At 41.3% G+C, this 576,716-nt stretch overlaps 4 protein-coding genes across 10 annotated transcripts in view; 3 read left to right on the forward strand and 1 right to left on the reverse strand.

Annotated features, from left to right (window-relative positions):
• The window catches only part of VIM (vimentin), a 7,918-nt gene extending 7,276 nt beyond the window's left edge, over nt 1–642 (reverse strand). The window contains exon 1 of the mRNA XM_079700469.1: nt 1–642. This exon is cut by the window's left edge and continues 52 nt beyond it. Within this exon, the coding sequence (XP_079556595.1) occupies nt 1–511 (511 nt within the window). The 5' untranslated portion in view covers nt 512–642.
• A 23,899-nt stretch (nt 643–24,541) lies between these two features.
• TRDMT1 (tRNA aspartic acid methyltransferase 1) lies at nt 24,542–88,849 on the forward strand (the record flags this gene model as incomplete). Of its 4 annotated transcripts, none has more annotated exons than XM_079700212.1 (11): nt 24,542–24,605; nt 61,585–61,694; nt 71,715–71,791; nt 74,195–74,266; nt 74,867–74,932; nt 75,702–75,771; nt 76,253–76,336; nt 77,743–78,101; nt 80,494–80,551; nt 81,833–81,962; nt 88,749–88,849. In XM_079700212.1, 11 exons carry the CDS (start codon nt 24,542–24,544, stop codon nt 88,847–88,849), a joined length of 1,191 nt encoding a protein of 396 aa, XP_079556338.1. The 4 variants fall into 4 exon arrangements, with proteins under 4 accessions (XP_079556338.1, XP_079556340.1, XP_079556339.1 ...); XM_079700214.1 differs by having other exon boundaries at nt 77,743–78,080; XM_079700213.1 differs by lacking the exon at nt 88,749–88,849 and adding an exon at nt 82,493–82,557.
• Nucleotides 88,850–106,445: 17,596 nt separating this feature from the next.
• CUBN (cubilin) lies at nt 106,446–383,414 on the forward strand. The gene is made up of 67 exons (XM_079700464.1): nt 106,446–106,592; nt 106,991–107,120; nt 108,389–108,484; nt 109,254–109,292; nt 111,815–111,916; nt 112,562–112,665; nt 119,235–119,361; nt 120,320–120,482; nt 122,817–122,948; nt 124,126–124,221; nt 126,071–126,189; nt 126,621–126,807; nt 127,945–128,057; nt 130,587–130,821; nt 135,066–135,247; nt 137,088–137,250; nt 138,291–138,478; nt 153,554–153,698; nt 153,926–154,104; nt 156,173–156,338; nt 156,689–156,905; nt 159,445–159,575; nt 169,115–169,307; nt 170,788–170,948; nt 171,374–171,555; nt 172,311–172,467; nt 179,685–179,872; nt 200,124–200,274; nt 222,704–222,885; nt 227,807–227,981; nt 229,411–229,580; nt 252,777–252,936; nt 254,752–254,865; nt 256,589–256,699; nt 258,083–258,211; nt 259,213–259,345; nt 275,318–275,523; nt 276,755–276,939; nt 279,132–279,324; nt 285,163–285,360; nt 288,427–288,573; nt 291,289–291,479; nt 291,641–291,824; nt 296,148–296,322; nt 297,516–297,694; nt 299,093–299,302; nt 299,973–300,113; nt 300,801–300,982; nt 307,016–307,187; nt 308,286–308,492; nt 310,279–310,428; nt 312,241–312,362; nt 312,909–313,134; nt 314,625–314,812; nt 320,561–320,717; nt 322,145–322,294; nt 334,955–335,155; nt 337,570–337,699; nt 341,585–341,802; nt 360,996–361,204; nt 371,140–371,302; nt 371,666–371,871; nt 373,228–373,375; nt 374,306–374,487; nt 377,495–377,660; nt 379,390–379,625; nt 383,141–383,414. Exons 1-67 carry the CDS (start codon nt 106,480–106,482, stop codon nt 383,246–383,248), a joined length of 10,863 nt encoding a protein of 3,620 aa, XP_079556590.1. The 5' UTR covers nt 106,446–106,479; the 3' UTR covers nt 383,249–383,414.
• A 6,158-nt stretch (nt 383,415–389,572) lies between these two features.
• The window catches only part of RSU1 (Ras suppressor protein 1), a gene marked incomplete at both ends in the record, with an annotated part of 196,290 nt that continues 9,146 nt past the window's right edge, over nt 389,573–576,716 (forward strand). Inside the window, 7 exons of one of the 4 annotated variants that reach the window (XM_079700872.1) lie at nt 389,573–389,684; nt 412,170–412,220; nt 430,941–431,061; nt 440,190–440,308; nt 441,954–442,036; nt 442,309–442,423; nt 497,606–497,738. In XM_079700872.1, coding sequence (XP_079556998.1) covers nt 389,573–389,684; nt 412,170–412,220; nt 430,941–431,061; nt 440,190–440,308; nt 441,954–442,036; nt 442,309–442,423; nt 497,606–497,738 — 734 coding nt within the window. The remainder of the gene's footprint in view (nt 389,685–412,169; nt 412,221–430,940; nt 431,062–440,189; nt 440,309–441,953; nt 442,037–442,308; nt 442,424–497,605; nt 497,739–576,716) is intronic. The other 3 variants (XM_079700873.1, XM_079700874.1, XM_079700875.1) reach the window with 3 other exon arrangements.

Here is a 576,716-nt window from a genome sequence, read left to right on the forward strand (position 1 = left end):
CGCGGGCTTTGTCGTTGGTGAGCTGGTCCACCTGCCGGCGCAGCTCTCGCATCTCCTCCTCGTAGAGGTCCCCCAGGCGCGACTTGCCCTGGCCCTTGAGCTGCTCGAGCTCGGCCAGCAGGATCTTGTTCTGCTGCTCCAGGAAGCGCACCTTATCGATGTAGTTGGCGAAGCGGTCGTTCAGCTCCTGCAGCTCCACCTTCTCGTTGGTGCGCGTGTTCTTGAACTCGGTGTTGATGGCGTCGGCCAGCGAGAAGTCCACCGAGTCCTGCAGCAGGCGCACGCCGGGCACGCTGCTCCGCAGGCGCACGGCCGCGGAGCGCGTGGCGTACACGCCGCCCGGGGACGAGGCGTAGAGGCTGCGGCTGGTGCTGGGGCGCAGCGAGCTGCCCAGGGTGTAGGTGCGGGTGGCCGTGGTCACGTAGCTCCGGCTGGAGCTCGGCCGGCTCGCGGTGCCGGGGCCGCCGAACATCCTGCGGTAGGAGGACGAGGACATGGACCTGCTGGACATGACTGCAGAGGGCGGCGGTGGGCTGGGCGGCTGCGGTTGCGCGGGCTGGCTCCGGGAAGAGAGGCGCGCGAGGGCGCGGTGGGTGTGGGCAAAGGGAGCGCTGCTGCGTATCTGGCGCGGGGACCCCGGAGCGAGAGTGGCAGAGGACCGGACCCCGCCGAGGGCGCAGTTTTTATAAGCCGGTTAGGAAGAAGGGTCCCCTCCCACTGCCATCCCGGAGGCAGAGTGCGCCAACCAATGGGGAAGGCTGGGCGGGGGGTTAGGGCGGGGGCGCCCTGGAGCCTCCTTCCTCCCCCGTTCTCCGCCCTGGGGACTGGGTACAGTCTCGGTTACTTCTTGGCTGGGCTGGGGCTTTCGGGGGCTTTCCTGATGGTGGCCCGAGCTCTGCTCACCTCTGGGTGCTGAAAAAGGCGGGGTCGCTCAGTGGTGGGGGGACCCGCCCGGGACTGGACCGGACGGGTCCCGGGCACCGAGCCAGAGCGGCGCGGGAGGGGCGCGCAGCAACGGGGCTGCGGTCCGCAGGGAGCGGGTGGGTGGGGAGACCCGCGGGAAGAGGGGGAGTGCGGGTTCCAGCAGATCGGGAGGCGTGGACAAAGAAACAAAGAGGGTCTGGGATTGGAGCGCGAGGTGGGAGCGCGCACAGCCCAGGACGCAGGGCTCGAGCCCCCCGCGCAGCCTTGCGCACCGCCTGCTGCGGAAGGGGCGTCGGTCGGGCCCCATCTCTCTTCGCCCTCTAGTCTTGGAGAGTCCTCTCCGGGGACCTGACGGGCTGGGTCCGGCTTTGGACGGCGGGAACTGCGAGGAAAGCCCGGGGGAGATGGGTGGGGTCGCTGAGTCACTGGCGGCGAGTCACCGCGCCGGGCCGTCCCGCCGAGGTCGAGGGCTGCTAGCGGTTCAGGGAAACCGTTAGACGAGATCGACCCAAGTCTCCCCGGGCGCGCGCGCGCGCGCACTGTTTGTTAGAAGTTTTACGCAACTTCGAGCTGGGCCTGCGCTTTCGTGTATGCAGTTCGCCTCCGTGGAGACTAGAGCGCCCGTAAATTCTTAAGAACTCGCCAAAGCCTGATTTTGCTCCAATGTGCAGACTTCTCTTTAGTAAGAAACTTCGGCCCGGGCTCTATAACCGCCAAACGAGGGTCTGCGGCATCACAAACGCACTCCGGGAAGGTTCTTCTTGCAAAGTTCCCTCCCACCCTTCCCTCCGGTCTCCTCTCGGCCTACCCCTGCCCCCATAAAACCACACCCAGCTTTTAACATGATCTGGAAGTTTTGGGTGAAAGAGGAAACTCAGCGTCCGCAGTTGCAAAATCAAATTGTTCACTGGTTTTTCTGCTGTAGCGGAAGTCATTAAAGGTATATAATCTGCATCAGTTATAGAATGAATTAGGTATTACTTTAAATGCTTAATTCGATGAATGAAAGGCAATTTTATACCTCAAATGATAGAATGTTTGAGGGAAGTAGATTTATGAGTTCGTTTTAGCTCAGCGATGGTGCTCACTGCAGGATTTTGGTGACTTGTCTGGGAAATGTCACTGGTCCCTTGGCCTATTTTCCAGAAGAATTCTTGCAATTGGTCTCGGAGTGAGGGAGATAAAATTGTCTACAGAGCAAAAAACTTTCGGTCTAGGGCACCAAGGGAGTGTTCAGATTCTCACACCAAAACCTTCCAGGTAAATCACTCAACAGGGTTTTTGTTGCAATATGAGTAACATGCAAAACAGCGTGATTACCCGCAAAGGGAGATGAAGAGAGCCAATCCAAGCCAGTCTTTTAGTGATATCTGTAGCAATTTAAAAATCAGAGGTTTGTGTTTCTTTTGTATTTATAAGACCGAAGGAGTGTTGAGAGGATTAGCCCCCAAAGCACTGTAAAAATAAAAGCATCTTGATTCTATAGTGAATGGGGGTGGGAGGGTAGGGGGAAGTAAAAATTCTTCCGTTTTTGTTTTGTGTTTTGGAAGGGGGGTGCTGGAAGTTACCTGGCATTTAAGAAAAGTAGTTTAGAACCAAATGAAGGGTTTATTCCAGCTTCTTTGTACAAGCCTCTTTTAGGCAATATTTTGTTTACTGCATTTCAGTTAGTTCTGGCCAGTGGGGCTGCCAAGGTCGAAAACTGCAGGACCCCTTGCGGTACCGCTCCCCTGCTGTGGATTTCCTTAATTCTCTCTTTCCCTGCGAGGCTGCGGGTCCTTCCCGAGCATTCCTGGGGCGTGGTGCCCTGGCAGACCAGCTTATGCTCCATGTTACCGTCTTGCTCTCAGAGCGCCCTTTATTCAAGCCACTGCTCAACAAATGTCACCATTGTGAGTTTGCCTGGAACCCTTAGGAGGAGAAAAAGCCATCTCCCTCTGGGGGGAAGGGAGGGTGGACCTTACGCCCACCTAAAATGCTGATCCCAGGGCAACAAGCTGGTGCTGTCAGAGGACTCTTGCTGACTGACTCACTACGGAAAATGAGGGCAAGGCTCTGGTGCGGTGTGGCAGGGTGCCCTGTTGGTGACCACAGCAAATTCCTCAGGCCTGTGGCGACTTCCTCTGGGATGGATGCTGGCCCTCCTGATCATCTGGGGGTATCCCTCCTCCTTTCTAACCTGTCCCCAATCTGTATTCTCAGGATTTGCTGTCCTTCCTAGTCAGCCTAGGCTGCTATAACAAAATACCATAGACTGGGAGGCTTAAGCAACAAATGTTTATTTCTCCCAGCTCTTGAGGCAGGAAGTCCAAGATCAAGGTGCCTGCCGATTTGGTGTCTGATGAGGGTCTGCTTGCTGGTTTGCAGATGGCCACCTTCTTGCTATGTCCGCACGTGGCAGAAGGAGTGCACGTTCTGGTCTCTTCCTTTTCTTATAAGGACACTAATCCCATCTTAGGGGCCTCACCCTCATGACCTCATCTAAATCTAATTACCTTCCTAAGACCCCACCTCCGAATAGCCGCACATTGGAGATTAGGGCTACAACATATAAATTGTAGGGGTCACAAACATTCAATCCATAATACTTGCTATACACCATGTGCGCGCACACACACACACACACACACACACACGCACGCACAGACACAGTATCCGATGTGTCCTTCCTATTAGAAATTGCCATAGCTTGGGGTGGATTGTAGAGTGTAGAAAAGCAAAGGTTACAAAAACACTATTACTCATTCATATAGAATGCATGAGATTTTGGAAAGAATTCATTTCATTCTGAGGTAAATTATACACCAACCAGGACAGTGCCTCAACCAAGGAGGGCTAGTCATCGATGAAGGAAATCAATATGTCTGAACTAACATCCTTGAGCATGATAACTAATCCTGCTCCATCTGTGCCCCTATGTTCTTAGCTACCTTTTGGAAGTAAACAGTACGTAGACATAGCTTTCTTGGTTTTCATATTTATTTTTTGATTGATGTGAAAACCTATTTCCAGAGTGTTTTCGAACGCTGGACCCTGAAGCATCTTCAAACACTGCCTGCTGCAAGTTGTATATAAATAAGGACACAGTGGTACAGTGTGTAGGCCAGGCGTAAACATTACCAAATCTAAAGTACTAACAGTGATTTTGGAATTTGCAAGCTGTGGTGATGTCAGTTGAATCAGGCGATTTGAACTGATGGACCAGCCAGCCATGCGGAGAGGAGCTTAGTGGCCTGTGGAGGCTTTAGGAGAGCTGGCTGGCAGGAGGTCATGCCAAGAGGACAGCTTCTAGCTGGATTGCCTGGATGGAATGTCAGCAATGAGAAGGTGGATAAAGTGAGAGGGTGAAACTCATGGCAAGATCTAAAGGGCACAGAATTAAAGATAATAATAATCAATAATAGAAGTGCTTTAACTTCTGTGTCTACTGGAGGACAGGAAACTTGTATGTGTTTGGTTTAACTTAATGTTCTCCTAGCATCCTGCGGGATAGATGAGATCATCCATTTTAAACACTAGGCAACTAAGAAGCAGGCCAAAAATCTGCCCATGGTCATATAAGTAGCAGTGGAGGCCGGAAGTGTGCAAGCATTTGAATGGAGCCCTTTCTGATTCCAAATGCACGTTTCTTTTCTCTTTGTCTTGATAAAATTTTGCTTGCTATTAATTCACAAATATCATTTAGGGACATACTGTGTTTCAGGAGCTGCAGAGGGAGGATAACTGCCAGATCTTGTGGTTAAGGAGCAGATTCCTAAAGGAATTTGGGGATAGGATATCATGTTTTATGTTATTCAAATGATGGAACAGTGTGATTCGTAATAGATAAGAAGGGAGTTTGGTTTTTACCTGACTCTAAATCCTTACTTCGGGAGTGAAATATTTTCACCTGGACTCCTTTCTGTCTCTTGAAAGGCGTTATATCCAAGGTTGGACTTAGCTCAGCTCACACCCTAACCCCCCCCAACCACAGCAGCTTCCCCTTCAAAACTCACCCTGTCTGTTTAAGGCAACACAGCAAACTAACAAGATTGGAGACTTGCATCATCCCTGCCACCTCCTTACCCTTCGACGGCTCAGATCCCGTGGGTGTCCTGTCCATTGCTTTCTGCACCCACGTTTCTGTTATGTTGCTGTGACGCACATCCAAGCCATTTCGTACCTCATCCCAGCAGTACTGCAATTGGCTTCCCTTCTTCCAGGCGCTGCTTACCCCCACCAGTGTGTCTGACTTTGAACCAAAACCTCTTTTTCTTAACAACTGCATGCTTAAGACTCCCTAAAGATCCAAAGTGAATCACTCATTCCCTTGTGAGAAGGTAAGTTCCATGAGGGTAGAGACTTTTCTCTCGTTTGTTCACTGGCCTATCTCCAGTGCCTACAGAGAAGCCTGGCACATGTGTTGAATGTATGAATTAGTGCATGAGCAGTTCATAAAGGGAGGGAGGGAGGGAGGGAGGGAAGAAAGAGGAGACTAATATTTTCTAGCGTCTATTATGTTCAAGCAGTGTGCTAGTCATTTTAAACATGACGCCCTCTAATCTTTAAAGGGTATTATGATCCACAGCTTTTATTAAGTGACTCAAAACACATGTATCGAATGTTTACCATGTTCCAGGCATCCTGCTAGACAGCAGGGAACATGAACAAGGCAGGTATAATCCATGTGCTCTTGGGACGTAGAGCTGAGTCCCTGTGTGCATATGTGTGGTACAGAGAGACAATACTTAAGTAAAGGAACAAACCAAAGAATTACCATTAGTAATAAAGATGACGAAGGCAACAGAAATTTTGCTTCAGCGGAAGTCGAGGCTCATAGTTTGACAGTGGCCTTTGAAAGCTAGGCTAAGGATGTTCCCATCCATCCTGAGTTGCCACTGCTCCCCCCAAGACAGCAATTTCAGTGGGGCCCTAAGTTCTTTTCTATTCCATGAATACACCACATTTCCCCCACCCTCATGTCTTTCCTCACATTCTGTTCATTAGGCAGGGGAACTGGTTTTCTGCACTGCCTGCAACCCTTCTTAGTATACTCAGGTACGTTAAACTTTTCATGCCTCTGGGGAGCTCACAGCCTCGAAAAAATTAGGAACCACATAAAAGAGCTGTAATACATAGCAGAGTATGGTGAGTGAGTGCGCTGAAGGGTTTAGATGGAGAAATGATCATGTCCATTTGGGGGAGACCAGAAAATGTATGCAGAGAAGGTGGCATGTGAGGAATGAGTATGATTTCTACAGCTTATCCTGGAGGAAGGATGCTCAAAGTTGATGAAACAGTATAAGCAAAAATTGCGTATGTGTCCGACTTCTAGGGACAGGTAGGTAATAGTAAGAATCCCAGTGAGGCTGATTATGGAGCAGTTGTAGGGGAGAAAGGAATGGAAAGCTAATATGGGATCATGCGTTGGAGGACTAAATGCCAAGGAGAGGAGTTGATAATTAATGCGGTGGGCAGTGGGAATTCACTGTGATTTTTGACTAGGAGAAAGACATGCTTGTGGCTGTGTTTCAGGAAGATTGTTCTGGCCTGTTGTGGAGGATGAATTGGGGAGACCCATCTGAAAGCTGTTTGCAGTAGATCATGTGAATGGTAAAAGCCTGATCTTTAGGGGGTCTTAAGCATGCAGAAAAAGAGGTTTTGATTCAAAGTCAGACACACTGGTGGGCGTAAGCCGGGCCTGAAGTTGGAGAGGGGAGAGGCAAGTCGAGGGCTCTAAGCTTTCCGGACAGATTAAGAGAATGGAATCCTCATAGATGGGAAACAATTGTGTTTAGGTGGAACATTAATCTGAGATGAAAGATAATTCACTCAGATCCATGTACCTGGAAGTATCTTCCCTCCTCTAGTCTATACAGAGCAAAACCTCATGAAGAAGGTGGGGTATAAACCCAAGGGGTCATGCAGTTTTACTCCCTACAGCATTCTAGTCTGTTCACATGAATTAATATGGATTGCTTTACATTGTTCCATATGCGATTTGCGGGTGTTGGTCTGGTTTCCCCCAGTTGGTGCAAAATCAGGGGCTTTTTCAGTATCCTCTAAAACAGTTTTGAAAAGTTCAGAGACACGGAACACTTTCATGCCCATCATTTTTGTGTCTCAAAAAAAAAAAATTCAGAGAAAAAGAAGCTTAAAGACAAACTTCTAGAATTTTCTTTGATACTTTTGTGGGGAAAGCAGATGATAGTTTCCCATAAAACTATATCTACTACAACAATATTATGGAATTTGAGCTTAATATAGATTAAATATGCTTTTTTCATATCACAAATTATGAAAATTTGTTCTGAAACAATATTGTAATGTATTCATCTGTCATCTCTAGAACTTTAGGAGATTAGCCGTATATATAATTTATCTTTTCATCAAAATCTAAGGTAGCGTCTCTGACTAAGGAAAGAGAAGGTGGTGAAGATGTAGGAGGAACAGGGAATATTAATTAATATACTGAGGGAAAAACCTAGTGCAAAAAAAAAAAAACAAGTCGAGTCCATGTTAGACAAAGACGTGAAGCTACAGTGTCATTATTGGTTCACTAGATCCAAAAAGCAAGACAAAAGCAGTCCAGTTATAAAAACCAGACCTTATTTGAAAGAGAGCTAAGTGATACCGTCACAGTTTAGTTACTGGCCTAGTGAGACCTTAAGAAAACAAGCAGGTTTTGCCCTGTGTCCTATAATGTTGTTTTTACCATTTTCAGGATAGCGAAGAAAGTCATGCCAGTGCCAGAAAATTTGCCAAGTGCTTTGGCATCCTGGGAATTTATTCAGCTTATTTTGAGGAGGTCATCAAGTTCCCAAGGGGCAGACTTTTTTTTTTTTCAGAAGATATTTTGGTAATGGGTCTAATTTTAATAACTTTGTTTAATAGCATACTTTTCTTTGAAAGAACTGAAGAATTTTTAAAAAATAATTTTTGGTTTCTTTATGGTAACCTATGAAGTTGGGAAAGGGATATTGATTATCTTATAGCCATAATCTCTTTTCTGTATATTTGGGAAAAATAAAGGAACTCCATCCCACTTACCTCAAAACTGACTAATGAATTGACCAATCTTTCCAAAAATCTGGCGAAGCTTTAGCTCTGCTGTATCACATTCATTTAACCAGTGAAATGATGTTCTTCAGCATCTTGAATATTAAATTTAATTTTGACTGTATTTGATAAACTCAGAGTTTAAAATATACCCCATCAAACTTTGGTCTTTGTGTATGCTGACAAAGATCAAGGTGATTTGTAGGGGTTAGAGATGAAAGTCAAAAACATTATGCTGAGGGGAAAAAAGTCCAGTACAAAAGATGTGAAACTATGTTCTCTTAATTACAAAAAAAAAGACAAAGTGTTAGAAAAAAAAAAGTGAACTTATAAATCAAAGTAACCCTAAATGGAGCCATGTGGCAAATGAAAGGAACTGTAAAATGGCATGAGGATAAAACTAAGCAAGGCAAAAGGATTAAGAAATTTCACTGGAATGAGAAGTAAGTTAAGAAAGGCCATTCTGAGTTAACTGTAGCAGAATAAAGGGGTTGGCAGCCCTCTCCGTAATTCTGCTGCAATGGTTTCTAAAATATTGAGTAAGGCTTTGTGATTCTAATTAGCTAAGTACTAGAAATATGCCTTCTAATGGGACTCATATGGCTATATGGAATAACTGCAAAAATATGATGGGGTTTGAGCTTAATATAGATTAAATATACTTTTCATATCATAAATTATGAAAAACTGTTCTGAAACAAGATTGTAATTATCGGTCATCTCGAGAACTTTAGGGGGTTGGACATGTGTGCACAGAATACAGTGCAGTGCTATTTGCATGTCTAATCAGGGTTTTCCTTGTGCTGACTTTGGGTTGGTTTTCACAGTCCTTGATTAGTGAACTCTAAACAATGATAATGATAACCAGGCATACCTTTGATGTTGTTCCTTAAATTAGAGTGTGGCCCGGATAGCAAAGCTAATGGTAATCATAATGATAGCCTCTGTATATTGAGTGCCGGCTGTTTGCCATGTGTTAAGTTATTCAATCCTCACAGCAACCCTACTAGACATGTGAAGAAACTGAGGCACAGAGCAGTTAAGTAACTTGCTCAAGCTCACACAGCCAGGAAGTGGCAGACCTGGGATTTGAACCCAGGACTTCTGGCTGTAGGTCCCACAGTCCAAACTTCACTGTAGTGCGGTATTTCCCATGCTGTGGTATTTTTTGTACTGCCGCTGGTGACATCCCCAGGTCTCTGGAATTCTAACCATGGTGTCTTGTCTATCTCTTTGGACTTTTTTCCCCCCTGTTCTGATACAGCCACAAGACCCCTCATGATTCAGAGAATATGGTGCCCTTAATGAATCATCAAGACGTCGATGGGCATTTTGGGGCTTTTCTGTGGAGATCTCATTTCTTAATTCTGACTCAGCCCCACCAGAATGATTTGATGGTTATGACATATCATCCCTGCATGCAATTAAATGAATAACAATCCTTTACCCACACTTGCTAGTGGAAAAGAAAGAAACTGACTACCTTTTTGGAACACGTTGCCTCTATAAGTAAGAACAACTTCTCCCCGTACTTACTCTCTATGAGTTTGAATTTTAGAGGGATTTGTTAACATCTGGAATACTAATATTACATAGTCCAAGAATCATGAGAGATGTGTGTGAAATGAGAGGTTTAGTGAACTGTCCGACGGCCAAGATTCTGGAGGCCAAACTCAAGCAATGTTACTGATAACACATATGACCTTACTACCCAGTTTTAAACATTTCTTGCCCAATACTAATCTCATTGCCGTTTCATCTCAGATTTTTCCAAGAAATGCTCCCTTGTCCCAGCTCTCTCTTAAAAAAGAGCATTGGTAAAGTGCTTCATATGCGTACAAGGGCAAGAGCAACAAATATCACAGCCCCATTGTAGATAGAAGGGGAAAAGGATGCATGAAAACGTAACAGCCTGGTGAAATCCCAACTCAGCAGCAGTGCTATTACTTAATAGATTGGAATATTCTTTTTTTTTTTTTTTTTTTTTTTTGCGGTATGCGGGCCTCTCACTGTTGTGGCCTCTCCCGTTGCGGAGCACAGGCTCCGGACGCGCAGGCTCAGCGGCCATGGCTCACGGGCCCAGCCGCTCCGCGGTATGTGGGATCTTCCCGGACCGGGGCACGAACCCGTGTCCCCTGCATCGGCAGGCGGACTCTCAACCACTGCGCCACCAGGGAAGCCCTGGAATATTCTTAAGAGAAGCAGTGACCCTGTTCTGTCAATGCATTTTGAGTCCTCCTGGGGGCCAGGCTCTCTTCTGGGCTCTGAGGACCCAGAATTGAATAAAGCACCTTCCTGGCCGTCAGAGGGCCCCTAACTGACTCATCTCTTCTCTGTTACATCCTTTTGTCTCTAAGTTTTGCATAATCATGCTGTCACATTGAGATCTAGTTCAGTAGTTTCATGATGTCCCCCTCAAGTCAGAGTGAAATAACAGCGACTCTTCCTCTGAAATCCATGGAAATGTCGAGTTTGCTGTTTCATTCTCCTTGATAAAATAGAGCATAATAACTAGTTGCTGGGTTACTACAGAAAACTCAGGCCCCAAACAGCAGCCGGGAAGAGCAGTTAGCAATTAAGTAAAGGAAATGATTAGTGGGTTTGAAACCCAACCCACTGCCCATGCACTTCTTAGCAGAATCAGGCATCTAGGTTACTTAGTCAACTTTTATCACTAAGGAAGTAGTTTTGGTGACTCATGCTCAAACAGAATAATTTCTTTCCAAATCTGTGTATTCAGTAACCTTACCATTATCCTGATGTTTTTCCTTCTCTTAGCACTGGGACGTGAAGACTACATTGGGATGGCTTTGGTTCATCACTTATTAGTGTTATCCTTCACTGGCTGGCCCATATTTTGAAATTTAATGGACTCACGGTGATCAGAGTAAAAGGGCAGTAGTTCCTGCAATATACTGCTATATTAAAGGTAGAACTAACAGCTTCTTTTCTAAGCAGAAATGTTGTATCTAATAACGTTTCTTGTCAGTTATTTTTATTTATGGAACAGTGCTGTTTAAAATACTAGTCACACGTTTGACAAGTAAACTAAGATACTGAAGTACTTTATACCATAACATAAAATGCCTTCATTTTCCCCAAAGAGAAGCAAAATGGAATGCATATCTCCCTGAGAGTTGTCTAGAGATGATGATCACAAAAATAAAGGAAGCTGAAGAAAACTCCTTTGCCAGCTTCTCTCTTCAGCTTTTTGATCTGATTGATGTTCCAACACTATTTGTTTATGGACAGTTAATATTTTTTTCTGTTAAAAAAATAGTAGAGATGGTATAGAAAAAAATGAGTAATGAAAAGTGTTATAGGTTGATGATGTATCTGGAGAATTGTATGCAAGGACTTACTATTGACAGAGAAAAACAAACAAAACAAAACTGGGAGCCAAGTGTCTGAGATGATTCTGGGTTAGGACCGGAGTAGCCTGGCTTGGTCTCCAGGTTTTTCTGGTAGCCTCAGTGGTGACAGCTCTCAGTGTGGTCAGCCTCAGGATCACGTGAGTCGTTATTATGTTTTTTTTCTTAACCCCAGAAACCATGCTGTAAGTCAAAATGTAGACAGTTTAGCTGTTTTCATTTTGCTTTCAATCTAGTCGTTTTCTGTTTTTAATTTTGTGCCTGGAAAAACTTGAAAAAGGCCATGAGTCATGACAACGGTTTCCTTTTCCTCCAAATAGAAGCCTTAGCAGCTGAGCGCTTTTCAGTGGGGACCTTTAAGGGAACGTTTGGGAGAAATACATATCTGGGGGTTCTCCCAAAGTGTGATACCCAGACCAGCAGTGGCAGCATCACCTGGAAATCTGTTAGAAGTGCCCACTGTCAGGCACCACTCCAGATGTGATTGAATCAGAGACTCTGGGGAAGGAAGTCTGTGTTTTAACAAGACATCTAGATGGTTCTGAGGAACCACCATGCTAGTGAATTGTTAGTATTTGTGGCTATCGAGAGTGTGAAAAATATAGTGGTTGGAAGGTGGGCATGTTTATGAGTCTTTGCTTGTGAGGAGACGAAGCATAGAGAGAAAAGAATGCTTTAACTTTTGGACTTCAAAAAAGAAAAAGAAAGCCTGGAATTTAATTAGCAGGACTAATTGCTTGCATGAAACTTTGCACTCTCAGAGAACAGCGATCCAGATGACTAGGGTACTGTGAAATATAGTGGCATGGTTTTGAAGTTCTAGAAGAATCTCTCTAGTGAGAAAAGGCATGCCTTTCCATATTAGGACATAAATTCAACTCAGTTTCGTAGAATCCTATAAGATTCTTGTATCCCAGTGACTTGGCCAGCACATTTACTTCTTGAGGCCCTACTTTCTACATCTGAAAACCATATGCGTTGTTAGTTGCCATGAATTATCTCATTGGAATGAAGTGAGGGATTCATTATATGGAAGAGGATTTGTGAGGCATCTTGATTACTGAAAAATGCAAAGCATAAGGATCAAGAGTGATGAATATAAATATTGATGCAACTATGAGTTGGTATGTCAACTTCCCTTTGATATGTGCTCCCCCTTTTCATTTATTTATTTACTTTGGCTGCATCGGGTCTTAGTTGTGGCACGCGGGATCTAGTTCCCCAATCAGGGATCGAACCCAGGCCCCCTGCATTGGGAGCTCGAGTCTCCCCCACTGGACCACCAGGGAGGTCCCTGTTCTGTGCTCCCTTTAGTCTTGACTCTCATGTATTCATTTTTGGTATTCAACAAATCACAGTTTTTAAAAGCTTTAATCTTCATTTCCTCATGGAACACACAGTATTCATGATACCTACTCACAGGATTGTTGTGAGAAGAAAATTAGATTAAAATATGAAAAGGCAGTTTTAAAGCTCAAACATTACAAATTTTAGGTATTGTTGTTTTGATTGCAGTTATTTCAGGTCCAGATTGAGAAAGCTTTGTGATTGTTGACATAATGATATCATCCAAGAGTTTGGAATAAGTGTGTACATCAGCGGATTTTATGATTACAAAAAAATAGCTATGTTTACTTTTCTACTAATTCACCTTCTGTGGAATGTTCCCATTTTCTCATGAAGTGGGGGGAGATCCACATATGTTTTATTAAAGAAAGCAAGCCTCGTATTTTCTATCCTTTGAACTGAGAGGCTACATATTATTCATTGTTTTTGAGTCAGGCTACCTCGGTTACCAATCCTCTACTTACTGGCAACCATGGATAAACCTCAGTTTCCTCATATGTAAAATAGGGGTGGTAATAATACAGATTCGTATGAAGATGAAATGGGAAATGCATGTATAAAATACATAGCAGAGTGCCTGGCACAGAGCAAGCATTCAGTAATGTGGGCTGCTGTTGTGATTATCATTAAACTGTAGCATGAAGAAGAGGAAAAAAGGTTGTGTGTGAAAGTCAAGGGCAGGAGGGAATAAAAAGACAAGGGGGACAGCTTTGAAAATGGTCTGATCATCGTGCAAATGACAATCCAAGCAATTCCCACGACTTTTGAAAATCAAAGACTTCCCTGTTGCTTCCAATGAGAAAATGAACCATAGTCATTTGTAATGTCCACATTCCTGTAACAGTCAAAATCACAATCTTGCTTGAAAGTTACACGTCTTCCCTTTCCCAGCATGAGCATGCAGAAGGCAAAGAGCTGTAGAAAATGGGAGTCCTGGCCTCTCTCTCTCTCTCCCTCTGTCTCTCTCTCTCTCTCTCTCTCTCTCTCTCTCTCTGAAGTGCTCCTACTTCTTCTCCATCTTGGTAACTGAAGTTTCTTGCTGCTCTAGGGTTAGAGCTCATAGCAGAGAAAAGGTTGGGGAGATAAGAAAGTTCTTACTTGACAAGGACTGCTGATGATCCAGTACTTAAAACTGGCCCCCTCCATTTGGTCTGTGTTTAAAACTGGCCTTTCTTCTAGCAGGTGCTTCTTTGTTTCCCAGAGCTCCCTTGACCTGCAGAAATGCATTTGTATTTGGTCATCCACAGCCTCAAGGAGTCATTCTGAAGTACACCCCTTGCTGCTTTTTGCTCTGGTACCTACTTTCCAGCGGATGATCCTGAACAGGATCTGAGGCAGCTAGGGCTACCTTGCATGGCTCAGATCTGGTCCAAGGGAAATACTTGACCTTCAAAAGCTCAGAGGGTAACGAGGATACAGTTTTCAATCCCTGGGTTGCCCTTTGAAGCTCTTTGCCTTTTACACTTGCAGTAAGCAAACAACCCCATAGATCTTCTGGTCAGATTCACACGGCATTCTGGCAACTTGCTCCAAAAACCTTCATCTTCAAAAATCTCCAACTCTTTTTGCCTTTGACACGGATAAATGGTTATAAGAGTTACATAACCTTCCTGGCATGCTTCCTTGGAAAATGTTGCTTTATACCGTTGTATTTCACTTTGGAATGTGGTGTCTAGTGTTCAGTACTTGAGTCAAAACTTGCACTTTAACTCCTATTCAAGGTAAAAGGGGGAGAGGACCACTTTGGGGATGCTTTGATTTCACAGACCATCAACCCAGAGTTCCTGGTGCTGCAGAGGGAAAGATGGTTTACACGTGCAGGTGTTGTAATTGGGAGCCTCATGAATGCCCACCCTAATCACAAAGTACAGCTGTAAATGTGAGTAGTGGTTTTTCCTCATAGGCAGTGTTTTTGGTTGTGGTTGTTTTTTTTTGTTAAAGCCACTGACATAGCACTTGGGACTGATTTATGTTATTATTTTGGGAGATAAAATGTGTTTAAAAATAGTGTTCTCATGAAGTTAAAAAATGGTTAACTTTCATCAGTTGTAGGATGAGCCTAGACTACCATGTGTGGTAAAATAAACTTGTCTCAAGACAAATTAAAAAAAATATATTATGTTAAAATTTTTTTTTTGCATTTCAGGCATAACTTTTTAAAATGTGAAAACACACATAAATAAATGTGTATAGATATATACAACTCTGAGCTCATGCCAAAAATGTCTGTGACTGCCATGTGATAGTTTTGGAGGCGGGTATCTGAGTATGATATGAATATGGGCTTGTCATTGGAATGCCACGGAAGCCTCCTGTGCTTGTTTTTGTAGATCCTAGATACTATTGTGAAAATTATACAGACCTATCAAAACTTGCTGAGAATTTGAAAACTTGCTATATTATACATTTCTCTAATAATTCTTGATGTCAATTTGGTTGTTTTTTAAACTATGCGTGATTGGCATGGCATATTTAGGGTAGTCAAATTGTGAGAAAATAAAATACCTATCTATGCATCCATCCACCCAGGGGACTCCTGAAATATTAGAATTTAGTACTAAAACTGCCCTTAATTAAAAACAAATAATAACAATAATAAAAACCATGGCATTAATTTGAATTGAAAAATAAAGCAAAGTCTGTATTTTGGTTCCTAATTAGGAAAAAGGAGAGAAAGATTTTGTCTTGAAATTTTTTGTTTTATTAGTTTTTTTTTTTTTTTTTTTTTTTTGCGGTATGCGGGCCTCTCACTGTCGTGGCCTCTCCCGTTTCAGAGCACAGGCTCCGGACGTGCAGGCACAGCGGCCATGGCTCACGGGCCCAGCCGCTCCGCAGCATGAGGGATCTTCCCGGACCGGGGCACAAACCCGTGTTCCCTGCATCGGCAGGCAGACTCCCAACCACTGCGCCACCAGGGAAGCCCCTACATTTTTATTATAAGTATATGGGGGCAATATTAGTGAGGCCAGGGGCCTTACAGCTTAGTGATTTTTTTTCTTTTCTCTCCTCTCATTTTATCTTCCCTCCCCTCCACGCTTCTCCTTTCCTTTTCTTTCCTGATTGCGGGTGATGTGCTCCAAAGAAATGAAAATACCTGGAAAGATTCTGTGGACCAGTCAACTCTGAGCCAACTTGAGGATATGGAGGCAAGAGTCCAAAAGGAAAAGAGAGAGAGAGAGAGAGAGAGAGATGGATTCTTCTAAATTTTGTGCAACACCCATTAACACCCATGTAAATAGGATTTAGCATTTAAACACATAACATGGTGCACCAAGGTTGGTGAAAAGATGGTGTACCGGTAGGTCTGAAAAGGGGAGAAGTGCGTAATAAGTGCTACATTAGATAAAGCAAGGTTTAAAAGGGTGTTATTGAATTGGAAGCATCAAAATGGACTTATGACTTTAAAAAGTCCCCCTCTAAAGCTGAAAGAGTAGAAACGGTCCCTGGTATCACACTACCTACAGCCACACAGTATGTGGGAAAATCTAACATGTCCTCTAGACGCTGGGTTTTGATCTCTTCTGTTCTTCTCACGGAAAGGAACTCAGAGGATAACTGGCACCAGATCTTGGGAAAATATTGAAAGGAGCTAAGAATGGGAAGGCATAGCTAAGAAATGTTTGCCAAAGAAGAGGAATTGTGAGGCTTCCTACCAGATGTGAGAATGTATTATGAAGCTTGAGTAATTAAAAGTGTGGCTCCCCAGCAGACTTTTCCAAGAAGGGATACCCCGCCCCAATGCAGATCACACTAAATTAGAACATAGTGTGTAGAACCGGAAGTATTAAAAAACATTGTGAAAGGGGAAACTAGATTTTTAGAGGAAAGTTGGGTTAAAAACCTCACCTTGCATACTGTATCAAAATAAATTTTAAGGGCTTCCCTGTTGGCACAGTGGTTGAGAGTCCGCCTGCCGATGCAGGGGACACGGGTTCGTGCTCCGGTCCGGGAAGATCCCACATGCTGCAGAGCAGCTGGGCCCGTGAGCCATGGCCGCTGAGCCTGCGTGTCCGGAGCCTGTGCTCCGCAATGGGAGAGGCCACAACAGTGAGAGGCCCGGGTACCGCAAAAAAAAAAAAAAAAAAAAAGTAAAAATAAATAAGTAAATAAAAATAAAAAATAAATAAATTTTAAAACAAACATAAGGGAAAGAAGAACATGGAGGTGAATTCTTATTTTTTTCTAAGTAAAGGACTCTCTAAGCCTAAAAAGATACAGGGTAAGTCACAAAGGAAAAATATGTGTATTTGGCTGCAGAAAATTAAGTACTTTTGTGTCATAAGATATTATAAATGGAAAATGTGGAACTGGGAAGTGTTTTTGTAATACATGTGGCTGATAGCTTTAGAACTAACAACAAAAATAACATTTGTGATAATTCAATAAGAAACGCATATTAACCCAGTAGAAAAAGGACAAATGTCACAAATAATTGACAAAAGAAAAAATTACAGATGACTAATAAACATATACTTAACCCTAAACATATAAAAATTTAGGTTTTTATGTTAATCAAAAAAAGGGAAAATAAAAATGCCCTACTAATTTGTGACCTACAAGATTGACAAAGGTTACAAATGGCAACGCTTCCTAAGGATACAGCGGGAGAGCGTTCCAGCCACTGCTGATGGGAATATGGGCTCTGCAGTCTTTTTTGGAGATGACTTTTGACCATCTGCATAAAGGACTTAGGTCATAATTATAAACTTTTTACCAAGTAACCCCATATTAGAATCGATCTGGTAAACATAATAAGAGAATATTTGAATATTAATATGTAAGAATATACATTACACTCACTATTGATGTGAAAAACTAAAACCTCTTAAGTGTTCAGTACTGAGAGAACAGAAAAATAAATTATTGTTTATGTACTTATGTATTGTTAAGGCAGGAAAGATATTCAGTAAAGTGTTAAAAGTAGTTGTGTTTTAGTGGTAAGGATGGAATCAAGGTTTTATAGAAGGATGTATCTTTTTTCCTTTTTAAACTTTTGTAATTTGTTTTACCCCTCAAAATTAATGTGTATTATTTCTAAAATTTCTAAAATTCAGAAAAATGTATATCTTTTGATATATATAATGAAGTGCAGAATTGGTAATGATAAAACGTTAGGTGAAAAAAATCAGGGTATAAAATACATATGCGAGGGGCTTCCCTGGTGGTGCAGTGGTTAAGAATCTGCCTGCCAATGCAGGGGACACGGGTTCGACCCCTGGTCTGGGAAGATCCCACATGCCGTGGAGCTGCTGGGCCCGTGAGCCATGGCCGCTGAGCCTGCGCGTCCGGAGCCTGTGCTCCGCAACGGGAGAGGCCACAACAGTGAGAGGCCCACATACCAAAAAAAAAAAAAAAAAAAAAAAAAAAGCGATAAAATTATGATTTTGGTAAAATATAATTTGTGCAAAGACTAGCAAGAGAAACATCAAAATATCAGCCATAGTTCTTTCCTTCTTTATATATATATTGCCCTATTTTCCCAATTATGGTTTAAATATTTTATTTTATTTTTGGCTGCGTTGGGTCTTCATTGCTGCGCACGGGCTTTCTCTAGTGTGGCGAGCAGGGGCTACTCTTCATTGTGGTGTGCATGCTTCTCATTGCGGTGGCTTCTCTTGTTGTGGAGCATGGGCTCTAGGCGCGCGGGCTTCAGTAGTTGTGGCACATGGGCTCAGTAGTTGGGCTCGCGGGCTCTACAGTGCAGGCTCAGTAGTTGTGGCGCACGGGCTTAGTTTCTCCGCGGCATGTGGGATCTTCCCAGACCTGGGCTCAAACCCGTGTCCCCTGAATTGGCAGGTGGATTCTTAATCTCTGTGCCACTAGGGAAGTCCCTTGCTGGGTATTTCTAATGTACGTTTATCAGTTCTCTTTCACTTTTGGTGATAAACAAAAATTTATTTTCCAAATAATAATGTCTCATCTCTATAGGGAACTAGTATTTTGATGAAACTGCAATTTGAAGCTTTTGGATTTTAAAACTGTGAACTCTACAAGGATATATAAAGACTGCTCTTTGTTGCATTCTTTTCCCACCCTATTCTAGGATTTAAACCTAAAATGAACGGAGTAAAAAAAAGATATGACGTGTAGATTCCAGACATTCTTTCCTAACTAGAATGATTTTTAACTGCTAATGTGAATTTTTTCCTCAAAATATACCAACTCTCTTATTTATTACTTGATGCCTTCCAGACTTTTTTTTTTTTTTTTTTTTTTTTTTTGCGGTACGCGGGCCTCTCACTGTCGTGGCCTCTCCCATTGCAGAGCACAGGCTCCGGACGCGCAGGCTCAGCAGCCATGGCTCACGGGCCCAGCCGCTCCGCGGCATGTGGGATCTTCCCGGACCGGGTCACGAAACCGTGTCCCCTGCATCAGCAGGCAGACTCTCAACCACTGCGCCACCAGGGAAGCCCCAGACTTTTGTTTTTTAAATACTCTTACTATCTTCTAATTTCTCTTCCTTTAAAAATGTGCTTCTCTGATTTGTAAATTAATCTGTTAACCCAGAGAATATTGTTTTATGTGACACTGAGCAAGTCATCTGAAGTTTTCTCCTTTTTATTCTTTGTAATAAAGCAGAATATTAAAAAAGAAAACCTGATAGGTCTAAAATAGATTAATAAGTGTTTTAAACATTCATAAAGTTCTTTGAAACTTATAAGCCTATATTATCATGTATTATTGATGTTATCCTATTATTAAAACATACTTTTGCCATCTACTGAAATATAGTCTATTTCAGTCATTCCTATTCTCTGAATGACTAAACATAGAACAAATCCCTTTGGGACTTGTACTGTATTTTAACTTAGCAGGAATTACCTTAAATGGAAATGAAACACTAATAGTCTTGATCTACAGGAATCAGTTTAACTCTAGAATTCAAGGGTTAATGGCCTCTGGTGCATCCCAAGTGTGAATAGAAAGTTTGGGGGATAAGATGGGCTTGTGTTGTATAATATTTATGGAAGTGACTTTGAAAGCTAGTAAAGTCAATTTTAACAATTTTAAATAAATACGAAGTTGGTTTTTTTCCTTATACAGTGAATAAATATAGTAAGTGCAGTATTATGGGACTGTTATATTTCATTTATTTTTATCACTATTGGATCATATGAGAATGATTCTAAGTTCTGTCGTGCATCTAAACCACTACCTAACTAGCAACGGTAAAATGAAAAATCCTTGTATATGATTCTTCTCTGGCTTTTAGTTTGTCAGTACTGATAATTGTAGCAACTTTTGAAAAAAAGACTATGAAGAATAATAAGGGCTTTTATGGAGTGTGTGTGTGCATGCAGGTGTGCCTGTGTGTGTATGTCTTTTCCCTTTTCCTCTTCCTGATACTTCTGGTTTGTGTGATTTGGTTACCTCAGACAGTTCTGGATATTCAGGTAAATTACTAGAGAAAAGGAGCAAAGTAATAACAGCTCTCAAAGGCATTACATTTTTATCTCCTCTATTCATTGAAGGCTGTAATAGAAAACAATGAAGACATCTTGTTGGATAATATGCAAACTAGTCGCCTGGTAATATAACTTTTTTGAAAACACACTAGGAAAATAATTCTCTCTACGTAATTGTTAGAAAAGAATGGGTTATGCCTTACATTATAATTTGTGGTTCAGCTGTTAACTGAACAAAGCTCAAACAGAACAAAGTGGAAGGAAATCAGTATCTATTGTTCTAGGCATATTACTGAGTTTCTCTCTCTCTCTCTTTATATATATATATATATATATATATATATATATACACACACACACACACACTCACATATACAGATATGTATATATGTACAAATTAATAATCGATTGGATACAGACGACTACCTTGCTAGCAAATATTACCCTTCTTTCATAGATAAAGTGAGTATTAGAGTCAGGATTCATATTAACCAATTTATTTTTCTAAAATAAGCTTTGGGACCTCCCTGGTGACTCAGTGGTTAAGAATCCACCTGTCAATGCAGGGGACACGGGTTCGAGCCCTGTCCGGGAAGATCCCACATGCCGCCGAGCAACTAAGCTACAACTACTGAGCCCGAGTGCCACAACTACTGAAGCCCGCACGCCTAGAGCCCATGCTCTGCAACAAGAGAAGCCACCGCGATGAGAAGCCCGTGCACCGCAATGAAGAGTAGCCACCACTCGCCGCAACTAGAGAAAGCTGTGCAGCAATGAAGACCCAACGCAACCAAAAATAAATAAATAAGTTTAAAAAAAAAAAAAAAGGAATGGCCTGGATCATGGAAACTCAAAGATGGTTGCAATAAGTATTTTAAGCATTTGGCAGGCTATGTTTAATTTTGTTAAATATTAATGATCAGTGACAGGCAGAAGAGGAAGAATAAAACATCATGAGATTTCAACTTATACAATGAGCCCTTAAATAATTGAGAGTAGGCTATTATTTTAATATACCCCTTGGTATTATATTGTGCCCCTTAATTATTTCTGATATACTTCATATGTGCAAAGTGTTAACTAGCATTTTGGTTTTTTAACAAAGTGTATTTTATGTTTTGAAGGAATATGCAGTGAACATCCTAAAGTTCAACTCTTGATGTTTGTATTTTCAAAAAGCGTGTTGAGCTTCTCTGATTAGAATATCAGCTCTATTGGACATATCATTGGGGATAACTTTATGGGAAACTATAGGATTAGAAAGCCCTTTTCCTCCTGCACGAACATTTAAGAAGGAATAATCAATATACATCTCTTTTTTTTCTTTATGTGCCCTTCCCACATTCCTCCTTGGCTACTCCCGATTGGGGCACCCCCAGCTCAACAGCTTGTGCCGGGGTCTGGAAGAGAACGCATACATTATCTGATCCAAGGGGGCTTAGTGTCTTACAGATGCTTCCATGGAGAGAGCTGTAAATTATGATTATGGAGCAAGTTTCTGTTCTTGAAATGATTATCATGCATGGTCAGCGTTACAGAGGAAATACCAGGTAAAGAGAAGAAGTGGCATATATGAGGTGACAACTGGGCTAGAGCGAACTGAAAGGATTTAGTGATAGAACAGGTGGGATTTGTATTTCAGAAGACTGGGAGGCAAGTGGATTGGGGAATAGAAACAAGTCATGGGTTTCCAGCCTGGGAGTCTAGAAGGAAACTTCTGCTCTAAGTGTGGGTCTTGAAGAAGGTTAGGATTTCTAGGCAGGGTAGAGAACGGAAAGGGAACCTCAGAAATGAAGGATGCTTGGGGGATTCCGAGTACTCTAGTTTGTAGCGGCATTAAAGAAGGGGAGAAAGCAAAGTTAAGGCAGAAAAATGAGTCTGGGGTTACATTGTGAAGACCCTTAAGTATCAGAGTGAACAGTTTGTAATCATCCTGTGTGGGGATGGGGTTCTACTTCTCTTCCTCTCAGGAAGCTGGTATTTTTCATGAACTCTTCCCTATATTTGTCTTCTCTCCTACAAGGTAAGATCCTCGGTCATATTTATTTTGATTTATAGCACTAATGCTAAACAGATGCTAGATTTATTTAATGTATTGGTTCTTGACTATATATAAATCACTGTGACTACATAGCTCCTTTTATATTGTATGTCCTGATATATATTTATGGTACTAATATTATGCAATAAATATTTTAAAAAAATTGTTTCATGCATTATATACATGATGTTAGTGTGTATATGATTTCTATAGGCTTAATTGGTTTAAAAGCATATTTGCTTAAAGCAGGTTTTTTAAAGTGTCTTCTTTCAAGGTCATTTCAATCTGAGCCGGTAATTAACATGTGGCCCAATCAGGACTCACGTTTTCAAATACTAATTCAGCCTCAGAACCTTAGAGCCACAGGGCCCTCAGCAATCATTTCCCCTTCTTTCTTGTGCTTTCTTTTACAGATGAGGAAACCAGGCTCACCGCCAAGGCACACAACCGGTTACTGGCAACGCCAGGGTTAAGACTCCCTTCTCTGGTATCTTTCTACACACCACCCCTGTTATCTGAAATAAGTGACCAATAAAAAAAAAATTCAGGGACTTCCCCGGTGGCACAGTGGTTAAGAATCCGCCTGCCAATGCAGGAGACACAGGTTCGAGCCCTGGTCTGGGCAGATCCCGCATGCCCGGAGCAACTAAGTCCGTGTGCCACAAGTGCTGAGCCCACGTGCCACAACTACTGAAGCCCATGCACCGCAACAAAGAGTAGCCCCCGCTCACCACAACTAGAGAAAGCCCGTGCGCAGCAATGAAGACCCAATGCAGCCAAAAGAAACCCCCCAAAACAAAAAAAAACATTCAAAGCCCAATACACACTTACGGTTAAAAAATTTCACAGGACACATCAGAATGGATCAGTCAGTTCCATAACGGAGACACAGTAGGCATACTTTTATTTGTTAACAGCATTACATTAGCACATGTGAATGTTTCTATCAGTTATTATTACAAGCGGTACTCCTCAATTTCTCCTAACAAAAGTGAACGTGTGTGGGACTTCCCTGGTGGTCCAGTGGTTAAGACTCTGCGCTTCCAATGCAGGGAGCCTGGGTTTGAACCCTGGTTGGGGAACTACGATCCCACATGCCAAGAGGCCAAAAAAAAAAAAGTGAACGTGTGGTGGTCACGGGAACAATAGAACAACAGTTCACAATGAGACCATTTCTCCTGGGTGTGACCACGTTTCCTTAGTTTGTAATCCAGCTTCTATCATCTTGGAGAAGCAAGGCCCTAGCACTTGGAGGGCCGTAACTGTAACCGAGCAGGACACTATGGGGCCTTCCTGGGACAGACGCCCTCCCCCATAGCTTCTGCTTTAGTTCCTCTCTGAAGTACCTAGATAATTTGTATCTGATGCATATTTCCTGAGTTTTTCAGATGCTAAAACCACTACCAAATGGAAGAAATTAACTACTTGATGATCAAGAGCATTAGCTCCAGACCTTCTGGCGCCTAAGGATTGGTCACCATCAACCAATCAGAGAACTGTGCACGAGCTGATCACATACCCTGGGACAAACCTCCCTCACCTGGCCCTTACAAAGGCTTTGCTACAATCCTTTGGAGAGTTCTGGGTTTTTGAGCACGAGCTACCTATTCTTGATTCACCCTGCAATAAACCTTTCTCTGCTCCCAGCTCAGACGTTTCAGTATCATTTGGCCTCACTGTGTGTCAGGCATGTGAACTTGCATTTGGTAACTTAAATAGTTCTATGAACAGCATATCCAATCTTGGGGGTATTTTCCAAGCTAAAACAGAATGAACCTCGCTAACAATTAAGCGGGCGTCCTCTGTGTTAGCTCACACCGGATCTCTGGGGCACGTGTGCTGACTTCTGCACTTGTAACTCTGGCACCTTCTCTGGGCGAGAGGCTGATTTATCTCCATCACTCAAGCTAGGGCCCAACACCAGGCACGTGGTACGTGCTCAAGGCTAATGGAAGAAAGGTTTGGACGCTTTAGGCTTCCAAGGGACGGAAAAGCAGCATGCCTGAAAAATAAGTTTTTCTGGATTCTAACCCGTGTTAACTCCTTTGAGGCAAAGGCAGATTTTGCCCCTCTACTGAGCCCCGGATTTTCTTCTTCCCTCCCAAGGCTCCTGAATACACCTTAAAAGGAAGATGGAGCGTAAACCAGGCCAAGGAGTGGCTGCCATTCACTTGGGAGGCCTTGGTGCTTTCTGCCCTTTGTCCACCTGCTAACCTCTGCCAGCCCCGGGCCCCGCGCTGTCCTGTGAAGCCGTGAGCCTGAGCTTTTAGGAGGAGGGGGCGGGGTGGGTACTGAAAAGCGGCGGAACCAAAGGCGAGGGAGCGGCGCTGCCGGGGGGGAAGGAGGAGCCACGGGACCGGCAGGCCTAGCTCCGAGGCGGAGGCGGCGGCGGCGGCGGTGGTGGCGGCGTGGGGATGGAGCCCCTGCGGGTCCTGGAGCTGTACAGCGGCATTGGGGGTATGCACCAGGCGCTGAGAGGTAAGAGGGCACAGGGCGCCTCCTCCCTCGCGCGTTGTTGGTGGTCAGAGTTCGGGCTCCTGGGAGGGGCGGAGCGGCGAGGCACTAGGGGCGGAGACTGCAGGGGAAACTGTGTGTGTGTGTGTGTGTGTGTGTGTGTGTGTGTGGGCGGGGGAGTTGCTCGGTTGTCATAGAAACCGTCGGCTCGGCGCCCTAGCCGCCCCTACTGGCGGAGACTCCCTTCCTCCCGCCTCGAGCCTGGTCCGAAGGGCGGGCGGGGCACCTACCAGGACCCAGTTTGTGAGTCCTGATCCGCAAGGCTTGGCTGTAAAGTCAAACCAAAACGGTACCGCCAAAGGGGGAGGGGTGAGCCCCCTGCCCTGTGCCAATCCCCAATTCGGTATGGCTGTCCCCAGCGGCGTGGAAACTCGGTCCTTCATCCTCGAGGAGGTCACAGCGGGGGAGGGGAGGTCGCTGGGCTGGGTTCTGACTGTAAGGGATGAATCTTCAAAGGGATAACTACAGAGCCACGTAGAAGTTAGTGAACACTCAGCAGAACTGTAGGGGAAGCCTGGAGGAAAATCCCAGTCAGTTCTGATCATTGAAAAGAAACATATTGTCTTGTTACTTCATGTCTGGATACATTTAGGCGCCAGAAGCCCTGAGTTCAAACTTAGTTGCAGTGTGACCTTAACATTTTTGAGCCTGTTTCCTAGTTTTACAACGTGAAAAGTAATTCAGAGATGGAGAATTATGAGGATTAAAGAAAAAGTGGGTAAAACCTTTAATAATGCCTGGTACCTACCTTGTAACCACTCATAATATTATAAAGTATTGTCACGATTTTATGTACCTTTTCCATGTTGAGGTTTTTAGATTTCTTTGGTCCTAAGTTGGAGCTGCAAGGTTTATTTTCAGTGATATTCACTCAAAAATATTTATTGAGCTCCTCTTACGTTCCAGGTACTGTGCTAGGCACTGGAGGTATAAAGTGACAAATAGATTTGGACCGCACATGTTTATTCTTAAATTACTATGACAACCGCAAAACTGAAACTTCCCTGCTTCCTTTTTTTTAGTACCAAAGATAACAAGAGACCAATACCGTAAGATACGGACAGTATGTAATGAGTTCAGCACATACATTTTCTGAGCATATATATTGAGTTTTGATTCTAGAAGAGGTTAGTGATTATTAAATTTTTATTGCCTACCAATTATTTGATGGCCCTCTATGTTCAGTTCGCATACCAAAATTTACCAGCAGGAAAACAAAACAAAACTTTAACATTATTTGCTCTCTTAGGTAATTTTCTAGGATTGTATAATGTCAGCATTTTCTCCATATCTTGAAACCCCTTGATGAACATGATTTTAACGGTTACGTAGTGCTTTATCACAAGCTATAATTCAGCTACTCCTTAAGTGTTGAATGTTAGATATTTCCCCCCATTTTTTTTGCAAGTATAAATGTGCAGCAATTAATTATTCAGCATAAACCTTGATTTTTCTCTTTAGTGTGTTTTCTAGAAGTCAAATTAATTAATAAAAGACTGTGTGCTAGGTACTAACTCAAAAATTATGAGAATTTTTAAAGACTTTTGATAACGTAGCAAATTGCTTCTCAGAGGTTTCTGAGTGCCTCCTCAAACTACATATTCCTCAGGGTTTGTATTATCCATTTTTAACCTTTGTGAATTTCATAGGGGAAATTGTGTAATTTTAATCTGCATCTTTTGGGGGACTAATGAAATAGTTAGATATTTTCCCTCGTACTAGCCAATGCAACCTGAATTTGTACACATATTTCTATTACTACTGCTACCATCCCGAATCTAAGCTATATCATCTTTCACTTAAATTATTAAAACTAGTTTCCCAGCTGCTGCCCAGCTTCCTTCCCAGCTGCTTCCACTCTGCTTTCCTCCTCCATCCTTTCTCCACATAGCAACAAAGTGATCTCTTACCCAGTAAACTGGATCGTGTCACTCTGCTTCAGTGGTTTCCCTCTGAGGTTAGAATCACAGACCCCTCTTCTTAGTAGGCCTGTGAGATCTGGCTTCTGTCCACCTCTTCAACCTTCTCTCTCCCCTGCTTCTCTTTTCCAGGCTTGCAGGTCTTCTTTCTCTGTGTTTCTCAAACTCTCAAAGTTCCTGTTATGTTCTGGCCTTTGCTTTTGCTGTTGTCTCCACCCAGAGTGCTTTAACCGTAAACTTTTCCACTGCACCTGCATTTCACCTTCCATGGCTTAGTTCAGAGGAGCCTGCCTTGACTGACCCTGTGATCCAGAGTAGCCTTCCTGCAGCCTCTCTACCTGGACGCTCTCTCATCTTTCGGTTTGAGGTCTACGTACGTATTAGTAATATTGCGTCTTAATCACCCCGCACGCTTCTCTTCCAATGTTCATCTATTTATTTATTTATTTATTTTGGGGGGTTACGTGGGCCTGTCACTGTTGTGGCCTCTCCCGCTGCGGAGCACAGTCTCCGGACGCACAGGCTCAGCGGCCATGGCTCACGGGCCCAGCCGCTCCGCGGCATGTGGGATCTTCCCGGACCGGGGCAAGAACCCATGTCCCCTGCATCGGCAGGCGGACTCTCAACCACTGCGCCACCAGGGAAGCCCCAATGTTCATTTATTTAATGTGCCAAAGTTTAAATTTTTTCTGTAATAAAATGCATTGCTGTTTTCCATGGGTTTTTTTATATAATAATACAAACTAATAACAATGCCGATTAACTGCAACAATTATGTCAGGCCCCGTTTTAAGTATGTAATAAGCTAGTTAATGGTAGAGCCAGTATTATAACGTAGGTCTCTCTCTTTTTTTCTTTTAATTAAAAAAAGTTTTTTAATTTTTTGCCCACGTGGCATGTGGGATCTTAGTGGAAGCCGGAGTCTTAACCACTGGACCACCAGGGAAGTCCCTGTAACCTAGGTCTCTTAACCCGACCTCTTAACCATGCTATCTATGTTGCCATTTTTCTAGTTAGATCCACTAATTGAATCTATATCTTAAATAATAAGAAGCAGCCAACAGGAATAATACTGAATTTAAACTTTGGCAAATTTCTAGATAAGGTTTATGACTGAATTTTTTCTGCCGTAAAATATACATAACAAACTGTGCCATTTTAACCATTTTTAAGTGTATTCGGTAGCTTAAGTACTACATTCACATTGTTGTACAATCATCACTATTGTCTATTTCCAGAACCTTTTCATCACCCCAAACGGAGAATCTGTACTCTAAATAACAGCTCCCCATCTCCTCTCCCCCAGCCCCCGGTAACCACTATTCTTCTTTGTCTCTACTAATTTGTCTTTACTGGGTACCTTATATAAGTGCAGTTATACAATATTTGTCCTTTTGTGTCTGGCTCCTTTCACTTAGTGTGATGTTTCCAAGGTTCATCCATGTTGTCGTATGTATCAGTACTTCATTCCTGTTTATGGTTGAATAATTTTCCCTTATATGCATATACCATATTTTGCTTATCCATTCATCTGTTGATGGGCCCATGGGTTGTTTCCACCCGTTGGCTATTATGAATAATACTGCTGTGAACATTGGTTTATATGTATGTATCTGAGTCCCTGATTTTAGTTCTTTTGAATATATACCGAGGAGTAGAATTGTTGGATCATATGGTAACTCTGCGTTTAACTTTTTGAAGAACCACTAAATTGTCTTCTTCAGTGGCTGCACAATTTTATATTCCCAAGGGCAATGTATGAAGGTTCCAATTCCTTTATTTCCACATTCTTGACTTGTTATTCCCTGTTTCTAATTTTTTTTGATAATAGTGATCCTAATGGGTGTGAAAAAATGTCCCATTGTGTTTTTTTTTTTTTTTTTTTTTTTTTTGCGGTACGCGGGCCTCTCAGTGTTGTGGCCTCTCCCGTTGCGGAGCACAGGCTCCGGACGCGCAGGCTCAGCGGCCATGACTCACGGGCCCAGCCGCTCTGCGGCATGTGGGATCCTCCCGGACCGGGGCACGAACCCGTGTCCCCTGCATCGGCAGGCGGACTCTCAACCACTGCGCCACCAGGGAACCCCCCCCATTGTGGTTTTGATTTCCATTTTCCCTAATAACTAAGGAAGTTGAACATTTTTTCATGTGCTTATTTGCCATTTGTGTATCTTCTTTGGAGAAATGTCTAAGTCCTTTGCTCATTTTGGAATTGGGTCTTTTTTATTGTTCTGTTGTATGAGTTCTGTATGTATTCTGGATATTGATCTTTTATGAGGTATATGATTTATAAATATTTTCTCTCACATAACTGAATTCTAGTAGTTATAAAAGGTATATTTAATTTCTTTGGCAGCATGACAGATTTTCTTCAAACCCAATGGACATTTTAATACATAAATAAACATTTTTCATCCTTAGCTTTATATGCAATATGCTATTGTATTGTTGCAGTAACTACATAGATGCTTCTGTATCTACTAAGTTTCTTTTAACTTTATTTCATATCTGCATGTCCATATGTTAACTTAGTCCTCGTCCTGTGGTATTTTTCTTTGTTCCTGCACCACCTCTAGCACAGAAGCACACTTGTGACAGGTTCTCTGTAGCAGACTATTGAGTTTATTATTGAATTGGTATTCACTCTACCGTCACGTTGGTAAAACCATAGTTTGCTTAGTCCAAATTTTTGTATGATACATAATTTGTAGTTGCAAACCACAGAATCCACTCTCTAGCTAACATCAGCAGAAAAAAATTTTAAAAGGGCATTTGGAAGCCCACAGAATTTACAGGACACCCAACGAACAAGGTCAAGAGAATGGGGGCACCACTCGAACCACATTCCGGGCACCGGCCCCACGAGTCCTCATACTGACATCACAGCTTCCACCAGTAATGCTGGGGACTGGAGGTGAGAAGTGCTGTCACACTTTTGCCCTGAAAGGGGCATCTTTACCACCTCTCTTACCAAAAAAGATGAGTTTTCTCATTTGCTTTCTAGCTTTGCTATCTCTGAATTGAAGTCATGTGAGAATGCAGTTGGTTGGTGGCCATTAGATCCCATTGCCAGACTAAGGAAGCTGGGAGAGTGAGTTCTGGCTTCAGTTTTTGGAAGAAGGGACTCGTAAAGTGGCAAAATTTTGAACAACAGGAAACGTAGGCAAAGATTCTAGATGGCCACAAGCATAGTAAATGTCATTGCATTGTTTAGTACATATTTGCCCCTGTACAGGAACCACTTATTACCACTTTGATATTATTTATGCCTGCATAGCCTGTAGAGTTTTGGCTAGAGAATCTTCCAAGTGAAAACATTTTTCAGAAAGTAGTGGAAGTAGTAGTTTCATGAGTTAAATAGCAGTGGAACCTGCAAGGACACCTGCAAATATGAATGGTTAGCAAATAAGAATCTGCTTTTCTCATAAAATATAATATCAGAGAAAGAGTAAAATGTGGTTTAAGGTGGTGAATAAAGGAAAACTCTAGCTGATTACTATTATATATCTAGTCAACTATTGGGACAGCCTTAAAAGCAAAACATCTTGCCCTCCCAAATAATTTTGAAAGGTCTTTCAAGGTGTTGGTTTTGAGTTTTAGCCACATAATACTTATTCATATTTAGTAAGAATTACCCAGCCTTAATATTTTCTGTTAAAAGGATAGGCCTGTCATAGTTATTCATTTTCTGAATCTCTTTTGTCTTTATTTCTCAATGACTTATATTCCAACTTGGGATTCTACCAAACTGCTTTGTGATTTGGTGTGCTTATAACTGCATGGGATAAGTACATTATGATTAGATGTAGATCTGAATGTCACCAGGGATAGTTTTGAAACACCGGTTGTAAGGGGCTGAAATCTGAACTGCTTAACTTTTTTTCTTTTACATTTATCCTCTGAGGTTGTAAAAATGTCCTGTTTATGCCTGTTTCCCACAGTTATTCTTGTATGACTTATTGTCAGATTTAAAGTAAAGCAAGGCAAAAATGTGTCCCGTTTAAAAATATGTATCATTTGTTGTTTGGTATCTATGGGAGTTATTAGATTGTTTTTCCTCTGAACTTGAAATACAAGGAAGAAATATGTAGAATGAATTTTTGTATTCAAAGAGGAGCATCGCAACTTCCCATTGGATGACAGAATTACCTTTCTTTTGTGTGATGAAAAATGAATGCACACTTCTCTGCAGAGTATTTATTACAGTAAGTCCTCTACCTACAAACCTGCAAAGGTGCAAGCTTGCATTCACATGTCCAGTCAGGTAAGTTAGTTCACGTCTCTGGCGTCCATTGTCACGTGTGTGCATCCTCTACAAGTGGTTGTGCTTTTGTGTACTTTACTGTATAGAGTACAGTAGTGCAGTATCTTTATTTCGAGCCCAGGATCTCCGGAAGCAAGTGTGGAAGCAAGCGTAAAAGCAGCGGTGTTGTAGCTGGTACTGCTAAGAAGTGCCAGGCGATAACAATGGAAACTGTACTGTAAGATTAAAAATGTTTTCTTTATTTTTTGTGTTTGTTTGTTATGTATTATTTGTGTGAAAAGTACTAGAAACCTATTACAGTACGGTACCATATGGCCGATTGTGTTAGGTGGGTACCTAGGCTAACTTTGCTGGACTTATTAACAAATTAGACTTACGAATGTGCTCTCGGAATGGAACTCGTTCGTATGTAGGGGACTTACGGTACTGTATTCCACACATCAAATTACTTCTCCCATGTTAATGAATAGATGACCAATTTACTCTGTGTTAGGACCTATCTATTGGGGTTTTTTAGGGAGCTCAATAAATAGTACCCGTCTTCTTAATTCTGCACAAAAAGAGAAACAAAACAGAAGAGTAAGGCAAATAGGAAATCAAAATCTATATGATTTTTATTACGAAAAAAGGCTGAGTTGGAGCATGTAGCTTAGTGAGAAGGCCAAGTGGGTCAGCTCATGTTCAACCAGAGGAGTCAGCAGCTTACCTTCCGGGCACAGCTGGAGAAGCAAGCAGAATGTGTGTTCCCTGTGGGTAGCGCATTCCCAAGAGGAGGGGGGTGCTGAGCAGCCCTGGCCAGTTTATTCTTCCCAAATCAGCCAGTTAGAGAAGTCAACTAAGAAGTCCACTGAAGAGAGCAAAAGGATAGGATAGGGGAGGAGTTTAGAGTGAATAGAAACCACTCACTTGGAAGAAACAGCAGTAAATGCCTCCCATTTTACATTAACTTTGCCAACTGCTTTTAGGAATCCTTCAGGCATTATAGTTTTTAAAAATTTTGCAAATCATTTGATACTTAAACTCTTTCTGACAATCATTTGGTAGTGTCCAGTAATTTGAAATAGGATGCCTTGTTTTTACAGCAGCTTGGTCTTAGGTCATTGTTATTTAGCTCCATGGGAGAGTAACAGTGGACAGTGTTTATGTAGGAGAGGCTCAAGGAAAAAGGTCTCTTACTAGGAGCACAGTTCTGTTGTCGGAAGGACTTCCTAGCTGTGTGGCCTTGGGGAAAAATGGAACTTTCTGTGCCTCAGTGTCCTGTTCTATAAAAGAGGCTAATAATAACACCTACTTCAAAGGGGAATTGTGAAGATTATGAATTAATAAAAATAGAGCAGTACCTAGTGCTTGGAACATAGTAAGTGCTCAGTAAATATGGGCAACTATTATCAAAAATCATAAAGTTCTAGAAAGTTATTATATGTTGTTACAAATGGCCTTCAGAAGAAACTGATTATTATATATTTGAAGTTGTCAAAGAGCTTTCAGACTAGATTTGAATTATACAGGAATAAGTTGGTGAAGGAAAGAATTGTTTACAGCTACTATAGATGATATGGAATGAAAATGAAGCATAAAAGAGAAGGGCACTGAAGAGGGTGGACTATTCCGTTTTGCCCTGCTGACTCCCTAGAAAGCTTACCTTCTCTACTAGAGAACAGGTTTCCTAGCCTGGATCCACTTCATGTTCATTTTCGTGGCATCTGTCCCAGTGTTTTCTGAAATACTCCGTGTGTTTCTCTGAGTGATAAAATTAATGTCTGCCACACACTAGCTGTCTAAATATTGGAAAATTATTCAACTTTCTGGGCCCAGGTACCCTGTATGTGAGATGGATATAATACCTCCTCATAGGGTATTATGAATGTAAAATGAAACAGTTGATGAATGAAAAATAATGTGGGTACTCAGTAAATCTTAGTTCCTTTTCTTATTCCCACATTAATTCTCTTAGTTGTGTTGGATTCCCTTATTGATAAAATTGGGATAACAATACTAACTTTATAGGCTTGTTAGGATTTAATGAAACAATGTATACATAGAGCTAGTATAGTTTCTGGTACATAATATATAAATAGTACTGATGATGTTACTTAGGAAGTTGAACATTTTCATATGCTTGTTATTTGTATTAGTTTTGTGGCTTGTTTATGTTTCCATTGGTATATTCTTTTTTATAATTGGCATTTGTGGTTCAATTTTGTTATGATATTTTTACCAAGCAGGATTTTGAAGGATGATTGGGAGTTTTCCAGATAGTAAAAAAGGGAAAGTATGTACCAGACAAAAGGAGAATTCTGTACAGACACACAGGCATGAAATAGCATGGTCTATGTGGATACATACAAGTATTAAGATATTATTGCAATATAAATGCTCCAAGACAGTAGAAGGTGTTTACAAGTTACCAAATCATGAAATGTCGTGTATAACCTGATAAGGTGCTTGGATTTTTATCTTCTAAGTCTGATTAGTGAAGGAAGGTTAATGAACCTGTTGGGGTTATGTTCAAGAAATTTTACCCTATGACCACAGGAGGGGTGAGGAGATTAGAGGCAAGGTGGTCAGTTAGGAGGTGATTGTTGAGAGATGATGAATGTAGGCAGAGCCAATAAATGGAGAAGACTTTTACTCACAAGATATACAGGATCTGAAAGTCAGCAAAACCTGGTAGTTATTGGGATGTTAGGTACCCAGATTTCTGACTTGGATGATTTAACAGATGGTACAGTCAAGACTGGGGAGAAATAATAGGTTCCATTTTAGAGTTACAGAGTTTGAGTTTTCCTTGGGACCCATGGAAATTGTGCATTTTGGGCTGAGGGAGAGAGGACTGGAGACGGGGATTTATTTCTCTCTCTGTGCGAGTGTACAGAGAAGAGGACCAACAAGATGGAACACCAAGGGTGATGTTTTTTTGTGGCTAGGTAGATAAATACAGTAAGTCCCCTACATACGAACGAGTTCGGTTCCTAGAGCATGTTCGTAAGTCCGACAAAGTTAGCCTAGGTACCCACCTAACACAATCGGCTATATAGTACTGTAATAGGTTTATAATACTTTTCACACAAATAATACATAGAGAACAAACGCAAAAGATAAAGAAAACATTTTTAATCTTACAGTACAGTTTCCATTGTTATCGCTTGGCGCTTCCTAGCAGTACCAGCTACATCACCTCTGCTTTTACGCTTGCTTCTGGACATCTTGGGCTTGAAATAAAGATACTGTACTACTGTACTCTATGCAGTACTGTACAGTAAAGTACACAAAAGCACAACCACTTATAGAAGATGCACGCACGTGACAGTGTACGCCAGACACGTGAACTAACTTATGTGATTGGACATGCGAATGCACATTCACATGTTTGAAAGTTCGCAACTTGAGGATTTGTATGTAGGGGACTTACTGTAGTATTCAAGGAGAGAAACTGAGCAGGAAAATTAGAGAGCAAGAAGTAGAACCAAGAGAACATTGTGCCATGAAAATAGAGAGGAGGGGATCTCAAGGACTGATCGGATAATACAAGCCAAGTGAAATAAGGATTAAAATGAGTTCTTGGATTAGTTGCCACTTCCTGGCTGATATCCTATGCAACAGTCTTCTGAGGAATTAATCGGTGTGCCTTGGTGGTTAAGTAAGTTCAGAAAACTTCACATGACTTTGGCCCTTGAATCATTCTCAGGATGCATTAATGTATCCCAGATGTTGAGAAGCCCTGCAAAAAAGATACTGCTTGGCTTAAAACAGCACTTCCTCATGCATATGAGCAGAGTATGCTTTTTTTTTTTTTTTAGTGAGAGGGGAGCACCGTTAGCATCCTGTGCAATAGCGTTCCTCAGCTGTCTTGGGAAATGCCTGATGGGCAACAAAAGGACACCAGTGGAGCTGTGGGGGGAGGTGCCGGCAGGCAGCAAGCTGGTGCGTGAGGAGGCCTAGGGCTGTCTGATTATATCGACAGCTTTGACTAAGTCTAAAGTAAGCTTCTCTGTAGTTTTTCTGCGCGGCGGGATTTGTTAGTGTTCCCGTTATCCCTGTTTTGTTCTAAAGATGTGCAAAACTGAGCTCCTGTTCTCCTGACTCCTCCCAAACGTGCTCCCCTTGCGGCCTTCCTCATCCCAGCGACGGGCGTCCCTCTTCTTCCAGGGGCCCAGCCCTAGGTCTTGGAGTCATCTCTGTGTCTTCTCCTTCACTCACATCAGCGAATGCCATAGGCTCTACCTTCAAGCCGTATTTATAATTCCATCCTTTCTCTCCGTCTTTACCTCTGCCACCTCAGCTCTGTCCTGTTTCATCGGTCTCCTGGGCCCTGAGCTGCGTGTTCAGCGTCGCCCCCGATGCTCCTGCTCTTGCTTCATCCCGTAACACTGCCAGGGGCTCGGCGCTTGGCTCTCGTCCTCAGGATGCTCACTTTCTCTGCGGTGTCTGCACTCAGAGGAAGCACCAGGCTGTGGACCTGGGGTCTAGGTGCTCCAGCAGCTGTCTGGAGGGCTTGGATACCATGACTGTAAGTGGAGAGGAAGGGAGAGTCATACGTGTGGAACAATAGGGGGAAAAATACACACACACACACACACACACACACACACACACACACACACCTCATTCCTAAAACCCTTGTAATTTCCTAAGTGATGAGAGCACTAGGGGCATCTTTTGTTCTAATATTTGGTCTTTGACTCTGGTTCCTGACACAGAGCTCCTAAATCTCTTAGAATTCCCTGGGTGACAGGAATGTCTTTTGTACTAATGAGATGGCTCTTGTTGGGCTCCTGGATGGCTTCAGAATGGGAACTGGTCACCAGAAAGATCAAGTGATAATTAGAAGCTTGGGACTTTCAGTCCTACCCCCATCCTCTGGGAAAGAGAACGGGGCTGGAGATGATCAATGACTGATCATGTTTACATGATAAAGCTTCCATAAAAATCCTAAATGTATAGGGTTTGTAGACTTCTGGGTTGGTGAAGGTATCCACGTGCTGGGAGGCCTGTGCACTCCAGTCCGTGAGAACAGAAGCTCCTGCACTCGGGACCCTTCCAGAACTTGCCCTACGTATCTCTTCATCTGGCTGTTTATCACCCGTATCCTTTAAAATATCCTTTATTATATAATAAACTGGTAAACGTTAAGTAAGTGTTTCCCTGAGTTTTGTGAGATGTTCTAGAAATGATCAAATCCAAGGAGAGGGGTCATGGGAACCTCTGATTTGCAGTTAAGTTGGATAGAAGTTGTGGTTAACCTGGGCATTTCCTATTTGAAACTGGTGTCTGAAGTTGGGGTGGTCTTGTGGGGCTGAGCCCAGAACTGGTGGGGTCTGAAGCTATCTTCAGGCAGATACTGTCAGAATTGACTTGAGCTGTGGGCATCCAGCTGGTGTCACAGAGAACTGCTTCGTGTAGGGAAAATACTCACATCTTGTGTCAGAAGTGTTGTGAGTGTGGTCGTAGTGTGCGACTAGAGGGGACACAGGAGTACTGTTCCTGGACACCCTCATGGGGTGAGTAGACCACAAAGAGAAAGGCTGAGGGAGGGCTCAGCAGAGGCACCGCCTCCCCTTCCTCCTCCACCGTGTCCCCGCCCGAGTGCAGATGGGCTCATGGGAAGTGCTGCTCAGACCACGTTGCGTCTTCACTGCAGGGCTTCTGTCCCCTGTGACGCGTCCCTCCCCCAGGACAGCCTGTCTTACCCAGGCCTTCTGAGAGCGCAGTTGGCGGGGTTTTCTTGTGAAGCTGTGACTGATTTAGTAAAGCACTGCCTTTTGTTTGCTTTCCCTCCTTCCCTTCCTCACTACCTTCACTTTTTTGCTACTTTGGGGTTTTACCTCCCAGAAAAAGCATTTGAAGCCAAACTTTGCCTTGGGTTCTTTTTCAGGAAACCTGACAATTATTGCAATCGCCTTTTTACTGGTCTCCTTGCTTCTGCTCTATCACCTCTAGTTTATTTTCAACACAGTGGTCAGCGTGATCCTTCAGAAATATGTCACAGAAGTCACTCCTCTGATTAAAACTTCTGAGGGGTGTCTCATTTCACTCAGTAAAAGCCAGAGTCCTTAACCCACAGGCCTCCTTGATCTGGAGCCAGCCCTGTTCTCTTTGCCTGCATCCCCTGCGCCTCTCCCCGCTCACTCCATTGCAGGCTTGCCCGCCGGCTGAGTCAGTCTGAGCTGCTCTAACAGAGTACTAGAGACTGGTGGTTCATAAACAACGGAAATTAATTTCTCACAGTTCTGAAGGCTGGGAAGTTGAAGATCTTGGTGGCAGCATGGTTGAATTCTGGTGAGGGCCCTCTTCCAGGTTGCGGAGTGCTGCCTTCTCATCATGTCCTCACTTGGCGGGGAACAGAGGGGAAGCGAGCTCTCTCATGACTTTTTAAGGGCACTAATCCTGTTTGTGAGGGCTCCACCCTCATTCACCTACTCCTAATTCTAATGACCTCCCAAAGGCCCCATCTCCTAATACCATCACATTGGGAGGTAAAGTTTCAACACATGGATTTTCAGGGGACATAAACATTCAGTCCCTAATATCAGTCTCTTTGCTATTTCTCCTACAATACAGGCATGCTCCCATCTCTGGAACTTTGCAGTATCTCTTCCTTCTGTTCCAGAAAGTTCTCTCATATCTGCCAGACCTGCTCCCTCGTTTTCTTCAGGTTGCTGCTAGTGAGACATTCTCTAACCAACATATATAAAAATTGAACCAGTTCCTTCTCCCACACTGTCTGGCTTAACTCTGCTTAATTTTTTCCCATAGTACTTTCCATTGTTAGGCATAATATATACTTACATACTTATTTATTTGTTGTTTGCTCCCGCACTAGAATATAAGTTCCATAATAGGATAGATTTAGTCTAGAACATCACTTATGCATATTTGTTGAATGAATGAATAAATGAACAGGGGTCATGTTTGCTATGAAATATGTATAGCTTGAAGTAGACACCATTATACTGTGACAAACTTAAGCTTAGTTATTAAGTCTGAATCATAAAGGTCTCTCTCTTTTTTTTTTTTTGGATGAGCTAAGTCAGCATTTCCCAAAGTTGGTCCATGGGTAGTGTTTTGAGGGATAATAGGTGTTGTGCAGGACACAGAACAAATGTATATGTGTGTGTGTGTGTGTGTGTGTGTGTGTGTTGGAGAGTGGCCAAACAAGTAGAATCATGAAAGGTTTTTGTATGCATGATTATATGTGAAATTTTAATAGATAATAGAGATTTTTTTCTGTACCACATGATAAAACATTTCTCATAATAATCACGTCTATTGAGAATAAGTTGGTTTTAACTCAATGTAGAATTTTAATCGTGTATTAATAATGAGATATGGTGAAAGTAATAAAGTTCAATGGTTTTATTTTTATCCTTTTATTCCTGTCAAGAAATGTTACCTCTTTGTATGGAAAGTTGACAGGAAATATTACCTCTTTGTATGCAAAGTTGAAAGGAAGAGTATTAAAGGAAAGTTGAAAGGAAGAGGTTGACTTGTATGACAGCAAATCTATAAGTGATTACAGAATGATTATTATCATAAAGGTGTATGAGTTTAATGTTACATGTAGAATTTGGTATTTGTTGGTGTCTAGAGCCTTCTTAGGATTTCTGTTGGCTTTTTGCTTTGCCCTTGGAAAATTATCAGGAATATTTCTAAAACGTGCTCTTCAGAAATAGTGCCAATCAGCTTTCATCCTGCCTAAAAGCTAAAAAAAACCCCAACAGCATACATCTCAGTTTTGGAAAATAGGTAGATTGTATGTTGAGATTTAAAAAATACTATAAATACCATTAGTTTACCTGGATCAATAGTTGCTTTTACTTTTATCCACAAGTTATTTTCATTCTGGGACTTTTAATTATCACAAACCTAGCAAAAAACCTTGGACTAAAGTAAAACAACTCTAGGGCTTCCCTGGTGGCGCAGTGGTTGAGAGTCTGCCTGCCAATGCAGGGGACACGGATTCGTGCCCCGGTCCGGGAAGATCCCACATGCCGCGGAGCGGCTGGGCCCGTGAGCCATGGCCGCTGAGCCTGCGCGTCCGGAGCCTGTGCTCTGCAATGGGAGAGGCCACAAAAGTGAGAGGCCTGCGTACCACAAAAAAAAAAAAAAAAAAAGTAAAACAACTCTAGAGAGTTAATCATAATAGTTCTTCAGCATCTATTAATGATTTTTGTTCAAACTTAATAGCGAATTTAATAATCCCTTTGTACTCAGTGAATGAGACTTAATTTAAGCAACAAATGCCAGAGCCTTTTAGCACATAAACGACCCTCATAGACTATGGCATGTTCCTTAATTATAGGTGAATTTCGGTCCAAAAAGAATCCGTAATTCAGAGGCTTTACAGTTACACAATTCTAGTTAGAAGTACTTCGAACTTTAATAGATCAAATAAGAGATACTAAATAAGTAATTTTACCTTATTTAAATTTTTTTCCTAAAATCCTTGAGATTCAGATGGTAATAAAGTTCCAGAGTAATTTCTCTGTTTCTTCAGAAGGCATTTTATTTTTGTGGCCTCATTTTACTTTTGTGGTTATTATTTGCTGAGTTGATTGTTAAAAAAAAAAATGTTTGTTGATTTTTGCTTACTGCTGATCATTTATCTCTGCTTTACTCTCCATCCAATGAGATTTCCTTCAGTTAATTTTGAACTGTCAGAATGTGGTGACCATGCTTGAGGGGAAAAGATGTGAATCTATAATTTTACAGATTTTTTTGTGGGTTGGCATTTCAGTATTTGGCTAGGGAAACATACTTAAAATCCAGAGGTCTGTTTCTAATACAAGATTCTTTTGCATTTCTCCCATGATTGTAACATCAAAGGGCTTGTGATTTCATTACTTAAAATAAAAACAAAACCAAAACCCAAACATATATACATATGCCCTAAAGACATATTTGTCATAAGTTCTTCAATGCAATATATTCATTTTTCCCCCAAAAGTTATAGTACTCCAAAAAGAGGATATGGCCTTATATTTTAATTCTCATGAAGGATCTTCATATTCCTCAACTACTGTATTTTGAACAGCAAAGTAATAAAATGCTGCTTGGATAAGTTACATTAGCCTGAAAAAACTTACTACCAGTTTAGGATGCTTGTTGAGCCCACTTGATGGAGTTGATGAAAAATCATACAGCTGAATTTAGAGATAATTTTTGGGAGGATGACCTTACCATTACAGGTATTAGATATCATTGTAAGCAAACCTTCTAGAAATTACATTACAAAGCAATACAGTACAGGGTTACTTTGTGGAGATCACAAATAGCTAATGGGTATTTGTGGTTGGCATACATTTCCAGTGACATTATCATGCATGAATTCAAAAAATGCTAGATCTTAAGTAACTCTGAACAAAAGTTGATGTGCTTTTGAAAACTGTGTTAGATAACTTGAAAAGTGACTTTATGGATGATAAAGACCATGATTTCAAAGATGCATATAGAATAAAATTGTTTCATGAAATCTGAGTGGAAAAAGTAATATTTCTAAATGAACATAATAAGACTGTTATTTAAAATATGTTTATATAACGAAATTAATAAATTATATAATATGAAGTCATTTCCTTTCATCATCTATATAATGGAAATGGCTGTACATCTAATTTTGGATATTCTCAAGTGGAAAATGGACAACTGGCTTTTATGCTAGTTGTCTTATATTTGGGCCCGTACGTACAGTATGTGTGTGTGTGTGTAATGTGGATGAGTGTGGACACAGAAATAGGCCGGGGAGGACGCCCATTGTCCTGCTCTCAGCATGAGCTCCCGGGAGTGGAGTGGGGGGGGTGGTCTTGCTGTCCTACCAGCACCGAGATCACTCCTGTTTCAGTGCCATCGCGCTTGCGGCTCCCTTGCCTGGGATGCTGCTCCCCACACAGACTCACGCCTAGTCCTTCGTGTTTACTCTAATGGCATCTTCTCAGGGCTTCCCTGGCCAGTATCCAAAACTGCACCCTCTGCCCTGCCTCCCCGTCCCCCTTTCTGTTTGACTTTTACCCTCAGCACTAATTACTGCCCATCATACTATCTGTTTTACTTGTTTACGTTTTGAATAGCCTCTCCTTCTAAAACGCAAGCTCTATAAGGCTGGGATGTTTTGTGTCGGAATTTTGTTTTGTCTGTGTAAGGATTTGTTTGTTTTGTTCTATTTTGTTCACTGTTGTATCCCTGGCATCAAGAATAGTGCTTGCACAGAGCAGATGCTCAATTAATATTTGTTGAATAAGTTATAGGGTATGAGCATTTTAAAGATTGATGATATTGTCAAGTTCCTTTTTAAAAGGACATACCAGTTAAATCTCATAGTGTTTGTGTGACCATAGATATGCCAATATAGTATTTAAGACTATAGAATTTACTAGGTGAAATTGTTATTTTAATTTTTTGATGACTAGTGAAGTTGAATATTTTAAAAATATCATTTTGGGGGACATCCCTGGTGGTCTGGTGGTTAAGACTCTGGGCTCCCAATGGAGGGGGCACGGGTTCGACCCCTGGTAGGGGAACTAAGATCCCACATGCCACATGGTATGGCCCCCCCCCAAAAAAATCATTTTTTTTTGTTTTTGTTTTTGGCGGTATGTGGGCCTCTCACCGCTGCGGCCTCTCCCATTGCGGAGCACAGGCTCCGGACACACAGGCTAAGCAGCCATGGCTCACGGGCCCAGCCGCTCCGCAGCATGTGGGATCCTCCCGGACCGGGGCACGAACCCGTGGCCCCTGCATTGGCAGGTGGACTCTCAACCACCGTGCCACCAGGGAAGCCCAAAAAATCATTTTTAAATTTAGTGCTCTTTTTATGTTTAACTGTATCTATAATACATTTATTAAACATTGGGAAATACTGAAAACATACTCATTTATTCATTCAGGACATAATTATTGACTGGTTTCTGTGTCGGTTACTGTGCTGTGTGATGGGGATACATATAGACATGCCGTATTCTTTCCTCCAGAGATTACGGTCTGCGCAAGTACTGATGCTACACAAATGAAGAAGAAAATTTAAAAATAAAAATCATATGTGATGTTCATGCAGGGATAAACCCTGCTGAGGATTTAGATGATATGTTTTCAATCTGCATTCTGCATGTGTCCAGGAACATTAAATTATAGCTTTCTTTTCTCACTTAGAATATCTTGAATTTTCCCTTGCCATTAAATGTATTTTTGTAAACTTGGTTTTTAATGGTTGTGTGACATTCCATTTTATGGAATTTCCACAATTAGGTTGCTTGTAATTTTCACTATTATAAATAAAATAACATTTATACTTTATGTGAATCTTTTCTCTACATCTCTGTATTGCCTTATATATTAGTTTTCTATTGCTGCTATAACAATTTACCATACACTTAGTGGCTTAAAGCAACACAAATATATTATCTTACAGTTCTGGAGGTCAGATGTCTTAAAATCAAGGTGTCGCCAGGGCTGGTTCCTTCTGGAGGCCATAGGAGAGAATCTGTTTCCTGGCCTTCTCCAGTGTCTTTAGGTCACCCTACAGGTGGCTTATGACCCCTTCCTGCATCTTCAAAGCCAGAAGTGTAGCATCTTCGAATCTTTCTCTCTGACCTCTGCTTCCCTCATCACATCTCCTTCTCTGACTCTAACCCTCCTCCATCCTTCTTGTGATTACATTGGGCCTATCATCTTAAGCCAGGATAATCTCCTCTTTTTAATAAGATCCTTAGTCATATCTGCAAAGTCCCCATTGCCATGTAAGGTAACATTTCCCAGACTTCAGGGATTAGGATGTGGACATCTTTGAGGGGTCAATATTCTGCCTGCCATATCTTAGGATATGTGCCCAAAGATAAAATTGATAAGTCCAAAGCAATTTTTAACACTTTGGATACATACTGTCAAACTACTCCTAAAACACTGAATCCTCAATTGATGTTCATATCTGTAGTGAGAATTCCTATCACACCTGGTTTTTCTTAGCATTTGATATTCTTACTTTTGATAATAATAATAGCAGATGTTTACTTAGTGATTACTATATGGCCAGCACAGATGTAAGAGCTTCAGAGGTATTAATTAATTTAATCCTCAGAAGACTGTGACGTAGGTACTTTATTATCTCTGTTTTACAGGTAAAGACACTGAGGCATAAGGAGGTCAAGGAACTTGTCTAAGTCACACAGTTGGAAATGGTGGGGGGCTAAAACTCAAACACAGGCAGAGAAAGAGCTAACTAGTTAGATATCCATATTCTAAATCGCTCTTTCTCGGGACACGTGAACAGATGCACACGTGTGCGCACACACACACACACTTTGAGTAAAAGATCTCTGTGGGGTGTGCCTGAGACAGCCTTGATTTAAAAAAAAAACAATGATAGCTAATATTTGTTGACTACTGTGTGGCTTAGTGGAAGAAGGTTTGCATATACTAGCCAGGAGGAGTATGGAGGAGGAAAATGAGGAATGAAGTAATTGAAGTGCATTTTCCTTTGAGGTCTTAGGACCAGCCTGTACTTTCTGGGCTAGTGCAGAATTGTGAAACTTAATTCTTCATTTAGAAGTGCCTATAGCAGAAATTCAGGATAGGGTTTAAAACTTCATAAAGTTTTTAATGTTGAAAAATACAGTATAAGCTTTCAAGGAGGGTTTACTATAAAGTAAAGAGGAGCTCAATGGCAGGAGAGACGTTTCTAGTTTAATCTTAGGGATCTTTATGATTGATAACATAATTATATTTTTACAAGTCTTTTTTTTTTTTCATTCACAACTAACTAGGTACAGGGTACTGATGCTTATATCACTCGTCATTTTTTCATTGACTTTGTCAGAATGACTATGTCAGAAATTGTCATCTTTTAAATTAGGAGAAAGCATCACCAAAAACGTTTCAACATTTTATAGTGATGAACCATTCACAGATGTTCATTTACTCACAGCAAATTTATGTAAAATAGTCTTTGTTGTTTAAACCTGTAATAGGCTGGATTACATGTGTCTATTTAGATAAATGTGTTTTTAAACATGGTTGTGCCCTTAATTTAAGAGCTGAAGGTGAAGGTCTTAAATGTCATGAGAAAAATGGAGAAGACAGATTTCTATCCCTTGAATTCTATTAAGTATTTAAATAGGTAGCTTTCAACTCATTATATTTTGGGCCATATGATAATTCTTGTTGATCTCTAAAAGACTATGTCAATGTAGTTTAATTCTTATTGTTTTTTATTCTTTTGACTATTGTGTTGGTGGGATAAAATAATGCATTGAGTTACGAGTGTTTGCTGGCACACACCTCTACCATCAAGATACAGCTCCTGTCAACATTTTCTTTTTTTCTTAATGTGCATACATATACATATACTTTATACTTACTTCGTTTAGTATGATAATCTCTATGTCCATCCATGTTGCTGCAAATGGCATTATTTTGTTCTTTTTTATGGCTCAGTAGTATTCCATTGTATATATGTATCACATGTTCTTTATCCAGTCATCTGTCGATGGACATTTAGATTGTTTCCATATCTTGGGTGTTCTGAATAGTGCTGCTGTGAACACACAGGTGCACGTATCTTTTTAAGTTATAGTTTCGTCTAGATATATGCCCAGGAGGGGGATTGCTGGATCATATGACAACTCTATTTTTAGTTTTTTGAGGACCCTTCATACTGTTTTCCATAGTGGCTGCACCAACTTACATTCCCACCAACACTGTAGGAGGGTTCCCTTTTCTCCACACCCTCTCCAGCATTTATTATTTGTAGACTTTTTAATGATGGCCATTCTGACTGGTGTGAGGTGACACCTCATTGTAGTTTTTTTTTTTTTTTTTTTTTTTTTTTTTGCGGTAGGCGGGCCTCTCACTGTTGTGGCCTCTCCCCTTGCGGAGCACAGGCTCCGGAGCACAGGCTCAGTGGCCATGGCTCACGGGCCCAGCCGCTCCGCGGCACGTGGGATCTTCCCAGACCGGGGCACGAACCCGTGTCCCCTGCATCGGCAGGCGGACTCTCAACCACTGCGCCACCAGGGAAGCCCCTCATTGTAGTTTTGATGTGCATTTCTCTAATAATTAGTGATGTTGAGCATCTTTTCATGTGTCTGTTGGCCATCTGTATGTCTTCTTTAGAGAAATGTCTATTTAGTTCTGCCCATTTTTGATTGGTTTTATTGTTGTTGTTGTTGCTGTTGTTGAGTTGTATGAGCTGTTTGTATATTTTGGAAATTAAGCCCTTGTCAGTCGCATCATTTGCACATATTTTCTCCCATTCTGTAGGTTGTCTTAGGTTCATTTTGTTTATGGTTTACTTTGCTGTGCAAAAGCTTGTAAGTTTCATTAGGTCCCATTTGTATATTTTTGCTTTTATTTCTGTTGCCTTGGGAGACTGACCTAAGAAAACATTGATAGGATTTATGTCAGAGAATGTTTTCCCTGTGTTCTCTTCTAGGAGTTTTATGGTGTCATGTCTTAACGTTTAAGTCTTTAAGCCATTTTGAGTTTATTTTTGTGTATGGTGTGAGGGTGTGTTCTAACTTTATTGATTTACATGAGGCTGTCCAACTTTCCCAATACTGTTTATTGAAGAGACTTCCCCATTGTATTATATTCTTGACTCCTTTGTCGAAGATTAATTGTCCATATGTGTGTGGGTTTATTTCTGGGCTCTCTATTCTGTTCCGTTGATCCATATGTCTGTTTTTGTGCCAGTACCATGCCATTTTGATTACCGTAGCTTTATAGTATTGTCTGAAGTCTGGGAGGGTTATACCTCTTGCTTTGTTCTTTTTCTTCAGGATTGCTTTGGCAATTCTGGTTCCATATAAATTTTAGGGTTGTTTGTTCTAGTTATGTGAAAAATGTCATGGGTAATTTGATAGGGATTGCATTAAATCTGTAGATTGCTTTGGGTAGTATGGCCATTTCAACAATATGAATTCTTCCAATCCAAGAGCATGGGATATCTTTCCATTTCTTTGTATCATCTTCAGTCTCCTTTATTAATGTTTTATAGTTTTCAGCATATAAGTCTTTCACCTCCTTGGTCAGGTTTATTCCTAAGTTTTTCATTTTTTGTTTTTGTTTCTTTTTTGGTGTGTGTATGTGTGTGTATGTGTGTGTGTGTGTGATTTTAAAAGGGACTGTTTTTTTACATTCCCTTTCTGATATTTCATTGTTAGTGTAAAGAAATGTAACTGATTTTGTGATTTTTGAAATGCAAGAATCTTTAAAAAGAAACAAGTAATATACTTTGGTAATTATTTTAAATTCAGAATCCTTGCATGTCTGTTTTTGCTTAATACTTTCATTCTTAATTAAACTAATACTTTGAATGAAAAGAAATAGACATTAGATGTATTCAACTGATCTTCCATTTCACAACTAGATGTCAGTGTTAACATATCTGATTAGATGTTTCAGATGTGATTATAATGAGGTAATTCAAGAATTACTCACCTATATGAGATACAGTTCACAAAAAAAAATAAAGAAGGAAAAGAAGAAAAAAAAGCTACTTATTTCAAAGTAGGCCAGTTAATTTTATATTTACATTTAAAAATATTGATTTTCTTCCCCACCTTAGCTATCAATGAACAATTAAACTGTTTGATTCATTTGGTTAGGAAAGGCAGGTAGAGTGTGAATTTGTACCTTTTTACTACTACCAACCAGATGTTCTCCCCTTCAACTTTTCCAGAAAGTGTGATCAGAAAAAGAAGGAAAATAACCATTATTCAAATGTGGGGTGTGTGTGTGTGCGTGTGTGTGTGTGTGTTTCTTGCTCACTTTAATAAGAAACATATTTAAGAGCAGGAATTATGCATGTATTTTCAGTGACATTTCTTTTTTGTTTTTTGGGATTTTTTTGGTATTTTCTCTATCCCTTTTATTATTTTTTTAAAAATTTATTTTATTTTTTATACAGCAGGTTCTTATTATCTATTTTATGCACATTAGTGTATACATGTCAATCCCAATCTCCCAATTCATCCCTCCCCCACTTTTCCCCCTTGGTGTCCATATGTTTGTTCTCTAAATCTGTCTCTATTTCTGCCTTGCAAACTGGTTCTTCTGTACCATTTTTCTAGATTCCACATATATGTGTTAATATATGATATTTGTTTTTCTCTTTCTGACTTCACTCTGTATGACAGTCTCTAGGTCCATCCACGTCTCTACAAATGATCCAATTTCGTTCCTTTTTATGGCTGACTAATATTCCATTGTATATATGTATCACATCTTCTTTATCCATTTGTCTGTCAATGGGCATTTAGGTTGCTTCTATGACCTGGCTATTGCAAATAGTGCTGCAGTGAACGTTGGGGTGCATGTGTCTTTTTTTTTTTTTTTTTTTTTTTTTTTTTGCGGTACGTGGGCCTCTCACTGTTGTGGCCTCTCCCGTTGCAGAGCACAGGCTCCGGACGCACAGGCTCAGCGGCCATGGCTCACGGGCCCAGCCGCTCCGCGGCACACGGGATCCTCCCAGACCGGGGCACGAACCCGTATCCCCTGCATCAGCAGGCGGACTCTCAACCACTGCGCCACCAGGGAGGCCCCATGTGTCTTTTTGAATTATGGTTTTCTCTGGGTATATGCCCAGTAGTGGGATTGCTGGGTCATATGGTAGTTCTATTTTAGTTTTTTAAGGAACCTCCATACTGTTCTCCACAGTGACTGTATCAATTTACATTCCCACCAACAGTGCAAGAGGGTTCCCTTTTCTCCACACCCTCTCCAGCATTTGTTGTTTGTAGATCTTCTGATGATGCCCATTCTAACTGGTGTGAGCTGATACCTCATTGTAGTTTTGATTTTCATTTCTCTAATAATTAGTGATGTTGAGCAGCTTTTCATGTGCCTCTTGGCCATCTGTATGTCGTCTTTGGAGAAATGTCTATTTAGGTCTTCTGCCCATTTTTTGATTGGGTTGATTTTTTAAAAAATATTAAGCTGCATGAACTGTTTATATATTTTGGAGGTTAATCCTTTGTCCATTGATTCGTTTGCAAATATTTTTTCCCATTCTGAGGTTGTCTTTTCATCTTGTTTATAGTTTCCTTTGCTGTGCAAAAGCTTTTAAGTTTCATTAGGTCCCATTTGTTTATTTTTGTTTTTATTTCCATTGCTCTAGGAGGTGGGTCAAAAAAGATCTTGCTGTGATTTATTTCAAAGAGTGTTCTTCCTATGTTTTCCTCTAAGAGGTTTATAGTGTCCGGTCTTACATTTAGGTATTTAATCCATTTTGAGTTTATTTTTGTGTATAGTGTTAGGGAGTGTTCTAATTTCATTCTTTGACATGTAGCTGTCCAGTTTTCACAGCACCGCTTATTGAAGAGGCTGTCTTTTCTCCATTGTATATCCTTGCCTCCTTTGTCATAGATTAGTTGACCATAGGTGTGTGAGTTTATCTCTGGGCTTTCTATCCTGTTCTATTGATCTATATTTCTGTTTTTGTGCCAGTACTATACTGTCTTGATTACTGTAGCTTTGTAGTATAGTCTGAAGTCAGGAAGTCTGATTCCTCCACCTCTGTTTTTTTCCCTTAAGATTGCTTTGGCTATTCAGGGTCTTTTGTGTCTCCATACAAATTTAAAAATTTTTTTGTTCCAATTCTGTAAAAAACACCATTGGTAATTTGATAGGGATTGCACTGGATCTGTAGATTGCTTTGGGTAGTATAGTCATTTGCACAGTATTGATTTTTCCAATCCAAGAACATGGTATATCTCTCCATCTGTTTATATCACCTTTGATTTCTTTCATCAGTGTCTTACAGTATTCTGAGTACAGGTCTTTTACCTCCTTAGGTAAGTTTATTCCTAGGTAATTTATTCTTTTTGTTGGAATGGTGAATGGGATTGTTTCCTTCATTTCTCTTTCTGATCTTTCATTGTTAGTGTATAGGAATGCAAGAGATTTCTGTGCATTAATTTTGTATACTGCAACTTTACCAAATTCATTGATTAGCTTTAGTAGTTTTCTGGTAGCATCTTTAGGATTCTCTATGTATAGTATCATGTCATCTGCAAACGGTGACAGTTTTACTTCTTCTTTTCCAATTTAGATTCCTTTTATTTCTTTTTCTTCTCTGATTGCCATGGCTAGGACTTCCAAAACTATGTTGAATAATAGTGGCAAGAGTGGATGTCCTTGTCTTGTTCCTGATCTTAGAGGAAATGCTTTCAGTTTTTCACCATTGAGAATGGTGTTTGCTGTGGGTTTGTCATATATGGCCTTTATTATGTTGAGGTAGGTTCCCTCTATGCCCACTTTCTAGAGAGTTTTTATCATAAATGTGTGTTGAATTTTGTCAGAAGCTTTTTCTGCATCTATTGAGATGATTGTATTGTTTTTGTTCTTCAATTTGTTAATATGGCGTATCACATTGATTGACTTGCATATATGGAAGAATCCTTGCATCCCTGGGATAAATCCCACTTGATCATGGGGTATGATCCTTTTAATGTGTTGTTGGATTCTGTTTGCTAGTATGTTGTTGAGAATTTTTGCATCTATATTCATCAGTGATATTGGTCTGTAATTTTCTTTTTTTTGTAGTACCTTTGTCTGGTTTTGGTATCAGGGTGATGGTGGCCTCATAGAATGAGTTTGGGAGTGTTCCTTCCTCTGCAGTTTTTTGGAAGAGTTTGAGAAGGACCGGTGTTAGCTTTTCTCTAAATGTTTGATAGAAGTCACCTGTGAAGCCATCTGTTCCTGGACTTTTGTTTGTTGGAAGATTTTTTTTTTTTTATTAGTTTCTGCTTTATAACAAAGTGAATCAGTCATACATATACATCTGTTCCCACATCCCCTCCCTCATGCATCTCCCTCCCTCCCACCCTCCCCATCCCACCCCTCCAGGCGGTCACAAAGCACCGAGCTGATCTCCCTGTGCTCTGCGGCTGCTTCCCACTATCTATCTACCTTACGTTTGGTAGTGTATATATGTCCATGCCTCTCTTTCCCTTTGTCACAGCTTACCCTTCCCCTTCCCCATATCCTCAAGTCCATTCTCAAGTAGGTCTGTGTCTTTATTCCCGTTTTACCCCTAGGTTCTTCATGACATTTTTTTTTTTTTTAAATTCCATATATATGTGTTAGCATACGGTATTTGTCTTTCTCTTTCTGACTTACTTCACTCTGTATGACAGACTCTAGGTCTATCCACCTCATTACAAATAGCTCAGTTTCGTTTCTTTTTATGGCTGAGTAATATTCCATTGTATATATGTGCCACATCTTCTTTATCCATTCATCCGATGATGGACACTTAGGTTGTTTCCAGCTCCGGGCTATTGTGAATAGAGCTGCAATGAACATTTTGGTACATGTCTCTTTTTGAATTATGGTTTTCTCAGGGTATATGCCTAGTAGTGGGATTGCTGGGTCATATGGTAGTTCTATTTTTAGTTTTTTAAGGAACCTCCATACTGTTCTCCATAGTGGCTGTACCAATTCACATTCCCACCAGCAGTGCAAGAGTGTTCCCTTTTCTCCACACCCTCTCCAGCATTTATTGTTTCTAGATTTCTTGCTGATGGCCATTCTGACTGGTGTGAGATGATATCTCATTGTAGTTTTGATTTGCATTTCTCTAATGATTAATGATGTTGAGCATTCTTTCATGTGTTTGTTGGCAGTCTGTATATCTTCTTTGGAGAAATGCCTATTTAAGTCTTCTGCCCATTTTTGGATTGGGTTGTTTGTTTTTTTGCTATTGAGCTGCATGAGCTGTTTATAAATTTTGGAGATTAATCCTTTGTCAGTTGCTTCATTTGCAAATATTTTCTCCCATTCTGAGGGTTGTCTTTTGGTCTTGTTTATGGTTTCCTTTGCTGTGCAAAAGCTTTGAAGTTTCATTAGGTCCCATTTGTTTATCATTGTTTTTATTTCCATTTCTCTAGGAGGTGGGTCCAAAAGGATCTTGCTGTGATTTATGTCATAGAGTGTTCTACCTATGTTTTCCTCTAAGAGTTTGATAGTTTCTGGCCTTACATTTAGGTCTTTAATCCATTTTGAGCTTATTTTTGTGTATGGTGTTAGGGAATGATCTAATCTCATACTTTTACATGTCCCTGTCCAGTTTTCCCAGCACCACTTATTGAAGAGGCTGTCCTTTCTCCACTGTACATTCCTGCCTCCTTTATCAAAGATAAGTTGGCCATATGTGCGTGGGTTTATCTCTGGGCTTTCTATCCTGATCCACTGATCTATCTTTCTGTTTTTATGCCAGTACCACACTGTCTTAATTACTGTAGCTTTGTAGTATAGTCTGAAGTCAGGGAGCCTGATTCCTCCAGCTCCGTTTTTCGTTCTCAAGATTGCTTTGGCTATTCGGGGTCTTTTGTTTTTCCAAACAAATTTTGAAATTTTTTGTTCTACTTCTGTGAAAAATGCCAGTGGTAGTTTGATAGGGATTGCATTGAATCTGTAGATTGCTTTGGGTAGTAGAGTCATTTTCACAATATTGATTCTTCCAATCCAGGAGCATGGTATATCTCTCCATCTATTTATATCATCTTTAATTTCTTTCATCAGTGTCTTATAATTTTCTGCATACAGGTCTTTTGTCTCCTTAGGTAGGTTTATTCCTAGATATTTTATTCTTTTTGTTGCAATGGTAAATGGGAGTGTTTTCTTGATTTCATTTTCAGATTTTTCATCATTAGTGTACAGGAATGCCAGAGATTTCTGTGCATTAATTTTGTATCCTGCTACTTTACCAAATTCATTGATTAGCTCTAGTAGTTTTTCGGTAGCACCTTTAGGATTCTCTATGTATAGTATCATGTCATCTGCAAACAGTGACAGCTTTACTTCTTCTTTTCCAATTTGGATTCCTTTTATTTCCTTTTCTTCTCTGATTGCTGTGGCTAAAACTTCCAAAACTAGGTTGAATAAGAGTGGTGAGAGTGGGCAGCCTTGTCTTGTTCCTGATCTTAGTGGAAATGGTTTCAGTTTTTCACCATTGAGGACAATGTTGGCTGTGGGTTTGTCATATATGGCCTTTATTATGTTGAGGAAAGTTCCCTCTATGCCTACTTTCTGCAGGGTTTTTATCATAAATGGGTGTTGAATTTTGTCGAAAGCTTTCTCTGCATCTATTGAGATGATCATATGGTTTTTCTCCTTCAACTTGTTAATATGGTGTATCACATTGATTGATTTGCGTATATTGAAGAATCCTTGCATTCCTGGAATAAACCCCACTTGATCATGGTGTATGATCCTTTTAATGTGCTGTTGGATTCTGTTTGCTAGTATTTTGTTGAGGATTTTTGCATCTATGTTCATCAGTGATATTGGCCTGTAGTTTTCTTTCTTTGTGACATCCTTGCCTGGTTTTGGTATCAAGGTGATGGTGGCCTCGTAGAATGAGTTTGGGAGTGTTCCTTCCTCTGAAATTGTTTGGAAGAGTTTGAGAAGGATGGGTGTTAGCTCTTCTCTAAATGTTTGATAGAATTCGCCTGTGAAGCCATCTGGTCCTGGGCTTTTGTTTGATGGAAGATTTTTAATCACAGTTTCAATTTCAGTGCTTGTGATTGGTCTATTCATATTTTCTATTTCTTCCTGAGTCAGTCTTGGTAGGTTGTGCATTTCTAAGAATTTGTCCATTTCTTCCAGGTTGTCCATTTTATTGGCATAAAGTTGCTTATAGTAATCTCTCATGATCTTTTGTATTTCTGCAGTGTCAGTTGTTACTTCTCCTTTTTCATTTCTAATTCTACTGATTTGAGTCTTCTCCCTTCTTTTCTTGATGAGTCTGGCTAATGGTTTGTCAATTTTGTTTATCTTCTCAAAGAACCAGCTTTTAGTTTTATTGATCTTTGCTATCGTTTCCTTCATTTCTTTTTCATTTATTTCTGATCTGATCTTTATGATTTCTTTCCTTCTGCTAACTTTGGGGGTTTTTTGTTCTTCTTTCTCTAATTGCTTTAGGTGCAGGGTCAGGTTGTTTACTCGAAATGTTTCCTGTTTCTTAAGGTGGGATTGTATTGCTATATACTTCCCCCTTAGAACTGCTTTTGCTGCGTCCCATAGGTTTTGGGTCGTCGTGTCTCCATTGTCATTTGTTTCTAAGTATTTCTTAATTTCCTCTTTGATTTCTTCAGTGATCACTTCATTATTGAGTAGTGTATTGTTTAGCCTCCATGTGTTTGTATTTTTTACAGATCTTTTCCTGTAATTGATGTCTAGTCTCATAGCATTGTGGTCGGAAAAGATACTTGATACAATTTCAATTTTCTTAAATTTACCAAGGCTTGATTTGTGACCCAAGATATGATCTATCCTGGAGAATGTTCCATGAGCACTTGAGAAAAATGTGTATTCTGTTGTTTTTGGGTGGAATGTCCTATAAATATCAATTAAGTCCATCTTGTTTAATGTATCATTTAAAGCTTGTGTTTCCTTATTTATTTTCATTTTGGATGATCTGTCCATTGGTGAAAGTGGGGTGTTAAAGTCCCCTACTATGATTGTGTTACTGTCGATTTCCCCTTTTATGGCTGTTAGTATTTGCCTTATGTATTGAGGTGCTCCTATGTTGGGTGCATAAATATTTACAATTGTTATATCTTCTTCTTGGATTGATCCCTTTATCGTTATGTAGTGTCCTTCTTTGTCTCTTCTAATAGTCTTTATTTTAAAGTCTATTTTGTCTGATATAAGAATTGCTACTCCAGCTTTCTTTTGATTTGTTGGAAGATTTTTAATCACAGTTTCAATGTCATTACTTGTGATCGGCCTGATCATATTTTGTTTCTTCCTGGTTCAGTCTTGGAAGGTTATACCTTTCTAAGAATGTGTTCATTTCTTCCACGTTGTCCATTTTATTGGCATAGAGTCACTTGTAGTAGTCTCTTATGATGCTTTGTATTTCTGTGGTGTCTCTTGTAACTTCTCCTTTTTCATTTCTAATTTTATTGATTTGAGTCCTCTCCCTCTTTTTCTTGATCAGTCTGGCTAAAGGTTTATCAATTTTGTTTACCTTCTCAAAGAACCAACTTTTAGTTTTATTGATCTTTGCTATTGTTTTCTTTGTTTCTATTTCATTTATTTCTGCTCTGATCTTTATGATTTCTTTCCTTCTACTAACTTTGGGTTTTGTTTGTTCTTCTTTCTCTAGTTCCTTTAGGTGTAAGGTTAGATTTTTTTTTTTTTTTTTTTGCTGTACGCAGACCTCTCACTGTTGTGGCCTCTCCCGTTGCGGAGCACAGGCTCTGGACACGCAGGCTCAGCGGCCAAGGCTCACGGGCCCAGCCACTCTGTGGCATGTGGGATCTTCCCAGACCGGGGCACAAAACTGCGTCCCCTGCATCGGCAGGCGGACTCTCAACCACTGCGCCACCAGGGAAGCCCAGGTTAGATTTTTTTTTTTTTTTTTTTTTTTTTTTTGCGGTAGGCGGGCCTCTCACTGTTGTGGCCTCTCCCCTTGCGGAGCACAGGCTCCGGAGCACAGGCTCAGTGGCCATGGCTCACGGGCCCAGCCGCTCCGCGGCATGTGGGATCTTCCCAGACCGGGGCACGAACCCGTGTCCCCTGCATCGGCAGGCGGACTCCCAACCACTGCGCCACCAGGGAAGCCCCAGGTTAGATTTTTTATTTGAGATTTTTCTTGTTTACTGAGGTAGGATTGTATTGCTATAAACTTCCTTCGTAGAACTGCTTTTGCTGCATCCCATAGGTTTTGGATCATCGTGTTTTCATTGTCATGTGTCTCTAGGTATTTTTTGATTTCCTTAGTGATCTCTTGGTTATTTAGTAACATATTGTTTAGTCTCCATGTGTTCGTGTTTTTTACGTTTTTCACCTGTAATTTATTTCTAATCTCATAGCATTGTCATTGGAAAAGATGCATGATATGATTTCAATTTTCTTAAATTTACCAAGGCTTGATTTGTGACCCAAGAGGTGATCTATCCTGGAGAATGTTCTGTGTGCACTTGAGAAGAAAGTGTAATATTGCTGTTTTTAGATGGAATGTCCTATAAATATCAATTAAATCTATTTGGTCTATTGTGTCATTTAAAGCTTGTGTTTCCTTATTAATTTTTTGTCTGGATGATCTGTCCATTGGTGTAAGTGAGGTGTTAAAGTCTTCCACTATTATTGTGTTACTGTTGATTTCCTCTTTTTTGGCTATTAGCATTTGCCTTATGTATTGAGGCGCTTCTAAGTTGGGTGCATATATATTTATAATTGTTATATCTTCTTCTTGGATTGATCTCTTGATCATTATATAGTGTCCTTCCTTGTTTCTTATAACATTCTTTTTTTTTTTTTTTTTTTTTTTTTTTTTTTTTTTTTGCGGCACGCGGGCCTCTCACCGCTGCGGCCTCTCCCGTTGTGGAGCACAGGCTCCGGACGCGCAGGCTCAGCGGCCATGGCCCACGGGCCCAGCCACTCCGCGGCACGTGGGATCCTCCCGGACCGGGGCACGAACCCATGTCCCCCACATCGACAGGCAGACTCCCAACCACTGCGCCACCAGGGAAGCCCCTCTTATAACATTCTTTATTTTAAAGTCTATTTTATCTGATATGAGGATTGCTACGCCAGCTTTCTTTTATTTTCCATTTGCATGGAATATCTTTTTCCATTCCCTCACTTTCAGTCTGTATGTGTCCCTAGGTCTGAAGTGGGTCTCTTGTAGACAGCATATATACGGGTTTTGTTTTTGTATCCATTCAGCGAACCTGCGTCTTTTGGTTGGAACATTTAATCCATTCACATTTCAGGTAATTATCAATATATATGTTCCTATTACCATTTTATTAATTGTTTCGGGTTTGTTTTTGTAGTTCCTTTTCTCCCCTTGTGTTTCCCCACTTACAGAAGTTCCTTTAGCATTTGCTGTAAAGCTGGTTTGGTGGTGCTGAATTCTCTTAGCTTTTGCTTGTCTGTAAAGCTTTTGGTTTCTCCGTGGAATCTGAATGAGATCCTTGCCAGGTAGAGTAATCTTGGTTGTAGGTTCTTCCCTTCCATCACTTTAAATATATCGTGCCAGTCCCTTCTGGCTTGTAGAGTTTCTGCTGAGAAATCAGCTGTTAACCTTATGGGAGTTCCCCTGTATGTTATTTGTCGTTTTTCCTTTGTTACTTTCAATAATTTTTCTTTGTCTTTAATTTTTGTCAATTTGATTGCTATGTGTCTCGGTGTTTCTCCTTGGGTTTATCGTGCCTGGGACTCTGCACTTCCTGGACGTGGGTGGCTATTTCCTTTCCCATGTTAGGGAAGTTTTCGACTATAATCTCTTCAAATATTTTCTTGGGTCCTTTTTCTCTCTCTTCTTCTTCTGGGACCCCTATAATGCAAATGTTGGTGAGCTTAATGTTGTCCCAGAGGTCTCTTAGGCTGTCTTCAATTCTTTTCATTCTTTTTTCTTTGTTCTGTTCTGTAGCAGTGAATTCCACCAGTCTGTCTTCCAGGTCACTTATCCGTTCTTCTGCCTCAGTTATTCTTTTTTTTTTTTTTTTTTTAACATTTATTTATTTATTTTTTGGTATGTTGGGTCTTTTTTGCTGCACGTGGGCTTTCTCTAGTTGCGGCAAGCGGGGGCTACCTACTCTTCGTTGCGGTGCGCAGACTTCTCATTGAGGTGGCTTCTCTTGTTGCAGAGTATTGGCTCTAGGTGCACGGGCTTTGGTAGTCGTGGCACATGGGCTCAGTAGTTGTGGCTTGCAGGCTCTAGAGCACAGGCTCAGTAGTTGCGGCGCATGAGCTTAGTTGCTCTGTGGCATGTGGGATCTTCCCGGACCAGGGCTCAAACCCGTGTCCCCTGCATTGGCAGGTGGATTCTTTTTTTTTTTTTTTTTTTTTTTTTTTTTTTTTTTTTCTGTACGCGGGTTTCTCACTGCTGTGGCCTCTCCTGTTGCGGAGCACAGGCTCCGCGGCCATGGCTCGCGGGCCCAGCCGCTCCGCGGCATGTGGGATCTTCCGGGATCGGAGCACAAACCCGTGTCCCCTGCATCGGCAGGCGGACTCTCAACCACTGCGCCACCAGGGAAGCCCGGCAGGTGGATTCTTAACCACTGTGCCACCAGGGAAGTCCCTGCCTCAATTATTCTGCTATTGATCCCTTCCAGTGTATTTTTCATTTCAGTTGTTGTATTGTTCATCTCTGTTTGTTCTTTAATTCTTCTAGGTCTTTGTTAAACATTTCTTGCATTTTCTCAATCTTTATCTCCATTCTTTTTCTGAGGTCCTGGATCATCTTCACTATCATTATTCTGAATTCTTTTTCTGGAAGGCTGCCTATCTCCACTTCATTTAGTTGTTTTTCTGGGGTTTTATCTTGTTCCTTCATCTGGTACATAGCCCTCTGCCTTTTCATTTTGTCTGTCTTTCTGTGAATGTGGTTTTCATTCCACAGGCTGAAGAATTGTAGTTCTTCTTGCTTCTGCTCTCTGCCTTCTGGTGGATGAGGCTATCTAAGAGTCTTGTGAAAGCTTCCTGATGGGAGGGACTGGTGGTGGGTAGAGCTGGCTGTTGCTCTGGTGGGCAGAGCTCAGTAAAACTTTAATATGCTTGTCTGTTGATGGGTGGGGCTGGGTGGAGCTGGGTTCCCTCCCTGTTGGTTGTTTGTCATGAGGCGACCCAGCACTGGAGCCTACCTGGCTCTTTAGTAGGGCAAATGGTGGACTCTGGGGGGTCTCACACCAAGGAGTACTTCCCAGAACTTCGGCTGCCAGTGTCCTTGTCCCCACGGTGAGCCACAGCCACCCCTGCCTCTGCAGGAGACCCTCCAACACTAGCAGGTAGGTCTGGTTTAGTTTCCTATGGGGTCACTACTTCTTCCCCCTGCATCCTGATGCACACATTACTTTGTGTGTGCCCTCCAAGAGTGGAGTCTCTGTTTCCCCCAGTCCTGTTGAAGTCCTGCAGTCAAATCCCACTAGCCTTCAAAGTCTGATTCTCTGGGAATTGCTCCTCCCGTTGCCGGACCCCCAGGTTGGGAAGCCTGACGTGGGGCTCAGAACCTTCACTCCAGTGGGTGGACTTCTGTGGTATAAGTGTTCTCCAGTTTGTGAGTCACCCACCCAGCAGTTATGGGATTTGATTTTATTGTGATTGCGCCCCTCCTACCGTCTCACTGCAGTTTCTCCTTTGTCTTTGGATGTGGGGTATCTTTTTTGTGAGTTCCAGTGTCTTCCTGTCGATGATTGCTCAGCTGTTAGTTGTGATTCCAGTGCTCTTGCAAGAGGAAGTGAGCGCACGTTCTTCTACTACGCCATCTTGAACCAATCTTCATTTTCCGTGACATTTCTAACATTTCACCTAGAGGTCTCTCTTGACATAATTAAATCTGCTGGTTTTTAGTTTAGGTCTCATATAAATGGGAGTGTGATACCCCTTAACGTTTCCTTGTAGATCTAATCTGAAAATCCTTTAAAATCATTTATGTTGCATTTCTTTTTTGTTTTTTAAAAATTTATTTATTTATTTATTTATTTATGGCTGTGTTGGGTCTTCGTTTCTGTGCGAGGGCTTTCTCTAGTTGCGGCATGCTGGGGCCACTCTTCATCGCGGTGTGCGGGTGTCTCACTCTCACAGCCTCTCTTGTTGTGGAGCACAGGCTCCAGATGCGCAGACTCAGTAGTTGTGACTCACGGGCCTAGTTGCTCCACGGCATGTGGGATCTTCCCAGACCAGGGCTCGAACCTGTGCCCCCTGCATTGGCAGGCAGATTCTCAACCACTGTGCCACCAGGGAAGCCCCCAGTGTTGCATTTCTCTAACTGGAATGTCTTAGTACCTATGCTTCTTGTTGATAAATATGCAGTCCAGAATAATAACTGAAACACCATGAATAAAATCCAGATAAAGCAATAGATCAAAGAGCTGAAAACCCATCCTCTCCTTCTACTTCCCCAGAAGATCCTATGGATCCCATTTCCCCAATTCTCTCCCCTTTGAGAATTACTACTCCTGGATCAGTTAAGTGATGGCGCTCACTTAGGCAAAACTCTGTTGAATTATATTTGTTTGGTTATTTTTAGTTAAACATTTTCAAAATCTGTGTATGCAGCTTAACAAAGATTTTTGGAGGCTATAGATTTAAAGTGTACAGTAAGAAATATTAAAACAACTTGTCTTTGGAGCTCAATTTAAGACTTTGATAGAATTGAAAGGCTTGATTTTAAGAGTGTTATTTATAAGTTCAACTTTTTCCTTGGTTACACACTCATACCCCAGAACAATCTGTTTTGAAAAGGCAGGTTGAATTAGTGTCAGTCAGGTCTTAGTATGTTTATTTTTCATCATGGAAATAACTTTTTAGGTCATGCAATAGATTCTATTTTATAACAGTCTAAAATATGTGCAAACAGTGCACTTGTTTATTGACTTTAAAAATCTATTGTTTCCTGAGAAAGAATTTTCGGTTCATCAGTTCTTTCATCACCACATAAACACTCATTTGGCAGTTGAGTTTTATCAGGTTTTATGTCTTCCAGGCACTTAATACAAGAACATAAAATTAATTATTGATTATGGTAGAGATTTGGCACATCACTGTGGATTTTCAGTCAACCTGAAAAAGGAGAAAAATCATATCAACTAACTCCAGGCAATCCCAGCTTGCTGTATATATAACAGAAAGACAAGCATCATGCTAATTACAGCATATCTTATTTAGCAAAACAGTAGAGTAGTTCAGTGAAGTTATTTAATTCTGAGCTCTCTTAAAATGATTAGTAGTTGTATAGTTCTTGACCTGGATTATAAGGTTTGTGATTTTGCAAATTGATCCTTATATACTAATTTTTGTTAGTTTGTTTAGAAACCTTGATTTATGTCTCAAGATCTCTCTGATGCCTTGGACAGAGATATAATTTAGAACTTAAATTGACTTTATACAAAGGCAAGTAAACTAGTTGTTGAATTTAAACTCACTTAGAGGCAGCTGCCTATGATATTACTAACTGGACCTTGAAGTTCCAGTGACCTACATACAGGGCAGCAGGGTACCTAGAAGATAACTGGTCCTAGCCCAGGGTCTTGAGCCTAGTAGTATACATGTAGTAAGTATTTACTTAGACACATTCATCCCCTGTTTTCTCTCTGGCATTATCTTCTGTAGGCCTCAGTGTGGGTTGTGATTGTTTCCTGAATGTGTGTGAGCTTCCCTCCTTGCCCCATCTTCTGTGATCTGGGTTTTATTTCCAGGTGCCTGCTGCATGAAGCCTAGCTCCTCACATCCTAGTATTTTTCTTTTTCATTTTTTGATATTTGGGCTGCCTAATTTAACTATGAACAGAAATGGTTATTAAAGAAATAGTTCTTTGGAGCTACTATGTAATTTTGTAACATTTTCTCTGATGATTTTCCTAAGATGTCTCAAATACTTTTATTTTAAAAACTCTTCACATTTTCTACTGATTTGGGACAGGGTTTACACATAATTGGGTTTGTGTGTGTTTGGGGAAGAAGTGCAAAGAGGGTGATAATTGCAAAATGTAACAGCAGCTACGTTTACATGGTTGAAATTTTGACTGCCATTTAAAAACTACGACAAAATTCTCTGAATCTGAAAGCATTATGAAAAAATACCTTTCTTTAGCAGCAAGACAGATGGGCAGTGAAGGAAGACATGCCCTTGTAATTATTTCTCTTGCTCTTCTCACCTTATCTCTGTCAACATTTTTAGTTTTTAGTCTGTGAGCTTTTTTCATTTGGACACCAATTAATTTTTCATCTCCTTTAAAAACTTACCTAAACTTTCAACAGGTGAATTTTGTGATATGTGAGTTGCATGTCAATAAAGCTATTTAAAAACAAAACATAACAAATTTACCTGAAACTTACCAAAACTTACCTAAAAGCATTTTCAGTGGTATTGGGAAGCAGCATTGTATTAATGGTAGAAGCTGAGGAACAAATGTTAGTTAATTTATTTATAAATTTCCAAGTGATGTGGCTTTTAAGAATATATAGTAAGTCCCCTACATACTAACCTTCAAGTTGCGAACTTTCAAAGATGTGAACTTGTGTTCTCATGTCGAATCACGTAAGTTAGTTCACGTGTCTGGCGTACATTGTCACATGCATGCATCCTCTACAAGTGGTTCTGCTTATGTGTACTTTACAGTACTGTATAGGGTACAGTAGTACAGTATCTTTATTTCAAGCTGAGGATGTCCTGAAGCAAGTGTAAAAGCAGCAGTGATGTAGCTGGTACTGCCATGAAGCACCAAGCGACAACAATGGAAACTGTACTGTAAGATTAAAAATGTTTTCTTTATTTTTTGCATTTGTTTGTTATGTATTATTTGTGTGAAAAGTATTACAGTACAGTACCTATTACAGTACAGTACTGTATAGCCGATTGTGTTAGTTGGGTACTTAGGCTAACTTTGCTGGACTTACGAACAAATTGGACTTATGAACTTGCTCTCAGAACGGAACTCGCTGGTATGTAGGGGACTTACTGTACTTCACTTTTCTGTTTTTGGTTTGTTTTAATTTAGGAAAACTTTCCATTTGACTCATAAATGTGTCTCTTAATGGAGGAAGGAAAGCAAATATAAGAGATAATGACTAAAATATTTAAATCTTATTTTTAGCATGAGAATGCTGTTGAGAGAGATGAACCAGATGTACATAAATATTCTCCTTTGCGCCTAGCTCCTCCTGGCTTTGTTGTCCACTGACAACCTGAGATCTTGCCAGATAATTGAGGAAGTGAGGAAATGTACTACAAAATTCTGTTATTTTGGCTTCTCTCTATGATGGACAAATTGTTGTTAAGGACTTTACCTTTTAAGTTATTCCACTTATCATTACAGAAAGCTGTATACCTGCACAAGTGGTGGCTGCCATTGATATAAACACTGTCGCTAATGAAGTATACAAGTATAATTTTCCTCACACACAGTTACTGGCCAAGACAATTGAAGTGAGTAACAATATTGTTTTAATAAGTCTATATATAGCAAGGAAAATGTAGTTGAGGAATACTGTAAGATACTGGTTTCTGGTGTCTTCATTTGAAGATAAGTCATATATAAATGAAAAAGTTTAGGAGAAGGGAATTAAATTAACATTTTTTATTCTGTCAGAAGATAGCATGTTATTTTTTGCCATTCTTCCTTTTTTAAAATTTCTAGCTTTAGAGAAAGACGATCAATATTTTGGTCTCTGAGAGAAAGAATTGAAATGTAAGAATATGCTTGACTTCTAAATTCTTGGTTCTGTAATGATATTAAACTTTACTTAATTCTTTATTTTTAAGCATTACTCATGTGCAATATATATATAGCAGGAGTGAAAAAAAGAGAGTAAAAAAAGTGATTGGATATTACTTGTTGAATGCTTCTTGTTGAAGCCCGTCAAAGTTAAAGATACCGTTTTGCCTGTGATGAACTCAGCAGAAGTGTTTAACACTTGTTATTTTTAAAATAATATGCAATTGTGTTTTTCTCCCTATTTCACATCATAAAAAATTTTACACACAAATATCTCATGAAACCATAATTTACATACAATAAACTGCCCTCATTGTAAGTGTGTAGTTTGAGTTTTGACCAATATATACTGTGTAACCACAATCGAGACTTAAAACATCCATCACCCTAAAATGTTCCTTAATGCCTCGTTTTACTCAGTCTCTGACCCCAACCCCAGGCAACCGTTGATCTGCTTTCAGTCATTACAGATTAAATTTTCCAGTTCTAGTCATATCCTAAATAGAATCGTGAGTGTAATTTTTTTGAGTATGACTTCCCTTGTTTAGTGTAATGTTTTTTTGCATTTACCCACATTGTTGTTATCTGTCAGTAGTTGGCTCTTCATTATTGTTCAGTGATATTCTGTACAGTGGAATATTTCATACTACAAAATGTATATCCATTCACACGATGTTTGACATTTAGATTGTTTCCAGTTTTTGACTGTTATAAAAAAGTTGTTATGAATATTCATGTACAAGTTTTTGTGTGGACTTTGTTTTTACTTCTTGTGAATATATACCTGGGAGTAGAATTGCTGTATCATATGGCAAATTTCTTTAACTTTATGAGAAAATGCCAACTGTTTTCCATAGTGTTCATACCATTTTACAGTCACACAATCAATGTTTAAGTGTTTCAGTTGTTTCACATTCCTACCAACAATTGCTGTTGTCAGTCTTTTAAATATTAGCCGCTCTTGTGAGCAAACAGTGGTATTGTGATTTTAATTTGCATTTCCCTGGTGACTAATAATGTTGAGTATTTTTTTCATGTGCTTATTGTCCATTCCTATGTTTTTCGTGATGAAATATCTTTCCCAGTTTTTATTTGGTATGTTTGTGCTATTATCATTTAGTTTTAAGAGTTGTTTAAGTTTTCTGGATTCAAGTTGTTTATCAGAAATATGTATGACAAATATTTTCTCCAAATCTGTAACTTGTCTTTTCATTTCCTTAACTGTGTTCATCAAAGTGCAGAAGTTACTTATCTTTTTTTTTTATGGGACACTTTTTTTGTGTGTCCTAAGAAATCTTTGTTTACCCCATTTTTTTCCTGTTTTCTTCTAGAAGTTTTACAGTTTGAGCTTTTACATTTTGGTTTATGACCCAGTTAAAGTTACTTTTTATGTGTAGTCTGAGGTAGAGGTCATTTTTTTCCCCTAAGTGTATATAAAACTGGTTATTATAGCTTTATAATGTGTATTGAATTCAGGCAACGTAAGTTCTCAAACTTCTGACTTTCTTTTTCAAGATTATTTTGGCTACACTCTCATTTACATTTCTGTGTAAATTTCAGAATCAGCTTGCCAATTTCTACCAAAAAAAAGATATTTTGATTGGAATTTCACTGATTGGTTTTGGAAGAACTGATATCTTCATAAAAGAGAGTCTTCCAATCCATGAACATGGTATCTCTCTTCACTTATTTAGGTCTTCTTTAATTTGTATCAGCTATATTTTGTAATATTTAGTATACTAGTCTTACACTTATTTTTATTTATTAACCTAGTATCCTGTGACTTTGCTGTATTGACTTATTAGTTCTGGTAACTTTAATATTGATTTTTTAAAGATTTTTTAACATGTACAGTTATATTGCCCAAGAAAAAAAGAGTTTTACTTTTCCCTTCCAACCGGTGTGACTTTTTTTCTTGCCTTATTGCATTGTCTAGGACGTTCTTTACAATGTTGAATAAAACATGTGACAGTGGACATCCTTGCCTTCTTCCAGATCTTAGGGGAGAACATTCAGTCATTATCATTTTGTAGATGTTAGTCATATATTTTTCGTAGATGCCTTTTATCAAGTTGAGAAAATTTTCTTTTATTTCGTTTTCTGAGAATTTGTATTATGAACAGGTTTTGAGTTTTGTCAAATGCTTTTTTTTTTGCATCTTTTGACATGATTATATCATTTTCCCTTGTATTCTGATAATATGGTGATCTATCAATTCCTTTTTTGAATGTTAAGTCAGTATTGCATTCCTGGGATAAATCCTACTTGTCATGATATACCATCAGTTTTATGTTATGCTACATCCCACTTGTTAAAATATTGTTAATTATTTTTGCATTTATCTTTATAGGTGACTTTTGTAGTTTCCTCATAACATATTTGTATGGTTTTTATATTTATACATAACCTTATATTTTCTGTAAGAGTTTGTGAAGAACAAGTATCAGTTCTTCTATAAATGATAGAATTTCATCAGTGGAGCCACCTGGGCCTGGAGTTTTCTTTGTGGGAAGGTTCTTAATTATGAATTTAACTTATTTAATTGCTATAAGACATTATCATGTTTCTTAGCATTGTAGTACTTTTTTATTAGGAGCCTAACATTGTAGGTTTTACATTTTTGAGTGCTGGAGTTTACTATAATCTTTTAAGGACTGTTGGATATTGTCCTCAGAGGCAGTTAATTTCAGATCATCTTGATTCTTTTGAGGCTTATTGTTAAGCATTTCAAACTGGATCTGGAGGAGCCTTTACTGTAAGACTAGTCTAATCTTACTATTAATATATGACCTTTCTTAGATTGCTGTTAAATGCCCCATGTACTCAACTAGGTCTTGCTACTCTGGATGTTAACTCAAATGATTACTAGCCCAGAGATCTGGGAAATTTTTTGGCTTACAACTTCCCAGTAATTGTTCCTTTTCCAGCAGTTTTTCTTTGCCCTACCTCAAGGCATTTTGCCTGATGCATGCACAGGTTGATACTCAGCAAGACCCTCAAAGGGAATGTTATGGAGATTTCTGCATCTCTTGCCCTGTGCAGCTTCTTTTTGTCTGGCACTCTGCTCTGCAAATTCTAGTCACTTTGATCTTGAACTCCAACCTCTGTCTTCAACTCATCTACATTACCAGGTACAGTTTGGATTTCCTTTCCCTTCACTGCCGTATGGAAATTATCTCTAGGCAGAAAGTTGAATTATCTTCAAGTTTCTTTTCCTTTTCTAAGGAATGGCAGTCCTGCTCCATCTGTGGTCCAATTCCAATATCTGAAAACAGTTATTACATTTCTTCCAATTTTCTAGTTTATTTACACAACTCACAGGCAGAAGCAAAAGTCTCACAAATGTTTTTTTCAGTGAGATACAATTCACATCCCATGAACTTCACTGTTTTAAAGTCTACAGTTCAGTGTTTTCTTGTTTTTTCCATTTACTTACAAAGTTGTGTAACCATTACCACTTTCTAATTCTAGAATGTCTTCATCCCCCAAAAGGTAATCCTGTAGCCATTAGCAGTCACTCCCCATTTCTCCTTCCCCCCAACCCCTGGCAACCACTAATCTACTTTCTGTCTCTATGGATTTGACTATTCTAGACATTTCATATCAATGGGATCATATAATATGTGGCTTTTTTTGGTCTGGATTCTTAAAATTAGCATAATGTTTCCATACATCCATGTTTTAGCATGTATCAGTGCTTCATTTCTTTTACTGGCTGAGTAATATTCCATTATATAAGTATACCACATTTTGTTTACCCAACAGATTTGTTTTAAGTTTTCTTTCAGCCAGTATGAAATGGGAACATTTCCTAGCTCTATGATTGGGTATCCAAAAGGTAGAAATAATCTACTTATGTGTGGAAGAACATCTATCCCTCGTATTGAGAACAGAATATCTTTCCCCCTGGGCATCACAGAGAGGAGGACTATGGGGACGACATCATCTTTCCAGTCACTGGTAGCAATACATTTCATAAACTTCATGGCAAAGTACAGTCAGTCTACCCATCTCATCATGGACGTAGGGCAAAAATAAATTCGGGGTCAGAAGAAAGATACCTACAAAAAAGTAACTTTGAATTGACTCTAATAGGCAGATGATATGCATTTAGGTTCCAGAATTTCTCTGACATAGAGTATGATAGCAAAAGTTATTTTATTAGAAAAAAATTAATCTAAATTTAAATTTAATGTAAATATTTAAAGGTTGATGGAGCCAAATGTCCAATTCAGCAACAGTTTTCTCCCACTAAACAAAGTATAAAAAAACAACAAAATCTCAGTAAAGCACCCATTATGTTCAGCAACTTAACCTTTCTGTTTTACCTTCTAAGAGAAACTGTGAAATACTTTACATATTTGGGGGCTGATTGGCATTCCCAGCTACATGCCAATAGAAATTTGGGGGCATTTAGAATAATACATCTGTGTCCATTTTTCTAGTGGTAATTCTATTTCAGTACCAGTTCTAATAGGTGATAATAAATTGTATTATCTGCATATGATATAAGAACACTAGGGAGAGGGAAGAATGGAGGTACCTCCAGGTCATTTGAAAGGAGAGAATCAGTTCATTAAAATGGTGTCTATAAGACAAAAGACAGTCTACCTTCCTACGGCTTTTAGTCTCTTCTAGGATGTTCTCTTCAGCCCCGTTCTGACGTGGAAAGAGTGTACCATGTCCAGGTCAAATATATCAGAACTACATTGGGGGTCATGTTTAAAAAGGGGGTGGAAGGTTAATGGAGAACTTAGGAGTAATGAGAGACTTCAGGGATTTTAAGTTTCATAAAGCAACATATTCTGATCATTTGAACATTTACTTCATGCAAGTTATTGAGCCCTTAGAGGGAGCACAAATATGACTGAGAGTTAGTCTTTACCTTCAGGAACTTACTATTTAGTGCATAAGTTGAACTTGTAAACAGTTTTCTTTGGGACTTCTGATTGACTGTGGCATAAAAAAGATATTTCTTTTCTAAAACTCTATTTCTTTTTTTTTTTTTTTGTGGTATGCGGGCCTCTCACTGTTGTGGCCTCTCCCGTTGCAGAGCACAGGCTCCGGACGCGCAGGCTCAGCGGCCATGCTCACAGGCCCAGCCGCTCCGCGGCATGTGGGATCCTCCCGTACCGGGGCACGAACTCGCGTCCCCTGCATCCACAGGCGGACTCTAAACCACTGTGCCACCAGGGAAGCCCTAAAACTCTATTTCTTTTCCTAATAGAAATAAGAAAAGAAAAGAAAAGAGGGGATGGGAAACCATTATGAATGAAAATAGGATTTAGCCATAAACCAAAGCAGAAAAGAAAACTGGGAAGAGTAGTGTCAAATGCAGTGGTGATGAGACACAAGTGAATGAGGATGGCGACATTTCATGCAGCCCTCTCTGTGTCCCGTGCAGAACTGAGAAGGAAAGAAGGACAAGGGAGCAGGCAAAACAGACCCAGCAACTGCTTGTTCAGAGTCAAGAAAAGAGACATTTAAAAATTCCAGGGGCTTCCCTGGTGGCGCAGTGGTTGAGAGTCCACCTGCCGATGCAGGGGACACGGGTTCGTGCCCAGGTCCGGGAAGATCCCACATGCCGCGGAGCGGCTGGGCCCGTGAGCCGTAGCCGCTGAGCCTGAGCGTCCGGAGCCTGTGCTCTGCAACGGGAGAGGCCACAACGGTGAGAGGCCCGCGTACAGCAAAAAAAAAACAAACAAACTCCAAATCACTGGGCTGAAAGCATCATTGCAACCTCTGCAGACTTCCTGCTCATCCTAAATGCGAGAACATGGGTTAGGGACAGAGGCATGGTCTTAAGTTAAAGACCTTTGTGGGTTCTTCCCAGAAAGTGTAGTGACAAATACCTGAACAGAGCTACTGTTCTTTCTTTCGCCTTTTTAGCAAACTTCTAGATTCAAGTGATCTCCATTAAAAAATTAATAATGATTAGAAAGGAGCCAGTTTGAGACTATCCTAGTATAGTACTTTTAAAAGGAAGTAACATAAACAAAAAAGCAGAATGTACACAGAAAAATCATATTAAGAAGCAGAAGAAAATTACAAAAACATGTCTCCATGCGCTTGAAACCTTAAATAAAACTCAATATCTTTAAAACAAGAACTCAAATAAATGTATACATGAGGTCAAAAAACAATAATAAGACAATAGATCTGAAGAGTATCAGTGGTCTGGGAAGAAAAAAAACAGATGAGAAAAATAAAACCATTATAGAAATGAAAGTCATGTCAGAATAGCAAACAGAAGACAATAAAACAAACGGGACAAAAATATTAACAGAAGTAGATGAAAAAAATTCCTAAAATAAAACCTCCAACAACTCATAAACTGTAGTACCCATGAACCCTTACTGAAAAAATGACTCTCACTTAACCTAACTAAGCAAGAGATGAATCAAAGTGGAGAACCCAGGAATAAAGCTGCCATGTTAGGAAAGAAATAATGGTCAGGAAGCAGGGTGAGAACGTTATAAATCTTTACAGTGTAAGAATAATAATATAATTGGAGTAGGAAGGAAAAGTGAGACTCAAAAAATATGTCTATTCTTTGAAAGATAAATGAAGCTATAGATTTTTAGGACCTTATTTAATGTTGTTGCCAGGAGCTCAGCTGAGCTGTCAGGGATCAGAGTAGCTGATTAAAGCAACAGGACAAAAATGAAAGAGTGAAGCCTTAATTACTTGCTGTAGTGGGAAAAGCAAGTCTCTAAAAACCAGAGAAAACGCCAACGCCCCCTGATCCGTTTCCCTAGGGGACAGCATCCTGCTGGAAAGTGGGGTGATGAGCACAGACGTGGGGGTCAGCTCACTGTTGAGGAGCCCCTGGCATTGGGGGAGAGAGTGCGGGCAGTGGTGAGAAGGCTGGGAGTGAGAAGGGCCAGGCGTTAGTCATAGCAGGAGAAGTATCTTCAAGGGTTCCCCTCTTCCTCCTAGACGGAGGCCTTGGCAGAAATAGATGGCACCTGAAGAGGGCTCTGTGCAAGGCCTCAGGTAAAGAGACCTAGGAATGCAAATATATGAAGAGCATGAGCTGCCGGGGACCTGAGAACTCGCACCCGCCCTGCCCTCAGAGACTGCAAGGTGCTGGCCTTGCACCAAGTCTGGAGCCGGGAGGGTGGCTTTCCCCTGAAACCCTCTGGGTGAAGCCCTCCTCCTTGCCTATAGTCAGGCCTGAAAATTAAGTCTTTGTTGAATTTGTTACAATATTGCTTCTATTTTGTTTTGGTTTTTTGGCCCGAAGGCATATGGGATCTTAGCTCCCTGATCAGGGATTGAACCCGCACCCCCTACATTGGAAGGCAAAGTCTTAACCACTGGGCCACCAGGGAAATCCCTCATGTAGGTTTTTAACCAGGAGTAGGATTCCCCAGTTACAAAGATAAATAGTAATAAAACTAAAATCTGTAATTTATCTCGGTAGAAAATGGAAAATTACTAGACACTACAATATAAATATGTGAGCAGAAACCTTGTCTGGTTTGTTCATTGTTGTATTCCCAGACTAGCACAATGCCTGGTGTGTCGTAGATCCTCTGAAATATTGGTGGATTAATTTATGAACCTTGTTTAATGAGTAACACATTGTGCCTAAAAAATGGAAAAATGCCAGGCAAATCATAACAAAGGATAACAGGGGTTTCAGAACTGATATGTATTAGGTAAGATCTGTCTGAAAGCAAAAAGCATTTACAAGTCATAGAAAATTACTTTATAATGATGATTCATACAGTGATCAAGAAAGATCTAATTGTCATGAGTATTCATGAACAAAATAACATCAGAGTTCATAGGGCAGGAAATGGTAGGAAATATCACTCAGTAAGTTTTTATTGAAGACTTAACCATGTGCCACAAAATTTTATTTCTCTTTAGCTTAACAATAAATTCACTAAAATAGTCAAAAGTTGTTGTTTTCTAATCTACCAAGGTCTTCCTAAAGTTTAAATGAAAATTAAGTATAAGAATAACCAGGAAGCTTTTTGAGAAAAGAAGTAATAAAACAAGTAGGGGAACAAATAAAGTTGCTCATCAACATGCGATAAATAAAGTCACTCATCAACATGCAATAAATAAAGTTGCTCATCAACATGCGATAAACAGAGTTACCACATCGAGTGGACCTAATGTTCTCTGAAAGCAAGGATGTTTTTATTAGCTTGAATGGCCTGTTTATGGAAAAAGAATTTGATTTCTATTAGTGTTAAAATATCAAATTATTAACGTTAATCCATGCATCTCTGTAACTACTTTCTTGAATCCCAACACATTCGTTGACCTAGAATGCTAGGTTAAAGACAGCTGTGAATGTTTTAATTGAGCGATTATGTTTTGCATAACTGCTCTGTCATTTGGGTTGTACTGTAAAAAAAAAAAAATCACTCTTTCCAAGAATCCTTTAAAATTGTGAATTTTTTTATGTCTAACAGTATTGGAGGCATTAACTCTGTTTACTTCCTTTAGATTCTAGACTTAAGGATTCTCCTGATGTAAAAGATTGTTGTTTAATTTTTTATTTTCATTTTAGGAATTCAGCTTTAATCTGTTCACAATCAGTTGTGAAATAAATAAGTTGCTTTTCCTAATAGTCCTGTGCTGACCAGCTGTGTGACTTGAGTATGTGTGCTAATCTTACTGCCCTGCCCCAGGTTTCCTGACCCACTGTTGAGTGTATGATTTTTCAGATTGTTTTCTTTAGAACTGTGGGATCCAGAGGTGCTTTAGGAACTTTTCAGTATTTAATTTTTATTTCTTTTTACATATATGTCTTAAACTACTTAAAAGCCTGTGATTTAAAAATGATAGACATGTACATTCAAACGTTTAATACAGTAGAGAAAACTGATGTGTTCCCCAGGTTAAGTCACTCTTTTCAGAACTCAGAATAAAGCTTTTCCTGCTTTATTCACGATCTCAAACTTCTTAGAAATGTGTTGTAATTAGGAATGTTGTGATTTTGGGCTTATGGCTTTAAATTCCTGGGTAAGAGTGTACACTAAGAGAGCTTAATGAGAATTGGCAAACTCATTTGCCAATTTCTCTATGTTTGTCTTCTGATACTGTATATAAAACAGGAGCAAAACAGTACATTTTAAAACTGTTTAGCCCAATAGGGATTATTTTGATTAATCTTATCTACAATGTTTTGAGGTTCTTTGACTACACACAACTGTAAAACAGTATAGTAATTGTGGATATCTGAAAATGGGACCTTTTTCCATTTGGTGATATATTGACAGAGACATACATGAAAGGGATGGTGACTGGTCAATACATCACATTTTCTAAATAAATAATAGAGAGGTATTAAAAAATTCCCTAGATCCTTTGCTGAAAATCATTAATTATAAAATAAAGTTTTCCATGTTTGATTCCAGAAATTACAGCAGTCTTAGACTTGAGGTGTCATAGAGGCACAAAATACTTAGCATCTAGGAAACTAGCTTTCCAGCTCTGCTTTGGCTGGCTCTCCAGTTTGGGGGAAGTCACTTAATTTTTCATAGCTTCAGCTTACTGCTCGACTTTCTTCACAAAATTGCTTTGGAAAGTTAGTTTAACTAAAGTTTATTTAAAAAGTAGTAGGTGTTTTATAAACTTTTAAGTGTTATAAATAAAGTTGTGTCACAACTTCTGATGTATTTACTTGTAATTAGTTAGCATTTTTCTGTCTGCCCCCTTCTACACATGTTTTTATATTTTTTCTTTCCCCCCACATGTTCATTCCTTAGGGTATTACACTAGAAGAGTTTGACAGATTATCTTTCAATATGATTTTAATGAGCCCTCCCTGTCAGCCATTCACAAGGTATGTATAATAAATATTTCTCTGTAAGGAAGAGTACTTTTGAAGGACTCATTAAATCAAATCACACTGTAATTTCAAGCACAGACACTTTGAAGTCCATCAGCTGCATTTCCCTAGTCTTGAAATTTTTCATCAATAATTCCTTTTCTCTACACACATTTATAATTCAGCATTAATCATAAAGAAAATAGCAATTACTGCCAGATGAACACAGTAATTTGGTCAGTAGTAGGTATGCAAAGACTACATGGTACCTCCTTAATACCTACCAAAGATACAGTATTTATTTCTGACCCAAATTACCTTAGATTATTTAAACTAATGAGCATTCAAGAATATTTTCCTAACACTGATTAATCAAAGTAAATTTCCATAGTTAATATTCAAGTCCTAAATTACTTAACTGTAAAATTTTAAGGCTAGTCAAGAATGCATTTGTGAATTTTAAATTTCTCAAAATTGATAGGTACATTTAATAATACATACAATTAATAAAATGACTTTTTAAAGCTGTGTTCCAAGACAGCTTTTTATTATATGGTGTTTATTTGGCTATGTATTTCAGGGAATTATATTTTAGATAAAATCTTGGCTAATCCCTCTTCATTTAGGTACTTTAAATAATAATATTTCAATTATTTTAAGTAATAATGATGAGTGATAACCCTCTGAGTGTCTTACTGGAGTATGTCATTTAATATAACAAGCTTATGGGATGGGCATTAGTATTATTATCATTTTACAGGTGAGTAACTGAGGCATAGAAAGGTTAAGTAACTTTCCCCAGGCCATACAATTAGAAAATGTCAGAGCCAGGACTTTTTGATTATTTTATAGTCCTATTAATATATAGGACTATTAATATATAGTCCTATTTAAACACATAATGTGATTTTAAGTGGGATATAACATGTAGTAAAAATTCTAATTTAAATAAATATTCTCATGCTTAATTTCCATCCAAGTTTTGATTTATTTCAAGTTTTCTAGGAAATTAATTCCCCAGGGATTTATTGTGCACCTACACGTGAGGTATTGCTTTTGATGCTGTAGTTCCCGTCCTTATAGAACTTTTAGTCCATGGGGAATGACTGACAAATAATTATCTTATAATGTGATTTAAGGTATATAATAAATGAATGCTGAAACTGCCATGAGAGCATGGAGGAGAGAGGTGTTATGTTGCTGCATACCAGGAGGGACGAATTCTTTTAGACGTGGTATCTGTATTGTGTCTGAAATCAGGTCGGGAATTTATAAGTGAAGGCGGACGTTCCACGTAAAGATGGCTCCGAGCCTGTGCAAGTGTATTACGGCCTTTCTAACTACAGTGAGTGGGAGGTTCAGGACAGAATGCAGCCCCAGCGCTGTGATGCCTCAGAGGTCACTGCAGTGGGGCCCCCGTGTCTTCCCTACTGCTGCTCCCACTCTGTATTAGCCCAGCTCCAGCTGCTGACGGCTGCAGTGTCTGATCCTGTAGTACGACCATCTTTGGAACACTGAGAGGAAAGGGACAAAATGAAAGGAAGCCAAGATTTCTGAGGAATCTATTCAAGTCCACTCTAATCTCCCATCTGAGCCTCAGATCCACTGATGATTTTGGTCCTGCTGTCAGGTGTGAGGAAACTAATAAGTGATGTCAAGTAACTTAGTTTAGACCACGAAGCTAGTAAGTAGCGAGGCCTTAAACCCTAGTCCTCGTTTGCTACGACTCAGGCCCAATATAAGTCTTCTTTTCTGCTTGCTTCTTGATCATATTGAATGTTACTTGCAAGATTTAACTGCTAGTCCAAATCCTGCCTGTTCCCATGACCTGTTTTGACTTACTTAGTCTAGCCAAGTTGCAACTCCTTCGTGTAGAATCAAGCCTTCAGCTTCAGTCTCTCCTGTTTACATTGGACAAGATAGTTCTAGTTTTACCTACTACCTTCATCTGCTTAGATGGTGATTAGTTACCAATGCCATCAACTCCACATTGCCACCCTGCCCAACCAGCTCATTCATCTGAACTTTTGTCGTCTCACCTGGGGCAGAGTAAAAGGTGTCATCAGCTAATTGTGTGTGTGTGTGTGTGTGTGTGTGTGTGTGTGTGTCTTTCCTGAACAAAGTGATTTTAAGAGGGTAATTGATTTTATTCTTTGTGGACTTCTTGTTCTTCTTTGCCTCATGCAAGTCATTTGGACATATTATCTTGTATTGATAATAAGTGTATTTATTAGACAGGCAAGACTTTTTCAAATTAAATGAAAAAATATATTTTTGTTCTCCATAGCAATATAGATGATCATATTTTTTGTGAGGACCAACTAATTTTAGTTCATCTCTGTTTTGACTTTTTTAAAGTGGTTTGATATCTTTATGTAAGATTCTTGCTGAACTTATTTCCTTTCCTTACCCTTTTAGAATTGGCCTGCAAGGTGATGCGACTGATCCAAGGACAAATAGCTTCTTATATATTCTAGACATTCTCCCAAGGTAAAAACTTAAATTCCTGTACAAGTTTACCTTAAATGTAAAACTTTACGTCTTGAAGAACGTGATGTTTGTCATTTTATAGAGATTAGCATCTTCTACAGATTCTGTGCGTGCCATTTATCTTCTGTCGTGACTGATAGAGTAACTGCAAATGTTTGTCGGTTCCACAGTTGCCGCTAAAAGTGAGTGACAGGGCGTTACAGCCTAATAGCTGAATTCTGTTGCCTCTGCTCACAGTATTTGTGCAAATGATGCTAATGTTAGTGAATGCTGTTGCCCATGGCCTGGAAACTTGTGCTGCTAACCCTAGAAGCCTCCATTCTATGGAAATGTCAGCCCTTTGAGCTGTGCAAACCCATGTTTTCATTAAACTTCAATGGAAATTAACATTTCAGATGTTAACTTTATCAGGTGTGCCTTGTTCATGGGGGAAAGGAATAAAATATGAGTTGTCTCTATCCCTTATAAAAGTCTTTTATAAAAAGAGTTTGGACAAATATTTACCTCATATTTCCCACAAGTAAGGATTTTCTTTACTTCTTACTTCTTAGTAATGAGATGTTTAGAATTCCATTTGTTTTTGTTTTTGTTTTTTTTTAGGTTACAAAAATTACCAAAGTATATTCTTTTAGAAAATGTTAAAGGTTTTGAAGTATCTTCTACAAGGTAAAAAAATGTTTTTGTCCTGTGTTCATCTTAGACTTGGTATATTTTATAATAGGAGCTGTTATGAAATGAAGATCTTAAAAATAAATGTGTATATTCCAACATTTTATATATGTTATGAAGTTTACTCATTAATATTGATTTTGATTAGTAATGTGAAGTATCACAAAGTTAGGTTCAACTGATTCTTTCCCATTTTGATATGTTTGAATTTTTCCAGAATGATTACTCATTTTAATGAGAATGGTATTTCTCAATTTTAGCTGCTTACATTGGTGCCTATTTCTTTAGAAGTAGGAATGTCTTCAGTAAGAATTTGTCCTATTGACAGGCGTTTTCTGTCCTACAGTTGGGTTGAAGAAGCAAGCCCTGTATCAGGCCCCTTTCAGACAGTAGCGCAGCTGGAGAGAATGCATCCAAGTCCTTGACTGACCTGCTGTCTATGACAGTGTTCCCCCATCTGATTGGCTACAGATATAGTTCCATTCCTATAGTAAGCTTATCATGAGCGGATTGGCGATTCTAACTCACCAGTTTTATAAATTACCTGGTAGCTTTATTTATTTATAATAGGGATTATCTCTTCTTTGAGAAATGTAATTTCTCAAGTACTGGACTTAAAAAAGACCTAGGATTATTCTTTTTCTAAACAACTTAAGTGGAGGTACAGTTTTCATGTAAAATGAAGTTTTTATGTATAATATTTTATATAAGAACCCTATTTTGAACTATAGAGTGAAAGCTTTTTTCTTTCCCTTTGCCTTTTCAGAGACCTGTTAATACAAACAATAGGAAATTGTGGCTTTCAGTACCAAGAATTTCTGTTGTCTCCAACCTCTGTAAGTACTGCAATTGTAAATTCTTATATAAATTTTCCCAAAGGGAATTTGATTCAGTAAAAAGAATGGCTCTATTTTGGATAATATTATAGGTAAATCTTGCAGTTAGTTCTGACATGGTTATTACTTTCTCTATCTGAATTTTATAGCTATATGAATTTTATGTTTTTATGATTACTATACTATTCATAATGAATGTAAGAATGTCTATTTGACTTTTTACCTGGGAAATATAAAATGAAAGTGACTCATAGACATATGATTCATCTGATTCCATCTTTATTTCATTCAAATAAAGGTACAGAGTGACAGTTTAAAAGGTTTAATAATTTGCTACAGAGAAGTCTTCCACAAATCGATAATAGAATTTTGTCTGGCAGAAACTAATGTATAACTGTATGAGTTTTTTTACTAGGTGCTAAAAGTTGATACAGATCTCTTTAATATCCTATAGCAACTAACTGCCCTGTTTTACTCGCAGCTTGGCATTCCAAATTCAAGGCTACGGTATTTCCTTATTGCAAAGCTTCAGTCAGTGCCGTTCCCTTTTCAAGCCCCTGGTCAGGTATTATTATTATTATTGTTGTTATCACCATCATCATTATTATTTATCTGTTGTAAATATATCTCAGTCTGCTAATTTATTTTCAGGAACTACTCTGCGGAGGTTTTTTTTGTTTGTTTGTTTTTTTAACGTCTTTATTGGAGTATATTCGCAGAGGTTTATGTGTGTCCTCTCGTGCCTGTAATATAGACTATGCCTGAGGTCTGTCTTGTAGGCCTTTTCACCCTCCCGATGCCACTTTAATTGCTTGAAACAAAACCAGAAACTTTTCTTTCATCATTAGAAAAAAAAATAAGTTAAAAGTAAAAAAGTTACCATTAGTGTTGTCATCCTTCTTTTCCCCCTATAATTTCGCTTCTGACCATTGACTCTTTTGCATCTATTATTTTTCTCCCTCAATAGAAGCCATTGACTACTTTTGATAAAATAGTATACTATCTTAAAAATGGCTTGAGTATTTTTACATATCAGTTGCATTTTATTTGAAATCTATGCTATTTAGCCTTAATTGATTAAAATATGGTAATGATTAGCACAAGCTAGAATAAAATGCTCAATTGCTATATATAGGATCTCTCATTATGCTAGCAATTTTATATGCTTCTGCTGAAAATTGGTGTGGATAACAGAGTTTCAGTGGTCCAGTGAAGCTCTCTATAACCCTCACAGGTAAGAACTCACAAGTCATGTCCTACTAACAGGGCTTCAGTAGTATCATTTGAATCCCCCGTAATACAATATCAGTATTATACAATATTATGTTATATAATAAAATAGCAATATATCTCCCTTTAATAGTGGGCAGTTCCAAAAATGGTATATGAAGTATGTGAACAAAGACTTCATCATTAAAAATTCCTGGAACTGTTTTTTCTTTCCCAAAATAGGACTTTATAAATGGTTACCTGTTTTGCAGGAACAAGTTTTTCCTGTGGGACTCAGGGATAGAAATAACCTTTCAGGGTGAAGAGTGCTTTTCATTTTTAATTACTGATTTTCCTTTAGATCATGGGTATGTTCTAGTTTTTTTTTTTAAATTGAAGGGGAGTGGCAAACTTTGATCAAAAACACATTTTCTGGAAGTGTTCCTGTTGCTTTTTCAACTTCTTTTCCAAATATAATGCTATCTCTGTATTCAACGTACTTCCTATTACTTTGTTGAATGGTTTTATTAATTCAGAAAGCAGTAATTTCATGAAATAATCATCTATAGCCTGCCTATCACTATATGATGAAAAACCTGTAATAACTTGTATAAATACTAGTAAACCTCAATTTCTATCTTTTTAATGACAACTCAGTAAAAGCTAAAGAATTTTTTTATATAATGTTGAATGGATGTTATTAATATGTCTTTTATTTTTAAGAAAGCTTTTGAGAGTTTGTGTATTTTTACTTAATGCCAGGTACTGATGGAGTTCCCCCAAACTGAATCTGAACATCCACAAAAACATGCGATAGATGCAGAAAAGAAAATTGAAAAAAAGAAAATGGAAGAAAAGAAAATTGAGCCAAATATTTGCTTTGATAGCAGCACACAATGTTCTGGAAAAGAAGCCATTCTTTTTAAGCTTGAAACTGCAGGAGAAATTGACAGGAAACGTCAACAGGACAGTGATCTCTCTATGCCAATGCTAAGAGATTTTCTTGAAGATGACATTGACATGAATTCATACTTTTTACCACCAAAGTCATTGCTGCGATATGCTCTTTTGTTAGACATTGTTAAGCCCACATCTAGAAGGTCCACATGCTTTACGAAAGGGTAGGTTTTAAAGAGTCTCTGTTCATGGCATATCCAAAATAACCAGGTTTTCATAACTATTGTTTCTCTTAGTTCTTCTCAAAACAAGGAGCATTTTATAAAATGTTTCTGCTAGAATGATTTTTTTCACCCTTAATTGCCTGCTTTCGTGTTCCAGTAGAATGCACAAGTGAAGATTCCTTCTGGCAGAACATGATGTGCACAACCCACAAAAGTGCTCATAGAAGACAATGCCATTGTTTGGTGACCTTCATAGGAGCTTAATTACCCACAGTGGAGACATGGTTTCTATAGATGGTGAATTGCTAATTTTTTAGCACCTTTCTTTTTATGGTACCTCAAAAATTTCTGTCCACTTTCATGATCAATGTACAAGAAGAAATTAAATTTTAATATCAAAAAATAACATTGAATATCCTGGAGCATATTATAGCATATTTAAATTTTATTTAGTTTTTTGAATTAGTAGTATATTCTTATGGTTCAAAATTCAAAAGGAACTAAGATTGTAAGACTCCCTTCCAATTCTGCCTCTTGTTCATCCAGTTTCCCTCTCTATGTGCAACTGATGATTTCAGTTTACTCTCTAGTCTTCCAGAGCTATTGCATGTGAGGTGTGTTTAAATATACATGTATATTTTTACCCCCTCCTTTAAGTAAATGGTAACATACTATATTCATTATTATGTGCCCTTTTTTTCATTGCGCAGTATAATTTGGATATTATTACCTATGGGTGCTTAAAGAACTTTTGTAGGTTCATAGTATAGGTATATCATAATTTCTTTTACTGGTTACCTGTTGATGGACATTTAGGGAACATCCTTTGGATTATTTCTCAAGAGTTAATGTGTTTTTCAACTTTTTTTTTTTTAAACCTAGGAAGAAGGGGGGAAATTAGACCCTTCAGGAAAAATTTGTAAAAGATCCATCCCTACCCCTGTTTGTTAATTTCACTGAAGCTCTTTCGATAGGTAGTTGTATGATTTAAAAATTCAAGCCTTCGGGCTTCCCTGGTGGTGCAGTGGTTGAGAATCTGCCTGCTAACGCAGGGGACACGGGTTCGAGCCCTGGTCTGGGAGGATCCCACATGCCGCAGAGCAGCTAGGCCCGTGAGCCACAACTACTGAGCCTGCGCGTCTGGAGCCTGTGCTCCGTAGCAAGGGAGGCCACGATAGTGAGAGGCCCGCATACCGCAATGAAGAGTGGCCCCTGCTTGCCACAACTAGAGAAAGCCCTTGCACAGAAACAAAGACCCAACACAGCAAAAATAAATAAATTAATAAACTCCTACCCCCAACATCTTCTTTAAAAAAGAAAAAAAAAATTCAAGGCTTTTCTCTTTACCTTCTAGCTAGTTGTCTTGCACAAGACACTATGCCCCTGATATAATCGTACCAGGCTCACCCTGACTTTATCATACTCTGCCCTTGTACTTTCAGGGGAATGGGTTTATTGCTTTCCATTACCTAAAAAGACTTCACTCAGCTGTTGTATATTTCCAAGTCTGCTAGGTTCTGTTTAGGACTCTCATAAAACAGGAGTTATCAATTTTGTAATAAAAAACAACTTTGAAATTCTTTTACGATTATAAAAATGTTATAAAAGAAGCCTTATTGTAGAAGTCTATTTTAGTGTAGATAATATAAACACACACACACACGTGATGTATAAGAAAACAGCTTTTCTTTGATGGTGACTTTCTCTAATTTCTATTTTAAATTCATCTATTAGGAAAAAATGATAAAATGTCAAACAGCCAGCTTGGCAATGATCTTAGGGAAAGAAATATTACTAATACCTTGCATTTCTATAGTGTTTGGTATTTTTAATACATTTTTAACAATAGTCTGATTGTTTTATGATAAAGAGTAAAAACATACAGTGTTACAGTAAGAGGCAGATGCATGTTTGGTGGGCCTGAGTTGTCATGAGACTGGAGAGTACAGTTTTGGGTTCATGAGAAGAAATGATGGTTCAGGCATTATAAGAAAAGAGCAGCAATTTATTTTCACCTACATAACATTTGGTCTAATGTGGTAGGGATGTCAGTACTGAATAGCATTTAGATATAAAGTCATAACAAATGCATACTTTCTGTGCATTTAAATGTGATGAACATTTAAAAAATGACAATAATGTATATGCAGACTAGTATTTACACAACAAAAACTATGCCAAGTTTAGTGTCTGAGAAGTTTCAACAGACTGATCTTTTGTCTTTCACCTGGTAAGTTTTTTAATTACAAAGCATATTTATGTGATTTTAGTTAGAATATTTCAGAAGGATGTGTTAACAACTATGTAAGATTGATTCATTCAAGAAATATTTAAGAAATTTAGCATTAGCAAATATATTAGATGCTACAAAATATTTGTGTTAATTTTTTAGTTATGGACGCTACATAGAAGGGACAGGATCTGTGTTGCAGACTGCAGAGGATGTGCAGGTACTATGCATGCTGCAGAACTAAAATATTTGAAAATTATTTTAAATATTGTCTTTACTACTTAAAATTTGAGAATGTTAGAATAAGTTTACATGTTCAACTGGAATGAATATGTGTATATAATAATTATTTACTATAGAATAAATCTTTTCTTCTTCTTGTTGCTAGATATGAGTATATGTACAAAAAGTGTTTTATGTTTTTACTTTCTTTTTTTTTTCTTACCTTTTTTTTTTTTTTTTTTTTGCGGTACGCGGGCCTCTCACTGTTGTGGCCTCTCCCGTTGCGGAGCACAGGCTCCGGACGCGCAGGCCCAGCGGCCATGGCTCACGGGCCCAGCCGCTCCGCGGCATATGGGATCCTCCCAGACCGGGGCACGAACCCGTATCCCCTGCATCGGCAGGCGGACTCTCAACCACTGCGCCACCAGGGAGGCCCTTTTCTTACCTTTTGTTTTTCTTTCTATTCCATAAAGAGTAATTTGAAATGCAGAGTACAGTACTTAGTGTTCTCTAAAATTATGCACAAATCTCTTAGTATTGGAGCCTTCCTTTGGAGCACATACTATAAAAATGCCTGTTAGGGAAAAAAAAATCTATATTTTAGGAAGGCTTTTTATTAATACTTCAATTTGCTCATTCTTTATGGTATCATGGTTGAATACAAGCTTGATATATTGCAAGTTTTATATACTTCTGAATAATTTTGAAGTGAAATCACATTATCTTCTTTTATGCTGATTTAAACTCTTACTGTTAATAAAATTTACCCTTGCTAAAAACCCTATCAGAGACAAACGAATGTCTGGATTTGAGAAGTCATATTTATTAAATATATTTTATCATTTTAAGAAAATATCTTAATTTGATAAAATTGGTCATAAACAGTAAACATTTTAATGGCTGCTTATTTGCTTTGTAAAGTCGACTTATTGGTTGACCAAGTTTCTTTTTTATATCTTTCACTACATTTCTTTTATGTTATATTGTCATTTATTATTTCTATTCTTATGAGTTAATTTTTGAGGGACCAAAAATGACAGATACACTGAGAGTATCCTGATCTATTCAACATTAAGGTTTTGTTTGTTTTCTGAGTTTATCTGGCCCGTGATGAGCCAGTTACACAGTTCATTGCACAGAGACATTTTTACCCTGTGCTGCCATGTGTTACAGAAGACTATGCGTCCATCATTTTTAAACTGTCTCACAATAGATGATTTTATCTTAACAAGTCTAATTGCACTCTACTTTATTAGTTATTTTGGATGTTTTCCCACAGATGGAGAATATCTACAAATCCCTTACCAATTTGTCACAAGAAGAAAAGATAACAAGATTGTTAATGCTTCAACTTCGATTTTTCACTCCTAAAGAAATAGCAAATCTCCTTGGATTTCCTCCAGAGTTCGGTATGTGGGATACATGCAGACCCCAGCTTTCACTGATTAAAGGTCTCAAAATTCATTAGGAACTCGTGCATAGTTTATGAATAAACCCTTGCCCAGACGGATGTGAGAGCGCTTCCTTTCCTGATTGTGCCATCTTTGACATTTTCCTTCCCTCCTGTGTCTGCTTTCTTCATAACCTGCCCTAGTCCATTCCCTTCAGACTCAGTTCCCCTTCTCCTTTTACTCCAGTAATGGTTCCAGGTGCTTTGCAGGAACAGAAGGGCCAAATCAGCAATTCCTCACTTCTCCCTACAGATGGTTGTTAATAGCATCTCTTTCTCGAATTTATTTTTTTGCTTCTAGGAGTACTATTCGAATAACCTTACACTAGATCTTATGAAAGAATGCCTAGAATTGTCTCTTTTTTAATGAGGAAATTAACAGACAATTGAGGAATTTATTTTTGTGTGGTGGGGAGGTATGTATTTGTATTTCTACTCTTGGAGATAACACTCTTTTATCAATTATATAATTGATTCCTTTCCTACAAGGTTTAAGTGGAGAAAAGAAAAAGTGGAGAGGTGGTCTAGAAAGGAACTTTCCTAATGGAAAGTAAAGGTGACTCAGGAGCACAGGTGCCAGAATTGACACGAAATTAGGGAATCTGAAGATGGACTCTCAAGAAGAAAAATGAAGATACAGTTGCCAAGGGAGCAAGACAAGTAGTGAGGAAAGCCAGGGATTGTTGCTATTAAGAGACTGGACACAGCGCCTTTGCTTCTTAGAGCACCCCGCCCCTCCCTGATCCCACTTCCTTGGCGCTGGTGCTCTTGCTCTGTGGATGCCATCGGTGTCCTGGGCTGCGGTGGGTGTGTTCCTAGTACCTGGCTCATGGGAAGGGAGAGAGACAGACCTCCCTCACTTGCTTCCAGGGCTGCACAAGGAGGAAATGTACTTTTGATAACTGATTGGGAGCTTGAATGCAGAAAAGCCAAACTTCGCTAAATCTCATGTTGTTGTAATATTAATACAGTCCAATTCTTGAAGAACATCATGGGTTAAATAGACCATGTTTTAAAATCTAAATAATGGATTTACAGTTGAGGTTTGGAAAGCATCTTTTTGTACATTTGGGAACAAACTGCCAACAGAATTTGACTACCCTCTTGGTAATTGATTCTCCAAGCGTAGTCACAGCAACCAGGTTTATTTTGTACTCTTTGCCTTTTTCTTGGTGATCTCACTCAGTTTGAAACATGCCAGGGAGTGTTTTTTAAGAAAACATAGACTTTCCGTGTCTTAGTTTATGTCACAAAGTGAGTGAGAACATCAATAAAACAAAGAACTGAGAATTGGACTCAGGAATTTAATTCCCAGTCTACTGTCCTGGTTACTTTTTTTTTTTTTTTCATTTTTTAGGATGAGCAATCAAAGGTATTTTCTGTACTACTACAGAGAGAAAAGAGATTTACCGTCTAATAGCAACTAATTTCTAAGTTTTATTTGAGTGCTTATTTTTTCAAGCAGTAGCAATCACTTTGGTAATAAAGAAATTTAGCACAGACCCCAGAGTCAGACTGACCGAGTGTGAATCCTAGCCCTACTGAAGCCACTCTCTGCCGTAGTTTATGCATCTGTAAAATGGGGATAATTATATCACGGACTTCATAGGGCTGTTGTAACAGTTAAGTGAGTTAACGTATGTCACATGCTTACAACCTATCTGATGTAATATAAAATTCATGCTTTTATATTTTAAATGATAGATGTTATAGCCTTTACTTCATAAATATTTTTTCTCAGTATTTAAAAATATCTAAGGGGTAAAATAGGATTTTTCGAAGTTCTCTGAAAATATATGTATAATACATGCAAGAAAGCCTTTTTAATTGCTTTACCTTATTTTAAAATATGTGATATATGTGTATAGTCAGTGCCCTTTTGTCACCACTGAGCAGCACTGTGACAGAACTGTCCTTCACGTATGCCTCTGACATCACTGACCCTGGGTCCAAAATGGGCATTCTTTGAGTTGCTTGTCCACCGGCCATGATGGATTTGCATTGATTCTCCCGCACATTTTGCCCTGGTTCTCTTTGTGGCCAGTGGCATGCATTCATGAGACAGCAGGCTTTGGAAGAGACAGAAACTAACCGACACTTACTGAATAAAAGCTGCTCTCTTGACCTTGTTAATTTTAGGTTTCTTTGCTTTTGAGGATTATTATTTTTAATGTACCTAAGGTTTTTAAAAGTCACCTTTTATCTTTACAAAATTATGTAATTCTTTCCACAAGTGAGTTTAGATTTTAATATCTATGTATAAAATACACACATATGTATATATGCACATATGCATATATATATATGTGTATATATATATAATTTTTACAAATCTGACTTGTTTGTTTTCAGACATTTCTTCCCCTCTCATATAATCTTGATATCTCAAGACATCATCCTAGGGGTAGTCTAAAAGTTTGTTTGTAGGTATTTCTGCCTCTGGCTACTTTGAAGTAAATAATTTGAGATGACTAATGTGCTTGCCTAAGACATATTATCTTTATAATAGCAATTTTATGATCATGCTCAATTGCAAATATCATTTTATTATGGTAATCACTGTTATTTTATTGCAGTAAGTATAATGTCTAGTGTTGTTGAAGCAACTTTATCAGGTTTTGAAATTTTGCTATTTTTAATGCTCTTTATTTCTTTTATTACCTGATTTGCTTTTCCTTTATTTAATTGCTATGCCAAAGGTTTCTGAATGTGAAAATCTGGAATTGTAATTAAGATTCTGGCATCCACTCTTATGTGTGTACAGTCTTTTACGGTGGTATGTGCGTGCAGGGTTTTGTTCCAGCAAATGTAGTATCTGTGGGCCATTTTGTTTTGCAAAAGAATGTAGCAAATTGAACTTCAGTATGAGAATGTCAATTTGTGGAAGCAGAATGTAAAAAAGCAACTCTGAGGGACTTGTATCCAGAATATATAAAGAACTCTTATGACTCAACAATAAAAAGAAAAATAATCCAATTTAAAAGTGGGCAAAGGATTTCAATAGACATTTCTCCAAAGAAAATAGATAAATAACCAATAAGCACATGAAAAGATGTTAAACGTTATTAGATATTAGGGAAAGGTAAATCAAAACCACAGTAAGATACCACTTCACAAAAAGACAGACAATAACAGTGTTAACAAATTGTGGAGAAATCAGGCCCCTTGTACACTGTTGGTGGGAAGATAAAATGGTGCAGCTGCCTTAGAAAGCATTCTGGCAGTTCCTCAAATGTTAGACACAGAGTTACTGTATGACCCCACAATTTCACCCCTAGCTGTATATCCAGGAGAACTGAAAAAAGCTTAACACATACATACATACGTACATGTTCATAACATCAGTGTTTATAATAATCAAGAAGTAGGGAAAAACCCCAGATGTCTATTAATGAATGAATGAATAAATAAAATGTGGTATATCCATAAGATAGAATATTATTCAGACAGAGAGAGGAATGAACTATTGGTACATGTTATAACATGAATGAGCCTTTTTTTCCCTCGGATCAGATAATTTTTACTGATGTGCTTGATGTTTGAGTTACACTATATTTTATAGTCATATTATACAACATACATAATATTGTTAATACATAATGTTATTATAAGGACCAAGATATTAAACATAGAATACTTTGCTTTTAAAAAATATTCCAGAATCAACATGAATGAACCTTGAAAGCACTACACGAAAGCAGCCGGAGACAAAAGACAACATATTGTGTGGTTCCATTTGTATGAAGTGTTCAGAATAGGCAATATCTAGAACAGAAAGTAGATCAGTAGTTGAGGGGCAGGGAGGGGACATGGAGAGTGACTGCTAATGGGTGCCAGCATTCTTTTTAAAAAAAATTTGTATTGAAGTATATAATTAACATATAACATTGTATTAGTTTCAGATGTACAACATTACAACATAATGATTCAACATTTGTATACATTGCAAAATGATCACCCACCACAATAAATCTAGTTAATATCCATTACCATACATCGTTACAAAATTTTTTTTTCTTATGATGAGGACTTTTAAGATCGCTCCTAGCAATTTTCAGATATGCAATACAGTATTACTAACTATAGTCACCATGCTCTACATTATATATCCCCAGGACTTATTTATTTTTATAACTGGCAGTTTGTACCTTTTGACCCATTTCACCCATTTTTCCCCCACCCATACAACCACCAATCTGTTTTCTGTATCTGTGACCTTGGTTTTTTAAATTTGTTTGTTTGCTTGCTTTGGTTTTTAGATTCCACATATAAGTGAGATCATACAGTATTTGTCTCTCTGACTTCGCTTGGTATAATGCCCTCAAGGTCCATTTCATTCTTTTTTATGGCTGGGTAATATTCCATGGTGTGTGTATGTGTGTGTGTATTTTCTTTTTTCATTTACCCATCAATGGACCCTTAGGTTGTTTCCATATCTTGTCTGTTGTAAATAATGCTGCAATGAACATGGGGGTGGATGTATCTTTTCTAATTAGTATTTTTGTTTTCATTGGATAAATACCCAGCGTGGAATTGGTGGATTATATGATTGTTCTATTTTTAATTTTTTGAGGAACTTCCATACTGTTTTCCATAGTGGCCGCACCAATTTAAATTCTCACCATCAGTGCATAAGAGTTCCCTTTTCTCCATGTTCCTTCCAGCTCTTGTTAGTTCTTGTCTTTTGGATAATAGCCATTATAACAGATGTGAAGTAATATCTCATTGTGGTTTTGATTTGCATTTCCCTGATGATTAGTGATGTTGAGCATCTTTTCATGTGCCTATTGGCCATCTGTATGTCTTCTTTGGAAAAATTTTTATTCAAGTCCTCTGCCCATTTTTTAATCTGATTATTTATTGTTTTGCTGTTGAATTTTATGACTTCATTATATAATTTGGGTACTAAACCCTTATCAGATATATGATTTGCAAATATTTTCTCCTGTTCAGTAGATTGCCTTTTCATTTTGCTCATCATTTCCTTTGCTGTGCAGAAGTTTTTTAGTTTGATGTAGTCTCAGTTGTTTATTTTTGCTTTTGTTGCCTTTACTTTTACAGTCAAATCCAAAAAACCATGGACAAGACTGATGTCAAGGAATTTACCACTTATGTTTTCTTCTAGGAGTTTTATGGTTTCAGGTCTTACATTCAGGTGTTTAATTCATTTGGAGTTAATTTTTGTGTATGGTGTAAAATAGTGGTACAGTTTCATTCTTTTGCATGTATCTGTCCAATTTTCCCAACACCATTTATTTAAGAGACTTTCCTTTCCCCATTGTATATTCTCAGCTCCCTGTCATAAATTAATTAACCACATATGTGTGGGTTTATTTCTGGGCTGTCTATTCTGTTCCTTTGATTTCTGTGTCTTTTTATGCTAATGTCATACTGTTTTGATTACTTTAGCTTTGTAATATAGTCTGAGGTCAGGGAGCATCATGATGCCTGCAGCTTGGTTCTTCTCCCTCAAGGTTGCTTTGGCTACTTGGGATCTTTTGTGATTCCATAGGAATTTTAGGATGTGGTTTCTATTTCTGTGAAAAATGCCATTGGAATTTTGATAGGGATTGCATTAAATCTGTAGGTTGCTTTGGATAATATAGACATTTTAACAATATTAATTCTTCCAGTTCATGAGCATGGAGTACCTTTATTTGTGTCTTCAATTTTTTTCATCAATGGTTAAGTTTATTCCTCGGTATTTTATTCTTTTTGATGCAACTGTAAATGGGATTGTTGTCTTATTTTCTCTTTCTGATAGTTTGTTGTTAATGTACAGAAATCAGCAGACTTCTATATATTGATTTTGTATACTGCAACTTAATTCATTTATTCTAACCACGTTTTGATGAAGTCTTTAGGGTTTTCTATGTATAATGTCATGTAATTTGCAGATGGTGATAGTTCTACTTCTTCCTTTCCAATTTAGATTCCTTTTATTTATTTTCTTGCCTAATTATTCTGGCTAGGACTTCTAATACCATGTTGAATAAAAGTGGCAAGAGTGGGTATCTTCGTCTCGTTCCTGATCTTAGAGGAAAATTTTTAGCTTTCATTATTGAGTATGATGTTAGCTGTGGGCCAGCTTTCTTTCTAGGTGATGAAACTGTTCTGACATTAAATAGTGGGGATGTATGCAAAACTCTGCAACTATACTAAAAACCACTGAATTGTACCCTTTAAAAAGGTGCATTTTAGGGAATTCTCCAGTGGTCCAGCAGTTAGGACTCCTCGTTCTCACTGCCAAGGGCCCAGGTTCAGTCCCTGGCTGGGGAACTAAGATCCCACAAGCCATGCAGCATAGTCATAAATGAATGAATGAATGAATGGATAAATAAATAAATAAATAAATAGTCTCCCTTTAAAAGAAAAACTGCATTTTATAGTATGTGAATTCTGTCTCCTGAAGGCTGTTATTAAGTAACTGAAATAATGGTAGCCACTGCTTTTCCCAAAGTGTACTAGTGCTCAGATTTCTATTGGTTCTGTGGATGTTATGTGTGTACGTGTGTGTACTGTGCAAATATGATATGTGATATGATAATATCACATTGTATAAGCAATGAAATGTTATATAATATTTTTGGCTCCAAATTCTCATTTGTTAATTGAACTTCATGGAGACCTTAGGGACTTATTTATGTAAATAACCATGCTGCTTTTACTAAAGAACACATCCTTTTATCTCTGGAAGTTAATATTACAAGTGATTGTATTATAAATTGTTACCTTTCTTTTCTAGGATTTCCTGAGAAGACAACAGTCAAACAGCGTTATCGTCTGCTTGGAAATAGTCTCAATGTGCATGTAGTAGCTCAACTAATCAAAATCCTATGTGAATAATTTTTAAGTAACTCTGAAAGATGGTGGCAGTATTCCATTATATCCAGATAATAATTCTGAAATTCTTTTTTGAATTAATTTTGACAAAATTCAACTAAATTATCTTTTTCTCTCATTAATAAGAATTTGGATTTATCAGGAAAATGCCATTTTGTTTCCTTAAGTTTATATTACTGTGTTTTATAAGGTGAAAATTATTGTTATGCTTTAGGAGAATATCTTTTTATATGAAATTGTTAAATATATATGTAAAATATTCCCTTTATAATATTATGGTATAGACAAATTTAGGAACATTAGAATTTTAATGTCTACATGAATATTTTGTAAAGTGTCATAACAGGTGTACTATATGAACTTGAGAAACTATATTGTGTATGTTAATTAAAGGAGTTGCTTTATGAATCTATCATTTTACATTTTTTAAATAATCCTTCCTATTTCTAAAATGATGATTCTAATTTTACCCTGTTTAAAATATTGAATGTTTTACTTTCAATATTTTAAACATTCCTTTATTTTATCTAAACAAATGTGTATAATATATTAGACCAAATTATCATCATTTACCTTATACAACAGTCTGAAGAAAATGTCAGAAATAGTAATCCTAATTCTTGATTACCTCTCCATTGGTATGCCATAGAAAATGTAGGTGCACATTATCTAATTATCTTGAATTCTACTTCCTTCTGAAAGACAAAACTCACTGTCCCTTTTTCATTTGTACATACCTACCTGTAGTTTGCTATCTTCAGAGCTTGCGTTTGTCTTCCTTTTCAGCTTCTTTTTGTAAGTTGAATTTGCCATGATGTTCTAAGGATTGTAGCACAGCATTAAGATTTTAGGGAGGGAACTCTGCCCTCTGACCCCATTCCACATACCTATTCTGTGAATTAACTTTTATAACTTTAACTTTCTCTGACTCTCCCTCTCCATAGACTTCTTGGAATTAGGACTCTAATCAGACTAAATCTTGCATCATAAATCCTGTGGTTTTGATTTTGGTGATAAAATCAAGTGACAAAAAGAGAAATGAAAAGAAATAAGATGAGAAATTTTGTCACAAAATTTTAATTCATATTTTTATTCTTAAAAAACAATCATCCTGATATGAAAAAATTGGAACCCTATCCATTACTGATGGGAATGTAAAATAGTGCAGCCTCTATAGAAAATAGATGATAATCCCTTTAAAAAAATTAAACACAGTATTACCATATGATAAAGCAATTCCACTTCTAGGTATATACCCAAAAGAATTGAAAAGAGGGACTAAGATATTTGTATACCAATGTTCATTGCAGCATTATTGACGATATTCAGCTGTAAAAAGGAAGGAAATTCTGACACGTTACAACATGGATGAACCTTGAAGACATTATATTCAGTGAAATAAACCAGACACAAAAGGACAAAGTCTGTATAATTCCATTTATATGAGGTATGTACAAGAGTCAAATTCATAGAGATAGAAAGTAGACTAGTGGTTCCCAGGGCTCAGGAGACCAGGGAAATGGGAGTTCATGTTTAATGGGCGTAGAGTCTCTGGGGTAGGTGCAGAAGTTCAGGAGGTGGATAATGGTGATGGTTGCACAACAGTGTGAATGTACTTAATGGCACCGAATTGCATGCTTGAAAATTGTTTAAATGGCAAATTTTATGTTATGTGCATTTTATCACAATTAAAAAAAAAACAACAATCATTCCCCACCACCATTTTTTCAGAAGAACTCATAGATAAGTATGGGAATAGGGAAGCTGTAGACCAATGCATATATGTATCAACTGTCACTGTCTACATTTTGTGTATGTGTTTAAAGATAAACCTTAGGGCCTCCTTGGTGGCGCAGTGGTTGAGAGTCCGCCTGCCGATGCAGGGGATACGGGTTCGTGCCCCGGTCTGGGAGGATCCCATATGCCGCGGAGCGGCTGGGCCCGTGAGCCATGGCTGCTGGGCCTGCGCGTCCGGAGCCTGTGCTCCGCAGCGGGAGAGGCCACAACAGTGAGAGGCCCGCGTACCACAAAAAAAAAAAAAGATAAACCTTAGTACAAGTCTCGTAAATGATAGTATACAGCTATCTGAAATCACTTTGGCACACTTTCTCTGTTTTCCTCACTGATGAAGAGATTCTTACCAATAAGAAGGTTCAGAGTTTTACTGTGATTATGCTGTAATTAAAGTGTCCTGTGCCCCACTGCGCAATCATAAAACAAAATATGTTGAGTTACAGTGCACCAGGCAGTAACATGAAGGCTCTGTGGCGACATGTGCGTACAAACTAGGAGATAAAATATAGCTTTGTGAAAAATTTTAAATTATTGAAACACATCCACGGGCAGATTGTGATTCTTGCCCTTAATTAATTATATATAATAGCAAGCACAAAATTCACACATTAATGAAGATATATTTACCAGAGTATCTAGCATATATACACATCTTGGAAATTCTGACATTTGGACTTACTATAATCTTATTCAACAGTTTGAAAAATATAGGCTCTCCTTTTAAAAAAACAATAATTAAATCTTTGCCATTTCTAACAGGAAACTGATTTTTTGTTCTCCCCTTTGCATCACTTGTGCTCCTTTATTTCTTTTTTTAATTAAAATAATTATTTATTTAATTTATTTATTTTTGGCTGCGCATGGGCTTTCTCTAGTTGCATCGAGCAGGGGCTACTCTTCATTGTGGGGGGCGGGCTTCTCACTGTCGTGGCTTCTCTTGTTGCGGAGCATGGACTCTAGGTGCGCGGGCTTCGGTAGTTGTGGCTCGTGGGCTCTAGAGCGCAGGCTCAGTAGTTGTGGTATACAGGCTTAGTTGCTCCACAGCATGTGGGATCCTCCTGGACCAGGGCTCGAATCCATGCCCCCTGCATTGGCAGGCGGATTCTTAACCACTGCGCCACCAGGGAAGCCCCTACTTGTGCTCTCTTAAATGGTTTGCCAAATAATCATAAATTATTTATTACCCTGACTCATATTTTTAGTAAGTTTTCCATACCTAAATATAATGCATGAGATAAATCAATTTAAACAGAATGAATCATATTGGAAAATGATTTTGAAGAGTTATGTAGTCATAGGAGAAAGAGCCAGTGCTTGATCATCTTAATCCTTAGTGGCAGGCAGTAGAGCCAAATGGTGGGGGCAGTGAGTCACCCTGTTACTGAGGGATCAGCTGACCCTCTGCAAGTTCAGAGGCCCCTGAACATTGTGTTCTGGCTAGTAAATCAGACCTGCACAGTAGGCACCACCCTGTGCCTTGAAAAGTGAGAAAATACCACTGACTATCAGCCAACTCGCTCCCCCTCACAAGACAGAGCCTTTTAAGGAGACAAAACCAGTAGTTGAGATTGTGAAAGTTGAGGGGGCACCTAGCACTTAAATTATTTTTTTGAGGTACTGGGCAAGATTCTTTAACAAAAATCACAGTTTGTCTTTTGTTCTAACCTCAACCTAATTTGGGTCAGAAGTTATTAAATTGTAGCAGGCTTTTGAGGATAGATGAGTGAAGCTAAGCACAAATGAAACTGGTTTGATTCTAGCTCTAGCAGTACAGAATAAAGAAGCATCTGCCATATGAGCCAGTCTCAAGCATGTACTGAAGGATGCGTTCTGTGGGCCAGCTGCCGTGTCTGCACCCAAACTAAAGTGGCTCTGGTTGCTCGTTTTGTTTTGATAACTTTATAATTTAAAATCAAAAGTTAGAGTCAACAACTTCCCAAATAAGCCAAGATAACACAATAAGAATCTATCTTTAAGCCCATATAGGTAAAGTAGTTAAAGGATGTTTTTCTGAGTTGGTTATGTTGTTGAAAAGGTTAACTTTTCATAATTTGGTTTTCAACTTGGAACTATGACTGTTTGAGGCCACCAGTTGTAAACTGACTTGCTAATAGCTTTGGGCTTTGAAATTGAGTGAGTGTTGTAGGTTTCAGCAGTTTCTTATAGACAGTGATTGACCTGGTTATATAATTTTTCAAGACAGCTTGGAACTATCCCTGTACTGGAATTCTCTTCTTCTCAGGTTCTACTGTCAAAATGTGCTACATACAACTGTCATATCACCTTAACATGCATCTTTTTTGACCCACCTCCAATCCAACCTATTCTTTCTCCATTCATCATACTCACCAGGATGTCTAGTTAGGCCTATAATATTGCACTTGGCAAAGTTCCTTTGCATATTTTATTAAAGAGCAGTAAGAATCCCACATATGTTCTTCAACTTCAGATCATACTGGTCAGTCTTTCTTTACCATTTTTCCTCTCCTGTTATTCGTTCACTTTGCTGCTAAAATTTGAAACTTCGTTGCTGTTTTTTTTAATCCATTTTCCTGACCTCTCTCCTTGATTTCTAAGAACATTTTACACTGAAATACTCATGCTCTTCAAAATCTTACACAACCACGACCCAAACTACATTACTATTTTTGTCTTCATCTTTGAGTTTATTCCTTTTAAATTTATTTGTTTAACAAATATGAGCATGTGTAAAGAACTTTTTTGGCTTCTTATTCCCCAAGTTCTCAAATAAATTTGTTATATATTTACCGTAGGTTCTGAGTGTTATTTTCAATTACATCCAACACTTATAACTCTCCCTCAAGTATACCATACTTGATTCCTAAAGCTTCCAAAATCTTGTTTTTTCTACAAATCTGAATTTAGATAGAAATTGTCACAAAAACTAGAAGATAAGAAGTTACTTTTCTGATAGAACTCTTCTTTATAGCCCTAGGATGTTCTCATTTATTTTCTTATACATACTATGGTTTCACTGTTTACTTCAAATATTTGCTCTGTATTTTATTTTGTATCTTTATTCATATCAGGGCAGATTTAAATTATGTGTGTAAATATGGAACATATTTATTTAGCCAAGCTGGCTCTATAGTCAGATGAGATCACCTAAAGAAGAGTCTAAAGAGAGAACAGAGAGTGGTTTGGAGCTGAACTTTATCTGTTCCTGAAGATGCAGTCCTCAGATCTCTCTACCCTTCACCATCCAAGTCATTTTCCTCAGAGATCTCACCATTTTCTGTAACTACTTTTTTGCCCACGACACCCAGAAAATATAATTTTGACTCAAATAGTTGTTATTTTGCTTACTTAGCTACTTAGCTAGTTCCTTACACAAGTACAGTTAAATTTTACACACAAAAAAAGATTGAAAATACCTAATGGAATGTGATACTCCTTGTATAGTAGATAAAAGTTGAGTTTGCTATTTGAGAACTCATCCTATGGATGAATAGACAATAAGCTTGATAGTTGCTATAATTTGAATTGGTTTAAAATGAAAAATATTCCATGGTTTAGAGAATGTAAACTTCCAGGAGGGCAGGGATTTAATTTTTTTTTTTTTTTTTTTTTTTACTGCTACTTTCCCAGTGACTGAAACAGTACCTGGTGCAAAGTAAGCACTCAATAAATATTTGTTAAATGAGTGAATATAGTCACCATACTGGATTGATATAGAAAATTCCAAAGGCTGTCATACTGGAATTTAAAGTGTCTTTAAGTCACTTTAATTGGTGTTATTGCTACTTCCTCTATTAACAGAGGAATAGGCAAATTTACTCAAGTTTGGAATATGTGATTTAAAAAATAATTCTAGGATAGAACTTGGGGTTTTGGCTTTTGGGGAAGCTGTGCAGATATAAATTTTTAAAAATCCTGTGTTCTGACTTGTCCAGACAAGAGGGAAGACTCATTTTTCCTGCTCCTTCCTGATAAGTACAATTACCAATTCTGGATAAGTATGATTATAAAATAATGCAAGAGACATCAGAAAGAAAACTCTGAAAGGTGTAAGGAAGAAAACAAACCAGCCAAGTACTCCCAAAACTGGAGGGGGGACATAGTTACAGGATGTCTTATCACCTCCCACCCAACAGAAGAAGGTAGCCCAGGCTTGGTGTTTCCTGACCAAGCTAGCAACATAAGGGAGCCCAGGATGGAACAGGGGTCCTGCTGACAACACCAGGTGAGTCTGATACAACCCTCAAGGGCATTGTATAGGGATCCCCACTGGCAAATGTCCAGGGAAAGAATTACTCCCCTGGCAGGTCCAGGCTCCTCTTACTTGTTGAGAGACACTGAGCAACCATGGAGCCCTGACAAGGGGCATTCTGCCACAGGAGTGTCTGACCTAGAAGTTTTCATCACCATGGGCAGGAGGCTGTCTTCCCCCAACCTAGAGGTACCAGGCGACTCGTCTTGGAGAAAAGTTCTTTCCCTTAAAGTAACACCATCAAGGACCACTTTGAGCTCCAGCAGCACCAGATAAACCAAGTTAACACTGCAAAGGCTCTGAAATTTAAACTGCCACTGGAATCATAGACCAAAGGTAGGCCAGGGCCTGCAGGATAAATGTAAACATAGTGACTGCCTACTAAAATAAAAGATTAAAACAGAACCCAGAGTCTTCTAACATAATAGATGAAATATCCAGGATATAATCTAAAATCACCTGTCATACCAAGAACCAAGCAAATCACAACAAATAAGAAAAGACAGCCAACTGATGACACCTCCAGGATGAACCAGGTGTTGGATTTATCTGACAAAGATTTTAAAGCAGCCATCATAAAAATGCCTTAACAAGTAGTTACAAATTCTTTTGAAACAAAAAATAGAAAGGCTCCCTAAGGAAATAGTTAACCAAGATTTTTTTTTTAACATTGATAAAAACAACCACTATGGTGTGCATTTTTGTCCCAGTTTTTTTTTTAAAGAAATAAAGGCAATTATAAAACTGAAAAATACAATAGCCAAAATGGAAAACTCATTGGATGTGTTCTATAATAGAATGAAAATGACAGATGATAGGATCAGTGAACTTGAAAATAAGCAATAGAATTAGTAAATCTGAATAACAAAGAGAAGACTGGGGAAAAATGAGACTCAGTGACCTGTGAGACAGTGATAAAGAGCCAACATTCATATATTTGGAGTCCAAGAAGTAGAGGAGAAAAAAGAATAGAGCTGGATGAATGTGCAAAGAAATACTGGATGAAAACATCTCAAATTTAGCAAAGAATAAATATGCAGGTTCAGGAAGCTGAGTGTACCCCAAACAGGATAGGCTAAAAGAAATCCATGCAAAGACACTTTATAATTAAACATGTGAAAACTAAAAGAAAAAAAAGCAGCCAGAGAGAAGGGACACATTACTATAGCAGAGCACAATTTGAATGACAGCAGATTTCTCATCAGAAACCATGGGGGCTAGAAAGAGGTGGCACAACATTTTTTAAGTGCTGAAAGAAAGAAACTGTTAACTGAAAGTTCTGTGTCCAGGCTGTCCCACAGGAATGCAGGGGAAATAATGATATTCTCAAATGAAGCAAAACTAAATGTGTTTGTTGCTAGGAAACCTACCCATAAAGAATGGCTTTTGGACGTTCTTGAAACAGAAATGAAATGATAAAAAAAGACATCTTGGAGCATCAGGAAGGAAGAAAGAGTAATGGAAAGAGCAGAAGTATGGACACTTACAATAAACTGTGCTTCTCATGAATTTTATAAATCACATTTGATGATTGAAACAAAAATTATAATACCGTCTAATGCTCAAGACAGTAATATTTAAAAGTGGAGAAATTCAAGGAACCTAAATGGAACTGAGATTTCATTTCACTTAAAGTGGTAAATTGCTGATAGCAGTCAACTGTGATAAGTCATGTACATACAGTATATTGTTAGGCCCAGAACAGCAGCCACTGCAAAAACTGTGCAAAGAAATGCACTCAAAACCACTACAAATAAATCAAGATGGAATCCTAAGAAATATTTAAGTAACCCACAGGAAAGCAAGAAAAGAGAGAGGAATGTGAAGCAGAGGAAACAAACAAAAATGATTAAATGGCACACAAGCTCTACCAGATCGATAAATGTCTTAAATATAGTTGGTCAAAATACAGTGATTAAAATACAGAGATTGGTAGAGTGGATTAAAAAACATCATTTAATTATATACTTTGATAAGAAACCTGCTTCAAATTAAATGATTTAAGTAGGTTGAAAGTAAAAGATGGTAAAAACAAGACCCACCATGGGAATCTGCCTTAATAATATAATTAAAAGGACAGCAGTTTATAGGAATGAAGATATTAAACATAGTGAAACTGGAAGCAGATTAAATGTGTTACAATAAGACAATGCTGAAATACAAGATTGTGAAACCAATCAGTAAAATATGCAACGAGCAGCTCCTTTGACAAACAGTTTGCCAGTTTCTCAAAACATTGTGTTACTATGTGACCCAACAAGTATGCTCCTAGGCATATTCCAAAGAGAACTGAAAACATATCCACACACAAACTTGTACATGAATGTTCATAGCAACATTATTCATAATAGCCAAAAAGGGAAATGACTGTTGTGTTCATCAGTTGATGAATGAATAAACAAAATGTGTGTATCTGTACAATAGGTTCAGTCATAAAAAAGGGTGCAGTACTGAAACATGCTACAACAGAGATGAACCTTGAAAACATTATGCTAAGTGAAAGAAGCCAGTCTTTGAATATTCCATTCAATGTAATATATTACTTTTATAATTAAAGGTATTCTTTCTATCAAAACCAATACTCTATTCCACCTCTACCATAGGTAATCTAGCTTTCAAGTCACTACTTCATTTGCATCCTGATGGCATATAATACCATCTCCTCCCCAGGACAAAGGCCGTATCTTACCCAGTTCTGTCTCCTCGGTGCCTCTCTCAGATGCTGACAATCAGGGGGTACCAAATAAATAATTGTCCAATTAATCTGACTTGAATATGAATATGCTGAGTATTGTAGCAGAATCATTATGTCTTTCATGACTTGGGGAATTGCTGGAATAATTATCTGTCAACCTAAACAAGAATAGCACATTAGATGTTATAAGAAAAGTATTTAATACCACAATTGTGTGTAACTCCTAGGGGATTGTTTATGCCTTCTCTAAACACAGTTTAGGAATTGTTGGCAAAGCCTGATTTAGTAGTACTTCTATAATAAATATAGCCCAAGCTGCTATTTTAAAAAAGAAAAATACAAAGGAACAAAGGCTTTGGTTTTTACAGATCTTAGAATAATGGCACTGAGTAAGAATGAGAAGTGGGATCATCTCAGCCTTCTTCCTGCCCTTGATGACAACACCTTATATGTTCCCACAGATCTGTGTGGCACTTCAATTAATGCATCCCTTGGGAATGATGGCCCTTTGTAAGGCATCATCCTTGTTAAAACACTCCTCCTGTCATCAATCACATCAGTGAAACAAAGCCTCCCATCACCAGATAAAGATGCCTCTGTGAACTGCTTCTATTTGTATCTCTCCAATTAGAAGTTCACCACAAGAGGCAGTTCTGTAGCTGCCAAGTATCCCTAAACTCTCTTTTTTCCCCTCATTTTACCCTTCTCTTTATTTTTTTAATAGATCTTTATTGGAGTATAATTACTTTACAATGGTGGGTTAGTTTCTGCTGTATACCAAAGTGAATCAGCTATATGTATACATATATCCCCATATCTTCTCCCTCTTGCATCTCCCTCCCACCCTCCCTATCCCACCCCTCTAGGTGGTCACACAGCACTGAGCTGATCTCCCTGTGCTATGCGGCTGCTTCCCACTTGCTATCTATTTTACGTTTGGTAGTGTATATATGTCCATGCCACTCTCTCACTTTGTCCCAGCTTACCCTTCCCCCCCCCAGTATCCTCAAGTCCATTCTCTATGTCTCCGTCACTATTCCTGCCCTGCAACTAGCTTCATCAGTACCATTTTTTTTTAGATTCCATATATATGTGTTAGCATACAGTATTTGTTTTTCTCTTTCTGACTTACTTCACTCTGTATGACAGTCTCTAGGTCCATCCACCTCACTGCAAATAACTCAGTTTTGTTTCTTTTTATGGCTGAGTAATATTCCATCTTATATATGTGCCACATCTTCTTTAGCCATTCGTCTGTTGGTGGACACTTGGGTTGGTTCCGTGTCCTGGCTATTGTGAATAGAGCTGCAGTGAACATTGGGGTGCATGTCCCTTTTTGAATTACGGTTTTCTCAGGGTATCCCTAAACTCGTCTTCCTTCCCTCCCCCGCATCTCCGCAGGTGAATTTTCAGTTGCTCTCTTCCTCTCATCAAATACAAAATACTGTTACAAAAATGCATTTCCCCCTTTTCAAAAGGTTAGAGTAGCAACTATTTGCCCCTACATGGCCACAATCACTTACATGATTGTGTTAATACAACCTGGCATTTTCTTTGATTATAGTATGAAAGGTGTCTAAATGTTTCACTTCATTGCCTTGTTCAGGGAATTTTAGGAGTCACAGAGTAGAAAACTTATTCTGTTCTTTTTAGGTTGCCTTGGAAAGGGATGTCAAGTGGGTTTACCCATGGTCTTCATCAAAGATAACCTCCGCTTTATGACTTCACACCTTCATGGAAATCAAGCTTGAATTCATCCAGCAGAAGTGCTGGAGTCCTGGGGTCTTGAGCTGTGGGAGGTGGAGAAAGCTGTATTGTGTCCCCCCTGGCTTTTGGAGCCATGAATTCTAGCAATGTATGCCCTCTGCTGTGTGCTCTGTCCTTAACCAGTCCCTGTCTCAATGACACAAGACTTCCCAGTACACAGACGCTGTGTGTGTGTTTGTATATATGCCATTAGCAACCTCTGTTCCTTATGTGAAGCTCTGTTCCTCTATTACATTCCTCCCTCTGGATATGAATTTTCTGATTATATCCTCTTTGTTTATGTAAGGATTATTGTACTTAAAAAAAATCCGAAAAAGAAAAGCAAAAAAGTCCTCCAAACTCTCAATAATGAATAACAAGATCTACCTCCTCAGGAAAATCTCTGCCAAACCTGAATTATTCAAATGGTAATGATTAACCCATAATGCTTTTTCATTCTACTCAAGGATAATTGCAATCATTGTAGTAATGAGCATGGAGAACAAACGTCTGGATTGTGTTCCCTGAGTCAAGACCACATTGCATTCAAAAAGGTCAGTTTATCGCAGTAGTGGATTTGGTAATTTACTAGGAGATAATGCATTTTCCATGAAATGAGCAAATGAATAGTTTTAAACTTACATCAATTTCCATAATTATTTTATGTGATCCTTCATGAAAATGAATAGACAATTGGAACAATATTGTATTGTTCAGACATTTGGTAGAAAATCACAAAAATTGGCATATGTAAATGTACCTTTCAAGCAATGTGAGTTCCCTGAAAAAGAGAATGAGTTAAGTGTCATGAAGGTTGAGAGAGATCATTATATTCACAGATGTTTCCATTAATGACTAAAAACACAGATTAATTCTACAGTATTCTGTTTTAAACTGATGTGAAAATGAAAAGGGACCAAAGAAATCACCAAAGCCACATTGAAGCTATAAAATGAGATGGGAGCTAGAATACAGGGTATGAGAATCTTGCCATTCTTCCTCCAAGGCACCTCTTCATGTCAACCCTCTCTCCCTATTCTCATGACTCCTACACTGATCCAGCCCTCCAGATAAGTTCAGCTGGCCTACTGGAAATTTCACGTAAGGATTATTTAACTCAAGATACAAGAGCAGCTCCCCATTAAATAAAAAAATTAAATCAAAATTCTTCAACCGGCCACTTAAGGCCCTTCATCAATGCTGCCACCTTTACCCAACCACCTCCCTCCAAAATGACCCTCCTGGATTTGCAGAACCACTACAGTATGCCCAGACTGGGTTTAGGACCTCTTTTTCAGTTTGGTTCATGCTGTTTTCCTAAAAGCATGTTAGTATGCATTTTGTCTCGTGTGTCTTACCCATCTTTATAATGTTGCCTTATCACAGCGCTCTAGATTTGTACATATGCCTTTATTGCAAGCCAGAGAAAGTCGTGACTTTTACTTCTTTGAATTTCCCTCATTGTTGAGGATGTCCTATGTCTGCAGTAAATGCTTATTAAGACTGTAAAACCATGGGATTTAGATGAAACTAGTAGGAATGAAAAATAAACCTTGGTATATAAAATAAGTTATAGGGATTATATTAATACAGAATTGAGGTGCTCTCCAAGAATTTGGAAAAAAAAGATGGAAAACAAGGGGCTAAATAAAGTCTACACACTTAGCATTAAAATTTCCAGCAAACTTTCCTTATCCAGGTAGAAAACTGGTGTATTTTTTTTTCTGAAGAAATTCTATGTCCCCAGGGGAAAAATATCTTCAAAAATTGACAGTTGGTGTTCCCCCAATGGAACTGTCAGCTTGCCATTCAACCACCCATGATAAAGTTTGCTAGTTACAAACACCGTCCATCACACAGAGCTTATCATCCAATCTTTAGTGTCTTATTCTTAAATTTAAATGAACACATAAGGATAAATAGGTATTTGAGGAGAGCCTCTGATATGAAATAGAAAGATCTAAACAAGCAAACAGAAGAAGAACTTAGAGAAAACAGAGACCATGCAGTAAACTTCAAAAAGCAGCTATAATATTTTCAGAGTAATAGGAGAAGATGTTACAACACAAAATAAGAATGAGTTTTTGAAATTAAAAATATAATGCCAAAAATTTAAAAAATCAATATACATTTTAAAAGATAAATAACAAAAATTTCTCAGTAGAACAAAAGAAGATAAAGAAATAGGAAATAGAAAAGGAAGTTATGGAAAATTAGAAGACCAATCTAAGAAAAAATAGAAAAATAGAAGTACAGATGCACTTGTGGAGACCATGTGACTCTCTTCTGGAGTGAGCGTGCCTTCACCCCCTGGGTCAGGAAGAGAGGGTCTTTGTAAAATGTAGATGTGGATTCTGTAGGTCTGAGGTTGAACCTGAGATTTTTGCATTTCTGACAAGCTCCTGGGTAAAGTCTGTGCTGGGTCTATGGACCACACTTTGAGTAGCAAGGCTGTGGTCTAGGCCATCTCTGGATCTTCCCTACACCCACCACTGATATCTAAACCATTTGCAGAGTGGGGCCTTGAGGCAGCGGGGCAGGGCGGGGGCGGGGTGGGGAGGAGGTGAATATTCCTCAGATCTCTGTGCACCCAAATCTGAACTCTTATCTTTTCTCCAGAACCTCCTTCCCTTAATTATTCTGTCTTATTCAGTTATTGATACCTCTATCCTTCCAATTTCTCAAGCAGGGAGCCTGAGCATCACTTCCCTCCTCTCTCTTAACTGCCCCGACCTATTTTTCTGTAGATCCTGTTTCCTAAATACCTCTCTCACTGTCTCCTGGTCTCTCTGCCACTGCCTCAAACAAGGCCTCCGCAGGTCACACCTTAGCTGTACCACAACTTCCTCACTACCTCTGGGTCTGAGACTTGGCTCTGCAGGGATGCTTGTAAAATGCAAACATGACCTCCTATCTAAAATACCCTCATAAGTCTCCATTATTTAAAAATAAAATAAGATCTAAACTCATTAAAATAACATTTCCTGGTCCTACTGGACCTGACTTCCTTTCCCTTTAAAAAATTTCATCTCCCACAAACACACACCGTTGCAGCCACGTCTAGCTCTTTTGTAATTGGAAAGCTTTGGATGTGCCATTTTCTCTGTCTGAGACTCCCAACCCCCCTACTTTGCCTGGAGAACTCCTATACATTCTGTAAGACTCAGCTGGCTCTTGGGAAGCCTGTATTGCCCTTCCCAGGCAGAGGTAATTCTGTTCTCTATTGCTTTTGTTGTTGTGTTTTTTGGTCCTTATCAACATTCTGATTACAGTGATGCCTTCTTACCCAGCAATTCCCCTCATGTGAACTTCTAGTATACTGGAATTTACTTTCATATATACTTTTGATGACCACAGAATTTTCCTCTCTGAACTATGAGTCACTCATGAATTTCATTTGTGCATTGTGCTGGGGATTATTAGAAATGGTGGGAGCTGAGGATTCAAGTAGAAAAAGGAGGTGAAGTGAATGGTACAGAAGAAGCAAGGGGTGTACAAAGAGGTCTTAGAAAAGTTAAAGGAAGAAAGGAGAAGATAATTCTGATTCTTTTTTGTAAGGAGGGAAGGAGGAAGAAAAGGGAGCTGATACTTCTGTAAGAAGAGCTAAGAAGCTGGGAGGGAGAGGAGGGAGGAAGGTGACACCAGGGGGCAGGGTTGGGAGCAGAGGTCAGCAGGCCATGCATTATTGATTAGTAACACGCTGCCCATGCAGATGGAGAAGCAGAGAAAACCCTAACTCCACGCACCATGTGTAACATCTGCAACAAAGCAAAACACATTGACATGCACTTTGTTGTAGATGCCAAAGGCTGGAAACCCAGAGTGCAACAGACCTCTTGACAAACTTAAGATGTGTAAATATCATGGATATTATTAGTGTTCTGAATTAATTATTTTAATGAATGCAAAAAAAAAAAACGTGTATTAACGGCTTTCTTAGGTGTACTCTTACACTCGGTCCCCTCCCATGGAGCAGCTCCTAGAGCAAACCCTCCCTTTCTCTGTTTTCTCAGCTCCATCTTGAGGAAGAGTTTGTTCCCTTTGGGTTGCCTGCTCTTGGAGACTCTAGGATTTAAATCTAATCTTGCTTTCCACCCATCCGTGTGGAGTTCTTCCTTGCTTCCTGGCACCACCTTGCCTGGTTCTCAGACATCAGTTTACTTTTGCCTCACATCCCCAGCTGCAGGTCAGATGTCCCCTTCCTCACTCAAAGTCCTCAATGCATGTCTCTGTTCTGAAATCCTCTTCCATAAAAGGGGAGATTAGACACCCCTGATATTCCTGGTGCCCATGGATTTTAAGTCAACTGTGGATTCTTCTATCATTTCTTACTTTAAGAAACCCAAGTTCAAGTGTAGAAGAGGAAGGAGGGTTATACTTATTTACATGATAACTGCAGTTTACATTTAGTGGACACTTATCAAATGCCAAAGACCGGATGTGTTAAACATTTTGTGTACTTTCAGTGCTGTTATTATTATCTTTCTGCTGATGAAGAAACAGGGCCACATGGTCAGAAAGTGATGGAGCTGGATTTTGAACCCACATGAATGATCTTCCCTAGACCTGACTTTGGAGGGGAAAATCTGCAACGTATTCCACTTTGTATTCCTACCATTTTGTAGAATGGCTAATATGTAAAGGGCACATGAAGAATCTTTGTGGAATGCATTCTGAATTAGGGAGGAAATGTGAGCTTTGCCAGCCAATGAAAGACAGGATTTCAAGTCAATAGAACATTTACTCTGGGAAAAGGAGAGAGGAGAATATTCACCTTCTAAGTCTGAGGTCATGGATTCTAAAACTCTCTTAATTTATCTTTGCTGAAGAAATTCCAAATAAGGCAGGTAAAAAGGATGAGTGATAATGGTGTGGAAACAGAGACTGATTTTTACATTGCTTCCACCGAATCACGTGCAGACTGTCTGACTTGTCTATTGATCTCAACTAGAGTTGAGCAGGTGGGCTGGATATAAAATTCCCTAGCTTGTCATTCCAAAGTCAGTCAGACCTTGAAAGCATATTTCTTTCTTTTCCTTCTAGCACGAGGGACAATTAGGAATTGGATGGCTAGATTGGGAGCAGAGAAATTATCTTTACTTTGTTTAATAATAAACACATTAGTAACACAGGAAAATTCTGTTTAAAAATAAATTCTTATTGAAATCATGCTGGAAACATCTTTTATTGCACTTAACAAATTTGCTGAGTGCAAGTAACCTTTAAGAAAATAGAATCATGAAAATAGTTATGTTCAAAGCTCAGAGTTAGAATTGCCCTTTGTGTTGGAGGATTCTAACCCATCCTATTTTATCCTATTCTTAAAGTTGACAAATATTTCACGAAGACAAGATTTCCCTTCACCCCCCTTACCAAACTGTTAAGCTTTTAAACAAAGCTTGAACTAATGAAACTTTAAAAAAATGTATTCAACTTGAAATACATTGTGGTATGACACCTGTTTCTTAAAACGAATAACAGAATAACAAAAAACTCATCAGTTGACTTCAGTATCACCTCAAGAAAATAGCAGCTTGCCAGCTAGTTTTGCTAGTTTTGTTCTTGTGGTTGAATAGAGCAGGTGTAAAACAGTGTTACATCTCTCCATAATATCAAGTTGCAGAGCCTATTTAAGGGTGTAATTTTTAAGTTCAATGGTATTACATACCTTCACACTGTTGCGCAACCATCACCACTATCTATCTCCAGAACTTTTTTTCATCTTTCCAAAGTGAAACTCTGTACCCATTAAACAATAACTTACCATTCTCCCCACCCCACATCTCTGGAAACCACCATTCTACTTTCTGTCTTTAGGTTCTTCATATGAGTGGAATCATGCAGTATTTGCCCTTTTGTGATTGGCTTATTTCACTTAGCCTAATGTCTTCAAGGTTCATCCACGTTGTAGCTTATGTCAGAGTTTCCTTCCTTCTTAAGGCTGAATAATATTCCATGATATGCATGCAACACATTTTGTTTTTCCATTCATATTGGTCAGTGAACACTTGGCTTGCTTCCATGTAATGCTGCTATGAACTTAGTTGTACAAATATCTCTTTCAGTCCCTGTTTTCCATTCTTTCGTTTATATACCCAGAAGTAGAATTCCTGGATCATATGGCAATTCTATGTTGAATTTTTTGAGCAACTGCCACTGTTTTACAGTACCTGTACCATTTTACATGCTCACCAACAGTGTACAAGGGTTCCGATTTTTTCACATCCTCACCCAGTACATACTATTTGCTGCTTTTGTTTGATAGTAGCCATCCTATGAGTGTGAAGTGGTGTTGCATTGTGGTTCTGATTTGTATTTCCCTGGTGATTAGTGATGTTGGGTATCTTTTCATGTGTTGTTTGGCTATTTGAATATCTCCTCTGAAGAAATGTCGATTTTCTTTGCCCATTTCTTAATTGGTTTATTTGTTTTTTTGCTGTTGAGTTGTAGGAGTTCTTTACATATTCTGCATATTAACCTCTTCTCATATATATGATTTGCAATTTTTTTCCCATTCTTTGAGTTGCCTTTTCACTCTGTTGATAGTGTCCTTTAATATACAAAAGTTTTTCATTTTGAAGCAGTCCAATTTATCTATTCTCTTTCTCTTTTGTTCCTTGTGCTCTTGGAGTCACATCAAAGAAATCATTGCGGAATCCAATGTGATGAAGCTTCCCCCTATGTTTTTTCCTAAGAATGTTATGGTTTTATCTCCTGTACTTAGGTATTTGGTTCATTTTGAGTTAATTTTTCTATATAATATAAAGTCAGGGTCCAACTTTATCCTTTTGCATGTGGATATCCAATTTTCCCAGAAGCATTTGTTGAAAGGTGGCTACTTCTTAAGCAAGAATTGTTTTAGTGGATGTTTCCAAAGTAATTTCTTACCATTTCAAAGGTCAAACAGATAATGATTAAGTTGTGCATCACTTAGAAGTAGATTTTGACCTCTCACAAGTTGAAGAGTCCTGAAGATCTAAGATCATTTACATCCCTCAGGAAGAAGAAATAATGTAGCCTTCTAGGGCAAAGAAGGAAGATCTGAAAACTGTAGGACATCCCACTGGTCAAAGTACATCTGCCTGGTTTGCTTTCTCCAAACTGCCACACTCAGTTGGGTAGAGCAGCCTCCCTCCTACCTGACAACCTTGGAGGTTGGTGAGGAAGATGTTCTCACTTTTTCTTTGGAGTTTGGTTATTTTATTGACATTTGCTGAATCATATGGTGAAGCTGGAGGACTTGCGCTGCAGAGACAAAAAAGAAATACTGACCTCCAACAGTAAGTAGACACATGGATTATTTCTGCTGATGGACTAGGGTGGTTCCTCATCAGTTTTCACAAATAACCAGGTAAGCAAAGGTGTAATTTTTCTTGAGGAAAACAATGATGTTAAAAACAGATAGGGAAAAACAGTTGTATTGATGTATGGAAGTATCTTTTTATACACAAACTTTTCATTTATCATTTTGCAAATTAGGCAAGCATAAAATTACTAGGAGATATCTCCAGGAAATTTGCAAAGAAAGAAATGGCAGATGAGCAGGGAGAATTTGGTTGAGTTGACCACAAAGCAAAGGTATATGCAGTCTGTAGTTATTCGCTGAGAAACTTTGTTCTTTAGACTTAAAAACTATATGCCATAATTACCGATACATTCTCTGGCTTGGATTATGCAGGCCTCGAATGACTGCAGAGAGAGGAAATTTAGTGTTTCTTACTGGAGCAGCTCAAAACATTGAATTTAGAACTGGATCCCTGGGAAAAATTAAATTAAATGATGAAGACCTTGGTGAATGTTTACATCAGGTAATACACTGGAAATGCATTGAAGTAGTTTTGTATATTTGTGTATGGTTACTTGATTGAACAGGCCTATGTTTTTTTAAATTTATTTTATTATTATTTTTTATACAGCAGGTTCTTATTAGCTATCTATTTTATACACATCAATGTATACATGTCAATCCCAATCTCCCAATTCATCACACCACCACCACCACCCCCTGCCACTTTCCCCCCCTTGGTGTCCATACGTTTGTTCTCTACATCTGTGTCTCTATATCTGCCTTGAAAACCAGTTCATCTGTACCATTTTTATAGATTCCACGTATATGAGTTAATATATAACATTCGTTTTTCTCTTTCTGACATACTTCACTCTATATGACAGTCTCTAGCTCCATCCACGTCTCTACAAATGACCCAATTTTGTTCCTTCTTATGGCTGAGTAATATTCCATTGTATATATGTACCACATCTTTATCCATTCATCTGTCAATGGGCATTTAGGTTGCTTCCATGACCTGGCTATTGTAAATAGTGCTGCAATGAACATTGGGGTGCATGTGTCTTTTTGAATTATGGTTTTCTCAGGATTTATGCCCAGTGGTGTGATTTCTGGGTGATATGGTAGTTCTATTTTTAGTTTTTTAAGGAACCTCCATACTGTTCTCCACAGTGGCTGTATCAACTTACATTCCCACCAACAGTGCAAGAGGGTTCCCTTTTCTCCACACCCTCTCCAGCATTTATTGTTTGTAGATTTTCTGATGATGCCCATTCTAACCCTAATAATGTTAGAAGTTGGTATTTAGAGCTTATTATGGGCTATCCACTGTGCTCAGCACTTTATGTTCATTGTCTCATCTAACCCTCACAGCTGCCCTATGAGGTTGGCGTTATGATTACCCCTTCAGTAAGGGAGGTAGAGGAACTCTGCAGCAACCTGTCCAAGGACGTACATTAAATGGCTGAGCCAAGATTTAAAACCTGAACAGTCTCATTCCAAGCCAGGCCTCTTTACATGCATTCTAAAGTGTTATTATGGGAAAATATGCAGATGGAAAATTCCTTGATATATTGTTACTGAAAGGGTAAATGGAATGATGCCACGGCCATTTTAGTCCAATGCTTATTATACGTGGCATTGTTCTGGTTTTTCTAATAATGGGCAAGGTCTCGGGGCTTAAAATAGAATACTACTAAAATTTTTAAAATGTTATTCTTATATACATGATTTTTTCACTAGCATTCTCTTCCTCCTCCTTTTTCTTCTTCTCCTTTTTAAAATTAGATCCAGAAAAACAAAGATGATATTACGAACTTAAAAAGAGGTGCAATTGGTCTGCCTCAGAATATTTCTAGTCAAATCCACCAGCTTGATTCCAAGGTGAGTCTGACCTCCACATCCTCAGAGCAAATGGGTTCTCCTTAATTCAACTTTATAAATAATTCTTTTTCAGAAGATATACCAAATTTGTATCCTCTTTAGAAATGTAGTGTTGTGATCGTGGGCTTTTCGGTTCAATGACCCAGCTCTAGTAGAGGGTGTAGAGTGGTGATGGACCGTGGTTGGAAATTCTGTGACCAGAGCTTGTGGTGTTAGTCGGCTTTGCTCACGTGCTGATAGCACCAGGTGGATGGATCACTGTCACTTAGGAAAATTCCCAGAGTCACCATGCACAGAGAATCAATGAAACAACTTATCATTGGGTTGTACTTCTTTTTTTTTTTTTTTTGCGGTACGCGGGCCTCTCACTGTTGTGGCCTCTCCCATTGCGGAGCACAGGCTCAGGATGTGCAGGCTCAGCGGCCATGGCCCACGGGCCCAGCCGCCCCGCGGCACGTGGGATCCTCCCGGACCGGGGCACGAACCCGTGTCCCCTCCATCGGCAGGCGGACTCTCAACCACTGCGCCACCAGGGAAGCCCTGGGTTGTACTTCTTAAAAAAAAAAAAAAATGCATGCCATTGAAGAGAGTAGAAAGGAAGGGAAGCCTGGAGGGGAGAGAAAAGAGGAGGGAAAAGACAATAAGAAAAGGAACAAACAGATAAAGTAAGTCCCCAGCAGAAGGTATTAGGAAAATATGTCACAGGATAACATTATGTGTGACATGCCTTTGAACCAGCTAACAGATGTTTTCTCCTCCCCACTGCTAGCTCGTGGATCTTGAGAGAAAATTTCAAAGGTTACAGCAGGTAAGTCCCGTAACTACTAGATAGCCAACATCTTTCATTGAAAATACATGAGAATCATTGATGGAGCTGGTATTAAGGTAGATGGAGAATCAATATCAAGGACTTTGCTTTTCCCATGATTTAATTCTCATCACAATTAAAAAAAAATTTTTTTGGTGTATAGTTGATTTACAATGTTTTGTTAGTCTCTGCTGTATAGCAAAGTGAATCAGTTATGCATATACATATATCCACTCTTTTTTAGATTCTTTTCCCATATAGGTCATTACAGACTATTGAGTAGAGTTCCCTGTGCTATACAGTAGGTCCTTATTAGTTACCTGTTTTCTATATAGTAGTGTGTCTATGTCCATCCCAATCTCCCAGTTTATCCCTCCCCCCACCTTTTCCTCCTGGTAACCATAAGATTGTTTTCTACATCTGTGACTCTCTGTTTTGTAAATCAGTTCATTTAATTCTCATCACAAGTCATGCTTCCCAGGACACAGATGAAGCAAAGTGAGCCTCAGAGAGATGAAGGTCACTGGGCATGTGAAGTCCTCTGACTCTAAGTTTAGCCGTCCATGTGCTCTTCCTCTGCTGCTGGCACTTTTTAACCGTGCAACTTTAGGCTGAAGCTGGTCAGCTCGTGACCACCCAACTTGCTGATTCTGGCATCCAGGGCTCGGTTTTCAAAGGCCTTACATTTTCTCTAACATTAAACTTAGAAGTCTAGGATGTATCTCAAAATATTCCAAATCTTCTTAAAAGTATATTTGCTGGTAATTAAATCAGAACAATTTATTAGAATAAACCTTCCATAACTTTACTACATGCTTGTAAACTAGTCCTTGTAATTTTAGACTTCTTATCCCTTTTGTAGGGAGCTGACATTTTTGAGACTTTCATGGGGGCTGTAAGCTTCCACACAGAGAAATGCATAGAAGGTCTCCATATTTTAAATTGTGAATAAAAGCAAGGGAATTCCAGGTTAAGAATCCCTGCTCTAATATTCTTGGTCTGTTTTTGATTATGCTTCAAATGTTGTCCTCTACTTTGGTGTTTTAAATTTGGTGAACAAGTTCGTGTATTCTTTTTGCTGGCTTTGGTAATAAATTGCCCCTTCAGCCTTTATCTTTTTATGGAGTAGTTGAGGAATTAAAAATGAGCAAGGCACGGCACGAGAGTTTTCAGTCTCCTAGAGTGCTTCTTCATTCCTACCAAAGGTCAAGAACTGGAGGCCACGGTCCAGTCAGCTCGGACTGTCCTCCCTCTGCCCATCCGCCCGGGAAGAGTTTTTAATGATTTAGGAATGGAAGTGCCTTCATGCCTTTGGATGGGGCAAGTGCTCTCTGGGCCCCACAGTCCCCCGAGTTCCCTATTGTCTTCCTCCTGACCGCTTACGGATTCCATTTCCTGCTGGGCCCCCTTGGGCTTTGAGTTTTTAATCCTCAGTGTTGTCTTGTATGCCAGAAAAAACTCTAAATGAGTTTGTGGTTAATTTTTAATAGTATCCTGTGATGAACGGAGCTAATTGTGGTACTAGCACAAAGATAGACAGAATAATAGAAGAAAACAGAGCCCAGAAAGAGACCCCCAAATGTATGGGCACCTGACTGATTACAAAGGTGGAGAGAGAATGGGCTTTGCCCTGAATGGTGCTGAGTCAGCCTGCCCTCCTCTGCTCTCAGTTTCATCAGCAAACGGAGGGAACAGACTTCATTTTCTCTCTGAGTCACCAAATATTTCTTTTAAATGTGAAGAATAATTTGCCCCTATTTTAATTTTTAAAACAGAATTAGACAAAGATTAGGTGAAATGAACGGGATAGCTTTCCTTGCATAATCACTTGTCCTCTCTAAAGAAGTTTCCTCTGCCCCCAAAGGCATTACAAATCTTACAAGACTGGAACTGGTAGCTGACATAGGGTAAGATTCCCCAGGTTCTATAGACAAAGGCAGGTCTGTCTGTGACTCTGGTCTGAAAGCAGTCATGTGAGCACGAGACTGGAGGGTGTATCTAAAGCACAGGCCACATTTCCAATAAAGGGTCTTGGAGTGAAAAGAGTTCAGTTATCTTAACCCAGGGGAGGAGGGGAGGAAGCAGAAGATGATCATGTTTCAAACGCTTATCTGGAGGTACCAAAGGTAAGAACAACAGCAAAGGAACCGGAACAAGAGAAACGTCCATGTGATTCCCACACCTGACGTCTTGACCCTTGACCCTTGACCCTTGTCCACCAACGTACAAAAGAACAATATGCTTTTCCAAAGAGTAGAGTGAGAATCCTCGCCTGTCACTCATGCCTCATCCCATCCCTGGTTAAATGCACGTTAATAGTGAAGGAATATGAATAGGACTGATGATAGCGAACGCTTTGTTTTCTCATAAGAGAGTTGATTTGAAGAACAATTTAAGTAATGGATTTAAAGTCTGGAGGAAGACCCTCCACTGATCAGGAGTAAAATGTAGTTTTATGTACATACCTGCTCTGAAACATGGAAAGCACGATTGTCTTGCTGACCATCCCGTCTTTGTTTCAGACACACGACAGAAAGGTCTGCAGCAGCAATCCATGCCAGCACGGCGGAACCTGCCTCGATCTCCAGGATTCCTTTTTTTGTATCTGTCCCTCACAGTGGAAGGTGAGTCACTTGGTCTTTGGTTAAAAATGATGGTGAGTCGGCATCGGTGGTTTCCTTGGAGTCCTTCAGACATATTTAATTCTCCATCCAAGGTTTCTAGGATTCTGTGGTCTCCTGAATCAGAATGAATGACACCACGTACACCAAAATCCAAACAGTGGCGGGCATGATTCTATCACCCACTGAATACTAAGCCATCTTAAGGAGGGTTCACTGGATTGGATACTACATGTTATTCTAGCTAGCATGAATTTAAATCGTTCAGCCTTGAAAGTACTAAACAAATCTTGATATAGCCTGTACATTTTCCTGCCCTTTTCTATTAATGATGAAAACGTTCCTGACATGTGCATTAAAAAGAAATTTTGTGCCTATTCCCAGGCAGAGCTCCATAGTGAAATGAGGGTTAGTCTGTATAAGGGTTCTTCTCGTGTGACTGGTGTGATCTGTGAAGAGCTCTTTGTCTCTGTTGGGCCATTACCTGAGTTCCAGAGGAACGAGGACTGGAGATCAGTCTCAATTTTAATGTGTTTGGCTTGACCGAGGATTTCCTTCCTGTCCGTGTTTAAATCCTTCATCGTGTCCTGTGAGGACTGGCCCCGGATGCCTCTGTGACCCCTGACTTTGTTCTTTGTCTGAACGCAGGGTCCTCTGTGCTCCGTTGACGTTAACGAATGTGAGATTTACTCAGGAACACCCTTGGGCTGCCAGAATGGAGCCACGTGTATAAATACAGCCGGAAGTTACAGGTAACTTTTTTCTTTCCTTTTTTTTTTTTTAAACCAATAAGTATTTATTTTTCATACTCACAGGTCTGCATATTAGCCACGGTGGCTCCACCTCATTTCGGTTTGGTCTGCAGGTCTCATTCTTAGGCGTGGGCTGGAGGTGTCCCAGCTGCCTGAGAAATGTCCTTCTCATGGCCAAGGTCAAAAGCCCCCAGAGAGTTAAACAGAAATATGTAAAGTCTCCTAAAGCTTTAGCAAAACTGACTGTCACTTTTGCCTGTTTTTTTGGTTTTTTTAAAAAACATATTACGGTGTGTTTTTGAAGGGCTAAGACATCCCCTGGTTACAAGTGTCCAAGATTAAGTGTCTGTATTACCAGCAAAATTAAGTGTTCCCTGGAGAAGTCACGTGGTGCTTATTTAACATACACGTAGCTATTTACTTAGATGGAAAAAAGCTTGTGTGACCTCAGCTCTCACCCCATGAAGAAATCCTTTCTGTGGAGTCTCTGAGGCACGGGAGGGAAGGAGGCCACCGTGGCTGGGGTAGGGTGAGGATGGCCCGGGGCAAGATGAGGCCAAAGGGTTAGTAGGAGTCACGGCTTCAGAGCGGCAGCCACTGCGGAGCCTTATGTAGAAGAGGGAGGGACACCCCCCCAACACACACACACATACCAGTGAGCCCCTGCTGCCCTCATTCCACCGAGCAGAGAGCTGACAGATCACATCGGGACATCTCCATTCAAGCGCTAAGTGCGGTGTTAGCCGTAACCAGAGCAGAGGTGGAACCGAGGTTTTCTTCACACGGTTAGCGCTCACTGTCTTTCTTCAGTCGGCCATCGGGCCATCACCACAATCGTCAGGCCTCCCCCATCTTCTCTTCTGATTGCCTCTGCCACATGGCTCGTCTACAGCATTGTCCAGCTCCACTCAGGCTTCCCCTCTGCAGGAAGACTTCCCTGCCCTTACGAAGCCGGCTTAGGTATCCCGATGCGTCCATGTTCCCATCAAACTCTAGGAATATCGGTCTTTAAAGCTACACTGGCTGATGCACTATCTTGTTAAAGAATCAAGTCCAAAAATGTATGGCAGATCAATGCCAAACTGTTTCTGTAGTTTCTTAAAAATCACTTTAAGAAAACCTCAGACCTCTAGACATTATCTTTCCCTGTAGTTTGGTGGATCTCCTATATTCTGTGATTATTAAAAGATAAAGAAATTGGTTCTGTTATGACAGAATCTCTGGGTGTGACCTCACTGGAGTAAAGGGCAATTATTTACTCTCTCGCTAGTATCCCTGATGTCTTGTCCTTCAATTCCCTTGTGACGATCCATTCTGACCTTTCCAGCAAAAATGAGCACAGTAATTTTGGTTTTGGCCTTGTCATCTGTTAACACACTATTTTCTCAAAAAGCAACCACAATCTTCCTCTTTTTCATTTAGTTGATCCTTTTGTTCTCTTGACCTGATCTTAAAAATTTTTGCTCATTGCAAGTTACAAACTTAACTCATTCAGACTTCTGGTGGATGTGTCTGTGAGTTTAAATGTCATGCACATTGTACCGCCTGTGATGTAAATGAACTATTACATTAGTAAAGAGCCTTTTGCTCTCTGGATTTTGTTTCTCATTTAAAGGAACCCCCTGATCCCTGCTTTTATAAACATTCAAGCTTGGGCCAGATCCAGAATGCAGGTCTAATCTTTCATTGCCTTGAAAGCATTATCTCCTCATTTCTGTTTATGGGTATTTATCAATGAGAATTGCTGCTTGCAGATATCAGTGGCAAATGACTCCTAGCACTAATGGTTCCCGCCTTCCTGTTATTGAGGAATGTCCTGGAGGTTAGTTCTCACTCTTGGTCTTCTGTTATCATCGCTGTCTTCTGGAGTCTTGCAAGTCAACACAATAATAAATGTGTGCAGCAGGGAGGGGAGACCCATAGAGGAAGCCAAAATCGTTTTCTCCCCCCAGGACAAATTTGTATTTTTACCCCTGCAAAATGGAAAAGAAAAGAAAAATTTTAACACAAGTATTTGCGGCATGTCAGAGGTTAATTTTTCCAGATACAAAGGAGAAGGAGGGAGTGGTGGGGGGAGGGAGGGAGGGCCATTGTATTTGTTGAGAGCTGCCTAAATGGCAGATTAACTTGATAGGGCAGCACTGAATTATTTTCTCTTGCACCGTCCTATCAAAGAAAGCCAAAGGGCTGATTGTGCTGACCCTGGGGATGGTTTTGGTTTCTAGTTTCTGCGCTTCATAGCTTTGCTGGAGTACGCTAGGGAGCACAGCACTTCACTCTGGTTTCTTCTTGCTGTGGGGATGGTTTATGAAGCCTCACGAATTCCAGTTGATTATCTATGACCTAAATACTCGCTTGAGGATATGGGGAGGGGGAAGGGTAAGCTGTGACAAAGGGAAAGAGAGGCAGGGACATATATACACTACCAAACGTAAGGTAGATAGATAGTGGGAAGCAGCCGCAGAGCACAGGGAGATCAGCTCTGTGCTTTGTGACCGCCTGGAGGGGTGGGATGGGGAGGGTGGGAGGGAGGGAGATGCATGAGGGAGGGGATGTGGGAACAGATGTATATGTATGACTGATTCACTTTGTTATAAAGCAGAAACAAATAAAAAAATAAATAAATAAATAAAAATAAAAATAAAATAAAAAAATAAATAAATTCCCTTTGCTACTACGGTGAAAAAAAACAAAACAAAACAAAACAAAAATACTCGCATTCAGGCATATGATGAAGTCTTTTTGAAGGAATAAAAGAGCACATCGAAAAATGTACATGAGCATAAGATTAAACGCTTGCTTTGTGGAATCTATGTGGAATGAAACAAAGATCCTTTAGATATTTTCTCGAGTTCTACTAATTACATGAGGTGAAATCCTTGTTAATCAGTAGCTTCCCTGAGACTAGAAGCCCCTTCTGGAAACTTCTGTGGGCAGTTGATGGAGGCAAACTTGAGACCCTGTCGAATAATCTGGATGTGCAGATGTGTCTGTGGTGAGCAGATTTTGCTCTGGATTTGCAGCCTTCTTCAGTCTCTGACTCTTAGAGCCCACTTACTTGAGGGAGACAAAGGAGTCTTTATTTAAGGGGCTTAATAATTTTTAATTATAAAGACCTTTGAAAGACAAAGCGCTATGCAAATACTAATTCATTGGAAGCCCCATTTCACAGAAAAATTTCTGGTAAAAATTCTTTCTTGGAGTAATGAAAGTAGAGCAAGAAAAACCATCGTCTGTTTCCCCTGGCTCCTGTGGCTCGTGGTCTTGTCCCAAGTGTTCAGACAGCTAACAGGTAATACTTTGACACTTCTCAATACTGTTATTGCCTCTTTATTCTGAAGAAGTGATTCCTGTTGTTTCCTGATGACTATGGGTTTAAGACAGTCCATGGGATCCACATCTGCCATATGCATGGACGGTGCATGTTATATACTTCGGGCTCAGATCCAGAAGGCTTCATAGGGCAAAAAAAAAAAAAAAAAAGCTGAGTTTGTTGTTTGTTTTTTCTCCAAGAACACAGTGGAGTTTATCATATTTTATTTTACTTATTTCCATTCTTATCACTGGTAGATTTTAAAACAGGCAGAGCTTACGATGGAGGATCTTCTGGTTTTAGCTCAGATGGTAGTTAGGTATTAAACGTATTACCTCTTTTAGTTAGTCAGTTATATTAATATTGAACCATGGACTCTAGCACAAGTTAAACTATGACTGTGAAAATATATGTGACCTCGTCTCAATTGCCAGATGCACTTGCAGCGTTTTTGAAGATGGAAAAGCCTAGTTTTTTTCTGCTGGGACCAAATTAGCAACAGAAGGTCGTTACAAAAGTGACTTCTTCAGGGAGGCATATAATTCACTACTCTTTTTCCTTAAGGGTGTATCCAGACACCTTGAGAATATACATTTTGCATGCAAACACTGTTATGTTAAAAAGACATGTAAAAATGGAAAGTCTTCAACTAACTCTCCCTTTCAGAACATGGGAATGCGATGTGGAAAAACAATAGTACAGGAATAACACTGACCTACGTTTTAATTCATCTTCTGCCAATTGCTAATTCTGTGCCTTGGGCAATTTGAACCTTGCCAGTAAAATGGGATTAAAAATAGTTGTCTTTGAGGATCATAGTAAGGAAATTGCTCTTGTATTTGGCTTCCTTCCTCCCCTTAGGCTTTCTTCTTCTCGTTATCTAAACTTAATGAAAGAAGTATACTTTGTAGCTCATTAGGGAAGTGCTGTAGGATTAAAATGTACTCTTTTCCAAATGACAATAGCAAGGGAGAAGGAAGAGAGAGGATTTAACTGCAGCTCTTCTCAAATTTCAAGTCCTTTTCCAATAGTAAAGCACTTAGTGATAAGATAAATGCACAGTTTCCTGAGCACTTCCTACAGGAAAATGCCTTTAGACCCCAAGGTGAAAATAGTGTTCATAGATTGGCACTTATATTTTACAAGAAACAGAGGTAGAGGGAGTTATTATTACATGGTCTAAGGTGAAGAGTTAACAGGAAGGGTCAAGATTTAAACCTACGCAGTCTTGTCCCATGGGTTCCTGAATACTCAGACTTCTCATACATCATAGACTCAGAAAGCTAGTAATAGTTGGTTTAAAGATTAAAAAAAATTTCTTTTGGTGGGTGGAGGTGCTGGTAAAACAAACTTTTAGCCAGGAAGCCACCTGGATCAGATCCTCAAATATGTGCAAGAGATGGTCCAAAGTCCTGCCATCTCCAAGAGTCTAATTAAATTGTCTGAAAGAATATTCTGTGTAAGGCTGGGAGCGTGAAGAGGAAAGGGAAGAGAATATGAGAGGGGGAGTATGGAAAAAGAGAGATGAGAAGAAGATAAATAGCTATGGGTAAGGAATGAATAACTGAATTTCTTTTTAAGTTTAATCATGTATTGCTATCAACCTATGACCTTAATGAGAAAGGCAACCTTGGAATGCTCAGAAGTGTAATTTGTTAATGGAACAGGTTTTACAGAATTATATATTGATGTTGCAAATTGCATGGGACATACTTATACCAAAAAAGGATTTATCTGAAATTCAAATTTTAAACCGGGCTTCCTGTATCTTTATTTGCTCCGTCTGGCAGCCCCACATGTGAGTGCCTGAATGGTATTCACTGTACTCTTACTCTCCATCTGCGGCCACATTCGTTGGTCTCTTTCTTCCTTAGAACCCGCTTGAAGGTGCCACCACAGCAGTTGTTTCTGGGGCCTCCACGGCTACACAGAGTTCTGTGCCCAGAGTGTGGCTCCTAGAGCTTCTCCAACAACCAAGCTCCTCTTTCCCTCACGGCCAATCACACATTTGTTTTTATCCGTGGACATCAGCGGAGCGCTCTGTGCCTCAGCACGGATCGTTAAAAGAGCTTCTTTAGGGCTTCCCTGGTGGCGCAGTGGTTGAGAGTCCGCCTGCCGATGCAGGGGACATGGGCTCGTGCCCCGGTCCGGGAAGATCCCACGTGCCGTGGAGCGGCTGGGCCCGTGAGCCATGGCCGCTGAGCCTGAGCGTCCGGAGCCTGTGCTCCGCAACGGGAGAGGCCACAGCAGTGAGAGGCCCGGGTACCGCAAAAAAAAAAAAAAAAGAGCTTCTTTACCAGGTAGAGTGGCCCCTTTTCCAGAACACTCAGACACTAGTTCACGGTCCATGGCCACACAGGTCCTCCTCGTACCTTGACTCTGCCCTCGGCCCCAATGGCCAGCCTGGCTCAAGTCAGGCAAACAGTGCCCTGTGGGCCTGGCTCTCACTCCATCAGCTGTGCTCAGACGTGTGTAAAGAAGTGTAGCTCTGTGATTCCTCTACCTCCCCCACTTCCCCCAGCCACCATCTCACACCGTCCACATTCCCTCTGAAGCTGCAGGACAGATATAAAACTAACTCAGCAACTTTAAGATTACGATAGCTTAAAACGACTTTCCTTATTTGATTATTACTGAACTGCAATCTCATGACAAAACACCCACGGCTAGTTGAGGTAATATGTGATAATTACATCTTGTGAGTTACAATGTGACAATGAAGGAAATGTTACTATGTTAACTCCCGTCTTATGGATAGAAATGTTGCCCTTGTAGTAGAATCATCATCATCATAGACTCTGAGATGTGGATATACCACTGTCTGTGAGGTTATGCAAGCCTAGAGAATATTCGGGAATTTACCCATTCAGTCAAGGTCACCTGTGCTTACTGGCGCGTCCAGCTGGATAGACTATGAACTGCTGTGATGATCTCTCCCTTTACCATCCTGATGAACTCCATCCCCCTTAGTTTATAGATGGCTGACCTTTGAAAGCACTGTTTGATGACCTGATAGCAGAAGAATTTATAGTGGTAGTCGTGCCCTCACACCCCATATTTGAGATGATAACACATTTACTGAATCTGCCACTTAAAGAAGAGCACAGTGATTTTCTCCCAGGACGCCAGCCAGTAAATCTGGTTTGCTGGTTTATGATTCCACTTGAAGATCACTGACCTGCAATCGGAATTACTGCTATTTTTTTTATTGATGCTAAGAAACAGGTCCTGACGTTGTGCTCTGTGTGACCAGCAGTTGTCTCTGCTCGCCGGAGACCCACGGCCCCCAGTGTGCATCCAAATACGACGACTGTGAGGGGGGTTCCCAGGTGCGCTGTGTCCACGGCATCTGCGAGGATCTGGTCCGAGTGCAGGCTGGAGAGGTGGGTGTCTTCTGGAGTGGGACCCCTCGGGAGAGGCCTGGGTATCAGTTCCTCAATCCGCGTAGCTGTGTACAAGCAGGACCCTGTGGGGATGCAGACGGGAGCCACGTCCTGCCCTTAAGCCGGCCTCAGATGAGGAAGGTTGTGACCGTTGTCTATAAATAAACAGAAAAGGGGACCCAGAGGTTGATTTCATTATATAAATCCGAGCATTTTTTTTATGATTCGTCCATGAATCTTGCTGTGAGACATGACCTTCTCTTGGCCTTGTGAGTTTTAACGGTGACAAGACATGGCGACACAAAAGGCCTGCCCTTGTTTGCAACATTCAATTTTAAGGAGTCTGGATTTTTCTGGCCCCTGAGCCCCTGTGACTGCTGCAGACTCCACTTCCCAGAGTGTCCTCTGTGCTCTGGGTCCTAGTGACCTTGATTCCTGGCCTTCAAGGTCACCCAGCCCTGGCCCACTTGGCCTTGCTGGAGACCTTCCGGTCTTTATTTTTAGTTCTATTTTTTTCTGCCCATGTGATGGAAAATGGTTCCCTTCCAGCCATGGTGGGAGGGGTGGTGGTGGGTGGACCCTTCAAAAAGGAAACAAACTGAATTGATTTTCCAAGGCCTGTGCCTACATGGGTGTTTTTCCCTCTAAAAGCAGAGCAGGCTGAGTTGATTGACTTTAATTATATTGACTTACAGCTCTTGATTGTTGTTACTCTTTCCCAGGCATCTTTGGGGGCAAATGACAGGTTTCCCTTATTCTAAAATAAAGCTGTTTCTCTTTTTTTCATGGTCTGGTCTAAATGCTTAATCATATGGGAAGAAAAAGAGAAGCCACTCGATTGGCCTCATGGAAATGAACGTTAGAGGAAAAATCAGCTGTGGGCTCCCTGAGATTTTCAAAGGCTTTTCATGCTCATTTTTCTTGATTGCCTTTCTTCACACCCTTGTCGTCCTGCCAGCCCAAGTACAGCTGCCTCTGCGATGCCGGGTGGACGGCCCCGTCGAACAGTGTGGCCTGCACGCTGGACAGAGACGAGTGCAGCCTCTGGCCTTCGCCTTGCTCAGCGCTTGTGCAGTGTTTCAACACGCCGGGCTCCTTCTATTGTGGCGCCTGTCCCACAGGTATATGGATGTGTCCCCACCCGGCCAGAGATGCCTGGCAGCCAGGCAAAACACCAGAACCAAGTTCCTTCCACTGCCGAGGGATAAGCATGCTGTTTTCAGGATGGCTTCCGGTCCAGTTTCATGTCCTGATTCACTAAATCCGACTCCAGACCATCTTACTGCTGCAACAATTCAACAAAAGAAATGGGGGGTTTGTCCCAAAGTGTGCCAGACTCAAATTTCGGGGCCAGGGTTAGCCATAGAGTTTGGGAGGTCAAACATTTTGCTGCTATGGCTGTGAACTGATTAGACTTGAGATCAAAAGACACGTGCTCTGGTCCCGCCTTTCATATGAACCAGATGACTGTAGACCTGGGCAAACTGAACTCTGACTGTGTTCACTAGAGCCCAGTAGTCCTCACCCGGGTGTGTCGTTAGAAGACCCTGGGGCCTGGCTGTAAATAGGGCCGTCCAGCTCCATCACAGACCCACAGAGACCGAACCTCCAGGGGAGGTCCCTGAGAATGTGGACTCAGGGCTCAGAGACTGCCTGGGTTTGAGTCAAAGCTTCATTTCTTACTGTGAGATCATCCTCCTCCCTTCAAGGCATGCTTGCAGAACACCTACTGTGAGCTGAGCACTGATCTGGGCGCACTGGCAAACAATTGACCAGACCCCAGAGCGTTCACAAGGCCCGTCTGCACTCCTTGGGTGTTCTTAGAAAGCGGAACCCAAGAAGAATATAATAAGTGCAGCTATTCCTTATGAGAATGTCATTAAGGCACTGTGCTAGGCAATTTCTAATTCACGCAGCTACAACAGAAACGAGAAGTGGTAGGAATTAGTATTATTCCCATTTTGAAATATAAGAACTTGAACCTCAGAGAAGGTAAATAACTTGCCCAAGATCCAAGAGCTTAGCCTCAGTCAGGATCCAAACCCAGGTGTGCTTGGCCCTGGGTGAGAGCTGAGCTGCTGAGTTCTCCCTTATTCTCTCTTGCCAGGGAACCTCACGTGCCTGTTGGCTCACTTAGCAATGTCTGGTTTAGTGACTTTCTTCATCTTACATGTTTAGATCTTGTACAAGTAGAAAGACACTGAAGAAAACACGTCAAGACCTTTTCCTTCTTAGTTCTCAGGGGCAAGCAAAATGTGCAAATAATCATGTTCTTGAAGGGAATTTGCCAATGACAATCTTTAAAAACTAGAAATCAGAAAAGTAAATCATTTAAAGTATAACCTGGGCAAAGGTGTTCTTACATTTTTCTTTTCACTGTTGGAGAGGAAAAAGAGAAACACAAACTTTTCGTTTTCCTGTCAATCACCTTAGTTTCCCCTGACTATCAAAGCAATATATGCTCTTAAAAAATATAAAGAAACTATAAAATTATGAAAAAAAACAACAGAAAAAAAATATAGTCATCACTCAGAGCCACCACTAATGTTTGAACGTATTTCCTTCCAGCTTTTTTCTATGCATTCAATTATTCACCCACAAATATGACAATTTTCTTAGGTAGATTTTTAGAAGGGTTCCCTACTTAGATTAAAGAAAATAAATATTTTAAAGGATTTAAAATGTTTAAAAAATTCTCATAATTTTAAATCATTTCAATTGAGTAATAAAACTCAACAGTTGAATAAAACAGCTGTGTCTCTAGTAACATGATAATCCCTTCCTTCTTCAAGCCCCTTCTCCTGATGAGACCACTGTTAGCAACTGGTTCTCTCCTCTTCTGCATTTTCCTTCACTCATACAAGCACACAGACCTATATGCAGGTTTAAAAACAATTCTTTCCCCAAACTGGGATCACAGCTCTGCATATATTTCTAAAATTTGGTATTTTCAATTAAAATACATAAGGGAAAATCCTTTCAGTGTCTGTGCACATATTATTAAAATAGCTTTTAGCATCCAGTGGTATAGATGAGTCATAATATTTTCAGCTATGCTCCTGTAGACCATTGAGAGGTTTTTTTTCCCATTAAACAATGCTGCAGTAGATACCAGCTCACCTACATCTTTATGTACTGACAGTTTTATCATTGCAGAATAAGTTTTAAGAAGTGGAATTGTTAGTCAAAAGGTATGTATTTTAAAATTTTAAATGAATACTCCTAGATCTCTTTCCCGATAGGTTTTATTAATTTAACTTCTGACTAACAGCATATAAGACTACCCCATGTGCCCACCTCTTTCCCAGAATTTGATCGTAAGTATTTAAAACAATTTTTGCCAGTCTGATAGGTAGAGTGTATCTCATTGTAATCAGTGGTTCCTTACACAGTTAAGCAGGTTTTCATGTGTTTTTAACTATTGAAGAGCTAACTTTTCAAACCTGTTTTTCTAGGCTGGCAAGGAAATGGATACATTTGTGAAGATATCAATGAATGTGAGATAAGCAATGGCGGTTGTTCTGTGGCTCCACCTGTTGAGTGTATAAACACACCTGGATCTTACCACTGTCATCCCTGTCCACCAGGTGCTACACCAAATTTCCTGATACCCTTACAGGCAAAACATGCATTTGAAAACAGGCTCTTGTGTTCCGTTGTAAATATGACTTATGTCTAAGGAGACAAACTGAATAGTGCAAAAAGTTTTACTTAACTTATGGATCCAGGGCACATTAGTTCAGCTATGTTATAAGAAAGAAATAAAACATATTTTGAATATCAATGGAAAACAGTAAGCCTTTACAAACTGTGAAATAGCCTCTTGAGATAATGTAGAACTTGACAGATTTTCTCTATGGATCACAGACCTATTGTTCCCACAAATCATTTATTAATATAATGAGCTCATGAGATGGTTTCCATATAAAGTTTACTTAATAACAGACATAATAGTAGGCATATCATACATGTGAGTTTCCCTTCTCTTCTGGAAAGAAGTCATGACTCCTATTCTCTAATCTAAACTGAGTTACTATCCAAGAAGTTCAGGGAGTTCTAAGGGGTAAACTGAAACCCTGTATGTTTTATTAACCTGAAATAACAGTACTTTGGACTTTTAGAATAATTCAACTCCAAGATCTTCAAAGTCACTGTAATTAAAAAATGTCAACTTCCTTAGTATCAGCACTTTCTGAGTCTCCCAGTAGTTTCATTTGTCTTTTTAGTTTTATTTGTGTCATTAGAAACAACCCTGAATATTGTTTCTGAAATCAGGTTCCTAATTCTTGTTGTCCATTTTCTTTTTTTAATATTTATTATTTTATTTATTTATTTGGTTGCACTGGGTCTAGTTGTGGCTCGTGGGCTCCTTAGTTGTGGCTTCAGGCCTCCTTAGTTGCGGCATGTGGGCTCCTTAGTTGTGGCAGGTGGGCTCCTTAGTTGCGGCTCGCCAGCTCCTTAGTCATGGCATGCAAACTCTTAGTTGCAACATGTATGCGGCATCTAGTTCCCTGACCAGGGATTGAACCCAGGCCCCTTGTATTGGTAGTGTGGAGTCTTATCCATTGCGCCACCAGGGAAGTCCCTGTCCATTTTCTTAACTATGGAATTTTATTTATGCCACATTACATTTACATTTTCTGTTTTGATGGTGGAAGATCTGTGGTTGGTCTGGTTCCTGTGATATTTGATTCTCAGATTGGGATTCTTCTTCTTGCATATTCCTGACGTTGTTTTTCATGCCCCTGCTCTTGCTGTGATCAGGGTACCAGGGCGATGGAAGGGTCTGCACCCTCATAGACCTCTGCTCGGTCAATAACGGAGGCTGCCACCCACTCGCGTCATGCTCCTTGGTTCTGGGTAATGACTCATCTCTCCCTCGGGTTTGGGGTATTTTAATATGACCTTCTTAAGCAAATCAACATTTTAGAATCAAAATCCTCTATTTTCAAAATTCTTACTTTGGTCTTCAAACCAAAAATTAATCCATGTTCTAAAACTATACATTTGGAGTTTTAAAAGTGCAATAGGCTATGCTCTTTTATTATCTGCTCTAATTTTTGCAATTATTTACCAAGGTAATTAAGCCAGCTGATAGATGCATGACTGTATTCCAGCAGGAAGGAGAAAAGGAGGAAGGAGGACCTGTCAGCTCTCTTTAAGGACTCGCCTTTCTGGGCCTTTGGCTCCACTGAGCCTGGCTGCAAGGGAAGCTGCGAAATGTAATCTTTATTTCATGTGCCCATGCTCCCAGTTAAAATAAGGAGTTCACTACTAAGGAGGGGCAAATGGATCTAGGGTGAAAACCAACAGGGTCTGCTGTGCTGCGTAAAAGAAGCTTCACCTCCTACAATTTAAAAAACATACATATTACTAAATTTTCTCCCAGAAAATGTATCAATTTATATGCTCATTAACAGTGTGTGAAAATATACATTTACCCCACCCTTGACAATAATGGGTACTATTGCTGTGTTTCGTTTTGGTCAATTTTATAGGCAAAAATTGCCTTCTCATTATTTTAATTTTGATTAAATCAAAAAGCTTTCTGATTACTAATAATTCATAATGAATACTTTTTAGATATTTACTGGCCATTTAAAACTTTTCTTTCATGTCCTTTGTTCATCTTCTTTCTTATTGATTTGTAAAATTTCATTAGATACTATGAGGATATTATCTCATTATCTATCTTATGTTTTACACGTACTTTTCCTGGATGTTGTTTTTATTTTAATTTTTTGGTTGTATTTTCTATTTAGAAGTTTAAAATTTTTATGTAGTCAAAAAGGTAAATGTTTTCTTTTAGGGTTTTCCCTCTGAGAATTTGGTCTTCCCTACCAAACTCTTTAAAAATAGTCAAGTACATGTACTCTCATTTATTCTTAATATTAAAATCTTTGATCTTTTTAAGATTTGTTTTTATCTATAGCATCAAATAGAGGTCTAATCTGATATTTTTGTCCAAATAGGTGGCCCCAACTCCATTTATTGAATAACGTATCATATCTCTCGTTATTTCAAAATACCACTTTTACTTTTGCTAACTTGTCATATCATATATATGAAAGAATATATGTGTGTATATATGCATGTATATATGTGTATAACTCTTTAAGTGTTTATTAAATGACTAACAGCCCACTGAAGTGGTTAGGAGCATGAATTCTAGAAGAAGACTGGATTTTACTTTTCCCGTGGCTCCACCATGTTCTAGCTGTGTGTCCCTGATGAAAGGCACTTAATCTCTCTGTGCTTTGTCTTCATCTGTAAATGGAAATTATAATAGTACCTATTTATAGGGCTCTTGAGAGGATTAAGTTAGTCAGTATGTGTACAGTGCTTGCAACAGACACTGTCCTCAGAGGAACGCTCTTTCTGGCTGTCAAGCCCTCCATGATAAGAAACTCCCCTTTTCCTTGGCATGCCTCCCATTTGTACACAACTCAGGACCATGACATACAGGCTGACAGCACCAGTGTCAGCCTGCAAATAAATACTGAAAATGTGTCATGTCTTTCTTATTCTTAAGATAAAAACTAGAAAAAAAAAAAAGATTCTAATATTTTCTCTTCACACCTCACCTTGTCTGCCCCTGGGGATGTGTAGACTTTGACGACTCCTTGTTTAGACCACAGAGCCTGAGCTTTGTTACTGGGTCAGAATGGAGGGGACCTGTATTTACGCATCCATTTGTATTTCTAAACAGGTTCCTTACCTGTCTGCACCTGTCTCCCGGGATATACTGGAAGTGGTTATGGACCAAATGGATGTGTGCAGCTCAGCAACATTTGCCTGAGTCACCCCTGTTTAAATGGACAGTGCCAAGTGAGTCCTTTGCTCTTCCTGGGGAAACTGCGTACTGGAGAATAATTTTAGTTTCACTTCTGAGTATGTTTTCTATGATTTATAGATTTTAAGGTAATGATTCAAACTTAAGATAAAGAACTGTCAATAACTTTCAGGTAAAAGGTAAGTAATAACTTTAGTTCCCAGGAAAAACCAATGAGTTCATTTTTTCTCTGAGTGATTTACAAAGCGGTAAAACAAAGCCTGCAGTTTGACCCAAATACATCTGATTTCTTATACTTTGCAATTACCGTTTAAATGAATCAGTACAAGTTAGGCTACTGGAAGATGCTTATGGTTCGACACCTTCTACACAGAATACACAGCACTGCTGTTCTTTATTATTTGGGTTGGTTCAAGTTTATTGTCTATCCCTTTGTTCTATGACATTATGTTTCTTCTTCCCTTAGGAAACAGTCTCTGGTTATCTTTGTAATTGTGAATCGGGTTGGGCAGGTATCAACTGCACAGAAAACATCAATGAGTGTCTGAGCAACCCCTGTCTGAATGGGGGAACCTGTGTTGATGGCATTAATGCTTTCAGTTGTGAATGCACACGTTTCTGGACTGGATTTCTCTGTCAGATTCCCCAGCAAGGTACGCTCAGCATTTCTTGTACTACAGATGCTCACAGGTTAGAAGTATCATCCTTGAGTGAGTCCTGCTGCAGATTTTGAACCTGCTTTCTTGTTCAGTTGCTCAAAGGCTTAGAACTAAGTGTTCCCTTGCAGAAATGGTATGGAATTCACAAGGCAAATATATATTTCAATTTAAGCCATAAAAACTTTTTCATCAAAGGAAAAATTAAATCTATATTTGCCACTTTCATTATGTCCATTTTGAAAACAAAATACGCCAAAGGTATTGTAGTTTTCTAAGAGAGAGTTTTCTCTATAGCAGCCATTTCATTTCCCGGGACTATTACACGTAATCATGTCACTCTCCTGCTCTCAAATACACAGTGGCTCCCTTTTGTCTGTTAAATAAAGTTTGGGACTGTTTTTCAATCATCCTCTATAACCAGGCCTCACCCTATCCATGTAACCTTATTTTTCACTAGTTCCCTAAAAATACGCCTTTCGAGCCAGACAGATTTCCTTCTTTCTTGACCCCATATGCCACCGCATTTCGGCTGTGTTCCTTTATCTGGGAAATTTCTCTCCCCAAACCTCTCCGAATTCCTTCTTTGCTTCCCATCCAAGTGTATCTGTCCCTCCGGACTGCTTCTTATTCAGCCTCCTCCGTGAACTTCTTCTGACCCTCCACCCCTCCCTCATTCCTCCTGATTCTGAATCGGCACATTTTTTGAGACTGCTGTGTGTTTACAACTCTAGTAGACCCTGTGGAGAAATAAGCAAGCAGAAAATAAAATAGTCTCCACCTGTTATCAGCTTACCTTCCAGCTGAGGAGACAAGACGATACACAACAGCCAAGGAGAGACGGGAACTAAAGATAAGAATTAAAGTGTGTCAGGTGTCACAGAGACAGAGGGAATGGGTGCCGGAGAAAACTCCACGAGGCAGGGAAATTCAGGCGGAGATGAGGAGACATCAGCTGGGCTTTGAACACGAGGCGGGATTTGGGTGGATGTTGAAGGGAGACGGGGGAGAAGAAAGAATGGCAGGGCTTTTGTCTCCAACGAGAATTACTCAGAGCTCTCTGAAAGCTTCGGCAGCAGGGCGAGCCTTTTCAGAGTGTCTGAAAAGCACAGTTCATCTTCTTTTCCTTTGCAGTTTGTGGAGGGTCCCTCTCGGGGATGAATGGAAGCTTCAGCTACATGAGCCCTGATGTTGGTTATGTTCATGACGTTAACTGCTTCTGGGTTATCCGAACCGAAGAGGGAAAGGTAAATACAGTATCTCCCATCCAGATGTACACTTCACTTATATGTATGAACATGTAGTATGTGTATATATTACATAAAATACACATAATGATAATTCAACTATATGATAGTTGAATTATCTGTACTATATGTATACTAATTATCTACAACTATCATCATACCTTATATTGAGGACTTTCTAAGTATCAGGCATTGGGCTGAGTATTTTGCATACCTTTCTCAAAACTTTATACTAATTCTTTGAATTAAAGTACTAGTATCCTTATTTTATAGAGGATATAATGGAAACTATGAGAAGATAAGTAATTTTTAAAAAACATTCTTTAGCTGGTAATTGGACTAGTTGGATATCAAAGCCAAGTTTGTCTTTCAAAGTCCATGCTTTGTCCACTACGGATGCTACATGGGTTGGCCGACAGCAAGCCAGTAATGTGTACAGTCATGTTGCTGCCGAGACGGTAGTGATCACTCAGTGTTATGTTGATTATTATTAAGGTGGTTTCCTTATCCAAGTCTTCTCTGTGGCATTGCTTGTGCCGACGTGCTGTGCTAATTGCTTCACATACACTTAATCATTGCAGTGTAACTCTCATAACGCTGAAAGATAAGAATTCTCATCCTCATTTTACCCTTGAGCAGCTGAGAAATCTGTCCAGGGGTGCGTGGTCTGTAAGTGGCCTGCAGGGACTTGAACCCAGGCCATTCAACTCCAGTGATGGAGCTGCTGTGCAAACACTCTTCAGATTAAGATCCGAGCCCAAGGATTTTAGTGCTTTTATCCCCAACATTAATTACTCAGACTTTTCCAAATATTTATTTCTCAACCAACACATAGACTCATGAAAATAAAGTTGTATGTCTGAATAGCTAAGGCTTTCCCTTGAAATCCTATTAATTTTTCCCAGCAAGCTAATGTTACAGAGGTCATTGTACAAGGTCAGAAATATTGTTTCCCTTGAGGAGCAAGGATTCTTTGGGGCCTGGTGACCCCACAATAGAATAAACTCCAAAATCAGTCTCTCAGTGGGTATGTTATGTGAATTTCCTTCCTTCCATTTAGTTTTCATGAATTCTGTTTCCTGACATTGAAAACATCTTTCTTTCAAGAAAAAATCATTTTGTGAGAAAATTTTAATGCATTTATTGTGAATCTGTAAAACACTTCATGCTGTTTTTCTTAATTATTGTGATTTTTATATCTTCTTATCCCCATCACAGTTTACATAATACAGTTTATATAATATTGAAATAAGGGTAGTTCAATTCATAAACATTTATTTGATTTTCATTGAAATTGTTTCAAGGACAAAAATGATGTAATGTTGAGTAACAAATCTTAAAAATACCCTAGCACAGAATTTCAAAAATACCCTGATACCCTTTTTCATGAATGCTGTTGTGGTTTTAGATCATAAATTAGATTCAACAGCCTCCTTTTGGTAGTTTGGCTGTTTTAAATGAGGTTGTCAGCACAAAATCTTTTATGTTTCATTAATTATATTACTATATTTAGGCCTGCACATTCTAATATTTTATCTTGAAGACACATTTGTATGTTTATTCTCACCTACTTGCATACTCAGAACTTTTCATGGTACCTTTCCCATGATGTCTGCTCTTGGTATTACTCATCTCTCAATGACATCCAACCACCAAAGACTAGCACACTTTACACTTGCCTACACCGTGTCTACTGTCTACACCCGAGGTCGTCCATCCAGGCTGGGCATCAGTTGAGAGGTTCAGAGACCCCTGAGGAATCAGCATCTCTGGGGGTCACTGATGAACTGTGGGTATGCTACACGCTACAGGTTATTAGTCAGTTAAATTTAATTCAAGGTAGATGTTTAAATGTTATATTTTACTGATTTGGAAGCACTGTTAACTATACATTTGGAGTGCCTTTGTTTAACGAAGTTGACAGTTTACTGAAATCTATTTCATCAACCCATTGAATAATAACTCAGTGGGTTTAAAGTTTCAGTCACAGTAAGTGAATAAGTTCTAGAGATCTGCTGTACAACATAGTGCCTCGAGGTAACAATACAGCATTGTGCACTTCAAGATGTAAGAGGATAGATCTCATGTTGCGTTCTTACCACCGAGAGAGAGAGAGAGAGAGAGAGAGAGAGAGAGAGAGAGAGAGAGAAGGAAACTGGAAGGTGTTGGTTATGTCTATCACATTGACTGTGGTGTTGGTGTCACAGGTGTTTACATATGTCCAGACTTCTCAAACTGTACACATTAAATATGTGCAGTTCTTTCAATATCAGTTATACCTCAATAAAGCTGTTAAAAATCTATTTCATTAATATTAATATTTTTTATATTAGCTGAAGTTAGGTCTAAGCAATTTTTAACACAAGTCATTTAATATATAGAATTGTCATATGTATTTGTGAATACTTAGGAAATTAGAGATCCATCTCTTGAAAGGGACTCAATATAAATGCTTCCAACTAGTAGGAGAAATACTTTAGAATTAACACAGAAATGAACAATAGTCTCTTGTGACCTTTATATTTTTAGGTGCTGCGGATCACTTTCACTTTTTTCCAATTAGAATCAGCGAACAATTGTCCACACGAGTTTCTTCAGATTCATGATGGGGATTCCTCCGCGGCGTTTCAGCTTGGACGGTTCTGTGGCTCCATCCCCCATCACGGACTCCTCAGCAGTGACAACGCCCTCTATTTTCATTTCTATTCTGAACATTTAAGAAATGAGAGAGGCTTTACAGTAAGATGGGAAACACAGCCACCAGGTAAGTGTAAACATGGAGAGAAATAAAGCAAATTCTTGAGGTTATTAAATTTTCTTGATCAGTATTAGATTTTTGGATACCTTAGCTGTTTTTGTTTTGTTTTGTTTTTTTTGCGGTACGCGGGCCTCTCACTGTTGTGGCCTCTCCCGTTGCGGAGCACAGGCTCCGGACGCGCAGGCTCAGCGGCCATGGCTCACGGGCCCAGCCACTCCGCGGCATGTGGGATCCTCCCGGACCAGGGCACGAACCCATGTCCCCTGCATCGGCAGGTGGACTCTCAACCACTGTGCCACCAGGGAAGCCCACGTTAGCTGTTTTGAGATCTAATGATATATGATTTTTATAATTATTTTAAAATCAAGTAAATCTAAACTGAACTGGACTTTCATTTTGTGTTCAGAGATAATACAGTTCAGATGAATTGAAAGAGTTTAAAAAACATGCGTCTTTAAGCATCCCCTGTGAGACTACTGAACAGCATCTTTATAGCCCCTGCTAGTACATACTGTGGGGCATTGGGGACATTGTCTCCTCCGTCACTTAGTATTTTTTATCTTAATGTCACATGATGATTTGTTCCTTCTGTTGTTATTTGGGTTTGGGTACTCTTTTTTAAACTTTTTTACTATGAATTTTTTAAGCATATAAAAAAGTAGAGAGAACCACACACTGAACCTCTGGTTTGCCCATCAATAAATCCGTGGATCTATTTCTGGAATTTCTCATCTTTTCTGTTGGCTTATTTATCTATCCTGTGCCACATTGGCTTCATACCGACGCTTGAAATCTGGTAGTGTAAAACCTCTAACTTTGTTCTTTTAAAATAAGCTAGATCCTTTACATTTCCATATAAATTTTAGAATCAACCTGTTAACTTCCCCCAACAATCTACTGGAATTTTGTTGGCATTGTATTGAATCTATAATCAATTTGGGAAGAAATGACCTCTTAAAAATGTTGACCCTGACAATCCATACACATAGACTGTCTGTATTTACTTAGTTCTCTTCTAATTTAGCGATGATTTATAGATTTCAGTGCTTAAGCATTCCACTGCTTTTATTAATATTTTCTCTAGCTATTTGATGTTTTATGTGATGTTCAATGATATTATTTTTCTAAAATTTTATTTTTCATTTTTTGTTAATATATAGAAGTATTCTATGTATAAATATTTTAAAATATTTTGTTTTGAATCCAGCCATATTGCTAAATTCATTCATCAATTCTAATCATTTTCTTTGGTAGAGTCTTTTGGAATTCTCTACATACACAGTGACGTTACCTGTGAATATGTTATCTGTTTTCCAACTTCCTTGCCAATCTTTGTTAACTATTATTCCTCTTCCTTGACTTATTTATTTTCTTGGCTAGGACATCTAACATAATGCTGAATAAAAGTGATGGAGTGGGTATCATTGTCTTGTTCCCAACCTCATGGGGAAATGTTCAATATTTCACCTTTAAATATAATGTTTTAGCCGGAAGTTTTTGTAAAGAACTTTTATGACATTAAGGAAGTTCACTGAATTATTATTGCTGGATAACAAATTACGCACAAATTTAGTGTTGTAGAGCATTCATCATTTTCGTATGTTTCTGATTTTGTGGATGAGGAATTTGGAAAGGTCCCAGCATGACAATTATCACTTGATCTCTTAAGCAGTTACAATGAGATATTGGCTGGGACCGTAGTCATCTAAAGGCTCAATGAGGCTGGAAATCCAAGATGACTCACTCATAGGGCTAACAACTGAGGCTGGCTTCTGGATAAGAAGTCAGCCAGGGCCTCCCTGGTGGCGCAGTGGTTGAGAGTCCGCCTGCCGATGCAGGGGGTACGGGTTCATGCCCCGGTCTGGGAGGATCCCATATGCCGCGGAGCGGCTGGGCCCGTGAGCCATGGCTGCTGAGCCTGCGCGTCCGGAGCCTGTGCTCCGCAACGGGAGAGGCCACAACAGTGAGAGGCCCGCGTACCACAAAAAAAAAAAAAAAAAAAAAAAAAAAGAAGTCAGCCAGGCTGTTGACTTGAGTGCCTACATGTAGCCCCTCTCCTATGGTGGTCTTAGAGTAGTGGAACTTCTTTCACGGCAATTGGCTTCTCTCAGAGCAAGCATTAAAACAGAACCAGGCAGGGGCGGCATAGCTTTTATTGACCTCTCCTTAGCGGTCATATTGTGTTATTTCTGCCATATTTTTAATTGGTTGAAGCAGTCACGGGAATTACCTGGCGGTCCAGTGGCTAAGAGTCCACGCTTTCACTGCTGAGGGCGTTGTTTCAATTCCTGGTTGGGGAACTAAGATCCCGCAAGCTGTGCAGTGCGGCCAAAAAACAAAAAGAAAAAAAATTTGTTGAAGCAGTCACAAGCCAACCCAGATTCAAGAGGAAGAGACGTAGATCCCGTCTCTCAATGGGAAAAATGCCAAAGAATTTATGAACATTTTTAAACCATCACACCTTTTATTCCTAGCTTGCCGAGAATTTTTCTTATGAATGGATGTTGAAACATTAAATACTTTTTCTAAGTCTTTTGAGATGATCATGTGGTTTTCTTCTCTGCTTCTGTCATTTCTTCCTCCCTCCTCTCCTGGGACTCAAATTACACACGAAGGTTTTGGCTTTGTCTCCTAGTTTCTGTTAGTCTGCAGTCTTCCCCTGTGTGTGCACAGCTTAGCATTCAGCTAAGGACCCAAGGACACTCGAGTAAATTTTTTTTGGTGCTATTTTCATGCAGCTGCTTTCTCTATAATACCCTGCTCCAAAATCCCAGCCACTTTAGTAGCCCCAAATTCTGAGTTCTGTTTCTCTCACCCAGCAAGAGTATTGCTACTGTTTGGGCCCCGCTGCCCTGCACTGCAATTTGAGAAATGCACACAGAGAGAGTTTGATCATATTCAGTTTTGTTTTGTTTTGTTTTTGCAAAAATAATTACATCAGGAGGTACTTTTCACTTTGCGATGAACTCTTTGTTTATATCTCTTCTTTTTAGAAGCTCTTCATATTTTAGAGATATTAACTCTTTGTATTATATACTACATTTTTCCCAGTTTGCCATTAACACTTTGCTTATGGTATTTTAATTTTTTTACCCATATGATAATTTTTTTAAGTACTAAGTTTTAAAACCCTTTTCTTCCTCTGAGCAGCTGAGTTGTTTTCTCATCAGAAACAGTGAGAATCATGTAGCTAAATTTGTTTTACTTTTCACCTTGGTAGCAAAACTTGTTTTGAATAACCTGCATAGTTATGTAAATACCATAACCTGCACATCTAAAATGTCACTTCATTTTATTTTTTTTCTAATGTGTATTTACTGCAGTCTAGTATATCTAGATTTCTGGTTTTCTATTTTACAGTAGCATACAGTAGCCGCCCCATGGTATGCAGCTTTAGGGGGCTGGCAGGTGGTGGTGCAGTGGGTGTCAGGAAGCCTGGCCCTATCCTCCCCTCATCCCATTCCTGGGAAAGCGGCTCAACCACCCACAGACATTTGAATTTCTTCATTTATAAAATGAATGGTATAACTATATCACAGTGTTAAGAAACCTCAAATGAACATTATGTCACACTTAACTCTTCTAATGTATAAAATGATCTGGGTTGTTGAGAGGCATAGGGGCTGACAGAAGTTCCAGAACTTTTTAAGAGTTAATGTACAACGGGGTAGGGGAGGGATAAATTATGAGTTTGGGATTAACAGGTACACACCACTGTATATAAAACCGACAAACAACAAGGATTTACTGTGTAACACAGGGAACTATACACAGTATCTTGTAATAACTTACAATGGAAAAGAATCTGAAAGAGAATATATATTCATATATTCTGAATCACTTTGCTGTATACCTGAAGCTAACACAACACTGTAAATCAGCTATACTGCAATATAAAAAAAAGAGTTAATGTACAGAAATTAATCTCCTTCAAAGCGAAAAAATAAATCTGTCATCCATTATTCATCTTTCAGACAGTTCAGCACTGCATTTTAAATCATGTCACCATGAGATGGCTAATAAGCACGGAGCCAGACGCATGGGTGGTTCATTTATTTATCAGTCAGTACTCCTGGATTTATAACTTTATCAAACTGGAAAGTAGAAAGTCTTGCTTAACGTATGAGCGTGTCCAAAACTGCACATAGTTATTTAAACAAAGCTTTTCTTCTTACAGTAAAGGCTATGATAATTCTATGTGAATTATAACTTGTATGCAAATGTAAAGTTATTTTTTCCTCTTATTTCAGAGTGTGGAGGTATACTGACTGGAACTTATGGTTCTATTACGTCTCCGGGATATCCTGGAAAGTATCCCCCAGGAAGAGATTGTGTCTGGAAAGTGATAACTAGTCCTGGTCTCCTGATAACATTTACCTTTGGGACCTTGAGCCTGGAGCACCATGATGATTGCAGCAAAGATTATCTTGAGGTAAACAATTGTATTTAGATAAAATTTATCATGATGTGCTTAGAACTCAGGGAACTACAATTGGTGCTGCCCTTGGATGACCACAGTTTATTCGCAATAGTTAGATGTATTCTTCAAGAGGCAGCGGATGCCAACTCTCTATTCCCTCAGCAGGGCAAGCGCGGAGTTCTAACCACTGGACTGCTGGGGAATTCCCGCTAACTCCCTATTCTTAACTGTTCCAGCCTGTTGCTTCTTCTGGGTTCCATTTAAATCTGGGAAGCAGACTGCCCTGCCTTCCCCTGTCATTTCCTGGAAGCCCAGTCTCCTACCATGGGAACAGCAGAATTTACGAAATCAACACCCAGGAATGGCTGTCTTCTCCAAAGCAGACTCAGATCTTCAGGTGTCTGTCGTAAACTGACAAGGTGTTTCACAAGTTGCCTATAGTGTTCCATGAAGAAAAACAACTTAATAGCAATTGTGTTGAAATGGATTGCTAAAGGGCTAATCGTCACTGGAAAGAGGGGAGTCACCCTCTGCCCCCCCCCAGTTTATCATTAGTAAAAGATTAAAATGTGGAAGAGGAAAAAAGACTGTTATACTCAAATGCCATAAGCATGTAGGTCTATCAAAGATGCTGCTCTCCATTTGCAGACTGAAAATATCATTGAGAAGACTGAGTTCGTATGTTGCTCCTGTCTTGTTTGTCATCATAAATCTCACTACCCCTTTCAGTAGTGATAAAAGACAAGATGCACTCCCAAGTCTATTAGAGAAGAATGGAGTGCTATGGAATTATTCATAAAGGATGGAAGGGTGTGGCTGTCAAACAGAAATCTCCACAAGTTAAAGTCATTAGTAATTTAACAGGTGTAATGGATTTGAAACCTTTGGGAATGACTGGAAAGTCTTCCTCTCTCTGGAAAATATCAGGAAGATAATCCTTTAAATGTTCCCATTAAAGTGAATTTCCTTGAAATTAATTTCAGTATATTCTATCAAATTAAAATTAGAGGCATTTTTTTCATTCCTACCTATTAATTCCTGGATATGTATAATGGAAAGAACCAACCATTCCAATAATATTGAAATGCCTCTCATCTCTCAAGAATATTTCAAGGAGCTAGTTAAATTACAGGAATAAAGTCATGCTGCCCTATAACTTTGCTTCCAATAGAACCATTAATTTGAGTGGACAAAATTGGCCATATTAAAATATTATTAGTTCATTGGTACCTTGGTGTTCTATGCAGTACAGAATTTGCAGTTACAATAGAATCATAGAGTGGTTGGCACAATTATTTAAGAGATTAAAACCCAACAATGAAAATGGTTTTCTACGGTCACATCGTCATTATTGCCGTACTTAATTACTATCGAAGTTTCGCTTTTTAAATTCATAAAACTGTTTTCTTGTTGTATCTAATCTAACTTTACTTCCTTTTCCACTTCTGATCCTCCTGAGTTTTTAGACCAAGCTGTGCATCAGTGACACTGCTGTCATTCCTTCTTCTGTGTTCTTTGTATATATTCATTTCTTCTTCTAGATCATTAGGAATGTATCATTCCAAAACAAACATCTGGGGCAGGGGGAACCTAGGAAAGGAAATATTGAGAAAAACTCAAAGTGTACACCCAGCCTCAGAGTTAAAATTCAGAGAGAACGGAAGGCATCAGGGTTGGGTGGGAGGAGATTACCCTTTCCTGAACCCCAAGCATGTGACAGATACATAGGTGACAGGAGAGCCTCCCAGAGTCATCACTTGTAAAGATGGGTTTTCTGACGTTACTGTACAAAACAACTGGGTTTGTTAAAATCTGACCACTTTGAACTTAATGATCCCTTCTTTTGTTTTAGATTCGAGATGGTCCTTTGCATCAGGACCCGGTTCTTGGGAAATTCTGCACCGCTCTGTCTGTCCCACCCCTCCAGACTACAGGTCCCTTTGCCAGGATTCATTTCCATTCCGACAACCAGATTAATGACCAAGGGTTTCATATCACCTACTTAACATCACCTTGTAAGTAACTTGGTAACTGGGAGCTTAATATGAATATGAAGGACAGTGCTATGCTTATAGCTGCCTTGTATTTTAATGTGAGGCTGCAAATGACTTACTTACACTTGTGTATTTATAAATATTTCTCTCATTGTTCCAAATTGTTTTCTTTTTCTTCCCAGAGTTCTATTATTAATGCTATAATATCCCTTGGTCCCTAAATTCTGGGGTCCACATTATGGTAGATATGTGTCAGGTCCCTAAAATTAAATAATTCAGACATCAGTTCCCTAGGGGTTATTCAGTGTTTTGTGGGGAGAGATAGGAGAGAAACGCAATCTATCTTGAGATGTGTCAGATTTTATAGCTATCATGCCTTTAACTTGCATTGATACCTTAAAATAAACCAACAAACGAACAAAAAACAATGAGATGCTCTGTGATTTTTATTTTAGGGCTGTAGCAGATTTTGTTCTCAACGTACATCATTGTGCCCTGATGAGAATTCACAGGAAAAACACTCTTTAAGTCTCAATATCAGGAAAAATAACAATAACATCTTTTCACTAGTCTTCTTTCTCCATTTATTTTGGCTTCAGGGTGAATCTGCAGCCGACCTTCTGTAATTTGTGTAGTCATACCTGTTTTCTCCATAGCAAATTTCCCCTGACTGCATCTTGCTATTCTATATTCATTATTCCTTTAATCTGATTCATTTTTCTAGTCATACATTTTATTTTGTTACATATATTTTATAAACTGCCTCAGATCTCTTTGGAATGAAGGAGAGCATAAATGCATTTAAAAAGCAATTTGTCGAAAAGGATGTCAGATTGGTAGTTAGATCACACATTTCTACAGCTATTTCTTTAGGCACTACGTGGACATCCCACAAATACGTGTCAAGCCGAAAACTCTTGTAACAAAAGGCATAAGCCTGTAGAGGGCGAATAGAGTGGGTGTGTGTGTGTGTATAATTTTTTAAAATTGTATCTCATGCCTGGGAGCTGGAGGAACGGCCATCCACGTGACCTTTCCCTTCTCTTCTGTGCTCTCTTCAGTGGGTCTGCAGTGTGGAGGGAACTACACAGACCCAGAGGGTCTTCTCTCTGCTGACTTGTCCGGACCTTTCACACACAACAGACAGTGCATCTATACCATAAGGCAGCCGCTGGGAGAGCAAGTCCAAGTCAACTTCACCCACGTGGAGCTGGAAGGCCAGAGTGGCTGTTCTCATAGTTACATTGAGGTAACTTTTGCTACTTAGTGGCCCTCAGATGATGTTTATCAACATTTTTCATATTCTGTAGAGCAGAGGTCTTCAAATGATTGCTGGGTCTGCAGCATCCAGATCACCTGGATGATCCGGATGTAGGTAGTGTAATTAATTCTGTGTCCTCTCCCAGACCTACTGAATCAGAACCTCTAGGGCACAGGCTCAGCAATCTGTGTTTTAACAGATCCTCCCCTCCTCCCGGCCCCGTTGATTCTGATGCAGGCTAGAGTCTGAGAACACCTGTTCTAGAGAATATGAAAGAATTTGCCAAAAATAGATCTACAGATGGTGAAACAGGAGATTGGTAATAGAATACCAAAGGACAAAAATGAAAGCTGAGGCTAGAAGCTCATAATAATGCTAAATTACAAGCTATTAAACTGAGTCCTAATAATAGGCCCTAATAACTAAGGTGAATACAAATGAGTAAGACTAATAGCATTTACTAATAGGATACAGATTTCAGAGATTGTCGAGGACAGTTATATATGTGAGGGAACTCACCCCAGAGAAGTAAAAGGATTTGCCCGGGTGAGCTAGCTACTCAGTGGCAGAGAGTTAAGTTAAAGCATTGAATAACCCTTGTTTTAGAGTTTAGGGATTTTTTTCCTTCATCAGTTCTGCTTGCTCTCCCACAGAAAACTTTAATTTAAATGTGTGTAATGGTTGTAATAAGAAGAATATCTGAGACAAAAAGGCAGATTTTGTCTGCCTCCCCTGGTATTTCATTTGTTTAACTATTGGTCAAGCCACAAATTAAAGTGTTGAGCAAGAGAAACAAAATACTTTTTGTTGGGTGCAATCATTTTGTATAAACTCAGAGAGGCATTGACAATTTTGTTTGCTCATGTTAAGTTAGACCAATTCATTTTTCCAGGAAAAACCCATGTAACCTCTTGCCCTCTTCCCTCCTTCACATGTAGAGAGAGGAAGCATAGAATTTTAGCATAAGATCTGAACCTAGCTCAATAATGGAGAAGTGCCTTGACCATGGTACCACAATAATATATTTTTTTAATCCAGAAGTTTTAAACTCAGATGATAAAGTAAATGTGTATATTCATTCAGTTTATGTTTTCTAAAGTCCTTCACAAAGTACATTAAAGTTTTTCATTATGAAGCAATTTTAGATATTTTTATATAAATAAAAACTAAATTTCCAACATCTGTTTTTCTACTTTGAGAATAGTAAAAATAGCTCACACTTAGAGAGTACTTACTCTTAAGTACTTACTTATGCACCAGGATTTTGAGTCTATTTTTGTGTATGGTGTTAGGGAATGTTCTAATTTCATTGTTTTACATGTAGCTGGACAGTTTTTCCAGCACCACTTATTGAAGACACTGTCTTTTCTCCATTGTCTTGCCTCCTTTGTCATAGATTAGTTGACCAATATAAGTATGGCTTTATTTCTGGATTCTCTTGTCTGTTTTTGTGCCAGTACCATACTGTTTTGATTGCTATAGCTTTGAAGTATAATTTGAATCCATGGAGTGTGATACACCTAGTTTTGTTCTTCTTTCTCAAGATTATTTTGGCTATTCATGGTCTTTTGTGTTTCCATACAAATTTTAGAATTATTTGTTCTAATTCTGTAAAAAATGCCATTGGTATTTTGATAGGGATTGTATTGAACCTGTAGATTGTCTTGGGTAGTGTTGTCATCTTAACAATACTAATTCTTCCAATTCATGAGCACACATATCTTTCCATTTGTTTTTGTCATCTTCAGTTTCTTTCATCAATATCTTATAGTTTTCAGAGTATGTATTTTACTTCTTTAGTTAGATTTATTCCTAGATATTTTATTCTTCTTGATGCAATTGTAAATGGGATTGTTTCCTTAATTTCTCTTTCTGATAGTTCATTGTTAGGGTATAGAAATGCAACTGATTTCTGTATATTAATTTTGTATCCTACAAATTTACTGAATTCAGTTATTAGTTCTAGAGTTTTTTGGTGGTGTCTTTAGTATTTTCTATATGTAGTATTCTGTCATCTGCAAACAGTAGCAGTTTTACTGCTTCCTTTCCAATTTGGATTCCTTTTATTTCTTTTTCTTATCTGATTGCTGTGGCTAGGACTTCCAATATTAGGTGGCATAAAAGTGGAGAGAGTGAGCATCCTTGTCTCATTTCTGATCTTAGAGGAAATGACCTCAGCTTTTCACTGTTGAGTATGATGTTGACTGTAGGTCTGTCATATATGACTTTTATTATGTTGAGGAATATTCCCTCTATAGCCACTTTGTTGAAAGTTTTATCATAAATGGGTGTTGAATTTTGTTAAAACCTTTTCTGCATCTATTGAGATGATCATATAGTTTTTATTCTTAAATTTGTTAATGTGGTATATCACATCAATTACTTTGAAGATATTGAACCATCATTGCAACCCTGGGATAAATCCCAATTGATCATGGTGTATGATCCTTTTAATGTATTGTTGAATTTGGTTTGCTAATATTGTCTTCAGGAGATCTTTTTTTTTTTTTTTTTTTTTTTTTTTTTTGAGGCACGTGGGCCTCTCACTGTTGTGGCCTCTCCCATTGCGGAGCACAGGCTCTGGACGCACAGGCTCAGTGGCCATGGCTTACGGGCCTAGCCGCTCTGCGGCATGTGGGATCTTCCCAGACCGGGGCATGAACCCGTGTCCCCTGCATCAGCAGGTGGACTCTCAACCACTGTGCCACCAGGGATGCCCCAGGAGATCTAATTTTTTTAGTCTTAATTTCATTTATTTATGCCCTGATCTTTATGACTTATTTCTTCCTTCTACTAACTTTGGGATTTGTTTGTTCTTCTTTTTCTAGTTCCCTTAGGTGTAAAGTTAGATTGTTTATTTGAAATTTTTCTTATTTCCTGAGGTAAGCTTGTATCACTATTAACTTCTCTCTTAGAACTGCTTTTGCTTTGTGCCCTACATTTTGGATCATTGTGTTTCCATTTTCATTTGTCTCCAGGTATTTCCTTATTTCTTCTTGATTTGTTCAGTGACCCATTGGTTGCTTAGTAGCATATTTTTTAGCCTCAAAGATGTGGATGTTTGTATTTTTTTTGCAAGGTTTTTTTTTTTTCCCTGTAGTTGATTTCTAATCTCATACTCTTGTGGTCAGAAAAGTTACTTGATATGATTTCAATCTTATTAAATTTATTGAGACTTTTTTTGTGGCCTAGCATGTGATCTATCCTAGAGAATGTTCCATGTACACTTGGAAAAATGTGTATCCTGCAGCTTTTGGATGGAATGTTTTATATAATCTATCTGGTCTAATGTGTCATTCAAGGCCAATGTTTTCTTATTTATCTTTTATCTGGATAATCTGTCCATTGACATAAGTGGGTGTTAAAGTCCCCTACTTTTATTGTTACTGTCAACTTCTCCCTTTATGTTTGTTAATATTTGCTTTATGTATTAGGTGTACCTATGTTGGGTGCATATATACTTGTAATTGTTACATCTTCTTGTCAGGTTGATTCCTTTATCATGTAATGCCCTTCTTTGTCTCTTGTTACAGGCTTTGTTTTAAAGTCTATTTTGTCTTATCTAAGTATTGCTACCCCAGATTTCTTTTCCATTTACATGGAATACCCTTTAACATTTCTTATAAAGCTGGTTTAGTGGTGCTTTTAGCTTTTGCTTGTCTGTAAAACTCTATCTCTCCTTCAAATCTGAATAATAGTCTTGCCAGACACAGTATTCTTGGTTGTATGTATTTTCCTTTCATCGCTTTGAAGATATTGTTACTCTCCCTTCTGGCTCGAAAAGTTTCTGCTGAAAAGTCAGCTTATAGTCTCATGGGAGTTCCTATGTATGCAACTAGTTGCTTTTTTCTTGCTGCTTTCAATATTCTCTCTTTATATTTAATTTTTTTTCCGTTTTAATTACAGTGTGTCTTGGTTTATACCTCTTTGGTTTCATCCTGTTTGATACTCTCTGCGCTTCCTGGACCTGGGTATCTGTTTCCTTTCCCGGTTTAGGGAATATTTCAGATATTATTTCTTTAAATAAGTTCTCTGCCCCTTTCTCTCTCTCTTTTCCTTCTGGGACCCCTTTCATGTGAATGTTAGTACACTTGATGTTGTCCCAGAGGTCACTTAAACTATCCTCATTCTTAAAAATTCTTTTTTCTTTTTTCTGTTCAGCTTGGCTGATTTCCAAGTTTGCTGATTCATTGATTCCTTTGAGTGTATTTTTTATTTCAGTTATTGTATTCTTCAGCTCTTTTTGGTATCTTCTCTGTATTTTCTAACTCTTTGTTAAACTTCTCACAGTGTTCATCATTCTTTTTCAAAGTTCACTGAATATTTTTAAGGTCATTACCCTGAACTCTTTATCAAGTAGATTGCTTGTCTCCACTACATTTAGTTCTCTTTCTGAGGATTTGTCTTATTCCTTCCTTTGGAACATATTCCTCTGCTTCCTCATTTTGCCTAATTCTCTGTGTTTATTTTTATGTATTAGGTAGGTAGGTTACATTTCCCACTCTTGGAGAAGCAGCCTTATGTAGAAGATGTCCAATGGGGCCCTGCTGCATACTCGCCTTTGGTCACCAGAGCTTTATGCTCTGTGGGTGCCCCCATGTGGGCTGAGTGGCCCCATCTGTTGTGACAGAGCCAACTCCTGTGGGCACACTGACAGGTGGGACTGGCCCCTGATCCTGTTGGCTGTTAGGCCTGCCTCTTGAGGTACTGCCAACCCACTGGTGGCCCACTGCTAAGCCCCAGTGTGGCTAGTCACATGGCCTGGGGCATCCTGGGGCTGGGGCTGGGCCCACTGGTGGGTGGGGCTAGGACCTGGCATGGCTGGTTGCATGGTCTGGGGGGGTGTCTCGGGGCCGGTGATGAGCCTGCTGGTAGGCAGGACTGGATCCTGGAATGGTTGGCCACATGGCCTGTGGGGGTCCTGGGGCTGATGCTGGCCTTCTGGTGGGTGTGGCCAGGTCCTGGGGTGGCTGGCTGCAGGGCTGGGGGGCTGATGCTGGAGTCAGCCTGCTGGTGGGCCAATAAGCCGCCGGCACTAACAGGCAAGAGAGAGAACTCCAAAATGACACTTGCCAGTGCAAGTGTCTTTGTGGTAGAAGGAGCTCCCCAAAAAGAGTGCCACCAACCTCTGTGTCCCCACAGGGAGTCCCAATTGCTTCCGGGGTCTCTGGCAGGCTCTCCAAGATCAGCAAGTAGGTCTGACGCAGGATCCTTTTCAATTCCTGCCTGTGCACTGTTGACTCATAGCATGTGAGATTTTGCATGCTTTCCTTCAGAGCGGAGCCTCTATTTCCTCTAGCCCTCTGTCTCTCATGTACATAAACCCTGCTGCCTTTAGAGCCAGACTTTCTGGGGGCTCATCTTCCTAGTGCAGGACCCCTGGGGCTGGGGGAGTTTGATGTGGAGCTAGGACCCCTCACCCTCTGGAAAGAACTGTTGCAGTTATGATTATCCTCCTATTTGTGCGTCACCAACCTGGGGGTATGGATCTTGACTATAGTGTGTCTCTGCCACTCCTACCTGTCTCATTATGGTTCCTTATTTATAACTGTGGAAAACCTTTTCTGCTGGTCTTCAGGTTGTTCTCGTGGATAGTTGCTCTGTACATAGTTGTAAGTTCGGTGTGTGCCCGCGGGAGGGGGTGAGCTCCAGGTCTTCCTACTCAGACATCTCTGCGCAGCGCTCTAAGCTCTTATTTTAGTTCAGTCATCTGATGACTCTATAACCTTGAATCCTTCTTTATCTGGATACTTGAGTTCCTACTTCTACAAGATGCCCTACAATTTCCTCCAAACTTTGTAAGGATAAATCAAGGACATAAATCATAAAAGAAGCTTGAAGAATTAAAAACACTGTACTAACGCAAGGCTTTCTCAGGCCAAATTTCTCACTCCTGCCTTGAACTTAATTCAGAGATATCCAAGGAGACCCTTTCATGGTTGGCCATTGAAGGATCAACATTCTGATGTGCACTCATACCTACAAAGTCTTGATCAAATTTCCCTCAAGGGTTGTTGATGGAAAAAAGTAAAAGAACCCTGTCATCAGAAGGACAGATGATGACAGTGATTTGCATAATTGGATAGACTTTTCTGTTATATCCTTGGCCATCTCAAAGGAATACAATCAATTGATTTATAGATCTTTAGCGTCAGTAAGGGCCTCAGAGGTCATTTAATCTAAATACTTAATTTTACAAATGAGGAAACTGAGGTCACAAAAAGGCAAACTTTACTTACTGTTGGAACAGGATTTAGATGTACCTACATAGGATTCTAGATAGATGCATATTGACTTAGATCAAAGTTTCTGGCCTTTAATCATATCTATCTATTGGGAAGATTTGTGAACTAAGCCCTTTAAAATAAAGTACATCCACTTCTTTTCATATGCTTCAGACAGTGGGTATGGAAGAAAGTGATACTGGAACCAAATTCAAATGACATTATTACGACTCAGTATATTGCTCCTCAAGATGCTGGTTTTATTTTTAAAAAGTAAACCTAAAAATGATACATTTAATCTAAGGAATAAAACAAAGAAGAAGAGTATTTCAGATACATTGCTGGTTTGGAGGGAGGATGACTTTGCCATTTATTAATTTGTGAGAGAGAGAAGGCCACCCAAAATTTTAGAAAGGATGACGAACAGAGAGGTAGTTCTAGAGAAATGTGGGAGAATGATAATAGGGCATTTTCTTTGGAGTGTGAATAGATGCATTTCCAAGAACCCCAAGTCTTCTCATCTTGTAGTTCCGGATGTCTTGTTGACATGTGACTATGTCCTTTAAATGTAGATTAAGATGTAAGTGCCTAATGTGTCTCTTTCATGCATAGTGTGGTTTGGAGAGACTTTGTGCTCAGTAAGAAGGCTCCATGAACATTTATTTGAGAATAAAATTTAACTACACAGGATAATAACTGTGGTATTGCCCATACTCAGTGTAGCATATCTTTCTTTTTCTTTTTTTTAAAACAAGAAACACACATTTATGTATTAATTCTTGGATTTATACAGCTCTCTCAAAGTTTCTACTTCTAAAAAGGTGTGTCACCCATGGGTGATGTGATGTGGCTGGTAACAAAAGAATGAGTATAGGAAGAATAGATCAACTGTTCATCCATCTGTTTTTGTCTAAGAGAGCTTTTAAATTGTAGAGAATAGTTCAATGAATGTGACAGAACTGTCTTTCCAGAATAAAAAGCAGCCCCTCTCATTAATATTTCATAAGTGATTTAAGCCATCAGAACTCTGAGTGAAGGACACATAAGGTAGTCATGAAAGTTTAATTTTTAATCCCAGAGAATGCAAGTCCTAGGCTGAATAATAATTTCAGAAGCTTATGTGATGCTAAGGCCAGGGCTTGAAATAGGATATGGAAGGAAATGAACAGAATTGTTTGCCCCACCAGATCTCCTTGACCCATCCCACATCATCCGTCCCTCCCCACCAAAACTGGGGAGGTCGAAAGGGAGCACAGAAGAGAGACTAGTAAGGGAAGGGGGAGGAGAGGAGCCTTGTGGGGAAACAGGAGGGCTTCTGGGGAAGTTGTTCCCTCTTAGAAGAGGAAAGAGAAATAAACAGCAGAGAAAGATTGATAACTATAATTAATAAGATAGGGAGAAGTACATTACACTGAATTTGGCTTCTGAAATCTAGGGAACATGTACCCATTCTACAAGTCTCATTGAATGACAAATTAATCATATTTTAGACCTCTTGCCAATCCCAGTAAATTCACAAAGCAGAAATTTTACACACATCTCTTTACAGTGTGATGCGAGTAGAAATTACAAAAAATTTTAAATGTCCAACTTCTTGGAAATCTATAAACTTTCTCCTAAATAATTACTGGATTAAGGAAGGAAATAGAAAATGAAATGAAAGACAATGTAGAAAGTAAAAAGAAAATGCCAGGTAAAACCTCTAAGATTTTAAAGAAAGAACCAAAAAAATGGGAAAGTGGGAGAGCACAGTAAACTGGAACACTGAAGATCTGTCTTCCCTTGGAATCTGGGGGGGGGGGCGGGGAGGGGAGGCGGGGTGCTGCACAGCTCTCCCAGGTCCCCACAGGTCTTTAGATGAATTCAAATTCACAAAGTACTTCCTTTTGCTCTTTGTTAGGCAGTGAAGCTATTCAGCTCCAGCCTTGGGATTGGGTGAGAGAGGGCTGTGACTTCTGGCCTGCCTGAGCACACTTGGTACTCTCAAGGAGACATGTTGGTCAGAGTCTCATGACTGTGATTCACAGAAAAATTCTTAAGGGTATAAACCCAAATGGCAGAGAAAGAATAAGACCTCTGACAACTGAAGCTGGAATGTGGCTGCAGGAAGCACACTCACCAGAGTAGCCTGAGGAGCATTGTTTTCCAGTTAAGCACATGTTGGAATTAACTTTAGTTCAAAGAAATGTCTTTCTAGAGATGGCAGAAAAAAAGGGGACATGGTGAGATGTTCAGTAGTTTGCATTCTTAGCATATTGGATTTGGAGTTTTGGCAGAGACTGGAAACATTTGGTTAGTTTCTTAGCACTTTTGTTGTCAACACAGTTTTTCCAAAATTGCTCTGCCATCCTGATGCTTTTTAATGAAGTGATAAAATGTGCTATTGCTCAGGTGAAATTATTCTACAGATTGGCATGGTGGGGGCCAGGAGATAGACTGAGGTGGTAGAACCACCTAGTTTTGGAGTTGTGAGGGATCGTCTAGCGTAGATCTTTCCTGTGTGTGAAGGAGTTGCATGTTTACATGGACATCACAAACCCCATGGAACAAGTGAGACGGAGAGCAGTGAGTGAGAAGAGGAAGCTGTGGAAATCGGGATAATCAAGAATGGTCCAAACTTCTGGGGCAGATCAAGAGGATGACCCATGCTGTCTGGTATAAATGAGAACAATATTGCATGAACATGGCAGAGGACTTCAACTCTCTGTTTTACTGAAGGCATGATGCTTAACATCAGCAAGCCTCAGTTTCCTCATCTGTAATAGGAATAGTATACAGAAGGATTAGAAGAGGTCATTCACTCACTTATCTATTCATTCTCTGAATATTTATCAAACAACTTGGATGCCAGGCACTGTGTTGGGGATGGGTATGTAAAACACAAGAGATATTAAACAAGTAAGTACACAACTACGTAGTTTCAAGGTGAAGGAAAGAAAGTATATGAAAGAAAATAACAGTGCTGATGACCTTAGTTGAATGGTCAGGGGTAGCTTCCCTAAGGATGTCACATTTTGAGTCTGAAGATGAGAAGGGTTAGCAATGCAAAGAGCTAAGAGAAGGAGGATTCCAGCTAGAGGTACCACATAGCCTTAGACACTGAACTGAGGAAAAACATGACAAACATGAAGAATTGAAAAGAGAGTAGTGCGACTGGAATCACAAAGGAGAGGAGGAGAGAAACAAGAGTTAGGCAGGAACTGGATCTTGTAGGGCTCTGTACACGGGGGTAAAGAAGCTAGCTCTGCTAAATGAAAAGAGAAACAATTGGAACATTCTTAGCGCAGTGCCTGGATCACCAGGAATGGTTAGTAAAAGTTAACATGATGATGATTCCGATGATGATGATGATGATGGTGGTGGGAGGAGAAGAGAGGTGGAAGCAGGTGACATACTGGAGTTTGCAGTCACGTAGGAACACACTTCTAGGTAAAACTAGACCTGTAGTCCTGATTTGAGAAAAGCAGATTTTTTTTAAAAAAAGCAGATAAAGGATAAATTTACTCTATTGATAGAGATATAAGAAGCACCACTGTTTCCAGAGGCATAAAAAGCTTTAAAATTTTAACTATGAAATCATGAAACATAATGATGAATAAAGAAGGATAACAACCTAAGAAAATAATTTTTAGTCCCTGTGTGGCTTCTCTCATCTCTTACCCCTCATCCTTTAGTCTCCCATTTGGAATGGGGCCACATCACCACCCCCCTTTCCCCCACCCTGGCTCCTGTGTACCCAGATGAACCCAAGGCTGGTCTCCAGGATCAAGTCTTTGTTTAGCTAAGGGGCATTTCAACCCAACGCTCACTTCACAAGAAGCCACATGTTAAACATTACCGTATGGTAAGGTTCTGTTTTCAGCTCTTGGTTGGACCAAGCCTAAGTGTCAACGTATTTCGTTTGCTTTGAATTATGATTTAATACTTAATCAAATTTTTGAAATTGTTATATAAAAACAAATCTGTATATGTAGCAGATATGAACAAATAAGCACATATATTAAGTCCTGGCTTTAGGACCTGATGCATTACAGATGTTAAAGCTTACTTCTGACTGGGCTTCACATACACCTAAAATTTCAGAATAACTGTGTTTTTCAGCCCAGTTAATTTTATCTCTTTCTACGGGACATGGCTCCTTTATAAGAACTATTTTTCATTAAAAAAAACTTCTGTATGAGTAGTTTGTCTTCAGGAACTAGATCCATCTGCTGATGGTAAAGATCAGAAGCATTTGGGCTATTCCATAGGGTTAAAAACCATGGGTCACAGATTATAAATTGGATCTCTGAGCCTGAAACAATCAGTGTTTGCTGAATGAATAAAGCAAACAATGAAAAATCTGGGCCTGGTCCCCAGAACACTAGAATTTGGAATGGTTCTTGTCATTTCTTTGCAAATGTGATCCACAGTAAAGAATGAATTTGATGTGGTGATGCAAGTGACCATGGCATGACTTCAGCTGACTTCTTAAGAAACAGTAAAAACCAGGCTGAAATATGAGTCATTTTTCTTGATTACACTGCAGTAACAAACAGCCAATAACAATAAAACAAATCAAAAGCAATAACAGAAAATTTCTGTGGCTTACAACAACATATGTTTATTCTCCACTGGTGTTAACATGCTAGTCTGGTATCAGTGGCAGTTCTGATCTGGCCCCTGTCCCATCTGTCCCTGGGACCCCAGCCCTTGGTCTTGTGAGAGCAGAAAGGAAAAGACCGTTGAACCATGCAGTGACCCCCAAAGCTTCTACTTAGAAACTGCACATCACTTCTGCTCACATTCCTTAGGGCAAAGCGAGACCTGTGGCCAAGCCCAGAGTCAATGGGAAGGATAAATATTAAATCTCCATAGGGAGACAGCACAAGTCACAAGGCCATGAGCTTGTGAGATATTCAGTCTCTTTCAGGAGGAAGTTGAATAGGAAAAACGAAAGAGGTTTTTGTTGTCGCTGAGGGGGCGGAGGCATGCAAATTCACAAGCCCTAAGATGGTGAATACAGGATGCGCTGCCGCATGATTTGGGGTCACTTTAGAGCACTGAGGGATTGTGTATAGTATTGCCATGCCTGGGATCCAGGGAGAATATAGACTTTCAGAATTAATAAGGTTTCATTTCCACCGAGAGAGAGAAACATAGCCAAAATCAATTGTACCTTCTAGGTTTAAAGCCCTTGAGCCCTATAAGTTCCTCTTAAAACATTTGGACTGCAGCTGCCTTTCTCCTTGCTGAAGTCCTTGAATTTCATTAGTGAGGCCCAGGGGAATGGCCTGCTTTAGCTTGCTCTGCTGCTATTTGGCTGTTTTTCTTCCTCCTTGTCATCTTCTAAAGGGCAAAATAGAAAAGAGAGACATTCGCCATGTCTTAGCAGAAGCGAACGGCACCCCAGAGGGTTCAAGAGCAGGAGGACATCTCACTCCGTGTTTCATGCTTTTCTGGTTTCCAAGAACTGTAGTATGGCTGCGTCTCTAACAAAAACTGAACCATCATACCACGCTTTAAAATTAACGAAACAACAAGTGTCTGTCAGACACCTATTTGCAAAGTTCTGTGTTAGATGCTGAAGGTGATACGGAAATTTTGTCTTCCTTCAGAGATTTGCTGTTTGGTTGGGGAGCTATGTAGCATAACTTTACAGCTGTGTGTGAAGTTTGCGTTCAGCTCTTAGAAAGGAACTGGTTTGGGATGAGTCAGTGGAGAGGCATGCGGTTTCCAGCGTCTGTGTAAGACTCTATCATATGGCTGTACCATGATTTATTTCATCACCCTCCTATTATTAGACATGTGGAATATTTTCAATTCTTGTGTTTATAGAGCATACTCTGATGTGGAACCTTGTGTGTCTTTGTCTGCATCTTGAATGATTTCCTTATGACAGAGCGTGAGAAGTGAAGTTACTGGGTCCAAAACTATGAACATTTCCAAGACTCCTGATACATATTGTCCAATTATTTTCCAGAAATTTATACTTCCACCCAGTTGTGCATGGGAGTGACATGTTACCATATCCCTACCAGCTTTGAGGATTATACTTTTAAGCTCTTCCCTTTACTGCCCATTCCCTTTGACCTGGATATTCTGCCAAGTTTCAACTTAAAAGTTACTTCTGCTGAGAAATATTCCCTAATTCTCTGTAGGAGTTCAGAGTATTTGGTTAAGTCAATGGTTCTCTACACTTTAAGACCTTCTTATATCAACCTTATGCTATTCTGAAATGAAATTCATAGATAATATCAGCTCACATTGTATACATACATTATATAAATAAAAATAAAATTGTAAGTGTAAGATTTAGGAGAAATAAAGTAAAAAAAAAAAAGTTATGGCAACTTCCCTGGTGGCACAGTGGTTAATACTCCATGCTCCCAAAGCAGGGGGCTTGGGTTCGATCCCTGGTCAGGGAGCTAGATCCCACATGCATGCCACAACTAAGGAGCCCGTCTGCCGCAACTGACAGGGCGCAACCAAATAAATTAATTAATTAAATTAAATTTAAATTAAATTAAAAAAAAATATGACACTATGTTAAAAGCCTAGGCAAGCTGCACGTGAAGACAGAATGAAGTCGTAATTTGTTTGCTCCCTAGACCCTATCAATGCTGCACTAAAAATGCAGGCTGACGTGACTATGTAGGTTGGTGAATTTTCTGAAATGGTGACCAATTCTTGGCAGATTTCCAGGAGCAAAAAAAGAACTTCTTTTGATTTACATTCTACTTGTAATCCTGGAAAATCTGGTGTGTATTAGAATTGAGCAAAAATATTTTGCATTTGGTATATAAAATAGAGCTAGATTTTACACTTATAACTGTCACTGCATTGAAGGTCACATAGGAGATAGGAGAATCCTTGTTGTGTGTGACTGTCTCTCACATTTCAGGGTGTTTAGTTATCTTTGGTCCCCAGCCACTAAATGCCAGTAGTGCCCCACCACCATCCTGTTAATAATGAAAACCAAACCAAATATGCCTTCACAGATTTCCAAAATGCCTGGTTGACCCCTGGTTGACCTGTGGAGACCCATTGTGTTAAGTAGTAAAAGAGCACTCTCTACTTCCCTGAACGTGACACTCATGCTTTTGAAAAAAAAGTGCTCGCCTGTTGTGTGTACCTGTGAGCAGTGACTGTCTTTCACAGCAATATCACCAGTACAGGCAGGCCCTGGTGTTTGTTGATGCCTTGAAGATGTTAGTCGAGGGAATGGATTAGTAGGTGGGTGGCTGGCTCTTCCAAAAGAACTCTGTAGAACAAAGGTAGGAGGAATATCCATGGAAGAATTCCTGATTTGAGTGAGGAACTTCAAAAAGGTCAAGAATAACAATAGCTATTCTTCACTTCACCTTTTCTAGTACTAAGCATTTCCCTAAGGAATTCGCACGTTTGTTTCACCTGTTTGCTCCAACTGCTTGAGCTTGGCTTAGATTTAGTAACTTGTTCAAAGTTATTAAGTGTGGAGGTTTGTAAGTGACAGAGGTGGGAATTGAATCCAGTTTGCCTGACTCTGTAGACCATGCTCACGGCCACCACGCTATAAGATACTGACTGTTGATTTAAAATAGGTGGTCTTTATAATATGAAGGAAATTTTCTTTTGCTCCTGACTTTCTAAGAGTTTTGTTTCTAATAAATAGGAATGCTAACAAACTTTTTGACATCTATAGAGATAAATAGCTTAGCTTATTGGATCTATTGGTGAGCTTAATTTATAATTTGGGAGTTATTTGTAGTGAGGTGGATGGACCTATAGTCTGTCATACAGAGTAAAGTAAGTCAGAAAGAGAAAAACAAATACTGTATGCTAACACATATATATGGAATCTAAAGAAAAAAAAGTGATTATGAAGAACCTAGGAGCAGGACAGGAATAAAGACACAGATGTAAAGAAAGGACTTGAGGACACGGGGAGGGGGAAGGGTAAGCTGAGATGAAGTGAGAGAGCGGCATGGACATATATACACTACCAAATGTAAAACCGATAGCTAGTGGGAAGCATCCACATAGCACAGGGAGATCAGCTCGGTGCTTTGTGTCCACCTAGAGGGGTGGGATAGGGAGGGTGGGAGGGAGACGCAAGAGGGAGGAGATATGGGGATATATGTATATGTATAGCTGATTCACTTTGTTATACAGCAGAAACTAACACACCATTGTAAAGCAATTATACTTCAATAAAGATGTTAAAATATATATATATATATATATATATATATATAAAATTTGAAACAATCCTTGCATTACTCTTATCCTCATGTTTTATTTGATATATAAGCCTAACAATGGAGAGAACTCATTTTTCTAGAACCGTGTTTAGGATTTTTGGATCTATATTAATAGGTGAGATCTACCCATAGTTTTCCTTTGTATTATCTATGTTGGGATTTGGTGAGATGGTTCTGAGACAAATTATTTGGGAATTGTTCCATGTTTGAGGGTTCCTTAGAACAAATTATATATGGGAATTATCTTTTCCTTAGAAGTTTAATATAACTTACCAGGTAGAGCATCTTCTAGGAGTTTTTTGGTGGAGAACTAATTATTTGTATTATATTCAATTTTATCCATGGCTTATTGCCTATTCAGATTTTATTTTTCTTCTCCTTGAGATAATTTTAGTAATTTATATTTTTCTGGAAATAACCATTTCAAACATTCTACTATATTAACATAGTGCTGTACATAGAATTATCATATTAAACAAGTGTTTCGTATCTGTATTTGTATCATGTTTGTCATTTTAAATTTTTTGTATTTGTGCTTCTTTTCTTTTTTTATTCCTTTTCTTTATTGATTAGAATTCTTGATTAGGATTACAGATCAATTTTCTTCTTCTGTTTAGGTTCGAGATGATCAAACCTTACTTGGAAAAGTCTGTGGCAATGAAACCCTCTCTCACATTAAATCCATTACTAATAGTATCTGGATCAGGCTTAAAATAGACACTTCTGTTGTAAGAGCTAGTTTCAGTGCTGTTTATCAAGTCGGTAAGAAAACTTATGCCTTGATTTTTAAATGTCTCATTCGCCTGATTATAACATTTTCATTTCTTGAAATAATTGAGTAATTTTATGTCCTCCAGTGGTAAGGGGAAAATTCTAAGAGTAGTGTTACATTCCATTATGTCCTTATGCAGAGTGAAACTTTGCAGTAAAATTGAGGGCAACAATCATTTATCTCTGGACAAACACTACTATCATTTTCATACTTACAGCTTGTGGAGGTGACTTAACTGGAGAAGGGGTCATTCGCTCGCCCTTTTATCCTAATGTATATCCAGGAGAAAGGATCTGCAGGTGGACCCTCCACCAACCCCAAAGCCAAGTGGTTCTTCTCAACTTCACTGCCTTTGACATGGGAAGTTCTGCTCACTGTGACACAGATTATATTGAGGTGAGAGTAAAACACTTTTGAATATTTGCACTTGATTGGATATTATTAAAAATATTATGTCATGTTTTCCTCAAATCGATTACATGAAACAAAACTAGTTTATAGGTGCAAAATCCTCAACAGAATTCTAGCTAACTGAATCCAGCAGCATATAAAGAGAATTATGTACCATGACCAAATGGGATTTATCCCAGGAATGCAAGGTTGGTATCTGTCCAAAAATCAGTCAGTGTAAAATAAAATAAAGGGGAAAAAAACACCCCACATAATTACCTCAATAGATGCAAGAAAAAAAAAAGAAAAGCATTTGACAAAGTTCAATACCTTTTCATGATAAAAACACTCAACAAACCAAGAATAGAAGGGAACTTCCTTAATCTGATAAAGGCCATCTGTAAAAAAACCCCACAGCTAACATCATATTTAGTGATGAAACACTAAATACTTTGCCTCTATGGTCAGTAAAAAGACAAAGATGTCTGTTCTCACCACTTGTATTCAACATTATACTGGAGCGGAGCGGTGGGGTGGCTTCTGGGTCTCCCGGCCCTTCCAGGACTCGGCTCTGGGCTGACAGTGCCCCGCGGCCACGTTAGGGTTTCCCTCTCGGCCGTTTAGGGAGGGCCGCCGGTGCCCTCAACTGTCTCACCTGGACACGAAGGCTGACCTTCTTGTCTTGACCACGAAACCAGGAATAACCAGGTGACATGAGTTAGTCCCTCCTTTCAGAGGAGTGACCTGCCGTTGCTAGAAACCGCAGGACGGTTCCTACACTGATGTGGACCCAACCCCAGGAGACACTAAGTGAAAGAAAACAGAGAGTGGAAAAACGTGTGAAGATGTGCATTGTTGGCAGGTTTTGGGAGGATAAAAATATGGAGCAATGGAACAGAATAGAAAATCCAGAAATAAATTCATACCTTTATGACCAATTGATTTTTGAAAAGGATGCCAAGACAATTCAATGGGAAAAAGTAGTTTTTTCAAGTGGTGCTGAATATGCACATACAAAATCATGGAACTGGACTCCTTCCTTATACCATACACAAAAATTAACTCAAAATGGACCATAGACCTAAATTTCGTAGCTAAAACTATGAAATGCTTGAAGAAAACATAGGAGTAAATATCTGTGACCTTGGGTTAGGCAAAGCCTTCTTAGATCTGACACAAAAAGATTCAACAAAAGAAAAATTGGACTTCATCGAAATTAAAAACAAATAATCTAATTTTTTAAATGGGCAAAGAATATGAATATATATTTCTTTAAAGAGGATATACAAATAGTCAGTAAACACATGAAAAAGATGCTCAACATCACTAATCATCAGGGAAATACAAATCAAACCACAATGAGATACTGCTTCACACCTGCTAGGATACTATAATCAAGAAGTCAGATAATAACAAGTGTTGAAATTGGAGCCCTTTTACACTTACACACTGCTGGTGAGCATTTAAATGGTTCAGCTGCTTTGGAAAACAATTGGCAGTTCCTCAAAAAGTTAAATGTAGAGTTATCATTTGATCCAGCAATTCCACTTCTAGGTATACACCGAAGGGAAACAAAAATATACATCCACACAAAAATTTGTACATGATGACTACAGTCGTTATTCATAATAGCCAACATGTAAAAACAACCTAAACGTCCATCAATTGATGTGTATTAATAAAATGTGATATATCCATACAGTGAACTATTATATGGCATTAAAAAGAAATGAAGTAATGACACATGATACAAAATGGATGAACTTTGAAAACATTATGCTAAGTGAAAGTAGCTAGTTACAAAAGACCACATATTGTATGATTTCATTTATTTGAAATGTCCAGAAGAGGCAATCTTATGGAAACAGAAAATAAATTATGGCATCCTGGGGCTGGGGTTTGAGGGGGATGGGGAGCGGCTGCTAAGGGGGATAGAGTTTCTTTCTGGGAGACTAAAATATTCTAAAATTGATTTTTACTATACTAATAAACATTTTAGAAAAAAATATTTTTGAAGCAGTTTTCCAAAATAAATATCTAACAAAATAAATTTGAACGTATCTTTTTTACTTAGATTGGTAGCAGTTCCATTTTGGGTTCTCCTGAAAATAAAAAATATTGTGGCACAGACGTACCTTCGTTTATAACATCCGTGTACAATTCTCTTCATGTCATATTTGTGAAAAGTTCTTCTGCTGAAAATCATGGTTTCATGGCTAAATTTAGTACTGCGGCTTTGGGTAAGAGATTGATTCCCCTACTTTGCCTCTTGTGCTTGTATCAGAATAAGTGAACAATGGAAATAAATTATTATAGAAATTTAATCTACACTACAGATGTGTAGTCATCTACACTGTAAAAATTTTAAAGTACACTCAAAGGCAAAGAAAATATATATATTTCCTAATCAGCACATGTCAGTAATTAACTGATGTCTATTAATAAGAGAAAAACTAGGTTATCTTCAGTGACATAGAAGGAACTTTTTTCTTTTTGACCTTTTAAGAGGTTATGATCAGATTATTTTATTTGAAATTATTTATTTGTTGGTTACTTGTTCTGATAATTATTATTACTTTTATTTCAACAGCATGTGGAAAAGTTCTTACAGAGTCAACAGGAAGCATTCAAAGTCCTGGCCATCCAAATATCTACCCCCATGGTGTCAACTGTACCTGGCACATAATAGTCCAACCTGGTCACCTGATTCATCTGAGATTCAGGGAATTTCATCTGGAGTTTCATTACAATTGCACAAAGGACTATCTAGAAGTTTATGACACTGGTTCTCAGACATCCCTTGGGAGGTGAGGTTATTTTGTTTTTTGATTTTTAACACAAAAACTTCCTGCTTTCTTGCACTCCTGCTTCAGTGATGGATTTAAAGTCCATCATGTTGTGTTATAAAAACCAGGTGAGATCAACACACTTCTCAGTGACCATTTCTACATCACTACTCACTACTCTGTAGCCTTGGCCATTAGTAACTACCTTTCGGCATGTGGATATACCCATGAAGCCATCACCAAAATCAAGGTAATGCACATATCCATTACCCTCACACCTTCTTCCTGCCCATTACAATTCCTCACTTTGCTCCTCATCCCCAGCCCCAGGAAACCACAAAACTGCTTTCTATCACTGTAAATTAGTTTGCATATTCTGGAATTATATAAAAGTGGCATCATTCTGTATGTACTCATTTTTCATCTGAGTTTTCTCAGTCAGGCTAATATTTTGTTGAGCTCCTTGGACCTGAGGGTTTACAGTTTTATGAAATATGAAACATTTTGGACCATTAGTTCTTGAAATGCTTTTTCTGTCTCCCCTCCCCTTGGGATTCTGATTACATGTATCTTAGGCCATTTGATGTTGTCCCAGAACTCACTGATACTCTCTTCATTTGATTTTGTGTCTTTGTTCTCTGTGCATTTCATTTTGGAAAGTTTCTATTACTCTGTATTCGAGTGCACTAATCTTCTTTTCTACAGTGTCTATCTGCTATTAATCCTACCAAATGCATCTTTTCATCTCAGACATCGTAGTTTTCACTTCTGGAAATTCATCTGGGGCCATCTTTTATGTCTTCCACATCTCTACACATTAATTTTTTGCCTCTAGCTTCTTAAATTGGTGGGATACAGTTATAACTGTTTTTATGTCTTTGTCTGCTAATTCAGTCCTCCGTGTCATTTCTTGCTATCTTTAGATTTTGATCAATTTTTCTTCTCATTATGGGTCATACTTTCCTCCTTCTTTTCATGCTTGGTAATATTTGATAGGACGACACACATTTTCAAATTTGTGTTTGTGCACTGGACACTACTGTATTCTTGGGCTTTGTTTTGGGATGCAGATAAGTTACTTTGAAACAGTTTGATCATTTCCAGTTTTGCTGTTAAACTCACTTGTCTCCTGTCTCTGAAGAGTCATTGTCCTTCACTGCTTGATAGCCAGTGTCTTGAGAGCCATTGTTCTATCTATTTTTGTCCAGATTTTCAGTTGTTTCAGATACAAGATTATGTAAATCCAGCCCCTGTTATTACGTCTTTGTTGGAAATAGATATCTCCTGATTCCTTTTTTCCCCTTTTTGTATTTCATTTTCTTTTTCCTCATCCATTTTTTAAACATTTTTCTTTATCCATTATTTCCTTATACTTATTTTTTTCCCCAGTTTTATTCTCCCTCTTCATTTTTTGATCTTTCTTGTCTTAATCTTTAAGTTTTTAAAATTCCTTCTTTTTTTCTTTTTCTTTCTTATGGTACTTGACTTGTAATCACTGAAAAATACATAATTTTTGCTGAATGACATAAACTACAATGATCTAGTCCAAATTTGGCAGACATGGGCATATAGAGAGACATTTAGAATATTAATTAGTTCATCTACCTTTGTTTTGATCAAGATATTAAGTCATTTTAACACTGAAATGGTTTTATACACCTTTTCTTTTCCTTTTTCTTTTACAGAAATTAACTCATCCATTTCCCATATTTAATACTTTGTCTTATTTTGGTTTCTATTTTTTTCCCCCTGTCATTCCATTAAGTTACTGTTACCAAGTGTTCTGTGAATTGAGATTTCTATTTTCTAGCCACTCCTTATTATAAATGTTTCTCTAGATAAAAGCTCACGACATAATGTCTTTTATTACAGCTCTACTTTTAGCTTTACTACAAGAGTTTTTCTGAGTAAAATTGTTTTCTTCAACAAAAACTTGACATGGTTTAGTAATCAAACTCTTACCTCTGCATAGGCCAGCTGGATAAAGACAATAGATTCCACCTGTATAAGGCTTACTGTTCCAGGCACTGTTCTAAGTTCTTTATATACAGTGTATTAACTCATACAATTCTCAAAACAACTCTGAAGTAGGTGGTGTCATCACCCCCATTTTACAGATGGGAAAACTGAGGCATAGATGTTGAGTCCTCTGCCCAAAGTCATAAAGCCTCTAAGAGATAGAGCTGACTCTAGAGTCTGTGCTCTCTGAGTTTATAATACATGGTTTTCCTTTGTTGCGTAAGTGTGTTGATTACATTTCTATGAATAAGTTCACTAATGTGCGGTATGGTGACTCCTATAGCTCGTAATTTCTAATTTCATTGAACTTCTGTTACCAGTCACACAGCTAAGCACATACATAAAACCATCTAAAGGAAGTAATCATGAATTGGATGATCTTTAGCAACTTTGTAAATGGTTTGTGCTTGAAATATACTTGTTTTTTAAGGTTAATAGGGGATATTATTGTTGTTATTTTTTTATATGTCCTAATTTGGGGTACATCATTTCAAGCATACTGAAAGTTTTTAAACCTGTGTTCTTTCTTGGTTTCAAATAGATATTGTGGAAAATCCATCCCACCCTCTCTTACCAGTAGTGACAACTCATTAATGCTTACATTTGTGGCTGACTCTGACCTTGCTTATGAAGGCTTTTTAATAAACTATGAAGCAACTGATGCATCAGCAGGTAATAAAATAGCATTGTATGCTTGGTTTCACTTACTCCATTAAAGAATAGTACTGTGAGAATACTTCATGCCAAAATCTGTGACATAATGAAAGATGCTTTTAGAATACAGTGTAGTGACTTAAGTGCCTTCCATATTAAATATAGAGTAATGAAAAGGTAAGAGTATTTTATCAATGTTAAATTTTCTAATTTTGGTAATTGTACTCTGGTTTTGTAAGAGAATATTTATGTTCTTAGGAATAATAAAGCAATGGGAGCAAAGTATATACGTATGTAGTAAATCTGAGTAAAAGGAATTTGAGAGCTTTTTCTTACAACTTTTCTGTGAGTTTAAAATTCTGTCAAAATTAAATGTTACAAAAGAGACCAAACACTTATTTAAAGAAAGTAGAGAAGGGGAGGGTGGGACGAATTGGAAGATTAGGTTTGACATAAATACACTGCCGCGTGTAAAATAGATAGCTGGTGGGAACGTGCTGTAGAGCACAGGGAGCTCAGCTCGGTGCTCTGTGACGACCTAGATGGGGGAAGCGGGGGAGGGAGGTCCAGGAGGGAGGGGATATAGGTGTACATGTAGCTGATTCACTTCATTGTACAGCAGAAACTAACACAACATTGTAAAGCAATTTTATTTTACTCCAATAAAAAAAAGAAAGAAATTAGAAAAAGGACAACAGAATAAGAAACTACTACATGTAATTCTACGGCAGAAAATGAAAGATTTTTGGTCAAAATATGCATTTCTAAATTTGACTTAATGAAATTGAATCTTTTCAGCTTTTTTCCTTTTAGTGTATTTTTCCTATTACTTAATTCTCATCATTACTCTGCTCTTTGCAAATGCAGTGTGAGAAACAAACACCCTTTGCCAGCAGGGTCTTTGAGGTCATACATAAACCAGAGATGCTCCCAGCCCCAGAACCTATGGGATTTAGGAGGGTGCCATGTTTTCTTAGGCTCATGTTCCCACCTGGGATGTGTACCTTTTTAGGGAGTCTGGGTTTTCCTTTTGCATAATATTTAGAAAGATAGTTCATGGACCAAAATACTATGCAGTGTAGACATACAGGGGGTGGGGGGGTGTGACTGAGCTTCCTAAGCATTTCACACCTTTGATTGTCCCAGAAACATGTAATTCTCGGATGCTTAAGAAAGTACTGAGAGCGTTTCCTGTACCAGATGTGCTCCCTCTGACACCATCCTGCATCCAGAACTCCCCAGCCTCTCATCTTTTAAAGCCCGCGCTCCCTTAAAAAAAAAAAAAAAAAAAGGTAAATTAATCTTCCCCTTGGAGTTTCCACCAATTTCTCACTTATTTCCTCTCAGAGCAGCTGGCCACTATTGTTCATTTCAGGCTGTTCTCTGTAATAGTTCAAGCTCTGTTTTGGAAGCATGGCTTTAGATTTCTCCAGGATCCTGAGTGTGAGAAAATCATACACTTTTCTCTCCTGTGGGCTCCACTCTCGAGATAGTTCATTATCTAGCTCCAGCACCTGGGAAATTGAATCCCCAGCAGTTACAGTTGGTTATGTTATGTGATTGACATGTTTACTGGACTTCGTTCAGATTTTTCACATCCAATGACCAAAACCGGCTTCTCAAGATATTCTAGTTGCACACAATTTTCCATACTTTTGTGGTTTTATATGCCTCATACATTTGGCCCAAACCACAGCTGAATATTAGGTTAGGATTTGGAGCAAGTCACTTGAACTCTCTGGGCCATAGTTTTCTCATCTGTAAAATTAAGGGATTGGATCTGATGATCTTTGGGGTGTCTTCTGCCTTTAATCAACTATGAACACAAGTTTAATTTGCCGCATGAATAAACTAGCTGTAAATCAGATAACAAACGATACAGGTGGGAACTCCTAAAATATTATGGAAATCTTTGTAACAATATGCAGTGTCTCTGCAGTGAAACCACGCTGGCTTGTAAAGCAATATCTAGTGCAATAGGAGTAATCTGGCAGGGAGGATGATAAATTTTAATTCAGGAAGATAAGATACAGGTAAAATAAAAGTAAGTTGTAAGAAAGGAAAGAAGCAAGCTGGACAGAAAAGAAAACTGACAAAAGAAAAGACAGGTGATGGAAGAGAAGGGCACCCTGAGGTGGCAAACCCTGAAGACGCTCCAGTCCGCCTCCCTGTGAGGTCATCGCTACTTTGGCTGTGTTTGGTCCAGACAGGGCTGAAATCACAGACAAGGAAGTGTTTGCTTTCCACCCCTTGGCTGAGCCTGGCTGGTCTCTGTGCGCCTGCCTTTTGCTGGATGATTTCATCAGTCTGACTACCACAGTCAAATATTCTAAACGGCAATCTAATGTACTGGATCCAGGAGACCGTAGGGCCCCCTCATCTTATCATTTAGGAGCCTGTCTCAGTTTCCCATAGATGAGGACATGAGGGATGGGCTCCCATGAATTGCTGAGGGCGCCCCTGAAGGACTGCTCAGGGGAGGACGGCTCAGGAGACTGATGTGCTGGTTGGGCTGGTGACAGCCAGGCAGGCAGCCCGGGTCTGAGTTAGCTGCCCACCTGGCAAGAGGGAGGTGGTGGGATGCTTTCTGTTCAGTTGTCATCTTATTTTTGACATTTTCTGCAGTGTTAGGGAAAAGTGTCAATGGACGCTCAATCACTGGCCCTCATCCTATCTTACTGCTTTAGCAAAAGTTACCTTGAGTCACTAATGACAGTACTGGGTTGTTGGCTTTTAGTCCATTGGCGCGACAGGTGTGAGCTTCTCTGCTCTTTCCTGCCTTCATCTGGTAAAGGTTAAATTTCCTGACTTGAATCCAGTTACTTTTCCATCTGTAGTTGTACCATGGGGCTGTGATGTCAGCCCCTAAATATGTGTGTGGGAGGAAAGAGATTGACTTCTGCTCCTTGCTTTGACTCCCTCCCCCATCAGCGTTTCTGCCTTCATCCAGATGTGCCTGGGGCAATAGAGACAAAGACCTAACTAGAAAATGCTGGCGGCTAGAAACCCCTAAGAATTTCTTAGTAACTGATTTATGAACCCGGGGTTTAAATGTTTGCTAATTTAACGTACAAAATATTTGAATTCAGAGACAATATACTTGATTAGTTAACTTTAATTTAAACTGTAATTTTATTTTCTAACAACATCTACTGCATATACGTCAATATAATCCTACCAAGAGGGGACTTTAAAAGGATAAGAAAGAATAGAGAAACGTACCTGACACACTTTCTACTTTAACATTAGAAGAAAACCTGTATAACATCTAGTCTAGTGTTTTTCAAACATTGAAGCATTCATGACTCCTCAGTGGGTCATGATATTATCTTATCAGATTGCTACGTACATTTGCGAAAAGTATGGAATAGAATAGAAAAGAATAGACCAGAAAATATCAGAGCTTATCATGAAGGGTTTGGTGTTACTTCATGAAACCTCTTTGCATTATCTGTGTATGTGCATGATTGATGTAAATGTATTTTTATGGTGTGCCAGAAAATTCAAAACACTAATCTAGTCTGATTACCTTATCTAGTCCAATTTACCATATTTTTCAAATGAGGAAAATTGAAGTCCAGAATTGAATTTATCCTCCCAAGAATACACAGCTAAGTTGGTTTAGAAGCCACACACAAACAATCCAGTTCACACATGGAATTCATTTGTTTTACCAAATCTAGACTAGTTCTTAGAAAAGCTTTCGATGCCCTGCACATGGGGCTGGCTGGTAACATTCCATTCAGAGCTACAGTAGAACGGCAGTGGGCTTTTCCTATTTTTTGCTAGGGGAAGAGCTTTACAGTTGTTTGGGGAAACGTCCAGGAAGTATCAGAACCACATCAACATTAGGTTAAAAGTGGGCCCTAGTGGGCTTTCGCATCCTCCTCATTCCCCGCTCAGAGTTCCCACCTACCCGGCAGTGGGTGTTTAGTGATGTTTTTCATCCATCACCCTGGACCTGAGCCCAGAAGAGGCATCTAAGAGTGAGAAGTCAAGAAATGATTACCAGAAGGGAGGACGAGGGTTTCTATAGAAGAAATGCATAGAGAGAGTCTGTTTCTATTTTAAAATTTCAATCTGGCAGAGCAGTGTTCTCAAACTCTAGTGTTCATTGGATGCTGGAGGTGGGGTTTTCTTGTTACAGATTCAGGTATCAGAACCCCACCCAGGTATTCTGATTCACATGGGTCTAGGTTGGGTTTTCACCAAGCAATTCAAGTGGTTCTAATGAAACTTTGCATTTCATCAGAGACTCTGAAAGTCAAGTCCTAGCATATAAATTGCTGTAGAATTACAACTGAGGTGTAATGGTGGATTGGGCTGTAACTGCTCATGGGGGAAAGTACTTTCTATTATTTGGTGAAAGAAAGGCTGAAGGTGAAGTCAGAGCCTTGGTTCTAGTCCCAGCCTTGCTGCTAACTTGAAAAGCTTTGGGCAAGTCACAAGCCTCTCTGATTTTTTCTATCCAACTTGAATTCTGTATTTTCTGCTCTGAGATATTCAGATATTTTTAAGGTTTTTTAAGTATGTCTATTGATCTCTTAAAGATTTACTTTCTCATTGGTCAGTAGTTTCTCATATTTTTGTAGATATGGGTTTCCCAGCACTTCCCAGCTTAGTAGATTTATCTTATTTAATTTATCGTATTTCTCAGTTCTTAGAATAAAAATGCTAAATAAAACATTGTGATATTCTTAGTTTTCTACTCACCTTCATTTCTAAATTGACATTTCATGCTTAGAGAAACCAGGGATTAATAAAGACCACAGGATTTGGAAAGGAAGGACTTAGGGTTGAATTTTATCTTTGTCGTGTCTGAACTAAGTGATTTTCAGAGCTTAACCTCCAGGAATCTCATATCCTTCACCTGTACCTTCATCTCTAAGAAGTGGAGGTTATAATGCCTGGCTGTTTCACATAGCTGGGGAAGACAAAAGGAGACATTTTCTGTGAAAATTATGTAATAGGTGTAAACCTCCATGATTGTGCCAGATTTAAAATAGAATTACTGATATCCAAATACAGTTTTACAATAGCTGCTTTAGTGGTTTAGCTTATATTCATGTTCATTAAAATTGGTCATCTATATGGGAAAAGAAAAAGCCATGACTGTGACCACCTAGCAGAAAATTGTAGGCAAATGTTAAATTTGGGTTTGGGAGGCTTCTTCTTTCCTCGTGAAGAAATTGAACCTGTAATTCTATATTCTCTCAAGTCTTCACTTTGAAGGTTGTTAAACCAAATATGCCAATAAAAGCAGATGGCGGTTCCGGGGTTAATTAGAAAATCTGAGGTCATAGGTATTCACATAAACACAAGAAGTTTCGTAAATGATTTCAGAAAGCACCACCTATAGGTGGATCCCTAGTGTGATTGGCTAATCACAAAAGTTATCTCAGAAGCCAAAGCATGGAGGTGGTGGAGCAGCTACCCATAATCTAGGGTCTCCCTAGAAGATACATTCTTCTGTCTACAGGGTCAGTTTATCCTACTCCCGTCACCCAGATCGTATGGGACAATACCATCATTGCTTTTTGAGTTGGAGGATTATCTGTGTTTTGAATTTTCCCTTGGATAATGAGCTGAATGCTATGTTACCAACACGTATTTAAAGGTGCTTAGTAGAGGCAGACACACCTTGTGATTTTTAGAAAACTATGGTTTTGTGATTTTGTAGTGGTCCACAGCAGATGTTTGTGTACTTCCTCTTTTCTTTTTTTTTTCTTTTGAAGTTGGTCAGAAAGAAAGATGTGAGAGGCCTACTAATAGCTGTCTTTGATCTTCAGAGATGTGTTTTTCCACTGCTAGTTCAGTTGAATTTAGTGGATGGAAGAAATCTACTTTTCTTCTTCATCTCTTTGTAAATGTTGTCAGACCATAATAAAAGGCAAACTGCCATTGGATATGAGTTTTCCTTTGGCTACATAAGATATAAACAAAAGGCATTTTTCATGTTTGTATCTTGTGTTGATGTAAGAAACATCATGGCAACACATTAATATCCTTTTATGGGAATATATTCAACTTTAGTTATTTATGGTTTATTGCAAAGCATAAGAGGAAGCCAAAGTCTAGCGTATTCTCAGTATACTGCCTCTAAGCATAAACCTACTGATATTTCTCAGTATCAATATTATTCTCTAAACAGCAATTTACACTGTCAAGGGAAGAACACGTGAACATTGTACAGATTTCAGTGTTAGATAAGAGGACTTACTAACCTTTCAAGAAACAAGTACGTTAAGTTTAGAGAACCATTGTTTTTCTCTCTGTAATACAAATTAGATATGTGAATCTCATAAAACTACAGTCAAATTTTAACATTAAATATTCTACCATTTAATATTTGTAGCAGGTGTACCCGCTCCAACCTAGCAGGAGCTACTCTCTGGCATGACTTTTGAAGTCTCACCTCATGCTTGCCCAGTCCAGGCTCTGGCAGGAATTCATAGGGAACTTGCCGCAGATGCCTGGTTCCCCTCTCTGTATGTGTCTTCCTCACTGGAGCAGTGCCAGTGCCTTTGGAAGCCCTACACTCTGATCCCTGCTTCCTCAGCTCAACAGAACTGTCATTCACTACTTTGGCTTCAGCTGTGGTCAGAAAATTCTTGGCCCAGATAAAAAGCCAAGGAAATCAAGACTCCTACCTCATGAATTTTCTTTCTGTCAAGGTTCGCAGTCTTGGACTGCCTGTGGTCCAGTGCCTCCTATATTTTGTCCAGTTTTATAGTTGTTATGGAGAGGGGCTAGTCTAGTATTAGTTACTTGCCATGGCTGGAAACAGAGATTCCTATAACTTACATTTAGTAAATATTATAAAATATTAAAGAATCACAATATACCCAGGAGAGAGGATAGAGGATAGAGGAAAATGAGGTGAGAAAAGTGGAAGGAATAGGGATTGCGTAGAGACAATGGTAGGAAGTTAGATACTCGTCCCCCACTTCTTAGTTTTCAGCACATTAAGTAATATAATTTTAACAAATATTTATTAGATGTGATCTGGGCCGGGTGCTGTGGTGACAATTAATAAAGGTTAACAAGGTCCCATTCAAATCTCAATGAATGAGAGGAAAGGCTTAGTAGAGGAAATATACTCACATAAACACAATCACAATAAAATATATATTGGGGGTTCAGATTGCAATTTGCATAAAGTTTCATTGAGCACAAGGACATGAATTCTGTTTGATCAGGAAATGTTTCACAGAGGAAGTGATCTTTGAATTTGACTTTGAATGATGGGTAAGAGTTTGTTATAGGTGTGTTGGGGAAGGGGGCAGGTTGTCGGATACAGCACGTCAGACAAAGTGAACAGCGTGAAGAGCGTTTGAATACCTCAGGGACCGTTTTTACCTTTGTGCCAACAATGGAAAAGAAGCTTGATGTGTAAATCAGGATTTCAGTAGGGATTCACAACCACCCGCCCGTTACAAGTACTACATTAATCACTTGCATAGGGACAAGGTACAGGGAAATTACTCAGCATTACCTCTCAAAATTTTTCATTAAAATTTCCTTTACTTGGGAACCTGATTATACAGGCCATTCTCCTGCAGACTCATTCCAAGTTGCATTGAAAATACTCAGTGCACTTGTATCTCCCCTCTGGGGGTAGAGTGGGAAAGCAAGGAACCGTATCTTTTTAAGAACAAGTGAAACGAGCAGAGAATTCGCTCTCGATATTTGATTTATTGGCTGAAGCTATTTGAATGCAGGGGTGGTCAATTAGTCTGTAAGTTCGTCAGCTCAGGGAGACTGGGTCACAGCCTTCACTTACTGTCCATTTGATCCATCAATTTTTTTTTTTTTTTTTTTTTTTTTTTTTTTTTTTTTTTTTTTTGTGGTATGCGGGCCTCTCACTGTTGTGGCCTCTCCCGTTGCGGAGCACAGGCTCCGGATGCGCAGGCTCAGCAGCCATGGCTCACGGGCCCAGCCGCTCCGCGGCATATGGGATCCTCCCAGACCGGGGCACGAACCCGTATCCCCTGCATCGGCAGGCGGACTCTCAACCACTGCGCCACCAGGGAGGCCCTGATCCATCAATTTTTATCTTAGTAATATTCATTAGTGGATCTGAAATACCTAATATACCACCTCTTCACACACATTCCCACCCCTCTCCTGCTTTCCCCTGCTTTTTCTCTGCCTTTTCCCTTCCTTTTTTTCTCCCTTCCTTCCTCCCTCCCTTCCTTCTTTTCTTCCTTGACTCTTGAAGAAATATGTTGGCAGACTGTAGAAAAGTATAGAAGTATATACAACATTCATCCCTGAAGTTAAATATCACTGTCAACTCCTTCAATAAATTAAGCCTTGATTACTTGCTGTTTAAAATCGAGTAAACCGAATGCATGGTGAATGCCAGTTACTCTGAAGGCCGTACGTAGGTAGGAGAACCTGTAGTATTTCCTGTGCATCTCTGTGCTCTCAAAGCCAGTGGTTCCTTTTTTCTTTTCTGAGTATGATTATACAGCTGAAACTGGGGGAAATAGCACACCTGAACTTCCTCATTTTCTTTTTTTTATTCATCATAAAGTATAATAGTTTATTCTCCTCCAAAACCTGTCAGTCAAAGACCTGTGTCTACTCCTGGATCCTAGATTTATGTTATTACTGGATACAATTGAAGATACATTAAGAATGCATTGAAACCAGACTTTCTTTGGAAAATATCTCAGATTTGGAGGGCATTTGGAGTGGGCTGGTTAGTGACTAGAGAGTCTGAAGGACTGAAGAGGTCAAATTGAAACTGTTAAAGTAGAACAGTTAGTAGTTATTTAGGACATAAACTTATCCAGGTACTATCTAAATGTTTCATATGAATGATCTAATTTATGCCTCACATTTATGCTCTGCTTTTCTTACACTTTTCTGTTCTATTTCAAAGCATAATGATGATCACTACCATTTACTGAGCACGTAGCACGTCCAAGTCCTTTAATTGCATTATCTCTGACGCTTGGGTGTACACTCAAAGATAGTTACAACTCCATTTTAGAGATGAGGGTCAGAGAGGTGAAGCAACTTGCCTAAGCTTGTACAGTTTGTCATTGTTTGAGCTGGGCATTGATTCAAGGTCACTCTGATCCCTGGGTCTCATCTCCTATTTTTCACCCTGTGGCTTGGTACCAGCTTTGTCATTTCTCATAAATTCATGCTTTGACAAAAACCATTTTGAAAGAAGGGTACAAAAAGAAGAACAGAACTGAATTATTGCTAGGCCTCCCCCTGTGATTTCTGCAGTTGAGCCTAATTTTTAATGTTTATGATAATTTGCATGGATTAAAAAAATTATAGCACTTCCAAGAACCAAAAAGTCGCGATTATATGTAACAAATTCCACTACACAGCTTAGGTTTACTATTTAGTAATTGTTTTTGCCTTTGAGACCAAAAACTTTGTTTTGAAAGGAAATCATTCTTTGAACATCCCCGAATGGCCTATTGAAAATCAAGTATCTTGGCAAAAATTAATGAAGTGTATATTACTGAATGTCTGGTAAATGTAGTATAATATTTTTTATTTCCTCTCTTGTGATCTGTTTCTTTTCACAGCGTGCTTGGAAGACTATACAGGTGAATCTGGGACTTTCACTTCTCCAAACTTCCCCAGTAATTATCCCAACAACTTAGAATGCATTTATAGGATCACAGTGAAAACCAGCCAACAGATTGCATTGCACTTCACAAACTTCTCCTTGGAGGAGGCCATTGGTGGAATATGTATAGCAGATTATGTGGAAATCAAGTGAGCACCTTTATTTCATCATAATCTTTTTCATTATTTATTTTCATTCATAATCTTTCTTGGAAAGGTTAAGGAAAAAATATAGAAATTTTCTGTAAAGCTCCTTTTTGTGCTCTTTCTTGCAAGATATAAAGTTTGTCATTCTATACTGCTGAACTGAATGAATAAGCATTTTTAGAACTCTAATGGAAAACTGATGAACTCATAAAAGTGCTAACAAAAGATCAAGATGAAAAAAAAATTAATTACCTGGGACTGAGTGAACTGATGAGGATGATTATAATTTTTGTGACTTTCTGTTTGAATAAAAATGAATAAATAATAAAGTTTATCATTTGGAACCTGGCTTAACAGTAGGAAAACAGAAAATTGCATAAGATTCGGTGGTTATTTCGAAGTGATTATTTTATTGGGAATATTTAAAAATAAACTCTGAATTTTATTTGGGCAGAGTAAACAGATATACTACTGGTCTGAAATTAGATACTTGCAATTCAGGTACTGAATACCTACTTTATGTAAAATCAATTTAAATTTTAGGCTGTTTACTGTCCATTTAGTCTAATTTGTCATAAAAATCATGGTAAGATAAAGTTTTCACAAAGTTTTTTTGTGTTCAGATAATAAATTCTAGGCTTGTGAATTTCAGTGCAAGGCTTTTTTCTTTAATTCTTTAGTGCTTTGAAAGAATGGGTTTTAAAAGTTATATTTGCAGTAAAGGTGAGTTAAGTTATACATTAATATCTCCCCAAATCATTACATTGAGTTAAATTAGACTAATCAATTTGGTGTGCATCTGTGTTAAATTTTTTATTTGGCATTTCAAAAGCCTAGAATCGTATACTATTTTACAGTAAATTTTGTTCTATGATGTAAAGTAAGATACTAAAACAATAAAGCATTATCATACCATGTAATGCTAAAACAACATAATTTTCAGCAATCATTGGACTTTAATGTTGAGTGAATATTTTTTTCTAGGCTTGAAAAAGCTATAGATTATAAACTAGATTTAAGACCCCAAAAGTTCTTGGGGAAAGAATTATTTTCAAAATTTTGCTTAACTATGTCAAATATATTAAATTTTGAAAATTTTCAAATGAGAAGAAAAACATTTACGTTTTCTCTGTAAAATTAAGCAACATTTGTTTCTACTGTTAATAATTATGGTTTCTTTATCCTTTGTTCTCTGACCCATTTGCCAGATGCTTTATTTGAGAGGGAGAAGATTAAACACTTTTTCTCCATTTGCAACTGGTTATATAAAATGTCATGCCAACCATACATGATGGTTATTCTATGTTATTATTCATATATTATTTAATGAAGTGAAAAATTGAAATTGTTTTTAGAATATTTGAGAGAGAGGTTGACTGACAAACTGATCTGTTTTTGATCTCAAAGTTCAATTAACGTTCAATGTTTATATCGTCATATTATCAATACCCTAACAAATGATCACATCTGTATTTTGTCACAGGAATGGAGGCTATGAAACTTCACCACCCCTGGGGCAATACTGTGGCTCAAATCCACCTCCAAGAATCATCTCCCACAGTAACAAACTATGGTTAAAATTTAAGAGTGACTTCTTTGGCTCAGGGCCTGGATTCTCGGCTTACTGGGATGGGTCTTTAACAGGTAAATGGCCAAGACTTGTCTTTTATTGGAGAGTCCAGTCTAACTGGCATCTTGATTGTTGGATTGCTGTGCTCTTATCTATTTTTTTTCCAGCTGTATTTTGTCAGTACTATTTATAATAAACTTCAACATTGTGAATATTTCTGAATTAACAGTAGCCGTTTTGTTTTTATTTTTGAAGGACAAAGTAAGGGAAAATGTTCTAGTTCCCTGGTATAGTTCATCAAGCTGTTCATCTTGGGTAGGAAAAGGAAAGTACATTGATGTGAATTAGGGTTATAGGCTAGCTACTCTTTGGTGGTGCAGTTTTGTTTTGCAACTTGGTTTAAAGGGGAGTGACAGTAGCACCAGTTTGATATAGACAAGAAGATGCAGTTTTACCAGAAAGAGAAGGATGTGTGTCCTCCCATGTCTCTCTCCCGTAGGTTGTGGAGGCAATCTCACCACTCCCACCGGCGTGTTCACATCTCCCAACTACCCGATGCCCTACCACCACAGCTCCCAATGCCACTGGTGGTTGAAATCCAGCCACGGCAGTCCGTTTGAACTGGAATTTGAAGACTTCCATTTGGAGTATCATCCAAACTGCACTTCAGATTATCTGGCCGTATGTATAAAGTTTCACTTGTAGCCTTCACTGCTTCCATCTGGCCCAACACACCTTAATGCATCATTTTTTATTTTTGAGATTCGGGAAAGGGGAACATTTAAACAAAAGATCCATATTAAAAACTTAAACAGAATAAAAAATTAAAAGAAAATTTGATGAAAATAGCCTTCTAAGTACAGCATATATTAATGAATGTCTTGGTACACTAAGTACTTAAAATATCAATATATTAAATATGTACTGTTAAGATATGGTTAAAATCTCCTGAAAGGGGTTGTGAGATTTATCATATTTATTATCTATATAATTTCTATATATACACTGAAAACTAACAATCTAGAGGATGTATTAGAGGGTGAATTAGAGAAGATATTTGAAGTCATCGAAACAGGACTTTTTGTAGTATCAGCAAGTCACCCTCGTCCACTGAAAAACCATCTAAATAAAAAATGTATTAAAGTGCAATAAATTATAAACTATGAACTAAAAAAGCAAGGAACACTACTGATAATAGCTATGGTCTCCAAAACATGTAATAATCCTTCATTTTCAATCTTTACATTTCAACCTGGGTTCTGAGTTCATGGCTCAAGTTTATAGACATTTAAATATAATTTTAAAAGATATTTTGATTCAGGACTCTTCTTTTGTCATATCATTTTGTATTTCTTCCCCACTTCTTAAGAAATACAGTGTCCTTTAGATAGTGTTTATAGCCATAATCATCTGACATTTAAAACGTTTTCTTAAAGGTATATGATGGACCAAGTACCAGCTCTCATCTGCTAACTCAGCTTTGTGGGAATGAGAAACCGCCTGTCATCCGTTCTAGTGGAGACAGAATGTCTTTAAAACTGAGGACAGATGAAGGTCAGCAAGGACGTGGCTTCCTGCTTAAATACCACCAGAGTAAGTGTGTGTGCCAGTTGCTTGGTGCCTATAGTGGGTCTTCAATCTCTGGATGAATGAAGCAAATTGAAATAAGTATAACCTATTGGTTTGAGCAACTGAAAGAAATCTTACCTCCTTATGAAAAAAAAATTTAACTCTATCTGAGGGAGAAATGCTTACGCCTTGAATTTAATGTCGTGCAACTAAAGCACGTGGTAAGCTACAGAAACTTCGAAGGGGAATATGCTGAGACAGTCGCAATTCAGCTAAAGATCAGTGTAACAGGTTAACAGCTAATGGGTTTTCATTTGGATTAAACATTACAATCTTCTAATTAGACATTATTCCATTGTACCGAAGTGTATCAAACACTATTGTTTTTTTTTTTCTTCTTTCTATTTATTTATTTATTTATTTTGCTTTATAACAAATTTAATCAGTTATACATATACATATGTTCCCATATCCCCTCCCTTTTGCGTCTCCCTCCCACCCTCCCTATCCCACCCCTCCAGGCGGTCACAAAGCACCGAGCTGATCTCCCTGTGCTATGCGGCTGTTTCCCACTAGCTATCTACCTTACATTTGGTAGTGTATATATGTCCATGCCGCTCTTTCACTTTGTCACAGCTTACCCTTCCCCCTCCCTATATCCTCAAGTCCATTCTCTAGTAGGTCTGTGTCTTTATTCCTGTCTTACCCCTATGTTCTTCATGACATTTTTTTTTCTTAAATTCCATATATATGTGTCAGCATACAGTATTTGTCTTTCTCTTTCTGACTTACTTCACTCTGTATGACAGACTCTAGGTCCATCCACCTCATTACAAATAGCTCAATTTCATTTCTTTTTATGGCTGAGTAATATTCCATTGTATATATGTGCCACATCTTCTTTACCCATTCATCCGATGATGGACACATAGGTTGTTTCCATCTCTGGGCTATTGTAAATAGGGCTGCTATGAACATTTTGGTACATGTCTCTTTTTGAATTATGGTTTTCTCAGGGTATATGCCCAGTAGTGGGATTGCTGGGTCATATGGTAGTTCTATTTGTAGTTTTTTAAGGAACCTCCATACCGTTCGCCATAGTGGCTGTACCAATTCACATTCCCACCAGCAGTGCAAGAGTGTTCCTTTTTTTCCACACCCTCTCCAGCATTTATTGTTTCTAGATTTTTTGATGATGGCCATTCTGACTGGTGTGAGATGATATCTCATTGTAGTTTTGATTTGCACTTCTCTAATGAGTAAAGATGTTGAGCATCCTTTCATGTGTTTGTTGGCAGTCTGTATATCTTCTGTGGAGAAATGTCTATTTAGGTCTTCTGCCCATTTTTGGATTGGGCTGTTTGTTTTTTTGTTATTGAGCTGCATGAGCTGCTTATAAATTTTGGAGATTAATCCTTTGTCAGTTGCTTCATTTGCAAATATTTTCTCCCATTCTGAGGGTTGTCTTTTGGTCTTGTTTATGGTTTCCTTTGCTGTGCAAAAGCTTTTAAGTTTCATTAGGTCCCATGTGTTTATTTTTGTCTTTATTTCCATTTCTCTAGGAGGTGGGTCAAAAAGGATCTTGCTGTGATTGATGTCATAGAGTGTTCTGCCTATGTTTTCCTCTAAGAGTTTGATAGTGTCTGGCCTTACATTTAGGTCTTTAATCCATTTTGAGCTTATTTTTGTGTATGGTGTTAGGGAGTGATCTAATCTCATACTTTTACATGTCCCTATCCAGTTTTCCCAGCACCACTTATTGAAGAGACTGTCCTTTCTCCACTGTACATTCCTGCCTCCTTTATCAAAGATAAGGTGACCATATGTCCGTGGGTTTATCTCTGGGCTTTCTATCCTGTTCCATTGATCTATCTTTCTGTTTTTGTGCCAGTACCATACTGTCTTGATTACTGTAGCTTTGTAGTATAGTCTGAAGTCAGGGAGCCTGATTCCTCCAGCTCCATTTTTCGTTCTCAAGATTGCTTTGGCTATTCGGGGTCTTTTGTGTTTCCATACAAATTGTGAAATTTTTTGCTCTAGTTCTGTGAAAAATGCCAGTGGTAGTTTGATAGGGATTGCATTGAATCTGTAGATTGCTTTGGGTAGTAGAGTCATTTTCACAATATTCATTCTTCCAATCCAAGAACATGGTACATCTCTCCATCTATTTGTATCATCTTTAATTTCTTTCATCAGTGTCATAATTTTCTGCATACAGGTCTTTTGTCTCCTTAGGTAGGTTTATTCCTAGATATTTTATTCTTTTTGTTGCAATGGTAAATGGGAGTGTTTCCTTGATTTCACTTTCAGATTTTTCATCATTAGTATATAGGAATGCCAGAGATTTCTGTGCATTAATTTTGTATCCTGCAACTTTACCAAATTCATTGATTAGCTCTGGTAGTTTTCTGGTAGCATCTTTAGGATTCTCTATGTATAGTATCATGTCATCTGCAAACAGTGACAGCTTTACTTCTTCTTTTCCGATTTGGATTCCTTTTATTTCCATTTCTTCTCTGATTGCTGTGGCTAAAACTTCCAAAACTATGTTGAATAAGAGTGGTGAGAGTGGGCAACCTTGTCTTGTTCCTGATCTTAGTGGAAATGGTTTCAGTTTTTCACCATTGAGGATGATGCTGGCTGTGGGTTTGTCATATATGGCCTTTATTATGTTGAGGAAAGTTCCCTCTATGCCTACTTTCTGCAGGGTTTTTATCATAAATTGGTGTTGAATTTTGTCGAAAGCTTTCTCTGCATCTATTGAGATGATCATATGGTTTTTCTCCTTCAATTTGTTAATATGGTGTATCACGTTGATTGATTTGCATATATTGAAGAATCCTTGCATTCCTGGAATAAACCCCACTTGATCATGGTGTATGATCCTTTTAATGTGCTGTTGGATTCTGTTTGCTAGTATTTTGTTGAGGATTTTTGCATCTATGTTCATCAGTGATATTGGCCTGTAGTTTTCTTTCTTTGTGACATCCTTGTCTGGTTTTGGTATCAAGGTGATGGTGGCCTCGTAGAATGAGTTTGGGAGTGTTCCTCCCTCTGCTATATTTTGGAAGAGTTTGAGAAGGATAGGTGTTAGCTCTTCTCTAAATGCTTGATAGAATTCGCCTGTGAAGCCATCTGGTCCTGGGCTTTTGTTTGTTGGAAGATTTTTTATCACAGTTTCAATTTCAGTGCTTGTGATTGGTCTGTTCATATTTTCTATTTCTTCCTGATTCAGTCTTGGCAGGTTGTGCATTTCTAAGAATTTGTCCATTCCTTCCAGGTTGTCCATTTTATTGGCATAAAGTTGCTTATAGTAATCTCTCATGATCTTTTGTATTTCTGCAGTGTCAGTTGTTACTTCTCCTTTTTCATTTCTAATTCTACTGATTTGAGTCTTCTCCCTTTTTTTCTTGATGAGTCTGGCTAATGGTTTATCAATTTTGTTTATCTTCTCAAAGAACCAGCTTTTAGTTTTATTGATCTTTGCTATCGTTTCCTTCATTTCTTTTTCATTTATTTCTGATCTGATTTTTATGATTTCTTTCCTTCTGCTAACTTTGGGATGTTTTTGTTCTTCTTTCTCTAATTGCTTTAGGTGCAATGTTAGGTTGTTTATTCGAGATGTTTCCTGTTTCTTAAGGTGGGATTGTATTGCTATAAACTTCCCTCTTAGAACTGCTTTTGCTGCATCCCATAGGTTTTGGGTCGTCGTGTCTCCATTGTCATTTGTTTCTAGGTATTTTTTAATTTCCTCTTTGATTTCTTCAGTGATCACTTCGTTATTAAGTAGTGTATTGTTTAGCCTCCATGTGTTTGTATTTTTTACAGCTCTTTTCCTGTAATTGATATCTAGTCTCATAGCATTGTGGTCGGAAAAAGATACTTGATACAATTTCAATTTTCTTAAATTTACCAAGGCTTGATTTGTGACCCAAGATATGATCTATCCTGGAGAATGTTCCATGAGCACTTGAGAAAAATGTGTATTCTGTTGTTTTTGGATGGAATGTCCTATAAATATCAATTAAGTCCATCTTGTTTAATGTATCATTTAAAGCTTGTGTTTCCTTATTTATTTTCATTTTGGATGATCTGTCCATTGGTGAAAGTGGGGTGTTAAAGTCCCCTACTATGACTGTGTTACTGTCGATTTCTCCGTTTATGGCTGTTAGTATTTGCCTTATGTATTGAGGTGCTCCTATGTTTGGTGCATAAATATTTACAATTGTTATATCTTCTTCTTGGATCGATCCCTTGATCATTATGTAGTGTCCTTCTTTGTCTCTTCTAGTAGTCTTTATTTTAAAGTCTATTTTGTGTGATATGAGAATTGCTACTCCAGCTTTCTTTTGGTTTCCATTTGCATGGAATATCTTTTTCCATCCCCTTACTTTTAGTCTGTATGTGTCTCTAGGTCTGAAGTGGGTCTCTTGTAGACAGCATATATATGGGTCTTGTTTTTGTATCCATTCAGCCAATCTGTGTCTTTTTGTGGGAGCATTTAGTCCATTTACATTTAAGGTAATTATCGATATGTATGTTCCTATTCCCATTTTCTTAATTGTTTTGGGTTCGTTATTGTAGGTCTTTTCCTTCTGTTGTGTTTCTTGCCTAGAGAAGTTCCTTTAGCATTTGTTGTAAAGCTGGTTTGGTGGTGCTGAACTCTCTCAGCTTTTGCTTGTCTGAAACACTATTGTTTTTGTCTTCTATCTCAAAAGGTACTTAAATTTTATTAAGGGAGACTATGCTTATGAATCATATGTGAAGTAGGCACATTCTTTGCTGTGGAAAAATCTGGTCATTGTAGAGATGCCATTTTAAAATCTGCTTTCCCTTGAGGCATGATGGTGGAACTAAAGGAGCATTGAACAAAGAGTCAAGGGTCCCAGGTGTTTGTTCTAACCCCCAAGTCCCTCAGAAGTTCACTTGTTTTCTCTGGGGTTGCATGACTTTCTCATAAAAAAAGATTACATTAGTTGATCAGGAAATCTCCCTTCTAGCACTAGAATTAAATACTTCCTAAATTTAGTTTCAAAATGAAAATTCAAGAAAATAAGTTTTCCTTTAATTTATGTTATTTAATAAACACTTCATTTGTGTTTTAAAAAGTAGAGTTCGTTGCCCCACCAAAGCTAAATTTATCAATAATTTTGGCACAATTACCTAAAAATGGAATGAAAATTATAAGATCATAATCTGAATACACAGATTATGCCCTTTGGATTAGTTGAAAGAGTATTAATATTTAACCTTGAAATGTATGAATTTGAAGGCTCACATTCACTTACTTCTGGGAGTTAGGCTACATTCTAGGTAGTTTTGAATATTGAGTTTTAATGATATATGGCTTTGTTCTTCAGAAATTCATCGTTAGTATATGAAAATCTCTCCCCAGTTTTATCAAGGGATGTATCTGTTTGGTTGAGCATATAATCATTCTCTAATATTATTATTGCTGTGATAATTTGTTTCTTGATTATAGTCATGTTGATTATTAAAGGTCCCTTTCTTTTCTTTGTATTCCTGTGATATTTTGTTTTTCTCTAATAATGTCAGAACACTGAAGGAGTAACGTAGTGCACATGGATATAGGTCCTTAACGGTAGAATCAGAGCTAACCGGTGAGATTTTCTGTGCAATCTGCTATTTGAAATTGGAGGTTTGCAGATAGTATAATGTCTGAGCACTGGGAGACAACCCATAGGGTTTAATGGAATATATTTTCCCCTGCCCTGTTGTGTAGTCATTGAGGCCCATGGTACCTACCTGCCTAATAGTTGTGACTTCTCGCAGGCATCCAAAACAACAAAATTCTTCTTTAGAAAACCTTGGTGGTCAAAAATGTGACCTAAATATTTTTAAGAAGAAAGAGTTTTATTCCCTTGTTCCAGCAAAGGAAGATTTTGAAGACCCACAAATGTAGGCTTGTCCATACCAAAGCTTACAAATGATGTCCCAGCCACCAGTGGAGAAGCAGTGTAGTAGAAACTCATCTAGGAACCACGTTTTTCAGAGACAACGTTTTCGATGTAGTATTTATTTTCCCATTCTCTTTTATTGCACATCATACAATATGAAAAAGACTCCAGAAGAGGCCTGCACAGGCCTTATTCAAGCCATTTAGTTTGGCGGAATTTGGCACTGACTCCCAGGACTACCCTGTACCTAGAAGTCCCTAGCATGGTTTTGTTGAACATTCAGCTGAAGGAAATGCCACCACTGGCTTGAAGACTTTTTTCAGAATTTAATGCTTTTATTTCTTCTTCAAATCCTTTACATGGCTTCTGTTCGTTTGATACTTCCTGATGACTAACTGGAGGAATAGCAGAGTCTTTATTATGGATTTCATGCTGACTTTTGAAGGTTCAACAAAGCCATGCTGTTATTCATTTTTAGCTCTCACATAGGACTTTGTGTTTTTAAACTGTTGAATTTAAAGGCCAAGATTTCTGTCCCTTCCAAATGCTAAAGTTAGAAAAACAGAAGCATGGAATGTTTACTGCACTTTTCTAAACAAACAAATTAGACTGATGTCTGAGTCGTGCTAAGCTGTTCTGCTCTGCACCGATTCACAGGAATTTGATGCCTATTTTAACGCAGGCCAGTTTAATGACAATTTAAGGTTTATGAATTCACTTAAGTATTATTGCACATGTGTTCTAAATGGAAACCGTTTCTCTATAAAGATGCTGCACCAACTACATGTGTATTTATGCATGTATGTGTGCGTGTGTCTGCATATATACACACACTCACATACATATAGGTTTCTTTTTTTTATAAATTTACTTATTTTTTGTTTTCATTTTTGGCTGCATCAGGTCTTTGTTGCTGCGCGCGGGCTTTCTCTAGTTGCGGTGAGTGGTGGCTACTCTTCGTTGTGGTGCACGGGCTTCTCATTGCAGTGGCTTCTCTCGTTGCGGAGCACGGGCTCTAGGCGTGCGGGCTCAGTAGTTGTGGCATGCCGGCTCAGTAGTTGTGGGCTCGCGGGCTCTAGAGCTCAGGCTCAGTAGTTGTGGCGCATGGGCTTAGCTGCTCTGCGGCATGTGGGATCTTCCTGGGCCAGGGCTCGAACCTGTGTCCCCTGCATTGGCAGGTGGATTCTTAACCACTGCGCCACCAGGGAAGCCCCATAGGTTTCTTTTTAACCTAGCTGTTTTCCTAAAGGAAAATCTCACACACATCTTGGAGCAGTTATGATATATATGACTGTGGTTCTTAACAATCATTATTTTTTCCAGCGTGTGAGAACGTGGTGATTGTGAATCGGACCTATGGCATCTTAGAGAGTATACATTATCCAAATCCCTATTCCGTCAATCAGCGTTGCAACTGGACCATCCAAGCAACAACTGGAAACACTGTGAATTATACGTTTTTAGCCTTCGAATTGGAACCTCACCCAAACTGCTACACCGACTACTTAGAGGTATGTGTTCTGAAGCTAAATAAATCTCTGCATTTTCAGCTCAAGTTAGCAAGCCAAGATAAAAGTCATCATGCTTCGTAGAACCGAATCTCTCACTCTGCCTACATGTCTATAGTATGCCAACTACCCATGGTATTTGAACAGGTATATTTCATGTCTCTTTCACTGCATCATCTTGATAGTAAGGATATTTAATCTACTAAATTATATTCACAAATAACTGTGTTTTTAGGTTTCAGTGTAACTTCTGGACTGAGTAATCTCGTATTGCTTAAATAATGCAGAAGTAGAAGAATAGCTTCTGGTTTTTGTTGGTTGTTTTTATGTTTGTTCTCTGTAAACAAAGAATCAGAAAGTATTTAAGTATCATGGCTTTATTTAACACTTAATTTACCTGATACTGGGAATCATGATTTTTATTCTTGTTTTTTATTTTTAAACTTAAGTTCATTTCAGTTAATTTTTCTATTTGTAAAATGGAAGTTTCTATTTGTTACAATAATGACCACCAATAACATTTATTGAACTTTCCATATACAATGCTATGTGATAAAAGTTGCTTGAGAATTAGGTAACCCAAAATATGAGGTAATCTGCTACTTTTATGATAAAATATTTTATTTACCAAAGCTTTTTTGCTAACTTGCATATGCAACTCTGTAGAGATATAGATTGAACAGGTAGGCAGCTACTTACTTTACTTTACAAATGTAGTTATACATTCATATATAAAATTATATATTTTATAAACTATTATATTAGTTTAGAATATTATTTTCCACTTTCACACTTCATGAAACAATTTTACTCAGGCTATTTACATATATTTTGCCATCTAGTTTTCATCATTAATAAAATCACTTTTTGAGTCCTCTAACACATCATCTTTTATCTCCGTCTACATTGCTAATATATAATACTTCTGAATCCATGTATGATGTTTTCACTAGAAATCTTTTCTGAAGAGACCAGTACCCACTGTGATAACATTAAGACATTTCCCCTCAACCCATCTATCCACAACACAATTGTTTAGTGTGTTTCTCTTTAAGATGGTCAGTGATTTTTGGAAGTCTTGCTTGCAAAGGCCTCCAACGTTCAGCACATGTAACTTTGAGGCCATATTCCCAGGGAAAAAACCATTATCTTTGTAAAAGTTTCTTAACCCTCTTTTTTACCAATTCTTTAAAACAAACTAGCATTGATCGAGGTCATTTGAGATTGACATATTTTTTCCAAATTGTGCTTTTGTTCAAAACAAAGAAGAGAAAGCTTCCCATACTTTGAGAGACTTTGTGAGGTGCCGAATTTATGGATTCCCTTGTTTTTGAAGGATACTTTCTTTGGGTAAAAAAAAAATCTTGCTTTATATTTAGAAAAACTCAGTATGGTAGAAATAGTAAGCATAGTGTTTACCCATCAGAAAGTTATATTTATTAGTATTCAAAGAAAATGTGAGACAACGTAAAACAAACATAAAACAAGCATGAAACTGACAGTGGTTTTAAAGTCTCCTTTCCTTGATCTAGTGCTCAGGTGGTCTTCACAAGCTTAACAAAGGCATGTTTGTCTCATTCCTTTACCTGGAGTGATCACCGTTTTCTTTTCTTCACATGGTGAGACACTGTCCATTCTTTAGGGAAAAAAAGGCACAGGTTGCTTTCAAAGCCACGTGTTCATACCACAAACCCAGCAGTCTATCATATCATATTTGTACTTCTGTGACTGTGTCCACATGCCCTACTGGACCATGAACTTTCTGAAGGTGTGAGCTGTCTCTGATTAACTTTGTAACCCAGGCACTGATTACAGAGTTGGGATCTTATAGGGGTTCAGTAAGTTCAGGTTAAACTGAATATCACAGTCATATTTTAGCATCAGCTTAAGGAGAGCTATTAATTAATGAGAAAGCACTGAATTCCAAACTGGCCTTTTTGTATAATCTCTACACAGTCACTGCAATTCAGCCATTTCAAGCACAACCCAAAATACAATTCGTGGGCGTGAAGAATGTTGCACATTTAACAATCTGCTGGGTGCCTTATTTGATAAAGCACAGTGGAGAGAGCGGGGCGGGGAGGAAGCTTTTGAACTGGGTTTGAAAGGAGGCTTTGGCAGAAAGAATGGGGAGGAACTGAGCTGAAACCTTTCCAGGGACCGTACTCCAGCTCTTTGGACTTACTTGAGGGTGGAATGGTAACAAAAAGGCCCATCAGATAATTTTTGGAAGTGCTCGAAAACTGTCAAATGAAAAATACTTGTTCCAACAATGGCCGAGCCACTAATCAGAGGCCGTCCACAGATGATGTGTATCTTAAGCAACATTGATGGTGAGAGCAGCAAAAACACAGAATGAGAACCAGAAGTTCAGCAAAGCCTTCCAAAGAATCACACTGTTGCCAGAGAGAGGAGAGGTTTTCCATTTCTTTAAGCCAAGGGGCAAGACCAGAGCAATCTCTACAATGGCTGGTTTATGATGGAAATTTTAAAAGCACAAATAACCACTTAAGGAGAGAAAAGCCACAAACACAAAGTCTAGTTTTCATTATTTTAATAACTTCTAGTTCAAGGGTTTTTTCAAGTGACTTAGCCAAGACCAAAGTGAGTAGCTATTACTGCAGCCAGAATTGAGTTATTTTGAATTAACAGGATTGAAACTATGAAAGGACTTGATTAGGTGCTGGTTGGACACTGTGCCCAGCCTTGCTGAGAGGTGTGGGTTGGTAAAGATCCCACTGGGAAGCGAATCCATCCTTTATTTCTTTGTCCTCTGGGCAAAATGAAATGATTCAGATTTAGAAATAAAATACTCAGTGGGAGGAAGGGTCATTTGCTTAAAGGAGTAAGACCATGTTGCCCATGCAATTTGGGAAAGTCAACCTTAAGGATTTCTTTTGTATTTTATAACTTGATTTCACTTTTTCATTTTTATTTTGAGTCTGAGGCTCTATGTGGAAGAAGAGATTTTTCATAGGTATTGAATATACAGACAAAAGTGACGGATTTGGGAGAAATCAGCACAGAGAGGTACAGGAAATCCAGGGCCAGTGTTAGGTCATCTGGGAGCATGTGGGTGGGGAGAAGAGGAAGGAGGAAACCTACGAGGTTGTGGTATCATGGAAGCTGAGGGGAGAGACTGTGACACAAGGTGACAAGGAGAAATGCTCCCAGAAAGTCCAGAAAGATCAGCTCTCGTGGGATACCCTCCTCTTCGTGTTCTCTTGTATGTCAGAGTCTCTTAAAATGTGGCACTGGATTGGATTCAACACTCCCGCTAACCTGGCGTTGGACCATATTATCTGGTTCTTGTGCTCTGGTATTGTAGGTTTGTTGTTAGCCAAGTCGTAATGTTGGATGATATTAAACACCTGTAATCTCCAGGTCACTTTTACATGAATGGCAATGGCTTCATAGCCAAACAGGATATTGTTTCTATTAAATTATATTTCACTCTTTTGCCTTAGAATTCCATCTCATCATGATTCCTCTAAATCCTGATTCTCTGGTCTTTAGAGCATTATTCATTTGCATATAAACTCATTGGCCATTGGCCTATGACTTCTCCAAAAATAATTGATAAAAATATCAAAAAGGGGCCTCCCTGGTGGCGCAGTGGTTGAGAGTCCGCCTGCTGATGCAGGGGATACGGGTTCGTGCCCCGGTCTGGGAGGATCTCACATGCCGCGGAGCGGCTGGGCCCGTGAGCCATGGCCGCTGAGCCTGCGCATCCAGAGCCTGTGCTCCGCAACGGGAGAGGCCACAACAGTGAGAGGCCCGCGTACCGCAAAAAAAAAAAAAAAAAAAAAAAAATCAAAAAGACGCTACCTGTTTCAAATACTCTAAAATGATAGGTTTCTTGGATTAAAATGCATCTGTTATTGAACGTTTTTGGGATAGCACTATTCAAACAACTTGGTAATAATAATAGCTGGTGTTTATTGAACACATTATTTGCCAGGTAATTCTCGCAGCAACCGTGTGACGTAGGAAATGTCATTTTCCCATTTGACAGGTGAGGAAACTGAGACAAAGCCAGGTTGTCTGTAGTCACAAAGGTTATAGTAGCGAAGCCAGGCCTTCCACCAGGCTCCGTGGCTGTGGACTGGTGCTCTGAGCCGTGACACCACGCATACTCCATGCGTGTCCTCTTCCGTAATTGTCACTCTCAGAGGTGACAAGAGGGGGTCTCCATGGAACCCTCAGGTTGACCACTCTAGTGACACTGTCACCAAGAGGAATTCCTGTTATTTAGCGTGACACTTTCATAGGGAAGCAGTGGTCATTGGCTATATCTTTGCTACATACCGACAACTTACGTCCAGTGTCCAATTTAGAACTTTTCCCGAAATTACCATCAATCTTACTCATCTGTGAGCTTCCAGAATAAATCTTTCCCACATTTTGGAAGTTGAAACATTTTGCCTTCAGACCTCTGGCAGTCCTGCTGTTCTGCCTTATACTCTTGGTTACAGGTACACACTCACACTAACCCATGGAGAGAAGATTAGTGTTTGGGAAAGGGCTGTTCCCCTAAGAAAGGGAGAAACCTCATGCCACGGGATCAGCTGAAAAGCCGGGGGAGGGCGGGAACCAAGGGGGCTCAGTAGCCTCTCCTTTCTTTCTCCTTTCTTCTGGCTTTGTTGCTTCTCCCTGCGTACGTATAGTCCATTTCTATCTTTCATCCCCAAAGCTTCCTCTGAGTTTCTGCAACCTCACAGTTTTAGCTTAAATAAGGCTACCCCAGCCATGACACTACGTGACCATGGACCTCAAGTGCTCACAGCCAACTAGACTTTCCCTTGACAAATTACAAGGATGGGTGGCTCATCTTTTTCAGTTTGACAACAAGGCATGGATCTAGCCTGCCTATGGATGAGCGCCCCTCTAGGCGGCCTGACCAGCTCTGACCAGGAGCAGTGAGGCCCAGCCCTCTGGCCTGCATTGCTCACAGTTCACGTCTATGGGAAGAGGCAGAACCTTCCAGCAGGGATGAGGATTCTGCCGGCATGCTAAAGCATTGTTTTGTTCTTTTTTTTTTGGCCGTGCCCTGCGGCTTGTAGGATCTTACTTCTCCAACTAGGGATTGAACCCGGGCCCTCGGCAGTGAAAGTGCGGAGTCCTAACCACTGGACCGCCGGGGAATTCCCCTAAAGTGTTGTTTTGAATTACCCATGAAGCGAGCAAGATTACAAAATTAGTTCTGCAATGACCGCACCTCTCAGTTCAATAGGATGTAATGCACTTAAACCTGGAAAAATTCATGTAAAGGAATTGACTGTCTTATCTTCTAAATTGGATTTCAGTGTTTCTTCTTCCAGTTTCAAGATCATACAAGAACTCTTTCTACTTCATCTTCACCACATTACACTATCTTCTGTAAGCACTGGTCCAACTCACATTTTCATCTTTCTTTTGCCCCAGTCATAGCTTTAAAACATAGACATATTTTTCTAATTGCACCCTATCCCAAAGTTTAGCTAATTTGTGTGCTCATACGATGGTCAGAAGCGTCCTGGGTGGCCCCATGGGTTTGTTTCTTAGATTGAGTTCTTCTGAGGTTTTCCCTTTTACTGCTCCCCAAATTAGCCCTGACTTTGTGGACAGAGTTTAATTTTTTAAGAATTTGTCATTTTTCTTGAATTTCCTTTCCTTTATTGTTTTTCTTTGTTCTTTTTAAAATTTTTAAAAAAGATTTTGGCTGTGTTGGGTCTTCATTGCTGTGTGCAGGCTTTCTCTAGTTGAGGCGAGCGGGGGCTACTCTTCGTTGCGGTGCGCGGGCTTCTCACTTTGGTGGCTTCTCTTGTTGCGGAGCACGGGCTCTAGGCATGCAGGCTTCAGTAGCTGCAGCACGCGGGTTCGGTAGTTGCGACACACGGGCCCTAGAGCGTGCAGGCTTCAGTAGTTGTAGCACACGGGCTCAGTAGTTGTGGCTCACTGGCTCTAGAGCACAGGCTCAGTAGTTGTGGCACACGGGCTTAGTTGCTCTGCAGCATGTGGGATCTTCCCGGCCCAGGGATTGTATTGGCAGGCGGATTCTCAACCACTGTGCCACCAGGGAAGTCCCTAATTTTTAATTTTTAAATTGTTTTTGGTCCCTGGGCTCATATCTCCTTGCAAAGTCTCACTCTCTCAAGCCTCAAGCTCATGACTGATGTGTCCCATTATCACAGGCTCTAGGGAAATTGATCACTCTCTCCTAACGTTTTGGTCACTTCTACAGTAACAACCACTTCTCTGCTGGTCAGGATTAGTCCATGAGAGCACTTCTCTTCACTCTTTACTTTCTGACAGAGGACAGCATATAAAGAATTCAGCAAATGCTATGCTTTTTTTAAGAACAAGACACCAGAGGTGTCTGGGAGGTGTCTGGAAAGACATCTGCCCGTTGCCATTCCTGTGTGTCTTTTTGCTCCACTAGTGTTGATATGCTTCCTTTGCCAAAAAAAAAAAAAAGTTTCTGCTGAGGGAGAAGCTGATGGTGGAGGATAAAGCCCCCATAACTGGCTGCTAAATCTGGCTGCCTTCGAGAATCATCTGGGGATCTTGTTAGAAAAATGTATTCACAGACCCCACCCCAGACCCACTCAATCAAAATCCCTGGGAATCCCAACAGAGCAAACCCCATCTAAGCCTTAGTCCAGGAGCTGAGGCCACTGTCTGTCGTTCACTTCCACTGTGACAGCACATTTTATCCTCACTTCAAAGCTCTCTCCTGGGAAGCTGTAAGTATTTTAACAGGTATCTTCTTAACATATACCTTCGAGTGCTACTACATGTTTCTTTTTCAGTAGGTCTTACTTTTCCATTGCTACAGCTGAATTATATGCTTTGACTCACCAAGGCCTGGTGATGCTGTTATGTTTATCTCATTACATTAAAATGTCAGATTCACTTTACAATGTGTGAATTCTGATTCTAAACTTTCTCCTCCACTTTCTTTATTTGGCATCTTTGCCACTATCATCTTACATGACATCTTTCATATCTTTCTGATGCCTTCCGCTCTCCACTTATGTCCATTTCAAGTCCCCTCAGTTATGTCAGTGACTTCTGTCAAATGCATTTCCCTCTAGTCTTTATAAGATTCACTTCATGTCTTGCCAACTCCTCTTTCTGATGTCATCCTGTTCACCAGATGTTTATATCATTGCTTATTGCACTTCCATGTCCTCCTTTCAGTGACAGAATAAGCCGCTGCTAATGAAAAAAACGGATGAAAACATTACTAATGTCCCTCAGTCTTCCAGTCCTATATCCATGTTGTCTAAGTCTGCAGCCTGAGCAGCATTTTCCATCACTGCAACTGTGCAACATCAGACCCACAGGCTATTGTAATTAGTTAAGGAATACTAGCTGTTTTATGGAGAACTTGGAAATTCTTAGATGCTTAGTACAATACAAGTTTATTTCTCAATCATGTTAGAGACCAATGTAGGTATTCCTTTGCTTTCCACATAGTGATTCAGGAAGCCAGACAAAGGGGAATTTGATTTGGGGAAGCCACTTAGCTTTCTCTGCCACAGATGTTTTACAAACAAAGAGACCTAAATTCTAATAAATTTGGGAAATGCTGAATCAAACACAATGTAACAGGATCAGTTGTTTTGTTCTGTTTTTGCTATAGTACTTCCTCAGGCTATTACCATCTACATATGCATCATTCATTCATTTATCCACTCATTCAGTCATTCAAGTATAATTTAGACACATAGGCTGTGGAAATAAAACCGTTCTAGCATCAGTTTTTCTTGTTTTCATGGAGGAGACAGACCTTCATTTATCACACAATACAAAGTTAGTCACAAGCCGTGTGAAGCGCTATCAGGGAATATCATCGGGAGCTCCAGAGACACGAAGCAGGAGGACCCGGCTCATCCGTGGGTCAGAGGACGCATCCCTGGGGACGGGTAACTGAGCAAGGTGTCAGGGAGCTGTAGGGTTCACAAAGGGAAGTTGTGTTTGAGGAACTGTCAAAGGTAAACAAAACCAGACACTAGTCAGAGTTGAAAGAACATGTTTTAATCAGCGTTTTGCTCCTGCAGTAGGGAAGCAGGTCCGGCATGAACTGAGCTGAACTTCAGTTTGTACAGAGATGACCGGGTGTTTCAAAGGGAGAATCAGGGAGCTGGGAGGGGACCCGCGGGGCCTCGAGCAGAGTCAGGGATGTGAAAAACTAGCGAGCGTTGGTCACCATGAGCGTGGTTAGGCCTCTGTGTCTGTATCTGGCAGTGACGGAGGTAAGGATTCAATCCTCTCACAGAGACTGGGAGGCAAGGGGCCTGTCCTTCGTAACGGTTGCATTTCAAAGGAATGGAGTTTAGATCCTTGAGAAAGACACTCTGAGTTGTAGGACATACATATCTAATATATCTCAAAAGGACAGGAGAAGGACTCACAATTTTAAGCCCTTTTTAGTATGTGCTCCAAGAAAGGGTGGTCAGGGGCCTATCCTCAGGTGTTGGCTGGAACAAACAGTAAATCCTTTAGGCGGCCTTGAGCTTTCTCAGGCAGGCACTTGGAGGGGGGCTGGGGTCATCCTGGGGATGTGACCTTGAGCTGTTAGAAACTACGTTCGTGTTTGTTTCGGTCCTTTAATTTGGGGAGAATAAGTGGATGAAATCATTTGTGCGGAGACTCTGCATTCTTTATAGGCCGAGGTTGAGGCTTAGGAAGGCTCAGAGGAGCTCGGCTCGAGTCCGGTCGAGGAGAACATCTGTCAGAATCGAAAGGACACAGCGTGTCTGAGGCCAAGGCTGAGGCTCCCAGCTGGGCAGGGACCTGCAGGTTAGAGCCCTGTGTGCAGGTTCAGAGTTCCAGTGACCGCTTGGGGCAGCAGAGACAGCATGCTGGATTGGCACTTTGCCACACTCTGGCTTCGAGAATAAGTGGGAGGGATAAGAGGAACTTTGGAGATTCAGAAAGAGGATTGCTGCAGTTCAGGGGCGAGATGGCCAGCCCTTCACATGGCTGTGGAGGGAGAACGTGTCAATGACAAGGGATTTGAGAGCACCTGGGGGGTAGAATCAACCGAACTGGACCAACACTGGATGGGGCGGGCATGGTAACACAGCGAAAAGAAAGACATCAGGATACAGCGTAATAGAACTGTGTGCAGAGCAACAACCAGGAGAGGAGACACTCAGGGGGACATGAAAGGCAGCATTCCAGATGGGTTCCATCTTGGCCCAGAATTCTAACACCTATTGGACATTTGTAATCCACAGAACATTCTTAGGGAAACATTATTCTAGAGATGTTTTCCAAATTTTTTTTCCCATTTTTGTTCTCATACAAAGAAGCAAAATGTTCAAGTTCATGAGAGATTAGAAAATTCTCCTTCACATCTCAAACGTCCCTTTTGAGAATTACAGTAATCATAACACATTTTAAATCAACTATACTCCAATAAAAATTTTTAAAAAAAGATTCACAGTAATCAATGTCTACTATGTGCCAGCCACTCTTATGGACACCTTGATAGATAATTATTGCTTATCTTCAGGATGATTTGGCAATTGGATGGTTCTGTGGTCATTTACAGGCAGGAGAACTGGGCCTCAGGTAAGCAACAATACGCACGCTAAGATCACACTGGCAGGAGGTGATGGACCCAGGTCGCTCTAACCAGCAGGCTCTGAAGTCCACTTGGGTTCAAAGCTTTTGCTCTTTCTCACTAGCTGTGACCTTGGGCACAGAATTTAACCTCTGGCTTCCTCGGCTTCCTCATGTATTAAATGGCAAAAGTACTTACAACTACTCACGAAGTTGTTATAAGATCAAATGAAGCGACCTGCCCAGCTGTCAAGTATGAGTACTCCAGAAACGTTTATTACTCCTCCCCCGTGCTCAGCCTGCAGAGGGGATGACTCCCTCTTGGCCATTCAGATGCTTCCTCCTATCTTTCAGGGCGTTGTCTCTCCATCTCTTGGACAAGTCGTCTCCCTTCCTCGTGACTCTTCGGTTATGAGTGGCCGTTCCTCCCTCCTGAGGTCTGACTTCCTCTCGCAGGCACAGCCTGGGTCTGTTTGGCTCCAAAAGTTCAGAGTCTGTTCTCTTTCTCTTCCAAGTGTCCTTCCTCCACCATCCAGCTCTTGGGAGGACTTTGACTTCTTTTATCCTTTTTTAAAGACTTTGCATCCTCTCTAATAAGCCAAGTGTGCACAGATGTCTGTGTTTGCATCACTGCTGGTCTCATGAAGACACAGCTGATTCTGTACAGATCTCACAAACAGTGGCCTCAGTTTCCCGACTTTTTGGTTTAAAGGTAAACCACAGTTGGAAGCGGCTCCAGACCCTGATCTTTCTGTCATTCTTGGGCCGTTCCCTGGAATCTGAACTGCTCAGGCCAGCTCTCTTCTATCTGCAGACTATTGTGGATGCCAATAGTAAACTAAGATTTAGTAACTCACCTTGCTCACTCACTAGAGGATGTCTTGCAGGCACTCAGTCTCCATAATAGAACATGAAATCTTGCTCAGTAGTCTCGGCACCTGTTTAGTTTGGTATAGTATAGACTCTGGAGCCAGGTAGCCTGGGTTTAAACCTGGACTTCGCCGCTAACTAGCCAGGAAATGTGGAGCGAGTTATTTAGCTTCTAAGTGGCCCACTTTCCCATCTGTAAAATGGGATGGTCAGCACAAAAGAGTTTTTATATATAAAGAGACTGGCACATAGTAAACACTTACATAATGTCATTATTTGCCCCAGCACCTCAGTTAGGTATAAAGAAATTCCTAAATAGAGAGCATTCAGTTCTTTAGGCTGAGATATAAATAACAGTTCATTTCTCAAGACATTTAATTTTCCTCTTGCTTTCTGTCTACAGCCTGCTTCACTAATGCATTTGACAGTTCTCACAAAGGGTAAATGATAAATGATAAAGCCAACATTTTGGTCCACTTATTTTATTCCAAGCTCTATTAAGAAATAGAGTGAACAAAATGTTGATTCCATTGAATAACAGGAGTTTTGGGTGTTATCACTGTTACTTAAAGAATTATTTTTGTTACTCTCTGTTATCAGAGAGAATAAGGACTTTGCTTTATTTTTGAATTTAACAATTCTTTTTTAAAAAAAAATAATTACCAATGAAGGAAACAAGAACGATTCTTCTTGAGTTGTTGACGCCTTTCGAAATGTTGACTTGCCTCTCTATACCTGTTTCCAGAATTCTAAAGTGGGGATAAAAATGTTATCTGCATTATAGAGCTGCTAGGAATTTTATTTTATTATTTTTAAAAATTAATTAATTTATTTTTTTAATTTTTGGCTGCATTGGGTCTTTGTTGCTGCACACAAGCTTTCCTCTAGTTGCGGTGATCGGGGCCTACTCTTCGGTGCGGTGCGCGGGCTTCTCATTGCAGTGGCTTCTCTTGTTGCGGAGCATGGGCTCTAGAGCGCAGGCTCAGTAGTTGTGGCTCGCAGGCTCTAGAGCTCAGGATCAGTAGTTGTGGCGCACGGGCTTAGTTGCTCCACAGCAGGTGGGATCTTCCCAGACCAGGGCTCGAACCCATGTCCCCTGCATTGGCAGGAGGATTCTTAACCACTGTGCCACCAGGGAAGCCCCTAGGAATTTTAAATTAGGTAATAACATGGAAAGGCCTTAGAGTGATACTCAGCACAGCATAAGTGCTAATAAATATTATTTATCATTTTCTTAAACGTAAACACAATTTCATGGGTTATTTGATTTCCAAAACAGCCTTCCCAGCGTGATTAGCGTAGATTGGCCCCACCTGTTGAAAGCAGGGCTCCCTTTCCCTGGCCTCACAGATTTCCTCCAAAAGCCACAGGGCCTGGGTATCCGAATTGAAGAGTGGAGTAGTTAAAAATCCCATTTGCTGGCTGGAGAAGTGCAGAGAAGCAGAGGAGATCTGAGGTCTTAGCAGTGATTGATCTGCACTGACTCTGTTATCATGGCGCTTCCATGGCACACTTCCTGGGCAGATGAGTCATGTTTCCTGGAACTGTCCGTCAGAGGAAGTTTGCTTCTAGGATGCCTGGCATTTTGCTTAGAATTCAGAGATAAGCTATTTCAATTCTAAGGACAACCGCTGTTCAAAACCGCACGTAAAAAGTGAAAACAGTGTGCCAAACAATCCAGTTGAAGGCTCCCTACCGGATATGAATCTAGCATTGGACGAAGCAGGATCATGATTCAAAAGGAGTTTAGAATGAAGCGTATCCATTGGTTAATTAAGCCAAATACTTTGTAGTGTCATTAAGTGCAACAAGAAGGATTTTAGAAGAATTTTAAGACTCCCAAGTAAAATGCCCAAGTAAAATGTGAGGTTTTTTAATTACAGAAAATTAAAAGGAGAGATGTTTATTTCAGTGTGATCAACATCCCTTTCCTCAAAGGAAAATGCTGATCATCTGTCACCATCCCTCACAACGAAGAATTTTCATGTGATTGCATTAATTTGCTGCAGTTGAGGCAGATACAGCCGCCTTCAAAAGAGAGCCTTTGCTCTCAGATTCAAAAGAAACTGTGTGTTTCCCCTCTAAGAATCCTCTCAAACATGAAGGACAGGATCAGGTTAACTAATAATCAGACCTACCAATAATTTCCACACTACCCGCAAGCCAGTGAAAATTCCATTTGATGCTCAAAACCTGAAATTGCTCTAGCCACACTTCCTTTCCTGGTGGTCCTCACCTAGCTCTACTTCTCAGACCACAGGCATCGAGTGCGTGCAAGGTCTCTTCCATCATCCAACAGACACATGGCATGAAGCAGAAGGCTAAATTCAAACATTAGTGGTCATTGTTGTGGCTTTCCGTTAATTACACTGATTGACTCTTTTTTTTTACAATGGGAACAATTTCCACCCGCAACATTTCAGAAATTTTTCAAAAATGACATCTTCACCCTTCAGTTCTTACATGTACTTATGTACTGAACAGGCTTTCTTCTCCCGCCCTCCCTCAATTGGGGAAGAGTTTGCATGGCAGGGCTTTCGGTCCTTCCAGCTCCAGGTTCTAGGATTTCATGCTGTACTATAGGTCCCTCCCTGTTTCTGAGTCCATCTGTAGCAGATGGTTAGGCTTTTAAGAGGCAGAATAATTTTTTTTAAATGTTGAGTGCTTCACAGTAGTGGTAGAGTTGGCAGAGGGAAGGCTGCGATTCATGGAATTAAATGTTCATGTATATACAAGGGAGAAGATGCTTGGCTTTCAAAGCATTTCACTTCCCACTAGGGAGGGAATTAGGCACTTATTGGTCCATCAGTGACTATCAAAACTTATGTTTGTGAGAGCTTTTTAGTCCCTGAACATCTGAAAGAATGCTTTTTTAATAACGAATTAGTCTAATTAATAATAAAAACCTAGTTATGATTAAAAAAGGAAGCATTGGGGACAAAATATGGTTTTAAATTAATGCTGGAGGAGATTACCTTATATAATAACATTTTAATGGGCTAATTTTCATGGATAATCTTGAGACACATAAAAAGGATTATGGAGACAGACAATATAATATTTTTAGTAGACCAGCTGGGGATCTGAGAACCTAAAAGGGTAGGGAATTCTGGCACTGGAAAAACATTACCAGTGCACATCTACATTGCTATGTCAGAAGGTCCCCAGAGACAATGCTTTAAAAATAAACTTACCAGATTACACAGGAATACAGTCATTGCAGACATTTTAGAAGATATAGAAAAACCTAGATAAAATAAAAATAACCTAAATTACATCATTACTGATCATATTTGGTGGTATTTATTTCCTGTAGTTTCATCCTATGTATTTATTTTATTTTAACATTCGAAGGGGACCATTTTGTACATACTGTCCTGTAATGACTTTTTTACATGTAACGGTAGCTTGTGAATGTTTCTCCTTGTTATTTATTTATCTCCTTGTTACACCACAACATTTGCAACATCGAATGTTCCACCGTCACAATACAGCCACCCATTCTTGTTGTAAAACACATAGAATCTTTGCACATTTCCACTACTATAAACAATGCTGAAATAAAACATCTTTGTAGTTAAACCTTTGCATACATCCATGATTAAACAATGATTAAACAAAGAAACAAACCCAAATTGGCCTTTGTGGCTTCTAAAATAAGTAATGTGTAGAAAGCAAAAATAAAATAAATATCAATGCGCTATTAAGAGGGGACAGCAGCTAGCCACCCCATGGAAAGGAGACTATATGGTCTGTGTTTGAGACAGACCTGTAATTCAGAGTGACACAAAATAACTCAGAATGTGGTCTTTCAGCGGTGTTTCTTGGTCTCCTACAAAGCCCAGCACTGAGTCATTGTTTCCTTTTAGATGGTACCTCATGCTTCCTGCTGCAGCCTGCAGCACGTGGCAGTGCGGCTTTTCCCGGGCCAGGGGAGATGTGTGCCTCTGTATCCGAGGGCACTGCGGGCGCCCCGGTGTCTCACGGGGAGCCTTCACCTCCCAGGGCCATCACAGAGCCCTCTAGAGCCTACCATGCTCTGCTGATGTGCTTTCCTTTAAACATTTGCCTAATTTACCTCCCACAATTGGATTCTTTTTTTACCCCCTGAGGCTCTTCTCACCCACAATGGGAGCCTTTTACCCTACTTGATGAATCTTGCTTGGCAATTTCTCCTATTGTTACAGGAACATTTCAAAGCCCTTCAAATTTAAGGTAAACTCTGAAAGTTCCAAGTTTATCCAGGAGATTTGTTTGTAGACATTGGACAACAATGTTCTCAACAGCTGTTCTAATAAAGCAGTTCCCATAGTTCCTGGTACAGTTGTTTTTTGGGTGGGGAAAATCGGAAGAGGTGCTCTAAGAATTCACCGGTTCCCACTCCTCTGGAGTTCCAGGGGCCAAGCAGCCAGAGCTGCAGGCTGGCCGGACGGAAAGGGGAGAGGAGGCTGCAACAGGAAAAAACACAGGTAGAGCCACTTTGCTCACCGGTGGTCTCTCCCTGATCCGCTCACCAGGGCAGCCTTGACAGATTCCCCAGTGTCCTCTTCGCCACCAGCCCTGCCATGATCCACCATCTCCCTCCACTCAGACACACACTCCACGGTCAGTCTGCCCCACTGTGCCCCACACAAAAAAACAGGTCGTCATAGCAACACGCTGCCCCTGATGGCCATCCATCTCCTCACAAGTGATTCATTGATTTGTTGCTTCCCCGTCTGGTCTGCCAGGGATGATTCCTAAGAAATATTTTACGTGAGTCAGTTCAAGTTCTTTCTACCTACCCATCATATTTTTTCTCTCAAAACTATTTCTGGTATGGTTTCTTTAGAAACAAGGTTGGTTCCCTTTGCCTCTGACCAAGAGTTAGACTAACATTTGGGGTACTTTACATATGCCAGGACTCATCCTCAACCTATTACCTGGTTTGTCTCATTTGCTAAAAGCACAACAACCCTATGAGATAAGTACCATTAAGATGCCAAGTTTACAAAGAAATCTTAGCTTATGGAGGTTAAGTAATTTTCACAAGATTATATTCTAAGCAAATTTTAGAGGTAGACTGGACTTTGAATCGAGAGCCTGACACTGACCACTTTGAATATACTGTAGTGTGTTCCTACAGTAAAATTACTGTCCGGCTCTCAGTTGAAATATAATCTTCTACTAGTGATATTGACTTCAAAAAGCCACTCCCTGAACTCACTGAGTATAGTTCTCAGAAATGTAACCATCTTCTTGACATTGACCAGAATTTTTGCTCTCTAAAACTATCAGGCATTCTCTACTATACCTAGAATTCTCCCTCACGGCAGATGAATTATTTCAATTACATATTAAACTCTAAAGGATAAAGTTCTTTTGGGGTTTTTAAAGATTTGTAATAGGAACTGGACCAAAATTTTTTTCTGGAAGTTTCTCCATATTTTAATGATACCATCTCAAAGAAACTCTTGATTTAATTTCTTTATATGGACTATATTTAATTCTTCTTACGATTAAATCTCCACTATAAAAATGTTTTTCTTCCAGAAAAATTTCAAGTAAATAGGAAAAACAGTAGTTAGAAAAAGTGTGAATTTGATGCTGATCTAAAATAGAAAGGGCTAAGTTTTAGTTGTTGCTCACTGTGATTCTAAAGTGGGTTTAGAAAAGAAGTCTATCTATACATCCCAAACTGAGATAGGAGACAGTTAGTTATAATTTCATTCATTAGGATCACAAATTTTCAAAATCATAAAACCATTTAGCAACAAAGAGGCCCTTGAAAAGCACATTTCTGTTCTGAGAGTTCTTTCAGTTCATAAAGTTGATTCTTGCTGAGGAAACAGGTTAGCTGACCCTGGGTTTCTCCAGACTTGAGTTCCAGTGATTCGTAAAGTACCTACAACAACCTTAATCTTACAAAAATCTCACTCTGTCAGTGATATGTCTTTGGTTTTCTGTCTTCCATTTTGTATGCATGGGTCGGTACTATTTAGGAGTCCACGGATCATTTCATGTTGCAACTGTAGTCAGAAATCTCTAATGGTCTCATCAACTATGCATGCACCAAATTATCAAACCCGTGCAGAGGAAGTAGATAGAAATTGGCAAGCGAGACTTCTGCAAGAGATTTCCTTCCTCTTTGAGTGTTGTAAGAGTGGTTGAGATGTTTCAGGGTGGTGCGGGGGTGGAAGATCTAAAACGCAAAAACCCTAAACGAATCTTCTCCTGAAGAGGATAACTGAAAAGATTCTATACAGCAGGTTTTGTACATATACATATCCACATCTGAAGATACATTAAATGGCAACTTGAAAATGTAAACAGCATTTCAAGTATTAAAAAAAAACCCAAACCTGTAAACACAGTTATACAAATTCGATCTTCATATTCAAAGTAAGAACCTCAGTCTTTCCTTTCTTAATTTCTGCTAATCTCCTTCCTATGGACTCAAGGCCTTAAATACTATTCAGATGGGGTAAATCTTGGGGCTTTCTAAAAGCCAGGAATGGTACCCTTAGTGAGACCCAGCCACATGCTGGCCAGTAGTCCCAGTGAGTCACAGCTGGGATGGCCTGTGGTTAACATTCTGTTCTGAAAACAGAATCAGGAACAGCAGGCACCCACTGGTTTCCACGGTAACCGGTATTTGTGTACTTTGAAAAATGACTGTTCCTTTTTGGGTGGTAAATTTAACGCGGGAATGAATCGTTGAGGTGACGTTAGCCATCTGTGTGACTATACACAAAAACCCGTGATTTAATTAAGTGTAAACGTTAGAAAGACATAAACTTAGGGGTATGGGGTTTTTTCTTCTGGAGAGGTATTTCTCTACACTAAGGAAGTCATTAATTTACTTGACATTATACTTAAGTATCTTCATCAACGTCTATTGGATGTTTATTTCAACGCATCATTCTCTTCCCTCCAAAGGCAAAAAGAAACTACTTGTTATTCACCACTGTTCCCCCCAGACCCACTCCCTTGGCCCCTAACCCCCATTCCATTCACAGTTATTTAAGAGCCACTGGGATCAGGGGCTCTCCTTCAATGAAGTAATTCCATCCGGAAGGAAGAAAAAAAAACATCCCCTCCAAGTCATGTGAAAGTGTCACGTTTCTTAACCTTGCTGAGCTGGGAGGCAAAAGCACTCCACTCTTTAGGGCCGTGCACAGAATCTAAACTAGGGCTCCTCAAAATGTCGCTACCTAGTTTTTCAGAAGATCCACGAAGCCGAAGGCAATTATAGTTCTAGAGAGATCTTACCTCATGTTTTGTTGGCTAAAGATGAAGTAATTAAAGTTTTGGTCACTGCAGTACAATCCAAAGTTTAGAATGAGCCTTTTGGAGTGGAAACCAGTAGAGCTGTTTTCTTGTTTATTATGCTTTGGCGTGAGAACAGTCTGTTTATTTGTGTACTAATTAGTCTTGAATTGGAATTCATACCCTGGGTTTAATAGGAACTCTGCGGCTGAAGTAAATACCCTGCAGGGAAGCAGTAGTTTAGGAATAACCAGGTTACCACACAGACCCTCCTGCCCTTCTACCTCCTGCAGTGGGTGGCGGGTCTGGAGATGGGAGGTGGAGGGCTCTTTTTGTTTCCTCTTCTTTTTATGTGGCTTTATTCTTTCTCTCATTTTTGCTCCCTTCTCATGTCTTCTGTCAACCACCTACAGTATTAGAAGTTTGATTATAAATACACACATTCAAAGCAGCGGTATTTAAAAAATGAAAAGGAAGCTGAAGAGACAGGTCTGAAAACTAAACCTCTTTATCATGTGCATAAAACGCTTAAGTTTAGTACTTAAGAGTGAGTGACATAACGGACTTCTGAGTTTCTCTTTTTAAACCTCAACTGACCTTCCCCGCGTCGTCGCACAGAAATGTACGGCTGGTCAGCCGCCCGTTTTGAGAACTCAGTGAGACGACCCAAATTTAGAAACTTGCGATGTTTATTATGACCTTGAACAAGGCCCTTCTGCAGAGTGGCCACAAAGGGCGCAGACCTTTTGCTGCCTGAAAAGAGCATGCTGAAGTTTAGGACTGTAAGACCCTAACGTGTATCTAACTGTGCAGCGTTAAAGTAACAATGCAGATTAAGTGCCATTAAAAGCAATGCAGCTGACGGGGAGATGGCTGTGTTCCTTCTCTGAAGCTGTATTGGGAACCTGCCCTGGACAAAGCCCTGCGCTAGGCTGTGAGGGGATGTAAGAGGTAGTCTGGGCTCTAAGGAAACTCGTAATCAGTAGGGGAGAGAGACACATATGCCTGTCACCAGAATGTGCCCATTTCCACAAAGAAGCACAAATGAAAAGCTGAGGGGTTTCAAAGGAAAACTAATTTATGACCGGCTACAGGGATTAGGGAAGGCTCCATGGAGGGTCTTTGTAGACTCTGATTAAGAAGCTTTCCATGCTCAAATCAACATGCTTCAAACAGTATTTTCTATCATAACATTTCAGTAAATAAAAATAATTTGGTCAGTGTGGAATTTATTGAATCCAGATGATACATGTACATACAGACACACACAAGCACATACACTCACACGTGTGTACTCTTCAAGAGAATAATAAAGGAAGTCCATGATCAGATACTTTCCATTTTTTTATAATGGGCAGCTCATCCCAAGGGTAACTGGAACAAAGCATTTAATGTGGACATTTGGGGATTAAAAGAAAATGTAGCGGCCTGAGTCATGAGGAAGCCAATCTTTTTGGATTATCATTATTTTTACCAATCGAAGAGATATGGCAAAGATGTTTATTTTTTTAGTTTGGAGCTATGTATCTGATGAAATTAGGCAGATAAAGGGTACCCAACAGGATGTATAAGTACCTCAGTGGGGAAATGGGCAAAGACCTCACAGAAAAGTTGCAAGAGAAGAAAAAGAAATGCCCAATAAACATGAAAGAAACTCCAACCCCAAAGTAACAACTTAAGACAATTACAAAAAGAAAATAAATTTTCACTATTAGCCCCACTTTTTAAAATAATAGCAGTCATAAAATATTTCCAGAAACTGCTGGTGGGAGAATAAATTGGTATAAACTTTCTGGTAAGAAGTTTAATAATATATATCCAGAGCCATGAAAGATGATGCTCTTTAATTCATTCCCTTTATAGGAATCTTTCCTAAGAGAAATTTAAACTATCAAACAAAGATTTATATTTATTGGCCCCCAGATTGGAAATATCCTAAGTGAACAACAGTAGAATTATAATGTAAATACAGCATATTAGTAGTATTTTGTGCCACTATTAAAAATGTTTACACAGACTATTTAGTGACAGGCTTAGTGAAAAGCAGGGAACACAATTAAATGTGTAGCCCAAATTGATACAAACACATATTCACATATTCCCCTGCACACATATGTATATATGTACATATGCAAACAAATGAAAAAAATGTTGGTGAGAGAAGCTTCTGGTATTAACAACATATTAACTGTGGTTCTCTTCAGTGGGATTAAATTTTGTATCTTCCTTTCAGAGTTTTCCAAAATGTCTAATTGTTTAGAGTTAGTATTTATTTTAAAAATTTATAGCTTACAGTTATAATACTGATATTCACTGAACATCTCTCATGTGTGATTCATATGTGAACCCATCTCACCTGGCCCAGCATTTCCTCCTTCTGTGCCTGGATTATATTGGGTTGGCCAAAATGAACTCTCTGTATATAATTATCTATTTTTAATTCCTGTACTCAACCCACCTCAGTAGATTTACCCGTAGCTTTTGAACCAAGGAACAGCTTTTGCTGCATGAGTGGACTTTGCTTTTTCCATCTGACAAGCCCTGTAGCTTTTCACACTGGGAGGTCTCTCTCTGATTGCAGCTCTATGATGGCCCACGGCGCATGGGGCGCTATTGTGGAGCAGGCAGTCCACCTTCAGGGAGCACCACGGGCTCCAGGCTTCAAGTGCTGTTTTATACCGACGGGGTCGGTCACCATGAGAAAGGATTCCAGATGCAGTGGTTCATCCAAGGTAAGCCCTCTGCTGATCTCAGTTGTATTTGGTAGTTACTATTTGACCAAGAAACGTTCCCTTTGCAATTCTATATTTGGAAACAGTACCATCCACGAAGAGTGGAACTGATCCTCGGTGGCTGTGGGGTGCCCGTGGCTGTGGCAGCTTGAAGCGGGATCTCAGTTCCCCGACCAGGGATTGAACCCAGGCCACAGTGCTGCCCCGGCTCTCGTCTGCTTTGTAAAAAGAATTTTAACAAAGAGATGGAAAACAGTGAAGCAGGTAAAGCGTTTATCAGGAGAGGAATACGTGTGGAGAAAGAACGGATGGGCTCAGGTTGAGAGAGCGAGCTGTGCCTCTGGGGTCGTTTAAATCACTTATACGGGGCAGTTCTTCCGGGTCTCCTCTGGCCAATCATCTTGCTTTGTCTGGCTCTGAGTCCGTATTTGGTCTGACTCGGGGCCCTCCCCTGTGTGCGCGTGCACCATTTAGCCAAGATGGATTCCAGCTCAAGGGCCTCTGGAAAGTTGACAGAACGTATTATGGTCTGGCGCCCCCTCCCTTCTCCGAGCCCTGAGGACCCCTTCTGTGCATGTGTAGTTTGCGAGGTCTCAAGAATGGGAAATAGGGCTTCCCTGGTGGCGCAGTGGTTGAGAGTCCGCCTGCCGATGCAGAGGACGCGGGTTCGTGCCCCGGTCCGGGAGGATCCCACATGCCGCGGAGCGGCTGGGCCCGTGAGCCATGGCTGCTGAGCCTGCGCGTCCGGAGCCTGTGCTCCGCAACGGGAGAGGCCACAGCAGTGAGAGGCCCGCGTACCGCAAAAAAAAAAAAAAAGAATGGGGAATATATGGTCTCTCTATCTTCTGTCCAAGCAGGGCTCAGCTCCTCCTCGCTCCTTCCATTCTCTTTATCATGGAGCGTCTGTCCACAAGGGACAGATTCCAGCTGCTCAGCCTGGGGCCCGTCTGTCTCCTGCCTCAGAACCTGCGTGGTAATCTAGTGCCAGGCCTCAGAAAGTTTACTCAGACGTTGGGGGCTCTTGGGGAGTTGAATCCTGTTGGGGTTAAGACAGGAAGTGAAGTCCAAGTGGACAGGCTTTGGGTAACGGCTTCAGGAGGTGCAGCCGTAAACTGCTTACGAGAAAGGTGGAAGCAGAAGGAAGTTTCCAGGGGTGAAGGCCTGTACCTGGGTGTGGCAAGCAGGCCACAGGGTGCGATGGCGTCTCTCGGGGGAGTGGAGCAGAATGCGATTTAAGACTCACCCTGACACTGAGCAGAGAGGGAGTGACGGGGATAGAAGGGAAGGACGAGAGTCGATCAGAGAGAGAAGGGGGAGGGAGAGGATTGGGCTGTGAGCGGAACCTGAGCAGAAAGCTTGAGCCAGTGATGCACTAAGCCAAGGACGGGGGTCATATCTGCCAAACGAGTACGGGCAGGTAAGAGCCTGCCTACGAACTGGTGGTTCCGAAAACAGGTAGGGATCATCACTCCTCTGAAGATGAAAATTCATCTTAAGCACAAGTTCTGAAACTTCTAGACTGACCTCATGTGGGCCAGTCGAAAGGCAGAGGACCCCAGGGCAGTGCTTCTCAAACCCTGGTCCCCCAAAGCAGCAGTAGAATTTGTGAGAAATGCAAATTCTCAGGCCCCATCCCAGATCTATGGAATGGCAAACTCTGAAGGGAAGCCCAATAATCTGTGTCTTAACTAGTCTCCCTGGCGAGTCAAGTTGAGGACCACTCTCCTAGAGTGATCTAGACCTGAAAAATACAGTCCTCGTGAATATTATACAAGCAGTTCTAGGCCAAGAGCTTAGGGCTCACTACTAGGATTCAATCAACTTGAAAGAGGAGTGGAGTTGCCATGTTATACCTGGAATCACACACAGACGTCCTACAGTGTGGTCCTGCTGTCACAATCAGGGGTGAGCCCAGGGTGAGCATACGTGAATGTGTGTTGAGGGTTTTTAACATCCTAGTACATGTATTATATGCATCGCAGCCCTTTACACAACTGAAGAGCCCTATTACATACTTGAGAATGTAAGACGTTCTATTATTATGAACTGGAGCCTGAGTCTATTTCGTTAAAATACACGTATAGGGTTTTTCAGTATTTAAAAATATTCAGTGGTAATCCACAGCTACTTATAACTTGAAATACAGATTATAAATTCCCAAAGTACATGAGCTATGATAATTAAGCTTGTGGAAGTTCTGGATTGTCCTTTTCATCAAACAGGTAGATTTAACCTTGGAATGTCAATTTATTGATCTATTAAATGAAGGAGCTGGATTGATTCATCTCTGTAATACAGCCCATCTCTAGTATTGTGTGACTCAGAAATAGCCTGACTCTGAGGGAACTAGAGACAGTGTGGAAAGACCTAGAAGAAACAGGAAAATCTTGGGACATGGCCCAGATTCTGAAGGGCAAGGGGTATTTTCCAGAACAGTGTTTCTCAAGCTTCCACATGGATATGCGTCACTGGGGATCTTGTTAGGATGCAGATCCTGATGTGAGGGCTGAGGTAAGGCCCCTGGATCTGCATTTCTGAAAAGCTCCCAGGTGATGCCGTTGGCGTGGCTCTGTAGACCACACTCGAAGAGCTTTCTCTTCTCTGATCTCTGAAGCGGTAAGGTTCTTTCTCACTGGGGCCCCAGCCCTTATCCTACTGACACTGAGTCAGAGAGTGGAAAGCGAGAAATGCCAACCAGGAGGCCGAGGCTCGGGGCCTAGGGGCGCGGCCCTCAGCCCGAGATACACGCAGGAACTGCCTGGCAGTTTTCACAAGTACCGGTGTCTGGGTTCCAACCCAGGAGATAGGATTCCATTGGTCTGCGGTGGGACCTTGACTACTGCTAATTTTGAAAAGCTCCCTAAGTAATTCTGCCATGCAGCTGGGACGGAGCATTTCAGGAGAAGCGATTTATTTTGCTGGTGATATCTTTTTCCTCAGTGCGCTGCTTCGTCTCCCCTCCAGGCTGTTGTAGCCATACTAGCCCAAGGCCACACTGAGGACTTCATGGTCAATATTGGCTACCCTGGACGACTGGGTTTCTCCGGCCGACACACTTGGCACGGCTTTGAGTTTTGGTTGGGAACATTCTTTTCTTCCAGTCCCGTTTGGAATCTGTCTTCATGTGGGAGAGTCAAAGACATCCTCTGTCTCTTCTTGTATCCTGTTTACTATTTCAAAACTTACTCCCAATTGCTGAAAACTTGCTAAGCTTGGAACCAGAGTTGTGCAACAAAATTTTGCCAGATAGGACCAGAACTGAATAATTTTTTTTTTTTTAACTCTGTGCCACCAGATGTAAATTATGCTTGGGAAGAACCTTCTGGAAGGAGACTGTTAGAGGTCTAGATCTATGCAAAATTAACTGTCCTATACTATCGCTACGCAATGCTGAGTTTATACTCAGCATCTGAACTATGTCTTTAACTCGAGACAGCCGAGAAGAGGGGCTGACAGAAAAGAGAAGGGTCAGGGAGGAGGCCTCCAATGGAAGAGGTTCCCTCACTTCTCACCTGTTGTTGGTAACCTGAAGACATAAATCCGATTTCTAGTCATCCCTGTGTTCCTTCCAGAGATACTAAGGAACTGTTAGTGTGTGACTCCTGCACCAGGCCTGGTTCCTACCCTCCTGGAGCTTACAGGCGACTGGGAGAAGTAGCCATCCAGCCAAGAGGCACATAAATAGACATGAAATTAGCGGTGTGGTGATGCCACAGGAGCATACAAAAGGGGATTCAACCTGCACAGGAGGCCAGGGCAGTCCTGCATGAGGGTGCAACTTTTGAACTAAAATCTAAGAATAAGCAGGAGCTAAGGAGGCAAATAGGAGAAGGAAAAGGGTTCCTACTAGAAGAAAGACCCTGTGGTGGGAGGGGGCAGGGTGCGCGTGGGGATCCACACGTCCAGGGCGGCTGGAGTCCAGTGTCACTGGTCCAGCAGGAGGGTCCGGAGAGCGAAGCAGTGGCCTTTGGGTCCCTCACTGTTAGGGGCTCGGGCAGGGACGAGCTCATACCCTCTCTTTCCCATAAACCCTTCAGATTTCAGAGAAATATGAGTTTTTTCTTCTTTTTATGCATCTTTATTTGGGAGATTATCTGGACATTGAGCTTTGAAGCACTTATGACATTGAAGTATCACATGTGCATACAAAAAAAATGTTTACTTGAAATAAAATGTTGGTTTTCAGTTCCTTTTTTTTCTTGTCATTTAAAAATTTATTTTTATACAACTTTAAAGGTTACTTTCCATGTACAGTTATTACAAAATGTTGGCCGTCTTCCCCGTGTTGTACAGCACGTCCCTGAGCCTGTGCTACACCCAAGGGTTTGTCCCTCCCACTCCCACCCCTATACTGCCCCTCCCCGCTCTCCACTGGTAACCGGTAGTTAGTTCTCTCTGTCTGTGAATCTGTTCTCTTTTTGTTATATTCACTAATTTGTTGTGTTTTTTTAGATTCCACGTATAAGCAATATTACGCAACATTTGTCTTTGACTTACAGAGAAATGAGTTTTGAGTAGCATCTGGAAGCACTGAAGCAACATGGCATGTTGTGGGATTTGAATACAAAATATTCAGTAAATAATATTCATAATATTATGAATATTATTCATAATAATATTCGTAAATAAATATTAAACAGATACAAGGTCCAAAATACACTTAAAAATTAGTCTCAATTTTAAATTAAAGAGAAATATTCTTGAATGTGCCTGTGCGCACATGCACGTGTGCCTGTGTAGGTAATTCAGAAACGTTGTCTGAGCGCAGCCTCTTCAGATCCGCATCTCAGAGTCAGGCTCCAGTGCTGGGCCGGGACACCCAGGCTGACACTGGCCGGGAAGCTGCTCTTCCTCACCAGCCAGAGCAAGTGCCTTTAAACTCTGAGCCTCTTTTCACTAGAATCAAATCTCCTTTCAGACCCTCTTTCTCCTCCCCGTCTCTTCCAAACTATGCAGTGAGAAATCCAAAAACCTGTTCGCTGCAAGTTCAGAGTCTGCAGTGGCATCATTTCCTGACCATTGCTGCCGAGGAAGACTCCCCATGTGCTTCATTCATGAGGCCAATTAATAAATAAACCCGCTCACAAAATGTGCCTCTTTGTCGCCCACACAAATCTTCTATTTGCTTTGAGAAAATGGATCTACAGTCGGGCTTTCTTTGTGGGCACATCTTTAAAGTGGTGTTGCGGGTGTGAGATTAACCACACTGCGTCGCCTTTATGCAAAGCATCAAAGAGAATCCCGCTCTGCAAAGAAAGAAATGGCCACAGTTGCCCTGTCTGGCTAAACGGTGTGCAGTATTCAGCGCTGACAGCATTGTCTGGGGGCTGAATCTGGCCTGGCCTCGGGGACCTGCATCTGGGTTGCTGAAGAGAATATAGAACTTTCTGCAAGCTGCGTGAATAGGGCCTCCCAGCCAGCTGCGCAAACCCCTCGCCTCTTCTGATCACGCCTCCCAGGGGCCCTCTTTCACTTGGCAGTGGAATCCGGCAAAAAAGCAAGGTCAAGGAGCTTTGTGAGTGAAAGAGTGACATTTGCAAAGGGAGAAAACCCCTGAACTGGGAACAGCAGAGGAAGGGCGAAGTGCATGGATCAGGGGGTGATGTCACCCTGGTCTTTCACAAAGGAGAGAGTGGCCTTTTCTCCGGGGAGATAGATGACATCAGCCTCTTGAATGGGGGCTGGTTCCATTTTCTCATCTTTTCAGCTATTAACGAGATTTCTCAAGCTTTGAGGGTTTTTCAGAGATCAGCTCGGGGTTTATAAAAGCTGTATCCTGATCCTGCATGGCTGGCTTGGTTTGAACATGAGCCAGCACTTTCTGGACCACCTGTGGACACGCAGCACTGTGTCAAAGCGCTTCTAAAAGATGCATTTTGAGAGCCCTGGTAAAGACACTCCCTGAGGTCAGCAACATTTCCCGTAAACCTTCCCTCAGTTCTTTCCCTCCTCACATGGGCATTTCAGTAGTCTTTGTTATTGTTGGTCTTTCAGGGGAATTCCTTCTAATTTGTCGTTTTTTATTCCTTTTGTGATTTAGAGTATGTGTGCTGGGGTTTCTGGGAGGTTCACCCTTTGAGGACAAAGGTTTTATCTTTTGTAATTCAAAGAACAGTTTGTGGTTCTGCATCTTGTGTTATGATTACTTGGGGCCTCTGCGACATGTCTTGAGGACATGTTTCCATTCAGTCATTCATTCAGCCAACCAACCAGAATATGTTTATTCATGACCGGGTTCTGGACTGGGCGTTTATAAAATGTAGAGAGTGTATTCGTTTTCTCAGGCTGCCATAACAGAATACCAGATTGAGTAGCTTAAACATCAGAAGTGTATTTCTCACAGTTCTGGAGGCTGGAAGTCCAAGATCAGGTGTCAGCAGGTTTGGTTTCTCCTGAGGCCTCTCTGTTTGGCTTGCAGACTGCAGCCTTCTCACTGTGTCCTTACGTGGCTTTGTCTGTGTGAACCTACTGATGGCTCTGTGTGTCCAAATTTGCTATTCATATAAGGAGGCCAGTCAGGTTGGACTAGGATCCATTCTAGGAGCCTTATTCTGGCTTCATCACTGCCGTAGTAGCCCAATGTCCAAACGCAGTCACATTCTGAGGTACTGGAGGTTAGGGCTTCAGTGTGTTAATTTTGGGGGAGACACAATTCAGCCCATAACAGAGAAGAAGGAGACAGCATCCTCGACTTCAGGGAGTTGGTCAGTAGTAGGGGAGACAGACAAAGCAAGTGCAGAATCCATGATCCGTGATGCTGGGGGGCCAGGGAGGAGACCTAGGCTGGCCGCAGGGACTTTGAGAGGCCCTCCAGGCCGCTTTGACACTTGAGCCGAGTTTTAAAGAATAAACAAGAATCAGTCAAATATCTGGGAGAGGAAGGCATTTCTAAGTAGAAGCAGGGAGGCTTGGGTTGATTACGGCAAAGGTTTTCAACCGGTAAGTGTTTCGGCTAAAGCACACGGTCCCAGCACCCACACCAAGGGGGTGCACATTGCCTCTTGGGAGGGTGAAAATATCTTATGCTTCATGTATAAAGCACAGATACATAGAGTACACAGCAGGTATATATTATATCTGCGATATTAAATTATTTGAGCCATTGGGAAAAAATATCCAAAAAGCCTCCTTAGAAGGGCAATAATGAACACACGATTGAGAAATACGGAGCTAAAAGGAGGATAGAAGGTAAGGCAGGACAAGTTGTCCAAGACCGGTTGACGGGAACCATCGCAAGCACTCGGATTTTATTCCCCGGGTCTGTCCTGAGCCCTGCTTGTGCACCGCATGCAAACATTCGCAGGAACCTGGAGGCACGGTGCTTGCCAGGAGAGTGACTTTTGAATTGTGGTCAGCAGAGATTCTGCGGCAGGTTCATAAGGCCAGGGTGTGAATCACGCAGTCTGGTCCTCATCTCAGGCAGAGACCTTTCCCTCTCCTAGTGTCACTTCCTGCTGGGCAGTGATAGACCGTCACAGAGAAAGAAGCGGTAAAACACCTCTCCCACTCTGCCCCTAAGGTCACTTCAGCTGCGATCAAGAATGTGCCCTTTGTTCAGTAACTCTGTAAGCAAGCTCTTGGTAAAGACAGATGGGGAAAAACATAGACTCCTGCGATTGTTTTATTATGTTGTGTGATATGAGATAAAGAAATCTCGTTCAGTGTGGGTCAAAATTTAAGTAAAAGAGAAGCTTTTAAGAAACCTTAGTGCTGTTGAATTTAAAAGTGATTTCCCTAACTGCTAACTAGGCTTTCTTTCACATTTATACATGCTCTATCCTGCCCTACGTATTCTGGCCACTTCAGCCTATTTGATAGTTTGGACTTTCATCTTTGTGTTACTCTTAGAAAATGTTTAAGCCTGGAGACTGAAAGCGAGTACAGTCTTAGTGAAGAACCAAGGCACAGATTGCTGTATTATGATACTGTGTCTGATTTTTATTTATGGCAAGTTCTCACTTAACATCTGTATTGGAAAGAAGTTCTTAATGGATGATGCTAATGTAAAAAAAAAATCTGTTTATAAATTTGTAAAAGTGGGATGATCACTTACTAAGAAAACCCTGCAGTGCTTTTTGCCTCGGTTTCACAATTTTTCCAGCAACCAGAGGCAGCATTAAACCTAGGCAGACATTTCACTATGAGCGGAAAAGCTAAATCCTGACATTCTTTGCCTCCTTGACGACAAAGGAAAATACACACACACAGAGTTGACCTTCATGTAATGTTGGCTCTGAGTCTCGTATCCAGGGGCAACCTTTTAGCAGTCTGGCATCCCAATTCCCACATCACTACTGTTTGCAGAGGTTGAGCTCTATTTCCACGGCTACTCTTTCAAACAGTTACAAAAAGAAGAAAGTAGCCCTCAAACAACCATGACCTTCCCAAATCATATATTGCACAATTTGTAATAGTCCTTGAGACTTGGGCCAAAAAGAAGGGCTTTCTTGAACCTTCTGTTTGTGTTCTGGTTCCTTAGCAACAACACCCCTGATAGATACTGCACTTACTTTCCAGGGGATTCCACACTTTTCTGTACAACGTGAAAAAAGAAACCATGCATTTTTTTCCACAGTTTCAAATTTAGCCCCAAATGACTAAACCAACACAGAATAAACACGATGTTCAGTGTAGAACATAATTTTTGTCCCCAGAGATTTCTCTTTTTGAGCATTTACTTAAATAATGCCGTACTTATCTCTGACATTATGTATCCAAGGACTTGTTTTTTTGTATATGCCGCTAGATATTCAGAGAAACTAAAGCCAGCCTTCCGTGGCCTTGACTCACAAAACCAAGAATGAATCTCTGGTGTAGGATAGTAATTACATTCCAGAAGATTTAACCTAATTCTGTATTCTCTGTATAAGTGATGACATTGATATACCTTATCCCTGATTTTTTTCTCCTTCTAGTTATACTTTCAGACTACTCACAGGCTAAATAATACAGATTTATCAATACTACCTAAATGTAATTTTACATTTATTTTAAGACGTTAATGGTGATAAAACTAAAACCACGTTACCATGTTAAGAGCGAACGAAAATATGATTTAAATGCTTGGTGCACTGACTTACTTGACACCTCATTTATTATTACTGGACCAAGTAATCATTTAAAATGTTGATATTATAATTTTTGAAAAGCTGGTATTATCTTTCTACCATGTGCTGGGCCTTTGGCTAGCATTTTAAAAATACGATCTCTTGTCTTCTCCTAATAATCCTCTGAAAGCAGCATCATCATCCACATATTATGGATAAGAAAACGAGGGAGGAGTCTTAGAGAAGTCAAGTGACTTCCCCAAACTCAAAGAGGGAATGAGGACACACAACCAAGTGTGTGGTGTCGAACTCCCAAGTGTTTACACGGCTGCACTCTGCCAACAAGCAAATGATTTTTCCCCACAATTTTTCATTGCAAAAAAGATGAGATGGTATTGCAACGCAGAGAAGGTCAGAGCTTATAGCAGGTAATTTTGCAGCTAAATTCCCACTGAGGATAATGGCTGTTTTTCAAAGAACGTGTGCGCTGTCTTTCCCAAGTAAATAGTGTTCCAGTTCCAAGGTCTCCCCGCTGAATTGCACGGCTCCTTCTTCCGTAGCAGTGACGGGGGTGAAGCGCAGCACTTAGCCAACAACTGGTTCAAAATAGCTGAGTTTGCTTGTCTGCCTGTCAACACAGTGTCTGCTTTATTCCTCATTCGTACAGTGTTCTTTCTCTGGCGTGGCTACATACGGTTGCTGTAATCATACACTGTGAGCTGGGATAGACCACAGAGGTCATCTAATCTGTTACTGTGGCTTAGTTATGCAAAAGAGCTTACAAGAGAAGTGCTATTAAGGAGAAGGATAGCTACCCCATAATAGATTGGTTGGACGAGGGTGGAGCGCTTGAGGGTTTGGTTAACTCAGGACCCCAGTCAGAGGGTACGTGGGCTGACTGGACGCCCGAGGCATGTGTCCCGTGAGGGACCAGCACCCTTCCTGTTGTCCTCACAGGACATCATCTCATGGCTCAGGCTTGGACAGAGCTTGGAGGGTCAGAGGACACCACGACCGTTGGCATGGCGCTGCCCACACTTGTCCATTGGTCCATCAGGGGCAACCTTGCTGTGGAAGAAAGGCTGGGGGTTGGGGGAGGTGAGAGAAGGAATGGGGGTGGACGAGGGCGAGTGACACAGAGACCTGTGGGGAGGCGGTGAGCTTCTCTCCCTGCAAACGCGCTGTGTACCAAAATAATTCAGTGGAAAGAGGGACTTCCCTGGCAGTCCAGTGGTGAGAACTCGGCCCTTTTACTGCCAAGGGCCCGGGTTCAATCCCTGGTTGGGGAACTAAGATCCCGCAAGCTGTGCAGCGTGGCCCAAAAAATAAATAAAATAAATAGAAACAAAGCTGGATTTGAATGAATACTTAGTATGAGTGTTGAACTTGGAAATCACATAAAGGGAACATGTTTCCTCTGTCTTTGCCTGTTTGGGGGATTTCATGAAGTAGCTATTGGTAGTCTTATGCATGACTACTTATTTTAGGGGAAGTTAGTCCAGCTGCCTTGGTCTCATTTCATTTCCTTGGAAGATGTTTTTATATATTTTGTTCAGAAATCTTCAATAATTACAAAAATGTGTAAGAGAGAGAGAATGATTGATTGATTTCTCCTGAATTGTAAGCAAAGAATTTCTACTGGGAAACCATTTTTCAACTTGGTTGGAATGAGTAGATTAGATGAAAAAAGATATAGTTAATCAAAATGAAAAGATGACAAGATCAACTATACTTGTTTGGGTCAAAAGGAAAGATTTTTAAACTTTCATATAAAGGAAATTAAAATTTATATTATGTAAAGAGTCCTAAAATATGGGTACATTGGCTTCATGTCTTTTTAATGGTATACTAAGGTGAAACACTTCAATATTCAGATTCAGAACATCTCAGAGAGTCCGATGGCTATGAAAATATTAATTCTGAATATTAATGTGACATCTTACATGGTCATTTAAAAGTCATTTTATAACTATGGTCGGCATTGATTTCTGAGCTCCTTGTAGCCTTATATCTATTTTCCAAGTCATTAACTGCATGTTATGACCTTATTCTTTCACTCTTTTTTTTTTTGTCCCTACCATTCAAAGTAGATAACTCTACTCTGTATCCATTGCTGTATGGAATACATTTAGACAAAATGATTATCACAAAGTCTGGGTCTGGGATGAAATCCTTACGGAAGATGAAACTTTCTGAACCCTCACCCTAAACGCTTGAGTCGGCTTCTCCTAATGTGATACTGAGCTTAAGTTTGTCTCTAGTTTTCTCAACAATAGACTTTGTGCTGAGTCTGAACGTTTATGTCCCCTCAAAATGCACGTGTTGAAATCTAACCCCTAAAGTGATAGTATTAGGAGTGGGGCATTTGGGAGGTGATGAGGTCATGAGTGCAAAGCCCTCATGGTTGGAATTAGTGCCCTTATAAAGGAAGCCCCAGAGGGACACCTCACCCCTTCTGCCGTGTGAGGTCTATAACCCAGGAGAGGACCCTCCGCCTCACTTCCTAGGCCTGCTGTAACAAAATACCACAACTGGGTAGCTTAAAACAACAGAAATTTATTTCTTCACAGTTCTGGAGTCTTAAAGTCAAAAATCAAGGTATCAGCAGGGCCATCCCTTCGAAGGCTCTAAAGAAGGATCCTTCCTCACCACTTCTAGCTTCTGTTGGTTGCTGGCCATCCTTGGCTTTCCTTGTTTTGTCCATGTGTAACTTCAGTCTCTTTCTCAGTCTTCATATGGCCCTCTTCCTTTTGTGTGTCTGTGCCCAAATCTCTCACTTCTTAGAAGGGCATCAGTTATATTGAATTTCAGCCCCCCTCTAATCCAGTATGACCTCATCTTAACTTCATAACGTCTGCAAAGGCCCTATTTCCAAATAAGGTCACGTTCACAGGTTCCAGGTGGACATGATTTCTGGGGGACACTGTTCAACCCAATACAGGAGGTTCTGCAGCTTTGACAACTTTCCCCTCTCCTGGAGTCACCTGCTTTGTCTTCTTTCTTCTTTCTTTTTCCTCTGGAGAATTTCCCATTCCTTGGCCTTTACATTACCTGGTTTTCTTCTCTGATTTAATCTCGTGATTGCTCCAGCTGGTGCCCTCTCTGTCCTCACAGAATCAGTCTAACCCACAAAATCCCCCAGAATATTAATCTGCAAATCCTTAAGATCAGGTGAATTTGGGGGCCCCACTCATGGCTTTGTCCTCAGAGAGGAGTGTTGACCTGATTTTAGTCTTCTCTCTTAGGATGGATACCTATCACTTGCCTTTCTCCTATACCTCGGGACTGTGCCACACACTTTTAGACTGTTGGGGGATTAACTGGTAAAACCAAACCAGGAATTGCTGACTTTTTATGGTTCTTATATGTGCCATGGTCACCATAAGACAACTTTGTCCATTTTAAGGAGCTCGTATCTGTCTCCACCTCCATTCCAACCTAACCTGAAAGTTTCTGTTCGAAATTGCTTTAATTACATTATTTGTATGTCTCATAGGTAAATCAGGCAATCTGACTCCTGGGCATATATTCAGAGAAAAACATTATTTGAAAAAACACACTCACCCCTATGTTCATAGCAACACTATTTACAATAGCCAAGGCGTGGAAGCAACCTAAATGTCCACCAACAGATGAACAGGTAAAGAAGATGTGGTACATATATGCAATGGAATATTACTCAGCCATAAAAAAGAATGAAATAATGCCATTTTCAGCAACATGGATGGACCTAGAGATTATCATACTAAGTGAAGTAAGCCAGACAAAGACAAATATCATATGATATTGCTTATATGTGGAATCTAAAAAAAATGATACAAATGAACTTATATACAAAACAGAAATAGACCCACAGACATAGAAAACAAACTTATGGTTACCATAAGGGGAAAGGTCGGGGAGGGGTAAATGAGGAGTTTGGGATTAACATAGACACACGACTAGATATAAAACAGATAACCAACAAGGACCTACTGTATAGCACAGGGAACTCTACTCGATACTTAGTAATGACCTATAAGGGAAAAGAATCTGGAAAAAAAATGTATATATAACTGAATCACTTTGCTGCACACCTGAAACTCACACAACATGGTAAGTCAACTATTAAAAAAAAAAAAAAAAAGAAGTGAGGCCTGTGTACTGCAGGAAATAGTTGAACCTTGTTTTGGGTCGGACTTTCCCAAATTCTGAGCTCCTAGTTACCTTTTCTCATTATAGCCACCCCATGCCTGACTCCTATGAAAAGAGTCCTTACTGGTAACTCCTCCTTGGGACCCTGCCCCCTTCACCTGCTGCCCTTTTGCATGTCAGAGGGGAATTGGACAGACCAGTGAGTCTCCTCTCCAGGTCTTGCAGAAGAGAAGGTTTTTATTTTTACATTGTAGAAAAACTATTAAAATATAAATCATTCATTTTGATGAAGCATGTGAGCATCATCATTTATTATTTAAAATTTATTCTTTTACTATACTTTGGCTTTTCAGCTTCTTTTTCACATTTACCCTGATCTCTCAGACATTTGCCTCCAAAATTAGAGGATAAGGATGTGAGGATGTCCTGTTGGGGTCCGTTCTCTGTTCCTTTTCCTCCAGCCTCAGGGGGCTTTGGCCCAGAGTCACTTCCAAGCGGGCAGGCCCTCCCAGTGCTGTTGGTTTATGGAACATAGTTTCAGGAAAATGCCAAGTGTAAAGAGGTTTGAGCAATTGTAATAGCAGGAAACACAGATGTGCTTTTAAAACTTTGGGCCTGTAATTCCATCTAGCCGTTTCATTGCTAATTTGCTTTTATTAAAAACAAAAAACAGGGCTTCCCTGGTGGCGCAGTGGTTGGGAGTCCGCCTGCCGATGCAGGGGACACGGGTTCGTGCCCCGGTCCGGGAAGATCCCACATGCCGCGGAGCGGCTGGGCCCGTGAGCCATGGCCGCTGAGCCTGCGCGTCTGGAGCCTGTGCTCCGCAGTGGGAGAGGCCACGGCAGGGAGAGGCCCGTGTACCACAAAAAAACAAAAAACAAAAAACAAAAAAAAACACAAAAAACAAAACAAAAAATCAACAGCCACCCCAAACCTTGAGGATAGAACATACATAGACTATGCTTTTTGTTGTTGTTGTTGTTCTGGAATTTTATAACTCGTTTCTTGTTTTAGATCAAACAAAAAAAAAAACCCCCAAAAAAACAGTGTAAGCAAAGTTCTTTTTTAAATTTAATTTATTGTTTTTTTGAATTTTATTTTATTTATTTGCTTATATATGGAAAAGATTTAAGTTATCTTCACAAGTAAGCAGGTTTAGCAACAACTTTTAACTCTTTCTTGTTATGAGTTCCGTAGATCAATGTGCTTCCTGCTGATAATGTAAGCGCTTCCTTTCAGTTGATGGCTGGGAGTTTGGAGGAAAGTAGAATCAAACAGATTATCAGTCACCAGTACTAAAAGTTTTATAAAGATTAACTAATTAAAACTGAAAAACATATGATTCTCTTCAGGACATTATTTTATTCCAGTTCAGCTGATATCTGACGATGTTAGCATATTAGATTTGTCAGATTTGTCTCAAATTAAATGAAAAAGCATTTTGCTTTATTTTTTTCTGGTTGCTATGGTGACTTTTTTCCTCAGTAGATGGGCAGGACGATAATGAGGGCAGTGTTCAACACTGCCGTTCCAGGGCCTCAGGGCTGAAATGCCCAACGAGGCATAGCGGAGAGAAGGCAGAACTGCGAGGAGGGGCTTAGGGGCAGGAGGGGTTGGCGGGGGGAGGTTGGCCCCAGATCCGCCGTTCACTATGTGAGTTACAAGTCCAGCAGCCTTCTTGAGCCTCACTCTGCTCATCTCTAAAATGGGCCTGATATGATCGCCTACCTCGTAGAGTTGTTACGAATTTCAAATAAGATAACGTGCTCATTAGAAGCACATTGAAAAACTGTGCACTACCATACATATGTGAACTATCTTTATTGTAGCTTCATGAACAATTGATTTCTTATGTCTTATCGGGTGTTCATGATGGCTCTTTAGCTGGTGTGGTAATTCCTCTTCCAGCTCCAGGTCTTTCCCTCATCTCATCCCAGATCTGGATAAACTCCTGTTCAGTTGTAATACACAGTATATATGGAGTGATTGTCCTATGCAAGACACTTAGCTAAAAACCTTACTTCGGACTTTTCATTTAATCTATATCACAACCCTATGAGGTTGAGTACTAACACTGCTACAGATGAAGACACTGAGGATTAGAAAGGTTAAATTAGTTATCCAAAGAGTAGCATAGCCAGGGCTGGAATGTTTTGTCTTATGCCATGGCCTGTGCTTTACTTGGTATATTATTATATTTCCAAAAGTTTTGCAACTCTGAAATCATGTCTCCTCCATGAAAATCTTTTCTTGCCAGTTGGTGCAAAGAGCCCCTATCTCTCTCTGTTTCTTCTGAATATGTATCCTTCAGAGCTCTTTATTCATCACTCCATTCTACTCCTTGGTTAGTATTTTCATCATTTAATTATTTTCTCCATGTAGACCTCTGAAGTGCTTTCCCAAATCATTGTCCTCTGTTTTAGATGACTGAAGCCCAGTTATAGAAAACTTCTGTTTTCCTACATTTATTATTCATTCAACCAGACAGGTACGTGATGATGACGAGGATCTTGGGAGTCTACCCATCACCTCCTATGTCATTTCCCGTTGGCTATTGGTCGATACAACTTCTTTCATCTCCAGCCTTGTCTGTCTTCCCTTTTCTACCCTTCTTGTGACCCCCTGGTCACTCATCCAAGGTCACAGACATGACTGACAATGACATGATTTTTTAAACTTATTGCACAGCCTGCTAAACTGTGTTTTTTCCACAGTTTCATTTGTTTTAATATTTGCAGATGTGGCTATACCATTATTTCTACTCTAAATAAAATGTAGGCACCTGAGATTTTCTGGAAGCCTTGTTGTTTCCATCTCCAAAGTAGCTGGTTGGATTTAGAAAGAGATTTTCTTCTGTGACTCACCCAGGAGAAAGTGTATTTTAACAAGAGACCATCAAGTCCTGAATCTCACACCAAGGGAGACAGTGCAGCAAACAAACAGTTTTTCTCTTTCCTGGCCCCAAGTAAGCTTAAATTTAATAGGAAAGTAAAATTAGGATGTTTGTTTATGTGGAAAGGTTTTTAGTATTAGACATCAGCAACACTGGGGACCGCTCCATAGGTAAAGCAGCTTTTACCAAATAAGTAGATTTTTGAATTCCACAAAATAAATTTATTTATTATAAATTTATCATAAATTTATTTATTTATAAATTTATTTATTCATTTATTTTTGGCTGCACTGGGTCTTCGTTGCTGCATGCAGGCTTTCTCTAGTTGCAGCGAGTGGGGGCTACTCTTTGTTGTGGTGCGCGGGCTTCTCATTGCAGTGGCTTCTCTTTGATGAGGAGCACGGGCTTCAGTAGTTGTGGCACGCAGGCTTCAGTAGTTGTGGCACGCGGGCTTCAGTAGTTGTGGCTCGCGAGCTCTAGAGCTCAGGCTCAATAGCTGTGGCACATGGGCTTAGTTGCTCCACGGCATGTGGTATCTTCCCGGACCAGGGCTCAAACCTGTGTCCCCTGCATTGGCACGTGGATTCTTAACCACTGTGCCACCAGGGAAGTCCCTGAATTCCACACTCTTTATTAAAAATAAAACAAAACCAAAACTTGTTTCTACCACACGAGGTGCAGAAATAGTAAAGCAAAGAGAATGAACAGCTTTGCTATTCAATATAAACAAGATATTGTTGATGAGGCAGAATTAAATTATTTTGCTTTTGATTCATTTCAGCATTTGGAACATGTTTTCTCTCCTTTAGAATTAAACACAATAGGGGTTTTTGGACTGTCTTGCTATTTCCTTTGACTGGCAGTGGGACAGTATGTGTTGATATAGGTTCCAAGTCACATTTCCTGTGTTGTAACCAGTCTCTTTTTCACAGCTAATTAAGTAGAAAACAATGTATAAATACAATTCAAAAGATTCACATTGTATACTCTTTTAAAAACTCTACTATTTACTGTGAATTATAGTTTTTGTTTTTCATTTATAATTTTAAAAACTCAACTGTTGGTGTGAATTTATTATTTTTCATTTTTATCTATAATTATCCAATTCCAAATTCATATTCTAATGTTTCACTGTTAACCTAAAGATAGCTTGAATTTATGAAACAAATTATCAAATAAATCATTACATATTTCATTTTTCTTTGGTTAATAGAAATGTTCTCAATTTTGTTATGAATATGTTTTCCCTTGTCCCTTAAGGAGAGCATAGAAAAAATAGATATCATTCATTTTTTCAGTTTTTGGGTTTTTTTAACATCTTTATTGGAGTATAATTGCTTTACAATGGTGTGTTAGTTTCTGCTTTATAAGAAAGTGAATCAGCTATACATATATCCCCATATCTCCTCCCTCTTGCGTCTCCCTCCCACCCTCCCTGTCCCACCCCTCTAGGTGGTCACAAAGCACCAAGCTGATCTCCCTGTGCTATGCGGCTGCTTCCCACTAGCTCTCTATTTTACATTTAGTAGTGTATATATGTCCATGCCACTCTCTCACTTCATTCCATCTTACACTTCCCCCCATTTTTTCAGTTTTTTAAAGATATATTTTGACATAAATTTTTTTTTGCTTGATACCAAGTACACATTTATTAAAGAATTTCCAAATCTAGGAAAAAGAAATGATACCCAGGAGAGTGAAGCATAACTGGCTAAATGCTGATAAAAGTCTCTCATCTGTGGAATGAAATTAGTATCAAAAGAGAATTATGCCAACACTGTACTATTGAAACTAGCAAATTCTAAAATATCTTTTGGCAGTTCGACATAATGATTTATTTATTTTTATTTATAACTTACCGTCAATTAGCACGTGAAAGATAAAATAGAATTCACTATTTTTTTTCAAATCAAAACTTATTGAAATTACTCTTTGCAAACTGAAGGAAAAGCAAAAAGAATTTAATGATTTGCAGGAGGGCATGTGGTAATAGCACTTTTTTTATGTCTACAGATGGACTTTTTTTTCCCCCAGGGACATTAAATATACCTGGCTTCTTTAGCACTGCTTGTACTATGGCACATGCTCAATAAATATTGATTGAATGGATGGATGGATGAATGGGAATTGGAAAGTTACTTTATGTCTTTCAAAATTTAGAAATACAAAGAGGGAATTAAATTTCTACCATAATTATCAGAATTAACTTTATATTTCGTACTTTATAGTTTTTACCATAAAATACCACTGAATTAATTTGTTCTATTTTGCATTTGATGTGAACTGTTAAATCAAAGTTGTTACCTTTGGTAAATTAAACTTCAGAGGTAGTGAGATTATGAAGGAGAAAAAGAAAGCTGCAAAGAGTCTTCAAGCTCCAGCAGTTTCTTTGTCTCCTCCTCACAAGCACCACAGTATTTTTTCCCCAGTATGGTATCACTTTTAATAATATTGGAATTTCTCTTTAGGAGACACACACATAAGTGCTATTCATGAGAAAAGAGCATGGCATACCTAAAAATAAAATTGTGCTTTGTTTTTTTATAAACCTTGTTTATGTTTATTTTAAACCTTAGGGAAAAGTACACTATGGGTCTCCAGAGCTGTAAGTGGGTAAATAAAAAAGTACTGTAATTTTTCAAAGCATCATTGACTGCCAAGAATCTGATATTATCATTCTAGCTTACAGCAACTCAGTTAAGGGTATTAGTATCCTGCTATTTGCAAAGGAATTTACAAGGAAACCTAAAACAATTGGAAAAGACAATGGAAAAATATTATACAGACTTTTAGGTGAATCGACTATGATTTTTTTAAAAGAATTAGATTATCTGATGAGCTGAATCTAAATAAAAATGCAGGTGAGGTATCCAAGCTTCCATTTCCTTGTTCTCTTTTATATTATGTGACCACAAAGTTATTTTCTGCTAAAGGTTTTTTTTTTTTCCATTGGCTTGCTTATTTGATGCAACTGATACTAAGAACCATAGGAGCTGAAAATGTAGGTTGAAAAAAATGGGGGTAACAGACTGGCTTTGCTTACCTATAATGTATTTTAGTAAGAGATGATTTCAATGGGCCACTGTGTTGCACAGCTCCAGGGAGCATCATCTGATGGAATACACTGCGACTGGTGCCCCCTGGGGTTGTGCAGTGGTGCTGAGCACATATACATAGCCTGATTTTGGCTTCAGGAATATTTTCCGTGGATGGTTATAGTAGGAAAAATATTTTTGAATCTTCATGCATTTATGTTTTTTTAACATTCACCACAGGCTACAAACAATGTCAACACGTCTAATTTTAAATAGCTTTTTCGCAGGACTTTAACCAGAAATAAAAGTAGAAACTTGATAGAAAAGATACTGTCCTGTGCAACAAATTTAAAGTTTGAAAACACAGAGGTTTTTCAAATGGAAGCAGGAAACTGGCCATTCAAGAAGATGGTAGCATGTTGAGCTGGAATCCGATTTCTTTACACAATCAGCATTCTTCTTGGAATTCTCAGCTCTTTTCAGTTAAGTGGAGATTCTGTATGAAGACTCTTTCTTTTGAATTTTTATAACACTTTTTTCTAACTCCCTGTACAGACAAATAAATTTGCAAAGGTAGATAGTAGATATGACCTCAGCTTTACTGTCTTAATGTGAAAATGCACATACATTCACAATGGAGTGAGGAGGCATTGTCATTTTTAAACATGAAAAGCCTTGACTTGACGCTCAGTAAGGGAAGGTGCTTGGAAAAATTTACCAACTGATTAAGAATATTCTGGAAAATAGAAAAGGGAGATATGTCAACAGAGCAAACAATTTTTTTTTTAATCACTGAAAATTGCTTTTGGAAGACAAAAGAAAAAAATTTAGAATTTTTAGAAAAAAATTTATCTTTTTTTTCTAATTTTCTTTATTTTTTTCTAATTTTGTTTTTAAAATTTGAGCCTTCCTCAAATTTTACTTCTTCCATAAATTTTTATCTCCCTTTCCATTCTGAAATCTCTGAATTCTTACCAACTATGTGAGTCTGTGGAGCGTAGTAGTTAAGAACCCCGCATTGCCGATTGCACGGATCGGTTGATAGCGTGAGATTCTGCGCATGGGTGGCTCCACCCCTCACGACTTCGGTACCGTGGACAAGCCACTTACCTGTGTTTGCATTGATTTGCTCATTTGAGAAATGCAGATAATAATGATATTTGCTCCGTGTGGTTGTTATGAGCGTTAAAATAGGAACTATCTATAAAGTGCATCTAGGCGCTCAGTAAGCAGTGGCAGTGTTTTACTGTGTACCACGTGTTGTAGCATTTGATTATTTGTTATAATGATTTGCCTTAATTACTTTCTAAGGCATGATGTATACATTCATAAAACACATGCTAGCGTCTTTTTCCATGCTTGGGTTTAATACGTCCCTTTTTTGTTTGTTTGGTTGGTTTTTAGATGTACGTTTCCCAGGGCCAGGACCTGTATCATTTTTGTTGTTGTTTTTATTTAAAATTCACTTTATTTTTTAGAAGAGTTTTAGGTGCACAGCAAAACTGAGTGGGAGGTGGAGTTCCCATGTAGCCCGGTCCCCACCCATGCACAGAATCCACCATTATCAGCCTCCTCCACCAGAATGGGACATTTGTTACAATTGATGACTCTATATCGACAAAGTCCACAGCTTATATTAGGGTTCACTCCTGATGTTGTACATTCTATGGGTTTCCACAAATGTATGACATGTGTCCACCCTAACGGTATCATACGGAGTAGATTTACCACCGTAAAAATCTTCAGAAAAAGCACCCTACCCATTCATCTCTCCTTCCCCTCCAGCCCCCGGCAACCACTGGTCGTTTTACTGTCTCCATAGTTTTGCCTTTTCCAGAATGTCATACAGTCAGAATGATACAGACTGGCTTCTTTCACTTTTTTTTTTTTTTAGATTTAATTTTATTTATTTTTGGCTGCACTGGGTCTTCGTTGCTGCACGAGGGCTTTCTCTGGTTGTGGCGAGCGGGGGCTACTCTTCGTTGCGGTGCACGGGCTTCTCATTGAGGTGGCTTCTCCTGTTGCGGAGCACGGGCTCTAGGCACGCAGGCTTCAGTAGGCACGCAGGCTTCAGTAGTCGTGGCTCGCAGGCTCTAGAGCGCAGGCTCAGTTTGTGGCGCACGGGCTTAGTTGCTCCGCACCAGGTGGGATCTTCGTGGACCAGGGATGGAACCTGCGTCCCCTGCATTGGCAAGCAGAATCTTATCCATTGCGCCACCAGGGAAGTCCCTCTTTCACGTCTTAATATGCGTATATATTTCCCCCGTGTCTTTTTTTTTTTTTTTGCGGTACACGAACCTCTCACTGTTGTGGCCTCTCCCATTGTGGAGCACAGGCTCCAGACACGCAGGCTCACCGGCCATGGCTCACGGGCCCAGCCGCTCTGCGGCACGTGGGATCTTCCCGGACTGGGGCACGAACCCGTGTCCCCTGCATCGGCAGGCGGACGCTCAACCACTGCGCCACCAGGGAAGCCCTCCTCCGTGTCTTTTTGTGGCTTGATAGTCCATTTGTTGTTAGTGTTGAATAATATCCCATGTCTGGATGGACCACAGTTTATTTATCTAATTCAGCTACTGAAGGACATCTTGGTTGCTTCCAAGTTCTAGCAATTAAGAATAAGGCTGCTATAAACATCTCTGTGAAGGTTTTTTGTAGACATATCATATATATGTATATTTAATTTCCTACAGTCTCTCATACAAAGGTAAGGATTTTTAGCGCTTAGAATTCCACATCTTAGGTCTGAAAGGACTTAGAAATAATACATTAGATACAAGGAAACTGAAGACCAAGGGACCTGGTGTTGACTGCTCATACAGTCTATTGTACCTCCTACCAGGAAATTCTTACCTATATATAATGAAGAAGATCTAAAAATTAGGTTGACGTTTTGAAAATATTAGCAAAGGTTTAAATGGGGGTGAGAATAAGAGCTGAGAATAAGAATAAGAATAAGAGAATAAGAATAAGAGAATAAGAGCTGATGGGGTGAGAATAAGAGCTGAGAATTATCGAGAATTAGATATCTGAGAATAAGATATCTGAGAATAATAGCTGATGGGGTGAGAATAAGAGCTGAGAATTATCGCATCAAATGATATAATCAATTTTTTTAAAAGAGTGAATTTAATAAGCTGTAGCCATGGTTTTTCCTCATTGTTTTATAACTGCTCATTATAACTTTATTATGACTTTATAATTTCTCTCCTAAACTAGGCATTGTGCATTTTGAGTTATGTTTTGCGTAGCTGGATTTTTGACTTTTTCCCAGTGGCCGATGCCCTCTTTGAACTAACTGAGCCTTGCTCTTTTCACAGGTTGTGGTGAAGAATTGTCTGGGGACATGGGCTCCTTCAGTAGCCCCGGCTACCCTAACAGGTACCCCGCCAACAAGGAGTGTATCTGGTACATTCACACAGCCCCTGGGAGCAGCGTTCAGCTCACCATCCATGACTTTGATGTGGAGTATCATGCAAGCTGCAACTTCGATGTCCTGGAGGTAGGAATTTAGATAGTTTTCCGCACATTATAGGATTTGGGGTAGAATGGAAATCACTCTGAAGAAAACCCTAAATTCTTTCCAGGGGCCAGCAGTGTTCTATTCTTAGACGTTTCGATGAGCATTAGCCCTTGGTGAATGATGCTTGCAGACAAAGGGGGTTAATATCTCAGTTTGGGTTTCCCTAAAAGCAGTGCCCAAATGGCTGGGTGGCAGGTCGTGTAACTAGGAGGTGGTCCCAGGTGGCAGAAGGGAGGGAACCATGGGGGGAGGCTGAGGAGAGAGAGAGCCAAGGAAGGGAGCCCCTGTGGGTGACGTGGGCTTCATCCTGCTGCAACCCCCGAGGTCCTATGAGGTCTGCTGCTCAGAACCATCCCTCTAAGGACACAAGGCATTGGTCCCCCAGCTCCCGTCCCTACTGCTGGAACCTGGGATCGTCAGTGCCCCACACTTCCAGCCTGAGAAAGCTCCCTTGGGAAAGGCAGTGGGCGGCAGAGTGTAAAGAAGACGTGGGTGCTCGGGGTAGGACAGGGCAGGGAGCTGAGCAAGTGCCCGCAACTTTTCCAACACTGCTGCAATGGCTTTATCTCGGGTAATTAAGATGGCCCTTGAGAATCGGTTATAATCAGCTGTTTGTTGCAGGAATCTAGTCATAGATGATTTCCAAGTACACATGAAACTCCTGTCGCCTCAGCGGTAGGGACTGCCTCATGGCAAGGTTCTGTATCTAGTAGAACTTAAAGTCCACGAAGGCTGGGTATTTGTCTGTTTTTGTTCTGTTTTGGTTTGTTTCACTGCTATTACCCCCAGAGCCATAGAGTACTTGGCAAATAGTAAACACTTGATATATATTTGTGGGATAAATGAAAGCATCACATCTCCAATTGTTGTGCAGTGATAATGTACATTTATGGTGATTTGCAAAGGGATTTCAACATCCATTTTCCCATTTGAATGTTAACTAATCCTGTGAGGTAAGAGGGAGATTTTACCGCTCCCCATTTCACTGTTGTCAGAACAGAGGCTCAAAAAGATTGCTGGGGGCTTCCCTGGTGGCGCAGTGGTTGAGAGTCCGCCTCCGATGCAGGGGACATGGGTTCGTGCCCCAGTCCGGGAAGATCCCACATGCCGCGGAGCGGCTGGGCCTGTGAACCGTGGCCGCTGAGCCTGCGCGTCCGGAGCCTGTGCTCCGCAACGGGAGAGGCCACAGCAGTGAGAGGCCCACGTACCGCAAAAAAAAAAGAAAAAAAGAAAAGATTGCTGGGTTTTTCCACAACCATAAGGATAGTGAGTGGAAAAGCTGAGAACTGAATCCATCCCCGCCGCACACGCCATGTCAGCCAGTGTAGAAGGACAGATGTGGGCAGCGTGCAAGATACTGAAAAGAGCGACTTGTTGACAGGACTGTATAGGAAACTTTAAAACTTAAAAACCTTATTTAATTACAAACCAAGTTGTCTCCTTGAAAAGAAATGGGGTTCTCAAATCACGTCCGCACTGAGTAGACGCAGTGTCACTATGAGTCCCATTTAGCGGCTCGAGTCTCTGCAGAGGAGGACGATGCTGCAGTAAGTGGGGCTGGAGACAGAGCCGGTGAGTCCCTGGGTTCAACCCAAACCCCGTCTTCACGTAAGTCCGGCTGCCCAGGCGTGACTCCAGCTCAGAAGAGGACCAGTTTCTTCCGAGGAGAGAATAAGGTGGCTCCCGAAATTCACAAAACTCACGCGCAGCTCAGACTGTGAAGCAGGAATAACGCTCACGTGGGGAATGTCGAGATGCTCCCTCCCGCGGGCGAGATTCCTCAGTCGCGTGAAAACCCTTAACCCGTGCAAAGGGCTGGCAGCAGAGTGTTCCACGGTAACGTGACACGTTCCTCACCCTTCATTTTCATCTTGCAAAGCTCGTGCGATTGTTGCCTACTTGGCGACATGTAAATAGGGTTCATTGTGCTTTGGTTTTGTCCCACCCATTACGTGAGAGAGCCAAGAGCAGGCCTGTTCCCTGTGAGCAGCCTTGGGGGCAGAGGTGCAGCACAAGGCCTCTGGGCAGCAGCGTTCCAACGGGGTCCCGCACGGAAAGGACCGTGAGAAGAGGCTGCGGTCTGCTTGGGGCTTATTTGTATCAGGACAAGGTGGGCTCCCATGTCCCATCCAACCAGGGTTTGAGGGAATATTCTGAAGCCCTTAAATATTGGGGCGAGTTTTTTTCTTAAGGCTGAAGTGAGTTAACCCCCTGACATTTTCCCTCCAAACCTTGTTTGACGTCTCTGCAAATACTCAAGAAGGTGCTGTCATCAGTTTGGGTTAATGACAATAAAATGACTTTTTTCCATCCCTATCACATGGACGCTGATAACATGTTAGCAACAGGTTTCACAATATTTTACCCCAGGTGGGTGTGTGGCCTGGAAACATCGCTGACTCCCTCCACCCATCTGTCCCCGTCCTGTTTATCAGCTCGTCCTGTTTACCAGCGCGTCCTGTTCTGAGCCCAGTAGGGCCTCACTGTCTCCAGGTATCCGGTTTACCTGAGTTTCACCTGCTCTAACCAAGAGCCCATCTATTTTTCTCTCAAAAAGCAGTGTCCGGAGAGTGACCAGTTGCATTAAGCAATAGCCGTTTGGTTACTCATAACCCTGGAATGCTGACTTGATTGTAACAGTAAATGGAGCTAACAGAGCAGAAAGAACTGTTCAAAACAGATTAAAACCATAGGCTTTGAAATGTTCTATATCCTGAGCATTGGCTAAAAACACATTTTTTAATCTCTGATCATCAGACCAATTCTTTTCCCCACGAAGTTGAGTCATAGGCTGTAATCCAACGAAGCACACCCTGAAATTCTTTCCATCTTTTTCCTCTTTTGAAGAGTCACATGCTAACTGTTGCTTTTAATTTGTGGAAGCAGAAAGTACCATTCTATTGTTTGAGTTAGAGAAACACTGGCTGATTTCACTTCAGTCCTCGAGAAAGGAGCCTGAACAGCACAGAGCAGAAACGGAAAGCCAGTCCTCAGCGCAGTAAACCCAGACAGTTGCCTGTTGCGGGCAGTTAGCCTCCCCTGGGCTCTCCCCCGCTGTCTTTGTGAACCCGCTGTCTTTGTGAACCCGGCTCAGTAAGAGGGAAAGCAAAGAATGTCAGAAGCGGCAGTGTTTACTCTTCTGGAGGCTTCTAGGCCCCGCCGACTCATACCCGTTTCGTTTGCAATCTCAAGGGGACCCTGAGCAGGGAAACCAGAATATTCTGCTGACGTGCAAGTTTTCTTTGTTAGAACTAAACGCTTGCGCTCAGTGTTCTGTCCAAGTATGTGCTGCTCGCGGGGTGGGCGATGAGGAGCCCAGGCTGTGGGTTTCAGGCTCTGAGCTCCACCCCAGGCCAGGGGGCAGGGCAATCTCCAGGGTGCTAAACCAGAAGCAGGCTGGTTTGTGCCACTTGCGTATGTGTACGTGGGAAGGGCCACACAGGGCTCTCCCTCCAGTCCTGCCTCTGCTGGGACTCGGGGGCCACACAAACAGAGCTCTTCCAAGCGAAAACCAGCACGAAGCGGCTGGCTCGCTTCAGCCCTCTGCAATCACAGCCCTTGCGCTCGGCCCTCCTGCAACAGTGCTTCCATTCATTTCGGCCTTTCCCGCGGGGCCGGGGGAATTAATCAGACAAAGGAATCATTATGGATTCAAATCACACACTCCTCGCCGAAAGCAGGCTGCTTGTTCTCTTTCTCCCTCCCCGGAGGACACTTGAGTGATGCCCAAATCAGTCAGCAGCCGCCCTGGGGCGGGGGTGGGGGCGCAGGGGCGCGGGGCCTCAGGGTGGGCAGATGCTCGGGTGGGAGGGCACCACACGCACCCCCTGGGCCACCTTTCCCGGGTCCGGTTCCAGCCGGGAGCGGGGAAGGGCGCAGATGCCAGTGTGCCCGAGAACTGTCAGCAAAACTGGTCGTTCTCGCACTAACGCAAGGGTGGCGAGAGATTGAAGGTCGGGGGTCCACACCTTCTGTGGGATTCTTATCTTCCCCCCACACCCCCGCTCATGGGTTATCCAAGGGGCCCTTGAGAAACCTGTGTGTGAGGCATTCTGGAGGCCCCCGTGGGCTGGGCCAGACCTCCTGCAAGATGCTGGACGTGAGATCCAGGGATCAGTTGCCATGAGCAATGTGTCGCCGGGGTATTGCATCCAGCCAGATAGTTGCAAATTATAGGAGCCCAGGAGATCTCGGGACAAGTGAGATGGACCTAGCGGGGCAGAGTCCAGGGCGATTCCCGAGCAGAAGGTGCACGCTCTCCGTCTTGCTCCTGTGAGCGTCCGTGCCAGGAGAAGGTCCGGAGGGGCCTGTAGGACTCCCTCCCTGAGGGTACTGCAGAACACACTGGTAGAGGTTACCTTTTCGCTCCCTCTGAGGGGGCAAAAATATCATATTAAATGCCTAATCTTGTAAAGCATTCGGGTTGCAAAGTGGAAAATCCTAAAAATGTAGCAGTGATCAATAGCCTTCAGTGAACAAACAAAATAGCTTTATGCTAAGGCTATTCCTATGCGCCCAGAAGAGTTAGAAGATCAGACCTGATACTGGCTTATCTGCCACATGCCTCTGCCAAAGAAAGCAGGGGATCCTATGTGGACTTGGAAGAGGGGAAGGGGAGATAGGGGAGAGTCTGGGATAATCTACTCAGTTCAGCTCTGCAGCTCTGGCTGAGGGAACAAGCAGGCATTTCATGGGCGATTGAACTTGGGTGTTACGAGGGCAGAGGGAGTGCCTTGGAAAATCCAGCTCAAGTTTACAGTGTGTCCCCACATGGGGAGGCTGAGATTTCAATCTCTGCTGATAATAGGATCCAAACGCTGGTGCTAAAGGGGAATCAGCGGAAGGCTTGTAATTGCTTAAGTATCTCTCTCAAGTTCTTTTTTTCTCCGTCCCATCCTAGATCTATGGAGGCCCTGATTTCCACTCTCCCAGGATATCCCAGCTGTGTGTGCAAAGATCGTCTGAGAATCCCATGCAGGTCTCCAGCACTGGAAATGAGCTGGCAATCCGATTCAAGACTGACTGGTCCATAAATGGGAGAGGCTTCAACATCTCATGGAGAGCGGTCCCTGGAGGTGGGTGAACCAAGGAGCTGTCTCAAAATACTTAAGCTGAGCCCTCGTTAAATTTCATGAAGTGTTCAGAGAGCGATGTGACGGCTACATCCTCCGTCACAGCTCTGTGACTTCTCTAATGGCACATACGCTTCCCTGAGAAAGAGAGTTTAACTTCCAAAGAGTCACCTCGTACGTGAAAACCAGCCCATGCAAGTGTGCACATCCATGCTGAGAGCAGAAGCAGGGTGGTTGGTTAGACTCGCTTTCTCTCCGAGGGACTTCTGCCTGTTCACCAGCCTCAATTTGGGCATCAACAAAGTGGTAAATTACTTTCTGCCACGCATTTGGAGGCTTGGCAAATACCAAAACTGCAAATGTTAAATTTGTGAATTTCAAGGACTTATTACCTTTTGTTATATAGTGACTTTCTGCCCAAGATCTTAGGCTGTCTAAATAAGTTACCTGTCTCAGAGTTTTAAAAATAAAGTATTAATGCACAAAATCTTTCGGCAGATGTTAATCTATACAGCTACTAATAATAGCAACGTTTATTGAACGCTTACTGTATGTCAGGCATTTTTCTAACTATTCTACAAAGACTCTCTCATTTAATCTTCACAGCCACCCTCTGAGGGAAGGTTATTTCTTGTCCTTATCTTACTGATGAAGAAATGGAAGCTTAGAGTAGTTAGTGGTCTGTCCAAAGTCACACAGCTAAAAAATGCCAAAGCAAAGACATGACTCCAGGCTGCCTTATGGCCCCACTTCTGTAGGCCAAAGGTGATATAGTAAGTATACTAGAGCTTTCCTAAAGTTAATGGTGCATGAATTTAATGAAAATTATATTTACATGGTGTTTAGATTACCCAAAAGTGATTCTCAGTTATCAGAAAATGATACTGAATTTTCCCATTATTAGTTTATATTATCATAAACCCAAGAAATGATGGGTCATAGAGTTAGACATTGATAGATATTTGATTATATCATAGGAATTTAAAAAAGGAATGACTGTACAAGGTCCAGAATATTAAATTTTAAGAGACAGATGTTAAATAGTTTATAAAAGCGTACACTACTGAATTATCAAAATTCTTAGACGGAGATGTGTTATTCTTACAGTATGTTATATTTTTAGAGAACAATGAAGAGGCATTTCATGGCTTTGTGAAAATATGATTTTATTTGCATTATTTTTCAGTATTTTTAAAATAACCTTTGGCATCAGTATTTGAAGTATTTGAAGTCTTTTCTTAGGCATACTTCTTCATTTTGTTGGGATATGTGAATTAATGGCAAACATTCAGTTCTTCAGGATGTTTAGCACAGACTACATAAAAATGGTGGTCAAACAAAGTAGCATATCGTTCTGTGCTCCCGGGTAATGGTGTAAAGTTTTGTGCATCAGGGATTCCTCTCATTATTGAATTGGGTCTCCCATCTACAGGTTGTGGTGGCATTTTCCAAGCTCCCAGTGGAGAGATTCATTCTCCAAATTATCCCAGTCCTTATAGGAGCAACACTGAATGTACATGGGTCATTCAGGTGGAAAAACATCACCGTGTTCTGTTGAACTTCACTGACTTTGACCTTGAACCTCAGGACTCTTGTATTATGGTAAGTGACACAAATCTCAAGCATTGTCTCCAGTCAAACCTGGGTCAAAACATTGCCATAAAAGCATGTTTATTGAATGTATTAGTCATGAATGTTTTCTATGTCAAATCATGGGAAACTCAACTATTAGCAACTTAAAATATAAGAACATTTATTTTTACCTAAATATAAACCAAGAGGTTTGTTTAGCAACTCAGTCTCTGCTCTACCATTCTTAGTGAATTGGCTTTTCATTTTGTGGTTGTTACCTCATGGTCCAAAAATGGCTACAGCAGTTCGGAACATCCTAAGTTCAGATCTGAAGAAGACGAGAAGGAATAGTGTTAGTTGTTTCTATTTTGTTTTTTTTTTTTAATCAAGAATGCAAAATTTTTACAGAAGCCTCCTTACAGATCATTGGCCAGAAGTGGCTGCAAAAGAGATTAGGAAAGTTTAGTGAATTATGATAATGGATTTATCATAACCACTTTAAATAAATTATTATTAACTCTCTGGGGGTTCTCACGGGGTTCTACTTTTCTTGAGATCAGGATATCTTGATCTGCTATTTGAACAAATCAGTGTCTGATAGAACAGACTAGATGGGGAGACAGTGGGTGGAGGAAAAGGGATATGGCTGTTAGTTGGTTCAGTGACAAAAAGTTTCCATCACTACCAACAGCTTTCATACATTTTCACCTGAAACTAATGCTATATGTTTAATGTAAGAGTGAATGAGGTTGTATTTTGAAATTTTCTTTTTGTCTTTAATTTTTTTGGTTACCTGATTTTTTTTTAACACAAGGTTTTCCATCTTTCATTTGTCTTTAGAGATATTTCATTCAAATATAAACCAGATCCTCTTGGCTAATGGATCTTTCTGTTTTAGTTTCCTGACCATTTCTTATACAAATTCCAACTGGCTAACTTTCAAATTTAACTCAGGAGAATTCAAAAGTTGTTTCATAATTTTCAAAGTAGTCCAGGCTAACAGTATGATTTCAAGTATTATTTTACAAGATTAAATCATTAATCTACTTAAAAGTTCAGTTGATTTATGGTTATGTATTAACCTTTTAACATGAATCTTCAGAGTCTAAATTAGCAAAGCATTATGTCCTACACAAAACTTAAGGTGTAGGCCATCCACTTTCCATAATGGTAACTCTCCTGACAAAGACAATTTTAAAACTTTGGATGATATTTTACAACACTTTCCTAAATGCAACAAGGAACTCACAAGGTAGTGTGAAATTTCTGAGTTAATATCCAAGAGAGATGTGAACTTGGTACTTGGGATTGCTTTTGCCTGTGGGGCATTTGCTGATCCAGAAGGAGTTAGTGGCACTTCTCAGAGCCTTTCAGGGCAAAGAGGAGCAAAGTTTGAGTCCAGGACCTGAGTAGGGTGTGGGTCCTGGTAAACTCTCCTGAATCCCAGGTAAAATGAAAGTAGCAGCTTTCAGGAAGACCGCATCCAAGCGTCGATTCATCTGAGCGGCCTCCCTAAATCTCCAGCCATGGAATAATGAGAGAAACCTTGCATTGCTAATGCATCTAGGCCGTGGACATCTGGCCAAAGCAATTTAAACTCTTCTTCAAAGGGAGATGAAAGCATCCCAGACCTCATTTCTACCAATAATTTTCATATGCAACAGCAAGCACACTATCAAAGATATTTATATATAGGAGGAGACAATGCAACATAAATGAGTTATAACATGAATAACAGACAATAGAAATAAACACTGATAGCCCAGATGCTAAAATTACCAGGCACAGGTTAGTAAACAACTATGGTTACTAAGCTTATGGAGATAAAAGTCAAAATTAAAACTTTCAGCAAGGACTGCAAATCATAAAAAGTGACATTGCAAATATTTTTTTTAAAAAACTGAAAAATTTAAAGTGGATAAACACAGAAGCTGAAATTAGTATCTCAGTGGAAGGGTTCGGGGTGTTTTGCCTGTTTGTTTTTTTTATATTAGGCAAATTAGACAGAGATGAGAGAACAAGTGAATTGGAAGATACCAGAAGAATCTATCCAGGAAAAACAAAATAAAACAAAGCAAAAGGATGAAAAATACAGAAGAGAGATTAAGACAAATATAGGACACATATAAAAGATGTAACATACATTTACATACATTTATAAATGGAGCAGGAACAATATTTGAAGAGCTGACGACTAAGACTTTTCCAAAACTGATGAGAGACATCAATTTACGAAAACAAGAATCCCAAGGGACCCTGTATACAGCCAAGCAAGATAAATAGAAAGACATACTTATCTGGAAAAACTTAAAGATTTTAATCTTTATCTAAAAGATAAAGAAAAAACTGTTACAATCGTCCAGAAGGGTAGGTGAGCGGGTGAACAAATTATCTTTTGGGAAGTGGCAGACTGAATGCTGACTTTTCAACAGTGAAAACTGGAAGGAGAAAAGACAAGAGTCGGTATCTTAAATTTGAAGGAAGAAGATAACTATCAATCAGGAACTCTGTACTCTCCTAAAATACCCTTTAAACATGAAGGTGAAATAAAGCATTGAAGCAGTAGAGGTGCCTTCAAGAGAAGGTCGAAGGGGCCAGAGACAGCTTGTCTGCCTTACAGTTTTGTCTCGAGTGGGCAATTCTCCATCACTTTCTCCCAGTCTGTATGGTTCCAGGTATAGTTTCTTCTCTTTGGTAAAGCCCCTAATCCATAAGATTCAACATGCAAAGGTATGTGAACCAAACAAAGCCTAGGTCAAAGGCACACCCAACATGGCTGCGTTTTTTCCCTCCTGTGGTCGTGAGTAGGATTTTCCACCTGCATGAGATATAAATACACAAACTGGGTTTTCTAGTAACCAGTGCCATATCTCAGCACACAGCTGGGCTTGACTTCACAAACTGTAGCCAGAGGAAACAGACAGTAGGAAGTAAAACCTCAAATATAATCTGGTCATTAGGCATAGAGATAAGAAAATAAACCCACATACAGGTGCTGGGAGGAGTCCAGTCTGGCAGATATGGTAAAATACAAAATGTATTTAGTAATAGTCCAAACAAGTTGTCAGGGTCAGGGGATCCTGTATGAAGTAGTTGGGGTAACCCCGCCTGCGGGGAGATGCGAGTATCAGAAGCAGATGCTGCTAAGCACTTGAGCAACACATGGATACAGAAAGAGAACTACACCAGCAGTGTGGGTCACCACAGTGCTGTGGTTAAGAAATCCAGCTCTGTGGTCGGGTGGCCCTGGGGCTGAGCCTGAATTTTGCCACTTTCTAGTTGAGTTGCCTAGGAGAAAGCGAATCTTTCAGCTTTGGTTTCCTTAATTGTGAAACGGGGACGGTAAGAGTATCTGTGTCAGATTTGTTGTTGGGATAGTGGAGGTCATGTCGGTGACACTGCTTGTCACATAGAAAGCCCTCCATTCGTGCCAGCCCTAGTCACAATGAGCATCCCCAGAGAGGCCTGTTCCAGGGGCAGTGGTGGAGGAGGTGCTGTGGAATACGAGGACGAACAACCAGCTTGGGGTCCTGGGCCTTCAGGTTTTCAGTAAAAGAAGACCCTGTTTGTGAACCTTTCTGCTAGCACAGCACCAAGCATTTCGTGGACCCAGGACTCAATAAACTGTAATAATGATCACGAGGAAACAGGAGTGATTCATTTGGGCCTGGAAGCCAGAGAAGGTTTCACACCAAAGAAGACATTCACGTGGCAGAATTTCACTAGTAGACATGTGGCACAGAAGCCAGGGGAGGAAGCTCTGGGGAGAGAACAGGGTAGATTGTGCACAGAGGTGTGAGCGTGCACAGACATTTGGGCTGTAGCTCTGTGCTGGGGAGCGTGTGGAGACCCAGGGTCTATAGAAAACATCCGAACTGGACAAACTCTTTTGTGCTCTGTGAAGAATTTGAAATTATCCTATAGCCAGTGCGGGGAGTTGATGAACGTTTTCTGTAATGTACTCAAAACTGTGTTTTATGATAATAACAGGGCAGCCGTGTGAGGCTAGGGTCAGCAGAGAAAGAGAAGGATGGCATAAAGGCTGATTGGAGAGCTATGGAAAAACCCTGGGCAGTGGCCTTGGGAGTCGAGGGAAAGAAAGGATGTCCCGGCAAGCTCATGTTGGTGTAGCCACCGAAACCTAGAGGCTAGTTACACCGTGGAGGGTCTGGGGGAGGGGTGATAGAGATGCAGGGGTTAAGACGATTTGCTTGAAGAATGGGTAAATAATAATGCCATTGACTAAGAGAGTACTAAAGGGATAGACTACTCAGTTTGATTTGGAAACTTGAGTTTGAAGGTCTACACTGCGTCCCTTACAGAGTTCAACAAATGGGTTCAGTACTCAGGATGGGGTCTGAGCTGGACATATCCACTTGAAGATAATTTCTGTATCCTTGGATGGTTGTTAAAACCACAGAAGTAGATGGAATCCTATATATGAGTATTTTGTAAAGAGAAAAGGGCCAAGTAAACTCTTGGCCCTAAATCACCATTTAGGGGGAAGATGGAGAAACAAAGGACAAGGAGACTGAAGGGTCCTCAAGGAGATGGGTGGAGAAGCAGAAGAGAATGGTAGCATGGCAACCAACAGTGAAGTCAGTTTTAAGAGTGGGTGGGCAAAGGGGTCAAATCCAGCAGATGAGGCTGAAATGAAGCCACCAGATTCAGTCTTTGATGACCTTGTAAGAAGCAGGACTGGTGTGGGTAGTACTGGAAGACTCCAGATCACGATTGGTTAGGAGATACAGGAGCTTCTCAGCTTTTCCCCAGAATTATGAAAGTGCATGGTATAGAGGGATAAAGGGCCATAACCTGTGGTAAGTCAGTATCAAAGGAAAGTCGTTATTATTATTTGTTTTAGTGGTGAAGAAGCTTAGGCATGCCGGGAGGGCAGGGTGCTGGGGACAGAAGAGCAGCTGAGTGTAAGAGGTCAATGGAGTAAATGAGGAAGTCCTATTATCAGGGCAGAGACCTGAGGAGGGGCCAGACTGGTTTTATAAATCTCATATTTTCGGAATGAGACATTTGAACCCATGGCCAACCATAAGTTTTCTTTTCTGATTTGCAAATGTATTTATATTGACATCTGCATAAGTCATATACAAGCTAAGTCATTTTTGTTTGTACAGTTTGTAGCTCACCTTTACTAAAAGATACATGTGAAAAAGGACTGTTCGGATAAGTTGGGGTAGAGATCTGCTGTGTGTGGTTGCCATGTGGACCCAGTTATGGGAATGGAGGTCTCCAGAGGTTTAGAAACAGGCAGGCAATGCACTGTCGAGGCTGGGAGCTAGGCTTCAATTTAGAGTTCGCTGTCCAGGGGTTCACGAAGGCAGGCGTTGAGGCACCAGCCATTTATCTTTATAGCTAGATGGACACTGGATGCGAAATGCCCCAGAAAATCCAGTATCTTACATAAGATCTCTGCAGTTTAAGTGCATACAAAGCCAGTCATTCATTTTGGAGACATTCAAGTTAATTTCTTGGTCCTGCTACTTAGACAGAGTCAGTAGCAAAGAGAAAAAGATTCAACTGCCAATGCTGCTGCCAGATAATGTTTGTGTTCATGGAATTTTTAATAGAGCTCAAGTGTATTATTCAATACCAAGGTAAATTATGCTTGGATAGGACCAGCCATCAGGGTTTTAAACCTCCTATATCAGTTTAGATTGTCAGAAGTGGAAATATTCTTTTGAAAAGTCATTGTGTTTATTGCTGTAAACACATGGACACATAGAATGTTAAGATCGGAAGAGGAGAGGTTAGAGATAATTTACTGTCATCTGCTTATATGAAAAATAAGAAAGTCGTGGTGCAGAGAGGTCAGGATCAAGACCAGGTACAAATTAACAGCAGGACCAGCACTAAGATGCAAGAAAACCTAAGTAAGAGTAAGTATTTTGGTAAAATATAAAAATCACAGTCTACATGCAGGGGACTGTCACAGGGTAAAGTCCAACTGAAAAAATGGGGGTGGGGGGAATAAAACTAGGGTTACTCTGGAACCATTCTGAACTCTTTTTCTGATGAACCCACACTTCATTTATCAATATTGGGAAAAGCTTTAGGATCTCAAGCATGAACTGCAAAGTGGGTATCCTATGAAGCCAGGTGGTCTGGGTTCCATCCATCCATTCGTTCTTTGGTGTCCACTCTGTTCCAGACGCTGCCAGGAGGTCGTCTCCAGGCTCAGCACCGCCACTCAACTCTCTGCACGGCCTGGGGATGCTAGTTTGCTCATTTATAAAATCAAGTGCCTGGGGAACCCAAGCAGAAAGAGGGGACCTAGGGGAGAGGATCCAGTTCTGAGTTGTATCTATGGGTCGGAAGAGGAGAATAAGGGGGGAGTTGGAGGGGCAGACACAAAGGGTCTGTCAGTAGTGAAGGCGACGTCAGTAGTGGGCTCGCTCCGGGGTCCACAGTCCAACTCCACAGCACTGGGCTTCTGTTCATCCCCTGGGGCACAAGTCCATGGGCCGTGGCTAAGGGGTCATCTCCACACTCCACTTGCTGTACAGAAGAGAGCTCTTCTTGTAGGAGGTCTCGTCCCCAGAGGCCCCAAGTGGAGGCAGCGTCAGCCCAAGGGAGCCCTAAGCCATCACTCTAGGCTGCGTGGAACTAGAGGCACAATTTCCAGCAAGTAGAAGAAACACATGAACATTTAACCGCGGAGCAGTAATACACAGCCTCCATCCCCTTTCACGGAACCCACAGCAGCAGTCTTTGTATGCCAAACGACCAGTCTGTTTGATGCGTGAATGACTAGCAGATGCATGGCCAAACACAGGAATACATGAATGTTTTTGGTCTCTGCTCCTACAATGACTGGGATTTTTTTTTTCAGTTGATGTAGCTTTTATCGTAAGAAACATGCAGTTCTGTTCCTCCCAGGTAGAACCCAATACTCTGGCTTTGGGTTTAAAGAAAGGCCCAGGGGCTTCCCTGGTGGCGCAGTGGTTGAGAGTCTGCCTGCCAATGCAGGGGATGCGGGTTCGTGCCCCAGTCCGGGAAGATCCCACGTGCCGCAGAGCGGCTGGGCCCGTGAGCCATGGCCGCTGAGCCTGCGCGTCCGGAGCCTGGTCCTTCATCCCTGAAGAGTTTTGAGAATATAAGATGGACAGGTATGAGGCAAGCATCTCGACCCAGTTCTTGACCTCACTCACACTCCTCTGGCTTAGCTAACAGGGTGCTAGCTAAATGAGTATCAGAGAATTAACAGGGTGGAAGGAACCTTGGAGGCCACCTAGTCAGTCCAAGTCTCTTATTTTACTGGTAAGAACTCAGAGGTCCAGAGTCCAGAGTGATGTGCTTGATAAACCGCAGTTAGTGGCAGAGTCCCATTGGAGACCCAGCCATCTCTCAGAATTATTTGTAAGGAGAAGGACAGGATGCAGGGAATAGTGTTAGGAAGATATGTGCGCATATGCCAGAGAAAGCTGTCCCAGCCTTCAGCGGAAAATTGCAGACGGCACGTTTGGGCGCGTGTTGAGCGGAGTTCACTCCCTGGCATGATTATTGATACTTGAGCTCTGTATTTTGAGCCACATGAGAACTTAGATAACATCGCAGAAGCGTGTTTTCTAGAATTTCATGCTGCTGTAATAAAAAAAGAGAGAAACTAGATTTTTCTGACTGCAGTTGAAGTGGTGATGGCATCATCTGGAACTCATCAGAAAGCTCAATTTACACTCAGGTTTCAACTCATTTGGTAATTAATATGTGTGCGCTTTTCGCTCAGTGCCTGGCATCGTTAACCTCTGGCTCTCCTGAAGGACACACTGTGAGTGCTTCTTGCTAAGGCGGCAGCGGGACCCACGAGCTGCACAGAACCTGTACGGTCAGCATGAAAACGGCTCCATTAGGTTTCCTTTGACCTCCAACTGACAGCCTAATTGCTTAATTACAGGCTCTCTCCTGAGCCTTAAATTCACGTAGCTCTGCGAGCTCTTATTGAACTCCTAGAAATGCGGGTTGTAGCCCAGTGTGAGAGGGGAAGAGAGAAGCCAGATCAGCGGCATGACTGGCCCCTGGAGACCCCGGGCCTCTGATTTCAACATCCTCTTTGCTCAGCACAATGGAATGTCTGCCTGGTGAGAATCAGTGAGAAACAGATAAAAGCAAGCAGACCACAGTCCTGGTCCAGCCTCTCATCTGGAGAAACTATCCACTAGGGCTACAGGCCCTGGTACAAAAAAAACAGGCATATCATGAGTCACGGTTTTCTTTCTGAAGCTCTTCGTGCTGCTCTAAGAGAAGGAAAGCAACATGTTGGATTTGAACTGAAGAAAACCAGATTCCCCCCCACGCCAAAACTGCAGTGCCTGCTGTTCACACTATCTGACAATAAGGCACAGGGTGGGACAGGGCAACCGTAAAACACAGTCTCCGTATTTCGTTTTATTGTTTTAAGACACTACCTATGATGTGTTTCCTTTTAAAACACTGATCATTTCCAAACCCGAGCAAATAGACACAGGAATAATAGAAGTCAGTACTTCAAAGAAACAATTCTTAAACAGTTCTTCTTTAAATATGTACTGTTTTACAAATAGGTCCATGACAGAAACCAGTCTCTTTCCCTCTCTTTCTCTCTCCCTCTCATATCTTCCCTTTGTCCTTTACTTCTCACCACAGAAAGTTTACCTTCCATTTGATACTTGAGGAAGATCTCCAGTAATCTCTTTTAAATGTTTTATTTTGTGGCTTGCTTTTGGTAACCCCATAGCCATTTTGCCTTCCGGTGCCAAGTTAGTTACCAAAAGCCACGCTGATACTTTACATCCCCAAACCAAAGAATCATTGAATTGGAGCCACTGTCCTCAATCTGCGGACACAAGCTTTGTTTGTGTTTCAGCTCAGAATCTCCTTAAATGTATGTTTATTCGTGAAAATAAAATGAGCTTCTTGGATTTCTTTTCATACCAACGTTTGCAGTAATCTTTGAGTCCCTGCTTACAACAACTGCAAATTATGAGAGTTTCTTGTCTCCTGTAAAATTTGGAGCTGGAGTGCCACCCTGTAAAACAAAGAAACAGGAGTGACAAGAGTCCCGACACGAGATGTGTGCTGTGAATTGGGGATTTCATTTCAGAGGCCCGTAGCTGGAAAATATCACTGACGGAGGAAACCGATGCCTCCTCCACCCTCCGCCCTCCACCCCCAAGAAAAGCTGCTGTAATGAGCAATATTTCCCTTTCCTTCCTTACCTAAATTTATGACTTTAACAGCTTGGATAATTTCCTGGTGGAGCCCGCTCCCTGTCACTTAGTATTTCCTCCACCTGCAATTACCGTTCCAACACGGGGCTCCATTAGCATCTATGCTGCTCTCCTCCCGTTTGCCACACGTGAATACATTTCACGACTCTCATGCTCCAGACGGACTTTGCAGCCTGATGTGAATGATGTCTTCTCTGCCCTGAGATCTTTTTTTTTTTTTTTTTTTTTTTTTTTGCGTTACACGGGCTTCTCACTGCTGTGGCCTCTCCCATTGCGGAGCACAGGCTCCTGGATGCGCAGGCTCAGCGGCCATGGCGCACGGACCCAGCCGCTCCGCGGCATGTGGGATCTTCCCAGACCGGGGCACGAACCCGCATCCCCTGCATCGGCAGGCGGACTCTCAACCACTGCGCCACCAGGGAAGCCCTGCCCTGAGATCTTATCCACCACATGTCTTGACCCCGATAAACTTCAAGGCAATCCAAGCAGTAGACACGTGTTGCGAGAATGAATTAAAAATGAAGTACAGGGGAAAGACCAGGTTGAAAGGCCATAAGGCCAGGGGCGAGGTGAGCAAAGACACCATGCTGGTCTAATGAGACTGTGGTTAGACCCGGAAGGGACAAGGAGTGGATGTATATCTGGATCCAAGACTAGAGCCGAGTTAGGAATCGGGGATTTGGGTGTTAGGTTTAGTGATTGGTCCTGGGCACTGTGCCCCTTTTGTTCCAGCCGGCTCAGTTAGCATGCTGGGAATCCCGTGCATGTACAGTGGGGTGGAATGCATGACGGGTGGAATGCATGACAGGTGCCAGCCACTCCAAAATCCACCCGGGCCCCAAATAAGACTTTCTGAAAGGCCACTGAGGATGCTTGCTTGCAAGTCTAGGGAAGAGAGAGGTGACTTCCACTCTGTTTCCCTGGATTTTCTTTCTAGGTGACGACGGACATGTCACTAGCTTCCTGGAATCATGATCTCTCAGTATTCTATTGTCAGTGAAGAAAACTTGATTTTATCTTTTTGGTTGTTTTAATGATAATTGATCAGAGGTCAGACAGATGGGATTCATATACTGGCTCCACACTACCCAGTGTGTGACTGTGAACAAGTTACTTATGTCTTCTGAGCCTCAATTTTACCAGCTGCAAAATGGAATTGTAAGAAAGAGGGAATTTTTTTTAAAGACCTAAATGTAAGGCCAGACACTATCAAACTCTTAGAGGAAAACATAGGCAGAACACTCCATGACATAAATCACAGCAAGATCCTTTTTGACCCACTTCCTAGAGAAATGGAAATAAAACCAAAAATAAACAAATGGAACCTAATGAAACTTAAAAGCTTTTGCACAGCAAAGGAAACCCTAAACGAGACGAAAAGACAGCCCTTAGAATGGGAGAAAATATTTGCAAATGAAACAACTGACAAAGGATTAATCTCCAAAATATACAAGCAGCTCAATATCAAAAAAACAAACAACCCAATCCAAAAATGGGCAGAAGACCTAAATAGACATTTCTCCAAAGAAGATATACAGACAGCCAACAAACACATGAAAAGATGCTCAACATCACTAATCATTAGAGAAATGCATATCAAAACTACAATGAGATATCATCTCACACCAGTCAGAACGGCCATCATCAAAAAATCTACAAAGAATAAATGCTGGAAAGGGTGTGGAGAAAAGGGAACCCTCTTGCACTGTTGGTGGGAATGGAAATTGATACAGCCACTATGGAGAACAGTATGGAGGTTCCATAAAAAACTAAAAGTAGAGCTGCCATATGACCCAGGAATCCCATTACTGGGCATATACCCTGAGAAAACCATAATTCAAAAAGACACATGTACCACAATGTTCATTGCAGCTTTATTTACAATAGCCAGGACATGGAAGCAACCTAAATGTCCATCAACAGATGAATGGATAAAGAAGATGTGGCACATATATACAATGGAATATTACTCAGCCATAAAAAGAAACAAAACAGTTATTTGTAGTGAGGTGGATGGACCTAGAGTCTGTCATACAGAGTGAAGTAAGTCAGAAAGAGAAAAACAAATACCGTATGCTAACACATATATATGGAATCTAAAAAAAAAAAGGTTCTCATGAACCTAGGGGCAGGACAGAAATAAAGATGCAGACATAGAGAATGGACTTGAGGACACGGAGAGGGGGAAGGGTAAGCTGGGACGAAGTGAGAGAGTGGCATGGACATATATACACTACCAAACGTAAAATAGATAGCTAGTGGGAAGCATCTGCATAGCACAGGGAGATCAGCTTGGTGCTTTGTGACCACCTAGAGGGGTGGGATAGGGAGGGTGGGAGGGAGACACAAGAGGGAAGAGATATGGGGACATATGTATATGTATAGCTGATTCACTTTGTTGTACAGCAGAAACTAACACAACATTGTAAAGCAGTTATACTCCAATAAAGATGTTAAAAAAAAAAAGAAAGAAAGATGGAATTTTAAAAAATATGCTTAAAGCATTAATTGCAGTGTCTGGTACACATAAGTGTTAGCTGCTGCTCCTGATGTTTTTATTACTACTATTACTGCTTCTATTACTACTATACTATGTTAAAGGTCTAAACTTATCTTTTTGAAAATTGTGAACCTTAGGTACACAGACCTGGATCCATAATCCTTAGTTCATTGCTAACTGTCATGATTAGTTTGTGAACAGGCTCATTTTATCTTAAAGTATTTTTTTAAATCTTAAAAAATATATTATAAAAATTTTCACACACTCTTCGATATATCATCTCAGTAAATTTTTTTCACTTCATAAGTGGCTTATTTTGATACCTTCTAGAAGATTCACAAATGAGTTAAGAAGGAAAAAAGTGATAGTGCAGAAAATAAAAATAAAAGCAAATTCATATACGTTTATAATTTGTTTGCATGGAAAGCTTAGCTCTGAAGTTAAGGTGAAGCATTCGCATACTTTGGAGAATGTAAAACATGTTGTGTGTTTCGCTTTTGAATTGAAATGCTTTCTTCTTCCTCCAGTTTATACTAATTTTAACCCACACGTATAGTTGGTTTATTTTCTCCCTGAGCAAGATGAAACTTAGTAAAAGAAGAAGACAGGAGATGCGGTAGGAATATTTTCCCACCTCCTGCTCTCCAACGATCTGAGGGCATATATTCCAGTTTCTAGAAATGAAAATACAAACATTACTGGGGAAGCTAGTGTTCGTTTTCCCCCTTCATCATGTGCTTTGGCCTGTGAGTGATGAGTGTTTCAGCGAGGGGACCGTGAGTCACTCCATCACCAGGGCTTTGATCCTGGGGGAGGGGCTACTCGCTGCGCCCCTATCAGCCTCTCTTCTTGGTTCTAAGCAAGGCATCCGTGACTGCTCGTCTTTATTCAGTACAATTTTAAAATGGATCGGGACACTCCACCTTCCTTTTGTATTGGATTTTACATTTTAGAAAGCTCCTTGCTCAGGGGTAGTTGTTTGGAGACTGAATTAAAGGGGGACACAAATTCAGGCAGGGGAAATTTTAGGCTCCTTTAGTGACCTAGGCAAGACAGCATGAAGTCCCACAGCAAGACACTGGCGGGCAGGTGGAGGCAAGGGGTCCAAGAGACACGTCGGAGGAAGAGTCAACAGAACATAAGGATCCATTCCACTGGGGGATAAGGGAGGGATCTAAAAAGGCTTGGCAATTGGGTACATACTCTGGCATTTACTGAGGCAAGAAATGAAGCTGGGGCTTCCCTGGCGGCGCAGTGGTTGAGAGTCCGCCTGCTGATGCAGGGGACACGGGTTCGTGCCCCGGTCCAGGAAGATCCCACATGCCGCGGAGTGGCCGGGCCCGTGAGCCATGGCCACTGAGCCTGCATGTCCAGAGCCTGTGCTCCACAACGGGAGAGGCCACAGCAGTGAGAGGCCCGCGTACCGCAAAAAAAAAAAAAAAAAAAAAAAAAAAAGAAATGAAGGTGCAGGAGGAATTAGGGGGAGGGGGCGATGATTTCAGTTTGAGACATTGACTTCCAAGGTTGATGGAACATACCAGCAGTGGTGTCTGGAATGCAGTCAGATAGCTGAGCCTAGAGCTTGGAGAGAGGGCTGGACTACAGTTGTAGGTATTAGCCAACTAACACATGTTTTGGAAATCTTAAGACAGAAGCCATATCCTTGATACGTTCCTGTCAGGCAGCAAAAGGCTACATTAAATGGCATTAATATCCACCTGGCTTAGATAATGCAGTACAGTTATATGAGTAGCATATTTTCCTATCTCTGTATGGGGTCATTTACATGTCTGTCTGGCTAAACACTTAAGCACTTTAAATATATGTTATTTTAAATTTTTATATGCTCCTCATACTAAGTTTCTAAAATACAGAAAAGAAAAAAATAAGAAATGAATGGCATCCATAATATTGCAATACAGAGACGAACTGTTAACATTTTGGCTCATTTCCTACAGAAACACACACATGCACACTTATACACACATACACAAAGAGAGTTAATATAAAACTGCATATAGTTTTGTATCCTGCCTTTTTTCCCTTAGCTTATTTAATATGCTTCTTCTTAAGCATAGTTTCTTTGGCCCTATAATCAGTTACATGGACACCGTAGAACTGAGTTAACCACTAGCTTATCATTGATCACTTAGGTTACTTCTGTTCTTTTCTTATTATAATAATGCTCTGAAGAGCATATTTATATGTAAATCTTAATCTACATTTCCCATTATTTCCTTTATATAGATTCTCCTTTTTTAATTGAAAACTCCATTATGAAATATTTTAAGTATACAGAAGAGTATCAACTACACAACGCATGTAAAGTATAGCACGAACAAAAACATCCTACTTGCTAAATCTCAACATTTGGCCATATTTGCTTCAAGTTCTTCTTTTTTTTCCCCCCCCAAAAGAAATGCATTCCTTTTGAGGCCCCATGTGTAGCCCACACTGTTCCATTCCCAGCCCCTGGCCCAGAGGAAACCAATTTATGAGAAATTGTGTTTACAATTCCCATGGCTATTTTGGTACTTTTTCATTGTGTGTGTGCATCTGTATACAGTATGTAATATTATTTTGCATGTTTTACAAATACGTGTTATGTTGTATTATGTACATCAAGTAAATGTATTATGTTCATCAAGTAAATAAATTATTATGTATAATTTATTTATTTGATGAACATAATACAACATAACACGTATTCTTCCATCCACTGTTTTCATCCAACAATCTGTTTTGAACGTTTTTCTACACTGTGGTGCATTCAGATCTAATGCATTCTTTTTGCCACCATACAAGATTCCACTTTATCAACTTTTATCAACATACCATGAGTCACATACCCATGTACGGTTCGTGCACATTTAAGTTGCTTCTGATATTGTACTATGGCAACCCTTAGCAAGGAACATTGTTGTCCATATTTCTGAATACAATCATGCAAGAGTTTGTCTCCGGTAGACACCTGGAAGTGAAAGAGCTAGCTTTTACATTTCCCATGTTGCCAAATTCCACTAAAAAACGTATGCATGGGCTTCCCTGGTGGCGCAGTGGTTGGGAGTCCCCCTGCCGATGCAGGGGACGCGGGCTCGTGCCCCGGTCTGGGAAGATCCCACGTGCCGCGGAGCGGCTGGGCCCGTGAGCCATGGCCGCTGAGCCTGCGCGTCCGGAGCCTGTGCTCCGCAACAGGAGAGGCCACAACGGTGAGAGGCCATGTACCGCAAAAAAAAAAAAAAAAAAAATGTATGCGTGAGCATTCCTATCATGAAACAGGAGAAACTTACCTTCATATTATCTACCCCATTTTTAAGATGATGAAACTCATAACCAGAAGCTTCTGAAGTGCAGGAACAGACAAGCCTTCCAGATGGATCCAGGACTGGAGTCCAGGTGTTCTGACTCTCAGAGTGCTTCCAGGTGTTCTGATCACGAGATACCTGGGCTTCCCAGGTGTTCTGAACCTAAGATCACTGTGCTCTCCTCTGGGCCTTAGTTGGTCAGATGGAAAATGTCAGATGGGCCGAATCCCGTACGTAGCCTGTCAGTGAAGGCTGAGCACTGAGTGGCCATGAACAGTGTGGTTTGAGATGAGTGTGAGTGTTGACATCCACTTAGGCTCCACTGTTTGGATATTTGTGAAGCTGTGCTGTGGAGCCGGGTTTGGTGTTGTAGGGAAAATGTTTGGAGAGGAACACAGAGATTTTTTAAGAAATCACTGTTCTTCCTGAACTAGACCGGATACTTTGTCATCCCCCAGCTCAACCTGCTACATTAACGGATCTTATGAACTCTTGAACCAGCTGTGATAGCTTTACTTTCCAAAGAACTAAGGAAGAAACAAGGAAAGAAAACAATGGCATTCGCCATCAGGGTAACACATTTGATGAATGCGCATCTCACGCCAGACAGGTCACCCTCACCACAGCAGCTCCTCTGGGAGGGCCAGCCGTTCCAAGGACAGTGGAGATGGCACTCTGTCTCCATTTCTTCCCTTTGTGTACACGACTCAGCCCACACCCCAGCTGCCCCGTTGCTACAGCCAGTCACCCCTTAGACCTCAAGTAATTTCCAAGTCACTAAGTTCCATGAATGACTTTTGGTCCCTTCAGTGGAAGGTGACACAGGGGGTCGCTCCAGGTGAGGGAAAGGAGACTCAGAGGCCTGGGAAACCCATCATCCCATAATATTTCCGGGGACTCTTGTGTGGAGAAGTGAGGCGGGGGGGAGTGGTCACCCAGGTGTCCATTTCTTGTCACTGTTTACATTTCAAGGCCTCTATCTCTTGCTTCTCATGGCCGTTCCCTTTCTCTCTACCCCTTTTTAAGAAAAAGTTGGGATTTAGACCTCTTTTCTTTATTTCTCCAAAATACTACACAGGTGAGGCTCTTTTATATGGTAGACTTTGCCTAAATATTGCAGGTGAGCTAAAATGTGATATTAGACATCCTTGCCCTAAAAACTCCAGTGTTCATTCCCTGCTCAGTCCCTCATTTCACACCCCCTGGGTTGGTTATTTGTTGCTGCCTAAAAACGTATCCCCAAACGTAATAGCTCAAAACAACAATAATTCTAGTTTCTGCGGGTCAGGAACCCCAGTGTGACTTACCACGTGGCCGTTGGCAGGATTCGGCTCTTTGCAGGCTGTGGCTAGAGGCCTCCCTCAGCCCCTCGCCACGCGGCCTCCCTGCAGAGCATCTCACAACACAGCAGCTGCTTCATCAGGGCGAGCAGTACAGGGCGCAGGGGACAGTGCCAACAAGAGAGGCTGCCAGGGGCCTCCCTGGTGGCGCAGTGGTTGAGAGTCCGCCTGCCAATGCAGGGGATACGGGTTCGTGCCCCGGTCCGGGAGGATCCCATATGCCGCGGAGCGGCTGGGCCCGTGAGCCATGGCTGCTGAGCCTGCGCATCCAGAGCCTGTGCTCCGCAATGGGAGAGGCCACAACAGTGAGAGGCCCGCGTACCACAAAAAAAAAAAAAAAAAAAAAAAAAAGAGAGGCTGCCAGCAAGATGCAAGGGTCCATCTGTCCCAACCAAGCCATGGCAGTGACACCCCTCACTCTGACCTTGTCCTGTTTATCAGAAGCAGGTTGTCGGGTCCATGCCACCCTCCAGGGAGGAGGCTGCACAGGGCATGAAGCACTGGGGGCCAGGTCAGAAGTTGCCACCCTAGGCCCACCCCACCGCCCCAGCTGGGCAGTTTTCATGGGTTATGTCTCCAACTCAGGCTCCCGTGTTGCTGGATGAACCCCCATCTTTGGACCTCTTTTTGTCTTTGCCTCCCTAGCTTTCCCATTCCCTCCCTACGATGTTTTATCCATTTCTTAAACAGCAATTTAGCGATCTCTTCGTCCCACTTTAATAGCAGAGGCTAATATCTATTAAGTACTTACTGTGTGCCAGAAATGACCCGACGCACCTTTATGTCTTTTAACTTATTTAATTCTGATGAACAGTAGAACGATATTCTCATGTCAATCCAGTTTTACAGCTTAGGCAGCTGAAGGACAGGGAGGAGAGAGACCCGTCCACAGTAACGTCGCGTAGCATCTCTCCCCTGGCAGTCGTCCTCTGAGAGCCTGCGAGGGTGTTTTGCTAAATAAACACCTTCTGTTTTTTTCTCTTTAAAAGGAATTCTGCCACCTGCTTTTAAAGAATGCATGTTGTTAAACAATACATATTTCCATCATCAGTAAGTATATGGAAAGGCGAAAGGTTCCCTTTGCTTGGCTCCTTTATTTTCTCAAATTGCCGGTCCTTGGGCTCTGACCATTGGCCTCTCTAAACACCATCAGGAAGGGGTGCTGGTCTCTCACTTGAATGGTTTGCCTCCCCATCACTTTGTGCTGAAGTTGACACGTGTCAGATATTTACTCAAATCTCCTTAACATTATAAAGCATCAAGTATTAAAGTTCATAAATGTTTGGCTCAGTTCTACCTTCTGGCTACAGCTCAGGGTATATAGAGGGTCCCCGGTGGCACCGTAATGTCATGGGTTCTGGAAACTCTGGGCCTTGGGGGTTGGTCTGGCGTCCTCCACCCACCTTCCACCATCCTCCTTCTCTCGTGGTACTGGTGAAGGGCTGGCACAGGCCGTGAGAGGGCACCTGGGTGCTGTGTGTGTGGCCTGGCCCCTGACCTTGATTGGAGCCTCCTCCACTGCCCTCTGTGCCCGGAAAGCAGCTCCACTTGACCTCTTTCCCGCCGTGAATAACCTCTTCCCCGCTATCGTGCCTGCTGTGCGTTTATACTGCCCAATCCACGAGAGAGGGAGCAGCTTTTTTTCTTAACTCTGGGTTTTCCTCAACCTTAGTCCTTTGTTCCCAGAGGTCATATACTCTTATATATGATATTTACTTACTCATTTGTACATCAGACGTTTATTGTCTGTTATGTGCCTGGTTCTGTTCTTTTAAAAAGTCTCCTATTTTTGTATGATAAAGGTTAAGTTCTTTTTTTTTTTCGCAGTATGCAGGCCTCTCACTGTTGTGGCCTCTCCCGTTGCAGAGCACAGGCTCTGGACACGCAGGCTCTGGACGCGCAGGCTCAGCGGCCATGGCTCACGGGCCCCAGCTGCTCCGCGGCATATGGGATCCTCCCGGACTGGGGCACGAACCTGTGTCCCCTGCATCGGCAGGCGGACTCCCAACCACTGCGCCACCAGGGAAGCCCTAGGTATTTTTAGTGTATGTGCTGGTATCTGGAAATCTGACAGACTCTGGATACTTTGTAAAGACACTGATTAACTTTAGTGAAGAAATTAGATTACTGCTTAACTCCATCTGCCTGTTTTTAGAGCTCCTGTGGTTGGAACTCCCACGGATGGTGGCTACTTTTTCTTTTGTGGATTCCATTTCAAAATTTTATTTTACTGGAGTTATCTAGAAATGAGTTAGTTGCAATGTGCAGTTTTTTTGTTTGTTTGTTGTATATATTTCTCTTTTTACCACCTAAGCAACAGATCAGAAAATCAATTCCCAGGCCCAGGAAACTCTTGGCAGTAGACTTAAATAAGGCTTATATATCTATAAGCTATGTGAATATGTTATGTGTATAGCCAGTAATAATATACTTTGCTAGCTCTGCCTTGGGAACTAAATGGAAGTAAAGGAAATGCATACTGATAATTTTTATGACTTTAGAATTTCAAAAAATAGCAACAAGATTTCTCCTATTTTCTTCCCTGCAGTTTTTTCCTTATAATTTTTTTTTCTTTTTGCGAATTTTACATCAAGTTTATTTTCTTCCAGGTTTACTGAGATATAATTAACACACAGCACTGTGTAAGGTGAGGTGTACAGCATAATGATGTGAGCTACATGCATCATGAAGTGATGACCCCAGTACGTTTAGTGAACACCCATCATCCCATATAGACACAAAGGAGAAGAAATAGGAAAAGTATTTGTCCTTGTGCTGAGAGCTCTTGGGATTGACGACCTTCTTAACAACTTTCCTATATAACATACAGCAGTGTGGATTCTGTTTATCATATATGTGCATCACATCCCTGGTTCTTAGTCATCTCGTAACAGGAGGTTTGTACGTTTTGACCCCCTTCCTCACCATGCAAAGGTACGACCTTATTACTGACTGTGTTCCTCACATTGTATGCTTCACCCCCATGACTCATTTATCTTGTAACTGGCAGTCTGTCCCTCGTAATCTGCCTCCCCTATTTCTCTCCTCCTCTCACCCACTCCCCTCTGACAACCACCTGTTTGTTCTCTGTATCTGTAGTTCTGTTTCTGTTTTGTTATATTTGTTCATGTGTTTTATTTTTTAGATTCCACATATAAGTGAGATCATATAGTAGTAGTCTTTCTCTGTCTGACTTACTTTACTTAGCACAGTACCCTTTAGATCCGTTCTTGTTGTCACAAATGGCAAGAGTTCATTCTTTTTCATGGCTGAGTAGTATTCCATTGTATATATGTGCCACATCTTCTTTATCCATTCTTCTGTCGATGGACATTTAGGTTGCTTCCATGTCCTATTGTAAACAGTGCTTCAGTGAACATTGGGGTGCATGTGTCTTTTCAAATTAGTGTTTTCATTTCCTTGGATAAATACCTAGGAGTAGAATTGCTGGATCATATGGTGGCTCTATTGTTAGTTTTTTGAGGAACCTCGATACTGTTCTCCATAGTGGCTGCACCAATTTACATTCCCACCCACAGTGCAAAGGGTTCCCTTTTCTCCACATCACCACCAACACTTATTTCTAGTCTTTTTGATGATGACCTTCATTCTGACAGGTGTGGGATGATATCTCATTCCGGTTTTGATTTGCATTTTCCTGGTGATTAATTGTCTTGAGCATCTTTTCAAGTACCTATTGGTAAAATCAGCATTTCAATATGGGATTATGGCAAAATAGAATCATATTGGGGTCGGAGCTTGATAACTCAGTGGAGGTTGGATTCCTTATAATTTTATAACTTAAAGCTTAAATTGATTTGATATTACAAATATTAAGAACACTCTCAAATAAAAGGACTGCTATTCCAAACTGTTAAAAAAAAAAAAGACCCCAGCTGTCTCCTTGATAACGTGAGGTCTTAAACTTTCATAAAATGGTAATTAGGAACATATAACTTAATAACTATCATACACATTGTAAAGAGAAGTAACATGATATAATATAGAATTTGGAGAGAGAAGAATTAAGTTCCTGGTTCTGCTACTCAGTAGCTCCGTGATCTTGGGTCACTAGCTCCATGATCTTGGGTCACTAGCTCCCATTGGATGAGACAATAGTTTAATAGCTAGCACACTTGTGAAGTCTCACTTTCTTCACTAAAAAAACGAAAAACATCACATGCTGTTGAGGACTAGTTTTAGAGATGTTTGCACTGGTGCTTGTAAAATTACAACATGCTAACCAAATGTAGGGTGACATTGGTATATAATTTTGATTTAGGGACATTGGAAACGTTCTATCTTGGACCTGTTCTTTGTGAAGTAATGCCCCAGGTGTATGAATTTCAGCCAGAGTCCTGTGATTCCAGGATCTCGGGGGTAGGAGGGGCTGGAAACATGTAGACCTCCTAGAAGATGTGTTCTTTTAAAGAACCTCCAGGGAAATGGTTCATTCATGTGACTTTCTGAATGACTTTCACCTTCACTTTCTACCTTCCTTATTTTGCCTTAAGAGGATTTCAACCATTCAGAGAGAAAAAGACAACTTAGAAAGGGAAGGAACAATATCTACTTACTCCCTAGCCCTCTAAATTTGGAGAGAAATAAAGGAAACTAGAGGAGTCTTGCCTTTGTGAGTTCATGGACTTGTAAAAATCCTCTGAATGTGTGTGTATCGTTGGGTGTTGTTTGTTGTTTTTGTTGGGGACGTCTATAAACCTCATAGAACCCATGTTCCACTAAAGTTTAAGAAATGCTCTTTTAAGCAAACAAACCAAACACCTTGAGAAAAGCAAGTAGTCTTGTACAAGCAGTCTTGACCAAGGGTCAATTTCCATATTCCCCAGACCCCTGGACCCCAGATGTTCTAAGAGGGTATTCTTTAAAGCAAGATAGTATTAATATAACATTACTGAAATCCTAGGTTGTTATAGCTATAACCTTAGGAAAGTTTAAAACCAAGTACAGAGATAAATAAATCTTGGATTAAACCAATGGTGGTAATATTTGAGAGTAGTTTGCAGTGTAAATGTAGTATAAGAGGTTGTGTAATGATGGTTTGTGTGTGGTTTTGGCTCCTATTTAAGGTATGCAAGGTATTCAAAAGAGGCAGTCACACTAGATTGGAAACTATATTTTGAATTGGTTGAGAATATATAATTTAGTTTTTTTGTTTTTGTTTTTGTTTTTTGCGGTACGCGGGCCTCTCACCGTTGCGGCCTCTCCCGTTGTGGAGCACAGGCTCCGGACGCGCAGGCTCAGCGGCCACGGCCCACGGGCCCAGCCGCTCCGCGTCACGTGGGATCTTCCCGGACCGGGGCACGAACCCTCGTCCCCTGCATTGGCAGGTGGACCCTCAACCACTGCGCCACCAGGGAAGCCCTATAATTTAGTTTTTAATCAACCTTTAAATGTTGAGTGAAAATCAGTTTTAAAGTTTTATTGGATATATAGATTTTAAAATTAGGACATTGAGGGAAACAAAGAAAAAGAAAAAAGAAGTGACGCTCCAGAGCATTTATATGAAATTCGTTATTGTAAAAGTTTTCGCCCCCTCATTAGAGAGTTAAAAATCCTATTGATGTTTGACTCATGTGCTCATATAAATTAAACTGAGAATAGCCTCCCAGTCATACTTACGTGCTAAAGAGAACACTGATTGTAATCATCACTAGGTATTCTAAAGTCATTAGTGTGTACCTTCCTTGTATTAAGTTCCTGACTTTCTGTTTTCTCCCAGGGCTTTCTTATGAAATGTAAATGGCAATTCATTTTGCATGAAACAGTCATATTTTAACCTCACACTTTTACTCCCACCCTGGTGGTTGGCCAGCTGATGCATCTATCTTGCTTAATTGAAATCTTGCATTGGACAAAACGGAAGGTTTAATTCTGGACTCCAGAACCTAGCTGTCTGGTTCACCACATCCTGCTCCCTCTTAGGAACTGTGTGTCTTGGTCACATCAGTGAGCTCTCTGTGCATCCGTTATCCTCTTCTTGAAAACAGAGGGAATCTGGGGAGGAGGAAACTGGATAGTGCATGTGAAAGGCTGAATCCAGTTCCTGGCTCCTAGAAAACATTTAATGAATGGTTGCTGTCATTATTATCATCGTCCAGAGACCAAGAACTCATTTCCCCCCGGTTTACACATAAGAGCCTTCAGAGATTCACACCAGACACACAGAGTCCCAAGGAAATGCGCAAGCTTCAAGTTCACACACGAGTACAGCAGTTTTGGGGGTCTGTAATGTAAACTCTGTTCCACTGGCACATATGGAAGGTCAGCTAAGTCCCAGCACAGAACTGGGCAGCACAGAGCCCAATATATTTTTTTAAATAATGAGGTAATTTTCTAAATCCGCCTCACATCACTATGTCATTTGAAAGAATTCTACCATTTCTCTTCCTCTTGACCATGACCCCATGAAGAGCATAAAGTTCCAGCAAATGCTGGGTTTCTGAAAACGAATGATTCCTCCTCATTATTTCTTATGCATTTGCTCCATATTCATTCTTGTATCAGCACATGTGAGCATGGCCCATGATGTAACTGCCCTGGAGTCAGTAGAGAAAGAAAGCAGGGAAAGGCATGGCATTTATAAAGACAGCCAGGGATCTAATGGCGAGTTTCTCTGGCACAGAAACTCCTGCTGAAATCCCTACAGTTTTCCTAGAAATGACCAAAGACTCAGACACTCCAATGGGCCTCAGTGACAAGACAATAAAATGAAGCACTGGATTCCAGCAAATGTGTTTTCTGCTAGGTCACCGATGTGCAGGTACTCCATGGAACAGGCGCCTTGTACAGGCAGATCTGAAGTTCTGAACCACTGTGTTCTCTGTTGTCTTTCTTTGTAGGCATTTGATGGTTTAAGCTCTGCAGCCCCTCGCCTTGCCGGTGTGTGTGGAAGACAGCAGCTGAGGAACCCCTTCATCTCTTCGGGCAACAGCCTCTTCCTGCGATTTCAGTCTGGCCCTTCCAGACAGAGCCGGGGGTTCCGCGCTCACTTCAGACAAGGCAAGTTCTGCGTGGGTCTCCCGGAAGCACAAACCATCTGTTCTTCAGTGCCCCTCTTGGTGCTGCAGTAAAATGAGACTGTCCTCAGAAATCGGTCCCAGCTTTCTACTTAACATGCGACAATTTAGGTAGAACAAAGGAACCGTGGTTTGCAATGATTCCAACTGTTGATACTTTTAACTTTTCCTTTGTCTAACTTAGGTGACGTGAACTTCCGTGGGCTCTCTGTATCTCTCAAGCAAATTTTCAGAATAACACTTAAAAGTGCCTTTAATATTAGAGACACTATTAAAGAAGTGTTTATCCAGATTCATTTATTCACAGATATATTATCTAGTATTTATCCAAAGTTTTAAGCTAAGAGATATGCTACTATAAATTACAAGACTTTCTTGTAATATAAAGTCAGGTTCTAACCCTCTAACCCTCAAGGTAGTGGTTGCCCTCCATCTGAAGAATCAGTATTGTTTTCCATTGATTTCTTCTTTTTTCTTTTCTTTTTTTTTTTTAGCCACGCTATGCGGCCTGCATCGAACCCAGGCCACGGCAGTGAAAGCGCTGAGTCCTAACCACTGGACCGCCAGGAAATTCCCCATTTTTTTTTTCTTACAGCACCACTTCCTACTAGACCTTTTCACCCATTGCCTTTCATCTGGGAATTTTAGAGATTAACCCTTTATTCCACTGTCAGAGATGGAACCCAGAGCTGGACGGGTTGTTGTCCCCTTAATACGCCTCTGATTTTTATTGGGAGGATCCTTGTCATTTCAAACAAGTGTGGTCTATTTAGTCATTTCATCTGTTTCAGTGGACTTGCTTGCCCGGATTCTGCAGTAAAGAGCCCTGGCTAGGAAGAGTTTCTGGGTTGAGGTCTCCCCAAGGTGCACTGTAGGCTTTGGAGCAAGCCAGACTGCGAAGTTCTTTCAAAGAAAGAACAGCTCCTGAACACTCTTTCTTTTCATGTAATTAATCACTTACGTTTTGCTTCATAGCAAAGAGGTCCCCAGCGGGTCTTCTCTGGGCTGCTATGGCAGCTTCCTGGTCTCACCTGCCCTTTTCCCATATTCCTCCAAGGTCAACGTGCAGGAGCGAGTCCTGATCCTGACCTCCAGTGCTCCGTGGTCTGTCCTGCCCCCACACCGACCAGGGCGTGGAGCCCAGGCTTCTCTGCATGTTCCGCACGGGCACAGAACCTGCCCCGCTCTTTTTCCAGCATCGCTCGACCCTCCTCGTGCGCCCCCTGCTTCAGCCAAGCGCGTGTGGTGCAGCCCCTGCCCTCCTCTGTCTTTGCCCGGGCCGCCCTGGACCACTCTCCCTCCCCGCCCCGGAATCCTCCTTCAGCGCTGTCTGCGCCATGAGATGCCTTGTACACCCCCGTCTTCTACTCCCACAGGGCTCTGCACGTCCCTGATGACACACAGCCGCCCTTATGAAGTCTCTTTCAACTGAATATTTATTTTCCTAAAAAAGAAGTCAGTCGTAAAGAGATTATCCCTGTGTCTGTAATTTGCAAGTGGGCCGAGTAAGTGAACCAATGCCAGCGTTTTGTTGAGTGATTCAGGCAGTTCATAGCCATTGAATCTGTTGTTCCGTGCCACTCCCCACTTCCCGTAACTGAAGAATACTGTTATAAATGTAGAGTCTGTTGCCACTTTCTCATGGTTTATGTGCAGCTTTCTTGGCAGAGAACTTCCTTGACATGCCTTTTAGAAATAAGGAAACATCATTTATGCTTTCATTCTTCAAATAATTGTTTTGGAGAGTCAGCAGAAATCAAAAGTGTGTGACATGTGTGTGCGCTTGTGTGTCCCTCAGCCTGTGGCGGCCACATCCTCACCGACTCAGCTGATACGATATCCTCTCCCCTGTTCCCTGCCAACTATCCAAACAATCAGAACTGCAGCTGGATAATTCAAGCCCAGCCTCCGTGTAAGTAACAAAAATAAAAAAGAATCCGGGATGCTTGGTGTCTGTGGGAAAGTCCAGCTATGACTCATGTCCTTATCTCCTCGGTGGCAACAATTGATGGCCTTCCTCTCCTGTTTTTGGAAGCCCCATTTCCTGCTGTGCACAAGAACAAGCGTTTCCTAATCTGGTAGGAAGTCACTTTTACTGTTTATTCTTCATTTAATTATGTTTTAAATTTCAAGGCCTAGCAGAGGAAACGAAGCAAAGCAAAAACCTATAACCTAGTTGAAATGACAGGCGTGCGAGATTGGGGGTAAGCAAAACTAGTGGATAAATAAATAGTTTTTGACACCTGTGCCTTGAGTGTAGTAGATGCTCAAGGCAGTTGCTAAGTGAATACATGAACAATAAGAACCATAGACTGGAAAATTAATAACTCATAGTTTGGAGATGGAGTGCCATGAGCGTATTGGTCTTCAATCAAGGTGGAAGTTAATTACAAAACCTGGTCTCTCCTGCGATGCACGTATTTTAAAAAAATCCCAGCATAAGCCTTAAGAAACATTTAATATGTGCTTACATTGTGTTCTTTTCAGAATCCTAGAATCTTATTTTCTGCTCTGGTAACAATCTGGTAGTAAGGATTACTGTCCACATTTGACAGAGAAAGTGGGGAGACCCCTAAGGACTCAAGCAAAATGACTGCGAAGAGGGTGACCCCAGGGCCATTATGAATCCCGTTTCAAATGAGCCCCGCCCTTCCTTGAGGTTTTCAGGAAAAATTGATGATTTCAGACGTAATGTGGGAAAGGCATTAAGTTCTTTACTCCGCTCTCTAATTAATGACCTGTGTGATAATAGGAAAGTCACTTATGCTGATGAGGCCCCATTAGCTAATCTAAAAAAAGAAGAGTTTGGCTTAAATATTCTCTAACATTTTTCCTAGGCATGTTAAGCATTAACAGAAGGGTATCTTTATTGCCCTGCCTGTCATTTGGGGGTCAGTGATGTAATCCTTAGGCAAAGAAAGTAGCCAGGAACTGAGCCTTGAATAAAGAAGTCCCCTGCCTCGAGTCCCACAGTCTTGCACCTAAGGATCATTTGCAAACAGTTGTAAAGCATTTAGATGAAAGAGGTCACTGGTATAAAGACAGCAATAGGGAAGGATCCTATTCTGAAGACTTGGGACCCTGGAAGAAAACAAAAGGAAAATGTACCCAGGCATGTACCTTTCTGCAAGTTAATTCAAAGCCCTCTTTATAAATGAATGAACTTCCATTTCCCCAGTTCTGGCCTTAAAGTAACGCTGAGAATGCTAGGATACGTGTGCTGGAGAGGAAAATGTGTCTTATTTACAAGCACAGGTAAAGAATCAGAATTTAAGGGAACTACTAAGAAAAATACTTCTGAGAGGAACACAGCAACAGTGGATCCATTCCCCATCGTCCATGAAATAAACTGACCCAAGGGTTCTCCAAGGGTTCTCTTCCCAGTACCAGCGTTTCAGAATCTACAGACATTTTCAAAAGCATGGATTCAATTACTCTTCAAAGGAAAGCTTTTAGCAGAGCGGTTGTTACTTTTCCTCTTCACCCCCCACGCCCCCCGCCCCGTGCACATCTGCCAGATTCATGGCTTCCCTGCTGGAGAACCAGCAGGAGAAAGGATCAGAGGTGAAATATCATTCCCTGTGTGTTTTGTTTGCCAGAACGTTATTAAAAAGTCTCCTCTTTTTCCCTTTCAGTCAGTCATATCACCCTCTCCTTTAGCCACTTTGGACTTGAAAGCAGCACAACGTGTACCCGAGACTTTTTAGAGATTTTGGACGGCAGTCATGATGACGCGCCCCTCCGAGGTACTGCCGCGCTCACTCGCTCACATCTGTGGCCTTGGCTTTTTACAGTTTCTGTGCTTACATGTGTATATGCTGTCATTCCAGGTTAGAATGTTTCCAATAACTATGAAGAGCATCCTAAGCCATGAAAAGATAATGAGAGGCTAAGAAAGCAGGATGTAATATGGTGTTCAAGAAGCTCAGCTTGTTCATATTCAAGGACACGAATAGTTTATATATATATATATATATATATATATATATATTTTAATTGAAAGTTGCGATTGCTTTAGACAGTAGTGAACTGCAGTCCATTCCAGCATTAAGTAGCATTCTCGGAGAAATTTCCTATTAACATTTGACCACAGTGCTCGTATTCAAATTGAGCATATGTTTCTTTAGGCTTTGTCCTCAGTGGAAACAAAATAACAGATAGAGAGACAGTTAGATAGTAGATAGGTAATCTAGAGTTCTGTTTGTAAAACATCCCAGTAAAAATTAGGGATGGCTGCTAAATACTTTCGGAAATGTTCTCAAGCAAAATAATCTCAGGTTATTTAAACATTCTCCATGAGTCACTCCTGAGTTAGGAGTAGTGTCAGGGCCTTAGTTAGGGACAGTGTCAGTGCCTGAGTTGGGAGTGCTTGAGCTTTGTCATCCAAGGTCTTCATCCTGCACTAGAAGACAAGCTCCATCAGAGAAGGGACTTTGTTTTGCTCACTGCCTTATTCCCGGTGCCCAGAACAGTGCCTGAGATGGTAACAGGCAATTGAGAAATACTCTGTGCTCTCTGCAGACTTCTGATTGTATTCCTTGAGATTTTTGTCTGTAAGCATTTAACTGAGGTTGAGGCTGTATTATTTAATGGACACTTACATAACACCTGTGCTGAGTGCTATCCTAAGAGCTTTATAAACAGTAACTCAGTTAATCCTCATACCCTTATGATATAGGATTTCATGGTTATCAACGTTCCCCTCTCTCAAGTGGGGAAACTGAGGCACAGAGCACTTCGGTAACTTGACTCAGGTCACGTAGCTGGTAAGTGGCAGAGCCGGGAGTTGAATCCAGGTGTTTTGGTTCCAACATCCGCAGGCTTCTCTGCTCTTACGTGTTGCTTTTAAGTATTAGCACGTTTCTTTGTGCAGGTCCCTACGGCACTGGAGAGTTTAGCATTAGTTGCATTTGGAGGTCATCCGTATTACCATGCTCATAAATCATCTCCCCTGTGCTTGTATTCATAGCTTATTTTGAATTATCAGGCATCATTCCCAACACTGACCCTGATTTAAGTGTTTCTCCTAATAGTGTTTTCTTCTGTTTGCTTTGGTCGCTTGTGATTCTAGTAAAATACGTGTTTACTTGTCATCATTCATTCTCCTTGTCATCGTCTTCATTATTTAGGCCGATACTGTGGCCCTTCCATGCCCCACCCCATCACTTCCTTCAGCAATGCTCTGACACTGAGGTTCATCTCGGATTCTACAGCGAATTTTGGTGGTTTCCACGCCACATATGCTGCGTCAACATCAGGTAAGAAATGTTAGCAAATGGTGCTACTAGGTTAAGAGAAATGTGTAGAAAATCCTTGGTTTATTATTTGGGATTCTTGTGCATTCAGCATTCGGAGCTAGTTTCCTAGATCACCTCTATGGCTAACCTTACTGTCTTTCAAATTAGGTTAACATGCTTGTAAAGTCTAACAGTAGTGAACTCTATACCACACCTTCTTTATCCATTCACCCATTGACGGACACTTAGGTTGTTCCCATACCTTGGCAATTGTGACCAATGCTACACGGATGAGCTCTGGAAGTGGGGAGAACTGGTTGGAATGATCTTGGGTGACTTGCTTGTCGGTGTCTCCTTGTTCTCCTTCATGATATGTTTGTTAAGGGAGCCCCTGATGGACAGTGTCTGATGGCACCTCTTACGGGTGGACAACTGCTGTTCTTTAGTCTCCCTGGCCTCACAGCTGCGCTTGGGCAGGGCTGGGTGTTGTCACTGGTGCAGGATGGATGGTGGCTTATGGGGAGGAGGGGAAGGAGGGGGGCACCCAGTGCTGGGGCTCTTAGCCAGGAGAGTGCTGCCGGCTTCCTCGTTATTAGCAGCTAAAAGCCGCAGAACACCAAGGAGATCGGTGCCTGTTTCCGTGCTCTCCGGAGAAGGAAAAGCTGACATACTGCCTTCTGTTCTAGGCCAGGGGTGACAATCATCCTGGTCAGAAATACCGAGGGACTACAGAATTAAAATGAGTCTTTTATCACATAAAGTTAGAGTTCACAGGGAGAGAAGGCTTTTAGGAAAGAAACTACTGAGATTCCTTCTGATCCACCATACCCTGTGGCTTTTAGTTTTCAGGTTTCAGAATCTTTTCCTTATTGTATACGATATGGATTTGTTTTACTATGAAATGAAAATGGCATATCCTTTGATGCTGCTAACAGCTCTTCTAGTGTTCCTTCTCCTTTATCTCATGGTGTCTTGTATTCAATGTTTACTCTGCCGCTCACTTTGTTTCTCTTTTCTTCTAGCTTGTGGTGGCATCTTCCACATGGCTGAAGGCATCTTCAACAGCCCTGGCTACCCAGAAATTTATCCCTCTAATGTGGAATGCGTCTGGAACATTGTCAGTTCCCCTGGCAACCAGCTCCAGCTGTCTTTTATGTAAATCCTTTTTTATGGTATATTGTTTCAGGGAGAATGAATCTGCAGGAAGGAAGCAGTGTTACTAATAGGATGGACAACTAATAGCATATTTGTCCAAACAACTGTTAGAGAATATGGTGGGAACTTCAGGAAGTCTGTTTCCTTATTTCCTCTGTTTTAGTCATAGTTTAGGTTATAAATAGCATTAAAATTCTCTTGCAGTGGTTTTAGAGTCCTGCCTAACATTACCAAGAGTACATGCCTGAGCTCTTGGTACATTAATTTTTAGAATTCTCATTTTCAGATAACATTAATTTTATCTTGTTTTTCAAAATTAGGAACATTTAGATTCTTTCAGAGCATCACTAACATTCTTTCTTCCAGCAGAAATCCCCATCTCAATTAAGCCTTCTTTACCCTCATGTCTTATCCCCATGCTAATCCACCTTTGTCAGAAAAGATGGGTTTATTTGGTATCAGCAGAGAATTGCAAAGATGGGTTTATTTAGGATCAACAGGAAATTGCAAAGATGAGTTTATTTGGGATCAGCAGAGAATTGCAATTTGGGGTCTGCAACCATGGCAAGACATGTGCAAGTCCCTGTATTGCGAGAGAAGGAGAACACTTCTATAAAGAAGAAAAGGAAGTCTAGAGGGTTATAGTAAACAGAGAATCCAAGGCTTCTCATGGGTTGAGCCCTTCAGGAAAGAAGAGAGGTCTTTCTTCTTCCTGTTGGACTCTGCTATTTTTGCAGGGCATGAGAGCTCCCCCTTTTGGTATCCTGACTCTATTTAATTGAGGTTTCTGTTTATTAATTTTTTACATTTCCCCCTTTTGATCATAATCTTTCTCTGAAATCATTGCTGGTCTAGAGTCAGGGTTTCTAGTTTCAGTGGATTTTTGTGTGTCAATGTCAGGAAGGACCGTTCCTGGTATAGTATCTCATGTCGGAGGGAAAGTGAACAGATTGAAAATCTATATTAAGGTCACGTCTGTGTAATTAGGAGGGGTAGGAGGGAGAGCTCTCAGGTGCTTTTTATCTAAAGTCCATGTGATATCAAGATCATAGGCTTTGGGGATCATCTGAAGCCTTATGTCATCCTCAAAAGTATATCTTGGGAAAGCTGTCTCGTCAGATGTCGTCTGCTTCAATTCCAGAAAATCGTTACTTTCAGGTCACCAGGTGATGTACAGGTACAATCAGTGTTCAGTGATCTCTTTAGTGTGCTACATAAATCCAAGAGTCTACTTCTCAGAGCTTGGTGTCACAAGGGTTGGTTAGCAGTCCCTGATAGGGACCTTTCCAATGAGGTTGAAGGGAGTTCTTCTGGAGGACTCTTTTGCAATAGACAAAATCTCCAGGTCGCAAGATGTGATGCTTAATGTCTTCATCTCTCAAGGGTACACTATGAAAAGATTGCTCTGTTAAAGCATGGTTATTTTTTAATAGAGGCAATTAATCCTTTGCAATGTTGGAATATCTCTCCTTTTATCAGTTGTGTATCAAAAGAAGTGGGAACCCAAGTGCATTGGAAATTATGTGACTATCTCAAATGGTAAGAGTTTATGAGTTCCAAAAGCAGAAGATCCAAGATTTAGAAGGACAGATGGCAGTGCTTTTGACCAAGGTGTTTGGAGGGCCTCTCTAAATGTTGCCAATTGAGTCTTGATGATGCTGTTAGTGTGTTAGACTAAACCAGAGGAATAAGGGTGGTGAGCACAGTGAAAGTGTTGTAAAACTAGCCAAACAGAGCAGACTTGTCAAAGTACCTGGCCAGTAAAATGGATTCCTTGATCGCTATGAAGCTTGAGATGAGTTCCCCAGGTAGGGATCATCTTTTCCAAAAGGACTTTTGCCACAGAAGAGACAGTAGGCTGTCTGCAAGGCAAGGCTTCAGTCCAGTGTGAAAACATATGGACCATGACTAAAACATATTTATATCCATTAGAGGAAGAAATTGTATGAAATCCGCTTACCAGAGCTTGAATTGTCCATTAGGCAATATCCAACGTCTGGGAGCCGTACGAACAGGCTTCCCTGGTTCTGCTTTGGACAAGTGGGACAAGTGAGGGTTGGCACTTTTTTCAGCCTTGTTAATGTTTCTCCTCTAATATTGATTCATGAAGGCTATCATCTTGTCAGTAGAACAATGGTTTAATGCACGTACAACGGTGAGGAGTGGGAGTTTTAGAGTGTTGGGTGGGAATAGGTTGTTCTTTGATGCAAACCAGAGCTTTCTCTTTTTATCAAACCAACAATTGTTGAATTTCCAATCTTGTTTTCCTTTTTCTGAGGCTGATTGCTGGGCTTCTCTAGCCAGTTTTTCTACATTTCCCTTTGGAACACAACAGAAGTTTGGCTGCTATTGGTCCCTTTAAGGGCAACATTCCTTACAGAAATATCAGCAAGGTGATTTCCCTTAGCTTCCAGAGAGTCAAGTTCAGAATACCCCAGAACCTTAATAATAGCTAAAGTGGCAGGTGAAAATATTGCATCCAATAATTCCTAAACACAGGGGCCATCTTAAAATTTTTTTCCCACTGGACGTAAGGAAGCCACATTGCTTCCACAATATTCCAAAATTATGAGCTACTCCAAAAACACATCTACTATCAGTATAAATATTGGCAGTTTTGTCCTTGGCTAAAGTATAAGCCCATGTAAAAGCATGTGATTCAGTCTGGGCTGAAGTAACCACAGGTAAAGATGCTGCGTCAACAACATCAAAAGGAGTCTTAATAGCATACGTAGAACTGTATTTGCCATTATCACCTTTTAAATGAGAACCATCAGTGAACCATGAGAAGTCAGCATTACCCAGTGGAATTCCCTTTAGATCATCCTGAGGAGTCAGGAGGTGGTGCACCAGTGTTAAGCGTCAGGAGGGACTTTGCTGGTGATGGAGGGAAGAGGAGTAGCCGGGTTAAGGTTATTACAATGTAAGAGAGTTATGTGAGGAGCAGTTAACCAAAGGACTTCATAGGAGGCGAGGTGGCTGGCTGGGAAATGTTGAGTGTGATGAGAAGTCAGAACTTCTACTGTATGAGGTGCAAAAATGGTTAAAAGGGATCTCACAATAATTTTCTCGGTGATTTTAACCAAAAGGGGAGTGGTTGTAATGGCTTTAAGGCAAGGGGGATATCCCCATGCTACAGGGTCCAGTTGCTGGCCATAATGCCCTGTGGGTCAATGGTGGTCCCTGTGTTTTGGGATTAGTACCCCAAAGGCATTCCCATTCTTTTCATATACAAAAAGGAAAAAGAGAATCTGATCATTGGGATGCCCAAGGGCAGGTGGATTCACCAAACTCTCCTTTAGGGCCTCGAAGACTATATCATCTGTTTCTTCTCTTAAAATTGCATTGAGGTTTTTATTGTTGAGTACAACATACAGAGGTTTAGCCATAGGAGAGAAATTTGGAATCCAATTTCAGCAATAATCAACTAGCTGGAGAAAACTTTGCCGTTGTGCTTAGTTTGGGGTTTTGGGAAACTTAGGTCACTATGAAGTCTATCTGGATCTAGATATAGCCTTTGTTCTGATAGAAGATACCCTAAATATCAAACCTGGGTTTGGGCAAACTGCAATTTTCCTTTGGCTACCTTAGGTCCCTTTAAGGCTAAAAGCTTTAGCAAGTGGATGGAGTTTTCCTGTGAGGAGGCTTGAGAAGGAGTGCAAAGAAGCAGATCATCCACCTATTGCAACGAAGTAGTTGAATCTCTAGAGAATTTTGTATCATCCAGATCAGCCTTCAGGATTCCTGAGAAATAAGGACTCTGAGTAGAACCCTGAGGCATTACTGTCCAGGTTGATTGTTTTTCTTCCCAAGTAAAGGCAAAAAGATATTGGCTAGCTTCATAAACTGGAATACTAGAGAATGTACTACATGAATCAATTATAGTAAAGAATTTGCTTCCAGTTGGAAAGATGTCAGTATCATATAAGGGTTAGGAACAACAGAATGTCAAGAGATAACAATGTTGTTGATTGTTTTGAGATCCTAGATAAACCTTCACCTTTGACCTGTAGGTTTTCTCACCAGTAAAATGGTAGTGTTTCAGAGTACAGTACAAGGGATTATGAGGCCTTGAGCCTTATAATTTTCTATTAGGGGTTTTATGCCTTGAAGATATATTTTTTTAAGTTTTTGATTAATTCTGGGAAGAGGTTTTGAGGGGTCTACTTAAATCTTGATGGGAGGTTGTGAATTTTGTTGATGTGAATCTCCAGCATAAGCTGGAGATTTTGCCCATAAGGAAGGTGGTAGCTGATTCAGTGGAGACAAATGATAAGTATTTCCAGAATCAGCTCTAGTACTATCAGAGGCAGAGGCTGCTTTATAGTAATGGGGTTGAGCACCGAGAGTGTGGCTCTGGGGTCATTTAGGACTGGAAGAGCTTCATCCCCAATCTAGAGAAATGTTCCTCCATGCCAACTAAGAGGGAGAATTGGGAAAAATCCCTGTAGTTCCTTGGAGCCCCATCAATGAGAATTGGGAGGATGTTGAAAGGCTGGTTAGAGGGCTGAAGACACCTGAAGCACTTAAATTTGTAACAATCTCTTTTCCAATGTCCTGGCTCTTTGCAATAATAGAAATTAGTAGGGTTTTGGTTTCATTTAGGAGCCTTTATTTGCTGGGTTTGAAGATTAAGAATTTTGGCAGTCTTCCTCTGAGGTGCCTGATCTAGAGTTTGAGAGAGCTGGTTTGCCACATTAACTAAATCTGGAATAGACATAGTTTCCCATTCCATCCTGGTCCTTTTTCCTAGAAGGGAAAGGTCTCAGTTCAGCCCATTAATAAACATAGAGTTAAAAAGTACCTGGGTAGAATCAACATCTAAAGGAAGACCAGAATTTTCTTTAAAAATAACCTGAAGTTGATTGTAATAATCATGAACAGTTTCATCAGATTTTTGTGTGTACGCCTGGATTTTGTTCCAGTCAACAGGTTTCGGAGAAACCCTAGGAACTGCTTGATGAAGCTGCCTAGGGATTGGCCAAGCCTGATCATATAATAAGATAGCAGGCTGGGCACTTCCCTGGTGGCGCAGTGGATAAGAATCTGCCTGCCCATGCAGGGGACACGGGTTCGATCCCTGGTCCAGGAAGATCCCACATGCCGCAGAGCAACTAAACTGGTGCGCCACAGCTACTGGGCCTGCACTCTAGAGCCCACATGCCACAACTACTGAGCCCATGTGCTGCAACTACTGAAGCCTGAGTGCCTAGAGCCCATGCTCTGCAACAAGAGAAGCCATCGCAATAAGGAGCCTGCGCATCGCAACCAAGAGTGACCCCCCGCTCGCCGCGACTAGAGAAAGCCTACACACAGCAACAAAGACCCAATACAGCCAAAAAAATAAATAAAATTAAAATTAAATCTTAAAAAAAAAAAAAAAAGCAGGCTGGTCTCCCAGCTGTAATTCTAGAGACCTTTTAGGATTTCCCCCAATTAGTGGTTTTCATCCAATGCTGAGCCTGGCCTTCACTGACCAGCATATGAACTAGCTGATATAAGTCAGAGAAACCAGTGTGACAAGTTTGAATGACTATATTAAATTTTCCAGCAATTTGTGAGCATCACCAGTTACTTTGGGAAAAACTTTGACTATGGATTGCTGTTCAACTTTAGTCCAGGGAGTACAAAAAATTAAGGGTTTAGCCTCTGGATTCTCAGAAGGCTTAATTTTATTTTTTTAATAGATCTTTATTGGAGTATAATTGCTTCACAATACTGTGTTAGTTTCTGTTGTACACAGAGTGAATTGGCCATATGCATACATGTGTCCCCATATCCCCTCTCTCTTGAGCCTCCCTCCCATCCTCCCTATCCCACCCCTCTAGGTCATTGCAAAGCACTGAGCTGATCTCCCTGTGCTATGCTACTGCTTTCAACTAGCTAACTATTTTACATTCGGTAGTGTATATATGTGGATGCTACTCTCACTTTGCCCCAGCTTCACCCTCCCACTCCATGTCCTCAAGTCCATTTTCTATGTCTACATCTTTATTCCTGCCCTGCAACTAGGTTCATTAGAACCATTTTTTATTTTTAAGATTCCATATATATGTGTTAGCATACGGTATTTGTTTTTCTCTTTCTAACTTCACTCTGTATGACAGACTCTAGGTCCATCCACCTCACTACAAATAACTCAGTTTCGTTTCTTTTTATGGCTGAGTAATATTCCATTGTATATATGTGCCACATCTTCTTTATCCATTCATCTGTTGATGGACACTTAGGTTGCTTCCATGTCCTGGCTATTGTAAATAGAGCTGCAATGAACATTGCGGCACATGACTCTTTTTGAATTATGGTTTTCTCAGGGTATGTGCCCAGTAGTGGGATTGCTGGGTCATATGGTAGTTCTATTTTTAGTTTTTTATGGAACCTCCATACTGTTCTCCATAGTGGCTGTAAACAGACATATTCTGACAAGTGCAGAGGAAATGGGAATGGGGAGAGTTTCAAATGGGGAAGCTCGTTAAGAGAATTAGTATGGGGAATTGGCAGTACAAAGGAGGCATAGATGGTGTAGTGAGGAAGGAGGAAGATGGCCCTGGAGATGAGGTCTGACCATAAGGAGCCAATGGAGAGACCAGATGGTGCTGGAAGAAGAGCCTGAGACATTGGGGGCCATTTTATCTCTCATTAATCATGTTTGCCTCAGTTAGCCTTAAAATCTTATTTTGTAGAGAGGCAATTCTAGGCTCCAGATAATGTTGGGAAGCCTCAAAATACCAAAGTAAGTATTCCACTCATTTCTGGAAATTTTTGAGCTATTGTAGTCTACTTTGGTTCTAAGAAAGTTAAGTTTGGAGATTTCAAAAGTTCCCCATAATGGCCATTGATATCCTAAATTGCCTTTGATCGGGTTGGTCCATTTAGTTAGAAATGTGCATGAGGAAGGACTTTAGTCTTAAACGTCAGATCTGCCAGAGTCCCTGTTGGTGTGGGTACTCTCAAAAACTGGGCTTCCATTTCTCAGAGGTTTTTCTCTAAAGTAAAAGAACAATTTTCAAACGTTTTACAACACAGACAGTTCAATTCAAACAGCTTGGAAGCCTGAATAACAGCCAATTCTAAGGAGATGTCTTGGTCCTAGAGGAGCCAGGCCAAAGGTTTTTTCAGCAGTGTCCAGAGAATAGCCCTTTGCAAAGGAATATGCTGAAGGCTGGACAAAAACTGGCACAGTTTCAGTGAAACAGCCCCTGCTCCTGAAGGAATGGGTCGAAGTCTAGCCAGTTTCAGTTGAAACAGCCTGATCTCAAATCAGATAGAAGTGCCAAGTGAATACTCATGTACAGAACAAAGCATTGACCAGAAAGATGAAGATTTGAAACAGATTCCGAATAAAGCCTGGAGAGCTTCAAATGCTAAGAGAGGGTGAGCTCGGATCCAGGAGAAGGACATACCTTTAAACTCCAGGGTTGGCAAGAAAAACAGTGAGTGACAGTGGGCTGGATTTGTGGGTACCATACCTGTTTGCTTATCAAACCAATGAAATGTTGATCTGAAGTAAATGGAATGCCAGATATTTCTCCATCAAAGATGGGTTTATTCAGGATCAGCAGAGAATTGCAATTCAGGGTCTGCACCTATGGTGAACCCCTGCAAGTCCCTGCACAGCAGGAGAAGGAGGATGCTTTTATACAGGGAAAAGGAAGCTGGGAGGGCTTCAGTAAACAGAGAGTCCATGGCTTCTTATTGGCTAAGTCCATGCCAAGAAAGAACAGGAGTCTTTCTTCTTCCTCTTGGGCTCTGCTACCTTCACAGGGTGTGAGAGCTCCTTCTTCTGGTTTCTCAGCTTTGTATAACTGAGCTATCTGTTTATTAATTTTTTACAGAATTTAGTGGTTGATTTGTAAAATCACTCTCATGTTCCTCGTTGAACTGTAAGCCTTTTTGAGTATGGACTATGGACATGCAATCAGCAGTAGGATCCTGCCACATTCTGAGTGGTCTTAGGTTAAATTAAACAACAATAATATATTTTCTGGAAGTTGTTAGTGAAAAGCACATGGTAAGTGAAATGGGACCTTTTAATCCCATCAGTAGAGAGATACTTGTGACATGCCACACTGGTAATGAGTGCTTAATAAATATTGGATGATAAGACATTGGTATTTATAAATTTATTTATTTATTTATTGGCTGCATTGGGTCTTCGTTGTGGTGCGTGGGCTTCTTATTGCAGTGGCTTCTCTTGTTGTGGAGCACAGGCTCTAGGCGTGCAGGCTTCAGTAGTTGTGGCTCACGGGTTTAGTTGCTCCACGGCATGTGGGATCTTCCCGGACCAGGTTCGAACCCATGTCCCCTGCATTGGCAGGTGGATTCTTAATCACTGCTCCACCAGGGAAGTCCCAAGACATTGGTATTTAAATTGCGATTTTAAATTAAAAGTTATTTGTTTTACTGTATCATAGATTATTGGGCTTTGGTTGGAGTTGATAATTCTGTCTTGAAAAGAATATAAGAAGTAACTTGCTTGGAGAGAAGATTGTTTTGGAGACACTGCTCTGTTTATTCAAAAAAGTCTTGCTCCTCTTCTACACATGCCATTCTGTGCATCAAGAATGGATTTTTAAACATGAAAGAGAAGTCCTATTTGTGGACCACATTCAAACATCTCAAGTTACTTTCTTTTAGCCTGTCAATCAGACAGTGCCTCTTCAGGGTCCAGCTGGCATTGTGTCAAAATAAAGACACCCTCTGAACACCTGAAAGGCAATACAAGTTTAAGTTGCCACGTGGGAAAGAGGTTTTGTTTGCTTTTGTCTTTACTAAAAGCACAAATTTTGTATGGGAAAAAAATATATATATGTGACCATATATATATAACTATATATATATATATTTCTTTCTCTATTCAACAAATATTTATTAAGCCCCTACTTTATACACATAAGCACTTGTTACACCCTTGCTAGATGCTTCGTATATAAAGCACATGTTACTCCCATAATTGACGTTTTATATCCAATGATGAATAAACCATGAACCTTGTTCTTATAATAAAGTCCAAAGTCCTTCACATGGCTTAATAGGCCTCATAATTGCTAGATCAAAGGGCTTTTCTGGTCTTTTTCCTCTTGGTCTTTACCACATTCATATTCTTGAACAATCTGATGTTCAGTGGTTCTCAGGAACTGGGCCAGGTACTGGGAATGTTTAAGACAGACAAGATCCCATGTCTTGTTAAGTTACTAATAAGTTAATGTCAAGAAGCTATTTGTTTAAAACCTAAAGAGGTTCATTTCATCTATAGGGGATAATCATATCCATATAGGGCCATAGGTGTGATTAAATATGTTAAATTTTAAATGTATACCACAAGGCTGATGCACACCTGATGTTCAATGAATGTTAAATTCTCTCACTCTGCCATTTCTAAAGTATCTTGTGTGGCAGTTCAGAGTTAAATCCAAATGAACAACACTGGGCTTTCCTCCTAGAGGGTGGAAGATAAACACAAAAAGCCAGTTTCCTTCATTTTGCTCTTCAATGGACAGTAAATCCTGATTATTGTATAAACAAATCTTAATGCTTCATCTTTTTCCTTTCTCATGCATAAGAAGTTAATTTTGATTATTTTGTGTTCCTTGCTTGAGTTTTATTCTTAAAGTATAATCTGTGGAATGCACGATGCTCCCCTCTATGTGGGTGATACTGAGAAGGGCTTTATGGCCAGGCCTCTGAGTTATTTCTGCTCTGGTCTAAACTATATCCAGATGGGTGCTTGGAAACTTCCCCTGGGGTGGGTGAGAAGCATATGAAAAACATATGGAATATGTCAAGTTCTAAAATATGGGGTTTGGATTGTGGACACGGTGGTGAAATCGAGTAGGGAGAAAAGCTGGAGAAATTATGGTTGCATCTATAACACAAAAGGGGGGGGAGAAATAAAACCCCAAAAGAAATTTTTTTATAAAACAGATATTTAAAGGAATTAACAGAAAATATATTTTATGCTGGCAGAGTCCTTTTAAAATGCGATTGATCTAGGTTCAAGAATCAAAATGAGATAATGAGAAACAGTGATTGTACTATTTTTGTTCCACATCTTATTTTTACCAGCAGATCTGAGCCAAAGTGTTTGGAGAGAGGATGGATTTGCTTATAAAATGAACCGGACTAAACCAAAGACTTCCAAGAACAATAAAACTTTTTAAAAAGTCTAATTTGATTCTTACAGGTATCATCCTACCATCCTTTCTAATGAAATGTCTTTTGTGACATTTAGCATTGGATTATACCAGTCTGGTACAAAAAACAGAAAAGCCTTGCCCTTAGTGATCTTCTAGACCATCGGACCGAACTTTATTGTGCATGTTGATCACTTGGGATCTTGTTAAAATTCAGATTCCGATTCAGTTGGTTGGTGGGGCCTGATGCTGCATTTCAGACAAGCTCTGGGGTGATGCTGATGCTGGTAAACCACGTGCAGCATTTTGAGTAGCAAAGATTTAGGGGTAAAATTTCATATAAATCTCTTGCCAAGGAGAATGATCACCGCTTCTTCTGAAAATCAGAAGAACACAATTTTAGCATATTGTACATTGTGGATGATGTTATGGTGAACATAATAAAGCTGAGCCTGAGTTTAAGAGCCAAACCTGGCAACTGTTCTAAGGGTGGATTCAGAACAATTATTTGCCAGAAATGATTGTAGATATGAACTTTGTCTCATGAAGCATTAAGTTGTCAAGGAGGACTTTGGAGGTAAGACAAATGTGTGGTTTGTTTAGCCTGAGGTGGATCTTCCCTGATTTCTTCTGTGCTCGGTTATCAGTCACAGCTTGTTGCTAAGACTAAGTCTGAAATATAGATCCAGATGATCTACACTGTAATAACCCACCTTGGTGGGCTTGTGAGAGCCACAGACTCACTGTCTGGCTAGAGACCTACCAGTGCTAGTATCTGGCTTGAGAAGCCAGTGGCAGAGCAGAGCTGACCGGTTTGCTCCAGGGCTCTGGTCGGCAGTGAAGGCTCAGAGGTGTGCCTGGTACATTGATCCCAAAGTGGCCAGTGAGGTCCCAGAACCTCCAGGCTGGTCAGCTGTACGTTAAGCATCCTAACCTGCTAGCTGAGATAGAGCCCCGGGACGGCGCTGTACTTACCATCGTGTGAAGTCTTGCTCACATAACGTTGAGCAGTGAGTGAAAGATACACAGCAAGGAAGTAAGTTTTCTATTCTCGAGACATTTTTTTTCCTTCCCAATAGTTTTTTTCTATAGTCCTACTAGGCCATTCTTTCTTCTTCTCTTTATTTTGTCCTTCCTCTTCTCAGCAAAAATTTCTTTCAGTTACTTCTGAAAAAAAGAATTGTTTGCACTCACTTCATTTACTTTAAAAAAATTAAATTGCTTTTTTATTTAAAAATTAATTTAAAATAAATAAAATATTACATGGCAGCATCACATTCCCTTACCTTCTCATCACAGAGATGACCCATATTCTGAATTTTATGTGTATCACCTCTATGCATGTTTATATCCTTTTATTACATATATATATCAATAATATATATATGTCTCCATACACACTACATAATATTGCTTTCTGTTTTATATTTTACATAAATGCAATCATACTTATTGATTTTACTGGAAATACATTGAATTTATAGATTAATTTTGGGAGAATCTTTATTGACTCTTCATACTGAATTTGGAGTATCCTTCCATTTATTCAGTCTTCTTTTATGTCCTTCACTAAAATTTCGTTTTTTTTCCATAAAAGTCTTATAGATATTGTGTTACATTTATCCCTAGGCATCTTATTTTTTGTTGCTATTAAAAATGGCACCCATTTAAAAATTATGGATGTACCCTGTCCACCTTACCTAAAATAACCCTCCTTAATCACTTGGTTTTTTCCTCCTAGAGCATATCACTACCTCATTATATTTCTATTTATTTGTTTATTATCTATCTCTCCTTCTAGAACGTAATCTCCCCGAAGGAAGGAACATTGTCTGTTTTCTTCATTGTCGTGTCCCAGTGTTTGGCAATATAGTAGAGAGACAAGTATTGTTGAATGAGTGTTGACTGAGTTACATCTTGTAAATTTTCATTTGCTGGTATAAGGAAACCCTATTAATTTTTGCATATTATCTTTTTTTGTTTGTTTTGTTTTTTCACACACACACACTATTTTATTTTTACAAGAGATAAATAGACTGACACTAAGCATTGTGGATTTGCATATTATCTTATCCTGCCACTGTTCCATTCTCTAGAATCACCAAAAATTTTGTCTCTTGTCTGCTACTCTATCTTCAGTGCCTAGAAAAGGACCTGACATGTTAAGGTGCTCAGTAGATATTTATGAATGAATGAGTGCCCTTGAATATTGATTTATAGCACTTCCTTTCCAATTCTTACAACCATTCCCCCTTTCCCTGTCGTATTGCCCTGGAGAACCCTTCGGTATATTGTGCAACAAAGTGATGAGCAAGCTTTCTTGTGTGTTTCTTATTTAAAAGAAATGTTTAAAAACTTTTACCTCTAAGTATATTTGCTCTAGGTGTTTGGTGGGCAGTTCTCATCCAGCTGAGAAAATTTCCCTCTATTCCTAATTTTCTAAGAGTTTTTATGATGAATGGGTGTTCAGTTTTAGCGAATGCTTTACTGCAGTTGTCACTGATTCTCCCTTCATATATTTTTGCATCTGTTTTTCTCTTTAAATCTTTGTGTGTACGTGTGTGTGTTGAATTGTTGTAACAGATCTTTTCATCTTAAACCATTGTGAGTCCAACCTTATTAAGATTTACAGATTGATGGATTGATTTAGCTAATCTTTTATGTAAGATTTTTCATCTGCCTTAAGTGAGATTGACGTAAACTTTTTCTTTCTTTGACCTTCCTTGACTGATTTTGCTCCCAAGATTATATTAACTTCATTAAACAAGTTGGACCCTGTCCCCTCTTTTCTATTTTTTTTTTTTCACAATCTACACAAGATTAGGATTAGGATATTGACTTATTGAAGCTTTGGTAGAGTTCCTCTATAAAATAATCTGGGCTCAGGTGTTTGTTTCCTTTTGTCTGCAGGCAATTTTTAATACTGATATTTTTTGATTTAATGGTATTTTTAGGTTTTTCCATTTTTTTCTCCAACTAGTTATAGTATTGTATTTTTATAAAAATTGTCTAAGTTCAAATTTAGTAGCATAGGTTTTTAGTAAATTTCATTATAATTTAAAAAATTTCTAGTATATCGGTTGTTTTGTCCTTTTCTTATTAGTAATATTGCTCACTTAAGCTTTCTTCTGTTATTGGTCAGTCTTATTGGAGGTTTATACTTTGTTAGTCTTATCAAAGGAATAGCTTTTGGTTTCTTAATCTTTTCTAGTATTTTCTACATTTCTGTTTCACTAATTTCAGATGTTGTCGTGTTATTTCTTCTACTTCCTTTATGCGGTTTGTATGTTTGTTTTACTAACTTCTGGGATTAGACATCTAGTCCATTTTTCTTAGTATTAGTTCTTTTTTACCATAAACATTTAAGGCTATAAATTTCCCTCTAAATAATGCTTTGACTACACTCCCTAAGTTTTATGGGCCCAGCACACTTCTACTGCTCAACTCTGCCTGTTTTAATACATAATGTGTTCACTCTCATTCAGTCTTAGATATATTCTAAATTTCCGTTATGATTTGTTTAACACATGGTTTATATAGAAAGTTGTTTTACATATCCAAATTGCAGGATCTTTTTGTTATCTCTTTATTACCCTGTTCTAATTTTATTCTATAGTGGTCAGAGAACATATTTTTAATAGTTTTAATATTTTCTGAGATTTGGTGTGTTGTCAACTATATATTGATACATTTTTATGCATGTTAATGGGCACTTGAAAAATATAAATATAGAGAATTTATAAATTCTAATTGTTGGGTGTTATAGGAAGCTTGTTATTGTCTTGTTGTTATTGTAATTCATCGTCTTATGGAAATCACCAAAAATCATCTAATTTTCTTCTTAGTATGTGTGAAAAATTATCCTATAGTGGACCCTCTAAAACTGCTCCTTTAAAAGTAACTAATTTACTTCGAGTAACCAAATCCTATAGCCCAACAGTCCCCAACCTTTTTGGCACCAGGGACCGGTTTCGTGGAAGACAATTTTTCCATGGACTTGGTGCGGGGATGGTGGGGGGGGATGGCTCGGGCGGTAATGTGAGTGATGGGGAGTGATGCAGAGCAGCAGATTAAGCTTCATTTGCTCGCCCGCTTGGGGGTTGGGGACCCCTGCTATAGCCTGTTCTTAATCCTGGATCTTTCTGTCATATGACACTCTTCATCACTCTGTCCTTAATTTTCTCTTGGCTTCTGTGACATGACACTGATCTTGTTTTTAGCCTACTTTCCACACTATTCCTGTGTTTATTGCTTCCTCTTCCTTTCACTGAACTCAAAATATGGGTGTTCCCTAAGCTTCTGCTCTTATCTCTTCTCTCTCTATGTATCACTCCCCACTTTTTCATTTCTAAACCCCCAATCTAGCCATGTTTTCAGCTATTTTCATATGCGTACAGGTGATTTCCAAATACAGCCTAAGAGTCTCTTCTGAAGCCAAAACTTGGCACCGTGAATTTGGTTGAATTGGCTTTATACTTGTGGATCGTTCTCTGGACCATCTCTTCTATTCCATTTATCTATTTGTCTACCCTCCCACCAACACCATATTACCTTGATTATATCCAAGTTTTTTAAGCATTGAGGCCAATTTTTTTTTTTTTTTTTTTTTTTTTGCGGTACGCGGGCCTCTCACTATTGTGGCCTCTCCCGTTGCGGAGCACAGGCTCCGGACGCGCAGGCTCAGCGGCCATGGTTCATGGGCCCAGCCGCTCCACGGCATGTGGGATCTTCCCAGCCCGGGGCACAAACCCGTGTCCCCTGCATCGGCAGGCAGACTCTCAACTACTGCGCCACCAGGGAAGTCCGAGGCCAATTTTTAAAGGCATTCATTTAGCATCTACATGTTCCAGACTCTTTATATATGTGACTAATGACAATTACATGAGGTAGATCTTATTTCCCACCCTCCATTCCCCCATGTCATCATAATTGCAGAATATAAAGAAGTTGAATATGCCGTGCTTGAACACTAGCCTGTTTTAGTGCAAATGCCATGTTTTTTTCTGCCTTTGCAGAAATTAAGTACAGATGCCTTTGATTGGCATTTAAGTTCTCCCAAAATTAACCCATCATACTGCTCCAGCTATGTCTTCTAATGTTTTCTTAAAGGTACTCAGTATTCTAACCAAACGAGACCTCTCACAGATTTCTAAATATGTCCCACTCTTTCTGCATATGTGCTTTGGTTAGCACGCATTCCCTGCCCACCATTTTTGCACCTTAAATCCAGCTTATGTTTACATTTCCATCTTAAAAAATAATCTCTCGGGCTTCCCTGGTGGCGCAGTGGTTGAGAATCCGCCTGCCGATGCAGGGGACACGGGTTCGTGCCCCAGTCTGGGAAGTTCCCACATGCCGCAGAGCGGTTGGACCTGTGAGCCATGGCCGCTGAGCCTGCATGTCCGGAGCCCGTGCTCTGCAACGGGAGAGGCCACAACAGTGAGAAGCCCGCGTACCAAAAAAAAAAAAAAAAAAAAAAAAAAAAAAATCTCTCCATCAAGCTATTACTGAACCTCACAATTGCATGTGATACCTCTGCCTCAAAATAGCTCTAATGGCATGATATTCTGTCTTCTAACATGGTTTTTTCTATCTTCTTGCCCAATTTTCCCCCAGAAAGAAAACTCCCTGAAGGCAGTGTATTAATTGTCTTTGTATCTCTTGAATCGCCATTTCAACACATTTGAGTGTAAGAAATGTTTTGAGTTAGCTAAAAGACACTGTGATTAAAGTTAAAGAAAAAATTTAAAAACCAAACAGGTCAACCCAGCAAGTGATTCAGGATAATCCCAAAATTTATTTTATCAGTTAAATCCCTAATTTTGTTTTTTCCAATCAGAACTTTCCAGTTGGAGGAGTCTCAAGACTGTAGCAGAGATTTTGTGGAGATCCGGGAAGGAAACGCCACTGGTCGCTTGGTGGGACGATACTGTGGAAATGTCCTCCCTCTCAATTATTCATCCATTGTTGGGCACATCCTGTGGATCAGATTTGTCTCCGATGGCTCAGGCAGTGGCATGGGCTTCCAGGCTGCATTTACCAACAGTGAGTTGGTTCTGTTTTAGTAATGGCTTCCAGAATGTGTCCTACAAACTAGAAGGATAGCAATGTTTTCAGTAATGCATTAAGAACAATTCCCCTATGTTTAATGTCTCTGTGGAATTACTTTATTATATAATGTACTAGAAAAATTAAATTATATATGAATGACTCATAAAGAGCCAGGGAGAGCATTCTCAGAGGTTCTAACATTCTTTTAAAGCTCTAGTGTCTACCTGATTTTAAGTTAAACAGTTTTCATGATATTGCAATACGGAGTTTTCTAATGTATCATCGTTTCAGTTTGGTATACTTATATCAAATGTGTTTCATTTGATCCCATAAACTCTATATCCCTCAAGTTAAAAATATTTACTCTGGTACAAATGAACCCATTTATGAAACAGAAATAGAGTCACAGATGTAGAAAGCAAACTTACGGTTACCAGGGGGAAAGGGGAAGGGGGGGTGGAATAAACTGAGAGATTGGGATTGACATATACGCACCTACTATACATAAAATAGATAACTAATCAGCACCTACACAGGGAGCTCTTCTCCATACTCTGTGGTGACCCAGATGGGAAAAGAACCTAAAACAGAGTGGATATATGTATATGTATAACTGATTCACTTTGCTGTACAGCAGCAACGAACACGAATTGTAAATCAACTATACTCCAATAAAAATTAATTTAAAAAAACACAAGAAACGTTTAGTATTACTTTAGGATATTCCTAAGTGCTCAGATATTGTAATAACAGGATATTCTTCTAATAGGATAAAATGTTAAATATTAATAGCTACTCTATATGTTGTTTGAAAATGTCAGTTTCTCTTACATAGTTAAAGAAAAAAAAACATGTTTCGTTCTTTTTGAACATGAAGTAAAATAGGTAAACCAGAATTATAGAATAGGGCTGGTAATACCCCTTCCCAAGTCACCAAGTTCCCTGGGGTCTGGGAACCCAATTTTACATGGGACGCTATTGCTTGTGTTCACACCATGTAGTCTTCTAAGGAGATGGAATTCCATTCACAATATCACTCTTCTCCAAAGAATTAATAGATAGCAGAGAAACCAAAAGGGAAGCAGTATTTCTTTCAGTGTTCAGGAAAGAAATTGCAGTCAATTAAAAGTCCATCCTTTTTAACACCCCTTGCCTTTTGTTTCTTTCATTTGATTAAAGAGCTGTTCTAAGTAGGTCTGATTTATGACTCTGTTTGCCTTCCTAGTATTTGGCAATGATAATATTGTGGGAACTCAGGGGAAAATTGCCTCTCCCTTATGGCCTGGAAATTACCCCCCCAACTCCAATTACCATTGGATAGTGAATGTGAATGAATCTCAGGTTATCCATGGTAGAATCTTGGAGATGGACATGGAGGCAACACTCAACTGCTATTATGACAAACTAAAGGTGAGTTTCCAAGAGCAACTGATGTTTATACATTTTGGTGAATTGCTATTGGCAACCGTAGATCCAAGTTAATGTCTATTCAAGCATTTACAAGTCATAGGGGATGGTCTACCCTACATCACGAATACCCCTTCCAGGTTACCTGAACAATGGTAATTCTGGTAGTATAATTATTATCTTTGATTCTGTAACTAACTTTTTTTCCACATTATTATAATTTTTCTGTTGGACTTTATCTAAGCATGTATATGTGTCTTTTTTTTTTTTTTTAACTTTTATTTATTTATTTATTTATTTTATTTATTTTTTTTTTGCGGTACGCGGGCCTCTCACTGTTGTGGCCTCTCCCGTTGCGGAGCACAGGCTCCGGACGTGCAGGCTCAGCGGCCATGGCTCACAGGCCCAGCCACTCCGCGGCATGTGGGATCTTCCCGGACCGGGGCACGAACCCATGTCCCCTGCATTGGCAGACGGACTTTCAACCACTGCGCCACCAGGGAAGCCCTATATGTGTCTTAATTAAGAATTTATTCTATCTTATATCCCATTACCCTGTTTATTCTCGTGTTAGAGTGTTAAAAATTGGAACAATCATTTTAAAGTAAGTAAATATAAGTATATAAAAATTGTGGTGATCATTGCCTTCCAGACATTGGCAACTGCATCAATTCCAGAAACACTATCAGATTATTATTATTATTATTATTTTTTTTTTTTTTTTGCGGTATGTGGGCCTCACACTGTTGTGGCCTCTCCCGTTGCGGAGCACAGGCTCTGGACGCGCAGGCTCAGTGGCCATGGCTCACGGGCCCAGCTGCTCCGCGGCATGTGGGATCTTCCCGGACCGGGGCACGAACCCGTGTCCCCTGCATCGGCAGGCGGGCTCTCAACCACTGCGCCACCAGGGAAGCCCTATCAGATTATTTTTTATCCAGTTTTATTGAGGTATATTTGACAAATAAATATTATATATATTTAAGATGTACAACTAAGTCTTTTGATATATGATATTTTATCATTTTACATTGTAAAATAATAATCACAATCAAGCTAATTAACATATCCATCACCTCAAATGTTTACCCTCTTCTTTGTTTCTGGTGTGGTGAGAATACTTAAGATTCACCCTCTTAGCAAACTTCAAGTATATACATGGTAATACTAGCTATAGTCACATTGTTCTACATCAGATCTTCACAATTATTAATCTTGCATAACTGAAACTTTGTACCCTTTGACCATCTCCCTATTCCCCGCTCCCCCCATCTCCTAGTAAACACCATTCTACTTTCTGCTTCTATGGGTTTCACTATTTTACTATCAGATTCTTGAGGGCCAAGATACTGTCTTATGTATTTTAGGTCCACAGTGCTTCACATAGAACCTAGTACTTGATAGATGCTCAGTAAGTTGGAAATAATTATTAGCTAATTTGACATCTGAGCTTATATAGTAGCTTCAGTAGAGAAATATGTAATAACACTTATGACGGACTTGTTCAAATTATTTACAAGATGGAGGGAAGGATATGAAATGTAATTGGAGAGATCCATCCACATGTGAAGAAAAAAATAAACATGCTCAAGGTTATGTATTTGGAAACTATCACAAAATATGTCTCTAACTATGTAGTCTAACATTTTCAACCAAATGAAAGAGATTTCTTGCGTGCTTTGAGTACGCTGAGCCCTCACAAGCTGTGATTCTTTTGTTGTTATTAATTCTGCTGCTTTAGTTCTTTGGAAATGTGAACTCCTTCAGGATACCTGGCCACTTTCTCTCATTAGACTCTTCCTTTTTCTTGTTACTTTTCCCCTTTCTCCCTAATTCCTCCCTTTTGAGGCCCCAAAGCACATTTAATAGGCACTGTTGTTGTGCCACTATCCTGGTTCCTACTTTTCCACCCATGAATTTTACTGTAAATCGAATAATGAGCTATATTACATGGAGCATCGTTACTAATATAATTCTGCAGGAAAGATATAGATAATTTTAAAACACATTTAATTACTTGCAATCATAGTTTATACTTCATGACACTTTCTATTTTAAACTGATATATAATGTTTACTGGTTTATCATTTTTTCCATGATGATAAAATTATAAGTTATCCTTTTGGTTTTGTATTTATGAAGAAAAATGGAAGTGATTGCCTGAGTTCAGTGCTCTATTTTCTGTCTTTTCCATGCAGATTTATGATGGGGCTGGCATTCATTCCCGCCTGATTGGAACCTACTGTGGTACCCAGACTGACTCTTTGAGCTCCACTGGAAGTTCTTTGACATTTCAGTTTTCTTCTGACTCTTCAATCTCAGGGAAAGGATTCCTTTTGGAGTGGTTTGCAATGAATGCCTCTGTTGGACCTTTACCTACCATTGCTACAGGTGTGTTTGGTAATAAATGAAATTCTTTTTAGGGGCTGATATGTGCAGACTAATATTTCAAAAGTTCCTACTAATAAGGGCCAAATACACAAATGAATAAGAAGAGTAATTACAGTCTCAAAACCCTTCCTCCATATGTTCAGGTGTCCTTTTAATTTCATAAATACTTAGAGATTAGATGTTTATTTCAAAAAAATTTCTGGTTTCCCATTATATTTTCCATAATAGTTAAGGGTTTGATGTCCATAAGATATTCTCCTTACAATTTCTAGAAATCGCTTTAGAGATCTCTGAAAGTTTGGTTTGCAGGTACCACACTCACACACACACACACACACACTAGGATCAACTAATGAAAGTAACTGTTTTTCCTCTATGTTACATTTTAAGTGTGTCTTCAGAAATGCTTCACTGTGTCCTTAGCTGGTTGTAAACCCTCATGTTTCAAGGTAAAGTTGGCCTAAATTTTAAGCTTTCATTTTACTACTTTTAAGACATTTTAAATTCCCTCAGTAAGCTGTGTTTTGGGAGACTGCACTTTTCTTTTGAAAATTTGTTTAAACACTTTTGAATGGCTCTTGTGAATCTGAGGGTTGACATAGAATAAATTCAGCATATATTTCTCATGGCATATTCTCACTCCTTGAAATATTTGATTGGGACATATTATCATTGGATCTCATTGAAGAATATTCAGACTTTGAACTTGTTCTAAGACTAAACAGACCCTAAAAGATTAGAGTCTGTTTGCTTCTAGCTTCTTGGGAATTTGTACCAGCAGAGATCACAGATGAAGGTGTAATTCATACTTATATTTATTTAATGCCTCTTAGCATTCTGTCCTAAGATGTTATTTTCACCTCTCTTGCAAGGTGCTTTCATAACATTGACTATGAAACTCTTCCTTAAAATATTAATCTATTTATCTAAGAGCAAAGAGCCATCAGCAAGATTGCCAAATGTAATTTAGAGCTATCCATTTAAGACTGGATAGCTCTTATAAGTAAACTTGAGTTAAGCTTCTTTTATGTCCACAAATCTAAAGTTACAGAATAAATCACTCATGCAAAACATTATATCAATAAGTATATTGTAGTACTCAAAAAAAGTTCTCTTCTCATACATATATTCCATGATTATGTGATTTAAGTGGATGAGTGAGTATAGTATAGTATCATAAATCTCATTTCTTTTAATGAAAAACAAGCAAAAGAAAAAATAAAAGGATAAGAAAATTTTATAGTTTACTAGTTACCTAGTTGGTGTAAATGATTATCTCATGATCATAGCACATTCTGACACTTTCATTAAAGTGAAAAAAAAGCTTACTGTTTTAAATTGTATTAATATATTGAACACTGTAACATTAGCATTCCTTATGCGAACATACATTAAATTTAATTCAACAAATATTGGTAGAGCGTTTGTTATAGACAGGCTGAGGTAAGTGTATACCAACTAAGAAAGGAAACCAAGATATAATCTCTACTCTCCAAGAGTTCAAAAGTAATTGGCAAAGATAAAGCATTCAGTTAAATAATGATATAGTAACTAAATGATTAAATGACAAAGCAAAAAACAGTCAAAGGAAAATAAGCCTAATGTGGACTAGGGTCATGTGAAGGAAATTAAACATGCCAAGTAGGAAAATATTAGCTTATCAGCCAGGACATATTTGGTTATGCTGCAGTAACAAATAATTCCAAACTCTGAATAGCTGAAAAACACAAGACTTCTTACTTGTTCATGTTACCCTCTTGGGTTAACTGGGTGTTGGATCTGACATTGGGACATTACCTGTGATCATGGCAAGAGGAAAGAGAGCCCTGGCATGCCTCAGTCTAAAAGTGTTCAGCTTAAAAGTGATACATGTCATTTTTCTTATGATTCATAAACCAGAACTGGTCAAATGGCCTCACCCAACCGCAGAAGTATTAGGAAATGCAATTTCACCATATGTTTGGAAGTGAGGAAAAATGGAATATTTGACAAACAGCACAAACAGCTTATAGTTAGTTAGTATGATAACTGCTTTTTATAAATTCAAGATAAGAAATATTTTATGTAAAGGAAAATCTTAACATTTGAAGATATTGGTTAATATTCGGATCTTATACTTTGAAATTGCTTTTACTTTATTTTATTTTTAAACTTCTACAGCCTATATAGTAATAGGATAAAGTAATTAGGACCTAGTCCTATAAATTTTACATTCATTTCTTGGTGGCCCTAGCAAGATTCAAACATGTATTGTATAAGAGTCATAAACTTCTGGAAAATCTATTCTTGCAGAAAAACAATGAGAACACTGGCAAAAAATTTTTAAATCAACTTTTGAGAACTCTGGAAATTAATTAGAAATTGCAATAACCTAAAGAGTGTTTATTCAAGAAAAATGGTTCAGTCTGAGTGACAGTAGACAACTTTCTGGCATCTTAATTTTCCCTATTCCCATCTCTCTCCCTGTCCTAGCTTTGCAGTAACCTCACAATAGCCTCACAACCACGTTAGCCATGAAAATCAGCAGCCTAACAGCCATTGGAAGGGGTGGAGTAGATCTGGAACTCCAGAAAGCATCCTATCCCTAAGGAATTGCTATCATTTAACCTGTCTGGCAGCTTCCTAGAAAAGCTCCATTCTCAGGACTTGTCTTCATCTGACCTGACTCAGTGTGCTCTGCGCAAAAGCCCTATCTCTGGGGTGTTTTTTAAAAATCGTCAGTGGCAAGTTATTTAACATCGTAACTGCATGTGGCAGTGATTCCAGTTACAGCTAATAAGAGGCTGACCAAAAATGTAAAAAGAAAAACTGGGGAGTGATATATCCATAGGGGGCTTTGAAAAGCTTTGACATATTTCTGGGAACATAGAATGCTCCACTCATGTGCAGGGCTATAAACATGCCCAACATGAGACTCGAGAAGGCCCCAGTCTCTCACCTCTGTAGGATCTTAAGGCTCTGTGAAAGTAGAAAGTGAATTCTAAGCCAGAGTTATAAACTGTCTTCTAGAGTCATATAGGCATATCCCAATACACACACCCACATGCACACACACAGGCACTCAGAAAAGTGAGAGAATTATTGGTTCAAGACATTTAAAGGAATCTCTATTTAATCAGTTGTTGATCACTAACCTGAACACAGACTTTCAATGGTTACGCACAACAATTAACACAGGCATTACAGAATTAGTGCACAAAAGCCACTGAACAAAGAGCAGTGACAGCAAACTTTGGGGGAGGGGTTGATTTCCAGAGTTGCCACATTACATTGTTTAAAATGTCTGGTTTTCAACAAAAAATTATGAGACACATGAAGAAATAGCAAAGTATGGCCTATGCAAAGGAATATAAGCAAATCCATAGAAACTGTCTTGGAGAAAGCCAAAATGTCAGACTTACTTAACAAAGACTTTAAATAAGCTATTGTAAATATGTTAAAGAACTAAAAGAATGTCTAAAGATTTAAAGAAGAGTATGGGAATGATGTCTCACCAAATAGAAGATATCAATAAAGTGATAGATATTTTTGAAAGAAAAAACAACCAACTAGAAATTTTGGAGTTGAAATTCACTGGGTGGGCTCAATGACAAATCTAAGCAGGCAGAAGAAAGAATCACTGAATTTGAATGTAGGTCAGTTAGGATTATCCTGTTGAGGAAAAGAAAGAAGAAAATTATACAGAGCTTCAGAAACTATCATTTATACCAACATATGTATGCATAATGAGAGTCCCAGGTAAAGAAAGAGGGAAAGGGAAAAAAAGAATACTTGAAGAAATAATGTCTGTACACATCCCAAATTTGATGAAAAATATTAATCTACACATCCAAGAATCCCCAGAATTCCAGGTAGGATAAACTCAATGAGATCTATACTTAGACATACTGCTGTCAAACTATCAAAGCTAAAGAAAAGGGGTTATCTTGAAAGCACGAAGAGAAAATCACTTATCTTGTAAAAACAATACTCAGCAAGGTTAGCGTCTCATTTCTCATCAGAAACCATGAAGGTCAGAGCAGTGGGATGACATAATCAATGTGCTGAAGTAAAAAGACTGTTGATCAAGAATTCTATAGCCAGAAAATGTATCCTCCAAACTAAGTAGAAATTAAAACATTCCCAGATAAATGAAAACTGAGAGAATTCATTGCAAGCAGACCTATGCTACAGGAAATGCTAAAGGGAGGCTTTCAGAATGAAATGAAATGACCCTAGCATGTCTTTACTGCTAGACAGTAGGTAGTGAAGACAGCTACATATGTAAATATAAAGGCAGTATAAATGTATTTTCATCTGTAGCTCTTTTCTTCTGCTATCTGATTTAAAGACAGCTGCATAAGGCAATAATAATAAACTATGCTGATGGTCTTATCATGTTTAAATATATAATTTTATGACAATAATAGCATAAAGGGGGGGGTGGGTGGGAATGGAGTTATATTATAGCCAAGTTTTGTATACTATTAAAATTAAGTTAATATTAATCCAAACTACATTGTCTTAACTTAAGATATTAATTGTAATCCTCTGAACAACCACACAGAAAAGACTCGAAAATATACAGTTAAATAAAGAACAAATGAATTAAAGTGATATACTAGAAAATATGTATTTAACACTAGGATGGCTATAACCAGTAAGACAGACAATAACAATTGTTGACAAAGATGTGGAGAATCTGGGACCCTTGTACATTGCTAGTGGAAATGGAAAATCCTATAACCACTTTGGAAAACAGTTTAGCAGTTCCTCAAAGATTGAAACACAGGGTTACCATACAATCCAGCAATTCCACTCCTAGTTATATACCTAAGAAAATTGAAAACATATGTCCACACAAAAATTTATACACGAATGTTCATAGAAACATTATTCATAAATAGTGAAAAAGAGGAAAGAGCCCAAATGTCAAACAGCTGATGAATGGAAAAACTAAACATGGTATATCCGTATAGTGGAATACTATTCTGCCTTAAAATGAAAGAAGTATTGATACATGCTAGAATACAGATGAACCTTAGAATATTATGGTAAGTGAATGAAGCCAGTCACAAGAGGCCACATATAGTATGGTTATATTTATATAAAATGTCTTAAATAGGCAAATCCATAGAGACAGAAAGTAGTGGCTAGTGGTTTCCATAGACTTGTGGAGTAGAGAACAGAGAATCAGTGGTAAAGAGTATCCAGCTTCTTTCAGGGTGGTGAAAAGATGTTCTAAAATTAGGTAGCAGTGATGGTTGCAGAACTTTGTGAATACACTAAAAACCACTGAACTATTTAAAAGAGTAAATTACTATTTAAAAGGGTAAATTTTATGGTGAGTGAATAATAACTCAACAAAACTGTTTTTTAAAAAGCAAAAAAAAAAAAGGCTGTTGTTATTATAAGCTCACAAACTTTTTTGAATGCTTCATTTCACCAAATAGAATTTTTTTTCAAAATTGCCTAATATAAATTACATGATGAATAGCTATGCTAAAAAAAGGTGAAGACTAAAGCACACTGGAAACATGAACAAAGTTCTACCTCGGTAACGATAATAATAGGGTCTTCCCTATGGACTTACTTCATGCTTGACAAATAATAGGCACTCATTAATAATTGGGTTAAGTGGTAAAACTATGGTGAAAAAAGTAGAATACAGTGTGTTTTTCTTCAAAACATTATGGAAATCACAACTGTCTGAATCAGTGGCTTTAATAAAATATGTATAAATTTCTTTGCGAAAATTGTTTTAATTGGTTGCTTCAGTATAGAACTGTGGCTTTGAAGTGAAATGCCACCTTCTTTTCTGCCAGAGGTATTTCAACGATGTTGCTTTTCATTCTGCAGGTGCTTGTGGTGGGTTCCTGCAGACAGGAGATGCTCCCGTCTTTCTTTACTCCCCAGGCTGGCCTGAAAGCTACAGTAATGGCGCTGACTGTATGTGGCTTATCCAGGCCCCTGATTCTACTGTGGAGCTCAACATCCTTTCCCTGGACGTTGAATCTCATAGTACATGCAGCTATGATAAACTTGTGATAAGAGATGGTGAGAAACGTTTAAAAAACAAAATAAAACAAAAAACTACCAAGTTTCAACCCTGACACACATTTAGGTACATTCAGTTATAATCATACTTGTTTACTGCTTCCATCCATGTGCATAGAAATGCACAGGTATTATGGTCAGTGAAAGCATGAGATACTAGAATTGGCCACCATTTCTGCAGGACATAAGGAAAGAATTAAATTGCCTGGAGCAAAATAATCCACACACTATGTTAGGGAGAGCATTACATTCCCAAGAGGAAACACTCCCTGTGGTTTAAGTAGGAAATTATAATCTGAGTTTCCAGGTTGTGCTGCTTTCTTGTTGAAAGCCTATGGAAATAAATCTTGATATTTTATACCTATGGCTTTAAGATCCAAGTGTGAAAAGTATTTAAAATTGCAATGCATTCAAGTTTCTATTGTGTACTGAATCTCTGGGTAGAATGGGTAGGATTAAGGGCTAATATTTTTTCATCTTTTCCTCTGTACCCAGGTGTGGTATTGCTGTGTGATGAGTGAGGGATATAAATAATGCTTCAATGCAAGATGCACAGAATTGTGCTTCACGATTTGCATGGAACAGAGGAGAATAGGGAGGCCATATCCTTTAGTCAGTGTCTCTTACAGTGAGGTCCCCAGACCGGCAGCATCAGCATCACCTGGGAACTTGTTAGAAATGCAGATTCTGTGCCCCACCCCAGACCAACTAAACTAGAAACTTGCATGGGTCCTAGATCTGTCTCCAGTAAAGGTTAAGATCAGGGTGAGGAGAGTAAGGCAGGATTGGACAGAGTCAGATCCTGTCTTTATTTAAAATGTTAATATTTTGTTCATTTTACATTAAATTTCAGTTTTTGAAATATGGTACTAAAATATTTTTATCTTGATTTCTGAGGTCTCTGGCACCTCTTTAAGCTTTGCCCCCGATGTGAGGTGCTCCCCTTGCCTGACCTGGGTCCCTGCCTCCCGGTGGTAGAGTCTCTGAAGCTGGGGACCCACTGCCCAGCATGACACATATTGCAACCCCAGTGCCTGCCTAGACAGCAGGTGACATCTAGTAAGGTGTTAAACTGGAGGACAGATCAAAGGGGCAGCTACTAGGAGTGCAGGTTCAGTGTTATGGATCTTATTTTCCAAGAGATATGAGGAGCATAGAGTTTTCTATGAACTTCTCAGTTTGTTAAATTTTGGCGATTAATGAAAAATGCTTCAGAGCATTTTTTTTTTTTTTTGGACCAAAACATGTGTTTGATTTTGGCCCACTGGTGGCTAATGTGCATTTTCATGTCCCCCTTATCCCCTTAACCCTAGACCCCCACTAAGTATAGTGGGAAAAATCAAATGGCAGAGGTGCTTTACTTTCCTTCTGTAGGAGCTGGGCAGTAAGTAAAGACTCAAGTCAGTCATACAAACGTGATCAGATGGTAAACCATAACTTTCCCCCCTTTTCCTATCAACTATCTGCTATCAGCACATTGCCCAGAAGAACTATATCTTTCCTCTTTTTTTCTTTCTTTAGGAAAGAAATGAAAATCAGCAGACCCAACTCAGTCTCATTAAGAGATAAAATATACACATGTGAAATAAGTAACAACATATAATAAGCTTCAAAGCTTTGTGATGCAGTTAATTAGAGAATAAGTCAACAGATATGGGGTGAAATGTGTAGCAAAATAGCATAATGAAGATAACAATGCAAAAGGAGTCACAGATAAATTTTTGAATGATAAAAAATGCAAAAGTTTCCAGAGGTCAGAACCCCTGTAAAGAATGCCTTTCCAAGCATCGTGTATTTATAGCTGTGCTACTACATTTGATAACTTGTTTTCTAAACTAGTTAATAATGAGTAAGTTTTAGGTTGTGGTCAATGTCAAAAAAGAATCATTTTGCTAGTTGAGTGAAAGGGCAAATTTCCTCATGTCTCATATTCTATTTTTCTCTTTTTTGAGGTTTCAAATTAATTAATTCTCTGCCTTAGGGAAAAAACAACATATTTTCCCAGCCAAGGAATCTAAGTCCTTGCTCCATTCAGGCTTTGACTGAGACAGTTGTTCTGATCAAAATTTATAATCAAGAGAAAAGCCAAAGGAAAAAGGGCTGTGGGGGTTACCCAGCTCTCACTGATGTCTCTGGAGGTGAACATTTGCTGACACTATCTTTTTTCATCCTCCACACATGGAGAGAAGTGTGTTCTTATAATGGCAAAACAAACAATGAACAACAAAATAATGCAAAGAAAAAAGAAAACCCCTCTGAAGGTGAAGGCAGACTTCTGGGCAAATGACCTTATAACATTAGCATCAGATCTGGGGCTGAAGAATCAAACCTTTTTTTTTTTTTTAGATACTTGATCTTCAGCAGTCAGAATAGTTTAGATCAGTATCTACTGCACATATCAGCATTGGTCCTCAGTTACTTCCCAATCTCACATCCTCTTATTTTGAGTCTTCGTTCCAGGAAGAACTGTCGGCCAGTTTTTGGAAAGGCAGTGGAAACTGGCAAAGAAGTTGTTATTAAAAAGGTTAAAGAAAAAGAGAGGTGGCACCGTTACAAACTGGAGCCACAATGATGTAACCCCTGGAATGTCCCTTATTTGGTAATCCTGCTGCCTCCTAGGAATGGGGGTGTTTTGAGAATAATGTGTGAGGCACTTTGGCTGGGTTGCAATGATGGTGGAGGATACTCTTTTTTAAAAATGTTTATTGGAGTTTAGTTGATTTCCAGTGTTGTGTTAGTTTCAGGTGTGCAGCAAAGTGCATCAGTTATACGTATGCCTGTATCCACTCTTTTTTAGATTCTTTTCCCATATAGGTCATTACAGAGTGTTGAGCAGAGTTCCCTGTGCTCTACAGTAGGTCCTTATTAGTTATCTATTTTATATAGAGTGGTGTGTATATGTCCAGCCCAATCTCCCAGTTTATCCCTCCCCAACCCCCTTCCTCCCTGGTAACCATAAATTTGTTTCCTACGTCTGTGACTCTATTTCTGTTTTGTAAATAAGTTGTGGAGGAGACTCTTAAGACATCATATTTTCACACTGACATTTCCTTTTTTTGGTCGTAGGAGACAATAGCCTGGCCCAGGAGCTAGCAGTTCTCTGTGGCAGAGAGATCCCTGGACCCATCCGGTCTACTGGAGAGTACATGGTGATCCAGTTCACCTCGGACTTCAGTGTAACCAGGGCGGGCTTTAATGCATCGTTTCACAAGAGTAATATGTTCTCATAGTTCAAATTCATTTCATCTCATCTTCCTCTTGCTCTCCCCCTAATACACTCTGCTCATTTTTCAATGCCAGGACACAGCTTCTAAGTCAGCACACAGGTCTCTGCCCAGCCTCGGGGGGTTATCCTGATGTCAGGTATTAAGTCTTAATCAAAAAAAAAAAAAAAGAAAGAAAGAAAGAAACTGGCCACTTTTGTGAATGATGCCCCATCTTCAGTTCTTTGGGCAGGGCATGTTCCCTCCATGGTAGGCACAAGAGTAAGATGTTTAAAACAAAATGTCAGCCTCGCTGATGGCTGGAACCAGAAGACAGTACGTATCCATAACACATCAAAGGAACAGTAAGTCAGAGGTATCTTCAACCTAAGAAATAACCAAAGTAATGTAGGAGATATTGTCATGGATCCCTTGGTTGAAATGACTCATTTAAAGGTTGGCAGGAAGAGTTTGTTGCCCTTGAAATATGAATTTGGTGAGTCTGACAATGTGCCTCATATATGGCAGGCTATCGTGTGGAGTGTGACTGAGACTTTCAAAACTTGACAAAATGTGAAGTCCAAACAATCATTTTCAACCCACACTGGATTAAAGTTAAAAAGTAGCCCACAGGGCTTCCCTGGTGGCGCAGTGGTTGAGAGTCCGCCTGCCGATGCAGGGGAAACGGGTTCGTGCCCCGGTCCGGGAAGATCCCACATGCCGCGGAGCAGCTGGGCCCGTGAGCCATGGCCGCTGAGCCTGCACGTCCGGAGCCTGTGCTCCGCAATGGGAGAGGCCACAACAGTGAGAGGCCCGCGTATAGCAAAAAAAAAAAAAGCCCACAGAATGTGAAATTTCTAAAGACTCTCATATTTTTAACTGAAAAACCTAATTTTAAAGTAGATTATCAGTCTAGACATTAAAAATGAATGTTTTCTCCAGTATTATGTATGCCTTTATAATATATAGAGTAGGGACCCATTGAAGATAAACGATCATCCTCACAGTCAAGGGGGGCCAGCTGCAGAGTGGTTCAAGAGAATGGGCTTGGGAATTAGACAGACCTAAGGTAAATTTCCACCTCTGCGTTTTCACTAGCCGTGGGAGCTCCCTGCCCTCACTCGCTGATGCTCCGGTCGGCCCCTGACAGCTGGCAAATAAGCGTCTGCTCCATCGCTGTCTTCTCAGCTCGAACCTCTCACTCTCTCTCTCGTGGCTCGTGGACATGTGCGTGACAGCTCGCGCTGTATAAGTTAACATGTGGGAAACTAGCTCTTGCCCCCCGCCGTTTTGTACCTCCCCCAGCCCCAGACTTGCTCATTCCACAGTCTTCTCAATTTTAGGAAGTGGAAGGTACCTCCTTCTAGCTGTTTAAGCCAGGACGCTTGCATCACCGTTCATTCTTCTTCTCTGGCTCCATCAATCCCATTCATCAACAAACCACAATGGTCCCACCCTCGCAATATATCCAGAGTCCAACCACTTCTCCCTGTTTCTACTGCTGCCATCGTAGCCCAGGCATCTGTCAACCCTCCTTGGACTCAGGAAGTCACCCCCGTCCTGGACCTCTTGCTTCTGCTTTTCCCTGCCCTTCCTTAGAGCTTAAGTATTGCAGACAGTGAGTCTTTAAATTTTAAGTCAGATCATGCCGTTCTGATGCTCAGAATGCTTCAGTGTGTTCCTCTTCTTACTCAGAATAAGCCCTTGCCGTGTCCTGCATGACCTACCGGGCTAACCGTTTAGATCTCTCATTTGGCCTCATCCATTCTGACTTCTGTGATACACCACTAACGCAGCAGCCTTCACGCCAGCTGTTTTCTGGACTGCAATGCTCTTCTCTCAAACACTCTTATGTCTTGGTTCCCTGTCTCTCTTTTTTCTTTTTTTTAATTTATTTTATTGAAGTCTAGTTGATTTACAATATTGTGTTAATTTCTGCTGTACAGCAAAGTGACTCAGTTATACATAGACATGCATTCTTTTTCATATTCTTTTCCATTATGGTTTATCACAGGACATTGAATATAGTTCCCAGTATTATACAGAAGGACCTTGTTGTTTATCTGTTTTATATATAGTAGTTTGTATCTGCTAACCCCAAACTCCAAATTTATCCCTACCCACCCCTTTCCCCTTTGGTAACCGTAGGTTTGTTCTCTTTGTGAGTTTGTTTCTGTTTCTGTTTCCTAGGCAGGTTCATTTGTGATGTATTTGAGATTCCACATAAACATGATAACAAATGGGATTTGTCTTTCTCTGTCTGTCTTTCTTCACTTGGGATGCGATCTCCCATGTCAATCAGGTCTCTGCTCGGATATGACTGCAGTAGCGTGGCCTTCTCTAACTGCCCCAGGCAATATAGTTCATTTTCCCTCTCCCTGCTCACCTTTCTTTGTAGAACTTATCACCACCTCACATATTAATTATGTAGGTGTTTGTTGTACGTCTGACTCCTGTACAAAGTAAGCTTCATGAAAGCTAAGGAATTTGTCTCTATTGCTTACTTCTACATCCCTATCTTAGAAACAAAAACAAAATGAGTACCGAGGAGCGTGTGCTCCATCCAAGCTTGTTGCGCTGTTTCCAACATATTTTGGTCCCGAGTGAGTTTCAAACCACATTTCTATTGCCTATACTTTGAAAATTCTCAAGACAAACAGAAAAAGCATCAAAATCCAGTTGTGAGTGTTATTTAAATGTGCTATCTTTGTTTCTTCCTGGGAAGGTTGTGGTGGATACTTGCATGCAGACAGAGGGATTATCACGTCACCCGGGTATGCAGAGACCTACACTCCCAACCTCAACTGCTCCTGGCATGTCCAGGTTCAGAGTGGTCTGACCATCGCTGTCCACTTTGAACAGCCCTTCCAGATTCCAAATAGAGACTCTTCTTGCAACCAGGGGGATTACTTGGTGGTAGGTGTTGTTTGCTTCTTTTTCTAACCACTTTCTCTACACACTTCATTCAGAAAACAAAATGATGATGTTTCTCCTCCTGGGCTATAAATTGATAGAACTTGTATACCTCATCTTTATCGGTATGAAGGAAATTGTGCAATTTTAATTTGTCTTTCCAGCTAAAAAATGGACCTGATATCTCTTCTCCACCCTTGGGCCCCCATGGAGGAAATGGGCATTTTTGTGGCAGTCACCCTTCGTCCACTCTGTTCACCTCAGATAATCAAATGTTTGTTCAGTTCATTTCTGATAACAGTAATGAAGGACGAGGATTTAAAATCACATATGAGGCAAAGAGCTTAGGTAAGTATCTTCACTGAGAATGATGTCTGTACTTTTCCTGCAATTGCTTGGCCTTTTTTGTTTAAATAGATTGGAGAAAAAAATATGTAAAGTTTTTTTCTGAACTAACAATAATAGTGTTAGTAAGAGTAGCTACCTATTATCAAGCACTTATTTTATGCTTGATACATTTGATATCTCATCACGACTACATTGTCTTCATTGTGCCCATTCTTCAGATAAGTAAGATGAGGCTTAGATTGTTCCAAGACCACATAGCAAGAGAACAAAGTGAACTTCTCCATGAGTATAAATTGAGCTGATCTTAATGATCCCCTGAAATTCCTTAGACTTTTCCATTATAAAATGTCTAATTATAAGTTACATACAGTTATAGAAACATAAGAATGATAATTACATTGTTTTGTAATCATCTGTATGCTTCTTTTTAAATGAACATATAATCTTCTGATTCTATTATTACCCATTTAATTATATATTACAGTAATGATCTTAATTACCTTGTCTTAATTATACTTGATTGTTATTTAATTCTACTGTAATGATTTGATTTTTGTGACATTTTTAGGTAATGTTTAATTGCATAAATAAGTAAACAAGCATAGCTTCAAAAAAGGGAAGGAGTGGTGTCTGTAAAGAGTAAGTCTTTGTCCCCTTAAAATTAGATAATTTGAATTTCAGAATAACCCTATGACCTCAATCACAGATTCCTGGACATATTTCAAAATCTGTATTAATCTAAATGAGCCATATGTTTTATCGCACATTCTCCAAAATATGAGAGTTTAAAATGTCAGCAGAATTTCTTCATTTGAAGAGAGGAGAGGAAGTAAGTCTCCACCAACTGACACAGAAAATCATCTAATACCTCGTGTAGATTCCATGACTATAGGGCATGTCCTTTCACCACTTCCCAGACCACATAGCTCTGGCACTTAGAAGGAGTCTTTACCAGCACAGCTTTGTGACCCCAGTACCGCTGCCTTATAGGTAGCGAGTTTCTCATCCTTCCCCATCTCCATTCTGAGCTTTGCTGCTGAGTTGTGAATGGACAGGGTTTCACCCGGTCCTGAGCCTTTAGAGAGCCTTATAGATTTGCAACACTGTAACTCTTTCACTGTAGCTCATTCTTTTTCGACCCTCTGTTCATGCAAGAATGGTATGGCCATTACCTTCTCCCCATCTTTCTGCCTCAATATTAGACTTAAAAGTCTTTTGGTTTCAAAACCTGTTGCGATATGATCACTCTTGTTTCTCTCACCTTTCTGATTCAACCATGTCCTATAACTACAGTCAGTTCTACTTCCCCATCTATCTTTCCAGCACACCAACTTCTTTGCCACTTCGGTTTCTCAGCTTTTAACACATGTTACTCAGTGAACAACTTGTGGCATCGAATTAGCCTTGTTCTACACCGTCGTTCTCCAAGGACACTCCTTCAGTATGGTTGATTGAGAGTTCTGTGTCCCTGTGCTCGATGCTTTTATTCCCACTGGATTGATTGACATTCTAACTAATTAATTGAACATTTACAAAGTGCTTCACACTGTGCAAACTACCAAGTCTGTGGAGGAGTTCAGTGCAGAGGGGGAGACATACAAGCAAGGGCACAGGTAGGGCACGGTATGATGAGGCTAGAAGGAGGGGCTATCGGGAGCTCTGGGTGGGAGAAGGCTCCCAGAGGAAGGAAGCTGACAGAGATTTGCCAGTCAGTGAAGAAAGGAGGTGACCACATATCAAGTCTCAATGGCTGTGCAACAGTAAGGCATTTCCGTGAATTTGAAAGAATTCACGACTGCTGGAGAAGAGAGTCAGAAGGAGCTAAACATCATGGTGGTGAAGCAGGCAGGAATCATGATGCTGAGGGCGGCACCAAAAGGAGTTAAGATGTTAACTGGAAGGCAGTGGGGGCCCTTGGGAGGTTTTAATCCAAAGCACGAATGGTGCTATCAGATTAGAAACACCCGTGTGGCAGTGGCACTGAAAACACATGGAGGGGGAGAGACTAAGGTGGAGAGAGCAGGTGAAAGAGTAATTCACGGAGGAATTATTAGGTCCTGGACTAAGGCAGTGGCGATAAGCACACAGAAGACAAGGCATATTGAGAGAGATTATAAATACGGAATTGAGTGGATTTGGATGTGGGACAGGAGGGTGCCATAGATGACCCCTAGGTTTCTGGCTGGTGGATCCATTTATCCCACAAACGTTTATTGAGAACTTGCCATGTGACAGACACTATGCTAGGTCCCAGGGATACAGCGATAAACGAATAAAATCCATGTCCTCATGGAGCTTAATTTCGGTGTTAAAATGCAGATAATAAATAAGAGATGCAGCATGTCCTATGGCAACAAGTATTAAGGAGAAAACGAGGTGGTCAGTAAGAAGAGGGTCATGCGCTCATACACGGACTTCTGGGCGGCGAGTAGGTAGTAAGGTCCGTCTGGGACACATGTTCGGTTTGAAATCTCTGACTGATGTCCACGCGGGATGTCCAGTAGACACCTGCACTGGACCAGGAGTCTGGAGGTCAGAACAGGGATCTGGGCTGAATCTAGAAATACGAGAACTGTTAGAAGACTGGTTGCAGTTTAAGTCGCGAGGGTGGATGACCTTAGCCAGGAAATTATTTATACTGAGAAGATGAAGGGCCTGCAGGGGGATCCCTGGGGACCTCCAGCAATGCCAGGAAAGGCCTGGAAAGAGGCACCCAGGGACCAGAGGAGAAATGGTGAGAGGGATGAAAGGAGGAGGAGAAGAGCTAACGTCCAGGCAGCTCCGGGGCCACAGTGTAGAGAAGGAAGGTGTGGTCAGCACGTTGACTGCTGTGGACACAGAACAATGACTTCAGACATCCTTGGGTACAGTGAGTGTGGGGTGATGGCGGACCGGGAAACGGGTGCTTTCAGAGGGCTGACGAGTGAGGGGGGGGGACGTAAAGGAAGTGGCTGTAAATTCCTCGAGCGTGTGGCACGTGGAAAGGCCAAAGCCTCACGGAGGAGAGCCGGGGGAGGGAAAGGAGAGAGAGAGAGAGAACGAGATTAAAAGCACGCGGTAAAAGGAGGGAATACAGAGAGCAGGTCCCCAAGGAGACAGAACGGATTGCGAGACCAACCCGGAGACACATGAAGGCAGCGTACAGGGGAAAATAAAGGAGGGTGGAGATGTAGGAGAAGTTTTAAGGATGGTAACAAATAAGGGGTAACAAATTGAGGGAGTTCTCACCTGACTTCTCCTTTCTGAAAGAGGGCTCAGAGTAGCGTGCTGAGATGAGAGAGGGCATGGGGAGGACGAAGGGTCTGGGGAGTCGAGTTGGTTTTATAGCTGTTTTCATCTATATGATGAAACGGGAGGATGGCTTAGCAGCGTTGACAGTGGAGAACATGCGTTTGTTGTGGCATCAATTTCCATGAATGGTTTGAATGGAACACAACCACTGAATTGGGGTTTTGCAAGGAGCATCTGAAGGAAAGACCAGGAGCAAGGGAGTTAAAGGCAGTCAAAGGAGCTCAAAGTCTAGGGTTTCAGAGATGAAGGAGTTCTAGGTAATGGCACAACTCAGGATGTGCCCATAAGTGGCCGAAGGATGTTGGAAACAAATGTCCATAGAATTTAGCAGATTCAGTATCTGTGAGGCTAAGTTATTGAACAGGTTAACTTCATTGGCGTTGTAAGTACCCAGATTGTTCTTACTTGGTTTGTTTGCTGAGATTGCCAAAAAAAAAAAAAAAAGTTCATTGATACAAGGAAAGTATTTTTACTTAACACTTTGGGCTTTTTAAAAAAGTATTAAAAGCTCATTATCTTCCCGAAAAAACTGGCTCATAAAATTTCTTATACCATTAATCTCTTGCTCTTCAAACGCACCTAAATCCCAAAGAAACATAAGGAGTGAATGTCCACAGAGTTGTACAAATGTGTATCTGCTTAGTCTTTTAAACATCAGTCTATTGACCTGAATGGTCAGGAGGCAGTTAAAGTGCTGGTGCCTTTACATGCTTATCGAAGTGGTGGGTATATCGTTATGCTTCCATGATGAGCTACTGCACGCACCATGCGCCATAATCTTTTGGTTGGCTTTAGGAAGGAGTGAAATTTCCAATGAGAACATATGGTTTGGCGAGTTAAAAAGTGACACATGTGGTAGCTCCCTTGATAGCAAATTCAGAATGTATTTGCTTAAAAAAGAAGAGGATAATTCCAGATGAAAGGAAATTAAGATTGGAGGTACAGATAAAGAGACCTTTAAAAATGAAGGTGGCAGTCGCCTGCATCCTCTCTCTCCAGACGGTAGGTTGATTTAACTGTGTTTCCTGACAGCCTGCGGGGGCAATATTTACATCCACGATGCGGATTCTGCTGGATACGTAACCTCCCCCAACCACCCCAGCAATTATCCGCAGCATGCTGACTGCATCTGGCTCATAGCTGCTCCTCCTGGGAAGCTCATAAGGCTGCAGTTTGAAGATCAATTCAATGTCGAAGTAACACCAAAGTAGGTCACCTCCGTTTAATTTTCCTCCTACCCAGAGTTAGTATTCTTTAGCTGTCACATCTCAGAACAATTTCCTTCTTCTTTGCTCAGCAGCATATACGGTAAAGGAAATCTAGGGACGGGGAAGGGAAATGCTTAACACCTGGAGCTTGAAAACCTTGCCTGCCGGACACTCACCCATCAGCTGAGCAGATGATGTAAACAGACACTGTCCCTCCTGACCCTGTGCACATCCTCCAAGAGACACGGAGGGTGGCTGTCTGAGATTTATATTATCCGTTCTTCCTCCCACAGGAAAAAGAGAGTGTCTCTGGTAGACGAATATTTATTTGGCCAGCCCCATACTCAGTGTCATAAATGATAAAGTATCTGTTTAACAAATGGAAATTTGTGACACCCGGGGTCACCAGTGTCAGAAACAGGACTAAAGCAAGGACAGTACGATCTCCCGATCTCTGTTTAGTAAGAATCTTTAAAGATTACAAACCAGAGGGTTTGTCTTACTATGTTGAACACAGATGGAATAACTACATAGATTGAAAAAAATCTGTATCTTTCTCTTCATTTAACAAACGTGTGTATACATCTGCATGAATACATGCAGGGTGCAAAGCTTAGGTATGAGAGCTTTTGCTTACCAGTTCTGGACTCCTGATATAATGCCATTCTCCCCTCACTGAGCATTAATTGGCTGGTTGACTTTCTCAAGAAATACTGGGTAAATACTTGTCGTCTTTTAGGGACACAGAAAATTCCGGCTGAGATTCTCCCTTAGCCCCGGTTACATAGCTATCAAGAGAGAGTTCATCTTTGTCATGTGAAATGTGTCATAACATCATGTGAAACAAAATACTTGTGTTTTGACATTCCTAGGGGTTGATTCGAGAATGAGTTTTACATTTCTAAGACCAACAGAATATGGAAGGCGAATAAATATTCTTCATTGTGGTACATGTAAAACCTGTCTTTTTCAGCTACAAACTGGAGTGTATAATTCAGAAAAATATCATATGGCATTTTGAAGTGACACACCACCTACGCTGACTCTGTCATAGTGTCTACGCTGTGTTGTGTACATAGCGCTACAGAAATGATGATTTAATGATGTCCTTGGAGAAAGTGAAGTCTTTATTATCAAAATATGTCAAAGCCATAGACTTTGCAAACTAAACAGAATTTTCTTTCCACTGTAGTTGTACGTCCAATTACCTTGAGTTGCGAGACGGTGCTGATTCAAATGCACCAATGCTTTCCAAGTTTTGTGGAGCTTCTCTGCCTGCCAGTCAGTTGTCCTCAGGAGAGGTGATGTATCTGAGATTCCGGTCTGACAACAGCCCCACTCATGTGGGATTCAAGGCCAAGTATTCCATAGGTAACAACATTTTTATATTCAATAAGAAAGTAGTGACAGAATAATTGCGTTCAAACTTTTTAAATGATCATGCCATTTTTTTTTTTTTTTTTTGCGGTACGCGGGCCTCTCACTGCTGTGGCCTCTCCCGTTGCGGAGCACAGGCTCCGGACACGCAGGCCCAGCGACCATGGCCCACGGGCCCAGCTGCTCTGCGGCACGTGGGATCCTCCCGGACTGGGGCACGAACCCACGTCCCCTGCATCAGCAGGCGGACCCCCAACCACTGCGCCACCAGGGAAGCCCTGATCACGCCATTTTTAAAGAAGCCTTTCTATCTGCCTAATTTTCACAGTTATTTTAATGATAGAAATAAGTAAGGAATGTGAATGTTTAAAACCACAAAGTCATTTATCAATTTTAATTTTTACTTTAATTTCCATTTAAAAATACTCTTTTTAGTAAACTTGAATATTTTGGATTTTTCCCTAACTTGTTAGTGAAAAACATATCCAGTTAAATTCTTGTTTCTTCCTCTTGTCGTGAAATATGTACAATATTAAATTGTAAAACTCTTTAGTAATCAAATAACTATTTTTAGAACAGTGACTTTGACCTCCTCAACATTAATAGATAATCGAGATGATGTTTTTTCCCCTAAATGTCTAGCGCCAGGTCATTCATTCAATGTTTTGATTTCCTTCCTTTAAAAAATGAGTAATAAAAAATGCATTCTGAAGATTCACTACAATATGGTCACAACTACATAGGATTTAGTGTCTGTTAGGTCTGAACACTAACCAAACATCTTTAATGCGTTCAAAACTTGAAAAGCCGAGTTGTAACAATATTTAACCTACACCATGGGTCATTGTATAGCCTGAGGCAAATTGTATATAATTCAATCTCCCACATCCAGCTGATAAGAAATAATTGGATAGTAATTTTCAAGGCCCTGAGATACCCATTACTACAGTAACATGTTTATTTGATAAACCAGAAATGGCAGGCATGACTAATCAACCACAGCATTGTTTTTAGCTGAGCTAGGACTTAGTCTACAGAATCACTAACAAAGGGTACTAGGCAGGCCCTATCAATCTCTCAGTTGGTTTTGGAATGAAAGCTACTCGCAGCTAATAGCTCTTACCTAGTGTCCCAAGAGAATTCATGAGGCATTAACAGAATATGCCATTCAACATCTTTCCGCCTTCCCTTTCCCGCTATTAGATTGGCCTTGTGGTATCATTTCTCTGTACACCAATAGCAGATTTCATGTAGTAAGAGAAGCACAAACTAAACATTTTCAGTATTTTTAAAACTTCAGTTCATGTTCACTTGGCACGTAAAAGCTTTTAAATGTGCTGGTTGAATTAAAAAAAAGAAAACCCGTGATAGAATATTGCTCTTTTTCTGCAGCCGAGTGTGGAGGAAGAGTGACAGGGCAAAGTGGAGTCATTGAAAGCAATGGGTACCCAACGCTTCCGTATACAGACGACTTGTTCTGTGAGTGGCATCTCCAGGGACCCTCGGGACATTATCTCACCATCCGCTTTGAAGACTTTAGCCTTGAGGATTCATCTGGCTGTGAACGAGACTTCGTGGAGATCTGGGAAAACCATACGTATGGTCAGTGAGATATGTCTGGTGTTTTGGGGGGGGGTATCTGTTTTCACAGGTTACTCATTCAGCCTCTGAAATTTCCTCACTTCCAAGTAAGGCAAGACTTTTTTTTTTTTTTTTTTTTTTGCGGAGAAGTGCAGATCAGTCAGCTCTGGACAGTGCCAGCTTTTCTCTCCCTCAGTTCTTACCCATGAAACAGTGGTGCCCAAAGCCCTGGTGTCATTATATAGCTTATCCTGAGACCACACTGAGAGAGCACTGTGTGCAGAAGGCATCCTCTTCCAGGGAGACCTTCCGGGGCCACGCTCAGATGTTTGAGGGGCATCCTGTAAGGGAAGGAGGGAAAGGGTAATATACCCAGGAAATATTATGAGGTGGATGCTTGTCACTCTGTCGCCTTGGACCATTTCACTAACCAAGTGAGCAAGCCTTCCGCATTGTGCTGATGCCCTTGGTTCTAATTGGTTGCTGTATTTGTTACACTTCCTCATATACTTGAATATATTGATTTTTATTCATGTTTGACCTGCTTCTCTTGCCAGAGGTCACCATTTCTTCCTGGCCAGGGTCTTATCTATTATTGATTTTTTCTTCGTACATGCAGAATTTCTCAAGTAGAGGTGAAATGAAATCAATCACCTGGACATATAAATACTTAATTATCTGACTCTCACAGGTAATCTATTGGGCAGATACTGTGGAAACACCATTCCTGACAGCATAGATACTTCTGGAAATGTTGCTTTGGTCAGGTTTGTCACAGACGGCTCTCTCACTGCCTCGGGATTCAGACTACGGTTTGACTCCAGCGTGGAAGGTATGTTCTTTGATTCATTATATATATATATATATATATATATAATTGAGCACCTACATTGGATAGACACTCCTCTTAGGCACTGGTGTGGCAATAACTAAACAAAGACACTGCGACCCTTGTCTTCCTGGGCCTGACTAGTTTAGTGGAGAGGCAGACATTAATCAAACAGTCACACCAATAGATGAAACATCACAACTGCAATCAGTGCTACAAAGGAAAGGATCTAATGCTGTGAGGGGTGTCAGGAGTTGAGAGCCAAACCGCATTCCTCATCTTAAGAAAGCCAGTCTGTTAGTGCTCCAGTCACTTGGAATTTGCATTCCAAATTCCCTGACAAGCTCAGGTGAAATAAAGATCTTGTCTTGAAAAAACTGGATGATCACTTTAGCCTTCTGATTTTCCTGACTCTGATGATTGCTGCACTTACTAGACTCTCATATTTCTTGGGCCATGATGACAAAAGGCTGCCAGTGAACTACCATCTATGGAAGCAGAGATTAAATATTAAATATCAGAGACAGTCCTTGTGTATACACAGTGGTAAATAAGAGCACTGATTTTGTCCAGTGGGACAATAAAAAAATGCTTTACTTTTGAGAACATTCCTTATAGGATTGGACTGAAAGTTTTCATAGTTTTTTGGGTTTTTTTTTTCTTCTCTCTCTTTTTTTCCCCCGCCTTCAGCATGTGGTGGGGATCTCCAGGGCCCTGCTGGGACCTTCACTTCTCCCAACTACCTGAACCCAAACCCTCACGGCTGGATGTGTGAATGGAGAATCACTGTGCAGGAAGGACGGCGGGTGACCCTCACTTTTGACAACCTGAGGCTAGAAGCCCATCCATTCTGCAGCAGTGAGCACGTGACAGTAAGTGTCCCCTGCTGGCAGGGATGTTATAGTCCATTGTTTAAGGAGTTTATTGACCCATAAATCACAGTCAGAAAACTAGGTCAGGAATATTCCCCTCCATGCAACTGTATCTCACACAAATTCTAAGTATTTTAGATAGAACAAAGTCACAATAAATGTTTGCCATAATTTTTATAAAAGCTGTTTTAAGAGACTATTAGTTGTCTCAACCTATATCAGGGTCATAGGCAGGATAAATTTTCAAGCAAATGATCATTACATATGGAAAAACCTGTGTAAACCGAAAAGTTAAGCCTACGATTGGGACCAGAGTCACAGGACAAGCCACCACCAAAAGTTTTAAGCAGATGGGTGGTCCTGCATAATTACTGTTCTCTGCTGGATGTGCCGAGTGACTCCTCTGGAAGACCAAGGTCGACTGTCTTCCAGGTTGCGAAGCTCATGCTTTGAGATTATACCCTTAGTATAATCTCAAGTATTATATTTGAGTATAATATTATATTTGAGTATAAGTATAATACCCTTAGTATTCTTAGCTTCCCTTAGCAAAAGAAACCTAATGAAATCCCTGAGTGTTAGCTGTGAACGACAGATATATATGCGTTTATACTGTATTAACTGTAGATGAATATTAGTAGATGTTCCACCCAACTTGCCCTTTCTCCAGTCTTTGTTATCTCAGTAAATAACTGTTCCAAACTTCTGGTTGCTCAGGTCCAAAGCCTTGATGTCTGTTTTGGAGTCCTTTCTTTCACACCTTAAACTGCACCCATAAGCAAGCTCACTCGGCTAGATCTTTACAAGAGATCCAGAATCTAACTCCTTCTCATCACATCCACTGCGACCGCCATCACCACTCATTTAGATTTATTTTAATAACTTCCAACTGGTCTCTACTTCCATCCTTGTCTTTCTGCGTCTCAACACAGCAGCCAGTGTGATGGGTTTAAACCTAAATCAGACCATGAGGCTTTCCTTGAAAATCCTCCAATGGCCTCTTTTCTCGCTCAGAGGGAAGTCCCACATCTTCATAATGGCCCAGCTGGCCTTACATTATCTGCTGCGCCTTCCCTCTTCTACCCATGTGTCTTATCTCAACCCCCCCTCCTCTTTTGCTCACTAGGACCCAGCCACACTGACCTCTTTTCTGTTCCTTGACTGACTACCCTAAGATGCACCCACCAGCACTTCCCATGTACGGTTGCCTCTGTCTGGGATGTTCTTCCCCGGGTGGCTGCCTGGTCCCCTCCCTCATTTCATTCAGGGCTCTGCTCAAATGACTTGGTCCGAGAAGCCTTTCCTAACTACCTTCATTAAATAGACCCCACCCCACCCTGGTCTGGACTGGTTTCACAGCACTTCACACCAGCTGACAGTCCACGCATCTATTTGTTTGTGTATTGGCTGCTCCCTCCTCTAGAATGTAAGCTCCACTTACAGGGACACGCACTTCGCTTCGTTCCCTGCTGAATCCCCAGTGCCTGGCACGTAATAGACACAGTCACTGTTGAAGGAATCAACAGTCCAAGAACTAGCATTACCCTTCTCAGAAATGAGCCACTTTTGTTTGTAGTTTCATTGTCTCCTGCTGCTTAGTGAATTTCAAAAATATGAAACACCTCTGTATGTTACTCTCTCTTTGTATTGCTCTAAAATGGTCATATTTAGGCTTCAAATTTCACTGTCTGGTTCTAATATATGAAGGACTGAAATGTCTTTTATCAGATATTGAAAATCACAGAGCCCAGTGTGCTTTCTTTTATTTGGAAGCCAGGAAATTTTGGACCTAAGTTTTCTTATTTTAAAGGAACATTTTTTTTCCTATTGTTGAATGAATAATACAGAGCAAGAATGAAGTAGAAAAAAACTTAACCACTCCCATTATATCATCTTTTGAAGCATTTTGTTATCTTTTCTTGGCAATGAATAATACTATGTAGTTGTAATTAGGTGAGAGAAATTCATTTGTATACTAATTTTCATCAATTTCTCTCATTATAAATACAGTGGATGCTATTGAATGGTATTTGGAGAGTTGAGAAAATAAAAAATATAAAAATACTTGGAGTTCAACATAGCCATTACTAAAATTTTGATGTATATGTTAACATTTTTTTTTCCTTTGAGATCATATTGAAATATAATCATTAGGAATCGTACCAGCAGAATATTCACATGCCCTACAGGAAAAGTCATACTTTCGGAACTCACATAATAAAGTAAAATCTACAGCATCAACCACAAATTCTGAATCATGTCTTGTCATTTCCCCATCTCTGAATCATAGATGCCAAAGGCACCTACTTTTCAACTCTTTCAGCTACTTCTTTTGGTATTTATGTCATTATTTCAAAACAATATTCCTATTATGCTACTACTTTATTTTTTCTGTCTTAGACATTATCTATCCACATCCCGCTGTGGAAGGTGAGGATTTAGCTGTCTTCAAAAACCTCCCCACCATCACTGCAAATGCACGTGGGGTGCACGTAATTCACTTACACCCCCCAACTACCTCGCCAAATACTCCTGTCACAGATTTTGTTAAATTGTTATTCAAGGTTTACATTAATATGATTATGAAAACATCACTCCCACTTAAACCAAGTGGTGTACTCTGTTAGCATTTGCTTTTGATTTTCCAAGTAATAATAATAACTGTGTCCCTTTTACACTTTCATGGTTTTTCTTGGTTTTTCACGTATCTATCACTAATTCTTCCACACACACTTTCTACTCCAGGTATACATCCCCACCTTATACAGTAAAACACATCTATCAGTTCTATTCATTTTCCTTAGCAATATCTTCCTTGAGCATTTGCCCATCAGCTTCAAGCCTGATTCCGCTGCCGTGCTCAGATTTCCCTACATCATCAAATTTGCAAGTCCCTTCATTCGTCTCCTGGGCTGGACGCCTGGCTTTATGATATGCTCATTTTCTGTTCTTGGTTAATTTCCTCTTTGGGCGAGGCACATGCTCTGTGGCTCCCTAAGGACGTGGGCATGGGTGATAAAGTTTTTGAGGATGTGTATACCTGTAATTATCCTTATTTTATCCTTATTATTTGAATATATTTAATATAGATTTTAAAAATCATATATATTCTGGGAATTCCCTGGTGGTCCAGTGGTTAGGACTCCGCGCTTCCACTGCAGGGGGCACGGGTTCAATCCCTGATTGGGGAACTAAGATCCCACAAGCCGCATGGCCCAGCCAAAAAAAAATCATATATATTCTCAATCTATTCATATTCATATGTATTCAATATATTCACATACATATATGAATATATTAATCATAATCTTGAAGCTTTGTGTTGCTCCTTTGGGGGTCAGTTTCCTTCAAGTTCCTGTTTTCTATTATATTGGTCTTTGCCTTTTATGTTGGATGTTTCCCTAAATGTCTGATGACCTTTGACTGTTCATTCATATTTAAGAATGAAGTACTAAAAAGCGATGGAAAGCTCTGTGTTCATGACTGGGGCTGTCCACTCATGGGCTTCATGGGAGCAGACTGAGGTGGGGACTTGACCGTTGAGTTAGGGGAAACCACATATGTTATATTACAGGTCTTTTCCCCACAGGGAGGTTAAAACATCAAAGAATCACTTTCAGAATAAATTTCTGAACCTTTAATATAATGTCCATATTCCTTTTCTTTGAAATATATTTTTATGGGTTCAATACTTATTTTTTTTCCTCTTCACTCTGCCCCAAACAAGGGGATGTGGCTTGTCCTTCGTTTGCTCTTTATTTACCTGAGAACTTGGCTGAAAAGAAGAAAGGAAGGGGGGGGAGGGAGGGAAGGAGGGAGGGAGAAGAGAGGGACCCTTCCTAAGATCTACAGGTTGCTTGAGGGTGGCTTTGAGTGCACCACTTCTAGACTAATACCTCATCCAGCGACCTGAGCATCCAATTCCTCCAAACCCAGCTGCCTATCTCACTCTGTGCCCGGATGGAGAAGAGGAAAAGCCACAGCATCCCGTGTGCACTGTGATGAGACATATGCCTGCTTTTATTCCTGCTTTTAGCACCTTTTAGAGCTTGTCCTGAATCTCATATACCTACTTCTTACCCCACTGTTTTCTGGGAGTTATGGTTTCTGAGTATAGACAGGAGTGGAGGAGGAAGGTGGAAACAGCACTCTTGCTGCTTCTAAAAGCAGGAGTTCACATGATAAATGGACGCCTCACGAGTTTTCCTCATGCTGATTCTGAGCTCAGGGCAGACGTTGGGGAAGGGATTAAGGCCATTGATCATGGTTTTGCACATATTCCATTAGCCCTTTAGTTGTGAATAATCCGTTTTGATTCTGGCAATGTGTCACCCATTCCTGTTTTTAGAATTATTGAAATACTTGTCACCTTCTCTTTCCTTATGCATTACTTCATGGTTTGGAATCAGAGGGGTAATTTGAATCCCAATTGTATTACTACGGGCTCTTTGAACTTTGGCAAATTGCATAATCTTTCTGAATTCTAGTGTCTTAATCTGGAAAACGGGTAATATTATATGCTTATATATAAATAGCATCCACTGTATTTATAATGAGAGAAATTGATGAAAATTAGTATAAAATGAATTTCTGTCACCTAATTACAACTACATAGTATTATTCATAATATTATATATCTGAGAGGTTGTTTTGCTAATTGGATAAAGTAATCCAAGTGGGTTATTAGCAGAGTCTGGCATTTTGTCCATGCTCAGTAAATGATAGGAAGCTCTGTGTCCTGTCCTATGAGCCGGAAGTCACTTTAAACCAGAAGCCCCTGAAGAACAAAATTTAATGATCAATTACAGTAGGCAAAAAAAGCGTACAGCTTTTGTTATGGAATACATTATCCTTCTCCACAGCTCTTAGTGTCATTCTCTGCCTCATTAGTTCTAATCGTAAGCCATTCAAATCCTTTTTAAAAACAGGACTATCGCTCACTCAATCTATTATTGTTTAGTTACTTCTGGATCTTTCTTGAGCTGTGCTAAAATATTCGCTTGGTTTTGTTAAGAAGTGGAATAATATTTTGCCAATTATCATAACTATGTGCATAACTGGAGTTGTTTAATATTCTGGAGTCCACAGTACTCTAATCCATTTTTAAAAATTCAAACCAGTAAGAAAATTGAAGCTTTGAATGCATGACTAATTAGGAAAGACCTGTTACATTGAGATTGATTTTTAAAATTACTTGGGTGGGAGGGAAGTCCAAGAGGGAGGGGATATATGTATACATATAGCTGATTCACTTCGTTGTACAGCAGAAACTAACACAACATTTTAAACCAATTATACTCCAATTAAAAAATGGCATTTAAAAATATTTGAGTTCTTGGGCTTCCCTGGTGGCGCAGCGGTTGAGAGTCCGCCTGCCGATGCAGGGGACGTGGGTTCGTGCCCCGGTCTGGGAAGATCCCACATGCCACGGAGCGGCTGGGCCCGTGAGCCATGGCCGCTGAGCCCGCGCGTTTGGAGCCTGTGCTCCGCAACGGGAGAGGCCACAACAGTGAGAGGCCCGCGTACCACACACACACACACACACACACACACACACTATATATATATATATATATATATATATATATATATTTGAGTTCTTCTATATTTCAGATCATCAGAGATTAACATTTAAGCCTTCTTTCCAAATATCAAAGGTCCTGATGGATTGTTAAACAAAACTGTTCCCCAGTGAACTCTGTGAACTAAGATGTGAGCGTGTTGGCATAGCTTCTTTACATTTTGAGCACAGTTTCCAGTTGCAAAGAGCACAGCGGTTTTTCACTTGTCACCACATGGCAGGAGGGCATGACTGCAATACTTCCACTTTAGTGCAATGACCCTGAGGCCACAAAATGTGCTCCAGGTAACATGGTGGCTTGTGGCACTGGGCTAAGTGCCCATATTGTTAAGTAATTCATTTTAGCACAGAGTTTTCTTAGAAGGAATTGTGTCTGGTCTGGGAACGTAACCTCCTAGGAAATACTCAGTCAGATGGACTGTGTCTAAAGGTTAAACTATTTTTTCCGACAGGTATTTAATGGCATTAGAAGTAACTCCCCCCAGCTAGAGAAACTGTGTAGCAGCGTGAACGGCAGCAATGAGATCAGATCTTCGGGAAATACAATGAAGGTTGTTTATTTCACTGATGGATCCAGGCCATATGGAGGCTTCTCTGCCTCCTATACGTCCAGTGAAGACGCAGGTAATAGAGGATGTTATAAATACACCTGTGTTATCGTCTGCGCTGCAGGTGTCCCACAGCTACTGCCGACAGCAGTGGAGCCATCCATGTCCCCTTTAGAGATCAAAGTCACACCTCGGATCTTCCACAAAGGACAAACATAACCAGATAGAAAACCCAACCACAAAACCCCCCAAACAGAAGACAAAAACCTCTAGTTTTGGAAAGAAAACTGCTGTTGTGAATTAGAAAATTTAGAAAATGCTGTTAGAAGAGCTTCTAGCTCGGTTCCGTGCAGTGTCACCATAATAGTTGGTTGCCAGTCCCGCAGCCCTTGGTCCACTCTTTTATCCTGGAAGAGGATAACTACCTCTTGAGGGGCAGCTTACTCCTGGAGAGTAAGTAAAGTAGTTGAAGACACACGGATTTTATTGCTTCTTAGGCATCCATCCATCCTTATACAGATTTCCAGCGTACGTGACTGAGGGGTTCATATACGATATAGAGCGTTTAAAATTAGCAAGATATGGCCTTTCTATTCTAAATATCCTCCTACTTTCTGGATTGTTGTTATTGTCTAAGAGCTTTAAAATTTAGGAAGAGTGGAACTGAATATTTTTTAAAAACCTTTAAGTTATTTCATTGATACAAGGAGCATTCGTTCCCTATTAAAAGGAGCAAATTCATTGGAATGCCAATGTTATATTATCTGTTTTATCCGACTAAATTCTCGGGTCAGGTGGAAGATTGCTAAACAATTGCCATCGGGACCACCATTATATTTAGATATTGCTCTAAATTAAATGTTAATGAACAACAGGCTCACATTAGGAGATATTGACACATAGCCAAACCCCACCCACCTAATCTACATCTTCAGGAAAATAAAGAAGCTGCTTATTTTTGTACATCTTTCTTTCTAAATCCACAGAAACCACTTCTGTAGGCGGCATGAGGAGGCAGCCCTCCACCCACAGCCCTGACTTCATCTAGAGAAACAAATCAAAGCAATAAAAAAGCTGCTGTGGTTGCTGTAGTTATCTTTTTCTGTCTTGTTTGTATCTTCTGCTATGGCATGGATCTGACAACTACTTTCTCTGTTGCCTTCTGTTTTCTTAGTATGTGGTGGGTCCCTTACAAATTCCGTTGTGGGAAACTTCACTTCTCCTGGCTATGATGGAGTCAGTAATTACTCAAGAAACCTAAACTGCGAATGGATGCTCAGCAATCCAAACCAGGGAAACTCCTCCATTTACATTCATTTTGAGGATTTTTACCTAGAAAGTCACCAGGACTGTCAGTTTGATGTCCTTGAGTTCCGAGCAGGTGAGTCCAATCAAGGAACACGTTCTCCCATTCACCTGCAGCCTTCTTCTTATGCCTGGAGGCCACCAGCAATGAAGGGAGACAAAGGGCTGTAATGTATGTATTATATATAAGATCCAGAAGAACATTGTTCAGACAAAGCCATCATTCTGCACATGCCCAGCTGGGGGCAACATGCCCTATAAATAAGGAATGAGATGGATCAGTGTTTTCAATTAGACCCTATGTCTCAGTTGATGTGACATTTACCCAGGAGAGATTCCGGTTTGTCTTTGCTCTGTTAATGAGTTCAAGTGGTCCCTTCAACTCTCATCTACTCAAGACTTCTTTCTTCAGAGACTAGAACGTAACATGGTCAGAATGTGTGCTGGTGGTTTCCTGAATTTACAGGATTCACAGAAGAGGCCGTGGAATTCTCCTTAGGGCTTAGAAGTCTAAAGAAACTTCGCAATGCATTAAACGGAGAAGCACATAGAAGCTGGTTAGGAAATTATCCCTGAAGCAGTCAAGTTTGTCTTTGTTTTCATAATAGAAGTGGATTGAGCTATACCTGGTAAACTATAATCATCTTAAGAATTTTTTTAAAATCTGCATTCATGGCTGATAAATCCATTTTAGTTCTTTCCTATAGTGGAAGCAAAAGTTATCCATTGAATTGTCCCCAGTGTTACATTGGCACTCTTTTCCCCCTAAAGAAAAAAAAAAAAGAGGGAGAAAAGTAACAGTATATCAGTATATCAGCTATGCTGTCTAAGGCTCAATGGGTTCCATGTTATTACAAAATTTAAAGAAAAGGAGGCTGAATGCTAATGCAGTTTGCTGGTGACAATGTACTGGGGCAACTATAGAAATTGATGCTGGCTTTGGGAACATGGAGGGCAGAAAGAGAATTTGATAAAGTTTATGGTCACACACCAACTGCCTCAGCAGAAGAATCATCTGGCCTCTTAGAGGTAGATGAACCTAGAAAAGGCTTATGAGGGAAATGGAAGTTGTAGTTTGAGAATGTTCTGCATGGGATTCTGATAAATCCTCACCCCCTCTGCTTGGTTCAAAACCACTGGCTTATAGAATCAAACAGAACAGCTATCTATCAAATTTCATTCAGTTAAATGCAATCTTCTCTCGATTCCGTCATTTTAGAGACAGTTAGAATACTATATTTTGTTGACTTTTAAGGTCAGTGATGTTGTCTGAAAGACTAAACAGTGAGGAGATAAGTGTGAGCAATAGATGATCATCAAATTACTGTGAAAATAATATTCACAAAAATAGCTCCAAATCTGATAGTTCTTAGCTTGAGTATGGAATATCCCATTCATTTTAGTTGATTAAATACAGTGAAGAAATTATTAAAATTTTAGGTAATTATCACTTTTATCTTGCTGATGTATTTTGTCACTATTGGTATTGAGTTTTTTACTCCTTAAAAAAAAAAAAAGCACAGCCAAAAGTTTTTTTTTTAAGTTTTTTAACAGTTGTGTCTCTGTTTAGATATACTAAACAATAATTATGAAAACATGAATTGGAACAAAATGACACCTATGATAGAGAAAGAGGCCCATACCAAAAAAAGCATTCTTTTTTACCCGCTGGAGGCACTCTTTCCTTTGTAGTTGAGAAAGATAGAAAGGAGATTTGTGAAATGTCTGCTGTTAAACCAGAATTTAAATGTGCATCAATGTAATAGCTTAAAATTTTTTTTATTATTTGTTCCTACTGAATTCATTGGATATATTTTTCAAAAGATATATATATGGTGACACTGGTGTGTTATTCTGCTCAGGTAATGCTGATGGGCTTCTGATATGGAGACTTTGTGGAGCTTCAGAACCTAGAACGCCACTGGTTATACCTTATCCTCAGGTATGGATACACTTTGTCACCAATGAACGTGTAGAACATGTTGGATTCCATGCACAGTATTCCTTTACAGGTAAGACTTATGATAAGCTCTCCAATTCTGGCAATAACATAATACATAAATTTTTAAATGACATTTTCCATAAAGATCTCGCATATATTTTGTTAGATGTATTTCTAGGTTTATTTATTGATTTTGTTGGTAGTGTAGCTGAGACATTTTTAATTATACTTTCTAGCTGGTTGTTGCCTATATCTAGGAATTTTAAAATTTTAATACATCAATCTTTAGCCCACAGATCTTGCTAGACTCTTGTTAGTTTTAGTATTTTGTCTATAAATTACCTCTGGTTTTTCTGTGTAAACAATCATATCTTCTGCAAATTGATAGCAATTTTTCTCTTTCAATCCCAATTCTTGATTTCTTTTTCTTGTCTTATTTCACTAGCTAAGGCCACCATCATAATGTCAAATGCAAGGAATGGCAGCATCTTGTTTCTGACCTTAATGTGAATGCCTGTAACATTTCATTGTTAAATATACTTGTTTCTCTTAGGTTTTCAAGAAATACTCCTTATCACATTAAAGGAAGTCTCTTCAATTCATGGTGTACAAAAAGTTGTTTTTTTTTTTTTTTTACTGTCAGATTTTGGCAAATGGTTTTTCTGCATCTATTGAGATGATCCTATTTTTTCCTACTTTAATGTGTTAATGTGATAAATTGTATTAAAAGATTTTTCTCTTGTTAAACCATCTTTTCATTTCTGGGATAGACCCTACTTGGCCATCATGTGTATTTTGGACATATTACTAAACATAATTTGCTAATGTTTTGTGCTAGATTTGTATCTGTGACATTCAGTTTGTACCTGAAAATTCAGCCCAAGACAGACAGTACTCCTCCTTGCTGCTTCTCTGGGCCATTAGGGTTTTTCTAGTCCATTTCACTAATATGGCAGATTCCGAACTTTATGTAAAAGCCCTTGCTTTTGTGGAGGTCCAAGGCCATATGTTCTCTTTCTGCCTGATCATCAAACCTCAAACCACAACTTCTGGGGCCCACATCTTGATTCTATATCCTCTTAGACCTACACACTCTCAGTTTAAGATACCCCTTGGAATTTGAGTACATTTATTGTTTATAGTTCTTAGAGATCTCCTTTCATTCCATTAAGCTGGGCTATGAATCAAATATATTTTGGTTATAATTTTATTTAACATTTCTTTGTGTTATAACCAAATGGTTGGTTGGAGAAAGGAGTGACATTGATTATCTATTCAGTCAACCATGTTGAAAGCTGCTTTTTCTTTATCAGCTTGAAAGAAAAGAGTCAGATTTCAGGAAGCAGTATTATTTGTGTGGAACATCAGACCATACCATGCTTTAGAAATGTATCCATGTTTCAACTTGCTATACTAAAGTACACTTTGATAGCTGATTACAATATATGTGCTTGTTGTCAAACAACAAAGTCTTTAGTTATGGTACTCATCATATTCTTCAAGCTTACATTTATTTTCACAGGCCTAGTTTTTTTAAGAAAGGCAATGTTCTTTACTTTGTCCCTAGTGCATTTACTGTCAGTTCTATGCTCATCTAATTATCCTCCATTTATGGTTCAGATAATCTTCCTTCTCCTTTGTATCAAACTTGAGCCTGCCTTCACTGTGTGATTCCATTTGATTAACACTATATGGGATTCTGTTTATTTCTAATCTTCCATCTAGTTTTACTTTGCTTTCATCCAATTTCATCTATTTATTCATTTATTGTCCTTTTTTTTAAATCATGAAGTACGATGGCTATAAGTAGTATTTACTTTGGCTTTACAGAATTTGGTGGGTTTTTTCCTTTCTTATTTAGAAGTTTACAATCTAATTTCAGACTGTGGTGGAGTACAGATAGGTGAGAGTGGAGTGATCTCAAGCCCCAACTATCCAGCCTCTTACGACAGTTTGACCCACTGTTCTTGGTTGTTGGAAGCCCCACAAGGCCACACCATCACTGTGAGTTTTGATTAGTGGGTAAAATAATTCTGAAATTGTACAACAAAAGTACCATGTCCTGTGTGGAAACAGAGTTCTTTTAATAAGCAAGTGATTAGAATAGGCTTTGATCCAGGTCATCTTCTCCCTAAAATTCTCTGATTAGCGTATATACATTGGCATCTACAAGTTTACAACTAATGAAGAATGAAATATCTTTCATTCTTTTTCAAGCACAGGAGAAGCTCTCTATAGAAGACAGTTCCCCATCCAGAAAAGAGATGTATTTATGTTCTTGATATGAGTTTCCATCCCAGCCCAGGGGACTGAGGATGACCCTAATGACTCCCATTCTGGGAGAAATATCCCTTCTCAAAATTTCCAAGAGAAACTTCAATAAGAAAAAAATAGAGGAGGACAAGGGAGAATGAAATAAGAGACATAAATACAAAATTATATAAATTAAAACAAAATAAAAGGGTGTGTAAGGACTTCAGTCGAACTCTACGTAGATAGGCTCACTTACAGCTCAAAGTGTTTCCTCATTTCTTCCCTTTTCTCCTGCAGCTGACATTCAGTGATTTTGACATTGAAGCCCATTCAACCTGTGCTTGGGACTCTGTCACAATCAGAAACGGTGGTTCCCCCGGATCACCCATCATAGGACACTACTGTGGAAGTTCAAACCCCAGGTCAATCCAGTCGGGTTCCAACCAGCTGGTGGTGATTTTTAACACGGACCATTCGGTGCAAAATGGTGGCTTTTATGCTACATGGAACACAGAGACTTTGGGTAAAAGAAAGAAACATTCTGTGTGCTTACTGTCTTTTATCATCGATGTATTTTTAAAATTTATTAACTAGCCCAACAAGTATACATTTTGTACCTACTCTCTGTCAGACTCAATTCTAAATGTTTACACATGACATCTCATGAAGCAACCTTGTAAGGAAGACACAGTATCAGTGCACATTTTCTCCACTTGCATGGGTGGAAACAGGAGAAATGGGTGGATAATTTGCCCAGCTCATGGAGCTGACAATCAGCAGAGTCAAGATTTGAATGAAGACAGCAGAGCCCAGAAACTTTGACCTTAATACTTCACCGTGCTGTCTCCACAGGCAAAGGGCCATGGTACAACTAGGGAATCACAAGTAATAGAAAATATGTGTTGAAATCACAAGTAGTTTAACATATTTGGACCATGGAGGTAGAATGCTGAGTGGTGAGCTGAGGGCAGGAAAATAAGTAGTCCACATCCTGGAGAGCCTTGACTTCTATATTATCCCTCGAGCAATGGGGAGCTATTTGAAGAGTTCTGAGCAGCAAAGTGACAAGATAAGATTTGTGACTTAGAATGAATGCTCTGTATGGGGCAAAACATGATAGATTCTATTTCAAAAGATTACTTGTTGTACCTGCAAACTATGAAATTTCATGGAAATTTCATTTCATGGAAATTCCCAGAAAATATAAGCCTTGCATTGGACACTTTTGTCAGGATCTCATCATAGTCTTGCAACATCACACAGGGCAGTTATTTCTAGAAGAGTCAGGGTGTTTGGGGAGCTCTCTGAGTGCTGCTGAAGCAGAGGGGAGCTGAGATGAACCACTGGTTTTCCAAGGGTTTAAAAGCAAAAGATACAGGGAATACTCTTTAACTTCACTTTGTTTTGAGTTCATATTTTTTTTTCTTTTGCCATCTCTTAAGAACATACTTTAATATGACAAAATAGTTCTAGATTTTTCTTTCTTTCAATCCCGGTAATTTATTGTTCATCCGTCGGCATTTCAATATGAATGAACCAGGTTACTTAATGGAAGATTTTCCCCTCCTCACAATCATTTTCTCCCGTCCAGGATGTTAGCGTAAAATTGCAGATGAGTATAGACTTGTATTCTCATGTGTTAGTGGCAATAAAAGACAAAGCCTGAGATTGTTGGGCCACAAATACTACATAGCCTCAAGGGGAGTAAAAATTATTGCTCTTGTTTGAAGACAGGATAGAAGTCTCTCCTCTTCATGGCAAGGATTAATGGTCTCAGGTGAGCTCAGTATAGGTGTAATGGAACAGTAACAGCTGTAGCCTCCTGTGGCTTCAGTGACCTTCCATTTGCTGAGAGTCCTTGTTGTGGACCTGCCTCAAAGGTCAGAGACTCATATGTAAGGAAAGATGCACTGATATCTCACATTTGGAAATGCGTCCTCTCCAGAAGTCTTCAGTTACCAGAATTGTTATTTTCATCACAAGGTAATGACTTTTTCCATGACAATTTTTCAGGTTGTGGTGGAATACTTCATTTAGACAATGGTACAATCAGATCCCCCCACTGGCCTCAGAATTTTCCCGAGAACGTCAGATGTTCCTGGACAGTCATTACTCACCAAAGTAAACACTTGGAACTCAGCTTTGACAACAACTTCCTCATCCCCAGTGGGGACAGACAGTGTCGGAACAGCTTTGTGAAGGTCAGTGCACTTGTATATTTAATTGGAGCCAAGCTGGTTGCAGGAACGTAAACGTTTAGACTAGAAATGACTCACTGCCTCTCGAAGGAGGAGAAGGACAATTTTGCTGCTTGGATTTCTTGAATGAAAAAGTGAGAAACCTCAACCACTAGGAGTTAAAATTTGGACCACAACACACATTGCCCTGTGACTTTCATTTGCTAATACATAAGCAAAGATGCTTAATTTAGGAGATTGTCTCGCCTTATTAAATTCTCATGAGCATTTACGGTTCTTCCTTTCTATAGAAACGAAAAAGAGAAGGGCAGATTTCTTCCTCCCTCCCTCTCTCCCTCCCTCCCTCTCTCTCTTTCTCTCTCTCTTTCTTTCTTTCTTTCTCTCTTTTTTCTTTCTTTCTTTTTTCTTTCTTTCTTTCTTTCTCTCTCTCTCTTTCTTTCTTTCTTTCTTTCTCATTTTCTCTTTCTTTTCTTTTTTATTTCTTTCTAATAGACCCTCAAGGACAAAATGAATCAAAGTCACCATGACAGGCAACATTTAGAGTATCCTATAAAAATTACAGAAGGCTAGACATGCACTAGTGCCAGCCTTCACCTGAGCCTTAAGCACCCACAAGCTGACCAGACCGTGAGGGACCCATCCATGTAAAATCATGGCCATGGGTCAGTCAGTAAGGCTCTCTTCCTCTCCAGTTGTAAATACAGCTCCTGTGGCACTGACATCATTATTCATTGACTTATGACCGTGATAACTGTATTACAAATTCATTCCATCTGTGCTATTTTATATCTCGTGTTTTATCGCTAAGAGGACATACACCTTTTAGGTGAAAGAACATTCGCCTGGACTCTGCATCTCTTGCATTTACCACCTGAATGTTCCTCTATGAACCAATTACACATTTGGGCTTTAAATTACTCAGCTGTAAAATGAAGAGAATAATTCCTACTTTAGTAGGACTGTTTTAAGCATTAGAGGTAATATGATATAATAACATAAACAGTGCTCAGTACTTGGAATATAAAACCACCTAATGAGTAGAAATGACTTGTATTGTTGATGTTGTTATTATTTTACATCATCTCTCAAATTATGTTTTATATCTAACTGATCCATGCATGCTGTTTCAATAAAAATCCTAGACTTGTATATAATACATGTAAAACAAAACATCATATACACTTTTCCTAATTGCTTTTTTCATGAAACAAATGAACTCTCTCGGGAATTGAGTCAACATCAAATATATAGACAAAGTAAAGTCTTTCAGGTTCTTCAACTGTAAAAATGGAATGTGAAAAGTTATTCAGTCCTGTTTCTCCTCTGGATGGAATGGGAATCCCTCTGACAGCAGGCAAGGCTGAACCACTGGCAGGTGGGATCCATCTGGAACTCTGACAAAACTCAGTGGCCTGGGAAACACACTCTTTCCCTGCTGGGCCTGAGACTCCAGTTTTTGCCAAGAGATACTGAGGTGGGTAAATAAGACAGGCAAGAGGGGCCCAGCTCCAGCAAGCAGCCCTTAACGTCAAACCTTATACAAAAATTCACTCAAAATAGGGCTTCCCTGGTGGCACAGTGGTTGAGAGTCCGCCTGCCGATGCAGGGGACACGGGTTCGTGCCCTGGTCCGGGAAGATCCCACATGCCGCGGAGCGGCTGGGCCCACGAGCCATGGCCACTGAGCCTGTGCATCTGGAGCCTGTGCTCCGCAACGGGAGAGGCCACAACAGTGAGAGGCCCGTGTACGTATGGCAAAAAAAAAAAAAAATTAACTCAAAATAGACCATAAACCTAAATGTAAATATACAGCTATAAACTTTGAGGAGAAAAAGAACAGAAAATCTTTGGGACCTAGAGATAGATGAAAAGTTCTTAGACTAAACATCAAAAGAATAATCCGTAAAAGGAAAAATTAATAAATTTTACCATATCAAAATTAAAAATATTTTGCTCTGTAAAGAGATGAAAAGACAAGCTACAAACTGGGAGAAAAGATTTCCAAAGCACTTACCTGACAACAGACTACTATCTAAAGTACAGACAGAACTCTCACACCCAACAGTAAAAATACAGAGTCCAATTAGAATATGGGCAAAAGATATGAACAGATATTTCACCGAAGAGGATATTCGGGTGGTGAATAAACATACGAAAAGATGTTCAACATCACTATAGCCATTAGGAAGAATGAGACTTAAAACCACAATGTTTGCCACACACCTGTCAGACTGCCCAGAATAAAAACAGCGACAGCACCAAATCCTGCCAAGCTCGCAGCGAAGCTGTATCACTTATTCATTGCCAGTGGGAATGTAAAATGGCACACCACTCTGAAAAATAGTTTGGCAGTTTCTTATAAAACTAAACGTGCACTTACCATAAGATCCAGCAAGTATACTCCTGGGCATTTATCCCAGAGTAATGTAAACTATGTCTGCACAAAAACCTGTGCACAAATGTTCATAGCAGCTTTATAGGCAATAGACGAAGACTGGAATCAGTGCACATGTCCTTCAACAGGTGAATAGTTCAGTGAACTCTGGTACCTCCGTACTGTGGAGTACAACTCCTCGGTAGAAATAAACAAACTTTTGACAGGCTAACGACCTGAACAAATCACCAGGGAATTAAAGCAAGTGAAAAAGCCAATCCCGAAAGGTTACATACTCTATTGTTCCATTTACATAATATTTTTGAAATGACAATGCTTAGAAACGGAGGACAGACTACCAGAGGTTAGCAAGATGTGAGTGTGGGAATGAGTCTTGTGTGGTTATAAAAGGGCAACTCTAGGGAACCTCAGTGTTGGAGCTGCTTGGTGTCTTGAATGTGGTGGTATAAGCTTGTACGTAACCGAATACACGCACACAGTGCGTGAGCCTGGGAAACTGAGTAAGATGGGTGGACTGTGTCGAGTCAGCGTCCTGGTTATGATATTATATTACAGTTTTACAAGCTGTCATTGTTGGAGGAATCTGGGAAATGGGTACAGGGGATTTCTCTGTATCTTACAACTGCGTGTGAATCTGCAGATACTCAGTAAACGTTTTTTTTTAAATTGCTTGAGTGATAAAATATCACCTGAAGCCAGGCTGAATTGCACAAACCTTAAGAAACGTCAGAAAGTTTTTGACAGTTTTGTAACATTTTGTAGGTCCAATATCATTTAAATGAGTTCTAGGTCACAGAGCCAATGAAATGAGATCTTGACTGACAGGTATCGATGAATATTTAACAACTCTTTAACCATTATTATCATTATAACACCCGTGTTCTTGAGCCAAAAGGTAGAGATGTCAGATCCATAATTAATGACTTCAGAAAAGTATAAGCCCGTGAGGATTCTTGGAGTTCTTTGTTAAAGAACTGGAGATTCTTTCCTAAAAGTTTTAGCTCTTATCACTTCACCTCTTGAGTGATGTTTGTAAAAATAGCATATGCAGATCTCTCTCTCAGTAAGTCATGTTTACAATTGAACAGAATGTGGTTAGAAAACTTCTGTATACTGTTTCCCTGGATAGTTAAAGGCAGGGGGTCAGGGGACATAAAGGGGATATTAGGGAAAATAGGGGGTGTGCACTTCTTTCTGGACCTTTGTTTGTTTGTTTTGTTTGTTTGTTTGTTTTTTGCGGTACGCAGGCCTCTCACTGCTGTGGCCTCTCCCGTTGCGGAGCGCAGGCTCAGCGGCCATGGCTCACGGGCCCAGCTGCTCCGCGGCATGTGGGATCTTCCCGGACCGGGGCACGAACCCGCGTCCCCTGCATCGGCAGGCAGACTCTCAACCACTGCGCTACCAGGGAAGCCCCCTGACCTTTTTTTTTTATCTTTTGATTTGGCAGAATATCTTTGCTTTTGTTCCAGTCCCGGGCACCTCCCATATCTCATAAATGGCAAATATAATTGGACTTCAGTAAGATGATTAACAGCAGGATTCTTAGTGTTTGAGAATCAATTGAAATGATACGACTTTAAGGAGCCGATGGTGCTCTGAACTGGCGTTCCCTCACACCCCTTCCCGGGCGCTGATTTGCTAATAGAAACGTTTGTGATGGCTGGGTGTGTGATTGCTTTGTTTGAGGCATAGTCCTGAGAGTGGTATGTTCAGAATGAGTAATCTGATGGGAAGGGGATGTTGAACAGTTAAGTAAGACTAACCCAAACCCAATTACCTTCTTGCCTTCCCGGACTAGATAATTCCTAGTTGGGGGTTTGGGGAGGGGCATCATAGGACGCTCAGCAGCGCCCCTGGCTCCTGCCCACTGCATGCCACGCCCACACCAAATGTGACAATCGAAAACACTTGCAGACATCACCAAATGCCCCCGGAAGGGCAGAATTGCTCCCGGTTGAGACTCACTAGTTAAACAAGTTTAACCGTCCTTTTCCCCCAATAATGTGCATTTATTACCAATATCAATATTTTCCTTGAGTGACTCAGCACTGTAGATACCATGATCTCTTGCCTGAACTACTGCACAGCCTCCTGGCTGATCTCCCAGCGTCCTCTCTTTTCCTTCTCCTCTCCGCTTTGAGCTTCAAGCCTCCTGGAGGGGGCTTCCCTGGTGGCGCAGTGGTTGAGAGTCCGCCTGCCGATGCAGGGGACACGGGTTCGTGCCCCGGTCCGGGAAGATCCCACATGCCGCGGAGCTGCTGGGCCCGTGAGCCATGGCCACTGAGCCTGCGCGTCCGGAGCCTGTGTTCCGCAACGGGAGAGGCCCCAGCAGTGAGAGGCCCGTGTGCCGCAAAAAAAAAAAAAAAAAAAAAAAAAATACAAAAGCCTCCTGGAGGCTCCTTGCCATGTTCAGGATGTGGCCCGGACCCCTGACATGCCACGGGGCTTGCACCGACCGCAGCCCCGCCTCACTCCTGACTCAGTTTTCCCTCTGTTTGAACCAACCCCGCCCCTTCCTGCCCCTGGGGCTTCTTCAGGCCTCTCTTGAAGTCAGGCAAAGCCCCTCCTACACACTCAGCGGCTCCACAGCAGCTCCTTTCACAGTTGGAATTTGCATTTAAACGTGAGTCTATGATTAATATCCTTCCCTAGGCTGGTCTAGGATTGGTCTGATCAAAGTTGGAATTTTGAGCCTCACAATTTATTTCTCAAATGAGCGTATCATCATTTGCTTCTTGTAAAGTGGCCAGGGTCTACCTGGGAGTTGGTGACGCAGTCTTTAGTGAATTGCAGAGAGACTGAATCTCATCCTTTCTTCAAAATGAACCTTAAAATTCAACAGTGCCAGGAAGTCTTCCATGATTTATCCCAATTCATGCCAACTACATGTAGACCTGGAATTCATATCCACTTTCTTCCCATGGGCTTCTTGCTTGGTAAATCTTCTCTACGTGCAACCCACAATTTGTCAGCCATCCAGGACAAATGGTAAACCCCACAGCAGCACACATGCTGCTCTGTTTCCCCCGGAACATAGCAAATTGAGCTAGATCAGGTCAACTAGGAAAAAGCAAGAGGAAACTGGGTAGTGACTGAGAGTTGTTGTTTTTTTTTTTAATCACTGCCTAGATACACAAAAATGAACAGTCTCCTTGCAAGAGTCACGAATGGGCTATACTATAAAAAAGCAGCCTAAAGAAATGGTTCTCAAAAGAAAATATTGCAGATTTGTGTGTTTTATTTACCATTATGTTTAGTCTATATACACCTGAGTGCTATTATTTTCCAGCCTGAGCACAAATTAAACATTGACGAGGGAAAACCTGGAGCACTAAGTCATGTTTCTGGCTTTGCTAGGTGTGGGCAGGCACTCAGGAGGCCGACCAGGCCCTGTTAGCCTCGAGCTGCGGGAACGTGGCCCCGGGTCCCGTCATCACACCCAGAAACGCCTTCACTGCTGTGTTCCAGTCGCAGGACGTCCCAGCTCAGGGCTTCTCTGCATCCTTCGTTAGCCGTAAGTAGCGCTGAACACCAAACCCAGGGGCCCTTGGAAGGGCGTGGCTGCCACAGGCAGGCTGGGGGAGAAGGGGTCTGCTCCAGGGTTGGCTGGCCTGGAGGTCCGTGGGGAGAGTCTGGGTGGGTCACCTAATCCTGAGTGCACCCTTCCCTCCAAATCAGCCAGAATGGAACTGGATCCAACCGTGGGTCAGTAGAGAAATGGTGTAGAAGGCCTGAGTGCCCGTCGCTAATGCCTGAAATTAACCTAGAATCCGCATCGGGGCAGGAATTGGGCAGAAGCCCAGGAGGCCGTAATTAGTAGCCAATCAGCAGGCCGGGCCTGAAGCGCATTGCCTGCCCGCATGGACCTCACCTGGGGCTGTAAAAACGGGGTCTTCCCCCCAGGCCTATCGGAATGCAGAACTTCCCTGGCTAGGGACTTACATGTGTTAGCTCTCACCCAGATGATTCTCACGCTCAGTCAACCTTGGGGGCCGCTTTCTTCAGGGTTTCCCCTTCCCTCTCTGACGACTACTCACCAGGTAGAAGAGTGGGACATGTAGTTTTCAAGTCTGAGACACAGCGGTGTGTGTGCTTGTTGGCTGAATTAAGTAGCAACTATTTGCAAGCCACTGTTTAGGAAAAAGTTTGACGAAAGGAATCAGAGGAAATAATGCAGTGAACAGGTATTTCAGACATGAATAAGAGGGTGGTGTAAAGGCAGTAACAAAAGACCACCGCAGACCTAAGTTTAGGTCTTCACTTGGTTCGTTGTGTCTCTGTGTGTGTGTTTTTTAATATCGGTTTAAAAGGATACTGATATTTTCTATGTGATAAATAGGGAGTGTGTGGATTAACTAGTTAGTGGTTAGATAAAAACAAATGTCATTTTAGTGGTAAAAAGGTAGTTCTCTTCATTTCTGACACCTGGGAATCATGTGAGAATTTTTTTGAGCTGGGATTAGTAAATTCAACCATTTTTATAAAGCAGGTATTATTTTTATAGCCGTATTACAATGGTAATGAAAAGAACATATTTTTCTATAATATAATAAGATTTTTTAAAACTGTTAAGCGTATTGATCTGGCACAGATCACTTTTCATTAGTTTTATTTCTTTAGCTACATGAATCCTCTTCAATCTTTGCTAAGTCATTCTTCCTTTAATATCTTAAAATTAAGTGATTTGCAATGGATTTGTGGTAAAATTTCTACTTAGCCCAAAACTCTGAATCATTTTTCTAAAAACTATATAATATTCTGATTTTGCATATTTATTTTTAAATCAGAGCTCCATTCTTTTAGTTATTGTTACTTCCGTTTGGAGTAGCTCAGAGAATATGTTTCTAGAGAGCTTAGGAAAGTTAAGGCTTTCCCTCACTGATAAAGAGATGCTATCTGGGAGAACAAATGTTCTGATAATGGCGTTTTCTTCCCACTTAGGATGTGGAGGGAATTTCACTAATCCTTCAGGTTACATTGTTTCTCCAAACTACCCAAAGCAATATGACAACAACATGAACTGCACCTACATCATAGAGGCCAGTCCTCTGTCCGTGGTCCTCTTGACTTTTGTGTCTTTCCATCTGGAAGGTAAGTTTATTCTTATCTAAATTACAATTGGTTCTTAATAAATGAATGAGTGATAAGCAGAGGCAGAGATTGTCTAAAATCACCATTTGAGGAAAATATTAAAAATGTTACAGAGTGGAGTTGATGTAAACTTGATTAAAACTCCATCCAATGTTTTAAGAACACAAGTATCATCCTGTACATTCCATCCAGAGGTTAAAAAATAATGCAAGAGCTTTAAGAACATAAGCATCACGTAAACGGCCTAAAGAAAATAAGTCTGAAATCTATTACATGTTAATCATAGTTTCTAATTTATTCATTTGTGTTTATTCTACACATGTACAGGTGCCTTCACACAGTCACACACACACACACACACACACACACACTATAAACTAGCAAGGGAAACTTCACTTCTGAGTCAAAGTAGGTGCTCCATAAATGTTGAATGAATTAATTAATAAAATTAATAAATATTTGTGTTCTACTTCCATTAAATATGACTGTGGGATATGCTCTCATCTTCTTTTTCATTTTCATCTTCATCAGTACCACAGGAACTGGGAAATCCCTAACCACAGTGCCCCTTTGGGTTCATTCCCTGCCTGTTGGCGAAGGGGACAGTGGAGCTGCTGGTCTGGGCTGGGTTCTGACTACACTGGACACAGCTTGATGTTTACCCAGGTGGTATCATACGGCAGAGAAAAGTTCCCTTCAAGTGGATGGGCATCTCCAACCACTCATTTTAATATTTTTCACGAATTAACTTTTCATTTCTAAATTACAATTAACCTGTACATTTGCCAAGCTTCATCTGCCCAACCAAAATTTCTTTCTATTTGGGTTGGTCTCCCATGGCAGTGAAAAGTTAAACTTAGCAAAGTGTTCTACAATATTCAGCATCCAGGAAATTTATGTTTCATAAAAATAAAAATGACACATCAGTACTCATAGGTTGATAAATTATACAAAGTCTCTCTCACTGGAAGCATTTTCTGTGACCTCCTTTTCCTACATCTCTACATACTGTAGTTTTTGGTGTGTGTTTGCTGGAAAATGCCAGGTATGAATTGATGTATGTCACTGTACGAATGGACTATGAGGTAAAATATAATCTTCTCAGCATTTGCTAACACAAAATTCCAGCAATATAAAAAGATGTTCATGATATATAAAGTATTAAGGGAAGGTAAAACAGTTTATATAAGAGATCCTATTTTTTAATTTAAAATAAACTCTGTGAATAAAATCTGTAAGACTATTAACTAGTAATTAAGGAGTTGTTACTACTGTGTCATAGATTTATAGGTGATATTTATTTTCTTCTTTATATCTTTTCTATTATCTTATAATTAAGGGAATGTTGTTTTATTTTTTTATTTTAATTTTTATTGAAGTATAGTTGGCTTACAATGTTGTGTTTGTTTCAGGTGTGCAGCAAAGTGATTCAGTTATACGTACATATATATATTCTTTTACAGATTCTTTTCCCTTTTAGGTTATTACAAAATATTGAGTATAGTTCCCTGTGCTATACAGTAGGTCCCTGTCGGTTATCTGTTTTATATATAGTAGTGTGTATATGTTACTCCCAAACTCCTAATTTATCCCTCCCCCTACTTTTCCCTTTTGGTAACCCTAAGTTTGTTTTCTCTGTCTCTGAGTCTATTTCTGTTTTGTAAATAAGTTCATTTGTGTTAATTTTTAGATTCCACATATAAGAGCTGTCATATGATATTTGTTTTTCTCTGTCTGACTTACTTCATTTAGTATGATAGTCTCTAGGTCCATCCATATTGCTGCAAATGGCATTATTTCATTGTTTCTTTATGGCTGAGTAATATTCCAGTGTGTGTGTGTGTGTGTGTGTATGTGTGTGTGTGTGTGTGTGTGTGTGTATCTCACATCTTCTTTACCCATTCGTCTGTCAATGGACATATAGGGTGCTTCCATGTCTTGATTGTTGTAAATAGTGCTGCAATGAACATTGGGGTGCATGTATCTTTTCAAATTATAGTTTCCTCCAGGAACTATATGCCCAGGAGTGGGATCCGTGGATCACATGGTAACTCTATTTTTAATTTTTTAAGGAACCGCCATACTGTTCTCTATAGTGGTTGCACCAATTTGCATTTCCACCAACAGTGTAGGAGGGTTCCCTGTTCTCAACACCCTCTCAAACATTATTATTTGTAGACTTTTTGATGATGGCCATTCTGACCAATGTGAGGTGATACCTCATGGTGGTTTTGAATCACATTTCTCTAATAATTATCGATGTTGAGCATTTTTTCAAGTGCCTATTGGCCATTTGTATGTCTTCGTTGGGGAAATCTCTGTTTAGATCTTCTTCCCATTTTTTGATTGAGGTGTTTGTTTTTTGATATTAAGTGAAAAAGTTATCTTAATAATGGGAAAAACATGTGGCTTGGATTGTACATTTATATGTGCATTTGTCCTCACTAAATTACATAAACACAAGAATATCATATGCCAATATTATTTAGACTGAAAAAGGAGATGCTGGTAAATGTACTATATAATATAGCCACAGAAAGCACTGCCTATACCAATGGTACATGTGTTATTAGAAGGGAACCTATACTGACACCGCACAGTAGCTCCCTGAGTTTAGTTGACAGGTGGGGTAAAGGGGCGAGCATACTCTAGACTACCTGACCTGGGGTGGGGTAGGGCAGGCGCGGTATTTTAGGACCGGTCTCAATGCCAGATTGGCCACTTACTAGTCACATGACTTTGTACAAATTACTTAATCTTTCTGGTAATCACTGTAATTTTTACAAAAATACTGATATAAAATAGTAGTTGTGAAAGTCCGATCATGCCCTAGAAACATACCTTGTGAACCATTGTTTTGTTATTTTTGCTGCCACCAGTCAGGATCTCCAGACACGCCCTTTAACACAAGTTGGCTGCAAACAGGTATTTGGTTTTGCCAGATTAAGTGATTTCTTCTTTTTTTTTTTTTTTGCGGTAAGCGTGCCTCTCACTGCTATGGCCTCTCCCATTGCGGAGCACAGGCTCTGGATGCGCAGGCTCAGCGGCCATGGCTCACGGGCCCAGCCGCTCTGCGGCACGTGGGATCCTCCCGGACCGGGGCACGAACCCGCGTCCCCTGCATCGGCAGGCGGACTCTCAACCACTGCGCCACCAGGGAAGCCCTTAAGTGATTTCTTTTTACTAATGGATTTGCTCGTTCTCACCCAGTTGAAGAGACTGATCTTTTTATAAGATAATATCCTTATGATAACATTTCCAGTGTTACATGTACTCAGCGTTTTCAAACTGCCAAGTGAGTAATTTCTGGCTTAGATTAAATGAATCATGATGATTCCTGAAAAGGGCAACATTAATCAGATTTATTTTGTGGTTAGATTCTTATCACTAATCATATCAGTGCCGACGTTCATGGAATACCGTCAGCAAGTTAGAGATCCACTAGCTACAGTAAAAATCACCTTCCACCCCTTAAGTGAGCCTGAGGAATTCCTGTGCAGTGTATTGTGATAAAACGGAGTGAGAGTAGCTCTCACGAAAAATCACAGCCTGTCTGCAGGGGCATTGGTCTTCCTAGCTGCCATAGGCCATAGACCTGTTTCTGAGAGATTCTGTCCAAATGACTAAGTATTTCTGAGCCCAAGCGGCCAGCAGACCCTGCGTTGACCTGGGTGAAGTTGAAAGTTCTGGATCTGCTTTTTGTGGTGGGCCATTGGCACAAAAGGTGGATTTATCAAGAAGAAGGTGGACTATTCCAGGCTCCAGAATGCTAGAGGGAAACACACTTGTCCATACACTGTGTTTACTAAACACTGACAACTGGTTAGGAAAGGTTTTACTATTCAGGCTAGTTTATTGGTTATTGACCTACACACTGGTGCTCTTCCTGCAGGGAAGTTACAAATGTTCAGTGACCTACTTTCCACTAAACAAGTTGCTCTGAAATTATGTTATGGTATTTTATGTTGGCCTAAGTTTCTCTTTCTCCTTATTATTACATTTCCAGTGCTAGTCATTCTATGAAATACAGACGTATGTTTCCTACATAATCCCTACTGAACTATAAAAATTTCAGGGAAATCAAAAGTCATAGAAGAAAATTCCATCTGAGCGTTTACAAGACTTTTTTAAGTTACCTCAAGACTAAAATGGCTCTTGGTATTCTTAACAGCGTCTTCCAAAGTTGTGAAATAAAAGAGATTTGACAAATTCAAAATGTTACTTTGGTCAAAAACAAAATGGCAAAAATAAACAAAATATAATGAGAAAGCATGAGAGAGAAACCATCAGTTTCCAATGTACTTATTTTGGAATCAGATGTCATCAAATAAATACTCATTTTATTTTCCCAAATATTGAACAATCTAAAAGTATATTTTTCTGTTTTCATTATTCATGTGGCCAAGTAGATGCCTCCAAGTTACTGGGAGGATTATAGGTCTTTTTTTTTTTTTACTTTATAAAGAAAACACTTAACAGATGAGGTAACCTAAGACAAGCCAGTGCCTTCTGTGCCTTGATTTTGCTATCATTAAAATTGGGTAATGGGGCTTTCCTGGTGGCACAGGGGTTAAGAATCTGCCTGCCAATGCAGGCGACACGGGTTCGAGCCCTGGTCCGGGAAGATCCCACATGCTGCAGAGCAAATAAGCCCGTGTGCCACAACTACTGAGCCTGTGCTGTAGAGCCTGCGTGCCACAACTACTGAGCTCGTGCGCCTAGAGCCCGTGCTCCGCAACAAGAGAAGCCACTGCAATGAGAAGTTCACGCACCGCAACGAAGAGTAGCCCCCGCTCGCCGCAACTAGAGAAAGCCCGCGCCCAGGAACGAAGACCCAATACAGCCAAAAATAAATAAATAAATTAAAAAAATTTATTTTAAAAAATCTGGGTAATAACATTGATTCCCCCGGTGATAATGAGGGGTTTAGAATTCTTAACTAAAAAATCCTACATCTAGGTAAATTCTAAACTCAGTTTTTCTCAGATCCAGAGTATCTCTTGATAAGAACTGGATAGCGAGTAGTCCCTTGGCACAGAAAATGGGTGAGAACCAATGCAAATGCATTTTGTTTACTGTCCTCTAGAGATGGCGTCAAAGGCCCCGAGAGGAATAGGGCTAGATTTCCAGAGCAGCCGCATGGCAAGTCCTACGTAATATTTGCCTGAATTCTCCTTCGTTAACTTAGAAGTCCTGGTTTACAGGGTATGCCTAATATAAAGCTAAAAAGAAAAAAGGAAGAAAATTTAGTTTTAGATTTTTTTTTCCTTTTGCCCTTTTTTCCCACCAAGAAACATAACTGAGTTTTGTCGGTCTTAGTTCACATTTCCCCTCCATTTAATCTAAGTTGTTTTTTTTTTTTTAAGTGGCATTATGCAGCTACTTACCATTTCTTTTCTTTGCTTCCTCAGTTGTTTCTCAAGAAATCAGAACCTAGGCCCATTTTGCAATCCATTATTTTAGAAAGCACTGGGCAATGGTTCTTTTGAAATAGTTTTTATTGATATTTTATTCAAATTGGCCAAGCCCCAGAGGAGACGATTTAGTTGTGTGAGGTTCCTTGCTTGTCTGTGTTATAATACAAGACCTTGGCTTTCGCACTCTGCAGAGCTTAGTTCTGTACAAGTGCCTGCTTCTCCCTCTCAGGGAATCATCCTCTACTGGGGAGTCCAGTCTCCAAGCTACTCAGAGCTGCCCCCCAATTCACATCCCTCTCCCTAGAACCCTTTGCTATTTTACTGAAAGGACTTTATCGTATCTGCAATATTAAAATATTTCAACCAAAAGGATTTCCCACTATTTCTAGTCTTCTGGCATTTTTGCCTCTCTCTCTATGACTATGAAGGAAAAGTGCAGTCGGAATCTAAATTCCACAAGTTTACATTATTTGCTGAATTGCTCATCCTTGGCTTCCCTTTCAATTCTCTCCAAGTTCTTGGAATCATGATGATGCCCAGAATTGAACATTGCTCTCTGTAATGAAGATATGTGAATAACTTGATAAAAATTATTTTTCACTATGTTGGATAGAACCTTACCCATTTAAAATAATAAATGTGTCTTACAGTTTTTCAGAAGGATGGAAAATAGTCATAAAAACAAATCATGGAGGATTATTTTACACCTCTGAGATTTCAATAGTAAATATTCATCAAATCATTTACTGAAGATAGGATTAAGAATGACTGTAGCCGCTTGTTCCATGACGTCCGTGGAGAAAGTATCGTTCAATTTCAGGGTACCACTCTTCCTGACGAGTTCTCATGTGTCTGATTGAATGCTACCTCCCGGCCATAAACTCAACTATGATATACATCTTGCTTCTTGAAGAAGTTTTTTTAAACCTTGACTAAGTTCTTTTCTCTCCCTAGAAGACAATCATCCTAGTTGCATTTAATTATATTCTACTTGAGAATTTTGTGTATATTTTGATTGTAATATAAGATATCACAATTGGTTCCCCTATGATTATGGAAAAATGTTTACTTAATCATTATTTTCTGATGCCTGTGGTTTTGTCACCAAGTGTCTTCTCACTGAAGAATCAGACTGATATCTTTGATCTAATGCAGTGAGGGGATGTGTACAGCTTGAGAAAAAGATGTATGTGTGTGAATTATTTGATGCCTGCTGACATATTTATATCTCATTTTCTTGTGTATTACCTTGTTTATGCTAATCCTTGATATGTTCTTAGACTTTAGGTAACTTCACAAATTCTGATATTATGTAATGTTTGATTTCTTATGGATAACATTTGGAAGAGCACCCCACCTTAAAGAAATTACTACTGGAAATGACACAAGAATGTTTTAATCATTAAGCAACTTGCCAAATATCACAACTTTCACGATATATTGAGTCAGGCTTTGAAAATGAGCAGATTGTCTTGAACGGTTTGCTTAGTTATCTGATAATATATTGCCATCTACAAAAAAATTAAAATACTCTCTCAGCTTCCTCTGCTTCTCCTTATTGTTGATACAGACCTTTTATAACAACTAGTGCATTTTGGCTATGTCTCAGTATAGATATGCAACTGCTATTTCACGACTGATTTTTCTGCAATTAAATTAGTTCCTTTAATTTTTTTGAAACATTAACAAGTCTATGACATACTTTACCTTACATTTCACAGCCTTTCCATAATTTTCTAAGACAACCACCCCTGTGATAGTCTATATCATCAAAGAGTTAAAAAACTAACTCTTTAGTACTTAAAGGATATCTGCATAGCAGGTCATTCGACCAAAGTAGAACTGAGATTTTAATCTAGCATCAGCAGTATTTCCTTTCATTCTGTGATTTTGCTTTTACAACTTAATGTATTGCTGCTGCCTAAAGATATTTTTATAGCTAATTCATACTATTTTTTGATTCTCACATTCACCTCCTCTGAATGTTTTAAATTCCAGTGGAGCTCTTGGAACAAGAAAAATTCTAAGGCTATAATTAAGGTACACAATTTGGCAGTATTCAAACTGTGAATCTGAGTTTAATGTATTTCTTTTTTTGTCCTGTTTTTCCAACATCATACTGTTTCTTATTACATGGTAAAGTCACTAAAGTTAAGTCTTTAACATTTTTAACTTGTGGATTTATTCCCAATTAGAAGCATTTCTATTCCAGGATTTTCAAAATAAAGGAATCCTTTGGGCTTACTTTAATAAACATATCTTGAATTGATACCTCAAAATTTCTTCAGTTGTATAAAAACATAGCTAAAATGCCAAATGTGTTCCTAAAATGACTTAAAATTTAAATTGCATAGATATTTTCTGATAAAAAATATCAATTTTCTTTAAGATAATACAATTAAAAGAGGAGGGGGCTTTTAATGTACAAATATATTAAAAATGCATACATCAAGACTCTTTCAGTTAAAAGCAGTAGATTATCTTCAAGTTTGCTTAGATGTAGAGTTTATAGAAAGGATACTGGGTTATCTCATCTCCTCAAAGAAGGTTTAAAAATAAGAAGGGGGGGCTTCCCTGGTGGCGCAGTGGTTGAGAGTCCGCCTGCCGATGCAGGGGACACGGGTTCGTGCCCCGGTCTGGGAGGATCCCACATGCCGCGGAGCGGCTGGGCTCGTGAGCCATGGCCGCTGGGCCTGCGCGTCTGGAGCCTGTGCTCGGCAGCGGGAGAGGCCACGGCAGTGGGAGGCCCGCGTACCACAAAAAATAAATAAATAAATAAATAAAAATAAAAAAAAATAAGAAGGGGACTAATAGGCTTCCAGAACATGAATCCTTCAAAATGTTCTGTCTTTCCCCCTCTCTTTCTGCACGACAGCTTCATTTCCTCTTGTTACAGCCCGGCTTCCTACCGCAGTCAGGAGACCGCTGCTGCTGTTTTCCAAGTTGAACATGTTTGGCTCCCACTGTTGACTCCTTCTTACTCAGTTACAGTTTGAACACATCTGATTGGCCTAGATGGGGTCTGATATCCTACCTTGGAGTAATCAGTCAATCTATCAGCAGTGCTCAGGACGGTGGGGTTCCATAAAGAATAATTGCAGGGCTTCCCTGGTGGCGCAGTGGTTGAGAGTCCGCCTGCCGATGCAGGGGACACGGGTTCATGCCCCGGTCCGGGAAGATCCCACATGCCGCAGAGCGGCTGGGCCGTGAGCCATGGCTGCTGAGCCTGCACGTCTGGAGCCTGTGCTCTGCAACGGGAGAGGCCACAACAGTGAGAGGCCCGCGTACTGAACAACAACAAAAAAAAGAATAATTGCAACCATGATTATGATTAGGATAATCCTTACTATATCAATTAGGAATTTTTATGGCACTATTAACAGGAGACTTAATTCAACCTGGTTTAAACATAAAAGGGCAATTTATTGGCTTTCCTTCTAGACAACCTCAAAGTTGGTGGTCCCTCATATCCGCTTAATCTAGCATTTTCATTTTGTCATCAAACGTTTCACTTTTTCTGTTCTCACTCTGTGCTACTCCAGTGTGAGTCTCACCCTAAAGCTGGCTTCTGTCTTGGCTGTAGGGTAGCTGCCCTCACAGTGGGGCTTGCATACCCCTCCTGCGTGTCTAGGAAGAGAGAGGATGTCTATCCAGTGGCATGCTGGAGTTGGCTTGTACCATCTTGCAAGAGTCAGTCATGCTCCTCTGGTCCAAATCTGCATTTAATGACCTCGCGTTGGTAGCTTGACATTGGCTATAGTGGGAGTATTTCTACCACAGAAATTAGCAAATGCTACAAATGAGGGTGTTCCTCTATCCCTCGGAGAGCTGGTTATTCTATTTACCAGCACACTACTGTCTATTCCAGATTCCAAACAGTTTACCTGAAATTTACTCTAAATGGATTGGCCTAGGTCACATGCCCACCCTTGAACCAAGATCTATGGCCAGGGGACTTGAAATTATAAAGTAAATGTATACCATAGTTTCTTTAATTTATAAGAATGTTCTAACAGCAAACAGGCAGTCTGATTGTAAAGTCCATTATGTCATAGTATGTGCTTATATAAGAGATTGTAACGTAGTTTGGGGCAGTTCCGATGGGGAATTTTAAGTAGGTAAAATGTGTGCGTGTGTGTGTGTGTGTGTGTGTGTGTGTAGGTGTTAGGTACATGTTCAAGTTATCATCTAGATGAGATAAAAGTGTTTTCTGTTGTTTTTGTCAATGAGAACATGAAAAATATTCTATATCATTAGCCATCAGAACAATGTAAATTAAATATCACAATGAGGTACCATTTCACACACAACAAAATGGCTAAAATGAAAAAGACTGACAATATCAAATGTTGACAAGCATGCAGAGCAACTGGAAGTTTCAAACATTCCTCATGAGAATAGGTACTGATATAACCACTTGGAAGAATTTGACTGGCAGTTTCTTATAGAATTAAATACATACCTTATTTATGACCCAGCAATTCTACTCCCAGGTATTTACCCAAGAGAAATAAAAATTCACGACCATTCTAGTATCCAGAATAGAAAAGAACTCTTAGAACTGAACATTAAGAAACATATATCCCAGTTTAAAAATGGCAAAGGAGGGAATTCCCTGGTGGTCCAGTGGTTAGGACTCCTCGCTTTCACTGCCGAGGGTCTGGGTTCAGTCCCTTGTTGGGGAACTAAGACTGAGCAAGCCACACAATGTGGCCTAACTAAATATTTTTAAAATGGCAAAGAATCTGAACAGATATTTCTTCCAAGATATACAAATGGCCAATAAGCACATGAAAAGATGCTCAACATCGTTACTCATAGAGACATGCAAATCAAAACAACAGTGTACTACCATTTCATACTCTAAAGATAAGTGTTGGTGAGGATGTGGGAAATTAGAACTCTCATGCTGGTTCTAATTGCTGTTGTGGTGGCGGAATGGTGCAGCCTCTTTCGAAAACAGGCTGATAGGTCCTTAAAACATTAAACATAGGGTTACTATATGAGTCTGCAATTCTACTCCTACTTATTTACCCAAGAGATTGAAAACATGTATCCACACAAAACCTCGTACATGAATATCTGTAGCAGTGTTATTTATAATAGCCAAAAGGTATAAACAAAACAAATGTCCATGAACTACAAAATGGATAAACAAAGATGTGGTCTGTCCATACGATGGAATACTATTGAGCTTGGAAGGAATGCAGTACTGACACATGCTACAACATGGATGACCCTCAAAAACATTATGTTAAGTAAAAGCAGCCAGTCAAAAAGGGCTGAATATTATATATTATATATATATGATTCTGTTTATGTGAGATGTCCAGAGTAGACAAATCCACAAAGACTGAAAGTAGGTTAGTGGTTGCCTAGGATTGGGAGAACAGTAAAGGGGGAGGATGGGGCGTGACTGTGAATGGGTACAAGGTTTCTCTACGTGGGGATGAAAATGTAGAAATGGGGGAAATGTCAGATACCTAAATTTCTGTGGAACTGTGAATTGGTAACACTTTTCCAAAGGACTGTTTGATAAATCTGAAAAAGAATTTTACCTTAGTACCAGTAACTCAACTTCTAAAAATTTATTCTAATGAAATAATGAGAAACTTCTGCAAATATTTATATATAAAAATGTTTGTTTCAACAGTATTTTTAATCACAAAAGCTAGAAAAGATAGAATTATTAAGCTGTAGGGGATTAATTGAACACAGTATGGCACATCTATATATTAGAATTTGATAGATGCATTAAATTCAGTGTTTTAAAAGATATTTAATCATATTAAATGCATGATGTTATTTCATGTTAATAAAAATTAGGTTACAAAAGATCATGTGCAGGATGATCCCAATCAATGTTTTTGTTTTGTTTTGGCTGTGTTGGGTCTTCATTGCTGCGTGCAGGCTTTCTCTAGTTGTGGCGAGCGGGGGCTACTCTTCGTTGTGGTGCGCGGGCTTCTCATTGCGGTCGCTTCTCTTGTTGCAGAGCACGGGCTCTAGGCGTGTGGGCTCAGTAGCTGCAGCACGCGGGCCCTAGAGCGCGCAGGCTTCAGTAGTTGAGGCTTGGGGGCTCTAGAATGCAGGCTCAGTAGTTGTGGCACACGGGCTTAGTTGCTTGGCTCATGTGGGATCTTCCCAGACCAAGGATCGAACCTGTGTCTCCTGCATTGACAGGCGGATTCTTAACCACTGTGCCACCAGAGAAGTCTCCAATTAATTTTTTAACTATATAATTCACCCATAAAAATGACTGGATACATTGTAGTAATAAAAGTCTCCTTAACTATATTTAAAATAGATAACCAACAAAGACCTACTGTATAGCACAGGAAACTCTGCTCAGTATTCTGTAATAACCTATATGGGAAAAGAATCTGAAAAAGAATAGATATATGAATCACTTTGCTGTACACCTGAAACTAACACAATATTGTAAATCAAAAAAAAAACAACCCAAAATATGCAAATTAAAAACATCCCATCACCAAAAAAAAAAAGTGTTTTAAATTTTTTGTTTTTCTGTTTTGTATCTCTCTTTAGAATGGGTTGGAGTATATATCTGTTTTATAATTAGAAAACAAAACAATGATATATATTTTACAATCACTAAACTCTTAAGCTAATATTGTTTGTGTGAACATTTGTAACATTTGTTTAATTAACATTGAGATTCTAATGACGTCTCTGTGGTAGGAGTCCTTTATCTGTGTATAAGCGTCACGGTTAAACGCAAGGTTTAGCAGCACTTTGGCGCTTGGGGCTGGGTCATCCCTGTTGTGGTGGGGGGCAGGGGGTCTGGGGCAGCCCTGAGCATTACAGCACGTTTAGCAGCATCCCTGGCCTCTGCCCATGCCGTGTCAGTGGCACACCCCAGCATGACAGCAAAACAATGTCTTCAGGTACTGCCAAATGTCCCTGCGAGGCAAAATTGTCCCCAGTTTATAATCACTGAATTAAAGGAGTCATTTTATAGGGAAGAAAATTCCAGATTGTTTCGAAGTAGGATTCAACGGTTGTGAAGTAATCCCTGTTTCCTCACCCCTGTGCTTGTTTTGTAACTAGGGTGAGGGTCATTCATCAGGAAACCAAGTTAAATGGCGACTTATTAAAATGGCTGTTGTGTCTCATTTTAATTTCTGTGTAAATTGCGTGAATCGTCCTCACATTTTCGTGTGATCGTTTATGTCGCTTCTGATTATTACTTATGTTGCTTCTGGTTGTTCCATGCCCTGTTCAGCTCGCTCCACTGTAACGGGAAGCTGTGTCAACGACGGCGTGCACATAGTCAGGGGTTACAGCTTATCCTCCACGCCTTTGGCGACCCTGTGTGGGGATGAGAGCCTGTCCCCTGTCACCACCTCTGGTCCCGTGCTGCTTAACTTCTACTCAAATGCACACACCACGGACTTGGGATTCAAGTTTTTCTATAGGATAACCCGTGAGTATCCATAATGATGTAGTTTGGAATTTTCTTTTTTTCTCGAGCCATTTTCATCAGGAGATTTAACTGTATTCACACATCACCAAGTTGAAGACTCAGAGACCTTAAGGGAGAAAATTACCAATTAGGTGCATGGTCTTAAAAAAAAAAAAAGGGAGGCCCTTTTTCATGAACTTTGGCAGAACTACTCTTTGAAAATCAAATGGAAGATTGAGATTTATTTTTGATAGTTTAAGTTAGAACGAACTGCTACCTTCAGTTATTCATACATTGCATGAAATGACTTTTTGGCCTGGACTGTCCAGGTGCCTATTTCATTTTCCCAAGTCACTTTGTTGAAAAACAATCCTTTATACATTTAGAAAAAATGTTAGAGAATATCTTTATGATGTTCTGGTAGGAAAGAATTTTTTAGCAATATGCAAAAAGCACAAGTCGTAAAAGAAAAGATGGATGTATTCAACTACATGATAATTTGCAGCTTCTCTGTATCAAAATCAGGGTAAGACAAACCACCGAATGGACAAAGACCTTTGCAGCTACCAAGATCTTTTCATTTTTTGTAGACAGTGTGATCCGTGTTTGTTTGAAAATCATAAGATTCTATTTCCCTATTTTGAATGGCCTTTTCCTCTCCTGCAATAAACTTGGCTGGTTTGCTGACAGCATTTTTTTCCCCACATCATCCTAACTTCAGTAACACGGGCAAAAAAAGATCTTGCAAAATGTTTGTTTGATCTTTACTTGACAAAACCCATTGCTAAAGGTAGAAAGTCAAATTGTTTTCTTTCAAATAAATTATTGTTCCCATCCACAGAAGAGCCTGGAAATGTTTATTTACTCATGAAACAGGCCTTCATGGTTTGTGCACATTAACTGCCACCGAGGCCTGGCCCCGTTTGTAATGCATGATTTTGTGTGGCCCAGGGATTCTGTTAGCACAAACAGAACATTCCTTCCCCCAGTTGTCTGTTGGATAAAGAGAAGGGGTGACTTGTTTTATTCTTTTGGTACAACTAGTGTTATGGAGAGTTTCCTCCCCACTTTATATTATTTTACTCTTTAATCCCTCATTTTTCTAAAACACTGTATACAAGGGTCCACAGTATCTACTATGAGAGTCTCTTTTAAAGAGGGTTGTAGGTATCGAAATTTCAACTCCTGACAATGTACAAATTTGGGAGTTATTTTAGGCATTGACAAGCTTTCAGAGACCACATGATTGTGAACAAGATGAAATAGACTAATGGCTACACAAATCTAACATTTAATTCACTGCAGATGTACCCAGGGACCTGAGAACATGAATAATTATGGGCATAGAGAGAATAGCTTTCCCTGCAATGTGGGCTCAATTGAGACAAAATAAACAAACAGACAAATAAAAAATTACCTTAATAACCTTAAATGGCAGCCACTATTTGGTTATCATTTCTAAGATATGTAAATGGACTATATCCATTGATAGTATATAAACCATAAAAATATCATCAAAATATACTAACCTTACTATAATTTTAGAATCATAAAGTAAAATAAATGTAAACCTTTCTCACTGCTGTGAGAATAGGGCACTTTCCATCATTGCACAGCACAAAGTAATCCTCCTCATATGCAAAGCCAAGCGAAAAAAATAAAAATTCTATATTTTGTATAATGGGATTTCATTCTATTTTTATGGCTGTTGTTTTATTGACTAGTCGTAGTAACTAAGGGCTGTGGGCTGTTGATTGCTTCACTCGGGGTGGGCCTACCTTCCTCATGCTTGTTGAGGATTGGTAATAAAACTTGGTCAAGTATGGTCCTTACCAGTCTCACGACCAAATAGAAATACACGGGACCCAAGAGCTATGCATTTGAGCCCACAGAGGGAACTAAACTCCATTATTTCAAAAGTGATTTCTAAAGTTTCACCTTACAGTAGTCTATCACGGACATAGGAGACTCCAAGCCATATTATTTAAGATTTTTAGATCACAGTCCTTCCTGGGTTCCTAAGCCCACAACGTGCCTTGGAGTCTGCACAGCTTTTCTAAACTTCCAGCAATCACTGTTGTCCCTCTGAATCTGTCACTGCATTGTAGAGAAAGGACAATTATGTTCCAGCGTGTGACACGTTCTTTCTCATTATTGTCGCTCTGGCCGTTATTTTGGCTCCGACTTAGTCCATCCCAAGAGGTGCCTTGAAACATTCTTCCCTGCCTTTACCCCTTCCTGTCTTTTTCCCTCTAACTCGGTGGAAAAATCTGAAGTATTTGTAAGCACAATAAAGAGAGGTTTACATTGCTTTAAGACAAATAATTATCATCTCTCTTGGGGAAAAAGTTACCATAGTAAAGAATGTCTGGAAATGACTCTCCTCTGCCATGAGTCATAACCATCCTCTGCCTGTTCCCCGCCTTCTGTTGCAGCCTGTGGTGGTGTGTTCAACCTCTCCACCGGGGTCATCAAGAGCCCTTTCTATTCCTACTCTGCGTACCCGAACAACATGCACTGTTTGTACACCATCACCGTCAGGGACGACAGAGTAATCCAGCTCAAGTAAGACCGTTTACCTTCTTAAGAAAATCCTCCCAGCTCTGTTTACAGAAAGGGTGTTCATTTAATGATGCGGAGCACTGGGCTTCCCTGGTGGCGCAGTGGTTGAGAGTCCGCCTGCCGGTGCAGGGGACACGGGTTCGTGCCCCAGTCTGGGAAGATCCCACATGCCGTGGAGCAGCTGGGCCCGTGAGCCATGGCCGCTGAGCCTGCGTGTCCGGAGACTGTGCTCCGCAACGGGAGAGGCCACGACAGTGAGAGGCCTGCGTACCACAAAAAAAATAAAAATAAAAAATAAATAAATAAATGCGGAGCACTGATTCTCATCAGAGGCACATACAGGAATCCGGAGGAAGGGAACGTAAGCATGTGGTGTGATCCTGTTAGCCTGGGAAATGGGCCCCTACCCTCCACGCAAGCCAGTGGTCATTCAGGGGAAAAACAGGCACTCACTCCACTGGTTCAAACAATTGTTATAGTTTTCCGACAGTTTTAAAGTAGCTTCATACACTGGGGTGTAAAGTTATAAGCCTATCTTTAAATCAAAGGGCACGGGGAGGGCAAGAGAAAGCAGTTTCCATTTTGGGGGCACATATTATACACAAAGAACTTTAATGAACACTTCCACCATTCTCTTATTTAGTTCTTGAAACAGTCAGATGAAGTATGTATTATTAATCTCACTCTACTGATGAGAAAACTGAGGCTCAGAAGTGTCACATAACTTTGCCAAAGTGATACAGTATTAAATGAAGAGTCAAAATCAGAAACTGGATCAGACTGATCTTCTCCCCAAGCCATGTCCTTCATACTTCCCTATGCTCTCTCTCAAAGGGTGAATTTTCTAAGTACTTAAGAAATTCCTTTGTATTCCCATATCAGAACACCTCTAGACTGGTGCTATATGAGATATCTTATATCATCAGGAAAATTCTCCCCGATCCTGCATACGTCCAACAAGACTGATAAAGGGAAAGCAACCTCCAGTTCTCTGAGTGACAAAGTTCACTATTGCTGTCATCTGAGATGATGAATTTCTAACTCCTGTGTTTCAGTGATATACAGCATATGGTGGAAAGCTCTGAAACTCAGCATATGGTGTAGTTCATGGCAATATAGAATTTTTTATAGAAGCTTAATGGGCTAGGACCCCTCCTACCTCCGTTCCTCCTATATGTCAGTGATCACATTCTCTCCCCCCAAGTCATAAACTCTCCATAATTTACCTCCAGGGACCTCATATATCAAATGGGTCCTTGGACTGTAAGACACATCTCATCAAGCCTGGTTTGCTTCCTGTATCAGACAGTGAGTGGTCTACAGGATGGACCCTGGAGAACACTGCAGGTCCCACCTGAGACTATTTGTAAAGAAGCTGTGCCCCAAAGCCAAAAAGTCCTTTAAGGCCCAGGAACAAAAGAATAAACAAAAAATGCCCAATGGCCAGGAGCAGGAGGCCTGTGAAGGGATCACCTGCTCCGAACGGAAACGTAAGGAACGGTTCTTGTCATTTGCTGTCGTGGCACAATACTTGGTTCTTACACGTGTAGGATTAGAGCATATGCTATGATATGTGTATATTTTTTGCTCTTGCCTGGGCCCTGGGGCTCACCATAGTCAAAGTTCACATCAGCACGCTTGGAAAATTATTACATTCTTTCTAAGAACTTACATTCTGTGAAACAGATACTATTCTAGGTACTGAAGAAGTTGTAGACATTAGTAAAACATAAATCCTTCTAGGCTCTCAAAATAGGCTGGCCTCATGACGTTTTCTGTTAATGGGCTTTTGCAGATATTTTCTGTGCTGTCATGGGAAAATGATGCAAAGCCAAAACAGCTTTGAGTCTTCTTGGAAACTCAGATTTTTATCTTCATGGATTCACGTTGTGGAAAATAAATGTATTGTCTATAGAAAATAAAAATGAAAGTAGTGTTTTTGGAAAGTATCTAGCTATTGTTTTGCCTTCTTTTATTATAGGAACATTAAATGTTACATGTGGTTAAAGAAAATTAAGAAATTTTTCATCTCGATCTTTATCATCAGTTTGAAAACATTCAGCCAATCAAAACCTGTTTTAAAATATTGTATCATTTTTGTCTTAAGCCTCTTAAAGGAAATATTTTAATCATGAGATATTTTCAAATTATTCCATATTATATGTTATATATTACAGAGGCTAGCAAAAATACCAAAACCCAGAAAACAAACAAAAACACCTGAGAAAGAAGAAGAACCTAGAAAAATGATGACATCAAATAATTTAAACAGGTTTTTAAAAAATAAGCTATAATAAACCCACCATAAAAATCCTTAAGAAAATCCATGTAGGAAGCCTTCTTTGTTTGGGAACTCTGGGAATAGTTACTTGAAATGACAAACATAAGACCTGGATTGAAATATGGTGTTAGGGAACTATATTCAATATCTTGCAATAAACCATAATGGAAAAGAATATGAAAAAGAATATATATGTGTAATTGGATCACTTTTCTGTACACCAGAAACTAACACAACATTGTAAATCAACTATACTTCAATTTAAAAAAAGGAAAGAAAAAAAAATACTATGTTAGACAATGAAAGAAAAGTCAGGGATGTATCTGTCAGGATAGGTTATAAGTGGTAACAAACAACCCAAGGCACAGTAGCTTAACTCAACAAGTTTATTTCTCACTCATATGAGTGTGTCCAACGTGGCCTGGGAAGGAGTGTCCTCTCATCATGGTCACTTAGCTGCCCAGGTTGATGGAAACTCATTTCTACGTTTGCTTCCATGATCATCACTGCAGTAGAAGGCAGTGTGGCAAACTGAGTAGTAGTTCTTAAAACTTCTTCCAAAAGTAATACTCATGACTCCTGCTTACATTTCTGTGGCCAGAGCATGTCTCAGGGCCACATCAGACCTCAAAGTGTGCACGGAAAGACAATCCTAACAAATGTCAGGAAGGCTGAGCGCTGGGATGAGTGGTGACATGCCCGTGACGACCACAGTGATCTGAAATGTGAATTTCTGGTTATAGCAGTTAAATAAGACTCAAGAGAATTTAGTTCATTCTTTCCTACCATTGGTTTTTTATATTTGTTATTTCTTTTATGAGGAATAACTATTTCTTATTCCTAGTTTTCAAAATCATAATAATAACGATCATTTGTTGGGTCTGTCCTTTTTTTTTTGAGCATCTACTGTATACCAGTTACCATAATTTGGTTCTTACACATTATTTCACTTAACCTTAGAATAAACTCCATTTAAAAAGAGGGAAATAGACTGAGAATGAGAATAAAGCTCTGATCTAAAACCAGCACTTCTTCCACTCTATTATATTAGCATTCTTCCCATTAACAAAAAAGAGATTGATAGTACCACTTGATCTCACAAAAATAACAAGGGAACAGAGTAAATACCCTATTTTTAATGAGACTGAAAAACTAAAGTGTTGCTGAAAGATAAATAAATATCAGTTCAACTTATCAAAACTTTTATGTCAAGTAGATTTAATATGTCCTTGACTGTAAACCCCTGGAAATCCAGGACTGTATCTTACTCATCTTTATATCCCCAGAGCTTATGACACTCCTTGATGTATTCTAGTCTCTCAAAAACTTTCCTCTAGAAGGGATGTGGGAACAGATGTATATGTATGACTGATTCACTTTGTTATAAAGCAGAAACTAATAAAAAAAAAATGCCAAAAAAAAAAAAACTTTCCTCTAAACTTTTGAACTGATCAGCAAAATAGTATACTGTTTCTACGTTTCCTATCAAGTGAAACTTGGATGCTGTTGGTGTTTGTCTTGTCTTTTTTTTTTTAATAAGAACTAAATCTATAATTTAATGGAAATCCAAATGGAGAACGTTATTATTAACAAGGTTCATTTCACAGGTTCAATGATTTTGATGTGGTTTCCTCCACCTTCTGCTCCCAAGACTACCTGGCAGTTTACGATGGTTCTACCATCAGTGATCCCCTTCTTGGCAAATTCTGTGGTTCCGAGCTTCCACCGGGTGTTAAGAGCAGCAGTAGTAGTATGCTTCTGGTGTTCAAGACAGATTCGTTGCAAACAGCAAGAGGTTGGAGGATATCTTTCTGGCAGACATTGGGTAAGAATTTTGCATGTGTATATCTATTTTTCATGACTGTTAGTTTTCTGCTTTGTTTAACTTTTTTCACCTGTCTAAAGTTGCTCTTCATTTAAGTTTAGAGGAATATGTCACATAAAATTTTGGTTTTAAAAATTACATATGGTGGGGCTTCCCTGGTGGCGCAGTGGTTGAGAGTCCGCTTGCCAATGCAGGGGACACGGGTTCGTGCCCCGGTCCGGGAAGATCCCACATGCCACGGAGCGGCTGGGCCCGTGAGCCATGGCCACTGAGCCTGCGCGTCCAGAGCCTGTGCCCTGCAACGGGAGAGGCCACAACAGTGAGAGGCCTGCGTACCGCAAAAAAAAAAAAAAAAAAAAAAAATTACATATGGTGTATTTTGAGTAAAAACAAAAAATCACTCAACAAATGTGTCTCTCTAGTATTTAAAGACAAAGTCTGTCTACACCGCCATCTCAAATGAGACCTGAGTCTCATTTTGTCACCCATGGAAATGGTGGAAGTTAAGCCTATAGGTAGCAAAGTCCAGATCAAGAAAGAGGGCCCTGTAGCCTCTGTTGACTTTATCCTTAAAATGGTGAAGAGCCTGGGAGACTTTTAAGTAAAGAGTGCACAGCCTGACTGGACTTCTGGAAAGATCATAGTGGTAGCAGAGTGGAGGAAGGTGAAAGGAAGAAGCTTATCACAGAATTCCAGATGAGAAAGGTTGAAGGCTCAAACTAACAGAGTGGGAATAAAAATAGAAGAAGGGTGGAAATCTCAGAGGTATTCAGAAGGTAGAATACCTTGGAAGTACAGTGTTGGGAACTTGATGCTTATTACATGAGGACAGGAGTTGAGGATGACTTCTGTGAGTGACTTGTTGGATACTGGTGCCTTAGGAGGCTAAGGTTTAGGGAAGAAATATTGTATTTGGTTTGGATCATTTTGGGTTGGAGGGCCTATGAGACATCTAAATGGAGAAATAGAGGAGGAAACTGAAGCTTGAGAAGCAGCTTGGGCAGAGGGGGTGATCTGGGAGTCATCTAGAGGTAAAAGGAAAAGCTGGGTGAGAGGATCAATCAAAAATAGCCCCCCCCCCCGTTTATTCCCACTGCTTCTGAGAAAGAATTAGCTATAAAAAATTAACTTGGAACTTTGAATTCTTTAAAACAGCGGTCCCCAACCTTTCTGGCACCAGGGACCGGTTCCGTGGAAGACGATTTTTCCATGGACGGGGGCGGGGGGATGGGTCAGGTGGTAACGCGAGCGACAGGGGAGCAACAGATGAAGCTTCGCCCTCTCACCCGCCGCTCACCTCCTGTCGTGTGGTCCGGTTCCTAACAGGCCATGGACCAGTACCAGTCCACGGCCTGGGGGTTGGGGAGCCCTGCCGTATGAGTTAGCCGGTCTGTTCTCTGTTTATCCGTACTCGTAGCATCAGTGGCACAGTCTAAGATAACTTATATTTGGCTCTGGGAGGTGTTTCGAGTCTTCCATTTGAATATAGAAGTGAATAATGTTCTGAAAACAAACCGCTCACAAAACGAATCGCGTACTGTGAAGACTCAGAGAAACCCGGGAGGTTTTCTACGATAAGAATCCGGACTCACCGTTCAAACTCTTTCTTCCTCTTTACCCCGTGCTGTGGCTGACCTTCAGCCCTCTGATAGAAAGCAGAGCTCACCTTCACCTTCTTTACATTTGGTGTGTGATTTTTTTCATGCATTTCTTGAGGGGACCAATTAGACATTTGTGTTTTGAAGGCTTCCCGAGAAAACGCAGACATGGTGCAAATTGTATCAGAAAATCACTTTGCCACCTACCCTACTTAGCTGTATCAACAGTGACTTGAAAGCAAGTCTCATGGGCAGACAGACAGCATTGCCTTAATGGAATTGCCCAAGTGAAGTGTCATATAAAACACAGAGGGCTATTTTGAAAGAAAAATTAATTTTCCTTTGGAGACTTTTTGCACAAGAGAACTTGTTTATTTGTGCCTTTAGCACAGACTTTAGAATCAAATGACACATAATTGCATAGCTCCTGCTACCTGCTTTCAAGTTGTTTTTCTTTTTCCTAATGTATTCTCACATGATCATTGAAGTCATCCTAAAGTACTCCACACAGCTGTCACCCTCATGAAAGCTTCCAAGTGAGCCAGTGTTCCCTAGCCTCATTACTTATTACATTTTTCTGAGCTACAAAGACATTTTCCGACTTAAGGTGATTTTACTGAACTGAAGTAGCACAGAAGGAATAATCTTACACCGTCAAAGGCCCTGCTCTTCCATAAGCATTGGCCACTTTCAGTGAATAACTATTTCCTCTGGTCACAGAGAGAGAAGAGGTTTACATGCAGAGAGCAGAAATAGGGCCTCATTCCTTGCCTTCCAGTGTGCTACGCCTGCATGCCTCTCACCTCTTCTTCACGTATAAATGCTATTGGCCGCTTGGGAATATTTAAGGAGTAATTTTAAGTGATCGTTAGTGGTATTTTTTTTTTTCTGAACCACCGATTGTTATAATTTTGTACTGTTTTGGTCTTACAAACCTTTCAAGACCACCCATATAAATTCACTGATCACTCTGCATAGCTTTTCAATTTGGTTTGTTTTTTGTTGTTTATGGTAAGGAAAAGGGGAAGAAACAATAAAGAGTACGTTGAATTCTAGGGTTTATAGAATCTTTTTCTTACAGATCTATACAAAGCACTTAAACTTGGCTAATAAGATGCACTTTTCCCCTCAGTCTTGTCCATTTCAAACTGCCCTGGGTGTCCTGTAAAGAGAGAAAAAACAACTTTATGGGTGGGACAGTGAATTTTAGTTTCCAAAACTGTCACTTTAGCCTGGAAGACAGTATCTTCCCTGAATAAATAATTGATGTGAAGAGGAGACCATTTTAGTCTGTGACATCTGTTTAGCTTATCTTGGCCTAAACACTGGAGTTTTACAAACTCACTATTTTGATTCCACACTTGACAATACTTTATGTACATCTGCTTTAATTTTTCCAAAGTCAGTAAAGAGCCGGCTCATACAATAATATGATTATCAGATAACTTCTCCTTGGGCATTTGTTATATTTGTATTGCTAATGGGTCAGAACAAAGTTTGGGGAACTATCCCCCTAGTTTGTCGCTAATGAATTATGTGGTGAAATCAGGTTTCCTCTTTTATGGAACTTCTGCTATGAAGGGCCACGTGCACGGGCTGGAAGGTAAGGAGAAAGCAAAAGCCAGCACTTCCCGGGAGCTGATACCTACCTGTGAAATACACCTGCCTTCCCGCTTTCCCCATCACTCCTCCCCTACATGAATAATTGATCCCCGATAACTGATAACCAGCGGAGTACTCATCCTGGGATCTGTGAAACTATGAAATTATCTGCAGATCTAAGCGTTTCTCTGGAGAGTCTGCAACTTTCACCTGATTGTCAGTGGTGTCCGTGATCCTGTGAAGTTTAAAAAGCCTGCAGTCCTATGGACTTGGCCAAAGTGGGCAAGCTCCACGGTGCAGAACTAACACCGATGAGCAGCCTTTACTCCACCCACGTCTGCTTGCTGAGGTCCTGCCCCTTCTTTACCACCAGAGTCTGCTTCAGCTCTGGCTGTGCTCATCTGTGTCACTCACGGAGCATTTCAGACCTGCAAACGTGTTTTTAAGCCATCAGAGCCCCCATTTCTTCTTACTGTACTGGTCTCACGCCAGAGTGCCTCTCAGTCAGTCTGTTTTTTTGTTTTTATTTATTTATTTATTATTTTAAAAAATTTTACTTATTTCATTTTTTTTTTTGGCTGCGTTGGGTCTTTGTCGCAGTGCACAGGCTTCTCACTGCGGTGGCTTCTCTTGTTGCGGAGCACGGGCTCAAGGTGCGTGGGCTCAGTAGTTGTGGCACGTGGGCTCAGTAGTTGTGGCTCATGGGCTCAGTAGTTGTGGCACACGGGCTCAGTAGTTGTGGCTCGTGGGCTCAGTAGTTGTGGCACGTGGGCTCAGTAGTTGTAGCACACGGGTTCAGTAGTTGTGGCTCGTGGGCTCAGTAGTTGTGGCATGTGGGCTCAGTAGTTGTAGCACACGGGTTCAGTAGTTGTGGCTCGTGGGCTCAGTAGTTGTGGCTCACGGGCTTAGTTGCTCCGCGGCACGTGGGATCTTCCCGGACCAGGGATCAGTCCCACGTCCCCTGCATTGGCAGGCAGATTCTCAACCACTGTGCTGCCAGGGAAGCCCCCTTTCCTAGTTCTGTTTCTCATGACAGCTTCCCACAGAGACACAGAACCTGAGTTAACCTCCCTCCCCCACCCCCAGCCAGGGGCACTTCCTGTCCTGGGCGCTGCTCAAGGAAATAATAAAGCAGTTATTTCTTACTTGAAGCCGTGCATCTTGGAGGATGGGTGAGACAGGAAAGAACATTTATTCATGCAGTTATGTTCCAGGCCCAGTCAGTCTGTTTTTGATGTGCTCATCCCATTAGATACAAAACTTGTAGATACAGGATTAGATCAGGGATTTAAACTATGTTTATTGACTGTGTTGGACCATAGTAACTAAACTTGTTTTCTTAAGTAATGTATCATATAACCCTTTAGCAAAATGTCAGGGTCAAAAACTGAACTTGGTGCAGTTCGTTTTGAGGTCTGTGGGCATTTGGATCCGTGGGCTGTCAAGGAGAAAGTAAAGCATGTCTCCTTCAGGGTGACATGTCCCGGAAGGGCAAGGCCATCACCCTGGAGACGATGGCGGTCTCAGGGACAAGAGGACGTCAGTGACCAGAGGTTCACGGCTCCAGAGGCTGTAAATCCTGAACACATGACTGAAGCTCCAGCCCCCTGTTGCCCACAGCTCCTGGGCTGAGGATGAGGGCTACTCTCTGTATCCCTCTGCCTGGGGTATTTGCCACATAGAGAATGCGTCAGGTGGCATTAAGGTCAGACTCACAGACCCTTGCTATGAGACAAAGGCAAAAATACCAAAGCACATGTTTAACAAGGACAAAGGTGGAGACACGCCCAAACGGGCAGAGTTGTAAACCAGGGAGCAGGTGATGAGACCAATGGCTCTGTTACATCATTGCCTGGTGAGATGCCTTAGAAAAGTCCTGTAACTTTGCTGAGCTCAGCTTTTATCCACTAAAAAAGTTCAATTTGAAATATTACTACATTCTATCTTTTAAGAATGTGATGGAGATGCAGTAGGTAATTTCTGTAAAGTACCTTAGACGCCAAAGAGAAAGACTGATATGGATCAGAAAGTAATATTGAAGACCTGGATTTCTACAGGGCTCCATGACCCGACCCACCCTCTCTCTAAGGCAGAGGAGCGGGAGAGACGGGTCATTATTATCAACAGGACCGCTCCAGGGTGCGCTGAAATCTAACCAGCAGACCCTAAAGTACATTTTATAACTTAAAGCCAAAATCAAAAGCTAAATTCCAATAAAATTCCAAGGCCTGGCAGACACCTAGCACGTAACTGTTACTCCATCAATCCATCAATATTGGCTGTGCGAATGAATTAAAGAATAAATGGATAAATTATGCTTACTTTATAATCACATTATATTATGTATAATATGTATATGTTATACATTGTATCTAGATTGGTCTCATTCTCAATATGCAGTCATGGTTCATATAATTCAGCTATTACTCGGGGTGGTAAATTGGATGATTTTTATCCTTAGAGAATTAGGAATGCAGGGTCAGACTCAACATTCAGGTGGTGCGTCTGGTCTCTGGATTTTTACGTGCTGCCTTAACATCTGGAAACTGTCTCTCAGACATGCTACAGGAAGACAGTTGGCAGTGGTGGGAAGAAGTGGAGGTGGCTGAACAGGAGTTTACTTGTAAGAGGGGATGGGGAAGGAGGAAAGGTACACAGAGAAAGCTGATGCCAGTTTGGGGCCGCAAAGATGGAAAATATAACCACAGCAAACGGAGGAAAATGTAACAACACATCAAGTTCAGACTTCTGCTTCTAGTTATTTTTAAATTTCACAGTTTTGGTGTTAAGTTTGGACTTTGGGAGGGGCATTCTAAAGTTCTATAGCTAAACATTAAAAAAATAAGCTGAAAAACATTCAGTGACACTAAATATCGATGTGTCTATGTCTCTGTTGTGCTTCCTAGCAGCCTGATGTTAGCTGCCAGACGACATTACTTTTAAAAGTACAATTGCAGTAAGGTAGTTGAATTATAAAGTGAATAATTTCCTAAGTCACTGCTCAAATAACCCTCAGTTTAGCGAAAATGGGGATATTACTGGATAGCAGTGTTGTTTGTCCTCTTAATGTCATTTGCTCCCTCTGATGAAGTCTGACAAGGAGATGAGCTGAAATTGTAAACCCATTTGCAGAAAACTAGACTAAGCTTATTTCCTCTCTTTTTAAGCCTTGTAACTTTCACTGCTGATTAGGCATCCCTTGGGAGATGATGCCAAAGACAAGGTTATCTGCAGTTTCTCCTTTGTGGGTTTTATTGACCAGGGTTTTTTGCTGAGCTGAGAATGTGGGAATGTGATAAAGAAACTAACAAATACTTAGTTCACCAAAACCTTACAAAAGCAGTAGGCAGGAGTAAAATTCCAGATCAGCCAAAAGAAAAAGAAAAGGTTTTTATGAAAATATATTCCAATATCAGTCTGTGCTCTAACCCACTCACCCCCTCCTTAAATGACCGGATTGCTGCCCCTGGTCTTGAAGGATAGGGTTGTCATTGGGAAAATGAAACCAGATGGTATTGTGAAGACCAAGCTAAGTGATAAAATTGAGTTAGTGGTAAATTATAAGATAACACTTTGAAAAACATTGAACTAAACAAGAAGCTGGGAAGCAATTACTCTGCATAACCTAAACAACACCAGCCCTCCTAAAAATGCAACTCATCCAACAACCGGATGTTTAGGATTAAATTATTTATAAGCATAGATTCCCTGTAATAATCATTATCCTTATTCATTGGGCCTGGCTTTAATGTAGTGTTTCCAGCAGCATAAAAGCAGACTGTCATGTTTATGCCTGGTCAGCATTAAACACTGAAAAAAATTCTTTACTTGTAAACAGTTGTTTAGAGATAAAACATTAGCAGGGACTATATTCTTCTCTTTGTTCTGAGATGTGAAAAATCTGCTACCTTTGTGTGGTAGCTTTCATTTCAGTTCACCCCCAGGAGAAGATGTCAAGGATGCCCAAGGCATACAGATAATGACCGCCTGTCACTGAGCTTCTGTGGGAGGGGCTTTGCATGGATGTTCTTACCTAATCCTCACAGCTACCCCTGAGACAGGGATTATCCCATTTTACAATGGAGGAACAAGGAAGTTAGGAGATTAGGTCATTTGCTTGCAGTCAAAGGGTTTATAAGAGGTAAAGCCAAGCTTGGAATCAGGTAGGACTGTCTCCCAAATTCATCCTTTTCCTAAAATGCCCACATCGCTTTTGTAGAGATCAGTGAACACACTCAGGACGATGAGGGATTCTGGGGGTGACTTTTCTCAAAGGCAAGTCTTTTCTAACTCTTTGGGGAGATAGAGCTACTTTTCTCCATTCTCATCTTCTCCTTGGACACTGCCTGCTTTCCAATTTGTACCTAGTCCTAAATAGTGCATTTAATTTCCTGTTACTATATAAATATTGCACATAACTGGCAGCAGTCACTATTTCCTCCTTCCCATAAGGAAAGGAAAAAAATATTTTTTAGTAAAATATACTATTTAAAAATAATATAGCATAATTATATATTTATAGTATACTTATATTTATGATACAAATATATTTTATATATTATAAATATAATATACATAAAATATATATGTTTAGTATTTATATTTTAAGTAACATTTATATTTACAAATAATTTAATATATATGCATACATATACACATACAGTAAAAGCCCATTTTCTTTCCGATGTTGACAGACAAATGTCACATCTATCTTCACAGCTTTGCATGGCATAATGGTAAAGAATTAGCACAGTTATGTGGAGTATAATTCCATTGGAATATAAGGGTAATAAATTTCTGTATAACAAAAATCTCTAACCCCAAATGATGGCCTCCAATTTAGTAAAATTTCTTAAAATTCTATCAAAATTAAGGAATTTGGGCATTTATTTTTATGTTGTAATCCTGATTGGCATTCTCATATATTTTAGTTTACAAATTGGGGAACTGAGTCACACAGAAATTAAGTGACTTGTCAGGGTCTCTTAGCAAGTCTTGAGCAGAACTGGGAAAATAATCCGTCTCCACTAAATCACACTGCCACCAGAGTCATAAAATTTAAATATCAATAGCACAATGTGCAACCTAATACATTAACGAGAACAACAAAACAATTCCATGCCCTTGTTTACATTATTAAAAACTATTGGATACTCTGGTTTGATGAATTTCATATCTTTTCTAATGCAACCTATTTTATGACAATTGAATAGCACATCGCTATTAATCCTGCTCTCTAAATAGAACATTTGCTAATTTTTGCTAACTTTTGACTTTGTAATTGTCAATGATGAGAGAAAGTCATTCTTCTATATAGTGTGCTGGAATTTTACAAAATTTTAGATTTGCTCTGCCTTCTGAAATCCAACACTCAGAGATTAGATTTTCTTAAGTAACAGACCTAACATCATTTATAATTGCAAATTTTTAGCTAAACAAGCATTTTCCTACAAAAAAAAAAAAAAAACCTACCCCTTTGGCAGTGTTTTAAATCTTTTGGTGATATTTTTGTTGTTGTTCTGCTGATTGTTTCTTCACAATCAAATATGCCACAAAAGTCAACTAACTTAGCTTTGAAACAGGTTAATACATAGGACCAAAAACTTGGTCCTATGCCTATATATATATATATATATATATATATATATATATATGTCTACACATATATATATATACACATATACAGACGTATATATAGACATACATACACATGCACATGTACATAATGTTTATCGCATAGTAACAACTTTATAAATCAAGAAATATATTTAATCCCAAGAATTCCCTTATAAACTTAGACTAGAAAGCAAAGAGCCTTCCAGTAAGAACTATCTGTATATTTTCTATGCTTTCCTTAATTGCTTATTCAACAGTGTTCACCAGCTGCTTACTATGCAGGCAGTGATCTTTTCTCTGGGGATACGAAGACGAATTCAACAAGATCTCTGTTTTTGAGAAGCTTACTCAATAGTCAGCAAATAATTGTAAATTCTGATAAATGCTTCTGTCAGAAGTATGTGCAGAGGACAGCAGAGGCAGAAGCGATCTGAAGTACTTCGGCGTTGAGTAAAATAAAAAGGACACAGGAAGAAAAGGTTCGAGAAAGCACTGCAGGGAACGTGAACCATGAATTGTAGTTAGTGGTTTGTAAATGTAGCGCAAGCTCTGGGGATAGACTGTCTAGGTTCAAACTCAGCCCTGACACGTCCCAACAAGTTTGACCTTGGACAATTACTTATCCTCTTGATTTTCTCATCTGTAAAAGGGGCCCACTAATAGTAACTACCTCATAGGGTTGTGGGGAAGATTAAACTAGAACATTCCCTGACACTCTTTTAGCACGCACTAAATTTTAGCTATAAATGATACTCACTCGGAAGGCTGAGAAGGCCTTTGTTGGGAAAGCAGGCATTTTATGGAGAAGAAAAAGCACGTGCAAAGTTGCAAAGACATATCCCATATCAGAGGCCACAGACTGGCCTGCACATTGTTACTACCGCTTTGGGTTGTCAGGTAGAGAGCAGTAGGGGCTGAAACAGGATAGACAGGAGGAGGTGGACAGGGTGGGCTCTGCGTCAGTTGCGGATGGAACCGTTAATCGTTTGGAGGCTGGAGAGTCCTATGATCTAATCAGGTGTGGTGTAGGAAGCACATACTGACACCTGTGAGGATGATGTTTTGAAGTAGGGGCAGCATTTTAGCCAGAGAAAAATTGGGAAAGTATTGCCATCATTTAGGCAGGGGATGAGAGCAGTGACAGTGTGAAAATAAAGAAGGAAATTGAAAGGAGAAACACTTAAGATACAGGATCAAGAGGACACAGTAGTCTTTGAACAATGAATTGAGGGAAAAGGAAAACATGATGACCCTAAGGTTTCTGGACAACATCCTGTGATACCACTATCTAAATGTAAATTTACAGGAGAGGACCAGGTTTCACAGGAGAAAATAATAATGTTTGGTTTTGGTGCGGAATATTTGGTGCCTTTAAGCCATCCAGCTAATGTTCAGTAGGTAGTCAGATACAAGAATTAGCAGCTCAGGGGGCTTCCCTGGTGGCGCAGTGGTTGAGAGTCCTCCTGCCGATGCAGGGGACACGGGTTCGTGCCCCGGTCCGGGAAGATCCCACATGCCGCTGAGCGGCTAGGCCCGTGAGCCATGGCTGCTGAGCCTGCGCGTCCGGAGCCTGTGCTCCGCAACGGGAGAGGCCGCAGCGGTGAGGCCCGCGTACCGCAAAAAAATAGCAACTCGGTAGAGAGATCAGGGCTAGAATTCTGGTCTTATTTTACTTAGAGACAGTGTAATGTATAGCACATACACATTTAAAATTATTATATCTTCCTGGTGAATTTGGTGAATTGACTCATGTTATTCTTTTTTTTGTTTGTTTTTTGGGTTTTTTTGCTTTAATGTCTACTTTTTCCGATTCAGTATACAGCTTCCCTAGCTTTCTTTCATTTCATGGTATATTTTTCAATCTCTCCACTTTCAACATTTCTCTACCCCAAAGAATGTATTTGGGTTTTGTTTTGCTTTGTCTTTCAGTTGGAGATTGGACCATGTTACTAATAAAATTACTAACATTATTGGATTTAAATAGACCACTGTATTGTTTTCTGTTTGTACCATATGTTCTTACGTTTCTTTAGCCATCTTTGTGTTTTTGCCTTTTCTGAATTAATCAATTGTCACTCTCTGTTAAAATCATTACTGTCCGGGCGGCGGGGCAGGCGGGCGCGGAGGTCGCCTGTGCTGGGCTGCGTGCAGCGAGGCTCCGGCGCCTCCGCGGAGCATCACGGGTCCGGGGAGGGGCGGCGCCGGCCCTGAAGCCTCGAGAACACGGCTAGGCAGCTGTAGTGCAAGGGGGAGCTGGCCTGCTGGCAGCTAGACGCCTGCTGGCGCCTCGGTTCTTGGCTGGCCCGGGAGCCCGAGGTGGCCAGGCCAGGGCCGGCAGCAGGTAGGAGTGAGCCGCTGGTGCGGTGACGAGCAGGGAAGGGAGGACCCTGGCTGTCGGCCTGTGAACCCAGGCAAGAAGCAGCAGCCGACACAATCCAGACCCGGGTCCGTGGGCCCAGCTCGGTCCTGGGCGGCTGGTCGGTGGAACGGACCCGCAGGTGCGGCTCTTGTCACTCTAGGACCGGCTTCGGGACAGGTCCTGCCGCTGAGCCCGGGGCGCCGTCCTCAGTTCCCCGGGAGAGTGGAGTGGAGCCCGGGGTGTGCGCTACTCGGCACGGCGGCCACGCACGTCCAGGCCGCCGGCAAGGGTGGTGGAGGGCCCGGGGAAGTGGTGGCCTTCGGAGTCTCCTCCGATGGCAGAGAGCCTGCAGGCTTCTCAGATAACTTTGGTGTAGAAGGTCGCTGTGTTGAAAGGCAGCTCTGTGTGCTTTTCCCCCCTTGGCGTGGATCAGCAGTGCCGAGGCCGCAGGCGTGATACAGAAGTGCGAGCAGAGACCGTCTGGAATCCCCAGACTCCGGGGAAACTAGCGGGGACAGCCAGCCTAGGGAAGAGGGCCCGAGGTGGCGGCAGCCCAGCAGGCGGCCCTCGTCTCAGGGCCCTAATCCTGGCTCCAGCCGGGGGGCTCAGGAGAGCTGCAAGGTCTTCTGGGCCAGCAGAGCCCCCAGTCCTGAGCTGTTCTTCGCTGTGGTTGGGTCGTCTCCCGCCATCCAAGGGGAGAAATCTAGATGAGGTTTAAGAATCAGGGCTTTAAGAATGTGGATCTCGTAGCTGAAACCTTGGAACACGTGTTTTCAGCACAAGTGTTAAAGTGAAGGGAAGGATTGAACGCCTTTTCAAGGAGGGTGTCTCCCTGTGGGCAGAACTAGAGAATAAATGGGTCTTGAATAAAGAAAACAAAAACAAATAAATAAAAATCATTACTTATATATTCGGTTACTCTCAGTTGCTACCTTAGGAATTACAACACTCACCCTTGACTCATTAGAATCTAATTTAAAACTAGTCCTTTTACATATCATGATAAATGCAACATTTTAACTCCATGAATCCACTTCCTGTCTTCTGTGCTGTTAATATCAATTATTTAAATTCTACATGTTTTAATCATATACAATGTTTTTATTGTTTCAGTTAATAATTATGTATATTTACCATTGCTGTTCTTCTTCCTGAATTTCTGTGCTTCCATCTGAGATCAGTTTATTTCTTTTTGAAGAACTCCCTTTAGTGTTTTTTTTTAATTTATTTATTGCAAATCTTCTAGTAGAAATGTCTTTTGGTTTTTGTTTTCCTGAAAATGGCTTTATTCTGTCTTAAACTTCGTGGGATTTTTTCTCTGAGTACAGAATTCTAGTTCGGCAGTTATTTCCATTCAGCACTTTAAGATGCTATTTCATTGTCATCTGTGTTCTATCATCTTGGTTAGAAAGTCCTTATGGAGTACTTTCTGTGCTATCCACACTTGGGACACCCTCACCCTGGTCATTCCATTGTGGAGTGCGGTATTCTACAATGAGCTATCACTCGTGTGTGTGTGTGTGTGTGTGTGTGTGTGTGTCTGTGTCTCTGTGTGTGTATTTTAGCCATTCTGATAGAAATGTATTCATATCTCATATGGTTTTAATTTACATTTCCCTAATGGTGAACAATTTTCATGTGTTTTTTTGGTCATATGTATATCCTCTTTGGTGAAATATATGTTCATAATTTTTTCCCATTTTTTAATTGGATTACTTGTTTTTCCACTGTTGGGTTTTGAGAGTTCTTCATATATTCTCAGTAGTAATCCTTCCTCAGGTACATGGTCTGCAAATATTTTCTCCCAGTCCATAGCTTGCCTTTTTGTCCTCTTAACAGGGCCTTTCTTAGAACAAAAGTTTTTAATTTTGATGAAGTCCCCATATCAGTTTCTCCTTTTACGTATAGTGTTTTGATAACAAGGCTAAGACCTCTACCTATCCTGAGGTCTCAAAGATTTTCTACTTTGATTTCTTCTAAAAGTTTTATGGTTTTACATTTTTCATTTATGTTTACGATCCATTTTGAGCCAATTTTTGTTCAAGGTCTGAGGTTTAGGTTGGACCTAATTTTTGCCCCTGGATGTCCAATTTCTCTATCACCATTTGTTGAAAGACTGTCCTTCCTCCATTGAATTGCTTTTGCAACTTTCTAAATAATCACTTGGACCTATTTGTGTGGACATATTTCTGGGTTCTTTATTCTTTTCCATTGATCTGTTTGTCTAACACTCCACGAATATCATACTATCTGGATTACTACAGCTGTATAGTAATAGGTAGATTGATCTTTTCCAGTTTATTCTTCTTTGTCAAGATTGTTTTAACTATTCAAGAGCCTCTGACTTTCTATGTAAATTTTAAAATAAGTTGTTTGTTTTGTTTTGGTTGGTTGGTTGGTTTTTATTAAGGCTTTATTTTTTACAGCAGTTTTAGATTTATAGCAAAATTGAGGGGAAGGTACAGAGATTCCCCTTATGCCCTCGCTCCTCATGTGCACAGCCTCCACCATTGACCACATCCCCACCAGAGTGAGTCATTTGTTACAACTGATGATGTTCAGTGAAGCATCATAACCACCCAACAGCCATAGTTTGAGTCACAGTTCACTCCTGGTGTTGTACATTCAGTGGATTTGGACAAACGTGTAATGACATGTATCCATCATTATGGTATCTTACAGAGTATTTTCACTGCCCTAAAAATCCTCTGTGCTCTGGCTGTTCATGCCTCCCTCCCTCTCCCCCCAATCCCTGGTGACCAGTGATTCTTTCACTGTCTCATTAGTTTTGCCTTTTCTAGAATGTCATTCTAGTTGGAATTGTACAGTATGTAGCCTTTTCACATTGGCTTCTTTCACTTAGTAATATGCACTGAGTTGCTCCTATGTCTTTTCATGGCTTGATAGTTCATTTTCTAGCCCTGAATAATATTCTATTGTCTTGACGTACCACAGTTTTAAAATAAGCTTTTTTATGTCAACAGAAAAATCTTGCTGGGGCTTTGGTAGGAATTACAATTAAAGCTATGCATCATTTGGGAAATAACTGACATCTTTACTAGGCTGAGTCTTCCAGTCCATGAATACATATGTCTCACCGTTTATTTAGGTCTTTAATTTCTTTCATCACTTTGTAATTTTCAGCACACAAGTTCTGTATACATTTCAGTAAGTGTATACCTAAGTATTTTATTTTCTTTAGAGCAGTTGTATTTTTAACTTTGGTTTCCACATGTGCATTGTTAGTTTATAGAAATGTGATTGATTTTTGTGCCTTGTTCTTCTATCCTGAGTTCTTGCTGAACTCATTTGTTAATCTAGGAATTTTTATGTAGATTCCTTGGGATATTCTGCATCTGCAGATAGTGGCAACTTTATTCCTTCCTCTCCAGTCGGTATTTTTTTCTTGTCTATTACAATGCAAGAGCTTCCAATACTTTGTTGAATAAGAGTGGTGAGAAAAATATCCTTGCCTTGTTCCTAACCTTAGGAGGGAAGCATTTAGTTTTTCACCATTAAGTATCATGTTAGCTATATGGTTTTTGTAGATGCTCTTTATCAAGTTGAGAAAATTCCCTTCTATTCCTAGTTTGCTGAGAGTTTATATCATGATGTGTGTTGGATTTTGTCAGATCCTCTTCTTGCATCAGTTGACATGATTATATCATTATACATTGCTTAATAAGTCATTTTTAAAATTTCAAAGTTGATGAGAATGATTTTCATGAAACGCCATAAGACTATTAATGCATACATAGGGTGTTTTCAGTAATACCAAAATAATGCAAAACAAATTAAAAGTTAATTATATAATTTTCCTTATCCTGAGTTCTTTATGCATTGCATTGCTCTTTTACTTGTAACTATAGCTACTGATTAACTGCTGAAATTACCTTTCTTTTAGTATTTCAGTTTTATGCTTCCCAAATATTACCAGACTAAGTACACATTCTAAGTTAAATTAGGCTGGGTCTCAAATTAGGATGTCTAAAGTGAGGCAAATTGAGGGAAATTACTGAAAACAAACAGAAAAACATAACTCAGGTTACAAAAGCCATTAAGAAATTTTTTTCTTGCAGATATAAATATGATACTTAAAAGGTGGTGCATGTTTAAGGTTAGGGAGTAGAGAATAATAACTCCAATTCACTTTTAGCAAAAAAGACAAGACATCATCTGAAGCTTAGTTGAACTTTTTAAATGAATTCACTGCTTTAGGGCAGTTGTCTACTGTAGCTTTGAAAATCACAGCAAGATTTACTCAAAGAAAGGATTATGGAACTCCCATTTCCCTAAGGAACCAGCCTTAAATGCATTTGTGTTCTGTTTCCTGTGCTTCAGTGCTGCTTCCTTCAACTACATTCAACTACAGCCTGAAGCCCTAGCTGGCTCACTGGGGAACAGGAAAATGCCTGAAGTCAGGCCGATTGTTATCTGAAAGTACAGCTAGCCAGCCACCATCTGTCCAAGTAGCAGTTGTCCAGAGATGGACATGGACATCTTTTATTTGACTATTTATTCATATAATATTATTCATACAGAATATGAGTTGTATAATTCACTCATATAACGTTATATTTACTTCAGTTATTTAACTATTTTAGCCAGGACTATCTGATGATACTTTTAGTTCTCCTTTTTTTTTTTTTTTTTTTATAGTTTGATACTTCAAAAAAGCTATTTTTGTATTTGTCAGCTATTGCCACAATAATGCTGTATAACAAACGATCCAAAATGCAGTGGCTTATACCTGGAATATTATTTTTATCACTTATGGGTCAGCAGGCCAGTTTGCCTGCCTGTTCCAGGATGCAGGTTGACCGTGCTTGGCCTACAGTACAGCCTGGAGTCAGGTCTGCTCTCCACGCAGGTACCCAGGGTGTGAGCTCTTGGTGGATCACAGGAGGACAAAACTCCAAGTCAAAAAACATAAGCACATTTAAGGCCTCTTCCTATTGCATGACCATTACTATTCCATTGTCTCAAGCAAGTCATATGGTGAAACCTAACATCAAGTGACAGAAAATATACAGCTAAGTCCCCTACATATGAATGAGCTCTGTTCCGAGAATGCATTCGTAAGTCCAATTTGTTTGTAAGTCCAACAAAGTTAGCGTAGGTACCCAACTAACACAATCAGCTATATAGTACTGTACTGTAATAGGTTTATAATACTTTTCACACAAATAATACATTAAAAAAAAACCCACAAAAAATGAAACTTCTTTAATCTTACAGTACAGTCCCTTGAAAAGGACAGTAGTACAGCACAACAGCTGGCATCCAGGGGTTGGCATTGAGTAAACAGGCAAGAAGAGTTACTGACTGGAGGAGGGAGAGGAGGTGGGAGATGGTAGAGCTGAAAGATCGCAGCAATAGGAGATGGAGGGCAAGCGGCCATTTCACTCACGCCTGACGTGGATGGAGTGCACGTTCGCATCTTTGAAAGTTCGCAACTTGAAGGTTCGTATGTAGGGGGCTTACTGTACTCTGTGCATTCTAGGGCCCTGCAAAGAGAGATTCTGAAAAGTTAGGAATCGTGCAGTCTCCCACTCAGTCTATGCCAGTGCACACCAGCGATCTGCGGATACTTGCTCTGGGTTTCCTGAAGGGAGGGTGTCTCTGTCTTAGGGCATTAGTAGCATTAGTAGCAGTAATAGCTGCAGCAGTAATCTTGTCTAATAAGTGTGTATAATGGCACTCGGTGCCCAGTACAATTGTCATTCTGCCCTTATTAACTTATTAGCAACAATTAATAAGCAAGGGGTGATAAAATATATAGCTTGAGTTTTTAAAAATAGCGTTTAGTTTTTGCAGCTGATGCATTAGTAGAATAAAGCCCAGTGGTCTGGTTTTCCTACATGCAGACCTCCAGCTCTGCACTGCCCCTTGCCTCCACCAGCCTGGACCACAGTGGTGTCCTTGGGCCTGGCTTCATCTCCTCCAGGCCCTCCCTTATGTGTAAACGTGACCACCAGATGCATCTCTAGGTCAGACTTGACGAGAAAGTGCATTCATTCTGACCCTACCACTCCTCTGATCAAAAACCTTTCTAGTGGATCCCTATTACCCAGAGAATAAAGTCTAAAGGTCAAATTCTATACATGTAAATTCTTGTCCACTTAACCTTTGGTTACGAGGTCTTTCAACCTGGACTTGCCAACACCAGGCAAGTCTACATGGTCTTGTCCTATTTATCCTTAAGATGCAGATCAACTGTCACCTCCGCCTTGAACATTCTAGATCCTCTTAGCCTGAAGTAATAATCTCCCTTTCTTGCAAAACTCACAAGACTTTTCCTGCCTCTTTTATGGCACCTATCATTTTCTAAATTGTATCATTAATGTTATTTATGACTTATCACTGCTATTGGACTACCATTCATCTTCTCCCATCTCAGTACTAAATATAAAAATAGATAACTAGTAAGAACCTACTGTATAGCACAGGGAACTCTACTCAATACTTGGTAATGACCTATATTGGAACAGAATCTAAAAAAGAGTGGATATGTGGATATGTATAACTGATTCACTTTGCTGTACAGCAGAAACTAACACAGCATTGTAAACCAACTATACTCCAATAAAAATTAATTTAAAAAATACTGAATATATTTCCTTGGCAATATTTAATAGATAAATAATTTTCTCAATTCATTAATACCCTGAGTAATTGTTCTTCCCTGCTAGGCATGTCAGTAAGCTTAAGTGGTTGAGCATTGCTTTGGTTTCAGAATAATTTTGTTCTAGATGCCATCTATGGACATATCAGGGACTGGGCCTTCGGAAGCATTTCAACTCCAGGAAACATCGGACTGTGCAAATACTCTGTAGTTTTACTTGACTTAGAAGCTATGACAGGGTAGCCTGACCTGAGTAAGGCTATCCTGGAAAACGCTCCGCGCATTTGATATCCTTTGCATCCGAGGTCGGCAGCCATTGTTTGCTTTTCCTGCCAAGAGCGAAGTCCTGAATCATAGCGCCCCCTAATGTTGAAAGCAACCCTTTCACTTTTAACAGATCAAGTAAATGGAATGAGACTGTGAATTTAACTGCGGAACTTGTAATGACGCACATTTGTGTAGAATGCAAGCTTTATGAATACTCTTTTGAACGCCTATTTCATCTCTGTTCCTACCAGGGCTGTTCTGAGCTTAATTCATCCTCATGTATATCTTTCGAGATTGTCAGTAAAGTTTTTCTTCCTTACCAAGGCATCACCTTAGGCTGTGGAGTGGAAGAAACTAAATCCCGTGGTCTGAGGAGTTTGTGCCATATTTTTTTTCATAGTTGAGTATTGAGAGTATTCTTTATCTCTCTTTCGTATTTTTATTCCGAATTTCAGAGTTTTCATTTCAAAGTGGATATTTTTCTCCAATAAAGTTCCTCTTCTTCAGCTTCCCCTTATTTTTGGAAAAGAAAAAATTCAAATATAGAGTATAGTTCAATATAAAGTGAATTGTAGTGTTATATGCCTCTCAGCCTCTTTCTACCAGATTATTTAAATAAAAGGTTTGTTGAGAGCCAGTTTTCTTGGGATGTTGGGTAAAGTCTTCTTAAATTCAGTTTTCAGTCTGACAGTGTTCATAAAAGCAGAACCTAAAGGTAAAACGGGTTCACAGTTTCCATCAGTTTTGTTATGCAAAATACTTTATTTTGTACAAAATTGGATTTTTCAAGAATAGGAAAAGCTCCAATAAATCACATCAAGAGTTCCAAAAATGCATATAGAACCCTATCTGTGTACCCACTTTTCTAGGCAACTAGATGTGAGCTGGTAGAGATTGACGGATTGGTGGTTGAAGAGGAAATAATAGCGAAGAAACTAAGGTGAGGGGCACCACGCTTGCATAAGCTCGGAGGAGCCCAGGGCGCGGTCTGATAACGTTCCTCAAAGTGTGACAGAAAGAAGAAACGATATGATTTTGAAAAACCCTCCTCATAAAATTTCAGTTCCATTCTGTTTGCTCTGCATCGTGATGTGTCTTTTTTTTTTTTTTTTTTTTTTTAACATAGGGCCTCAGCAAGGATGTGGTGGTTATCTGACAGGTTCAGATCATACCTTTGCCTCTCCTGATTCTGATTCGAATGGAAGATACGACAAGAATTTAAACTGCATATGGTTCATGACCGCCCCTGTAAACAAACTGATTAGACTCACCTTCAACACATTTGCTCTGGAGGCAGCAACTAGTTTGCAAAGATGCATTTATGATTACGTCAAGGTAAGGCTATTATGTTTCTTCACAGAGTCTTCTAATACAGACTTTTTCATGGTGTATTCCAGTTTATACCACACAGGAAGTCCTGAAAGTTGTGAGTGCTGATAATTTTTAAATGATCTTTTCTTCAATGACATAGCGTATAATATTGCAGATGCTCTATCTTCACATCAAAATAATCTTTAATACAAATGACTCAAAATTTTTGTGCAGCTTCTAACATTAGCTTTAAGATTTACTGTTCCTCCAAGCCTTGTCGAGAGATGATCTATGGGAAGATAGGTTGTGTGGAAAGAGATACTCAAAGGATCTTTGGCAAAGTCTAAAATAAATGACAGTGTCTGTATGCAAATCATCACTCCTTACTTTATTTTCAAAGTTTGTATATTTACTTATATTACTTTTAGATGTGAAAAATACCTTAGTTCTGAAGTCCCATTAGAAGTAAATCAAGAAAATTTTCAATTTTTAAATGACTCTTTAATATTAAATCATTGTATCCATCAGGCTATACGCATTCAGATTAAAAGTGCTAAGTAGCATCAATCAATGTAGACTACTACACTCTTGGGGGGAAACATCAAGTAAAGCAGTACTTCCGCTCACAAGGAGCTTAAATTTGATTGCAGAATTAAGGGATGCCACATGCAAATCAACACTAGGTAGTTCAGGAGAGTCAATATTCAAGTGCATTGGGCATAGGCTTGAAGCCATGTGCAAGTTTAAAAGGGAGGATGATTCATGATGATCTGCTGTGAACAAGAAAGACTTCACAGAATGAGGGGACACTTATTCAAGCTGGGAGGAAGGGGATTCTAAGCAAGGCGAACATACAAAAAACGCATTGAAGTCGAAAGAGTGAAGAGGCTGGCTTTATCAGAGCAGAATATTGTGAAAGCGGAACAAGAAGTAAGACTGCCTGAGTGGAGAAATATCCAGACTGCAAAGGATCTTGAAAGGCAAGCTCATGGCACTTAGATTTTAGGCAGTTGGAAATAAGGAGTGGTTGCAGGTTTTCCACTGAGTGGTAAGTTGAGAGCAGGACGTAAGAAAGATGACTCTGCAATCAGCATTCTGGGTGGATGGTCGGGGGTGACTCTGGGGTTACGACCCCAGAAAGAAGTTGCCGTTAGGTGAGAAGGGTACAGAGACGGTGCAGATGACAACCTTGGTGTGAGAGAAACTTTGAAGTTCAAAAATTATCTGAAATTTTACAGAAATTGGTTTTAAAAGAAAGAGAAGGAAAAGTCATAGACAAAATACACATTTGAGCCCTTCATTACATATAGGCTGTCTTACATTTTCACTGTGAAAAGAACCAAGCTGGGAAGCCCAAAAGAATGTCAGTACTGGGGCTTCCCTGGCGGGCGGTCCAGTGGTTAGGATTCCACTGCAGGGGGCATGGGTTCCAACCCTGGTCGGGGCCTGAGAATGTTAGTAGTCTTAGGAGGAGGCCATGGGTTTGTAAGTATTGGTTCAGTCTGGGTGACAGCAAAGCAGACAAGTGAAATTTTCCCAGGGGCAGAGAATGGGAGGAGCCCCAGCATGAAGACAGCAGCCCAGACAGGAGGCAGCAAAAGGGCATTTCTTCTATCAGGAGAGAGATGCTGTCTTTGAGAGAGGCTGCATGGCACTGGAAAGCCTGGCTCCCGCTCAGCTCCAGGAAAGGTACAGCGTGAGGCAGCCAGAGAGGACAAAGCAGGCAGGAGGAGAGACAGACGCGTCATGAAAGACATGGACAAACCAGGAATAATGCAGTTATCACGGGAGGCGAGGGAGAAAAGTCTTTGCCAAGGATGCACGGTCAGTGCTATTAAATTGTAAATTGGAAGCCAAGAAAGGTGAAGATAAAGAAAAAACTCATTAGATAGGATGACAACCATTTAAATAAAGTATTGGCACAGAAGCCAGATCAGAGGCAGTTCACGAAAGACTGCAGATAACAAGAAATGTCTGTTCGGGTTGAGTTCTTCTTGTCTGAAATGAGACCAAAGGGGCCAGAGCAGCAGTGAGCTGAGATTCAAGACTATTTGAGCACTACCCTGATTTTACAGAAGAGTAACAGGCTTTTGAGGCAGATAATATGGACTCAAACCCAGCTGTGCCACCTGACAAATTTCCGTATCTCCCTGATTCCTCATCACTTCATCTACTGGACAAACAAACAAAAATTCACATAACCGTACCTATCTTGCAAGGCTGTTTTGAGCACAAAGAGTATTCAGCACTGTGCCTGACATATAATTTGTAAATAAATTTCTTTTTTCCCCCCTTTGGGTAATTCCAGATGGGTATGAGGGCTATAGAATCTCCTTTTTAAAAAATATGATGAATAATTAAGTTAGATATACATTATTATAAGTACAAATTCATGTGGGATGTTTAGAATATGGTCCTGCCAGGAGGAGGGCTGATTGGATTTATTTTCAAGATTCATTTCTATGTGTGATTTGATAAGATAATCAAAAGAGCTGTTGGGAGTTCCCTGGCAGTCCAGTGGTTCAGACTCTACACTCTCACTGCTAAGGGCCCGGGTTCGATCCCTGATGGGGGAACTAACTAAAATCCCACAAGCCGCGTCGGGTGGCCAAAAAACATTAAAAAAATAAATAAAAGAACCATTAATTTTCTAAATGTCCTCAAGCTATTTAGGATAGACATAGCAATATTGAAAACAAGGAGTTATCCTCTAGCTTCAATATAAAATGTCCTTTTTTCAAAAAGAAATTCTGTTCAGATCTGCTTTTGTTTTCCTTTTTGGGAAAGCAGTTTCCCTCAGTTGGCAACTTCTCCAGCTTATACTAAACTGGCAGATCACCGAGCAGTTCTTGGAATGTGAGGCCGGCAGGTACCTTTATTAAAGAGATTCTCTGTGATAAATGGGACAGTTGACTCATTTGAGACTGTTTCTTAGAGATTATAATCAAATCACTTTTTAGAAAAGTTAATTTAATTCTGTAGGTAGATATACAGGTGAAAACATGCCAAGTCCATTATTCATTGGTAATTGTATCATTATTGTTTTTGAAAGGGTTGACTTGGAAAGCTGTTAAGATAACTGCAGTAGGGAAATTCCCTGGTGGTCCAGTGGTTAGGACTCAGTGCTCTCACTGCTGAGGGCCTGGGTTCAATCCTTGGTCAGGGAACTAAGATCCTGCAAGCCGTGCAGTGTGGCCAAACAACAAAAACAAAAACAAAAAACAACAACAAAAAGATAAATGCGGTAAATAGGGAATTGTGTATTTCGCTGAGCAACTGCTGTTGAAATGGACATCACATCCATTCCATGAAGAGTCACGTGACATGATTATATGCCAGGCATTGTGAGATAAGTTTCCTCATGGAGCTGTAAGTGGATGAGACTGACAACATGACAAAGCCAATAAACATGAACGACACAGAAAAGTAGAGCAGAAGAGGGTATGAGTGATGTTACTCTGAAGTTCAGAAGGGCTTACTGGATGGATGGCTGAGCTGGGTTTCAGAGGAACAGCACGAACGCATATGCTTCCTGTGGGGTGTGGGAGACTGGCCACCGGGGGGAAGGGGGTCAGGAGGGGCGGGAGCTGCCTGCCGTATGCCCCGCAGTTCAGTCATTCTTCTGTGGAGCACAGTGAGTGAGACAGCAGCGGGGACTCCCAACCAGGACTGTAACCGACGTTGCTCTGCCAGCAGACGTGGGAACTGGCAGAAAGGAGGCGCCTCCTTCCTAGCACTGCCCAGCTTTTTCTCGATGCAAGCAGTGCCCCTTGGAGTAGCCAGTATTGCCTAATGATTCTTTGACCATCTGAAGTGAAAGGTCATCTATGCCATAGCCTAGCCATAGACATAATTTCAATTTATAATTATGCTAAATACAACGTAAAGGAGAAATAAAAGGAAAGCCTATAGAATAGTGTGTATTTCAGTATGTAAATGCTCTGATACAGCTATGCTAAGTCACTAGATAAAGTAGTCAGATTCTTCTAATATGTGGACTTGTGGCAATGCATAGGCATACATTTAAAGTGATATTGGGGGGCTTCCCTGGTGGCGCCGTGGTTGAGAGTCTGCCTGCCGATGCAGGGGACACGGGTTCATGCCCCGGTCTGGGAAGATTCCACATGCCGCGGAGCGGCTGGGCCCGTGAGCCATGGCCGCGGAGCCTGCGTGTCTGGAGCCTGTGCTCTGCAACGGGAGAGGCCACAACAGTGAGAGGCCCACGTACCACAAAAAAAAAAAAAAAAAAGTGATATGGAGTAGCTCTGTTTGCAACTTAAATGCCAATAGCAGCGCCCATCCACAATATGAATTTCCAGAATGGTGGAAGACTCAAATCAAATGGTTCTAAACAGAACAGACTACAGACTTCCCTCAACTTATGCAATAATTGCTTTCTTGGAAATTTGGTACATATTAAAAACTGTGCAAAATATTTTTGTGTTTATATACAGAATGGGCTTAGGTCCTGGGATAAAGAATTTTAAACAGTTTTATTATACACGTCTGGTGGGACATTCATTGGTATGTAGGACCTAGAATAAATCTTCACTTCGCAGACGCGTCCTGAATTTTGATGGGATTCCGCAGCGTGGCTTCTAAATGCTAAACGCCAGCTATAGCCTCAAACTATTGTGATGAGCCCAAAACACCACACTTGTGCAAAACACTCCCTAGGGGATGGTACTGTTCCCATGGAAAACCTCTATCTTAACCCACTGAGCTTAACCATTCAGTCTGTGATCAGCCGAGGGAGGAGGGCTGTCCGTCTCTGGGGAGGCGTCAGCAGTTATGGAGGCGTCAGATCCCCATCCTTATGAGGTAGTACCTACTGTTCATTCATTCCATAAATGTTAACTTGAGCATCTACTATATGCCAGACACCGGAAAAGAACATTGAGATTACATAATAATTATATTAATAATATTAATGATTTCATATGATAATACTACTTTTTATTGTTATATAAAAATTCCTGGGCTTCCCTGGTGGCGCAGTGGTTGAGAGTCCGCCTGCCGATTCAGGGGACGCGGGTTCGTGCCCTGGTCCGGGAGGATCCCGCATGCCGCAGAGTGGCTGGGCCCGTGAGCCATGGCCACTGGGCCTGCGCATCCGGAGCCTGTGCTCCGCAGCGGGAGAGGCCACAACAGTGAGGGCCCGTGTACCGCAAAAAAAAAATAAATAAATAAAATTCCTGCAGTCAGAGGTGATTCTCGTCATTGCCCCTTAGTGGATCTTCCTGAGATCACTGGCAGCAATAAAACATTTTCCCCAAAAGTTTCTGTAAAGGATCAGAGTTCAACCCCAAACCTAAAAAATCACTCTCTACTCTCATTCTCATCCCAAATTATGCCCAGGCCTGTTGTCCGGCGGACCCTGTCAGAGGTCCCACAGTACAATCAAAGAATTCATGAAGACACTCTGAGATGCAATGTAGAGATGCTTCAAATAAGACTTATCAGAATTCTCCCATTATCACATTCCCAGGGAAATGTTAAACGATAAAGTCCTGAGGAAACTAATGTCTAAAATTATGGAGTTAAATTTTTTTAAAAAATTAATTAATTTATTTTTGGCTGTGTTGGATCTTCGTTTCTGTGCGAGGGCTTTCTCTAGTTGCGGCGAGCGGGAGCCGCTCTTCATCGCGGTGCGCGGGCCTCTCACTGTCGTGGCCTCTCTTGTGGCGGAGCACAGGCTCCAGACGCGCAGGCTCAGTAGTTGTGGCTCACGGGCCCAGTTGCTCCGCGGTGTGTGGGATCCTCCCAGACCAGGGCTCTAACCCGTGTCCCCTGCATCGGCAGGTGGACTCACAACCACTGCGCCACCAGGGAAGCCCTGGAGTTAAATTTAAAAAGAATTAAAGCCCAATATCAAAGCCTATTGCCTTCATGCATTAAAAGTTCATAGAAATAAAAATCCCCAAATGTCCTTCCCTACTTTCTTTAGCTGCTCCAATTGATGGCCGAGCAACGGGCAGGGTCTGGTAGAAGGTGTAGTCAGAGGCTCTCTTCCACTAGATTATTTGTGCAATTCCCTCCGGGCCTTAACTAGATTCTAATATGTGTCACTGTTAAAGAGGTTTAAAAGCCGAGCAAACACAAAATTCCTCTCAGCACTTACCTGCATCCACAAGACTTCAGACTTAGGACATAATTCAAGCCCCAGGCCCAAAGCCGTCATGGCAGCAGTGTGTGCTCCCGGAAGGCACTACGCAGCTGCTGGTGACCGTGCCGGTCCTGGCACCATTTACCTCCTAGCGTGTGTAGGGTTTCGCATCAGCAGCGTTGCTTAGGGCTCCTCCTGCCACTCTCTATAAAGCCACCCTGCGCAAGGTCATGGTGGAGGCCTCAGGGATGGGAGGGCAGGGGGAGAAAATCCTGGCCTCGGTTACACAGGAGGCCAGAAGCCTCCATCGGCTGTCCTATTTCAGCTCCATTAGGAGAAATTCTATGGTAGCAGTGAGTGAACTAATGCAAACGCCAGCTCGAGGCCGGTCATGTAGGAAATTTCCTTCCATCGTACTGACCAGTCACCTATTTAAAACCCAAATTAGATCTTACACCTCACGTAGGAGAAGATACAAAGTCCTTCGCGTGAAGTGTGGGAAACGTCAGTCTTGTCCCAGTGAACTTTCCCAATCCCACCTCTATTCTCTCACCCTGATCTCCAGGTTGGTCACAGTGTGGGCAGGTGTTGACCCAGGCCAGGCCGCTTTTATTTCCGTGGCCTTCCATGCCTCGTCCATCAGGGTGGCATGCCCTTCCTCTCTTCTAGGTCTGGAAGGTCTCTACTTACTTTCAAATACCAGTTCAAATGGCCGTGTGAGGTTTGTCCCGGCTCGATCATCTGGGCTACCCTGATACATTGAATTCTTCTCCTGTAGCACTTATGTTTCTCTATTTTATGTATAATTCACACACACATATATTTAATTTATGAATCTCTCCCTCTCATTATTTGTGAGTCAAATGAGTGTCTGGAAAATGCTTTATGCATCCCTGTATACACAGAGCCTTGCTTGGAGGCCTGGCACACAGTACCTAGAATAAAAATGCTTGCCAATATAACGTGATTATAAAGGCAGCAATGGTTATAATAAAATTTTAACTTGTTTACCAGGAAAGGTACATTACCTAAAACTTGGCATATCTGCTCTTCTATAAAATGAGGGTATTAGATCACTCAACTCTCCGGTTTCTTTTGGCTTTAAAATTTTACTAAGATCGTTTAAGCAGGAGAAACAGTGCCATCTAGTGGTAAATTTATTTTTGTGTTTATTTTGACTCGACGGTTTTTAACCGTTTCTATTTTATGTATTCCCAGCATTTAAAAATAACATCAGTGGTAATGGCTATGCTGAGGTTTATAACACACCATGGTTCTGTTATAAATTCAATATTTGGATAGACACACAGATACTTGTTTCAGCAATGCAATAGAGATTACTCAGGTGGAGAACACTTTTTTTGGTTTGTTTTGAAAATTTGATGTTAGAGTTTTGTTTTTTTTTTAAAGGTCAAGTCTTTTATTTATTTATTTATTTATTTATTTATTTATTTATTTTTGGCTGCGTTGGGTCTTCGTTGCTGCGTGTGGGCTTTCTCTATCTACAGTGAGCAGAGGCTACTCTTCGTTGCGGTGCGCGGGCTTCTCATTGCGGTGGCTTCTCTTGTTGCAGAGCACGGGCTCTAGGCGCGTGGGCTCAGTAGTTGTGGCTTGTGGGCTCTAGAGCGCAGGCTCAGTAGTTGTGGTGCATGGGCTTAGTTGCTCTGCGGCATGTGGGATCTTCCCGGACCAGGGCTCGAACCTGCGTCCCCTGCATGGGCAGGCAGATCCTTAACCAGTGCACCCCTAGGGAAGTCCCAACACTTTGTTTTCTAGTAATGTGTTTGAGAGAAATCCAAGCACTCGCTACTTCAATGGACATTTGCTGAAGGCTCTTGTGCCTGGGAATTGCTCTGGGTGCTGGCGACACACAGTGAATAATCAAAGTCCCCTGCCCGTGGGAATTACATGCTTGATGGGTGAGAGACCAGAAGAGGTAAATAAGCAATAAGTAATAAATAAGGTACGTTTTAATCGTCGTAGGAAAAAAGAAGATATTGGGGAAGCGCCCATTAGATAGGGTTGGGCTCTCTGAGGAGGAGATGTCTGAGCTGAGACCCCGTGATGAGGAGTGGGTGGTCCAAGGGCTGAGCAGAGAGCTCCTGGCAGGAGGGGCCGCTCAGGGAGACTTGTCAGGGCCTGGGGGGTGGGGGGTGTTACAGGAATGTGGGGAGGGGGCGACGGCCAAGAGCGGCCCAGGCCAGACCAGAGAGGGGCTTGTAGACCACGGTAGAGAGGGTGGAGTTTTACTTCAGATGCAGTGGGGATCCGTGGGGATATTGTCGGCCAAGCAGGAGCATATTCTACTCTAAGCTTGCAAATGTTCAGGCAGCTCGGTGGAGAATGCTCTGTGGAACCAGAGCTGTCAGGAAATGTTACAACAACACAGGTGAAGGAGCACCGTGGGAGCAGTGGACATGGAACCCTTGGGATAGATGTGGAAGGTGGAGCAAGGTAGACGCGGGGTCGGGAAGACAGGGAGGAGTCAGGGTGGCTGAGGTGTCAGGCTGGAGCCCTTTACTGACACAAAGACGACTTGGGGAGAGCAGGCTTGGGGGGTGTGGGTAGCGGGAGACAGGAATCAAGGCACTTTTTCATTCCTTAGATATTTATTGAGTGCCTTTTGTGTGCCGCTCTTCTGAAAACTGGGGGCCCAGCAGTGAACAGAACAGACAGCAGCCTGTGCTTTCATGGAACTTGCATTCTCTTCAGAGGGGAAGACAGTGAATTAAATTATATATGCATATATACATACGTATGATGTAGAAGGTAATACGTGCTCTGGAGAAAAAGTGAAGCTGGAAAGGAGAAAGGGCATATTGGGAGAGCTTGCATGTTAAATAGGGGTGTTCAGGGAAGGCTTCAGTGAGTTAGTGGCATTTGAGTAAAGACCTAAAGCGACAGAGGGGAATGAAACCAGGTGGATAAATAGGAGGGCATTCCAGACAAAGGGAATTGCAGACGCAACAGCCGGGACGCAGGAGTGCCGGGATCGCTCAGGAAGCAGAGCGAAGGAAGTGGCCATGAGAGGCCAGGTCGGAAGGGCCGGGGCTGGGGCTGGGAGCAGACCCTATCAGGCCTCGAAGGCCATCGTAACAGCTTTGGGTGGAGGAGAAGGAGTGAGGAGGGTTCTCGGCAGAGCAGTGACCTGGTCTGACTTACATTTGAACTGTAGCTTCTGGCTGACGTACTGAAGACAGCTTCTAGAGGGTCAAGAGCAGGGTCAGGGGCACCCGTGGGGAGGCTGCAGTGGTCATCAGGTGAGAGACCACGATGGTGTGGAGCAGCGCGGCAGGGAGGGCGGAGGTGACGGTAGCGATGGGTTTGCTGGCTCTAATGCCCCATCATTTTTTAAATCGAATTTTACTTTCCCAATGAGGAAAAAAACTTTAGGCAATATACCAGGTTTTTACTAAAAATCATTATAGTATCAATGATTCAATAGCAATTCTGTTCCTAAATTAAAACTAGCTTTAAGAACATTAGTGTAGGGACTTCCCTGGTGGTGCAGTGGTTAAGACTCCGCGCTCCCAATGCTGGGGGCCTGGGTTCAATCCCTGGTCAGGGAACTAGATCCCACATGCATGATGCAACTAAGAGTTCACATGCTGCAACTAAGGAGCACACATGCCATAACTGAAAAAGCCAGCGAGGCGCAACTAAGGAGCCCTCGAGCTGCAGTTAAGACCCGGTGCAACCAAATAAATAAATAAAAATAAATATTTTTTAAAAAAAAAGAACATTAGTGTAAGATTCTTAACCATGACCTGTTGTAACTTCATGTCCATTTAAGTGTAAAATATGCAGCTTCTTTGTGAATAATGGATAACTAATGAGCTGTTTTTCTTTTCAGTTATATGATGGGGACAGTGAAAATGCCAACTTGGCTGGAACATTTTGTGGTTCCACCGTACCTGCTCCATTTACTTCTTCTGGAAACTTCCTTACAGTTCAATTTGTCAGTGACTTAACTTTAGAAAGGGAAGGATTTAATGCTACATATACCATCGTGGACAGTGAGTAAACTGAGACATTTTTACATAGTATGAAACACATGTGTATTTATGCACTAAAAATAATGCCATGCTTATATCTATACTCAGTGTTAATTACTAAACTCAATGTTAATTACTATGCTCAATGTTAATGACTGTCTAAGTTCAATGTCAGTTACTAAACACCACATTAATTACTCCGTGTTTAATCCATGGTACAAATTTCGTACAATCCTTAGTCAGGAATATAGACTGTAAATCCTTCATAGAACGATGTAAATATAGCTCCTTTGGGCTGGAAGAGTCAGGAAAGCAGAACTTTAAATATGTGTGACGAGTTACAAGTCAAATGTCTTCTAAGTTGTTTCTTTCTTCCCATCTCAGTGCCTTGTGGCGGAACATATAATGCAACTTGGACCCCACAAAGTATTTCGTCACCCAACTCATCAGACCCAGCTGTTCCATTTTCCACCTGTACTTGGGTCATTGAAGCTCCTCTGCATCAGCAGGTCATGATTACTGTGTGGGCACTTGAGCTGCACTCACAAGACTATGACCAGAACTACTTAGAGTTTCAGGACCCACCAGAGGTAACAGTTACAGGATGAATGACAGTCACATGTATGACCTTTTCACCAGTATTTGCAAAGCACTTGAAGTAAGGAGGGCCTATGACTAAATAAGTTCTCGAAGTTACTTACAGCCTGATGTGGTTTTCAGCCATTTATGAAACCCTCTATTTATAGGCATTAAGAAACCTGAACTTGGTCTGTAGGTCAGGTGCCTAAGCAACATCTGGGTGTCTTGGTAAAAGTGCCTGCGCCTGGGCCCACCCTCAGAGACCAGTTCCCCTGCATTTCTGATGAGCATCTCTGGTGTTCTGACAGCAGTGCTCCATGGAGAAGCACTTCTGCAGTCAGTGGGATCTGTGTGTGGAATGAATTGAAGGGAACAGTTAAGAAGGCATTTGGTACCAGTCTAGTGGGACTATATTCACGGTTAAAAACATAGAGCAGGGCTTCCCTGGTGGCGCAGTGGTTGAGAGTCCGCCTGCCGATGCAGGGGACACGGGTTCGTGTCCCGGTCTTGGAAGATCCCACATGCCGCGGAGTGGCTGGGCCCGTGAGCCATGGCCGCTGAGCCTGCGCATCCTGAGCCTGTGCTCCGCAACGGGAGAGGCCACAGCAGTGAGAGGCCCGCGTACCGCAAACAAAACAAAACAAAACAAAACATAGAGCAAAGCTCTTTTGGTTTAAAAAAAAAATGATGAGTCTGAATTGCCCATGGGGTTAGATGTTGAGGAGACTGTTGACCATAACAGTGTCATGTTGACAGAATGCCTGAAGATCTGGGCGTCATCATCATGTGAGTAGGCAGTTGAGGTATGAGAGTGGTCAGATTACTCCGGGAACATGTGTCGAGGGAGGGCTCCTGAACTGAGGGCGATGCCTAGCGGGCACTCCTGGGAACGCCCGGGCTGTCTCTCTCCAGATTGAGGAGGAGCGCATCCACTCCAGGTTTGCTAAGGGGCGGTGACGCAGGGCCAGGAGCGGTGCTAGATAGCCTTACAGAGTTCAGAACAATGGAGAAGCCCCAGTAGGACTGTGGCGAGCTCCTCCGACAGCCTGGATGCGCTCTGAGCAACGGCACGGCCTTGGATAGGAAGCGGAGTGAGGGGGAAGGTCTTATTTTCAGTAGGCAGGCGTCCGCCCCGTGGTGTCAGCAGAAACGTGGCCTCCCTACCTCCCACCCACCCCTCGAAGACTGCGAGGCACCTGTAGATTCCAAGGCCAAGGTGAAGTCTTATTGCAGAGTGCATTAAACTCTGTAACTGGTCTCCATGGCTGAATATTTAAGCCATATTTTTGTATGCAATTTAATTTCTGCTGTGGCCTATTCTCTTTTGATACTAAATCTACCGGCATTTGGCTTCCGTTTCATTTCAGAGTAATGGAAATCCAGGAATTCGGTTCTGCGGCGGAAATGCTTCAGCTGTACCCACATTTTATTCTTCCATGAGCACCGCGATCGTCACTTTTAAATCGGAAGTTTTTAACGTAAACTCTAGAGTGGGTTTTACCTATCAGATTGCAGGTGAGCTCTGGGACTTCATCTTTTATTCAGAAAAACTGCCATTATTACAATTACAGCTAGAATTGACCCCCTTGAGTAAATTAAGGTTTGTTGACATAAACCACACCCACATGAGGTAAGACTCTCTACTAGAAGCCAGGCCCAATTTAGCAAACTACTAAAGTTGACTTCTGAAGAGGTAAAGCAAATAAAATGTTAATTAAAATGTCGAGAATGGCAGCATATTCTTCAAAGTTCATGTTGTTAATTTTAAAATATACCAGTTATTGTATTAAATATTCACTTAACCATGTAGAAGAATCACTATATCTTAGAAAATTACTTTGGAAAAACCAAGGAGCCTTGAAAGAATTACTTGATTCTGTCACTGAGAAGTTTATTTCCAGAGAGCACTTTATGTAATGTTCATTTCAAGCTTGATTAAAACCAAAGCTGCCTTTGATTAAAACAAACAAATGAAAACGCTCTGGGTATTTTTTACCAAAAATGGTCAAGAACTGTAAGTTGCCAGTTCTATCAGAACAAATAATTCATCAAAGGATTTGAAGAAAAATCTTCACGCAAAACTGTCTTGGAGGTAGAGCCTTTATGCCGAGAGTCTACATGTCAGCCAACTCCAGCTCCGTGTCATCAGAAAAGCATGGAGAATGCTAGAATGTTTGTCCTCATGGGAGAGGGTGCACATTTACTCATTTTCTATCTCACACGGGGGTGTTCTGTGTGAAGACACTGCACTGCATTTGCTCAGTGTGCCGTTCGCTTTAAGTCTTGGGATCTCACGCATCTCAAAGGTAAATGAAGGGGCTAGGTTAGCTTTTTTTCTGAAGTTTGTTCCCATTTAATAAGCTCTTTGCATTATTCCTGTCAAGTTGAAGGAGCACTAAATACTGCACGGCATACGTTAATTGCGACTATTGTCTCTCCTCTAAGATTGCAACCGAGAATATAAGAAGGCGTTTGGCAGCCTGAAAAGTCCCGGCTGGCCGGGCGGCTACAGCGGTGACTTGGACTGCACAGTTGTGCTCACAGCCCCCCGTGACCACACCATCTCCCTCTTCTTTCACTCATTTGGCATCGAGGACTCAAGTGACTGCACATGTGATTTCTTGGAGGTAACATACATTTGAATATCATGTAAATTATTTAAAAGACAATGGATCCCTTAAGATTTTTCTCATTTTTCTCTGCTACTGCTAATCATATCCCTTCCTCATTTCATTAAATTATTCATTATCCTTTCATTGCCTAAATACTTAGGCAATTGCCAACCATCTCCTAGGTCCAGACACCAGAAATCCAGGAGGGAACAAGACATATTCAGGGTCCCCCGGAGCCTCACAGTCCGTGGGAAAGACAGACAGGAAGTTGTCCACTCCTGTTGACTCTCAGAGCCAGCACGGTTAGGGGCACCTAATCAGTCCGGGAACAGAGAATTTTTCTTAAAGGAGCTAATGTGTGAGTTGAGACCGGAAGTGAGGGAGGTCCAAGTGCAAAGTGCTAGCTTTGGAGACAGATGAGAACTCTGACTCTAAGTGTGCCTGGTGTAGAGGTAAAAATGAACCTACCTGAGACTAAATAGTTGGGCTGATTTCCCCGATGGCCACAGTAAGTCTGGAGCGTCTTCAGTATTCTGTAAGGAGGGTCTTTCCTTGACCGCGTGGTGGGCAGAGGAAGGTAGAGTGCTGTGTTCCTTCCTCCTCACCTGGATGAAGAAGCACCTTTGCTGTTTGCCTGTCCCCCGCCCCACCGAGAGAGAACCTTCCTGTGTCTGGAACTCAGTGCCTATATTTTGCCATGAAAACCCTCCAGCTCCCTCCAGCATCCTTTGCAGACTCTGTTGGAAACGTATTCATTCTTAGGAAATAAACTGAGGTGCCCTGTAAGGCTTGTGTGTACAAAGATGCTGAATCCCGCTGAACTGAATTCACATCGAGACCTTAACCCAAGACACCCGAAGTCGGCTTTGTTTCGTGTGCGTGCGCATCTTCTGTAAGGTTTCCAAACCGCTTGTTTTCTCCTTTACGCCTGTTATGGAGTTTTGTTATCCTGGAAAGCTCCCCCTATAAAATTCATCGAAGTCCTTTGTGAATGACTATTTGCAACCTCTAGTGCGGTAAGTACTCAGAGGAACCTCATGCCTTTTCATGGGGAACATCAGCCACAGCAGGAGACTGGGGAGGACATGGATGTAGCAGAGAGAAAACGAGGGAGAGACAGGAGTGTTTGCGTCAATCAGGTCATTAGACTCACACCTACGTACCTCACCCACCATGGAGTCTGAACAGTTACATGGAGCGTAAAGCAGACACGAGGGGAGGAGTGGGATACGGGAGAAGGGAGGATCATCCTGACAGCCCACAGTCACAGCGCAGCTACTCGTGGTTCGCTTCAAGCCCGAGTTGACCCTTATCGACTGGAGTTAACTTTGCCATTTGCCCCTGGATGCTGGGGAGCAAGGGCTGACTCTCCGGCCCCGGGGGCTGACCACTGCCCCCCTCCACCCTGTTGGCCTTCCTTCTCTCATAGCAACGGGTCTGAAACTTCCTGTGCAATAAGCAAAGACAGGAAACCGCGACTCAGGCCTGTAAAGTACTGCCGTGTCTGGTTCTCGGCGGGAAGATTCTGGCGCGGCTTATTGCAGCCTCCGCATTCCATTCATGTAAACGGTGATGGGAACGGAAATTTCTCACTGAGGACTCTGACCGTATTCTGCCACGCGAACCCCAAGCTCTAGACCCCATTTGGAATGTGCATCTGCCTTCACTTCCCCTTTCAGAGTCACCTAAAGTCCCAGAGATACCCTCTGCTCTCCTTGTCCCATTCCTCCTGGGCAGAGAGAAATGAAAAGGACAAGTCATTAGCACATCAGTGGGAATTAATATCCCGCTTCTCCTCTCAGAGCATCAGCTTGCTAAAGAGGACCAGAGGGAAAAGACCCAAAGCCAAGACTGTAGTGGGGCAGGTGGGCGTTCTTGAATATGGCAGCCCTCCCTGTCTGCTGACAGCTAACGGGCTGCTCCATATCCATGGCAAGGCTACTTTGTTTAAACACAGAATAACCCAAAAAGCACCAGAAAGGCATTTTTCTTTCCCACTGGCTACTCCATAGACCGAAAAGGAAATTCTCCAGGGAATTCCCTGGTGGTCCAATGGTTAGGACTCTGCACTTTCAGTGCCAGGGCCTGGGTTTGATCCCCGATGGGGGAACTAAGATCCCACAAGCTGCGGGGCACGGCCGAAAAAAAAAGGGCTCTCTCCAGATCAACACAACCCAACAAGACTACCCACCACACCTCTGAAGACACTGGGTGACTTAAGACAACTGGCAATTAACCACATGATAAACTATGGGATTAAAAAGGGACTGGAGGGACTTCCAAGATTTTAAATACATGTATCAACATAGAGTCAGCACCCATCCATGCGGAGCTGGTTCCAACCCTACACTGCCTGGATCACGTGTCTGTCTATGCCATGCAATGAATTTAAAAAAATCTATTCAGGTTCACAAAGGGTTTTTAAAATAAATCCAAGAGTCAGAAATTTTAAAGACTGTTTGAATTATGTCCTTTTCCCATGTAGAAATTCCTTTTGTTTTGAACTTTGTCATACTTTGTACGTTGTTTTTTCATGGCCCCTTTATAGCCAAGCAGTTTTCAACGGGAGATAACAACATAAATGCAGTATGATGAATAAAGTAGAACGGAGTTGACTGGAAGCAAAGCAGATAATATTTTTCTCCCCCGACCCATCTTTTTAAAATTCACTTTAACTACATTCTTCAAAATGTCTCCCCAAGAAGAAAGATACAACTAGTTTGTTATACACCAGTCAACTAGCTGGTTATAGAAACATGCTGTTGTGTTTTAATTACTGGAGATTAACAGATATTTCTGAATTCAACTGTAAATGGTTTTTGATCTACAAATTGGTTTCTCTCCTTTGCAAGTGAAGGTGACTTCTGTGTGTATTAACCCTCCATTAGGTACATAAAAAGACAAAGTTTTCCCCAAAAAAGTTGTCATTCCAGTTGTCTCACGTCTTAATGTATAGTGATGATAAATCAGAGAAGAAGGTACAATAGGTCTAAGTGTAATCATTAATCACTCATTTTTAAAGGTAAGAAATGGAAGCCAGAGCACTTCGCCATTGCTGGGCACGTTCTGTGGGACTCTGTTGCCGAATCCCATTTTCTCCCGAAATCATGAACTATACCTACGATTTAAGAGTGATAGTGCAACTTCCAGTCGTGGATATGAAATTATCTGGACCTCGTCACCCTCTGGTAAGACCCTGGTGCTTCGTAAGGGAAAGTAATGCGGCTGAGAAAAACATTCAGCGTCTAATAGAAGAAGACAGTTAAAGTGACCTTTTCCCCAATCTGTGTACTTGATTATTTTCCATTAAAAAGAGAGATTTTTTTAACACTGAAAGTATAGAGATTTAAAAAATGCTACTTTTATTCATTATTTCTATATATTAAAGAATATATATTTACATATAAAGCACAAATAAGGTACAAAGATTTTTAAATTCCTTCATAAATTCTGATTTTGTCATTATTTTTTGTTGTTGTTGTTTTTTTTGTTTGTTTGTTTTTTGCGGTACACGGGCCTCTCACTGCCGTGGCCTCTCCTGTTGCGGAGCACAGGCTCCGGACGCGCAGGCTCAGCGGCCATAGCTCACGGGCCCAGCCGCTCCGCGGCACGTGGGATCCTCCCAGACTGGGGCACGAACCCCTGCCCCCTGCATCAGCAGGCGGACTCCCAACCACTGCACCACCAGGGAAGCCCCTTGTCATTATTTTTAACTTTTGGTTTGATCATCAAGGTAGTCCTCTGAGGATTTTTTTAAAAAAGTTTGCCAGAAAGCCAAGTTATGAACACATACTTGTGTATGTATAAGCAGCTGTGTTCCTTGGAGGCCGCATTTCATTTCTTGGCAGTCCTGGAGGTTAATGGCTTTTACAGGGCAGGAAGCACCTTCCTGCATTTTTGGTTGGCTGTTTGCCGATAAGTGAAGGAAATTTGTCATGTCAGTGCACTTAACTCAAGAGAGAAGGAATATCTTTATGAAACGTCCCCCCAAATCTCTAAAAACTTTCAAAATGAGAATGATAAAAAGGACTCATTTTAAATATACTAGAGGACTAGAAAAGGATTCTATTAAGACAATTGTAGATGACGATTTCTTGGTACTGCCAAAAGTAAAAGATGATCTCTGTGCCCTAATTTTACAGACAAGGAAATAAAACACCAAACTGATGCGTTGCCTAAAACGCACAGCTAGATCATGGCAGAGGCAGGACTTAAACCTCCAGTGGTCAGAAACCCACCCCAGTGCTTCTTAATTATGCTCCGCAGTTTCTTCCTATGCGCAGGATATCTGGATGCCCATGGCTGTCTGGTCTAAATAACGATAGCTTTCCTGTGCAAGTTAACACATGGAACAAATTAGCACCAATACTTAAAGAGCTTTGGTTTGTTAAGCATACCAGTCTTGGAACTGTCAGTTATCAGCCTGGTAAAGTCACTTGGAGAATCGTTACTGCCAAAACCTTAAATGACACACCTCTTTCTTTGGTTCTTCCCTGGAAGTTCCCTTTTAATTTTACTTCACCCACATCCTTATCATCTCACTCACTGCCTCTGGAGAGCTCCACACCATCAAAAGAACCCGAGATCAACCTCACTCTCTCCTGCAGTTACTTTCCCAAGTCCTGGTTTTCCCGTTGTGCTCTCAACCCACTATTTTCAAAGCAAAGATCTGGACGAAGCCCTTCCTAAGCCGTGAGAGGCGGGGAGGGATATTTGATGGAGGTGGAAGCGGGGGAGGTAGTGAGGGGCTGGGGGTACAGCCGCAGGAGGGACAGGAAAAGGGTTCCTGCCCCCGCTTTTCTTGCAGAGGGCCTCAGCACCTTGACAGAACCACTATCTCGTTGCCTTAAGTGCGCTAAAGCGCGCTGATGGCTTCTACTTGGTTGACTGAAGCTTCGCGCACCCGTTTCCTCGCAGGCTGCGGCGGGACTCTTTACGGAGACAGCGGCACGGTCACCAGCCCTGGCTATCCCGGCACTTACCCAAACAACACTCACTGCGAATGGACCATCATTGCTCCTGCGGGAAGACTCGTCACCGTCAGCTTCTACTTTATCAGCATTGAAGATCCCGGAGAATGCGTCCAGAACTATCTCCTGCTCTACGACGGCCCGGATGCTAACTCTCCATCGTCTGGACCGTATTGCGGCGCAGTGAGTAAAACAAACTTTAAAAAACTCCCTATTGTTGTTTTTAAATAATGAAAGGATCTTGACAAGGCACCTTTAAAGGCAGACTCACGCAGTTAGAGAGCACACGGTGCTTTTACAAATTCAGGTTTCTGACTTTCCCTTTTATTTTGGGAGCACGAGTGCCACCTAGTGGGTATTGAGTTAAATTAATAGTAATAGTTACCAAACTTGACTGTGCATCAGAATCACCTATGCAGTTGTTTAGCATCACAGACTTCCAGTCCCCACTCAACCTACAAAATCAAAATTTGTGGGGGAGTATCTGTGGCATGCTGTTTTTTGAAAGTTCCATATGTGATTTCAATGCACCGCCCAGGGTTGACTATCCATGTTATTTCTGCATGAATAGAACTACAGTGTTCCCTCCGCATCTGCAGGGGATTGGTTCTGTGGACCCCCCACGGATACCAAATCCTTGATGCTCAAATCTCTTATAAAAACTGGCCTAGGGACTTCCCTGGTGGCGCAGTGGTTAAGAATCCGCCTGCCAGTGCAGGGGACCCGGGTTCCAGCCCTGGTCCGGGAAGATCCCACATGCCGTGGAGCAACTAAGCCTGTGCGCCACAACTACTGAGGCTGTGCTCTAGAGCCCGTGAGCCACAACTACTGAGCCCACGTGCCACAACTACTGAAGCCTGCATGCCTAGAGTCCGTGCTCCGCAACAAGAGAAGCCACCACAGTGAGAAACCCACGCACAGCGATGAAGAGTAGTCCCCGCTCCCCGCAGCTAGAGAAAGCCGGCGCGCAGCAACGAAGACCCAACACAGCCAAAAATAAAAATAAGTAAATAAGTAAATTAAAAAAAACAAAACCTGGCCTAGTGCAGTGAACATAGTCAGTCCTCCATATCTGCGGGTTCCGTATTCGCGGGTTGTGTATCTGCTGGATTCTGTGGTTGGTTGAATCCGCGATGTGGAACCTACCCTTACGGAGGGCTGACTGTATAGAAACTTTGGATGCCCGGCTCCATTTCATTCACTTTTTGCTGAAAATTGTGGGAATTCTTTGAAGAAATGCACAGGGATATTAACAATTAGCCTGGGGACTAACAGTTTGTTTTTGTAAATCTCGATGTAATAGATCTTCCCTAAACATTAAGTTAGAATTCTGACGTTGACTCAGTATTGCTTACATCTGCCCTCAGCGCCCTCCCATTTTTATGTGCAAGTAGATGTTTACAGAGCTTTCATGTAAGGGAAATGTGACTATGATGAGAAGTTATCAGTTTCTTACCACTTTGCTCTTTACTCATTTGTGCTTTCTAATCAAACTGACAGAGAATTACATCTGCTGGAAATCGAGGGAGTTTTTAGAGTATAACTTACAGTTCGTAAAATTGATAAATGTTATTTTCAGAAATATCAAAAAATTAATACATTTTTCTAAAACCCTGAGAATCCTCCCATATATTCTTCTAAACACTTTCTTTTGAATATGTTTGCCTCTGCACAGGTACTTTATATTGGTTTGTGGTGTGTTTTTGTCCACTGACTGATACATCATTAACATCTTACCGTACCATTAAACAAACTGGTATATCGTATTTAATCATTGGGTTGTTTTCTGTTCTGGGTGCAGCCTAATTTATGGAATGAAGCTCCTCTGGTTTATAGACAACCCTTCAATAAACTCTCTGGTAGCTCTGTCCTTATACACAGAGCTAATTTTGGGGGGAGGAATTTGTGTCACCTGATCAGCAGATACTGTCTTGCAGTTGTTCACAGGGGCCCACAGGAAAGAGACCTCAGTAAATGCATCACATGCCAGATTTAGAAGCTGATTAAGTCTTAGACATTTAGTTGAAATTTGTAACAATTTCAAAAAGAGACATTTTCACAATACCATTACTTTATGTCTGTATGACTTTTTTTTTTTTTTTTTTTTTTTGGTTTTCAGTGACTTTGAAACATACAACCTCATTTGATCCCCTGGACTTTACAGATAAGAGAAACTGAGGCACTGAGAGAACTTACTGCCACTGAAACCAGTGTCACATGAAATTCAAGTCTATAACTAGATATGTCAATTTTTCTTAACTATTGGTGTTTACAATATTTTCCCAGTTTTAAATTTTCTTTTATAAACGTAGACATAGTTTCAAGTGCAATTGTTTTATTTTTTAAAGATACCACTGACTTCTTTAGCATTTCCAGTCCAGTGAAGTCAGTTTATTTACAGAATGATGGTGGGAGCTACTCCTTAGATGTCTAATCATACAGCGATTTGAAGATGTTTCCTTTTATGATAATTGTCATTGTTCACGGGCATTGCTCTCAGTTACAGAATCTGAACATCTAGAAACATGAAAGAATGGCAGGAGAATTAGGAGAATCAAACTGGAGTTTAAAACTTCTGTTATCTGCTCATACTAGTTTGTCAGCATAGAATACCAAGTAGAAATTTGGGAGCAGGTTGAAATGGAAGGAAAAAGTGCATGTGCACAGGAACGTACAATATTGTGTATCCCTTGATCTCTCTCTTAGGAAAAAAATCCCTCTGCTGCACTCACCTGAATAATTTACTGTCTTGGAAATAAGTCTGTTTTTTGATGACTCTTGGGTAGGACCAAGGCAGGGGACCCGAGCAGAACAGAGGGGCATGTCCCCAGACTGCAACCTTGACCCTGGGTGATGCGCTCTGTCTCCAGGACAGTCCAACCTACTGTGCATGTTACTGACGTATTTGCTTCCTGCTTCGCCTCCTCCTGTTAGGATGTAAGATTCGTGAGAACAGGGCTGTTTGTGTGTTTGGTTCATTTTTTATATTCCTGGTGCTAATAATAATACCCACAGCATGGAAATCTCTCAATCAATATTAAATGAATGATTCAGAAATGAGAGAAAACAGAGACCCATCAACCTCCCCCCCACTTCTTGCCACTCCCCACACACACCCTGTTCCCCCCAAAGATATGAAAATCAACCCCAAAAGGAAAGTACAGATGTTAAGGGGGGAAAGTAGTATATTTTACTCATATGCTCGTTTTAGTTGCAGATATAAGTTGTGTGTCCCTTCAGAAAAATGAAAATTTCAGTAAGAACTTGAATTGGAAATTGAATTTTTAGTGATGGTTTTATTGAGACATAATTCACATACCATAGAAATCATCTACTTAAAGGGTAAGATTCAAGAGTATTTAGTCAGTTCCCGGAGCTGTGTAGCTGCCGTCACCACAGTCAGCTTTAGAACCTTCTCGTTAGCCCAGAAGGAAACCCTGTGCCCACTTAGTCGCCCCCCACTTCTCCTCGTCACCTCCACCAGACCCAGCAACACTCTTCTGTAAAGTTTCTACATTAATTCTTAGCAAGGTTACTTCTAGAAATGTATGCAGGTTTACTGTCAACTCTAGAAGGCTCCTTTATGACATACTTCTTTACTACACCTGACCTTCTGGAAAAATCTTCAAATATGTGAAATATATAATTTGTTACTTCTCTCTCTTTTTCTTTTTTTTTTTCTTTTTTTTCAATTTTAGGACACTGACATAGCTCCCTTTGTGGCCTCGTCACATCGTGTCTTCATAAAATTTCATGCAGAGTATGCAGCCCGACCGTCAGCAATCCGGTTAACCTGGGCCAGCTAACCGCAGGAGGCGGGGTCTGCTCAGCACTTTGATTTTTCTGCAGGGGCTGGACCCTCAGACCTCACGCTGGACAGGATTCTGCCATCCTGATACCTGTCCCCGCTGCCTGTGCCACTGAGAATAATCTGAAGTTCTTTGTTTTTCATCAAAGTACATGTGGAATCAATATTTGTATACATTTTTTTGCATGTAGAATGTAGCTTCTTTAATCTAATATTTTGAGCTGAAATTTTCTAGAATCCCTTAAAGGGGTGGAAATGATTATGGCATGTGTGCTGTACATTTTCTAAGGTTAATAAGATAGAAGTACCATTTTCACTGTGAATGTCAAATTGGGGATGATAAACACTACTGAAATGTAACCAGTGATGCTGCATTATTTTTTTAACTCATTAAAATTTGTCTTTCACTATGGGGTATGTGTAAAATTTCGAGTTGAATATTTCCATTTTAAAAAAGTATATGAGTCCTTCAGTATAGGAACTCTGGAGCCAAGCTGCCTGCGTTTGAATTTTAGCCTTTCTAGTTAAATTCCTTAACTCTCTGTGCTGCGGTTTCCGTACGTACCACTGTTGTCTGTTCGCAGTTTAACAACATGAGATGCGAAGTTATACATAGTTAAGCAATGCTTTGACCACGTTTTCTGCTGCCTTTAACCAAGAGACGTTAGGTTAAATATGCAAAGTTAAATCTTACTAAGAAGAACATGGGGCCCAGTGAATGAAAGACGCTATCGAATGTGTAACTGCATCTTCTTGTACTACTCAAATGCCAGGGAAATGATCTCTGCACAGACTACAGAGCCACATAAATGAGATATTCTCACCTTCGCTCTACCATGGATGGATGCATCAGCTCTATGGAGGACACTCTATTGGAAAGAACAGTGAACGCAATGAAGAGACCATCAAACCCAAGGGTCTTGACAAAGCTGGAACAATGGACTAAAACCCTCAAGATGAAGTTTGATAGGCGTAGATATAAGACCTAGCTCTTTTATCTAAAAATGAATCACAAAGTTACAGAATATGGAGAAAGTTGAACAATAACCTATGAAATAGTTGTTTTATCTGAAAGCAAGAGTAACATATGCAGCTGTCAACCAGTAAGAGATGATTTGACCTGTGGTTGCATCATTAGAGTAACAGTAAAAGGACAAGAGTCCTTTTCAGAGAGAGTCCTTTTCATGGTTCCTAGGAGGCCCATGAGAATATCTGGAAAGTGTATCTACCAAGATGAAGACAGCATAGTCAATATTAGTATGTCATTTTTACGCTGAAAACTGAAAATAAGAATATTTCCTCTTATGTCTGTAGGCCATACGTAGAATCTGAAACGCCATGATAGACAATGAATGGTCCAGAGGCGGGTGGTGAGGGGACGTCTTACCTGGAAGCCGACGGAGCCCAGGGGTCGGGGAGCTGGGCTGCCGCTCACCACGTGCTCTCCCTCCCCCTCTCCTTTCCCGTCTGCCTACAGAACTGGGCCTTGGCAGGGAGAACAGACCACAGCCTGGCCAGCACCCAGCACCGGCTACGGTTACGTTAGCCATTGCTGGCCAGAGCTGCTCTTTTTTTTTTTTTTTTTAGGATAAGTCACATTGTCTAAAGTTCTTTTTTTTTTTTTTTTTTTAATTAGTTTCTGCTTTATAACAAAGTGAATCAGTCATACATATACAGCTGTTCCCACATCTCTTATCTGACCTTCAGGGAACTGCCTGGGATAACTCAGCCAGAGGCCACCACAGGCCAGGAATCTCCCGGCACTTCAGACATTGGTGAAGAATGCCCCAGGGGATGGATGGGGCCAATGACAGTTTGGGGCTAGGAGATGCCCAGGTTCTGGGTTCTACTTGTCCACATTTCCTATTAAATTTCAACTCCGTTTAATTAATAGGAATGTGTTAAAAATCCACCACACACTCCCCTAGGCAGTAGTAACATCGTTACTTTTATTAAGAGAAAGGAGAACTAACATCTATATAACATTCGCTCTCTGCCAGGCATCCTTCTCGTATCACTCGTGGAAATGGGATACTCAGAGCCATCACCTCCATTTTACAGTTGAGGAAAATGAGGTGCGGAAAAGCTTGTAAAACTTGAGTGACAGAATGTGATTTTAACCGCAGCAACCGCCAAAGGGAGTGCCTCCCATCCTGCCAGAGGGATTAAGTGTGAGCTTAGTAATATGACAGCCTGACTATCTTCATAGATCTAGTGACATTATTAAAAAAGACTGTCACTGTTATATGACCTAGAAAAAATGCTGATGCAATTCTTGTTATTTTAGTAAAAACTTAGAGATTAGACAGAGTCAAAAATACCGTTAACGGAAGAAAACGTTTAACCTATTGAGACCTCAAGTCACACTATGGCTATCAATTTAATGGGGGAGTTATTGGAATAAAAATGATATGATAATTTTTGGATATTTAATGAGAAATTTGCTTTTCAATTTTTTTTTTTTTTTTTTTTTTTTTTACTTTCTGTGTTTTTGGCCGTGCCACTTGGTCAGCACGATGTTCCCCAACCAGGGATTAAACCCGGGCCACAACAGTGAAAGCCTGGAATCCTAACCACTAGGCCGCCAGGGAACTCCCTGCTTTTCACATTTTAACTTGGTAAGTTTATATGTTTCTTCATAAGTAATTTATTGGAGACAAAGGCATTTTTTAAATGAATGATTTATGTAATAATTTACGTGAATTTACCCACTGTTGTCGTAGTCTGGAGTGCTGAAACAGAGCAAGACCCTATGAGGCTCCTGGGCATGAAGGCCTTCCTGTGGCCCCCATTTCTTGATCACAGGAAATAGACTTCATTCAGCCTCCAAGACCTTCCCTGAGCTCCAATGGGCAGGTTCAAACAGTTGCTAGTTAGGGAAGGGAGGAACAGTCAAAAGAAACAATAGTGCAGCCTTGGGGCAGGGTCCTGGTCTTCCCCCCACCCCACCCCCGCCAGGGGATGCACATCACAATATCTCTGGGCTGTTTGGAGATACTGAAACCCCCTCCAGGTTGGGGAAGTTAACTGTGTGCTGCCCACAAGCACGGAGACCCCAGACCAGTTGGAACCAGAAGGTTGATGATGCCGACTCCCACTTACTTCCCCACCAACCAATCAGAAGAATGCCCATGAGCTGACCACACCCTCTTTGAACCATTACTATAAAACTCCTCGATATCTACTCCAGGTTGGACACACAGTTTTGAGGGCACCAGCCCACTGCGGCCCCCTTTGCCTGGCAAAGTATTAAAGCTATTCTTTTCTACTTCACCCGAAACTCTGTCTCCGAGAATTAATTCGGTGTCAGGGTACAGACGGAGGATTCGGCTTTAGTGCCTCATGGGGACCAGGCATTTTCCATACTCTGTCTTTGCTTGGCCCCCTCTGGACTCAAAGGCAGGGATAGTACATATTCTGCCAGAGGGAGGTATTGAAGCACATGCTGTGTGTGAGCATGGTGCACTTGGCCGTGACACCGCAGAGGGGATTTTAGCTCTGACAAATATTGACTTTTCCTTGCAGGAATGGCTACATAATTTGCAGGGCCCCTGGTTCAAAAATTATTAACCATTTCAAGCTGATGATAGCAAAACAATAAACTAACTATGGGGCCCATCTAAGGCTGGAGCTTCGTGTCACTGCACACAGTTTGCATATCCAGGAAGCTGGTCCTGTTTCCATGTTATAAAAATCTGGAACTTAGGGACACATTTCATTAAGAATTGTATGGCTAAAAGTGAAGAGAATGAAAGGAGATTATAAGGGAGTGAAAACAAATTTCTGGAAAACCAGAAGTGACTGCAAGCATGGGAAGGCAGCCTTGTGATGATCATAAAACTGGGTTCTAACCTCTGTAGAAACTTAACACACAGCCCAGGGAAACTTAATGCTGACCTAGGAGGGAAACAAATATACATCAACAACAGAGGAAGAAAGAAACCACACCAGCTATCTAGAAAAATCAGCTCAGACTTCATGCTTAAATACAAAAGGACAACCAGGCATCACCAGACAGAGGGAGAGTTACAGCAGCCTGAACGGGAAAGAACGGGATAAACTAACAAGAAAGGGACATGAGAAAACAACCTAGTAAACACGAGAGGTTTAAAAATTGTTATCCTCAGAGATATTTGAGAAGAGTGTGCATTCATGAAGCAAAAGCAGGGCGCTATTAAACAAGAAGGAGGTCTTAAGAAGTATATTTCATTAATAGCCAAAATAATTTTTAAAAATTTAATAGAGCTTTGGAAGATTAAATAGAGAAAATCTCCCAGAACATGAAGTTGAAAAACAAAACAAAACAAAAAAGGAAATACATGAGGGAACAAAATTGCCCAGCTATTGAAAACCAGCCCAGGAGGCTGCCATCCAATAAGATTTCCAGAAGGGGTGATAAATCAGAGAAAATGGCAGGAAAGACATTTCAAAGGATAAACAAAACAATTTCCAGAGAGGAAGAGAGAAAAGAATCATCCTCTGAAAAGAACCCAATGAGCCCTAAACAGATTAAGCGAGAAAAGAGCCCCCCCCCCGAGATATTATGGTGACATTTCAGAACATGACGAATGATAAAAAGATCACAAATGCTTCCCAAGGGAAACCAATAGTTCCCTGCAAAGATGTGAGGAGACCAATATGTTTCTGGGCATCAATACTGAAAGTAAAAGTCAGTGGAACTATGCCATCGAGATTTAAGAGAAATTTCTTTTGAACCTAGAATTCCATGTCAGGCAAATTCTCAAAGGTGTGGGCAGAATACGGACATTTAAAAACATGCAAAACTACTCAAAATGTGTGCCTCCTATACATCCTTCTAGAGGAAGTTACTTGAGGGTAGTTACTCCAGCAAGACGCCTGCAAGAAATGTCTGTCTCAACCCAGGGACCAAATGAAAAGAAATTATAGATAACTTCTCAGCTGGAAGGACAGAACGGATCAGTCTAAGTTAGAGCAGTAAATTAGAAGGTTCCTAAAGTCTTCAAGAAGTCATTGGCGGGGCTTCCCTGGTGGCGCAGTGGTTGAGAGTCCGCCTGCCGATGCGGGGTACACGGGTTCGTGCCCCGGTCTGGGAAGATCCCACATGCTGCAGAGCGGCTGGACCCGTGAGCCATGGCCGCTGAGCCTGCGCTTCCTGAGCCTGTGCTCCGCAACGGGAGAGGCCACGACAGTGAGAGGCCCGCGTACCGCAAAAAAAAAAAAAAAAAAAAAAAAGAAGTCATTGGATTTCAAGCAGTAGCGAGTAATGAAAAAGCTTAAAGGTTACAAGAAGAAAAAGAAAACAGAAATTCTAGTAAAAAGAACAAAACTGTATAAGAAAATCATCATTCAATAGAAAGCGAACTAAGCTACGTCACATCATAAGAACAGAGAAGTCACGTATTTATCTGGTATATTCCCCCTCCTGTGACCCAGGGGTCCGTGACTGCGACCTGGGCGCCGGGGACACACAGACCACCAAGTTCTTGCTTTGAGGAGCTCACAATATAGCGGGAGGTACAACCTGTGGGGAAGGGACTCAGGGCAGCAACTTCCAGTAAGTGGAACCGCAATTAAAGAAGCAGCACACTGAGAGAAAATTTACTTGTAGCTTCCCCGGGGCCCATCCTGGTGTACCGCCATCCCCTCGCAAGCGCTGCCCAAACTTCCCGGCTTCCGCCCACACCACTCTGGCTTCGACCTACAAACTGAGCCTGCGCCGAACTAGTGCGCACGCGCCGACTCCAGTCCAGTCGGAATCTCCAACGGGGAGGGAGCTAACCTCGGGTGGGGCGGAGTCTCGAGGCCGAACAGCAAACGTGAATGGTCGGCCCCGAGGCACGCTTTCTTTTGTGGGCGGGGTCTCGCGCTAAGCCGCGTCTAGTAAACTGTTCTCCTAATTAGGGAACGGTCTGGCGCCGGCAGGGCGAGGAGCTGAGAGCGGCCTGGTGTGCGCCTGCGCCGAGTGCCGGGACAGGGCGTGTTCCTCGTTCGGGTGCTCGTTTTGCACAGACCGAGTGCATCTTTCGCCGCCGGAGTGAGCCCTGCAGCAGCCTGTTGTTCCCACGCGCAGCCTGTTAGGTGCAAACCTCCGCAGTGAGTATGTGTGTGGCGTTACCCTTGTGTTTGCTTCTCTCTCCGCGGCGGGAATGGTGCTGGACCCTTCCCACTCCCTGTCCCGCCCTCCCCATCCCCCTCCCTGCCCCTGGACCCTGCCTGCGGGTGCCCAGTTTCCAAGGCCAGGGGAAAACTGGAGAGTGCCAGCCGGGGGTTTCCTCATTTCTCTCTCTGCACCCTCCTGGCCGTCGCCCACGTGCTTTGTTGTTGTCGTTTGGTACAGGTCATGTCCAAGTCTCTGAAAAAGTTGGTGGAGGAGAGCCGGGAGAAGAACCAGCCGGAAGTGGACATGAGTGACCGGGGCATCTCCAACATGCTGGACGTCAACAACGGCTTGTGTAAGTTCTCCGGAGGGCCTTCCCCTCGGAGGAGCTGGACGGGTTTACGAGTTTAAGAAGTCACTGCTGGTGGCGGTGCGAGACGTTGCAGTGGTTTACATCCCACCCGCTGCTTGGCTGCTTGTAAACAGCACTTGTCGAGGGCTCAGCTCGGAAAGCTTGCGGTCAGAGTTTGTTGTGTCCCAGCTGGAAAACGGACACGAGCCAGGTTAAGTATCCCCGGACCGTGGCTGCTGGACCTCATCAGTTCTCCAGGCTGATTGATGGCCTTCGGGTGGGCTTACCACACAGTTTACTAAAGAGCCACTTGGTGTTTTAATGGAAAATTAGTTCTGAATTATTTTTCCATTAATATAGTCTTAATATAGTCTCCTATGTAGCCTTGAACAAATGCCCCACGGAAATGACCTGATAAGTGTGTTTGCACCTGGAGCTAGTTAAACATTTCTTGACTCATTACCTTTTTCTGGGTTTATTGTCCTCACTTCGTTCAGGCTTTTGTTACCTCCCCCCTGTGCTATTGTGTCTTTCTGACTTTCCCTCTTGCCTCCAGTTTTACTGCCCCTGTTGCTTTCCTGTAACGTGCATCTTATTGCAACTCTCTCCTTTAAACCGGGGATTGCAAATTCAGATGTCTTCAGGGGCCAGGTGAGGATGGTCATGAATTCCATAATAGGTATCTCATCTGAAGGGGGCATCTGCTACACCTGCTGCTTAGATCCAAACAGTTGTCACCACTTGGGGATGTTGGCCCAGTGTTGCCAGATTTTTGTTTTTTTTTCTATGAAGCCAAGAATCCAGATTTTTATATAAAATTTTCTAATTTTTAGATATTGACAGTTAATTCCAACACATTAGAGGTGAAATCAAGCTCTTCTTCAGGTTGATTGTGGCTGAAGTTTGGACCTTCTGGTTGTCCATTACCAATGGTAATGTTCCATGTTCCTTGCGGTGACCTGTTCCTTTCTGAATCTGACTACAGCCTACCTTAGCGCCTGTTCCTTGCATGCATCTGGCATCCCAGCCATAATGAACTGATGGTCCTTTCTGAGCCAGGGCATTCCTTTCCGTCTTTGTGCCTTTAGAAGTATCCTTTCCTCCCTGTCCACCCCCTTCACCCCAGATCCTTTTACTTACCTGTCAAGAGTCAGCTCAGATGCTACAGCCTGTGTGAAGCCTTCTCAGTGAAGTTGGACACACTTTGCTTCATGACCCTTTTTTTTTTGGCTGCGCTGTGCGGGGCCTGCGGCATCTTAGTTCCCCGGGCAGGGATCGAACCCGTGTCCCCTGTAGTGGAAGCTCGGAGTCTTAACCACTGGACCACCAGGGAAATCCCGCTTCATGACGCTTGTTACACAGGATTGTGATGTGTACTTAATCCAGGCGTCTTTCTTCCCCACTGGGAGGCCCAGGGGAACTAAAGCAGTGCAGTATTCCTGTGTGCCTTGTTTATTCTAGTGCTTGGAACACAGTAGGTGCTCTGAAATGTTTGACGGATGAAGGAGAGAAAGAGGGATTAGGCCTGCGAGCTGATGAGATCCAGACCAGGATGTGACACTGGAGAAGAAGGGGGGATGTCCAGGAGACCCTAAAAGATGACGGGTTGCTTGTCAGGCCTGGAGAGAGCACAGTCAAAGTTACCGTGAATCCGTGGTTTGCGCCTGGGACAGAGATTGGGGTTGGTGCCATTGATACATCTCTGCAAAAGGCAAGGGGATGAAAAGCTGTAGGTGATTTGCGTTTGGTAATCCTTAGGAAGACACCTGCCATTAAGTTTAGCTTTTGTACGAATGAGCATTTCAGGCTCCTGGTCTGTGCTGGCCTCTCTCAGTCGTCGTGGCTTCTTGGTGGCAGCAGGTGTCTCAGGTGATGGACCGGCAGTTGCAGATCTGGATGGGTCCCCGTACTGCCCCTGCCGTGCTGGGATCATGATGGTCACTGGGGGCACAGCTGCGTCAGAGGAAGGGGATGGGGGGAAGAGGATGGAAGCAGGAGGCCTGGCTCCGCTGTGCCCTTTGGTCCCATGGGTTTCTGCCCCTCAGGGCTCTTTCTCATGGGCTTGAAAAAAGGTTGCTTTCACTAGAGGAACTGTATACTCCTCAGCTTTGAAGAGGATTCTCTCTGTAATATTTATAAGTAGGGAGAGTGGTGTGGCTATTTCAGTTCAGTTGCTTTATCTCTTTGAAGCCTTGGCTTTTATTGAAGAAGAAAAGATAGCCACTTGCTTCCTGAAAGAGCTCTTTCCGGTGTAATATTAGGTGCTGAAAAGCGAGGTCATTCTTACTGTTTTCCCAAAGAAGTCACTTCAGGAAGAGCAAGAGTGCTTCTTGGGGAGTTTAGTGGAAGTGAATTTGGAAATCCCACCTCCTCAGGCCTCTGGAGTGTGGTAGACCCAAGGAAAGAGTCCCTGCTTTCTGCTAAAACTCCCCGACTTCTGGAATCTGAGGCTCCCAGGATGCCTTCAGGATCCCATCCTCCACTGGGGCTCATTTATCAGTAGTGTACATAACATTATGTAGTTTAATATCTTATATATTAAAGTATTTGCCATGATCACCTTAGCTGTAGTATAAGGATTCCCATAGTTTTTTTTTTTTTTTTTTTTTGCGGTACGAGGGCCTCTCACTGTCACGGCCTCTCCCGTTGCGGAGCACAGGCTCCGGACGCGCAGGCTCAGCGGCCATGGCTCACGGGCCCAGCCGCTCCGCGGCATGTGGGATCTTCCCGGACCGGGGCACAAACCCATGTCCCCTGCATCGGCAGGTGGACTCTCAACCACTGCGCCACCAGGGAAGCCCTACCTTTGTGTTTTTAAACATCTTGGCCTGGGCAGTCCTTACCCTTTCTCTCTCCAGCCTCCCTCCTCCCAGCCATGTGAATTAATGCTTGTTGAGGAAAGAGATGACTTTCTGTCCATGTGACTCCATTCACATGTGTCACCTCCTCCGAGAAGCTCCCCAGGACTAAATTTTAACCCACCATCCCCTCCAGCCTGGCTTAAACGTCTTTTCTGGGCCCTGCGTGCGCACCTCTGTTATTTCTGTACTTGGCATTTGGGAACAATTTATTGAAGAAGGTTGCTGTCCTCAGTTAAGAATTCAGGTGCGCTGGGGTAGAAAGCATAGCACAGGAGAGAGGGACACAGCCTCTGGCTTCACTGTAACTTCATCACCTCTTTGAAGGTCCTGTCTCCAAATGCAGTTTCACTCTGAGGGCTTCAACGCAGGACTTGAGGGGGCCGCAGCTGAGCCCATCACGTCTGCATCAGAGATTCTGAATGGTGCACACGTGAGTGCTTACGTGGTGGTAAGCGCTTCTCGCGTCAGCCTTTGGTGCAGGTGATCAGCATCAGCGTCTTACAGATGAGCAGTCAGGAGGTCGAGAAAGCCCCAGCGTCACACGGTAGACACACCGACAGCTTTGTCCTGTAACCCTGTGCGGTGTGGTTTCCCACCCCGGCTCAGGCCTTAAGGAGTGATGCCTTCCAGGGCTAAGCGGGGCTGGTGGGCCTCACCTCATGCCAGTCAGTTTCAGAATTCTTTAAAAACACTGTGCTGGGGGCTTCCCTGGCGGTCTAGTGGTTAAGACTCCATGCTTCCACTGCAGGGGGGCATGGGATCGATCCCTGGTCGCGGAACTAAGATCCCGCATGCCGCGCAGTGTGGCCAAAAAAAAAAAAAAAAAAAAATGTGGTGTGGGTATAAAAACAGACATATAGACCAATGGAATAGAATAGAGAGTCCAGAAATAAACCGTGGCATTAAAAAAACCAAAAAAACAACACTGTGCTAGGCTAAGAAAATGCATCATTCTTCCAGTCTGCCAGCTTGGAAGCTTAGGTTTATCACATTGTTCCAGGGCTTTAGCCGTCGAAGAAAACAGTAGAGGCAACTTGGTCTCTATCTGGTCAGGGTTAACTCTGAACCCTCCCCATTTCCTTAGGCTTTTCTGAAAGACTATTAATTTTAACTGGATTTAATAGCAGATGTGGGATTTTTTATACTGTACATTAATTCATTTTTTTCTATCTTTAAACTTAGAACAGTAGCTTAAAACCCTCTATGAAGTATGGTGCTGGTGAAGGTTCTCTTGGGGCAGTATTGGTTCATGCATCACAACAGAATAAACCTGAGTTGAATGAAATGGTAACTGTAGTTGTAGTTTACCGGTACGTCACAAAGAGCCTTTCATTTAATACGTCTCTCTGTGTACCTGTTAACGATTCCTCCAGACTCAGAATAGTTCTTAAGGGTAAGGTGGGCCAAATGAAAGGCACACCTCAGACCAGCTAGTGAACTGGAGGGGGTCTTGGCCTCTTGGTTTTTCAGAGCACAGCACAGAGCAGAGATTGGTGACATGGTGTACACCCTCAGTGTACAAGTGGCTGTTTTGCAGATATTTACATACATAGTTGATTTTTCAGAGCTGTAAATATTTCAGTCTTCAGGCCTTGTGAAAGATGCCTGTTTAACCTGTTACGTATTCTACAAATTGTGTACTCTTTATTAGAAAAGGATAAAAATAATAGATAATTTTAAAATTTCTATATGGAGTGAATATTAATCCACACGCACACGTGTGCCGGGCATTGTACGTGGCTCTCCATGTGGATTATTTCCTTTAAGCCTCACGGTTTCATTAGGATTCTTATCATCATCATCATCATCCTTATCACCCAGTTTATAGCACAGAGACGTTGAGAACCTAAGTACCTTGCTCCAGGTCACACGCTAATAAGTAAAAATTATTACTTATTAATAAGGAAAAATTATTTTGGAATCTTGGCCACACTCCTTGCTAACTTGGTGATCTTGGACAAGATACTATACCTCTCTGAGCTTCCCTTTCTTCATTTTGTATAACTTCTGGGGATGGCAACTCTACGTCACAAGCTTGCTTTGAAATGTTTTACTATTAATTTAAAAAGGCTTCGCATAATATGCCACTACTTCTACAAACGGGTACAAATATGGCACTTATTATGTGTCAGGCCCTGCTCACTACCTTTAATGTATATTAACTCACTGAATTGTGTTTACTAAGTGTTTTTCAGCTTTATTTTCAAAGCAGCATTGTGAGGTATTTTTATTATCTCCATTTACAGATGAGGCACAGAGAGGTTAATAACTTGGTCAAGAACACAGAGCTAATGAGGCAGAATGGCCAATAATCTGTGCTCCTAACCATTGTGCAACACTGCTTCCTCTAAATGAACTTTCCGGATAAAAATTGGTTACATGGTTGATTGGCTGAACAGAGAAAGAGGAAGGATAGTTGTTGGGAAACAACAGCAAAGAAGGAACAAAAGAGTGGGATCAATAGCCCAAGTGGAAAGGTTGACCTTGGAAGGATGAAGGACAAGAGTCAGGATTTGCAGCCAGGCGCTCAGACTCCAGAAGCTGTGTTGTTAGCTCGTGCTTGCTTTTTTTTTTTTTGCAGTACGCGGGCCTCTCACTGCTGTGGCCTTTCCCGTTGCGGAGCACAGGCTCCAGACGCGCAGGCTCAGCGGCCATGGCTCACGGGCCCAGCCGCTCCGCGGCATGTGGGATCTTCCCGGACCGGGGCACGAACCCGTGTCCCCTGCATCGGCAGGCGGACTCTCAACCACTGCGCCACCAGGGAAGCCCCTGCTCATGCTTCCTTGCCTTACTCATGTCACTAACGTTTTTGACAGCCAGGTGCACGTATGAAGGCACAGCCGCTAATTCAGCAAGCATCCCCTGAGGGCCTCCTGGCGGCCTGGTCCCGGAAGCCGCGTCCCTGCCCTGCATGGGCTGCTGAGTCTGTATCCATTGAGGAATGCGTTCAGGGATGCTGACCCTCCCCTGCTCTTGCCCGCGGGGCCGAGGAAACAGGAAGCTGCTTCTTCCCCAAACACTTAACACACTCTTTAAAAAAAATCCATTTCAAGAAGCCTTTACTGAAGTGCTCCTATAGATAAGCGCACATGTAACTGTACAGTGTGACAGATTTTCAAAGCAAGAAACAGAACACAGCGGGCATGTCCCAGGCACTAGCCCCCCAGGACAGGGTCCTGACTGACGGCATAGATTCTCTTTGCCTGTCGATGTGCATCGTTCAAAGGAAAGAGGGTTCACAGTGCACACTCTTCACTGTCTGGTTCTTACGCTCAGCATCTTGTTCACGAGCTTCATTCGTGTTGTGACACTGGTTACAGATCCAGGGTGTGACTGCCAAGTTCAGGCATCCGTTCTGCCATTGATGGATGTCCGTGTCACTCCCAGGCTAGGGCTGTCCCCCGTGGTGCTGCTGTGGCCATGTGAACACACATTTTCCTTTCTGTTGGTTACAGACTAGGGGTGGAATTACTGAGTCATGGGGTGTGCTCTTGTGTACGCTTTAAAATGGAGGCAGGAATCACCAAAATGGGGAAGACGTTTGAAACTTAGATGTCCGGCAAAGGCTGAACGTGCTTGATGCAGAATGAGCAGAGGTGCTGGCCAGGCCTCACGAGGTGCTCACTCAGCGCACCGGCCTCTTCCCAGAGAAATGACTCACACCTCCAGCTCTTCTCTGAGAATTAGCTTGCTCACAGATCGGTATCGTCTATACCAGCTGCTGGCAAACTTGTCTGGTTTTTAGACTCACCTAGGGAATGTTTAAACATTCCAGTGCTCAGGCTGCACCCCAGACCAATTCAAGGGGAAACTCTGAACATGGAAGCAGGTGTCAGAAATTTTGCTCTTTAAAATAATATGTTTTCGGGCTTCCCTGGTGGCGCAGTGGTTGAGGGTCCGCCTGCCGATGCAGGGGACACGGGTTCGTGCCCCGGTCCGGGAAGATCCCACATGCCGCGGGGCGGCTGGGCCCGTGAGCCATGGCCGCTGAGCCTGTGCATCCGGAGCCTGTGCTCCGCAACGGGAGAGGCCACAACAGTGAGAGGCCTGCGTACCGCAAAAAAAAAAAAAAAAAAAAAAAAAAAAATATATATATATATATGTTTTCATCCATGCACACCACCGCCTCGCAGCCACAGTCCTTGTTCAAGTGCAGACTGTTCATTTTCAGCCTGTGGGAACCTCTTGTCGTTGGCTTTCCCATCCAGTGGACGTGAGCAAAGAGTAACAAGCTGTTCCCGGTGTGTCTGCGAATTCCCATCCTGGACCTGGAATCAGCTGTCCTCATAGAAACCCTGTTTTTGTTTGTCTGTCTTAGTGGGCAATATTTTGGGACCACAATCTGGGCTCCAGGGGTGCTCATTTTTCCTGGGTCGTTCATGGTCTTTAGGCATTTTTAGCAGACAGAGCTAAAAAAAAAAAACCAGTATATACACAAACACACACACACACATATGTGTGTATATATATGCAATATATGTATCTGTAGGTATATACAGATACATATATACACATATATGAAGATTAAAATATCTAACGAGTTCATACTGGTAGGTCCAATTCAAATATGGGACTGTAAGTCTCTTATTTAACTTCCTTCACACTAGTCTCTACTTTTCTTCCACTCTGAGAATCCTGATTGTCAGAGATACACATGATGATAGACTATCTCACAGTTACTTATTTGGTACATTGCACACAAATAGTAATGCTAATATTACCAGCGCTGGTATTGCTGAAAAGAGTCGTTTTGTGCGTATTCTATCCCCATTCTCCTCCTTTTTTTGTTTGTTTTATTATACTTCACTTTTTTTACAGCAGTTTCCCCTGTTGTTAACCCTCCAAAGTTTCCCCTGTTGTTAACATCTGGCATTCATTCGAGTGATACTTTTGTTGCAGTTGATGAAGCAGCATTGATACATTATTATTCACTAAAATCCGCAGTTTACATTGTTGTCCCCTGGTTGTGCTGTAACACACTATGGCTTTTAACAGATGCATAATATCTTACAGAGTAGTTTCACTGTCCTAAATACCCTCTGTGTTCTACTTGTTTTTCCCTCTCTTCCTCATTACCTCCTGTTGAACCCCAGGCAACCACTGAAATTTTACAACTCTATAGTTTTGCCTTTCCCAGAATGTGATATAGTTGAAATCATATAGTACATAATCTTTACAGAAAGCCTTCTTTGACTTAGCAATATGAGTGTAAGTTTCTTCTGTGTCTTGTCTTGGCTCCATAGCTCGTATTTTTTATTATTGGTTAAAATTCCATTGTCTGAACGCACCACAGTTTTTTTGTCCTTTCACATACTGAAGGACATCTTGGTTGCTGTCACATTTTGTCAGTTTGCCGCTATAAACATCCATGTGCAGATTTTTGTGTGAGCAAAGGAACAGAATTGCTGGATCGTGAGGTAAGAGTATTTTTGGTGTAATAAGAAACCACTGTCTTCCAAAGTGGCTGCACCATTTCGTACATCCCCAGGCAGTGAATGAGAGTTCCTGTGGCTCCACACCCTTGTCAATATTTGGTGCTGTCAGTATTCTGGATTTTGGCCATTCTGATAGGTGTGTAGCGGTATGTTGTTTTCAATGGGCAGTTCCTCAATGGTGTGTCATGTGGAAAATCTTTTCATATGGTTGTTTGCCCTCTGTATATCTTCTTTGATGAGGTGTCTGTTAAGGTCTTTGGCCCATTTTTTAATTGGGATGTTTGTTTTCTTATTGTTGGATTTAAAAACTTCTTTGTGTACTTTGGAAAGAAGTCCTATATCAGATGTGTGTTTTGCAAAAATTTTGTCTTAGCCTGTGGCTCTTGTTTTTCCCTTTTATTAACATTGTCTTTCATAGAGGAGAAGTTTTTAATTTTAATGAAGTCCCAGCCAGTTAACACCTTTTTTTTTTTTTTTTTTTTGGATAGTGCTTTTGGTGTTGTATCTAAGAAGTCATTACCAGATCAAGGGCTGCCTAGATTTTCTCCTGTGTTGTATTCTAGGACTTTATGCTTTTGCATTTTACACTATGAACCACTTTGAGTCAATATTTGTCAAAGATGTAAGTTCTGTGTCTAGATTCTTTTTTTTTTTCTTATGTAGATGTCAAATTCCAGCACCATTTGTTGAGATTATCCTTTTTCCATTGAATTGCCTTTGCTCCTTTGTCAGACACCAGTTGACTGTATATGTGTGGGTCTGTTTCTGGGCACTCTTCTGTTCCAGTGATGTCTTTGTTTTTTTCTATTGGCGGCTGTGGATTTATATAGTAAGTTTTGAGTTGGGACGTGTCAATTTTCTGAGTTTGTTTTTCTTTTTCAATATTTTATTGCTATTTTGGGTCTTTTGCCTTTCCATATAAATTTTAGAATCGGTTTGTCGCCATTCACAAAATAAACTTGCTGTGGTTTTCATTGGGATTGCACTGAATCTCTAGATCAAGTCAGGAAGAACAGGCTAGCCAGGGGTGGGACTGAACGTTCCAGCCCTGGCAACCAGCCCCCATCCTTTAGAAACTTCTGAAAGTCACCTCATTAATATAACAAAGACACCTTTGTTTAGATTCATTGTGGTAAAGCCTCCTGTTTGGGTGTTGTTTAATACCTCTAGAGTTGATATAAGGAGAGAGTATTGTGTCCTGACTCAAAGCACCAACTTTGGAGCCATGGTCTATATTAATTATCCCACTTTGCTGTTTATTTGTAACATGCCCTTAGATCACTTCCTGTCTTTGTACGTCAATTTCCTCATTGATAAAATGGGAAAAATCTGCTGCCCCTCAAATAAAAGATGACGTCTGTGTAGCAGAGTAGGTACCTCAAAATGATCCTCAGGATCCGTCATTAGGACATTTTGCATTTGTTACGCTGAGGCACAGGCTGTTCTCTGGTTGGGCGGGGGGTTGGGGCTGAAGAGTCTAATGGGCCTTTGGGCGGGAGTGGAGGCGTGCATGCCCTCAGGGGCACATCTGTTTGCTGGATCTGTGTGTGTGGCAGGCGGGGAGAGAGGCTGGTGGCAGAGGCTGGGGCAGGATTGTGGGAAGAGATGGAGGGGGACCCCGTGGATGATCAGAAAACAGGTACCGAGATTTGAGCGGGGGGCAGCTGATGACAGGTGTCAGTCCAGTAGACTAGGGATCTGGGACTGGACAGGGCAGCCCTTGGAGGTCAGGGTAAGGGGTGGCTTGGGGGGAGCAGACGATGGCCGGGGCAAAAGCAATGCAGGGCGGCCTGCGAGACCACATCGCGTGCTGGGTGTGGGTGCCGGCTGGTGGCCCAGCGGCCCTCAGACACGTGGTGCCTGTCAGAGGACCTACAGCACTTTGAGCTCGGAGAGCCACCCGGCCCTGTGGAAGAACGTCAGAGATTCCGGCTCTTCCTGCTTCTGAAGCCACCAGGGAAAAGCATGGCTCTTGGGTTGAGGGTAAGAAGCGTGGAGGGAGGTTGAGCAGGGGGCAGAGAGAAGCCCACCCTCAGCTCCCACGCAGCGGCCTTCTCTGTTGGCAGGGACACAGGGAAGGTGAGAACAGAGCGGTTGGTCTGAAGTGGAGGGTGTGCATGTGTGACGTTGCCCATCTTCATTTGGGGGGAAAAAATGAACCAGTGGACTAAGGCTCCTTTTTATCTTATTTGTATTTGCCTAGTAGAAAAATACGGTCAGAACTAATCAGATTCTTGTTGGGAAACAGCTTTTAAAGGGTCCTGTCTACTTACTAGTGCTGAAACCTCAGGCAGGTTACCTAACCTCTCTGGGCCTCATTTTTCTCACCTAAAATTGGGAGGGAGGGAGGGCGGGCTTCCCTGGTGGCACAGTGGTTAAGAATCCGCCTGCCAATTCAGGGGACAAGGGTTCAAGCCCTGGTCCGGGAAGATCCCACATGCCGTGGAGCAACTAAGCCCATGCGCCACAACTACTGAGCCTGTGCTCTAGAGCCCGTGAGCCACAACTACTGAAGCCCACGCACCTAGAGCCCATGCTCTGCAACAAGAGAAGCCACCGCAACGAGAAGCCCATGCACCGCAACGAAGAGTAGCCCCCACTTGCCCTAACTAGAGAAAGCCTGCGGACAGCAACAAAGATCCAACGCAGCCAAAAATAAATTTTTAAAAAAATGCAAAAAAAGAAAAATAAAATTAGGAGGGAGGCAGAGAATAATAGTGCAGTCTGTTAGCGTTATTGTGAGGAATACATGAGGTAATAAAGTTCTTAGAACTGTGGCTGCCACATTTTAAGTGTTTGGTAAACATTAGCGGTTGTGGTTATTATTTTAACATTTTTTAAACATCTTTATTGGAGTATAATTGATTTACAATGGTGTGTTAGTTTCTGCTGTATAACAAAGTGAATCAGCTATACATATCCATATATCCCCATATCTCCTCCCTCTTTCGTCTCCCTCCCACCTTCCCTATCCCACCCCTCTAGGTGGTCACAAAGCACTGAGCTGATCTCCCTGTGCTATGCGGCTGCTTCCCACTAGCTATCTATTTTACATTTGGTAGTGTACATATGTCCATGCCACTCTCTCACTTCGTCCCAGCTTACACTTCCCCCTCCCTGTGTCCTCAAGTCCATTCTCTACGTCTGTGTCTTTATTCCTGTCCTGCCCCTAGGTTCTTCAGAACCTTTTTTTTTTTTTAGATTCCATATACATGTGTTAGCATATGGTATTTGTTTTTCTCTTTCTGACTTACTTCACTCTGTAGGACAGACTCTGGGTCCATCCACCTCACTACAAATAACTCAATTTCATTTCTTTTTATGGCTGAGTAATATTCCATTGTATATATGTGCCACATCTTCTTGATCCATTCATCTGTCGATGGACACTTAGGTTGCTTCCATGTCCTGGCTATTGTAAATAGTGCTGCAGTGAACAGTGTGGTACATGCATGACTCTTTGAATTATGGCTTTCTCAGGGTATATGCCCAGTAGTGGGATTGCTGGGTCATATGGTAGTCGTATTTTTAGTTTTTCAAGGAACCTCCATACTGTTCTCCATAGTGGCTGTATCACTTTACGTTCCCACCAACAGTGCAAGAGTGTTCCCTTTTCTCCACACCCTCTCCAGCATTTATTGTTTGTAGATTTTTTGATGATGGCCATTCTGACTGGTGTGAGGTGATACCTCATTGTAGTTTTGATTTGCATTTCTCTAATGATTAGTGATGTTGAGCATCCTTTCATGTGTTTGTTGGCAATCTGTATATCTTCTTTGGGGAAACGTCTATTTAGGTCTTCTGCCCATTTTTGGATTGGGTCGTTTGTTTTTTTGATTTTGAGCTGCATGAGCTGCTTGTATATTTTGAAGATTAATCCTTTGTCAGTTGCTTCATTTGCAAATATTTTCTCCCATTCTGAGGGCTGTCATTTTGTCTTTTTTATGGTCTCCTTTGCTGTGCAAAAGCTTTTAAGTTTCATTAGGTCCCATTTGTGTATTTTTGTTTTTATTTCCATTTCTCTAGGAGGTGGGTCAAAAAGGATCTTGCTGTGATTTATGTCATAGAGTGTTCTGCCTATGTTTTTCTCTAAGAGTTTGATAGTGTCTGGCCTTACATTTAGGTCTTTAATCCATTTTGAGTTTATTTTTGTGCATGGTGTTAGGGAGTGTTCTAATTTCATTCTTTTACATGTAGCTGTCCAGTTTTCCCAGCACCACTTACTGAAGAGGCTGTCTTTCTCCACTGTATATTCTTGCCTCCTTTATCAAAGATAAGGTGGCCATATGTGCGTGGGTTTATCTCTGGGCTTTCTGTCCTGTTCCATTGATCTATATTTCTGTTTTTGTGCCAGTACCATATTGTCTTGATTACTGTAGCTTTGTATTATTGTCTGAGGTCAGGGAGCCTGATTCCTCCAGCTCCATTTTTCTTTCTCAAGATTGCTTTGGCTATTCGGGGTCTTTTGTGTTTCCATACAAATTGTGAAATTTGTTGTTCTAGTTCTGTGAAGAATGCCCTTGGTAGTTTGATAGGGATTGCATTAAATCTTTAGATCGCTTTGGGTAGTATAGTCATTTTCACAATGTTAATTCTTCCAGTCCAAGAACATAGTATATCTTCCCATCTGTTTGTATCATCTTTAATGTCTTTCATCAGTGTCTTATAGTTTTCTGCCTACAGGTCTTTTTCTGCTTAGGTAGATTTATTCCTAGGTATTTTATTCTTTTTGTTGCAATGGTAAATGGGAGTGTTTCCTTAATTTCTCTTTCACATTTTTCATCATTAGTGTATAGGAATGCAAGAGATTTCTGTGCATTAATTTTGTATCCTGCTACTCTACCAAATTCATTGATTAGCTCTAGTAGTTTTCTGGTAGCATCTGTAGGATTCTCTATGTATAGTATCATGTCATCTGCAAACAGTGACAGTTTTACTTCTTCTTTCTGATTTGCATTGCTTTTATTTCTTTTTCGTCTCTGATTGCTGTGGCTAATACTTCGAAAACTATGTCCAATACTAGTGGTGAGAGTGGGCAATCTTGTCTTGTTCCTGATCTTAGAGGAAATGGTTTCAGTTTTTCACCATTGAGAATGATGTTGGCTGTGGGTTTGTTGTATATGGCCTTTATCATGTTCAGGTAGGTTCCCTCTATGCCTACTTTCTGGAGGGTTTTTATCATAAGTGGGTGTTGAATTTTGTTGAAAGCTTTCTCTGTATCTATTGAGATGATCATATGGTATTTCTCCTTCAAATTGTTAATATGGTGTATCACATTGATTGATTTGCGTGTATTGAAGAATCCTTGCGTTCCTGGGATAAACCCCACTTGATCATGGTGTATGATCCTTTTAATGTGCTGTTGGATTCTGTTTGATAGTATTTTGTTGAGGATTTTTGCATCTATGTTCATCAGTGATATTGGCCTGTAGTTTTCTTTCTTTGTGGTATCTTTGTCTGGTTTTGGTATCAGGGTGACGGTGGCCTTGTAGAATAAGTTTGGGAGTGTTCCTCCCTCTGCTATATTTTGGAAGAGTTTGAGAAAGATAGGTGTTAGCTCTTCTCTAAATGTTTGATAAAATTGTCTGTGAAGCCATCTGGTCCTGGGCTTTTGTTTGTTGGAAGGTTTTTAATCACAGTTTCAATTTCAATGCTTGTGATTGGTCTGTTTACATTTTCTGTTTCTTCGTGGTTCAGTCTCAGAAGGTTGCGCTTTTCTAAGAATTTGTCTGTTTCTTCCAGGCTGTCCATTTTATTGGCATAGAGTTGCTTCTAGTAGTCTCTCATGATCCTTTGTGTTTGTGCAGTGTCAGTTGTTATATTTTAACATTTTTTATTCTAATGAGTGGTTATAAAGTCTCCAGTGTTGCATATTGATGTAGGAGGCATTACATGTATATTAGTTCTTTCTTTTCTTCTCTCTTCTGTGTTTCTCACAGAATCAAATAATTTAATTCAGCTTTTCATTTTAAACATGAGGAACTGTGCTCTAGAGAAATCCAGCGATTTTTCATTTTCCTCAGTATTCTCATGGAATTACAGTCCGGGTCTCGCACTGCTTGAAACTTGCTTTTCTAGCTGTGCTTGAGGCCCTTTATGTAACTGTCATATCTATTCAGGATAGAAAGGACTTTCCACTCAGGTTTATGTTCTTTATTGATAGGCATTTCCACCATCTTGAAAAGAACACTCCCCCGCGGTGTGAATATTGTTTTTCCAGTTTAGGAAGAATAAGCTCAAGAGGTAGAATCTGGAAACCTTGGTTAGAGTCTCAGTTCTGATTCTGCGGGAGTGGGGAGTTTGTGGGGAACCTTAGAAAAATCACTTTACCTCTGGGCCACAGTTTCCTTATCTGTAAATTGAGGAGCTGAAGCTTTTTCCTGTAACTGATTTCTAAAAGTACACCTATTTTAGGTTACACAATTAAAACAGTTTATGCTAGAAAAATTATTCGATACAGACAAGTAAAAAAAAAAAAAAAAGCTGGATTCGGGGGAGAAGGTAGGAATGTAGATATAGAATAAAACTGACTCTGGACCTGGAAGCTCTTACTCACCCTGAAAAAACTTTGCAGCATTTGTCTATTGATTGATTGATTGTACGCGGGCCTCCCACCGCTGCGGCCCCTCCCGTTGCGGAGCGCAGGCTCAGCGGCCATGGCTCAGGGGCCCAGCCGCTCCGCGGCATGTGGGATCTTCCCAGACCGGGGCACGAACCCGTGTTCCCTGCATCGGCAGGCGGACTCCCAACCACTGCGCCACCAGGGAAGCCCCAACTTGCCCTTTTTTTTTTTTTTTTTTTTTGGCGGTACGCGGGCCTCTCACTGCTGTGGCCTCTCCCGTCGCGGAGCACAGGCTCCGGCCGCGCAGGCTCAGCGGCCATGGCTCACGGGCCCAGCCGCTCCGCGGCATGTGGGATCTTCCCGGACCGGGGCAGGAACCCGCGTCCCCTGCATCGGCAGGCGGACTCCCAACCACTGCGCCACCAGGGAAGCCCTGCAGCAGTTCCCTTTTAACGGGAGTTTCGAATCCGCTTGCCTCCTTGTGGTGCTGACATTCTGCCTTGTGTCGTGGTTCTTTATCGCCTCCCCTCATTGCAGAGTGAGCGCCTTGAGGGCAGTACTTGTGTCTCGCGCGTGTTCTCTGTCAACATAACTAAGTCCAGCGCCTGCAAACAGTGTGTAACTCCCGGAGCCTTCGTTCACGTCCTCCTCCTCATTCCCCAGGAGCAGTGAACAGCCGTGAACCTTTGGTAGCTCACTGTATTCTCCTCTTTAATTCTCCCAGACATCTTCAGAATTAAAATTTTTTTCTTTGTCCTTTTTCCTGAAGGAGAGACTGTAAAGTGATGTGTTTGGATGGGGAGGATGTGGGCTCCATGTTGTCAGTAACACGGTGCCTTGGGTCCAGTGTCTTTTGACTTAATGTCCCAGTAGACACCGAAGCCTCAGTCAGTGACCAGCTCATAGGGGTTCTCAGCACGTGTGAATTCTCTGCTCTTATTTACGTAAAGGCAGACGTATCACATTGTTAAAAATCATCCTATATGATAAATTGCTTTCTGTTGAATGAAAAAGCAATTAATTATGCTGAGTGACCATTTATCTGCAAATAGGACTCAGTCAAGTAACCAGTTTTGAAAACTTGCTACCATAGAGTTTCCAACTCACCACAGTAGTTGGTTGGGGAGGAAAGGAAAGCTTTCATACCCTGGTGATTTTTTTTCCCCCTGAAGTTTTAAATTATGAACGAAATTCAAAAGAAATGTTCTTTTATGATTCTGGGTGTGTTGATGAATACGATATTTGTATTATGTCTTGGTCTCAAACGTTTTATTGTCTGCCTTCACTTAAATATACTGTCAGAAGCTGCACGCTGAAGAAGATCTGAATCTGCATCCTTCTAGCAGGGGTGCAGTAACTTCAGCGTGTGACGCGGGCAGGCATTTTAATCACGCATCTTGGAGACACGGGACCCAGAGTGGTCAGCGTGGCTGCGTGGTGCTCACGTGCGGCCTCTCCTGCAGCCCCGCCGAGTCTCTGAATCCGGGTTACTTAGGGCTGTCGCTGTTTCTAGCCTACCGGGAGCCCAAATGGAAAAGCCTTTGGGACCATCCTGTATTTTCAGTTCAAGTGAATTCTTCTTTGTAGTCAACAACTTTGGGAGGAATTGAATTCACAGAGGGTACTGTTTGCAGTGTAATCTGCAGACTTGCACCGAATTTGAAGGCTGCCCACCCTGGAATTGTAACACAAGTCAAAGGTGACCTTCTTTGGACATCCCAGAGGGTATGGCTGTTCTCCCACTGCAATATTTGGTAGCTCAAGAGCTGTCAAAAAGGGGTAAACTAGGGACTTCCCTGGCAGTCCAGTGGTTAAGACGCTGCACTTCAAGGGGCCATGGGTTCGATCCCTGGTGGGGGAACTAAGATCCCTCATGCCGTGTGACAAGACCAAAAAAAATAGTAAACCGTTTGTCTTCTGAAGGTAGCGGTGTCTTTCCGATTGCTTCCATGGGAGCGCAGCCTGTGAAATGAACTGACGGTTACAATTCAGGTTTTGATGGCCAGTGTTCTATAATCTTTCGTCGGGAACCCAAAGATGCCCAGTTGTGACCTGCGACAAGACAAGGTGGCAGAAACTTTCAAGTCCCATATCACTGTGTGCGTTTCCAAGTCTCACTCCCCTTGTCTCATCCTGGCTGTGTTTTTTCCTTCTGGATAGAAACGTCATTCTGTGAAGCTAGAACGTTTTATCCTTTCTAAAGTGCCACCAGAGGCGTAACTTGCTTCTGATTGCCAGACTGAAAACTGGAGAGACAGTTTGCAGTGTGCCACATCATTGTGATATGGTGGGTTATTTTGAAAGTAGGTCTGCCATGTCATCATCTGGTGCTGTGGATTTCATCCTGCTTACTTTTCTTTCCTCACGCTGCCTACTTGATGCTGAAGAAGAAGGAAAGAAAAAAAAGACTGTGTCTGTTTTAAAAAATAACATCTGCTTCCACGTTTTATCTAGAAACCATGATTCTTTTTCTAGGAGTGTTAGCTAGTCCTTTGATTTTTCTGAATATATTCCATTGCAATACCGCCTGCTCAGTCCAGTCCTGTGTCTTCTCTGTTTTCCATCTCTTCACTCAGGTAAGCCTAGAATTGCCTCCATAACCTCCAATTTCCATATATCCTCCAAGTCCAGTTTCAGTGCCTTAAAGCATTTTTGGACGTGTCATCCCACAGTAAATGACGTCTCCTTCTTTTTTTGACTGCACCACAGGGCTTAGTTCCCCGACCAGGGATCAAACCCTGGCCCCCTGCAGTGGAAGCGTGGAGTCCTAACTACTGGACCGCCAGGGAAGTCCTTGTGATGTCTCCTTCTAATCTCCTGTTATCCTTTCAGATACACTTCTCTTGTGCCCACGATCCTTTTATATCTCGCAGTTTAGAATTTTGGTGCATATTCTGTGTCACCTAAATTGAGGGACTGTGTGGCATATCATCCAAACCAGGACAGTTTTGAGAGGGAAAGTGGGCATAATCCAGGACTGTCCCAGTCTAATGAGGATGTACTGTTGACGTTACTTCTAACAGAATCTCCGAGGAAGAGACCATTGACACTCTGAGCGTGCCTGGTAAATATCCAGTTGTGGCTTGCGGGCTCAGTAGTTGTGGCTCGTGGGCTCAGTAGTTGTGGCTCACGGGCTCTAGAGCGCAGGCTCAGTAGTTGTGGCTCACGGGCTCTAGAGCGCAGGCTCAGCAGTTGTGGTGCACGGGCTTAGTTGCTCTGCGGCATGTGGGATCTTCCCGGACCAGGGCTCGAACCCGTGCCCCCTGCACTGGCAGGTGGATTCTTCACCACTGCGCCACCAGGGAAGTCCCCACATACCGTTTCTAAAGGCTAGAGACAGAATGGTATCCAAGGCACGGCAACAGTTAACTGAGTATGCCAACACATTTTCTCAGTTATTTCGCTGACTTTCGGAAGTGCATTCTACTTTGAAAATGCCTCGGCAAAGCGTGGTTTAATATTGCTTTAGGAATTTTAATAACAGTTTGTTGTCACTGTTCTGGTGCCACTGCTTCCTGACAGTTCATGACTGGCAGGACCGTAAGGTCTGATATTCCTGCAGCGGGAGATTTCCCAGTGTGTGGTGAGGGTTAGCAGGGCAGGTCCGTGGGGACAGCCTCATTCCATTTCACCCACATGATTGACCAGGGTGGCTATTGTACTTTTAAATGAGCTGTTCTATTTTGGTAGACCTTTCCTCCTTCTTTCTTAACACTGCAGTTTCCATAGGAAACCCACAGTGGACTCACCATGGCCAAGTGGAGGGGAGTGGCAGGTTACATGAATATGTCTGTTGGTCCTCGGTCTTTGCCCGTCACAGGCTTTGTGATTGATGCTGTGATTTCAATTCTGTCCAACTTAACTGCTCTCCCCGCAGACCCAGCCTGGAGTCCTTTGTTGCCCTAAATATCTCCTCACAGATCTTTTATTAACTTTCTCTTTTCTGCTCTAATTTTTCTCCCTCTTACCTACTTTAGCATGTAGCCCTGTAACAATAATGAGAAAGAAAAATACATCTAGTGGTGTGATCAGGTGAAGCAACAAATGCATTTCTCTTCTCTATTTAAAAAAAAAAAAAGAACTTTCAAACTTCTTCGTTTTCTCCCCTGCTAAATGCTTGTCGAGAAGACAGAATGAAGAGATTGAAAAGGCCCAGCTTTTCCTAATTAAATCTTTCGTTGTGAATATGAGCTGGGAGAAGAGCAAAGTTTTTTTCTTTTTAATTATGGTAGTTGTGATATTTTAGGAAAAATTACGGCAGGAGGCGATCAGATGGTCAGGGGTTTTTTGCTTTTGTAATCAGAATTGATTTCTGTGACACTCCAATAGAGTGGTTCGCTAGTGCGAGAGGCTGCTAGTTGGCTGCCAGTTTTGGTTTGCCCCATCTGTGTGGGTTATAAAACCCCTAATTGTATCTGACATGTGGTCACTGGGAATCCAGGCTATGTTTCCCCACCTCTTTTGCATCTAGGCATCACTGTATTACAAAATGTTGATTAATTGCTTGTAAATGGAAGTGCCACACGCAATTTCTTGGAAGAATTGTAAAGGAGGATGGCTTTTTTCCCCTTTCCGTCTTCCTAAGGGGAATGCAGCCACGATGGCTAAGCTCAGGCAGCCTTTTTGGAGCATGAGGCGGGATCCATGAATGGCTGAGCAACAAGATACCAGGAACCTCTGGACTGCCCGTGTGTAAGTGAGAGAGAAACTCTTGTGTAACTCCTGTTATTTGTGGTTTGTTCTCCTAGGATACTGACCACTGTCTTAACTCGTATATCTCTGAATCTGTTTCATCTGGTTTTGCATGAGGACAGCTCTTGGAGATTTTTTGTTTTCGTATCAGACTCTATGCCTCAGAGGTAAAGGAATGCTTTATCTGGTGGACAAGAACAGTCTTAACTCTTACAAATACAAATGTGTGAGATGTTCTGCAGTGTCTAGAATCTAACTTGTCATGTAAGAAGCCATCATGGTGATGCTTTTAAAATCACAAAAATGCTCTTCCCCTGTGCTTTGCCTTTCTCTTCCTCCTCCCCTAAGGTTTCAATCCCGAAGCCAGTAAGTGCAACAGGAAAAGAGGCATTCAGGTGTTGGGGGGTGGGTGTGGTGGCCCAGAGCAGGGTGGGGAGCCTGGCTTGGGGGGTCCAAGCCCAAAAGCAGGACCAGGGCCAGGAGGTTGGAGGTGCAAGTGAGGAGGGTGAACCGGGCAGGTGTCCAGGTAGGAAGAAGGAGCATGGGGAGATGGGTTCCTGCATTAATACACGGGTGCATAGTTGAGAGAACCCAGAAGGTTCCTCAAAGCCCACTCACCCAGGGAGTTAATGAGGGCACAGGACATAGCTTAGCAGGGGTTAGAAAGCACAGACGAACGTCAGGGTTCCCAGGGGCTCACTGGCGCAGCCCCCCAGGCTCGTTTCTTGGTTGCTCAGGGCATACTTTATCTCCAGGTAAGAACTTTCAAGACATAGTCAGCGAGTCTGGGTGTTGGGAGTGCGTGGACAGAAATGTCTAGCACTGTCTTCTGTGCCTGACTGGTCAGGTGCCTCTAACCAGGTATAAGCCAGCGACCTACACATCCCTGGACATGTGAACAAGCTGGTCCTGGAGCCTCCAAGGTGTTTGCAACTTTGAATAGGACATGACACATCTCGAGCCCATCTACTCATCTGGATCTTGACCCAGAATCAGTATGAGACTTCCAGGTGTCCCTGCAGGTCAGCATAGAGCCATCCCAACACAGCTGTAAGATAACCCTGCTTCACGCAGTTATATGTAGGGGTATCGATGGCGTACGTAAGTAGGTTAAAAATTATGGACGCCAGAGTTCTCGCTGTTAGAGAAGGGAGTTAACAGATGGGAAACGGAGAAAATGAGAATGAACCATGCAGTGTTGTATTGGAATCCATCTATTGGTGTGAACTTGGGATTCAAGTTCAGATGTGTGTGTACAGATCTGTACAGATGTATGTGTGGGGGGGTGAGTGTATTCTCTAATTCTGTGCGCTGAGAATACTGAGCCCCCAAGTAACAATGAGCACATCTAGTGCCCAGATTTTGGCTTGTAAGTACTATTTTCCACAGAATCAGCTCATTGGAGAAATGGCTGATTGATTTCAAGCCTGTGGCAGCAAAAGTACAAGATGAGCTTGACTATCTCTTCCCAGAAAGCAGGGAAGTACTCAGAGAGTGATGGGGACATGTCAAAAGGACACTGGGACATTTGGTGAAACTTGGTTGGGGGCTGAGGATTAGATGGTAATGATGTATCATGCTCAGTTTTTGACTTTGGTGATTATATTGTGGTTTTGCAGGAAAATGTCTTTGTAGGAATACCCTAAAGTTTATGGGACATCAAGCCAACAGCTTAGTCTCAGGTGGGTCAGGGCAGAAAAGCAGGTCTTTGCCTTGTATTGTGAACTTTTCTCTAACTTTGTGGGAGGTTGAACAAAAGAAAAACACTCAAAAATTGTGGTCAGCGATGATACATATTTTTTTCAAGGATGCTGGGGTCCAACCCGGAGACCCTTCTTGAGAAAAAATATTTGTCTTATTATTCCTTTATGGAAAAAACTCTGTTGCATTAAAATAACATTCTTATAGAAAGAATATTGGAAAAAATTTTAAATATGTTTCTTCACTAATACATCTTCGTTTAAAATTGTAATATAAAGTATACTGTATTTAATTAGTATATTTAGTATATTGTGTATAATCATTTAGATTTTATATTTATATATAAATATTTAATTTATATAAATAAATAAATAAATAGGGATGTGTGTGTGTGTGTGTATATATATATAATTTATATATATACCCACAAAAATAAAATATACATATAGCTTGCTGACCATGCAGTGAAGTTTTAGAACCCAAAGTAGAAGGCAGGTCACTTTTTTCTGTCTGGCTTTTTTTTTTTTTTCCTTTTCTTTCTTTTCTTCTTCTTCTTTTTTTTTTTTTTTTAAATGGATCTGTATGTATATTTTCTTTCTTGGTAGCTGGAAAAACCTTTTTTTCTTCTTAAAGCAGATCTAATCTTTTTCAGCAGATTAAGCCTCCATGATAATGTTCGAAACTGGTGAGCAATCTGCTGGTGCTTTGAAATGTCAACCAAAACCTGTAGAGAGGAACTTGTGGAAGGTTCTTACTGGGATCATCTGAGAGCCTGTAGCAGCGTTTCGGGGTTGACCGTGTGCCCAGGGGCTGTAGGGTGACGTGGTCTCTGTCTCGATGCGATGGTTTGTTTAAGCGTGTGGGGAAGTGGGAGAGGAGTTGTCCTTGTCCGGGCTCTGGGCCGGATCTCCTGACCAGTCCCCTTAGTGAGATGGGCTCTTGAGGCTGGGCCACGGGGCCAGGCCGCCGAGCGGCACTAACTGGCCCTCGTCGTGTTTGGCCCTGCGACCTTAGTCCCGTCAGTGCTGCCTCGCTCTGCTCATTGCACTGCTAATTGCAGAGCTCTTCCTGATTTGGTTTAACATCGAACAGACAGCCTTCTGTGAACCCCTGCTTCTGTTTTTGTGAGCGGTAACACTCCAACCTGTGAAAATGACTTAGCACTTCACCTTGCAGGAGTGTAGGTGTACTCTGGGTACATTAACTGACTGTGTGATTTCTTTTTTTTCTTTTACAGTCACCCTGTCCCACATCACACAACTGGTCCTCAGCCACAACAAGCTAACAAGTAAGTCAGCGCTGTCCTCTGTTACACAATTTCTGACTTTTAGGGACTGTGGCAGTACTGCAGATTCTTCTGGTTTCCTTTAAAGACACTAATGACAAATGATTATTTAGGCAAACCGAGAGGTTACTTGGGTGACACTAAGGTACCTGAGCAGATGGTGGTCTTGTATTTTGTAGTTTGCTCTATTTTGAGGATTCTTCCCTATCACGTGTGTAAACTGAAGAAACACAGTGACATTGTTTGTCTGGAAATGGTCCCCTTAGGGCATGGTAAATGCTGCAGTGACCTGAAATGTTGAGACTTTCATTATTATTTAAAAAAAAGAAAAAAACTTAACAAAAAGAGGAGAGCTTTCCTGGTGGCACACTGGTTAAGAATCCACCTGCCAGTGCAGGGGACACGGGTTTGAGCCCTGGTCCAGGAAGATCCCACATGCCGTGGAGCAGCTAAGCCCGTGTGCCACAACTACTGAGCCTGCACTCTAGAGCCCGTGCTCCGCAACAAGAGAAGCCACCGCAATGAGAAGCCTGCGCACAGCAACAAAGAGTAGCCCCCGCGCACCGCAACTAGAGAAAGCCCGCGCGCAGCAACGAAGACCCAACACAGCCGAAAATAAATAAATTAATTAATTAAAAAAAAAAGTTAGAATAAGAGTTCTTCGCTTTCATTTATACTTTCTCCTCAAAAGGGGAAAATGTAACTGTTGCTATACTTTTCTTCCCTGCTTGATGGGGGGAGAAGAAAAGCCCAAAGTTATAAAAATTATATAAACTTGCATCTGCATTTTTCAAGTTCTTGAGTCTGGTTTCCAAGGAAAATTGTCCTGGGCATTGGAAGTGGTACAGTTAACATATAGTAGATTTCATACCTCTTTGTAAAGCGTATCTTCTGTGAATAATTGTGGACCATTTAATTAATTAATTTATTTTTATTATTATTATTTTTTTGTGGTATGCAAGCCTCTCACTGTTGTGGCCTCTCCTGTTGCGGAGCACAGGCTCTGGACGCGCAGGCTCAGTGGCCATGGCTCATGGGCCCAGCCGCTCCACGACATGTGGGATCCTCCCGGACCAGGGCACAAACCCGCATCCCCTGCATCAGCAGACGGACTCTCAACCACTGCGCCACCAGGGAAACCCACCATTTTATTTTTAGAGCTGTGGATTTAAAGGTTTTAGTGACAGGGACCCACTCTGCTGTCTGATTTCTAATTGATGGTCACTTCTTTGTGCTCACCATATTTCCTGAAGACTTGAATGATTTTTCTAATCACGTGGCCAGAATTTGTTAGGGAGCTTTCCACATCCAGTGCAACCAAGCAGAATGTCACGTTGAGGGATTTGTGTCGCGAATTTATGTGTGTGTGTTCATCATATACAGCTCGAAGCAATGTCACAGAGCTGTTGATTACTGAGAATTGAGTGGCAGTTAGGGCCCCTCGTGTGCAGCAGACACGCATATGAGTTCATTTTTAGCGAAAAGCACATGTTGGTATGGCAAGGGCAGAGGGGCACAGTTAACCATGTTTGCGTATCGGGGGCCCCAGCAACTGAAAGTGCGGCTGACAGGTCACGTGTGATCGTTATTGTCACAGGTAATATGCTGCCCCTTTCATTGTTTTGGTAACAAATGGCTCTGCTCTTCACTGAGACCCTAATCCCAGTTCAGAGGGGATTTGCAGTTTGTTTTGGAGGGGGACTGCATGATCCCTAAATGACCCCAGATTTTGTGAGCAGAAATTCCCGAAGCTCTCTGTCGTTTAGCTCATGAGCATATTTCTTAATTGCCAAGCTTACTACTGTTGTTAGATCTAGCATCGTCATCAGGGCAAAAGTTTCCATTTAAACAAGAAAGCCAAACATGTTTTATTCCTATTATACCATTAATTGATCTGGTCCTTAAAAAGTCTTTCAGGTGGTTGTAGTTTATTTTTTTTTAAATGTCCACAAAAAGAGAAATCTTAGGGATCAGTGGATCAACCTGTCTCTCCGGGCATGCAACATGAGATTAATTTGGGTAGGCATAAATACAGAGTTAAATTGTGTCTGCTGCTAAAGAGGTTCCGCTGTGAATGGATCCAAACTTTTTATTTCTTTCTTCCTTTTTTTTTTTTTTTTCGCCTTTCTCCCATTTGAGACACTCTTGACCTAATCCAGTAAGCTGTAATTAATTGTCTTCGTAAATTCTGTTTGAAGCCACTGTGAGTGGTGTCAGTGACACCCGATCTGTTCCACTAAGGTCAAATTAGCATCTTTTACTATTTTTCTGGCATTTAAATGAATGGCTTTGCTATGGCTTTTCCAGTGTTTATAGTAAATATGTCCATTTGATGGAAATATAAATATGCATTACACGGAGGTGGGTGTGCCCACCCTCCTGTCATTTTTTATTGTAATCAGTGTCTTTCACTTTCTGTGGTTTTTAACGGGGACTGGCTGACAGCACCGCGTTCAAACTCAGACTCAAAAGATAAACCCCTCAGCACTGCTTTCATCTTGCAAAAGTATGTGTGTTTTTCTCTTCGTGTGCCAATTACACTGTTGTGATGTCTCCTCTTGTGTACTTAGGGAATGAATCACCAGCTTCGTCACACTGGGACCTTGATCTGGGGACAGCTCTTGACTCCACGGACCTGAGTCGGTATCTGTAGGGCCGTTGGAACAGTGTAGCACTCGCACCTTTTCATGCTGGTGGTTTTTTTTTTTTAATTAATTAATTTATTTATTTATGGCTGTGTTGGGTCTTCGTTTCTGTGCGAGGGCTTTCTCTAGTTGTGGCAAGCGGGGGCCACTCTTCATCGCGGTGCGCGGGCCCCTCACTATCGTGGCCTCTCTTGTTGCGGAGCACACACTCCAGATGCGCAGGCTCAGTAATTGTGGCTCACGGGCCCAGTTGCTTCGTGGCATGTGGGCTCTTCCCAGACCAGGGCTTGAACCCGTGTCCCCTGCATTGGCAGGCAGATTCTCAACCACTGCACCACCAGGGAAGCCCTCATGCTGGTGGTTTTGACATCAATGGGTCCACTCAACGCAGTACGACTGAGGCCACATGGAAGGGCCTAATAAGCGGGCTGATGACCCCTAAATTCCCCAAGATTTTTTTTTTTTTTTTTTTTTTTGCGGTACGCGGGCCTCTCACTGTTGTGGCCTCTCCCATTGGTTGCAGAGCACAGGCTCCGGATGCGCAGGCCCAGCGGCCATGGCCCACGGGCCCAGCCGCTCCGTGGCATGTGGGATCTTCCTGGACCAGGGCATGAACCCGCGTCCCCTGCATCGGCAGGCGGACTCTCAACCACTGCGCCACCAGGGAAGCCCCCCCCCAAGATTTTGTGAGTGGAAATTCTTGATGTTTATGACACAAGAGTTCGTAAACGTCTTTCAAAATTGTCAGTGTGATCGCTGTTAGAGGTTCCTCATTATTACAGCAACGCACCTGACGTTTAAACCTGGGGCTTGGGGCCCTGCTGATGGGTTTTGGTGCAGTGATTGGGGGGTGACCCTGCCGGCAGCAACTTGCCCAGGTACACGTTCCCGCGATGCACGGAACGGGTGAGAGGCCGAGTCGCGAGTGAACCGTTTCCTCTGCGTTTCTGCTGTGACTGGACAGGTAGCCCCCTGGGCACCGGAAGGAGGTGCTTTTCTGGCTTCAGAGGGAAGCTGGGGTTCTGACGCCAGGCCGCCCCGCCCCTCCCTTCCTCCCTTGCCTGCCTCCCCTCCCCCCGCCTCCACCCTCCGCCCACCCTCCTCCCGCACCCCTGCCCACCAGGGCCAACCGGAACTCTCTCTTCCCCCAATGCCTGTTGTTCATAGACTCTTGACACCAGCGTGGCCCTTCCTTGTCCTCCTCTTGCTTCCTGTTCCTTCCTCTGCAGAGATATCTTAAGCTTTGTTGAAGGCAGGGACCATGTCTTGTTCTTTTTTTTTTTTCCTTCATATTTATTTATTTATTTGGCTACGCCGGGTCTTTGTTGCCACCTGCAGGCTCTTAGTTGCGGCGTGCGCACTCCTTAGTTGTGGCATGTGGACTCCTTAGTTGTGGCATGTGGGCTCTTAGTTGTGGTATGTGGGCTCCTTAGTTGTGGCATGTGGGCTCTTAGTTGTGGCATGTGGGCTCTTAGTTGTGGCATGCGGGATTTTAGTTCCCCGACCAGGAATCGAACCCGGGCCCCCTGCATTGGGAGCACGGAGTCTTAGCCACTGGACCACCAGGGAAGTCCCTCTTATTCTTCTTTAAGGCCTGATGCTGAGTGCACAGAGGCTTCCCAGTCAGTCCTCATAGAAAGCAGTAGTGGTTGATGGGAGGGCGCAGACAGAGGACCAGCAGGGCCGGGGGGAACTAGCTGGCCTCCGTGAAGTGGTCAGTGTAGGAAGCTGATAGTTTCCTCAGGATCAGCTGGTTAATGGACTTGGTTAGCTGTGACCACTACACGCTTCTGTTTCTTAACTGCTTATGGGCTCACTTCAAATGTGCTGGACTGTGAGTGCTCTAAAGAAACAGAACCTTAGGTCCTAGAAATAGCCGTCTGTGTCCCCTTTATAGGGGCCCTTTCATAGGTAAGGAATGATGTGCTGACATGGTACAGGCAGCCCTCGCTTTATTGCGCCTTGAGAAATTGAAGGTCTGTGGCAACCCTGCGTTGAGCAAGGCTGTTGGCACCATTTTTTTCCTACAGCATTTGCTTACCTCGTGTCTCTGCGTCACACTTTGGTAATTCTCACGATATTTCAAACCCTCCACCAGCAAAAAGATGACAGCTCGTTGAAGCCTCAGATGATGGTTTGCACTTTTTTTTTTAAGCAATAAAGTACTTTTTAAGGTATGTACATTGTTTTTTAGACATAATGCTTTGCACACTTGATAGATGACCGAATAGTATAAACATAACTGTTACAGGCACCAGGAAGCCAGAAATTCGTGTGACTCAGTTTACTGCAATAATCTCTTTATTGTGGTGGGTGGCCTGGAACCAAACCTGCATTGTCCCCAAGGTGTGCCTGTGCTCCTCGGGGACACCTAAGGATCCACGGTGGGGAAAGCGGGTATCATGACCACCCATGGGTGTTTTTTTTCCACCCAGCAACCCTTGTGGGCTCAGTTGAGTTTCACTTCTCCAAAGGGAAGTGAAGACCTATACTATCCTAGGTCTCCGGGTTTGGAGCCTGCTACCCTTTCACTTAGTTTTATATATTTAAGGTTCCAAATGATTTACTAATATTTTCATACAGTGAATTGTAGGTTAAGTTTCTTGCAATTAGGAACCCTGTCACATGCTTATATATTGTACCATCCCACAGCAGTGCCCAAAGCGTGCAGGACATGAAATAGACACTCAGTTAATGCCGGTTGATTAGTGGGTTGGTAGGTGGTACGTCTTGCTAAGTCCCAGCAGTCCGAGATGATAGACTCAAGGGCTTGCTTGCTCTGTGTTTCTAAGATGGGGACGCAGCATTATTTCAAAGGTGATCTTCCTGTGTCTCTGCTCTCCTGCCTTTGTGATGGCCCTCCCTTGTAACAAGCCAGTGTTAGACGAGTCTTTTTCAGCCTGTGCCTTATCTGATCCCTGGTTTTTATGGTATTTGGGAGTTTTAGCTTTGTAAATGTTTTTCTGCTTGTTTTCAGTCTTAAAAGGAATTTCTTTCTGAGACAACCATTTTAAGACTTGTCCACTAGAGGTCACTGTTGGGATATGTTACTTTTTTTTTTTTTTTTCCTCCTCATTTTGTACTAAAAGATTAGAAACCAAATTTGTGTTGCCAGACGAAATTTTTTTGCAAGCTTCTCGGCTCCGTCCAACAGGGCTGTTACTACTGCCATTTACATAATGCAGTTTTGCCATAATTAATGTAGATAAGGAGGTATGTTATTTTTCTGTTTGGCTCCCAAAATTTAAGTATACATTCAGTGTCACGTGTCATTTTTAGTGTTTATTATGGCTACTTTCTCATGTTAGAAACTTTTCTTCCAGTCTGTTTAAAGTGAGAGAATTTTATTGCCTTTTATAGTATTTTTCGTATTGAGTATATATGAGATTTTTTTTCTCCTGTGGAAGAAAGAAGTTTAAAATATATATGTATGTGACTAGATTTTAATTTAAAAATAACCGTGCATTTTGTGCATATTTAGACTGATTCTTTTACTGAATGCCACTGTGTAGGGAAGAATACTATGCATTATGAAATGAATTACATTCTGCATCACTGATAAAACAATCTCTGAGCATTAATTTTTCAATGTGGTGCTTTTCTTAATTTGAAAAAGAATTTTATTCGTACAGCCAAACCTATGTACAAATATTGCCAGCACCTTAAATATGACAACAGTATTTATTTTCATTTTGTGACCCATGCATGTTAAGGACTAAACCCTCATCATTTTCTGCAAGATGCAAAGGAGGTCTTTTTGCTTTGCGCAAACACTGAACAACCAGCTCTATGTAAACCTTTCGTAAGTGTGGGTCTCTGAACGTAATTGTTTAGTTTTATACTTTGAACTTTTAACTGTCATGTAAAACATTCTCTTGAGATATTAGCAGCTTTGCTGGCCATTTGAAGCCTTAACTGTGACCCTGTCTTGTCATTTAATGTGTCGGAAATGGCTAGGCAGGCAGTAAACCTAAGTGTGATGGCAAAACTTATTTCTTTTTTTTAACGGACTATTTCTTATTAGTTATAGCTTATATATGAATTCAAAATTATAATGAACAAGAAAATACTAGGGTATTTTCTTTAGTGATTTCAGTAACTTCTTTATAAAGATAATATTCTAAACACATAGAAGCTAATGTAATGTTTTAAGATTTTATGCAGATGTATATATTGATAGGATCTCTACTGTACGTGTTATTATAAAGGAATTAAGGAACATGTTTTGCATGAAAATATTGCAGTCTCAAAATATGCAGGTCCAATTATAACGAAGAAAAGTGAGCAGTTTTTAAAAAGCATAATAAACTGAAACCCTTTTCGACAGACATAATAGATTGTTGAGATGTATGAGAAAAATTAACTGTCCCAACTTGTAAGAACGACCTTCACCAGTCTTCCACCACCTTCCTGTTGCCAAGTGTCTAGTTATTTCCTCTTTCATAGATTATTTGTCATGCCTTATGCAAAAGCTCTTGTGCATGGCTTGTATGAAATTAAACTATGAGGGAGAATATGCAAAATAAATCGCCTCTCTGTCATGAATTTACCTTGTGACAGTATCAAAACAGCGTGCTGTTTGCATTTTAACAGAGTATGAATGTATTTATAATACAGAGGCTTTGATCAATAGCTTATTTTTTTAATTAGTACACATTCATCAATTTGCTCCTGTGCTATCATTTGAAAGATTGGATTCGAAAAAATGTATACATAGTATTGAGCCAGACAGCTATTAATCGAACAGTCTGATGGTGCCACTGGTTAGGTACCGTTTAAAAAATCGCCTGTAGTTGGAAGTTTGTTATTTTGGGTTTTAGTAAGGAAGCATGCAGGGCCGTCACATGGAAGCATCTGTTGGCCCCTTGGTCCAGAACCAGCACAGTCCAAGACCAGCGGGTAAAGTTGGAGAAGGTGGGTTTCGGTGCAGTTGTATCCTCCGCTCAGACACTTGTCGTCCTCTGATCCCTTTCATGTCAGCCCCACCATCCCAAATGTACCTACTCTAAAATTCCTCTTCTTGGAGTCCTGCCCTGTGCTAAGAGTAAGCAAGCTAAGGGTAGTGTGTTAATTCTTCCACAATAGATTTTTATTTTTTTATTTTTATTTATTTATTTATTTATTTTTAAGAAGATGTTGGGGGTAGGAGTTTATTAATTAATTTATTTATTTTTGCTGTGTTGTGTCTTCGTTTCTGTGCGAGGGCTTTCTCCAGTTGTGGCAAGTGGGGGCCACTCTTCATCACGGTGCGCGGGCCTCTCACTATGGCGGCCTCTCTTGTTGCAGAGCACAGGCTCTAGACGCGCAGGCTCAGTAGTTGTGGCTCACGGGCCTAGTTGCTCCATGGCATGTGGGATCCTCCCAGACCAGGGCTCGAACCCGTGTCCCCTGCATTAGCAGGCAGATTCTCAACCACTGCGCCACCAGGGAAGCCCCACAATAGATTTTTAAATGGACGACTTCACTTACGGGAATTTCAGAAAGGTGGCAGGCTGTGGAGATCATTATGTGTGGGCTGATGGAACCTGTCACCTTCCAAACCCTAGCTCACCCACCGTGGGGAGCTGATCTTGGAAAGGGTTTCTTTTATTATTGCTTTAAAATTTAAAAAATTAAAAAGAAATTTTATTGGAGTATAGTTGATTTACAATGTTGTTTTAGTTTCTGCTGTACAGCAAAATGAATCTGTTATGCATATACATACATCCTCTCCTTTTTAGATTCTTTTCCCATATAGGCCATTACAGAGAATTGAGTAGAGTTCCCTGTGCTCTACAGTAGGTCCTTATTAGTTATCTATTATATGTATAGTACTGTGTATATGTCAGTCCCAATCTCCCAGTTTATCCCTACCCCCGTCCCCTTCGGGTAACCATAAGATTGTTTTCTACAGCTGTGATTCTATTTCTGTTTTGTAAATAAGTTCATTTGTACCATTTGTTTTAGATTCCACATATAAGTGGTATCATATGATATTTGTCCTTCTCTGACTTACTTCACTCATTATGACAATCTCTAGGTCCATCCATGTTGCTGCAAATGGCATTATTTCATTCTTTTTTATGGCTGAGTCGTATTCCATTGTATATATGTACCACATCTTCTTTATCCATTCCTCCATCAATGGACATTTGGGTTGCTCCCATGTCCTGGCTATCTTTTACTATTTACAATTGAACCCTCAAACGGAATTTATCTACTAGCAGAAGTTTCTGTGTAAATCATCTGCTGACTCTCTCTTCTAGGTAATGTGTGTGTACATGTGTATCATGGTGGTGGGGGGAGCAGATATTCTAAAAGGTGCAATACTTGGTGATATACATTCTTTTAGAGCAGTTCTTGACATTTCATAACTCACCTTTTTTAAGAATAGGGTGGGGCTTCCCTGGTGGCGCAGTTGTTGGGAGTCCGCCTGCCGATGCAGCGGTCACGGGTTCGTGCCCCAGTCCGGGAGGATCCCACATGCCGCGGAGCGGCTGGGCCCGTGAGCCATGGCCGCTGAGCCTGTGCGTCCGGAGCCTGTGCTCCGCAACGGGAGAGGCCACAGCAGTGAGAGGCCTGCGTACCGCAAAAAAAAAAAAAAGAATAGGGTGAAAGCTGTGTCCATGATTCCTAGAAAATCGCACATAATCCTTATAATTTCAGCAGGTTTGTAGATCCTGTTAAAACCATCCATGAATTTTTTAGGGGCACATGGAGCTCAGATTTAGAAACCTTGAGTAGGGGACGGATAACATTAGTACATTTGCAGTGTGGATACACCAATCCTGTATCTTAAAGGGGATGTTTCCTGGAAATGTGTGCAAAACTTCAAAAAGGTGATTTTTAAGGCATGTGAAACTCATTCTTTTTATGATAGCTTTTAAAAAGTGCTCATAAGCTCCATCTGATTTACATGCTTCAATTTAAATTTTATGAAATAAGAATTTGTAAACTTGAGTGAAACACACATGCAGGCAGACCTCCTTTTATCGTACTTTGCCTTATTGAGCTTCACTGATACTTTGTGTTTTTACAAATTGAAGGTTTGTGGCAGCGCTGCACTGAGCAACTCTGTTAGCACCATTTTTCCAACAGGGTTTGCTCACTTCATGTCTCTGTGTCACATGTTGGCAATTTTCACAATATTTCAAACTTTTTCTTTATGATTAAATCCATTATGGTGGTCTGTGGTCAGTGATCTTTGCTATCACTGCTGTAACTCGTCAAAGGTGCAGATGATGGTTGGCTCTTTTTAGCAATAACGTATTTTTTCACTAAGTTAAGAATTTCTTTTTTTTTTTTAGCAATAGTGCTATTGCACACTTAATAGACTACAGTATAGTGTAAACATTTGTACGCACTGGGAAACTCACTTTATTGTGGTGGTCTGGAGCCGAACCTGCAGTATCTCCGAGGTATGCCAGTGGTGTATATATATCTATGTTTTCAACTCCAGTAAAACATTGAGAAAGCCTTTCTGTTTTCAGTTTTTCTTTCTCTTTGTCAGTCAGCTTAACAGGACAGAACACCGCTCTGATACAATGGACCACGAGTTAACAGACGCGTCGACCCATTTTCTCCTGTGTTGGATCTGAACTGTCTTGTCTAACCTCCTGCTGTGGTTTTAGGCTTTTCCCGCCTGTGTAGCTTCTGCTCCAGGTGCCTGATTCTTAGCAGAAGTGCCTGTCCTCCTCTCCCAGTCGTGCTCCTCCTTCCAAAGGTTGAGATGCCTTCTTCTCATCGTTCTCCGCAGAGCCCTTCCTTCTGGCCAGCTGTGTGGAGACTAAAGGATAAGGTGTCCACAGCTTTTTCGCTTCGAAAGACCACGTCCCCCAGAGACCATGACCTGAGTGTGAAAGGAAGGGTTGATTTCGGAGGCCTTGCTCTGTATCCAGGGGAGACGGCAGGCTTCATGTGGTTGAGGAGCCTGAGCTGGAGGTTGGGGGCCTCACTCTGGCTTTGAGCCTCTGGGCTCCCACTCCCTCCCCCTGCTGCCTCCCCCTGACGACGTCCGTGTGCAGTAACGCCCCGTTCCGGGGAATCTCGGAGCTCCGTGGACCAGACATTGGCCCCGGATCATCATTCGTTCACCCGGAGCTCCGTGGACCAGACATTGGCCCCGGATCATCACTCGTTCAAGCGGAAGAGCAGGGAGCCTCCCCACCGTTAAAGGCATCGTCATCGTCAGAAGGGGAGTTGACAGGGGTACAGTGTGGGTTTTCCAGCCCCGGGAGTCTACCTCCACCCCCTTTCCTTCTGCCTCGTGTACCCCTGCATCACCCCCGGAACGTAAGGCAAGGAAGGAAGAGAAGCCGCCCCGTGTGGCTGCCCTCTTGCTGAAGTCATGCTTTTTTTTTTTTTTTTTTTATTGAGGTCTAGTTGATTTACAATCTTGTGTTAATTTCTGCTGTACAGCAAAGTGATTCAGGTATGCATAGATATGCGTTCTTTTTTATATTCTTTTCCATTGTGGTTTATCCCAGGATATTGAATATAGGTCCCTGTGCTCTACGGTAGGACCTTGTTATGTATCCATTTGCTGAAGTAATTCTTAATTGTAAAAGAAGATGTGAACTGTTGACAAAGCGTCGTGTGTGTGTGTGTGTGTGAGAGAGAGAATTGGATTTGTCCAGTCTCCCTCTTAATAATTGAAGATTGAGAGAGTGTGTGTAGAATACTACATTATAATAATTTTTAAAGTTTAAGAGCCTAGATAGCTCTTTTTGTGTCCCTGAGCCTGCTTTCTGCATTGATGGATTGAAATGTATTCAGTGTTCTTTTCTTTCTCACTCTTTTCCGTGTTTCCAGACTTCTTAGGCATCTTTGCCAGAGGACGGAACCTCCACCCTTTTCTGGTCCTTCACTGGGTGTCACCTCCTCCCAGGCCGTTGAAGGTCACTGCCTTTCCGCTTGGTGCTGCTGTTTCAACCCAGCTCCCAAATTAAAGCTGTTTATTGATGTCCTGCCTGGTTGCTGCTGTAGCCCCTCTGCGCTGGAGTGTGATTTCGAAGGTGTGTTCCTAAAAGAATTCACGGTCTGGGAGGACACCTGAAAACTGCATGGACCATTCCTCGGTTCCTTCTGGGAACTTAATGCAAGATTCAGACATCAGCTAAATTTTGCATCCTCAGAGGAGCGGAAATCCATGCTTGTCCACTTTTTAGAAGATCTGTTTGGCTATGTGTACACACTTTTTAGACTCCAGGGATAGATATTTTTGCATGTTAGACTTTATACTATAAAATCTGCCTTACTGCTTGCTTGTAATTTTTTCCCCTAATTTTTGTATACTTGATTTTTCTCATTGTTGCTGAAAAAGTGGGACCTTTTTTTTTTTTTTTTTGCAGTAAAGTAAGTCAGGGATAGTTTTGGTTACTAAAACTACTTGAGCTGTAGAATCTTACGGAGGCCCGTGATGGGATACACTAAGTATGTCCTTCTGAGTGTGGGTGCTCAGGAAGTACCACTGATTAACTGAAAGCATCACTTTTGTCACTTATAATGCTAATAATATTTGGGGGATCTTGGCCATTGTTGGGTGGCTATCTAGCATTTTGCTATTTCATTTTTACCTTGAGGAACATGTAGATCCTGTTAAATGAGAATTTGCTTTACTGTTCCATAATCTTTATGTTTTTAAATAACCTGTAACTACCCTAATTCACTGTTTTAATAGCTGCTCTGGGGGAAATCCCATAAAACCTATAAAGCTGGTTATCATCAGTATACTTTTGAACTTCAAATTCTTATACTAAGATATAATTAGTTCATTATCCACCTCATGTCTTTGGCCAGAAAACAAAAGTCATTAATCACTATAGGTACAAATGACCTTTTTTTTGCATATAAAATTCTGAAGAGCATAATTATTTGCAAGAGTGAGGAGATTCTTCTTTACATGCAATCGTTAAAATGGCATTCAGGACGGTGATTCCTAATTTGCTGAGAGAATTGGCATCTATATAATTAGCCTAGACATTACCTCTGTGGTGTGAATAGACTAATGCCTTCCAGCTATTGTAGCCAAGGATTAAAAGGGCTTTCCTTTTACTCTGACCAAGAATGGCCCAATTCAGATTTCATATAGTTTGACATTTCATATAGTCTCTGTTACTCTGGTGTCTTCCCACCAGGGAGAAGAGGGATGGTTGTTTTCCAGTATCATTTGTCAAATATTGGGGCAAAGCAGTGTTTGCTTTCACCATTTCTTCTCAAATGGTCTTCTTCCCCCACTGACTGCCTAACAAATAATCTCATTCATTTTCATGTATGCTGATGTTTTTGGTCATTTTTCTAATAACTTCACTGCAGCAGTGTAACTCAAGAATCAGCATAACTGGCCCCATTTGAATTTTCTTCTACCATCCCTTTATCCTTTGTTAAAGAAATTTTCATACAGCAGCAGAAGCATGTAACAATCTGGGCATTTTTATTTGTTATTATGACAGACAAAAATGTCCAATTTTTTTTTTTTTTTGGCTACATCGCATGGCTTGTAGGTTCTTAGTTCCCCAACCAGGGATTGAACCCGCACCCTCGGCCGTGAAAGCGCCGAGTCCTAACCACTGGGCCGCCAGGGAATTCCCTCAGATCTCCTATTTTTCGTATAAATATGTCAGGTTTGGGGAAGCAGTGCTATTGGATTTATTTTGCTTTACCTTATCCCATGTGGGATCTTTGGGCATTGTTTGGCCTGTGGGTCAGGGGCACTTTGGTGTTCCTGGAAGTGAGCCCGAGATGGTAGCATTTCAACCCTGGCAACGCAGGGTGCGTGCCCATCATATGATCATATGATAGTTCTATTTTTAATTTTTTGAGGAACCTCCATACTCTTTTTCCCTAGAGGCTATGCCAACTTACATACCCATTCTAGACTGATTGATTGATTCATTTATGTATGCATTCATTCATGCCCAGCCTCTCGGCATGTGGGATCTTAGTTCCCTGACCAGTGATTGGACCTGTGCCCCCTGCAGTGGAAGCGTGGAGTGTTAACCACTGGGCTGCCAGGGAAGTCCCCCCACTCTAGCTTTAAGTTGAAATAGCCACACATAACTAGTGGCTGCATCATGGCCCGCCCAGCCCCAGAGCACCTCTTGCTGTTTATCATTGTGTGAATGAACTCCTAAAAGCCTTTAAGAAAATATGTTACTGATTGTGCAGTGGTTAATTGTATATCCTAGAACAAAATGCTCTTAGAGCGAAGCTCCAATTGCTACAACAATACTTGATTTAGGTTCTTATGTTGGAGAAATGGTTGGCTGCTGTTCGCTAGTGGGGGAGGCATGTTCCTAAGGTGACGTTGATTTTGTGAAGATGCTTCATCTGTGTGGCGTCCGGTGGCTGTACCTCTCCCGCGTGTAACCTATGAGGACAGATAGATACACGTCCTTTTTTTTTTTTTTTTTTTTTTTTTTTGCGGTACGCGGGCCTCTCACTGCTGCAGCCTCTCCCGTTGCGGAGCACAGGCTCCGGACGCACAGGCTCAGCGGCCATGGCTCACGGGACCAGCCGCTCCGCGGCATGTGGGATCCTCCCGGACCGGGGCACGAACCCGTGTCCCCTGCATCGGCAGGCGGACTCCCAACCACTGCGCCACCAGGGAAGCCCGATACACGTCCTTTTAGGAGGAGTTATGTGCTGTTCACGAGTAATGCTGGGTCAGTGGTTCTTAGGGCTGGACCTCTGGTCTGTCTGCTGTGTCCATGCAGTGCCTCCTGCCCCAGGGAGCTTTGTAAAGAGATGCTCATGGAGATCAGGCGAGCCCCATTTTGCCCGCCGTCCCCGAGCCCCCCAGGCACTTCAGGTTTCTTGTCGTGGAACCACTCAGAAACCGTGCAGTGGCTGATTGCTGGGTCTGGGCCGGTACGTGGTTCTCTAGAAGAAACTCTAGAATAACTTCCAGGTTGTTAGATTGAGAAGGACTTGGAGGAAGAGAGGGTCTTCCTGGGCTTGTTAGTCTGAATAATTACAAATGCCAGAAGATACGCCGAGATCAGTCTCTGGGCATACGTAGTTCCTGGGGTGACATGACGCCATCTTTGTCCCCTTTTCCAAAACACAGCAGGCGCTCTGGGCCTAGAGCATCCCCAGCGGTCACTGATCCTCTGACCAAAGCAGAGAGTGGCATGGAGGAGACAGGGCACACCTGAGCGTCCTTAGGGGCCTGTCTGCCACCTCCTCTAGCAACTGAATTCTCAAAATTGAAGCAGCCATCATTGGTTAGACTGAAAATGATACTGAATTCTCTGTCGTAAGCAAAGTTCTGCATGGCTGAGCTTCCTAACTGAGGGCCCCGTTGGTTGCATTATTTAAATCCATATCATTGATTCTCGCAATCCAGCTCTTCTTAGAATCCTAGAATGCTAAAGCCAGGTGGAAGGGAATGTAGAAATGGTCATCATCCAGTCTTCTTTTTTTACTGGAGGAAACGGATGCCCAGAGAGGTTGTGAGTTGAGTTAAGGACACACAGCAAGTTCAGGGCTGATCGGGGAGTACAGAGCCAGCCCGGGATGAGCAGGCCAGGCCCCCTGGGTTCTTCCATTACACGGCCCCTCTGTTTCTTTTGTGGACTCAGCTCCTTGTTGTCTGTAGGCTGCGTGTGTACTGCTGGGGGGTCGTGGTCAGAAGCTGGACAGATGGATGGAAAAGGAACATTTCAGATGCATGATAAATATATTGATGCTCACTGCTTAGTTATATTTTATTTTTATTTATGTTTTATTTTTTGGCTGCATTGGGTCTTCGTTGTTGCACAGGCTTTCTCTAGTTGCGGCGAGCGGGGGCTGCTCTTCGTTGGCGGTGCGTGGGCTTCTCGTTGTGGTGGCTTCTCTTGTTGCGGAGCACGGGCTCTAGGTGCACGGGCTTCAGTAGTTGTGGCTCGCGGGCTTTAGAGCGCAGGCTCAGTAGTTGTGGTGCACAGGCCAAGTTGCTCCGCGGCATGTGGGATCTTTCTGGACCAGGGCTCGAACCCGTGTCCCCTGCACTGGCAGGCGGATTCTTAACCACTGCGCCACCAGGGAAGTCCCTGCTTAGTTATATTTTAAAACGCTTCTTCTTGCTAGCATGTCACGTAGCTGTTTTGAAAATTCCACCAGGATATTCTGACTGGTGACACATTGCTGCTCCCTTTTTATAATAGCTTTTCGTAAATGGTTCGTGGATCTGTGTATATGATTTAGTTACTGCACAGCTGTTACTCATATTGTTAACCGGTTATTTTTTTATGGACAGTTTTGTTGGGATTGGTTTGCTTTCCAAGCACTAGACCTGTCTCCATTGATGACTCTGATACCCGTTCTTTTGTAACTTACTTTCTTTAAATAGCATGCGTCTGTTACTTTATCCCAAAAGTATTGAAACGCTAGGCGCTAAAAGTTTATGCTTCTGTGCACAAAATAGCAATTCTCTAAATGTTTGTTGAAAGAGCAAAGGTTATCCCATCCAGATAGGTCTGAAGGTTAATTTCTTTTGGATTTAACTATGGCGGGGGAGGGGGAGTGGTTTCTGTAGTTTAGGAAGACTATTAGCCATGTAAGTTTTTCCCCTTCTCATTTGAATGGAGTCTTTAGCAAAAATTCACATGCGTACCAAAAATCTGGGAGAGGTTGAGTAAATTGAATGTGGGGTTATTGTTTGTGTCCACAAAACAAAGCCCTAAACCACATTTAGCATAATTTGTGCTTTTAAATTGGACTGATTTAGCAAGGAGAGTGAAATAATCTCTCATCCTGTCAAAAAAGGCGATACCTTCGGACCAGCATTTAATTGCATTGGCAAAGTAACTTCAGGAAGGTGGCAGTAATTCTGACTGCATTATTCTTGGTTTGTGGTTAAATTGAGACCATCATTTTCTCCTGGTTGCACTAACTTTCTTTATTGCTCTTCAGACTAATCAGATGAATGCACAAGGAGAGAAGCTTAGTGGTAGCTGGAGGGTGAACGGGGAAAGGGTGAAGTTTCTGAGCAGGGCTGTAATCATCTGTGGATTTGCACTTTACACACTTCAGGGTCCAGGTAGAGAGAACAGGTAAACGGACACCTAGAAACCTGGTAGGTACAGCCTGACAAACTTGTTCACGGCCGTTTACACAAAGTGAATACCATTCATTCCTGCAAAAGTGTGTTATTGATGACACACCTAAAGACATATGCTTTTGCAGCCATATCGTACAGATAGGGCTCACCTACATTCACGTTGGCGTTGGAGAATGCGGTGCTGGAGGGTGGCCCCAGCTGCCTTGATTATCCCATTAAAAGCTGCACTTTTATCTCCATCCTCACAACCAGCCTCTTCAGTGAGTAACTAATCCACGCCTTGCTCATTTTCCATCTGGACCACTGCCTCTTCCCAAGTGTCTTAGTTCAGACTGATTCATAATCTTCACAATCCCTTCCTCCAGCAAATGTGTTTTCTCTTAACTTTTACCAAACCTGCTTCCCTCTAAAAGAAATCAGCTCATCTATACATTAGACATTTTATAAAGCTGAAAATGATGACTCAGAACTGTACTGAGCTGTGTGCCTGCAGCTTTATTTCTGTTCCTCTGAGAGTTACCCACTGGAGTTACCGGAGTGGCTGTCTTCTTAAATATCTCAGCTGTCTGTCTGGAAATGCTACGCACACCTTGGTCGTGGTTCTAAGCAGAGTGCCCCCAAGTTTCCCCAGTCTTCTGGGGCACCCCTGGAGGGGGGTGTTGGGATGGGAAGAAGATGTACTGACGTAAGACATAACACTTTCTTCTCTTGTACCCAAGGCCTTTGTCCATGGTTTCAGTTACCTGAATAGTCTTGGTATTAAGAGTTTACATGAACCGTGGATGAGCTGGTGGCCCATAACCAGTGTTTGTAGAAAGACTGAAGCAGCAAATGGGGTAGATGAAGTACAATCTGTTGCAAGGCTTTGTGCTGAGAGTACTTTTGAGGTAAAGATGCCTTTGGCTTTTACATTTGTATTGGCAGGTGTATACTCTAGGGAGGGAGGAACCTTTCAGCTCCCCCGTGGTTTATAAAATAAACCACTCTTAACCTGCGTACTCATATTCATATCATGCTACTGAGTTCATTTTTCATACAGCTGTATAACAGTGCCGTGACATATTGCTAATCTGATATAAGGGTGTGTGCGTGTGTGTGTATTGATCAACGTGCAAAAGCCAGAGGCCAAAATCAGAAACTAAGTAGGTTGACTGTTTCATCATTCATGGTTGAGTTTAAAAATAATTGTGGTTGAGTCCAGTGTTAAGAGAACAGCTCTTCAGATAACAGATTATTGAAACTGATGATACATTACTCGGGAAGGGATTTGGAGTTTGCTGACTTTCTTTTGGTGGAGATGTGAGGAAACCAAAAGGAAGAAGACAATTAGTAGACATTACATGACAACAATAAAAGTATAATTTTACATCTAAGAGAGTAAATCTTAAGAGTTCTCATCACAAGGAAAAACATTTATTTTCTTTTTCTTTTCTTCTGTACCTTTGTGAGATGATAGATGTTCACTAACCTTATTGCGATAATCATGTTGTGTGTAAGTCAAATCATTATGCTGGGGCTTCCCTGGTGGCGCAGTGGTTGAGAGTCCACCTGCCGATGCAGGGGACACGGGTTCATACCCTGGTCCGGGAAGATCCCACATGCCGCGGAGCGGCTGGGCCCGTGAGCCATGGCTGCTAAGCCTGCACGTCCGGAGCCTGTGCTCCGCAACGGGAGAGGCCACAGCAGTGAGAGGCCCGTGTACTGCAAAAAAAAAAAAAAAAATTGTTATGCTGTACACCTGAAACTTATACAGGGATGTATGTCAATTGTATCTCAATAAAACTGGGAGGAAAAAAAATTAAAATTAAAAAAACAGAAGTATATAATGCTCTGTAATGTTCATTTATAGACTGTTTATGGCACAGAAATTCTCTTCTGCGCTTTGAAGAAACATTTCCATGTCTACCGGGTGGTGAGCTACTACCTAGGAAACACCTACAGAAATTAAGTAAGGTGTATATACGTGAACAAGATGGTCGTGCTGGAGTTTCATCTTTCTCTCATTTGAAAGGAAAACAAATGTTCCTGCACTCACACTCAGCGTTTCTGTTTCCGTAGCTGTGCCACCAAACATAGCAGAACTGAAGAATTTGGAAGTGCTTAACTTTTTTAATAACCAGATTGAGGAGCTGCCCACGCAGATCAGCAGCCTTCAGAAACTCAAACACCTGAACCTGGGGTGAGTCTCCTGAAGGGGAAGGGAAACTGAGAAGAGGAGGGGGCTGAAAAAGGGGGCGTGGCCAAGGGCGAGGGCGGGGCTTGCCATTTATAGGATTACATAGGAGAAGCTGATTTCTAATTTCTTTCTGTACTTTAGGTTTTTAAAAAAGTTTTATTGTTTTAATACATCCTTCCAGTGGCCTGCATTAGCACGTATCTATTCGCGCACTAATTGAGAAGATAATTGTTGCAATAAGGGAGTCTTTTTTTTTTTTTTTTTTTTTACTGTATTTTGTTTCCAACAAAATTTTATTTCCGTTATGTTGACTGGGAAGGGACCTATTTGCATAGCAGGCATGAACTGTGCAGACCAATTGTAATATGGTTGATTTTTTTCTCTCTGTGTAGTGTAGAAATAGTGTCCAAAGCACCTTCCTTATCTACGGACGGGAGGATACATTTCCCAACACTGCTTCATTGATTCTTACAATTTTTCTTTTTTACAATCGAGATGTTATAATCCTGTGTTTCTCTCTTTTTTTTTTTTTTTGTGGTACGCGGGCCTCTCACTGTTGTGGCCTCTCCCGTTGTGGAGCACAGGCTCCGGACACTCAGGCTCAGCGGCCATGGCTCACGGGCCCAGCTGCTCCGCAGCATGTGGGATCCTCCCGGACCAGGGTGCACAAACCCATGTCCCCTGCATCGGCAGGCGGACTCCCAACCACTGCGCCACCAGGGAAGCCCCCTGTGTTTCTCTTTATACAAAGGTGAAGAGAGGAGTTTTGATTCAGCTGAGGTTGCAGAATCAGGGTGCAGTGAATAATAATAATACCTTGTGTTCTTATAATGCTTTACAGTTTCCAGAGTCCTCATACTGGTATTTGACCCTCCTAACAACTGGGAAGGAGGAAGGGCGGGCATTACTGCCTTCATTTTGTGGAAGGAAGCCAGGCCCTTTCCAAGAGGTTAAGTGACTTGCTGCTAATTGCCCCTGAGGTCAGTGGCTGAGCTCGGCAGAGAACCCCATTGTTGGGGGGTCCCTGCCTTGTCCGTCAGACACCTAGGTGCCACCCAGAACTTGGACTTAATGAATTTCAGCTTCATTGTTGTAGCTGTTAAAGGAAACTGCCCACTCTTGCCTCATGCTCCGTGTAGAATAATATATTCATTAAATTATAGCCACTAAGTGCTGTGATTCCATTCGTGATGTACATGGTGTGGCTGTAGACGTGGGCCAGGTATTTATCAATATACTAGGAAGCAATCATGAAAACAAAATCATTCATGGACTGATTTTTAGTTTATGGTTTTCCACCAGGGGTCTGGTTAGACACTCTTAATTTGTGGTTCACTCTGGTTGAGAGACGCTCTTTGTAAGCTCTGTGAGCATTCTTTTCTCCTAAGGTCTGAGGGGAAGTAGGGTTCAGAGCTTGATATCAGATAGCTTTTTCCTCCTACAAACAGAGAGACTGTATACCCATCTGGCAGAGCAGAAAAGAAAGGACCCTCCGTTTACATCTCTGATTTGAAAATTATGAAGTCCTAATATTTCATTTGTATATAAGAAAGAAGCTAAGACAAGATGTATGTACTAGACATGTATTCTTACTGTTAATCTCCTCATCATTTACTAAGGGAGTTAATAGTTATAGGTAAGGTCCAAAATGGCGGAGAGTCGGCTTCCACTAGACCTTGAGCCTCAGTAAACATCATTGTAACACATCAGCTAAATGACACACCCACAGGCATCATGATAGTTCTGAGGTGGACCATAGAGGGCCGAAAAGTGGGCGGGGCCCAATTCCTGGAAGTCCCCGCCCCTTCCCCCAAATAGATGGGATACTCTCGCACTCATTAGCCTCTGAAATTACCCACCCTTAAAAAAACTGACAGCCCCGTACCCTGGCGTCTCTTGCCTTCTGAGATGACCCACACTCTGTCTGTGGAGTGTGTATCTCCCTGAATAAACCTTCTTTCACTAAAAAAAAAAAAAAAAAAAAAAAGTGCTAGGAATAGTACCTGGCACATAGTAAGCCGTACCTAAATGTTCACTTTTATCATCATCAGTTTTATTTTTTTTTATTTTTTTTTATTTTTTTTTTTTGCGGTAGGCGGGCCTCTCACTGCCGTGGCCTCTCCCCCTGCGGAGCACAGGCTCCGGAGCACAGGCTCAGCGGCCATGGCTCACGGGCCCAGCCGCCCCGCGGCATGTGGGATCCCCCCAGACCGGGGCACGATCCCGCGTCCCCCGCATCGGCAGGCGGACTCCCAACCACTGCGCCACCAGGGAAGCCCATCATTGTTTTATTTATGGGTTCATTTATCTCAGGACTATGTAATTGCCTTTTTTTTTTTTTTAATTTATTTCTGGCTGTGTTGGGTCTTCGTTGCTGCGCGTGGGCTTCTCTTGTTGGCAGAGCATGGGCTCTAGGTTGCGGGCTTCAGTAGTTGTGGTGCATGGGCTTCAATAGTTGTGGTGCATGGGCTTCAGCAGTTGTGGCTCGCGGGCTCTAGAGCGCAGGCTTAGTAGTTGTGGCACACGGGCTTAGTTGCTCCCTGGCACGTGAGATCTTCCCAGACCAGGGCTCGAACCCGTGTCCCCTGCACTGGCTGGCGGATTCTTAACCAATGCGCCACCAGGGAAGCCCTGTAATTGCCTTTTCTGCATCAGGAGCCTTGTTTGTTTGGGGATCGACGGTAAAAGTCACAGTCCCTGGCCTTCAGGATGGAGGCAGAGTGGCTGTCGATGAGCAGGGCCGGGGTGCAGCTGGCTCGCTGAGTGTGCAAGGTTGTCAGATGACAGTTGGAGAGAGCGACAGGGGGCACGTTAGCCTTCGGGTGAGATTCTCGGAAGGGTTCCTGCAGGGGGTCGTGTTGGAGCCGAGACTCAAGGCTGAGAAGACTCACAAGGAGGGGACGATGTCTCCGATTGCAAGCAGAACTTCCGCTCCAGGAGCTGCGAGTTGCGTGGGGTCGCTGAGTGTAAGGGGTGAGGCGGGGGGCGGTGAGGTGGGAGGTGAGGCCAGGCAGAGAAGCCCACGGGTCTGCTGTGTGTTCCACGAGCGCGTCTTGAGCTCTGGCGCGGTTCAGGTGCTGGCTGTCCAGCCCTCAGGGAGCGCACGTCACAGTTGGGGAAACAGCCTGTAGAGAAATGTCTGTCTGTCGCGGCAGGGAGTTGAGTTCTAGTGGAGGGCGTGTGTGTCAGATGAAGGAGTTCTGGTCTCGCCCTGCCGTTGGGGAGTGTGCACAGGGAAGCGGCGGGCATGAGACGAGGTGAGATGATTTTCGTATGAAGATCACACGGAGGAGAGGTTAGAGACCCGTGAGGCTGCCAGGTTAGCGTTCCTGGTGAACTAGGGCGGGGACCGTGAAGGCGGGGGAGGGATTTTATATGAAAAATAGATACAGGCTGTAAAATGGACGAGGCAGTACGGATGGGATGGGACGGGACGGGACAGCTTTGGGGGGAGATACTGAGCACAGGTTTTGTTTGGCTGGGTTCAGGACGCCTCAGGACAGAGTTGTAAACTTTCCTTTTTTTTTTTTTTTTTTTTTTTTTTTTTGCGGTACCCGGGCCTCTCACTGTTGTGGCCTCTCCCGTTGCGGAGCACAGGCTCCGGACGTGCAGGCTCAGCGGCCACGGCTCACAGGCACAGCCGCTCCGCGGCATGTGGGAATCTTCCCGGACCGGGGCACGAACCTGCATCCCCTGCATTGGCAGGCGGCCTCTCAACCATTGCGCCACCAGGGAAGCCCTAAACTTTCCTTTTTTTATCAATCACATCTGAGTTGCCTCTTTGTCGTCTTTGGAGCTGTTTGCATTTTTGACTCCTGGTGATTTATTGATGGTGTAGCACTTTCTGTGTTTCAGTACGTAGCTACACAGATGGGGTTGTCAGAGTTTGAACGCAACTCTTAGTTCTCTGGGAAAGGAATTAAGATGAGTTTCCTCGAATGGCATGAAGAATTATACCTACATACCCCTGGGTAAGGCAAGGCACAGAGGACTCCTTAGAATAAACAACCAGAATAATAATAAAAAAACCCTACACACAGGAAACCCTACTACAGCAGAGCAGTTAGGCCACGTATAGGCATAATCCAGACTGTGCATTCAACCAGAAGTTGATTTTAAAGTTTTATATCCTATTTGCTATTTATTCTGGTGATCTCAAAACTGGAAAGGATTTTTAGGCCATCTGAAGAAAGAGCAGAAAGTTGAATTATGCTCTTCATCCTTTCAGTGTCATTCATTGTGCTGAGTTAGTTCACAAAAAATATAAAGCTACATAGGTTACAAGTTGATCATCATTTCGGGGATAACCTCATGGCAGGCGCATCATGCCAGCTGTTCTGGAATAACTTTTGACCTAGTGAGATGGTGAAGCTTATCTCGTGAAGACGTAAAAGTTTTTCACTAAGCACAGTGTTCAGTGTTCGTGGGTTTGTTTTTTTGTTTGTTTGTTTTTTTGGCTAAGTATGTGAGCACGTCATCTGTGGAGGAGAGAAAAATACTTGCCTTTCAGGAAAGAAGGTTTTATGGAATCAGGAGAAGCCCCAGAGGACCTCTGGAGACCAGAGTGTTCCAGAAGGGAAGTGCTCCTATAGGCCTTCCTGTAGCTTTTGAGGAGGAAAGAGAAAAGATGCCAAATAGCCTCTGACTCTCAGGTTTTATAAGGTTCTCCATTGTACGTGGGTGTCTTCCCATTTCCATAAGCATTTGAAAAATGCTCACCTGCAAACAGAAGAACTTAAACCATTGGGCATGGTTGAGTCCTAAGCAGCTTTATCTTTAACACCTGAGTCGATTGGAAATTAAGCAGATGGGGAAACCATCCTCGATGGTTCGGGCGCTCCACGGTCTCCTCAGGTGAGCTCGCCTCTTTGAGGCAGGATCAGAATTTCTCTCCAGCTTCCTGAGAAGTAGTTGTAGTTATAGCCATCGTTTCTTGAGGACCTGCTTGGGAGCCAAGAATTGCATCAGGGGCTTCCCATGTCTTCTCGCTCCTCTCCTGGAAGTCCTGCTGGGAGGGTATCGCTACCCTCCTCTTACAGTTGAGCAAATTGGGTCTCAGAGAAGCCGAATAAGTTCCCCGAGGCCACCCAGCCAGCAAGAGCTGGAGCTGGACCTCCATCCCAGCTGTGTTTTTCCTCTCCCCTTGCTGTCACCTCTTAGGGCAACCTTGAGTGCTGGAGCTCTCAGAGGGACACCCTAAAAAGAGGCAGCCCCCGGGGGAGCGATACATTTGGGAGACTGGGATGGACGTAGACACACTACTCTATATAAAATCGATAACTAATAAGGACCTACTTACCGTAGAGCACAGGGAACTCTACTCAATGCTCTGTGGTGACCGATATGGGAAAAGAATCTAAAAAAGAGAGGACAAGGCTTCCCTGGTGGCGCAGTGGTTGAGAGTCCGCCTGCCGATGCAGGGGACACAGGTTCGTGCCCCAGTTCGGGAAGATGCCACATGCCGCGGAGCGGCTGGGCCCGTGAGCCATGGCCGCTGAGCCTGCGCGTCCGGAGCCTGTGCTCCGCAACAGGAGAGGCCACAGCAGTGAGAGGCCCACGTACTGCCAAAAAAAAAAAAAAAAAAGGGACATATGTAGATGCACAACTGATACACTTTGCTGTACAGCAGAAACTAACACAACATTATAAATCAATAAATAGACTCCAATAAAAATTGAAAAAAAAAAGGCAGCTCCCATGTGTAGCTGGAGATGGACGTGAGCGCCCCCTGTGGGGTAGGCAGTGCATGACAGCGCCTCCCTTGACAGTGCCAGGGACCCGGCTGTCCGGTCGCTGTGTGTGTGCTGGTGTCCAGAGGAACAGGTCCTGCGCTCCTGGCATTGCCGGCAGTGGAACCAACTCTGCTTCCAGGCCTTCTGAGGCATTTAAGTTAGGGCTTCCTTTCTGCCCTCCGGGTTAGCGGGCCCACTGCTGTCACTGCTGCCGACTGCACAGGGGCTCTGCTGAGTTCCTGACAGGTTGGGGGGATTGGTTTCTCGCTCAAGGAGAAAGAGAACCTGCTGTTTAGTCCATTCTTGCCACCCGGAGAGGGGGACAGGCTCAGGCTCGCTCTAGGCTGGAGACTGGACAAGAGCTCTCTCTTTTTGGTGAGATGCCTCTTCCCGCTAAGAAAGTCTAAGCGTGGATTTCCTTGCACCTTATCTTTCAAAAGTGTATTTCTGTGTTTGGAAAGAAAAACTTTATTGGTCGTTTTCAAAAATGGGTAAGTTAGAGCAAGGTTTAAAGAAAGAAGTGCCTGATGTATACTTCTATGCCTTTCTCACGGTCTCTGATTCTTTTCCTTCAATTTACTCAGCATCCTCACATTGGGGTCCAGGGATTAGGGGTGCCTTGGCCTCCACGAGTGCAGGGTGCTCTCAGGTACCTGTTATTCTCATCAGTAGAGTGAGGGGTCCTTGGTACTTAACCTGTCTTAACCTGTGACTTCATTGCAGAATTCCAAGATCAGTATAAGTACTGTCCTGCCGACATTCCACGATAGTTTTGAAGACCCAGATGAAGCACTTGACATAAGTGTGCTTCACAAATTGTGAATTCATATAAAATATTAGTTGTTAGCAGTATAGTAGATTGTAGTGGAGGTTATTTTGCTAACTGTAAAGTTAACCTAAGATTTTATACCCATCAAGAGGTGGACATCGCTTTTTTCTAGGTTTCTTTCTCTGCTATCAGCTATTTCTTCGGAGGCCTGGTTGGTGGGTGTGAACAGGGTTGTACCTCATGTGAGAAGGATTGCTGTCTAGAATTATTTTTAGTGTCACAGTCCCTCCCACCTTTCAATATTTGTCAGCCTTATATTAGATTAAAAAAAGTTTTTTTGAAATCGGGTTTTAAGTGTGTTCAAAGGGAACCACATTAAGAAAAATAAGAGTCTTGAAGAAAATACAGCATAATAGGAAAATATTTTCCTTAGCTTTCCTTAGCTTTCATTGGAATGTATACATATATTTAAAAACTTTCTATTGTGATAAAATACACATAACATAAAAGACACCGTTTTAACTATTTTAAGTGTATGATTCAGAAGCATTAAATATATTCACATTGCTGTGCAGCCAATCTCTGGAAGTTTCTCATCTTGCCAAACTGAAGCTCTATACCCATTAAACAACTCCCCAGCGCCCCCTTCCCCAGTCCCTGGCAACCTTGATTCTAATTAGAGATGATTTTGAACTACTATTAGTAGTTGCAAAACAAACACAAAAAAAGTGATTTTTTGTGGGGGGGTGTGTCTCCCATTGGGAGGAATACGTGAAAGCAAATGAAGCAGAAGTGTGAAAACTATGAGGCTTCATATGTATCTTTTTATATATATATAAATTTATTTATTTTTGGCTGCATTGGGTCTTTGTTGCTGCGCACGGGCTTTCTCTAGTTGCGGTGAGCGGGGTCTGCTCTTCGTTGCGGTGCGCGGGCTTCTCACTGCAGTGGCTTCTCTTGTTGCGGAGCACAGGCTCTAGGCGCGCCCGCTCCAGTAGTTGTGGCACACGGGCTTCAGTAGTTGTGGCTCGCGGGCTCCAGAGCGCAGGCTCAGTAGTTGGGGCGCACGGGCTTAGTTGCTCCCTGGCATGTGGGATCTTCCTGGACCAGGGCTCGAACTCGTGTCCCCTGCATTGACAGGCGGATTCTTAACCACTGCGCCACCAGGGAAGCCCTTTTTTTTTTAAAATAGATCTTTATTGGAGTATAATTGCTTCACAATACTATGTTAGTTTCTGTTGCACAACAAAGCAAATCAGCCATATGCATATTCATGTCCCCGTATCCCCTCCCTCTTGAGCCTCCCTCCCACCCTCCCTATGCCACCCCTCTAGGTTGACACAAAGCACCGAGCTGATCTCCCTGTGCTATGCGGCTGCTTCCCACCAGCCAGCTATCTTACATTCGGTAGTGTATATATGTCGATGCTACTCTCACTTCGCCCCAGCTTCGCCCTCCCACCCCATGTCCTCAAGTCCATTTTCTATGTCTACCTCTTTATTCCTGCCCTGCAACTAGGTTCATCAGTACCATTTTTTTTTTAGATTCCATATGTATGTGTTAGCATATGGTATTTGTCTTTCTCTTTCTGACTTTCTTCACTCTGTATGACAGACTCTAGGTCCATCCACCTCCCTACAAATAACTCAATTTCGTTTCTTCTTTTGGCTGAGTAATATTCCATTGTATACATGTGCCACATCTTCTTTATCCACCAATATCACTGATGAACATAGATGTAAAAAATCCTGAACAAAATACTAGCAAACAGAATCCAACAGCACATTAAAAGGATCATACACAATGATCAGGTGAGATTTATCCCAGTAATGCAAGGATTCTTCAATATACACAAATCAATGTGATACACCACATTAACAAACTGAAGAATAAAAACCACATGATCATCTCAATAGATGCAGAAAAAGCTTTTGACAAAATTCAACACCCATTTATGATAAAAACTCTCCAGAAAATGGGCATAGAGGGAATCTACTTCAACATAATAAAGGTCATATACGACAAACCCACAGCAAGCATCATACTCAATGGTTAAAAACTGAAAGCATTTCCACTAAGATCAGGAACAAGACAAGGCTGCCCACTCTCACCACTCTTATTCAACATAGTTTTGGAAGTTTTAGCCACAGCAATCAGAGAAGAAAAAGAAATAAAAGGAATCCAAATTGGAAAAGAAGTAAAACTGTCACTGTTTGCAGATGACATGATACTATACATAGAAAATCCCAAAGATGCCACCAGAAAACTACTAGAGCTAATCATATGCACCTTTTGAGGTCTTATTATTGCTACATTGATAAGGAAGTTTTTCTCTAGAAGGATGGGTATTTTGTGATGTTCTAATTTTCTGTGTAAAACTATGATTGAGCATCACCTATGGAGAAAGTGACAACTAGGACATTTTCAAATGTTTCATGAACGTGTAGATTCTCTGACTAGAATTACTAGGCTGGTTAAAATAACGTAAAGTGGATGGAATTATGGCAGTCTTTTGAGCTTTGAGCCTCTCACATGCGGCTCTTAGGCCCGTGACACAGAGGTGATTTGAGTAGTCTGTATAAATACATGTTTTGTGTGTGACGTCTTGCATTTTTTCCCCCTAACAACAGCATGAATAGACTCAACACTCTGCCTCGAGGATTTGGATCGCTCCCAGCTCTGGAGGTCCTTGATTTGACTTATAACAACTTGAATGAAAACTCTCTTCCCGGAAACTTCTTCTACCTGAGTAAGAAACTTTTAATTCTATAAATCTCCTTAAAATGGTCCTTTGCGTTCTAAACGGGAAATTTATTTGCCAGGGCCCAAACTCCAAGAGAAATTATTGGACAGATACATTTTTTTTTCCTTCAAATTCCTTTGACTATTCCCTCATAGCTCAGCAGTATGTATACTTGATATATCGTGATCTGACACCCTTGCACTCAAGTGTACTTGGTAATGTCATATTAACTTTCTGAGAGAGATTTTTACCTAAATGAGATCAAGTCTCACATTTAGCTAAGAGAACTTGACTTTCTTTTTAAAGAGCATGCAAAAGACATAATGTGTGTCTTCTTCCTGTATTGCTGTTAACTGTTTGTAGGATTTTTGCCCAAAGATATTCCAATAAGTTATTTATAAAAATATCTATTAATAAACCACTAAGAATTTTAAACATTTCTAGCCAGGATTCTTGTTTAAGCCTTTTAAAAAGTGTTTTTATTGATGTCGTCTATTTTGTCTATAGCATACCATCAGACATTAAGAAATTGTTAGTCACATATGAACACACTTTATCCTTTTATATGCAAATACATTTCTTGCTGCAGATGCTTGTGAAAAATAAGGAAAACTGGTTTTCCCGAGGACTCGTGAAATCTTTAGGAAAGAGTTGCTGTCTTTAAGTAAATGTCCTGCCTCTCCAAAGAGTGACAAGCTGGCCTCAAGAAATTCTGACTTTGCTGAGTTAGTCTTAAATGTTTCATTTTTTTACCTTATGTATATCCTTTATCCCAGACTTTGTCAAGCACGTGAAACCAACTTTAACATGTTTTCTTGGGCCATGGAAGAAATTGTTTTTCTTATGTATATTAACATACAGTTCCGTCAAATTTTAAGACATTAGAATGTAATTGAATACCTGTAAACAAATTAAACATACATCTGATTGTACTTTTCCCTTTTGGTTAAGGATAAAAACGTGCCTTAGGATTTTTGCCATCAGTAGTTTGGGGACTGGTATCCGTGTATAATATCGTGAACAAATTTCTGATTACCGATATGATGCCTGCGTTAGGGTTTTCTCTATTTTTAAACTCCACTTCATTATTTTAACGCCTTCCCGTTCGTTTATTTTTGCGGTTAAGGCTGTAGAAACAAGTAATAATAATTAGTCTGATGATAGAAACAGTGAACGGTGGTTTTGGCCTCCATCACCGGACAGCCTTTTGGTTATCTATTTATTTTTTGACCTAGTTCTGTTTACATGAACGAGCCCTGTGGCCCCAAGCATTGATAGAAGTGACACAGTGGTTTTCTTGGGTTTCACTCTGGATGCAGATCGAGGCATACATGTGAATTGGAAGTACTCGAAGAAAAATAGTTATCTTTTCTGAAAGCATGTGGAAACCCTGTGCCAGAAACTGCTGGTGCCCACACCTTGTTAATTTCCTCAGTCCTCCTGGGTATAGACGTTGCCCTGAATGCACCAGCTGCACAATAAGCCAGTAAATCTAAGTTTGACCTGCTTGTGATTATCCCGAGCCCTAGGTATGTCACAGGCCTTTCACCACGCCAGGGTTATTAATCAAAGCTGACTCCCTTGTATCGATCAGACCTCACGCGGTTGGGTTCCGTGCCACCCTGTTTATATATCGCCGTTTAACTTGCAGCCACCCTGCGTGCACTCTATCTAAGTGACAACGATTTTGAAATCCTGCCGGCTGATATTGGGAAACTCACCAAGTTGCAGATAGTAAGTAATTTATCTACATTCTTAGAAGATCAGTTCACTCCTGCAGCCCTTGTAGGGGTGGAATCAAGGCAATTTGAGCCAGAGTACGGTTTGTTTTGGAATAAAACCACTGCCCCCTGAGACCGTTTTCTTGCACGTCTGCAGACACTCGTAAATAAATTGAAAGGACTGAGCCTTCGAGGAGGAGAGGGCAGGGGCGAGGAGAGAGTTTCTGTCGAGCGCCTCTTTACGTGAAAATTGTTGTGACCACCACTTGTTTCTCTTCTCTTTAGCTCAGCCTCAGGGATAATGACCTGATCTCGCTGCCCAAGGAAATCGGGGAGCTTACTCAGCTCAAGGAGCTCCACATTCAGGGGAACCGTCTGACTGTTCTGCCCCCAGAGCTAGGTAAGGCGGCTGATGAATGGTCCGAGTTCTGGCTTTCATTAATAGTAATGATCCCAGTGCAGCAGCTCTGAAAACCCCTCCCTCCTCTTCTCGGCAAGAACCCTCCACCGAGGCACCCAGTTCTGATCCTTTCTAGTAGCGTTTGTCATTGACCAGAGTTTAGCCGTTCTGCGTTTGTCCTGCCCCGATGCTCTGTTGAGCGGCTGTAGCTCCCAGTGTCTTGAAACTGCTGATGGAAGATGACCCAGCTCGGCTGCCCGCCTGGTGCCGTGCAAGAAGCCTGGGATGAGTAGTAATGGTCTTACCCGGGGCTCCTCCTTTACCAGTGGTGATGATGGCTTTAAAAAAAAAAACAAAACTCTAACCATCACTCTTATTTTTGGGGGGGAATCTGTTAATTTTTTATTTTAATCCCTTGAAAACTTTTACCAAATAAAGTATTTATGACAGCTGCTTAAAAATACCATTTGCGGTCGTGAATTTGGTTCTTTCCCGACGCCATCTCTAGTGGGATTGGCTAAATACGTTCTAGCTGGGAGTTCCTCCGGCCTAAATCTTCGTACTCTGGTCGTTCAGATGGCTCTGGGTGACCTTGTGACCTTCCTTGGAAATAATGTCCAAACCAGTTATTCTGTTACTGAGGTTATGCCGCCCTTCTGGAAAGGTTTCATGAGTTCTCCTCTCTTTTCTCGTGGAGACTCTGGGTATCCTCCCATTTCTTCAATACATGGAACTGTATTGCTTCTCAAACCATGACTGTTTGCTTTTTTGCTCCAAAAGAAAACAATTTTATTTATTTATTTATTTATTAACTTTTATTGAAGTATAGTTGATTTACAATATTGTGTTAATTTCTGCTATACAGCAAAGTGACTCAGTTGTACACACACATATATAGATAGATAGATAAATAGACAGATATATTCTTTTTCATATTCTTTTCCATTATGGTTTGTCACAGAATAGTGAATACAGTTCCCAGTGCTCTACGGTAGGACCTTGTTGTTTATCCATCCTATAGATACTAGTTTGAAGCTACTAATCCCAAACTCCCATTCCTTCCCCGCCCTCCCCTTGGTAACCACAAGTCTATTATCTATATCTGCAAAATAACACAATTTTTAAAAACACATTTGACCCAACATTCTTTGAGGAAGTACCTCAAATGAGTCTGGTGCTTTTAAAGAGGGCAGTTATTATAAACCAGGTCGTGAGCTCCTTGAGAGAGGGGGTTTATCTTTGTTCCCTGCTATGTCCCCAGCACCTCCCACGTGCTAGGAATGAGGTAACTTCTCAAGGGATAAGTACTGAGTGAGTTCATGAAACGGGGACCTCAGATAGCAAGATGTTGGGAAGGCTACAAGTGGACTGAGTTTGGCTTCTGTCCAGAGCTGGGCTGTCCGGTGTGCAAGCTGTGAGTCACACGTCAAGTGTTCAGTAGCCACACGTGGCCTGTGGCTTCCTTACAGGAAAATGCAGATATAGAACATTTCCGTGAGGCAGAAAGCTCTGCTGAGCTGCATTAGTCTAAAAGGGAAAGCATTCACCCTGTTCCACGGAGCAAACACAGAGTTTCATCCCTGCATCCCCATCTTCTGTAGCTCCTCTGTTTCTGTAAAAGGTCTTGAATTTGTACTGATTTTAAGGGCTGTAGAGTAACTCGGCACTGTCTCTCCACTGAGTTATGGGCCATCCAGTCCTGCTTTAAGGAGGAGGCTACGGGATCAAGAGAAGAGGTTTACAATGGCAAAAAACCTGCTTGCCAAAAGGGAGATTCTAGGCAGTGGTTGGCCAACCATAGATGTTGGCACTCGTAATTCCTGGGGAGCTTTTGCAGAATCTAGATACCTGCTCCCTCCCCAGTGTACTGAGTCAGATCTCCACGCGGGAGACCAATTCTTGTGTAATTTGGTAAAATTCACTTAGTACTTCTGACATGCGTCCTTGATCAGTGTGACGAGGAGAAATGAAAAAAAAAATGTGCGTTTTGTTTTATTTCATTTTTCAAACAATGAGGCGGTGTAGGGCATTGGATTAATCAGTGATTTCTATCAGCTAATGATTTGGTAGAAAAATACCTAGTTGAACCTACACACACTTGTGTACCTTTATATTTTTAAATTTCCCATTGGTCTTCCTATTTAAACACTACATAGTCACATTTCTCTAACATTTCTGTTATGCTCTCCAATACCAAATATATACCAAATATATTTTTTATTCAGGACTAGAATTGAGGAGAAAGTCTTTAAATGAGTTTATTTTTGCTAGCCTTACCTGGAAAAGCTTCATCTCAGCATCTGCCTGGTGGCACTTTTCCCAAACTGCAGGCAAACACTTAGCTGGAAATAAATGGTAAACCCCTATCTAAGATGAAGACAGGTGTTTTATTTTTGAACAGTGATCTTTTTTTTAAGTCAAGAATACTATAATAGATAGTACTATAATAATAGTTATTATAGGGATATGTATTAAGGCCTCATGTGCCAAGGCACTGTGTTAAGTGCTTTTTCTGCATTGTCTCCAGTAATTGTCCTAAGAACAGTAAGTGGACTTTTTAGAGGTGAGGAAACTAAGGCTTAGAAACGGTTGGTGACATGTCCGTAGGGACACAGTGAGTCACGGAGGCAAGACTCGAATCCTGACAGCCTCTTTTGCAGGTCCGTGTTCCTAACCACTGTGGCGCACTCCTTCCCATCTGTGTGCCAGTGAGAGGATTCCTAGAAAGCAGATTCCAAGTGTGAACAGAGCACAACACCTGCTCACTTCCCCAGATGATGGCAGAAGGAGAGGAGATTTAGTATGGCAGGTTGTATGGCTGGCTGTGCAGGTGTGTGAGCAGCAGGGCTAGAATGCAGAGGCGGCGACCTCTGCGGAAGGAATTGCTGTTCCGCTCTTCCGTTCCAAGCCAGTTGCATTGTCGCCCTGCTTCTTTCCCCCCGGTAACCACCCAACTGCAGTAGGAATGTCTTCGTTTGTCTGTGTACCTGGTACCCAAGGTGGTCGTCTGGAGCTGCCCTGGCTGGCGGCTGAGCAGTGCTAGGGACTGTGGACTTGAAGCTTCTTGGAATCTGTCCCTACAGCAGGGTCGCTTCTGGATGCGTTTTAAAGGGTGGATAACAATCTCTCCCCTGTATATTCACTTTTTATATATCTGAATAAACAAGGTAAATGCTTTTGAGACTTCTGTGGAATTTCCTCTGAAAGTAAATTTGGAGTTTATTAACTTGACACCTTGTTGGTAAGGTTTGAAGCAAGCAAGGGAATCTGGATGAACTCTGACTTGTCAGGTCTAAGAACATGCAGGGATGCTGCAAAATAAAGTCAGGGACTGGGTTGGAGTTTTAATATGTAATTGTATTACTTTTTTCATTGTACATCCTTGAATAAGTTACTTTAACTGTTACGTCTGGTTCCTAAACAGTAAATCACTTGATTTTATGTTAATCGGTATACCTGTAGAAAATTAGCTACAAGGTGGGTCGTCGTTTACCCATCCATTTCCTCATTCATTCAAATATAATTAAGTTCCTACTTTAGGCCAGGTTTTGTTTCCAAGGAAACAAACTTTTCCAGTAATGTAGAATTCACTTATCCAGCAACTGTTTACTGAGTCCCTACTTCATGTTTTATTTCTGAGGGATATACAACAAGAGACAAAACACCCCTTATGACATTTTAGTGGGGGAGAGAGGATGGATGGATGGATGGATGGATAGATAAAAAGCATAAGAGATAATGTTAAATGCCCTGGGGAAAAAATAAGAATGGAAGAGAGTGTTTAAATGGGGGGGGGGGCGTTACTCTATTATTGGGAGTCGATAAAGAAAGCCCCGTCGTAAGTTGGTGTCATTTAGCCAGAGACCTAAGGCAGGGGGGGACCTTTCCGGGTAGAGGGAAAGGCCGGTGCAGAAGTCCTGAGATGGGCTTGTGTGTTGAGGAACAGCACCAAGACTAGTGTGGCTGGAGCTAAGTGAGTGAGAGGGAGAGTTGGAAGAGAGGGGCTTAGGCAGGAAGTGGGCACCGGACGACCTGGGACTGTAAGGGCACTGTGAGGACCCTGGCTTTTACTCTGAGTGAGACGCTCTGGTAAAGGCCGAATAATGCCCTCCCCCACTCCATCACTGGAACCTGAGAACAGGCTAGTTTGCATGGTAAAGGGACGTTGCCAGTGCAAGGTCGCATCTTGAGGTGGGGAGATTATCCTGGGTTCCCCAGGTGAGCCCAGTGTAATGGTGAGGGGCCGTCAGAAGACGGCGAGAGGGCGGGGGACAGCAGCAGGTGTGATGACGGAATCACGAGGCTGGAGTCGCGTGTGGAAGGGGCCGTGAGCCGAGGGCTGTGGGCAGCCTCCAGAAGCTGCAGGAGGCCAGGGCATGAATTTTCCCCTGAAGCCTCCAGAAGGAAGGCAGCCCTTCTGCTTTCATCCAGGTGGTGGCAATGGTTAGGGTCTGGGTGTGTTTCAGAGGCAAAACTAGTGGGAACTGTGAGGATTTGGATGAGGAGGATAGAGCGCGGAGTGACTGAGGTTTGAGGGAATGAAAAGGATGTGGGGACGATGGTGGGAAGGGGGGCTTAGGGCGTTGGAGGACAGGAGCTGAGCTCGGGGCACCTTCAGTTTGAGACGCTTTTTGGATATCGAATCAAGAAGGCAACCGGATGTTAGAATCTGCAGTTCAGAAGAGAGGTCTGGCGGCACAGTTGTGGGCATCGTCAACATAAACATAATGCCACGCATTGGATGAGGTCCCTGGGACGTGACCGTAGAGGGCAGAAGATAGAGCCGTGAAGCGCCCTGGTTCCTAAACCCCAAAGCCAGACGGCAGGATCAGGGACCTTCAAGGGTCGGGCTGGCTCTTAGGCCGGTCTCTGTGGCCAAGTCAGGGACTGTGGCCTCCCCATGTTAATGCAGTGAGAATGCTTTGGCTTCGTAGGAGAAATGTTTTCCTGACACGTGCAGCTAACTCTGCCAGTGAAGGGGTGAAACAGACAGGATTGACATCTTCTGCTGAGCCTGCCTGAATCCAGAAGTGTCTCTCGGACCAGCCCGTCTCTCTTTCTATCAGTAAAGATGGCACGGTGCCTAACTGAAGTGTCAGCCCCGTTCAATGAGCAGAAGAAGTAATCAGTGCAGTGGAGACAAGGCCTGCGTTGGTGGGGGATGAGGGGAGACAGACAGCCTGACCAGTCCTCAGAGCAGCAGATAAAGCCCCCAGGTAGATAGCCTAACGGTGATCTCAGAGCCGGCGGCTCCACGAGCAGTAGATTCTATTCCGATTTTGTATTTTCTCACTCACATATGAGACTTCTGAGTCTTACAAGCTGAAGATGTGAAGTGTATGTTTTTACCTGGTCTCTCCTTGCTAAGTTTTCCAGGATTCCGTTACTTGCACTTGGTGGAGTCATTTCTGGTTTCTTGGCTTCTAGACAGTCCTGGGACCTCTTCTCCTGCATTTGGCAGCCAGATAATTAATTGCCTTTGGAGAAAGAAGGGAGTCGTGTTGGTCAGCCAGGCATGCAACAAAGCAATGTTTCTAGATGTCAGAACCTTATCTGCAGCAATTTTCACAGCGTATGGAAGGGATGCATGCGTCGCTACACACACCTGGGCCTTGCTGGCTTAGTCTCCTACTCTCTGCACCACTAATCAATAGCAGTTTGTATTACAGAAATATGAGAAGCTTATGTATTGTTTCTAGCAGATTTGTGAGGAGTGGAAACAAATACTAATCCCACTCAGAGAGTAAGTGGTGTCATGAGTTGTGAGTTTCCTTCTAATTGTGTTCTCCAGGGTGAGCAGAATTAAGAAAGCGGGGGACACCCATCTCAGGTCCTTCCCGTTACACCTGTTAATCATTTTCTTAATGCTGTTGAGAAGCTAAAGAAAAATACTTCCTCTCCTGTGGCAGGAGAGAAGGAAATACAGTATATGCTCTTTCTGGTCAATTAAGTCGCTGATTATAAATGTCTTATGGCTTCATGTTATTGTCACCCTGTCAATTGCCAGTTACCTTATCCAGACGGTTAAAACATGTTTTAATTTATAGAGTAGGTTATAGTTCATCTCCTCATCACTAGGCTTCAGTTCAAATCTCACTCTCCCAGTTCCTTGCTCTGCGATTGTGGACAAGTTATTTTACCCTCTGTGCCTCCTGTAGAATGAGGGGAATAGTGGTCCCTTCTCATAGTATTGATGTGAGGATTAAAAGAATAATACACATGCACACACACACACACACACACAGTGGATTTTTATACTATTAAACGTTGACTATTTAGAGGCTGAGTACTTGGTGAGAGGCAATGGCTGAGAAAGTCCAAAAGCCAGTCTCCAACACGCTGTGATTCGTTGGATAAAAGAAAGGCTGAGACTTAGCCTGCAGTGGGAAAGGTGAGAAAAAGCAAAGGGGTGTCACAGAAGGGACTTGTGAGGGAAGAGAATTGGGGAGGAGAGGGTGAGAGCTCCACGTGGCCAACACGCGTGCAGACAGGAGGTCTGACAAGAAGGGTTTCACTGCTGTCCTTTCAGTCCCGTCGTCATCATTCTCCTGATACACGTTTGATTTCACAAATGATTTCCCAAGCTCTTCCCCTTTTGTGAGTTTTATAATGGAGGCTGGGAGCAGGTCACCAGGTTCTTGTACTTAGAAAGCTCTGTGGTTAGCTTGTTGCTTGGTTGCTTCATTCACCCATTCATTCATTCACTTCTTGACTTTGGATGTCCTTTGTAAGACTGTGAACTTGTCCGAAGTAGTGAATACTTAGGAGGGCTGGCTCTAGCTCCCTTCTCCATCCCATGGTAAGATCTTAAACTGCCTCCCGGCAGGAGATAACTTGGTTTTCCAGTGGTTTAATTTCTCACTGTCTTATGTGACCTTTTGTGACACTGCTCTTTTCGTTGACGATTTTTTCCTTCTCCCAGAACTCTTGATAACCACCATTCTAATTGTTTTCATTTTCTGACATTACTGATGTGTGCATACACTGTAATCCTTTTGTCACTTGTCTCCATATTAGTGATTTATGTTTGAAGCCCATTAAATAAATCCATCTTTCTAAATCTTTCTTGTTTTGTTATACATTAAACACATTAAAGATCTAGAACAAAGGGAGACTGTTGTGGACCTGGGCAAACTAGTTTAGCTAGCACGTGAAATCTTTTAACTCTTTTCTTGAGAAAAGATGTAATAGCAGTTACAAAACCATCTCCAGAATAATCAGATACCAAGAGCATGATAAATTAAACAAATTTTTTTCAGTCCAGATTCTCTCTTCTGGATTAGCAGCCTTATATCGTTATCAGAATTGGTTTACTCTGCCTAAATCCTGTTATTTGTGAAAGGTAGAGATAGGTCATGGTCTGTCTGATTAGGTTAAGTAAGAAGTAGTACTGAATTGGCCCTCTTTTCTACTTCTCTTCTTGGTTTGGTTGACATGTCCATCTTAAGACGTATGAATGAAATCAAGACATGGGACAGCATAGTTGAGAGGGTGGTGGGTGGCGTCCAGTGGCCTGGGTCACCATCCTGTCTCCATGCATCCCAAGACAGATGACCCTGAGCAAGTCACTTACCCACATGTTAATCACTGGCCATAGTGATAGCAGCCGGCTTTTTTCCAACTGGGGTGCACTTCCTAGTTCACCCAGATCCTCACCTGAGCCTCTGAATATTCTGGATTAAACAGAAATGGAGAAATTATGTAACAGGGTTATACAGTATTTTGTATATTTTGTTTTCCTTTTAAAATTACAAAAATAAAACACAATGTCAGTATCCTGTGAGTCAGAACAGTTGTAGGCTTTATAAAATTTAGTTTGGAATGCTGCCCGCGGCGTGGTCTGGAGAGCAGTGCACAAGTTTCAAATTACATGATAAACATAATCCCATTTCAAACTCAATTTATGTAGAAAATGTCAAGAATTTGAGACTTTTGGAAGCGCTAGTCCCCTCACTCACATTACTCTTTCTTTTGCTTTTCTTACTACATTGATTTCACTGGCCCCTGTAGACACCTGTGTTTGCAAAGCCCAGGTCACTTCTGGACCCAGACTTGTAACGTGGAAAATGCTGACCACACACAGCAGTCCGGCGAGAGGCACGCCGGGGGTACTTGGTGTAACTTGGTATAACTCACCTTATCATGGTTGTCAGTAAAGCTCTTGGCCTCTCTCTCTGTCCTTTGGAAGAGGTGACTGATCCTGGCTCTGAGTCACCCCCGCCAGAGCCTTCGGGAGAGGGTCCTCAAAGGCCCGGGTGTGGTTGTGGAGTCTGGCGCAGGGCCGTGTGCAGCCGGGAGAAGGGGATGCAGGTCTGCTGAGAGGAGCCAGGAGGGTCACAGGTGCCGGAGCATCTATTTGCGTGTTTAACGTCCCTTAGGATTGCGTATGTTATTATTTTGTTTTTAATATTGTGGCGTTTCTGTGTTGATCCACAGAAGCGAAAAGCATGTAAGAGGAGAAGGCTAAGATTTACTGAGCACGTAAACTGTTCCATTAGGCATTCTATACATAGTTGCTCAGGTAAATCTTGCAACAGCTGTGCGAGGTTGGAGGCTTTCTCCCCATTTTACCGACAGAGACATGAAGCTCTGAGAGATGTAGAGTAACCTGCTGAGGTCACATGGCCAGTTAGATGAGGAGCCAGAACGTAGAACTGCCACAGTCTGGGGTAACTCATCCCGGTTCACTAGGGGTGGAACCATTTGCTGCTTTTGTTCCGTGCCCCCTTCTAGGACAAAGCAAAATACAATCTGTATAAAGAAATAGCACTTTTCTGAAAAAAAGCACTGTAGATTAGATAGTTACAAAGATACATACCTCAGAAGACAAAATTGTTAGTCTGTGAAGTGGTTGCCACGGCCCGTGATATGTTAGCTTAACAAGCACTTTCCTACAGAACTAGAAACTGTCTCGTGTACAAAATTGATTTTGTCAGTTGATCATGAACATTTTTGAAGTTACGTTTAAGCCAGATAGATTTACAGAAATACTTTGGTTTTTTTACACAAAATACCATGATTTATAAAATGGTGTCGTGGACTTCATCTCAGTTCTATATTATAGACAAGGAGAGCTTTTTGGCCACTTTTTTTTTTTTTTTTTATTGCGGTACGTGGGCCTCTCACTGCTGTGGCCTCTCCCGTTGTGGAGCACAGGCTCCGGACGTGCAGGCTCAGCGGCCACGGCTCACGGCCCCAGCCGCTCCGCGGCATGTGGAATCCTCCCGGACCAGGGCACAAACCCGTGTCCCCTGCATCGGCAGGCGGACTCTCAACCACTGCACCACCAGGGAAGCCCTGGCCACTTTTTAAAGATGGCGAAACCAAGGTGTATAGGGAGATTGTGACTTGCCCAGAGCTGCCTTATGGACATGGCTTGTTATTGACAGCATCAGATTTTCAGTTCGGATCTTTTGACTTCAAAAATAAATATTCCTCCAACAGTATATCCATAAATGTATCAATACTGAGCCCATGAAAAGGCATCATTTATCACTAGATGACAGCAGTGGTTCCAAACATATGCCTTAATTTTATTCTTTGGAAAATAAAGAAAATGTGAGGGATAGAGAAGTCTTTCCCCAACTTTGAAGTTTTACCTTGAATTATATTACGTGCGCTCACATTTTATTTCTGTGTTAATATTCCTTCTGCCATACTTCACACAAAATAGCATATCCTGTTCTTTGATTCCCATGGCCTTAGTTGATCATCAAAAATGGCTCCCATGAGGTCTTCCTACATGTTATTTTTTTAACAAGTTGTGTTTTATATATTCTGTTTCAGTGCCTCTTTAGCCCCGGAAAATGCTTTAAGTGTGGATTTAAAAAATGCTAAATGAATTATATTTCTGCCTGGTGAGCTACTGCTTTAAAGGGAGTGGGACGTTGCAACACATAAAACGTTTCCATTCTGTATTATAAATTCCTGGAAGCCCAATGTCACGTTGGGTGTGATTGAACACGTGCATCAATCTTTGTTAACACCAGCTGGTAAAGCATGCCACTGTTTCCAGTGGACCATCCTTTGATTTAATAGGACACTAAATGGATTCTTGCCCTGGGAGAAATGCCGGCAGTGCTGAGCTTCCAGATTTAATTTTTTTTTTAATTCCAAAGGCATATCTGTAAATACAGTTCCTATCACCTGAATACATATATAATATCTTACATTGATGTAGCATCGCCCTTAAAGCGTCTCCTATAATATTAGCCCACCTAAAAAAATAAGTCATGTTCTACTGAGCCAGACCCAAGTGGTATTACATGTGGGAGTGTGAGTTTCTCTTGGGGATGGTATGGAGGGTGGGAAGGGGTCAGGTGGGGCATGAGGGTCTTCATGGTGTCAACACCAACAATTTAGTGACAGACCCCAAATTGTGCCTTGTCACAACGCATCATGGGTTCGCCTGTCTTTTTTTTTTAATTTTTATTGGAGTGTAGTTGATTTACAATGTTGTGTTAGTTTGTGCTGTAAAGTGAATCAGTTAATACATACACAACTGTCCACTCTTTAGATTCTCTTCTCATATAGGTCTTTACAGAGTGCTATCCAGTAGGTCCTTATTTGTTATCTATTTTCAATATAATAGTGTGTCTATGTCAATCCCAATCTCCCAATTTATACCCCTCCCTGCCCACTTTCCCCCCTGGTAACCATAAGTTTGTTTTCTACATCTGTGACTCTATTTCTGTTTTGTAAATAAGTTCATTTGTACCATTTTTTAAGATTCTACATATAAGCGATATCATATGATATTTGTCTGTCTCTGACTTCACACATATGACAATTTCTGGGTCCATCCATGTCGCTGAAAATGGCATTATTTTGTTTTTTTTATGACTGAGTAATATTCCATTATATATAGGTACCCCATCTTCTTTATCCAGTCATTTGTTGATGGACATTTAGGTTGCTTCCATGTCTTGGCTATTGTAAATAGTGCTCTGGTGAACATTGGGGTGCATGTATCATTTCGAATTATGGTTTTCTCTGGATATGTGCCCATGAGTGGGATTGCAGGATCATATGGTAGCTCTATTTTTAGTTTTTTAAGGAGCCTCTATACTGTTTTCCATAGTTGGCTGTACCAATTTACATTCCCCTCAACAGTGTAGGAGGAGTTCCCTTTTCTCCACACCCTCTCCAGCACTTATTGTTTATAGATTTTTTGATGATGGCCATTCTGACCGGTGTGACAGTTAGCCTTTCTTATCTATGTTTATTTAGACCTTTCTGGAATTGTTCATGTTTTCAACCAATACTTTCATAAGTTGACTACCTACTGCAGGACAGCATCTAATGCTGCTCTAACGCCGTTTGTGCTTCGTAAAGTTTTGGGCTGTAGCCTGCCTTCTCATATTGGTAAACAAGCCCATGTGCATTCTTAGCATACTTCAGGGTTTCACGGGCCGCAGTGCTCTCTCCCTGTTGCCTTCATATTTGCTGTTTTAAGGAGGTGGCTCTCCTTGAACAGCACCTATACCATATCATGCCAGGTTCTGACCTCCAGTCTCGTAGATAGTCATTCCTGTAATCTCTTGGGTTTGGAGAGCAGCGGTGAACGAAGTAGACGTAATCCCTGCCCTCATAAAGGGAATCTTTGAAAAAAAACAAGAAAGAGTTGAAAGTGACAAAATACAAATGACAGCTAATACCCAAATCTGCTAGAATGTCAGCTCCATTGTTATCTGTGAGTTTCTATCCTGGAGAGAGGACACCATCCTCTTCTCTCACCTGAGTTGCTCTAAGAGCCTCCTCCCTGATTGCCTACTTCCTACCTGGCTTTTTCCAATCCGTTCTTCATGCAGTGGTCAAGGCCATTTTATAAAATCACAAATTGGATTACATCATTTCTGTGGTTAGAATTCTTAATGTACTTTCTGTGGTTAGAATTCTTAATGTGCTCTGTGGAGCTGTAAGACCCCAGATGATCTGGCCTCTTTTTTTTTTTTTTTTAAGGAAACTGTTACTACAGCCCTTCTATTTATTTGTTTGTTTGTTCACTTATTTATTCATTTATTTATTTTTGACTGCACTGGGTCTTCGTTGCTGCACACGGGCTTTCTCTAGCTGCGTCGAGCAGGAGCTACCCTTCATTGTGGTGCGCGGGCTTCTCATTGCAGTGTCTTCTCTTGTCGTGGAGCATGGACTCTAGGCGCGTAGGCTTCAGTAGTTGTGACTCACGGGCCCTAGAGCGCAGGCTCAGTAGTTGTGGCGCTCGGGCTTAGTTGCTCTGCAGCATGCGGGATCTTCCCGAACCAGGGCTTGAACCCGTGTCCCCTGCATTGGCAGGTGATTCTTAACCACTGCGCCACCAGGGAAGTCCCTGGCCTCCTGTTTTTTATGCTACTCTTCCCCCTCGTTCACTCACAGGCTACTCTAAATGGCTTTCATCCAGTCCCTTTTTTTGGGTGTGCCACGCAGCGTGTGGGATGTGGGATCTTAGTTCCCCGACCAGGGATTGAACCTGGGCCCTCGGCACTGAGAACACAGAGTCCTAGCTGCTAGACCACTAGGGACTTCCTCACCCAGTTCTTTATGATCTTTGCTCTCTGCTTGCAATTTTCATCTCCTGAGTATTTGCAGAGCTGGTGCCTTCAGGTACCAATGCACATGCTTTTTTTCTCAGTGAGCCCTTCCTGACCATTCTCTATCCCAAGAGTTTCCTTCCTGTTATTTTCTACTATGGCGTGTTTTTTTTCCTCATGCATAGTTCTTTTATTAAACAAATATTTATTCACCACTTATGTGTTGTAAGTCTCTTAGGGGAGGTATCAGCGTGTTTGATGGTAGAGAGAAGAGAAGAAAAATCTGTGCCTTCATGGAGATACAGATCCATGATCAGCACAAATTAAATTTTGTGTATGTTAGAAATTTTTTTTCCATATAAAAAATTGGTCCAGGGAATTCTCTGGCGGCCCAGTGGTTAGGACTCTGTGCTTTCATTGCTGAGGGCATGGGTTCAATCCCTGGTTGGGGAACTAAGATACTGCAAGCCTCACAGCGCAGCTAAAAAATAAATAAATAAATAAACAAATAAAAAATTTTAAAAATTGGTCCAACACCATTTCTTTTTCCTATTGAATTGCTTTGGTGCTTAGTCACAAACCAATTTACTGTACAAGTGTGGGTAAATTTCTGGGCTCTATATTATGTTCCAGTTATCGTGCTTTTGTAACAGTACCACATTGTCTTGATGACCATAGCTTCATTAGAAGTTTTGAAATCATATAGTGTAAATCCCCTTTTTCAAAATTGTTTTGGCTATTCTAGGGCTTCCCTGGTGGCGCAGTGGTTGAGAATCCGCCTGCCAATGCAGGGGACATGGGTTCGTGCCCCGGTCTGGGAAGATCCCACATGCCGCGGAGCGGCTAGGCCTGTGAGCCATGGCCGCTGAGCCTGCGCGTCCGGAGCCTGTGCTCCGCAATGGGAGAGGCCACAGCAGTGAGAGGCCCGCGTACCGCAAAAAAAAAAAAAAAAAAAGAAAAAAAAATTGTTTTGGCTATTCTAGATCTTTTCTATATGCATATACATTTTAGAATCAGCCTGCTAGGATTTTTATTGAAATTTGACTGAATTAATAGATCCATTTGGAGAGCGTTTGCATCTTATCAGTAGAGTCTTCTAACTGTGAATGTGGTATATTTCTCCATGTTTAGGTTTTTAAACTTTCTCTCAGCAGTGTAGTTTTTACTTGCCCATATTTTGTTAAATTTATAGTTAAGTATTTTATGTTTTTGATGCCATTGCAAGTGGAATTTTTACAATTTCATTTTTAATTAGTATTTAGAAATGCAGCAGTTTTTTGTAAAACGACCTTGGTTTGTATGGTTTTCCTTATTATACAGTCTTGTAGGGTTTTTTTTGGTTGTTGTTGCTGTTGTTTATTGGTTTGGCTTTTTTGTGTGTGTGTGTGCAGGGGAGTGTCTTCCGTAAGATGTTTTATATGCACAGTCGTGTTGTCTGCAAATAAAAATTATATTTCTTTTTTTCCAATTATTGTTTTTCTTTTTACACTTGCTAGGCCCTTTAATACAGGGTGAGAAGCAGTGAGTAGGAATATCCTTGCCTTATCTTGATTTTAGGAGTAAAGTATTGTTGTTCATCATTAAATGGTTGCTAACTATGTCTTTAGAAAATATTGTGTATCTGGTTGAGTTTCCTTCTATTCCTAGTTTCCTGTTCGTTTTTATGAATGGTTATTAAGTTTTCCCAGATGCTGTTTCTGCATGTATGGAGGTGGTCACGTGATTTTTCTCCTCTGGTCGCCCGACTCCACTGTGGACCCCAGTGATCCTTGCATTCTGGTATTCAAACCCTTGTGTGGTCTCCTCCTGTTGTTCTCTGTGTCCAAGCAAGAACAAAAGAGAAATGATGTCACTTCTGAGGTTAGGTTATAAAAGGCACTGCAGCTTCCATCTTGGGTGTGCCCTCTTGTTCTCTCTTTCATTCTGCCTTGGATCACTTGCTCTTGAGGAAAGCTAGATGCAGTATTATGAACAGCCCTTTGAGGTGAACAGGAAAGTGGATCATCCAGCCCCAGTCAGGCTAGTAGAAGACTGCAGCCCCAAACTGGCAGCAGGACTGGGTCCTGAAAGACCCGATTCAGAACTGTCTAGATAGGCCACTGTCATATTCCCACCCTCAGAAATTGTGTGACACAGCAGTAGGTAACTAATAAATCACATTTATTTGCTAATGTGAATTACATTGATTGTTCACATGTTAAACCAATCTTGCATTTTTATATTGAAGCCCAGTTAATCATACTGCATTACCTGTCCTTTATTTGGTAAAAGCTTTATTGAGATATAATTCATATACCATACGAGTCACTCATTTGAAGTATACAATTCAGTGTTTTTAGTATATTCAAAGAATTGGGGCTTCCCTGGTGGCGCAGTGGTTGAGAGTCTGCCTGCCGATGCAGGGGATACGGGTTCATGCCCCGGTCTGGGAAGATCCTACATGCTGCGGAACGGGTTGGCCCGTGAGCCATGACCGCTGAGCCTGCGCTTCCGGAGCCTGTGCTCCACAACGGGAGAGGCCACAACAGTGAGAGGCCCGCGTACCACAATGAAGAGTAGCTCCCACTTGCCACAACTAGAGAAAGCCTGCGTGCAGCAACAAAGACGCAACGCAGACAAAAATAAATAAATAAATAAATAAGAATCACTGAGTCCTTTATGAAGCCAGTGAAACCCGTAGAGGAACTCTCTCCAAAATGTATATTTTCACATACAAACTTTTTTATATAATTCAAGGAATTTTAAAATATATATCCAAATATATCCATGGACCCTTCAGTGTTGAATTCTCACCCCAATATTCCTTCTGACTTCCTAATCTAGGTTCTGTTAGCTGACTGGTACAAATGTCATTTATGTATATCTCCCAGATTTTCCTCTGAATCACATGCAAATAAAGACAGTGACTGAGCCCAGGATACATGAGTGGCTTGTGCATGAAGTGACAGCTATGGACAGAAAAGAAATCCATCACTCATTTGATCGGTTCTCCTTCAAATCTAGTTCATAGGATATAGCAGTAGATGTTTCTATATAAACTTTAAAAAGTTCTTGGCTTTTTACCCCTTGCATTTAAAAGGTTATGTGCTACAATGTGAGACAAATAAATCATGGTTCACTACAACGACAGCACTGCAGTCAGTTACATAAATTGCCAGCAAAACACTAAATCTGTCACTTTGTGTGTTCTGACCATTTAACAGTTGGAATAGTGTTGGAAAAGAGGGCTGCCTGGAAACAAAAGAAGCGAGTATAGTGGCAGATGCAATTAGCAAGATCAATGGTTGGTGTTCAGGGTTCATTGTTTGGTCATTTCAGTTGACCCAAGCGAAAGCAATTGCTATCCAAAAGACTTTGCTGGCTATAATTTGCTGTACAAGAATGCAGGAAAGTGAGTTGCCCAACTTTACAACATCTTTGGAGTGTGTTATTTCTCAGCTTACTGTGTTCCTAGGGCAGTGACCAAAAGATCAAGCTTGTTCTTTTCATTCATTCTTTTAATTGATATTCCACAACTTTTGCTCACTTAGTGTACCTTTTTTTTTAAAGCAATTTTTATTTATTTATTTATTTATGTTTTGGTTGCGTTGGGTCTTCATTGCTGCGCACGGGCTTTCTCTAGTTGCAGCGAGTGGGGACTGCTCTTAGTTTTGGTGTGCGGGCTTCTCATTGCAGTGGCTTCTCTTGTTGTGGAGCATGGGCTCTAGGTGCACGGGCCTCAGTAGTTGTGGCTCATGGGCTCTGGAGCACAGGCTCAGTAGTTGTGGTGCACGGGCTCTAGAGCACAGGCTCAGTAGTTGTAGCGCACCGGCCTAGTTGCTCTGTGGCATGTGGGATCTTCCCGGACTAAGGATTGAACCTGTGTCCCCTGCGTTGGCAGGCAGATTCTTAACCACTGGACCACCAGGGAAGTCCTTGCTTAGTATACTTTTTAAGTTTTATCTCTTCACCGACTTCCTTAACAAAAATCTTCTGGTCTTTGTTTGAATCCTTCATAACAGGACTGTGCGCCTCAATTTATCACACCTTTTTTTCTTCAGACTGGCATATTTTACACTGTCAAATGATAACCCCAGGAGGACTACTTGAACTGTAGCAAACGCCACTCTGAATAGCATTGCATTTTCTGTGTTAATAGGATTTTTATAACTTTTCATTTGATTGTCTTAAATTGATCAGTTTTTATCAACGAATAAAGTTGAAAATGTGTCAGTAACGATAATGATAGTAACAGCTACCTTTTATCAGTGCTTCTTTCTCCTAAATAAGATATTTAATCCTACATGAGGTATTTAAAGCCACTTTCAAGTCCATTGATGTAAGAATGGTTAAATAGACTGGTAGATTACGAGAGGTGCTTACAACAGCACAGTATGAGGTTGAATTTACAGGGTGAGTCCAATTACAGAGAACATTTACATAGCTACATAAAAATGAGTTAATCAAAAATTACTGATTAATGTCTTTCGGATTCTAGGCCATTTTTATTTTTCTATTTCTAAATTTTTGAAAATTTCTGCAGTGTATTTGTGTTAGCTTTAATACTATATAAACTTAGTTTTTACTGAATAACATAATAATAAACTACCCTAAAATCTGGTGGATTAGAACAAAGCTGTTTTATTCGCTCATACTTCTGTTGGTGAGATCCGTCTCAGCTGATACTTACTCAGCTCCGTTAGGTATCTGGGGTTAGCTGCGGGTTGGTTGATGGCTGGTGATCTAGGCTGGTCTCACTCACAGGCCTGGGGCTGGCAGGCTGTCAGTCAAGGCTCTGCAGTGCCTGTATGCACAAGTACTTTCCAAGTGTCTTCTTGGTTCATGTTTGCTAATCTCCCATTGGCCAAAGCAAGTCACGTGACTAAGCCCAGAGTCAATTTGCAAAGGACTAAGGGCATGGTTACAGGAAGGGGGATAATTCAAGCCATTTTTGGAAGCAGTCTTAGACATGAACAGTGAAATACATGCCATTAACAAAATTAGAAGAAACCCCCTAACTAACCTCAAGTCCTGACATAGCCTCCGAGAGTCATAGTATCTTCGTTTTAATGACTTTAATGGTCTCCTTACCTTTTCATTCTTTTGTGGCTGTGAAGAGTAGGGAAGAGAGTCTTGAGCAGGTAAACTCACATACAGTTAGTTTTTCTCTGGTTTTCTAGCCTTCATCCCCCCATCACTCCCATCCCTACTCTGAGTAGCCAGGAGATTGGGCTTGTCCATTCACTTTTCTTCTTCTTTGAAACTTTATACTCTGCACAGAAGACAGCCAGTAGAATAGACTTAAGGGGACCTTCAAGATGGTGGAGGAGTAAGACGTGGAGATCACCTTCCTCCCCACAAATACATCAGAAATACATCCACACGGGAAGAGTAAGACGCGGAGATCACCTTCCTCCTCACGGATACACCAGAAATACAGCTACACGTGGAACAACTCCTACAGAACACCTACTGAACGCTGGCAGAAGACCCCAGACCTCCCAAAAGGCAAGAAACTCCCCACATACCTGGGTAGGGCAAAGCGGAGAGATTCCCGCACAGAGGATCGGTGCCGAGCGGCACTCACCAGCCCTAGAGGCTTGTCTGCTCGCCCGCCGGGGCGGGCGGCGCTGGAAGCTGAGGCTCGGGCTTCGGTCAGAGCGCAGGGAGAGGACTGGGGCTGGCGGCGAGAACTCAGCCTGAAGGGGGCTAATGTGCCACAGCTAGCCGGGAGGGAGTCCGGGAAAACTCTGGAGCTGCCGAAGAGGCAAGAGACTTGTTCTTCCCTCTTGGTTTCCTGCTGCGCGAGGAGAGGGGATTAAGAGCGCTGCTTAAAGGGGCTCCACAGACGGGCGCGAGTCGCGACTGAAAGCGCGGAGCCCAGTGACGGGCGTGGGACGCTGGGGCTGCTGCTGCCGCCGCCAAGAAGCCCGTGTGCGAGCGCAGGTCACTGTCCACACCGCCCTTCCGGGAGCCTGAGCAGCCCGCCACTGCCGGGGTCCCGGGATCCAGGGGCGGCTTCCCTGGGAGAACGCACGGCGCGCCTCGGGCTGGTGCAACGTCACGCCGACCTCTGCCGCTGCAGGCTCGCCCCGCACTCCGTGCCCCTCCCTCCCGCCCGGCCTGAGTGAGCCAGAGTTCCCGAAGAGGCTGCTCCTTTAACCCTTTCCTGTCTGAGCGAAGAACAGACGCCCTCCGGCGACCTACACGCAGAGGCGGGGCCAAATCCAAAGCTGAGACCCGGGAGCTGTGAGAACAAAGAAGAGAAAGGGAAACCTCTCCCAGCAGCCTCAGAAGCAGCGGATTAAAGCTCCACAATCAACTTGATGTACCCTGCATCTGTGGAATACATGAATAGACAACAAATCATCCCAAATTGAGGAGCCAGGAGTCAGTACTGTGCCTCTGAGGTGGGAGAGCCAACTTCAGGACACTGGTCCACAAGAGACCTCCCAGCTCCACATAATATCAAACGGCGAAAATCTTCCAGAGATCTCCATCTCAACACCAGCACCCAGCTTCACTCAACGACCAGCAAGCTACAGTGCTGGACACCCTATGCCAAACAACTAGCAAGACAGGAACACAACGCCACCCATTAGCAGAGAGGTGGCCTAAAATCATAAAAAGTCTGCAGACACCCCAAAACACACCACCAGACGTGGACCTGCCCACCAGAAAGACAAGATCCAGCCTCATCCACCAGAACACAGGCACTAGTCCCCTCGACCAGGAAACCTACACAACCCACTAAACCAACCTTAGCCACTGGGGACAGACACCAAAAACAACAGGAACTACGAACCTGCAGCCGGCAAAAAGGAGACCCCAAACACAGTAACATAAGCAAAATGAGAAGACAGAAAAACACACAGCAGGAGAAGGAGCAAGATAAAAACCCACCAGACCTAACAAATGAAGAGGTAATAGGCAGTCTATCTGAAAAAGAATTCAGAATAATGATAGTAAAGATGATCCAAAATCTTGGAAATAGAATAGACAAAATGCAAGAAACAGTTAACAAGGACCTAGTAGAACTAAAGATGAATCAAGCATCGATTAAAAACACAATAAATGAAATGAAAAATACTCTAGATGGGATCAATAGCAGAATAACTGAGGCAGAAGAACGGATAAGTGAGGTGGAAGATAAAATAGTGGAAATAACTAATGCAGAGCAAAATAAAGAGAAAAGAATGAAAAGAACAGAGGACAGTCTCAGAGACCTCTGGGACAACATTAAACGCACCAACATTCGAATTATAGGGGTTCCAGAAGAAGAAGAGAAAAAGAAAGGGACTGAGAAAATATTTGAAGAGATTATAGTTGAAAACTTCCCTAATATGGGAAAGGAAATAGTTAATCAAGTCCAAGAAGCACAGAGAGTCCCATACAGAATAAATCCAAGGAGAAATACGCCAAGACACATATTAATCAAACTGTCAAAAATTAAACACAAAGAAATCATATTAAAAGCAGCAAGGCAAAAACAACAAATAACACACAAGGGAATCCCCATCAGGATAACAGCTGATCTCTCAGCAGAAACTCTACAAGCCAGAAGGGAGTGGCAGGACATAATTAAAGTGATGAAGGAGAGAAACCTGCAACCAAGATTACTCTACCCAGCAAGGATCTCATTCAGATTTGATGGAGAAATTAAAACGTTTACAGACAAGCAAAAGCTGAGAGAGTTCAGCACCACCAAACCAGCTTTACAACAAATGCTAAAGGAACTTCTCTAGGCAAGAAACACAACAGAAGGAAAAGACCTACAATAACGAACCCAAAACAATTAAGAAAATGGGAATAGGAACATACATATCGATAATTACCTTAAATGTAAATGGACTAAACGCTCCCACCAAAAGACACAGATTGGCTGAATGGATACAAAAACAAGACCCATATATATGCTGTCTACAAGAGACCCACTTCAGACCTAGAGACACATACAGACTGAAAGTAAGGGGATGGAAAAAGATATTCCATGCAAATGGAAACCAAAAGAAAGCTGGAGTAGCAATTCTCATATCAGACAAAATAGACTTTAAAATAAAGACTACTAGAAGAGACAAAGAAGGACACTACATAATGATCAAGGGATCGATCCAAGAAGAAGATATAACAATTGTAAATATTTATGCACCCAACATAGGAGCACCTCAATACATAAGGCAAACGCTAACAGCCATAAAAGGAGAAATCGACAGTAACACAATCATAGTAGGGGACTTTAACACCCCACTTTCACCAATGGACAGATCATCCAAAATGAAAATAAATAAGGAAACACAAGCTTTAAATGATACATTAAACAAGATGGACTTAATTGATATTTATAGGACATTCCATCCAAAAACAACAGAATACACATTTTTCTCAAGTGCTCATGGAACATTCTCCAGGATAGATCATATCTTGGGTCACAAATCAAGCCTTGGTAAATTTAAGAAAATTGAAATTGTATCAAGTATCTTTTCTGACCACAATGCTATGAGACTAGATATCAATTACAGGAAAAGAGCTATAAAAAATACAAACACATGGAGGCTAAACAATACATTACTTAATAACGAAGTGATCACTGAAGAAATCAAAGAGGAAATAAAAAAATACCTAGAAACAAATGACAATGGAGACACGACGACCCAAAACCTATGGGATGCAGCAAAAGCAGTTCTAAGAGGGAAGTTTATAGCAATACAATCCCACCTTAAGAAACAGGAAATATCTCGACTAAACAACCTAACCTTGCACCTAAAGCAATTAGAGAAAGAAGAACAAAAACATCCCAAAGTTAGCAGAAGGAAAGAAATCATAAAAATCAGATCAGAAATAAATGAAAAAGAAATGAAGGAAACAATAGCAAAGATCAATAAAACTAAAAGCTGGTTCTTTGAGAAGATAAACAAAATTGATAAACCATTAGCCAGACTCATCAAGAAAAAAAGGGAGAAGACTCAAATCAATAGAATTAGAAATGAAAAAGGAGAAGTAACAACTGACACTGCAGAAATACAAAAGATCGTGAGAGATTACTATAAGCAACTCTATGCCAATAAAATGGACAACCTGGAAGAAATGGACAAATTCTTAGAAATGCACAACCTGCCAAGACTGAATCAGGAAGAAATAGAACATATGAACAGACCAATCACAAGCACTGAAATTGAAACTGTGATAAAAAATCTTCCAACAAACAAAAGCCCAGGACCAGATGGCTTCACAGGCGAATTCTATCAAGCATTTAGAGAAGAGCTAACGCCTATCCTTCTCAAACTCTTCCAAAATATAGCAGAGGGAGGAACACTCCCAAACTCATTCTACGAGGCCACCATCACCTTGATACCAAAACCAGACAAGGATGTCACAAAGAAAGAAAACTACAGGCCAATATCACTGATGAACATAGATGCAAAAATCCTCAACAAAATACTAGCAAACAGAATCCAACAGCACATTAAAAGGATCATACACCATGATCAAGTGGGGTTTATCCCAGGAATGCAAGGATTCTTCAATATACGCAAATCAATCAACGTGATACACCATATTAACAAATTGAAGGAGAAAAACCATATGATCATCTCAATAGATGCAGAGAAAGCTTTCGACAAAATTCAACACCCATTCATGATAAAAACCCTGCAGAAAGTAGGCATAGAGGGAACTTTCCTCAACATAATAAAGGCCATATATGACAAACCCACAGCCAGCATCGTCCTCAATGGTGAAAAACTGAAACCATTTCCACTAAGATCAGGAACAAGACAAGGTTGCCCACTCTCACCACTCTTATTCAACATAGTTTTGGAAGTTTTAGCCACAGCAATCAGAGAAGAAAAGCAAATAAAAGGAATCCAAATTGGAAAAGAAGAAGTAAAGCTGTCACTGTTTGCAGATGACATGATACTATACATAGAGAATCCTAAAGATGCTACCAGAAAACTACTAGAGCTAATCAATGAATTTGGTAAAGTGGCAGGATACAAAATTAATGCACAGAAATCTCTGGCATTCCTATATACTAATGATGAAAAATCTGAAAGTGAAATCAAGGAAACACTCCCATTTACCATTGCAACAAAAAGAATAAAATATCTAGGAATAAACCTACCTAAGGAGACAAAAGACCTGTATGCAGAAAATTATAAGACACTGATGAAAGAAATTAAAGATGATACAAATAGATGGAGAGATGTACCATGTTCTTGGATTGGAAGAATCAACATTGTGAAAATGACTCTACTACCCAAAGCAATCTACAGATTCAATGCAATCCCTATCAAAATACCACTGGCATTTTTCACAGAACTAGAACAAAAAATTGCACAATTTGTATGGAAACACAAAAGACCCCGAATAGCCAAAGCAATCTTGAGAACGAAAAATGGAGCTGGAGGAATCAGGCTCCCTGACTTCAGACTATACTACAAAGCTGCAGTAATCAAGACAGTATGGTACTGGCACAGAAACAGAAAGATAGATCAATGGAACAGGATAGAAAGCCCAGAGATAAACCCACGGACATATGGTCACCTTATCTTTGATAAAGGAGGCAGGAATGTACAGTGGAGAAAGGACAGTCTCTTCAATAAGTGGTGTTGGGAAAACTGGACAGGGACATGTAAAAGTATGAGATTCGATCACTCCCTAACACCATACACAAAAATAAGCTCAAAATGGATTAAAGACCTAAATGTAAGGCCAGACACTATCAAACTCTTAGAGGAAAACATAGGCAGAACACTCTATGACATAAATCACAGCAAGATCCTTTTTGACCCACCTCCTAGAGAAATGGAAATAAAGACAAAAATAAACACATGGGACCTAATGAAACTTAAAAGCTTTTGCACAGCAAAGGAAACCATAAACAAGACCAAAAGACAACCCTCAGAATGGGAGAAAATATTTGCAAATGAAGCAACTGACAAAGGATTAATCTCCAAAATTTATAAGCAGCTCATGCAGCTCAATAACAAAAAAACAAACAACCCAATCCAAAAATGGGCAGAAGACCTAAATAGACATTTCTCCACAGAAGATATACAGACTGCCAACAAACACATGAAAGGATGCTCAACATCTCTACTAATTAGAGAAATGCAAATCAAAACTACAATGAGATATCATCTCACGCCAGTCAGAATGGCCATCATCAAAAAATCTAGAAACAATAAATGCTGGAGAGGGTGTGGAAAAAAGGGAACACTCTTGCACTGCTGGTGGGAATGTGAATTGGTACAGCCACTATGGAGAACGGTATGGAGGTTCCTTAAAAAACTACAAATAGAACTACCATATGACCCTGCAATCCCACTACTGGGCATATACCCTGAGAAAACCATAATTCAAAAAGAGACATGTACCAAAATGTTCATAGCAGCCCTATTTACAATAGCCCGGAGATGGAAACAACCTAAGTGTCCATCATCGGATGAATGGGTAAAGAAGATGTGGCACATACATACAATGGAATATTACTCAGCCATAAAAAGAAATGAAATTGAACTATTTGTAATGAGGTGGATGGACCTAGAGTCTGTCATACAGAGTGAAGTAAGTCAGAAAGAGAAAGACAAATACTGTATGCTGACACATATATATGGAATTTAAGAAAAAAAAAAGGTCATGAAGAACATAGGGGTAAGACAGGAATAAAGACACAGACCTACTAGAGAATGGACTTGAGGATATGGGGAGGGGGAAGGGTAAGCTGTGACAAAGTGAAAGAGCGGCATGGACATATATACACTACCAAACGTAAGGTAGATAGCTAGTGGGAAGCAGCCGCATAGCACAGGGAGATCAGCTCGGTGCTTTGTGACCGCCTGGAGGGGTGGGATAGGGAGGGTGGGAGGGAGACGCAAAAGGGAGGGGATATGGGAACATATGTATACATATAACTGATTAAATTTGTGATAAAGCAAAAAATAAAAATAAAAAAAAAATAAAAAAAAAAAAATAAAAAAAAAAAAAAAAAAAAAAAAAAAAAAGAGACAAAGAAGGACACTACATAATGATCAAGGGATCAATCCAAGAAGAAGATATAACAATTGTAAATATTTATGCACCCAACATAAGAGCATCTCATTACATAAGGCAAATACTAACAGCCATAAAAGGGGAAATCAAAAAAAAAAAAAAAAAAAAAAAAAAAAAAAAAAAAAAAAGAAATACATCCACACGTAGAACAACTCCTACAGAAAACCTACAGAACGCTGCCAGAGGACCTCAGACCTCCCAAAAGGCAAGAAAATCTCCATGTATTTGGGTAGGGCAAAAGAAAAAAGAAAAACAGACAGAAGAATAGGCACGGGACCTGCACCTCTGGGAGGGAGCTGTGAAGGAGGAAAAGTTTCCACACACTAGGAGCCCCTTCACTGGTGGAGACGGGGGTAGTGGCGGGGAAGCTTCAGAGCCATGGAGGAGAGCGCAGCAACAGGGGTGCGGAGGGCAAAGCGGAGAGATTCTCGCACAGAGGATCGGTGCCAACTGCCACTCACCAGTCCAAGAGGCTCGTCTGCTCGGCCGCCGGGGCGGGCGGCACTGGGAGCTGAGGCTCGGGCTTTGGTCGGATCCCAGGGAGAAGACTGGGGTTGGCGGCGTGAACAGAGCCTGAAGGGGGCTAGTGTGCCACAGCTAGCCGGGAAGGAGTCCAGGAAAATGTTTGGAACTGGCTAAGAGGCAAGAGGCCATTGTTTTGGGGTGCGCAAGGAGAGGGGATTCAGAGCACCACCTAAACGAGCTCCAGAGACCAGTGAGAGCCGCGGCTAACAGCGTGGACCCCAGAGATGGTCATGAGACGCTAAGGCTGCTGCTGCCGCCACCAAGAAGCCTCTGTGTGAGCACAGGTCACTATCCACACCTCCCCACCTAGGAGCCTGTGCAGCCCGCCACTGTCGGGGTCCCGTGATCCAGGGACAACTTCCCCGGGAGAACACACGGTGTGCCTCAGGCTGTTGCAATGTCATGCCAGTCTCTGCTGCGCAGACTCACCCCTCATTCCAATTATAACTACTGTACCCCTCCCTCCCCCCGGCACGAGTGAGCCAGAGCCACCTAATCAGCTGCTGCTTTAACCCCCTCCTGTCTAGGTGGGGGACAATTGCCTGAGGGAGATTGCCTACACACAGAGGTAGGGCCCAAACCAAAGCTGAACCCCAGGAGCTGTGTGAACAAAGAAGAGAAAGGCAAATTTCTCTGTGCAACCTCAGGAGTAGCGGATTAAATCCCCAGATTCAACTTGATGTACCCTGCATCTGTGGAATACCTGAATAGACAACAAATCATCCCAAAATTGAGGCAGTGGACTTAGGGAGCAAGCGCAGAATTGTGGTTTGCTGTCTGCGACTGAACGTGTTTCTCATTTTTATGTTTATCTTAATGTAGTTTTCAGAAATTGGTCTCGTTGGTGGATTTGTTTATTGGTTTGGTTGCTCCCTTTTTTTTTACGTTTTTATTTTTTTCATTTTAATAATTTAAAAAAGTTTTTTTATGTTAATAGTTAAAAAAAAGGTCTTTCTTTTTTTGGTCACTTTTCTTCTGAGCCATGTGGCTGACAGGGTCTTGGTGCTCCAGCCTGTTGTCAGGCCTGGGCCTCTGAGGTGGGAGAGCTGAGTTCAGGATATTGGTCCACCAGAGACCTCCCAGGTCCACGTAATATCAATCAGCGAGAGCTCTCCCGGAGATCTCCATCTCGGCGCTAAAACCCAGCTCCTCTGAATGGCCAGCAAGCTCCAGTGCTGGACACCCCATGCCAAACAACTAGCAAGGCAGGAACACAACCCCACCCATTAGCAGAGCAGCTGCCTAAAATCATAATAGAGTCACAGACACCCCCAAACACACCACCGGATGTGGCCCTGCCCACCAGAAAGACAAGATCCAGCCCCAGCCACCAGAACGCAAGTACGAGTCCCCTCCATCAGGAAGCCTACACAAGCCACTGAACCAACCTCACCCACTGGGGGAAGACACCAAAAACAACGGGAACTACGAACCTGCAGGCTGCGAAAAGGAGACCCCAAACACAGTAAGTTAAACAAAATGAGAAAACAGAGAAATACGCAGCAGATGAAGGAGCAAGGTAAAAACCCACCAGACCAAACAAATGAAGAGGAAATAGGCAGTCTACCTGAAAAAGAATTCAGAGTAATGATAGTAAAGATGATCCAAAATCTTGGAAATAGAATGGAAAAAATACAAGAAATGTTTAACAAGGACCTAGAAGAACTAAAGAGCAAACAAACAATGATGAACAACACAACAAATGAAATTAAAGATTCTCTAGAAGGAATCAATAGTGGAATAACTGAGGCAGAAGAACAGATAAGTGACCTGGAAGATAAAATAGTGGAAATAACTACTGCAGAGCAGAATAAAGAAAAAAGAATGAAAAGAATTGAAGACAGTCTCAGAGACCTCTGGGACAACATTAAATGCACCAATATTCAAATTATAGGGGTCCCAGAAGAAGAGAGAGAGAAAGGACCTGAGAAAATATTTGAAGAGATTATAGTTGAAAGCTTCCCTAACATGAGAAAGAAAATAATCAACTCCAGGAAGGGCAGAGAGTCCCATACAGGATAAATCTAAGTAGAAACACGCCAAGAGACGTATTAATCAAACTACCAAAAATGAAATACAAAGAAAAAATACTGAAAGCAGCAAGGGAAAAGCAACAAATAACATACAAGGGAATCCCCATAAGGTTAACAGCTGATCTTGCAGCAGAAACTCTGCAAGCCAGAAAGGAGTGGCAGAACATATTTAAAGTGATGAAAGGGAAAAACCTACAACCAAGATGACTCTACCCAGCAAGGATCTCATCCAGATTTGATGGAGAAATTAAAACCTTTGCAGACAAGCAAAAGCTAAGAAAGTTCAGCACCACCAAACCAGCTTTACAACAAATGCTAAAGAAACTTCTCTAGGCAGGATACATAAGAGAAGGAAAAAACCTACAATAACAAACCCAAAACAATTAAGAAAATGGGAATAGGAACATACATATTGATAATTACCTTAAATGTAAATGGATTAAATGCCCCAACCAAAAGACATAGACTGGCTGAATGGATACAAAAACAAGACCTGTATATCTGCTGTCTACAGGAGACCCACTTCAGACCTAGGGACACATACAGGATGGAAAAAGATACTCCATGCAAATGGAAATCAAAAGAAAGCTGAAGTAGCAATTCTCATATCAGACAAAATAGACTTTAAAGTAAAGACTATTACAAGAGACAAAGAAGGACACTACATAATGATCAAGGGATCAATCCAGGATGAAGATATAGCAATTGTAAATATTTATCCACCCAACATAGGAGCACCTCGATACATAAGGCAAATGCTAACAGCCATAAAAGGGGAAATCGACAGTAACACAATCATAGTAGGGGACTTTCACACCCCACTTTCACCAATGGACAGACCATCCAAAATGAAAATAAGTAAGGAAACACAGGCTTTAAATGATACATTAAACAAGATGGACTTAATATTTATAGGACATTCCATCCACAAGCAACAGAATACACTTTCTTCTCAAGTGCTCATGAAACATTCTCCAGGATAGATCATAGCTTGGGTCACATATCAAGCCTTGGTAAATTTAAGAAAATTGAAATCAAATCAAGTATCTTTTCTGACCACAACACTATGAGACTAGATATCAATTACAGGAAAAAAACTAAAAAATACAAGCATGTGGAGGCTAAACAGTACACTACTAAATAACCAAGAGATCACTGAAGAAATCAAAGAGGAAATCAAAAAATACCTAGAAACAAATGACAATGAAAACATGACCACTCAAAACCTATGGGATGTAGCAAAAGCAGTTCTAAGAGGGAAGTTTATAGCAATACAATCCTACCTCAAGAAACAAGAAACATCTCAAATAAACAACCTAACCTTACACCTGAAGCAATTAGAGAAAGAAGAAGAAGAACAACAAAAAAACGAAGTTAGCAGAAGGAAAGAAATCATAAAGATCAGATCAGAAACAAATGAAAAAGAAATGAAGAAAAAATAGCAAAGATCAATAAAACTAAAAGCTGGTTCTTTGAGAAGATAAACAAAATTGATAAACGCTTAGCCAGGATCATCATGAAAAAAGGGAGAAGACTCAAATAAACAAAATTAGAAATGCAGAAGGAGAAGTAGTAACTGACACTGCAGAAATACAAAGGATCCTGAGAGATTACTACAGGCAAGTATAGGCCAATAAAATGGACAACCTGGAAGAAATGGACAAGTTCTTAGAACAGCACAACCTCTGACACTGAACCACTAAGAAATAGAAAATATAAACAGACCAATCACAAGCACTGAAATTGAAACTGTGTTTTAAAATCTTCAAACAAACAAAAGCCCAGGACCAGATGGCTTCACAGGCGAATTCTATCAAACATTTAGAGAAGAGCTAACACCTATCCTTCTCAAACTCTTCCAAAATATAGCAGAGGGAGGAACACTCCCAAACTCATTCCACGAGGCCACCATCAACGTGATACCAAAACCAGGCAAGGATGTCACAAAAAAAGAAAACTACAGGCCAATATCTATGATGAACATAGATGCAAAAATCCTCAACAAAATACTAGCAAACATAATCGAACAGAACATTAAAAGGATCATACACCATGATCAAGTGGGGTTTATCCCATGAATGCAAGGATTCTTCAATATATGCAAATCAATGTGATACACCATATTAACAAACTGAAGGATAAAATCCATATAATTATCTCAATAGATGCAGGAAAAGCTTTGGACAAAATTCCAAACCCATTTAAGATAAAAACTCTCCAGACGGTAGGCATAGAGGGAACCTACCTCAACATAAGAAAAGCTATATATGACAGACCCACAGCCAACATCGTTCTCAATGGTGAAAAACTGAAACCATTTCCTGTAAGATCAGGAAAAATACAAGGTTGCCCACTCTCACCACTGTTACTCAACATAGTTCTGGAAGTTTTAGCCACAGCAATCAGGAACAAAAAAGAAATAAAAGCAATCCAAATCAGAAAAGAAGTAAAACTGTCACTGTTTGCAGATGACATGATACTATACATAGAGAATCCTAAAGATGCTACCAGAAAACTACTAGAACTAATCAGTGAATTTAGTAAAGTAGCAGGATACAAAAGTAATGCACAGAAACCTCTTGCATTTCTATACACTAATGACGAAGAATCTGAAAGAGAAATTAAGGAAACACTCCCATTTACCATTGCAACAAAAGGAATAAAATAACTATGAATAAATCTACGTAAGGAGACAAAAGACCTGTATGCCGAAAACTATAAGACACTGATGAAAGACATTAAAGATGATACAAACAGATGGAGTGATATACAATGTTCTTGGATTGGAAGAATCAATATTGTGAAAATGACTATACTAAACAAAGCAATCTGCAGATTGAGTGCAATCCCTGTCAAACTACCAATGGCACAGAACTAGAATAAAAAAATTCACAATTTGTATGGAGGCACAAAAGACCCCAAATAGTCAATGCAATCTTGAGAAGGAAAAATGGAGCTGGAGGAATCAGGCTTCCAGAGTTCAGACTATATTACAAAGCTACTGTAATCAAGACAGTATGGTACTGGCACAAAAACAGAAATATAGATCAGTGGAACAGGATAGAAAGCCCAGAGATAAACCCACACACATGTGGTCACTTTATTTTTGATAAAGGAGGCAAGAATATACAATGGAGAAAAGACAGCCTCTTCAGTAAATGGTGCTGGGAAAACTGGACAGCTACATGTAAAAGAATGAAATTAGAACACTCCCTAACACCATACACAAAAATAAACTCAAAATGGATTAAAGACCTAAATGTAAGGCCAGACACTATCAAACTGTTAGAGGAAAACATAGGCAGAATGCTCTATGACATAAATCACAGCAAGATCCTTTTTGACCCACCTCCTAGAGAAATGGAAATAAAAATGAAAATAAATGTGACCTAATGAAACTTAAAAGCTTTTGCACAGCAAAGGAAACCATAAAAAAGACAAAATGACAACCCTCAGAATGGAAGAAAATATTTGCAAATGAAGCATCTGACAAAGAATTAATCTCCAGAATTTATAAGCAGCTCAGTATGAAAATAACCAAACGACCCAATCCAAAAATGGGCAGAAGACCTAAATAGACATTACTCCAAAGAAGATATACAAATTGCCAACAAACACATGAAAGGATGCTCAACATCACTAATCATTAGAGAAATGCAAATCAAAACTACAATGAGGTATCACCTCACACCAGTCAGAATGGCCATCATCAAAAAATCTACAAACAATAAATGCTGGAGAGGGTGTGGAGAAAAGGGAACACTCTTGCACTGTTGGTGGGAATGTAAAGTGATGCAGCCACTATGGAAAACAGTTTGGAGGTTCCTTAAAAAAGTAAAAGTAGAACTACCATGCGACCCAGCAATCCCACTACTGGGCATGTACCCTGAGAAAACCATAATTCAAAAAGAGTCATGTACCCCAATGTTCACTGCAGCACTGTTTACAATAGCCAGGACATGGAAGCAACCTAAGTGTCCATCGACAGATGAATGGATAATGAAGATATGGCACATACATACGATGGAATATTACTCAGCCATATAAAGAAACGAAATTGAGTTATTTGTAGTGAGGTGGATGAACCTAGAGACTGTCATATAGAATGAAGTAAGTCAGAAAGAGAAAAACAAATACTGTATGCTAACACATATATGTGGAATCAAAAAAAAAAATGGTTCTGAAGAACCTGGGGTCAGGACAAGAATAAAGACACAGACGTAGAGAATGAACTTGAGGCCACGGGGAAGGGGAAGGGTAAGCTGGGACGAAGTGAGAGAGTGGCATGGACATATATACACTACCAAATGTAAAATAGATAGCTAGTGGGAAGCAGCCGCATAGCACAGGGAGATCAGCTCGGCACTTTGTGACCACCTAGAGGGGTGGGTTAGGGAGGGTGGGAGGGAGACGCAAGAGGGAGGATATATGGGGATATATGTATATGTACAGCTGATTCACTTTGTTATAAAGCAGAAACTAACACACCGTTGTAAAGCAATTGTACTCCAATAAAGATGTTAAAAAAAGGAATGTCCATTTTATGGGTCTGATAGAGAAGTGTAAATATTTGTTTTTGAACTGTTGCTAATGATGTTTTATAGCTTCTGTAAGAATATATAAACATATTTAAATTGCAGACTTTATGTGCCAAGCTAAACACATGCTATATTACAGTTTGTAACAGGAGGTAACAACTTTCATAGACATTTTATGAACAGTAAGTACATTGAGGCCTTGAAATGTTTACTAAGTGAAAGAAGGTGACATTGTGAATAGCTTCAAAGGGCCAGTGTAGTTCACCAGAGTACCTTTGCCTAGTGTGTTGATTTCCTGTTGGTACTGTAGCAGAGTGCCACAAACTCAGTGCCTTAACACACCAATTTATTCCCTTACTCTCTGGAGGTCGGACGTCTGAAATCCCTTCCACTGTGTTAAAATCAAGGTGAGGGCAGAGTTGGCTCCTTAAGGAAACTTTCAGGGAGGATCCAGTTTCCTTGCCTTTTTTCAGTTTCTAGTGCCTGTCTGTGGTCCTCCGTACTCAAAATGCATCCCATCCACCTCTGCTTCCATCATCTCTGCCTTCTCTCACACTGGTTCCTCCTCCATTGCTCACAGAAGGACCACTGTAATGACATCAGGCCTGCCCAGATACTCCCCCTACCTCAGGATCCTTCATCACCTCTGCAAAGTCCTTTTTTGCTACATAAGCTCACATTCACAGGTTCCGGGGATTGAGACGTTGGCTATATTTGGGGGCCATTACTCATCCTATCACACGTAGTGACGGACACATGGGCTTTATAATGCAGTTACATTCGTGAAAATCATTTCCTTCACCTCTCATCCTCCAGAATCGTGCCAGCTGGCTGGTCAGGATCCTAATTCTCCTAGGATTTGGGTCTACATTTGATGCAGGGTGTAGGTGTCTGCATGATTCCGTTTTCATTATTCATTTGGGGGAGACATGAAGTTTGTATGGCTTGCCTCCCTCATTCTATATATTGATCTTCTGATGAATAGTTTTTGACACAAAAACTATTTTGAAATGGAACTCTTTGGTGACGTACTTTGACAGCAGCGATGTCATGCTTTTAGCTGCCCTAACTGGACTTAGTTATAGGGGAGAGACTAGTTTAATGTTCCATACCTCAGTAATCAACCCAAGATGGCATGTCCAGAAATACCACTAAAATGTCAACCACACATCTCTTTAAAGTAATCTCATTCAGAGGATGAGAATCTTCCTTACTTGCGGTTTTGAAATATCAACTTTGGTAAAGACAAGGAGTCCTGAGTTATTTCTTTTTCCAAGATGCCAGATGGATGTTGAATTAAGTCCAGTTTTCAGCTTCTCTTCAGATGATTTTTTTAAGTTTGTGGTGGTGTTTTGGATCCTTATCAGTATATCAAGTGTGCTTTTCCTCCTCCGGTCCTCCACGGCTCCCCACAGCCTGGCATCAGTGTGGTTGCCTTGGTACCTGTTCCTGAAGGATGTCTGCAGTGAAATTTGGTTGTTTAAATAGCACGACTTGTCATCTAAAAGTAGAAGTCATTAGCACGACGCCGTTTGGCTAGTGGTGTCTTGAATACTGTTTTAATTTCTTTCTTATTTTTATCACTTTACTGTTAATGTTTACTCATTTCACCACTGGAAATTTCAGGGGCCCGCGCACAGTATGGATCTGGAGTGAAAAAGGCAGAAAGTTCTCCTTAAAAGTCTCCTGAAACTGGTGCCCAAAATAGTGCCCTGAGTTAGACACTTGGTGTATTTGAGAGATTCAAACTTTGGAATTCCAGCTCCACGATCACCCTACCTGGTCAGTAATACTTAGATGTTTGTAGTTGTGATCCACCATTGAACAGCCTTCTGCTGTATCTAAGGAAAATGAACTGTCACATTCTTACTAGCTTCTGTTTGAATTTTAATTGGTCTTCGTTGTGATCTTGAATTTGCCAGAAACATGAACTTATCTCAGAATAGGGAGAGTTTGTTTTTGTTTAACATGGAAATTGAATTGGATGCTCTGGGAGGGTTTGCATCATTTGTCTCCATTCCAGTTACCTACTCAGTGTCATTACAAAAGATGCAGCCAGGTAGAACATCTTTACCTGCCCACCCAGGTGAGCTGAGTCTCAAGTCAATGGCTGGTGTCACCGCAGTTGAGACGGTGGCAACCTGCTCCTTCACTGGTGGCCGTCTCGGCAGAAATCACCGGCTGGCAGCTTGTGCTGGAAGGGACGTGCGTTAATTAGTTGCTGGAAACTCTACCCTCGTTAACTCCACGCAAGTTGTTAGGGAAAATGATCTGGAGTTCAGAGTGTTAGTTTGATAACAGGAAAACAAGTTTAATCATCAGAGTATGTCATCTTGTTTGTAAAGCAGTTTCATCACGTGTAGTTTCTTTCCTCTTGGGGGATCCTGTTTTGTCTGTTTTGTTGGCAGGGCGCCTGATCTTCCTTGAACCCTGTGGCTCTCTTCACCCAGTGGGTACAGATCTTAGAGAACGAGGTCTACGCTTTAGGTACATTAAAGTTCGCAGTTTTTTTTTTTTGGTGGGGTAAGGAGGGTGGTGAACAAAAGGAAGGGTCTACTTTTTCTGGCCCCAACTAATTCACTTTGGAAAAAAAAATACTGTGTTGCTTTCATACAGTAATTTATGTTCATTATCTTAACTGAAACATTTAGAAAGATCAAAAATTCACTCAAAACCTCACCAACTTGAAATAACAATTATTATGGTTCAGTGACTATCATTCAAGATATGTCTCTGATACAGACAGAAGAGTGGGTCAGGAAGTAGAAAGGCAATTATATTGATAAGTAAAGAACATAATATTTTTTAAAGTGTTAAATTTTATTTGACTCTAAGAAAGGAAAATCAAGTGAAGAAATTATGAAAGTTTTACTATTTGAGACAAAGAAATTTAAGGTATTAATTCCTAAAAGATCACTCTAAGTAAAAATTAAAATTATGGGCAGCAGCGAGGTGTTTTCTACACAGATATACATTATATACATCATATATATATTTTATATATGAATATATGTAACTATATATATATATATTTGTTGTTGTTGTTGTTTTTTGGCCGTGCTGTGCACCTTGTGGGATTTCAGTTCCCTGACCAGGGATTGAACCCAGGCCACGGCAGTGAAAGCCCAGAATCCAAACCACTGCGCCACCAGGGAACTCCCAGTAACTATATTTTTAAACTATATTTTTCAAAGTAGGTTGATGGCTTTTTGATTTTTGCTTAATTACCTGGATTGAATTGTCAAGTAGCTGTTTTTCTAAAAGCCGCCTTTATGTCCTGAGTTCTTGCCTTCTTGAGAATGTCTGCTCTTTCTTGTTTGATAGATAATTTGTCTGGGTGTAAAAGTCTTGAATAACCTTTCCTTTTACGAGAACTTTGTAGACATTGTCTGTTGACATTGAATGTTGCTAGAGAGACATCAGAGGCCAGCCTGATCTTTCCACTTACTGGGTGATTTCTTTTTTCTACTAAGATGCCTATAATGCATGAGGGAAGGGATGTGGGAAGAGATGTATATGTATGACTGATTCACTTTGTTATAAAGCAGAAACTAAAAAAAAAAAAAAAAAAAAAAAGATGCCTATAAGATTGCTTATCTCTCTCTCTCTCTCTCTCTCTCTCTCTCTCTCTCTCTCTCTCTCTCTCTCTCTCTCTCTCTCTCCAGTGTATTTATTAAAGCATAACACACAAAGATAAAAGTTCATACAACATAGACTTATAGCTCAGTGAATTATCACCCTGCAGAAACTCACAGGTCAGGGAATAGAAGACCACCAGAGTCAGAGTTCCCCCTTAGCCCTCCTTCCAGTCAATCCCTAGGCTTTCTGCCCCCAAGGTAACCAGTGTCTGTACTTCTAATGTTATTACTTAGTTTCGCTGATTTTGAATTTTGTATAAGGAGAGTTATTCGGTATGTATTCTGGCTTCTTTCACTTGCCATTATGTTTTGAGATTTATCCATATTGTTGCATATAGCTATATTTCATTCATTTTTATTGTTCCCATGATATGAATTATCTAGCAACAGCTCGATTTCTCATTTGAGCTATGTATTTGCTTAAGCAAGATCCCTCTCCCTTTCAGGTCCTCCCCATTCAGGGCCAGCAGTGGAATTAGAGGCTCTCTGGGGGCTGATGTGGCCTCAGTGCATCCTCTCCCTCATTCTTCTCACGTCCGCACTCACATAGTAAAGACGTTCGCTGTTCACCTCCTCTTGTTGTTTGCTGTGGAACGAGCTTCTCTGGGGATACTCACTGCTCCCCCTTTGCTCCCAGCAAACCCTCACGCTTAGATATTAGCGCTTCAACGAAGGCTCACTTGATGGGGCTTTTAGGACTGTTAGAAACATCTGTTATCACATTTAAGTTCTAAGGAACTCTGTGGCAACTACCAGTGTTCCCCTCTTTTGGGGTTAAATTTCCCTGAATTCAGCTACCCTTCATCAGAGTTTGTGATATGACATGGGTACGTTTCACTTAAGAAATCATTCTCTCCCTTCTCCCAGTGGATTTTAAGGAAGGGGACACGGAAATGCTTCCATTCCATCCTGTTTAGCTGGATGTCTCAACAGTTACTTTAGGAGTAAGTACTTTTAAAATCTAAGGCTGGGGCTTCCCTGGTGGTGCAGTGGCCAAGAATCCGCCTGCCAATGCAGGGGACACAGGTTCGAGCCCTGGTCCGGGAAGATCCCACATGCCGAAGCAACTAAGCCAGTGTGCCACAACTACTGAGCCTGCGTTCTAGAGTCTGCAAGCCACAACTGCTGAGCTTACGAACCACAACTGCTGGGCCTGTGACCCACAACTACTGAGCCCACGTGCCACAACGTCTGAGCCTGCGCTCTAGAGCCCGCGAGCCACAACTATGGAGCCCGTGAACCACAACTACTGAAGCCTGTGAACCTAGAGCCCATGCTCCACAACAAGAGAAGCCACCGCAGTGAGAAGCCCACGCACTGCAACGAAGAGTAACCCCTGCTCGCTGCAACTAGAGAAAGCTCACACGCAGCAATGAAGACCCAATGCAGCCAAAAATAAATAAACAAAAAATAAAAAATAAATAAATTTATAAAATCTAAGGCCGACAGGGCAGATGTACTGTGATGGGAGAACAGCAGATCAAATCTCTGCTTCCTTTTGGTGCATTGCATTCTGCCTTGTCCTGCGCCCTCTAGCACTGTGTCTCCACCCTCCTGTGTCCCTCTTTTTTTCAGGTTTGTCTCTTTTCCATTCTGCTTTAGCCCTGACATCTGCCACCTTTGCTTCTTTGAGGCTGGTTGTCGCAGAAGAGTGCTTTAATCAGAGGGGGGTACATGGTGGTATGAGGCTAGTTTTATGTTCCCTTACAGGATTTTAATATCAGGGAATGGAGAATTATTGTAGGCTGCCTTTGAGTAGGAGCTTAATATTATCATTTGTCATCAAAAAGCATCTGAAGGGCTTCCCTGGTGGCGCAGTGGTTGGGAGTCCGCCTGCCGATGCAGGGGACACGGGTTCGTGCCCCGGTCCGGGAGGATCCCACATGCCGCGGAGCGGCTGGGCCCGTGAGAGCCATGGCCACTGAGCCTGCGTGTCCGGAGCCTGTGCTCCGCAATGGGAGAGGCCACAGCAGTGAGAGGCCCGCGTACCGCAAAAAAAACAAAAACAAAGAAACATCTGAAAGCTACCATCGGAACCCCTGCTTCTCGGCGCCCTTGAACTGTAGGGAGGTGCTCTTTGTTCTACGGTGTGTAATCTGGTGCCACCATGGAGCCCCCTGAAGACTGAGCCCTAACAAAGGAGAGGCCCTTCCTTAAAGAGTATACACAGTTTGAAGATTTAAAGTTACACCAGCATTTTTGAGAAACCATTTAAAGGATGAAAGAATACGGGATATTGTATAATTAAAGAGAAATTTAACCTTTCTGTCTGATTATCTCCTTCTCTTTCTGATCTACCAAAGTGGTACCCGTAGTTGAAAACACAGAGAAGAATGAGAGAGTCAGACTGCCATGCCCTTTATTCCCCTAACTCAAATGATGTCAATGAATACAGTAAGTCGTATAATATTATATATAAGTAACAGTAGTTTGAGTTATGTAAGAGTGATGTGCTCTTGAGAGAGCTGAATTTCCTTTAACCTCTGTTGTCTGTAATTTTGCCTATTTGGCCCTTTAATTTATGATTAATCAGAACCAGATATGTAGGGCAGACTTTGTGCTATTCCAGTTACTCGACTATTAAGAAAATGAAGATAGTGGCTGCTTTGGGCTGAATTCAGTCCCCCCTAAAAATTCATGTTTTGAAGCCTTAACACCCAGCACCTTAGAGTGTGACTTTGTTTGGAGATAGGGCCTTTAAAGAGGTGATTAGGGCCCCTTAGGAGGGGCCCCAATCTGATTTGACTGGTGTCCTTATAAGAAGAGGAAATTTGGACACAGCGAGACACCAGGGTTGCACTCCAAGGAGGAAAGACCATGTGAGGACGCAGTGAGAAGGTGGCCGTCTACAAGCCAAGGAGAGAGGCCTCAGGAACAAACAGATCTGCTGATGCCTTGATCTTAGACTTCCAGCTTCTAGAACTGGGAGAAAATCCGCTTCTGTTGTGCAAGCCGCCCAGTCTGTGGTATTTGATTATGGCAGCCCTAGCAGACTAATGCAGTAATGTATAAAATAACTTCTAAAAGCCAGTTTGCTATCTGGAGGTGTGTGTGCAAGATAATTTATATGATCAACTCTATGTTTTATATTATTATCGTGGTTATGTGCTCTTTTAGGCATAATCAGCCAGTCGCCCTGATCCCAAGACACATCAGAGTACATTTGCCATTGTCACTGTCCTTTTTTCTGTAAAAGGGAAGGGAGGGGAGGGATGAAGAATGGGGAAGAATGGGGAGAAGGAAAGAGAACGTGCAGACAGACTGGTCCTTTCTTACCGTTGACCGTGGCAAGCAGGAAGGAGCAGACCTTGGTCTGAATCCCAGCACTGCTGCTTGCTGGCTCTGTGGCCTTCGGGAAAGGGAGGAATCCCCTCTGAACGTCATTTACCTTAGCTGTCAGGCACCTTCCCAGTTTGCAGGTTCCTTTGAGATCATATGCATAAAGCATCTAGGCTAGTCTCTGGTCCGTACCTGCAAAAAAAAGCATTTTCTCCATTTTAAGTTATTAGTTTATCACTTAAGCCAAACATTTTTGTTTTCTTTTTCTGTTAGGGTGAAATTGAACTGTGCATCCTGAAAATAAACACGGACAGTCTGCCCGTTCAACCTGCCTTTTCATGCTTGCGGCACTGCTTTCAGCCTTCTCTCTTTCCCCTCCCGGGCAGTTGGTTCCATGCCCAGCTCACTCGCATCTTTAATATGGGGGTCATTACTGTCACATGAGGAAGCAAAGGGAGACATATCAGTATCTGTGGTAGGAGCTGGATGAGGTGTAGACAAACAAGTGTTCAGTTGTTGTTAAAGCCCTTTTCCTTTAGGTCGTATGACAGACACCCTTAAAGGGATCAAATCTCATCCTCCTTGAGAAGGACACCCCTATCCTGTATGGTGTACAAGATACCTGAGAAAGACAAATGAGCAAGACGAAATTCCCACCCTGTTTAATGAGGGATGCTGAGATGGAAGCAATTTGGTTCTAATTCCAGTTTGGTTATATAATGGGAGTGTAGACACAGCAGTCAGGTCTACAGGAGGAGCTTGGAAAAGACTTCAAGAATGGGCATTTGAACTGGTGCCAGGCATCACTCAGATCAAGACTGTTACGGCCCCTGTGTCCATGGAGCTTACAATGGAGTTGGAGAAACAGACCACAGGAAAAAAAAAAACACAGCAAAGGAAATAATTATAAAATGTAATAAGTGCTGTGAAACAAACAAATAGGTGCTGAGTTAGTCAAAAATCACAGGAGTCGACTTTCACAAAAATCACAGGGGTCGACTGGAGAAATCTGGGCAGGCTTCTCTGAAGAGGTGACATTGAATGCGCTACATTTTATCAGGAAGCACAGGGGAGAGGGCATTTAGGTAGGTGCAGAAGCAAAAAAGGCCACAGTATGTTTGGATCATTGCAAGTAAGTCACAAACTGTCTGATGGGAGGTGCCTCTAGATATGCTGTAAATGATTTTGCATGATACTGTTTTTATAGTACAGTTGTTTGAAAAATGAGGCCATGGTTCTGACCATCATGTGAGCCTAGTATGTTTATGCTGTATGTCACCATTTACTGTTTCACATTTACGTTGTCCGCTAGGGGGACCTGGCTCTTGATTAAGCAATAGGACTCCATTTGTTCTTATATGCTGACGTCAAATTATGACCAAACAAAACTACTTTTCCCTTGTGAACATTTCTTTAGATCTCCAGATCATGAAGATTAAATAAAATGATAAGTGTGAGTAATGTATAAAAAGTCACATATAAATTTGTTTACTCCATAAGGGTGTCATTTAGTCTTTAAAGCAACTCTTGCCTTTGAAAATACATTAATTCTGTTTCTCTTTTTTTCTGGTAAGTTATTATGATGATAATGGTAAGGAATATCAGGCTACTCTGAAATTTGACAGCCACCTGGAATCTTGGGACTGATAACACTGCGTAAACCAGTAGCAGTCAGAGGAGTTGTTGAGAAGTGCCAGTTCCTGGATTGGCTAATTTGAGCTCTATTTTTTTGTAAATAATTTGAGTCTCTGAAACAACTTCACATGTTGAAAGGGATTTTGTATTTGTGGATTGTTTTTTTCCCTTGAGTCAGAGTATTATAGTACGTCCTTTCCTTTTTTATTGTTTAACTGTGACAGTATTTCATATTTTTAACCCAAGACAGTTGGCTTTCCAAAAATACTGGGAACCAATTCATGATGTAATCATCCTCACCCAAATCCCAAATTGTGGAAAAACTCCATTTTCTCACTGTTATTTATAGTTAATGCTTTTTCACACATGAAGACTTGTAAATTGTCTAAGTAGATCCTTGGGAGGTGCGGTAGACTTCTATCCCTTGAGTTATATAGTTATTTTGCTTTGGTTTTTCTTAAACCTTAATGTTAAAGTTTTTAAACATACTAGTTTACGTCTGTGGCCTGGGCTTGACTATGGACTCACGCTAGACTAGAAAGTACTCTTGTTTATAGTAGTTTGGGATACTTATTTGCCTTTTATCACTTATACTGAAAAAAAGTAAATAGTTATAAAAGTAGAAACATCAATTTTTTTCTACTTTATTTCCTACTACGTCTTTTCTGCTATAATATATAGTTTTTGCTTTTATCATATTTCTTAAGTCCTGAAGTAGATGAATGTGTGTATATGTGCATGCACGTGTATGTGTGTACTTACACACATGGAAGTACTGTTTTCACATAGTTGTGATTTTCCTTCCACTGCATCTTACTTCTGAGCTGCAGTTGTTAAACTTAAGGGAAAGTAAGTTTCCTCAAAACGCATTAAAGTGGATTGTTAATACGTAACCTAAAACACATTTGGCTTTTTTTTTAGCATGAATAATTTTGAATTCACTGGAAATTAAGTTACAATTGTTGCAGTTTTATTCATGTAGACTTAGCATTTGTGTCACTCACAATTCTTAATTATCTTAGTACATATTTTATATGGCACAATATCTGCACTCGTACCATCTCCAGCCTCCGCTGAGAGTGTAACACATGGCACCAAAGTAATAAAAATATAAGCTCTAGAGTGAGAAGCAAAGCTGAAACAAGCCATTTTTACATATAACTTAAGTTTAGGTTCTGTGTAGTAGGTTGATCCCTTACTTAACCTTTAATAAAATTGGATTCGAGGGTATCTATATATAAATAAAAAATAAAGTTAATTTTGTTTCATAATTCCATATGAGCAAGTGCCTAGGAATGTATTACAATGACATTTAAACTTTAGCATTAGTCCTATTGGCTGAAAAATTGCTTTGCTTTTTAAGCAACTGTTTTTGAGGTTAAACATTAAAAAGCTAAGTTGTTGGGCTTCCCTGGTGGCACAGAGGTTGAGAGTCCGCCTGCCGATGCAGGGGACGCGGGTTCGTGCCCCGGTCTGGGAGGATCCCACGTGCCGCGGAGCGGCTGGGCCCGTGAGCTATGGCCGCTGAGCCTGCGCGTCCGGAGCCTGTGCTCCGCAACGGGAAAGGCCACAACAGTGAGAGGCCCACATACCACAAAAAAAAAAAAAAAAAAAAAAAAAAAAGCTAAGTTGTTGCCATTTGGGAAGGTTATTAAGATGATTATTGTTAAGACTATGTGATCATATCTGTACTGATTGAATCTGCCTGTATTTGACCTTTAATCTCCTGCAAAGTTATCTAAGAAGTCATTTCCACTTTTTACATAATTTGGAAATTAAAATTTGTTACAAATCTGGATATGTTTAAGACTTCATCTCCACAAACCTCTCATGCCCTGCAGATTTCCCTTAATGGGCTCTCCAGTTGTATGTGCATCTAGATCGAGGTCAGATTCTTTGTGTCAGAATGTTAATTAGCGTATTTGTACACACGGAATCTCCAAGTACAGTTCCAGATGTTGGGTGAAAAGGGAGGCGTCTCAGCTCAGCTGGCCGCGTCGGCCTGTGTCTTCATGTGGTGCAGTTACGGTGGTGTCTGGGGGGTGGCGGGAGATGGGAGTGAAGGGGTATAATCTCCTTCTCTCCCACCCCTACCCACCTTCCCCAGAACGCAGCCTTTTGAAACCATTGGAGACATGTGAGACACTCTGAAGTGCTTTGAATCAGCCCTGACAGTTGTAAAAGATGAGTCATGGCTGTTTCTCTGCAATATATAGACGTTTCCATTTCAGATAATAAAGATCAATTGAAATATACCAACATCCAGACCCCGGCCCTGGCACGCACCACCTTTAATCTGCTCCTGCTGCCTTGCCTGGGATGCCCCACCCAGATTCAAACGTATTCGGCCTTTTTCTCTGATGAAAATTTCCCCAGGATAATTTCAGTTCTCATAATCACATAGTGATTTTCCTGAACAGTTCTGACTTAATGAAATGTTATTATTTTAAAAACAATGATTTGTTCAGTGCATAATTACACGAGATTTTATTCTTTTTAAAAAAGAAATACATGATACCGCTTATATGTGGAATCTTAAAAAATGGTACAAATGAACCTATTTACAAAACAGAAATAGAGTCACAGATGTAGAAAACAAACTTATGGTTACCAGGGGGGGAAAGGGAGAGGGATAAATTGGGAGATTGGGATTGACATGTACACACTGCTATACATATAATAGATAACTAATAAGGACCTACCGTAGAGCACAGGGAACTCTACTCAGTACTCTGTAATGACCCGTATGGGAATAGAATCTAAAAAAGAGTAGATAGGGCTTCCCTGGTGGCGCAGTGGTTGAGAGTCCACCTGCCGATGCAGGGAACACGGGTTCGTGCCCCAGTCCGGGAAGATCCCACATGCCGCGGAGCGGCTGGGCCCGTGAGCCATGGCCGCTGAGCCTACGTGTCCGGAGCCTGTGCTCCGCAACGGGAGAGGCCACAACAGTGAGAGGCCCGCGTACCACAAACAAACAAATAAATAAATATAAATAAAAAAGAGTAGATACATGTATAACTGAATCACTTTACAGCAAAAACTCACAAAACATTGTAAATCAACTATACTCCAATAAAAATTAATTAAAAAAAACTATAAGGTATCAATTGAAGCAACAACAACAAAAAATCCCTTGACTTTGTGTTTTGGCTCTTGAATAAGGAAGTGCATGCCCTATATTCATGCAGCCTGTTAAAAATATTCACTCTGTCGTACTAATGAAAATGTATCACCCTAACACATTACTCTGCCAGGGTATTTTAATTTAGAAAGAAAATTCCTAGAGGTAACAGTAGTGGTTCTAGATCCTGGTTCTGATGAAAGGACTCTGGGCCCTGTGAGAGAGGTAAGGGATGTATTTTGTTTATGCCTCCCCGGTGTTCTTTAAACCATGTCAAATGGTTGACTCTTCCAGCAATACCTCAGTGCCTTTTTGCAGGAAGGGGAAAATGTTTTAAGTGTCCTGTACCCAGAAGACCAAGAGCTTTGAAAGAGTCAGATAAGCTGGTCTTTGACTCCCAGCTCTGCCATTTACACTCATGCAACCTTGAACGTGGGACGCAACCTCCCTGAATGTTAGTTGTTTCTTCTTTTTTAAATGAGATAATAGTGATACTTTTCCATGCACAAGTGTTGTGACTCCTTGAAATAATATATGCAGGGCTCCTGAAGCAACACCTGGTGCATAATACATGCTCAGCAGTTAACAGCTCTTACCATTATGATGATGAAGATGGTAATAATAGTAAAGCATTCACTACTCTATGGAGGTTTTTTTTTTTACATTCTTAATAGAACTGGTAATAGTATCTGAAAATTCAGATTTCTTTGTCAGTACTCTAAGTAGATTTAATATTTGGGGGCTGCTTTATTTGTTTTTTTACTTTTTTGTGTTTTTTATTTGGCTGTGCCGTGTGGCATGCGGGATCTTAGTTCCCCGACCAGGGATCAAACCCGTGCCCCCTGCATTGGGAGCGCCAGGTCTTAACCACTGGACCACCAGGGAAGTCCTGGGGCTGTTTTATTTAATAAAACTTTTAAAAACATTTGATTGCTTAAATGCTTTTTTATTGTTACAAATAAACAGGGACTTTTCTAAGTATGGTCCCTGGACCAGACATTGTCATACCCTAAGAACTTGTTAGAAGTGTAAACTTCGGGTCTCATCCAGGTCCTCCTAAATCAAAAACTCTGGAGGTTTTCCCAAGGCCTCCAGGAAATATTGATGTCCATTCAAGTTTGAGAGTCACTGCTTTAGAATATATGGGAAACACAGTAAAGGGTGACTTTCATGATCCTACCTTCCGGAAATAACCACTGTTAAAATTATATTTCCTTCTAGTCTTTTCTCTATTTGTGTGTGTATATACAATGTGTGTGTTCTTCTAGTCTTTTTCCTACGCCTATGTATATATACTTTTTAAAAAACATATGATCATATTGTACTATGTGGGTTTTATAGTCTACATTTCCACCTTCAATATTATGTCATGACCATTACCCCATGTCATTAAATTTTATTTGAAAACATTTTTAACCATATGACTACCTATGATACCATTCTGAGTGTCTCATAATTTATTAACCAACCCCTTAGCCATTTGAGTTGTTTCCAGATGTGCTGGAGGAACACAGCAGCATAAGTGAAAATTTGTATTCGTAAATCACTATGAATATCTATGATTGCATCCTTAGCGTAAATGTATTACAAGGGTGGAATTGCTGGGTCCAACAGTATGAGCATTGTTTTAGCTCTTACTATATATTGCCCAATCATCTGTCAGAAAAGAGGTGCCAGTTTGTACTCTTAATGGTTAGGGAAAGTGTGCATTCCCCAAAGTAGCTCTAGGAATTAGTCCTTCTGAGTATGCGTCCAGTTTGATAGAAGAATGTTTTATGAACTGTAAGTCAGTAAGATACCAGTCGACATCTCCTAGTCTTTGTCCTGGCCTACACTTTTGTACTCAGAAACATCAATGGTAGGTGCTGTCTTAGAACTTGTGTCTTAGATGCTAAGGTTGATTTCAAAGTTTTACTCTTCCCATATTATCTGCCTTTCACCTCACGCTGACTCTACGAGTTTTCTTGAAAGGGTATTGGAGCTCTTCTCATGTGTGCTGTGGAACAAGCCTTCTGGGCAACATGGGTGTCATGGTGATCCTGGGTACCTAGGGCTGTAGGGATTGAGAACGGCTAGAAGGCCTTCTAGGAAGAGAACAACGAATTGCTTTTGTCGGTAGTATCGCAAGACAATTCAGAAACACTTCATATTAAATCTTGCTAGAGAGGGAATTGTGGAAGAGACCTGAGATCGAATGTGAAGTAAGTGCTAAATTAGTGGAAATAATGTTTTATCCTTACGGAGGATATCCTGTATTTGTTCAGCTTAAATAGCTATGGTGAAGGCTGGTTTGTGATACCTTTATTTTTTCTTTTTTTCTAACTTTATTGAGATATAACTGACATACAGCACTGTATAAGATGTACGGCATAATGATTTGACTTACATATATCATAAATGATTATCACAGTATGTTTAGTTAACATCCATCATTTCCTATAAATACAAATATTTTCTGAATCTTGCAGAATTAAAAAAAAAATTAATTGTGGGACTTCCCTGGTGGCGCAGTGTTTAAGAATCTGCCTGCCAGTTCAGGGGAGATGGGTTCAAGCCCTGGTCTGGGAAGATCCCACATGCCGTGGAGCAACTAAGCCCGTGCGCCACAACTACTGAGCCTGTGCTCTAGAGCCCGCGAGCCACAACTACTGAGCCTGCGTGCCACAACTACTGAAGCCCGCGTGCCTAGAGCCCGTGCTCCGCAACAAGAGAAGCCACCGCAGTGAGAAGCCCGTGCATCACAAGGAAGAGTAGCCCCCGCTCGCCGTAACTAGAGAAAGTCTGCATGTCGCAACAAAGATCCAACACAGCCATAAATAAATAAATAAATTTATTTTTAAAAAAGTTAATTGAATTTTACACTGGGAAGAGATCTTAGAACTTATTAGTTCTGATACCATTATTTCACAGATCAGGAAGCCAAGGTCAGGAGTGCTTCAGTGACTTGTTCAAGGGTATATAACTAGTTAATGAGAGACCTAAGAGTTGAAGCCAAATGTGCTGACTTCTTTTAATTTTTTTAAATTAATTTTTATTGGAGTATAGTTGCTTTACAGTGTTGGGTTAGTTTCTGCTGTACAGCAAAGTGAATCAGTTATACGTATACATATATCCCCTCTTTTTTTAGACTTCCTTCCCATTTCGGTCACCACAGAGCATTGAGTAGAGGTCCCTGTGCTATACAGTAGGTTCTCATGAGCTATCTATTTTATACATAGTATCAATAGTGTATAAATGTCAGTCCCAATCTCCCATTTCATCCTATCCCCTCTTCCCCCCTTGGTATCCATAAGTTTGTTCTCTACGTCTGTGTCTCTGTTTCTGCTCTGTAAGTTCACCTGTACCATTTTTCTAGATTCCACATACGTGCTGACTTCTTTTGAGATCAGTTCTTTCCCCCGCTCATGTCATGTGGCTCTTCATAAAATGAGACTTAACAATACGAGCTTGGAGGATACCTGTTGGTGTACAGTTTCCCTAGGGAATTCTCACACATCTGTACTTGAAATGGATTACCAAAGGGTGTGATACTGTTACTGATCCTATGAGAAGTTGTGATTGCTGGAACTTATTCTTTGAACATCCATTTATTTTAGTTTATGTTGTATTATACAGAGATGTCTCCTGGAGGTCTCCAGGGTAACTGGGTCTCCCTCGGTGCTGACATTTCCAACTTCCCAGGCAGTCAGAAGGTTGTCCTTGAACTGGGGAACTTGAATGGAAGGACGGTGAGGTCCAGGAGGACACTGAATGACCCAGTGCACTCCGGGAACCGACCCCTGTGGGCTGCTGCAGACTGCCACCATTTAGAAATCTTCAGTCTTCTAGGAAATGAAATCAGGCCTCCTAAATTTTATCTTGGCCCTGCTTTTGATCAGAGACCTCTGAGAAGCTTATGAACTTGGGGGCCCTCTCTCCGGAAGAGTGCCACCATGCAAATGTCGATCTATTTTGCATTCCATTTCAGGAGATTATGAATTCCCTGAGTGAACCTCTGTTTTAGGGAAACTGTTTTCCAGTGTACGTTTTTCTCTCCTTTGCAGATTTCATGTAACATAATCATGAAAAGAGTACTTTTTAACATTTTTTTTTTTTTTTTTTGCGGTACGCGGGCCTCTCACTGTTGTGGCCTCTCCCGCTGCAGAGCACAGGCTCCGGACGCGCAGGCTCAGTGGCCATGGCTCACGGGCCCAGCCGCTCCGCGGCATGTGGGATCTTCCCGGACCGGGGCACGAACCCGTGTCCCCTGCATTGGCAGGCGGACTCTCAACCACTGCGCCACCAGGGAAGCCACCAGGGAAGCCCGAAAAGAGTATTTTATATTTATGTCGTGCTTTCCAATGTAGAGAACCATTTTGTCCACTTTTGGCCCCCTGTCCACAATCCTATCAATCGGTGCTATTATCCCCACTTGGCAGATGAGAAAACTGAAGCTCAGAAAACACAAGGATCTCCCTAAAGTCCTTTGGTCACAAAGCCAGTGAATGGTACTTGGCATACGGAACCAGGTCTTCTGGCCAGATCCACTGGGCTTTGGTCTGTACTGCCTGATGTTACGTCGACAATAACGTGGAAATCTGGCAAGCAAAAATAAGATTACCTCCCACGTTTAGAAGAATGATGGGGAAACCCTACGCACGTGCCAGGTTTACAACGTGAATTATTTATGGCGCAGCCATAGAAAGGGACTTGCAGGGTATAGCAGCCATGATGGTGTGCACTGGGGAGGCCCATTGCTCTGTTGCTGGGTAATCGTATTTACAAGTGACTGAGAGACCCTTCTATTCCATCTTATCCTGGAACACAGATATCACATGGCCAAGAAGGGCACCAAGGGGAAACTGTAAAATGATATTTTTCTTCACGGGTTAGAAGGGCTTCTGGACTCGTTCACACCGACACACATAAATCAGATGCCACTTTTGTTGGAGCCATTTGGCAGGGTGTTTGGCTTTCTCAAAAAAATCTTTTTTTATTTAAATTGTACTCTTCCCTTGACTAGATCAGAAGAGTAACAGTTTTAGTATGTTTCACACGGCAGCAACGCTTTGTATGTATTAAGTGAACAAAATGCCTGTTTTAAAAATGTGTTGCCAGAAGGCTAAGCAGACAATTGCCAGAATGACAGTGTGGCCTCGAATTCCCCGCAGAATAAATTTGAGAGCTGTCATGAGACATCCCAGCTTACTTTGATTGCATCGATGATGCCCAGAAAAAGAAGCAGCCTCAGACCTCCCCCACCACTTCTCCATCCAGTTAGGGTTTAGCAGATCATCATCTATAAAGCGTGCTGTTCCCTGCAGTAGGATGATGCTGTTTTAAATAAAAGCCACTGCCTTTGTACTAATTAGCGCCCATCATGTATTTTGAATTGTTTTTGATGATTTCCTTTCCATGCACCTTATTCTTATTTAATTATAAAAATAGTCCGTACTTGTAATCACATGGAGTTCTCGAAAAAGAAAATTAATAGTTTACCCTTTATTCTGCTGGTTCAGATCCCTTTCCCACCTTACTTTCCCCTCTTTGAGGAAACCAGTATTAACAATTTGATATGTATCCTACTCTTCTCTTTTTTTCACGTAAATATTTCCTCATATACATAATATGGGTTTTCTTTCTTCTGTATTTTTTCAATAATGAAATCGTAGCAACTTAATACATCCTTAATTTTTAAGAATTAGAGCGTAGATCTCTTTCTAGGTCAAAACATACAAATCTATGTCATTCATTTTAATAACTGGAAACATTTCGTCGGGTGGCTGTAGCATACATTATTCTGCTTCTCACCTATTGGTGGACATTCTGGTTGTTTCCAGTGTTTGACTACAGCAAACATTTATTATTACAATATGAGCATCATTTTATAAGCTTTATGATCATTTTCCATTCAGTGAGGTATGTAGCTAAAGAAGTGAAAAAGGTAGAAACCTTCCCTCTCCAGCTGTCGTCTATAATCATGCACTTCTATAATTAGTAGCCTCTTCCATGGTAATAAAATCTTAGAGGTTTACGTGCAGGATATCTCTTTATATCTGGAGCGGCCCTAGAAGTAGCTTTTATTTTGCTTTGGAGTCATTTGTGGTTAGCTTCTGTGTATGGATTCACTGCAGAGCAGAGGTGATCTTTCAGCTGTCATCATGTCCCATCTAGACCCCTTCAACAGTGAATCAATTACTTGGGTTTGGGCAAATCCAGTATACTCATGATAGACTACCCAATCAACCATGGTTTGCTAGTTTTACCTTGTTAGACAATAGCCTTAGATTTTCCTGAGTGAGAGAGCCTGGGTTTTAGGGTGAATTAATTTAAAAAGCGTTCTGTGGTATTTTGGAATTAGGGAGGGAGGGAACGATGCTTTGATGACGTGAAAAATTTGCCCAGATCGCCTGGATTGCTTAATATCCAATAAATGATGTTACTGGCCACGTGGTTCCGGGTTTTGAGTACTCGGGAAGAATTCTTATCATCAGTATGACTATGAAAACAACCAATTTCCGTACGTGAAAACCAGCGCCTGCTTCTTAATGGGGCCACAATGCCTGTTGCATCCCATCAGACGTATAACTAACGAGGAGAATGACAGTTTTGCACGATTGTAGCCTTTACAAAATAACAGTTGCACGGCAAAGCAGCCATACTTGAGGCCCTTGAAAGAAGCATACATGGTCCTTTTGCAGGTAATAAAATGGAAAATCCAATTTGCAATTGCAGAAGCAGCCTCTGAGTGACAGATGATCTTCAGGGCAGCGCCGGCCAGAGGGTCACCACTAATCACGGCGCAGGCTGGCTCCCCGCGTGGCCCGGGCCTCCCCGCTGGAGAGGGAGCGGAGGGAATCTGTGTCGGGGAGTCAGCCAGCGTGTCCGCGGACGCTCCACTTTCTAGCTTATTAGATCCTCTTTGTCACAGTGCTTAATGCTGCCGTCTGGTCCTTGTTAGAACAGCACCAGAGCGCCCGTTCAGGCTTCTAATCCAGGAGGTGGGCTAGGGCCCCTAACTAGAGCCAGCGAAGCGTGCGGCAAGTTAGGGCTCCTGCAGCCTGACTGACGGGCTGAGATGCTTCCTGCATGTTATTACCGGAAAGGGAACCCACCTCGGACAGCTGACGGAGGGGCTCAGCTGAGGCCAGGGTAACTTGTTGCTGAGCCCATCGGGGCGGGGGTGGGGGCAGGTGTCAGCTTTTCCCACGGGATAATGGCCGAGCTCCACGCGTTATCTTAGCCCGCTTCTGAAATTGCCAGCCTTCAGAGCGAGGTGGGAGAGCCGGAGACACAGAGCCGGCTGGGAGGGCCCAGCTGCACAGAAGCAGGTACTGTGTTCTCCACCAGTGACATGAACTCAGAAAACAAAATCAGCACATCCTGGCCCACCGAGCCTGCTTGTAGCTAGGAAGAGTCGGCGCTGGGTTTGGCTTGTGCGGTTTCCAGCTCTGCCATCTGTAATAGTTGCCTGCTTTAAGCTGTGCTGTGGGCATTAAGCATGGGTTTCATGGTGCTTTGTTAAAAAAAAAAAAAAAAATGCACAGCATCAACCACAAAGCTACTGTTTGTTTCCGCCCCCGCCATCATTCTGTTCTGTTAGGCTTCCCAGTTCTGGTCTTCTGTGAAGCACCTGTGAACCTGAAGTCTGTCTGATACTAACTCTGACGTAGGGTTGTTTGATAATAAACTAAATAAATGGGGGCCTCCCTCAGCTGGGACGTACAGATGAGGTGGAAGTGATAGAAATGAAATTGCCCGTGAAGAGCCTCTGGTCCTTTGTGCGTACCCCAACTTCCAGACATCAGTCAAAGACCCCTTTGCCCCGAAGGGAACGCGTCCAGCTCCCATCCCGCGTTTCCTGCGTGCTCCAGTTAGCAGCCGTCACTCGCCTTCCCCTCTGCCTCTGCTGTCTCCATGGACGGTGCTGAAATAGAGACGTTGCTAGGCATTGACAGATCTCCGGGGGGTTAGAGGCTTCAGACGAGACGGCCCAGGGAACGTAGCTGACCTTTCTTGACACTGTTCCCCCAGGTCTGCCCTGCACGTGTGGCAAGCGGGGAGCATCGAAGTTTAGCACGTTATTCTCAGAGGATGACCGGCTAACAAGACTGCCGGCTTAGTCAGGGGCTGTTACTAAGTGAGCAAGAGGCCGTGTACATTCCAAAGTGGGTTTGTAGGCTGTTGGTATGAGCGTGCAGGCTCTTCCTTTTTGCACCTGTATGTAAATCTCAAGGATAATCCATTAAAACCTGCTCATAATGTCTGTACTTTTGGAGTAGTGGGCAAACCTTGGACCTGGGTGGCAGGAAGCTGGTGGTGCAGCCTGGAAAAGAAGAGAGGGTCGTCGTCTTCTCACTGTCCCCAGGCAAACCTGGAATAGCTGAGGCTCGTCTTTGAGGTCCTTCTTAGACCCTTTCCCTGGTCCACGTTGCTCTCATATTGACCCAGAGCCCTGAAAATACAGCGTGCTGAGAGATCTTCTGTGCTCCAAACATAGCCACCTCCCCACCCTTCTTCCACAGAGTTAAAAAAACAAAACAAAAAACGATATTCCTGTGATACCCATCTGACCCAGAGGTTAAAAGGAAAACAATCCAGTTGAGTAAATTTGTGGTAATATGTGAATGACAGGGAGTCCTGGAAGCTTGTTCAACAGATACAACTCTACCCACTGGAAATTTAGACCGGATTTTTCATTAGTATAACCAATTTGGGGGGTGGGGATGAGGAGGAAAGATATTTAGAGCAGAACCGCCTTTATCAGGGAGATCCCCTTTGCTTAGGAATTGGATATGCTTTCCAGGCCTTTTTTTTAAAAAAAAATATCTTTTTTCCAAAGGTCTCATGTATTATTTCTTTTCGTAGTTGATTCCATGCTGATGTCAGTGGGCAGGGCCTGGAGGCTGGAAGATGATACTGTGTAAGCGTAGGTTGTCTACGAGGTGAATGTTTTAAGAGAGATGCTTTTGCCTCTAGTGCCTCTGCCTCCAACTTTTTAGTGAATTGCTTACCCCGTGGTTACTGTCACCTGGTAGCTCAGCCATTCCCTCAATGACCATGCTTCCTAAGAATAGTGGGCAGCATAACACACTCTGTGTTTAAAACAGGACACTTCAGAAATACAGACTTGTTTTAAATAGAAGACTTTTTCCAGGAATTTTTACTACATTCATTTTTAGGAAATGTGGAAATTGGAGAAGAAGTAATGAGAGAATGATATGGACAAGAGGACACAGAGTATAGAGGAAATGAGATTATAGTGAAATTTAACCAAGCAATCAGTTTGATTCTCGGGAAGCTGAAAACCCCTTCCTTTCTCCAAGTAAAGATAAAAACAAAATATATATAAATGGCAGTCCATTGCCAACAAGGTTACACCCTGGTAGGATACTCAGCTAAACCGAATATGTGCGATGTTTGGATTTCCATTTACCCCAAGCAATTTTCTGACTCATGGTTGAGAGAATAAAGCTCATTAATTTCTCAAGTGATTTAATATCTGACTAATGATGTTTAACCATTAAGATGAGGAAATTGACAATATTGATAATCTTGGAGAGAAATGTATCTGCTTATTTTTGTACTGAACACCAGCAGATTCTAAGTAGCTTTGGAAAGATCATGATGAATTACTTGCTGTTAATATTTAGTAATATCTGCTATCTTTAAAAGCATTTTATGAAATGGTAATCACTTTTATATTGGTCTTTTCTTTCTCCATTATTCTGAATAGTTGCAAGTTCATAGAGGCACACCTCAGAGATATTGTAGTTTGGATTTCAGACCACCGCAATAAAGCAAATATCACAATAAAGGCGTTCACACCAGTTGGTTGGTTTCCCAGTACATATAAAAATTATGTTTACACTATACTGTAGTCTGTTAAATGTGCAATAGCGTTCTATCTAAAATAACAATGTACATACTTTAATTAAAAAATAATTTATTGCTAAAAAATGCTAACCATCATCTGAGCCTTCAGTGACTTGTGGTAGTAACATCAAAGATTGCTGACCACAGATCACTATAACATACATAATAATAATGAAAAGGATATTGCAAGAATTACCAAAATGAGGCACAGAGACACAAAGTAAGCAAATGATGTTGGAAAAATGATACCGGCAGACTTGTTGGACATCGGGTTGCCACAAACCTTCACTTCATAAAAAATGCAATATCTGCGAACCACAATAAAGTGAAGTGTGATAAAACAAGTTCTGCCTGTATAACAAAAAGAAGACAGATTCAAGGTATCGATTCTTTTGTTTTAAGAAGAAATACTGCATCATCCTAGTAAACATTTTCTTTTCATTTCCAAAGCTCAGATTAGCTAGGAAATTGATGTGCTTTGTGCAATGCTTGCATCCTAGAATATGTTTTCCTTATCCTGAAGTTATCATTTATGACAATATTGGCCGTAGAGCCTGAGAACAGGACAGATATGGCACTTTGGTTGTGTCCTGGGAAGAATAATTGCTTGGTGTCTTTCCTCAAAAAACCTTGGACTGTAGACCAGGGGTCTGCAAATGGACTTCCTCCGTAAGACTTTTAGGGAAAGGATTTCAGTGAGTCTGCCAAGTAAAGGACATACAGCTCTGCTGTGTAACATCTGTCCCTGTGTCCTTCATAGGCAAGCAGGTTCTAGGAAGCTCTTTCTCACGCTGCCTTTTCCATTTTTAAATATACCAAACAGAAAAACATATATAGAGAGTCGACTGATCCATCCATCAACAGGTGGTACCCAGATGCTGGCTGCCTTCATTAACTCATCCTTGGTTGATCTAGGTTGACATGTAACCTGATAGCTTCACCAAGCGTTGTAGGAAAAATAAGAGATTTGGAGTCAGAAGCCTTAGATTCAAATCCCCACTCTGACATTTTCTGATCTTGGACATATTACTTAATTTCCCCCCAGGTTTCCATTTCTTTGTCTCTAAAGCGATGTCAATTACTGACCTTAGGGATTGTTGGAGAATCAAAGGAGGAAATGCTTTTTGCAGGTAATTTGTCAACTGGTAAGGGCTGTACGCGTGTGCGTTTTTACCCTCACCGTGTTGATGAGACTCATTTAGTGCTGATTCCGAGGTGTGCTTATGGTACCCGAATGAGGCGATAATTATTCTACTTGGGCAGTATTCTTATCTTTCTTCACTCGTGTCCTGCTTTGGTGAAAAGTGGTGTTGATTGGTTCAGGTTTATTTTATTTTATTTTTTGAATTTAATTTTATTTTTTTATACAGCAGGTTCTTACTAGTTATCTATTTTATTCCTATCAGTGTATACCTGTCAATCCCAATCTCCCAATTCATCACACCCCCCCACCCCCCCCACTTTCCCGCCTTGGGGTCCGTACGTTTGTTCTCTACATCGTTGTCTCTTTCTGCCCTGCAAACCAGTTCATCTGTACCGTTTTTCTAGGTTCCACAAGGGTCAGGTTTAGATCAGATTGGACAAGTGGTGATGCACACTGTCAAGATGGAATTTGGGGAGGTTCTGCCACTAATGGTTCTCTCGATCTTGGAGGGCCGTTGTTGTTTCTGTAGCAAATACTTGGGAAAATGAAGCAAATGCTTCATTTGCAAGAATTCCAAGTTTACTTCCTTCTTACATCTTTCCTCTTCTCCCTCTCTCCTCCCTCCCTCCCTCCCTCCCTCCCTTCCTTCCTTCTTAATTTCTTGGGCCAGTGTACAATCACTGACATGGCATGTATATCAGTGATGACTTTTGGTAAAACTTTTTAAAAGAAATGACTTAAAAAATGCTTAAGATTGTGCTCTGATTACTGGGCAGGAATTACTTCTTAGATTTGATTTGATTTCTGTTGGTTGGATGACCTTCACCTTTTTTTTCCCCCCTCCTTCTTTTTAGGAAACTTGGATTTAACTGGTCAGAAGCAGATATTCAAAGCAGAGAACAACCCCTGGGTTACCCCCATTGCTGACCAATTCCAGCTTGGTGTGTCCCATGTGTTTGAATACATCCGCTCTGAGACGTACAAATAGTAAGTAGACTGTGGTTTTCTGAAATAGACTGGTTTTACAGTATTCGTAATTATGCCATTTTAAAAAACGTATCGTGTGATCTTGTCATTGGTGGCACCGAGCTCAGAGCATTTTAAAATTTTATTAATAACTACATGTAATTGTCTCTGTTATTTATAGATTATTGTTAATTGATATTTTCAAAGGGAATTGATACCAATTTTGTTTAGAAATCTTTTAAGGTATTAAATTGGCTGACTGTGCATGGCACTAAGGAGATTCACCAGATACATAAAGATCAGAACATACCTTTTTCTCCTTTGAATGTAAAGAATAACAAACGTTATGAACAAAATTGTTAAGTGGTTTATTTATAAAATCAGTAGGGAATACTAAGGAAGCATCATCCTATTCTTCAGAAGCTTTTACTCTAGTGAGATAATAATCTCTCTAAGAGAAGAGATAAGGCAGAAGACAAGGAGGAGGAATCAGCTAGCTTAAGTCATAGCATCAAAATCTCTCAGGTCCTCCCCTCTAGTCAAGGGCACCTGTGGGGACCCAGCCTTAAAACCAAACTATTCCCACCTCTTTCTTCCTCAGTTTGTCTGGGTTGGAAGGAATTCTACCACCCCCACCTACCCTGTTGTTACTATTAATCTTCTGTCATTATTTCCCCCTCATCTACTCCCCAGCCCCAAATTGAAGTGAGCATTTCTCTCAATGCTCAGTGACCCCTAACACCAAAATCCCGTCACCGCTAGTTTTAAGCAAATGCAAATGACTTGAAACAATTCGTAGTCAGGTTTAATCTGTTCCTGTGTCTGGTACCAACTTTTGAGAATTTAATACCCCAACTCTTAGAGAAGACCTAGGAGATCATTAAAAGTTACATTCAGTTTGGAGTCTCCCATTTTTTGGTATCAGAAATACGCTCCCCCCTGCAAACTCAACACAGCTCTCCCGGAATCTGTGTTGGGACAGTGGGTCGGACTTAAGTGACGGGGCAGAGTCCTTGCCTGTGAATGGCCAGCTGTGGCTCTGGTAGCACATGTCCCCGTATGCCATGCTCCTGGTTACACATCTGGGACTCCTTGTGGTATATTTCCATCTGACAGAATCACAGAGAAGATGAGCTGTGAAAGAAGAATGGTGTTCAGGGGAAATAGACTAAAATTGCCAAAATGATGGCGTATCCTCATACGCGAATGCAGTGTAAAGCATGGATTAGATTTCTTCGAAGATGATACCCTGACATTTTTTTTTGATACCTTAACATTTATCACATGTCATAAGACTTACCTTAAGAGTAAACTGAGAGACGTATAGGCTATGTGTTATTGTTTCATGAACTACATAGATATGTGCAATTATTGTAGATACATAGTTATTTTTTAAAAAGAATGAACATAGCTCAGCCTTGAAAATTTGTTTAATTATGAAAATGTGTGAAAATATAGTTGCAAATGAACAGTTTATTGTTCATTTGGTTTCTCTTAAATTGTTAATCGTTGCTAGCATTGGCTTTAGTTAAGGCTCTAATTTTTCGTTAGTAAATGGAGGGTTATGTAGAGCTTGGTTTGTCGGGTATGCTTTTAGAAAACCATTGTATATGATACCTACAGAAAAATAAATAAGCTCCTATTATTCTAGAATTGGGGGAAACACTCTGTTGTTTTTTCTGGTTAACAGTTTTTTAATTTGCCATACACTGATTTAGAATTTACAGAGAATTAGAATACATTGTGTATGAAAGTGCTTCTAATTTTAATTTCATTTGAAAACACTACATTGTGAATGTATGGATTTTGTATTACCTTTGCGTCATGAGGCTATTAATCACCATTCTATGCTGTTACAAACTATTTCCGTTTATTTGAACATCGTTAGGATTCTGGATGAGTGAGTGGTGTGTTGCATTGATTGAGTTTATTGGGAAGTTCTTTGAAAGGGAATCTGTGACATTTTAATCTGTGACATATTTGATGTATATATTCTTGTCTGTTTTATTAGCATCTTATATTTAAGGATCAGAGTAAGCAGTCTGCCTATTAGCTTATTTTTTATGTGTTTGTTTTCCTCGTGGAGAATTATCTTTTGTCCAGTTAAATCAACATTAAACAAGCATGGGAGAGCCATTGTCCCCTTTCTAGGGGGACCAATCAGTACTCTGTTCACTGCTTTTAGAAGAGTCTGGGTGAGCCTCTGCTGGGAGAATGCACTTGACATTAAACTCCTGGGGGAAGGGACCTCCCTCAAAGTGAATTCCCTTAGAGTTTTCCCCTTCTCTCCTTGGGAAAGAGAAGAATGTTAACGGCTTCCTGTATCCCAGCTTTCTGCCCTCCTGTTCTCCCAGTGAAGTAGTTACCTTCATTCCTTGATCAAACATACCAGCTGGAAACATGGACTGTGAACTAAGGAAGACACTGCCTCAAGCTCTTAGCCTTTTTAAAAAGATGCTTGTACAAAAACGGCACCACTGTGTTTCACTGACGTTTTAAATTTAAGGTCCTCTTTTACATGAATAGGTATATCCTCATGTAACTAGAAGCCAACTTAATTCTTTCATTTTTTTAAGCAGCCACTTCATAATTAGAGGACTTTTAGTATCCTTCTCAACTCTCTGAAAAAAAAAAAACTCTAATTAGCAGGTATTTGGCTACTTTTGTAAAGCTGTACACGTGAGGACTTGCAAGGAGGCAATTTATTTGTTACACCTGTATTTTTTTAAACAAGGCAAATGTCTCAATCAGTACCTTAGCCTTAGATCCTTTATTCTGAAACCTCTGGTTTCCAATCTTCACTTCCTTGTTTCTTTTTATATAAGTCACCTACATCCCTTCCGATGAAAAAATCCTTTTTTTAATATTGATCTTTAGCCTGTCATAAAAGCATATTTTATTTTATTTATTTTTTTTTAGAAATTTATTTATTTATTTATTTTTGGCTGCGTTGGGTCTTCGTTGCTGTGCGTGGGCTTCTCATTGCAGTGGCTTCTCTTGTTGTGGAGCACGGGCTCCAGGCGCGCGGGCTTCAGTAGTTGTGGCACACAGGCTCAGTAGTTATGGCTCACGGGCTCTAGAGTGCAGGCCCAGTAGCTGTGGCACACGGGCTTAGTTGCTCCGCAGCATGTGGAATCTTCCCGGACCAGGGCTCGAACCCATGTCCCCCTGCATTGGCAGGCCAACTCTTAACCACTGCGCCCCCAGGGAAGCCCGTAAAAGCATATTTAAAATTTTTATTCTGGCACTTAAAATACCAGTGAATCTCCTTCCTCTTTTTTCTTGTTAACCAATCGACCCATTACCTAAATGAGAGCATTGAGAACTCACCAGCGCATTTTATATCCCTTCATGTCCGCGGTTGAAGTTCAAGGTGACCTTCCTGTTCTAAGCACATCCTGAGAGGCCTCCCAAGTCTCGAGCAGTGACAGGCAGGGAAGATGGATGATCTGATTTCCAGACTCTAACGGACTCCAGGAGGAGACATGGATGTTTGAAACACAACAGGGAAGTCGGTGTTCAGGAAGAATTAAAATACTTGGCAGTGATTTAAGCTGATGAAGATGAAGCAGGAGGGGGTGTGGGCAGGTGTGGCTGCGAGGACGCCGAGGCGTGATTCTTCCGGAGATTGTTCTTTTGAGTACATCTGGGGCATCCTCATCATTCCTCAGATGGAGGTTGCTCTTTGTTCGTTTATGGTACTTTCAGCAAAGGGAACATATTGGCTGGTGTCATTGCTTTGCCCGCTCATTGTCACTTATTCCCTCTGTTAAGATAATTTGCTCCGTCTGGATATTGAGGATCAAACCCTACAGGTGCGTTAGCGTTTTCGGGCTGTTGTTGAGTAACTTCTTCTAGGCAGAATTATGATGGGATAGTCACCGCTCGTTAAGTTTCCAGAAGGCAGATTTTTTTTTTTTTTTTTTTTTTTGGTCCCCGGGAGAAGTCAGATTGGAGTCAGGAGCCTTGACGAGATTCTTTGTGAAAGGGAGTAACTCGCACTTTTCACATTTCCATCAAGGAAGGTGGATAGAAACCGCAAGCCATTTTATTTTGTTTTTGTTTTTTTTGTGGTACACGGGCCTCTCACTGTTGTGGCCTCTCCTGTTGCAGAGCACAGGCTCCGGACACACAGGCTCAGCGGCCATGGCTCACGGGCCCAGTCGCTCCGCGGCATGTGGGATCTTCCCAGACCGGGGCACGAACCTGTGTCCCCTGCATCGGCAGGCGGACTCTCAACTACTGCGCCACCAGGGAAGCCACCGCAAGCCATTTTAAAAACTGACACGTTAACTCTTAACAAAAGAAGAGGTTTGACAAATGTTAAGCTGAAAATGTGTCGGTTGAAAGCGACATTTGGAAAACAGGCTTCCTCATGAAGGCTGCAATTTGTAAGGCATGGCAGCCCTAAAGCCTCATCTCCAGCCTGGCATAACTCAAAAGGTGCTCCCCCATCATTTCTCCTGTCTTGTGACTTCCTTTGCACACCAGAGAAAGGTGCCACACTCACTTGCTTTTCTGTTTCGTCTTTTAGTCTTAAATGAAGATGTTTGTACCATTATTAATATTACTTAACAGAAACATTTTAACTAAGCAGTGTTTGGTGAGTGGTGAGCACTGATGGGGAAAATGCTAGCAATTTCTCCTGCCTGGAAGTCTAGCAAAATAAATCATCCTGTTTAGCTATCTTGTAAGGAGGAATAAGTGCTTTGATTCTGCTGCATATGGTTTCTCAGGCTGTTTTACTTGTAGAATTAAAATGAAGTGATGTTTTCTTGTTTTCTGCAGTATGGGCAAACCTATTAGAGGCTGGAATGGGCATACATGGGCTTTATTAAACAACTACTATATCCCCTAGTGGCTGCTGACTCAGAAGATCCTTAAGTTACAGATATATCTGGTATACCAAAAGGCTAAAGAATTTCCAACTTAATAAGTGATCCCATTTCTTTAAGACAGCCCTTTGCAGAAGGAAATCCTGTCTAACAAAACTCCTTAAACCTTATTATCTTTCTGGTGAAGTATAAATGGATGCACGGAATGAGCATGGTTTTATAAATATCACAGAAGGCTGGAGGAGCTGGTTAATCTGCCTGGACCTTGCTAGCAGTTAGTAAATTTTTTACATAGTGACAATAGGTGTGCAAGACGACAAAGACTTTTCTCTTTCATGACTGTATCTGAAAATAGCTCCAGGTAAGGCAGAGAAACACAGTATTTCTTTATAGTAGACCTGAAAAAGAAGAACCAATTTTTCCTAAAGCTTTCGACATAAAGATTGTTTTTATTTTAAAAGTTGACTGTGTACTGTGCTCCTGCTAATTTATATTTCCTTTATAGATGCTACATATGTATATTGCGGTTCTTTCTTTAAGTTAATAAATGTATTCTCACATTTCCTCCATAATACAAAATATGATTCAAACTTTTGACATCTCTGCACCTATTTGCATACAAATGTGCTGCATTTAACGAACCTTGCTCAGAAATATCAAAGAGAAAAGGGAAACCCGTAAAATATGTTGTATTTCAGGTAGTACTGTCTCCTACCCTTCATTTCATGTTCACTTTAAATGATAAAACTTACATAGCATTCCTTTTTCTCCAGATAGTATGTTACCAGCATAAGGAGTTGACGAATGTGAATTCCACTGAATAATTGTAAGTCAGGATGGGACATAATATCAACGTTGATCTTTGACTTGGTCCCTCACCCGTTTTCTTTGTGTGGCCTTGAGACATTAACTGCCCTGGTAAATTAATCCTTCCCCTCTTAAGGGAACAAGAGGAAAACAGACTATTTGAGGGAGAGTGCATAACAGTTCCCTCTTCCAAATTTTTTGATAGATTGCTTAATGTAATTTACAATTAAAAGGAGTTTTCCTTTTCCGCTTTTTACTTGTTTAGCACTGTTATTCAGCTGGACTTCAGAGATCATCAGTATTTTTCCTTTTTCTCAGTGCATGTTCATCATTTCTTCAATACATAAAGTTTTTACATGCCTTTTAAAGCTTTACTTTCCTATAATTTGTTAGCTCATTCAAAACAGTTCAGTTTTTTAAGTGGGCGGTGCTTCCCATTTGACATTTCCAGTGTACCTGGAGACTGGGAGGGTGGCAGTAGGGAACTTCCACCCCCTAAACCTATAAAGGTCAAAGGGTAAACTCTGTCAGGGATTGAAAACCAGCTTCAAGAGGCTAAGCTGGGATTCCTGAAGGCCTCTAGGAAACCCCATTTTACACGTATTCTGGAATGTCTTTCACTCTGACGTGCCTTAGATGCAAATGCAGACTTGGGAAAGGCTCCCTCACATAAGCACATTCATCCTCTGGTCCTCCAATGTCGTCACGCCTCAGCCACGCTGTGCTGGGTGAGCTCTGTGAGATCAGGTTTGACCAGTGAGCTGGAGCTCTGTCAGTCTTCCTGCATTTTATTCCATGACTAGGGCAGGTATCGTTAAAGAGTTGCAAGTAGGGCTTCCCTGGTGGCGCAGTGGTTAAAAATCCACCTGCAGGGGACACGGGTTCGTGCCCCGGTCCGGGAAGATCCCACATGCCGTGGAGCAGCTAAGCCCATGCGCCACAACTACTGAGCCTGTGCTCTGGAGCCTGCAAGCCACAACTACTGAACCCACGTGCCACAACTACTGAGCCTGCGCTCTAGAGCCCGTGCTCCACAACAAGAGAAGCCACCACAGTGAGAAGCCGGCACACCTCAACGAAGAGTAGCCCCCGCTCAGTGCAACTAGAGAAAGCCTGCGTACAGTGATGAAGACCCAAGACAGCCAAAAATAAATAAATGAATAAATAAATAAATTTATTTTTTAAAAAAAGTAGGCCTTGTACTTAAAAAAAAAAAAAAAAAAGAGTTGCAAATAAATTTAGATGGGCAAATGGGAAAAAACACAGCTGCTCCATCAAAGGGAGAAGAGTGTTGTTTACTCCGAACCTCGCCCTACAAGAGGTTTTTACATGTGATTTTAAAGAGCAGGACAATCACGTCTCTCTTCCCCCCACTGTTGATCTCCTCTTTCCTTGTATGTTGACTCTGAAGCGTGCATTCAGCCTGTGTTGTACATCATGTAATGCATGATGCATTACAGTATCCATTTAAGGTAGATGGAATATAGATAATTGGTCCCTCTTGACAGAAGGAAAATAGACGTAGTCTAGACTCCATCTACACTCCAGAAAGGAGATGTGCCAGGGGGACACAGGGGAAAATTCAGCCCCTAACACTATTGTTACCCCAGTGCATTCAGATCACCCTGTCTTTCCTCTCTTCTTCCATAGCCCCCCGCAACCTGGGGGGCATATTCTGTTTATTCGTAAATGTGTTGAAATTACTCTGGAAGGTTTAATCCACCTCTCCGCAGTCCCTCCACCATGTCTTTCTTGTGCGTTTAGCTTTCAGACTTAAAGTTTCCTTCAAAAAGTGCACATTCACCATTGTTCCATTTTAGGGACACAAAGGTTAGGCTCTTTTTTTGGCAGATGGGTCAGTGTTTTTAATTTCTAATCATCCCTTAAGAACGGACTATGTTAAAACAGAAGCTGGTTAGAATTTGAAGATCCCCTGGGAGGGAAAGGCACCTTACAGAATCTCCTGCTTTGTCGTAGTCAGCTAGAGAATTGAAGAAGGGAGAGTTCCATAGAGCACCCACCATCGGACCCCATCGTGTTTCTTTCACAAGAGTCTTATGGCCGGAAGATGCAGCATGGGGGACCTTTGTGCCACCTGGCGGCTTCTTGCACTGGGACCCCCACTAGTAGATGTGGAATCTTCCCTCTCTGACTTTGTGGTCCTACATCATAGCTCTCCATGTTTTGGTGTGGAGTCAGGAATTTCCTGTTCCATCTTGGGGTTCCAGTCACCCCATCTGGAGCCCTTAGGACTTTTATTCCATTTTCCAAGCTTGTCTCAGGAGATCTCTGGCGTCTTACTGGGTGAGATGGAGACTATCAGGAACGGGGCACTGACTTCTCTTCTCGTGTAACTAAAGCTGGTTTGCTTCCCCAGCGTGCAGACAGACATCGGAGATGGAGAGTGGTTTCACACGACGCACCGTGGCGTAGAGACCCGGTCATGGGCTCTGCCAGGAGCCGTGAGGAACGGGGAGAACAAAGTCTGTCCTTAGAGCGCCAGCCTTAGAGGTGGTTCCCAGCCCCAGTTCTCTCAATGGCAAAGAACCTCATCATGCTTACTCTCAGCTTCCCCATCTTAAAAGCAAGAGGTTCAAACTAGGTCATCTTTAAGAGTCGTCTCAGCACCGATTTCTAATCCTGAATCTTGTTTTTCTGGGAAACATGTTTTTTTTTGTTTGTTTTTTTCCATGGAAAAACCCTCTTGTTTATTTGATTAAACAACATAAAATAAGCTGCATAGGAACAATTTTAAAGTCCAAAGAGACACCAGCTTTGTTTTAAGGCTGCAGTAGCTGACACGGCATCTCCTTGCTACCTCCTCCAGCCTTCTCTGTGGACCAGAGCGGTACATTCAGAAGCCTGTTAGCTAACACAGGAGTTTTCGAACACTTTTCCACTGGTTCTTCACCTGCTCATTGCCTGTCATGCCTGAGGCCTGTAGCATCATGTAAGATTTAAAAGTAAAAATCCAGAGGGCAGGAGAAAAAAAAAACCCCACCCCAAACAAAAACCTACCTTAAAGGTTTGGGGGGAAAACCTTTGTTTCTCTAGGAAACATGTTTTATTGTCTATACCAATTCATTATTTTTTTCCAGTTTAGTTTAATTCTTGAATTTGCCCCCCACGTGGATTTCCCTTACTGATTTTTTTTTTTGTAAAGGCCACGGAAGATGCTGATGGCCCTGAATATAAATTGTTACAGGAAAATAGATACAAGATAAAATTACCAGATCAACCTTTTTATTCTATATTTTATGGAATACCTAATATATATTTGGCAGTAACTTATTCGTACACATGAATTCCTGACACTTTCGATTCTTTAGACTTATTAATCAGTGTAGTCAGCACCAGAGCAATTTTATGAGACTTACCAGTCATCAAAAATTTATTATCAGATAAATCACAGAAACAACGAGCATCTTAATAGGGTAGAGAAAGTGGCATGTAAAGGATCGTTTAAGACTGTGCTTTTTGTTGGTTGTGTGTTATATTTACAGCCAGTATCTGCGAGCTTACTCATAATTTCATGCAAAGACTCAGCAGGGTGATAGTTATCTTCTTAGGTAAAACCTTTTTTCTTTGTTTTTCTCCAGTAGAATATTGTGTTTCGTCTAACTGTAAGACTGAGAACACTCAAGGTACAGAAGGTAGGAAAATCATGTTCCAATGCTAAGCTTACAGCATTTCTTTTAAAACGGTATCTACGTTTTCTTCCGAATTTCATTACAGCTGTCATCCAGAGTTAAGACTTATAAAGCCTCAGTCCTTTCCTTTGGGACAAAATGGCTAAACCTGAACTCTGAAATGGCATGCGGACATAGCAGTAGACAATTGCCTTGCCTGGGGATGGGCTCCATGGGCACCCTCCTGGCAAATGTGAGACACAGGCTGTGTCTACTGTGTTCCTGGCAGTGTCTTTGAAGAGATAATGATTCTGATGATATAATAAAAGACTTGGGTCTTCGTCGTGTAAGATGAGCTGCTTGGAGGGGAGTTTTTCTGTCCCTCTAGCCCTGTCCTGATTGTCCCAGAATCTCACTATGCTCTGGAACAGGAGGATCATGGCAGTGACCCAGATCAGAGCTGAGCTGACACCGGGGAACCCTGGTAGAGATCCACTGGGAAGGAACCCAGAACGACAAGGCTGGGTTACGTCCCATTAAAGATACAGCCTGCTTCCTGCCTCAGCTCTCTGTAAGTGCTGTTTTCTCTGCCTGGAATGTTTTGTCCTTGTATTTACATACTGAATGCCCAATTATTCTTCAAGTATCATGTTCAGTCTTGCTTCCTCAGAGACCTTTTTGCCAAGTGTTTCCCTACTGCCCATTTACTCTAGGTCCCTTTTACTGTCTTCCTTCTGAGTCTTTTACCTTAGCAGCAAATTTGTTTTTTCTTTTTTTTTTTTTTTGCAGTATGCGGGCCTCTCACTGTTGTGGCCTCTCCCGTTGCGGAGCACAGGCTCCGGACGCGCAGGCTCAGCGGCCATGGCTCACGGGCCCAGTCGCTCTGCGGCATACGGGATCCTCCCGGACCGGGGCACGAACCCGTGTCCCCTGCATCGGCAGGCGGACTCTCAACCACTGCGCCACCAGGGAAGCCCAGCAGCAATTTTAATAGTAGTAGTAGTAGTAATAATAAGAACAACAATAATAATAATAAGCAATGACTATTTACCACGTGACAGGCATTTGCTAAGCTCATTATATGTGCTATTCAGCATTTTCTAACTCAATATTTATTTCTGTGAATATCACGTAGATTTGGGGGGAGTGGGTAAAAGTGCATGTTTTCTCTCCTTTAAGAGGCTAATCTTCTGGGAAGCAATACTGAAGATTCCCTCATTTCTGAGCTATGCACATGGCACCCTCAGTGTCCTGTATGAATGACCCGTCATCTCATGCAGAGGAGCCTCTGACAGGTTTCCCTGATTTCTGCAAGAAAAAACCATTCTGGCGTCCAGAAGAAACCGTGCTGTCGTTCTCAGCTTCTGCTGGTACAGGGTAAACAAGACTGGAGACATTAAATTGCATCCTCAGCCTGTAATATTAAGGCAAGATTCTGTCTTCATAGTAGTCTTCCTTTGTTTGTGTTGATCTCTCTTTTTATTTTATAAATTTATTTAGTTAGTTAGTTATTTTTGGCTGCATTGGGTTTTCGTTGCTGCACACAGGCTTTCTCTAGTTGCAGCGAGCGGGGGCTACTCTTCGTTGTGGTGCGCGGGCTTCTCATTGCGGTGGCTTCTCTTGTTGCGGAACACGGGCCTTAGGCGCGCAGGCTTCAGTAGTTGTGGCACGTGGGCTCTAGAGCACAGGCTCAGTAGTTGTGGCACGCGGACCCTGTAGTTGTGGCTCGCGGGCTGTAGAGCGCAGGCTCAGTAGCTGTGGTTCATGGGCTTAGTTGCTCCACAGCATGTGGGATCTTTTGCCCACACGTCTCTCATGTTGGAAATGAAACAGTTCCTTAACTTCACAGATAAAGGAATTATGTTTGAAAAGGAGGCCTTCCTCTCTATGAATCCGTGGGCCTGTGCCTTCTCTTTGTCCATCAAGGGAGTGTTTTCACGGGGCGTGTGGAGTATGTGATTGCGTTTGTGAATGTCTGGAATGTAGCTGAGGAAGACAGAGTAAACCAGTACATGTGGTTATTCGGAGGGGGGGAAAGCAAGGAGGGAGGGCACATTCTTCTCATTTTTCACCCTTTGGTACCTATCAAATGTTCCATTTTATACATGTATTCACTGTTGAATAGGTTATTTAAAAAAATTTAACCTATAGAAAAACAAAGGGACTTCCTGGCGGTCCAGTGGTTAAGACTCTGTGCTTCCACTGCAGGGGGCGTGGGTTCCATCCCTGGTCAGGGAACTAAGATCCCGCACGCCACGTACAACAACAACAAAGTTAACTAGAGAGCCCGTGAAGTTAAGAAGGAAGAAGCCACAAAGCACGTAGCTGTGTAATTGGTTTTGTCTACTGTACCTCCCCTTTCCACTTGTTTATCTAGATTAAGTGGAATCATCCCTTCTGATCAGTCTCTCTCTAACCAGGTCCCCTCAAAACCTTCAAGGTGACATCACCTCCCAAAATGTGTCCTGAGTCTTGGAAAGGGACTCTCTAAATGTGAGCTCGAGAGAAGGGTTCTCACTCAACACATCCACCCTTCCTCTTCTTGGCTGAAGCACTGTGAAATCATGCCTTGTGTATAACACTTCTCAGATGACGTCAGCCTTTCCTGCACCCTCGGAAGGATGGGTAACAATCCAGCCTTCCTGCAGAACCCAGCAGGACACGGGAAAATGGGGTCATTTGCAAAGACGTAGCAAAAGAGAAAGAGGAAAATAAACAAACGAGACGCACTTCTTCATTGAGTTTCTTTAGGTAGGAGTATTTTCCCTGCTAAGGTTTTAAGTGATTGAAAGGTAAAGCTTTTCTATATTTTTAAGATCTCGAGGGCTTGACATATGGAAGAATGGATCTTGGAAGAACTGATTATGTTAGAGGAAGAGACTGGGCCTCAGGTTTCCATAATACATGAAACATGGGTTTTTTGTTTTAATTCTTCTCTCTTGTTTAATGCTTTTGGCTGTAAGCAAAGATGACGTGTGTGTTTCAGACTGTTTACGTGAGATCAGGAGCATTTTTAATCTGTTCTCTTGCATTCTCAATAGAAACTGCGTGAGTGGTGATCTTTTAATAGAATGTCTTGCAACTAGCAAATTTATTTTGGTACTAAATTCCAGATAATTCCTAAGGAATGTAAATCTTGTCACTAAAAGTTTTTGTTTTAGAAATACTTAACACCTCTCAGATTTTGCTGTTGTGGGATACACTGCTTTGGGAAGATCCCTGCTGTTTTCCTTACTTGCTGCAAGTAATAAATCCTTCCTTCTCCTGATCTTTGGTGTGGCTCTGTCTTTTGACACCCACAAAGAGGCAACACCCCCCCCCAAAAAAGAAAAGAAATACTTAAAATTTCGAAACTATATAATTTTAAGTTTTCTGAGGCCAGCCTCTGCTTCACCTTCACAAGTGTAATCAACAAGACAGGGCAACAGGAAAGGTACTGGTCATCAAGCCGATTGAGTAAAAATATTCGTTTCGAATTTTATAGTGGAACATGGTTAGAAAAGAAGTGATGGCATGTGGGGAAGATGCTGCTTCAAGAATGCATTATAGGGCTTCCCTGGTGGCGCAGTGGTTGAGAGTCCACCTGCCGATGCAGGGGACACGGGTTCGTGCCCCGGTCCGGGAAGATCCCACATGCTGCGGAGCGGCTGGGCCCGTGAGCCATGGCCGCTGTGCCTGCGAGTCCGGAGCCTGTGCTTCGCAGCGGGAGGGGCCACAGCAGTGAGAGGCCCGTGTACCACAAAAACAAAACAAACAAACAAACAAACAAACAAAAGAATGCATTATACAAGATGAGTTTTGGCTTTACTGTGGTTGAAATACTAAGAATCTTGCGCAGCTTTTTCTAGAAAACTTCAGATGCATGCTAGAGTCAGATACTTTCAATATCCCTCATTTTTCTTATATGCACGCACTAACATCCAGGTGGATCAGTGAGTAGTGGCAGAAGTCATCTCAGTTACACTAAGGAGAGAGAATTGACATTCATTGACTTCCTGCCGTGTTCCAGGACCTGGTGGGTTCCTTGCAGGCTTCATCTACTGTGATCTCACGATCCCATGAGATGTAGGTGTTCACCTTGCTTTCAGATGAGAGAATGAAGAGCCTCAGGTTAGGTAAAATGACCAATTGTTTACCTGAGTCATAGAGCTAGAAATGAAACTCCATTGACCTGTACACACGGCTATATTTACAATAGATAACCAACAAGGACCTACTGTATAGCACAGGGAACTGTGCTCAATATACTGTAATAACCTAAATGTAAAAAAAGAATTTGAAAAAGAATAGATACGTGTCTATGTATAACTGAATCACTTTGCTGTACACCCAAAACTAGCACAACATTGTTCATCAACAATGCTCCAATATAAAATAAAAATTAAAGAAAAATAAGAAGACCACTGTCTCATATTCACCTTGTTGCTTTTGGGTAGCATCAAGGAAGAAGGTGAGGAAATGCTGAGTTTATGCTGAAATTCTCAAAGGGAAGTCAGTGCATGAGGCTTACGGGTAGGTTCGCAGTCATTCAACTTTTCTGGTTCTTGAATCAAATCAGCCTCCTGTAAAACCATATCCCCAACCCGTCATCCCCTTCAGAGGTCCTGAAGTGGTGTCTCTTTTTGCCAGCTATTCAGTCCCTGAAAGCCAGTCTTCCTGACTCAACTCTGATTCTGAGTTCATCCCCTTATGTGGGTGGTTCCAGAATGACAAATACAAATGTACGTTCCTGCCAGCTACCCTTCTGGCTCAGTCGGTGTGTGTTCATCCACTGAAGGCTATATGTTTATGTTGTTTTGCAGTTGGTCTTCGGTTACTGCGTCTTCAAGGCTGTGACCTCTCTCAGCCATACTTTATACTATTTATCTCTTTGGGCATCTTATGGACTCTGGGCCTTTCTCAGTTCGTCTTGTACCAGTGACTGAGACCGGATTGGTAGTACAGTCCCTCCCACGCTTTCTGCATCCTCTCCTCGTGTCTTTGTTTCTTACTAGGTTAGGTCCAGTCCCAGCTTTTAATTTCCTTGCCCCAACAAAGAATTGAGTCTTCTCCATGGAGTCCTGGTTCCTTTAAGTGGAAAATAGCATTGGAGTCCAAAATCTGAGGCCCAGCAATGCATGTTTTCCAAATAAGCACCAAAGGTAAGGTAGGGTGGCATGAGGTCTGACAGCCACTAGAGCGACAAAGCAGAACAATTACCTGGATTCAAGGTAATTGTTTCCCATTTACCTGTTTCATTGTTTGTTTTGCCAAGCTGTACATACAAAATCACTCATGTGTTTACGTGGTTAGTGATGCCACATTTGCGTGTCCTGGACTCAAGTGTTTGGAATTAGCTGCTAAGTGTGTACGTTCAGGAAATCTTGTCAGTGTCCCTAGAGCACCTGAAAAGAAAAAAAAAATCACAACCTCTTTCCAGGTTTTGTACTAAAGAAACCAAGTGTGTGGGCCACTCAGTAATATAAAGATATAGATCACCTGATATCTAGATAGAATCTCATTCAGGTAAGAGGCAATAACAGTGAAGTAGGGAAAACATACCAATACGGGCCCAACTCGGAGGTATTGCAGGTTCAGTTCCAGACCACTGCGCAAATATCCCAATAAAGTGAGTCACGAATTTTTGGTTTCCTAGTGTACATAGAAGTTACGTTTACACTCTACTGTAGTGTATTAAGTGTGCAATAGCATTGTTGCTGCTGCTAAAGAATTCATGCACGTACCTTAATTAAAAAATACTGCTCAAAACTGCTAACCATCACCTGAGGCTTCAGCGAGTTGTCGTAGTAACACCAGAGATCGCTGATCCCAGATCCCCATAACAAATATGATAATGACGAAAAAGCTCGAAATAGTGTGAGAGTTAGCAAAGTGCGACCCAGAGACACGAAGCGAGCACATGCTAGTGGGAAAACGGTACCGACAGACTTGCTCGAGACAGGGCTGCCACAGACCTTCCATTTGTAACAAGTGCCCTATGTGAAGAGCAGTAAAGCAAAGCGCAGTAAAGCGGCGTCTGCCTGGGCAGCCTCCGGAGGTTGTGTCCGTTCCCTCTTTATTTTCTTAGGCACTGATGCTTGTCTTTTAACACGGATAGCTCTACCCTTGTATTCAGTTTCTCAGTGGCCTTCGGCTTGCCCCTTGATGTCCCGTAAGTTCAGCACGTTGTCAGTGAAACACTTTCCATACCACTCTGCCTAAAACAAGCCTCACCCCCCTCTCGGCCCCTAACTTTATTTTATCTGCCTCCTTCTAGAATGGAGGTTCCCCCCAAGAGCAGGGACTTTGTTGAGAGCACCTCTGTGTCCCCAGGAGCCTCAGACAGTGGCTGGCACCCGGTCAGCCCTGAACACACTGGGTGAGTGGGAGTTGCTATTCTTTCAGCTGTACATTTTAGCCTGTGGTTCAGACACCTGTGCTGGAGGGGATTTTCTTTAAACTGTGTGTCGCACGTCCATTACACCTTTTTTGTCTTTCCCTTTTCTTCTTGCGTCTGCGGTGCTTTGATTTCATGATATTATTAGAGCCTCTTCCATCACCAAAGAAGTTTCTGTGATGTTGCCGAGGCTGCAGCCTTCCCCAGCCAGCTCTTTCCCACCCCATCTAGCAGCTCTTTTTAGCTAGGCTGTGAAAGGAACTCCACACATGGACGTTTAGGAGGTCATAGGGGAAAAAATGGCAAAGCTGCAAGCTGGTATTTGCCCTGGACTTAGCCCATCAGCCTGGTTTTGGTTTTGGTTTTGCATCAGCCAGGCCACCATCCTCGGACACCTCTGTGTGTAGGACCTGGATCTTGGCTGCTTTACCTTAGGATACAGGTGTGGCTTTGTCCTGCATCAGGATGGTGTGACTATAGAAGGTGACTTGGCAGACTTTGAACTCTAGTAATTACCTAGAAATAAACAGTCGGGGGGAGGGGAGAGGATAGGAAGCAGCTCCTCCGCCCAGCCTTCAAAATATGTTTTGTTGACAAGTCAGAAAAACAATTCAGAGCCTGGTCTCTGAACCTAAAACCCTCGATGTGAAAGGCCAGGAGGAAACCCTCTGACATCACTCAGACGTAAGGAACCAGAGGACTCCTGATCAGCCACGTTGAGAAGGAGCCCTCACCTGTAGCAGGTTGTGTGTCATTACTTTTCTCCCCGCCTGTGGCATTTTGAGGTGCAGCTGGATCTGTTGGGCTCAGGAGACACCCAACAAAGGTGAGGAGGACTGATGTGGAGAAGTGGGGTGTGCTTGAGGAAGTACTGGCCCCCATCTACACACAGGAGGGCCCTGTGTGGTCAGTACACCACTTCCAAATGTGAAATTAAATTTTCTCACGGGTTGTATGAATGTTCTCTATTTCTAACAAAATCCTCCTAATGAAATGTTCATTGTTAACTAAGTGTTAATGACAAAAGATGACATTTTAAGTATTTTTCCTAAGATGTGGAAATCGTGAGGATTAGTGGGTTTGTTGTTGTTGTTTTTTTAAATTTATTTTTGGCTGCATTGGGTCTTCATTGCTGCACACAGGCTTTCTCTAGTTGCGGTGAGCGGGAGCTACTCTTCGTTGCGGTGCGCGGGCTTCTCATTGCGGTGGCTTCTCTTGCTGCAGAGCACACGGACTCTAGACGTGTAAGCTTCAGTAGTTGTGGTATGTGGGCTCTAGAGCGCAGGCTCAGCAGTTGTGGCGCACAGACTTAGTTGCTCCTTGGCATGTGGGATCTTCCCAGACCAAGGCTCGAACCCGTGTCTCCTGCATTGTCAGGTGGATTCTTAACCACTGCGCCACCAGGGAAGCCTGTGGGGATTCGTTTTAATTATGTGCAGAGAGAGAGAGGGAGAGAGGGAGGGAGATGATTGCTGCTCTGTTTACATGATGCCCAAATTTCTGCTTCTGAAAATCAGCCTAGCCTCCTCCTTTACGAAAGAGACCAGAGGGTGCAGGGGTGGTCAGGCCATAGCTAGTGTTGTCCACCTTCTGGTCTCGGAGCCTTGCCAGGTCCTGGAGGGCATGCTTGTGCCGGCGGAACTTGAAGACCCAGGAGAGGCATTTCTCTGGGGTCTGAGGGCTTCTGAAAACCCTCAAAGGAAAAGTAAATCAATTGTGAAATGCCCCAGGGAGTTTACCGGGAGTGAGCACAGCCAGAGCGGGGCTTAGCCACCTAACATCAAGCAGGAGGATAAGCTAGCTCCAGGAGACACGTGGGATTCCTCTCCACAGTGTGGACCAGTAGGTGTGGGAACCGGCTCTGGACACAGGCTGCCTGGGTTCGAATCCCACTCTTCCCTTTTGCTAGCTTCGTAGCATTGAGTCAGATTTTTCTTTTTAATTTAACATCTTTATTGAAGAGCAATTGCTATGCAGTAAGCTAAATATTTAAAATACGCAGTTAGATACATTTTTTGACCTGTGTATACTTGTAAAATAGTCACCATAATCAAGATCGTGAACCCAGAGTTTTCTTGTGTTCCTGTGTAAACCATATCCCTCCCTCCTGACCCTCTCCATCTCTCTCCCAATCCCCAGTTTCTAGCTGTACATTCGTTTGCATTTTGTAGAGTGTTAACATATAGTGTGTACTCTTTTTTAGAAGAAAACATCAAACTCCTTTCATTCAGCATAATTATCTTGAGTATCCTTTTTGTTGCGTGTGTCAATGATTCATTTCTTTTATTTCTGAGTAGGAATCCATTGAGTGGATGTGCCACAATTCGTTTATCAGGTGGACTGTTGATGGACATGTGGGTTGTTTCCAGTTTGGGGTTATTAAAAATAAAGTTTCCATCAGCTTTTGTGTACAAGTCTTTGATGGGACATGTTCTGTCACTGTAAATCCCTAGGAGTGGAATGGGTGGACCATATGGTAGGTGTAGACTTACTTTCTCCAGTTCCTGCCAAACCATTTTCAGCGTGGCGGCATCATTTTATATACCAACCAGCAGTGTCTGAGAGTTCCAGCTCTTTCACATCCTTGTCAGCACTTGATATGGTCAGTTTATTCAATTTTATTTTTTCTAGTAGGTTCTCTTTATGCTTTTAAATTGCATTTATCTGATGAATAATGATGTTGAGCTTTTGCGATTCCTATATCTTATTTAGTGAAATTTTTGTTCAGATCTATCCATTTTTGTAAATTGAATAGTTTTTCTTATTATTGTTTTGAGATTCTTTATATGTTCTAGATATAAATCCTTTACCAGATGTACACTTAGCAAAGCTTTTCTCCCTTTCTGTGGTTTGTCTTTTCATTCTCCTGGCAGTGTCTTTTGAAGAATAAAGCTTTTAAATTTTGTTGAGTTCAGTTTATTAATTTGTTCTTTTATGGATTGTACTTTTGGTGTCATAGCTAAGTATTCTTTGCCTCATGCACATTCACAAGATTTTCTCCTTTTTTTTCAGTCCAACCTTTATAATTTTAGGTTTTACATTTAGGTCTACAATGTGTTTTTTTTTTTTTTTTTTTTTTTGCGGTACGCGGGCCTCTCACTGCTGTGGCCTCTCCCGTTGCGGAGCACAGGCTCCAGACGCGCAGGCCCAGCGGCCATGGCTCACGGTCCCAGCCGCTCCGCGGCATGTGGGATTCTCCCGGACCGGGGCACAAACCCGTGTCCCCTGCATTGACAGGCGGATTCTTAACCACTGCGCTGCCAGGGAAGCCCTATTAGCTATAATCTTTTATTCTTTAATTTTAGTGTACGCTTTAGAGCTTATAATTTACAACTGTGATGTTTCACAGTGACATTATACCACTTCACATATATTATAGGAACCTTAAAATAATGAACTTTCATTTCTTATCTCCCAGGCTTCATGCTTTTGTTGTCATACATTTTACTTCTACTAATATTATAAACTCCACATTATATTTTTATTATTTTTAACAGTGAAATATCTGTTATACAGATATGATTAAAAAATAAGGTATTTGTTACAATTCACTGTTTTTAGTGCTCTTCATTCATTTGTGTAAATCCATATTTCTGTCTAGTATAATTTTCCTTCTGCCTAAAGGGCTTGATTTAACTTTTCTAATCTTTTGGATCTGTCATGTATAAATTCTTTCAGATTTTATATATCTGCAAAACTTTATTTCACCTTCATTTTTGAAAGATATTTTCACTGGGTATAGAATCTTAGTTACGTCGTCTGATACTTTAAAGATTTTGTTCTACTATCTTCTCCCTTGCATTGTATCTGACAATAAATCTGCTGTATCTTTATCTTCGTTCTTCTGTTTGTAACCCTTTCCCCACCTTGGCTGCTTTTAAGATTTTCTCTTTATCGCTGGTTTTGAGCAATTTGATTTTAATGTGCCTTAGTGTAGTTCCCTCATGTTTTTTATAATTACATAAATAATTATATTAATTATGTTTACGTCATTTGGGACTAGGATTTTCACCCAGAGAGAAAGGAGATACAAAATGAGAGAAGGTAATTAAGTCTTAGAGTCCTAAATTTGAGTTGGAAATATAGTGAGACCTCATGATGTATTTTTTTTTACTTTAAAAAAAAAAAAGAGTTCTTTTGTTTTCAGTTCCCCAAATAGGCCTAGAAAAAAAAAAGACCAACACAGTAGCTTAAGCTCCTGGATCTTTTTCTTTAAATACCATTTCCCACTAAAACATCTCTGGGGTCCTTAGAAAAATGGCTAATTCCAGGTCCTGAAGGATCTTGTCCATCCCGAAGGCACGGAAGCTGTCAAAGACTGTGTCAGAAGAACCCAGGATGCCAACTTAGAGGTACTCATTGGCCAAAAATGGAACAGTTTGACTATCAATAAGAATAATAACAGGGTATTAATACAGTGTATTAAAACATCTCCAACATGTTTTTTAAAAATCTCATTGAAACAAACAGGTGTAAAAATTTTTGTTGAGATCATCAGGAAATTTAAATACTAGATATTTGATTATATTAAGGAATCATTAATATTTTATGTGATAATAGTTTGTGGTTATGTACTTAAATGTTTATGGATGAACTAGTATAATTTCTGGGATTTGCTTCAAAAGCATCTAGTCGAGCAGTGGGGAGGGGGCAGAGAGAAGTGAAAGTGAATGGAACAAGACAGAATTCTAGTAGATAATTATCGAAGCTGATGATGGGTCCATGGTGACTTCCATTATTCTCTTGACTTTAGTGTACGGGTAAAATTTTCCCAAATGAAGTTGAAAGTATTTTAAATATAATAGAAGACTTATGAGTGCCAGTATCATAGTGCCTATAAAGTCATTATCACATTACTTGACCTTAAAAAAAAAAAATTAAAATAGCTCAGATTCCATTCCCTCCACCCCAGGTGTTTTCCCCAAGCTATAAAAGAGTCTTTCATTTCGGTCCTAATTGGAGCCACCATTTCCTGCAGAGCTATCCATGGTGCTGACCAATGGAACACTGAAGGAAAAGGAGGAGACAGGGCAGGAGGCCATGAACGATGAGTTTGGAGGTTTCTGGATACCCCTAAGTGGAGAGATAATCTAATAAGGAAGAGGTTTTATGGGCTAGAATACAGGAGGCCAATTTAGTCTGGAGGGAAACGTTCATCTTCCTTTCGGCTGAGTCTTCTCTGGGCCCCCTGCTCTGTCCAGTCACCAGCCTGTCAAGCCCACATTGGCGCACAGCCCAAGACTTTGCAGCAGCAGATTATTCTAGATGCTGGAGTTCTTTTGCTTTGAAGAGGTAGGATATCAGCTTATCAATTTATGTCTGGTTTTATGCACTGCTAGCTGATTTAAGGAATTTGTTTGTCAGAGATGGAGTGCCTATATTTTGAATTTTACAATGGAATAAAAAAGAGTGCTTGGCATGTACAACTGTGTAGTGAGCATGGGGAGCATTGAATGAACTCTCTTTCCTCTCCTTTCAGGTGCCAAGCCAAATCTGCTAGTCCCTGTGCTCTCATCTATAATTTAAAGTATATCAGAATTTTCTTCCTTAATTGGGCGCCAGCATAAGCAATGGGAAGCAAACGTTCACCTGGTCAGCTTTAGAAAACAATTCATTGACTTGACTTGTACTACATAGGCCTCAATAGGAACTGCTTTATCTGGGCCTTAGTTTTATATTAAAAAATTTTGATTTAGAAACCTTTTGTGATCAGGGTATACTTTCTAAGGACCTCTCTCAGTCAGTCTGTGAGCTAATAATACTGGGTGCTGTTAAATGCCAGCACTTTGGCCTTGCTCTGACTGCTGGTGTACAAGCAAGAATGAGGAAGAGAACATGAGGAAATGGCTGCTCTTATGAATACAGTGTCGCTGTTAGACAGAGGCGGTCTTCTCTTTGATGAGTTGAGAAGCAGACATCAGCTTTCCCTAGGGTGAGTAAAGCAGTGTGTCAAGCACTGTAAGATCAGCAGCTTTTGGAAGTTCCAAAATGTTCGTTAATGACACATGGATAAAAAGCAGTGTAGTGATTTGAAAAGGAAGAAAGAAAGGGAGGGAGGGAGGGAGGAAGGAAGGAAGGTTGTTTAATTTTAAGAAGACACTAAAAAGAGAACCTGCATGGGCTTTTTAGAGTGAGGTGAACTTGGGTTTGAATCACAGCTCCGCCGTCTGGGTGGGCACATTACATGAGCTCGTTATTTAAATGCTTTGCACCCGTTTGACCTTGGTAACGTATTAAGGGCTACAGGAGTATGAGCCAGACTCTTGAGAAACCCTGGTCTAACATTTGGTTTTGAAAATAAGCTCTGATTGAACGAGCACCACATATTCTGAAGTTGGTACCGGCGTTCACCTTAAGCAGTTGGAATTTGCAAATACGTCTGACAGACTAGGTTGAAGTAGTGAGGCTTGAACTCCTGCAGAAAGCAGTACACAGCAGTGTTGATGGAAAAACCCACTGCCTGGCAGTGACATGATATCTCTTACGGCCATACATAGATAGGATGTTATATCAGCAGTTTAGTAAATGTAAACGTGTTTCCAGCCATATTTGTACACAGCAGACCCTTTGATAGGACACAGCCGCCTGGAATCCTGTCCGTGGACGCTACTCCTGGAGCAGGAAGTGGACGTTACAGTTGGAAAAGTGGAAACCGCCTTCAAAGATAGAAAACGAGGTCACTGCAGTGTGACTCCTTTTATTTACAGGTGTAGGAACATTAATCATAAGGGAAATCAGAGCAAGGGGGCTAGAAAGGAGATAAAATGGGGATGTTCTTAAAATTTACATCTGAGGACCTTTTGGCTGCATTTAGAACCAGGGAAAGGAGTCACACGTGTTCAGTTAAAGCCCATTTCAGATGTTTTATTGTGTTCAAATTGGATGGGATTTATAAAAATCATGAAACCAGAGAGATAATCTAATTTCCCTCCTTAGTTTTCAGATGAAGAAATTAAATCCCAAAGTGATGAAATGATCTAAGATAACCTGGCTAGATAATACCATATATTGCTCATCAAATCTTTTCACTTATTTTTACCTCTGCCTGAAACATTGCTCCTGTCCCACACCTGTCCTCTTCTATTGCCTGATTTGGGGTCATTTATCACTTTCTCTCAGGAATCTACCCTGACCATTGCCCCCATCATCAAGGTCAAATCATTATAATAGCAGAAAATAACCACAACTGTTTATTGAACACTTACTGAATCACTGTAACAACCCTATGAAATAAGTACTGTTTATCTCCATTTTTTATGGAAGGAGAAACTGCTCCAAGGGGGATTAAATAACTTGCCCAGGGTTACAGTTGATCCACGGTAGATCCAGAATTCAAACCTAGGCAGTCTCACTGCAAAGTCTGAGCTCACAACTCACCACATTATTCTACCAGTTATCTATTATCAGGATACCTCCTACGTCTCTTAGCACTTACTGTTCTTGTAATGTTACATTTATATGTGTGATTATGTGATACATTTTTTCCTATTAGATTGTAGCCTTCAGGAGAGCTCAGATCAGTACCTTTTGATTCACCACTTTTGCTTAGCTCTGAAGTACCTCCCGACTAGCAGGCTTTACATAGCTTTTTCAATATGTGAAATGGAGTTAATAATGATCCATTTAATAGTGTTACTTGTTGTAATTGCACCGTGCTGTAGTACAGTTGCAAATGGTGCTGTAATACAATTGCATTGTTAAGAGAACTAAGTGAGAAAGTGCTCATAAAGTGCTCACTAGTTCATACCACTTGGTAAACACTCTTAACTACAGAGCTTAGAGGTAACTTAAGACCACGAGACAGGATCTGAACTCAAGTGTTTAGTCCTCTTCACTTCTATTCTTGTCTTCTTTTTGTATCTACAATGAAAATAGTTAGAAAAGTCTTGGAAAATATATTGCATTCCAGAGCTGATTTCATAACTAGGTAGGCAGCTAGCATGTGAGTTTCATTCTTGGTTAAGTGTTGGTTTCATCCAGGAGACCAAGACAGATCCGGAGCCTTTAGGATACTGTGGTAGTTAACCCATAGCTTCCTGAACCAGACTCCCAAGCATGGACCATTAGTTAAGGCTACAGTAAGTAGTTGCCATGTCCCTGTTCAGTTACAGCAGCTGAGTATGCAGTTCATTAGCTTTTCTCTGGTCATTTAGATGCATTTGTTTCTGCATGTATTCTGTGTCTTCCTGTCTATATTTGCTGGGGTGCAGATAGGATTTATTATTTCCAATCATGTCCTTGAAGTCTGTTCAGCAGTGTTATCTCTAGGGTATAGAGATGCCCATGGCAAGTGATCAGCAATGTATTCTACTATGCAGAACCTAGCTGCAGAATAAAAATTGAGCTATAAAATTAATCTATAAGAGAGTCACAGATAAAATGGTGAAGAGATCAAAATTAATCTTAAAGCACAAGATGAAAGGCAGGTACCCTAGAATCAAAAATCGTGGTATTCATGAAAGTGACGATTAATTATTTAATTCCAAGGACAGACACATTATAGTCTACAAATATATTTCAGGTTCACAACTGACTAGCTATTTTATGTGGCCGAATACCAGCTTTGCATATTTATTAAAATTATTCATAACTGTGTCGCTGCCTAGATGAACTGTTGAGTTCTTGTTTCTTGATCCAATATATTATCTTGTCCATTTTATCATGGAACTGTAATAGAAATTTGTCTAAATTTTAGTGATCCATGGAATATTTTCAGTATCAGCATCTCCTAAATACATATTTCATCATTTCCATTTTGCCTGATGTGATCTTTCACGTAGGTTAGAAGAAATCATCCATCTCTACAGAAAATTTGCAGGATTTTTTTTCCCTTTGGGGAATAAATTTTAGGCAAAAATCTTTATTCAGTATGAAAAGTTATTATAATATTAATATTTAGGTATCAAAGTATTCCAGCTACCTAAAAATTTGGACAAGATGTGAATTCTTTGGAATAATAGAACAGTCCCAGGTCACAATCGTCATGTGGAGTTTCTGGAGAACTGTGTTTGGTTAGGGGTTACTTGTTGAGTATTTAACATGTTGCTGTGGCCATGGTAACAGTGTGGCTCAGAAGGTGAGTTCAGTTCATACCCTAAGTTTACCACTCATTATTGTTTGTATTGAACTTTTTGAGCATCGCTGATCTCATCTGTAAAATTGAATGATAATAATGTCTACTTTATAGGGTCGTGAGAGAAGATTCTATGAGATAAGGCGTATAGAGTGCCTAGAACCAGATCAGGCACATAGTAAGCGCTGAATAGATGTCAGGTGCTGTAAGTGTTATCACCGTAGTATGTCCTGGAACGCCACAGAAAATGTGGGCAAGGGTTTTAGAGAGAATATGTGGCAAAGAGATGTTTATCTCCACTAACGTATCTCTAAACTGGTAGAAGTTAGATGGTGATAAGAAAGAGTAGATGAAACTTTTAAATCTAGATTGTTGATTATAATATACTATAGTTCAAAGACGCTTCAGATAATCTAGTTTAATTCCCTCTCTCTGTGCACGGGTGGAAAATGCCCCTCCAAAAGGTGAAGTGACTTCCCCAGGGTGACCCAGGCAGGACAGCTGGCTCTCACTCTCATGGCCTAGCTCAGTTTAGTGCTCCATCTGTTTTTTTCTTTTTTTTCTTTTTTACATCTTTATTGGAGTAAAATTGCTTTACAATGGTGTGTTAGTTTCTGCTTTATAACAAAGTGAATCAGCTATACATATGTTCCCATATCTCCTCCCTCTTGCGTCTCCCTCCCACCCTCCCTATCCCACCCCTCTAGGTGGTCACAAAGCACCGAGCTGATCTCCCTGTGCTATGTGCCTGCTTCCCACTAGCTATCATTTTACGTTTGGTAGTGTGTATATGTCCATGCCGCTCTCTCACTTCGTCCCAGCTTACCCTTCCCCCTCCCCATATCCTCAAGTCCATTCTCTAGTAGGTCTGTGTCTTTATTCCCGTCTTGCCCCTAGTTCTTCATGACCATTTTTCTTCTTAAATTCCATATCTATGTGTTAGCATATGGTATTTGTCTTTCTCTTTCTGACTTCCTTCACTCTGTATGACGGGCTCTATGTCTATCCACCTCAGTACAAATAGCTCAATTTCGTTCCTTTTTATGGCTGAGTAATCTCCATCTGTTTTAAAGCACTGGTTTATCAACAGAGGAAGCATTCATTGAATCCCTCCCAGACATGGTCATTGTTTTAGGAACTAAGTATGTGATATCTGTATATAACACTTCCTTGCTCCGCTTGGTTTGGTATCCTCGCGAGTATCAATCCTCTAGAAGTGTCTTTGCATCCCCTAAGAGTCATGCAGAAAATGACTGACTGTCCCGGAGCCAGCTGCACCCTCAGTGAACGTGGGCGGCTCTGTGTGCCTCAGCAGGGTGGTGGCTGTGGCGGTGGGGAGGATACAGAAAAGGGAACGTTGCGCCGAGTTCTCCAGAATTTCCCTTGAGAGCTCATAAACTTCTAATAGTAAAATGAAGCCTTTCTCCCTTATAAAACAGTCATGAGTTAAAGGGGATGCATTAAATGCTTCTGAGCCGTAGATTTCAGTGAGTTCCGTAAACTTCTCAGCAAAGGAAAGGTCAGCGTTTGTACTGTACACAGTGTTTTCAGGGGCGTATTTAACCCCAGGCCCTCTCGTGATTCCCAGAGTGAATCGTCAGTGGGCGGCTCTCCTTTGAAAGTGCCCGCTTCCCCATCACCTCCCCGGAACGGCCCTCCCACCACCCAGCCTCTCTCTTCCTCAGCGGTTCTAACGGCCCCAGCTCTGGGGCCAGCCTTTCGCCAAAGGAGAAAAGGAAAAGAAGTGACTTCCCCTCCATCCCGTCACAGCGTGGGCTCAGGAGCTTCCCTTAGGGCTTGGCTGCAGTTTGTATTTGTGGTTAAAGTGAAAAGATCGTCGTCTCACCAGTTCGTGGGGCGTGCCGAGGGCAGTCCTTCTGTGTTTTCATGGGGACCACGTGTGAAACTAAGGAAGACCAATGGGTGACCTTGGCTTAGGATGACGCAGGGAGTGACGATTGGTGATTTTTGTGACCTTTCTGGTTGTCACCATAGCCTCCCAGCCCACCAGCCTCCGTGCTGCACCATGGGAGCGCAGATGGTCCCACAGAGCAGCGCTGAGGCTTAACTGAAGAGTATTTTTACCCCATTAGCAAGAGCGTTAGGAGGAAGTGTTCAAAGAGTCTAGATGCAGCCCTTTCCATTGAAGAACAGAGATTCCCAAATAAGCAAATTACAACCTTAAATAGTAATCCATCTTTTTTTCTTTCTTTCTTTTTTTTTTTTTTGCTGTACGCAGGCCTCTCACTGCTGTGGCCTCTCCCGTTGCGGAGCACAGGCTCCGGACGCGCAGGCTCAGCGGCCATGGCTCACGGGCCCAGCCGCTCCGCGGCATGTGGGATCTTCCCGGGCCGGGGCACGAACCCGCGTCCCCTGCATCGGCAGGCGGATTCTCAACTACTGCGCCACCAGGGAAGCCCAGTAATCCATCTTCATTTTCAATCCCTTCATCTTTCCAGGATAAGGACTCCTCTGACTCAGGGTGTGAAAAAGGGGAGAATGAGCTAGAGTCTTAAAAATGATTCTTCCCCCTGGTGTCCATGAACACCAAGCACCCCTTGTTTACAATAGGATGATTTTGAATGAGCCTTCCTGCATCAGTTTTTCAGCACAAGAGTGAACATATCTGCCAGGCTGGCCGGACACATACAAATCTGCCTGAAGCTATTTAAATGTATAGAGGCCATGGGACACGAAAACAGCAATCCGAGAAACATGAATGTGCTTGTCTTTACATCATTATCTCTAGCTCCTTTATACTCAGTTTTCATGCTGAGCAAATATGCTTTCATCACTACAGCTGAGGTCTTAGTCATGGATTATAGTCAAATTTAATCTTTAACTTCACAGAACAGTCATCTTTTGCCTGATTTCTTTGATTATTTTGTCTTTTAATGTTAAAATGGCAGGAAAAAATTGTTCCCTTTTTTTTTAATTTAAAATAAGTCTTTCTGCATTAGCGTCTGAAACTATCAGAGAATGTTTAACTGAAGTCTGAGAGCTCCCTTGGTTTTAAAGACACAGAATTTCAACAGCATTTTCACTTATGGATTCGTCTTTCCTGTACTCAGAGATTTTGTCTTTTGAAACGTGTTTCAGGTCACCAAAAATATACTTCTAAAGCTGTGACTAAAATTTGCCAAAATTAAGACATTTAAGAGTCTATTAAGAGTTAAGACAGGCTAGAATGTATACATGAAGGATGGTCCCAAAACGGCAGTGTGATTTATTAGGAAATTGAGCAGAAAGAAGTCTCCTTGGAATCAATAAGAAGCCACATTATGTATTTAACAAAAATAAAAGGAAAGTTCTCCTTCAAGTATGTAGCAGTAATTTTATGATACCTCTTAAATAAATATTGGTTCACAAAGATTGCCAGTCTTTTGTTTCACCAGAAATTCATTCAAATAATTCACCCATGTTTCACAAAGAGAAGTGCTACCTGTAGACCCCATGGGCACGTGGGGTGAAGTGGTCAGTGAAATGCTTTTTCTTACACTCATGAAAATGGGAATGTCAGCCTGAAAAATGTATTGGATTATACCAGCTCTATGGGTGTTGCAGACTGCTTTTGAAGTACATTTTATAATATACAGAAAAGCTATCATTTCAGAATCTCTTCTGACTACTTGTAGGGTCAACTAATTTTAACCATCCCTAAAAGGCACTTGCACAAGGGAAAAGGTGCCCATCTTGGGGGTGTGTGGGCAAAAAAGAAAATGTAGAAATGACAGTTTACGGGAGGGAACCAGATATTCTGAAAGCCTTCTCACCATGCAAGACTAGATGCAAAATAAATCAGAGAAGCATATTTTTTAGATGAACTGATGAGCTTGTAAGAGAGTAGGGGAGATCTTCCAAGGGGCAAAAAGTCCGGACAGTAATTTGAAACCAAAGGAGTGTGGAAAAGAGACCAGGACTGCCCCAGTGCCAATGCCTGTATAAGGAATTCAACAGCTTAGGTACCATGGGAAAGAAGAGATGATTGGGCCTGGCGTCTGGGTAGAGCTGGAGGGCCCAACGTGAAACACTCTCTCAAAGCTGGAACATTCACAGAGGCTACACCTTTACTGAAAGTCAGAGCTGAAAAAAAATTAGCTCACCAAGAAAGGGAACAGATGGGGAAATCTCTCTGTCTCTGCTCTTACTCTAAGTAGAGGAAAACCAGTAATGATTGTAATCATCATCTCCCCTAAGAATTTGCCACTACAAGCTTAATTTTGGATGAGTCTGGGGTGGAAATTTATCATTCTTACAGGGTCATGGAAACCTCAACCTAAAACATTTAAGTAACACGTTTCCAGATCAGTGGAACCCTCTGGCACTTGGTAGAGATAAGCATAAACCGTCTCTGGAGCAAAGCATTAGCGGTCCGGTTCCCTGAGAATTCCTACAGACGCAGCTTAGATGAGGTTATCATAAAAAATAGCCGGCACTCAACAAAGCAATCCAGAAATTACCGAGCAGGAAATGGCATAAGCCAAAACACAAGAGTCAACGGAAACAATAAACAAACAGGTTTAGATCCCCCCCGTGCCTCACGACACTAGGGTGCTGAAAACTGCATGTGAAACACATGCATGCGAAATATATAAAGAAAGAAAGCTGAGCAAGGAATAAGATACCATCAGAAATGATCAGCAGGATTTGAAAAGGACCCCAGTAGAATTAGAAGAAAGAAAAAATACAATCATCGCAGCTTAAAGGAGGATTACACACAGCTGAAGAGAGAATTAGCAGACAGGAAGATCATGAAGAAATCACCCAAGGTGAAACACAGACAAAGGAGTTGAAAACTAGTGGAGAGAGAAAGATGTAGGAGTGATAGAACGGAAAGATCTCACATATATCAATTTGGAATTCCAGAATATTAAACCACTGAAAATGGGGGATGTCAAGAACCTGCTCCCCAAGTCCCATCCAAAGACAGGATCACATCCAAAGACACCCGAGCTTAGGAACCCCACTCTTTTATTTTAAAACAGACAGGAACCACATCTGCTCTTTGCCCAGGAGAGAGACAACATCCTTACTCTCCAGGCCAGTAAACAAACCTACCCTCTGCTCTAGGGGGCAACTTTATCTTCTAAGGTTGTTCACTATGCAGACATCCTAGAAAAGTCATCCCAGAACCAAAGCTGTCAGTGCCTCTGCTCACAAAACATGAGCGTCCTATGGAGAATTATTTCTCCATAGTGGAGAGTCAATTTGTTTAAGGTATAAAGACAGAATTTTCCAGAAGTGTTGAAAGATTGGAATCCTGTGCTAGAGAGAACACACTGTATATACCAAGCAACATAAATAAATACATATTAAGACTTATCATGGTAGAACTGTAGGATACCAAAGACAAAGAGGAAACGTTAAAGGCAACCAGAGGGAAAAGTGAATTCAGATTGACGAGCTAGTTCTACAGCTGTTCAGAAGAGCAAAGGGTCCAAAATAACCAAGTCCTTCCTGAGGAAGAATCAGAGTAGGAGAGAAGGGGGTGTCTTGCCTTATAGAGACCAAGGTCTGCTATAAAGCTACAGTAATTAAGACAGTGTGGTATTAGGGTATTAGTGTAGGTGTAGACAAAGAGACCAATGCAACAAGCTAGAAAGCCCATACGCAGTCCCACGCATATGTGCAAACTCCATTTATAGCAAGATGAGTGTTGCAGATCAATGCAGGGGGATAAGCTATTCCATAAATGATACAAGATTATACATATGGAGAAAAAAATGAAACCAGATTGTGACATATGTAGAAAATTAGTTCCACATAGGTTAAATATTTGAATCTTTAAATCACAAACAGAAAGCTTTAAAAGGAAATGAAAACTATAAAGCATCCAATGAATCCCCCCACACACAAAAAAAAGGGAAGAAACAAAGAAAGAAAAATAAGAGAATAACTTTATGACTCTAAGCTCCTTGGGAGCTTGAGGAATAAATTGGCTATAAAGATGATGTTGCTGAATGTTCTACAGCTGTATGGATAGTTCCAGGCTTGTCAAACTGGCACACACATCATGACAGTAACTTTTAATGGAGATGAGGCTGAAAATTTAAGACCCGGGCCAAAGCTCAGGGGGTGGAGAATTTGTGGAAGTGATGTCTTCACTAAAGAATGACCTGATGCTGAAGAGACTTGATGCTGTGGTAGCTGAAGAACATCGTACGACATGGACATGGACACAAGACTCTTGTTCCTGAGCTCTGGTGGCAAAACATGAGAACACGAAGCTGTTTGAAAGGACCTTCCTGAAGTTTTAAGGCCAGAGGACAGTGGTCATGTGTTTTTGTAAACGAGGCCACCAGGCCTCCTTCATTAAAACTTTATATTCAGCTTAGTTTAATGTAGATTGGAAATTAGCTTTTTCATAAAATGAAAGCGACGCAGAATGCAAAAAAAAATGGGGAGGGATTTATCAAAAGGATACCATTAACAAACTGAAAAGACAAGTCACAACTGGGAGGAGTTCTCTGCAGTGCATATCGCTGATGGATTAGTATCTAAAACAGACCAAGCAATTATGTGAATAAAGTAAAAATAGGTAAAAGGGATGAATAAACATTTCAAAGAAAAGAAAACATGAATGGTTAATAAATGTGAAAAATGCTAAACTTTGTTAGTAATCGGGGAGCTGCAAATTAAAAGCACAGTGATACCATTTTATATCTATCAGGTTGGCCAGATTAAAATTTGGAACCGTACTATTTGTGGGTAGGGATGCAGGGCCACAGGGATTCTCAAGTTCTTAAAATCTCATTCCATTCAAAGACCCAGGCAGAATAGTAGAGTCTAACTTTTTCTGCACTGTATCAAACATAAGGGGAAAAGAAATTTAACAAAAACGTCACTCTGTTTTTCTTAATAAGCACCAGTTTATCTTAGAAGATCAGGTCGCACCTTGTCATAGACCAGTAAGTGGGGAAAGATTACAGAACTTGATGACCATGATAACAAGAGCCGTCTGTAGGGATGACTTCAGGACAGCTGAAGAAAATTGTGGGAATGGGAAAATAGAATCTTCTGAGCTGTCCTTTGATGCAAGCAAACACAAAAGTCTAAGCTAGAAGAATAAAATCTACCCTAGGACTGTTCTTTTTGTTGAGTATGATAAAGATGTATGATGATATTTTAAAATGGGGGGAAACCCCACAAAGCTAAAAACCTAACCTAGAATAACTATGTGGATGTTGCTGCCTAATTTTTTCAGTCTCTAGTGAGGTGCACGTCCATACTCTTCTTCTCCAGCAGGCTGTTTAGTAAAAATTCGTAATGCTTGAATTAAACTAGATAGTTGAGATAGTTCATTGATTAGCCAGATAAGCTGAAGGAAGTGCTAAAAGTTACCATTCGGGGGAGAGATTTCCCAGCTCAGATGAGCTGAAGGAAGTGCTAAAAGTTACCATTCGGGGGAGAGATTGCCCAGCTCAGATTTGAATCCATGCCCAGCTTTGTGGCAGGAGACCAGGTCTGAATCAGTATTTCTGCCTGGAAGTCACATAACCTCAATGAGAGATGAATGTGGCTACTTCTGGGTTCCGAGTTCCTCATCAGCTAAGTATGTGCACTTGTCACTCATATTTTGTTTTCAGCTTGTTACACTGACAGAAAAATCTCTGCAGAATAAAGAACCAGTTTTCCAAGTGTATGAAGCTATATTGTATCTGCATATTTCCAGGATTTAAAATGAAGGGTGTTTTTTCCTTGAAACATTATTTATCTGTGTGCTTTTTTTTTTCTGTTTGTATGGTACTGGAAAACATTATTCACAGCTACTAAGATGTCTGTCTCATTGTGTTTCTGCTGATTGCTCATTTCATTGATTCAATAGCACAAGAAATAAGGAAATTTTCCTTTTATTAAACAACATATTTCCAAAAAATTTTCCTAAAAACCCAGAGTGAAATTTCTGGCTTTGGTTAAAGCTACTTTCCTTTTTGTATTATGTAGTGTTGATGGAAGTACATGATAAGGCAGTTGTTTAGGTCAGGTAACTCATTCCAGCTTTAAACTCTGTTAATTCAAGCATGATTGGGCGTAACCTTTGCACACTTGGTTGCTCAAGGATTCACGATGGGAAGGAAGTCTGAAGTTACCAAGAAATGACTTGTTTAGACACATTGATTTCATAAAGACCCCACCCTACAGCCACTGGCTAAAACCTTAAAGGAAATGGAATGCTTTAGCTAGTGTTCACTTTATGTCGTACAGGAAGTAATAATCCTCTTAACAAGTAAGCAAACAAAAAGTTAACTTCATTGATAAGAGCAACGATTGGAAATAACAGATATGTGATATATGATTGAGTAGTCATGCAGCCATATGATCGAATGCTAAACAGCCATTGAAAGTTGTAGAAGACGAATGACTTTGGAGGATTTTCATAACATAAGTTTAAAAAGCAGACCGTATACCTGTGGTCTACAACGCTTTGAAGGATACACCTTAATTATTAATAGTAGTTTTCTCACATGGTAGGCTCGTCTGTGGGTTTTGAGCCCATACGCGGAAGCACCACACTCTTGTGTCCTTTACTTTTTTGGTGGTGGTTATATATTCGCTCTGGTTTTGCATTTATTGCCCCATTTCTGGTCTTCCATTTCTCATTGTGGAAGAAGATACAAATTTCATTTGAGAGAAAATTTGAAGGATTGTCACAACTGAATTGAAACAGATGGTTCACACCTCTGTTAAATCCTTAAATATCCACTGACTAGGCATTAGATTGCACTTTGCATATCTTACTGAATAATGCAAAATGCATTTTTCTGTTTAGGAAGGAAAAGGTACATGTGAGTTGTTTCAGTGATTTGTGATTTTAACATGCACACTAACTCATTTCCTTCATTTGTGTGTGTGTGTGTGTGTGTGTGTGTGTGTGTCTGTTTTAAGTTGGGAATAAGCCCAGTGAGCCCAGTATGGCAAATCATTTGTGCTTCGAGGTCACGGTGACCCTCTTAGGCTAGGCAGTTGGAGTTACTGGGGTGTTTCTGGAAAAAAAGGCACTTTTTTGGGGGCGGGGCTGCATTGGGTCTTTGTTGCTGCGTGCGGGCTTCTTATTGCGGTGGCTTCTCTTGTTGTGGAGCACAGGTTCTAGGTGCGCAGGCTTCAGTAGTTGTGGCACGTGGGCTCAGTAGTTGTAGCTCGCAGGCTCTAGAGCACAGGCTTAGTAGTTGTGGCGCACGGGCTTAGTTGCTACACGGCATGTGGGATCTTCCCGGACCAGGGCTTGAACCCGTATCCCCTGCATTGGCAGGCGGATTCTTAACCACTGCGCCACTAGGGAAGCCCAAAAAAGGCACTTTTAATGCAGAATCTTGCTTATGTGTTTAGGAATCCAGGGGTCTAAGTGAGAGTACAGCTTCCAGGACCCCCCAAGGCATCCATTAGCTCTGGTATCACACTTAGGCCTCCGTAAACTTCTATGAAACCCCTTTGAGAGTACCATTCTCCCGCACTCTTTATAAGATTTTTCAAAAAGCACATCCCAGTAATTAATGCACAGAAAATGCAGTCTTGCATCTGGCCTTATCTTTTTCCTGCTGTTCTGAAATCAAGTACAACTAACTTCAACCAAATCATAATGAAAATTGTACTAAGATAATAAAATTATACTCTATTTCTAGTCAAAGAGCCCTGTCCGTTGTGAGAATTTAGCCGATATAAATTTGCCTACCCAAGTGTACCTTGTTGCAAATTTTTAAACCAATGAATGAACGAATATTTAAGAAACAAAATTCTTGGTTGTTTTAGTGCACGTGCTTAGTTAGTTTCCATCACATTTATACTCATCCGTGCAGTGTGGAGGCAAGGCAGGCAGCCCCATCACTACTGTATGAAGCTAACAGGGGCTTTGCTTTTTATGTTTCATACACCACACACACAAGATGCACACGGAGTATTGTTTTGTGAGATGAATTGTGTGTGGGAGTCTTAGAGATCTGTTTGTATCCTGGCTGTTTCCTAATTGTGTATCCTTGGGCACATCAACAAACTTTGTATATTTCATCAACTTTAAAATGGGGGTAATTGTGAAGAGCCGACTGTAACACAAAGAGCTTGTTTATTAAATGTAGTTAATATATGTCAGAGTTATGCAAATATGAGGCATTATTCCTTCCTTTTTTTCACTTCCCGCAGGAATACTATTTGAGGCTTTGGAAAGATATGTTTTTTTCCAGTGGTGACTCAAAGTTCAGTGGTTTGTTTCTCTGCTGTCTCCTATTTTCTCCCTAGATTTCCTTAGCTCTCCCTTTTATATTTTTCTATTAAGAAAATTTTCTAAAAAATTATTAACAGAAGACTCAATTTTGCATACTCAATTTCTAATACCTTAAAACGAGCATAGGCTTGGCACACAGGACTTTTTTTTTTTTTCCGTTGTAGTGTAACTTACATATAATGCACAGACCCTGAGTGTTCATAGTTCCCTGAGTTTTGACAAATGATTATATATCCGTGTAACCTGCTCCCCAGTCAAGATATAGAACATTCCCATCACCCTGGAAAGTTTGACAAAAGCTCATCTACTTTTGGATATGGTTCCCTTCTCCAGATTCTTATTTGGTTTTCTTGCCTGAGGGTGTGTGAATCAGCTCTTCATGTTGTTGGGGTCCTTGCAGAGCTTCAGAGCAGAATTTCTGAATTAGCTCCTTTTGCTGACGACATGCTTTTTGAACTGGAGAAAGTTTGCTTGCTTTTTCTGTATGAACTTTCCTGTGGGGTTTTTTTGTTTGTTTTCTTCTAATGTCTCTCTTCCCATTTCTAAGTGCTACTGGCAATATATTTTATGGTTTAGCACCACTGTGAGCCAGTCTCACAAAAAAGGTTATTTAAGGGTTATGAAGGGTTCCATATCAGACATGCTTTAGTGTAGTCTCTGAAATTTAGCTTACATTGTCTGACTCCAGCCATCACTCAGAATTTCTGTAGCGTTTGTGTACATAAATAACTTTCTCCCCCTCAAAAAATTGAGTCAAATGTAGTAAAAGTCTAGGTTATTGTCAATGGTAGGAAATTCAACTCAGTGGCACGCCAGCCATCCTTGTGCCGTGGAAATATTCTGCTCATTTTCTTCTTATTTTTTTTTTTCCCCTCTTGCAAATAGATGATTCTTGGTTACTTTGAAACACTCCATCTTCTATGTTAAGTCGACTCTTTGTGATTTTTCAAAAGCCTTCCTTAGAGGGAGAAGATACCCATAAGTAAAGTTTTTAAAGTACTGTTGAAAGTTGCCAGCTGTCATTCTGTTTTTATTCTGTGATACCTGAACCTAATATCTTTGCAGTAATATTTCAAATGAGCATTGCTTATTGGAACTGTTTAAAAAAGTATCTGAAGTATGTTTGTTCCACCTTCCCTGTGTATTTACACCTCTTCGATTTTACTTTATGAGCAGAAAAAGAAAACTGTCACTATTTGCTGTAAATTGAAGCTTTTAATAACTGTGTCTGTTCTACAACATTTGTCAGCTTTGAATATTCTGTCAGTAGAAAATAAAAATAGCAGGGAAACTCAGCATCAGTGACACTGAGAATTTATGCGCTTATGCTAAAGGAAGGTAAAAAAATATAATCTTGAAGGGTGAGTATTTGGCATTTCCTCTGCAAATAATGTAAATTTGAACTGACTCTTCCTTGAATAAATTTTAGATGAAAAGTTGGCAAAATAAATGTTTCATCACTAAACACAGAACACCTTTAGCCTAGAAAGAAAAGAATAAAGAGATTACTTCAGATCACTGATTCAATCATATATGCCTTGTTTGACATAAGCTTGAAAAGTAAGTTTTATAAATACATGAAACACGATAGCTCAGTATAAAAACTTGAACGCATATAGTGTTTAAAATTTTAAACTATGTTGTAGTAAAAATTCATGTGCAGAAGATCATCTTGGATATGTGACAGTAAAAAATTAATTTATCTAATAAAGATGATTGGAGTAAATCATATCTAAATAAATTCCATAGTCCACATTTTTGTTAGTAAATTGTATGTGTCAGTTATAAATATTAAAAGCACGAATGAAATATATGTTATGAAAAATTCACTGCTTTCTCTTTTCAGATTAAAAACATAAGTTTTTCAGGACCCCTTATTGTTAAAGTCTGTTCTTGCCCTTGTGCCTCTTTCTTTAATGTACCTGTCTTCTTGTAACAGTCTCTTCTCAAAAGATATCCTTATCATTTATCAGTAACAGTAATAAATACTTAGCAAGCACCAGCTATGTGCCCTGTTTGATAAATATTGACAATAGGTCAGCAGTATTTTGAGTAGGAAGAAAAGTGTTGTTAAAATCCTGCTTAGTGACGCAAGAGGGAGGGGATATGGGGATATATGTATATGTATAGCTGATTCACTTTGTTATAAAGCAGAAACTAACACACCATTGTAAAGCAATTATACTCCAATAAAGATGTTAAAAAAAAAATCCTGCTTAGCGGTGCTACTGTGCAGTCTTCATTTAAACCTGTACTGTAACACAAAGGCGATTAATGAAGCTATGAGCTTGCTTGTATCCCTGTCAGCCTTATGACGTATCTGCAAATATAGGGAATTTGAAAAATAACCACAGTGAGCTAAAGAGATGGTCTTTGCTTTTACAGAATGGCCAGGTCTGCATGTTTTAATTTAGTTTTGTATTCACGTTACTCCACTATTATGGATGGAGCCTGAGGGAAGGAGCAAATTAATTATGGTTAAAATTAATGAGATAATTGAATATGTGTAATTTTGCAAAGCGCTCTGCAAGTGTGTTACTCCGTGATGAGAAATGCCTGGTCCTAATTCATCCTTTGGAGAGAGTGGAATTTGAAGAGTTTTAAATTGCAAGGACGTGTTTGGTTTGGTTTTTTAAACAGAAGTCCTAAAATAGTGTTAAATACTCTAAAAGGTTTTGATAGCAGCGAGTTGGGAATTTACTTTATCACTGTGTGTGAAAGGGTTTGTTTGTCTTTTCCAGGAAACGTGCTTATGTCTCTTAAAATGTTATCTCAATCAAGATTAAGGAATGATTTTCAGTGAACTTGGGATGTGAGTCAAATATTAATGATTTGTGAAGACAGTAGTTGCATTTTTTTCTGTAGAGGATTTTCATACTGAATTCGGTTCATCTGCCCCACTACAAAACTCACTTGCCTGTGCAGAACTTCATAGGGAAGACAGGAGGTCATCATTCTGTTTGGCATTTTTCCCTATCCTGATTTGCAAGATGGTGCTTACAAAGCCTTTGATTTAGTTTTCTTTATTTTTTTGCCTCTTCCGTGAAAGAAAGTTAAAAGTTTTGTTTATTTTTTCTTCTTTTATTAGCTCTGATTTTAAGTACCTCTTAGGATTTATAAAGCTATGTCGAGGGTTCTTTCAGGTACAGTATTTCTTTTTAAGTACTGATAAGATTCTCTCCTTTGAATGTGCTTTTTCCTTTTCATCCTTTTTAATTTTGTTAATTGTTTTGGATAAATCAGTTATCCCAGTTGTTTGGATATTGAAGAAATAAGATGGATATCTCCGAGAAGGAGAGTAATTTAATTCCCAGTTTTTACACATGCTGAATATTGTGTCTTTGTGATTCACAGGGGCCAATTGTAATCTGTAATTTTGGTAGGGTATTTGTCTTGTTTATGAATAAATTTGAGTGAAACCCTTTTTAAGTTAAAGCTACATGGATGGTTCAGATAAAGATGAGATTGTTTAAATCTTTGATTAAGCAAGTTCATGAGGTTCTCGTGGTATTTTTTGAAGAAATGTTTAAGGGGATTTCCCTTAACTATTTAAAAGTCTCAGTACAGAATCTTATTTTAAAGGATACTTAGTGGAAAGAGGAAAATGAATATACAATAGAAAAGTCTTTCTTTGTAAATAAATCTCAAAGCCATCTGCCATAACTACTGCTTTTATACTTAGTGACTTGGGCAAATTTAACATTTTTCACCTCACTGTTTCCCATTTTTAAATAGTTAATAATAATAAATAGTTAAACAAAGCTAGCAATTAAAAAACGGTAGCAATTAAAAAACTTCTGTTCAAAAAACCAAACAAAACACATCTTGCTTTTCAGCAGTAGAGTGTGAATTATGGAAACTTGTTCTAAATCTTCTGTATATATTCCAAATACATTTAATTCTTTGTAAGCCATCACTTTTAGGTATGAGAGCAAATCATTGAATTTCCTACTTCATTTCACCAAAAAAAAAAGAAAAAAGAACTTTTGTTTGTTTTAGCCATCTGGATAACTCCTCTTCCTGCAGTATTATTTCTTTCCTGCTTCCCTAAACAAATTAGAAACTTGACTAATTGGAGATTTCATCTTCCACTCCTATAAGTGTCCACTCCTATAAGGAGGCTCGTAACAAGCTTTGACATATCTTCATGGGCAGTAGGAGGGAGAAAAGTAATAAGCAGTATAGCCAGAAAGTCAGCAAATTAGTGAGCATCTGAGACATCAGAGTAGCTGACCTTGATTGATTTGATGGTCTTTCAACTGCCTTAGTTTCCCCCAAGTGATCAGTCTTTGAGAGACTAAAGAAAAAAGTGACTCAGAGAGACTTCATTCTGATATAAGCCCATAGTTGACTGACCATTCCAGTTCCTCCTTATGTGCAGGTCAAAGAATAGTCCAAGGATCCCATGTATTGGTAGGGTTTTTTAATGGCTTTATTGAGATAAAATTCACCCACCATACAATTCACCCGCTCAGACTGTACAAGTCAGTGACTTCTAGTATATTCATGGTGATGGCATATCCATCATCACAAACAATTGTAGAACGTTTTCACTACCCCAAAAAGAAAACTCACACCTCTTAGCATCATCCTCACCCCTTTCCTCAGCCCAGGCAACCACTAATCTTCTTTTTGTCTCTAGACATTTGCCTACTCCGGACATCTGATATAAATGGAATTATATAGTACGTGGTCTTTGTGGCTGACTTCTTTCACTTCAGCATAATGTTTTCAAGGTTCATGGTCCATGTTGTATACCATGTTATTAGTAATTCATTTCTTTTTATGGCTAAATAATATCCCATTGTATGCTTAAACCCCATTTTATTTACCCATTCATCAGTTGATAGGTGTTTATGTTGTTGCCACTTTTTTGGCTATGAATAATGCTGCTGGGAACACTAGTGTACACGTTTTTGTGCAGACATATTTTCAATTCTCTTGGGTATATACCTAGGAATAGAGTTGCTTTTAACCATTTGAGGAACCGCCGGACTGTCCTCCAAAGCTCCTGCACCCTGTTTTATTCCCATCAGCAGCATCTGAGGATTTCAGCGTCTCCACATCCTGGTCAACACATGTTGTTACCTGTCTATTTGATGATAGCCATCCTAGTGGGTGTGAAATACCATCTCACTGTGGTTTTGATTTGCATTTCCCTAATGGCTGTGATACTGAGCATCCTTTCGTGTGCTTAGTCTCCTGTTTTAATATTGTTAGTTACAGCATCTTACAAATTGATGGTCACTACCATGGACCCTGATGAAACTAGTACCCAGAAGTATCTACTAACATGTGCCATGTCTATACTGAGCCCTGAAGCTGGAAAGATCTTTGGGCCCTGCCTCAGTCAGTGACCTACAGAGTAGAAGGAAGGAAAAAAAACATGGTAACACGTATACGAAGCACAGTCTTTGGGCAAAGAACATTGGGATTATAAGGGAGGAAGGGTTCAGGATTGCTAGAGAGAAGGGGATTGATCAGGGGAAAAAAGTCATGGAGGTGGTGTTGTTTTCTCTGTGAACAATTATGTCTTAGGCATTGAACCAAGAAGGGGGATATGGGCTTCCCTGGTGGCGCAGTGGTTGAGAGTCCGCCTGCTGATGCAGGGGACACGGGTTTGAGCCCTGGTCTGGGGGGATCCCACATGCCGCGGAGCGGCTGGGCCCGTGGGCCACAACTGCTGAGCCTGTGCTCTGCAACGGGAGAGGCCACGGCAGTGAGAGGCCCGCGCACCGGGATGAGGAGTGGCCCCCGCTTGCCGCAACTAGGGAAGGCCCTTGCACAGAAGCGAAGACCCAACACAGCAAAAATAAAAATAAATAAATTAAAAAGAAGGCTCAACATTTAAAAAAAAAGAAGGGAGATATAAGGATGGGAAGACTTGGCTCCTGCCTGTTCTAAGAGCGATCATTGGGCACTTGTGGGTCTTCGTTCCTGACAGTTCAGATGGTTTAGGCCAGGGTTTAGCATATTTTGTTGTTGTTATTGTTGTTTTGGAATGCACATGAGAATCCCTTTTAGTGCCAGGTTGATATCTGGGGGGGGGGAAATTCATTTTGGAAAAAAATGTGATTTGTAATCTTTAATTGAGGACATATGAAATGACTTCCCTAGGTCCTTTGCATACGTGAAATTTTTTTTCTTTCAGAAAACACAGTGCCATTTGGACTTTCAGGTGGTTTTGTCTGTTTGTTTTTAGTATTCTTTCTTTTTCTGATAGCTTTTATGATGATTTTGGAGGAAAAGATCAGCTTCTGTGAAGCAGGCAAATAAAACCACTTTCTGTACTAAGTCTCACCTAGAGTGATTCTGCCTCTTAAAGACTCTCCAAGGTGGTCTTTAAAAGATGTACGGGAGAAGTGACTTTCAGCATCCTTGACTGGCTCAAATCCTGACTTATATTTACAGGCACACCTTGGAGATATTGCAGGTTTGGTTCCAGACCACCACAGTAGAGTGACTATCACAATAAAGTGAGCCCCACGAGTTTTTGATCTCCCAGTGAAAATAAAAGTTATGTTTATACTATACTGTAGTCTATAAAGTGTACAGTACATTTTGTCTTAAAAAATGTGCATAACTTAATTTAAAAATTTTTTATTGCTACAAAACTCTAACCATCATCTGACAATGCAGGGTTACCACAGTCTTTCTGTTTGTAAAAAAAAAAAAATGCAGTATCTGCCACGTGCAATACAGGAAAGTGCACTAAACGAGGTCTGCCTGCACTGAATTTCCAACTTGTGCATGATATTCTCAAAAGCCATATAAAATGAATTTTTTTCTCATTGGTTATGACGCTTGCTTGATGGCTTAAGGAAAAACAGCTTTGTATCTTGAAACTTCTGGAACCTTTCCAACATCACTGATTTGTTTTTACTCCTAAAAACAGGGTACTGGCAAATCAGAGCTATTAAAATTGTCCCCCCCAATTTCTTTGATTTTATTTTCCTATAGGTAAGATTAGATCAGGAACAAAGGGTTTTTTGAAATGCTTTTATGAAAAAAATAGGCTGTTGCAGGAATGCCACGAAATAATTAAAGCTCAGTTATTTGTACCAGTGTTTTCTTAAATGAATTTAACATATCGTAACATGTATTTTTTGCTTTAAAAATCACTTTTATTAATTGCACTGGGAAAACTTTCATTCCTAGTGCTATGAATATTCCTCTACAATTCACCATAAATATTCCTTTTCCTTTGCTTCTTTCGGCAGACCCATGCAGCATGCACACATTGGAACTTTGCACTCCGAGTGGCAGTTAATTCCACTTGGAGACACAGAGAGTCTGGTTTTGATTTTAGCACCATTTTTTAGGTGTATGACCTTGAGTTGTCCTTTAACTTCTCTTAGATCTCTTTTTGTTTGTTTGTTTGTTTTGTTTTTTTTGTTGCGGTACACGGGCCTCTCACTGTTGTGGCCTCTCCCGTTGCGGAGCACAGGCTCCGGACACGCAGGCTCAGCGGCCATGGCTCACAGGCCCAGCCGCTCCGCGGCATGTGGGATCTTCCTGGACAGGGGCACGAACCCGCGTCCCCTGCATCGGCAGGCGGACTCTCAGCCACTGCGCCACCAGGGAAGCCCTAACATCTCTTTTGTAACGTGTAAAAAAAAAGTACGTCTACTTGCATCCCAAGGCTGCTGTGAGGGATAAGTAAGAGACTGTATGGAAAGCACAGGGCAGAGCCCCTGGCACAGGGGACACACCAGTCATGGTGCCTACAATTACTGTCTTTGTGGTTAAATCTTCTTAGTGGGAAGAAGGAGGGTTTAAATTCAGATTCCTCGGACTATCAAGAAACATTTTGGTTGTGGTGATAACTCACTCTGAAAGCAGGAACTTCCTGTATAATTTTTCAGTCATCTGCATCCAGGTGTGTAGTGGTAAGCTGTCGATGATAATCACCGTAGCTTATATTTCTTGAGGGCTGGGCTGTACCAGGCCCTGCTGGGGGTGGAAGGAGAGAGCTCTGCTTGTGTTTTCTAGGTTAGCCTACGGACAGCCGTGGAAGGCACATGCTCTTATTATCTCTGTTACTAGATTTGGAAGCTGAGGCACAGAGAAGTTAGGTCACTTTTCCAGAGTCACATGGTTAATGCAGGTGGCCCGAAGATGAGGAACTATGGATCAGTTTACATATTGATCACGTTTATGTTATTTGGGTGGGAATGAATCCTGATACAGAAGTTTGTTATAATTCTTGGAAGGAGGTGGTGTAAGGTAACAAGAGTTCACCGTATACTTGCTCCTAGCCTAATATTTTATATAATATAGAATTCATATAATATATTTTTTTAGTCGTTCATTTTTATCATGCATGCAACTTTGGTCCATAAAGTGCTAAGCTAACTTATTTAATGAATTCTTTAATGAATGAGCTTTATTCACATACTGAGGAGAATTCAAGTGTCCACTAGAAATCTACTCTGAAGTAATAGGTAGCCATCATTTTTAAGGCAATCATGGTATTTCTCTTCTCAGTAACAGATCACACCTGTTATCCTTTCCTATAAATCATTGTTATGTGTTTGACATCGTCCAGACAAATCTATATGATCCACACAGTCAGGCATTATTGGACTCACTTCTCACACTCTATCTTGATTCTTAACGATCCTCCATGGTTGTATCTCTGTATAGCCATCCCGTTGTATAAATCCCTTCATAATGAAAATACTCATCACTTTTTTTGGTCTCTTGAGTAAATTAAGCAATGAACGCATGCACTGATCAAAAAGTTCTTTTTACCATTTCATCTCTTAGAATTAGTGTTTTGATTTTAAAGTACTGACACATTTTTATTTGGGCTTATTGTTTAAAGAACAAGCATGAGATTCTACTGTGCACAAATTATATCCCAGTAAACCTGACTTTTAAAAAGCACAGAAAAGCATAAATATTTGAAATCTCGAGACTAGCAAAGAGTCATATATAAACTTAAAATGGAGAATCCGCAAGGATCTTGTTTTATATGGTGATTAGTCTTTTGGAAATAGGTTTAAGATTAGTGCTTTTACATAATAAATTATTTCAGGGTCCTTTAAGAGAATATCTGTATGAAGAGAAAAGAACGCTACAGGTTGGGTTTCAGGAATAATGGTCTGACTTTACGTGACACTGATATTCCTCCAAAGCCAAGAATGATGTTTCTTTGTTTATTTACCATATGAAAACGTGCCATGCTGGATATAATTAATGGCCAGAAAATTTAAGACAAAGGAAAGTGGCTCAGCACACAGCAGACAGCCTGAAAAATCTATGATGGAAACAAGTTAGAGACCCAGATTCTATAGCTGGTGGTAGGTTTCTATTGCTCACCCGAGCGCACAGTCGAAGGCTGGCTCTGGTGCAGTTTTACCTTTAAGATGCCCTCTGCGCATCTCCTCAGAGCAGTGCTTTGCTCCCTTACAGCTTTTCTGGATTTTTCAGGGCTGGGTTTTCCAGACCATCTATGACCTTGTCCCTTGCATCTTCCCCTTGTCCCCTACCTGCCGGACTTTGCCGGTCCCATCTGATTGCTTCTCAGTAACGTTATCAGAGAAAGTGGATATAGTAACGTTCTTCTGTATCACCAGGTCATGTGGTAGGTGACAGAGGAAGACAAAATTAGACTCCAGTCAGCCTGCTGTCCACGATCAGTTCCATCCCTGTTTCCCTGTCCACGAAAAATCAAGAGCAGGATGCTTTTGCTCCAGGGTGGGAAACAAGAGTGCCAAGTTTACAAAAGAGAGCTGTGTCTTAGGCTGTCAGAGCTGAAAGGAATCACCTAGGACTCTTGTGAGATTTGTAGCGACAGTCAGCTTACAGGAAGCCCCTCTGCGGGGCTGGGGACCCCCTGGCCCTCTGCCATGGGGGGCAGGTTAGTGGTCTCTGCCTCGAGAGCCAGGTCCACTCGTCGGCACACCCAGGTCCTCGCTCTGTGATTATTCTAATACAGATGTGCAACCACCACTGCCATGTTGAGGACTGTGTGTGTGTGTGTGACCTTTTTAAATTCTACCTGATAACATAAACAATCAGTCGGTGGAAGGTTGTCCTGTAAAGTGCCTCCTTGTGTAGCTCTGCAGAGCCCTGACTTTTGTGGTGCTGAAGTGGGAAGGACATGAACGTCTCTCTGCCTGGTATTAACGCAGGGAGAGGACCCCTTGTTGAGCTCCGTTCCTGCCTCTGCATTGCTGGAGCACCTGTTTTGCACTCGTGACAGGCCATCGGCTAAGGGATTCAGAGGTGCCCGAAGTTAGCTGTGTCCCCTGCGCACATGACCTGCACAGTGCAGTGGGGGAGTCACACCCTGATCACGCGGGCTTGTCAACAGATGCCTATCGTACCCAGTCGTGAGTGTGGGAAAAGGAAGTGCACACCGTGCTGTACGAGCTGGTACCAGGACACCTGATGGCTGAACAACAGCGCTAACCAGCTGAAGGGATGAGGAGGGTGAAGGGGAAGTGGAGTCCTGGAAGGATGTTCCTGGCAGAGAAAGCCACACGTGCAAAGCCCCTGTGGCCTCAGAGAGCACAGCCCACTGGAGAAATTGACTGTGCTTGGAGCCAGGAGAGGGGTCCCGGGTGAAGTCAGAGTGCTAGCCGGGGGGCTGCCTCGTGCTACCTGCTAGCCCACCTTGAGGATTTTTATCCCAGAGCAAAGGGAAATGCCAAGTGTGAAAGGGCCGTGGTGTGATCAGAATTGCGTTGGGAAAAGATTGCTTCAGGTTCCACGTGTAGAACGGGGGAAAGGAGCCAGTAGAAGCGGAGAGACACACGGCGGGGCCATCGGGGGCCTGGGTGAGAGACATGGTAGCCTGGACCAGGGGATTGATGCAGAGGTTGAGAAGGTTACTCAGGGCTGAGAACTTGGCAGTGCTTCTGGGATGACTGGACGCGAGGGCTAGTGACGTGTCAAGGGTGGTTTCAGGGCTTGTGTTCCCACGCAGATGCAAAATAGATGCAAAAGGTCTGAAATCGAAGGGGTGTGTGTGTGTGTGTGTGTGTGTGTGTGTGTGTGTGCAAGTGCAACTGAGTCACTGTGCCGTACACCTGAAACTTAACACAGCATTGCTAATCATTGACACCCCAGTATAAAGTAAGAAGGTAAATAAATAGATAGGTGGAGAGATGGATAGGTAGGTAGGTAGGTAGGTAGGTAGATGGATAGATCAAACAATTCAAGATGGCCAGAAGCCAACAAGCCGTGTGTTTAGCTCCTCCCCCTCCTCATTCCCCTCCCCCTTCCCCCCACACCTCTCTTTCTCTTTCCTCCCCACTTCCCTCTCTCTCTCTCTCTCTTTACCACCCCCCCCCACCTTCTCTCTCCCTTTCTCATAATTTTCCTAACTTCCTGGTTCAGCTCAGGCAGAAAAGTTGGGTGCTCGTAAAGAAACTTGGGTCCCTAATTTTGCAGGTGTCCTATGCTAGATCAGTTCCTATTCATATGAAGCGGGCGGTTGATATGAACCCTTCCTAAGATATAGTGTCTCGTTTGTATGAAAAGCATACAGCTTGAGAGCACTTATTTTGAACTCGCCGGTGAGAGAAAACGTGAGCTGGCTAGGTGGCTTCTAGGCACTCAGCCGCGTGTCTGCCTCTGTTGCAGCATCGCTGTAAATATTTCCAGGCACAGACGGGTAGATGCAATAGGAAAAACCTGACCGAAGTCTTAGGGTGCCAGTATTGTCACCAAGTCCCCCTGCAGAATGAAGTTGTTGGACAAAGTGTTACCCTGGTGATTTGGCTACAGATAGAAATGTCTCCAGCAATAAAATGCCATGCTTGAGTCTTCACCCTGCACTCATCTGTCAGCAAATGACATATCAAGGATCTCTCTGCGGTATCAGCTGATATCTGGCAGAAATATGGGAAACATTGTTATTCCCTTCAATTTCTGCACATGGATTTTTTTTCTGCCTTGAAACACATTAATTTTACCAAAATATTTGCCAGCTGTAAATCTACGACTAATCAATAGGGTTGCACTAGGACAGAGATCAAGTGTTTTTTCTGTTTATTTTTTATAAATTCATTTATTTATTTTTGGCTGCGTTGAGTCTTCATTGTTGCACACGGGCTTTCTCCAGTTGTGGCGAGCAGGGGCTACTCTTCGTTGTGGTGCGCGGGCTTCTCATTGCGGTGGCTTCTCTTGTTGTGGAGCACGGGCTCTAGGCCCGCGGGCTTCAGTAGTTGGAGCACACGGGCTCAGTAGTTGTGGCTCGTGGGCTCTAGAGCACAGGCTCAGTCATTGTGGCGCACGGGCTTAGCTGCTCTGCGGCATGTGGGATCTTCCCGGACCAGGGCTTGAACCCGCGTCCCCTGCATTGGCAGGTGGATTCTTAACCACTGTGCCACTAGGGAAGTCCCTCAAGTGTTTTTATTACAAGGGTTTTTGTATTAGTTACCAGGATTAGAAGACTTATAATTTCAAGAGCTGCTGTTTGGCCATCATTTGCAAACAGTTTCAGGGAAATTTAAGGGTTGGTAAGGCAATTAGTGATGAAGCATATTTTAATTATAGTAACTGGATAAGCTGCATACAGCTTTATGAATTAATACATTATTGTTTAATAGGTCACAGTCACGTGTGATTTTAATCACATTTCTTACTGTAGCCACAGTTTTATTAGCAGTGGTGTTTATAACTTAATAATTTATACGTAATGAGTTCAGTTCTTCCATTTGCGTAATACCGAAGAAATAATTTACCCCAAACATTAGCACTCATCAAGAGGAACAGAGTCCTTCAGGATCGCATCCGAGTATCTGTCCAAGATCATTTCGCATCAAAGGAGACTTTTAATAATGAGATCATTTTACACTGCATCGTGTTATGTCTGCGGAGGCCAAGTCTGGGTTTCACAGAGTCATTTATGAATCACAATAACTTCACACGTATTTAATAAGCATGAATCATCCAGCGAGGTGTCTGCATCTATTCTTTCAGTTGTGAAAACTGTCAGCGATTTGAATTCATGCTCTATTGCAGCATTTTCTTATCTAACACTCCCCCCCACCCACAGTCCCACCAGGCTTTGGAGCATGTCACAAGCTGTTATCCAGACTAGATTGAGCCGTGTGTATTTTAATGGCATGTGTGTCATACTTCATCTCAGGTTTTGCAAAGCTCCTGGGCATCCTCACCCTTGGGCATCCATTGCTGTTTCAGATAAAGCCGTTTCATCCCATCCAAAACCAACCTCGCCCAGGGCCCCCGTGAGAATACCCTGGGCCCCTGTCCTTTCGGAGAAGCCAGGAAACTCACACTCAGTGATTGAATCTACTTTACACCAGGCACGGGTCTAGTTTATACTTGTCATTTTTATAAAGATTTCATGTTAAAGCATAAACCCACTGGGGCTTCAGTTTTGGAAAGTCTTTTGAGGTCAGGAAGTGATGTTGGAGAAGCTTCAGGCTAGAATGATCTGTGTGAGCTGCAAAGATATTAATAGGCTCTAAGCCAAAAAAGAGTGTTTTATGTTCAAGCAAGCTTGAGAAACCTTGGGAAAACTGTTCTCTGATACGCAAGGGTTCATCTCTGGCGTAGAGCCAGGCCATACAGGGTGCAGCATTTCCCAACCTTGATTGACCAGAGAACCCTCTTTGGAAGAGTGTCTTACCCTCCAGTTTCTTTCTCTGTAAAATAGACAAATGAAAATACCTAAAACCTATAAAAGTGTGTAGTTACACTATTCTGTCCATGACACAAATTTTCTCAGGGTGGAAGAAGAAATAATGTACATTCCTGTGATTTTCAAGCCATAAAATACCATAAACATGTAACAGATAGTGGTTATCTTCTTTTTTGATCTTATTGTAAATAGAGGGTCAAAGCACTGACGTGGCTGCTTCTTCCATTGTTCAGTTTCTAGTGATCTGGATACTGCTCTTTGCATCCTTTATTCTTCCTACCCCACTTTCCTTTATGCTGGGAAAATCTCTTCTTTGATTGAGGGTCTGTTACTAGTTGCAAAACATGATCGTTACTCTATGGCTGATCTGAGCGTTCATCTTAAGTGGTTTTACCAGTTGTGTTTACGCCGTCTTACAGATGTGCACTGTTGGTTACGAGTAACGCCTAGAATGACTTTTCTTTATGTTAATGCAGACCTATAATTATTTGTATGGTCCCTCTGTCTTCCACATTCAGCTTTTCTAGATTGGTCTAAGCTATTAAAAAACTTGGCGGGGGGACAAATTTATGGTTATCAAAGGGGAAATGGGGGAGGGATAAATAAGGTGCTTGGGGTGAACATACACACACTACTGTATATAAGACACATAAACAGCAAGGACCTGCTGTACAGCACAGGGAACTCTACTCAGTATTCTGGGATAACCTATATGAGAAAAGACTCTAAAAAAGAATGAATATATGTGTAACTGAATCACTATGCTGTACACCTGAAACTAACCCAACATGGTAAATCAACTAGACTCCAATAAAATCAAAATTAAAAAAAATTTTAATTTTGATTGGAGTGGAGGGGAGTGAAGTTCACAGCAAGTTCCCCACTATGCAGTTACGTAGACAGCCTGCCCTGCAAGATGCCTTCTTCTGGCGCCAGCTGCCTGATTTTTCCTCTTTAGCTAGTTCATGCTCACTGTTGTATATCCGTCAACGTTTATTGAATTAATAAGTAACTCTGTGTACCATAAATGCGATTTTGATGTTGTGTGGAGGCAAATTGGATTTCTTCATGGTTTCCTTCGGTGCTGTTGACTGTCTTAGGGTGACGTGGAGAGCTCAGGGTGGTCTGAGCTCACGGTCTAGGGTGGTCTCAGCACATGTGCGGATAATGTAACTTATCAATAATACCTTCGCTGCAGGAAGTCGAAGGAACACGTTCCACTCAAGACAAAGCATAATCTTCTTTTTATTATTCATGTAGTCACTCAACCCCTATTTATAGTGTCCAACAGGGAATAAAATACAACCCCTGTCCTCGTGAAGTTTGTATTCTGGTGCAGAGAGACCATCAATGAACAGAAGGATGGGGGCGAATTTAGATGGTGTTAAGAGGGAGGGGGTGGGTCCAGGTGGCCCCAGAGACCTGAAGGATGGGCCAAAATTGAAGGGAAAAGGGCTCCGGACAGTGGGACCCGCCCAGGGAGAAGCAGGCTCTCAGCAGAGCACGGAGGCCACTGTGAGGTTAAAGAATGTGACGAGAACGAGAGTTTGGTCCTTATTCTCAAGGAATGAGAGAGCAAAGGAATTCAGGGCTCCCAACACAGATGCACTTTAACCCAAACAGCTCTATCTATCTATACACTGGAGCTTGGTAAAGGATATTATTTGAGAACACATTCCTGCTACCAAAAAGTTAGAAAACCATCCACTTACCAGCAGCAGGTCTTAAAATGGTAGCCCAGGGACCCCATCTGGGGGTCCTCAATATCCTTTCAAGGAGTTTGCAAGGTCAAAACTAATCGTATACTAATATCAAGTCATTATTTGCCTTCTCATTCCATCATGAGTATACATTGAGTGTATATTCTCAATGACACCGGAAGCCACTGGTGTGTTTTAAGCAGAAGAGCGACAGGATCTGGTCAGTCTTTTAGAAGAATCACCGCTACCAGGAAGTGAAAGGGGAGCCGAGAAGGCCACTCAGAGGCATTTGCAGTCACCAAAGCAGGAGGAGACGGTGCTGGGCAGCGGCAGCAATGATGAGAAGTACTAGCTCGCCGGTTATTTATTTGAAGGCGGGGAAAGGCTGATAGAACTTGCCGGTGAGTCGGATGTGGGATGGAGAGAAGGAAGGAGGTCAGAGGTGACGTGGCCTCACAGCTGAGCAACTGGAAGAATGAAGTTGACAAGAGCCAAACGGGGACCCCTGGAGGTGGAGCACGTTTGAGAGAGGGGGCAGTGTGGGGATGGTAAAGGGGGAAGCTGCCCTCAGGCAGCCAAGGGTGATCTCGGGGAGACAGCAGTGGGCGGTCCTGGAGAGACATTTAGTTCCCTGCCCAGGAATTGGACCTGGGTAGCCTGGATGCAAACCAGGAATCCTAGCCGCTAGTCCACCAGGGGCCAGAGGCTAGAAGCAGAGTAGCCCTGGCCCTTTTCCCCGTTTGAAAGCAAGAATGTTTCAAAGAGGCAAAAACTGTAAAAAACAGATACAAAGTTTATTATTCGAGACACAGCACAAGTGGGAGAGCACACAGAGAAGCAGTTTCTTTATTTAAGTCAGAAGCAAGGCAGAAGTACACACCCGGAGAGAAAGGGTGTGGGCGTCCTCCCTAAGAGGAGGAGCTCAGTAACGAGGTGACTTGAGTCACTTCCGTAGGACAGTCCTTCCGGGTCGTTGTTTGCCTTTGGCCAATTATCTGGTTTCTTTTTCCACACCTGCCCTGCCCTAGGGCCCTCCCCAACATGCGTGCGCAACTTTTTGCTAAGGTGGATCCCATCGCAGAAGCCTATGGGGGTGCGTCCACACTGATTATGGGGTGGTGCCCCTCCCTTTGTGACCCCCAAGGAGCCTTCCTGTGCATGTGCAGCTGGGGAGGTTTCCTTGACCCCAGGAGTGGTCATCTTATCTCTTGACTCCAGCAGAGCCCAGCTCCTGCCGCTGGCTCCGTCCCTGGAGTGTCTGGGTGAGAACAGAGCTTCAGTGTCGCTCCACTTGACAAGCACCAGCTGCCTGGCCCAGGGGCCCATCTCTCTTCCCCCGCAGCAGGAGGGTGTTCATCGTGCAGACGGCTCTCCAGGAGGCAGGACGGGGGTCTTGGCTGGAGATACAAGCTGTGTATAGAAAGACTGCTAGTCATGCGTCTCCAGGGAGTGAGTGTAAACAGCAAAGAGGTCCAGAGCCTGAGCCCCAAGGCGCCCAGGGTTTTAACAGTTATTACGAGGAGGAAAGACCAACACAGGAGACTGAGAAGGAGCCGCCAATCATGGGGTGAACTGAGAGGTGGTTCAGAAACCTCCTGAATTAACTGTCTCAAGATGGTGGACGTGGGCTTCCCTGGTGGCGCAGTGGCTAAGAATCCGCCTGCCAATGCAGGGGACACGGGTTCGAGCCCTGGTCCGGGAAGATCCCACATGCCGCAGAGCAGCTAAGCCCGTGCACCACAACTACTGAGCCTGCACTCTGGAGCCCGCAAGCCACAACTACTGAGCCCTGTGCCACAACTACTGAGCCCGCGAGCCACAACTACTGAGCCCGTAGGCCTAGAGCCCGTGCTCCGCAACAAGAGAAGCTACTGCAATGAGAAGCCCGCACACCCCAATGAAGAGTAGCCCCGCTCGCCGCAACTAGAGAAAGCCCGCACGCAGTAATGAAGACCCAGCGCAGCCAAAAATAAAGTAAATAAAATAAAATAAAATAAATTTATTAAAAAAAAAAAGATGGTGGACATGATCAGCTTTGCCAATTGCCGTTGATAATTGGAGTAATATAAGATTGAGGTTGGCCTGTGGAGTTAACATGGTGGAGGTCTTATCAAAGCCAAGAGCTTGCCTTGGTGACGCAGTGAGGTTGTAATTGAAAGCTTAGCTTGGAATGGGTTCACCAGAGAGAAATCTTCTGAGAGTTTGCTCCAAGTGAAGGCAAGGAGATGGGCAAAGCTGGAGGAGGATGTTGGGTTAAGAGCTGGTGTTTTTCAGAGACAAACTCACAGACATGGAGGACAGACTTGTGGTTGCCAAGGAGTGGGGCAGGGAGAGGGATGGACTGGGAGTTTGGGGTTGACAGATGCAAACTCTTACATTTAGAATGCATCAACAACAAGGTCCTACCGTAGACACAGGGAACTATATCCAATCTCCTGGAATAAACCATAATGGGAAATAATTTTTTTTTAAGTGTATATGTGTATAACTGAGTCAGTTTGCTGGACAGCAGAAATTAGCACAATATTGTAAATCAACTATGCTTCAATAAAAAAGAGCTGGTGTTTTTAAGATGGGCGGTAGTACAGCACGTTTTATGATGATGTGAATGACTAGTAGGGTGGGGAAATTGGATGAGGTAGAAGAGAGGGGCAGTTGCCAGTAATGTCCTGGTGTAGGTAAAAGGGACTGGGATCTGCAGTGGAGGGGAGGGATCCGCCTTGGCTGGGGGTCCGGGCACTTCCTCCAGAGCGGCAGGAGAGAAGGCAGAGTGTATGGTACGAGCAACGGGGAGGTTGGTGAACCTGTGTTGGGACTGGATGGAGCTTCTCTTTGGAGCGTTTGAATTTTCTCAGCGAAATAGGGATCAAGGTTATCAGCTGAGGGGTGGATGGAGAAGAAAGTATTACAGTATTAGAGGTTTGAGAGAGAGAAGAGGGTATAAAATAGTTGGATGGGAGAAAGAAAAAAGACTGAAGAAATGAAGTAGGATGGCCAGGAGTACAAAGGAGTCCTGGTGCTAATCCAAGAGAATTGAACTTTCTCCTCTTTTTTTTCTAATTTTTTAAACTTTAAAAATTTTTTGGCTGCACCGCATGGCATGCAGGATCTTAGTTCCCCAACCAGGGATCAAAGCCGAGCCCCCTGCAGTGGAAGCCCAGAGTAGGGAAGTCCCAGAACTTTCTTCTTTTTGTATCAGGAAAACTTGCCCAGGGTATCTGCAAAAAGAACCACTATTCAATTGTAGAAATATTACCACCATTTATTCAAAAATGTATTACTGGACGTTAATGTCATTTCCAATTTGGGGCTGTTATGAATGCAGCTGCCATGAACACTCTTGTGCAAGTCATTTTATGGACATACATTTTCACTTCCCCTGGGTAAATTCCTAGAAGCAGAATCACTGGGTCGTAGAATAGATATATACATATATTTAACTTTGTAAGAAACTGCCAGTTTTCTAAGTGGTTCTGCTAAAGTAACCAGGCAAATGCTTCACCTTTTGGGTGGCAAAGAAGCTGTAATTAATGGAAAGTGCAAGGTACTAGCAATCCAGAGTCTCAGTTATTAATTAATTTCAGGAATGGCATTGAACTTCTGTGGACCCAATTTCCCCAGAAGCTACATGGAGGAAGTAAACTAGGTAATCTACAAGGCCCCTTCCAGTCCCACATTCTGTGAAGTTTGGTGAAATTCAACTACATGGTAATAAACAGACAGAAAGGCACGTCTCTGCACACTTTTATTCCATGGGAGCTGAGGAGTATTTAATGTACTGGACACGGGAAGAAAATCTAGAACCTAAGGTGCGGAGGCAAAAGGATGAGGCTTTGGTGAGGCACATAGATGGGTGTGAAAGTCACATCCTCTTTAAAGGAAAACATTGTAAGGTGATAGAGGACTCCACTCAAAATTTAATATAAAAAGTTGTATATCTATGAATCGCTCCCGTTTCCGTTTTAATCAGAACAAATTCTCGGAGATGCAGTTGGGTGGTTTAAGAAAAAACTGCTTACAAATCCACTGTTTGGATTGCTGCGGCTTGCTTTGAAACTAGAGTGAAGAAGAAACACTGGCCTCTGTGACTTTGGCAGAACCATTAGGCGAGTGTTCTATTCACCTGGGTGCCCTCCAGCCGAGAGCAGAGAAAACTTCCCAGTTTCCTTCCGACCACAGGAGCCATAGCCCCACTGCCATCTTGCAATAGATCTTGTCTGCAAGTGGACATAAATGTATGTTGGTGCACATCTCCATCGGACTTCTTGGCTGCCTGTCCCCATACTTCAGCACTGCATGGGGAAGGATACACTTGGGCAAAGACAGAGGAGCCACGGTCCGCTGGGTTGAATCCGTCTGATAAATAGAGGATGCTAGAAAAGACAGACTGAACGCCAGTGTGAGATCACACACTTCTGTAATTTGTCTTTCGGGTTCATGAGGATTAGGAGTCGGGAGGGGAAAGCCAGTTGGAGATAGCTCCGAACCAGGTGGGGAGCCTTGGCTCATCTGTGATTGGTGGAGAAGGTAGAGACGTCCAGTTGGTGCCCGTCACCCCTAGGGGTCCTGGGGTTATGAGATCCTGACCCACGTGGGGCGGGACGAATGCCTTTGCTTCTCACAGCTTTCTCAGAAGGGACCCTGAGGGGGGTCTGAGCAGTGAAAGGCTTTCATGGGCTCATGGCATCTTGGAGTTGAACATCAGAGGTCAGGTAGCCCAAACGCTAGTCCCACGCAGAGTCCCTTCCACAGCATCCCTGGCCTGACTGACGGTCACGTGCCTTCCACCTGGGCACCTGCAGTGACCCGGGACTACTGCAGCACATTCACTGTAAAACGCACTTGCTTTTCACACCATTCCCTCAGGGACAACTTCACCAAGCCAGTGCCCAGTAACCTCCAGGACTCGAGGAAAGAATCTAAAAACAAAAGCAAACTCACAGCTAGCATGCGGTGGCGGCTCTGGCTGCTCTTTTTCTCTCCCCGGGCGGGGATGGATCACAGGCACCATAGGTATTTTATTTCTGTCCTTTCTTGGTGATCTGAAGAAGCACCAATAAGCAGTTTTTTCCTTAGCTGGAGACCGTTGTGTCCTGAATGGCCCTGGTGGATCTCTACGTTGATCTGTAAAGATGATTTGCTTGTCACGTTGGGCTTATAGTCTTCATAGCTGTTCGAAAGTCCATTATTTATCGTTCTAAAGCAGTGATGCTCAGGTAGGGCAGTCTTGATCGGCCAAGGACACTTGGTGCTGTCGTGAGACATTTTGGTCGCCACATGTGAGGCGGGGCTGCCTCTTCCCCTGGTATCTAATGGGCGGAGGCCAGGGATGCTGCTAAACATCCTGCAGTCCGCAGGACACCCCCTGCCCCCAACAACAAAGAATTGTCTGCTCCGACTGTCTTTGCCCTGGGATGAAAAAACTCTGGTCTAAAGGAAGCAGTAGTTTCAACCAACCAGTGGTACCATCCGGTGGTGGCCAGCACAGTTGACACGTTTCTGTTCTGGCACACAGCTTTATTTGTATCTAGGAAGATTCGGGAATTGCAGTTTCGTAAGCAGAAGAGCTTCCGCGTTTATATTTGTCTTCAGGGTTCTTTCAGGCGAGTTAGAGTAGAACCAAGCAGTCTGCCTTAGAAAGAATTCATTGAGAATCACTCGTTGGGTGTGTGGTTGTTGCAGGATGCTGGTGGCAGTACAGTTCGCTTGCTTTAATCTGTAACTTTGCTCGCAGAGTGGTAGATATCTTGGAATCTTAAGTAGGGACTTATTTTTTAAAATCCTCCCGGCCTTTTAAAGATACGTCCAACTTATTCGTAATACACCAAGGAGGTATATATAGCTTACCTCCAGTTACAAGAGAAGAGTGGGCCCTCAGGATCAAAGAGTTTTACAAAGCTTTGCTTTCAATAGTTCATTCATCGAGTTTCAGGAAGCAATTTGTCTTCCATAGTTGACATAGAGTTCTAAGTCTGGTGTATTGTTTATTGTCTGGTGAGGGTTTTGTTTTGTTGGTTTGTACAGTAGGGGGGAACGAAAGAAAACATTTTTGAAAGGAAATCAGGTGAGTGTTTTTTCTTTTTCACATTGTCTTGAGAAGGCAAAAGCCATGTCGATGTACCGGTCATATAACAGACATAAGCATTGCATAATTTCCCTCCCACCCTTTGGGGGGTCGACCCCATGCTGAGAGGAGACGCTTGTCAGTCAAGGCAACAGCTAATTAGATTAGCTCTGGTGCTTCTCTGGACGCCTTCCAGATGTACACGCCCTGTCACATCTGCCACGGGTGTCAGTTCAGGCTCCCACGTCCCCCGCCCTAATCCACACTTGGAAATGGAGGGAGTAGACATGTCTGGGGTGGGGCACCCACTCGGGGCTGGACTATCTGTGCTGCGTGGGGGGTATCAGAATGGAAACCGAAAGCACACATTCTTCAGGGGCATGAACGTTGGGGCAAAGAAGGGGGTACCAGGCCCACAGTGAACGTAACTCGGTGAAATAATACATGGTCTTGCCCCAGCCATGTAAACAGAGGACTGTGGGATTCGGAGATGTCCTACCAGGTGAATTTCTGTTCTTCTTTTCCGGCTTGTAAGCATGATCATTGCATGACTTTTAAATGAAAATGGCCAAACTAAAATTAGTGAGCTGTTGGTGAAGTACTGGTGGACCTTTTGGAGTTTGGAGGTGTTCTAGAGATCCTCCTTTGGTAGTGCTATTTATTCACAGGAAAAAATCACCTCCCTACTTTCCTTTAATTGGGAGGCTCACGGAAACACAGGGCCGAGGTCCTGATGGCGGGCCGCACTGGACGAGTGGGCTCTCTGAAGGGTGAGCGGACCCCCTGCGAGCTCGCGGGACCCAGCACTGCTATGCCCTGGGCTTCAATCATCTCATTGCTCTGGATTCTTTCCTCTGGGGACGTGCTCTGAACCACCTCCCACCGACGATGGCACTGCAGCTCCATTGCAAAAGGCTTGTCTTCTGATCTTCTCCTGTGGAACATGACAGTTTCCTCTGTGATGGCCGAATTAATTATCAGAAATGGTTTGCCGGCAGACAGCTGGATGCTAATTATGATTGGTACCTTTGCAGCCCTTAAACCCAAATCTCTTGATGTTTGTTGGTGGTGGTAAAAATGAAAAACCGTGAAATATGAAAAAAAAAATTTTTTTTTTTTTGGAACAACTGAAAGCAATGCAGATTAGGCCAGGAAACTTTGATGGAGTTCACTGTGACCTGAGCTAAAGCTACTCAACCTGGTTATGGGGAAAGAGATTGAAGAAATGGTTAATTAATTGTTACTTTCTGGTCAAGAGTGGTTTGAGTGTGGATATATCAGTTTCAAAAACTGGCATTGATTAGATCTGAGGGGACATTTGGGGAGGTGTTCCCACAAGGTCAAAATCCGATTATCCGATGTGACCTCACGCTGTGAACCAGGTTTGTGAAATCTTTCTGGGGGTTCCACCTGGGAAGAATTATTTTCAATTAAATGGATCTGACCATTGGAGAAAGAATCATGAAAGGCCCCTGCGGTGTGGGGTCGTGTTGTGAACAAAGTTGCCCAGCTCACAAAGGGACAGCTTGGGTGTCAGCCTGTCTCATACTGGCTCTGGGTATCATTTCACTTTCCCATCAATGGTTACCTTAATGAGGTGTCGAGAGGAAGGCAGGTGGGTGCTTTCTGGAGCTGTGTGATGCAAGGAGGTGGATGCTGTCTCTGACTCTCATTGGGGACAAGCAAGGAGGAGGCCAACAGACCCTTGATCCTTGGAAGGGGTGATAATCTATTGGGAGGTCGTCAAAAAAGTAGGCAGGGGATCCAGTATTAATGGGGAAAGCAGAAAAGCAGAGAAAATAAGACTAGGAAACTGATTTCATGTAGGTATGTGAATGGGCAGGCTTTCTTTAGCAAGGCTTATGATATGATGCAGGCAGTGTTCCAGCATGTGTTCTAGAATAATCTTTAATAAATAAGCAAACAATGGGCACTCTTAAATACTTTTGGGAAATTGCAGGGCTTGTTTAAATAGGTTTTTTCCCCTCCAGGAAAGTTAAGTGATTCATAATGTCTTGTTAAATTAGGTGGCTGATATAAAATAACAGTTTCTTAAACATTTTTGTCTAGTTAATGTTGCATCTCAGCGACTAATCATCAGATAAGATTATCTGGCAGAAATATATAAACTTCACTTTAGGTTTCACCTGGGCTTGCAGCAGTGCGGTGAGTCCCTGCTTATGAATGACTCTTAGCACAGCTTCATTGCTCAGGGGAAAATTGACACAGATGCAAAGACAGGTGCATAAAAGTAAACTGCCTTGGGCTTCCCTGGTGGCGCAGTGGTTGAGAGTCTGCCTGCTAATGCAGGGGACACGGGTTCGAGCCCTGGTCTGGGAGAATCCCACATGCCGCGGAGCAGCTGGGCCCGTGAGCCACAACTACTGAGCCTGCGCGTCTGGAGCCTGTGCTCCGCAACAGGAGAGGCCGTGATAGTGAGAGGCCCGCGCACCGCGATGAAGAGCGGCCCCCTCTTGCCGCAACTGGAGAAAGCCCTCACACAGAAATGAAGACACAACACAGCAAAAGTAAATAAATTAATTAAAAAAAAAAGAAAAAAAGTGAGTTTAGGTCATTCTAACTTTTAAAATCTATGCTTTTTTGCTTTAATGGGTAACAACCCAGCAATTTTAAGGTTTAACCCAATGGTTTTGTTACCAAAATGGGGAAGAAAACCCAACCGAACTTTTTTTTTCCGTTAGGACAAGGTGCGTTTCAAAAATATCATCATCTGAGGTCAGAGGCCATGTTTCAGTAATTACAACTGCCATTTATTGAGTAATGACAATGTGTCCAAATAAACAGACATGATCTCATTTGACCTTCACCGCAACTTTAGGAGAGAGGTTCTGTTATTACCCTTGTACATGTGTATGATGTACATACTGTCCCTGATGTGCAGGTGAGGGTGTCAGGACTCAGAGATTAAGTAACTCTTCAAGTTCACACATCCTGAATGTTAAGATGGGATTTGAACTGAACCTAGATCTTCTATATGATTCAAAGACTCACTCGACTCATATTCTCATTACATTTGTAGCCACAACGCCTGTCCCACAGGGAAGGCTCAACCATCAGTGAGTGCATGGTGGGTGGAATAAGTCTGAAACTATTCATGTGATCACTTCGAAAACAGGTACTCACGGAGCCCTTCTTTTTTTTTTTTTTTGTGGTATGTGGGCCTCTCACTGTTGTGGCCTCTCCCGTTGCGGAGCACAGGCTCCGGACGCGCAGGCTCAACGGCCATGGCTCACGGGCCCAACCGCTCCGCGGCATGTGGGATCTTCCCAGACCGGGGCACGAACCCGTGTCCCCTGCATCGGCAGGCGGACTCTCAACCACTGCGCCACCAGGGAAGCCCCAGAGCCCTTCTTTTTATTTCCCATTATTGAGTATTTTGTTTGACTATGCAAAGAGGCTGCCATGTTCCCAGATCATTTTCATGCCAACGCTTCACTGATTAAAGTGACATGATCCTCTGACCTCCTGATATTCAAGTATCGCCTCCTGGCCAGCGGCATTGGCATCACCTGGTAACTGGTCAGAAATACAGAATCTTGGGCCCCACCCCGGACCCACTGAAGCAGATTTTGCACATGCCCAGGTTACTGGGCAACTCCTATGAGCACTGAAGTTTGGGAGCTCTGCATGGTCAGTGGGCCCCCAAGTGATCCCTGGGCTGCTTTACAGAGAAAACACTAGCATATTGAGTCATGATAGCAACCTTCATGGTGTCGTGGGCAAGAGTGAAGCATTTGAGGAATATATATACATACATACATACCTACACACATATATATATATATGAACTTATATATATATATATATATATATGAACTTTTTATTTGTATATGAACATATATATATATATATGAACTTTTTGGCCAACCCTATATATGCATAAGGTGCTGAAGAACGTGACAGTTGGGAGGAATGAAAAGGACCTGAACACAAGAGAAACTGAAAAAGTGAAAAATCTCTTTCCATGGACCTTGCTTTTTATGTAGTTGAGGAAGAAATGGGCTTTTTCCTTTGGAAAAAATCATTCCAGATTGTTTGGAAGTTCAATCAACCAAGTCCAATTAGTAAAGACAAAGAATTAATAAAAAGAGAGAAGGCGAAAGCTTAGTTATAAACCAAACTTCTCAAGGTTCTCCTTTTGAATTAACTGCAGGGCTCCTGGCACCTTTGTTTTTTCACCTTAAAAGTTCACATTTCTCATGAAAGAGCTCCAAAGTGAAAAGTCATACGTGTCATATAAGATAATTACTCATAATTGTTGTTAAGAATAAAAACACAGGATGCAGGAACAAACGCCGTTTCTGCCTGTCTCCTGCGGCTGTCCCTTAAAGGCACAAAATTTTATAGAACAGAGAGTAAAAAATGTAACATTTCTTTGCCCTCAGTTTATTCTAATCTTAAGCTCATGTAGAGGAAGTTAAATTGTGTGTTCAGTGAAGTTTTAAAGATTTTATTTTGAAAAAAAATGCAGCATTATGTACAAAACATAAACGGACTGTAAGGATATTCGGATCTACTGTGCAATGTTAGGGTGTAAGTGTGTTCATGTGTGTGTGTCCATAATGGTTTCTGGCTAAAAGAAGACGACGGCTAACTCTTTGATTGGATCATGTGTTGATATTTCACAGGAGGTTAAAACAAGTGGAAGAGTGGCAAGGATTTCCAAAAGCATCCATCCTCACTTCGAGGATCATGTTCTCCAAAAACTGCTAATTAATGCAGAGTCCGCTTCATATATTGAGATGTTTTATCAATTGGCAGATTGCTGTCAATAAATATGTGTCTTAAGTGGTTTGTAATAGACAGGCTAATGAAGTGTACTCTGTGAGTGTCAGGGCTATCGGGAAAAATCTGTCTCCCTTCTGGGCATCCTGCCATAGTTTATTAGCCTCCCTCTGATGCAGAGAAGAATGCCCTTCAGTGTTGCCTGCCTCACCTCTGGATAAAGTATCTGGAAGACCAGACAGTGGATTGCACTTTATACTAGCAGTTACTCAAGCATGAGAGGGGGGAAAGGGTGGTCACTGCTGCTATCAGTGCTACTTACCGTAACTAACATTTCTTCAGCGGTTACTACACGCTGGGCTCTGAGTCCTGTACTGTTTCCAGTTACCTCATTTATCTTCCCAGCGACCCTGTGAGAATGGACCGTTTCTCAAACCTCTCAGATCCTTGATGGAACCAATGTCTTTGTCAACGCCACTGAAACCCTGAAATGGATTTTATCAATAACATAACCTCCTCCACAGGTAATTCAAGAAGTCATTGTAATTCCCCAACTATAACAAAATGGAGAAATAAAAGGAATACGACTTCTTATTGAGGGCATTCAATGTATAACTGCCTGCTCCTGGGTAAACTGGGGGAGAGGAAGTAATAGTTGATGTTTGCATCTGTGCCTGGAAATTCTCTCCGTGAATTTGACAGCTCTAACCGCAGACCCATAGAGATGGGGATGTGCTCGCTACTCACATGCTATATATAAGTGGTCTCCATGTTGGTGACGTGATTTTCCGAGATGGTGAACAATTCTTAGTAAAGCTCCAAAACACACACAAAAATACATTCCCACCTCGATTTGCACAGAAAATGCCTTGCTGGACTATCCCGTATATGGTGACACTGGGCAGAAAATACTTTGTGTTCATACATAAAGCGTTTCTTTCCACCTACACGAATGTCTGCTGGACACCAAGAGGTCGTGTAGCCTGTGAGACGACTCTTAATGCTGCAGGTCTAGCCTGCTTCTTGACAGACACCTGGCTTCCCAAACCTTCATCCAGTAAATGCCTGTAGAGCCCCCCAATCAGTAGGACAACCACAGACACCCTCACGGAGTTCCATAAAGTCCACAGGGGATCACTTCTACCCACAAGGCAAGGGGACTGTGGTTTCATCACCCTCTCTCACAGGGGCCAACTTGAAGCTTCGGTAGTTTTCCCAAAGGCAGGTGTCCATGAAGTAGCGGAGGTGAGATTCAGACTGTACTGTCTGACTCCAGAATCCTGCATTTAACCCACTGCTCCATCTTCCCCAGCGCATGGAGACAGGCCAGCATCGCCACGTGAGAGCAGGTGTGGAGTTTATGGATCCTTAGAATTATGACGTCAAAAGGAAGAGGGTTTATTGAAGTGTATTGAAAATCCATGGCTCTCCCTCTCCTGTGTCCAGATGCTTTGCACATGTTATCTGAGGTCCACAACAGCCCTGCAGTGTAGTTGGTTTTATTCCCTTGTCACAAATCAAGAGGCTTGAGTCTGAGCCACAAGGTCACCAGCCTATGAGGAACAGACCCGGGTTTCACATTCGTGTTGACTTCACGGGCGGCAAGCTCGTTTCCCCTCCCACCAGCCCGAAGGGGCCCAGAGGACGAGGAAGTGTGTGTAACCTATCGATACCATTCTCCCACCTCTTCCTGATTCCCTTCGACTTTCTCATTACCTGAGAAGTAAGGTGACCAAATAATTTATTGGCCAAAAGAGGACACTTTTCCTTTTTTCGGCTGCACTGTGCGGCGTGCAGGATCTTAGTTCCCCGACCAGGGATTGAACCAGTGCCCCCTGCAGTGGAAGCTCAGAGTCTTAACCACTGGACCACCAGGGAAGTCCAAAAGAGGACACTTTGGAGAGTGAAGCAGACACTGTTTTACCACCACATGGATGTATATGAGTCACTCGGTGATGCCCACTGCAGGGCCGCGAACAAGGGACCACTCACCAACGCGTCGCTGATGCTCGTGCCCAGAGCTAGAAAAGACCATGTGCTTCCCCATCAGTACACACAGGGACCTCTAGTCTCACGGGAGTCCTTCGCTGCCCCCAAGGACTGTGTGACCATCTTCAAGGGGACATTAACTCTTCTCTTTTAAGGTCTTTTCCACTTCAAAGAGTTCACACCCCACACATCCCGTGAGTACACGAGGCACAGATGGACAAGCTTTGACTGTTGCGTCTCAGGGCATCAGGAGAGCGGGTGAGCTTGGTGGGGGCCCACTGGACCCCCAGGGGACAGAAGCTGTCCATAGGTGGTGACTGGGAGGGAGAGCCCGCCTCCTACGTCAGATCTGGTCCACTTCCTCTCAGAAGCAGATTACAAGAGGAGGCTTCCTCCAGTTTCTATGTGAAGCTGGTCCAGAAGGAGTACCACAGACTCATTCTGCCTGAATTTCCCCCACGCTGCTGCATTTGCCTTTGTTTACTGTATTCATGAATACTGTGCAGCCAGTGTTGCCGTGTGGTAGGACAAAGAAAGAGCATAAAAATGAAGCTGTGGTTACAGCTCTTTAATACCAATGAAGGTGATACCCGCTTGGCATGGTAGAAAGGTGGGTCTTTATTTGAGTGTTCTTAATTAAGAACTGCCAAGTGACTAATATTAATTAGGAAGCCAGCTGTATCCTTCAGTTTCCTGGTATATTTCTTCTTAGGAACCTGGGAAGGGAGTTAAGTCTGAGCCGATTTAATCAATCAGCCCATGAGCAATTAATTAGGTATTAAGTATACTCTGTGTGTACGGGACCGGGCTACGCGGACAGAGATTTATAAGATGCTGCCTTTGCCTTCAGGACTTCTACCTAGTTGAGGCGTGCACACCAACCCAGAGACCCAACATTTCGGGACAGTGAAGTAAAGGCACGCTCTGGGGAGCGCTGGAGGCATAAAAGGAGCATGGCATTGCCGGGGGAGGGACCTTTCTGAAACTACACAGGCGCCCTCCCCTCTGCCAGGGTCGAGGGAACCAGCCAGCGTGAGTGATGGGAGGGTATCGTATCCCCCGCTGCGTCGGGGTGGATAGAAGGTTGAGGACCACCCAGCAGACTGGGAAGCTGGAGTTCAGAGGAAGGAAGAAATAGTTGGGATGACTACAGCTGGGCTTTGAAGAGGAGGGACAAGGTTTCTGATGGGCGATGGGTGGCCCACAGAGGTGGAGGAAAAGGAAGTAAGGGCATCAGGCTGGCATGACTGCTTCAGCTCTCCAGTGCCCAGTCTCCCACCAGCTGCTGCATGGTGATTTTTTTTTTTTTTTTTTTTGCCTCACTGTGCAGCTTGCAGGATCTCAGTTCCCCAACCAGGGATTGAACCTGGGCCCCGGCAGTGAAAGCGCCGAGTGCTAACCACTGGACCGCCAGGGAATTGCCAACTGCATAGCGATTCTGTTGGCGTTGCTCACGGTTCCCTACACGCTTGAGCGTGGCCTCCTGCAGGGACCTGGTTCCCTGAGCTGGAGGTGCAGGGAGTGGCTGGAGCAGGAACTCAATGGGCTGCTTGTGTATTCCTGGCACGAGCTGCACTTACAACAAGGGGCTTAGGATGAAGCACCTCAAAAGCTCTGTCTGCGTTTCCACATTCTGAGTCTCAACACTGAGGTGTTAATATCCATTGAATTCTAGATTCTTGAATCACTAGCAACTGAAGAAGGATTAAGTGAAGATTAAGTTCTAACGTACTTTGTTTTGACTTTGCCTGATAGAGACTTAATTTTTGCAGCTTTTTTTTTAAACCTAAACTCAAATTGTAGTTCATTTTGCAATCCTCTCTTCATTTCACACCCAGAAACTCAAGAGTGCTGAGTTGCATCTGTAGGTGGACAGTTGTGTTAAATCACCTAAAAGAGGGCTGTGGTTCTTCTTGTGCAGGGGTCCTGAGTGCAGAAATCTGCAGCCCACCACGCTCCTTCACGGACTTTCTTTTTTGAATTGAAGTATAGTTGACTTACAGTGTTGTGTTAGTTTCAGGTATACAGCAAAGTGATTCAGTTATGCATGAATATAAAGCTAATCTTTTTTCAGATTCTTTTCCCTTATAGGTTATTACAAAATACTGAGTATAGTTCCGTGTGCTCTACAGTAGGTCCTTGTTGGTTACCTGTTTTATACTTAGTCGTGTGTATAGGTTAATCCCAAACTCCTAATTTATCCCTCCCCCGTTCCCCTTTGGTAACCATAAGTTTGTTTGCTGTGTCTGTGAGTCTCTTTCTGTTTTGTATATAAGTTCATTTGTTCTTTTTTTTTTAAGATTCCACATATAAGCGATATCATAGGATATTTGTCTTTCTCTGTCTGGCGTACTTCACTTAGTATGACAATCTCTGGGTCCACCCCTGTTGCTGAAAATGGCACTATTTCATTCTTTCTAACGGCTGAGTAATATTCCATTGTCTGTATGTACCATATCTTCTTTATCCATTCATCTGTTGATGGACATTTAGGTTGCTTCCATGTCTTGGCTATCAGACTTTTTAAAATATAGTTACTTTTTCCTTCAAATGATCTCAGGAGAGCTCTGAGTCAAGAATCCTTACCTTTGAGCTGAGTCATGGTCATTCACAAGGACTTATTCTCTTAGATTTAGACTCATCCTAGGGAGCTGTTTGATGTGCTTTTTCTCTCTGCAAACTCTGCCATTGAAGTCTGTCTTTACACATCTATTCCAATGGAGAGCTAATTTTTCTTCTTGTTGCACCTGCGTGAATTGGTGTAAACCCTCTCTAGCCTTAGTTTGTAAACAACGGTTTTCAATAAACCTTGATATTTTTCCCAACTAAGAAGCTGTTTCACTGAGCATTTTCGAGAGCCCTACCTGCTGCTTTAGATGAAGTTCTGATCAGTTCCCATCTTTGGAATGCCGTGGTTGTGAAATCCCTGGGTATTACTACAAGCAGAGTTCCTTCTGGGAAAAAGAAACCTTAGAACGAGTGGATCTGTGCTTTTCTTTTCATTTTGTAACTTGGAGAATTTTACTAACCTAATGTCATCCTCAGCATCTAATTGAATCTGTTCAGTGGCTTCCTATGAGTGGTATCTCTACAAAAAAAAACAAAATAAGTACAGAAACACCCCTCTCTGGAGGAGTGATTTTGCCATATCCAGATAGCACCTATGTTGTTATAAGGTTTAATATTTTTCTTTAAATCGATTCACATTCTAAAATTTCTCTTTAAAAGAGCCCGTCTAACATATTCTAAACGATAAATTGACATCATTCGCAATGAAGAAAAATACATGGTAGTTAAAATTTAAAGTTGGCATCCGTACCTGTAGTCATTTCACAGAACAACTTTGGGAGACATCCCTTGGGGGAGATGTGATATCGGGGAGGCTGAGGTGGGATGAGGGGAACAGACCCATATCTCCCCGGCTTTAATATTCAATAAGGTTTAATTTTACTGGTGAGTTGTTTACACCATGGTTTTTCAACCTCAGTATGATTGATACTTTTCAGACCAGATGACTTTCTCTTGTTGGAGACCGTCCTGTGTGTTGTAGGGTGTTTAGCAGCATCCTGGTCTCTAACCACTAGATGCCAGTAGCACACCCCCAGGTGTGACAACCAAAGATGTTTCTAGACATAGCCAAATGGCCCCTGGGGGAGGGCAGAATTGTGCCTGGTCGAGGACCACTGTGTTATATGTAAGTCATTGTGTTGCCTTCACTGTCATCGTTACTGTCTTAAATGGTTAACGTTGTTAAGTGTGCTTATTTAAAATATGCTACAGGTTTTGAGACTGTGTTTTAGCATTTTTATGCCTATGCCTAAAACTCCTCTACCGCCCAAACGGAAGTGGCCGGCGGCCGCTCCTGAGCCCTGCTTGAGGCACACTGAATCCGTTCACTGGAGAGTTGGCTTTCCCCACTGATGGTCAGTTCCCCAAGGACTCTGCTTGGTAAATGAAAGACTGGATCTTCCCTACCCTCCTCGTGGGTTTCTGGGTTGTATGCAGATATGCTTCATTTCAAGACAATCCAGTGAGAAATGGTTTCGTGTGTTATCCACCGTTTACATCAACGGAGGCTTACATTTTTATCAGATACTACTTCCTTCCAATGTATTATCTCTTAACTTTCACAAAAGGCTAATGATGCTGGTTAATATCACTTATCCCTATTTTTTTTTCAGTGAGAAAAACTGAAGCTTAGGTAGGTTAAATGACTTCCCCAAAGCCACACTGGTGTCCCAAAGAAATGTTCACATTAATTCTGAACCACAGCACAGATTTATAGATAGCCCGTCCGCAATTGTGTTTACAATTATGTGGCAAATACTGATGCCATAATTTTTGATTAAAATTGTAAACCTAATTATAAAATTATGAACTATGATTATTGCTGTTTAAAAAATATTCTGGGTGAAAACTTGAAAGAAATTTACCCAAATACTAGTAGAAGCTATGGTTAAGTAGGAGACTTTTGGCAGTTTTCTTTTTAACCCACTTCTGAATTTCCAAATGGGTTGTAATATATTTCTTTTAAAAAGGAAATGTAGAAGTTAAAAAATGAAAGAAGACATTGTTTGGATTACTGCCAGAGTTCCGCTTTCTCTACAATTCTATCTAAGAAATGTCCATGTTCTGCACATGTACAAATAAGTGTCCATATGTCTGGGGTCAGCAGTCTTTCAGTGTTGATTTGCTGTGTCTTTGGGCAGAAGGCTGGCCCAACATCTCTTGTTGAAGGAAGTACATGCACAGGATACCTCCTTGGGGCACCCAGCCAAAATCATAGGTACTAATGAAAGCAGGCCGTGGGGCTGCTTCCTCTGTTTTGAGGAGGTTGCTTTGATTGCTTGTTTGTTAAATGCAGATGCCTCTGGGATGAGATCGAGCCTCACCCATTTTATTCTTGGTAACAGACTGCATCACCATCAACTTCTTGACTCATAACTGGAACCAAATTGACAAGACTGAAGTGAAAACATGGTGCTCTGTGACAGAAGCTAAGTAGATACTTGCTTGCCAATAGGACATGGAGATCATTCTTTTTTTTTTTTAATTATTTAGTCTTGGCTGCGTTGGGTCTTCGTTTCTGTGCGTGGGCTTTCTCTAGTTGCGTCGAGCGGGGGCTACTCTTTGTTGCGGTGCGCGGGCTTCTCGTTGCGATGGCTTCTCTTGTTGCAGAGCACGGACTCTAGGCGTGTAGGCTTCCGTAGTTGTGGCATGTGGGCTCAGTAGTCGTGGCTCACGGGCTCTAGAGTGCAGGCTCAGTAGTTGTGGCGCACGGGCTTATTTGCTCCGCGGCATGTGGGATCTTCCCAGACCAGGGCTCGATCCCACCTCCCCTGCATTGGCAGGCGGATTCTTAACCACTGCACCGCCAGGGAAACCCCAGATCATTCTTTACATGAGTGTTATTTCAGATGATACTCTTCCTATGTAAACATCCTTCATAGATATCTTTTCATTCATTTGTTTTTTAATCCATTTTTAAAAATTGAAGTATAACTGGTTTACAGTGTTGTGTTAGTACTTCATACTAGGCAGATGCCCTCTGAGTGGAGCATTTGGGTAACGGTTGTGAGCCTTTGTTCCGGAGGAGTCATTTTCAGGTGTGGAGTACCTGACATTGAATCCTCATAACCACTTTGTTAGATGGCAGGGCAAAAGCCCATTTTATATATGAATAAAATGAGGCTCAGACAGATTAACAATCCCCGCCTCTGTGGTTCTGTGTGGTGGCATACTCCTTAGCGATTCCTCTGGAACGTGGTGTAAGTCTATTTAAGTGAGCTTTCGTTTTGGCTTTGGGTTCTTGTCAAATGCTAGCAGTTTCTTGGTTTAATATCTACTAACATTTTCTCAGGCCTCTTGCCTCTTTAGTCTTTACATGTGTTACATCTAATTTGAAATTGCTATTTTGGTTAATTACTCTGCATGATTATTTGCCTTAAGTACAGGGGAGCTTTGTTTACCAATTTTGTCCTTCTTGTTCATAATGTTACAGTGCCTGTGGCTCATCTCAACTTTAAAGCAATCACCCTCCTTAACCATATTTTGAGCTCTTATTTTCTGGCCTGATTCTGTGCCCACTCTCCCCACAATTACAAAATGCCCAAGAAATATGACCTTGTTTTATGTATGTTTATAGTAATATGTGATCTTCATATCCACCAAGTCTTCTGCACTTACCAGAAACAACAGTGTCATATCTGGAAAAAAATTTTTTTTACTGTTGTTTTTAAATAGCTGTAGACATTTTAATAAAAGTTTCTTCTCAGCTTTTCTCTGGTGTGTGTCAGGAGAAAAATACAGTAACAGAGAACAGGGCATCACTAAGGCACAGCTGTCTGCATACTATCCAGTTCATTGAGCTAGAGTTCCCTGAAAAGGGAGCATTCTCAGCCAAGTCTGCCCTTAAAAAGACACCCAGGGTGGCAAGCCCAGATCTTTGGGGCTTGCAGGTACTATTTCCTTATATTTAGTATTCTAATTATTCTCTGGCATCATGGCAAACAGGATCAAATCTAATGGTCTAAGGAAATGTAACAATGCCCAGTATCAGATAGGGATGCACTGAAGCCTCATACTCAGTAAAAGTGGTAAAGCCTGCAAGTGTTCATGACCAGAGGCCAGCCCACGTGGTCTCCGAGCCTTTGTGCTTGTGACTCCTGAGGCATGGCAGTGACGTGGTCTCTCCAAGGACTCACAACCTACTTATAAGCCATTCCAAGAGCACGGAGCACAGAGGCGTATGGAAATTCCACTCTCAAGCTTAATATATGAAATGCAAAATGAATTTTTCATGTTGGGCTTTTAAAAATTGGAAAAATTCCAGCTTCCCCTCACTAGTGTGTCTTTTGGAGTTAGTGCACTTTAAAGCAGCCGGAGGAGGGAATGATTGTGACGTAAGCAGAGGGGTGGTTGTTAGTGAAAGCTGTATGAGAGGCGATGATGATTGTGGAAATTCTGGGTGTCGAATTGAACAAAGAGTCATTGCTGAAGGGAAAAAAATCCAGAAACACGTTGTTAATACTCCCTCAGACTGGGGCGTGGAGAACAGTGCTGTAGATTGAGTGGAAAATAAATAGAGAGAAAAATGCCAAATTAAAGGGACACATAACCAAGAGGAGTGGGGGGTTGCCTGCTGGCACTGGCAGAGAGCACATAACCGGTGTCTGATGCATTTCCTCAAGAATCAGTGTGTTTGCAAATTGCTCCATTGCATCTTAGCAGAATCTAATCTGAGTAACGAAAAGCTGACTAGCAAACATAGTTGGATGAATTCCCTCAGTACTCCTGAAATATAACAGAGCAAGGAACAGTATAATGAAAAATAATGGGGAGAATAGCTCAGGGCTTAACTTATGATCAGCGTTCATTACAACAAGTGACACTTTCACTGCAGAGTTACCATAAAGATTATTGAGTCTTAGGTAATGTGGTTCCCCTCTGAATAGATTCCAGAAGAGCTTATTAGCCTGTGAATGGGAGGGCTGAAGCCAGAGGAGGACTGGAGGCGTATTCAGTACCCGTATGTGTTCATTTTTCCTAATGGTGCTGGCGAGCCGCCCATTCAGAACCCTGGACAGAGCAAAAGAGGTGGAGCCTTCTTGCAGGAAGACCCTCCATGATCATCTTTGTCATTGACTAATGTGGTTATATGTTAAAGTCAGTGAAGACCAGGCTCAGAAAGTGACTAAACTTGCTGGTAGTTTTATAGCCAAGGCCCTCACCTTATGTTCTCTGACATTTGCAGTTTTTCTCAAGCATACAAATTATAACATTTAAGAAAATAACGCAAGAGGGAGGGGTTATGGGGATATATGTATACGTATAGCTGATTCACTTTGTTATACAGCAGAAACTAACGCAACATTGTAAAGCAATTATACTCCAACAAAGATGTTTAAGAAAAAAGAAAAAGAGAAGAACTCTTTGGAAAGAAACTGTTTTGTGCAAAACTTGGGGCACACAGCCATAAGGCATTTTGTAACTCTGTGGCTTCAACTGAGTTTAGAATGGACAAGCCCAGTTGAGAGCTCATTGTGTGTAAAAGCCTTGTTGAATAAGCATGTGTTTAGTACCTGCTAAGTACTTTTATCTTATTTCATCCTCCTAATGACCCTATGAGGTATGTACTATTATTATTATCCATCCCATTTTCTGGGTGAGAAAGCATGCTCAGAGAGGTTAAGTAAGTTCTCCAAGGTTACCCAGCTGTCAGTTATCATAGACGAACCTCAGAACCAGGTCTAATAGTCTGCCAGACATTTAACTTCCATGCAGGTGCTGAGCATAGAGAATCTCTCTCTCTCTCTCTCTCGCTCTCTCTCTCTCTCTCTCTCTCTCTCTCTCTCTCTCTCTAAGCAGGCTGGATTTTGAAATTGGACAGATCAAGGCTTGGACCTTTCCTTTCCCATTTGTTATGAGATCCTGCAAAGGTGACCTAACTTCTCTTGACAGTGGTTGTAATGGAAAAAAAAGTTCATGTTTAATGTGTGGCCAGGCGCAGTGATAGGCTTTTTACGTGCTTTCCCCATTCATTGCTCACAGTTGTAAGCAGTGTAGGTCCGATTATAATTTCCGCTTTACAGATTGAAAAACTGAGGCTTAGAGTCAGTACCCCAGACTGCACCGCTGAGAAGTCTGCCCAGGATCCTTTCATTCAGCCAGTGCTCAAGAGTCATACCAGCCTTGCTCCTTGTGGGCAGTTTGAAAGTCAGCTCTGTAAAGTGTCCGCATTAGAGCGGCTCATCATCGGTATTAGCCAGAGGCAAAGGTGGCAGCCCTGTGACCTGAGAGTTACAAGCAGAGCAAGGGAACACAAAAGGGGTAGCAGGTGAGAGGCTGTGTCATTGCAGGGAATGGAGCACTGGTATTTGAGAGCAAGTCAACAGCCATCAAAAGGATCATGGAGACACCTGTGGGAGCGCAAAAGCAGACAAGCCTTTGGATCCCACCCATTCTTCGGTTTTCAATTGATTTTTTCTGAGTTTGGGGGAAAAAATACCTCGACGAGGAATGGAGAAAGTAATGATAATGTTAGCCCTGACGTAGCAGCAGATTTAATATTTGTCCCCTGTCTCTCGTAAACACATTGTTTTCTCCTTTATAAAAGCCTGACTGTGCTGTTCCCCCCTCGTGGCCACCTGCAGCGAGCAGATCTCCATGGGGGGGTGGGGAGGGCGGGGGTATGGAGCAGGGTGAAGAGCCTGAGTCTGGATTTAGTATTTGCCACTTTAAAAGGCGAACCGCTGGGTGAGGAGGTCCGGCTTGCCTGGAATGTGACAAAACTCGTGAATGCACGTGGTCTAGAGCTGCTGCTGCTGAGCCCCGGCCTAGGTGGTGCCCTCTGGCCAGCTGCGAGCTGAGCTTCTTTGGCTCTTAAAGTTGTTTTTATGTTTCCTTGCTTTGGGGAAGGAGGGACTGACTGTACTTTTCTCCAACCAAGTTCATGGGCTTTAGGAGTTATATGTGTTGGCCTGAAGACCTTTCCAGGCTCATATTCAGAACTACTACAAACAGTTTAACATATTGGAAGACTCTCTAGGGAAGTGGGATTACTTTTAAAAAATATTATATAATTTTATATACATATGTAAGTATATGTGTTTTACACATATATAAAATATATACATATATAAAACGTATATATAAATATATATCCATCCTTTTTCTAAAGCATTAAAAGTAACCATGTGCCAAGAAAGGGTCCATCAGCTTTCAAAATGCCTTTCATTTAAGTACAAGAAGATCACTTGATTTCACCACGCTCGATTTCACCATTTTCAAATGGTCTCTGTGTTGTGCAACATGGTAACTGCTAACACCTCTTTTTTTAAAATTAATTAATTAATTTATTTATTTATTTTTGGCTGTGTTGGGTCTTCGTTTCTGTGCGAGGGCTTTCTCTAGTTGCAGCGAGCGGGGGCTACTCTTCATCGTGGTGCACGGGCCTCTCACTGTCGCGGCCTCTCTTGTTACGCAGCACAAGCTCCAGAAGTGCAGGCTCGGTAGTTGTGGGTCACGGGCCTAGTTGCTCCATGGCGTGTGGGATCTTCCCAGACCAGGGCTCGAACCCATGTCCCCTGCACTGGCAGGCAGGTTCTCAACCACTGCGCCACCAGGGAAGCCCGCTAACAACTCTTGAGCCCTTGAATTACAGCCTGTCTGATTGGGATGTGCTATCAAAGTTTTCAAATACTCACTAGATTTCAAAGACACTTAGTACAAAAAAAAATCATTAAATTTATGATATTAAGTCATTTATCTTTAGATTAAGGATAAGATAAATCATTCATCATGTTGATATGGATTACACATTGAAATGATATTTTGGATCTGTTGGGTTTAAATTAAATATATTACTAAAATTGATTTCATCTATTTCTTTTTACTTTTTTAGCGTGGCTACTAGAAAGTTTAAAGTTACCTTGGTGGATCTCCTATTTTGGACAGAGCTATACATATGTGAAAGTAGAGAATATGTCTCTACAAAGTGGAAGTACTAATATGTGTTTAAAAATAAAACTTTAAGAAAAGCTTCCTGAAATATTTATGAGAGGAAAAATGAACCCGCTGCAGGTATTCAGTAGACTAAGAGGGGCTTGTTTTACCATTCCAGGCAAAATATGTTGGACAGAAATCTTTTTGATTAATAGCTATTGGCGGGGGGGGGTGGTTGGAGGGACGTATTTTTCCATGAGAAGACAGGTCAGTTTGAGTTGTTACAGAACGTGGTTTGTGAATATTGGACATAACTGTTGTGCACATGTTCCCTTTGTGATTTTTCACCCAAGTGTCATCACGTGGCCACATCGTGACCACAGCCTCTTGATGTAGATACTGTGGGTTCCGTTCCAGACCCCGCGCCGCACTCCCCGGCAATAGAGCAAGTATCGCGATAAAACGAGGCCCACGACGTTTCTGGTTTCTCAGTGCGTAGAAAAGTCATGTTGACATTATGAAGTGTGCAATCGCATTATGGCTAGAATAGTGTAACTTCCTTCATTAAACAGTTATACTGCTGGAAAAATGGCACCGATTAACTTGCCGGACGCAGGGCTGCCGCAACCCTTCCATTTGTAAAAAAAAAAAAAAAAAAAAAAGGCAGCTTCTGCGAAGTGGGATGCGACGAGGTCTGCCTGTACCGGAAACGGAGGCAGAAGAGCAGCCTCAGGCGGGATCGCACAGAAACCCCGGGCCTCTGGCACCTCCACCTCACACTTCTGCTTCTGCCTCACTTCCGCCGTCTGTGTTTAGGGCTAACGCCTTCCAGGAGTGTTGGGCGGGTGAGACTCGTAGAGGGAAGGCTTGCGATTCTTGGATGAAAAGGCCTGTTGTGACAAGCTCTTCTCTCTCCACCCACGGCCGCAGCTTTGCTCTGAGTCTGCAAGACCCGTTGGGGGCATCAGAAGCTAAAGCTGGAGCCCAAGAGAGAGTCCTAGCCTCCCCTCAGATTCCCACTCAGATTCAGGGCGGATGCACGGAATCCTCCAGTAGATCGTCTTTAACATTCAAGCGGAAACCACAGACATCTTAATTTTTAACCTTTTGGCACTTGAAGTCCATAAATTTCTCTGAGACTCTTATGAATCTGATTTAACAACAACAAAAAACTAGGAGGAACTAGATGAGATATATTAAATCTGCTGAGTATATCAGGGCTAATTTTTTTAAATAAATTTATTTTATTTTATTTTTTAAATTTTTGGCTGTGTTGAGTCTTCGTTGCTCTGCACGGGCTTTCTCTAGTTGCGGCGAGCAGGGGCTACTCTTCCCTGCGGTGCGCGGGCTTCTCATTGCAGTGGCTTCTCTTGTTGCGGAGCACGGGCTCTAGGCACGCGGGCTCGGTAGTTGCAGGCACGGGCTCTAGAGCGCAGGCTCAGTAGTTGTGGCGCACGGGCTTAGCTGCTCCGCGGCATGTGGGATCTTCCGGGACCAGGGCTCGAACCCGTGTCCCCTGCATTGGCAGGTGGATTCTTAACCACTGCGCCACCATGGAAGTCCCAAAAGTATGTATTTTTTTAATCCTCCATTCCTTTTTGGAATATGTTTTTTCTCCAAAACTCAGAAACATGAAAGTGAAGCTAAAGGAAGATTGGGATCCATAGGCTCTTGTGCTCTTGAGCTCTCCTAGATGTTTTTCTCCGTTATTTTCTTGACAGTTGTTGGGCTTATTCCCAAGTACCACTTAGTTTCTTTGCACACAAAAGCCTGGCTCCTCCTCTACCGCCAGCCTCTCCTTACTGCTGGTCAGTAGTTTACATATTGCGATCAGGAATACAGGGAAAGCACAGATCAACTTGATATGCCATGTTCCAGGAACGGTAGGGTTTGGCACTTGAGAGAGAGCCCAGCTCAGGTGAGGGAATTTGGCTTTGCTGGGGAAATGGCAAAAGGCAATGATTAGAATTGACTTGTAGCTGCTGCTTCCTGAGGTCCACCTGGCGAGAGCCTCATGGCTAAAGCGCCACGTGGATGCATCCACCTGTAGGTAGGTGGATGTTTTCTGGTTTTGATTCCTAAGGTTGTTTTTTTTTTAATCTCTTTGCTGTGGAAGTAGAACTTAACCTCCCAGGAAATCCATGGACAGGGATGAGAGGCAAGTAATACAGTGCTGCCTAGAATCTCAGGCGTCATGCTGTAATCTAACCCGGACGTAGGAGGAACCTTGGAGATGTGAGGTTTCATTTAACGTGATTTTGCTTAAGGGTAAATGAGTTCATTTAAGCAAAGTGCTATACAAGTTTCGTATGTAAAACGTGCAGGTTCCATTCAGATGCCCAGCTGTGACCAGGTGGAAGCCCTTGCTCACAGTGTTTGATCTAAATAGGTTCTGGTGCCTTCTGGTTGAACGCCCATTCAGTGTGCGAGGTAGGGGGTGGGTGGCAGCATACATGCCAGGTGGTTACCACCCCTGTTTAAGTCCAAATGCCCCATCGTCTGTCTAGGGAAACACAGATGACCCAGTCAACGGATTAATTCCAAAGCCTTCTGCATCCTAATTCAGTGTTATCTGCCATGCACTCTGGAATCTGTAGGCTAGCACTTAAAGAGCTGTCTCGCTTTCCATCGACCTGACCATGAGTCACCTGCCATGGTCACATCATCCAGTCACCTGGGCTGAGAGAAACTGAGAGGGGAAGACAGCCCCAGTAGCAGGGAGTCCAAATTAGTAGCCACAAAGAAGAGGAGGAGGACGAGTAATAATACCTCTAGGTATGCTTTTACCATCTGTCCGCATCTGAAAAACAAAAGAAAGACAAAGAAGAGGCTTCCCTGTTGAGACACTGGTATTCCAGTTCTGCGACACTGGCTCTGTATTTGTAACATCATTTATATCTAGAACCACAGGACAGATGTGCACCCCTACATGGTGTCTTTCGTTCAGACTTAAATGAGCACATACAGAAAACGCCATGGAAGCTTCCTGTGGAAATGCTGTTGTATAGGGTGTGCTACCTGAGTTTGGCTATTATGATCACTAGCTTAATAACTTACAAGGTCGTTGACACCGAGCCTTTCCTCAAAGAACCACGTGTGGCCAGGAAAATACCTATCTTTCCATGATAATAAAAATCCATTCTGATTTTTAATTTGTCCAAAGGAAAGGAAGAAGACCCCAGTGTTTTTATAATGTTCATTTTAACTTAATTCTCTCTCATAAGCTATTCCTGTATTCAGCTAGTTATTACTAATATCAAATGATGGTTCATATTCAGTAAAACCCACTGTGCTGTAAAGGAGTTTAACGGAAACCCCTGGTCACACAGTGCTTTGAAAGAGAATCTCCCCAAGAGGCAAATGGACTGGGCTGCCAAGCGGCTTCACAGAATGGCACCGTGATGCATTTACTGCTCACCCTCACCCTTTCAGCCTCAAAAACCCTGCAGAAACTGGGGAAAACACATAAGAAATGGATGTAGGGACCAGAATTTTGTAACAGAGGATAACTGCCCCTAAAGAGCAGAAGCCTTGCCTTGGCCTTCCCAGCACATTTGTTTCCAGTGGACAGCTCTAAATGGGAAGCCTGTCTGTCTTGATGAGTCTGGAATTGAGGAATGAATCAGGACATGTTCCTTGGCTAAGACACTCTTTCAGTCCACCAGTAAATGTGTATTAGGTGACTCCTGTGTGGCAGACACTGGAAGAACGAAAAGATTAAGACAGTCCCTGCTTCAGAGGCACTAATGATCCAGCTGGGAGGATACGTGCGTCGTTGGATATTTCAGTACACCCCAGTAAGTACAGTGATGTATGCTTCCGTTCAGTCAGTCAACAAACGTTCATCGTGTGCCCATGGCCTACCGGTCGGAGAGGATACTCAAGAAGACAGACGAGGTTCCTGGTCTCTCGGAGTTAATCTTCCATTCAAGGAGGTGGCACACAACAAGTAATCAAAATAATTATATTGTGACTGTAGGTGTGAATGTGATTAAAGAGAGAGAATGTGGGCAAAAAAGACCTCTGTTAGGAGCTCACATTTGAAGTAGACCAGAGTGATGCATCCGTCAGGACTCCGCATTCCTTGGATTGCAAGAAGCACAAAGTGTAAGAGGAATGGCGATTCTTTATTTTATACAACTAATAATCCAGCAGTACGGTAGACTTCAGGCATGGCATGGTCAAGGGCTCAATGTCCCTGGGCTCCATTTCTCTCCATCTTTCAGTTCTGCTTTGTCTGCTGGTTTGTCTCCCAGGCAGGCTCTCTTCACAGAGGTCACCATGGCTGGCAGCAGATCTGGGCTCCCAATTCAACTCAAACAGAAAAGAAAGGACTTTTCTTCCCAACAGTGTGCGCTGAGGTCCTAGGTCTTTCTCTGGCTGGAGCGGGTTGGCTACAGGCTCATGTGTGAACCAGTTTCTGCACCCAGAGTAAAGGGAGAGGTTTGAGACTGAGTTGTACTGACACCAAAGTTGGGACAGCATAGCCATTCACATCCGAGGTATTGAAGCTCTCTGTGTCCATTCCCTCACCTGTGAAATGGGGGTAGGAAGAGTGCCTATCTCAGGGAGACCTGGAGAAGAACGTTCAGGCAGAGGGAATACCAAGTACAAACCTCAGAAGTGGGTAGGGGCCTGATTTGTTTGCCCATGTGCTGGAGGTTGGGAACATGGAGGGCAGTGGCCGAAGAGCGGAGAGAACTGGCCAGCAGCTGGACCATGCAGGAGCGGGTCAGCCTTTGAAGGATTGTGGTGGCGCCATGTTTATTTTCTCTGCTTCCACTTAGAGACATAGTCCTATCAGGGCATCCACAGAACTCCCAGCTGGGTCCTCACCACCTTTCTCCGGGGAATGCATAGGTCCCCACTGCTGGCATCTACCCCACTGTTTGAGTTGCTGACCAAAACCACACTCTTCTGATGGACAGGGTCTCCAGCTTTGTTAATACCCTTGGCTGGCTTCCAGCCAAGTCTTGCTGGCCTGAGTTGCGCTGGCGTTATTTGGGGTAACTTCCCATGTTTCTGCTTTGGTTCCTTTTGTGTTGATGTTATCATTTAACACCTAGAGGGCAATCTTACTGTCTTTAAGTTCAGGTTTTTGGGTGATGCTTCACTCTCGCCCCGACTGTCCTATCTCTCCAGCCAAGTCCGTATTGGCAGGATATGAAATTTAAAGTGGGTTGTATGAAATGGACAAAAGCAATAATTTGTGATTTTACAGTATTAACATTCAGCTGTCCATGTTAACGAATCTATTAGATAATTACTGTTTAGGTTATGAGAGCCAGATTCAAGTTAGTGAATTTTAATCATTGTGTTTCCTTAGGAATAATTTTTGGAAGGGTTAAATGCACATACAGAAATATTTTCTCCCTTCCTTGTATCTATAAGTAGGTTTGTATATCTGTGTGTATATTACAAACACATAGACACATACACGGTTGGATGTCTCTTTTTCAATCGCCACATACTATATCCCAAAACAATTCTTTTCATAAAA

Source organism: Hyperoodon ampullatus (genome assembly GCF_949752795.1).
Source record: "Hyperoodon ampullatus genome assembly, chromosome: 3".
NCBI classification, from domain to species: Eukaryota; Metazoa; Chordata; class Mammalia; order Artiodactyla; family Ziphiidae; genus Hyperoodon; species Hyperoodon ampullatus.

Bases quoted from the DNA above. Each gene is read 5' to 3' on its own strand.
- CUBN (XM_079700464.1), top strand. From the start codon at position 106,480: ATGTTCTCACTTTTTCTTTGGAGTTTGGTTATTTTATTGACATTTGCT. The intron at 254,866-256,588 runs GTAAGTAACAAA...TTTCCCTTTCAG, and splicing joins AATTCAAGCCCAGCCTCCGT to TCAGTCATATCACCCTCTCC. The intron at 371,872-373,227 runs GTAACAGTTACA...GTTTCATTTCAG, and splicing joins AGTTTCAGGACCCACCAGAG to AGTAATGGAAATCCAGGAAT.